This window comes from Tiliqua scincoides, chromosome 9 (assembly GCF_035046505.1).
Source record: "Tiliqua scincoides isolate rTilSci1 chromosome 9, rTilSci1.hap2, whole genome shotgun sequence".
NCBI classification, from domain to species: Eukaryota; Metazoa; Chordata; class Lepidosauria; order Squamata; family Scincidae; genus Tiliqua; species Tiliqua scincoides.
In genome coordinates this window covers 3518897-3964859 of record NC_089829.1, presented here as the reverse complement: position 1 = coordinate 3964859, position 445963 = coordinate 3518897, and the positions used below count along the sequence as shown (strand labels likewise).

The window sequence follows — 445963 nt, the reverse complement described above, 5'->3', positions numbered from 1 at the left end:
TCTGTTCATGTTCCCAGCATCAACTGTCTTGACTCACTTGGTTTCTTTCAATGCAGCTGAGGCACATTTGTGGCATTCTGCACATGAACCAGATTGGTACAAATCTACCACTTGAAAGAACTTGTTCAGAGTCTTTTAATACTGTAGTTGCAGAGAAAGGAAATATCTGCAATAGCTTTGGGTGAAATTCCTCTCTGTACATTGTGCTTCTATGTCTGGTACCCCTGGTAGCTGGAAAGCTAAAAGGACCAGATACCAGGTGATGGGAAAGAAACATGCCTGAGACGCTGAAGAGGTCACTGCCAGGCAGGGTGGACAAAACTGACCTAGATAGCCCCACTCTCTGGCAGCATCATGTGTTCTGATTAGTTAACCTAGAGCAGTAGCTCTCAAACCTTTTTGCACTAGGACTCACTTTTAAGAATGAAAATCTGTCAGGACCCACCAGAAGTGGTGATTTCAGTGTCATTAATCTGAAAGTGATGTCATGTTTGGAAATGACATCATCAAGCACGAAAAATTTTAACACCTCCCCCATTTAATCAAATCTAATAAAGTAAATTAGATTATTTATTTATTTATTAGAATAAATGTTTAATTAAACATTTACAATAAGTATAACTTAAAAAATTTATTTAAAATAAAGAATGACACTCCTAACCTTCCCAAGCAGTTGCTGATCTGTTGAAAAAAAAACATTCCCCAAACGTCCCGAAGGCTGCAATCCTATCCAAACTTACCTGGGATTATTCCTTATAATAATAAGCCTTATTGACTATCATTGTTAAAAGCATTTACATTGTAGCCTGTTAAAAGTGCAGATCTGTCACATTTCCCCAAATGCAGTCACATACCAGGGTAGCATCAACTCTAATATATTAAAAATAAAAGACTGATATGAATGGGAACACACCTGAAATTGGCTCACGACTCACCTGGTGAGTTTGAGAAACACTGACCTAGAGCGTGTGCAGTGCAAGTCTCACACTCTTGCTGTCCATTCATAAGGTACTGTGGCCAAGTAAACAGTACAGAAGTGAAGTATGTTCTCATAAATAAGACTGCAGAGTTTAATTAATCAATTAATCCATTAGATGAATCAATTAAAAAAATGACTGAAATAAAATCTGCCTGTGATTAATTGGGCAGGAGTTTGTAAATTATTTTTTTTAATAATGAAGTATTTGTAAAAGCTGGAGATGGCAAACTATTGCAGATGGCTTAGAAGAAGCATTCCCATTCTCTTCCGCATCAGGAGAAAATGCCTCTGCTAAGATTACACGTGTGTGGTGCAAGAAGTGCCATTTTAGAAGAGGCATTCCCCTTTACTAAGCATGCCTTTACTAAGCTTATGGATTAAGTGCTTCAGCAGATGCCACTTTAGAAGAATATCCCCTCGTTTCTCACACTTGGGCAGGAATGCCTCTTTTAAGATGGAACCTGCTGTGATATAAAGTATTGTATGCACTTTTCTCACAACTATTGTTCAAAGCTATGCAGATATAATTAATGAAAACTCATATAATTAATCAACTAAAGGGCCCAATCCTATCCAATTTTCCAGTGTCGGTACTGCTGTGCCTATAGGGTTTGCACTGCTTCCTGTATTGGGGAGGCAGTCTTGGAGGCCTCCTCAAGGTATGGGAACATTTGTTCCCTTACCTCGGGGCTGCCTTGCCAGTATTAGAAAGTTGGATAGGATTGGGCTCTAAATTGTTATTACTGTGCATTCTTACCAGAGAGTAAGTTCCATCAAACACTGTAGGATGTACATCCTAATAAATATCTGCATGTTTCTCCCATCAGAATTCCTTTAACTTTATGTGTTGTTCATGGGGCAAGAGACCCCCAAATCTTTCATTTGTTTTCTGAGGCTTAAAGGGAATGCATCACTTGTGACTGCTTGATGAGGGATAAAAACTAGGCCTCCTCATTGATGGAAGTTCCCTTTGTCAAGATCGCTTTCCAAAAGCCTTGTGTCAGAAAAAGAAGTGAAGGAGAGTCTTTGGATCCTCAGTTCAGGATTTCTGCAATCAATAACTCAAAGCAACTGCAATGCAAGTCCTGACACACAACCAGGGCTGTACCACTTCAGATAGCAGGGCTTACATGATGGCATCTTACAGGGGGGGAAACATTTTCTACACAAAAAGAGATAGCATGGATGGGCTAAAACCCTTTTCAGTGGGGTCATAGTCATCCTGGAATCACAGCCCTTGAACTCACTCCAACTTCCAATTTAAACAGCGAAGGTGTGAATCAGTTGACAGAACGTGAGGATGGTGTCCCTAACCCAGCAGTAGGGGTCTTTCAATTGTTCTACCATTCCAGGAACAGTTTCTGTATAAACTGTAAAATGGTTCCTGTCTTCAGTAACTTGTGGATGCTCCTGGGGAGTCATCTAGGAGTTGTGGTTGAGGGAAAGGGTAGTTCTTCCCTATTGAACCACTGGAGCCCTCAGGCCATGCCTTTAAATGTCAGCAGGCATGAGGGTCTTGGCTGGCTGGGTGCTCAGCTGTCCCTCCTTGCCTCTGGTCTCCTACTTCCACAGAAGCATTTCTTGAACACAGCAGTGTGGCTATTCCAGTTTCACATGCTTGCTCTTTGTTTAAAAGGCTTGTGGAACATTGTCCTACATTATCTTCACCTTCGCCATGAGGTATAAGCGTGCCATTACGATAGCCATTTTGGAAAGTGTAGCGTTTACTGCTTCCATGTTTCCTTGGCCCAAAGGCTTTGTGCATCTCCCTTTACCACTGAGGACTCATGTGCCAAGCTAGAAAGGCCTGGTGCATTCATTGAGTGCCCTCCTTAAGCAGCAGAATGTGCAGGCCCTTGGGCAACAGGGCATTTTGCAGAAGAGACCCCAAGGAACCAGGACACTGACGCCGCTTATGGGGCTGGCTGTTGGCCTCCCAAAGGTGAGTTCAGACTTGTGTGCATTTCCTGTTTAGTGGGCATTTGGCGCACTAGTGCGGAGAGACATTTTGAACCTCACTTAAAGGGGGCTATACTGTGGATGTACCAGTACCCTTTACCAGTACTTGTGGTGGCTCCACAAGTGGCGCACTAAGGACCCTTGGAGGCAGGGAGGGCCCATTAGTACCACTGCTCCTGCACTGCCTGCTGAGTCAGGGAAGTGGCCATTGTGGGTGAGTGATGTACTGTCTGATTCCCCCACGCCATTTAACCATTCCTGGATGTGCTGTCCCCCAGCACTGCGTCAGGGAAACTGGGGAAATTGTTAAGTATCAGCAGGGAAAGAAAGAAAATGGCCTATTTCTGTTATTCGCTCCGCAGCAAGCCTCCCCATTGGGTCCTCCTGGCTGGCTTACCAGAAGGCAGTGCGAGTAATGGGAGCATTGAACTGTCCTAGCACCACTTTGCAAATCACTCAGTAATTTGCCCAGAAGGCTGTGGGGTTCATGGGGCAGCAGCACTAGGCACAGTACTGCCCCATGACTAGGCTGGTGGCAGTACAGGAAAACTGTCACCTGTCCACTGTTCCCAGGCACTGGGGGGTTGCTGGCACACACCTTGTGCACCGTGAGGGGACTGCACCATTGGGAGAGGGTTTACAGAGCTTTTGTCCCAGAGCCCCCCCGAGAAGGTGCATTTGCCACTGCCACTGACTACACTAGCCTCCAATTTTTGTTCTTAAATTGAGTTCCACAACCAGGCCTAACAATGTGATGGTTTGACTGAGGATGAAACAGAGAACCTCAAATTAGCCGATTTGGGGCCATGCATCAGGCTATGCATAACCAATGGTGTTTCGTTTGTTCACACTTTGGGCTTTAAGCTGTTCCTTTTAATGTGTGCTGGCCAAATGCAATGACTTCACTCTTTTTGGAGGGCTTTTGCACATGGAAATTTGGGCAGCACAGTTCAGTGGGCAGGCACTTGTTCTGGGCTCTGAAGAAACTGTGGTTATGGTGGCTCGCTCCTCCCCACCTCCTCCTTGCCCACCACAGAGCCTTGCGTTGGCCCAGCTGGGCTGATGCAAGGCTCCCTAACTCCATTGGCCTGGCCTTGCTGACTCCTAAGGAGGCAAGGGACATGCGCCGGCCCAGGGGCGCCTCTGGATTGTGCCCTAAGTCGCATAGGGTGGTGTAGGTGCCCCCTCACTCCATTTTATCCTCACAACAATCCTGTGAGGTACATTAGCCTGAGAGAGAACAATGAGCCCAAGGTGAGCTTCATGGCTCTGAGGGGATTTGAACCCATGTCTCTCTGGCTTTGAGGCTGACACTCCATGCCACACTGGCCTTTAACAGATGCATGGTGGGGAGAAATCCAACTGAAGATGCACCCGTTGAATTCCTGCCTGAATGTTCACAAGCACAGGTGCTCTTCCAGGGGAGAAAGAAAAGCCGTGGTCAAGACAGACTCCTCAAATTCACCGTGGTGGATAAGTCAAAGTATGGAGTTTAACCTTGATAGAAAATAATTGTAAGGGACATAACCTGGAGATAACAACAGGACAAAACAGGCGTTGTAAGGCGCATGTGCGGTGGGACTCCTGAACTGGATGTGCCTGGCATTGCGTTCTCCCAGGCGAGGGGAAGAAAAATAGTCTCATCCGTTTCTAAAGGGAGCAGAAATTAACCTAATAAAGGCACCAGCTGGACTAAAGGGGAAAACCAGCTCTTTGGAGAAATGGAAAAAAAAACCCTTTTCCTTTCATTAGAAAAATAATATATTTCATCCAAATAAGGTAAAAATATTTGAAATGGGGTAGAAGTGAGCAGCTGCAAGTCCCAGTAAGTCCCTTTCTAGAAAAGGAGATTATCCGACTCTCAGCAACACTTTATTTTTTGTAGTTTTTTGTAACTTGTCTCTCAGGATAAGAAATCTCCACACACACTTTGCAAGAGCTGTAGCGAAGCTTGAGAGAATACCTCCCTGCTTCTCTCTCCTAAGCCCTATAGGTGCACCCCTCAGGAAAACCAGGGGTTCAGTCAGACATAATTTATTCTCACAGTGTATGTCTATTTCACTGTTTCTTAAACAGTGTTTCTTAAACCCACTAGGTGGGTCTTGAGCCAATTTCAGGTGGCTCAATATTCATTTCAATGTTTTATTTTTTGTATATTAAACTTGATGCTCCCATTGTATGTGAGGAAATGTGACAGATCTGTACTTCTAACAGGCTACAATGTATGTGCTTTTAACAATGATAGTCAGTGGGGCTTACTCCTGGGTAAGTGTGGATAGGATTGCAGCCTAGGATTGTTAAAAAATTTTCCTGTTTGATGATGTCACTTCTGGTCACTTCCAGGCTAATGACATCACTTCTGGTGGGCCAACACACATTTTGCTTCCTTAAATGTTACACCAATTCCTGGGTATATTTGGGGTGCCGATTCCAAAAATGGCATCCGTTTTGCCCTATCATGTCTAGTTTTGGAGATGTAGTATAGCCTCTTTAGTGAATGGTTCAAGAGCTTCCTCATGAGGCCTATACCTTCCTCATGAGGAAGCTGCTTGAACCATTCATTAATGAGGCTATACTATATCTCCAAAACTAGATGTGATAGGGCAAAACGGAGGCCATTTTTGGAATGAGCACCCCAAATTCATATCAAACCACCTTAAAGTTTGGGGAAAACTTTTCTGACCCTCAGTTTTGTAGGCCTGTGTTATTCTAAAAAGTGGGTCCTGGGCAAAAGCGGTTTGAGAACCACTGATCTATTTTGATCAATTGGTGAAGAACAGTGACTGAATTTTTTCCTTAATTCCTTTTTTTTTTAAAGAGTGGGTGTGTTTTGTAGAGAATAAGGGCTGTGTTGTCATTAATAAAAGGCTGTAGGGCTAAGAAGCCCTTTCTTACCTCACCAATGTAGTGACATGGGGGGGGGGAATGTAGTTCATTTTGAAGGGCACTGATGTGTCGTCCCAGAAAACAGCACTTGAAGCGCTCAGCTTGGTGTAGGGCCACTGTAGGCAGCTAGAATTAATTTCCCCCTTTTTGGGGGAAATCCAGCCCTTGTGTGTTCAAGGTGGTGGATCTGGTGACACCATTTTCCTCTGGGAAGACTCTTGGTTTTCCTTTCTGAGGTAATCGCGGCATGGCTTGAGAACGTGATCTTTCTTTGTGGGTGTGCATGTGGCTGTGTTCACATGAAAACTATCACATTCTTGAACTGAGCCAGAATTACTTCAGAAAATTGCCTCAGAAAGGGAAATTGAATAGCCTTCCCAGAGGAACAGGCATTATCAGATCTGCCTCTATGAATTCTTAAGGGTCGGCAGTTTATGTTTTTCCTCATCCAAAAGGACCAATATGGGGCAGATAACACAGATTTTTTGTCTTTCTAATTTCATTTCAGATTGAAATGAAATTGAAAATGAAACTTTTAAACATTTTTGCATTTATTTATGCCCTGAGGTACTCATGTTTAGGGGCCTGTATTTTAGGACTTGTTGGTATGGAATAACAGACCAGAGGAGGAATATAGAAGCCATATTGGTTCCTTCGGGCTGTTGGCCACGTAACAAGACTTTGTAGGGCTTCATCTTCCAAAATAAGGTTTAACCTGCTTTGAATATCAGGTGTCAGCCTCAGCAGGAAAAATGCAGAACTGATTTTTAAGAGTCCTCCTGGAATTCATTTTCATAGTAGGGCTCTGTGAAGTGTACTTTTAGTCATGTGCAAAGTGCGTTCAACCCTCACTATTTATAATGCATTCCCTTGCCTAGTGTTAAGGCCAGGCCTCCTAGACTGCCTTTTCTTCTCCACCACCACCAGGCCCCACACTACAGCTCAGTCCAAATGTTTTTCCTGGCAGGCATGAACTGTGGCACTTCATCATCAAGAATTTGAGGCTCGAACTGCCATGTTACGTTAACCACATGACGGGCAGTTAAAGAGTAAAAGACTTGCTTTTACTCATGTGTAGTGGCCATAGTTTGAAGTGCCATAATAGCACGTTACAGGGTTTAAATAGCTGCTGCTTCATCCCTGCATGTCTTGCAGCAACCCGACTAATTAAGTCTGTGTAATGGACTCATCCAGTTTTAAAATGATTACAGCCTGTAGGCTTTGTGGCTTTGGCCTCACACCCAGCAATGACCTTTCTCCGTCCCCCCTCTTGCTTTTTTTTAAACTTAACATCTAGCTTGAAGAATAGTCTTGTGTGAATTCAAAAACTTGCTCCTTATTTCGAGAGTTCGTTCTAAGAAAGGTATCTGCAAGGGTTATTAATGTTATTTAGCAGCCCCAGATCTCTCTGTCTGGGGCATATAGACCAAGAGGTAATGGGAAAGGTATGTGAAAAAAAAGCTCCATTCAAAATAATGGTTTAATTTCTGGGTCCTTCACTGCCGCAAGTGGGCTTCCAGACAAGGCAGGCCTCTAATTTTTTTGTTGTTGCATTGATGCAGCACTGCTTTTGGTGAAGGACAAAGTGAACTCTGAGTAGCGACTGTGAGGAGGAGGGTATGGGAGTGACTCCTTAGCTTGCCTGTCCGATAAATCTTCTGCTGTTTACTTAAATCCTCAGTGTTTCTTCAGTGTGTTTGTTTTAAAAAGTTCTCTGCCAAAAAGGAGGAAAAGCCATCCCTGTTTCAGCTCTGCAGTCTTGGATTCAAGGACAATTGCTCAGCCTTGGGGACCTCCCCTACCCTGGCTCTCAGGTGCAAGAACCTTTTTTTCAGCCTGTGCCGACAGAGAGAACAAAAAGTTCTTCACAGGAATACTCAGAATAAATCCCTTGCAAAATAAAGGATAACTAGCTGCATGTAAAACTTCAGCCGGGAATTGTAGCTATGCTCATTTTCAGCGCTGGGACTCAGCCTGCAGCATGAAAAATAAACGACTATTATTATTATTATTATTATTATTATTATTATTATTATTATTATTATTATTATTATAATAAAAAAGAGGGCTTTGAGGCATGTGCAAAAGGTTTTCCCTTCTCGACTAATGTGTAGTACCAGTACATAATGGGAATGGTGATGAAATACTTTCAGGCTTGTGTGTCAGCACTAGATCAAACTCCGGCCTGATCAAGAGAATGATTGCAATAATTTAAGAAAAAATAGTTCCTTCCCCTCTGTTCATCCCCAGGTGCCTTTTTTTCTACAATAAAAGGCCTCAAATGTGTTGGTCTTTCCTCATGAAGAAGGTGCTGCAGCCCCCTGACCATTTGGCTTGACCCTTCCTGCACTTTCTGTGCTAAAGTATGTTTCTCAACAATCTCACTTTTCTGCCTTACAATAGCAGGGAAACGTATGCCACTGACTTATATCTTATTGACAAGCATTCCAATAAGAGCCTGCTCCAGACAGAGATGCAAATATACCATTTAAACCCCATTAAGTGTGCTTTATTGAATTTCCTCCCTGGTTCCCCAAGCCAACTATTTTTGGCTATTGGGAAACATTTTCGATATGCATATGGCATCTAACATAAACGTGATGTGTTTTGTCAGTTGTGTTTAGTATAGATCAGGAAAAATATTCTTCTTTGAGTTTCTGTTTAAAGATTTATGCTCACTCTCTTTGTTTCTTGCATTTGCTTAAATTTTGTTTTGGATTTTTCAATTGCTCTTGTTGTTGTTTTAAAATTTTATTCTTAGCTGCTGTGGGCGTCTCCCTGCCAGAGAAGAAAGGCAGGGTATACATTTTTGTGCAATAAAATCAGCAGTACAAACAGTATTTCAAAATGCAGTATTTTCTAGGATGGTGGTCTTCACCCTTCTTCATGCCATGATGCAAATAAAGTATGTGGGCCCACTGCAGATCCCACCCACTGCTGATCTCAGGACCAATCCGCTCACCCCCTGCCCCACCCATCCCATTTCCTCTGACCTCTTGTGTCTTCACAACAACCCTGTGAGGTAGCAGCCTGAGCAGGGCCAGCCTAGGAGCTGCAAGGTAAGACAGTGAGAAGAAGCTGTGCAGATTATATCAAGAACTCAGTTTTGATCAGGCAGTGCTGGCTCCAAGTCCTCTCTTGCACTGGCTACCGCAACCCACCAAATGAGGCTTTGCAACCCCATTGGGGTCAGACTCGCAGGTTGAAGACCACTGCTCTAGGAGTTGCCCTGTTCAAGGCAGGAAGTGTTGGCAAGCTTTTGCTTGCTCCCACCCCACAGTCCTGAGACTAGTTTTGTGGGTCCATTTCTAGGAACTGCTTGCTCAGAGATCCCACAGGCCTTGCAACTCTCTTTTCCCAAGGAGTTGCAAAACTCATGGAATGACCTCTGACTGGGTGTAGGAGGTGCTGGCAGTGCCAAACACTCAACTCTGCCAAGCAAAGTGTGAGGAGCGTCTCTCAGGGTGCTAGTTGGAGCATTGTGCGCCTTTAAGGTGTGGCTGGCTGATGCAAGTTGCACTGTTCTTTGCTGGGTTGTTTCAGATTCCTGTTTGCCAGGTGCTGCCTTTAGACTTGTGCTGGTAGTTGGCAAGAAACTACAATGAAAGATTCATGTGAAAAACAGAGGAGAAGGAGGGAAACAATGTGTCTGGTGTAATTCTCTCCTGTACACACAGCCATCCAAGTTCCTGTAAACGTCAGCTTTGAGTGCTTTCTGCATAAAGTCTTGGAGGAGAGACATGTACAAGCCATGGCTATATCAGGAGAAATATCTGACTCCGATGCCACATCTCACAGGGTGCCTTGCGGTTAGGGTGCAGCATTTATGGTCTCGATTTAAAATGGTTTGATCAGGCAGAAGGGTTGAAATACTTGTCACCTGCAGTTCTTATAAGAGGGTTCTTATAATACCCCTTCTCCATTATGCAGAAAGGATTGCCTCTCCTAAGAGTATTTTTCCTGACCAATTACTTTTACCCATGTACAAATTTAATTCATCACTTAATCAACAGCCCAATCCTGCGTTGTGCTGGCACAGCGGGGCCCACATGGCTGCTCCACACGGCTCAGCAGCAGACTGGATGTCTCTTCAGGTTATTTTCCCCTTACCCTGAGTAACGCCCCAGCCTGTCCAATAGGGCTACTTGGATCTGTGCTAGCTAGTCAGAGCCACCCCGTGAGGGATGTTCAGGCCCAGGAAGGGGGTTAGGATATAGTGGAGGCCTGCTCCACTGATCCTGCCCCTCTCCTGGGCCCGATATGCCCCTGCTCTGCCCTCCCCTCTCTAGAAATGCCCCCTGCCCACCTCCATTCTACTCTCCTGCTGCCGCTCTGCTGCATCTCTTACCTCAGCTGGCAGCCAGCCCACTGGCAGGTCTCCTCATCAGTGCTGCTTACTCTCTGGGTACTGCAAACAGGCTTTCCAGCATGTTTGCGACACCCTCAGTCAGCTCAGTGGCAGGTTAGGATTGCTCTTAAACTTCGTACAGTTTACTGGCTGGCAGGTCTTTGTGCGCTTTTGAGGCCAGCTCCTGTGCTGTCATTCTTTGAGATGCATTTAGAAAGGCTGTTTTCTTGGGAGATGGTTCAACAGTTTTGGTACCTGGGGGGAATATGCAGATCTGAGCTGCAGCAAGTTGCTTTGGCAAAGCCCTGCACTGCCATCCACAGTAGCACCCCAGGGGGACTTCGTTATCCTATCCTAGTGGGAAGGGTGGCCCTGATCCCCCCATTCTAAACTTCAGAGTACTGGAAACACTGCTGCCCTTCAAATGTGGACTGGCGGTGATGTGAATATACTCCCATTGTCCCTAATTATTCAGGAGAGTCATTTTGGGGGTGCTTCTCGCTGTCCATTGGTGATCTGTTAGCGTGAGCTGCTAGAGTTGTAATTCTTCAGGATTCAGCTCCTCCCTCAGGGCTTCCAAAGTTAAATCTCTTTGAATGTGCCATGTCATTAGTGCCATGTGCCATGTCACTAATGCACACACACCTAAATTAGGGTTCTTAGGTTTTTGGCCTGAGACTCATATTTCAAGAGCCATTGCAGGCTCGCCAGCTTATGCTGGTAGAACATAAGCTTGGGCTGGGCTCTCAACCCAAGGCTCAAGTTTTGGAGGGTCTCAGACCTAGTATTTTAGTATATCCTTTTGATACAACATTTAATGTGCACTGTTGGCACACTGCCACTCCACCTCTTCCCATCCGCCTGAAAAAGGAGGGCTAAGTTGGTGTGGGCTGGGGATAAGAATAGGCCTTCAGTTTGGCTGTACTTGTCGTAAGAGGCGACTAAACAGCCACCGGGTAGATGGGACTCGTCAGCCTGGGAAGGCAGCTCATCTGAGAGAAGGAAAACTCTGATCCCAAACCTCCACTGCCTTGTGGCTACATCCAGTTATGGAAAAGGCTTCAGGAGTCAACCTCGAGGCAAAATCCGGAGCCGGAGTCTCTCAGGCAGTTCATGGCTGAACACAGTCACGTTCTGGCAACTCCTGCAACGCCGCTGGAACCAACCATATTGGCCTCTGCCTTTCCATTGGACCATTTCAGCGACGTGGAGAGGGGGGATTTGCTGCATGGGTAACAGCCTATCCTCCATACCTACTTTACCCAGGCTTCACGCACTGGAGAGGATACTCTGTTCCAGAACCACCATTCAGAGTGTGACACCATAGTCTTCCGAGACTGAAGGATGCCAACAAGAAGAAGTTGGTGTGGCAGGAGATTGGCAGTTACAATATTATTTTTATACACTGTTCTTAAAAGTACAGGTTGAGCACTTCTTATATACGGAATACGAAAATACGGAATATTCCAAAATATGGAACTTTTTTGAGGGCCAACATGACTTTAAAAAAAATTTTGCCTAAAGAAATAAAATCACAAACTATGTTTCATGCACAAACCTTTTTTCATGCACAAAATTATCTAAAATATTGTATAAAATTACCTTCAGGATATGTGTATAAGGGGTATATGAATGTTGTGTTTAGACTTGGGCCCCATCTACAAGATTATCCCTCTCAATATCCCATGCAAATATTCCAAATTACAGAAAAGTCTAATATCCAAACCACTTTTAGTCCCAAGCATTTAGGATAAAGGATGCCCAACCTGTATTTAACTTAAATATTGCAGATTTTCCACTGGAAGAACTGGGGAAATTCTTCTGAAAAAAAATTAGGATTTTCCCTGGATATTTTGCCACCCTGTTGCTGTGGGGCTCCACATCAAAATTTGTTTTGTCCATTCAATAGTACTCACCAGCTGGTGTGATATCACTAGCACCCCCCACCCCCGAATCTGATTAGAGGGTGCTTTCAACCTGGCTACACTGATGCAGGTACATGAACACGGACATGAAGGCATAGTGCTTCCCTTGCAGCTGCTGAGGGCTAGTTTGAACTGTTGATGACATACAGTAGGGCAGTTATGTTTTGCTAGTGTAAGTCTAATGGACAGATCAAATGCTGTCCTGTATTGTAAATGTGTGCCACGCAGGTGATTGTCAATGAATCCAATACAGCATTGGACGGTGCGATGATGGGACAAGGGGCTTGGGCAAGGATCCTCAGTATGAGGGTTTCATTCCCCTGCTGCTAAATGGCCTTTTGCAAGTTTCTGTGTGTACATTTTCTCATCTCCACAGACTGGCCAACTTTTTCTCTGATTCTCAGTGACTACAGGCTCCCTTGGAAGCAAGTTTGCTTTTTGTAGTTCAGCTGAAGGCAGTGGCAGGGCTCAGGTACAATGCAAAGCCGCGGCTTGTTTGGGGCAGCCCCCACACGCTTCCCTTTGGCCAGAGATTTACTTCACTCCAGCAATACGCTTGTAAAGTCTTCCAGAAGACACAAACTTGTTGCAACAGTTGACCTGTTCCCGTCTTCTATTGCATGGCTTCCAAGTAGGGTGTGTGTGTGTGTGTGTGTGTGTGTGTGTGTGTGTGTGTGTGTGTAGCGGGGGGTGGGGGGTAATGCCATGCACCACCTCAAACCTGGGCTCAGCCTCTTGGCCAGCATCTCCTGCTACAACCTGCAGGCTGTGTGTGGATTTGTTGATCTTGCCTTTTTCTCGCTCATAAAGTAGTCACTCCTTTTTATTGAAGCTCAGTGGGAGCCTTACAGAGAGAGTGGAGCAAGTCCCAGCGGGTGCCTGGCGAGCTGTGGGTTGTTGTGGTTTGTGCACCTCTTGTTTCTTTCTGCTCAGAAAGCATTAATGTAAAAATATTGCAACTGCTACAGGCACAGCTCCAGTGAGAACAAAACTCTGTGCTCCGAGGTCGGATTAGGAGCATGTTCAGATAATGACATCTGAAGAACAGGATGGCAGGGGCACAACTGGGGGGGGGTTTGAAACTGTAATCCCCCTTTGCTAGCGAGGCACAGAACGCTGCCAAGCCAGCAGGCTTAGTTTGACATGGTCTGTGCTAATGGTTCAGGGATCCCTGGCAAAGTCTGGCTGGGACTCCTTTGCATTCCTTCCTTCCTAAGTGTGACAAGGGTCAATGAGATGTTGTCCTTTTTGTGTACTTGCAATAAGGCCAAGGTGTGGTGGTGCTTGAACACTTGTTCCTAGAGCATGTGCCCCTTGCTGAGTAGGAATTTAAAATGTAAGAGTAGCTTACAGGAGCATTTCTTGTCTCCTCAAATATAGGTGCATCAGGACTGATTCAGATGCAACAAATGATCCAACTCTGGTTTGGCATTCTGTGAACCAGCCTGGGACTTGTATGTTCCCCCCTCCCTTTTCTTCTTGTGCCTTCTTCAATTTCTTGGCCTTAAGTTTGCCATCGCATCCCAAGTAGGCAAAACTGGTTCTTTACAAACCATAAATGAGATGTGGGCATTGGGTTCTTTCCGTGATCAAATGGTGGTTTCACGGGATGGTTTGCACAAACCAGTTTACCCAGTTGGGATGCAATGGCAAACTGTGGTTTGCTGCAGAATGAAACATGAGCATGTGAGGGGAGAAGTCATGAGCCTGAATTTCATTCACAGAATACTAAACCATGCTTGAAGCCATTATGGCTAAACTTGGCCATTGTTAAAAACAGATGCTCCATTTTGTAATCTGGGACCAGCATTTATTTCCATAAGGTTGAAAACCAGCTATTGGCTGAATATATCCTAGATTAAACTGGAAAAACAAATACACCCCATTGTATACAATTTTTAAATAAGTGTTAACAGAAACTAAGAACAAATCCTGCTGTGGAGTCCTTTCAGCAGGGTCTTAAGACCTTTTTATTCAGGGAAGCTTTTGTATGCTGACACTGGAGGGGCTGGTGCTTTTTTATGAAACATATTTTAATAGTGATCTGAATTTTTTTATTGTTCTTATGCTATATATATTTTATTTGTAAGTCTCCTTAGCCGGGTAGAAAGGAGGGATATAAATAAATAACAATGACATCAACTTACATGTGGGTTTTTGTGCACACGCAGACTTGAATCTTTTCTTTGAAATATTTTGCTAATACCATTTCCCCTCATTCTGAACTTACTGTATATATTTTGTGTGGGAGAAGGGAGTTTAAAAGCAACTGTTTCATGAAATACTTTCCTGCTACAGTCCTACTTTTTCTCTCTTAAAAACTACCAAAACAAACAACAAAAAACCCCCACAATATACAGTATATTCCTACATGTGTTTTACTTCAAACTGCTTTTCTTCTCTGAAAACATAGGGAACGATATAGTCAAATGTTAAGGAAATTTCAGCCTTGTGGCTTCAAATGGGAGGGTTTGGCATATGCTTGAAGACCTTTCACTGAAATCAGGGGTCTTAAAAGTACTTCCCTTTAGCTGGATGGTGTTTGTGGGTTGCTGTTATATTTGCATGCTCAGCTCTGGGGTAGGTCTCTTCTGTTGAATGTTTCTGAGTCAGGAGGATATAACCAAGTTTGGTAGTTGCACAGAGAGGGTGGCAGTGTACGTGATGTATATATACACTTTGTCCTTTGCAACATACTGTGTGTTGCTCTTTCCAGAGGAGGAGGATGGCACAGATTAGCTGTCTCGGATCCTTAACAAATATTTTTGTGGAGCAATGAGAAGATTTGGAGTTTCACAGGTGTCACTGCTATGTAGAAATTGCTGCAGCCTTGGCTGTGGGAGACATGTGCGTTGCAATAAGACACACATGGATTATTTCTTGGCCGCTGTCCTGAGGACTGGGCTGTTAATGTGATGCAAGTGCACTGATGGTGTGAGGAAAATAGTGGGTGATGGTAATAGTGCATCTTGAGATTCTGTTTGAAGGTGGAGGGCAGAAATATTTGTCCTCTCTCCTAATACTCGAATGTGGGAAGGGTGGCGGTGACTGCAGTGGTCATACAATCAGACTGATTGGTAGAAGATTCAGGACAATCAGTCCTTGACACATTATTATGGAATTGCCTGCTGCAGGGTGTGGGGAAGGCCACTGGTTTACATGGCTTTAAATGTGTGAATCAGACAAATTCACATTTCAGTGACTATGGCTTGATGGCTAAAGTGAATCTTCAGCTTCAGAGACAGTCTATCCCTGAATGCCAGTTGCAGGCAGGACTGCCACTTTCAAGACCTGCTTGTGGACTTCCCAGAGGAAAGACACTATGGGGAAAGGCCCTATGGGGAAAAGGATGATAGATTGGATGTTCTGTCTGATTTGAAACAAGCCCCTGTTGTTTTTCGGTCTGACCCTATTTAGAGCTCATCAGCACTACATAAAGCCTCTTCCTACTTAAACCGCCACCGCATCCTCACCGCTGTGTGGCACTTTCTTCCTCTTCAACCAAAACCTTCCTTTTAATTTCAGCAGAGGAGAGCCAAGTGGCTGGCCTGGTAAGCCTTTATGGAAGTGTAGTTTGTCTGATCAGGCTCAGCTTGTCAGATCTGACTCTAAGGTTCATTGGTCATTCATTTATGACTTGATTGTATTCAAGTTTCTAGTGATACCTGCAAAACAGTTTACACCACTTGTCCAACTAGTGAGGCATAGTGCTTGCACTAGGGCATAGTGCACTAGGGCTTGCATCAACTGGTGCAGGAGGCCAGCACATCACCCCTATGATGTGGCAAGTTTCCCATGCAGTAGGTGGGGCGGTAGGCGTACCACTGCCCCTGGTTTTTTGGCTATGACTTTTGATAGAATAGGGATGTCAACACAGTTTGTTTCATTGCATTCTGCATGTTCCAAAGTTTAGAAAGAGGTCCCAGTCTGGACCATCCAACCTCTCTGCTGTTCTGATCCCAGTTTCTTAACTAAACCCAGTGGGCTGGGGGAGATTCACTTCTCTCTTTTGCCATAATTAAGTTTCACTTCCAGGATTGTGTGAATCAGAGATCAAGAAATGTCAAATAAGGATCTTAATATGCTGCTAAATAGAGGGACAACACCACAAAATCAGCAGAAACCTGTAAATGGTTGACTTTTTTGTTTGGTTTTTTTTTCCAGTTTTTATTGAGTGAAAATGTCAAACCTTGCATCAGTCATGCAAAAAAAAAAAATCATCAAATAAATAGAACACATATATTAAATTTCTAATAGCACTAAATTCAAGTGGAAAAATATTCAGTTCTTAATAATGTAGGTGCTGAGGAGACCAAATTCAAGTAAAATCAGAGCACACTGTCCTGTTCTTAGGGTTTTTTTCACTTTCTGCATTAATTTTTTTTGTCTCAAAACCTATATATAGCTATATATCTATATATATAGGTATATACATATAGATATATATACACACACACATACATATGTGCATACATATTTTTAATATTTATATATATACACACATACATATTTATAAAACATTTAAAAAGAGCATTGGTAGTTCAAGCATCACTTCCTCCTTTTCTCCCTCCCTATCCCCATCCCCCCCATACAGAAAGAAAAAAAAATTTAAAACAAAGGGGGGGGAAGTACACATTTATAAGTCAACATGAGCGAGCAATGGCTTATAGTCCTAGTGTGCAATATGGATTTTACAAAAGGCTAGAATTCTCCCTTATCAGTTGTCTTTCCTGTTTTGTGTGTGTGTGTGTTCCTTTTTAAATGTAGGGCTGTAAAGGAAGGGGAAAAAAACACCACTTTTTCCGACCTGAAGAATCGCTTTCCCTTCCCCAACATTTCATATGAGTTTATTCCTTTTTTGGAGGGGTGACTAGGCTCTGTGGTGCTCTGTTTTTCGTTTTTTTCCTGCTGCAAATTGGGTAGGGGGTTAGAGCTGGGACTCTCCACGAATCCACCTCCATCTCCAGCTGATTCCTGAAAAGCAACCCTGGAGATGAACAGGTTCTCCTTGCCTTCCTGACGCGATATCCTATTCAACAAAAATAACTTGGGGGAGTGTTGCTTGGGTTGCTTTTGCTTCAGAACTTCCTCTGCTCCTCTTGCCACCCCCCAGGATGCCCTGTGGCAAGTTTCTGGCACCAGTGCAGCCCTTTCAGACACGTTGCCTGATCCAGCAGAAGATGTGATGACTGTTCCTCAAGGAGAGGCCTTGGCTTGATTCAGGCTGCCTGAAGGCTGGCATCTTAATGCCATCATTGCTCCTGCTTTTGGGAGCTGCTGGAATCCTAACTTCTATGGTTCCTTGGGAGACTGGGCAATGGCCCTGTGGCAGCGGCAGCTACCATGAGTGGCAGTTTCCCATGCCAGCTCTTGGGGCTGTGTTTACCTGTCCTACTGCAGCTGAGCATGGCACAACGGACTTGAGAGAAGAAATATTCTTGGAGAGGATGCAGGCTTATGGAAGGGTTTGCTGGCATATATTTTGGCAAAGTTAAATCATGCTTAAATGGCTTGTTTCAACTGCTCTAGGACAGTGTTTTTCAACCTTTGTCCATGTCTCATGGTCTAATTATCATAAGTACCACTGGAAGTAACTGGTGATTATGTCATCACCAGTTACTTCTGGGTTGGGGGGGCAGACATGACTCTACAAACAGTGATAAGAGGCTCAGGACAAGCGGCTGGGCTTGCATGCTGAGCCTCCCGCTGTTTGTAGCACTGTGTTGCAGTCTCGCTGCCAAGCAGTGGGTATCCCCTGGGAGCAACGTGTACCACTGGATAACACTTCAAGTACCACCAGCAGTATGTGTACCACTGGTTGAAAAACACTGCTCTAGGAAACACTGGTTTTCAAAGCACTTAAGCTTGTTCTGAACTTGTAAGCCCATTTTAAACACCACTCCCTCACCCAGGGTACATTAAGTGCTTCTTCCTTAAGTAGGTAACCACTAGATAGCCGTTAAGTACAATGGATAACATTCTCTATATACTCCGTTTCTAGGCTGGGCCACATGTTCTCCAAGGAGAAACTGGCCACTGAGTTTTTGGGGTGGGGGTGAAAACATGTAGCATCCTTCTGAAAGACATTCTGGGGGGAAAATGGCAACCACCAGAATAAGCTCTGTACTGCTGGGAGCAAGTGGCCCTCCATCAGCAAAATCTCCCCCAACTGCTTAAGGCTTATGGATGAAAATCCTTGAGAAGGCCCATTTCTTTAGAAACCTTTGGCAGCTGTTACCCTTTCGTGGTAATCCTCTCAGGTATGTTGGGCAGTGTGATGTAGCTGAGTTGGCCCCTCCTGATGTTAGTTTTCAGGCATGGCACAGGGGCCTTCTGAGCACCCAGCCACAATGCACAACTCCCCCCATCCTTTGAAACAAAGGGGGGCAAAGCATGATGTTAAAGATGTTAAAGAAGAACACTCTTCTTGCTGGGAGGATCCGGAAGACCACCTTGCCATGCCAAAAACTAAAGGGAAAACTAAACATGGGGTGAGTTTTCTTTGCTAATTATTTAAATCATTTACAGCCCACCTCTCTGTAGCAATGGTGTCAGATTCAGTTGGGAGATTCAGCCTTACTTCTACTGCTTAGTAACAGTCTTGAGATGCTGAATGGTACCAGAAACACAGTTCCTGCCCCTAATTAAGAATGAACGGAAATGACATCTTGTGCATGATTAAAAGTCACACAATAAACCAATTTGGGGGGGGCAGGAGGTGTGGTGAAGTTTCTATGATTCAAAGACAAAAATTTTTTTTTGTGGGTTTAAAAAAAGGTCTATTTAATGGAAGTTCAAATTCAGAATGCTTCTGGGGAGCTCAAGGTTGAGAGTAGTGAGGATCCCTTTCTCTGACTTTTGCCTATTAATGCTTTTTTTCCTTAATATTTGAACACTGACAAACAGATAAAATGCCCACACTTGAGGGCAGCAGTTGCACATATGTACCCAAGTGGGTACTGAAGGGTCTGTTCTTCGGGGCACTGTTTCTCACTAGATACTCACAGAGCACCATCATGGTATGGCTCCGTTGTCTTTGATATATCAGTAACCTTTACAGGGTGAAAATATAGTTCAGCTTTTTTTTTTTCTGTTCCTGGGCATTTTTTTACCTTTATCGTCTCCTTCCTCTTCCCAAGCCTTAAAAAATTCCAAACCAAATCAAAACAAAACAAAAATAATAATCACACACCCCAAAGTGTTATCGGATCAAAGTCTGAGCTGTCAAGTCACTTGTATGTGATCGTTTGATAGGGAAATTAAAAACTAAGATGAATAAAGCTCTCGGCCTTTTCTTTTTGCACTAAAATGACAGGGGAGGGTTGTTTCCTGTGGCTGGTTTTGTTAGAATTTAACAACTCCAAATAGCCACTAAATGTTGGAAGCGAACGACCCCTGGCTGGAGATCCACAGAGCCAGGCTGTCCTCAGAGGCCAAGCTCTGCCTGTGTCCCTGGTGCCCACAAGAAAAGGGCTCACCAGATTTATCTGTACTGGGAGAGAGCATGTTGAGAAGCCATGTTAGTGAGGGCAACTGTATAACCAGAATGAAGTTCTGGTTTCATGAACCGTAAGCAGGGCCAACCACAGCCTCAACTAGAACTCAGAAGAGTACTGCCCTGTCTGAGATTCTACAGGAGGAGACCCAACAGTCCAAATGGAGGGGCCCTGGCGGGTTTGATTTCTCCATCCCAAACCCGCTCCCTCTAAAGCTGTAGTTTCACCCCTTTTCAACCTTCATAGCACACACATAATTAAGCAGTGTACAAAAATCAGGACTGCAGATAAGGGAGGGGAAGGGGGCGGAGGGGGTCTGCTTTAAAGAACCACCAAGAGGTCCGAGTGCTAGCCAGGCCTGCCATGAGGTACTGCCTCTTCCTTCCCCCTTCATTAGCAGCGAGGCAGAGGGCATCCTGAACGTTCATCTCTAGAGCCTGTTCCCCAACTCAGACATGACTCTGCAGCATGGAAAGGAAACAGCTGATTTCCTCAGGGCTACGGCGGTGTCTGAGCTGGTGCTGGTTAAATCCAAGCCCCTCTTCTGCAACGGAGGAATCTTTTCACAGCCGCCTCACACCCTTCGCCGCCATGACCGCTGGCCAAAGCCTCCACCAGGAAGGGATCACTCCGCCCAGGCAGGAGCAATATAAATAAGTTTTTCTTTCTTTTTAAAAAAGTGATTATTATTATTTAATAACAAAGTGGATCTGGAAGATCAGAGAAGTGTCCCCATTCCCAGCCCTGTTCAATTCATTAATGCTTTTCTCTTTTTCTTTTTAAACTGACAATAAATACCCCCTTCCCAACCAACCCAAGCTGCCTGAGACCCATGTTTCTCCTGTTCATCTGATGCTGGAGAAAGAGAAAAAATATATATTTATATATGAGTGATACTGATCCCTCCTCCACCCACTCCCCCAGATGGCAAAGAACATAGCTTGTGGCTTACAGGAACAAAATCCTTAATTGCAAATATATTATTATCATTATTATTATTATCATCCCTAATATTCACCATCGGATGCTAGCTGCCCCCTCTCCCTGAGAACGGGAGGAGTGTTAAAGGACAAATAAAAAAGGAGTTGGAAGGAAAGGAACACCACCACTCCCCCTCCCTTAAGAAGAGGTTTGGGCAAAGCGAGGGGAGACTATTGCCCTTATTGTTAGCACATTTGTCCGGGAGAAGACTGCTTCTCCGTGGCCCAACCCGCATCTGCATAATAGTAAAAGATTCACCACCGTCTGCCACCCTGTAAACATGTGCATCCCAACAGACGGGCCCTTCTGCCGCTGTCCCCCTTCCCCCTGCGGGCACAAGGCTCTCTTTGCATGGTCCAAAGATTTGGGATTCTCTCCCCCCCCCTTTATCTTGTGCGCTTTCTGGGGCAGAGTTGGGGTGTTCTGTCTTGCCGCGTGCTGTCCTAGCATTTGTTCTCTCCTCAAATAGCGGGGTCCTCATTTAGCAGTTTTTAAAAACAACTGTAACCCTTCTGCTACTTGTCTGTTACGGGGAGGCGGCTGGGGCTGGTTCGCCCAGAGGCTTGGAAGCATCGCTGAGGTCTGCAGAAGGAGAAACAGCCTCCCCCAATTCCCGAGCATCTTTAGCAGGCATGCCCTCTGTGTCAGGAAGCGACTCTTCTGAATCTGTGTTCAGATCCTCCTCTTCATCGTCGTCATCGTCGTCGTCGTCGTCATCGTCTTCCTCCTCCTCATCTTCCTCATTCATCTCTTCGTCGTCCTCATCATGAGAGGAGTCATCTTCGTCCTCCACGTTGCCACAGCTGGCTGGCACCTGCTCGCTCTCTGGGTGGGCCGCACCCTCTCCAGGACCGCACAGGGGTCCTCCCGCTGCCTCGGGAGGCTTCTGGCTGAGGTCCAGGGAATCGCTGAGGCCCACACCAGCGGCGTTCTGCAGGAAGAAGAGGGAGCTGCTTGCATCAGTGCAGAGGTTGAGAGAGCTGTCCAGGTTGACGGAAGAGTTCTGTGTGTCGTACTCCAGGGCCGAGTGGGGGCGGCCCTCTGGGCCCGGAGAGATGGCCGGCAGCTCTCCACGCTCCTGCTTTTCGTGTTTGCGCTTGTGCGAGTCCATCTGCGACATGCCCACCACCGTGTGCTTGCAACCCGGGTAGGTGCAGTGGAAGTGGGAGCACTTGAGTTTGTACTTGCAGTCTGGAACTTCGCAGTCTACGCTGGAGCTGAACTGGCAGAAGCCAGCGGCGCTGATGACGTCCTGCTTGCCGTGGTGCTTACGGTGGGCGGTCACTTTGGTGCTGTCAGTGCAGCGGAAGCCGCAGCGCAGGCAGTGGAAGTGTGTGCTGTTGCCCGAAAACTGGCAGTCGGGGAAGTTGCAGCTGAGCGACGACTTGAAGCGCTTGAAGTCGTCCAGCACCAGGTTGTCAACGCGGTCGTGGTGCTGTGCGTGCTTGTACATGTGGGTGCGCCCACAGAACTTGTAGCCGCAGTTCTCCCGGGTGCAGTGGTAGTGGGTGACCTTCAAGGAGAACTGGCAGCTGGCGTCTTTGCAGTCCTCGTAGAGGTCGTACCGCCGAAAGCCCTCCAGCATCATCCCTTCGTCCAGCATCTTGCGAGAAGACGCGGTTTTGCGTCGTTTGCCAAAGGGAGACATGTCCTCGATGATCCAGAAGCGCTTTTTGGCCCCTGCAGCGGTTGGCATGGTGATGGTGTTCCCTGGAGAAGTGAAAATGGAGAGAAGGGATTAGAACTGGGCTGGATCAGACCCATTTCTTTTTCCTCCTGGCTTGTTGGTTGGCAACCTTCAGTCTCGAAAGACTCTGGTATCGCGCTCTGAACGGCGGTTCTGGCACAGCGTCTATAGTGTGGCTGAAAAGGCTGATTCGGGAGTGACAATCCCTTCCACACTGGGAGCAAGTGCAGTCTGTCCCTGGTCTGTCTCCCTGGCTATGGGCCTTCCTTTTTTGGCTCTTTGCCTCAGTCTGTTGGCAAAGTGTCTCTTCAAACTGGGAAAGGCCATGCTGCACAGCCTGCCTCGAAGCAGAATGCTAGAGGCCAAGGTTTCCCATCTGTTGAGGTTCATTCCTAAGGCTTTCAGATCCCTCTTGCAGATATCCTTGTACCCTATTTGGGGTGAACTCAGTCAAGCAGTTTTTCTGCCATACACCTTGGTCCGATGGTGAGCATCAAGGGGGCTGAGAGTGTCTGAAGGTGCTTCGTGCCCGCGCTCTGTAGACAAGCAACAGTGTTTGTCCAAGGAGCACTACATCAGCCTCCCCTTCAGACAAACCAATTCCTATATCCTGGCCATTAACAAAGTCAATGCATGCGGGAGAGAGGGGAAAAGGACAGAAACCATGCTGCCTACACTGCAGTGGAAGCTCCATCAGCTCGTTGGGGCTGGCTTCAGTCTTGGGGCATCTTCGTTTTTCTGCTAGAACCTGGTGCAAAATGGTGGCTCGGGGGCAGAGCCAGTTACTCACTGCGCCCCCAGTTGATCTATTGCAAACCATCGTATGGCATCTTAGCACGGCTCTGAAAATCTGAAAGGTTGCCAACTGCTGAACTTGCTATACCTTCTCCACCCCCACGCATGGTCTATGGAGGACCTTTGGGATTCATCCACCATACCTAAACATTGGTCCTCTAGTTAGGGCAAAGAGACAGGAGGCCAGAACAGGCCACGTTTTTGAGCAACAGGTTCAGCCAGGATACCTGCCAGCCTGACTGTGTAACACAATCTAATTTTTACAAAAAATGTTTGCTGAGAACATCTGTGCCTCATGGAGGACATGTAGTTCAAGAGCCAATTTATCCATCCAATAAACTGCAACCGTTCGTTTTTCTTTGCAGGGGCTTCACCTATTGTTTCCTGTTCAGTGCCCGAGTACCAACATTGACATTTGGGAAAAGTCTCTCCCCCCACCCCACATAAGGAGCAATGTGACATGACAAGACTCAGACCACTGAAGCCAAGCAGGCTCTTCTGTTGTTCCTCCTTGCAGGAACACCACTGACTAGAGGCTTGTGGGGAACAGAGCCTGAAGGACAGCCCTTCCCTCTGTTTTAAGAGGCTGCATAGCTGGATGGGGCTGGGAACACATTTTAGGAGTCTGTCCTCCACTGTCAAGTGTTCCAGGTTTGTGTCATAAGCTAAGCTGTCTCGGCTTCCACATACTTTGGATTTTCCCAGGGTGGAATATTTATTTGTTTATTTAAAGAACTTATGGGCCGCCTTTCTCCTGTACTCCAGGTGGCTTACAAGATAAAACATCAATACAGATTATAAATCTAAAACAATACTAAAGCATAAAAACTATTAGAACAATAAAACAGAACAGAACCCCATGGATCACACAAGACTATTAAAATTGCATTTCATTAAAAGCACAAGCCAATGCTGTGAACAATCAAACACATTCCTAAATAGAAATGTTTCAAGGTCCTGCTGAAAGGTCTCACAAATAGAATTTGCATAACTGGGGCTCTGTGCCCGCTATCGGAACTCAAAACTTGCTTCAGTCCCAGAGTTCACTGCAATTCACTAATAATAAATAATTTCTTCACACAGGACCAATTCTCTAATTAACTTATCTGATGGAGAACCTAAAATAATACTGATCTTCTGTACATCTCTTAAGGCAGCAATTTTCAACCTTTTTCATCTCACGGCACACTGACAAGGCACTAAAACTGTCAAGGCACACCATCAGGTTTTTTACAATTGCCAAGGCACACCATGCTGCCAGAGGGGGCCTCACATCCCTATTGGCCCTATTAATAAATGACCTTCCCTTAAATTCCTGTGGCGCACCTCGCAGCACACCACTCGCGGCACTCCAGTGTGCCACAGCACAGTGATTGAAACTGGCTGTCTTAAGGTGTTCTAAAAACTAGGCAGTGGCCTTATGAAAATGGATTTGTAGTATCTGAAGAGCAGGGTTGGGAGAAAGCAGAGCTGATTAATTGTATGGATTTTAGTTGATTAATTGGGCGATTCAGTAGCAAGATGAGGCAGCAGGCATTGTCCTAGAGGAGGAATGTCCTTCCATGCAAGAGACAAGGAAAAACCTAAGACGGTAGTTGCCATCTTCAATATTTTGAAATACTTTTAAAAGCAACAAAGAACAGGTGTGCTGCCTGATTAGCTGGGTACCTTTTTAGTAGATTTTTTTCTGAATCGATTAAATTAGTAGCCATTTGGCTACTTCGGGCTGTAGTGAATGGGTAGGGAGACGCTTTCCCCCACCCTGCCCCGAAGCCACTACGAGAGGAAGCGTAGAACAATTTACCTGCTGCATCCTGAACTAGGGGGACATCGCTTTTGACGGGAGTTGGTGTGGCCATGATGGGTGAAAACCCTGTTGAGCTGGCAGGGGGCAGGACTATGCCCCTGCTGGATCCCAGAGTGGCACTTAGCAGAGAGTATGAGACACAAGATGGAGAGAAGAGATACGGGAGGGAAGGAAGGGGAGACCTGAGCAGGGCTTGTGAGAAAGATGGAGGCAGAGGTGGTGGTTGTGGTGCATTGTGGGAAGCATCATCGCCAGCAGCAGCAGGAGGAAGAGCAGCCAGGCAGCCTGGAGAAATGTGGAAAGAAAAAAAATAGCAGGAAAAAAAAACAGAACCAAAAGGGAAAAAACCCAAAATGAGAACCCAGAGTGTAAGCGAGACAATGAGAATGGAGAGCACATTCACACGTACAGGATGGAACCACAACAGAGAAGAAGATGGAGGGTGCATGACGGACCGCAGCGCCACTGGAGCGAGGGCACAGGAGGCAGAAGGCCCTCCAGTCACACAAAGGGGCTGCTGAAGTCTCATTCCCCCAGACACAATTTGGGGAGCTACAGTCAAGAAGAACTTCCTGGAGAAGTGCAGCAGGCATGGAGGTGCAGCCTGAATGAAGGGTAGTGGGAGCAGCTGCTTATCCAAGCCTTGCAGGCTGGGCCTTGGCTGCCTCCTTCCTGGCTTTCTAGCACATGCATGAGGCATTCACAAAACAAGGGTCATTTCCTGTTTGTTGACACTGTTACCATTGTGGAAATACCCCCAGGCCATATTTTTGGGTAATGTGCTCTATTAAATTGAGGTGCTAGTCGATGCCCATGACCCACTGCCCTAGCTGGGCTGCACTTTCCAGGCCATTCCTTGATATAGCAAGTGGTGTCGGCGCAATCACAGGCCCAGTTCACTGCCCAACAATCCAATAATAATGCTACCTTGTGAAAAATCAATCCATCAGTTTGACTCTTCGGGAGCTGGGGGGAAAGACATTTCCCTAAGCCCGTGACATTACTGTGAACAGCCCCTGGTCTATTTGTTTCAGCAAGATATGCAATCCAAGTCCCACTGTGAGCTGGGATAAACATCTTTTCACACAGAGTAAGACAGGTTTCAGTGGAGCCCCTCTGGATCAGGTGGCAATTACTCTGTGTAAGAATAGTAGAGAAGATCCAGGGTGACAGCAGAGGAATTGGATCCAGTTTGCATGAAAGAGCACTAAGTGATTTCAGGACTCCTGGAAGCACAGTCACTACTAAGCACCTACCTGCTGAAGTGCTTTCGTTGCCCACCGGAGTGCTGGAGCAGCTGCGGTCCATGTTGGAGGACTCAGAGGAGAGGCCGCCAGGACTGCATCCGGTGTAGTCGATGTACTCATCTGTCTCGGTGTCCATCATGCTTTGAGGTCCCTGGAAGGAAGCGGGAGTCCCTGACGAGGTTGGGCTGGGTGCCAGGCTGCTGACTTGGGGGAGGTTCTCATTCCTGGGAGTGTGTCCAATAACCTGAAGCAAGAGGATTGAACGGAAGGGTTGGGGGGGGCTGTGTGACATCTGCACCAAACCACAAATGTTGGGGAGGGTTCAGGTGACGACGTATTAGTGCATGTTGTGCTTTGACTAGCAGTGGCCTGGGCACAGGGGCTGGCTTTGGGCTTAGAGTGTTCACTGGGAATCCTGCTGCATCAGTACGGATTCTGTCAGAGCCTGGGATTGTTAATCTTGGCATCCGCATCAGAGCATGCTGAACTCGCTGAATGTGGCAGCTGGAAGTATTGGCACTGGTCTCTTAGTGTGTGGAGTAAGAAGTTCTCAGAGGGGGGCTTCTTCTGATTTTGCCTGGGTAGGTCCTTGTGCGTGGCCTGTAAGCTGGGCACAGGAGGAGCACAAGTGCTCCAGTGACACTGGGATTGTACTGGGCAACCTTCCAAACCACCGTCTGTATGTGTATGCTTTAATTCACTGTGGGGATGATCCTGATGTAATAGGACTGCTTTTGGAGCTATTCCCACCGAGGAATGCTGTGTGGAACTGAGTGTGCCTGAGGTTTTATAGGAAAGGACTGTGAACAGGAGTCACTTGCAAACCTTTTCCTGGAAAATTTTCCTGGCTCTGAAATTCTGATGTGACTACCTAAAGCTTGAGCCTGGCTTCCCATGCGGAGCCACAGCACCCTGGCAGACAGCACAACAGTGACCCACCCAGAATTCCAGACTGCCAGAGAAGGAGTCACTGCCACTCCAGCTGCCCAAAGCTGTGGGCAGAGGTGGCAGGGGTGCACCTCCGAAACTCATCCATCCTGGACACTTTGCAGGAGGGGATGGAAAGTGGGCCTGTGAAGGCCAGAGAAGAACTCCCCCAGGAGGTGGGGGCATGGCCAGAAAGGAAGGAGGAGGAGGAGGACAGGTCAACCCCTCAGCTCAGTAGCTGAGTCCTGGGGGAATGGCCCCAAGGCACGATGCAGGGAACAGGAGAACACCGAGGAATAGGCAGAGGATTCAGGCCCACGCCCCCTTCTAAAGATAGAAGGCTGTTGCAATACAGGTTCATATTAAGTTAAACCCACGTGGGATAGGTGACAAACTGCACTCGCCCACCAGTAAAGAAACAGTGCCCTTCTAAGCAGAGAGCCCCCTGTGGGAAGTCACCTGAGTGGGAACACGGTCAAAGTTCTTCCCTAGCATCCTCCTCATGTGCTTCCTGGCATGGGATGTCATCTGGTGCTTCAGGAGGAAGGAGAACTGGCAGCCTTCACGGATGCAGTGGAAGTGGCTGTTGACTTGGTTGTACTTGCAGCCTGTGAGGAGGGAATGGAAAACAGATGCAAACTTCACATCCTAACAGCAGTCCAGAGCTTGGGGGGGACGGGACACTTGAAACAGATACGCTTCAGGAGCAGAGCTGGGCAGGCAGTGGCTGTCTTCCCACTGGCTTCTGGAAGGCTGCAGCAGTGGCAAATGATGCCAGCTTACCCACAGCCCCAGCCTTTAAGGATGCTTCCTCCTATGGGAGAACGAAGCAGGAAAGGGTTCTGCTAACTGGTTAAGAGGCACTTTTTCAAGTAGGTGGTCCTCTTTTATTTAGCAGGGGGAGAGTAGCTGGCCCACCTCACCCCAGCAGTGTCTTTTCTTGGAGCTGTCTACTGGTGTTGCATCTTTTTAGACTGTGAGCCCTTTTGGGACAGGGAGCCAGTAGTTATTTTATTTTTTCTGTAAACCGCTTTGTGAACTTTTTGTTGAAAAGCGGTATATAAATACTGTTAATATAATAATAATAATAATAATAATAATAATAATAATAATAATAATAATAATAATAATTCTGTTTGTAAAAGGATCAAAAACACAACCCATTTAAATGCATGAAGGTGGAGTCCTTTCTGAGAAATTGTGACAGTCAGGTTGAAGACCACTTGTTGGTCTTCCTCACCAAGTCACAAAACTTTGGCTGGGGAGAGGGCAGTGAGAAGTGTCCTATGCGTTCAAGCTTGAGGCAAGAGTGCTCGGGTAAAGGTGTTCTTAGCCGAGCAGAATGGAAAAGAGTGACTGCCTCTGGAGGATGCTGATACAGCCTCTGGCCAGCCAGGGAGACCTGCTTACAAGAAGACAGGGCTGCACTGTTTAATTGACCGATTCCTTAAAAATAGACTTAAAAAGCTCCTTAAGAATAGACTTTAAAAGCTCTGATTAACTGGGCTGCAGATGATAAAAATCTATTTTGCAGTGGTGTTATGGTGAATTGTAAAGTGCAGAAGTGCGTCATGACCCCCCCATAACTTACAAATCTAAAGACTACAACAACAAAAAATTCTTAATAGAGTATTTTCTTATCCTGCCACATATTACTATGTACTTTTGAAATCTACATTTAATGAGCTAGCTCATGTCATCCCAAACTTGTGGAGCAGGTTGCAGTAGCTTTTAAACAAATGTATAAATATTGAAAAATGGGATTCAAAAAGATCACAAATACAAACAAAACTCAAAGGTAGTCCCACTGTGATTAATAGGACTTACTAACAGGTAAACATACGTAGGATTTTAGTCTTAGGGTGCAATCCTGAGGTGCCCTTGGGCTGGTGCAAGTCCCTTGCGCTGGTGCAAGTCCCTTGCGCCGAAGTGGCACAAGTCCAAGGAGACCCATAGGGGCTGCAGTGGTTTAAGGGGAAAAGTTTCCCCTTTCCTTCAGCTGAGCCACTGTGGTGCCCTATCTCGTGCTGGATACAGCGGAAGCCCCCTGGCTTGCCTGTTCCAGTGCAAGATAGGATTGCGCCCTTAATGTAACTTGAGTTTAGGAAAATGATAGCTCAGATATTAACATCTGCCCCAGGCAAATTTCTCAGTTTGCCTCCTGCTGAACCCAAAGCATCTTGACTAAGGTCCTCTGGAAAGAAGTTCCAAGGAAGAACCTGAGTGCTCCAGCAGGAGGAGGCATTCCAGAGCCCTGCTTCCCCTCAACTACATCGTCAGCAATAATACAAACAGCAGATATCCTAGAAGAGGCATTCTCCTTCCCTCACACAGAGATTGTGCCTGCTAAACTCATGCATGCAGAAGGAAAGAACATGCTTTCTGCTTCAGAACTATTGTTTCATTTATAATAAATCTATGCAAACTTAATGGATTGATTGATTAACCAAGATTCCTTAATAATCGTGTGACAGCCCTACTTACTAAGTTTAATTATGCTTGTAGATCTCTTTCCTCTGGGACTTGAGATACTGGTTTGTTGACCCCTTTTTGACACTGATCTATGTGCCCAGAAGCTCACCCTGCAAAGGAATGGTGTGGTCATCTAGACATTCTCTCTGCCTAAGTTCCCCATGCAACAGTAGCTATGGGAGTTATGGTGGGTTGCGAGGCTGTACAATGTAAGAGCCATGCCATATTCTTGAACAGTATTTACATGCATAAATCCATGTGCACTGAACACATGCGACACTCATTCCGTGAGAACTTAGGAAGAGCCCTCCTGGGCCAGGCCTAAGGGGGCCTATCCTGCCTCCCCCAGTGGTCCACCAGCTGCCTCTGGGAAGTCCACAAGCGGGAGTGGGAGGCACGAGATTCCTCTCCCACTCCTGCAACCGGAAGCAGCACGCAGCCATTGTGACCAGTACCCACAGTGAGACTTGTCCTCCCTGAATCTGTCTAATCCCCTTCTACAGCCATCGCCACACGTTGCAGCAGCAAATGCCAAACTTTAATAATTCTGAATTAAGGTGCTCACATGGACACAAGTTGTCCTTGTGCCACCACCGGCCTGTGAATCAAGCACACTTTCCTTAAGGCCAGGACGCTGTTTTATGTCCCTGCCAAGTTGGCATTTTAGCTATTCTTCCCCCTCCCCGTGCCCCAGCTCATCTGTCGCTCCCCACCAGGCTGCCATCCTGCCCTTCCTTCAGCAGGGAGAACAAACAGCACTGGTGAGACGGAAACCGTATCAGCGGCAGACAGGTGATGACTTGCCCGTTGCTGGGGCAGCCGAGTGTCATGTATCATCGGCTGGCTTTGTCTGGCCTCGGCTAGCCCTGCCTGAAACACCCCGGGCTGAGCAAACAACGGCAACCGCCAAGTCTCTTGACATTCGTCAGCCAAGACCCAGGTACTGGGCGGTCTCACGGTGTTGTCGCCTGTTGCCCCGGTTACCACCGCCAGCTCCGACATAAATTCTTCATGAAGTAAAACTGGGGAGGAAGTGTGTTGCTCTCCCCCCTTCTCTTTTTTTTGTGGGCTTGTTGTGTGGGCTATTTTTATCCTCCACCAATAGAATAAAGGCAACCAGGGACACAAAGAGTGCCTCAGCATATGTGTTTGTTTCTCAGACCGCCAACCACGACTTGGCACCATGACGACATGTCGCTAAATGCTTCTATAAGGGGCAAGAGGAGCTGGCATGATTAACATTTGGCTCAGATAATGACCCTCCGCCAAGAGGCCAAAACACTCCAGGTCTTCCTCTCTGGAGAAGCCACCTGTCAACTCGGAGGCCTGCTGATAACATTACAGACCTGTTTGTCCAACAGAAACGATCCTGGACCACCCTGGCTCCCATCCGGCCCTCGGAGCCGGGAGTTGCACCTGTGGGTGGACTTTTTTTGGATGCCAGGCCTGCCCTGAGCAGAGTTTCTGCTACAGAGTGAACAGTGGCAGGGAGCTTGGTCTTCAAGACCTAGGGGCTGGGCGAATGGGTCCCCATTGGCTCTAAGGCAGTGTTTCTCAAAATGTGGGTCGGGACCCACTTTTTAGAATGAAAATCTGTCAGGACCCACCGGAAGTGATGTCATGACTGGAACTGACATCAAGCAGGAAATTTTATCAACCCCAGGCTGCAATTCTACCCACACTTACCCAGGAGTAAGTCCCATTGACTATCATTGTTAAAAGCGTATATAGCCTGTTAAAAGTACAGATCTGTCACATTTCCCCAAATGCAGTCACATACCAGGGTAGCACCCAGTCTAAAATATTGAAATGCATGGGGACCCACATGAAATTGGCTTATGACTGACCTAGTGGGTCTCGACCCACGGTTTGAGAAACACTGCTCTGAGGGGTGATCCTCACAGTCAGCATCTCCAGGACCAGCCTTCTAACTCTCAAGGCTTCTGTTCACACTGCTCGTCACCTGGCTATGACATCAGAGCCCCTTTGCCGGCTGCATCTTTCACCCAGTCAACTCTGAACATCTCTTTTCCAGCAATCAAACTCCCTTTCACACTCCATGCACAGTTCATGCGCCTGGTTCTCAGGCGTAAACTAACTTTGCAATTGGAAGAATTGTTGGGAAAAACATTTGCACTGCTATTGGCTGCACTGGGAGAGGAGCTTGTCTTTCATCTCTTGCTGGTGCGCTTCCCAGGGGCAACTGGTGGGCCAAGACGGGAGACAGGATGCTGGACTAGATGGGCCTTGAGCCTGATCCAGCAGGTCAGTGATGGTCCTGAATAGCACCACAAGCCTGGAGACTGGTGTAGACACCCTGCTAGTTGCAGTTCAGCAGCTGAGCCAAGCGCACTCTGACCCTAACAGGTTTCTGCTCCCAGTCTGGAGAGGGGGCCAAGAGATCCAGACACTGTGTGTGGGTTTGTCCCGAGAGGCCTTGCTTTGATTGTCATAACTGCTGGAGGCATTTGGAGGGGGGTGGGTGTTTACAATTTCGTAATTGCTTTGGCACTGCCCTAATAAGTTTGGCAAAGGGTGCTGCCAGGCACACACCCCTTGCTCTGCAGTGTCTGTCGGGTGCTTTGAAGTGCAGGCACTGGGCTGAATGGCTGGCAACAACCTTTGAGGCGATGTTGTACCTGCCTCCAGCGCTGAAGCTGCTGTGGATGCCAGGAGAGAGGTGGGGTCGGCTCAAGAATGAAAAAATTCCATCCCTTCCCCACCAGTGGGAAATATTTCCCCCTTGGCTTTCGCTCTGCAGCCCTGGCAGTGAATATCAAAGCCCTGCACCTCCAGTCAGGAAAACTGGGCAAAAAGGCCTATTGGAAGAGCCCTGGATTTTGTCTTCTTTCTCACACTCCAATATCTGTCCTCATCAGAAGCTGGTCTTTTGCTCCTCCCTCCCCGCCTCTCTGGGATAAAGAAATCGATTCAGCCTCATCTTGTTCAAGGAGATGCCCTACGGGACCTGCCAAGCTTGTATGGCAGAAGGGCAGGGGCTGTGACGGAATGAGAGTGTGGCTGCTTTGCACGCAGAAGGTCCCGGGTTCAAGACCCTGGCAGCATCCCCAAGTGCAAACGAGGATAGCTGCTGCCAACCAGTGTTCACAATAGTGAGCTTAAGCGGTAAAGGGTCAGACTAGGTAGAGTCTTCCTGAATTTCTTTGATTAACTATATGGTGGTGGTGGTGAGAATGCCTTTCCCATTGGGCAGAACCCTCTGATCAAAGGCAACGATTCAGGTTGATTAAAGGAACTTTTTCAAACCTGTTTGTCTGCCTATCCACGCAGGTGGTAGACAGTTTTGGCAGAAACTAGGGGAAGCCTAGATGAAAAGAGAGTTGGGTTCTGGCTAGATGAGAATCTAGAAAGAGCAGCTGGAGGAAAGCACACTGGTGAGCTCTTGGCACGTCAGGAGGTGGCCCGGATTGCTGCCATTGTGCTTGCTGCTGGACCCTGACAGGCTTCAGGGTCTTGCAGATGAATGAAACCAATGGTCCCCCTTTGCTTTCAGAGCTCTCTCCTCCACAGAAACCTGGTCCTGCAAAGGCTACTGGGAACTGCTTCGGACAGAGAACCTCTGGTATGCCTTTTCTCCGGCAGAGCAGGCTCATCTCCTGTTTCTGCCTAGCTAGTTCTCTCCCATGTCCTGAGCCTGGGCAGCTTCCAGCAGCCTTTGCAGGACCCACATATAAACTAACCATTAAATTTCAGCATAAGCTTTTGCAGACCAGAGCCCACTTCTTCAGGTGCATTCACGCTGAACATGACCACGTGGGCCCCAATCCTGGAAGCTGGCACTGAAATTAATGGGTGCCATAAGGCATGGCCATCATTGCTGCCCCTCTGAAGGTCATCTGCAGGATCGGTGTCCTGCAGAGAAGAGCGCACTGGAGACCACTGGGCTCCACATCTATTCATGGACAAACCTAGAGGCTCATTTGGGCTCAAGAGGACCAGTTTTTATGCCACGATCAAAATGCACGGGCTGACTGAGGCCCCATGGAACACAGTGGAGCCCGTGCTCCCCTGCTCCGGTTCCATTAGACTTACCCAGCCTGCCACACTCTTCACGCTTTGTGAAGTACTTGAAGCCATTGGCTGCTCTCCGCTCTGCCTTCTCGTGCTTCTTCACATGCCAGGGGAGCTTGGTGGTGATGTTGGTCACGAAAAAGCAGCCGGGACGAAGACAGTGGTAGTGCCCGCGCATCCGGAACTCACAGTGCTGGGAGGAGAAGAGCGTCAGTGTGCTGGCCTCCCCTCTTCGGAAGGGCCAGCTGGCTGCCTCAGCCCCAACTTTCACCTTGTCCAGCAGCTAGACCCCTGGGAAGAATGCTGGAAGCACCAGCCCCCGTGCAGGGGGCGCATTTGTCTGCATTGACTCTTCAAGACTAAGCAAGTGCAGGGCTTGCCAGCAATGCTTGTCCTTTGCACTGATATCCTGCCTTTCCTATGCAGGTGCTCAGGGTGGTGTGGGGGTTCCTTCCCCTCCTATGTACTCTCACAACCGCCCTGTGACAGAGGTGAAGCTGAGAGATGGTGACTGGCCTGAGGCCTCCCATGAAGCTCCCTGGCTGGGCTGGGGTCTGAACTGCGCAAACCAGATGCTGGCTCTTCTGGTTAGCAGTGGCCCTCCAGGATCCGTCCCACTCCTGCTACTGGGGACGCCTGGGGACCGAACCTGGGGCTTCAGCTTGCAGGGCACGGGCTCTATCCCTGAGCGAGGGCGCCCACCACCACCAGTCCCTTCTCCCTGCAGCCTTTGCTCCTGCCTGCGCATTTTGCCCTTACCTGGTTGGGGCAGAGACACTGCAGGGAGTAGTAGGCAAATTGGTCTCGCACGTTCACTAGATTGTTGTTTGGGTTGATGTGGTCCAGGCAGTGGGACTCGGCTTTCCCGGAGGTCTTGCACACGTACTTGCAGTTCCCAAAGAGACAGTGGAAGTGGAACTTGTTGGCATACTTGCAATCGGTCGCCAGACAGGGGTCACTGGGGAAAGAAAGGGGCAGAATGAGACTGTCACGCCACCGATCACAAAAGACCACCGCTGGGCCCCTTGAGAGGCGGGAGCAGTGCAGGCTGCTCCTCTCAGGGCTTCAGCATCCCAACTGCTAGCTTGTCTTGGTGCTCTTTAAAATCAGGAGGGAGGGAGGAATATCTGCAATAAGCACCCAAGACACCTTCTGGTCTTGAGAGGGTGGGATTGAGAACTGGGATCGTGCTATTTTATTGTGAATTTATTTACAGTTCCTCTACTGGCACTCAGAACATTATCCAGGTAGTTCTTTCTCTCTGCTGTGAGGTAGGCTAGTGAGTGAATAACAAGGGTCACCCAGCAAAGAGTGGGGACCTAACCCCGCCGGTCCTGGCCAGGCACACTGTGAGTCTGCTCAGCACTGTGGTGGCCAGAGGAGAGGAGGGGACCGGAGGCAGCACAGCCCTCCTCGCCCGTTTCTTTTTCACCACTCACTTCTCCTGGAACTGCAGGAACCCGGGTTTGACCTGAGGCTTGGCGTTCTCCAGGGAAGTTGTGGCCAAGGGGGACGCAGCCAGACCAGGCACTGATGCAGGGATCTGGGATATGGTGGAAGCCAGCTGTTTCCAGGCAAGGAGTGTGGGAGCAGAGGGCACAGCCACTGGGCTCGAGGTGGGCAGATCCAGGGCTGAGGTGTTCGCCAGAGTCATGGAGGAAGACGAGGGCGATGAAGGGTCTAAGGAAGAAGCCTTGGTCTCAACAGTGGTTGGGAAAGACAATTCGGAGTTCCCTTTCACGGCTCCACCATCCGTCCGGAAGTGGAAACTGTAGCAAGAGGAGAGGCAGGAGTGTGAGGCCGTGGCTATGCCTGCTGGTTCTTGGCATGTGGAAAGAGCCTGGTCAGTCTGACCCCCCCTCCCCCCGGCTCTATCCAGGCCAGCACTTTGCTTCTTGGTTCTTCTTTCAGCGAAGGAGGGAAGTGCTCACGACAGATGTCATGTGCTCTTCTAGTATCCTTCCTCGCCTCCTCTATTACCAGATGCTTTTTGTGAAAAAAACAAACTTGGCTGATTCTACATCCTCCTCTCTTTTTTGAAAAACAAAACCCTGCTCTAACAAGGTCATCGCACTGGACACACAGCCACCAAATGACTGGTCTGTAATCATAAGGACCGCACCCAGCCTTCAAAGTCCCAAGAGAAGCAGGTGTGTTTTGCCCTGAAAACTGGCAGAAACGCATGCACAGTAAGGCATCCGTGAAACACAGTGACAGTATATTTAGCAGGTGTCTAAAACTGTAAGATAACTTATTACACGCTTACACTTAGAGGTAGAGACCCTGGTTGGTCACCCCATGCTATTTCTCCCAGTTGCTGCTGCTGGAGTCAAGGAATTGAAAGGGGCCCACATGAACAATGAGTCCACCACCCCCCACCATCCACAACTACAGCATCTCCAACAGATGGTTACCCAGCCTCTGCTGAAAGATGTCCTCTTACTACCTGCCATGGCAAACTGTTCCACTGCCAGAGTCTGTACCTTATTTTTCCTTTTCTGTGAGCCCATTTGGAACAGGGAACCAACTCTACTTTTTTTCTGCTGTGTTCAACCAGTGGTATAAATAATAAGTGTGTATCTTATATCTCCATTCTGCAGATGGGGAAGACTGAAGTGGAGAGAGGAGGGGCTAGCCTAAGACCATGCCTGGTCTCGCTATATCACTAGCACAGCAGAGGAAGGCACTCTGTCACATTCCCCAACGAGGCCACATTCCTGGAAGCAATGGCCAGGCCAGTACAAATTCTTTCTGTAGATAAGATTTGAACTGAGGCTGTGGGCTGGCAAGGGAACAATTCTGCATGCTTCTGCTCTCTGTGAATTCGGCAGGGGTCTCCAGGGTCTAAGCCATACAGCTGCTGTAACTAGAAACTTTCTAACTTCAAACCCAGACCTTGCCCTTTGTTGCTGCCGCAGAAAAGCAGCAAGGGTGTGCTGGGGCCCAGGAGTGCAGGGTAGCCCACTGCTGGCTCCTGTCCACACACTTACTTGGCATGCTTGATGGCTCCATCAAGGGTGCTGAAGAGGGCACCGCATTCCTCCACCACGCAGTGGAAGTGCACTTTATGGAGGAAGTCACATTGGGCGTTGCAGAAATCCTTGGTGCCAAACCTGCCCAAAGGAGAAAGCACACGCATGTCTGAATGAGAGTGACACAGTGGAGGGTGTCAGTGGAGGGTGACAAGGCCAGGTGGCCTTCTGTGTTCTTCCACATATGGAAGCAGGGCACTGGAGGCAAGAGTCAGGTTCCCTTCGCTAAAAGAATCCCTGGTCCGCCTTGAACTGAGGAGAAAAGAGCACAAGCTGGCAGGGTGGCTTGACTGATCTAGCTGACTGTGGGCAACTGAAGAAATCTGGAGGAAGCCCAGGATACAGCTCAACTGGAGGGTCAACTGGTCTGAGTGTTCTGATTAACTGTCTGGCTTTGATTCGGCTGAATTCAAATACATTTACATACTGAAAACAGCAATGAGGGTGACTTTTTTTGGGGGGGGGTGTCCTGGAGAGGGGGACCTGCTTCCTTTGCTTGTGAAATAACTTCAGTGTAAGAGAGAAACACTGCCACACAGGTAGGAAAGGGCACCTCTGATCTATTTCTTTTCCCCCTATTGGGAAAGGGGGAGCACCGCCTATTATTGCTGTAAATTGATTGTAAGCGAAGCTGCATCAAAGTGTTTCAAGTATTGCCGTAACAGATCTGGTCACAATGATCACAATCACTACTGAGCCCCCTTTGCACTGGGTGCCATGGGCTTCTTTTCACCAGAGCAAAAGCCTCACTAGTTTAACTATCAGTCTGGGATACGTCTGAAAGAAAAAGGGATGTGACAGTTCTCTTTCTTTCATGTGCATTTTGGGGAAAGCAAAACTTGGGCCCACACATTAGATCTCAGAAAGAGACATAACGATGCATTTCACTTTCGTGCTTCCATCTCAAATATCAATGGAAGTGAGCATGTGTGGTGGTGGGAGAATGCTCTTCATAGATATGGATCGATGAGGGAAAAGAAGGGCACTGTGGGCAAGTGAAAAGCTGCCACAGGGAGCGCTACTTATCTGGGGCGGTGCTTGTTTGACTCTCGCTCATGTACCCAAAATACCTCCTGATTTCTCTGAGGGTTACTTTTGGGGGTGAAAACAGCCCCACTGGGAAATATTGCTCTGCTCCTTGAAGATCAAAGGAACTCAGGTGGGGTAATTTTGGGCTTCTAGAACAGGGGTGTCCAAAGTTTTTTGGCAGGAGGGCCACGTCATCTCTCTGACACTGTGTCGGGGGCCAGGGGAAAAAGAAATTTACATTTAAAATTTGAATAAATTTACATAAGTTTACATAAATGAATATATTAAAGATGAACTTATATGAATGAATGAAGGTCTTGTACAAGGCCTATATAGGGCCTTGTACAAAGCAAGGCTGGCCTTTCCTTTTGCTGCCTCTGCTGCATCACAGACGTGAAACGGCAAGCAGTAGAGGGAGCCTTCATCCTACAGCTCACGCAAGAGGTCAAACAGTTGCCCTCACCCTAAAAGCAGCTGCGCTGGGCCAGTGCCCAGGGCCAGAGGCTCATTGGAGACTAGGGGCTCCCTGAGGGCCGCATTGAGAGTCCTCAAGGGCCGCAAGTGGCCCCTGGGCCGGGGTTTGGGCACCCCTTCTTCTGAAGAAACTGGCCTGCTTGGAAAATGGCATAGTGCAAAAAGAGCAGAAGAAGATGCACAATATGTCAGGTTTCTAAGGAAGGTATTTCAGCTCTGTCTCTTATGCGCTCTAATCGGTTTGGGCGCAAACAGTGGCAAACAGATCAGGAACAGGCCAAAGGATCGTAAATAAAGGAGAACAACAAATGAGGAGCACCAAGTTGGGGAGTGGGAGCCACCTTGGCCTGCCATGCTGGAGAAGGAAGACCAGCTTGGTCCAAGCTTAAATGTGCATTTAGGAATCATTAGGAATCTGGGAAGTTGAGTCAACAGCCGGATTATTCACATTCAGAGACTCTGCTAGTCTTGGAGAAGCTGGATAGCCCCAAAGCAAGGGCAGAGGAGGAGCGTTACACTGCGAGGCCACAGGAAGGGAAAAGAAAACCAGCACTGGACTTAGGGTGACATGTCGTTTCTGGATGTGGGGTGGGGTATCCCTTGCATGGACTGTCCCTCCTACTTCACTCCTTGTGTGTGAAGGTTTTGTGTGTGTGTGTGTGTGTGTGTGTGTGTGTGTTCACACACTCCTTGTGTGTGAAGGTGAGGTTGAACCATCTCGCAGTCTCTTGAGGGCCATTCCCCAGTTCCCCACTTGTGAGCAACCTAAGGAGTGGCCACCGAGGGGCAGGGAGAGGACTTACCATCACATGGCCTGTCCTTCATGGAGCAGAAGAGGTCAGCCCTCCTCCGCTGCCAGAGTAGACAAGGAATACTTTAGGAAAACTGCCACACTGCCTCCCTCCCTCCATCTTCCAAGCAGACATTACTGCAGGCCCTCTCTACCACATCTCTCCTTCCAACAGGACTGGAAGGAAAGAAGGGGCAGGGCAATACGATAGGGACACACCATGTTTGCCATTGGATGGGCAAAGAAGAGGAAGGAGAGGAGGAAACCTGAGAGTGGCCTCTCTTGCCTGTGGGTCCCGCATTGTGAATTGGGCTTTGACAAGCTGGAAGACCCCTTGTCTAAAGCCCACCCTTTTGCCTGAACTTGTAATAACAATTCAGCTTATTGCTTTTAACTGCTCTTGTGCTCCTAAACCTATTTACTTATTTCTAATGCTTTTCTTAGGTATTTTTTGACTTTTAAAAATATCAGTGTCTGTTTACTCCGGAGATGTCTGACACTGTTTTGAGCTGCACTTGTGAACCCCCTTACAGTGGATCAGGCAGGATATACATATGACATAAAACACATCCCTTCAGGTCCCAGGACTTCTGACCTCTCTGCACAGTGGTTGTGCAGATTTTGATACATGCTACTCATGAGCTGAAACATTAAGGTGAGGACTGACAGCCATCTTGGGAGGCCACACAATATAGGTGATGGTAGCTGGGGCAGGGGGTGGGATCACCCAACTACTTGAGTTGGTGTCAAACAACTAGAACCTCTCCTATCTGCCAGTATCTTGCCTGGCCCTCACCTGCGCAAGTACATCTTCCAGGGCTCAGAGAGTTTCTCCTGAACAAGGGCCTTCACTGCCTTGCCCAGATATTGCGTTGTCTCCCCGGTTACCCCCATCTGGCTGCCGTCAGCGTCTGCCTTCAAGCTGAGAAGGCTGCCGAGGTTCGGATTACTCTGAGACATCTGTGGGGAGAAAGCAGAGGCCATGTGTCAGGGGAGAAGGTACTGGCCAAACTGGGTTTCACCCAAGAGCATCCCCTCAGACTTTGTGGTCTGGCAAAGGAGAGAACAGGGCTTAGGGTGTCCAGCCAAGCAGATAATCACTGGGTCACTCACGGCTATTTACATTTATACATTTATAACCCATCACAGGCAAGTGGCCACTCATTCTGGCACTGACCAAATCTAGGCCTGCTTTGCTTCAGCGGGTGGGTTGCATCACAGAGCCTCAAGGCCCTGCAAGCTCCTCTTCCCACAATGCTGGCCCTCATTCAAGGATCTAATAACAGGTAGCTCTCTTGCTACAAAAGCAACTGTTTCTTGTTGGGATGTCCAGCAATTTGGAAAACAGGAGGAAGCGGCATCAAGAAGCCAGGGGGTGTCTAAATGGCCCTTCTATAAGTAAAGAAAATGGTCCAAATTCCTCTGTCCTGCTTTTGAAAAATCCACCCCACCATGGCCAGAACCAATGGGTACCTCCAGAGATTTAAAATGGAGAGCAACAAAAGGCACACAATGCCACAATTCAGCTCCATGAAGTGCTGAAGAACTAACCAAAAGACACAATGAGAGTGGAAGCCAGGACAAAGCAGAGCCTTTTGGATGGGGTAGATAAGGCAGGGAGAGCCGGCAGAGGAAGAACTTCAGACAAGGTCACACTGTCCTTTCTGGGGGGTTCTATGCCCTGGCTGGATCTCCCACTCTCAGCCCAGGGGAAGCAAAAGCTATGCCTAGAAAACTCATCAAATGCATAAAAGGAAGGCTGGCTTGGAGGAAGGCCTGGCTGCAAACGCAATTGGATGCAGGGGCACAATTAATCTAGCCAAAGTAGCATTTGTAATGGAAAGGGAAATATCTGTATTTCAGATGGGTGCATTGCTTGAAAACAAAACAAAAGAAAATGATTGTGCATGCTTAGAACTGGTATTTTAGAGCCGTGCCGTCAAAGAGAATTACACTGAAGAATTTGGCTCAGAACTTTGAATAATTTGTCCTTTCCTGGATCCAGAAAGAAAAAGGCGCACCACTCGATCACCTCTCTCACTGGGGTGGGCGAAACTTTTAAAAGTAAAGGAATGAAAATTATGGCAAACAAGAGAAGTGAAGTTGCCTCGTTGGGAGGTTAAAGAAAAAACACACAAGCCCCTTGGAGGCCTCCTCCTTCTGAAGGGATAGAAGAAGGGGGAAAAAGAGGGTGTCAGAGAAGGCGATATATTTCTCCAGCCAGTTCATTAAATTAATTCGTAAGCAGTGGCTCTGAAATTATACCCGATGAAAAATGGTCTCAAAATTTAAATGGTACAAACTCATCTTATTAGAGGCGAAACATTAAAAAACAAACGCGTCTCCCCCACCTTGCCACCGCAGCTTTAATTTCTCTTGGTGGGGGGAATGAAGGGCCCTTGATGGATGGCTCTTACCTTATTCATAAGCGAGGATAAAAGAGATGAATTTGCCGAGACTGTGTGGCCATTTGATTCATTACTGGAACACACAAACCAATAGGGTTTAGTTAAGATGTGCGCAGGGGACTGCCATTAATTCTCCTTTCAAACTGTCCCCCCCTCCCCATTCTGTTCCTTCATTCCACCTGCTGCATCCAGAAGGACGAGACGAGACCCACCCTCTGGCAGCAGGTCAAGCTCAGCAAGCCAGCCACTGGCACATCACCCAAAGTCTCAATTCCCAGAAGTCCCAGTTCTCACACCCACCAGCCAAGTAAGGCTCTCTTCCCCTGAGCGCAACACCTTGCTCATTCTTCTCCTTCAGCAATGCCTCAAGGAATTAATGTTGGACGCCCTCTAACAAAGCCTGTGGATGTTGAAGGAGCTGTCCAAGGAGATTTTTAGCATGCTGCAGCCCAGCTTCCAGACAAATAGCAGACCTTGAGTTCTGCTTGCTTGAACCAAACCCCAGATTTGTTTGCACAGGTGAATATGGAGTGTGTGTGGGTGGGTGGCTGGAACTTAGGAAGAAGAGTCACACTGGGACCACAGAGGGAGGCTGCAGCCTCTGGTGATATGATTACAGATCCTCATTCTTCCTCTGCAAAGGGGTTATAATTTTGAGTCCTAATCAGCATAGTCAGAGGCTACAGAAGATACCCCCACTGCCCCACAATAAACTTCTAGAGATTAGGTGCAGAGGTGCACGACCCCAACTTTTGGGGAGGCCCTGGGCAAAAGCCAAAGGGCCTTCCAAGGATGATGCGCACCTTAATTTCCCACAGGGTTCCCAGGAAGTGGGCAGCATGTAGAGGTGAGTCCTCCTCCATGCCACCACCTTTAGTTGCAGCAGAGAAGGGGGACTGTTACCTGTCCAGCTTCCCTGGCAGGGCACCCAGCAGCGAGACCGCCCAGGAGGCAGTGGGGAGCAGAGACAGCTGCCTTGCTGCTGCCTCTTGGACGGTGGCCCAGGCACCTCTCCCCAGAGGCCCCACCTATGGGACCAGCCCTGCTTGTGGCTCTCCATCGTGTCCATCCCGCAACACAGATGCCCCCTCTCTTACCCATGGTCCTTCACACTCAGGTCCAGGCTGTGCTCCTGCAAGGACTCCTGTGTCACTGCAGTCACGGGGCCTGGATTCTCAGAGGTCTCTTGTTTTATCCCGGCTGGGTTAAATCGCCCAGGAGTTGTGGGCTGTCCATTCCCTGCATTGGAGAAAGACACAGAAAGAAAGAAAAAAGTAAGCACCATAAAGGAAGCCAACGACAATAAACATCAACAATAACAAATAACACACAGGAAAGTTTAAAGAAAGGAAGAGAGAAGAAAGTGGGGGCAGGGGGAAAGAGAGAGAAGGTTTAGGCTTGCTGGTCAGCATTTATTGCCGGGTTGACATGATGGGTTCTGACGTCCACCCCAGCATGGAAATTCTTCAAGTGATAATTATTGCAAAATTATGTCAAAGTTGTCCAGGCTGTGGGCCCTTTAAAGGAGAAGGGCGGAAGGAGCGAGGGGGGGATCTGATGCTCTGCACAAACTGTCATAACTAATTTGCGGGGCTGCCTCTTAAGCGTTTATTAAAGACTCTGTTAATGCTGAGGCAATGTGGCAGCTTTAGACTGCTAGTCAAGCCCCCTTTCCGTTCCCCAATCTCGACGTTGCCTTGGCGACCGCTCCAGCCTTCTCACCGAGCATGCCCAAAAGGAACATCTGCTGTGTCAGGTCTATCGAAACTGACAGCCAATCAGATTGGTTCAAACTGCGTGACCCCTTCCCGCATCACGTCGTCCCGAAGAGCGGGTACTGCCGCTTCTCCGTTCCAACCAAAATCAACCATCCCCAACTTGGGATGGGGAAGGCGGCCTTTCCAGATTTTAGGTTGGAAATCTCATTTTGGAAGACCCCAAAACGGAAGGGCCACCAAAAGAAAAGAAGCCAAAGTTCTTCAGAAGCAAAGAGTCACACAGAGGCAGAAAAGGAGTCGAAGATGGCAGGAAAGAAAGTTGCTGACAGAAACATGTCCGCCGAGCTTTCATCCACAATCCCCAAGTGACTAAAATATTAATTTACCCGGAGGCAGTGCAGCTGATGGCGAGCTGCTTCACAGACAGCAAGTGGCATTTTATTAAAAAATAAAAGGAAAAATAGTTCCTTCAATGACCTCCCTCTCTTGAGTCTCGCTTTTTTAGGGAAGAGTCATCCCCCCCCCAATAGTGGCACACACACCCTTGCAAATTTGTGGAGGGTTCACTTCCTCCTTTGCTTTCAACTAACCTTTCTTCATTCAGCTTTGGAATGAGATGGAAAACCAGCCCAACAGTAGACCTCACTCATATTTAAATGGAATGAACGTAAGCTAAGGACAGGCCTGCCCCCAAAACACTTCCTCAGCAAAGGAGTTGGAAAGCCTACTGAAGAGGTGAAGGGGACTCGCATGCCAGTAGATCTGGAGAAACACATACCTTTAGCTGGCCTAGTTTGCATTCGCAGTAGCAACAAAACAAAAGAAAAATTGTCCTCTAACTGAGTGTGGCAATTGACTGGTTGCACAATGCTGGGTACATTGTTGAGCCTGGCAATGAAAGCATTCGCTAGTTTCAATTGGGGACCATTTAATGCCTCCCTGCTAACTCCTCACACTGCTGTGATGCTTCTCAAGGACTCCTGTGTTGGAGAGCTGCCTGCTTCTCATGTTGAGGGAGTCGAGACACCCAGCCCAGCCACTGTTCCCAACAGGATCAATGGAAAGTTAATCTTGGAGACTCTCTCGCCTCCCAAGGGAGCATGGCAGCCATGCAGGAGAAGCCGCTGGCTGAAATGGACACTTACAAGGAGATGGCCAGGATTCGGCAGCTGTGGAAGTGTGCAAGGGGTGGACAAGGGAGTAATCTTGGGCACGACAACTCCCCAGCTGAAAGAGGCAGGTGGTTGGCCAGATATCACCCTCTTATTTGCCTCACCACCTTCCTTGGTGGCTCCCAATTGATTTTTCTCAAGACCTTAGACCAGGGGTGTCAAGCATAAGACCCAGGGGCCAGATGCGGCCCCCAGAAGCTTTTTATCTGGCCCTCAGGCTCTCAGCTGCTGAGGTATTAACGCTGAAATGGCAGCCAATATGAAAATTGGGCTTTCCCAAATCTTGAAATATGATCAAGATTTGCGTACTTTCTCTTCTGTCATTTGCAGTTAATAAGTTCCTATATGAGAACAGGGTCTGATTTCTGGCCATTAGCTGCTTAATGACATCACTTCTGGCCCTTAGCAGGAGCCCTGAATGCTAACTTTGGCCATCTGTATGAAACGAGTTTGACACCCCTGCCTTAGACCATTTTCAGCTTGTAGTTTACTTTTTCAATTCAGCAAACTGATTGCCTGTTCCTATGACACCTACACACCATGACACCCCAGAGGTAAAAAAAGGCAGACTCGATTGAAGGCATGGGGGACTGTAATTTGGGTAATGTCTTAAACTCCACAATGGCACAGCCAGCCTGGATTGAAGTTAAGCTGGATGTGCGAGTCAGTCCTCTTCCAATCTCCTTTGCCAGATGACTGCACTGCCAAAGTGATCCTGTCTGTCTTCCTGCAGGTTCTTAACACCTCATTACAAAGGTGGAACCTACAGTTGGGTCTGGGGAGCAGGGAGAAAGGTTGGGAAATAGTCTCTCTCTCTCTCTCTCTCTCTCTGTGTGTTTTAACACCACACCTATTTTCTATCTGCACAGCTGATCTGGAAGGCAGGTAACAGAATGAAATGTTCTCCTTTTCCCTTGAACCAACCTCCAGAAAGGGCTCTTGTTGTCGCCTTCCCAACCACTTTCCAGGAAGGACCTGCAAACAGCCCCGTATTCTGCATCCCAATATAAAGGCAGCTACCTTCTGGAGCAATGCCTCCCAATTGGCTCGGAATTACCCAAGAACCTCACCTGCCTCCACAGCCACAGAGGGCTTAAGTGCTGCTGCAGCCAGGCGGGCCATCATAGGCGAAATCAGGCCTTTGCTGGCAGAGATCCTCTCCATGAGGGATGCTGCTGGAGTCGGTGATGCCTCACTGGAACCTGAGACAGCCTGGGCGGGGGCAATGGCAGAGGAGGCTGGGTTGGTGCTCGCAGAACTGGTGGCTATCAAGCCGGTGGAGCTGGCGGGCAGTGGTGTGGAGACGCGACTGGGGATAATAGGAAAGTAAGAGCCTGCCGTTCCAGAAAGTGCCGTGTTGGAGAGCGCCAAGGCCAGGGGAATATTGCTCGGGAGGGCTTGAGAGAGCAGGCCTGGGATCTTTGACGCCGGTGGCAGACTGTTGGCAGGCTTGCCAGAGGTCTGTGAGGTGGCCAGCTCCGGCACAGAGGTGGGCGTGGCCGGGACAATCAGGGAGACGGAAGACTGCTGGCTGGTGGGGGAGGCACTCAGGCTGGAGTTCTTGGAGCTCATGGCAGAGAAGTCAACGAGGTCATCATTGCTGGATTCCTCCTGCTCGTTATCCTTGGCTCCCAAGAGGGAGGCAGGGAGGCCCAACACCCCAGAACTGCGGATGTGCCGGCGTTCATGCTTGCGCTTGTGGGAGGTCATCTGGCTGGTGGAGGTGAAGGTGAAGCCACAGCCCGGCCGGATGCAGTGGAAGTGGTTCGTGGCCTTGCTGTAGACACAGCCCTCGTACTTGCACTCTTCGTACTTGTAGAACTTCTTGAAGCCATCCTTGGCGTAGGCGTCATCCTTGATGTGGTAGCTCTTGTGCTTCTCGATGTCGCACTTGTTCTTGAAGGTGAACGTGCAACCAGGCCGCCTATAAGGGGGAGAGAAATGGCAACTCAGGACAGAAAAAGGACCAGTTCCTCTCACCTCTTACTGGAATGGTGGGACTTCAAGACCAACGAAGTGATTGACTCCATCACTGCTCCATTTAGTTCCCACACAGAATTCTAAACTAGACCATTTCAGCCTAAACAAAAAGGCCCAGTTCAGATGTAGCAACAGTTTCTTGGAACAGAGACTATGGGCGCAATCCTAACCCCTTTTGTCAGTGCTTTCCAGCACTGACCTAAGGGCAATGGAGCTCTGAGGTGAGGGAACAAACATTCCCTGACTTTGAGGAGGCCTCTGTGAGTGAGACCCAACTGCAGGATGCAGCACATGTCCCACTAGCACTGCTATGCCAGAGCTGGAACGCACTGACATAAGGGGTTAGGATTGTGCCCTATGGCTTGTTGGATGAGGAACAAGTAATGGGCCTTCTTCCATCTTAATCCAATACGTTCTGGTTTGTTAAACAACAGTTTCCCATGACATCTGGACCAGGGCACTGCGATTTGCTCAATCCCTACTGATCAGGGTGTCAAACCAGAAGCAAACTATGGTATACTACCCTGGTTTGTAGAGACTGCTCAAACCACAGTTTCTTGGTCTGAATATCACAGTAAACAGAGGTTTGAAAAACCTAGAAGGACCGAATTCAGATGGTAGGAGTTGCAAGGGAAAGGAAGAGCTCTGGTTAGAGATTATTTTACCCCATTCCCCCCTCCCACATGCTTCCAAATTTTCCTCTCTTTCACTCCTATAGATCACTCCTATAGGAGGATGGGAGGATGCTCTTCCACAGTCCTGGGGCCTGTGCCACTGGAAAGCAGCCAGACCTCCATTTCCCTTCCCTGAGCCAGGAGGGGAGCCCACCTGCAATGGAAATGCGTGGTCTTTTGCCCATAGAACTGGCAGTCCACAGTGCCGCAGTCTTCCGTGGCTCGGAACCGCTGGAACCCGTCATTGATAAGCTGCGTGTTCTTCTTGTGGAAGTTCTCATGGGTCATCACGTCAGAGGTGCTGGTGTACACTTTGTTACAGCCCACCTGGTGTAGGAAGGGGTGGCAGGGAAGATTGAAAGAAGGCAGAAAGCGGGATGTCAGCCAGCTAGAGAAGGGGTTCTCAAATGTTTTAGCAGGGGGACTCACTTTTTAGAATGACAATCTACCGAGACTCACCGGAAGTGATGTCATTAATCTGAAAGTGATGTAATGGCCAGAAGTGATATCATCAAGCAGGAAAAATTTTAACACCCTCATATAACAAAATCAAATCAAGTAATTAAGCAAATTAAAATTTTAAATAAGTATCAGTTTAAAGATTTATTTAAAATAAAGGACACTCCCAACCTCCCCCCTAATCAGTTGCTGATCTTTTTAAAAATTTCCTCAAACATCCCAAAAGCTGCAATCCTATCCACACCTACTCAGGAGTAAGCCCCATTGACTATCATTGTTAAAAGCATATACACAGTAGCCTGTTAAAAGTACAGATTGGTCACATTTCCCCAAATGCAGTCACATACCAGGGTAGCGTCAAGTCCAATATATTAAAATACACATTGAAATGAATGGGGACCGACCTGAAATTGGCTCATGGCCCACCTAGTGGGTCCCAACCTTCGGTTTGATCTGACACTGATCTAGAGGAAGGAGGACCAGCAAGGGAGAGATTGCATGGCACAGAGGGCTCTCTACTTGCTACTCAGGCTTGACCCTTGTCCCCTCCTTGCACTTGGCTCTGGCTGGTGGACCACAGGCTTCTCTTACAACACAAAGCAAGAGCTTCAGTCTGCTAGTGCCCACCCCTGCACCGTTTATGGCTCTCTGGGTCAAAACCAGAATTCCGAAATGAGCCTGAATCCTTCTTCTTGTTGGCAACCTTCAGTCTCGAAAGACTCTGCTATCGCGCTCTGAATGGTGGTTCTGGAACAGCGTCTAGTGTGGCTGAAAAGACCAATTCGCGAGTGACAATCCCTTCCACGCTGGGAGCAAGTGCAGTCTGTCCCTGGTCTGTCTCCCTGGCTGTGGGCCTTCCTTCTTTGCCTCTTTGCAACATGTTCTCTCCTTGGTGGCTGTACGGCATTTTTCCTACACCAAGAAAGCAGTTTTCTTTTGCGGACTGTATTTTACAAATGCTTACCCTGAAAGTTTTCCGCTAATACTACTTAGCATATATGGAGCAAGGTCCTTCACATGTCACCTTGCTATGATTCTGACTACCATCCTGTACTATTATCCCCATATTGCAGATGGGAAGACTGAGGCTGAGAGAGCAGCTTGCCCAGAGACATCAGAGCAAGTTCACGGCAGAGGAGAGATTCATACCAGAGAGTCCTGAAGTGCGACTTGTGCTGCACCTGCTCTGGCTTGTGAAGCTGCAAAGTGCAACCAGTTCTTTGCTGCTTTGCGTATTTGCCTTGAATCTGCCCTGTTGCCTTCTGAGTTCCTGTCAGCTGCTTCTGCTTACAGCGTTCCTGCCTTCTAAAGGGAGGTCGGCCACTGCCGAGACGGGACGGACACAGGTACGTTTAACGATCGTGGAGACGAAGGGATTCAAACTGGGCAGCTTTGGCCGGCCTCGTGTGGCAGAGTCAAGGCTCAGGATTCTGGCTCTGCCTGACATGGGAGAACCAGCCCCCCTTTCCCCTTCGCTTCTGCAATGGTGTCGTTTATTTTAAACCTGTGCATGTGGTGCGTGCTGTGTGATGGTGGAGGAATGCTCAAAACCCCACTCTTGCCCCCCCCGACCTGGGTAAAGTGATCTGATTTGCCATATTGAGTAAAATTCCAGTGGAATCTGACAAGGCCATCTTACCCGCTGAGAGCGGCTTTTTCCTCCCCATGCGTTGCGTGCCAACGTCTGCACCGTCTCAGAAATGAAGCAAACCAAAACACACCCGCACCCCCTCTGTGGTTCATCTTGGGTTGATTCAGAGATGCAAGAAGAAAGCATTTTACAAACACCCAGAAAAGGGGAGGAAAAAAAGGGAAGGTGGGGAAGGACGGGACAGAATCTGTAGCGATTTCCAATATAAAAAGGGCCTCTCTCAGCACTGACACCTTGAAAGAAGACAGACCTGGTGTGGTGTTAAAAGCAAAAATTAAACAAAACCCTCCTCGTGAATAATCTGCAACGGGGCGCTTTGTGTTAAAGCATGAAAAATGTCCATTTGTATAAACAACTAACTGAATTTTGTCCACACCAATTATGGACATAAAGGGGGGGAAGAAAAAGGACTGACGGTGGCACAAATCCTGCCGTTTAAAAGTATTTGCTTTAATTGGGAATTTGTGATGTTCTGTCACCTTTCTTCTTAACATGGGCATTGGCTCAGGGCAGCAGCTTGCAAGTTTCCTACCCATTTCCAAGAAATCCTTCACTGACCTGTTGCCAGGCAGAGGATCCTGTCCTGGGGCCACCACCAGTTCGTATGAAGTACTGGCCTCGCAGCTCCCATGACCTCTTGCAAACAGAGAGGGCAAACGTGACACCCTCCACACTGCAGGAGAGCAGTGGGTGGGAAAGTGTCCCCTTTGGGAATGCTTGTCAACTTTCCATGCCTTGAGGAATTTGACAGTGCTTCCAAGCTGCTTGCCCCGGGTCTGAAAAACCACTAGCACAAGGCAACACTGCCCTCATACAGATGGGCTTAAACCACGGGTGAGCAGAAGAGGGATGGGGAACTGTTGGCAGACTTCTGGGTCATCACAGGTTGGCAATGGTGTCCAACTCCCAATAGCTGAAGTACAACAAGTTAGGCAAAAATAAGTCTCTGCCACAGATGGCCTTGTGCCAGTCATGCCACTATCCCTCTCTCAGCCTCAGTGTTCCTCACCTGTAAAATGGGAATATTTATTGGTTGCCTTTGACCCAGACTTTGCTCTTCTGGTCAGCTTTTTACAATTCTGTGTCACAATCCCTGATCTGTGAAGTCACAAAAAATTTAGATGTGTACTTGTATATGCAGGTTTTATGGCTCACTGGGTAAGGAAGTGGCTTCGCTTCCTAAGCCACCATTTTGTACCCAGCACCACCTCTCTGATGCCGTTCTCCCCAGGTTTCAGATCTTGGAATTCCAGTAGGAGGCAAAGCACATTCCACAAATGGGATGCTGGCTCACTTCTGCTGGAATCAAAAGGGTGGGAGAAGGGCGAGGGGGCAGCTGTCTTCAGAACTCATCTGCAAAGTCAGTGGCAGTCTTGCACAAATGCCACAGCCCCTCCCACCCCCCAAAGTCACAGGCCACAGCCCAGCCTGACCAGCACTGCTCTAACAAATTCCTGTTAGCTTGGGCCAGAGAGGTATTTTTAAGTCAGAAGCCATTCAGAGGCAATGTTGCTACAAAGCGGCCTGCTTCTGACATGGCCCCAGTTGCCACGCGTCACCCCAGCATCCTCTCAAACCTCCTCCTCCCCTCCCTGCCACAGAGAGGGGGCGAGCTGTCTCTCAACGGCCTTCTCCCCATCAGCACTGAGCCATCATTCATATTTGATGGGATGAGCAGCCGGCTATAAAGGGACAAGCCCAGTGCGAAAGGGCAGGCCCTGCGCACAGCAGACACTGTGGCAGTTCCAATGGCCTGTGTGGCTGAGGCAGGGGCCCCCTGGAGAGAGCCCCCAGAGGTGACCCTTCCAGACCTCCTACGGAAGGTTTGCCCAGATGAGTCACCAAGGGGGAAGAACCTGTGGAGGAAATAGCAGTTCTCCCCCTCAGATCTGGGGGCTTCAGCTCCCAGGTCTCTACATCCAGACAACGCTGCTCAAGGATTGTTTTAAGAGTGCAGTCACTGGAGCAAAGGATCTGCAAAGTCTGGAGGCATCTGGGGGGAACAGAAGCATCAGGCAACGGTGCTTTTTAACGACTCCAGAGCTCATTAGAAGACAAAGCTCCTGCCAAAACTCAATTCATTGGTCCTCGAGGCAGCATTGCTGGGATGGGGTTGGCAGAGAGCCCATGGAACCAAGGGCCTCTCTGCTTGGTCAGGTGGGGATTGGACCACTGGGTCTCACACCTCCAATCCCAGGACACACATCAAGCTGCTCCCAACAGAATCTCCTGAGCCCAGATACGTGGAACCAGGTGCAGACCCGCTGCATGACTTGCACACAGACACAGCTACAGCTGCACCTGTAAGGCGAGAATCCCATGATCAGGCCTTGCTGCCTGGACTGCTGCACGGGGCTGCACCACTGGAGGCAGCTCAGTGTGCTCGACGAGGCCTTTCCCTCAGCCAGCTTCAAGCCCTGCCCCGTCATGAACCTGTCTCCACTTGGCTCTCCATCAGGCACTCCTGGGAGGCGCATCCTTCTGAGGACAGCTGTAAACAAACATGGGGCAAACCGATACCCCTCTCACAAGCCCTTCTCCCCAGCAGCACAGGGGAACCCGCTGTCGCCCAGCCTGGCACGGTTACCTGCATGCAGTGGTAGTGTGTGCTTTTCCCGTTCAGGTGGCAGCCGTGATAGTAAACACTGCAGTCGTCCAGCGGGCTGAACCGCATGAAGCCGTGCTGAAGGGAATTGTCACGCTTCTTGTGCATGTTGTAATGCCGGATCACGTCTTGCTTACTTGTGAATCTCTGGTGGTGAGAGGGAGATGCAGAGCGTGAGGAGTGCTAGCCCTGGGGAGCAGGGCTGGGGAGCAGGCCTGCTTTGCACGCAGAAGACCCCGGGTTCAATGCCTGGCAACAGCAGGTAGGGCTGGGAAAGACCCTTCTCTGAAGCCCTGGAGAATCGCTGCCAATCAGTGCTAACGACACTGGGCTAGACGGACCAAGGATCTGACTCAGCGCAGTGGCTTTGTGTGGTCGTATCTGGGGTGGGGAAGGGCCCTTGAAGGGCAGACTCCTTGATTCTGATGGTCTTGGCAACTCCACAGTTGAAGTCATTTGTAAGGGTGTGTTCAGAAGCAACTGTACAAGTGCCTTTTGGCTCTCTTGTGTTATCTGCACCCAAGTGTGAAGGCTGGTCACCTGGGTTAGAAAGCAAGAGAGAGCTGGTTTTGGAGCAAGCATGCCTTCCTAGCCAGCTTTGGATCACTCTTCCAAAGCGACAAAGATGGGACACGATTTTGGTGCCTCCTGCGAAAGTGGGCTTCTGGTCTTGGTGGGGAGAGGTGACTCCTGAAACCCGCCCCCCTCCAAGGCTGGGACTTCCACACAGCTGATCTTAACAGATCTGCCTCCCTCATTCAGTCCAAGAAAGTTGTTGCCAATCTCCCTCTCTGCCTGACCTCACTGAGCTCCTTAGAGGGGATAGTGCCGCCAACACGACACCCCACTTCAACCACCCAGAGGCCACCCCCCAGAGAAGCTGCAGGGGACTTCCTTGCTTTCATCTTCTGGCACCATCTTCTAACCCATCCTTTCTGGGGAGCCTCTGTCCCACCCTGCAGTAACTGCATCCCTGACCAACAGCCTCTTCCTTGCCTCCCTTCTGACAGCATTCGTACTGATTGCCCCACAGGCCAGGGGTCTGTCTCTACTGTGTGTGCAGCGCCCCAGGCACTCGTGGGGAGATGCAAACAAGTGAGCGATAGCGAGAGGAAAAGGGGCCTCTCTCTCAAGCGTTTTGAGCAGCACGTGGAAAAGCCCCACCTCAAAATATTGAGCCTGTCTCTGGAGAAGAGGCCCCTTCGCCTCTGTCCCCAAATGTTTATTTTCTTTCTCTGCTAAAAATAAATCCCGGTCTGTTTCCAGGGCTTTTATTAAACTTCAGGATTTACTCAGCAACTCCAAAGAAGACCCGAGCGCTGATTTCCCCGAGGCGTGAGATCACAGGAATTCCGCTGCCAATCACAGTTAATTTGTGCCCACTTCTTACTGAACGCCGTTCATTATGACAAATATATATATATCTCAGCTGCAGGATCGTTTGCATTTTCACAGATCAGCCTCAAGATCTCTTCTCTGGTGGGCTTTGCACCCTCTTCCTAAGCCTGGACAGCTCCCGAGGTCAATCAAGAGCCTTTCCCTGTTACTGTGGGCTGCCTTGTCAGACACGCACCTCCTCTCCTGGGCAGGCTGGTCACTGCCCACATCCCTGGCTGGATCAATAGAAGCCTGCGGCCTGCCAGGCTCGACAGACCTGAGCCGGCTTCTGGTGCTGCGGTTGGAGCTGCTCCTCTGAGGTGCTGGGACAGAAATCAAACTCTGCGGTGGCAATTCCTGGGAATCCCCCTACTCTGAACACATGGAGGCCCTGACCACAGAAACAGCGCACTGCCAGGCTGAGCGCAGGGTAAACAAACACGGCACGTGACCCTGCGCTGGCCTGACAACTCGGCCTGGCAGCTCGCCCAGCAGCACTGGCTTCGGCCCCTTCCTCTCCTTGCTGTCGCCCTCCCTCCCCTTAGCCAAGCCGCAGGTCCAGCAATGCTGCTTGTCCCTTCGGGACTCTGCTGCCGTGGGAGCGACTGACACATCGCTTGGTCGGCAAGGCAAAGGCCGAGAAGGATTCGCAGCAGCACCCCCGCCCCACTTGCAAGGACAATGCTTCACAATGTGCATCCAAAATCCAGGCCTATTATGCTGTTGCAGGGAGCTGATTTGGCCTCTAAGCAGGATAAAGTAATGTGCAAATCCTACGACTTGGTTCTTAAGAGGCTGCCTTTGATTTGTGGGGCCATTCATATTCCCAAGTGCGTACACGTGGTGGTGGGTCCACTGGCCTTACAAATGCCCTTGGTGCGTGTTGAGACCAATTTCTTTGACCCCAGAAAGCTGCCTACAAAGCCCCCTTGCCCGTTGGCAGCGGACTTTGTACAACCCCCCCCCCCAGGGGGCACTGCAGGACTCAGTTCTTTGCACTTGAAAAATCTGCACCCACAGCGACCTGAAGAAAAGTGGCCATTCCATGCAGGGCAGCTGCTACAGCCGGCCGGCTTGCCCTGTAGGTCAGCTGCCATTCCTAAACTTGATTTCTGTTGCTTTTCACCTGCCATGAGCTCAGCAGGGAAAGGTGGCACATATAGCCAATAAAACAAACAAACAAATAAAACCAGCTGGCCTCAGGCAACGGGGCTTTTGCATGCAGTTTTGCAGAAGCCCCCTGTCGGTCTGGCAAATTACCTCCCATGTCTCAACCACCTCCCAGCAGGAGGTTTTTTTTCTCCAGAACCCAGCAGGCTGCAATCTCAACATGCGCATGACTGTGGTGGTGTTCATGAGATTGCAGCCTCTGTGCCCAAACCTGTCAAGAGGAAGTTAACTTGCAGAGCAGTGGTTCCCAAACAACCGGTTGGGTCACAGCCTGATTTTTGGTGGGTCGCCAAAGGGTGATGGAAAGATCAGATAATTGCCACAAGCCCTGAGGCTATTAAAAAAAATCTGCTGCTATAGCTGCTATTACCCTGCAAAGAGTTCAGCTCCTGCAGTTTGCAAGTTTGTGTAAGTGCAGGGAGATCAATGCTGGTTTTTTCTGGTTTTTCTGCGCACCCTCCCCATGAAAGGGGGCAGGGCTTCTGAAGCCGCTGTACGTGGAGCCAGATCATCGGTCTGTCTGTCCCAGTGCTGTCCACTCTGACTGGCCTGGGGGAGGGGTGCGTGCTAGTGCATTCATGCATTTTCTAGTGCCTGCTACCTGACTGGAGGTGCTGGGAACCGAACCCTCCCGCTGAAGACAAGCTTGGGACTGGAGGCCTGCCCCCGCCTGTTGCGCAAGTGTGAGTTACCTGATAGTTGCACTCCGGGTCAAGGCAGTGATAATGCTCGCGGTACTGATACGCACAGTGAATGTGTCCGCAGTGCTGGCTTCCTGAAAACCTAAAAGCGAGAGACACACAGGAGAGAGAGAGTGAGCGACACGAGTGTCGTGCTTCTTCTTCAAGGAGAGTCAGGACACTCCCCCTTCCTCCACCCATCTGTCCAGTGCAGGGCTTTGCAAGCTTTTTCGTGCTGCCTGCCAATGCCAGTTTTGTGCAGAACACCACTGGCAGGGCCGCCAGTGGCATCTGCTATGCACAGGTGGCTTATCCCACAGTGGCCGCTGCAGGACGGAAACCTCTTCTCCAGTTGGGGTGGCCTCCTGATCTCTCCTCTGCCTTCTTGCCTGATCCTGCGCCCCTTTCACAGGGCCAAGCTGCCACCCAGTCATGGAGCGCCAATGACCACTTCTGCTGGTGTAAGACTGGGCACCGCCATGCCACGTGGTTCCCCAATGCACTGGGGCAAAGCTCCTCCTGCCAGACTCTAACACTGGTTGACAAGCCGGGTGTTAGAAGTACATTCATTTCAATTGCTTGACACTGGCATGTGCTGAGGTTGGGCGTGCACATTGGGGCATGTGCATAAACAAAAAGGAGCAATGCCTGACCTGGCCCTCTCTACACTGAACGGGAAGAACTTGCTGACATTTCTTCAGCTCAGAAAGGGTCCGATTAATCCTTTCCAGCGCTCTGTGCTCTTCCCACTGCCCCGGTCTCAGTTCTAGCGTGAGAATGCTCAGACATAAATGTTCTTGCGTATACCTAAAGGATATATTTTGAGGATACCACTCAAAAAATAAAAGCAATGGAGCATTCAATGCATGCAGAAACAGACAGATAAATACGGCCTAATAATGACTTCAGTACCTTCCCTGCAGATTAAAAAGCAAATGAGACAGAAACAGTCCTCTACAGTCTTTGCAAGGGTTGGGGAAGAAAAATGAAGAGACTCCAATACACCTCTGCAATATTAAGTATCATGTAAGATGACCCCTGCCATCCAACACCAGGTCTAGATTTGACTCCCTGGCACGCGGTTTCAGAGTAGAATTGAGACCTGGTGTTGGATGAAAAGTCATTTCTGTCAACAGTGCTCGGCCAAATTTGGGGTACAGCCAGATTTCCAGAAAGATGGAGGCACAAGAATTAACTGGCCAGGGAAAATGACAGTGCAGATGCAAAGAGGAGGGGGGCATTGCAAAGCCTCCTCCTGTAGATGCTGAAGGATGTAGTACAAGCTACAGCTCACCACATCCGCATTTTGGATAAGCCAGGATGCTTCCCCCTTTCTAGTTTCCTGAGGGAGAGTCACAGTGACACAGTGAATCCAGGTCCCTTAAATGTTCACAGATGGGACTGAATTCTCTCCCATGGGATCTTCTCTGAGAGCTTGGAGAAAGCTTGGCTGACATTCATACTGCAGCTATGGGTAACAGCCTGATTCTTGGCTCACAGCCCAAGTTTATGCATGTTTACTCAGAAGTAAGGCCTGCTGTAGTAAATGGGCTTACTCCCAGGTAACTGTGGAAAGGACTGCAACCTCATTCAAATTGAACGGTGCCTGTTTTCCATGATTTTATTAACCCAAAGATGCTGACCAGGCACCCAAAATTCTGCATTCAGAATTCAATCTGCGAACTAAATATTATATATGTGCATGTAATTTCCTCAACTGAGTAATTTACCAGTTGCTTTGATTTAGATTTTCAAATGCTGTAGAACCTCTGCAGCAAGAAAGGGTGCAGCAGAGAGGAACACATAACACAAAGTGCTAACACAAAGTGTGTGGAGTTATTTCCCAGATTTTCTCTGCATTCACGTGTTAAGGACTAGAAACTTTTTTTTTAAAGTGGAACCTGGAGTATTCCGGATGCTGAGTTCTGCAAACAATCCTGCACTCAGATGGCAGCCACCCTTATGACAACCCCATAATCTGGGGGAAATGCAAAGCTAAGGTGTCTCTCAGGACATTACATAAGAACATGAGAAGAGCCCTGCTGGATCAGGCCAAAGGCCTATCTAGTTCAGCTTCCTGTATCCCACAATGTCCCATCAAATGCCTCAGGGAGCACACAAGACAAGAGGCCTGCATCCTGTTGCCATTCGCTCGCACCTGGCATTCTGAGGCAGCCTTCTTCTAAAATCAGGAGGTTGTGTGAACTCATTGTGGCTTGTCATCCATGAGGAACTTTCCTCCATAAATCTGCCTAATCCCCCTTCAAAGGCTTCTAGGACAGATGCCATCTCTACATCCTGTGGCAAGAAGTTCTGCAGACTAATTACTGGTTAAATAAATATGATGAGCTGTAGCAGGCTCTCCACATGGGGATGTCCTTGAGGACCATTCAGAGGTTCTTTGTGCAGGACACAGGAGTCCCAAATGAGTCTCCAGCAACACCACGGAATGTCCAAGTTGTCATAGGCCAGAGCTCATTTTGATTACATTGTGGGAACTCATAAGCCCCTCTGCTGGGACTCCAACCACTATTATCACATTTTCTTAGAACATGCTTTGGGCCTGGTGTGGCAATAGCCACTGTGAGAAGTAGAGAATGGAACTGGGGCCTTAGATAGGGCAGAGGCCAACGAGGTCCCCTAAGAGAGACCGTGGTCTGCAGGCCATCTCTTGAAAGGCAGGACATTATGACGAGCAACTGACAACGTAACGCTGCTACTGAACACTGACAGTCAGAAGAATGCATTGTACAGAGCATATTGTGGAGAAATTTGGACGTCATGGGAGAGGTCTGAAAGGGGACCCAGAGGGAGAGCATTTGGAGCTCCACTGCCATCTGCTCAAGGATGCCAAATGCCAGGCAGCAGTGTCTCCGGGGATGGGGCATCAGCGAGGAGTCAGGAATCGAGGGTGAAGCCAAGGACTAGACCAGGGGTGGGAAGGACCATTGATGGGAGGGGACAGAACTTTTGAGTGGAGGACAGCGGAAGAGGGGGGTGGAGGAGATAAGTAAGGCATTTGCACAGTGTGTAAAGAAGAGGAGGTCAATGGTGGAGACAGGTGGGCTGCCAGGAGATGGAGGGGGGCTTCACTGACAGAGGAGATCAGCATTGCTAAAAAATTAAATTGCTTCTTTTCCTTGGCGTTTGCAAGGAGAGAAGGGGACAGATGCCACAAGCAGACATGCCTCTCCCTGGGGAGGAAAGAGAAAGAGGGGAAAAAAGAAAAAGAAAAGGCCAGAGCAGGTGATGGAGAAACCTGAGCTGTGGTGGAGAGACAAACAAAAGGCGGAGGGAGAAGGAAAAGAGAGCGCTTCGGAAGCAAAAATGGACAGGCGTGGCGGGTCTGTTCTGAGGCCAAACCCCATCCTGAGAGGCACAAAATGGGCGCAAAGGCACCACCATTCAGGTCTATAGCAGTGGACTTGGGGGGGGGGAGATGGGACTGGTGCTGACCCACAGCAATGACCAGGTAGGACGTTTGTGAGCCCCTGACAATGAATACTGCATGCCCCACTGCTGTGTATTCTTTGAAGGGGATCCAAAGAAACTAAGCATATATATGGAGCATCAGCAATGGTCTTATACCTCCCAAACCCCTGGGGGCTGGGGATAAGAACAGGCCCTCAGTTTGTACTTGTCGTAAGAGGCAACTAAACAGCCATCGGGTAGATGGGACTCGTCAGCCTGGGAAGGCAGCTCATCTGAGAGAAGGAAAACTCTGATCCCAAACCTCCACTGCCTTGTGGCTACATCCAGTTATGGAAAAGGCTTCAGGAGTCAACCTCGAGGCAAAATCCGGAGCCGGAGTCCCTGAGGCAGTTCGTGGCTGAACACAGTCACGTTCTGGCAACTCCTGCAACGTCGCTGGAACCAACTGTACTGGCTTCTGCCTTTCCACTGGACCATTTCAGCGACGTGGAGAGTGGGGATTTGCTGCATGGGTAACAGTCTGTCCTCCATATCTACTTTACCCAGGCTTCACGCACTGGAGAGGACGCTCTGTTCCAGAACCACCATTCAGAGCGCGATACCTTAGTCTTCCAAGACTGAAGGATGCCAACACATATACCTCCCAAGTCAAAGAACACCACTTTGCTTAACCACAACACCACTGTGCTTAACAGGGCCTGGATCAGGCCCTTAACGCCCCCCCCCCCTTCTGTTATCAGCAGTTCAGATGGTTGAAGGACAGGAATCCCAACCACACCTGCTCGACTGCCTTCTCAGCACGGGTCTGACACTCAGCTGGGCTCTTTCTGGCCAACCACATCTGCTTGGCTGGTTCCTTGCCAGGACACCAGGCCAACCGGGTGTTAGAGACTGTGTTGGTCTGGAACTGGCAACTGTGAGTGTTTCCATCGCCACTGCACTACTTCCTCAGCCCAAAGAGGCAGCCCCGTTCTCTTTGTGCTCTCAGTTGTCAATCAGCCTGCTGACACAGGGTGAGCGCATGGTTCTGCTTTCCTGCTGCTGCCCTCTTCTCCTGCCAGGTGGATGCCTTTGCTCTGGCTGGGCCTCCAATGGAGCCTGAGATCTCCAGCCTTCCACTACCTCTTGCCTTTCTCTCCCAGAAAGTGTGCTCTGCAGGGGTGTCTTCCTGCCCCAGGGGAAAGGTAGTTGCCTTTTGCTGGGAGATGTATTGAGCCCCAAACGAGAGCCGGGAGAGCACAAGCAGAGAGCGCAAGGACCCACGGAGAGATAATTAAAACAAGGACATTCCTCCAGGACAAGGAAAGAAACAGAGCCAGCCATCAAAACACTGGAAACGGAGAGACGCAGTGGCATCCACAGGACCCCAACCACTGGTGCCCAGCCAAAGGGTAGCAGGTTTCTTCATTGGCGCAGGGACAGGAGGAAGGCCCCAAGCTTGACATGAAGGGATTATTCACAGGATCCCTGATGTACACCATGCTGAGAAATGTCTTTGCATTGGAGCACGGTGATGGGCAGAGTACATGGGCCTGTCCAGCAAGAAAGGAATCCCCTTTTCAGTCTTATGCATCACTGTGGCTTGTTTCAATTAGCAGCGCCTCTGGCAACCCTCGGATACACATGATTAAAAAGAAGCAGTCAGTCCACACCACTTCCATGGGCCAAAGGATTCCAACCCTGCACCAGGGAGATGACCATTCTCCAAGAGGGTGTGTGGTCGATCTAGGCTAGGCCAGTGTGACACCAGATATTGTGAAGGAGGAGGGGACAGGGGAGGCTGGCAGGAAAAGCCAGTGTGTCTACTGATGCAGTAGCAGCAGCAATGAACTGCCTGCTTTGTCCAACCAGGTGCGCAGGTATCAGCACACATTTGGGGTGGGGAATGGGTCTCGGGCACTGGGGGATAGGGGTGAAGGAATCTCCTCTGGTCTATGCTCCCGTGGCTAATGGGTTTCTAAAGGGTTGTATTTCTCCTCTGCTTTTTCTGACACTTGAAACAGTTCAAACTTATTAATTTTTAAAGGGCAGCATCTGTTTAGCTGCTCAGAACAGAAAAGCTTACACCCACCGCACTGACACGTGCGCTCGGGCACACCTGCTCGCTGTGCACCCCCCCCTGCTCATTTCCATAGATTCAAAACCTGTTCTGCATGGCACTCAGACAAACTGTCCATAAGATCAATTTTTTAAAAAAGTATTTTGGGGTGAAATAACACCAGCAGCCCACTTAGATTTCTGTGGCTTTCGCTTTTTAAAAATCTCTGAGCAAGTACAGAGTGTGCTGGTTAGGAAGTACCAGGTGCCTGTGAGCTCAGACCGACTCTGCAGGAATCTCCTCCCAAAGATCACTGCAGGAATTGGCTTGCTGACGCACCCAACCAATTGGCCAGCCTCAAAAGTGGCGACACTATGTAGGAAAAATAGCAAGCTGAGCACAAATCCCACCCCCTACTTTTACTGTGCTCTTTGCAGACAGAAAAATGGGGGGGGGGACCTCAGGGGTCAACAAGCTCATCAGTAGTGGCAGTGTCCTTTCTAGTGGTGGTCTCTCCCCCACCCCACCACCATCCCCTCCCAGTGACACACGTCATCCTGTAGTATGGCTCTGAGGGAAGTTCTGGGGGAAAACGGAAGCTGTCAGTGAGGGGCCCCCTTTGAACAATGGCTCATCATGATGGGGGAAAAGAGCAGCTGCCAGGCAGTGGCTGCTGGCAGTAGGATCACCACTGCCAAATGGACAGCTGTGGCAAAACCAGGCAGGGCAAAACGGCTTTCTCTCCCAAGCCTTGTCCACCCCATTTCTCACTCATAGCTCTCACCTGAAACCTTTCAGGGCATACAAAAGTTACATGGGTTCAGACACAGCAAGCTCCTTTGGGCTCCAAAGGGAACCAAACAGGAGCTGGGCTGGGGACCTGGAGTCTTAGAGTTGGAGCTTAAGCACATGGGGGGGGGGGGGAGGAAACTGTCTCCTCTCCATCTCCAGGCAGAGGCACAAATCTCAGCCCAGAGCTCAGCATCTAAAGGGGTGTGTGGATGCTTCCCCCCCCTCATGGTTCATCTTCCAGAGCCCCAGGTCTCCTCCCCCTTTCTCAAGAACAAGGTAATGATTGCATAAAGCGCATTTCACAATTAAATCATGGACTTGTTTGAGAAAACTGATATTGTGCCTCCCCATTCTAAAAGGGAAACCTTTGCAATGCTGGTATCAAGTTTGCTGGGGCCTCTGGGGCAAAAAACTGCACTGGGGCGCCCATCTGCCCCTGGTACAGTGGGCTCAGGGACTGGTCTGTCAAGGTGGGCCCTCTGATGGGCATCGGGCATTGGCCAGTGCCACTGCTGTACACTGGCAGAGATGGGAAAGCTGGGCCTAAGAACTCTGGTTGTTGGCTCCATGCCTCCATTAGTCTCCTCTGCTAGGCACCACTAAGGCCCTGTTCTGCCCCCTGTTCTGCCAAGCACCAGCCTGGAACAATGGGACTCTATTTCCCTACAACAGGGTCTGAACATCAGAAAACCTGGAAATCCTGATGTGGATCCAGGCCTGCACTGCACCAGCAGACACACACCTTCCATGCCGTAGGTCAGAAGTAGACAAACCAGGAAGGCCTGTGCTGTAGCCAGTGCCCTCCAAGTCACCTGGGGCTTGAAAAGGTTTTGCCACCCTGTTGAGAGCCCCAAAGAAGGTGGCCTGACCTTTCACGGGCCCACGAGGGCTGGGCCCTCCCACCATCTTTGGTCTGAAAAGCTGAGCAGTCTGGCTGAGGGCGGTTTAGTGACAGCCAGCAGCTTTTATCAGGATACAATCCATCCTATCGATTTTTATGTTTGATCTTTATCCATTTTGTATTTGGGGGGCCTGGTTGTAAGCTGATTTCAACAATATTTGCGGAATTAGGATGCAAATAAAATCGAATAAGTAAAAAATAATGGAAGAAAATGTCCATGGCTGCGCAAAATATGGATCAATAGATTTATAGAACTGTCCTGCTTAGAGTAGGCAACAGCCATTTTAAAACCAAGAATATTGATAGATAGATATATAAATATTGATAATAAAGCAATTGTAACATTTAAAAAACAAAAACCAGGTTCACAGACGAAGCTAATCTATGACTTACTGACATCATCCTGAACATCAAGTCTGCCCCTCCGCAGTAACACCCGTCCTGCCCGGAACGACCAACCTACTGGTCAGTTGTCACAAGGCTAAAGCACAAGGAAAAGATCCAGCAAACGGGGTGTGGGTCGACACACACTGTGGCGCAGGGCGATGTGCCACGATAAGCCTGTGGGCAGCCAAAGCAGCACACGGATACGAGGCACATACTTTGTTTCATTCCTTGGATATGCTTTCTCAGTGGCAAGGACCACTGAGAAACACCCAGATAAATAAATACTAATAAAAATAAGAAACACAGAAATCAGCATGCTTAGTGAGTGTTTACACACTCATTACTCAGCAATGATGATATGCGTGACGGGGAAAACACTCCCCCCCCCATCGCAAGTGACGGGCGAGGGGAAAAGCACGTAGTTAAATATTTAAAGCAAGATCTGCAGGAGAACCATCTGCTGAGGCACTAATAATAATAATAATAATAATAATAATAATAATAATAATAATAATAATAATAATAATAAAAGGAGTCTATAGGAAGAAAAATCATAAATATTTGGAGGGGAAAAGCAAAGCCGGGTACACCCCAGACTGGCTCTGGAAGAGGGTCCGTTTTGTTGCAGGAAAGAATGGGTCCTCCCTGGGCAGCTTTTGGCAGTGCCTCTTAACAAACTCATTAAGCTAATTGTGCTGCTCAGGCACAACTCCCCTTGGCCACAACCTCCCTTTAATTTAGGGCTTTAAAACAGAGTTTTAAGGATACATAAACAAGAAGGAAGGTGAGGCTGTGCAATTCAGGGCATGACACACAGAAGCTGCCCTTCTGCACCGGCTGGCGAGGCAAGTGACTTGGAAGGTGCCAAGCCATGCAAGAGAGCGAGTGCAGGCAGACTCAGGACGCTGCTTCTGTGAGCCCTGTTTTCACCCTCCTGCAGGCAGCTTTTCTTCACATGGCCCTCCAGATGAGCCTTTATCTGTGTGCAGGCACATCTGGAACCTGGGTGGAGTGGTGGAGGCAGAATTTCAGTGCTAGAGCAGCTGGTGGGGAAATGGCTAAGCCCCCACCCCGATGCTCTTTACTCTCAGAATGCCAAAGTAGCTTCTCATTTTTAAAACTGGCTGGCCCCTGAGCCATATCCATACCCCATATCCAATTGCGTGGAAGGGAATGGGGACATATGAACTTTGCACACAGGGAAGAGCAGGCCTACCACAACCATTCTGATCCACTCCCAAGGCACCCTGAGAGCATTCGCTGCTGTGCTTCTGAGCACTGCATGGCCTACAATGGAATGGAAACCTTGTGTGGTTGCAAGTGATTATAGCCAGCAGCGTCACGCAGAGTGGAGGGGAGGGGGGAAAATGGGGCAAGGAGAGGAAAACTGGGTGCAAAGGCTGCAAAAGTCCCCCGAGTCCAGGGTACTAGGTTTCCAGATGCAGGCCCCAGATTCACCTGTTTGGGGGGAGCAGAGTGAGCCCCCTCCCGAGCCACAGGCATGGCAGCTATATCCACGGTCAAGGTCCCCCTGCCTGCCATCAACCATGGCAGAGGAGGTTCCAGAGCCCAGGTCCACCAAAGTTCCCAATGTGGTTCCCAGGTCTGGTGGACCTGGCCTCTTGGTCTTTCGCTTTCCTCCTTTGGTCTCAGCCCCCAGATGGTGTTACCTGGTGCAGCTCGAACCCCCCCAGTGATGCCACTTATTCTAGCCACATAGCCCCCCTAACCTCAAGGAGTGTGTGGCTGAGGGAAGGACTCTGCCAGCCCCTTCCTCTAGATAGGAAGCCTGCACTCTCCTCCATGTGCAGGAAGAGGAGAGTGCCTCCAGCCCTGTCACCCTGCAAAGGACTGCCCTTCCTCCCCTAAGAGATGAGCTTATAACTAATGAGCTTATAACTTATAGCCATGCAGGCCCACTGCGTGATTTCAGGTCTCTGGGGAGAAGGATTTGGAGAAGGAAGAAAATGAGAACGGTGGAGGAAAGGAGGAGAGGGTCTTCCCCATGCACAAGATCGCAGCCTGTGCCTCAGAGCAAGAGGAACCAACACCCTGGATATTCTGAGCCTCGAAAGTCTAAACTAAAACAGATTCTGGCCTTTAAAAAGAGAGCAGGAAAGGAGAGTGTTGAAAGTAACGACCTCTTTACCGTTCTTTTTTAGGTACTTTGTCAGCATAAACATAAACAGACTGTTGACTGTTAAGCAGTAACATCATTTGTGACTCATTTGCAGAGCGCTGAACGGGGATCAGAGGAAGCCTCGCTGTTTGCGGAGCAGGGCTGGCTCCTCAGGAGACTGACTGAGGCGGCTGCCCCAGGAGCCAGACTGGTACGGTGCTCACCTCCAGCGCGCCTCCCCTGCCCACTACCTGGATTGGAGAAGGAAGATAAGGACAGTGTGGAAGACGAGGAATGGGGGGGACACACTCTGGCCCGCTATTCTCCCCCTTCCTCCCTTCTTCTTTTTTCCAATCCAGGGAGTAGACTCAACCCATTTTACCCCTGTGGCAAAGAGGTTTTGGGGTCTTTTTGTATTGTTTCACACACTCACCCCTTCCTCTTGGTCTCAGGCAGGGGTCTTTCCCTGCCTGTCCTGAATATGCTGCCAGGGATCACGACGAGGATCTTTGGCAGGCAAGCCACTGTGCTACGGCCCTTCCCAGAGACACATTATTGCCATGACCATTCTGTTCTCCCCTTCCTCCTCCTTCGCGCTGATGAAGCCTTAGCTCTGGGTGCCTGACCAAACCCTGCCTGTCCAGCTGAAGCTGCTGACCCCATTCCCAGCTCCACATTCCCAGCTCATGAAACACCCTATTTCTGATGCTGCCCCCCCCTGGTAAGAGTGGTCATGATTACGAGGACCCAGCAGCGTTGCTGAAGTTAAGCAGGGCTGGGGCACCACTTGAGACCCTCATGCACACTGCCTCCCCTTTCATCATGGAATGGGACGCTTGCACCATCTGTATGGCTTCACTGCACTAGCATTATGGTCTCCTGGTGGTGGTGGGGGGGGGGTGCAAAACAAACTTGGCGTTGTCCATTTTTAAAAGAGCCCCATCAACAGGTGCTCTCCAACAGGCATTCCAGTGGCATCTTCCCTTATAGAGATGTTTGAAAACTGTTATTATTTTACTCAGAAGTAAGCCCATTGTGTTCAGTAAAATCTGGGCTGCAATCTTATGCACACTTTCCTGGGCATAAGCCCCACTGAAGTTACTTCTGAGTAGACCAGCATGAGATTGCACTGCTAGGCTGTCATCCCATCTTACTCAGGGCTGTGTAGTCATTAGATGCAAGGTCATTAGAGGCAGAGCCTCACCTGACCCTGGCTGCTGCCACCCCACCCCCCCCAAAATCCACCTGACAAGGAAAAAAAAGTCAGGTCCTGCACACAGACTCTCCAGCCCTCAAAACACCTCCAGACACAACTGGAGGGAGTCACATCTGGAGGTGACCTGGAAGTGATGTCACTTCTGGTCACAGGGCGCTGCGATGTTTGTGTCTCACAGGCACAAGAAGCCACAGCACATCCCTAATCTTATTAGGCTAGTGCTTCCCTAAGTCCTACAAGGGAGTTGGGAGTACTGTAAGTGGGGAGGGGGGGAGGCGGCAATGTGTTCCCCAGGATCATGCTGCTGCCAAGGATGGGAGAAGGTTTTTTTACTTCCCTGAAGCCAGTGCTGCAGTCATGGGGGGTCTGGGGAGGGGGGGGGTCTGCAGAGCCCTTCACAGGGCTCCCCATGTTTACAAAAGTCTGAAATAAGAAAAAAGGGCACTTCCAGTTTCGTTGCAAAAACCAGTCAGTGCCCTTTCTTCGTTTTTTAGACTGTCGCAGGCACAGGACCCCCCAGAACTGCAGCCTGGGCTACAGGTGAGTTAAATCCCCCCCACCCCATTCCCAGCAGCAGGGCAATGCTGGAGATCGTGTTGCTGCCTTCCCCCCTCTCCAGCCCGTAAAGGGGCAGGGACAAGTGCTTCCCTGGCTGGTGGGTGACGACTCACCAGTTTGGGAACCACTGAACTAGATGGAAACAAACATCTCTACTGATAGCTATTTTTACTACTGCTTTTGCTTCTGAAGCTCTGCCTTTCTTTTAATTTGTTGCTTTATTGCTCATATTCCTGAAGCTAAACTTGTAAGCCACTATGGGAACCTGGTAATGTAGAAAAGCAGGATATAAATGTTTTATTCTGTGCCAGAAGTTAGGCTGCTCTGTGACGGTGAACAGCTTTCTGTGTCTGTTTTGACAGGGGAAAGGGAAGGTTGTGTTACAGGGGAAGGTTGTGCTTCATTTTTTAATGTTTTTGAAAAATAAGTACGAAATGTATTTTGTTCATAAAAGACCACTTGATTCTAAGGTGGCCCAAAGAGAGAGGAGATCTCATAGCTCAATGAGCAGAGCTCCAGTATTGTGTGCAGGAAGCCCCAGGTTCAATCCCTGGCAGGATATCTAGGCAGGGCTGGGAAAGACACCCCAGATAGCTGCCACGGGTTCGTGTTTGACACGACTGAGCTAGGTGGATCATGGTCTGACTTAGCAGAAGGCAGACAACTCTGTAAAATTGTCAGTGGTCTTGGTTTGGTCAAACAGCAAAACAAAGTAGAAGAAAATCCCTCTCCACACCACTGATGTGAATTAAGACTGGGTGAGGGAGGACCTCACATGACACCTGCACTGGAAACGGCCACTGTGCGGTTTTGCAGCCTAGAAGAGGCTGATGCCAAAACAGAGGGTGGCGTGAAGGCCTGAGGCCCCTAAGGGCCATTCTGTCTCCTCTTTCTACTCTAATAAGAAACGGGGGAGGGGGCTTTGTGATGACGACACACAGAGAAGTTTAGTAAAGGGTGGGGAGCTGGAGCAGGAATGGTGCTGGTGGCGGTGGGAAGTCGGTGTGGATGTCAGAGAGAAATGGAAAGACTCAGTTTCCATGACTGGTTTTTTACATTTCGCCCAGACAGACAGACAGAGACCCCAACCCCTCCCCCCGCACAGCTCTGTCCCCTGTCCCCCTCCACCCCAATCCCAAGAAACCCAGGTGGGGGGGCAGGGAAATCAGCCTACCTGGCAATATATTTCTGGTAAATATTTACATCTTCGGTGACAGCTGGTTTGTCAGTGGTTAATCCGTTCCTAATGAGAAACACACACAGGGCAGAGACGGTTAGCAAGGCAGTGTCGGGACACGGTCCAAGCCCCTCTCTTGTGCGATGCTCCGTGGCCAAGGATCACAGCACCCCAGGAGACTTCCAGGCATCTCCACGTTACGAGCTGCCGCAGGGCCAACCTTAACCCCAGTTTATCTGTCTTCCCACAAATCCCCTCTTCCCCAAGGAGAACCTCCTGCATGTCAAGGGGGCTGCCGGGATGGTAGAATATCAAGGAAAATGGACAGCATCCTGCAGCAAACAGCAACAACAGGAGTCGTGATAATATGAATGACTCTTTATCAGCCATGGGAGGGCAGGAAAGTCTGTGACGGGTTTTGGGAGTCCAACGAGGGGCAAGCATTCTGGCAGAGTGCTTGCTGACTAAGGGCTCCAAAGCCGGCCCTCTGACAGAATTCCTTGCACATGGACTGCTTCCTGTGCCAATGGCCCCTTTGATGTCCTGATTGGTGGGACACAGAACCGGAGCTACCTAAGGGCATTGGAAGAGCCCTACCAGCTTGGGCCAACATCCACTTCACCCAACCCTCCTGCTTCACCACAGTGGCTAACCAGAGCACACCCACAAGACATGACGGCTACAGCCATACCCAGCAACTGCTATTCAGTGGCCTCTAAATATTCAGATCCCCTGGGGGCTGGGGATAAGAATAGGCTCTCAGTTTGGCTGTACTTGTCGTAAGAGGCGACTAAACAGCCACCGGGTAGATGGGACTCATTAGCCTGGGAAGGCAGCTCATCTGAGAGAAGGAAAACTCTGATCCCAAACCTCCACTGCCTTGTGGCTACATCCAGTTATGGAAAAGGCTTCAGGAGTCAACCTCGAGGCAAAATCCGGAGCCAGAGTCCCTGAGGCAGTTCATGGCTGAACACAAGTCACGTTCTGGCAACTCTTGCGACGCCGCTGGAACCAACCATATTGGCTTCTGCCTTTCCATTGGACCATTTCAGCGACGTGGAGAGGGGGGATTTGCTGCATGGGTAACAGCCTATCCTCCATACCTACTTTACCCAGGCTTCGCGCACTGGAGAGGACACTGTTCCAGAACCACCATTCAGAGCGTGACACCATAGTCTTCTGAGACTGAAGGATGCCAACAACAAAATGTTCAGGTGCCTTACAGCCATCAGGGCTGGTAGACCTGTTCTTCCAAGGCCAGGAGTGCTGCTCATCAGTTGATGGCCACCAGGGCAGAATCGCTCAACCAAGCCTCTCCTGTCCACCAGTAGCTTCTTCCCCACCACTGTTATTACCTTGCTACCTTTCTCTGCCCCCCTCGCATCTAGAGTCTCAACTCTGGTGCCGCACTGATCCTCCTGAGCACAGACAGGTCCAATGTTTCCTTGTAATGCGAGCAGCGTACTTATTGCCCAGGTCCTGGATGGGAACCATTGCAAGCAGCAGGCCAACGGGACAGGTGAAAGTACTGGGAGAAAGAGGCAAGTGAGGAGGGGGTGCTTACAGGTTACACACAAAGGCAGGAGATGCCTCCTTGGAGTGATGGGATCTCCACTTGGTTGGCAACCTTCAGTCTCAAAAGACTATGGTATAAGCCTACAGCACCCGGTATTCCCAGGCGGTCTCCCATCCAAGTACCAACCAGGCCTGACCCTGATTAGCTACAGAATAGCCTGCCTAACACATGCCTTACTCAGGTGGGCAGAAGCCCCCTAAGTCTCTTGGGCATCTTTTTTTTTTAGAAGTAAGTAAAATAACACAGGAAAGAGCTGCCCTGTTCCTTGCACCAAGCAACAGCAAGAGTCCAGAGCAATGCGCACTCTGCTTGCCAAAGCCCTCCAAGAAGTCTCATATAAGTGCATGGCACACAGAGGAAACTGCACTGGAGCTCAGAACGAAGCCATGGCAGCCTCTGACCCACCCCCATCCCCAGGAAATCTTGCGGGCGGAGAAGAGAGTGCACTTGAGGTTCATGTCCCAACCGCGGCAGAAAGAAAGTGAGAGAATGAAAGGCAGGAAGGAAACAGAGCTGGGTTTGTGATTAACAGCGCAGAAAAAGCAGGGAGGGGGGGAGTACAGCCAAAGGTGCCGAGAGTTGAGAATCACAACCTTGGCTGCCTCCGACACAATCTGGGCTGATCTGCAGGATTACAAAAGTCTCCAGGTGCCTGGCAGCTGGCTGGGTGGTGGTGGTCGTCTGATTGGCCTGGCACACAACCAGGTGGGATTTTGGTTTGCAGCAAGAGCGCAAGACAACACTCAGGAGGGCCGTGCAACTGAGTCTGCAGATGACGTTGCTCTGCAGCCACGAAGACCTGTGGCGTTCACAGGCAGCCAACACTTGGACTGGCTTCTTCAGGCCCTCTTAGCCTAGACTGCCCGTCCTGCCCTTGTTGGAAGCTTCTGCCACACTGCCAAGCACCCCCCACACCAATTCTCCAGCAAAATGGAACCTCCAGAGAAGCAGAAAACATCACACAACACAAGCAGCTGTGTGATGGGATGTGCTTCTCCTCCACTGTCATGGGACAGTGGGTGACAATTAGTGCCCAGCGTGGGGGGGATCCCTGCATGCTGGCCAGCTCCATGGCGATTATTTGTCTCTCTGCTGACAGTGACATTGCCGACAGTGCAATCTGGGAATTTTTCCCAAGGGCAGGCCTGAGGTTGCCAAATGGACTTGCTCACTGCTCCAAGGCTGTGGGGGCTTCAGGCCTGTGGGCATCCAGACTGGCAAGGTCTTTGCACACTCAAGGTTGGCAGGCTACAGCGCCCTTCTTGGCATACCAAGAAATGAGTTACTTGACTCTGCCACTGAACAAGACTCTGGCCAACAGCAATCCTGCCTGTGACAGGGCTCTGGCCCAGACCCCGTCCTGAAGAGACACCAGTTGGCTCAAGCCTGCAACACCCTCATGGCAGCTCCTCTTGCAATCTGGGAAAGACCCTGAGCAGCTAACCTCATGACTTGGCTGGGAATATCAGTCTGATGGGAGGGATCCAGTAAGATCTGCAGGAACAATTAGCTTTGTCAGAAGCCGGCAGTTCCAGTGGACTGCGAGTGGACCATGGGGAGGGGCTCATGGAGAGAGGTTTCCTATGGCTACCAGACAAGGTGATGTCAAATGAGACAGGACTGAGACTTGTCTCACATGTGACCCCAATCATATCCCCCAAAAGAGGTCCAAGCCTTCTCCTGCCTCCTATCCCAATCTTAGTCACCTCGCCAAGCAGGACCTCTGCTTAATCCCAGTAGCGAACCATCTCACCCCTCCACACCCCTGAAAAGTTCTGGTTGCTTTCTTTAAGCTGACTGCCTGCTTGAGACCTCTGAGCTCCAACACTGAACCTCTCAAGTCTTCTCATCGCCACTACATTTTTAACTGTCTTGTGTAGCCTGCTGTGGTCACCAGGAGCCAAGTCTGCAGGTATTTAGTTCTACCCCCGCTCTGGAAAGGACTGGAATCTGAGGATGCCTCAGATTTTTGGAACGGAAATGTATAAATTTGGATATGCTGAAGCACCTTTAAGAGCACTAGAAACTCTCAACATTCATCCAGTGCCTGACAACTGGTTTTAGCCACTAACTTCCAGAAGGGGAACAGAGGCCTGGAGGAGGAGGATGGAAGACTCTGGTACTAGCACACTACCCTTCTTCCCCTGAAGGAAAAGGTTAGAGGAACAGGGTGGACTTACTTAACAGTGGAAACTGTTCCAGTGGTGATGGAGTCTGTCTTGGAGAAGGCCGATTTTAGGTACTCTGGAGTGTTGAAGGGCAAAGAAACTGGCTGCTCGGGTCCGGCCACTGGAGTGCTGCTGGGGGTGCTGGCCAGGGGAGTGGGGCCCAAGCTGGGTGCTGGAGCCTTGACTGGGGTGAGCTTCTGGATGTTCCTGACATCATACTTGGAAGGCCGTCCCACTTTGCCCGTTTTGAAGGCGATGGCCCCTCCCATGTCCGGGCTGCCCTCTCCTGGTTTGAAAAGATGCAAGTATTTGACATTCTCCAGGTCGTACTTGGAGGTCTTCTTGTAGGTGTTGCCGTTCTGTGGCCGGATGCTCTCGCCTGTCTTCAGCTTCTGGATGAAGAAGTCATACTTGGAGGCCCGAGACATCAGCCCTGGCATCTGGGAACTGCTGGAGGAGGGCAGCGGCAAAATGGTGGCTTTTGTCTCAGGCAAGAGTGAGGTGTCCGGAGCTGGTAAACGGATTGGCTGCCCCAGGACGGAGGGGCCTTCCTTGCCGAGTTTACTAGTTAGTTCCTCAGTTTTTGCCGGGTGGATGGGCCAGGGAACCTGCTCCCCGGCCTTCAGCTTGCGGATATACTCCTCGTACTTGGAGAAACGGGCCCTCTTGCTCATGGCGTCCTCACCGGCAAGGGAGGTTGCGATGGCAGCAGCCTCTGAGGTAGCGGCATTCAATTTCTCAAAGCTAATCTTGCGAGCCAGCTCGTCCCGCATGTTCTGGTTGTCGTAGCCAAACATGCCCAGGAACTCGTTCATGGTGGTGGCCGCGTAGTCCCGCAGGGACGAGGCCTCCCCTGGAGAAAGCAACGGGAAAGAAGAGAGTGTGTGTCACTCGAAGGGGCAGTGGCGCTTTTCCTGTGCCGACACCAGTGATGGGGAGGGGAGAGAACATGATCTACTGACGCCTGGCTCACTTGTTCAGTTTTACGACTCCTAAATTAATTTGTTTTTTAAAAAAAAGTAATTAATACGGGGGTAAAATAAAAAAGGGTTCATCAATGCCATGAAAATCAATTTCCTAAATGTTCTAGCCGATGGCTTTTCAGTACATTAAACAAAGTTTCATAAATGTCTCTGCACTCTCGCCTCGGCCTAATATGAAGAAAAAGTAATTTTACTGGAAGTGAGGCCTCTGCCAATACGCCACAGGCGTCACAGCTCCCCATGTGCATGTGCAGAGAGGAGGAGGAGGCTGCCAGGAAGAGGAGCCTGGTGGGAAGAGAGGCAAAGAACTGGCTCATGAAGATGGGGGGGGGAGAATGGAAGGGGTCGTCACTGTATGGAGCACATGATTTTGTACGCAGACAGTCCCAACCTCCATATTTAGCTAAGCTGGGTTGGAAGAGACAGAACTTTTGACTAGGATTTTGGGAATGTTCGTGGGTGCATGTAGAAACCAGCCCCCAGTTGACCTTTTTTCTACCACAGCCTGCTTTACACCAGTGGCAGTGCTCCCCTCCCAATGAAGTTTCGCCTTAGAACAATGATACACAATCACAGCTTTTCAAGAAAAACAAAAGCAGCTACCTATACATGGACCCCTGGTAGTAAAGCAGCCTTTTTTGTCTCCCTGACTCCAAAGGTTACTGAAATGAACTTGGCTGCCTGCAAATGGGGTGGCAAAATTGGAGAGGGGGACATTTGGCTTCAGCCCTAAAGAATTCTGAGCTAACTTGTGTGAATTCTGTGATAACAGAAGAGTCTTGAGGTATAGAAGCTTCGTTTTGTTTTCAAATAAATAAATAAATAAATAAATTGACAGCTGAATTTGCAGAATACAATTCCACACACTCAGAGCCCAGGTTGTATGATCTGTTCATGGTATCTCATCCTTTACTTCGCAAAACCAATTCAAGTTGGTTTTTCCTTTTTTCCCTATGGGGTTTGGGTTCTGAGAAATGATTTGGTAAGCATTACCATGCATAGTACAATGTCTTAAGAAAAGAAAGAGGCTCAAAACAAGGATATGACAAAGCTGCAATCAGCAGATGGGTTCTCCATGACAACCTTCTCCCAACCAATCCTCAGGATGTCAATAAGTCTCAGGGTGACATGCCACAGTCCTGGCCCCATCTCCCATTCAACTCCAAGCAAGACATGGTTATGTGAATCAACCGCCAATCTAATCCTGAAGAGACCCAGGCAGGAAACATGAAAGTGGCCATGCAGTATGAGAACTACAATGAGAGCTACTATACCCATTTCACAGATGCAGGGACTGAGTCCAAGAGCAACATGCTCAAGGCCACACAAACAAGTCTGTGGTAACTTTTGTTTATTTCATTTAAACTACAAAATCCCGTTTCAAGTCCAATCCTCCACCCGTAAGTCCACACTGCCTCTGCTGGATCCCCTGATCTGGGGGTCCACCAATAAGATGAGGGCTCTACCAATTAGCCAAGGGAGCTAAAACTTGACCTTTCCTAATCAGAAGCAGTACATCTCCAACCGCCAGACACTGGGGGACACATCAACAGCAGTGCCTGACCATCCTGAACATTCTTGTGCAGCAGCTTCCAAGGGGATCTACATGCAGCCATCACCTCTAATGCTCTGTCCCTCCTGCTCCCTGTTGTGCTCTGGCTGGCAAAGTTGCGTGAGACCCCCTTTTCCTGCAGGAGAGGGTGGGATGGGGGTCACACACACCACTTGGCATCAGGGCTGCCCATAGTTCCCAGATGAGGAGATGCGAAGACAGCTCCTCTTCCTGGATTTGTGCCTCTTCAAAGCTGGCCATTCATTTTATGCTACTTTCCTTTATTAAAAACACGTTTCACCTGCCTTTCGGCCCAGAAATGGGCCCCCAGGGAGCCCTACGAGGCAGTTCTGCCGGTCACTAGGAAGGACAGTGTGGAGGTCGCTTTGTTTCAGTGCAAAGGAGGAAGCAGAGGTGCTTCTGATGTGGAAGCGCATCTCATTGGGGCTATGGAGCTGCATGGCAGCCGCCTCCTGCTCTCCCACCACACCAGGATTTACAATATGCAGAAGTCCTTCTTTGCCTTCTAGTCATTTGTTCTAGCAATCCCCCCCCCCTCTCAGTTGTTCAGTCAGGAGAAAAGGGACTTGTAGCAGTGGGGCCTTGAAGCAAGGCAGAGAGGCTGTGAAACATGCCATGCCGCTAAGCACTCCTGGAAGCCCAGAGGCCTCACGGCACTGCACAAAGGGAAAGCAAGAGAGATTCTGTTCTGGGACTCAGAGGATGGCTTAATCACCCCAATAATGCGGGAGAAAACGAACTGGCTGGGGCAGGCAGGAAGAGGCGGCACACTTTATGCTCAGTGAACGCCACCTGAATGCTACCCAACGGGCTCTTCCGCCTTCAGGCAGCACCTGGGCTTCATGTTTGCTCAGGAAGCAGGAATCCCAGCGCTGTTGGCCTGGGTCCGGTGTGCTGCTGGCTGAGCAGAGATCTGTGCTTTGTGTGGCTGGCCAGGAGCCAGGCATTTGGAACGGGGAGGGATTTCCCTGGGCCACTTCCTCCCTGGCCAGCTGGGTATGCCGCAAGCATCACATTTCATGTGGGTGCACCAAGGCATCCAGCACTTCCCCCAATGTCAAAGCCATTTTGCCCTCTTGCTGCTGTTTGCTGGTGTAACCAAGAGCCTCATCAAAAGCGATTCCATCCTGCACAGTCCTGTCTCTCCGGGCCAAGGTTCTCCCATTCCTGCTACATCCATCTTGCCCATTTCTGCTTTTCATCTCTTCCTGGACCTAAAAGGCAACCCTCCTAAGCTATCCCTGCTTGCAGCTCCCACAGCCTGACGTGATGAAACCCCATCCACACTGGAATGAAACTGCAGGGAGAGCACAAAGGGAATCTGAAGGGGAAACTGAACTATTACAGCTCACTTGGAAGATGGTTGGAGGGGGGAAGAGAGACACTCCCCTCTCTCACTCCCTCTTTACTCCAGGGATTCAGGATGGGTGTCCATCGCACTGCATGGAGGAATCTATTGTAACAGTCAAGTCCAGCAACGCAACACTCAGGTGCTTCAAAGGAGAACAGAGGCAGATTCTGGGATAGAGGGGCCTGTGCGTTCTGCTGTGCTACCTCCTGTGAGGTTTGGCCTACTATTTCTCTGTCGTTTCTGGAAGGTGTCAAAACAGCCTCCCTCCTTCCCTCCCTCCACTGTGGCCTTTTGTGGGCATTGCCAAAAAGCAGAGATCTGTGGCTGGCTGGGAGCTGCTCTCATATCACAAAGGATCCAGGAGTTGGGGGGAAAAAAACCAAAAACCAAATCAGCGACCCGAAGGGGGTTATAAATAGCCCACAGCAACACACTATATATGGAAGGGAAAGCAAAACAGCTGAAATGGAGCAGAAGGTCTGGACTCTGGAGGATGAGGAGGGTGTCCCAGAGTTTCGCTTCCTAGTCTATCCAGGAGATTGAAAAGGGCAACTTAGGAAGGAAATGTGGGCCAAGGGGTTGGTGGAATGAAGGCGATGGTATCAACTGTGTCTTGGGATTGTTGGGAATGGCTGTGATCCAAAGCCTTGCGAGTCTCCCTGATAGGAACTCTACTCAGGCAAGGGCTCCTCACAAGCAATGATCTTGTTCCTGCAGCACAACTCTGAGCAATAATACTTGGCAACCCTGGTCAGCCACTGAAGGGTGTCCACAGGGGTTCAGACAGAGTGCTATTCACCACAGAGGGCTCCTGCTTTCATGGGACTGGAGGTGAGCATGTCAAGCTGCCTTCTACCGAGCCACCCCAGTGGTCCATCTAAGGTCAGCAGGCTGGCAGCAGCTCTCCAGGGTTTCAGATGGGACCTTTCCCAGTCCAACTTAGAGACTGAAGCTACACTCCTCTGCCTGCCACTGAGTTACAGCCAAAGAATAGCAGGACTGGAGAGAGGCTCCATGTTACGGCATCTGCCTTGCACCCAGAAGATCCAACGCTGATCGACCAGGGAAAGCTCTAAATTTTCCTTCTTGCTGGGCTCCCTGAAAGCTGGAGCACCATTTGGGTGGGATCCTTTGTCAATCCAGGCTAACAAAAAGGCAGCGTGTTGTGAAAATGAGCCCGCCATATGGTGCTGCTCCACTCCCCAGGGGCTGGCTCTTTGCCTTGTCTTCCCTCAAGTACTTCCAGCTCCCCACAACTGTGTGTTTTGGGGGGAGACGTGTAAGTGCAAACACACATTCAGGTTTAAGCAAACCGGAAAGGCGAAGGGAAAATTATAACAAACTTAAGCGCCAAGTCCAGGCTCAATCACCTTGTGCCAGCGACAGACAAGGGCTTCCCTATCAAAGAAAACTGAAGGTCACACTTTTCCTCATTGATCTTGCAATGTTTGTTAATTACTCTGTCACTGATGTGGCGAAGGATAATTAAACAGCTCTGTTTATATCTTATATGCATAATTATGTGCGTTGCCACTGAACTCCATGAAGGCTGGAGAAGAGGGAAGGGACAGATGAACGGAGATGAGCTCTCGGCTGCGTTATTAACGGGGAACGGGGGGGGGGGAGAGGGACGCTTGGACCCGCACGCACAAAAGGGAGAAATGTTGATGGATTGGCAAGATCAGGGCTGGGGGGGCTCTTTTCAGAGATGCAGGAAAGAGGGCTGGGTGCCAAGCAAAGTTATTAAACCTGAATGGGAGTTCAGGCTCCACCTGAAGCTGCCCTGCTCCTTGGGGATTTCTGGGAACTGATCCTGCCTGCCTTTTCACAGTTGGAGCTGCCCTGCTTGTCAAGCCTTTCTGCCTCTCCATTAACTGTCCCTTCTATCTTCTTGTTGCTCTGGGGACTGGGCATGAAGCCCAGCGTCCCTCCCCCACCAGAAGCTCTACAACATTCCCAACACAACATCCGCACTCACTGGCAGTAGCACCGCAGAGTTCCACAGAGGGGCCTTTCCTAGCCCTACCCAAAGGCGCCACAAGGGATCAAACCTGGGACCTTCTGCAGGGGCTTTACCTGTGAGCGAGGACTTCTAAGGGCCCAATCCTATCCAATTTTCCAGTGCCAGTGCTGCAATGCCAATGGGGTATGCACTGCTTCCTGGGTTGGGGAGGCAGTCAAGAGGTCTCCTCAAGGTATGGGAACATTTGTTCCCTTACCTTGGGGCTGCATTACGGCTGCAGCGGTGCTGAAAAGTTGGATAGGATTGGGCCCTAAGTCACTGCCGTTTAAGATTTTCCACCTCTGGACCCCACTAGGGCTATGATTCAGTGCTGAACTTCCAACATGGCTACTGCTCTGTGCAACTTAAAGCTGCTGGATTGCTCAGGAGGTCCCAGCAAAAGTGGCCCACTTCTGTGGGACCCAGCAGAGTTGGAGTGGAGACTCCTTGAGTGACTCAGAAGACTCACAGAGCAACACTGAACACGAGGTGCTTGAATTGGGCCTCTCAATTTCCATTTCTTGCTCCCTTGACTTTGCATTTGTTCGCCTTTCATCACACATTCCTTCTGAATCATGAAAAAGCAACACAGTTGAATAATGGAGCAATACACCAACTCCCACTGTTGTGAAGGGAACTTGTCCTGCAATGGAATTGATCTGTAGATGTGGGTGATGAGTTTTGTTTTGATGTGTGTGGGAAGGGAAAGGCGTGGCTTTTGCTTTTTCATGCAAGAAATGCATTTCTGTTGAGGAAATGAAAAAGAAAAAGATGCTTTCAGACCGAAAGAGAAAAGAAAAATCTCTCCAAAACAACCATAAGAAAGAAAGAAAGAAAGAAAGAAAGAAAGAAAGAAAGAAAGAAAGAAAGAAAGAAAGAAAGAAAGAAAGAAAGAAAGAAAGAAAGAAAGAAAGAAAGAAAGAAAGAAAGAGGATGCCTCTCCAAGCAGAAAACCTGTGCTTCTTTACTCAGAAGTAAGTACCTCTGGAGTTCAAAATGAATTACTTTCTAGTAAGTGAGCACAGTACTGCCGCCATGAGAAAGGGAGCCAGTGGGCGGGCGGGCGAGCAAGCAAAACTCATTTGTCCTAATGAGCTTGCTTTGGCAGGTCCAGCCCAGTTTGTATACAGAGCCGAGCCAGAGCAGTGGCGGATTGAGGTGTCACAGGAGCTGCTGTTGTTTGTCAGGGCACCAGTGGCAGCTAAATTCCTCTGGAAGGGAAGACAGAGAAAGAAGCTGATTCTCTCTTGCCTCATCTGACAGCCAATCTCCCCACATGGAGCAGGCCTGGCCAGCATGTCACTCTCCCTTCTCTCTCTCACCTTCAAGAGTAAGTGGAGCAACTGAGAGAGAGAGAGAGAGAGACAAACTGACAGCTGCCCACTACCTTCAAGGGGCCAAAGGGAGCAGGTTCCGGGCACACTAGTGCAGATGCATGTGTCTAAATGAGAAGGGAGGCTGCACACTTTTCTCGCATGCGCACTAGCAACAGTTGGGTAAATATGTTTGCAGTGGTCTGGTGAAAAACCACAGAAGTCAAAAAGAGAAGTCAGCAAGAAGGAGAGATCAAGCAAAAAAGGAAAGAAAACAAGGATTATATTCCTTGACTTTGGCTCTTAGTGGTAGTTGGTGGGATGTCACTTGGCGAATTCTCTGTCTTGTTTGTTTCCACTAGCCATTTTCTACCAATTTTCAATGTACACATTGTCCAATCACACTAAACGTAGTAGTTGCAATTAATGTTTCCAATCATTTTCACAATTTTCATTTATGTATTAGGCTCCTTCCATCTCCTAAGCAGTACAAAGGGATTGTCCTCATTGTATCAGGTAGGCTCAAGGCCTCGGTTCCAGTGGCACTGTCAACGCTTAGGCTGGCTCTCACCAGTTTCAGAGACGTCTTGCTTGAATTGAAGGTGCCCAATTTGGGGGGGGGGTGGTAGAATTAGACACGATTCAGTGAATACACAGTAAAGCCTGGAAGGGCTTAAAAAAGAACAAACATCCCAAATCAAGCTACATAAACCCAGAGCACAGTAGGCCGAGAGCAGGAGATGGTTTTGGGGAAATACTTCTGTGTGACTTGTCCAAGTGAAGCTTGTTGTACAGTGGAGGGAAAGGGGGGAAAAAAAGTGGAATTTCAAGGAGCCCTCGTATTAACTGCAAGGGAGGGATTCATTCTCGAGCCCAAGAATGCAGGGATCAGCCAGACCCAAACCCATCTGCCAAGGCAACCCAAGGGAAACCGAACGGGATGCTAGCCAGTCTTCAGCCCTCCCCCCAAGTGACGATGTCCCAGGAACAAGAGAGATGCTGCCCCCCATCACATTACCTGAGGTAGCTCCTCCGCCGAGCTTGGAGCCCGTCTCGCTGCTGGGAGCCCGGAAGTTTTCGTCTTTCGAGGGAGGCCCGTCTGAATCCGGATCTTCCTGGAGGCTGCCATCGTGGGACCTCCTTGGCGGTTCGGCCTCCTCCCCATTGTCCTCTTCATCGCTGCAGCCCTTGGGCTGCACCATGTACACACCCTCGGGAGGCAGCTCTGCGCCCTCAGAGACCTTACACTCCTTGCTGTCGATGCGCCCCAGCAAGGACTCTTCGCTATACTCCCCGTTGACCCACTTTTCAATCACCTCCCTCCGCTTGTCCTCCTCAATCTTTTGCACGCGGTCGACTCCCTCGGGAAACTCAGCCCCCACCTCCTTTGCCCTGGGCTGGGGAATGTCCTTGGTGGTGGTGGTGGTGGTGCTACTGCTGCTCTCCCGCCCCTGGGGGGGCTTGTCGGCATCGGGTCCTTTGAGGTCAACGACCACCTGGCGGCTGAGCTTGGCACAGATCGCATTTAATTTCAGGCCACCTTTGCGCTTGGCAGCCATCTTGGGGTTTCCTGAGGTTGCGTCAGTGCATAGAGTTCTTTCAGCTGCAGGGAGCAGGCAAAGGAAGAGAGAAGGAGAACTGACATTAGTCTTTTCATTCTGAACTGTTTCATGGTAGTTGGCAAACAATCGCACTGTACGCTACCTTAATGGTCCCTTTGGGGACAGGAAGGTAGGGTATAAATATTTTAAACGGAAAGACACTCCTCAATATGTAAAACACTCCATCCCAGAACACAATAATCAAACTGGTCTGTTCTATTACAACACTTTTTCTATCAAAGAACATAACATACAAATATCTTGCTGGATCAAGCCCAAGATCCATCAAGCCCAGCATCCAGTTGCCCAAAGTGGCCCACCATCTAATAATAATAATAATAATAATAATAATAATAAACAACTTTATTTATATCTCGCCCTTCTCCCTAAAAGGGACCCATCTAACCTTTGGAAAGCCCACAAGCAGGACATGAAGGCACGAGACCCCTCCCCCGTTGGTGTCCCTAGAACAGGAATTCAAAGATACACATGGCAGCATATGTGGCTCTCCCATCTTATCTTCACCATAACCCTGTGAGGCAGGTTAGGCTAAAACAGGGTGACTGGCTCAGCAGGAACGTGAGCTTGGGTCTCCTTGGCCCCAACATCACTACCACTTCTCTGGCCCATGGTGAGCTGAACACAATCATGCTAGAGTGGCTATGTGGTGAAGTGATGGGTTAAGCCATGGGAAACCCTTGCCATACTGGATGCCTCAGGCAGGTCCTTATCCCTTCGTGTAAGGCAGCCTCATAAGCAGGCAAGTCAGAGCACTGGCCTGTCTAGCCCAGAGGCTCCCTGGTGTCTCAAACAGGTCTTTCCAAACTTGAATTCTCTAGAACTGCAGGGATTGAACCCAGAACCTCCTGCACACAGAGCAGGAAGTATATCTCTAACCTCACAAGAGTTAAATGAGGTCTTTTGAGTGGAGAAATTTAGGTCTATCGTCAGCCACAGCAGCTAAATGAATCTAAATGAAAGCAGCCTAACACTGAATCTGAATGCTTGTCTGAATGGGCTGTGAAAGGATGAGACTTTCAGAGTAGGCTTTGGTTCCACTGGACTGCGGGGTGGGGGAAAAATATAGCAAGTTCCATACTTCTCTCTCTTGCATCTTGCAGGTCCTGTCCTTGCTCTCAAGGTTACCTGGCCTGCTGCTCGTGGTGCGATATTTTCAAAAACAGAGAGATGGGGGTGGTATTTAAACGGCTAGCAAACAACTTAAACCAATAATGGCTGCTTTCCACAATCACTACATTGATGCAGCTTTAAGAAAAGAATATATTGATGAGGAAGACAGGCCTCATCGGCCAGGGCAATTAAGAACAGAGCTTCCATAGTCAGAAGCAGGATACCTCTGCTGGCGGTATCAGATGCTGGGGACCAATGGGACCAATGAAAAGGTATCTGCTACCCTGATTACAGTTATTGCGCAGCAGCCTGGCTGTCGGAAGCTCTGGGCTTTTCACCTTCTAATAGCAGCAGCGGTCACTGAACAAAGGATTTGTGTGAATTGACCCTCAAGTGCACTACAGAGTTTGATTCAATGGAAAAAGTTTCTCCTTTGAGCCATTTTCCTCTTGCTGTGGGAGAAATCCCCTTTCTCCCTCCTCTCCTAGTTTATCAAATCCCTTTGCATGTGTTCTTTGAATCAGAGAATAGCTCCCCCTCCCAAATGAGGAAGGAAAACAGATTCGTGGGGGAAAGGGGGCAAGAGGCACATCCCGCTCACCAGGCTTGCGTGCCGTTCATGCTCCTCGTAAAACAGTTTTCCCAGTCTCCTGTGTCTCCTGCCCCACACGGCAGGCCCTGCAGATCTGGCTGGGGCCCTGAGGTGCAAAAGCAGGTTACTGTAACCCATCAGACCCCCAACTGCGCTCCCAGAAGCAATTGTGACAACCCCTAATCCTCTCCAACATGACAGGCCAAGGCAAACAGCCTGAAACGGTAGACTTGCTGTCCGACAGCCAGCACACGGCTACTTAGCGCTCGCTGCTGACAGCTTCGGGCTCACTCTCCCGTCAAGAGAAACCGATCGTCTGCCCAGCAAACGGGTGCCTGCGAGCAGCAAAAGCTTCTTTTGCAGCCCACACAGAGCAACGTTCGCAAACTGTGTCCTGGGTATTTAAAAGCAGGCCGGGGAGGCATCTCTGCAGGTCCGTCCTGAATTGGGGTGGGAGCAGCTTTGCTGCTTTGGGCATCTCAGAGAATTCTCTTATTTCCATTTTTGGTTGCAGCAGTTCCCAGAAGTCACTCCCTTGAGGAGACAAGGGCTACACACCCCAGTCAGTTTTTTAGGTGAAACCCGCCTAGAGTCAAGGAAAAGGAGCTGATCAGATGTGCCCAGTGGCTGGCGGAGAGATCCAGATCAAGAATCCAGCACAAAGTGGGGAGCCCTGGAGTCCATGTGAAACCAAAGCATCTGCCTCTCTTTGTGCCTCTTGCCCACAAGCATGCTATCTTGGATAACAGCAAATCACACACACACATCCCTGTGCAGGGTACACACCCACCGATGTACTCACACAAGAGAGGACACACCCTGTGCACACCCAAGTTCTGCTGAGCCAAGCACACACACGCACACTCTCTCTCTCTTTCATGCCTGCTTGCACACATGTTGGCTCAGGGGCAAGCCAGGTTGTGGTTTCGTCACCACGTTTCCCTGGCCTGATCTGATCCAGAAGCTCAACCAGGCCCTTTTAGAGGCACATCCTGCCCTTGGCTACACCCGAGTATATGGCAAGTGAGAGGGTCGCACAAGGTTAAGGTAGGTGGAACTGAGTGCCAAAGCCAGCTTCATCCAAGAGATCAGCTCAAGTACTCGGTGGGGGGTGGAGAACAGTGTAGGGGGGGAATCACCCATATGCTCTGGACAAGACTGACTCTGGGAGGCTTGGTGAGGGAAACCGGTTTGGACAGCTCCCTCCAAGGCAACCTGGCAGGTCACTGATGATTCAGCACAGATTCAGCACCCCCCACCCCGAAACACACATAAATGTCTGACCGCGGATCTCTTTTTGCAGGCCAGGCCCTGTGCAACTGGCCAGAGGAAGCTGGAGGCAGCGAGGTGTCACAGTCTATCAGCAGACCCCAAAGAGAGTGCCCTCCTGCCTCTGTGCTCGGACATCTCTCTGCTCGTTTGCCACTCCTCTCTCCACCACCGCCTCACTCCTTTCCACTTGTCCACCACTTCCTTGGGGAGAGGGACAGCCCCTTTGATCCAGAGGGGAGCAGCCAATGAGGCACGCATGTACCCCAGACTGCAAAAGTCAGTCTATAAATATTTACCCAAAGGAAGGACCACGCCAAAATACCACTTGTCTCTGATAACGGAGGAGATTCTTTGGAGCCTGCCTCTTGCTCTCGCCCTCACCCTTCTCTGGCTTGGCTCTCCAGCTCAGTCCCTGAGATGTGTGCTTCTCCAAGATGAGCCCTGAAGGATGACAGGGTTTCAAAGAAGTTCCTCTGGAACCAGAGCTCTTGGGCAGGCTGTCAACCCTCACAGCTATTTTTGCACAAGTTAATTAGGTGCTCTCAAAGCACAGAGTGACATGAAACAAACAGGCTTCTGCCCCAGTGATCTTACAAACTAACATCTGACAGAGAGGAAGGAAACAGAGATGAGAGGATGACAGTGACAGAGGCAAGGATAACAGGAAGAATACACAGGTATACAGTTAACACTCCTTCGGCTTAGTGAAAAGGTAACTAATTGAACTCATTTCTTTTTGTATATTGTTTTTCCCCATGAGACGGAAAATGGTTCAAAGGGAAACAGATTTAAAGGGAAACCCATCACTTAGTGCAAGATGCCCTGGTGAGGCCATCTTGAGCACAGGGGGTTGACAGAACCTGTGATGGCAGGTAGTTCTTTTCATTCATGGCAATACTGTCCACTTTTCATCTTCAGAGTCTCTCATTAAGATCTTCTGTTCTGCGTGCCATCACTGATGGGGGCTCAGCTGGCGTGCACATGGGACAGGGCATCCTTCCTTATCAACGTTTAAGGTGGCTTTAAAAAAAGCCACCTCCAGTAATTTTGCAGCCCTTGTGGGATATGACTGGGAGGCTGCTGTTATTTCTCCCATTGGTTTTCTTACTTAGTTCAGTATCTTACATGACGTTTTAAGCTGTTATTCTGCAGTTGCCTTGCTGTTGCATTTTATTTGTAATAGTTCTACCCCAACTTTCCCCCATTACTGTATCACAATTTCATTTTAAGAGGTTTTCAAAACTTTGTATGCCGCCTCAGGGTGATGGGAAAAGCAAGATATAAATAGAAAAACTAAAACACTGACTCATTTCAGAGCGAGACTTAAAATAAAAATACAGGATGTGCAACATTTGATTGGGGGGGGGGGAGTGCACAAGAGAAGCCACTGCTGCGACCCTAAGTACTCCCTCTCCCTGGAGCTCGGCCTCCCCCCAGCCCCACAACCTTGGTTTGCCACCTGGCTTTGGACAAAGATTCCAGACTAAGTAAACATCCCTTCTGATTTTCTTCTCCCAAAAAGAAATGTTTTGGTTTTATATCAATCCTAGGAAGCCATTTATAACCCGGGCCTGTCACAGAGACTTTTTCATCTCTGCCCAGGACTGACTCTCCCACATGCTGTATTTACACTACAGGCTTCCTGCGAAAACAATGCCGCTAAATGCTGACACCCGTATGGCGGGGAAGACTCAAATGGTCCTGCCCTGCTAAGACCAAGGAGAGCCCCTCGGTGAAGAAAAGGGGGACGTGGGTAATGACAAGTTAGGAACCTGTTATGTTAACAACCCCCAAGAACCCCTGATTTGACTTCAAAAAATAAAGCAGCTCCCCTAGTTCTCCCAGCAAACACTTCCATTAGTGCCAAATGCGTCCTGTGAGCAGGACTAGTGAGAGAGAGGCAGCCCCCCAAATTGGCAAATATGACCGGATAGCGTGCTGAGGGCTGCCCAATTGCACCTTGCAAGGAAGAATCCTGGGACTGGGACTGGGCTTGGGAATTCTGCATATGCAGAGTCCAAGTTTTCTCTTTTTGTTGAATGGCAAGCTTCTAGGCCTCAAGGCAGGCTTGAGAGCACAAGGGCAATAACTGGTGAAATCTCAAACTGCATACTTGACTGCCAGTGAGCGGGGCAGGGTGGAAATGGCCCGCACAGCTCCTCCCCTCCAGGACTGGCAGATGCAAAATTATGCAAATTAAGCAAATATGTGCAAAAGTGCTTAATGTGCATCACTTATGCAGGTCACAGAATCCCTCCGCTACTTGGTGTAGAATCTGTACTGAAAGCGCAGAGCACAAACAGCCGTGAAGCAGACGCTCTGGCAGGACCTATATGGCTGCTGCAATCCACTTGCTTACTTTACTGCAAGATATCCAATTTTTGCCAGTATACACCGATTTGTTATTGTTGTTTTTAAGATATTCCTAAAGGATCAGAATGAGAATGAAAATGGGAGGTGGGTGTGAGATGCCAAAGAGGCGTGTTTGGGTCAGGAGCCTGAGGAGGGAAGGGCTTGGAGGCCTCACTGGGCAAACTGACTGAGGGGCTTAAAGAGAGGCCAGATGCACTGCCTCTAGAGGGGCCAGGGCTCCTGGATTCTTGGGGAAAGGGTTTGGAGTGGATCAAGGATACCCCAGCTATGGGAGGAAGGAAAGGGAGGGCTTGCAAGGCTGTCACTTCAGAGGGCTGTGCAAAAAAAAAAAACACCAAAAAAAACCCAAAACGAACAGATGGACCTTTCACATTCTTATTGAAGAATTGTAAGCCCAGCTGAGTAGCTCCACTCAGGAGGGAAGCCTCCGTGCCAGCTTTCCAGGAGCTGTGAGGGTTTCATCCGATCAATTATTCACAACATTGTTTGGGGCGGACGAGGGAGGATGAGAAAATTGGAGTGGGGGGGGGAGAGTGTGAGTGCCTTGAGTGAAGACTTGGAAACAGCAAGAATCTCTCGTTTTCTATACACGACTCAAGGGGGCTGGAGTACAAACGGAGGAATTGCCCACAGTAAACATCTGGGCTTTGGGTTACAGGATCTGAAGTCACAATGTACCCAAAGGTCATCTAGACAGAGCTGGGGTTGGATTCTGAGAGCTCAGGACAAGCGAAGCAGTGTAGTGCATCAGGGTTGCATGCATTCTGACCTGTGCTAGTTTTAAAGCATGTGTCTCGTCCTTAACGCTGTGAAAGACAGGCTTAAATGTGTGGCAAGATCTTAGAAGCCAGAGGTTAGAGCCAGGGGGAGAAAAACAGGGCTTTCTGTATTCTTTCTCCTCTTTCTCACAATGAGAAGAAAGTAGAATTAGGCCATTCTAGTTTGCATAATTTATGCAAGCCTCAGAATTTTTTAAAAATTGTTAAAATGAAAGGAGGGATGTACTGTGGCTTGAATTATCCAAAATGTGAGCTCCTCTTCACAAGGTCCCACAAGGAGGAGCCCATGGCTATGAACCCAGGCTCTGGTTTCCAAACAGCTGAGAAACAGAAGACTAAAAGAAGTGGATGTCAAGGGAGAGCTCTAGCATTCCTAACAGGTCCACACTAAGCCTCCTCAGCCATCTCAAACCTTGAGCATAGCTATGTGCTCCCCTGAGCCCCTTCCAAAGTCATGTGGGATTTTAAATTCCCTTTGTCAGCCCGGTGGGAGTTTCTGCTGGTGGGAGGGGGTGTCGATTCTCAGGATGGCAATGCCAATGATGACCATGCAAGAGCATCCGGTGCGCAAGAGAGTGGACTCAGCCTGCTTTATTATTCCCTCTCCTCCCCCAACTCCAGTTTATCAATAAAACATTTTATTGCTTTTAGCTCAAGAGATGACCTCGGCTTAGTAGAACGCGGTCTCTTTTGCCTGACCTTGAAGAGTTCCACAGCCGGAGCTGCTGCCAATGCTCTCTCTGGCCCTGGGAGCACTAATCCTTCCTGACTGAGAAGCAGGGGAAGAACAGGAGGAGGTGGGGGGCCTAGCCAAGAAGGCGGTGGGTGCAGGAAAGAATGGGGTGCTGTTCATCTCGTAAGGGACAGATGGGACGAGAGAGACCGTCAGCAGCAGCCCAAAAGCACAAGAGAAGTCACAGGTGGAACGCAGAGCTCAGGCTGTGGCCTCTCCACACTGTTCTGTTCTCAGGGCTTTTGCAGCTGAAGATTTTATAAACGCAGCAGGAGGGTCAGAAAGAGGGAAGAGCCTGAGAACAGAGAACACAGAAAGGTCAGGCCTCTGCGTCTCCTGCAATGACTCCCGGGCCTGACCAGTGCAAAATTCAGCAGCCTGAGAAAAACACAGGATGTTCGGATATGAAGGTACTTGAAAAGGCCTGGCCTGGCGAGATGAAGTGGCAAGAGGGGCTGAGGAGGTGTTTGTGGTGGTGGGGGGGGAATGAGCGTTAGTGCCTGATTTGTCTTTGCTCTTCCCGGTGGCGTAGCTGGAGGGGGGGTGGAGCACTCAGGCCTTCGGAGCCATTCCTGGCGGGGGGTGCAAAACAGAGCCGTACGGCTCTGTTTTGCACCCCCCACCAGGAATGGCTCTGAAGGGAGGGGTCGCTTGCCCACCCTGCTGAGGCTCCCTGCCAGGCTGACCCCCTCCAGCTACGCCACCGGCGTGCACAGCAGAAACAGATTTATGCCACACAAGCCCCCCTATGCAAATGAGGCACCATTTGGCTAAACCCACGCAGGTTGCAGAATCTCGCACTGTGCAAAGCACGGAGTCGGGATCACCTGAGCTAGATCCTTTCCATGCTACGGTAATGCACGGTGACAAGTAAACCTCTGGCTCTCTGCTGGCCCCCCCGACAATCCTCCCAGAAGTTTTTCCCAGTCTGCCTCAAGTCTGAAGAGACATGACCTTCCCTCCTGCAAGGTAGGGCCAAACTGAGAATGCGAGCCGTCTGCCTGGGAGCCGTCTGCGTGCTCTCCTTCAGTCGACTCCACTTGTCTCCAGTGCGAGGGCAAACTCACACAAAGGCATGCCCCCTTCCTCCAGCTGAGAAACACCCATGGCACAGGTGGAAGCCACACTGCTACAGGTGAGGGATGACAAAGCAAAGCTCCTTCCAACCCCCTCGGCAACGGCAACACACCATGACTTATCAGGTGTGGACACACAGCTCTCTCTGCTTCCCCATGCTCTGCTTGCCCCCCCACCATTCCTGAGCACAATCGCTCCCAGAGAGAGAACCCTAAAGTGTTAACGGCGATCGGTGAAATGGCACAGCAGATTGCTACAATAAATAATTTACTGATATTTATAAATATTCAAATCAGCATGCTTCAGAAATTGAAAGGGGGGGAAGAGAGAGAGAAGCTGGCAATTGTGCAGTTTGTGCGAGAGAGAGCAAGTGAGAGAGTATGTGTGCCTGGGTATTGGGGGGGGGGGAAGAGCTGACTTTAATTCCCCAACTCTCTAACTTCATTTGAGAACTGTTTCTCAATTCAAACAAGTATTAAATCTTTTTGGTTTCAGAAAAGGGTGGTGTGCGTGTGTGGGGGGGAGGAAGTCTCCTTGGCTGGTACATCCGCCAAGCCTACACCTGAGGCTGGGTAACCTTGGCCTCGGGGACCCCGTGTCAGCTTGCGTTACCAGGGTGCTCACGCTTGCTGACTTCCCAGGAAAGAATCCAGCCTAGAGGTATCGCCACATGTAACAGCTACACTTGGTTGGAGGAAAAATGGCCCGCAAGGCTAACTGGGGCTTGCAGCAGCATGTGCCACAGAAAACTTGCCCTGCAGAGCAGCCTGATGTCTTCTGCGCACTGAAAGCTTATGCTGGTGCTTCTGAAACCAGGAATCCCTAGGGATGCTCAACCCACCCACTGCTGCCGGACAAGCTATGTTCCACAACCGTACCGTCCCCCCAGTGCTATATAGGCGAACCTGTAGGTAAGCCATGAAACAAGTCAGGCTTTTCCACCTCAAGGCACTTCAGGGCTGGGTCCTTGGGAGTCACTGAGGAAGAGACATTTTTGGGCTGCCGTTTGTGTGTTCCAGAAGAGCGCATAAGTGATGCTTAGAACAATGTGTGCAGAACCCACTTTGCAGCTTGCAAAGGGACTCCCCGGTCTGCATGTCTCAAAGCATCACCTCTGGGTCCAGAGAACAAGGGTGTGTTTCCTTGGTGCTTGATGCTTTTCTTGACAGTTCTCTTAACTACTTCTGGGATATAATAGGGATTTGGGCAAGGATCATGTGGAAATGGGTTTCCAAAACAATGTCAGTAGAATTTAATGGGTTAGAGCAGGGGTGCCCAAACCCCGGCCCTGGGGCCACTTGTGGCCCTCAAAGACTCCCAATCTGGCCCTCAGGGAGCCCCCAGTCTCCAGTGACCCTCAGGCCCTCTGGAGACTTGCTGGAGTCTCCTGCGCTGGCCTGATGCAACTGCTCTCAGCATGATGGCCAACTGTTTGACATCTCACGTGAGCTGTGGGACGAGGGCTCCCTCCACTGCTTGCAGTTTCACATCTGTGATGCAGCAGCAAAGGAAAGGCTGACCTTGCTTTGTGCAAGGCCTTTTATAGGCCTTGAGCTATTGCATGACCACCATTCATTCATATATTCATTTATGTAAATTTATTCAAATTTTGAATGTAAATTAATACTTTTTTCCCCAGCCCCTGACACAGTGACAGAGAGATGATGTGGCCCTCCTGCCAAAATTTTGGACACTCCTGGGTCCAAAGGTTAGAGCAAAGGATTCTGGGAGTCAGGTCTATTGAGAATCACCAATGTTGTCTACTGGGCTGGAGCAGGGAACTCTGGGGATTGGGTTTTACTTCCCTCTCTAAAGGAAGAGTGCCTGATGGTGACAGCAGAAAGGAGAAGGAAGAATTGAGGCAGCGACCCTACTTCCTTGGTGCAATCCTGCTAATGCCTCAGTCCCCACCATTGCTGCCCAGACACAATGGGGGTCTCTTGGGAAGCTTTGTCCTTCTCTATCCTCTTCTGAAGGCTCAGTAAAGTTAGTTCTGAGTTGCTCCCTTGTTTACGGGATGGCCGTAAATGGAAGTCTTGCCCTAATGAGGAGAATAAAAAGGAATATAAACTGTGGCAAAAGAAATGTAAGAAGGTGATACGGGAGGCCAAGAGAGACTATGAGGAACTCATGGCCAGCAACATTAAGGGGAATAATAAAAGCTTCTTCAAATATGTTAGAAGCAGGAAACTCGCCAGAGAAGTGGTTGGCCCTCTGGATGGTGAGGGAGGGAAAGGGGAGATAAAAGCAGACTTAGAGATGGCAGAGAAATTAAATGAGTTCTTTGCATCTGTCTTTATGGCAGAAGACCTCGGGCAGATACTGCTGCCCGAACGGCCCCTCCTGACCAAGGAATTAAATCAGATAGAGGTTAAAAGAGAAGATGTTTCAGACCTCATTGATAAATTAAAGATCAGTAAGTCACCGGGCCCTGATGGCATCCACCCAAGACTTATTAAGGAATTGAAGAATGAAGTTGCTGATCTCTTGACTAAAATATGTAACTTGTCCCTCAAAATAGCCACGGTGCCAGAGGACTGCAGGATAGCAAATGTCACGCCGATCTTTAAAAAGGGAAAGAGGGGGGACCCGGGAAACTATAGGCCAGTCAGCCTAACATCTGTACCGGGTAAGATGATGGAATGCTTCATCAAAGATAGAATCTCAAAACACATAGATGAACAGGCCCTGCTGAGGGAGAGTCAGCATGGCTTTTGTAAGGGTAAGTCTTGCCTCACAAACCTTTTAGAATTCTTTGAAAAGGTCAACAGGCATGTAGATGCGGGAGAACCCATAGATATTATATATCTGGACTTTCAAAAGGCGTTCCCTCACCAAAGGCTACTGAAAAAACGGTCCCTCACCAAAGGCTACTGAAAAAACTCCAGAGTCAGGGAATTAGAGGGCAGGTCCTCTCCTGGATTGAGAACTGGTTGAAGAGCAGGAAACAGAGTGGGTGTCAATGGACAATTTTCACAATGGAAAGAGGTGAAAAGCGGTGTGCCCCAAGGATCTGTCCTGGGACCAGTGTTCTTCAACCTCTTCATAAATGACCTGGAGACAGGGTTGAGCAGTGAGGTGGCTAAGTTTGCAGACGACACCAAACTTTTCCGAGCGTTGAAGACCAGAAGTGATTGTGAGGAGCTCCAGAAGGATCTCTCCAGACTGGCAGAATGGGCAGCAAAATGGCAGATGCGCTTCAATGTCAGTAAGTGTAAAGTCATGCACATTGGGGCAAAAAAATCAAAACTTCACATATAGGCTGATGGGTTCTGAGCTGTCTGTGACAGATCAGGAGAGAGATCTTGGGGTGGTGGTGGACAAGTCGATGAAAGTGTCGACCCAATGTGCAGTGGCAGTAAAGAAGGCCAATTCTATGCTTGGGATCATTAGAAAAGGTATTGAGAATAAAACAGCTAATATTATAATGCCGTTGTACAAATCTACGGTAAGGCCACTCCTGGAGTATTGTGTCCAGTTCTGCTCGCCACATCTCAAAAAGGATATAGTGGAAATGGAAAAGGTGCAAAAGAGAGCGACTAAGATGATTATGAGGAAATGCTACAGCGTTTGGGCCTCTTCAGCCTAGAAAAGAGACGCCTGAGGGGGGACATGATTGAGACTTACAAAATTGTGCATGGGAAGGATAAAGTGGATAGAGAGATGCTCTTTACACTCTCACATCACACCAGAACCAGGGGACATCCACTAAAATTGAGTGTTGGGAGAGTTAGGACAGACAAAAGAAAATATTTCTTTACTCAGCGTGTGGTTGGTCTGTGGAACTCCTTGCCGCAGGATGTGGTGACAGCATCTGGCCTGGATGCCTTTAAAAGGGGATTGGACGAGTTTCTGGAGGAAAAATCCATTATGGGTTACAAGCCATGATGTGTATGTGCAACCTCCTGATTTTAGAAATGGGCTATGTCAGAATGCCAATGCAAGGGAAGGCACCAGAATGAGGTCTCTTGTTATCAGGTGTGCTCCCTGGGGCATTTGGTGGGCCACTGTAAGATACAGGAAGCTGGACTAGATGGGCCTATGGCCTGATCCAGTGGGGCTGTTCTTAAACTACAATTCCCAGGAGGCCTTGCAGGTCTTCTTGTTATCTGGTGTGCTCCCTGGGGCGTTTGGTGGGCTGCTATGAGATACAGGAAGCTGGACTAGATGGGCCTCTGGCCTGATCCAGTGGGGTTCTTATGGCCAGTGAACCCACTGTATAGGTGGCCTGCCACAGACCCTCCCCAGTGCCCCATTGGTAAACACCAGGGTCTGGCATGGGGTGTGCTTCCCCCAGGATGAGTAATGGTTTTTCTAATGCACGGGTAGGTTGTCAGCTCCCTTACTCCCAATGTTTTATGAGCTTAACTGAACGGCTCTGAACTCCCTGGTAAGAAATAAAGTTATCCCTCAGCGTCCCTTCTAAACATTTCACTCAGTGCAAACGGTGTTTAAGAAAAATGAGGACATATTTCTTCTTAAGGATGCAGTCTCCCCCTTCAGAGGCCTAATTTATGCCATATATCAACTGGCCAAGGGGGAAAGAGGCAGGCCGGCCGCAAGGAGAGCCAACTGGCCCCAGCACAGGCATCGCGCTTGCTTCAGCCCAGGAGGTCTCCAAGCTGCAGCGTCCATCCTCCTCTCCTCCCTTGGAGTACTGCTGGCCAGCACAGATGAGAGCCAGATGGGCACTCGGCCCAGAACTGGTGCCATGCTGGACATTCACTCTTGCCAGACCAGACACCCTTCTGAATGGATTGCACAGTTCCGTGGGTTACAGCAGGGGATCTGGGAGGCGGGACTGGTGGGAATTGGCTGCCCGCTCAAGGGTTTACAGCACAAAACACTAAGGGCAGGCTCTTCCTGGGCCAGAGCTTGATAAGGCACCACTATCTGTCAGTACGAATCTCAGAGGCCTCTTCCGGGTCTGCAGAACACAGAACGAAAGAGGAGTTGTCCTCCAGTATCTGTCCTTCTGTATGAACTTCTCGCGTTTCACTTGGGGTTAGCCAGGGGACAATTGCAACATGACTCTGAGAGCAACCCAGGGGAGAAAAGGACAGGGCGTGGAAGGTATGGGAGACAGTTCTTGAATGGTAGCTGCTCACTGCTGGGCCAGTGGCACTGATACACTTAGACTGCGGTGGCCCCTGGCAGCAGAGTCACTGACAGGCTGTTGGAGGCCCTTGGACCGAAGCCTCCGATGGAACCCCCCGCCTGCTCCTGATGGCGCACTGGGCACTAACAATGATACTGAGGGCTTAGGGGGTCAATCTGGCATGGTGAGGCTCTAGGGATGGGTCCATGCTGGGAAGGGGGTGACAGAATCTTCATGAGCACAGCTGCTGCTGAGAGCCTCCCCCTTCTTGCCCCAATCTATCCATGCTCCTCCCCCATATTGCCCTTGCTGCCAATGGCGGGGATGGTGGTTCTGTGGGTCGCTGTTGCCCATGCACAGCCTCCGGCTGTTTTACACTAGCGGCCATGGCGTGCCAAACAGCAGGGCAACCTTCCTGTCACCATCCTGGGACTTAAGGTGATGGACTGTGAGATCTGCCACTGTAAGCCCTAGATAGGATTGGGCTGTAAGTCAGAAAGTGTGAGGAGGCCCCACAACCAAGGCAAAACAAACCCAAAATGGAAACAGCCCCACCATCCCCAGCAATTGTGAGGTCATGTGTGTGTGTAAGTGGCCTCCTGACCCAAGACAAGTACACACAATCCAGGTTGGGAAGGGGGTCGCCAAGCAACCACCTGTGACTCTGTAAGAAGAACACCCAGGCGACAAGTCACGAATTAACTTTGCCCTCGTTACATGGTTTAAAAAAAGATTATGGATGCATGTTCTTATGATCTGCAACAGAGAAACCAGTGCATGGGGCCTTGTCACAAAAACCGGTCACTCCAAAATGTTACACACAGAGTCCAAACAGTGGCGGACCTCCTCTGCCCCACTCCCGGGGCAAAGGTCCACGAAGCTGCCCCCAAGCTACCTCCCCATGCACAAAGGTGCGCCCTACCTCTGAAGTGCGACGGAGCCTTGCGCAACCTTGCAGCTGACTGAGGAACCCTCGTAAGTCTTCCCCGCAATCTTAAACTGCACTTCCGGTTTTCCGGAAGTGCAGTTTCCGACTGCGTCGGGAGTCTCAGGAAGGCTTCCTGCACAGTCCTAGAGGCGCGCTGGCTCAGTGCCCGGGGCAGTTGCTCCATTTGCCCAGTGCTGGGTTTGCTGCTTAGACCAATGCTATACCCAATGCAAACATTTTCACATCCCCAGCCTTCAGGAAGCCATGGGTTACAAGCCCCCACACTTGGCAAAACCCGTGTGGCAAAGTTGCCTCCATGAGAAGAGTCAGCAGCAATTTCACACCTGCCTCATCTCCTGGTTCTGTTTCACAGATCCTGAGATGACTTGGTGCACCCACAGTTCTGTGGCTCTACGTGCTGGCCCTTGGGAAGGCTCGAGCATGGCTTTTGCAGCTCCTCCTGCTACATTTCCACTGCGTTTTTCTGAGCAGGAGACATTTTTTCCCAAAGTAGGCAGGGGCCTGCATGTCGCAGCTGAGGACCTACCCCTGCTCACTGTCTTTGGGGAGCTTTTCCTTTCTTTTTATTTAAAAAGTAGATAAATTCAATCAGCAGGTTCCTTGCCCCCCCCCACTCCTGCCCAGTTGCCTTCCGTCCTTTAAACGTATTTATTTTTATTTTAAAAAACAAACAAACCACACATTAAAAGGTTTACTATCCAAAACAAATCTAAGTGGTCTCAATTCTAGGCTCAATAATGCCATAAATCAAGCATAAGTGTTAGCGTCTACACCACAACCAAAGTCATCAATCTCACCCCATTTTACAAGGGTTGCAAGGGGGGGGGAGAGAAGGTGGGGCAGAGTAAATAAAGGCACTGGTCTGCCAGAGATCAGAGGGCTCATCGGGCCCACTAAAAGTTCTCCAGGAAACCAGGTGTATCGCCAAGGGAACAGGCTCCAAACAGCACTCCTTCAAACTTTACTTTCCCGAACTCCGTGTTTGGAACTCCGGCTTTGGAGGAAACAATGCTGATAAGAAGAGAAGGACTTGGGCTTGGGGAACCTGGTAGCAGGTCTCAGGACAAACTGATTGCAGAACAGCAATAGGGAGAGAAAAGGATGTCCTTCTCTTCTGTTTGTGAGCTACGGGCCTGATCCAGCATCCAGGTTCTTCTAATGTTCTTGATGTGATCCAAGGAATACTTGGAAAACTAACACTGGAATGTGTTCAAGGGTACGGCTGCTGGAAGGACCCATCGGTCTTGACGAACTGTGCCAAGAGAAATGGGCAACCTGCTACGCATGGCTAGTGCACCTCTAAGACTGGCTAGCCACCACAGCCCTCCTCATGGAAGCCACAAAACCCTGCAGAAAAGTCCAGAAGCTGCCTCCTTGAGAGACTGCGCCTTGATCAAGACCATCTCTGATACCTTCCTTTGTCCGTTTGCGGATGCTTTTCTTGGGCACCCAAGTATAGCACATCCACTGCATTGCACTTGCACTGCCCATCTACAACAATGACACTCAGCATTTCCTACTGCACCTGTGCCCTCACTAATTCTCACAACCACTGTGTAATGTAGGGCAGCCTTGTTTTTCCCACACTGCAGACAGGGGTGGTGGTGGTGGTGGTGGTAAGGAGGTCAGGCTTGCCTCAGGCCTTGTAGTAATCTGGTGGCAAAAGGGAGACACAGCCTAGAGACTTTTTCCATTGACAATTCTCTGTCTTAGTGTCAAACTAGATGCAATGTGAGAGCTCCATGGCTGGAGCTTTTTTTCTTAACCAGAAACCAATGGTGGGGATGGCCTGTGAGAATCAAGTTGGAATTTGGAGAAGCCACTGCGGAGGGGACGGGACGGTGGCGGTGGCAGAGAATCTAACTCTTTCTTCATGGCACAGCCATGATCTCAGTGTAGAGGCCAGTTTAAACCCCCCTCCCCAACTGCACCACAACTCCAAATCTCCTCCCCCTTGGGCTACTTTTTGAGCAAAGAACTGTCTTTGGGAGCTCTCATTATGGCACTTCCATATTAAATCTCCTTTTGGCCCCTAACCTCTGTTACAGATTTAACACACATACATCAGCACTGAACAGTCACACCACCACAATTAACACAGTGCATGTATGCACACAGAGAGGGAGAAGACGAACATGGCGTAAAGCATATGCCCACTGTACGCAAAATAACAAAGAACACTTGTGTGCATGGCTTATGAAGCCACACTAGCAGATACACCTGCACACTGAGCCACACAGACCTCTACCTATGTTTGGGAGTTCGGTGAACCAACACTGCAGGGCAACTGAAGAGCCACACTCACGTACAAACACACCAACTCACTTGTAAAACACACGCAGAACATGTACACAAGCACGTGCAGGCTCTGAAGCCAATCTCTGTGTGCTGCTCACAACTACAGAATGCACACTAGTGCACACCTGCACAAGACATGTCCAGCAAAAGGTTTGAGTTGGATCCTGCAGAGAGACTTGGCCAATGGGACAAGACAAATTTCCCTCCTCTTTCCGAGCCCCTTCTCCATCCCAGACCCCCACAGTTGAAGTCAAAGAGAGCACCCAAAACCACATCTCTGGGTGGCCGCCCCATCCACTCGCATCCGCACAGGGCAGGGGAATCTCTCTCTCTCTCCCCTCTCATCTTTTCATGAACTCTATTTCTCTTTCCTTTCTGAAAACAAGTGAGCTGTAAATACTGTTTAACCTTCTCCCCCCCTTTCCCCCTCCCCTCCGCACTATAAAAACACAAATATGCCATAACTCAGCGGGCCCAGCCGCCGCGCCTCCAACATGCCCTGCTCCAGGCCTCTCAGGAAGGTCATAACAAACGACTTTCCGATTCAGTGCTCCTGAAATAATTTTGTGTATTAAAACCTGAATCTGCACTTTCTGGACTGAAAGCCTCTCTTAATTATGGCAGGCGTCCTTGGGGTGGACAGTGATCCTTCACTACAGCACTGCTAACCAACCGGAGAGGCAGTGAGCAAATGGGGGGGGCACCCCCAGGCTGAAAACACCACCACTGCCGCCGCCCCCTCCTCCTCCTGCCTGCCTCCCCCCGCCCCAAACCACCCCCACTCTCTCCCTCCCCCCCACCTTCCCTTTGCCCAATCTGTTTTCAAAGTGTGTCTGTCCTTTATTAAATTGTTTTCTTTTCCACATTATCAGTTGCCATGGAGACCTCATCTCTCGGATTATTTGAATTTCATTATATCTATTGATTTGGGAGCATTTCATCTTTTTTATTGTTTTTCTGTCAATTTTCAAAACGAATAACCATCTAATTTGCGTCAGCGCTGATTATGTTTGTCCCTCAATAGAGGTCGGCAGCTGCGTCGAGGAAACAAATCAATGGAAAACCATCATAAACCTCCCCAGTACGATCTCCAGGATGTGTGGGTGACATTCCGCACTGGCGAGAGACACTCATCACGTCCAAACTTCTTGCTTTTTCTCCCCCCTTCTCTCTCACCCTTTTAAAAATCCCATCCTAACTTCTAGCTTAGAGAATGACTTTTAAGGATTATATAATATATAAGCAAGGGAAAATAGTGTATATAATTTTTAAAAATATATATTAAAAAAATAAAAAAATTGACATCCTGGAGAAAGGGAAAAATATTTCTGGGGCGGGGGAAACTAAAAAAATTAAAACCAAGAGAAATTAGGGGGGGAGTGAAGTGCAATTTGCAAATTGCTTACTATGTTTTTTATTAAATAATTTATGCAATTTTAAGCATTTACGTATAAATTTTTTAATAAGCCACCCTGGAGCGAAACGGCCATTAACATCCTAACGTCCTTCTGCCCGACGGACTTCAGTGCAGGATCAATTTCCGAGAGTACTTCCCTCTTCTTCTCTTTTCTTTATGACATGATAAAAACCTTTTAAAGCAACTTACACAAATATGGAATATTCGTTTCCACCCCTTGCTCCCCCCCGTTTATAACAGCCTCTGGAGAGAGTGTGCAAGCCTGCGAGTGTGGAGCGTGCACTGGGGAGGGCAGTTGGCAGTAAGACAGACCCAACTCTAACTGGAACGGACCTGGCTGTCCTTCTAACAAGGGCATAAACTTTCATTAGTGATGCACACAGTCAAAGGCAATTTGGGGAAATGCACAGCACAGAAAAAGAAAACCTCAGCAATTTTTTTTTTAAATACCGAGGCTCCTTGCCTTCGTCCAGGGCGGGGGGAGCTCTCTCCTTGAGCAAAGCCAGACGGCCAAAGTGACCCCACTGGCCATGCAGAGGGAGGGAAAATGGGGGGCTGTGCAAAAATCAGAGCACGAATGTTGAGGAGAGAGCAGAAGGTGGCAAGCAGAGAGGAGAAGGGAAAAGAGGCAGCAAAATCTAGTGCTTTCCACGACTGGACAGCACAGGTCGCTTCTGCTGCCCAGGCGGCTCCATCCAGCTGGAAGCCCTCAGGCAGATCTGGGAGAAAACAGTCAATATCCATTTTTGCAGGGAGCGCAGGGCCCTGGGCATCTCCGCCAAAGAGGGATGGCTCCCCACTGGAAACCAGAGTATGTCTAGGGATGCCATCTGTCCTGCGCTTCGGGGAGCACCACTTGACGCGGGAGGGAACCCAACCAGCTCTAGAAGAATGTCCATTATCAGGCCCAGGAGACTTCCAAGGTGATTGGGTGCACCAAAACACACAGCACTGGCACTGAAGGATTGGAAATACTTATTCAGACAAGGGCAGTGTTAGCATCTAATATTCTGACGTGTAAAGAAGAAAGGAAAAGGATAAGAAGCAGGATTCTCCAAACTATGGCCTGGGGGCCACATCCAGCCTGCCACAAGATTTTATCTGGCCCACAGCAACTGAAAATATTTTTTCCCAACCATGTGGTTGGACAGTTAACATGTGCAGTTCTGTTCACCACAGTCCTTTCTGTCCGGCCAGAGCGGTCTCGGCCTGGCTAACCATTTCAATCACCCGGACCATAAGCTTTCAGACCCTCAAAGCATAATTACTCAATGTTAACCTCACCCCTGCTGATAAAACAAATCACACTTCCACATGTTGTCTTTACAACAAAGCCGTTAGACTATCGTGGTGAGAAATCGCATCTTTTTTTCCACGTACATAAACAAATCATAACAAACTGGATCGGGCATCGCTCAACTGCACCCTAAAGTTGATTTTTTTTTGGCCCGCAAAAATGTATAAACTATACGATGTGGCCCTTGTTCTGAAATGTTTGGAGACCCCTGAAAAGAACTCCAAAACTGTACAGAAATATTCGGTCCAATCCATAATATCTCACAGATCAGAGAGCTCCACCTCTATCAGACACTCTTCTACTATACAGCATATCCCATACCACCCAGCCATGCAAGATCCATGGGTTCTTCAAATGTTACAACTTCACCAGCTACCACGCACTCACTCAAAATGTTCCAAAACTCTGCAGCTTTTAGGACCGCTGGCTCAAAGGGATCAAAGCGCCTCTGTTACCAAGCTGCATTTCCTCTTCCCAAGTTGAGCATCAGCTCACATTTTCGTTCCACCTGATGAAAAACAGTCCTGGCCTACTTGAACAGTATCAGAAGTTACCACACTGAGGGTCAAACTACTGTAGATGTGACCCTAAAGGCGCAATCGTAACCCCTTATGTCAGTGCTTTCCAGTAGGACATGTACAGTAGCCAGTAGGACATGTGCTACATCCTGCAGTTGGGGGTCACTCACAGAGGGCTCCTCAAAGTAAGGGAATGTTTGTTCCCTCACCTCAGAGCTGCATTGCCCTTATGCCAGTGCTGGAAAGCACTGACATAAGGGGTTAGGATTGCACCCTAAAGTATAAGCGACATTTGTGTTCTTTTTAAGGACACAGTGCAGGAAATTAATGGACACTCCAGCTTGTCCAACATTCTCCTCTGCATTTTCTCTTCTGCTCTGTTCCTCTCTTTTTTTTGAATCCAGGGAGCGCAAGGAGAGACTGCAACTGACAAAGACACTACAGCCCAAATTATTCCTCATCCTTTTTGACTCCAGGCTCCAAGGAAAAGAGTGATGAAAGCAGAAGGAAACAGGCATCTCTCCATCACATTTCCCCAGAAGACCATCTCAATCTGATCCACGGACAGGCTGGTCCTTTAGTTCATGAAAAGGTGTGCTCTTCTGAGAACTCTGCTCCTCTGAGTACCCTTGGTACTGCCTAATTTTCAGTCTTAATGTGGAGTAGAAAAGATGGGCAACTATGCCCTACACCAGTGTTTCTCAACACTTGTCTCCCCTGTACTACACTGCATGGTCCACCTACTGGAAGTATCACCTGAAGTAACTGGTGATGATGTCATCATCAATTACTTCCAGATGTGGGGGCAGACACAATGCGACAAACACTGGTAAGAGGCTCAGGTCTGGCGGGAGGGCTTTTTGGAGCACATGAAAAGCCTCAAGCTGGAGTTCTGCCGACCAAGCTGAGCCTCCTACCGTTGCTTCTCCTTTTGCATTGCTGGTCCCACTGCCAGGTGGCAGGGGTCTGGGGGTCCTGTGTGTACCATTGGACACCACTTCAAGTACCACTGGTGATACAAATACCACAGGTTGAGAAACGCTGCCCTAGGCCACTGCTGGCCAACTGTTTCAGCAAGTGAGCCATGTACATCAGTATGAGATTATGACACAGTAAAACAGTGGCTGGTAACCTTTATAGGGTCATGGGCTCCTCCCCAGAAAAATGCACATACACATACAATGCTTTTGCACTTGGTTCACGGACCCTCTGACACCCATCCAGTCCCGTCTTCTAGGGTTAAGAATCCCAGGTTAAGAACCCCTGCTCTGCAGCATGCTACAGGTTCTTTGAGCCAAAGCATTGGTCGCAATTAAGTCCCATTGAAATTAATGGAGCTTAAGCTAGCTATGACAAACTTGACTGACTTCAATGGTGCACAGCCATCCTAATTAGCTTCTAAGGATACAACTCTAAGGGTCCAATCCTATCTATCTTTCCCATGCCGATGCAGCCTCAATGCAGCTCCAAGGTAAGCAAACAAATGTTCTCTGACCTCGAGGAGGCCTCCATAACTGCCCCCTCACCACTGAATGCAGTGCACACCCTGTTGGCACAGCTACATCAGCATTTGAAAGTTGGATAGGATTTGGCCCTAACTGCCAAACTGTCTTTCCTGCCTGGTGTTTCCATTTTAGCGTTTACAGATATTGTTTTAAACGTGTGTTTATGACCACTACACTGGCCAATTTTTCAAAAACTGCCCTGATCTCTTGGAAAAGCAGACAAATCATTGACTAAAAAAAACACATAAAAAAAAACAACAGGGTACAAACAGATAGAAAACCAAATGGCACAAGAGAGGAGCAACTGTGGGGCAGGAGCAGCCGTATAGATGCGCTGGTGTAAAGGAAGCAGGGACCCCCTACGGCCCGCACATATTTTCTTACCTCAGTCTCCCACCCCTCAACAACCAGACCAGACTGCGCTGTTTTTGGTCAAATTGATCCAGTTGTTCAGAGGGGTCAGTCAGTTGAAAGTTTTCAAATGGTATCTATCCATTGACTTTACTGCCTATCTAAAGCCAGGGGCTAAAAATAAGTCTGGACCGATGTGGAGGTGACATCAGTTCTACAGGGATGCCAAGAGCTTCGTGGGCTCTGCAGCACTGCCAATGCCAATGAAAACCACCCAAGAAATAAAAGCAAGGCTGTGTTGGGGTGGGTAGCAATATTTTCTGAAAGTCCCTCGAGCACCAGTCCTTCCTACAAAATTTAGACGTCTGTCACAAATCCTACACGGGCTGCTTAAGAATCCAAAGAAGCGGAGATGGACGAAGGGCATGGAGAAGTCATTTACCAGCTAAGTGGGGGGGAGTGGTGTGGGGGTGCGAGCACGCGCCTGCTCACCTCCTGACCTGATGCCCTGAGACTGACCATGGCCTGGTAGGCCTTCATCTCTTGGGAGGTCTTCATTTCATTTCTTCATATCTTCTAAGAAGCTCAGGGCAGCACACACGGACTGCACCTTATTCTTACCACAACCCTGTGAGGTCAGTTAGGTTGACTGGCTCAAGGTCACCCAGTGAGTCACTTTATCTGAGTCTCCCCACTTCTAGTTTAGATGGTGTAAATAGACAGTCAAGGTGGTGTAGTGCAGCGGTTCCCAAAATCCTCCAAGAAAGTTGGGACTGCTGTGAGTTGTTGCGGGTGCAGGGCAGGAGTATGTGGCCCTGATGGCACTGCAGCAATTGTGGTGCTGCAGGAACCCAGGGGCAGTTTACCACACCTGGGGGCATCCTGAAGGCTCACAGCCCCCTCTGTGACCCTTTGCATGGCTGCACTGATTGCACTCTATCTGCTGTGGAGCTCACTTCTGGTTTGTGATTGTGCAAACTGGAAAAGAGTTATGATAGCAGACTGGAGCTCAGTAGAGCCATGTGGAGGGTTGGGGGGGGGGCTGTGAGCCTCCAGGAGGCTTCAGGATGCCCCCAGGTGTGATAAACTGCCCCTGGGTCCTTGGAATTCCTTGGAAGAAGGATGGTGTAAAAATGTGAAAAATAAAATAAAATAGTCTATTGCTCCAACCACTATACCACATGGGCTCTGCAAGCAGCAGAAAATGCATTCAGACAGTCAAAAGAGCAAAAGCTTGGTCAGTCTGATATGATTATGACCACCATCACCACCATTTGTGTCCATGGCACCTAACAAAGAATGAGAGCACCAGTCCCTGCCCCAAGTTGCTTACAGTCCAGAAAGAGGCACAATGGAGGAAGAGGGAACAGGGGAAGAATATTGTTTATTTCAGTTGCACGTATTTTGGTTAACTTATTCTAGGATGGGGGGCAGGGAGTTATGTTAAAGGTTTCATGGAAAAGGTGGGTTTTCAGGTCAGTTAATTTGCTCTCAATTATCAGTAAAATGTACACAAAACATTTATTATCAAGATTATTGGATTGGATCGAGGTGAACAATATTCTGGGCCCGGAACAGGTAGGTTTCAGAAAGGGTAAATCCATTTTAGATCACTGTATGGTCCTTTCTCATCTCATTAACAAACAGCTAGCCCGGGCTAATGGATAGCTCTTTGTTGCCTTTTTGGACCTAAAAGGGCGCTTTTGACACAGTGGTTAGAGACATTCTGTGGCGTAAACTTTCACATATGGGGATGGACAGACGACTCCTCATCCTAATTAGGAAGCTATACACAGATAATAGCTGCCAGGTTAGAGTCTTTCTTAGAGGCAACCTCTCGGAGCCAATCCCTGTTAACAAGGGAGTGAAGCCGGGCTGCTTTCTTGCTCCAACCTTGTTCAACTTATTTCTAAATGACCTCAATACTCATCTTAAAGAGATCAATGCTCATAGCCCTAAATTAGGCCCCAATCATATCCCGCTCTTACTCTATGCTGACGATATGGTTTTACTGTCCACTTCGAGGGTAGGTCTGAAACGTTTGATAACTGGCTGTATTGACTACCTAAAGAAAAATGAGCTATTTCTACATTTTGATAAATCTAAGATAGTAGTATTTGGTAAATCTCGGAAACTTCTCTATTGGTCTTTCAAAGGGAAGGTAATTGAACAGGTAAGAGAGTTTAAATATTTAGGGATCTATTTCCATCACAAGCATTCTTGGGTAACGCATCGTGAAATGGCAGTAAATTTAGCCAAAGGTTTGACCCAAGCAATCTTGCGTTTCCATTTCACCAGGGGTAACTCCTACATTCCTGCTGCACTGTTGGCCTTGAACGCAAAAACTATCTCCCAGCTCTTATATGGAAGCCCAGTCTGGTCGTCGGCCTTCGACTGCACAATTGAGAGAGTGCAGGTGATGTTCTTACGTAAGATACTGGGGTGCCACGTTGTGTAGCCTATGCAACTCTTTGTTTGGAAGCTGGCCAACACAGAGTGGATACCCTGGCATGGCTTAGGACTTTTAGAGTGTATCACCTGTCAGATCAAGATAGCCTGATTTGGGGCCTCTTACCCGATTCTCCTCTCTTTCCAGGCTTAGCTCTTTTGAGTAAGAAAATCTGTACTATGGGGCTCTAGGCACTCGGGACGCAGAGCAGGCCTTTAGTATTGGCAACCTTCAGTCTCGAAAGACTATGGTATCGCACTCTGAATGGTGGTTCTGGCACAGCGTCTAGTGTGGCTGAAAAGGCCAATCCGGGAGTGACAATCCCTTCCATACTGGGAGCAAGTGCAGTCTGTCCCTGGTCTGTCTCCCTGGCTATGGGCCTTCCTTCTTTGCCTCTTTGCCTCAGTCTGTTGGCCAAGTGTCTCTTCAAACTGGGAAAGGCCATGCTGCACAGCCTGCCTCCAAGCAGGCCGCTCAGAGGCCAGGGTTTCCCACTTGTTGAGGTCCACTCCTAAGGCCTTCAGATCCCTCTTGCAGACAGAACCCTGAAACAAAGGCTCCTTGACATTGAGCAACAGGACCTTTATAGCAATGCCCACAAAACCTGCTCTCCAGTACATCTCCATCTTGCTATTCTACCTGGAAGGAGGCCTAAATATTTTGACTTCTTGGAATGCCCCCAAGAACGGAGGGCGTTTGCCCTGGCGAGATGCAATGTCATCCCATCCGAGCAGTTATTTTGCAGATATAGAGGCATTCCAGCTGCAGACAGATGGGAAATTTAGAAACTCTTTCCCACATGTTATTACGTTGCACACCATACCAAGATCTTCGTATATGCTACTTAGCACCAATCTTGGCCACTATCTGGGGTTGGGATGACCAGAACACAATTACATACATACTCGGTGGGGTTAATGAAGAGCTTTCTGGGGGGGGGGGGCAAATATATAAAAATAATTATTAAGAGACGTATTACTATGTTGGTCCCAAATGGCTGAATTGATGCAGCAAGGCCTGGTTGAAGGTGAACTGTTTGATTTATGTTGCCCTCCAGCCAATTTTGTGCTTTACACTGTTTGTATTTTAAACATGCCAATAAAGGTTTCTTGTCTTGTCTTGTAGGTGGGTCTTGAGGAGCCACGTGAAGGCAAACGATATTTATTTATTAGTAAATTCCTATCTGCCACTCCATTAAATGAAGAATGCTCCAAGCAGCTGACCCCCAAACTGCATGCTGAGGAACGGCACATTTGCTGAAAAACCAGAAACTGCCACCTTGGCAGTGCTGGTTTTTCAGTCCAAGTCCTCAGCCGTCTTCGGCTGGGGTGTGGACAGGTGAGGCTTTTGTTTGACGCTCTGGGACGCTGCTGCTCATGGCGGGCCTGGAGACACAGTGGTTGTGGCACCATGGAAGGAAGATGGGGCTAAACCAGACTGGAAGTTCTCCAGCAACGGGAGTAAGCCCCTTGAGGGCCAGCTGACAACTTGCCGGGAGACAGCAAACAGCGAAAACGGTGGAGAGCGCGAGAGAAAGAAAGGCACGATTCTCCCATCAAACCCACTTCCTTCTTTCATTTGCCGTTTCCCCCCCCCCCTTTGCTTTAACTGTCATTAAAATAACAAGTTTCTGCTCCAGTCTAAACATTCCCACATTGTATAAAGGGTTATGTTACACTAGAGTCACCGTTGGGCCCAGTGTTTGCACAGAAACCTCGCCGCAGGTTCCCCCCTCCTGACAAAGTGACTTATTAAAGTTTAAACAGTAATTAACAGAACAATAAAAATAAAGGGATGTTTGGGGAGTCGTAGAGCACACAGGGTTTTTTTGGCAATCACAGCAAAAAAAATTTTGTTGTTGTTGTTCCCAATGCCCTGAGCTGGCAGAAAAAAAGGCTCCTAAACCAGAGGGGAAGATCATTTGGAGGAACTGAGCCTGATGGGACAGAAGGGTGGAGGGCGCAATGCATTGCCTGGGCAAAGTGCAAACAAGCGCACATGGGGTTGAGAGAATGGCACTGCGCAGAGGTTGGGACAGCATTCGGCGCATGGGAAGGGTGAGCAGATCCGGGCTCTGCAGCAATGTCCTTTTGGACGTGGCTCTTGCGAGAAGAGAAGTCGTGGCAGGGCAGAAACTGGAGCTTAGAAACAGCATGAGGCCAAATCCAGTTTTGCCAGCTGCCAATCCAGAGGGGGAAAGTGGGCAGGCAAGAACTACCAGCAGACCATTGGTCTGGTGTCGTCAGCAGCACCCATGGTTTCTCCACACCCCATGCCTCTCTCTAAGTGGATGTTGGACAGAAAGCGGACCTCAATAACTGGGTCCAGAGGCACCTTGCAAAGCATTGGCTCTCCCGTGGATGCCTCTGCGGGGCTCCCCAACACGCAGAGAATGAAAACAGAACAACTTCCTGGGACCCACTTCCGGTTTGCGACTGTGAAAACGGAAGTGGGTTGCGATCTTTCTGTTTTCGTTCTCTGCATGTTGAGGAGCCCTGCGGAGGCGTCTGCGGGGTTCCCTGCACCCCCAGGAGGCTGCTGCTCATTCCTGTAAGTAAGAGAAAGACCCTGCCCTCTCCAAATAGCAGCACCATCCTGGGGATCACATTGCTTCATTCCCCCCTCCCCTGCAAGAACTTTCCTCAGGAGATTTACTCCTGAGGAATTTGGGACCCTCTGCCTTAATGGAATCTCAGCCCCCAAAGCCTTTCAAATATGCACAGAGGAAAGGTGTCACTTCCCCAGGGAAACATCACCCTCCTGGGAGCACCTACATGTTGCACTGATTCCCCCCACAGAACTACAAAAATTAGGGGGCCTGTGAAATGTTTGCGGCTCAATGTCCATTTTGAAAATAGGCCATTGGCAACAAAGGGAAGGGAGAGTAATCAGAGACCGAACTGGGGCAGAGCCTGAGGAGCATCTGCCCCAGGGGGTACGCCAGGGAGGGCACATGACTGCCCCCAGGTTCCACCCTAGTTATAGAGAAGGCATTGGCAGCTTTGTGTGCCTTGTTCCTTCCTCTGTGGAGGCTCCCCTTCAAGACTCCCCTTTCACAGGAGAAGGAACAGGGAGCGTGAAGCCACTGGGTTTTGATGGGTTTTAACAGGGGATGAGATGCATTTGTGGAGGCCCAGAGCTCTGTCAAATGAGCAGTCATGATGGCAGATCACAGCCTCCTGCTGAGAGGAGAGGGATGCTTGTCCATCTCCTGCTATTCTGCATCCCAGGGCCTTCTTTCTGACCACTATGGTGATCTAGGGCACGCAAACGTCTGGCCATCTTTGATGTTCTTTGAGAATCAAGCCAGAATTGGGAGCCTGACCCATTCAGGAGGCAGATGAGACAGTCACCACAGTCTTAGACAAGCAAGTTGGAAGACGTGACTAGCCCCAAAAGAGGCCTACTAGCCCGAGAGAAACAGCAGGCCTACGTTACTCATGCCAGAGATACTGGGGGCACAGGATGCACTACAGACCTTCCCAGTTCGGCTCAGCTGACAGTTGGCTTTGAGACACCTTGAGTCTGCAGGCCTCCTCTCCATCAAGCATGGAATCTCTGCAAGACCCTGCACAGAAGATGACAGCATCACAAGGGTCTCCTAATCGCCACGCACTTTTAAGTCTGGTCGTCCTGGAGGCGATCCTCGTTTGCCAGGGAAGCAATCAGGCAAAAGGCTATTTCCATGCCAGAAATAAAACCTCTTCTTCTTGAGGTGGGGAAAGTGGACCTAAAGAAGCTGTTGAAGAGCATTAAAAGGCAACTTCCCAGGCAATTACCGACGGAGATTTTTTAATAAGCCATCGCTCAACGCGGGGCGGGGGGTCGCAGATGGAATCTGCTGTTATGAATCTGAATGCACCACAAAGGTTCCAAAAGGTTCAGATTTAATAAGCCGCGAGACAAGCCCATGCGAGCAAAGATGGTCCTGGAAACCAACTTGGTACAGATGATGGCATTTTGCGCGTGCAGATGTTTGGAATTAATGATGCTGGGAGATCCCTGCCTTACAGTGACTGCTGGGTTTAGCTGACACTTTTGTGGGACAGAGATCAGGACTGCTGTGTGTGTATGGGGAGAGAAACATACCTAATAAAAAACACTTTGGTGGATTCAGTGGACAGGGATGCTGGGGGGACGGGAGGCACTACAGACCTTCCCAGTACGGCTCAGCTGACTGTTGGCTTTGAGACACCTGGAGTCTGCAGGCCTCCTCTCCATCAAGCATGGAATCTCTGCAAGAACCTGCACAGGAGCACTGCACCTCAGTTTCTCTCTTCACCCAGAGGGGAACAGCAGCCACTACCTGCCTCCAGGGGTTCAGGGGGCTAAATTTTAGGCTGTTTGTTCAGAGAAAGGAAGACAGAACAAAATGTCTGCCAAGGTAACGCACTTCTGCACCAAGAAACATGCTGTTCTCTGAACTGCATACATCATGCTAGATCAGCTCATTCTCATGCGTTGTATTTTGAATACTATATTTTTCCTCTGCCAGCAATGCGTGGAGCTGAAAGCAACAGGGGACCCCTGAGCCAAGCTTGGGCCCACTGGATCTCTGCCAAGCTGGACAGTTTCCTTAAAAGGAGAACAAAAAAGCCCCTAAGTACCCATTCAGTACAAAGATGGATGACTGGGACATTGCAACAGTTTGTACAAACACACAGCACCCCTAGGTGGCCCAAGCATGAACACAACAGAGCAGATCCTTGAGTCTGGAGTTGCTCCTCCATATCACAGAAAGGCAGCTGCCCAATTGAAGGTGGATCAAGAAGCAACATCCAGGACATCCAAGGTGACAAGTTCACCACTCTCCTTCCTTTCTTTGACACACCTCACCTGAACACCTGCTAGGTGCTTTGTCATCTTTCAGGTTGCTCTGGTAGAACAGAGGCTCCTTTCTCCCACCTCGCTTCCCTCCCCTCTGTTAACAGCTTCTGTTGTTTCTTATCTTTTTTCCTGGTGGTTTCTCCAGCCTTGGTGGGACGCTGGAAAGGAAGCCCCACCTTGGAGTTGACTGCAGAGTAAGACTTTGGATCGATAGCCAGCCTGAGCAGCCTGTGCTCAGAACCCACCTTGTCCAGTGGGCCATCTGGCAGGCATTTCCTGCCAGTGTTCTCTCTCTCTCCCTGGGCTGCTTCGAGGCTGGAGAAGATGACAGCCAAGACCTTGTGCCCATGACCCAGAAACAGGGAACCTGCTACCGTTTGTGTGTCACAGTCGCAATGCTGAGGCCAACACCTTCCTGCCTAGCCTTGCCAAGCAGCTCAGCTCGGGAGAAGGGGGAGAATGAAGTCAGAAAGAATGGAGCTCTGGAACCCACTTTGCCTTTCACTAATGACAACGCTGGTTAAAAGTTTAGGTCGTGCCAAGTAAAATTGAACTAAAGTGGATTAATCTGCTGAGAAAGGTTGTGACCCTCCTTAATGTTCACTTAAAGTTGCCTCTCTTCCAGCCAATGGGAAATGTGAGAACGTAAGGAGAGCCCTGCTGAATCAGGCCCAAGGCCTATCTAGCCCAGTGCCCCACAAGCTGCCTCTGGGAAGCCCACAAGTGAGGGATGGAGGCATGAGACCCATCTCCCATTGTTGCTCCCTTGCAACAGTTATTCTACGGCAGTTATAAAGAAGAAGACCTCTTTGGTTTTCCTTAGCAAACAAGCCAATTATGCCCAAGACTCAAATTAGCACCTTGTTGTTCAATACCTGCTGTACAGTGCAAAGGTTATAATGAAAGCACCAGTTCCAGTGTCTTTTTTGTTCTAACAGAAATGTGTTACCCTAAGAGAGATGTGGCACCATCTCCATATCCTCCCCAAAGATGTGGGACGGCTTCTGCCTTTTGGCAGCATTATAATTATTTTGATCCCACCTTTCTTCAAGGTGATACACAGTGTGGTTCCTTCTGTGATCCTCAGAACAAACCTGTGAGGCAGGATAGGCTGAGACAGACAATGGGCACAATCCTAACCAGGTCTACTCAGAAGTAAGTCCTATTTTGTTCAATGGGGCTTACTTTTAGGAAAGTGTGGTTAGGATTACAGCCAATGACTGGTCCAAGGTCACCAGCAAGCTTCATGGCTGGAGTGAAGATCTGAACTTGGGTTTCTATGGAGTTAATCACACCACATGAGGTCTCCACACTGGTGGAATCGCCTGGCTAGAACGCAGGAAAACATCCACAAGGAACACTTTGGGGGTAGGTTAGGAGAGGGGAGGTTAACCTCTTCCTGACCTCAGGGTGTCTCTGTTTTGGAGACTGTTTGCCTCTGCAAAACTCAGCCTGGAAAATTGTCCCAGTGAAGGCTCAAACAAAAGGAATGAATTTCAAAGTATTTTTGAAACAGTGGTATTTGTGACAGTAGATTTAGCCATTGTCAGCCATCTGGAATACAGAATTACAGTCACCTCCTTTAATCCTATATTCTTTAAACCCTTAAAGCTGGTTATGGTGCAAGAATGAGGCAGGAGACCAGGCTGCAGGTTGAGACAGAACAGATAAGAGACTCTGCCAGAAAATTCACAAACTTGCTGGCATTTTTCTGCCCCTCATGGAGAAGTGGATGGGTTCAGAGAGCCTCTCAGCTAAAAATTCTATGAAGAACGAGAGAGCTGCCCAATACTATGGCACGACTGTGCAAGAACATGCATTCACGAGCATGCCCCCCCCACACACACACACAGAGGCATTCTGGCCCATGCAAGGCTGTCAGGTAAATTAGATCTGAAAGCTGACAATTTCTGACCATATTTCCTTGATTATTTCAAACAAATGCGCACCAGCCGCTGTAAGGAGATTACAGTGACATAAACGTCCCGAGCGGGGAGGGAGGGAGGGCAGCGAATTCAGGTCACCCCCATCCGTCCCCCATTTGACAGCCGCTATATCGCTATCCAATCCAATAAAAAATCCCCCCTTTTGCTTTAATTAATTTTACAGCTAGCTTGCTTAATTACTTTCAATCAAAATCCTCCTGCCATCACAGAATTAGAGATGGTTGAGCTCCATTAGCCTAAATTCTTCATTTCCATTTAGAAAGGGGCTCCTTCCTCAGCAGAGCAAGCCAGGGTCTTCTGCCTTTCCTTGCCACCAGCAGACGGACGGGTGCCTGCCCCTCGGGGAGGCTGCAAAGGGAGTTGCTGGCAGAGCCCCCAAGGCAGCTCCCCTAGCAGAGTGGGGTAAGGTCCGAGGGCCTCTCCTGGCTGGTGACAAGGAGCTGTGGCTTCCTCTTCACCCCTCCTCAGCCATACGAAACTCCCCAGGGAGTTGGGAGAGAGACTGGGAGAAGTATGTGGCTGCCAAAGACAGTGGCTGTTATTCCCAAAGCCGGTAGCAGGGTACTGGGTGTGGCCAACTGGCCGCTGTGTGCAGGCTGGCTCTGGTGTGCTGATTTGCTTCCCACCACAATGAACCGCATCACTGAGCTTCCTTGGCATTAGGAATCTCTCAGAGTTTGGGGCTCTGCACACATGATGTCCTGAAAGTGGTTTTGTAGAGCCTCCACTACCTCTGTCCTGCCATGATCCCTTGTCAAACTGGTTTAATTCAGTAATAATGTCTATCACACCACCTTTGCGTAGGGTATCTAATGGAGATGGAGATGCTGGTTCGTGCCTCAAGGTCCTTACGATACAGTAACAGGCACAGGGGAGGGAAATGGAGGCCCCTGACTTCCCCATGTATCTGTGCTGCATCTGTGGCCTTAACTCCTGTCTTTCCTAAATTCCAGTGGTTCTCACACACTTAGCACCAGGACCCACTTTTTAGAATGAGAGCCTGGCAGGACCCACTGGAAGTGACATCAGCAAGCAGGAAAACTTTCTGCAATCCTAGGCTGCAATCCTACCCACACTTACCCAGGAGTAAGCCCATTGACTATCATTGTTAAAAGAATATACGCAGTAGCTTGTTAAAAGTACAGGTCTGTAACATTTCCCCAAATGCAGTCTCATATCATGGTAGCACCAAGTCTAATATATTAATGAAATACTGAAATGTAAATGTACCCACCTGAAATGGGCTCGCGACCCACCTAGTGGTTCCCGACCCACGGTTTGAAAAACACTGCTCCATCCCATTGCCTCCCCCATTGCCTCCCCCAACAACAAAAACCCCTACCCAGAAGGTCTTTGGGTTGAGTAAAAGACTAGGGAGGATGCTGCCTCTCCAAGGGCCATTTGGCCCAGCCATTTCTGCCCAGGTGGGAAGCAGCAATTCACCCAGGGCCAGTCCATCCATGAGGCAAACTGGAGCGGCTGCCTCAGACAGCAGAATATTAGGGGGTACCCAACTCTGTCCGCCTACCACTGATCTCCACTGCTCCTCCTCCCATTCCCAGGGTTGGAAGGGGGGGTCAAAGAGGAACTGTGGAAGGGAGAAAAGTGCTGAACACCAGAGAGTGGAAGGTTGGCACATCATCAGGCGAGGGGGACCAGCATTTGGGGCCACCTCAGGTGTCAGGAGATCTAGGGCTGTCCCCAAGTTCACTTATACTCCAAAATTGGTTTCAAGCAACTTCCAGGTGGGAATATGGGGAGGAACAAGAACAAACCTGTGGTAGATCTTTCCAGGGAAGATTTACTACCAAACTACAACTAGCCAAGAGTGACTGCAATACCTCCCGGGGTGTGGCCAGAAACAAAATGGCCTCTACTATAAATGGGCCTACGCTGCCTTGTGGCAACCTAAGCTGCACCTGTCAGGCTTAGGGGACAATGAGCCTCACAGAGTTCTCTGCTCTGAATTCCACCCGCTGTCTTGTTAGCTTGGCTCACGGGGCCACAATGTCCTTCTGCAACACTCAGCAGCCTGATGGAGCTGCCTGAAATAATCTGGCCTCACCTGACATTGCTGCCAGTCCTCGTCCTTATTCTTGGCTTCTAATTAGCCCGTTCACAAGGCCTTTTTACAGACTCGTGGACAGCACTCTAGGTCTGGAGAGGGAAAAGAGAGTGGCTGTGCTGACAGGGGCATGTGTGCTCACTGAACTCGTCCCAGTCTCAGCTCTGGTCAAGCAGGTTTCTGAGGCGCTATGAAAACCTGCAAACACTGTTTGACCAGAGATGACACACCCCAGTGTCTCTCTTGTGCCACTCTGAAGCCTCCAGAGACCAGTCTCCATGCCTAAGCTGCCCATTCCACTCATTTGAATGCTAACAATTAATGTCTATGTCAGAGTCCACCCACCCTTAATTAGCTTCAGAGCCACCAAAAACAAGTACTTTTTTGTTTCATGCCATAGCAATTTATAATGGCCTTTTGGACAGAATCTTGGTAAAAAAAAAAAAAAAGGGACAGAAAGAAGCCGAGAGGAACACAATGGACATGTAGCAAGGAGAGACATGAGTTGCAAAGGCCAGGTGGCAGATAAGGTTTCTGAGCTGGGGCTTGAAAAGGGGCTCATGGAATCACAGAGTGGAGGGGGGGACAGGGGATGAACACAAACCCAGAGATCATCTCATCTTTTCTCTGGTACCACCAGCCCTCGCACAGAGTCACCTCACAGGTACGCCACTCACAACGGAAAAACAGTTGAGCTACAGAAAGTACCAGTGACTGAAGGCAGTGAGCCACGTCACACAGAAAAGGGGACCCAAGCCTTCCCTTCTTTTAAGGCGCATGGCTGGATCAGGCCCTTGTTCCCCCACCCATTGCTTTCTGCACTCTCAGGCCCACATATGCCCCTGCCCCTCCCTCGCAAAAAAATTATCCACCAAATTCCTGTCTCGACTGCTCACAGAGGCTGAGACAATAGAACAGAAGCGGCCTTAAATCCACCAGTCTCTCCCTAAATAGCAACGGCCTGTAATCACGCCTGACACTGGGAGCCTGTTATTCTTTCCCCTCGTCGCCTGGCTGGAGCTGTTCAGAGCCATCAGCGTTATCTGAGGCCATAAACGGCGGTAGTGGTGGGAGAAGACTGGAGGGCTGCCGCCTGGGAAGGCCCGCCAAATTAACTCTTCTCCCTCCCACCCTCCACTTCCTACGTAGCATGCAAGCTCTGGATGTGGCCCTAATAGGAGGCTGCTTCAGGCAGAGGATTCTGGGTATCCCCAAAGGGCAGAGGAGCAGGGAGACAGACAGACCTGAGGCACGGCATGCAAACCAGTGGGGTGCTCTCAGGGTGACCAGAGGTCCTCTTTATCCAGGACATGTCCTCTTTTTTAGCCTCATGTCCTGGAAAAGAACTGCAATGTCCTCCATTCCCCTGTGAGCTGGCCCCTGTAGGCAGCGCATAGCCTTCTTGTAATTAATAAATTATATATAATATAGTTCTAAGTTTAATAATAAGTAATATAGTATTTAACCACATGAAATCCATATATGAGTGTTTTTAGTTTTTATGTTGTCATGTCCTACATTTTACTTGGATGGCCTACATTTTGGGGTACCTCGTCCTCTTTTGTGTTTATGACATCTTGTCACCCTAGATGCTTTCCTGAGTGAGCATTACCGAAATGAGCTTTATGCAAGAGAATGTCTGGGGGGAGGGCTGTGAGGCACCAGTCAGACGGTGGTGGTCCTTTGCAAAGCCTGCTGTGAACTGGGGTGCAACTCTGGTGCATGTGAAGTGGGAATGATGAATGCCCTTCATTTGGCCCTTGCAGCTTCCAAGAGGAGCCAACTTGCCCTGCCAGCCCCTGCAGACCTCCAGGACACAAGGCCAGGCAGAATGCAGCAATACTGCACGACAGTGCTGGGCAAAGAGTAGAGCAGGATCCACTGCAGGTCCCTGGGCTCACAAGACGGGCTTCTCCCACCCACCCATTGCTTAACAGCAGCAGGGGAATCTGTAAGTAAACCACCAGGGACAACCTCCCTCTCAGCCTCAGTGCTGCTTATCTATAAAGCAGGGGCATGAATTGGCTGACTTTGACCAGGACTCTGCGCAGGTTTGCTGGCCGGTTCTGGGGCTGTGTGCATGCGCTATGGAATCCTTGCTCCGTAGTCACTCAGGTATCCAGATTTGCATACGTGCAGAACATCTCGGCATATGGTTTGTGGGGGCGAGGTTGATTATTGCTTCTGCCCCCTGGACTGGCACCTTGCTCTGCCCATTTCAGTCACTACCTTGCACCTGGCTCTGGCTGGTAGACTTCAGAGTTCTGGTGAGATACAATGGGGGCGTCACAGACCTTTACTGTAGTAGAGAACTGGGCCCCAGCCAATGCAGCCCTCTCGGGTGAAAACTTTACTCCCAGAACAAAGCTCCATGAGAATTTCCCACAGCAAAGGGGGAACAAGGGAGCCTCTTTGGCTTTGGTAAGACAAAGCTGGCCCAAATTTTCAGCAGAGAAATCCTAGGACCACACTACTGAATGAGGAAGACCATTTCAGTGCCTAGCACTGAGCTATGGAAAGGAAAAGAATACCTCTGAGCATGTACAAAGGGTCTCTGTCACACACAACCTTGCCACTCCTGCTCAACCATCCCCACCCGCAGGTGCCCTCCCATCTGGAGTCTCAGCATTTCCCGACTTTGCAAGTGTGGAAAGGTTCTTTTCTTTTGGCTTCCACTGTTACCAAAAAGCAGCCAGAGCTGGATGAATGGGGTGGGGGCAGAGAAGGGGGGGCTTTGACACCATTGTTTTCCACTCTCCTCCCCTAACCCCCGCCAAGCCCAGCTGATTAGGGATTCCTAACAGGATGCAGAGATTTGCAGTAAGACCTGGCTCCGGATCAGCTGGGGCACGGCGCCAAATACGAGTGTGTGTGAGGACTGCCCCTCTGGTGCAGCTGCCAAATCGACAGTTGCTCCTCTTCCGAGGAGGTTATTGAGCTCCTGGTCACAGCAGAAAGGACACCAAGTCGCTCTAGCCGGCTGTGCCAAGGACTGGCCAAGTTGGGGCAGAGAAAAGTGGAAGGATGCCCCAAGAGGCTCATCCTGCAGAACTGGTTGTGGTGGGCACCACCCTGGCAACATGGGACCAAAAGTCTTTGCCAGGACCACACTCTCCATGGCAAGGATCCAGCACTCGGGTGTCCTGCTTATGACGCTAATGCACATAGCATAAGAAGCCTTGCCATAAAAAACCAACCTTGCCCTCTCGAGGAGGGGATCTGGGCTGCAGGAGGGGCCCTCTGCCCAGGCTCAGAGGCATGCAGTCACGTGAACAGGCCCTTGCTCGGCAGAGGCAATGCGAGTCACGAGTGCCATCTGGGGCAAATATGCTGTAACTTGATTCTGAAATTCACACTTCAGCCTCCAGGCAAGGAACTCAGGTGGGATATGGGGTTCTTTCTCCCTCCCATTTTATCCACACAACAACCCTGTCAAGTAGGCTAGGCTGAGAGGGGCAGTGACCGATCTTCACCTTCTGGCCACAGGCCTTCAGCTTTCAGAGCAGAGGAGGGTCTTTCCCAGCCAGACCTGAAGGTGCCAAAGACTGAACTTGGGACTGCCTAGTGGCAAACTGGGGAGGGGCTCTGCCCCTGAGCAACAGGCCCAGAAGCTGGACCATCTACACCAGCGCTGCGAAAAGCTTTTCAACTGCTCATTTTAAGACAGTCTGATTTTATGCTGATGATTTGCTGCTCTTTCTTTCAAAAAAATTAATTAAAAATAAAAAAGGACCCACATCTTACACACAGCGACTAAGTTTGGGAAGGGAGGGAGCAGCCAGTGGGGCAGGAGTTGTACTGCTCTGGTGGAACCCCACTCAAAGCAGAAGTCCCTGCCTTCCTTTGACTATGCTGGAGGGCCAGGATCAGGCCCTCTGCCAAGCCCAGGCATTAATAAGGCTGCAAAGCTGCTCCAAGCAGCAGCAAAAAGGGAGGGGGAATCTGCAGGTGGGGGGCCGGCACTTCTTGCTTGGCAGCAGCAGCAGCTCGGAGACCCTTCAGTGCTGCTCAGCAGAGTCATCGTAGCAAAGAAAAGTCTGGAGTCAGCTCCTGCTGGCCCAGGGCTGAGGGGAGAGAGGCAGGAGTGGATATTGCTGGCGGAGGCCACAGGGATGCCATCGAAAGCTACTAAATACGACCAGGTTAGCACTTTCGTCTTTTAATGGCAGGTCACCATTAATAAGCCCCAGGCCCGAGGGGGCACCACATAGCTTCCATCCCTCCTCCTGCCCCCATCCCGAAATGCTCATTTCATTAACTTTTACTGCAGAGAGCACTCAGCACCTGCTTCGAAGAGAGCTGGCTAACAGGTTAACAGAGGCAGTGGAGAACAGGAAGAGGCAGAAGGGGAACAAGCCAAAGACCAGCCAAGCCTGACCTTCCCAAAGCCAGCCTGACTGCCCTTTTCCCAGTGAATAAACTGCACACAAGAAGCCAGGCAGGCTGTGAGTGGACATCAACCCAGTTGCCAACACAAAGGGACCCTGGGCAGTCCCAGGATCCTCTGCAGCGTCTCTGAGGGTGTCAGGATCCCTGGGTTGCCAGCCAGTCAGTTTCAATGGAGCCCCTAAACAGGGTGAATCTGTGGGGTCAGCTGTGCTGTGTGGCTCCTCTTACTGCAGGGCAGATCTGGGAAATGGACTGCTGAAAGACTGAGAACCACCAGTGGACCACTGCACTGTCTTGAGAGTGGAGGGATTCCTGCAAAGAATGCTGGGTGAGCGTCCATTGGTTCACAGTTGGATCAGGAAAGCACTTCCATGCTCTTGAGCACACTGAACACAATGTCAACTGCCACAAGGTCCTACATCTGTGTGGTCCTTTGTCAACACACAGCAGTGGACCTTGGGGATTCCAGAGGAAACAGTGGGCTGCCCATGTCTGAAGTCAGCCTGCCTCTGCTCAAGGTACATCCAGGAAGGGAGCCGTGCCACATGCTACACAGGATCATGGAAACAAAAGGGAGACAGCCGGAGAAGAGGCAGGGGAGAGAGACGGGTGGGGACAAAGACAGCAGCCCCAGCTGGCAAACCACCCATCTCAAGACTCCTATTGATCTGCCCTACTTGGCAGCTTGCGCTGAAGTCACCGCCTGTTGTGTGCGATCAATGAGGTATGGTGTGTGGGGGAGACATGGCAATGGGAAGGAAAGATTTGGAGGCGTTGAGAGAACACGAGCGAGGACGTCGTACATGGAAGTTGCTTTGGGGCTGGAGAAGCAGAGACAGTGGAGGGGTATCTGGTTTCCAATCAAACATTTCCTGAGACTTATGTCTCAGATATGGGGCATGGCCCTTTCAAAATGATTTCACATGTGCTCATGTGTGTGATACGCACACCCACCCCCTGGCCTCACCTGTTCCATCAATGCTCTGAATCTTGGCAAGACCAGCAGGCTAAGCTCTAGAGCACCCCTTAGGCTGCCGTGCTGCCCCAAAGACCCTCAGTGAACCCCCCCAGCCCATCTAGTGGTACTAGGCCCCAGAAAGCAATGACCCTTCAGTACTTCAGCCTGACCAACTTTTCTTTGAGAGAAGCTGCTGTACAGATGTCCTCCTGCCTTGCTGGACCCCTCTGGAACCGAACTGGAAGCCCACCTAAAATCACACTTCCTATTTCTGACCCCAGACTGTGCTGAAACCCAATCTCTAGTCACCTCTGGGGTCTGTGGCTTGTGTCTCAATGTGACCAAGGCCTCTGCTTGGGGCCCCAAGAAATTTGGGAGGGGAAAAGTGGTGGGCAGGTTCCTCATGCCAGCCTGGGGAGATCAGGACCTTCCGTTTGGTACAACCAGCTAAAAAGCAGAGATGGAGGGAGCTGCTCTATAACACAGGGTACACAAGACCAAGATGTTTCCCTGGAAACAGAATTCCAGGTCCAACCCAGTCATGGACATGCTGAAGGGGCCTGGTCACCTTCTTGGTACGGCTTGGCCTGCCAACCACTATGAAGAAACAGCATCCGTGCTCAATGCTTCACAACCTGAAAACTGGATTCTGGAACCTTAAACCAGAGAGCCCCTCAATGGCCAGCATGGTGCACCTGCAACCAGGCCCTCTGGAGCGCTGACGGGAGATGACCAGCGCTGAACAGCCCTGGCAGAGTTCCTTTAAAATTGTGCGGCATTCTGTCCTGGAACAGAGAGCGGGGGTTGCTTTTAAGTTCAGGACAAGTTGATGGTTTTGCAGAGAGTTTTGGCAAAAGCTGTTGGCAGCCCACCTCCTTCTGGATCATGTCTTCAGTCTCCAGCATCTGGCATCCAGAGGCAGACTGGACATGGACATGGAGGTTTTTTGAACTGTCCTGGCTGCCCCTGAATCCCTTTGAAGAGGCAGGGTCCTCTTAAGCAAAGCTAACCTGACACGTCAGCACACACCTGCTGGGTCTGAAAGGCAGTAGTGAGGCAGACAACCCACAAGGCCAGCTGCACAGCCACGGCCATCACCTCCAAATGCCCTTCCCAGAGGTATGTAGAGAGAGCAGGCAAGAATCCACAGTTGTCTTGGCAGTTCTCCCTTCGCACAACTGTTGCCATCTTTTCAGAATAAAGCCAGCAACTGTTCCCCAAACTCAGTTGCCCCGCCCCTGAACTTTTGGGGGGGGAGCATGAGTGCGCATGTGCTTAAAGCGTCACAGAACACTACCAGATTCTGACTCAGGCCAGAAAACTTAACACGCACACAAAATCAGAAACCAAAGAAACATCACACAAAGCCCAACACCTGCACAGGAACAAACAACCATCCAAGCTGCTTATGGCTACAGCATTGCATCAGGGCCCCAAATAAGAGATGAGAGACGGCAGAAGTGGGAAAGGAAGGCAACAGAAGGAGGCAGGAGGAGGAAAAGAGGGCAGACTTATTGAAGTGGTGGGGGGAGAAGGGGAAGGGGAAAAGGAGCAGGGCAGCCCAATCCAATCCAGCGCTGGCACCGCGGGGCCCCCTGGCCCAAGCCATATCCAGGACCGGAACTGAGCAGGCTGGAGATCTCTTTCAGACCTTACTCTGTATAGAGCCCCTGCTCAATGAGGCTACTTGGATGTGTAAAATCACTGGCACAAGACCCATGTAGGGCTTTATGATATGGCAGAGGTCTCCTCCTCCACTCCCCCCTTCCCGGGCATTCCACCCCCCCCTCAGCTCAGACTGTACTTACCAGTTCTAGCACCCACGGGCCTGGATTCAATACCCGTGAAAGGCACAGGCTTTCTCACCAGCACTCCTTACTCTAAAAGTTGCAGCAAATGCTTTACGCCTCATTTGCAACACCAAGTGCCAGTGCAAGCCCCAATTAGGATTGGGTTGAGAGGCAGAGGGGGCTGCGGTAAAGAAAAGACAGGTGATCACCACTTAATCCCCAATCCCCATTGTTATGTGATTAGGTCATTAAGTGAACATTCAGCCCAATCTAGTGCCTTTCCCTGCCAGACTCTAGTTGGCTGCACAGGCTACTGGAGACCAAATTGCCTCTTCTATTCATTAACAGCCCCTTTGCTGTGTAAACAGACACTCTGCTGCAGGCATGGGAGACCAGACTACCTCATTAAGAACCTCTTTGTTGTGCTTTGACCACCGTCTTATATGCAGTCTGTTGATATGCGATCCGTTGTTAAGCGGCGCACGCCTGTACAGTGTGTGGCAAGAACTGAGCATTGTCCTCTGCTCTGCTTTCTAAAAAGAAAGCATCACTCCTCATAGTGGGCAGAGGACTCTTGGCTAGAGAAGCCATTAACCTGACTCTGGCAACGTTCACATGGACAAAGCACTTGGGAAAAGCAAGGGGACATGCTCCTTTCCACAAAGCATGCACTTTCTATGTCCTTCCTTGAGTTTTAACTCTCCCCTCAATAAGGAAGACAGAGGAATGAAAATGTATTAATGCAGACACAGGAAGATAAAGTAGATAGTAGGTACTAGATGTATAAAGTGGCTATTTTCTTCATTTCTTTTGCTACGTGACTTTGTAACTTTTTTTATTGAAAAGCAGTATTACTATTACTTTGGAGTCTCCCTGAGTATTTTTACTGGCAAGTCAGAGTAGACATTTTTAAAATGAAAATAAATAAATCTCTTGATTTGGAAGAGGTCAAGGTTTCTGACTCTCAATCGTTTAACAGCAGCAAGACTTTCCCCTGCAACCTAAAGTAGGCTAACAGCAGAGTCCCCAATGTAGATTTGTTCTGGTGTTGTTTTGTCCTTGCAATCAATCTGAATTTGCAATCAATCAATCATCTGCATATGCAGGTCATGCCTGCATTTGGCTCATGGGGGTGGAGGAGGTAACTGGCTCCACCCTGAGCCACAATTTTGCACCTGGCTCTCTGGCTGCTGAATCTGATCCTAGTAAAGAATCAAGTAGATCCAGCAAGGTGGAAGGTGGCCCACAACTGTGTTAAAAGATTTGTTTGGCTAAAGTCAAATGAAAAAACCACTGAGAAGAGAGTTTTGGATGCTGGAAGCAAAATGTAGGATGCCAAAAGAAGTGAATGAATAAGGGTTTGATCAAGAGAACGAGGCCAGGAAGAAGAAGTAAAAGCATTCAGCACAGAAATAAAATGAAGGGGAAGAGGATGGAGGCAGGAGGACGACAGAATGACTGAGAGGAGAAAAGAGGGCAGCAAAAGAGTGAAGGAATGAAAGAAATAAACAGGGAGAACAAACACTGTCTATTGAAAACCTCAGTGCATAACACAAAATGTCAGCCTTTATAGCTTCATTCATGGCACTGCTGGTACTGAGAACCCCACACAGAAATGTCACCGCTTGTCATGTCTAATCACCTGCTATTAGTTAACACCTTCGTTGCAAGGAGCTGGCCCTTCTTCCCCCACGGGGCTTGCCATGCAGCCCTTCCCACGTGGAGCGCAAACTGGGGAGACTGCGCCCATTTCCTCCCCCCCCCCACATCCAGTCTATGCAGGTGTGGGAGAAGGAAATAAGCAGGACATCTGGGACCCAGAAGCGGAGAACCTTCAGCACTTCTGGAGCTTGGAAAAGAAAACCTGGGGAAACCTACCAGCTCTGGACATGCCTGTGTGATTTTACATGGGTATGTTATTGTTCATGGACTTATACAGGACTGTGAACATCCGGGCTGCTGGAGCAGACAGAGGGCTCAGGATGTCACTGACACCTCAGAGGTCAAAGGACACTCCCTGAATCCAAGTCCTTACATATTCAGTTCAGCATATGCACAACCTGAGTACATAATGAGCACATTATGTTTGCCATTTGTATACAGCATGTATTTTGGGTGGTCCATTCTTTGCCTTGACTTTTAAAATGAGTGCAGGTGCATTAGAAACTGGGCACATGCATATAACATGCACACAAGTAACGAGTGAACAGCCCTCCTGTCTATTTATAACGGAATCACAAAGGTACCTGGAGGGACAGGTGAGAGAGGAGACTCTGGAGACGGACTTGAAATAGTGAGACAAGGATGCCCTTTCCACTACCACTCCAAATTCCATTAACCTGAGCAGCCAAAAAGGTACAAGAAATGAAACTGCCTCCAAAACACATGCCCAGAACCCTCCAGTCTGTTTGCTTGAGCCACAGCCATCAAAGAGGTGCAGACATCCACAGACGTTAAGGAGAGAGTTACACTTCCACAGTCTGTCACTTGTGCAGGGACTTGGCTCCAGTTTTTTGTGTTGATTCCACTTTTCCCACTTAAAATCTATGCATTTGTTTGTTCACAGCAGATCCCATCCTTGCCCCTGCAAGACAGCAATGTTACCCAGATACCCAGGAAAATATTTCAGTCACGAATGAACTGCCAAGGATGCCATCCAGCCAGAGCTGGTCTAATCCAAAAGTCAGTGTTACCTCAGGGACAGAATTCCCAGGTTCTTGGCTAAACCCTCAGGAGAAGTACAAACCACTGCCTTGAAAGGTGGGAGCAACTATGTTCACCACTCTGTTTTTCTTATGCCTTTGTAACCCTTTCTCCATAGAAGTGAACGCAGGATCCAATCACTTGTATAGGGCAGGAACAACAGGGTGTAATGAGCGAAACCTTATAGGAGAAGAACAAATTGCCACCCACATTGCAGATAGGTGCATGTGGAATCCCCTGGAATTGCCACAAGGACCCTGGGAGGACTGAAAAGCCAGTGGTGTCATGGGATCTCTAGCATGGAGGGGCATGCTAGACACACCTTATTGTGATCCTAATTCAAAACTGACTTAACCAGAAAAGCACCAGAAAATGAGATGTTCTTCCTGCTTTGATAAGATAGCCTCAAAATCATTCACTCCAGCTCACATTCTCATACACAAAAAAGTCTGGGGCTGCAACCTGATATACACTTACCTTGGAGACAATCCCACTGAACTCAGTGGGACTTGCTTCTGAACAGACGTGCAGGATTGGGCTGATAATTCTTTGGAAACATTTTGCATAACAGCCCCACTGGTTCTCAGATCACAGGACTACCTGAGCACAACATTTTGCTCCCTGTATGAGTCTACCAGTTGCTCAGTTGGGGAAGCCCACAAGTAGAAGAGGAAGGCAACAACCCCCTGTGGTAGCTCCCTCCAGCAACTGCTGTTCAGTGGTATACTGCTTTTGAACATGGAGGTTCTCCTCCAGCTATCATGTCCAACAGCCATGAGTAGCTAGTCAACTTTCACTTCAGCCTTTAGTGACAATACTAGAAACAAACACTTTTAGATTTGGGGAGAGGGGAGGTTATTATCTGAACCCTTGGAGAACGTTTCATTGGCATATGATGTTGAAAAATTTCAGCTAAGGAACTTCAGCAATTAAAAAGAAGTGTTGCAGAACAGAGGTCAGTTTGTCACACATCTGATGAGCACAGGATTAGATTTCGGACTAGTGAACTAATACCATAAAGCCCAATCTTATATATGTCTACTCAGAAGTAAATTCAATTGTAGCCAATAAACTTACTCACAGGTAAGTGTCGATAACATTGCAGCCTTACTGCTGATTGACACATACAGCCAAATCATGTAATGCAGAATTCTTCACTGCACCATTTCAAACTAGAGGACTGAGAATTTCCAGGTCTCTGGAATTTTTTTCTTTAAAGAAATCCTCCCTGCGAACAGAAGACTAGACTGTCAGGGAGAAGCTGTATCCTCACACTCACATGTTACTTTTCCACATGAATGGAGACTGTGAAGTTGGAGAACATGAAACATGCTCCCCAATCTGTGGTCCGAAATGGTATAGTAGCATGCAATTGCACTGTTTGGAGTTACTTGCTGCCCATTAGAGTAATTAAAATAGCCTCAGACAAATTGTCCACTCAGCCTCAGTGTTTGCACTCTGTAAAATGGGCCTGGCAGAGACTATGCAATCATGCCATGAGGATAAGTGGATAAGTGGAAGCGGGGAAGGAACGTTGCTACCTATTCTGAGCATCATAGGAAAAGTGTGTCCTCGAAATACAATTAAGGCATAAATGGAAAGGATGTGCTCAAACTGAAAGCAGAGTCCTTAAATGGACTTAAATTGTCCTTCTTAAATTATTCTGCAAATCCAACTGTTTTACATGGGCAGCGTTATCAGATACAAACAGAGAGTGAGTGTCTGTACCTTTAACCATTGAATAGAAGAGGGGAATTTTGGCAGGTTCAGCTTTTTAAACCCTTCCATGTTGAGCTGCACCTGCCAAAATTCACTATTCTATACAATGGTCAAAGGTATAGACACTCTGTCCTCTTTTGTATCTGGTAACCTTATACATGGGGGTTGCCAGTACAGAGCTTGTGCAGAATTTGCCTGGCATTTCTCTGTCCTCCGACAGACAAATTCCAGTCCACCCCACTCCAAATGCACTCCCCCCCATTTCTAAGTTTCCCTCTTCTCCCTTATCTGCCCCTCCCTCTCCCTTTCTCAGTCTCAAGGTCACAGCGTTGCATTTGCACTGGGTATTTACTCAGCACTCTGGCTCCTTGCACTGCACTCACCGCAAATATGTTTTCAGATAAAAGACTGGAGGAAAAGCAGTGATGGAACCCAAAACACCCAGGGTTTTCTTTCTTTTTCTTTTTTCAAGAAAACCGTTTTGTGACCCAATAGGACAAGCAGCAAAATTAACTCAACAGCTACTTTGAGCCATAGGTTGGCTTTCACTCACAAGCCTCTAAGGTGCCACAGAACTCTCAGTTCCTTTCGTTACTCTGCTACTATCTGGGAGCTGAGAAAGAAAACATAAGGAAGCAGAGCCCAACTCCTCCAATTTCCACTGGGGAAATGGTGCAGAGGATGGGACCACAGTGATACAGCCCTTGCTTTGTGTGCATAAGGCCCTGGGTTCAATGCCTGTCAACAGCACCTCCAGGTAGGGCGGGAAAGATCCTGCTCTGTCTGAAGCCCTGGAGAGGTGCTGCCAGTCCGTGCTGACAATACTGAGCAAGATGGACATGTGGTCTGACTCAGCAGCAGGCAGCTTCATGTGTTTCCCTTTGTTTTATCCAGACTACACAACCTGGACTGTGACCGTGTGCTTCAGTTTAGGTTTGTGTCATCCTTGGGGAGGATGAAATCCAGAGGTGCTAAGTAACATGCTAAGACTCCCACAGCTTAAGAGCGACTTGTGTCCTTGGACCTATGCTCTCATGTGTTTGCCTAAGATGCTTATCCCTTCCACACCCCTCCCCCCATTTACAAAGCACCCAAGCCACTCACAATCTTTTGATTTACTTATCCTCATGTAAACCCTGGGAGGAAGAGAAGCTCTGCCCATTTTACAGATGCATAAAGAGGGAAGGTGACACTCAGACCAACTTCTACCAGTGAAGGAAGGAGGTAAGCTGCAGATTCACACAAGGCTTCTCCCCAAAACTCTGCCCTCCCTTCATGCCAGCCACAGGCCAACCAAGCCATTGGGACAACTCCTGAGCTCTGTTCTGGCTCAGAGCAAGAAGAAGACCATGCTGCACAAGTGCCTGATCTTTGAATTCCTCTGCCAGCAGCAGCTGCTGCAACTGGAGGCTGGGCAAGGAAGTCCCTGAATTCTTCTTCTTGGTGGTTTTAAAGCTCTAGAGCAGTGGTTCTCACACTTTTAGTACCAGGACCCACTTTTTAGAATGAGAATCTGTCGGGACTCAACAGAAGTGATGTCATGAGCAGAAGTGACATCATCAAGCAGGAACATTTTTAACAATCCTAGGTGGCAGTCCTACCGACATGTACCCAGGAGTAAGTCCCATTGACTATCACTGTTAAAAGAATATGCATTGTAGCTTGTTGAAAATACAAATCTGTACCATTTCCCCAAATGCAGTCACACACCTTGGTAACACCTAATCTACTAAAAATGAAATATTGAAATGAATGGGGACCCACTGGGTCCCAACCCACAGTTTGAGAAAAACGGCTCTAGAGAACAAGTAGATGTTTTGTCAACCACCGACAAGGTAGAACGAAGAGTTCTTGTGTGACCCAGAAGGCTGCATACTCTTGACACTGACTCAAATTGGCTAAATGAATAAATAACGCAAGATAGGAGGTGATCATTCCTCCCCTTGGGAACAATAAGCCTGCCCCACAACTTGCCTGCCCCACACCAGAACATTATCCACCATTGGTCCTTCTTCCCACAGGAGCAAATGTCAGCTGCTCACATGCAGAGGAGGTCGTAAGGGCTGCCCTTGGGAGCTAAAGGAATCTCGGCTTAGGGAAAAACTCACACTGTGTTCCAGACTGCAGCCCATTTCCTCCTAATGGAACCATTTCCTATTTACGTAGCCCCACCCAGGATTTTCATGCTTGGTCACGGTAAAGTGTGACATGAGAGTGACACGAGAGCTGCCTTGCAGACAGTCGTCCCGATGTGTGTGCAATCTAAACTTTTCTCAAGTTGAGAAAAGCTGTTCCCTGGCTTTGCTGGCTCCCAGTCCGTCCGTCCCCTGACCCTGCTATCTTCCTGGCATGGGCCTGTTTCGTCTCACTGCGCACCCTCCCCTCCCTGCCGATACGCACACGGCTTTTAATGTTTTTATTACCTGTTTGACTCGCTGCCTTATTGCTTCTCCCCTTAATGGGGCCGTAACCGTGGTAACGAGGAATAAACGGCCACCAGAAAATGAGATGATTAAACAGGTCACCCTGGCAAAACAAACCACGTCTCCCCTTCCGTGGAGGAGGTGGCTCACAGCAAAGGGATAGAGGCAGGGCTGGCTCGGACACACGTGCACAAATCCGTGATGACCCACTCCATCCAAGGTTCAGTGAGGGCCTAGTGACAGCCACTTTGACACGTAAAGGCTGGATGACCTGTTGCAGTGGCCATTTTGAATTGCTCCATGTGCTGGTTCTTGCTTTCCGGGCGGGGAGGGGGGGCAGGTGGCCACATAGATTAGGCCGTTTTTAAAGTGCCACTCCAGAGGGAATCTTCATGGCGGGCCACGCCACATGACAACAGCTACAGCAGCCATAGTGGTTTGGGGGGAGTCCACACCCCTCATCCCAAAGTGGCCCATAACTTATTTAAAGGAAACGAGAGGAGGGGATGTGGTCATTGCTGCTAAAGGAAGGAAAAGGAATTCTGGCCTCATCCCAGGCTGAGGTGATGGTTTGCTCCTTTCAGAAGCTTGACAGCTTGGTCCAAGACAGAAAAGTGCACATGCATGTGTGTGCGTTAAAGATTAGATGCATCAGTTCCCCATCCAAAGACTGAGCTTCTGGAGATCCTGAAGGAGAAAGCAAACCCCAAAGAGTGACAATCTGAATGCCTCATGTCTGCACAGTTCCAACTGGGCAGCCTCCCCAAGGGCTGAAAGAGGAACAGTCTACCAGGGAGAGGGGCCAGAAAAGAACGATTGCCCTTGGTCAATAGGGACAGCTGGAGCCTGAGCTCCTACAATCTTGAAATCACCTAAAGCCTTCTAAGTAAGACAAATGATCAGGGAGGCTGCAGTATCTTCCTTATCAGGAAAGGCTTCAACGCTTTGAACTTTTAAGCACAGAAAAATTGTTAAGGGGAAGCATGACTGAGGGTTTACATGGGAAGGAGACATAAGTTTTTCTTTCTCTTTCACCCTGCTAGAACCAAAGAATAGCCAAAGAAATTCACACACATTCAGGACAGACAAAAAAAAAGGATGTCTTCACACAATCCATAATCAGTTTGGGGAACTCACTGCCACAAGATGTGGTGATGGCACTAGTTTGGATGGCTTTAAAGGGGACTGGACAAATTCATGGAAGACAGGTCTATCAATGGCTACTAGTCATGGGATGAGCGGCCCGCTTGGAGGCAGGCTGTGCAGCATGGCCTTTCCCAGTTTGAAGAGACACTTTGCCAACAGTCTGAGGCTAAGAGGCAAAGAAGGAAGGCCCATAGCCAGGGAGACAGACCAGGGACAGACTGCACTTGCTCCCGGTGTGGAAGGGATTGTCACTCCCGGATTGGCCTTTTCAGCCACACTAGACGCTGTGCCAGAACCACCTTTCAGAGCGCGATACCAGAGTCTTTCGAGACTGAAGGTTGCCAATACAATATACATACAATAAAAGTCATGATGACTATGAACTACCACCAGCTCCAGAGTGTTGGATGCAGAAGAGCAATGATGGCAGAAGGCATCTCCTGCTTGTGGGCTTCCCGGAGGCAGCCGGTTAGTCACTCTGAGAAATGGGATGCAGAGTTAGATGGGCCCCTTTTGGCTGATTCAGCAGGGCTCTTCTGGGAATAGTTCAAGGAAAGGTTAACTTGAGATGTCTTCCTGTGGATTTACTGGGCACTACAATGGTGTCCAGGGAAGGGGGAGTGTGTCAGTCCAGGAGAGCAAGACAGACATGGCTGACCCAGGGACCTTGCAAGGGTAACTTTAACATTGAAAACGGATGCCAATCTGGGGTATGGGAATCTTCTGAAAATGCTCCCCCTTGTATGCATCGTTCCCTGTCACCCCAGTTCAGAGAGGCCCAAACCAAACCACTCAACCACCCTCTCACAGGACTTGGCTGGGCCATCTTGCAGCACAAAATGTTCTTGAAAAAACAAAGCCAAACAAAGTGAGCAAAAAAGCAAACAGGTGATGTCACAAACCATCGCCTGTGGCAGCCTGCCACAGATCCTGCCTGTCTCAAAACCGAAGCATGAAGGTGTGAGGGGAGAAAGGGAGTGGGGGGAGGAAGAAGCTGCCACTGGTGAGCCTGAAGAGTTCAGGGTACCAGCACAGTCCCAACCACTGGAGCTCTGAGAAGCGGAGGTAGTGGACTCAGGGCTATTTCAGCACCCACAGACAATGCTGGAGTCTTCACCCCCCGCCCCGCCTGAGGCTAAAAGGGTTTGAATTAAACCCACAGACAAGCACCATGTGGAGAGGTGGCCACAGGGGGCGTGAAAGTTTGTTATGGTCATTTATTTACAAATTCTACCTGTGACGCTCATTCACACCTGCTCATCACCACTTGCAACTGGAACCATTAACAACTACTATTGATTAGTGTAATTATCGACACTGCCTGAACATTGGGCAAGCTGGTGCACCCACGTCACAAGCACATGTGTGGAATAGTCCTGGGTCGGTCACTTGATGTTCTTGTCCTGCAACATGGGAGTCATCAAGATCTTCCTTGCAGGGATGCAGCCAGCACTTTGTCAAACAGAAGTGCAGGTGCTGGGAAGGGAGAGGGCCTTCTGCACAGCTCCCCAAGACCTTCTCACACCGCACCCTGCACCTGATGTAGCAGGCTTTGTCTGCAAAAACTCCACCCGCAACAGACCCCCTTGGCTTGTCCAGAACATTGGTTGAAAGCATAAAAGTGTGGGGATGTCACATTTATTCAAATCTGAGCATCTATCACAGGAAAGTCAAATGTCAACTGCCACGGTGTATGAAACAGCCAGGCAGCTGTGGTGGATTCCTACTGGCAAGTACCTGTAACGTTGCAAGCAATAAACAACACCCTCCCCAATTCATAGCATTTTGTGAAACTTTGTTTAATTAATCCTCAATATTAAAGCAATCCTTTATCAGCTGACGACTTCCCTGCTGTACCATTCCAGCGAGAAGAGCTACAACAGAGCCCTCTTTTCAGCAAGTGGCTAAGACAAGCAAAGCCAACCCCCAATTTGCTCAGTAACAGCAGGATAAGGAAGAAATATTTGAGACTGGTGTAAAGAACAAAAGAATACCCCATGGGAATTTTAATATTTTGTATGACTGCTCAGCACTGACGCCTTCAATCTCCCACACTTGGCATTAGTGACACACCCAGAAAGATAATACAGAAAAGCAAACTTTTGGCCTTGTTAATAGGAGGGCATGGACGTTTGCAATGGTTGAGGCAAATAGCTGAAGCACTCCACTCCCTTGCTCCTGGTCTCCCATACCCCCAACTACCACAACTCAGAAGGCAGAGAAAAGGTTCGGTCCGGTCAGCAGGACACAGGCTCTCAACCTTGACCACTGATGCAGAGAAGCTCCCACTCTACTGGATTCCTAGCAGAAGCCAAGTTTATTTTCCCTTCATGAGGCCAAGAAGAGCAGAAGAACAGAAAAGGTATAGGCAGGAATGTACGCCCTGATGCTGGTTAGCTTGCTTGCTTTATGCCCTGCCCCTATGGGGGGGGGGGCTTGGACTACACAAACAATAGCTGGAGAGTTGTAACTGGGGTCAAGGCAGAGCACACAGATCTCTGACACACCCTCTAACACTGCAACAGTAATAATGGAGAAGGAGGGTATTCCAGGGGGAACATTATAGGAACACGTTAAGCATGGTGCAATGTGATCCAGGGGAGCACATGTACAAACTGCACACTGCAGTGACTCACACATTTCCCATGACACATTTTTGCATATGCACATATGTGTGACTCTTTGCATACCCAACAGTGGAAAGGTGAAAATATGCACATTCTATTCCTCCCCAGACATAAGTGGGTGAGGGGAGGTTTGATCCTGCAGTCTGCTTCACAGTCGTCTGGCCTCTACAATCATCAAAGGAATTCATTCATGCTCAGTCATACAAATCATTGCTGCACGTCACAAATACATACATGAAGCAGAGAACCAACCCCTTCCTGTGGCAAGGGACCCCAAGGGGAAGCCAAACTTGATGTGCCCCGCCATGCAATTTCAATCCTTGGGCTTGGAGCTCCCACAGCCTTTGTCCCTCCCACCTACACTCTCGCTCAAGCCTGCAAGGGTTGCTCAGCTTTTATCCCCAGCCTGAAACTGCCTGGGGATTGGAAACTCAAACCGCTTCCCAGCCTTGGGAATGCTTTCTCTTGTTCTCAACAGCTGGCACATGCTCCACTCGCGCACAGTGCAGGAGTGCCAGGCTGATTCCCAAACTTTGCATGGAATCATAACCCAGCAGCAGTGGACGAGGCAAAGCTGGGAAACCTTCAGGACTGCAGACCAACTTCCACATGGGCTATTTGAAAAAAGAACCAATCAAATGCTCAGGATCAACTTCACTACCTTCCCAGTTTGCAACTAGTCTTCCTCACAATCAACATTTGTATGCTGGCAGGCAAAGTGGCAAATGTCAGGAACCCACTGGGACTAGGCTGTGGCTTTGCAATCATCCTAGGAAGCTGGACCAACTCCTCACCTTTGGGGACATCTCAGCCCTGAAGCCTCTCTGATCCCCTTCATGTTTAAGTAGTTCCTCATGAAGCCCCATTCAGCACAGAGCCTTTATCACCACTTCCACAGTCCTAGAATCTGACAACCCCATTTGGTCCCAAATCACCTAGGCCTGCTTCCTCTCTCCATTCTGTGTTTTATGACTAGTCTTGTGTCCAGGACAGTGACTGTGCCACTGTTGCACATAAACCCTAAATGGGCCACTGGACGCCAGTGACAAGCACTTCCACACACAGCACCCGTACTTTCGACAACAGTACGCTGGGCGTTTGCGGTTCTCATCATGTGAGGTCCCAGTGGGCCAGTGGTGTAAATGCAACAGCTAATCAGCACTCAGGTGTCACTTTTCACTGGGAAGGTCTCACTCTGAGCTTGCCTTCAGTCCTAAAAATTAATGTTACCTGTTTTGGAAAGCTCTCTCCCTTCCCCCACCCAACCTAACCGCCCCAAATACTACTCTCCAGGGAAATCAGTCTAAAAGGGGCTAATGGAACAATGTCCCCTCTTTCTTTCTCTCATTCTCTCGCTCTCTCTTTATTATTAGCATTTGTGGAATTTATTCCCAAACTCTCCTAATCTTTTGTACACAACCATTTGATTTGCATAACCCAGCCCCCTCTCATAAAAACTGGCTGCTAGTTTAATTAAAAAATGTAAATTTGCTGTCATCTCGGGGCTTGGTGAATTAGGACGACATCGGCATTTTTTATTGCTGAAGACGTCCAAATTGATCCGGTCCGCAGTGAACCAGAGGGTGCTGGTGCGCAGGCGTGAGGGGGAGCCGAAGAGGATTGTGACCCATGGGTTCCAACACAGTGAAATGCACATGAGCCTCCTCCTCCTGCCCACTTCCCAAAGTGGAAATGAGAGTGTAGATCAGGGCTGTCAAACTCGTTTCATACCGAGGGCCGAATGGCATTCATGAGGACCAGAAGTGATGTCGTTAGGCAGGAAGTGATGTCATTAAACAACTCTTAACCAAAAATAAGCACTTTTTCTCACTTAGGATTACATTCATTAACTACAAGTGACAGAAGAGAAAACACACAAATCTTTATCATATTTCAAGATATGGGAGAGTCCAATTTTTGTGGGGGCTGCCCTTTTAGTAGTAACACCTCAGCACTGCTCAGCAGCCGAGAGCCTGAGGGCCTGATAAAAAGCTTCTGTGGGCCACATTAGGCCCCCGGGCCTTATGTTTGACACCCCTGGTGTAGATGGTCCCACACCACATCCTGGCCTGGCAGGCAGCCGCTTTCGTGATGTCACCCTTGGGAACAGCCAACCTGCCTGGAGTCTCAGGATGACAAGGCCAGTCCTTCCCCTTCAGTTTGTTTCCTGCAGAAGGATGCTCAGACCAGCACAATTCACACTCAAGTTTTCAGAGATGGACCACAATATGGTTCCATTGGAGTGAAAAGGAGGTGGGAGTAACAAGGCATTGTCAAGGGAGTGGAGCACTCCGGGGGAGGGGGGAGAGAAAAGCGAGAAGGATGGAGGAATTTTTTTAAAAAAGAGGGACAGACACGCTCCTGGAGGAGACACCAAATTGCATCTCCAAGTTCAGAGGCACAACATCCCCAACGATTATGGAAAATGAAGGTGCTGCTTTACTGCAAGGTTGTTCAATCCCTTATGTGATAAGACTCAAATGCTTGCCAAACTCAGGCTGATCAGTGACTGGGCCTTTCCACATTTTCCTTATTTCAAGTCTTGCAGCCAACATGGAAAAACCAAAGAGAATTACTGATTATTTGATTTACGTATTTGCTTGCCCTTTCAGCCCAAGGCCTCCCAAACTGATGGACTTGCAAGAAAATAGAAGAACAAAAAACAAGTGACTCATTAGTTTTCCTCGCCCTTGGTCCACAGCTTCTTTTTCGCAGCTCTAAGCAGTAGCAAGACTGCTGGGGGGCAAGATGGCAGAAGTGCTCAGCCCAGCGCAGGTGTTCTGGGGGCTCCTGGCTTCTGAAGCAGGCCTGATTCAAAATGATATGCCTCTACCAAAGAGACACTGACATGGCCCAGGAGCTCTCCAATCTACCAGGCCTCCCCACAACCTTTTCACATCAAAGGAGAATGCTCTCCTCTGTACACCAAGTTCAAACGTCAAGGACCCAAAGGCAGACTTCTCCAAGTTCTTTCCACTGGTAGTTCCCCAAGGTTTGAGTCTTTCTGGAAGACATTTAGATTGGACATCCAATGGGTGGAGTCAGCAGAGCCTTTCATTTTAGGAACACATTCACATTTTCAGTGTGATGCACTCTACATCTGCCCCAAGTCCATCTGCTTCCATCTCCTGTGAGAAAGAGCCTGGATCCTAGAGCCACCAACTGAGACACTTAGGGTGCAATCCTAACTCCTTATGTCACTGCTTTCCAGCACTGGCATAGCAGTTCCAATGGGACGTGTGCTGCATCCTGCAGTTGGGTATCACTCACGGAGGCCTCCTCAAAGTAAGGGAATGTTTGTTTCCTTACCTCAGAGCTGCAGTGCTGGAAAGCACTGACATAAGGGGTTAGGATTGCGCCCTTAGCCATATACTCAAAAGATACAGTACGCACGTGCTGGACTTTAAGTCACTTTGGAGGAGCCAATCTGGGCTCAAAACCAGGTATAACTTCAATACATTTAGCTCCTTCGGCACAATCTACTAGCTCCTATACTCTTTTTAACTCTCCCTCACCCCTTGCCCTCTTTTGCAGGTATCACTTTTGCAACTTTTAAGTCATGGCTATTGTCCATGGCACTAAATGGAGCTCCCATAGCCAGAGGCTGAATATCTCTGAATACCAGGTGTATTCATAATGGGGAGAGGGCTGTTGCTTTCATGTCCTGCTTGTGGGCTTCCCGGAGGCATCTGACTGACCCCTGTTGGAAACAGGAGTCAGGACAAAATGAAACTTTGTTCGGATCCACTGTTAAGGCTGAATGGCCCAGTGTGGCTGTAAGTGGCTTGATCCATGAACAGAATGCCTGGTGAAACCAGGAAGCCTCTCTAGAGGCTTTATAACCTTTCCCTCCTCAACCAGCACCTTTTGCAGTTACCACTGTTTGCCAACAGAGGCAGCAGCTCTGTGCAGGAGTAGAAGGCTTGCCCCAGAGTCAGGGTTCGCCCTGCCGCCGCCGCCTCCTCCTCCTCTCAACAATCTCTCTTTTGCAGGGCCAGACAGCTGCACAATCAAGACTTGTCCACTATGCCTGTCGTCTCTGCTTCCTGCCAGGTCAGCCCAGGCCAATGTGGTTGGCACCACCTGCCATGGGGTTGGCACCACCTGCCACTCTGTCAAGTACTAGTGGCACTAGTACGACTGGTTGAAAAAGCACTGTCCTATTGCCCAAGGGCGGGCAACTGAACGCATCACATACCCTGCCCAGGCATCTCTTTCTCCACTTTCTTTGCCTGTTGCTTCCCTAGACTGTAAGCCTCTTGGGACAGGAACCTGTCCTCTCATCCTCTGAAAGTGCCACATACACAGATGGTGCAATGAAGATTTTATATATGGATTCCATCACAATGAGCTGAGCTTTTCCCAGGAAGTGGGGGGAGAGGAAATCTTTTTTTCTTCTTTTTAAGAGAGACACAGAAGAAAACTTACAAAATCTAATTAACAAATGTCTCCCCAATTACAAAATGAAGTGTTCTTTGCTTACAGCTAGCCCCATGTTGCCTTCTCTCAACTCTGTGCACAGAAACTTTGTTTAATTTTTAACAGCGGAAGGATACAGTGCAAAACTCATCTTTTGCTAATTTCTAATTTCAGAAGAATAAACAACCCTTAAATATTGTTAGTAGCCCATCTGTCTGCAGGGAGCATCACTATTTGTGGCCTACAAGAAGCAAACTCAAAGTTTCTCTGTGTGCAATCCCACCTACAGGGGCTTACTCACAAGGAAATCCCATTCAACGGGGTTTATTCCCGGGTACTGACTGAAGACAATTCATAGTCTGCTCTTTCATTATACATCCTGAAGTGGCTTAGAAACATTCAACGAAAAACTAATACACACATTTAAAAATAAAATGGGGAAAATGGTAAAAGCAGTTTCAAATTACAGCATAAAATAATTCTGAAAGGGGAAAGAAAAAAAAAACCCTTCATGTGGCATTTAACAAAGTAAATGGCACCAGGTTATATTACATTTCCAGCCTGCTCTCGCTGGTTCTAGACCAGGGGTATCAAACCTGTTTCATACAGCAGGCCAAATGGCATTCATGATGCCTGCTGAGGACCAGAAGTGATGCCATAAAGCAGGAAGTGATGTCATTAAGCAGCTCATGACCAGAAACAAGCACTTTTTTCTCACTTAGGAACTCAACAGTTGCAAATGACAGAAGAGAAAATGCGCACATCTTGACCATATTTCAAGATATGGGAGAGCCCAATTATCACACGTGTTGCCCTTTCAGTAGTGACACCTCAGCACAGCTCAGTGGCAGACCTGGGGCAGGACACAAGCTCCAAGAGCCGCGCTGGCCCGTCCAAGTCTGCTCGACAGCGGGCAAAAAGCCTTCAGAGACTTCTCCTGCTATTTTAAGCAATCCTTCTGGTTTCCCGATGAAACCGGAAGCATTGTTCAAAACAGCTGGAGGAGCCTCAGAAGGCTTTTTGCCCGCTGTTGCGCAAAGCTCCATGAGCCTCCATGAGCATCCTGGGAAGGGAGCGGGCAATCCGCTAGAGGGGTAGGAGCATGTCAGGGATGCCAGGGGCATGTTAGGGCACAATGAGAGCAGGTCCATTACTGCAGCAGCTGATGGCGATGTTGGGAGAGTCTGAGAGCCAAAAAAAAAAAGGCCAGGGGCTGCATGGTCCGGGGGCGTTATGTTTGACAACCCAATCTAGACCACTACTCTATCCAATATACCACACTGCCTCTAGGATTACATTACGGAGGAGATTCTTCCTTTCCAATCTATCTGCAACCCTGTCCGATTATGTGTCATGTGATGCTTCCCCAAGGCCCCAATATTAAGCAGGACAAGATTCTTGATGGAATCACTGCTGAGTAGGAGTGAGGGACAGCCTGTAAGGGCCAAGGTGACCCAAATTCTGCACTCACAGAAGAGCTAATTCTGAAGCCTGAATACATAAAACAACAGGGGTTTGGTTTCCATAATTTATTCAATTCCAGCTTGTCACAAGCTGAGGAAGAACAGTTATGCAAGGCACTGAAATTCTACCCTCTGGCCAGCAAAGATCTCTGCATCCCCATCTGAGACTTTTTTTGAGACAATACCCAAGAACTGCCCACAGGCTTTGAGAACGAACTTCAGAGCCACCAGGGACCAGCACCTTGTCTTGCTTCTAAGCAGAAGCTGCAGTTCTCTGTGTGAATTCTGCGCAAAACTACCAAAAAAACAAACTACAAAACAAACAAACAAAAACCATGGAACATATCAAGCAAAATGGTTGGCAACCTTCAGTCTCGAAAGACTATGGTATAAGCCTACAGCGCCCAGTATTCCCAAGCGGTCTCCCATCCAAGTACTAACCAGGCATGACCCTGCTTAGCTTCCGAGATCAGACAAGATCGGGCATGTGCAGGGTAACAGTTGCTTCAGAAAAAATGGTGGTACGGGGTGGACCTGGGGTGGCCTTCACCCCTCCTTTGCTCACTGCAACGCACGTTACCAAAGAGAGGCTCACCCCACCAAATACCAGGATGCTGCTGCCCCTCATAAGAAGGAAGACTGGCTTTCCTTTCTCGGAAGCAGAGAATTCTGCAACGTCTTCCCACAATACAAAACATGAAATGTAGAGAAAGTTTATGGAACGCGTGAAAGTGGCACAGAGGGGGCATGCTCCTGAACTGAACTGCCCCTACAGAAGTCTGCCAGCCTCTGCCCGCCATCATGGCGTTGTCGTCCAAAAGGCTGACAACAAATCCAAGTTAGGCAATGCTGTGTTTAGGAGCCCTGAGTGGAGCCAGCACACTACAAGTTGAGCAACCCTCGCGACTGCTCTCCTCTTACCTGGCACCTGTTCAGGTATGGCTCAAAGAGTATTGGGAGAGAGAGAGTCATAATGACTCAAGAAGATCGGCTGGTCCTGAAGAGAGATAAGAGCGCCGACGGAGCAAGGCCCTTGGCCCCACAACACACCAGACAGGTTCACCCACATGCAGCCTGGTAGTGCTGACCTCGACACAATTTCCAGATCCTCTTTTCCATGACTTTGATTACATCCCTGAGGTTTCCTATGCAAAGGTTGCCTATGAACACATGGTGGGGGGGAGAACCACACGTATCACTGCTCACATGATGAGGGGGCCACCACAACAGAGGAGCTTCTCAACTCTCTGATCTTTCCTGGCTCAACGTTCAACTGACGTGGCAACTGCCAACAAATGGGATGGAGTGAGGATCTTATTGCCCCTTTACCTTGGTGTTGGTGGGGAATTAGCACATGGAGCTCCCACCAGTTGGGGGTGCTGCTTTTCCAGAGAGGGAAGTTAAAGGAGCAGGGATGCCTTGGAAAGAGGCCCGACACTGTTGCTAAACAGGGCATGATGCTGTTCAAATCCAGGATAAGTGAGTTTTTCCGTCATACTTCCAAAAAGGGGCCGAAAGAGGAAGAGCACTTTTCTCCTTTCAAAATTAAAAATTCCCAACCTCTGAAGAAAGAAAGAAAAAAACAAACCGCCCAGAAACAACAAAAGTCAGCCACTTCCTTAACACAAGCACATATCAAGCCTACGCAGTCGAGCCTTTGACCTAATAAAGAAGCTAAACACACCCAAGGCTGGATCATTCCAGAACCAGCGTTTCAAAACAATGCATATTAAAAAAAAATACACACACACACACACACACACACAACACCCCTTCCTGATGCTTTTAATTCCTGGCATAATAAACCAATAATTACAAAAGAAAAACAACAAACTTTTAAAAAATCCAATCTTTTAAAAACAAAATAACAGGTGCAAAGTTGAGTCCAGCCAATCATCAACCATTTTTATTGCAGCCTTGCGCCTTACGAAAGAAAGACCACAGTAATGGTCTCAAGTGTCGGATCACCAGCACGGGCTGGTTTGGCCTGCGAGGAACTGCGGTTGCTGGTTCGCAACTCTGTCTACGCGTTCTGCACACACTGAGTTTCACTGTGATAAGAAAGCAATTGAGATCACAATGCAGATCAGTTACTCCTCGTCATGCTTTTACCACCCATGTGAGTACAAAAGGGGGTTCCGAAGTGTGGCACAGCTGTGGAACATCCCCCCCCCACGTACGTCCCAGTGCAAAGTGGCAGTGATTCTTAAAACCAGGAGAGGCTGTTATTCCGAATTAACCAGTGCGGAGTGGAAAGGGACAAGAGTCTGTGTTATGTGCGATTCAGACATATGGTCTTCAGAATTGGGCCCAGAGTAATTCCGGCCTATGTTAACATGCCTTGGTGTGTGTGTGTGTGTGTGTGTGTGTGTGTGTGTGTGCGCAAAATTCAGTGCCCAGTTTCCAAAAGTCCCAAACCAAAATAGAGCCTTAGGGTGGCACCAAAATGTGCCTCAGAGCAATTCTGGCCCACAGCTGCTGGGCCTCGATACTTCCTTTGAACCCACGCCACACACAGTATGACACCAGGTCATGGATCCTACCCCCAAGCTTTGCAGTAAGCTCTACCCGAGCCAGGGCCGTGGGAACCTTGGATGGCCTCCCACCATGGCTCTGTCATGGCCTGTGTAACCTGAGAGTGACCCCCTGTCCTGACACAACCATGCTCTGTCCTACAAGCCAGAGTGGGGCAGGGGCCGGCATAGGAATGTATGGGACACCCCCTCCCCTGTACTGCTAAGCAATCCTGGGGGGGGGGAGGATGAAAAGTGTTCAGTGAAGGTGCCAGGAGAGGCTTGTTAAGAACCTGCCTACTCAGAAGTCAGTCAATGGGTCTTACTCCCAGGAAAGAGTTGATAGAATTATAGCCTCCATTCCATCAGCCTCCTCCTCACCCATCACTGGCTTGCCCCACATACATTTACATTCCTTTCCATTTAGACAGCGCTAAGTGCCCGTGACATGCCACTTTTAGGGACGCTGCCGAGGAGGGCAAAAGTAGTTCGGAGTGTGGTGGGAAAAAAGATGCGCAGGGGGGGGAGCATGGGGGAAACACCCCCACGCGCAGCAGCAGTAGCACCAGCTGCCCCCCTCTACCCACGAACTTCCTCCTTCTGTGTGTGCTGCCCCCCTCTGCTAGCCGGCCTGGCACCCAGGGACGTGGGGGGGGGGAGGCAGGTGCGGCAGAGCCTCCCCACCAGAGTCCTTCGAAGAGCGCTGCGGGCTCCGCCTCCCCACCCACCACACGCTCGAGGATCCGGGGTCCTGGCAGCCCCGTTCAGAGGACTCGGGCGGGGAGGCTCTGCCTCACCTGCCCCCCCCCCCCCGCAGCGGGGAGCGCCGGCCTCCTCCCGGCCCCTCCGATGTAAACACGGCGGGGGAGGGGCCGGGACTTCCGCAAAGCCGGCAAAGGAAAAGCGAAAGGGCTTCCCCGCCAGCGCCGCACCTGGTCCCCCTGCCCGCCGCTCCGGCCTCCCCGGCTGGCGACCCGCCGGAAAGTTTCCGAGCACCTCTCCCGGAGTGCGCTCCCAGCCGGCGCGCGCCTCGGAGCCGCCGCGGGTCTGCTCCGGGGCAAGTGCGCCCGCGGGGCTTCCTCCCGGCCGGGCAGCCCGTCTGCTCCGAAGTGGGTCCGGGCCTCGCTCCCGGGAAGTGCGGCCAGGAGCCCCGTCCCGCGCCGCGCCGCGCCGCGCCACTCACCATGGTCGGAGAGGCGGCCGAAGGGGCGCAGGTACTCCGCTTTCATGCTCCCGCTCTCCGCGGGCTGCGCTGCGCCGCGCCGGCCGGGCGACAACTTGGCTCAAGGCGCTGATGTCATCGCCGCCGCCGCCGCCGCGCTGCTCCGCGAAGCCTCCGGCTGGCTGGCCGGCCGGGCGGGCGGGCAGGCACCCAGCCAGAGTTCGGCGGAGCGCAGGGAGCGGTCTGCGCAGGAGGGCCGCCCATTGGCGGGCGCCCCGGCCCCGGCCCCAGCCCGCGCCACGCCTCCCGCCCGCCCGCCCGGCCTCCCTCCGACGGCCGCGGGCAGGTGCAAGCGCCGCGCTGGAAGGAGCGCTCCCGCAGGCTCGTCTCCCTCCGCGCGTCTACTCAGAAGGAAGTGCCGCCGGAGTCCGGGGCAGGAGGGCAGCTGGGTCGGCCCCGCGGACTGACTTCCCAGCAGGCACGCGAGGGTGGGGCTCTGCGGCTGCCATCCTGGCCCCACTTTCCTGGGAGTAAGCCCCATGGACTCCCAAGGCACTTACTTCTGAGTAGGCCTGCAAAGGAGGGGGCTGTAAGGCTGCTCTCCACACTTCCCTGGGAGTAAGCCCCATGGCTCAGAGTAGACCTGCAGAGGATGGGGCTCCTAGTTCCTGGGGGTCTGGCAGAGTGGAAGGGAGGAAAGCAAGCAGCCCAAAAGGAGGCGGAACTGGGCTGGGGGGGGGTGTGTGTGGAGCAGCACCCACTGAAAGGACCTCCTGCAAGCATCACTTCCAGGGCCAGCAAAGGCTGCCAGCCTGAGTGGGGAGGGAGGAAGCATCAGGCCTGGGCTTTCAGGGCAGTGGGAGAAGCTGCTCCCAGCAGGCGGGGGGGGGGGGCAAAATCCCCAGGGCCTGGGCCATGATGAAACTAGACAGTACAAAACAAAGCTATTCAGGGTTGCATTTCCACTTCAGTTTTAATCTACTTCCAGTGCGCTTCTGGTACCCCAATGCATTCTGGAGATGGTTATGGGCAGCTCTAACAACTCTCAGAGAAACCTGTCACCCCCCAGAATGCATTAGGGCAGGTGTTAGGAAAGAGTTCATGCAGTAACCATCAATCAACCCCTGACCAGACTGAAGACTAACAGTGCAATCCTACGCATGACTACTCAGAAGTAAGTCACAATCAGTTCCATGGGGCTTACTCTCAGGAAAGCGTGTATGGGATTGCAGTCTCTGATCCTTGCAAGGCCTAGGAGAGGCCCTGAGGGGCAGCAGAGTGGCAGATCTTGGCAAGAGAGCTAAACCAAGAGCTGAAATGCTCTTTCCATCTTGAAGGAAAGAGCCTGAGATCCAGCCTTTCGGCAAGGCTCCTGACAGCCTGAGCTGCTACAGCTTCAACCTGGGCAGCTGCTGAAGGGACTACAGATGATAACTTGTAGCTATCACAGCTGAGACCATCTTTTGAGATTCTGTCTGGAAGGGCAAAGGACTCTACTGTGCAGGTGCTCTTTTCTATGCTGAAGTTCTGATAGTCTTCTAGTTAATAAGTTTTCCATCTATTGCTGTTATCAGTGCAGTTCTTGTTCTGCCTTTCTCGTGAGCCCATCTGTTCTGGGATAACCCAGATTTTCCCAACAAGAGTCAGATACAATGGAGGACAGAATGCCTCTGCCTTTAACCATTGTAGCTTTTTAGACCCTTCCAGGTTGAGCTGCACCTGCCAAAATTCCCTCTCTTCTATACAATGGTTCAACGGGAGAGGCACTCTGCCCTCCACTGTATCTGGTCACACTGCATTAGTGGAGCAGAAGTGCACTGAAAGTGGATTAAAGCTTTAGTGGAAATGCAGCCCAAGTCTCCATAAGCACCAACATGTATTAGTACAATTCAAACATGGGAAAGTGAAACTTATACCTTCAGACCATAACTACTAGGCCCCAGAAGTAGTTCACTGAATGCCTAGGCCCCAATAGTTGGCTCCAGCCCTTCTCCTAGTTGAGTGTGTGTCTAGAACACAAGGCCTTGGATCAACTCTGCATGTGTTTTGGCATTGTTTGAAGGTAAAATTAACAGTATGGAGTTCAAAGATAAGTCTGGAGCGCAGAAAAGAAAAAAAGGGGGGGGAAGAAAAATCACAGGCAAGTTTATTTCACCTGGGGTTCGTTTCAAAAATTATCACAGAGCAATGAAGGAGATAGTGAAAGCTGGTCCTTGGATGCCCCTGCATTATTAGAAGAAGAAAAAGCAAATGAGGCCTTTGCTGAGGTAGAAGAAAAGATATGAAGTAGCACTACTCAACGTAAGGAAATTATCCCATTAAGATAAATGTGTTTATTCACTATAAATTTCAGTCTTGCTCATGCTAAGTTAAAACTGTTGGTTAAAAACTTGTTTAAAAAATGTAGTAACATCCGGTTTGTAGGAAACTTTAGGAAGAAGGGCCCAATCAGGGATCTTGCCCTCTGCCCAATGCCAGCTCTTAGTGGCCCTGACTCCCAGTCCTGGCCCAGGATCTTCTTACCACACACTGAATGCACTGCCTGTTCTTTTAGGCTGTGCACAGGCCTCTCACTGCTTCTTCCCAACCTGCTTCCTTCATCTTCTGCACGTTCTCAGTGCAAAACTATGTGCCAAGAAAGAGGTGAGATGCTCCCTGCCTCCCATGCAGCAGCTGCCTGGTACTATGCTTGGTACAACAACCACGGAGCACACCTGAGAAACGATGCAGGTAGCATTGCTGAGGTCAGAGAGAGAGAGAGAGAGACCATTGCCTTCTGCACTAAGCTGTGAACTCACTAAAAAGTTTTCCCCAAAGGCTGGGCCATGGGCTTGTTCCAGCTGAGGAGTGCTCAGCTACAGGGACGTGTGGTGGGCAGGTGAGGGAGAGCTGCCCCACCAGTGTCCTTCAAAAGCATGGGTTGTGGGTGCTTGAGCACCTCACAAGCAACGGAACTTTCTGAAGGACTCCGGTGCAGAGGCTCTGTGTCACCTGCCTCCCCACCCACCACACATCCCTGCTCAGCTAATGAGTGTTTTTTCGATGGTGGTGAGCAGTACCTCTCGGCAACGGCCCACCACCATCCTTTAACTCTTCCAGAGTTGGTTGCTCCCTCTCTCCGGCCAACAGCACCACCCTTACCACCCTGCTGCAACGCTGCCATTTTCCCACACCGTTATGCTGGATCAACTTTGCAAATGAACGCCCCAAATGTCAACTGACTTGCTGCCTGCCCCCCAGTTCTGCATGATGGCATATTTGTTACACGTCTCTGGATGGTCGTCAGAAAGGTGCACCACTTGCCACAGGCAACCAGCCAAGAGCCTACTTAAAATGCGACTGGGACACACTTTTGCACAGAAATTGTAAGGCTTTCAGAATCAAAGTAACCAAGCCCAGACCCATAACAGCAGCCCCACTGGATCAGGCCATAGGCACATCTAGTCCAGCTTCCTGTATGGCCCCAAAAACCCCTGATTTATCAGTGTGCACACATGTTCCAGTTTACCCAATGTGCACACAGAACCAAGTTTGCAGATGACCCTAAACTTTACCAAGTGGTAAAGACCAGAAGGGATTGCAAAGAGCAACAGAAGGATCTCTCCTGACTGGGAGAATGGGCAGCAAAATGGCAGATGAGTTCAGCGTAAGTCAGTGTAAAGTAATGTACATTGGGGCAAAAACCCAAAACTTCACATATAGGCTCATGGGTTCTGAGCTGTCTGTGATAGATTGGATCTTAGGGTGCTGGTGGACAGCTCAATGAAAGTGTTGACCCAATGTGTGGTGGCAGTGACAAAGGCTAATTCCATGCTTGGGATCATTAGAAAAGGTATTGAGAATAACGGCCAATGTTATAAAACCGTTGTACAAATCGATGGTAAGGCCACACCTGGAGTATTGTGTCCAGTTCTGGTTGCCACATCTCAAAAAGATATAATAGAAATGGAAAAGGTGCAGAAGTGAGTGACCAAAATGATTACTGCGCTGGGGCACCTCCTTTGCAAGGAAAGGCTACAGTGTTTGGGGCTCTTCAGTCTAGAAAAAAGGTGCCTGAGGGGGGACATGATTGAAACATACAAAATTATGCAGGGGATGGATAGAGTGGATAGGGGGATGTTCCTCTTGCACAATACCAGAACCAGGGGATATCCACTAAAATTGAGTGTTGGGAGAGTCAGAACAGACAAAAAAATATTTCTTCACCTAGCTTATAATTAGACTATGGAACTCCTTGCCACAGGATATGGTGATGGCATCTCGCCTTGGTGCCTTTAAAAGGGGATTGGAGAAAAATTTCAGGAGGAAAATACCATCAAGGGTTACAAGCCATGATAGGTACATGCAACCTCATGGTTTTAGAAGTAGGCTACCTTGGAATGCCAGGTGCAAGAAAGTGGCCCAGGATGCAGGTCTTTTGTTGTCTTGTGTGCTTCCTGAGGCATCTGGTGGGCCACTGTGAGATACAGGAAGCTGGACTAGATGGGCCTTTGGACTGAGAGGCAAGGCTCTTATTATGTTCTTAGGTCCACCATTCTCAGTTGATTAACTGCTCAGTTCAGTTAACAGGTTGGAAACCTTGAAAACCAACCCAAAAAGCCCCTTGGTTAATTGGATGACATACCTACAAAGGAAAAATATTAGTAAACAGCCTGTTGAAAACAACAGATGGCAGATACCATCTTGGAAGAGGAATTGTCCTGATGTTCCCACTGCAGGACAGAAAGCCTCTTCTAATATAGTGCCCTTCTCCCTCAAAGAAGGAAGGAATGTCTCCCTTAAGATGGCCATATTGGTTGCCCTATGATTAAATTCATAAATATCTGCTTATGTCTATGCAGGCACCATCTTGGAAGAGGCGTTCCTTCTTCAAGAAATACGCTTTTTTCTTCAAAATAATACTTTTCATCATATGCAGATTTAATTGACTTAGGGCCTGATCCTGAACAAAGTGTACCAGCCCATTGCTGGCACGCACTGTTGCAAACATGCCATAAATGATGAACCAGCACTGGCTGGCAGACAGAGGACTGCTGCCTGAAGCACCTGGTGAGCACCAGGCTGAGGAGAGGTGAGTCTAGGCAGGGGGGGGGCGTTCCTGGGTGGGGGGAAGGTGTGGCTGGGGAAGGGAGTGGGACAGGAGGGGGCAGAGATGGTGGCAGGCCCTACTGCCATATCCTGAACCCCCCCCCCCCAGCCCAGGAGATTTGACATGATCTCCTCGAATATGTGCCCTGCAGGCGCAGATCCGAGGAAACCCATTGGGGCTGCCTGGGGCTTACGTGGGGTAAGGGAGCGTAAGCTCCCTTACTCCGAGTCGCCCCGGTGGTGCTTCCCAGCCCCTTGGGATGCAGCAGTAGCCATTTCGGCACCACTGCAGCCCCAGCCCCTGGGAAGCTCAGGACTGGGCTGTAATTTCCAAACCAACAAAGAATTATTTAATTGGGTGGTGAGCCTACTCCTCAGTGTGCTTTTTGTGCATCCCTGTTCTGTATTTTACTGTTTTTTATTGCCCAGTCCTTCAGACCTGGAGTGCCGGTCTCAGATGCACGGCCCTGGCAACGACCACTGTGAAAGTGCCACAAAGCACTTCAAGGCAACCAGGAAGAGGCTCTGGGCCTCCATGCTGGTTGGAGAGGCCCTGGAAGCTATCAGTAGTGAGTTTGCCTCTGAGTGGGGTAGAGGTGTTCCAGGGTGGGGGGAGAGCAGGGGAAGGTGGGAAGGAAGTGTGACTGGGTTGGGGGTGAGTGGTGCAGGGGTGAGAAGTGGGCAGGCCAGGCTCAGAGGGAATCCGGGACAGCAGCAGAGACTGCTGCCAGATCTGTCCCCCTTCCTGGGCCTTCAAGTCCTACACAGGGCTTATGCCTGCTATTTCACTTGTGCAGATCTGAGTAGACCCATGGAGACTGCTGGGGCTTGACAAAAAGTAAGGGAACAAATATTCCCTTACCTTGAGGAGACCTCCGGCTGCCTCTCTGCCCATGCAGGACATAGTGGCTGCTTTTTGGGCATTACCGTCTTGTAGTGTGGGCAGCCCGGTTAGGACTGGGCTGTTGTTTTCAATATTTTATCATTGTTTTAAATGTTGGAAGCCACCTTGGCTGCCCTCACCTGGAAGAGGTGAGAAATCAATCAATCAATCAATCAATCAATCAATCAATCAATCAATCAATCAATCAATCAATCAATCTCTGCAGTGTAAAACAGAATCTTCCTGCCAGAAGCACTGCTTAGAACAGAGATTTCTGCTCTGACTCTTCCTTTCTTGATCTGCCTTCCCTGAACCTCAAGTTCTTCACTTGCTCTGTTTGTTTCAACTCACTTTCCTCTTTACTTGTGGCTATTCTCACACTACTACACTTATGTACTTTGAGGGCCTAGTTCTGTAAAGTCCATATTTAAGGCAGAGGCGTTCAGACTGGGTTCTGGCCGGACCATTAAACATTTGACTCAGTTTTCGATCAAGTTCACCAGTATTTTTTAGTTCTCCAGTTCAGGCGCTAACTCTAGCTGTGTTTTGACAACCTGTTCTGACACATGAAACCAACACAGATATACTGAATGCAGAATATCACACTTTTCTCGCACTCTGTTGCTCTACAAAATGAGCACAATGGTAATTTTTTTTTTAAGTACTATTCTTAAAACTGGTTTTTTTCCTTTGGGGTTTTTATAAACACACAAACAGGAAAAAACTGGACAACAAAACAATCATATACTTGCAAGCTGAGGGCGCATCCTACTCTAAGAGCTGTTGATAGATGTGACATCAAATGCAGTTCTGCTGTATCACTCCAAAGTCTGCGGAGTCCAGCAGCCTCTTTCCCACGGTGGGGCACGAAGGCAGCAGCTCCCCCCATTGTTTGTTCCCAGCAACTGGAATTCAGAGAGATGCTCCAACAGGGTAGTTTAATCGACCTCTCATGGCCACCCAGGTACCTTCAGGAAGCCCATAAACATGAAGGCACTAATCCTCTCTCACTGTTGCTTGCCCCAAACTGGTTCTGCCCCGAAACATGGGAGCCCCATGGTTAGCTGTGATGGACAGATCTTTGCATGAAACTGCCAAACAGTGCTGGGGGCCTTGTGTGAAAGCCCTGCTCTGGAACCCACATGGCGTACCCTCAAATTGTGCATTCGGTGCCACCATGGAGGGTTTGTTGTGACCTAGCAAAATGGGCCCTCTGAAAGGAGTTTGCCCCTCAACCAACTGATACGACTGATCCCTGAATGTCATCCTGTGCCCCAAATAAAGTCCCCACAGCCAAATATTTCCAAATTTGATTAGTCATACACTTGCGCTGTCCAGCAGTTCTATTAAAAGGACTACTGCATTTGTGAGGCGTTTCCACAAGAAGTGAGTAAACACCTTCCTGTCTCCTCTCTGTTTGGGGGAAGGGGAAGAAAGGGGGAGAATTTATGCTTTTGTTGTTAACTTAATTGTTTCTGCCCATGATGAGAATGAAAACTCACCAGCCCATGATGGGACCTTTTGCAATAATGTGCCCTTATTTTCCCCTTCACACTCAGATGGCAGGCAGGCAATCAACACATCGGGGCTTCACAGTTATTCCTGCACTGACCAAAGTGGTTGAAGACCTGTGAGGCCCGATTCTCACCTGGTTACCTTGGAGAGAAAAAACAGGGCAAACACAGGGATGCCATGAGACTGTGTGCTCAGAAGTGGAGGCCAGGTGGTTTTAAAGGATTGTATCAGCCCTGCTGGCTCAGGCCAGCCATGAGGTCAACTGAGGTGCTTGCAGTGGTGGCTTGGCAGGGGTGCTCTCCTTCCTGGACTTGAAACGTGTTCTCACTCCTCACTTCCAAACTTCCTCTTGCTGCTTTTCTGATGGCCCAGTCCTCTCTCCTCTCCCTCTTCTACACCAGCGAAGTGGCACTCCCCTGGAGCAGGCTGTCGTAAATGTGCCATAAAGCACACTGCAACAGCGCAGAGGTTTGTAGCGAAGGCCTGTGCCATCCCAGTGGCGCCAGTGCAGACCGCAATGCATGTTGGAGCAGGTAAGCTGCAAGCCAAGCAGCGGAAGGATGAGAGGAGGGCAGGGGCTGGGTGGAGCTGGAAGGGACCGGGATTGGCAGCAGCAGTGCGTGCTGTATCTTATCCCCCTTCCCTGGCCAGATCCACCAATACAGGGCAATGTGGACTTACACCAGCGATTTAGCAGGCGCAGGTCCAAGTTGCCCCACTGCGGAAGCTGGAACTTACTCTGGGGTAAAGGGACAAATGTCCCCTTACCTTGAGGAGCTCACCAGCAATCCAACTATCTCTGCTGTCTCAGGCCTGGGCAAGCCTTGTAGTCAGAATCTGTCTCCAGCATGGCCAACCTGGTGCTTCCAGGAAGCCAACAGGCAAGGTATGATGGAGATAACCATCTCCTGTTTGTCCCCAACTTATGACAATCAGGAACACTTCCTCTGGAGGTTAACTACCAGGGCTAAACTACTGACACACCTACACCTACTATCTAACCTCTTTGAAAGCCACTTATGCTCTGGTGAACACCACAACATCCTGTGGCAATGAATTCCACAGGCCAATTACATGTTGTATAACAACATCTTTCCTTTCTCCCATCCTGAGCACACTTGCCGCTTGGTTGTCAGATGATGAAGCCCACAAGATCTGCAAGCACACAGACCGCTCCTGTATGCCACATCCTTACCCAGCCTCCACTTTTCTTTGAGGTATCTGCTATGGTGTCAGCTGCCATCGGTTCAACACAGGATTGAAAAGGAGCCATGCGAAAGTCCTGTGTCACACAAACTGGCAGAACACAAGTTAAGCCAGTATTACTGGTACTCTGGGATACAGACCCTAAAACAGCTCCACTGCCACGCTGCCACGCTTCCAAGACCTGGAAGGACCCCAAAGGCCATTAAGTTCAGTTCTCTCTCCTACATCTCTCCCTATTTCTCCTCTTAAAAGGCAATCGCTAGAAAAAGAGAGAAGACAACTAAGATCATAGTGGGGACACTAGTGGTGTGACCCACCTTGACTTGGGGCTGGTCTGAAATGCACCCCACAATTCTTGCTTACCCACCTGTGGAGATTTTTGTGATCTTTGAAAGGAAGGTGCAAAATGAGATAAAAAGCAGCAAGGAGGTCTTGACAGTGGCACGAGGAGCAGAGCTGGTCCTCTCGGTGGGGATCTCTGCTGCCCAGAATGTTCCCTGGGAATGAGGCTGCATCATAAGGTAGCACTGTTCCCAATGGGCATTCCCGGAGGTAGGAAAGGTGGCCAGTATGAAGCTGGTATTTCAGGGAGGGAAGCTGGAGAAATATTAGGCGGATTTTGCTCTCTGCTCTCACTTGAGAACTTTCTGGCCAGGTGGCAGTAAGGCCTATCAGCTAGAAAACCAGTCTTGTCCTAAGTCCTCACTGGCTTTCACCTGCTGCATTCTGGGCACAAAAAAATTCCCTGGAGCTGTTTGGCAGAAGCTCCTTTTATCAGTTGGGAAACTGGCTATGCCAAGCCTCCCCTTCTCTTCCCCCCTCCTGCTGCAAGAATAGAAGCCTGCCTCTGGCGGAATCTACCCAGCCAAGTACAGGAAGTGTAAAGAAAACAGAACATCCCCCCCAAAGTGCATAAAATACCTATTTAATCAGGTAAATAATCTGTCCGTTTGTTTTAAGAGAGAGAAGCTTACGTCTGTTTACCCAACACACCTCAGAACCCTCCCTCGCGTTCTTGCCTATTTTTAAATAAAATAATAAGAATAAAATAGATTCACACAGCAGAGGAAGAGCAGCAGAGGAAAGGAAATCCTTGCATACAGCGCGATGGGGGCACATGCAAATGTACACAGTCACAATATGTTCCTCCCTCGGTAAAATGCAAAGTGTTTCAAACTTGTGCTGGGGGGGGCAGGGAAACTGCAATGGTATGTTTAATGTTTGTGGGTTGTGACCAGACCATGTGAAACTCAATAAAAATTCAGAACGTTGAGCTGCTGATCTGCCCTGCGTTTGCTTTTGCACCAGGCACGTCACTTGACTCACACGTGAAAACACATCCAAGGGATGCATATTCCCTCCCGTGGTTAAAGTTCAACGTCTTTTCCTCTATGCAGCCGTCTCCGCTACTCCTTGTAAATTCCCCTAAGGTGTCAGTCCATCCCCACTTTCCTATTTCTGCCTTGTCCATCACATTATAGATGGCAAAGTCAGGCACTATAAGTCTTCTCTTGTACCGCACCTGGCATGGCTGAAAATGTTAGAAAGCAGCGGCACCAGTCCACGTGCAGGCCTTTGAACTCAGCTGTCAGGTTCTGAATGCAGGATCAGATGCTTTCCACTTCGGCCTCTAGTTGGCATCAAAATGATGGCCTAACCCTGAAAAGTCCATAATGTTATTCCACATCCTACACTAGCCCAGAGGCACCTACATCTGCTCTGGGACTGAGTCATGGCACTGAAAACATGCAAGTCAATGATCCCTGAAGCCACCACATGGCAGCTTGCTCTGAAGCACCACCTCAAGGTTTTCAGAGGATGGCCCTTTCAGGAGTTGCTAGAGCAAGAACCAGGAGTCCCCCAGATCCATTCACAACTGCTACATGGGATGCACCATCAGAGACACCACTGGGTACATCTCCCTGGGCAGGGAAAGGAGTGGCTCTGCCCACCCAGGCCAGCCTTTGACTCTCTTCAACAGGAACAACGATAAAGCCTTCCTGTTCAGGTTGGGACTTTGCCTGGCTTTTCCCACCCTGGTGTGGCCAGTTTTTGGCTTGTTCCCCAGCTTGACCTCAGATCTGACCGATGCACACCTTCTAATGCAGCGCTGGAGCCCTGTCTGCAATGGTTTGCAATGGTCTGCAGCTCAATCTCGACAGGGTCACAAGATGCCTCAGTGGCTGTATATCATCTGGAGGCTGGACTCGCCGCCCCATCCTGACTGGTACCTTATCTGAGGCACATAGCTCAGAGACCACTGTGTCCCTGGGGGACGCACAGCAAAACCTTTTCCTCCACGGGGCGTCGGCTGCTTTCAATTATTCAGTGCCTGCCAAGCACTCAGAAATGCAGATGAAAGGTGATCTGGGAGGACCGAAGATGATTATTAATGATTGATGATGATGATTGTTATGGAGGCACAACCAGTCCAGAGGTGCTGCGGCAGAAGCAGTGAGGACAGTCAACAACACTTGTGGACTCAAGCTTCACTTTTCCTCTGACCAAATGGTTCCCTCCACTCTGACACTTTGGAGGCAGTATTTCTTTAGAACACACACACACACACACACACACACACACACACACACCCCTGCATACCTGGGATTCCAGGTAAAGCAAGTGAAAGAAGTCATTGTAAAACTACGCAACAGAATTCTGACAAAATAAATTTAAAAATCACGCAAATCCTCCTGAATCCCATACGATCTTCAAAAGGACCTACACAGTGTTCTGAAAATGTGCAGAGCTCCATAGAGGTGAATCCCTTGGTGTTTCAGAGAACACCAGAAGATTCAAGGAGTTTTAGGAGCTGCAAATGGGAGTTCAGCTTTGGAGCATTCAGGACTTATGGATCTTTAGAGACAGGAAGCTTATATAATGCTTCCAATTAATCAGGGAAGACAGGCTAGAAATCAATCAGGGTTTCAGAGACAAATACTGGGGTGGTGAATGGGAAACTTGAGGGATCGCTTCAAATGTTAAAGGGTCTTGGGTCCACCCTCCATCCTTGTACCAACATCACAGCCAGAAGAGAGACACACATTTGAAAATCTGTGGCAAACACACCTGCCCAAAATTCCTCAGCAAGTGTTTTCAGACTTGCATCTCTGCTCCCCAAATTGCGTAGGCACACTGTGTGAACAAAGGGGAATCCCCGCTGTAACATGTGAAGTAGTTCCAGGATTTCATCCTGACCACACCTGATTGTCTCATTTCAGAAAAAAATAGATTGTCAAGCAGGAGAAAGCTCAGCAAAGGGGAAACCAAACCCATTGGGGGCTGAGTGCTGTTCCTAGCTATGGACTTTGTTGCCAGACATTGTGTTAACGGCAAGGGGGCTGGATGGGCCAATTCACTGAGAAGGACAGATCTATCAACGGATACAACCCACCAAGTTTGGAAGCCGTATGCCACAGAGTAGCAGTTGCTGGGGAGCAACACCGGGACAGGATCATCTCCTGCTGGTGGACTCTCCAGAGGACTCTGACTGGACACTATGGGAAACAGGGTGCTGGGCTTATTGGGTCCTGGCCTGGTCCAGGGGGCTCATCTCATTTTCTTTCTTCTCCTTGCTACTCCTCAGGGCTGGCTTTCTGCTCTTTGGAGATGGCTTTCTCATATCCCAAATTACATCTCTAAAGAATCAGGTTCCACTAATCTGGCTACAGGGAGGCAGTGCTCTCTCTCTCTCAGAAAATCCATTAGGCAAACTGACTTGCCTTATTTTCATCATTTTTTTTATTTGTATTTCATCAAGGGAGGCACCTGGAGGCCTGGAGGCCTGGGTGTCAGGAACAGCAGACAACTCTATGCTCCCCTTTTCCTCCAATTCCTCCTTTTTCTCCTCCTCGATTCAGTTTCAATTGCTTCATGGGCATGACATGGCAGACAGGTATTGCCAAAGACCCGTGCACCGAGTTATGAGCGTCGAGGGCAGGGCCCCCAGAATAAGTGGGCCAGCAAGATCACAGCTCAGAGTGCCTACCAATCCTCTGAAACTGTTGCACAGCAACCTCAGTTTCTCCCTCTCTACAGCTTCTGCCGCCCCAGAATGGAGAGAGGCTGCCTCTCCTTGTGAGGCTCCACTGCTGTTTCACACAGAGGGGCAAAGGACAGCAAAAGAAAAAAAGGGGGGGGATTCCTCGAAGGTTTCTGAATTAATTTGAGGTGAGCAGAGGAATTTTCGGTGATGGCACCTGGCCTAAAAGACTTTAAAATGGGACTGGACAGATCAATGGAGGAAAAGTTCATCACAGGTTACAAGCTATGATGACTATATGCGACCTCCATGTTTTAGAGACAACCATCTGAATGCCAGATGCAAGAGAGTGTCAACAAAATACTAGTATCTTGTTGTCTTGAGTGCTCCCTGGCCATCTGGTGGGTCACTGTTAGATATAGAAACTGGACTAGATGGGCCTTTGGCTTGATCCAGCAGGGCTCTCCTTATGTTCCTATTTGCATGGTGGGTTTTCTTCAACAACTGGGTGAGACTGCTTCTATAGGGATCACTCAACATGTGCATAGAGGGGGCTTACACTGTCCACAAAATGTAGAGAAGGTCCACGTGGCAGAACTCAACCCTGGAGAGGGAAAGGGGACACAGTGGCTTCCAAAGCTTGCTTTAGGGTCCAAAGGGAAAATAACAAAAATTGTGGTGAAGAAACAGGATTGACTCACTGGCGTCCAACTGTGGCAAGATAGGGGATTCCCAGCTCCTGAGTAGGTGAGAGTGAACTGGCTTACTGCCTCCTGGCCCAGTCTCCACTGATGGTTTGTCAGGAGATACTGCTGCCGAAATCAGAAACTTTCTATACTCTGCCATATGTGGTGAAAAGTCACTCATTGATGCAGAGCAAAACCAATGAGCCAGTGTTCTCCCATGCTCCACAGTGACTCCAGCTACCTTGGCAGCCAGAGGGTTTCCTTTAGCCAAGGAGAACTAGTACTGCATCTGTCCACACAAAGATCTGACCTTTGTATGAGCAACAGTCATGTAAAATCCCAGGCATCTCCAGGTGGAATTGGGAAATACTTTTGTCCTACAATCCTAGAGAGTCCCTGCCAGTCAGTGCAGACAACAGTCAGCTTGAAAGACTGTTTGACCCAGTATGCAGTAGCTTCATGTGTTACTCTAGCTGATCCTGAGAAATTGCTTCTCCTGCCAGCTCTCTAGTGTGCCAGCAGCCCATCAGCATTGGACCCTCTTTCTTTCTGCTCTGATGTTTTAGGTTCTCCACATTTACATTTACTCCATTACATTTACTCCACATGTATTTTGCTAGAGGGTCTCCCCATGCCCAGGGTGTTACCTGAGATCTCTGAACTAGAGGCCAGAAATCAAATCTCACCTCTAGGAAGCATGAGACTCTCCCCAGTTCAGAAAGGATGACTTAGGGTAGGATGGTTGGCGTTTGGAAAGGGGGCAACAAAGGAACAAATTCAACAACTCTGACAAGACAAGATTGTCAAAGGAGATATTCTTTATGACCTAGTTATCTTGCCACCAAATGACGACAACATGAGCGGTGCCTGTGTCTCCAGGCAAAGGAACGTGTCGAATAAACTATTTTCAAGCCTCTGGAAAGATTTTCCCTTGGGTGTAGACAAAGCAGAATAGAAACTATTGTCTGAGAAGTGTCAGCATGTGCACATGTAAAGCAGGTTTCACCAGGAGGGGAAAAAAAGAATTGTGAAGCACTTTGAAGCACATTGTACTCAATGTCAGTCGAGAGCATGCAGAAGGTGTCATGTCAGTGCAGGTGTGATGGACATCCATGAATGATCAAGCAGGAAGTGTGTGTTGGATACTTGGTTCAAGCTACATGGCACAGAACTACGTGGCTGATTAGGGCAGCTACACTGTTGACATGAGTGGTATAAACCATGTGGCAGAAGCACGCACCAAATAAAACAAAACAGTGAGATTTTAAGTATGTCAGAATTGTGTGTGCTGATCCAACTGGATATCTGTTGAACCCAGCAGTTGGTCCCAGTTTCAGCTCCTGGAAACATCTCCAGGTAGGGCTGGGAAAGATTGCTGTCTGAGACCCTGTAGAATGTGCTATCTGTCTGGGATTATAATACTAGGTCAGACAGAGCCATACTCTGACTCAGCAGGAAGAGGCTTCATGTGTTCACATGATCCAAGTTTGCATTCCATGTAACTGATATGTCAAACTGATCTAATGGCCAAGACATAATAAATTCCCCATATAGGGCACATTTTGGGGAGGAGGAGAGGTGACTGTGCTGTGCTGAAGCCCAAGGAGGTTCTTCTTCTTGGCATCCTAGAGAGGAACTACCCTTGGTTGTGGTATCCAAAGGAGAAGATCTTGATTATATCTATGTCAGAATCCTTCCTCAAAGGAGACAAGAGTAGGAGTTTTGATCACAGAACCTTCCATCTTTGTACCAATGTAAGGAGACACACACCTGAAAATCCGTGGCAAACACATCTGCAGCATGTTCAGGCAGTGTTGGAGCAGAGTAAAATTAACACACTGGCTCACATATGAGGTTACACATCCCTATTAAAGCATGGCAGAGCAAACCAGTGCATCACTTGCTGTTGAGTCCATCATGTGCACTTTCTCTGCTTCTCAGTAATTGGAAAAAGTGTGTGTGCGGGGGGGGGGGAGATAAACGTTTTCTTCTGCTCCCATATTGCCTGAATCCGGATAATCCAGTGAAAGTGATGGATAGAAGATTCCAGACAGGCAGTAGGAAGTTCTCCTTCATGCCTTGCAGATCTATGGAACTTGCCACGAGATGTGCTGTTGGTTTAGAAGCCTTTAAAAGGGGATTCAGCAGATTCCTGAAGAAGGACAGGTCCATCACAGGTGGCAAGCCATGACAATCCAGTTCCTCCCCTTTCAGAAACAGCCTACCTGTGATCACAGGGGAACACACAGCTGCCATCATGTCCCGCCAATTGGCTTCTTACAGACATCCAGTTGGCCACTATGGGAAATAGGATGTTGGACTAGGTGGGCCATAAACGGACTACTCCAGTAGACCTTCTTATAAAAAATAATTACTTCGTCTTATGTAATTTTTTTTAATGAGAGAGAGATACTGAGGCTTAAGCCCTCCTTGCTGTTTACCCTTAACGTGATGGTGCAGAGAAGGAAAGGCACTTCGTAGATGTTCAGATGAACCTCTTGCATGCCCCACTGCACTGAAAACAACTTGGTAAGAAAGGACTCAGACAAACAGCAGGTGTGAATAGTAGCTGACTCCAAATCAGAGACATGGAAGACCAGGAAGTGGGGCAGGACCAGAGTTTCTACCAACGGTCTGGGGAGGGAGAGGTGGTGGGGAGGAGGGGAGTGTGCGGCAGACGTAGCGATTGCATTATTGAAGGAGCCTGGCCTGGCACCGCCGCGCTTTCGTCCTTATAATCCTGTTAGCCAGCAATCTCCATTCCGAAAGAGCTTCATTTCTTTGTGAATATTTGTAAACTAGATATCTAATGGAAAATTATAGGAAAATTATAGTGAAATTCATGACGAAGAAATCCGATTAGCCCTAATTCAATTATGCCATCTTAGCCCACACTGCACATTTCCCATTTTTTTCCCATAAATACCAATGCCAGGGGTCCGGGTAATCAAATAAAATTGAAAATCATCTTCCCATTAAATTCAATTAGCTGCAATTTCTAAAGCCTATCAGAGATTTTAATTACTAAATTATAAAATTCTCCAAAGCTAAATTGAAACAAAAAAAATGACACATCCTTGCATTTCTAGAAGAAAAAAAATGGCAACAAAAACCTTGAAAAATACCTTTCCCATCCCTTTCTGGCACGTGCAAGATGAAGCACTTGGCGGCTATCAAAGGGCAACCGGGCAGGAGCTGTGAGAGAAGCAGAGGATGGCAGGCCGCATGGGCTGCAAACACACCTAGGAGCATCTGAAATGGTCTGCTACCACCTCACAGTAGTGGCTTGCCTTAAAAAAAAGATGCTTGTGCACTATTTCCTACTCTCCCCGCTACAACAGGGGCCACCATTCAGAGGAGAGACGAGCCCTTCGAGATGGGACACAGTCCCTAATCCTCTCTCTGTTTGGAAGCAGGTGCCTGCAGAGCCCACCCATGCAACCACTTTCTATATGGCTCCAAGCTCTGCTGCTCTTCCTTCGTCTGGGCCACTCTTAACTGAAGGAAAGAACCTCTAGCCGGGTGGGCATCACCTGTAAATCTACCCATCTAAAGAAGAGGTGGGCGGGCTTCAAACTGGTGGGCTCTATTGTGTTCTTTTGCCAAAATTATGAGCTCCACAGACACCAGAGACAAAAAGTTGGCACAGAGGGTTGAGCCAAGTACCTACTGCACTCCACATGCTTTGATATAACTTGCCCAGCTACAAATGCAAATCCACACACCTGAGTGGCTACAGAGCAACATCAAACTCAAAACTGGCCAGCAGAGCTGCACAAAACAATCTGGTCAAAGAATTCAAATTAATACTCCTGTTTTGCCCATTTGGAAGACTAAGAATCAGTGTGCCAATCTACACACTATGATGAATGCATGAGTTTAACCTTTTAGCTTTTTATTGGTTTTCTTTTAACAAGCTGCAGGGGTGGAGAGCCCCAAACTATGACAGGACCCCAAACTATGGCAGGTAGGAGGACCTTAGCTGGGGTTCCAGCCCTGATTTACATCACCCCTCTCTGCACTACTTCTAAAAAGCTCCAATTGAAAGCCAATACAAGTCTAAAAATAACGATAAATAGCTAAGCAGGGTCAGGCCTGGTTAGTACTTGGATGGGAGACTGCCTGGAAATACCGGGTGCTGTAGGCTTATACCATAGTCTTTCGAGACTGAAGGTTGCCAACCAGCATGGGGCAGGGATGGACAACATGCAATTCGGAATTGAACAGCAGCTGGGGCTAGAGCTACATTCCCCCACCTTCTGTTGTAGTTTTGGGCTGATCCATACACCTCTGGCTGTTTGTTAAAACATACAAGGACCAAACTCATTGTTTGTGTCGTAGTAAGCAGATAGATCCTTGGAGCAAAAGCAATTAGCACAAGGCCAGCAATTCCCAGCAATTTGACTTGCTGTTGCTAAACTCTTGGGAATCAGAAACTCTCTGAATGCTCCGATTTAGACAAAAGGGGTTAAAAAATGACATGCTCTGCCCCCTTTCCAAGGATTCTAGAGAAAAATCTACTTCCTGGTCCAGAAAGCTGAGGACTGAAAATGGTGGGCTCCTGGTGGGCTTTAATGACCTCCTGAGGGGAAAAAAAACTACTCCTTTGCACAAAAGATGTTTGAACAGTAACAACAGTAAACACCCAAAAAAACCCTTGCAAAAGTGGTTAATGTGGCTGGTTTTGCTCATGTGAATACAGCCCCAGTTACACTTGGGGAGGTGCAAACATTTGCTTCTTGGCTTGGATGGGCTCTCAATAGTGAATCTGGAAAATGGAGGTGCTCTTTCTGAGGCAAACATCTCCCAGAGGCCTCTGCATTACTGCCAGTAACTTGAAAACTGCTACGTTCTTGAAACTGACAAACCTCGGCTTTTTCTGCGTCAGTTTCGAGGCAGTCACTAAGCACAGATTGGGCTTGCTTGCTGTGCCACTCTGGTGGAGCTGATACCAAGCTTCATTTGCCAGGCGCCTGGAGTTGCCAGTCTGGGGAGTCGCCCGCAAACAAAACAAAAAAGTTAATTATCTAGGCTTTTTTCTTTAATAAATAAGGGAAACTGGCTGAGCCAGATTCTTGGCTGGGCTCTGTCTCCCCCTTTATCACCCATCAGTTTCTATGACACATTATTCAAAGGATAAAAGTTTTGCAATTTGCAGAGTCGTTACTAAATCCTTTTCTCATTCTGACTTTCCTCCTTCTCCCCCCACCCCAATCGCTTATTCATGCCAAGGAATAGGGAAAAATAAATAAATAAATGAGTCAAGGGGAAATACAGTCCAAAGTCAGAGGATGAGAAAGAAGAGCTCCAGGGTGGTCAACTGGTGCTCCTGCCTCTGCTAAAGATTGCACAGGAAGTTGGCGCAAGACCCAAACGTGCACCTACGAGGTTGCCGTCACTCTGGAATGTGACGCTGGCATGCAGAATTCTTCACTCCTCACCACAACTTAATCAGATCCCCTCTCAGAAGAGCTAAAGGGGATCACCACTCTAAATCAGAACTGGCTCTCACTTACCTCAGTTTACAGAGACATCACAAGTCAGCCCCCCTGCCAATAAAAACGGGAGATGAAATGTCTCATGCTCTCAGAATTTTTCAGTGGCTGGATATCACATTGGCTTTCCTCTGAATAAATCCAGTTAATAAAAAGTGAAACTAGAATCCGCTCAACGGAATAAACCCAGAACTGGTTGCAGCCAGCACAAGGCAACATGAGGGGCCAGCCTACCAAGCCAGAGTCCCCTGAGAGGTCCTATGCACCAATCACAAAGCAAGCCAATATACGCCGTTTACATTTTGCTTATTCTGGGAATTACGGCTATGAATTTTGTGGGGGCAGAATGTGGTAGGCCCAAAGTATGGATCAACTGGTACCTTTAGGCAGTCATGTACTCCTCCGTGCTGGAATCCTCAAGGAAGTGTACAAATGTCTGCAGAGGTGCCAGCTGGAGGCCACCTGGCACTACCCTGCCCTTCCCTGCCTCCTGCTCTTTGATGCCTGCCCTGCTCCCCCCTCTGTGCCCGCTAGTACCTGAAACTTCTTCCCAGTTTTCTCCCAGACTTGTGGGAAGTTGGTAGGGACTCTACAGCTAGACACGATGGAAAGGACCATGAAATGCTTAAAAATCAGACTCTGCTTATGCCAATTTAAAGCTGCTTCATGTGTGACTCCATTCTTTTCCCCTACAGAGCTATAATCCCTTTGTAGGAACTGGCTATGCTGGAAGATCAGAAGCATGACCCAAGAACTGAACTTTGCCACGAGAGGCTGCCATCATACAACTCTCCTGCCCCATGTTGCACACAAGGGTGTGCGTGTTTAGTTTTCCTTTCTTGTGAGCAGATTATATCTGTGTAGGTGTTAGATCTGCAAACGTTTGCTTTGTTTATTCTAATGCCACAATTCACACCCCTGGAAATGTCTGGCAATAGGAAGCCCAGTGGAGGAAAGGGAAGGGCTTTGAGTCAGGTTTCAAAGCTGTTCTTAGAACCACGAGAGCCAGAAACTTGGGACTTCTTTTAACTAATTGAATAAGTAAACAAAAGCAAAGCTTATCTAGATACAGACAATCCCAATTACATGGCACCCCACTTGCGCAGCTGCTAGCAAACCCCTCCGTCCCGGTGCCCTGCCCTTGGCCGTCCAGGTTTTCTCTGGAGTGCCTGTGCTGCTATTTCCTGCTTCATGCTGCCTGTCTACAGAACTCTCGTATTTTCAGTGCTCACCAGACCATGAATTCACCTTCATACCAGTTACAGGGTTATTTAGCTTTTTCTGACGCCAATAACCACCTCGATTCTACTGGCAGTTCTGCCAGTCAAATGGTCTCTCTCTTCTATATACACTGCCCCCCCCCCCGAATGCTGCACCCAACACAAACCCCTGGCAATGCCCACCCCTTTCTGGAAGTGGGTGGGTGGATGGGAGAGCAGGGGAGAGAATGTTCTGCGCTGGCTGCTGTCCAACCCCCCCCCCAAATCCTAGTCCGAGAGTGCCCCTGTGGGAATGTATGCAACAGCAGGGAGAATGAAAGGGGAAAAGATATATAGAGTGACAGATGACGGGGGTGGGGTAGGGACAGAAAAGAGGGAAAGAGATGAGACGAGAAAAAGAAAAGCAACTGGAAGAAGGGGGGGGAGAGAGAACACAATGAAGATAAAAGATAAATGGGTCAAATCTTTCCCCTGTGGGATATCCCTGTAGGACTGGTGGGCCAGTAAAAAAGAAAGTGGGTGGCTGATCTGCCATGGGTACCCACTTCAAGCAACATAGGCACTGAAGGTCAGGGCAGAGTTTTAGAAAAGGGTGAGATGAGACCCAGATGGGAGGGCATTTTAGGTGGTCAGGGCATTCTGGGATTTTAGGTGTAGGACTATCAGGGAACATGAGAGATCTTAGTTGAATTCCCTGCTCTGTCTGCTGGACTTTTACCAGGTGGGGTCTTACTATCTCTTGGCCTCAGTTTCACCATTCTGTAAAATGGGAATACTGAGCACTTCCTTTGCGCTGAGTTACTGTGAGATGGGAAGACATCACCTCTGGGGCAAAACATGTTCCTTCAAAAGTCCTGTTAATTTTCAAGGGGCTTACTTCTGTGCAAGGACTGTAGCCTAACAGTCACAGGAGTGGAAGGGAAAGAATGGCACTGCTAGACTTGAGACTCCAAAGGCATGCCCAAGCCTAACATGTGCCTCAATTCTGAGGAAAGAATTTAAGAACATAAGAACAGCCCCACTGGATCAGGTCATAGGCCCATCTAGTCCAGCTTCCTGTATCTCACAGCGGCCCACCAAATGCCCCAGGGACATTTGCCCCAGGGGTAAATGCCCCAGGGACATAACAAGAGACCTCATTCTGGTGCCCTCCCTTGCATCTGGCAATCTGACCTAGCCTATTTCTAAAATCAGGAGGTTGCACATACACATCATGGCTTGTAACCCATAATGGATTTTTCCTCCAGAAACTTGTCCAATCCCCTTTTAAAGGTGTCCAGGCCAGATGCCATCACTACATCCTGTGGCAAGGAGTTCCACAGACCAACCACATGCTGAGTAAAGAAATATTTTCTTTTGTCTGTCCTAACTCTCCCAACACTCAATTTTAGTGGATTTCCCCTGGTTCTGGTATTATGTGAGAGTGTAAAGAGCATCTCCCTATCCACTCTGTCCATCCCCTGCATAATTTTGTATGTCTCAATCATGTTCCCCCTCAGGCGCCTCTTTTCTAGGCTGAAGAGGCCCAAACGCCGTAGCCTTTCCTCATAAGGAAGGTGTCCCAGCCCAGTAATCATCTTAGTCGCTCTCTTTTGCACCTTTTCCATTTCCACTATATCCTTTTTGAGATGCGGCGACCAGAACTGGACACAATACTCCAGGTGTGGCCTTACCATCGATTTGTAAAAGACATTATAATATTAGCCGTTTTGTTCTCAATACCTTTTCTAATTATCCCAAGCATAGAAATGGCCTTCTTTATTGCTGCCGCACACTGGGTCGACACTTTCATCGACCTGTCCACCACCACCCCAAGATCTCTCTCCTGATCTGTCACAGATAGCTCAGAACCCATCAGCCTATATGTGAAGTTTTGATTTTTTGCCCCAATGTGCATGACTTTACACTTACTGACATTGAAGCGCATCTGCCATTTTGCTGCCCATTCTGCCAGTCTGGAGAGTTCCTTCTGGAGCTCCTCACAATCACTTCTGGTCTTCACCACTCGGAAAAGTTTGGTGTCGTCTGCAAACTTTGTGAGGCAAGACTTACCCTTACAGAAGCCAGGCTAATTCTCCCTCAGCAAAGCTTGTTCGTCTATGTGTTTTGAGATTCTATCTTTGATGAGGCATTCCACCATTTTACCTGGTATAGATGTTAGGCTGACCGGCCTATAGTTCCCTGGGTCCCCCCTCTTTCCCTTTTTAAAGATCAGCGTGACATTTGCTATCCTCCAATCCTCTGGCACCATGGCTGTTTTGAGGGACAAGTTGCATATTTTAGTCAAGAGATCAGCAACTTCATTCTTCAATTCCTTAATAACTCTTGGGTGGATGCCATCAGGGCCCGGTGACTTATTGATCTTTAATTTATCAATGAGGTCTGAAACATCTTCTCTTTTAACCTCTGACTTAATTCCTTGGTCAGGAGGGGCTGTTCGGGCAGCAGTATCTGCCCGAAGTCTTCTGCTGTGAAGACAGATGCAAAGAACTCATTTAATTTCTCTGCCATCTCTAAGTCTCCTTTTATCTCCCCTTTCCCTCCCGCACCATCCAGAGGGCCAACCGCTTCTCTGACGGGTTTCCTGCTTCTAACATATTTGAAGAAGCTTTTATTATTCCCATTAATGTTGCTGGCCATGTGTTCCTCATAGTCTCTCTTGGCCTCCCGTATCACCTTCTTACATTTCTTTTGCCACAGTTTATGTTCCTTTTTATTCTCGGCAAGACATCTATTTACGGAAGGAAGCTTCCTTGCCCTTTACAGCCTCTCTAACTTGGCTGGTTAGCCATGCGGGCACCCTCCTGGATTTAGTGGAGCCTTTCTTTCTTTGTGGTTTACACCTCTGCTGGGCCTCTATTACTGTTGTTTTAAGCAGCCTCCATGGAGAGATTGGACTCTTTTTACCTTCCCTTTCAACCTCCTTCTAACCAGCCTCCTCATTTGAGGGAAGTCCGCCCGTCGGAAGTCAAGGGTTTTTGTGAGAGATTTGCCTGGTATTCTTCCCCTGATGTGCATGTCGAAACGGATCACAGCATGATCACTGTTCTCCAACAGCTCCGTAACATTGATATCTCTAACCAGGTTCTGAGTACCGCACAATATTAAATCCAGAGTCACCTGTCCTCTGGTGGGCTCCATGACTAGCTGCTCCAAGGCACAGTCATTTAGCATGTCAAGGAATCCGGTCTCCTTTTTGTGACCAGAACACAAATTGACCCAGTATATATGAGGATAATTGAAGTCCCCCATGATTACAACCCTGTCCCTCCTTGTCACCTCCCTGATCTGTTTCCTCATTTCAAGGTCCCCGTCCGATTTCTGGTCTGGAGGACGATAGTACACCCCCAGTATTACATCGCTCCTCAGGCCTGGTAATTTAACCCACAGAGATTCTACGGTGGAGTCGGACCAGCCTTCAATCTCTACTTTGCTGGATTCTATCCCTTCCTTAACATAAATGGCCACCCCACCTCCAACACGCCCCTCCCTGTCCCTCCTGTAGAGTTTATAGCCTGGGATTGCAGTATCCCTCTGATTCTCCACATTCCACCAGGTTTCCGTTATGCCCACTATGTCAATGTTTTCCCTTGTCACCAGACATTCCAGTTTTCCCATCTTTGCTCGGAGACTTCGGGCATTTGCATAAAACTTGTCTGTGTTCATCTGCCCTTGAGAAGTTAAAAGTCTTTAAAAGTCTTTAAAAGTCTAAAAGTTAAAAGTAGAAGCCTTTAAAAGTGGCAATTTTCCGGTGTGAGTGCAGCTGTGCCAATGGGGCATGTGCTGCATCCTATGGTGGGGAGAAAGTCACAGAGCCCTTCTCAGGGTAAGGGAATGGCTGCATTGTGGCTGCACCAGTGCTGGAAAGTTGGATAGGATTGGGATCTAAGCCAGTGGATGGTTTGCTGGCGATTTGTAAGAGTTCCTGACATTGGCCATCCTAGTGCCTGGGAAATGGCAGTAAGTGACTTCACCCTCTGAGCTGCCATTCTGTGTTTAGCTTTGCCCCAACCTGCTATTTTCTACCTGGCTGTGATGGGTGAATCTTGCTCAAAAACAAGAGGATGCACCAGCCTGAAGTTTGCCCACCTCCGTGACAGAGGTGGGTTGGGGGAAAAGGCGACAAGTGTATTCTCCTCTCCTCCCCCCAGGCCAGGGTGTGTCCTGATCTATTTTTGTACAGCCCTGGCACACAACTGGCAGATTACAATCTAAGTGACATGAACATGGGAACTAGAAATGCTGTGGCTTTCGTTGACAATTCCTTCTTGTTTTTTAATCCACGCCCTGATGGGGTAAACAAGACATGTCTGATAGCCAAACAATTTCACGCAGGTTATCTGAGCAGACCCAGAGTGGCTCCTGGCCCCTGCAGTGTCCCCATCCCCCAGCAAGGAAAATTCTTTGTCTTCTTCACCTCCATGGCCTTTGTGACGGTACCAAGGTGACTGGAGGAAACAATCTCTTGGTTGTGATGTGCGTGTGCCCTCCCCACCTCTGAATTTTTTATCTCCTTATTATTACAGAAAACGGAGCAGAGACTTTTGAACAAACAATGAATCAATGGATCCCCGCCCCCTCAGAAGGAAAACAAACACCAGGATCACCACAAATTAGACAATGTTTCGCTTCGCTTCATCCAAACAGGCCAACAATTTTGGGGGGTTGTTGCCACGGAGACAGAACAACACAGTTTCAGCCTGTTGCAGAGCAATCAATTAACCTAACGCCGCCCAGTGTCTGTTTACTCTTCCAGTCAGAAGTGCTGCTGTCTCTTTTTCCTTTAATCCTCCTTTCACTTCTTCCTTTCTTCGCCTCATTTTTCCCCCCTCCCAATTCTCTGTTCAATGCCCCTCTTCCTTCAAAAGCTCCAAACTACCCGCTTGATTCAGCAACAGGCTATTGCATGTTGAAAAACTGCGGCTGACAAGAGAAAACTTTTGCTTTTCCCTCTCGCATTCGCTGATGAGAAGCTAGTTCTGAAATTATTCCTTTTTACTGCACCAACAGTGCACCTTACAAAGAAGAGGAGGAGGAGAGGTCCCTGCCCCAAGAGGCCTGCAGTCTAGAAAATGACAGAAGGAGAGCAACCGAGGAGGGGTAGGGAACTGAAAGTGGGGCAGCCAAGGGAAATTATGCAACTGCAGCCACTACACATATTTAGGCTACACTTCTTGGCATCCCCTGCTCCTCAAACTGCACAGCCACAGAATTCTGCAGCATATGTGACATTTTGAAGAGGCATCAGTGGCAGTCCATGCTTGAGAATTTCAAAGGATTCCCTGGAAAATTTTTCAGAGGAACTTCTGATTATAATCATTTAGACTGTATGCTCATCTGGGCAGAGACCCCCAACCTCTTGTGCTCTGCCAAATGCTGTATATAATGATGGCACAAAGATAATTGCCAGGTCACAGCAAAACAGCACCTTTTGCCTGTGGCACATTCAAAGCCAATTTTCTCACTCCAACTATTGACCTCAAGGATCTGGGGTTAGAAAAACCTCCCCCCCCCCCCGATTTTGTTACAACTACCCAAAACTCAGGCCCCAGGTCCTGAGAGCAACCCCCAACTCAAACAAAGCCTGGATTTATGCAGATAAATTCAAAGCTGGGAATTTATCTGCTGATTTATGCAGATAAATTCAAAGCATGGCCTCAGTACTATTCTGTATCTTTGCTGGAAAGCACTCACAAAAGTTATAAATAGGGCAGGGGTACAATTGTGAAGCTAAGCAGAAATGGAGAATCACAAACAAATATTTACTTTTTAACCCTATAACATCTACAGGACAGCTTGGTAAACTGACTGCCATATCGACTTCCAGTCACTTTTATTTGCTCCAGACACTGCAAAAAGTTGTCAATAAAATGTATATCTGTTGGTGCCAGGAAACACTCTCATCATCATGACCGTGCACAGTTAGGGCATCCTCAAGATGGAAAGGTGACCTGATGCAGCCCTCCCACCCACACACATGCACATGCTCAGCCTTGCACATGACTAAAAGGTTCGGTTTTAGGAGGGGAAGGGTACATTCTGTGCCAACCAGCCTTGCTCCATGTGCTGTTGCCCCTGCCTCTTTCTCCTCACCCAGTGTCAAAGCACCCATGATGCACCTGTGCTTAGTGTCACCTGCACAAGGAGTAACAGAACCTGACTGAGTATGTCTCCCCCCCCCCCCCAGGAACTGTTTCAGGTTCATGGAGCCAGAAAATGCTCAAAGAACAAAATCCAGATTTCTCTTTCTACCATATTGTGACCTCCAAGTGGGCAAGAAAGACAACAGTCTTCCCCCACCTGCTTGCCCCAGCACCTGGTAATCAGGGGTCAACTGCCTCTGCACATGAAGGTTCTACTCCACAATCACTGACAACACTGATCCATTTCATCTGGAGCGCGAGAAAAATCCCCCCACCCTCACTGTTCGGAGGAAGCTGCCTTAGGCTGAGTCAAGGCCATCAGTCATCTAGGCTGCTACTTCTGGCACTGACTGGCCTTCTGCGCGAGACGCCAGAATCACTCCACCCACTGAGCTCCGTATACATTTGCCAGTGATTTCCAAGCATGCCCAAATCATCACCAAAGCCTCAAGCACACACAGGAGCTGCTTGCCTCTGCAATAACACTCAGCACGTTCCCTTTGGCTGAGCCTTTATATGGCGCTTGTGTGAGGCCCGCTCTCTCCATCCCCTCATCTCCCAGCCCACTGAAAGCCCATCTGTCAGTGGCACCTGTTGGCTAAGGGGGCTTGTTGACTGCTCCCTGTCCATTACGGCCCAGATCATGAGCATATTGCACAGTGCTCTCCACACGAAGCCGGGGAAATCCAATACGCTGAAAGGTTAATGCAATCAATTAGGGTGACAGGGAAGTAAAGTAAGGCTTCCGAATAGATGAGAGAAAGAGAGAGAGAGAGAAACTGAAAGGGCTTTGCTGGACCGGGAAGAAAAAAAACTGGCATTATTCTTTTGGTGTTCTACTTGTGCTAGCGTCATTGCACAAGGTCGTGCCTCCATGACACAGAAGAGAAGGTGGTTTTCATGTGGGGGACAAAGCCACTCTCCCACTGGTGACTCCAAACATAAAACCCCAAACAAATCAAGGAAGTATGTGTGGGAGAGGGGAGCGGCCCAGGCGTCAAAGGACAAACAAAACACGATACAAGGTAGATTAATTTTGGGCCAGGGGACTGGATTATTGCAGCATTCATCACCCTGGTTTATGTAAAAGCTGCATAAGCACTCCTGTGCTTGTGTGGGACAGAGTAGAAACTACTGCAAAGAAGTTGAAAAACGACAACGAGTGAAATGGGACTTTAAATGAGAAAACGATGCAAGCAGGATAAGGGACCCGGAAGGGGGTTCTTGTCCTCCCTGTGGAAGGTGCAGGTACAAGCTAAGGGCGAGGGCTGTGACCCTTGCAAGGGCTGTGCCTCCTGGAAGGAAAATGGCATTTGCTCAGCAACAAATTACTGGTGGGAAAACAAGGTCCCTGCAACAGAACTGGCAGTTTAAGAAACAGGAAGCAGAGCTGCTGAGGACTCATCGTGCAGAGAAGAAAAAAAGGGCCAGAGGGAGAGGCTGCAAAATAGGCTCTGGAATGAGCCATAGGTGGCTGTTGGGCAAATGTGGCCAGTCACATTTCTGCTTCCAGAGGGGAAGGGAGGCTGAGGACGGCTCCACTCGGAAGGCTGCAATGCGTGTGCTTGCCAGGGTGCCCAGGAACCGGACAGCCCTTCCCATGAACTGCACAGGGCAGGAGCCTTCCAGTGCAATGCCACCCGCAGGAGCCAGGCAGCATCTCCTTCCTGCTGCCTGCACAGCAAGGTCAGAGAGTTTGCACCTCCAGCTCAGGAGGGCCAGTTACAACTCCATCAGCCCTGCCACTCTCTCCTTCCATCCCCTCGTTGGAGGAAGAGAAGAAGAAGAGGGAGCAGGTCAGCGTGGAAAGGGGTGGGGGAGATGACACCTGTTTACTTTGAAAGGAGGCCTCCTTCACTTCTGGGCTAGCTCAACATGGCATCGCCAGCGGTTCATGGAAACCAGTCACAGAACCTTGTGGATGGCTGTGGAAAGGGAGAAGGGAGGAGAGAGGGCACAGCAAGACAGAGCAGGGAGTGTGCGTGGAGGCAAAGGGGGAGGGAGGGAAAGGGGAGCCTTGCAGGGCAGGAGGAAGAAAGCTGTAACCAGGGCTGTGGAGTATGCAAAGGGAAGCATCCGCCTCTTCCTTTGAGCACTCGAGGCAGGGTGCTGGGGGGGTGACCTACACTGCGCCCGGCTGTGATCGCATTTCAGGGCCATTGCCTGCCGATCTCGAGACAATAAAGAGAGCCTTTGAAGTCAGAGAAAGAAGCCGCAAAAGGCAAACCAGAGAGGTCTTGGGGGGGCCGTGCGCGGGGAGCGAAGGGCCAAGCGGGCGGGTTGGAGAGCTTCAGAGGACAAAGCCCGGAGTCGGGCAGCCAGTGGGGCGCCCCCAAACCAAAAGGGACAGAAAAGAAAACAAACAGTTTATGAGCAGGGCACATGCTGCCTCTGTCTGCTCCCTGAGAGGCCCCTGCTGATGATGGATGGATGTGCAAGGCGTACCCACTCCTGCCATGTTGCAGCAGAAAATATTTACATAACACTGGCCTTCCACCGGTCACCTCTGACACCACCGGGCCCTGGCCTCTCGTGGTCCTCAGATGAGGCAGAGGCCCCCCTTGCACACCCAACACCTGGCTACAGACAAGACACCCAGAGTAGGGCAGGAATTGCCAGGCCAATTGGTAGGATGAAGGCAAGAGGCTCATTCTCCGCAACTTGCTGAGGTGGTCCTTTGGGTTACAGGCAAGGGGCATGTTGGACTGGAAGTGTCTCAGTACAAATCAAGGGCCCTGGAGGTAGGAGACTAGTATCTTAGGGAGGTGGTTCTGAGCTTAAGTGACCAAAGCCCTGCTGGATCAAGCTGGAAGTCCAGCAAGTCAAGCCCAGGTTCCTGCTTCCCAGAGGAAGCAACCAGAAGCCTCCAAGAAGCCCCTAAAGCAGGTGACGGCCCTTCCCTGCAGGACTCCAGCAACTGGCATTCAGAGGAAGACTGCCACTGACCCTGGGAGACCTGTTTCACTAGTGTGGTCAACAGCCATGGATGGGCCTCTGTAAGAACTGCCACAGGTTCAGCATCTCACTTCCCACAGTGGCCAGTCGGACACCTCTGACAAGTCCATGAAGGGTCCTCCCCCACGCCACAGCAACTAGCATTCAGAAGCAGGATGCCCCTGGACCTGGGGCGCCATCAAACCGTCATGTCTAACAACCACTGCTGGGTCTATCCCAACAAGAATGTGACAAAGCCCCCTTCACATCTAACAGCCCCATCCTATCCCTCACCAGTCTGCACAATGCAGTGAGCTGATGTGGCATGCCAGTCTGGCGGAGGTGGACAGCCTGGTGGAGGTAATAAACAGAAATAATTTTTACTTGACTCCCCATAACCCGCCAGTCTGCCAATGGGTCTCCTCGGACTTACGCAAGCTATTTAGCTGGTGTACGTCAGAGGAATGCAAGGAGCATGTTGGGCCAGAGAAAAGGGCATAGGACCTTGGCATCTGCTGCCCCTCTCGCCCCTGGTTTGACACAATCCCTGCCCTGATCCTGCCCAAAACTGCCCCTGCTGCCACCTTACCTGCTCTCCTGGGGCGTCCAGGAGCCACTGGCACATGTGTGTAGCCACTAGTTGATTGCACCAGTGGCTCCATAGTACACAAAGGCAGTGTAGCTTTTGAGCTGCCAGAATGGGGTTTATGGCAGCAGTCTGTGTGAGGTACTGCTATAGGCCTTGAGGAGGACTGGGCAGTTAGTTAGCAATCATTGCTGCATCTTGTGGCAGAGAGTTCTGTAAGTAAAGCATGTGCTCTGTGAAGAAGGATGTGCTTCCATCTGCAATGAATCTCCTGTCAAGCAGTTTTACTGGGAGATCCAAAGGGAGTATCACAAGGAAGAAAAACTTCTCTAACCGCTTCCTCCACACCAGGCTTGGTTCTGTAAGCCTCCATCGTGTCCACCCTTTAATTGCCTTTTTTCCTGCTAACACAACAGCTTTCCATTATAGGAAAGGGGCTCTGGTCCCTTAATATGATAGCTTTCTGTGTTTATGCATGGGGAGGTTTTTCTTGCAGTGATGCACTGAAGCACATGAGCTTCCAACATGCACCGAGTTCTGCCACAGGGGCCCATCTGCCACTTGCAAAATGAAGCCTGCTGTTCTGTACAGGTTGCTTTCATAAATCAGGTAAGAGTGAGCCAGCATTTTGCCAGTCTCAAAATGTCCAGATTTCCATCACCATGTGCTGACAATCAGGTCAAAGATCAAGAAGATTTGCAAATCCCATTACATGGGGCTTTTTCCAGGGATAACACTTGCAGAAGCTGAGCAGGTCAAAGTTTTGTCAGGATCTGGATGGGAGCCCACCTGAGAAATCCATGTATGCCGCCTTGAATTTCAGGATGGAATAAAGGCAGGGATCAATGTAAGAAATAAACATACTCCTCGAACTTACATACTTGCTTTTCCTCCCACCCAAATACGTCCTTAACATGAAGAGAGGGACGATTCTATCACCAAGCTACGGTTGTTCCACTAGATCAGATCACCTGAACAAAGGTAGTTGTGCTGCTTGGAAGCCCCAGGACTGCCACTCTCTCTGCACAATACCTGACCAAGTTGAAGGGCCCAGCACTACACCAAGCAGGTAGCCTGCACTCCGTGCTTCTTTGTGTCCCAAGTGGTGTGTCTCTGCCCCCTGAGCTTCAAGTCATATCAGAACATATAAAAACCACAGACAAGGCCAGCCAAGTGGACCGGAGTGTCAAACTGCCACAGAGACACAGAAAAGTAGAAAAGAAAAAGGACCCGTGTGGGCGGACATACCCATTGGTGGTCTTGGTAGCCTCTCCTACCTTTCGATGACTGGGAATCGGATTCCTCAAAGGATTTACTGTTTTTAAGCTGGGAAGTCACTTCATCCTGAGAATGAAAAGAAAAAGGAAGGTGGTTAATACCCAGAGACACTGCACACTGAGGGGTTCAAGTTTACCACTGGAACAACTGCTAGGTGCCCCCCCCCCCCACTGTGGGTTTTGACCAGATGGGGATCACTTGGCGTCAACGTTACTGCAGGCTACTGACTGCTGATTCACCTGGGATCTTTCAAAAACTCTGGGGCAGAGTCCAAGTGCATCAGACCTCCTGATCAGAAAAGACTGGACAGAGCGCACAGAGCAGTGGTTCCCAAACTCTGAGCTGTGGCTCCCCAGGGAGTTGCGGAAACCAGCTGGGGAGCTGAAGAATCCTTGTGAAAACCCACTGCCCTATACAATGTATAGGATTGAGGTCCTAATAGGAAACTGCAGGTCAAGGGAGACAGCAGTCAAAAAAGTTTGGGAATCACTGGACTAGAGTGACACTCACTTTCTGCTCACAATGTCATGCTTAACTGGAAAGAGGAAGGCAGATCAACCTTCACTGGGAGCAAGACCTTTTATTTTCAGATGCATATATCCCACCTTCCCTTACTCAACACAAAAGCACTGTGGTTTTATCTTTCTGGGCCTGGAAGAGCACAGCATAGGAGGACAGCAGTAGTTAATTACATTATAGTACAGTACTAAGCGACACAGAGGTCATGCTGGTGTAAGTCACTGCTATTTTGAAAAAAAACAAAAACAAATGTGAATGCTCAATACCCACCCACCCTCTTCTTCCTCTGTGCTGTGCAGGTGCTTTTGGGGGGGGGGCACCATCACTGTGCAGGAATCACATCCTCTGTCCTATGCAGTAGAAATTTCAAGGAACTGTGTGAGGCCTGCATTTCTCTTCAGGTACATCCCCCCACCTGCCAACAGCTCCACTGACCCCCCATGGGCTAACTTGGACAGACTCAAAAGTAAAACAGAAGAGGAAAAACAACAGTTGCAGAAAAAAAAAATCCACACACACTCATGCAAAGTAAATTGAATTATTTAGAGCCATATGTTCCAAAACTGTGACGGAGCATAAGAAAAACCGTGTCGTGAGACTTCCGGATGGGGCCCTCTCTATATGGAGGAGTGGTGATGCGAGGGGGAAAACAGAGACAGCTGCTAAGAAAGCAGCTGGTAACAGGCTCTCTTCTCCCACTGAAAGAGGGGAAGGTGCGGGGAGGTTCGGCTGCTCTGTATGCTCTGTATTGGACATAGCTCTGTTGGCTATGTCCAACATGGCACATAACACACAGGTTGTTTGACTTGGGTCACGTGCAACAAAATTCTTAATTCTGCCTGGTGCTCAATTACTTTGAACTGAAAAGAGAGGGACGGCTTTGGGTTTGCCGGAAGGGAATTGAGACGGCACCCCACCCAAGCACAGGTCTGAGGGTCCTTTTGCTCCAGGATTCTCGGCGCATGCTCTGCACCTGTAGAATACAGTAAGTTGCATCCTCCCGAGTCAGGCCCTTGGCCCGTCTGGCTCAGAAATGTCTACACAGATTGGCAGCAGCTCCCCAGGGCTTCAGACAGAGAAGACTCTTACAGGCAAAGCAGATCCCTGACCATTGGTGAAAAATCCCACTTGGGACACACAAAGTGACTTTCTGCTGTGGTCCTGGGAGGCAGCATTTGGGAGTCATTTCCTGGGAAAGCCCAAACTGTTTCTGGTGCTGCCCTTTTGTGCCACTCTGTCCGCCCCCTTCCCATTAAAAAAAAAAAAAAAAGCATATTCAAGGGAGCTGGTAGAGTAGCAGCTCTGGAAACAGCCCTCCATTGCAGCGGTGAAGGGGGCTCCCCCGAGCATTCTAGAGAGAGGGAGAGCTGTGACGGGAGAGGACCAACCAAAACACTCCAGTTGGAAAGACTAAGGGGGTGTGTGAAGTTACCTGTTAGATGTGTGTGTGGGGGGGGGGGGGGAATGTCACACAGAACATTCCCATCTTCTTCATGGCCAACTAAAGTTGCCTTTCCCTTTCTCAGCAGTTCACAAACTAATTGCCCAATCCTGTCCCCCACCCCTGGGGATAATGCAGCCATGCCAACAAGACACATGCTGCGTCCAACGGGAGGGGGGGCAATTGAACAGCCAGCAGGAGGTAAGTAAAACGGTTTTTTTTAAATGTTAGTACATATTAATTTACTAATGTACTAATCACTACTGATATACCAATTAAATATTTTAAATAGCAGCAAATATCCCTCCAAACCCCCCTGGATAGGCTGCCCATGTGTCCCCTTGGACCTACACCACTTTGCAGACATAAATTTCATGACTGAAAATGTTCAGGGTGGCCTGGGAGAAAGGAGATAGAAGACCACAATAGGATTGGGACCAGAGTGCCTGAACAGTGCATTTCAAGTACAGTAAGATCTTCCTACGTATTCTCTGAGTAATCCTTACAACAGACTTATAAGGTAGGCCAGAACTACCCCCATATTATAGATTGGAACTGTTTGCTAGAGGACAACAAATGATTTGGTGGGGGAGGCAAACTGCAAACTAGGAATGTCCAGGTTTGGTGTTTTCCATTCTTATTCACTATGCGACATGATGTCCGCATATCAAACTATGCGCATATCAAACTACAAACTATGACTGCTAGTTTGTAAGGGAGAACCTGGTGCTCAAAGCCCCCCATTTTCCCAGACCCGAAACTCCTTCTTCACCACCTCAGAAAAGTGTCAGTTACTCAGAGATGCAAGGAAAGGAACATGACAGGAGATCTTGCCAGTGACTGCTTCTTTTTTCCAGGACCAGGTCTTGATCCTTGAAAATAAGCCAACCGACTCCAGCATGGGTGAAGCTGTCCTCCTGTCTCTTCCACCCTTTCCTCTTCTCTTTTTCCATCTTCTGCTCTCTCCCTCTCCCTGCCCACTCCTGGATGCCGGCAGCCGCTTTATTTCCCCCACCACCCACTCCGTGCCTAACCCATTGATTGACTTCTTTTTTAAAAGGGGGGGAAAAAACGGCTCCAGCAGCCCCCCCACTCCGTCTCCCTCCCCCTTCGACCCCTTATTATTTTGGCCGCGGCTTATCAATGATGCAAGAGGAATAACGCCAATTTACTTAGAATGTGTAATCCCCCAAATCAGATTGGGGGATTGCAAGAGGCGGGCTGACCTTGCATATGTCTCCATTAAAGCCACCCAGGCCTGCGCTTGTATTCTGTGTTCCCAGCACATATTTAGACAGATAACGCTAATTGTACTTGACATGTCCTCTTAAGGATGGACTCTCCTCCTCCTCCTCCTCCACCAGCTCTGCCTGACAGACAATGAGCCGATGTTGAAAGCCGGGATGCACTCCGTTTCTCAAGGCAGGGACAGCAAGGATCGGGCGGGCGGATGTCCGCCCCCCATGACAGGGGCCCAGTTCTCCCCTACCGTCCAAACCTCTGCCAACGCACTGGGTGCTCTCAGCGAAGGCCTTCAAAAGCTGGACTGCAAATGCCCCCAAAGAACCCAGGGGTTTGCCTGCATGTGCTATGCGCGTGTATTACACGTGTCTTCCTTTCTGGGGCATTCTTAATCGGGGATTAAAAATTGCTATTGTGGCAGACTTGAAGAAAAGACACCCCACGCTCCTCCGGAAGCAGGAGGGACTCAAAACGCTGGGAGATTTTGTTGAGGATCAAATGCAATGGGACCGCAAAGGGATGGGCAGCCCAGCCCTGAGAGTCTCTCTCGCTCTCGCTCTCTTTCAGACTGAGCTACCTAAGAGAGAAAAGGAAGATTGTCAGCAGAAAGTCGAAGTCCTTAAAAGTCCGGCCAGCAATGTGGCACCAGCCCCCACCCCTTTGCCTCTTCTGTTCTTCTTCCCACTCTTCACTCACTCATAAAGGGATGCAGTGCACAAAAGCTTATCCTGCAGGATGTGTTTGTCCTTCAGGGTGCCACAAGACCCCCTGCAAACAAAATCCAGAGGGGTAGCTGTGTCAGTCCAGAGCAGCGCAAAGAACTGTACGCTTTACAGCAGCTTCCCTCACAACAAGCCTGCGAAATAGGACCCTATTATTCCCCAGCGCACAGATTCGGAACCCCACTGATTCTTCCTCTCATCTACACATCATAGGGTTTAAATGGCCAAATCCAGGATTTATTTTCAATGCGACAGCCAGGAAAAACAGAGGGGAAAGGGGGGCAGAACCACAAGAAGGTAACACAAGCGACAAGAACTCCTCCATCCCAAAATGCCCCAGGAAGCAAATAATTGTAATAGTAAAACCAGCAACATTCTCCCAATCACACTATGACTATATAGCATTACAGGTTATATATAGCAAACCCACCACTACTTCCAAGAAACCAAAGCCAACTTTCCCAAATATCGAGGGTGAAACATCTTCTATGTCACTGTGCAAGGTTCTGAATCTGAAAAATAAGAAATGAAATGAAACCAAGTAGCCTCTTTTTATCCTGCTTATTCCTCAAACTATGACGGGTGAGAGAGGCAGAAAAGCACCTAGGCAGGAAGAGGAGGGTGTTGTAACAACAGGTCCATGTCTACTATGCAGCCCTGAAGCACAGATTTAGCACCCAGAACAGCCAAATTCTGAAACTCATGTAAATGTATTGTCAGCCAAGGACTTTTACCCTGTCCTGGGATCAATCCAGGTAGGGCTGGGAAAGACCCCCGCCCCAAGACTCACTGTGAGCTGTGCCAGTTACTTTCAAACTGCACTTTGAGTCTTTTCTGCGACTGGTAATACAAGGCATGACATCTCAAGAAACAAATAGCTCTAAAAAGGGGAGGGGCTGGAATATTCAGAGCACTGCATTTCCCTCCTCACTATTGAAGTACAGGCTGTACACACCACCTGCCTCTTCAGACAGCAGGGCACACTGTCCCCTTCTTCACGTGGGAAGCCGCCACGACCGGTAGCAAAGAGCTTGCCGTATGAAGAGTCACACTTCCCCTGGAACCTGCCTCGTTTGCTGGACTACACACTGTGTCCTGGAGCCATTTCACTTCCAGCCACTCAGCTCAGAACAGTCTCAGCAGGGCAGGCAAAACTTTCCATGTGCCAAAGTGGACTCTGGGCCTGCCTTTCCCCCTTCCCATCTCACCACCTCCTAATTTGACTTTTTCCAATATCTTTTCTTCAACAACCTTTTTCCCCGTCTTCCTCCCCAGCAACTGCGCATTTATTAATTCATGAGGCACTAATTAGTTCTTTGTTTAATTTTGTGTTAAACAGACTGACCGGAATGATAACGACTTGCAGCGTTGCATTACGGTCCCCAACCGCCCCTGTTTTCTGACAACAAGGGAGTACAGAGAGACTGGCGTGATGAACCCCAATTCCCACTTCAGTTGCACTTCATTAAGTCAAAATGTGACAAGAAGCTTAGAGAGTAACTTTCAGATCGGATCGCACATAACAATTGAGCAGGAAAGTTTCCGAAGGGGGGCGGGGGAAAAGCAAAGACGGTGGAGAGGCGCCTCTGAATGAAAGCTGGCACTGCCGCACAATTCCCCCGCCGTTCACATCTTAAAGGAACCGCAGACACCAGCAGAGCCACAACCAGGGCAGCTCCCCGCTATTGCCGCAGAAAACTTTCTCTCTCTGTCTACTGGATGACTTTGCAGGCTCGGTCAGTAACAGAGGGCAAGGGTCGTTTCTGATGTCTTCTGATGGAGAAGCTCTCAGGAAGTGTTCCATTACCTGATGATCCTTGCAAACTCAGTGGCAGAACTTGTGAAAGTTCTGCAACGTGGGATGGAGTCTGCGAAGGCCATAGTGCAGCAGCTCTCAAGCTTTTAGCACTGGGACCCACTTTTTAGAATGAGAATCTGTCAGGAGCCACTGGAAGTGATGTCATATCATGACCAGAAGTGACATCAGCAAGCAGGAAAATTTTTAACAATCCTAGGCTGCAATCCTACCCACACTTACCCAGGAATAAGTCCCATTGACTATCATTGTTAAAAGCCTATACAAAGTAGCCTGTTAAAAAAAACAGATCTGTAACATTTCCCCAATGCAGTCACATGCCATGGTAGCATCAAGCATATTAAAAATAAAATATTGAAATGCATGGGGACCCACCTGAAATCGGCTCGTGACCCACCTAGTGGGTCCCAACCCACAGTTTAGAAACACTGGGATAGTGCATATGGTTAAGCCAAGATGATCGAATACAGAGAGGCTGCGATGTCCCAAATTGGGTTCAGAGGCAACCTGCTCTTCACACAAACCAGTTTACCCAATTCAGATGTCATGGTTGATGTCAAATCAGGAAATGAGGGAAGGAACCAGGGCCTATGATGGGAGGAGCACATGAGCCCAATGCTCTTTCACTAAAGCAGCAGTATTCAAACTCTCTAGGAGAGTTTGCACCACTGTAAGTCCTTGCGGGGGCAGGGGAAGGCAGAGATGTGATCCCCAGGATCGCGCCGCTCAGGAGGGCTGCAGGGACTGGGATGCACTCAGGGGTGTGGGGAACTTTGCACGAGCATCTGCAGGGCTCCCCAGCTAGTTAGAAGTGAAAGTAGAGCGACTGCGCTCCACTTCCGGTTTTGTGGAAGTGGAGTGCAATCTCCACTATCACTTTTGCTGGCCTGGGGAGCACTGCAGACGTTTGCGCAAAGCTCCCCACACCCCCGATAGGCTGCTGCAGGGACTGGTGAGTGCATCCCAGTCCCTGCAGCCCTCCTGAGCGGCGCGATCCTGGGGATTGCGTCGCTGCCTCCTCCCTGCCTCCTCCCTGCCCCCGTCCCTTAAGGGGAAAGAGGCCAGGGCCCTCAGGCTGGGGCAAACCACTGCACTAAACCAAGGTTTAGCTGCTATGCCCCAACCCAACCAATGAGTCCATGTGGGATGCTTGGACAGAAAGTGATTTAGCATGTAATTAAACACGCAATGTGGAGTAAGCCTCATTGTACTTAGTGGACTGACTTCTGAACAAACCCACACCCAGAAGCACAGAAGGTGCAATAAACATGAATGAGTCAACATGACCTAAAGACCACCTTGGGGATATTCATGCAGACTTGCTTATACTGTAACATTGGATAGATTTTAAACCAGTCAGAAACCTATTTGGCTTTAGGAGCACCCCAAGTCCAACCCCAGATACTGCTGACCCCGTATCAAATAAAACAAACAACTGATCACTTTTTGGCATTTAAAGGTGCCCCAACTCTATTGCCCAAGAACAATATCTTACTCTGACTAGAAGAGCTGGCCATGAGTGTCACCAAAAGACTTTAGGAATTGTCCTTTGTGAAGGCAGCTTTGTTTAGTAATCTCTGGTCCTTTCTGTGGGACCTTGGCTTGTTAAAATAGGTCTCAGTGAGACAGTAGTGCAGGAAAAATGAAAACACATGGGCAAATATCTACAAAAATGAAACCCAACAGCTCAGTTTTAGAATCCTTTATCTTCTTTTGCTTCCCTTCCCCAAATCCTCTACATAGTTTGTATCAGCTTAAAACATACTGAACCTGACAGATCATAGCAAGGCCCACTACTGCACAACAATGATTCTCAAACTTTTTAGCACCAAGACCCACGTTTTAGAATGCCAATCTGTTGGGACACACTGGAAGTGATGTCATTAACCTGGAAGTTATATCATGGCCAGAAGTGACATCATCAAGCAGGAACATTTTAACAACTCCCATACAACCAAATCAATCAATCAATCAAGTTATTAAAAGTTTACAATAAATATGTTTAAAAAAAGAAAATAAAGAACAACCCTCCTTACCTTCCCAAGGAGTTGCTGATCTGTTTAAAAAAAAATCCCCAAACATCCAAAGGCTGCGATCCTATCCACTCTTACTCAGGATTAAGCCCCTTTGACTACCATTGTTAAAAACATATAGCCAGTTAAAAGTACAGATCTGTCACATTTCCCCAAATGCACTCACATACCATGATAACATCAAGTCTAATATATTAAAAATAAAATGCACATTGAAATGAATTGGGACCCACCTAGTGGGTCCCAACCTACAGTTTGAGAAACACTGGTATAAAGAACTCTGAAGATGAACAGGAAGTGAGGCTACTTGTTTGGCCAAGGCAGTTATCATACCCAAGTATAGCTGCCATCTTGTTTATGGTTCCCATGCTTGTGGCAGTGTGCTGACAGGCTGAAATACAACAGGCACAGCTCTTTCAATCACAGAGAGGCTGTGGTGAGGGGGAAAAAGGTTTCACTGACTGAATTATGCCTGAATTCAGACTGAATTAGTCTGAAAAGACTATTACTGCTTCTCATTCTCTTCCAAGGAGCTCAAGGCAGCTTACATGGCTATCTTCAGACAATATGCTATCCTCACAACAATCCTGTGATATAGGAGGGTTGAGTAATAGTATTGGGAGCAAGACCTCTCAAGTGGGCTTTGTGGTTGAGCAAGCATTTGAATCCAGGTCTAAGTCCACCATTCCAACTGCAACCCCATTTCCTGACAATGTAACTCAGGTCACAAGATCTCCATCAAGGGGGAAAAAGGTGGCAAACGTAGCAAGCATCCTCAAAACCTACCAGTTTATGACAATGTAGAGGCCACTTTGGGAGTGTCTGTGTGTGCGTGGGGGGGGGGGAGAAAGGTAGCCTTGATTTTGCAGAACAGTGAGAGTAAGGAAGAACTGCTTAGTGTTAGGAATGACACAGATATCTCAAATCCCCCCCCGAGTTCAGCCTTCCTTCTCAGAAGCAGCTCACAACTCAACTCAGTGCCCACAAATACAGGCAAGAGACTGACTCCTTGCCAAGAGAAAGTGCCCACCAGAGCTCAGCCTGGTGGAAGAGAGACCCTTGCCTATGGCATTCTCACGAACAGGGCTTGGCCTGGCCTCCATGACAGGATGGGTGGCAAATCTTTCTGGATTAAGCTCCAACACTTTTTCAGAAGCCAAGCTCCAAACACACAAGTGATTCCCCTCTCTCAGGGTGGCCAAATGGCACTGAGAGAGAGAGAGAGAGAGAGAGAGAGAGAGAGAGAGAGAGAGAGATGGGAATTGCAGAGCCATCTGAAGCCTGTTGCCAAGAAGAGAAAGGGAGATTCCATCGGTTTCACAACCTGCCATTCACATGCCGGGCCGATAATCATCTCCAGTTACCCACTCCTATTGATCCAGACTTTTGTCAGAAAGAGAAGGGGGGAAAATGAACACAGCCCAAGACATTTTGGCTTCCTCACTCTCCTGCCGCCTGAAGCAGGCACACAATGGCAGTGTTCACAGACCAGAAAGGAAGCTGCACGTCAAGTCTCTTTGGACCAGGACAGGCGTGTAGTGAAAACCCAAGTGAAAATGCAAAGAATTTTCAGGCAAAGAAAGAAAGACTATCCAGTCCCTTCTCCCCTAGTCAGCCGATAAGCCAAGCCAACACAATCCAGATCAGAGTTTTGCCACAGGCAGAGAGCAGGTGTGTTGGGGAAAGGTGCTTAAGCCACTCAAGAAAGCAAGACAGGTCCCTCGCAGGCACTGAGAGCCATGCTGGAAGGTCTCTCTGAAACAGAAAGATACACATTTTTGTGACCTAGAAGGAAACACATTTACTAGGCAGTAGGGAAACGTATGTTCCTGTCCTGGAAACTTGCAGCTAACTTTTTGTAGAGGGACACACTAAAGACAGGTAAGCAGGATGAAGAGAATGTAAAACAAAAGGCAAACAACTCAGTCTGCCCAAGGTCAGAGGGTTCAGCAGGGCTAAATGAAATGGAAGCCAAGAGAGTGCAACACACAAGTGCACATGGAAACACACACACAGGGGTTGTAAGAAGCAAGCCCCTTCCACCAAGGAGTTTGCAGGGCACTTTCTCAGGTTTCCGGTGTGTCCAGGGGAAGGTCCCAGTCAAGACAAGACTGCAATGACATGCATCCAGTTGGAGTACCAACTAAGCATGAGGCTGAAATACAATCTTAATGGGCATTGCAGAGGTGAGCACGAGAGAGATGGATAGTGTCTTTGGCGCTCTTTCTGCCCCGGTCAACTGTACACTGTAACCACTCCCCATACAGTTTGGTAACCTTGCACTACCTCCTGCTAATTTGCTCTTGGGCTGTCTAAGCAAACCAATTATGGCTAATCATTAATTATAAAAGGGGGTAGAGCACAGACAGAGAGAAAGAGAATATGGAAGAGATTCAGAACGGTGAGGGAGGGGTGGAATTTGACAGTGCAAGAGAGGCTGAAATGCAAGGTGGCTGCAGCCTGGCCATCCAACCCACAGCACCCAAGACAGAAAAATCTCATTGCGCTTCCTTTAATTTGCTACCCAAAGATCCACCCAAATCCAATCCAAACAGCCAAACTTCGGTGAATCTGGGCAAAGCCAGAGGGGAAGTTTCTAAGACTTTCCACCAGGATTGGTTTAGCTCTGAAACAGAAGAAGAGGCAAGAACGAAGTCTGAAAGATAAAGGGTTGCGATTGCAATATTAAGGCAGGTCAGAGAACAGAGTGCATACCAGGAACCCGGAACGCTCTCCCTCCGTGACAGGATGACCGGCGATCCCAGAGCAAATGCCTCAAGAGGGGGATGAAAAATGGACCTTATTATCATTATTTCTTTTAAGAGACCCTTGATTATGCAGAATGGGAATGCTGACTAAATTACTGTCTATCCCACCGGCTCCCCAATGCGCTGACACCCCCGAGAACTCAGGCAGCTGTCAAGGCATCCAATACTTCCTAGCCCCCCCAACAACCCCATTTGCCACCTCCGCTTCATATCTTTCCCTTTTGTTTTGGGCTTTTTTTGGTTTTGTTTCGTTATCCTTCCTGCACACACGCACACATGCACACTCCCCCTCCTTTTCCTACTTCAAAAGTCCCAGGTCTGTGTCAGCCCGACAGACAGTGGGGGGGACGGGACAGCGTCATGGAAACCATCCTTTTCTTGGGCAAACATTCTGTTTGGCCCCCGCATCCCAAGTCCCTCTTTTAAGGAGCTGTCAGGACCCCGGGGGAGTGTCACACGACCCAAAGACCAGGCGTGACCGAGCGTATTTTCTGCTTGAAATTTGATTGATTAAAAAACTTTTTAGGAAAACCATGTTAAAGGACAAAAAAGGAAAGGGGGGGAACCAAAACAGAAAGCGAAAGGGGCGGAGGGAAAAAGCGAACACTTAAGTAGTGGGTTTCCTAGGTAATAGCATCGGGGACGAGTGTCGGTGGTAGTTAAATGGCATAACCAGGCCGAAAGGAAAGGTCAAAAGAAGCACGAAACTGAACCACAGCAGTGTTTAAGGTAATGAAGTAGCAGGGAAGCTGGAGAATGACCATTTGGGGCAGCGAGAGAATCCTAACCATTCTGCACATGCTCGACATGACAGGCTCTGGGTGAAAGTCACCCTAATTGCAAGGGCAAGAAGCAGGGAATTTCGGCAGAGCAGGGCAATGTTAGATTGAGATCAACTGGTAGGTCTTTGGGTGATTTGGAGTAGATTAGCAGGACGTTCCCATTCCCAACTACAGTGGTGCCTTGCAAGACGAAATTAATTCGTTCCGCAAGTCATTTCGTATTGCGGAAATTTCGTCTTGCGAAGCGCGGTTTCCCATAGGAATGCATTGAAATTTAATTAATGCGTTCCTATGGGCAAAAAAAGTCAGAACAAAGTCAAATTTGGTTTACAAAGTGTTTATTAAGTGCTCTTTAAAGGCATACATACTGTACAGAGGATTTCAAAAATTTCAAGCACAAAACTTCAACTTTTTAATTTTAAAAATTCGTCTTGCGAAGCACGGCCATAGAAAATTCATCTTGCGAGTCACCAGAAAAAATAGCAAAAACGCTTTCGTCTTGCGAGTTTTTCGGTGTGCGAGGCACCACTGTATAGTTCAACTATAACAAGTTAAAAAATATATATCTGCCCCGGCTGGCCTTGCATTAACTGCTTCTCTGGAAGCTCAGTGTTCCCTACCTGTAAAATAGGAGCACTCATTTATTGCCTTTGACACAGACTTTCTGCGATCCAGTTTGAAAATTTTGTGGCAGACTCTCCAGTCTGTAGTTATGCAGCCAGAGGTTTACAGTTGTTTATTCAGGTCACCCCAGTGAATGGCTCATGGAATGCAATAGATTCCATCCTGGTTCCATCCTTGAGCCACCATTTGTGTTTGGCTCCACCAACCCCCAGCCCCTATTTTACACCTGACTCCAGTTGGTGAACCTTTGGATTATAGGAAAAATCTAAGCAGATTTCACAAGCCTGACCATCACTAGCGCAGGTGAACTTTTCAGACAGAGGCCCCACACGCTCACCTTTCTGCTCCTCTACTCCCCTCCATCACACATGAGGGGAAGAAACTGAAAGCTCCTAACTTGCACTGTAAAATAAACTAGACTTTCCTGTTACACCTGAACTGTGGAAACTGTGGTTTGTTCTAACCGTAGTTATTGCAAACAGATCAGGATCCAACCATGATTTTAATCTTGGCTCATTTTAACTAACTGCAATTAGAATAAACTAATTCTAATTCCAGCTTCTAAAGTCTGAACATCATGGGAAACTGTGGTTGATTTAACAGTGCAAGTTTTCAGTGACCTCCCTCACATGTGATGGATGAGTTGAGGGGAGAAGCAAGCCAAGTCCAAGGCTCACCACAGCTCATTCATTAGCATCCAAACCATGGTTCTAGTTTGCTTTGTTCCAGAATCTCCAGATGGAGCCAAGTACAAAATAATGACTCTGGGTAATGCTGCACGCAAAATGTTGTCTCAGAGTACCGAGTCAGATGTAACATAGAGGCCCCAGATACCTACTGCATCCCACAAGCCATCCACTGGAATGATCTGCATATATGTGGAGAAACCTATATCTATAGGTTACTGCAGAGCAGGGATTCCAACAGACTAATATAATTATGCTGCTCTACTGCTAATCACCCAGTGATCTAACAATAAATCTGGATCAAACCTATGCCCATTCCTGATTTGGGGGTTCATCTGTATTCTGCCAGCCCCACCCCAAATTCTGGTCTTAGGTGCTGCTCAACTTTTTAAACAGTTTGTGATGCCATCTCACTGCCTGGCACTCTGAGGGAAGGAGAGTGTCCATAGCATTGCTAAGCCATGAATCAGTTTTTACCCTTGCCACAACACCATGACACACGTTTGTCATCAGAGTTTATAAATGCATACACATGCGTGCACACACCACAATGTGGTCATGTGGGGATGTGCTTTAATTTTAATTTCAAGCCAGAGGTTGGCTCCTCTGCAGGGGCTGGGGCACCTTCCTTATGAGGAAAGGCTACGGCGTTTGGGCCTCTTCAGCTTAGAAAAGAGGCGCCTGAGGGGGGACATGATTGAGACATACAAAATTATGCAGGGGATGGACAGAGTGGATACACGGATTTGACTCAACACAAATGGCCACTGCAAAGGAATGGAGAAGGGGAAAAATGCATCCCTTTAAAATCAGTTTTAAAAACTGAACAGTCCTTTAACAAGAGCCTCCTTAATGAGAGAGAGAGAGAGAGAGGGCAGCAGGCTGACAATCCATCAATCCTTCTCTCTCCAGGCGACCCCTCCCTTCCCTCTGAGCACGTGAAAGAAAGGGGATCACTTTGCATTGGTGAAGGAAGGGCCTGAGTGGAGCTTGTAAGAGCTCAGAGGAGGACTGATTGATGGACTGTCTTCTTAATGACTCTTATCGTATATCACAAAGGTCAGCACGGCTGTTTTTAAATCACTGGAGCAAAGACACTTTGTTTTTAAAACTGATTTGCTATAGTGCGTTTTTTGCCAACCACGTGAGCGCTTGGAACGGAATAATGAGGCTCAACCTGTATACTGCTTTTCAACCAAAGAAGTTCGAGAAGTGGTTTACAGACAAAGGAAAAGACTCAATGGCTCCCTGTCCCAAAAGGGCTCACAATCTAAAGAGAGGCAGAGGAACACCAGCAAACAGCCACTGGGAAAGCCACTGGGCTGGGGTGAATGCACTACAGCTGCTTCTCCAGAAATTTTAAAGTAAAAACACACACTTTAAATTTCATTCTTTGGGTTGCTCATTTTATTGCTCTTTCATAGCTGTTATTCTTCTGAAATGAGAATATTTAGCTTGTTTTTTAGCTCCCGTGAGTTTGCTCTATGACTGTTTTATTATGGTTGGCTGGCAGGCACGGTTTGCTCTTGGGCAAACAGCAGATGACAGATAAGCAGGTGGGTAGACAGGCGGGCAGAGGTCAGACGGGAAAGCTGAAGTCGGCCGTGCATCACAAAGCCTGCAATTCGGGGCCTGCCAGCCTCCCTCAGCAACCCACTGCCCAGGCTGAGAGAAGACAGCAGACACTACCGTTCTTAATATCAGCAAGTGGTGCTGAACTGCCCCTCTGGTGCCACCTGACACACTGAACTAGGGGGACTGTGGGATGCTGTGTAAGCATCCCAGTCAGGAATGGGGGTAGAATCTCTCCAACCCCAGAGGCACAGCAAGGGAGTGCCTGATCCACAGGCATACCATCTCTTCAAAATCTCATGCAAGCCAAGATGGAGTCATCACCCATTCTCTCCCAGCTGCCAAACATGCAAAGCACCAGGAACTCTGCAAAAAGCAAGTGCAATCAGATTTTCGTATTCCAAATCCAGGTTCTTTGCAACCAGGATTTTTACTTTTGGAGGTGGACGGACACACATCTGCCAAAGGGAGCCCAAGCCGATAAGTTCTACCAGAGCACCTGTCACTAGAAACAAGCCAATATGCTACTCAGATCGAGTTACTGTCAAGGGAGGCACCAGGACTGAACTGGATCATCTCTGTTGCTACATCCATTGGTTCCACCGGTAGCCTGGACTACCTCCTAGTAAGACATCCCACCACCCAAACTTCTGAGCCTTTGGGGCTCATGATGCACACAGACTACAAGCCCAGACAGGCGTCACCTCTTCTTGTGGGACCGTATAAAATGTGCAGGCGCATCGAGTGCACACAGACACGGAATGCCGCCGCCACTGCTGCCATGGCCCGGGAACTGTCAAGAGAACACGAGCAAAAGCTGTTTCTTGACAGTGAGTCATTTATATTTTAGCTTCGTTCCATTATCCTAACGAAGCCTTCATCAGCAGATGCAATATTAACAGCAGAAAACCAGCTCATTACATCCAGGGGGAATTCATCAAGCCGACAATCACGCGTGCTGCTCCTCCCCCCACCTTCCACCACCGTAAGTGAGCCATGGAAGAGGCCACTGGCGGTGTTATTTATTTATTTTGGCAGGAATGTCACAGCCTGCCCCGCCCCCTGCCGCCCACCCGCACTCCTGGTTATCAGCCCTCTTTCTCAAGTGCCTCTGAGAGCCTTAAAATATACTGACTACTTGGGACTGGGCCCACGTTTACACTGCTCCAACTTGTCAGTTCACCCGAGAGATTGGAAGCAGCGGAGAGCTCACTGAGGAACCCACGTCCTCCATGAAGGAGCCTCCGGCGGCTGAATTCCCAGACCGCTACAGCCCCCTGCCCCGAGCAAAGCAACCAGGCCACCCATGCGTTGCCAAATGCCCACCTGAGCTAGTCGGCTTTGAGGAGGACCAACCAAAGTGGGGTTTTAACAAGCATCACTCCAAAGAAGATTCTCTTCCACAGCAGGGAAGAGATTTGAAACACTCCACAGGGAAGGGTTCCCAGGATGTCAACTCCAGTCTCTCCTGCGCTCTGCTGGAATTAAGAGAGATCCCGTTTGTCCAACAACATCCCAAAAGTAGAAGGACCTGGGAGGGCAGAGTCTCTAATCAGGCTGCAGGGACAAAGGCCCAAGTTGACCTTGTCAGCTCCATTTACTCTTACTGCCTATCTGGCTCCCACACCCCCTTCCTCGATCCCTCCCTCCCCACATCTGGGCTAATCCTGTTCCTCCAGAGAAAATCCTTCTCTGGAGAAAACCCATCCTGGGAATTTTTATTAGATTATCAGAGCCTGCCAAGCATCTTGGCTGCCTGGACTAATCCTAATCAGGTCTGATTCCTATTAGCAGGCTTCATCAAAGATGCTAAACTGTTCCAAAGATCTATTTATTTCTCCCTCCCCTCCCTTACCCATACCCAGGGTGGCAAAGAAAGAGGTCCTTGTATTTGAAACTCATACCCAGTACCAAGCTTCTGATTGCTTATCTTCCAATTAATGGAAAACTGCAAGTCTCTAGTCCTCAAGGTTCTGAAATAATACTGGGGTGGAAATCTTGGTCTCTCCTCCTTCTGGAAATCAGGACCCTTCTGTTGTCACTTAAATCCTGTTCCCAGAACTCTCTATAGTTCAGGATGACCTCATCTCCAAAAATATACTGTGAAGCTAGAATGGGCAACCCAAACAGTGGAGGAGTTGGAGCCCTTTGTGCCCAACTAAGCTCAAGGGTATCTCCTGCAGGAGGCCTAAACTAGTGAGGGTGTTGACTGGCAGCCTGCTTCCAAGAGCAGCCAAGGAAAAGCCTCCAGGAAGGCCACAAGCATCACACTAGAGCAAATGCCACCCTCTTGCACCTGGCGGTCAAAGGCAGGTTTCCAAGCTCAGCATTCCATTTGGCCCTTGTGTGTAGCAGCTGCTGAAAGACAAATCCTCCCACATCTATCTTCCTCCTAAGCTAGGCACTCATCATATATTTTGTGACAATGAGTTCCAAAAGCTAATCATGTGAAAAAAGCACTTCCTTTTGCTTGCCTGAGCCAATCCACTTGGTCCTGTGGATCTGTTTCATCAGATTTATTGTACGTCACTCTAAGTACCATATCAGATAAATAGAAGACATTCTTGAGGGATCTCATATGATTAGAATATAGGAAGAGGCAAAATAAAAATAAAAATCACCCTCCCTATTCACTCTCTAAATTGTTGTTTCTCAACTAAAAAGCACCAAACTCATTAATTTTCACTTATAGTAAAGCTCTTGTGACCCCCTTGGTCATTTTCAGGACGCTTCCAGAACTCAGTCCTTGGGTTTTAAATCCTAGCACACTGTATGGCACTAGGCTGCACTTTCTTTTTGTAGTCTAGAAAAAAAGGCGGCTAAGAGGCATGACTGAGGTTTGCAAAATCACAGTGGTGCAGAGAATCGGGGCACATGCAATGAGACTGATCTGTGGAAGATTCAGGTCAGATAAAAGAAAAGACTTCTGCACATAGCATGTTAATAGCCTGTGGAATTCTGCTACAAAATGTGGCAAAGTTTCCGCTAGATTGAGAAGACAACTATACCGATTCATGGAGGACAAGGCTTTCAATGGCTTTCAATGGCCACCTCCAGGTTCAGAGGCACAAAGCCTCTCTAAATACCATCTGTGGGGGAGGATGGCAGGAGCAACCCAAGCCTTCATCTCCTGCCTTTGGGGCATCTGATGGGCTGCTATGGGACTCAGGATGGTGGCCTGGATGACCCCTTTGGCCTGGTCCTGCAGAGCTCTTCCCATGTTCTTGTGCCTGGAACATTTTTCATGTGGAAAGGAAGCTTCCCAATGGCTTCTTGTGCAGTGAAGTAAGCCTGCAAGTGCTTCTCCAGTGGAGCAGGTGTCAGCGGCCTTGTTTTCTAACCCTCTGTTGTGCATTTTATTCAAAGTACTGGTCCAAAGTAGGAAGGTGGGGGGAGGGGGGAACTCTCCATCTCACCCATCCACCTTTTATGGAATTCTTCCCCACCCCCCACCCCCTGAGAATAAAAATAGGAAAAGCTGGAGAGCCAGTAAATCCTCATTATCAGCTGTCCCAAACTTCAAGCACAACCCGGGGAAAGTTTCAGCTTTCCTGCTGCCTGCCCCAGTGTCGCTCCCCCCCCCTGCCACTATTCTTTTGCCATTTATCAAGACATTGTGTGGAGCTGAGTGGTGCTTGCCTCACACCCTGCTAAATCAGGCTCTGGTATTTCTGATAAAGTCATCAAATTCCTTATCCAGTTGACAGAAAAAGAACATTTAAAGAGAAAGGCACACACCCTTCCTGGGTGCCTTCCACTGCCTCTGCGCCACCTGCCATTCCCAGCCCTCCAAGGGAGGTATTCTGACCTCAAGGAAACACATAAAAGAGGCTTGGGAGGGTGGGGGGATCACCCAGACCTGTCTCTGCTTGGCTTCTCCCACCCCATGTTTCACGCTTATAGACATGGCGAGAAAGGGCTGCCACTTTCGTTCCAGATTCAACCCCTGGAAGCATCTCCGGGATAGCACTGGATAAATCACCTGACACAGGAAGATCCCAGAGATTCCTCTGCAACATGAGAATCCTATATTCCAAGGTTTGAGGAGGGACATGGCCTTCTCAGACAGTCTAGAAAGAGAGTTTTATCATGGCACAAAATAGAGAAAAGCAGCTCACAAACGCAAACAAAATAAAAACACACCCAAAACACAGCATCAAAACAGGAACATTTCAAGTACACACGACATACTTCCAGTTCCAAGCATGTGCCCTCTCCAGTTGAGATTCCTAGTGTCTCCAGCAACAAGCAGCTCAGGTGAGCTGCTACCAGTCAGAATCGGCAGGCAAAGGCCAGATGAATCAGCAGCCTGCCTCAGTCAGTGGCAGTTTCATGTGTTCATGTTGCAGTCATCATGCAGAAACTGCTCTAAACCGCACCCATACGGGGGCTACATCAAATACAGCCATAAGTTAGGGGATCAGTGGGCAACCTTCATGTGGATACCACCAAGAGAGGATATAGCTGGGGTCTGCGGCGCTCCTGCACAGGAGAGATCAGGGCAGACTGGTTGGCTGCCCAGCTCAGTAGGCAAGAGGCAAAAACCACATCCAGGGCACGGGGGAAGAACACACAGGGGCTCTCTAGAACATCACTTGAATTTTGCACGTAACATTAGGTCAGACCCTGAGCCCAAAGAAAACTGATTCTAAAAATCCCTCCCTCCCAAGGGAGCATGCTCTTAACTCTTAGCCCCTCTCCCTGTAGTGGCTGCAACCGACCATGTCTCCAAAGCCCCCCCACCCCCCAAAGAGCCTCATGGGGGACAGTGTGGACCTCCACAGGTCTGTGCTTCTCCTTCCTCCACTCACTCAATGCCCCCCCCTGCTCTGCTCCCCCCTCCCAATGCCACCATTCCAAAGTGGAGTTCCAGCAGGCCTGCTGCCTTCCCTCTCTCCACCAGGCCCTTCTCTCCCTGCCACAGCGCAAGCTGTTGTTTAACCTTCAAATTTATTATTTTTAATTATTTTGATTTATAAAAGCGCAAGGCAGTTAAACCCACATTAAATAAACTCTGCGTTACGGCGCTTAACAAAACACCGCAGAACTCCGGACGTCCGAGGACTCCATAAAATAACCACCGAGATGGATGGCTGGCATCGGAGCAGCCTCCCTGCTCGTAACCCGTCAGCTTTGGCAGAAGGCAGATTCCCTCCACTTGCCCTTCCTTCCCCTTTCCCCCCATGGGTGGGTGACAACCGACTCATTAAAATGACAAGGCAGGCCTGATCTCAGGTGGCCAACGATTTACAATATCCCCAAACCCTTCCAACAAACGGCTTTCCCCTTCCCCTCAATGACTTTTCATCGAGGCAGAAGCCTCAGCACTGAGCACCGATGACACTGATGAAAAAAGAGGAGGAGAATACTGTATGTTTGGAGGTCTGCAAAGAAAAGAACAGCATCTGGGATTCACAGACTCTTCACGTGCAGGTATCAGCATTTCACCAAATCTGAGGCACAGGCTATTAAGAGAAAGAATTACGCAACCTTAAGCCCTGTAGCCTGTTTGCAGCACCTAAAAAATAACCATCATGGGGACTGGAAGCTCAAAATTGGTTTTGAAGGACAGTTGAGAGATTCTTCTATCCTTGCGGATATCCCGTGCCGCAGCATCCTGACTGCGCCAATCGCCACCTTCTCTCTCTTTCAGCCCAGCAACCTGCTTCCATCGCATCAACAGAAAGGCACTGCTAGAGTTGGACGGGAAACAACCAACATTTTGGAGAGCTCCGCTCCACACACAACAGCATCATGGGGGGGCGGTTGTCTTGCTTTTAGCCCTAGGTACACCTGTCCCCTACTCACGAGACTTGTGGTTCTGTTTACATCAATTATTCCAGGTTGACAGGAGGGGACTTTGAGATTGGGTGGAGGGGCTGAACCCAGTGAGTTTTCCGCCACCCCTCCCGGCCTTGTGCATCTATGGCAAAGGAAGTGGAGGGAGCAATGTCTCCAGTCCCTTGTTTCCTGTTGCATTTGCCGTTTTGACAAAGAAAAAGAACGTAAATGATTTACACAGGAAATAGGTAAAGAGCAATTATAATTGATTGGGAATCATTTCCTGATGGTACCGGGGCATGATTGATAGCACCAGCTGGCTTCTAAGTGAATGGTGTTTGCTAAGGAGACCATTTTTAGCTCCTGTCCGTCCAAAGCCAAGCAGGCCCCAAGCACCAGATCGTCTCTCTCATAGGGAACTTTGGCGCGTGGCAAGATGCAGCGCGCAGTGCAGAGAAGGGAAGGAAGAAGGAAAGTGTCTTTTCTGGCAGTACAGCAAGCCAGGGATGCTAACGACTTGTGTCTGCTGGCCTCTTCCCTTCCCAGCCAATGTTCAACAGATGTCTCAAGTGGCTTCCAGCCTAAGATGCTGCCGCATATCAAGCCAGAGCCTGGTCCCTCTAGTGCTCACCAACCAGCAGTGGCCCTCCAGAGTTACAGCCGGGGCCTATCCCTGCCCTACCTGAAGATGTTGCCAGGGTCTGAATCTGGGCCGTTCCACAACTGTGTGGCAAGCCACCAACCCCTGTGCCCAGTGGCCCTTTCTTGAAAGAGCGGGACCTGCAGAAGTTGGATTCAGAATAGTGGCCCTTGCAACCAAGGCAGAAAACTCCTGGGCTCGTTCCTTGCCTGAAATCCCTCCTGTTACCAGCTCAAGGCCCTTCACAGTCTTGGAGGCAGTGCCAGGGACCAAACCTGGGGCTTCTGACAGGCAGAGCAGGGCTCTACAACTGGGCTACAGCCCTCTCTCACACTGCCCCCGTCACACAGGAAATCAGACTTGTGGACCAAACAAGCTGCACCAAGTCTAGGACGGTCATGCACAGGCAGGGGAAGGACAGACCAGAGCAAGTGGACAGACTGACAGGCACTTGGACCACCCTCACCTCCAAGGTCAAGGCCACCTGTGCAGTCCCTAATAATGGGTTGGCTAATGGGTAGGCCTAGAAACGGAGAGCCTCCGTGCAGCTGCATGTGGCCCTGCAGGATCACACCAAAAGGCCCGTCCTGGTCAGCTCCCTTTTCCCACAGTGGCCAGCCAGGGAACTCCAGGAAGCCCTCAAGCAGGACCCCTTCTCTGTTCTCCACCACTGGCACTCAGAGGAACAGTACTTTGCTGTCATGGCTAAAGATGCTTGACGGACCTCCGTGGATTTGTCTTTTAAAGTCTGCTAAGCATCCTCAGCTTGCATTTCTTCCCATCCCTCCAAAGCAGTGGTTCCCAAACTTCTCTGACCGGCGATTCCCTTGCCCTACTGCACCATTGGCTGTGGCTCCCCATTACAGCTGCAATCCCATACACTGTATAAGCCAGCAGGGTTTTTTGAGGATTCCACAGCTCCCTGGAGAGCCACTACTGTGTACTATCTACCCTGGATCTTAAACATGCAAGGCTATCTTCACTCGAGGACCTGAGTACAGCTATATAAAATCCCAGAGGGAAACGGAGGCAGGCATGGACCTCCAGCGGAAGTGGACTGGAGGGCGCAAACGAAAACATCCTTTTCACAGAACAGAAAGCTTGGAAACTGTGCGGAAAGTCAACAGTGGAATATTGTAAGGCATTTGACAGAAGAGGGTGAGGTCTGAACAAAACACAGACCAGGCTAGGGAAAGAGAAACACAACATGGAGACCGGGAGCAAGGATTGCTGTGGGAAGGAACCCCCTCTGTAAAAAGAAGGCCCAAGTCCCATGCAAACACAAGCAGCCGAGGCAAGGGTACCTTGAAACATGCAGAAGGCTCCCATTCCAGAGATGGTTTTCCAGGCTGCTGGCATTACGAGGCGGGGAGGGCAAGACCCGAGCTGCCGGCAGTCACACCAGCCTGTCAATAAAATTGGGCCTTCCCTTTCCTCTCCAACAGGGATTCATTCCCTAATAAGGGTTTGGCAGCTTTCTGGGTTATTTCGAGTGTGTGTGATAATGCTCCCTGGATACCAATGGCTTCCCAGGATCAGATGTTGAAAGAAAAATTATATATAACATAGGAAGGTGGTGAACAGAGTGGTTGCAGATCACCCCAGAAATACATCTGCGCACGTATGCCAGTTTTAGGTGAAGCTGGGCATAAAAGGGGGCTTGCAAAGGAGAATCTCTTCTGGAATGCAACACTGTCACCAGCTGCCTTCGGTCACAGACAACTCTGCTGTGATGTGTTCTCTGGGAGACCCAAAACAGAAGGCAGATTTCCACCACATCACTGTGGCAAGATACACACAGAGCCATGCTTGCTCTGACAGTGGTGTCACTAGGATTCACGTCACCAGGTGCGGGAGGCCTGCGCGTCACCCCATGCAGTGGGCGGGGCAACGCCCCAGGTGGTGGGCGTGGTGATGTACCATCGCCCCGCCCCCACTGGTTTTTTGGCTGTACCTTTTGATAGAACACAGATATTTCAATGGGGTTTGTTTCATAGCATTCTGCATGAAATTACGCATTGATTGATATATAACATGGTGGGATTATTCCTCCAAATTCTGATTTTAGTGATTTTGAAAACTTGTAGGGTCACACACACACACACACACACACACACACGCACACACCCGTGTCAACTTACTAACACCTTACTGCAGCAGTTCTCAAAACTTTTAGCACTGGGACCCACTTTTTAGAATGACAATCTGTCCAGGACCCATTGGAAGTGATGTAATGGCGGCCAGAAGTGACATCATCAAGCTAATTAAAATAAATAATTATAAATAATTAAATTAAAATAAAAGAAATAATTAAATAAGGGGGAGCCAGTCCTGTTCCACCAAGTGAATCTACTCTGAAGTAAGTCCCATTGTGGTCAATGGGGCTTACTCTCATGAAAGTGAGGGTAGGATTGCAGCCTGTGAGCTCAATCCTATGCATGTCTACTCTCATATGTCGAGCTTCAGTTCTATTGGATTGGGACCATTCTGGTGTCCTCACATTCCCCTTTGCCTGGCCTGACCACCAGCCATGGCTCGTCTGCCTACTTGCGAGTAAACGCGACAGTGAGGCTGCTTCACTTTCCATAGGGCTGGGAGGGAGGGACCTCCTTCTCCCTTTTGTGTCTTTGGGCACTGCATTTATTGGATCAGGACCATTCTGACGTCCTTGGAGTCCTCTCAGCCTGCCCTGAATCCTCTCAGTCCTTGCCTGGACTAAGGTAAGTTTACCTACTCGTGAGTAAACATGGCCACGTGGTTTCGTTTCAGGCTCAATAGATGCAGCTGGGAAGGAGGCAGGGATCTCCTTGTGTTTTTGGGGGCTGCATTCATTGGCTTGGGACCATTGTCAGATCACTGGATTCCTCTCAGCCTGCCCTTTCCGAAGGACTTTGGCAAGTATGCCTACTCTCGAGTAAACACACGATATGGCTCACTTTCACTTTCCATAGGGCTCCATGCATTTTTTCCTTCCAGTTTTTTGGCCATAACTTTTGGAGGAAAGGAGCTATTTCAATTCTGTTTTTGCAATGCACTCTGCTGGACATTCCGCATCCAACGGTGCATAGCACGATGGGGTAGCTCCGAAAGCCAAGAAGTTAGCGCGTCCTCCCCCCGGTGCGTCACCAGGTGTCGCCCACACCCCCTGCACCAGCAACGCCAGTGCGCTCTGAGTTCAATAAGAACAAAATACCAAAAATTCTGTGCTAGGTTCACTCATGTTCTATGTGATGCATGCAGAGCCATTGCTTTCGTGCAACAGATTCCGCTTATTCTCTGGGGTGGGCTCCAGAACGGATGTTGCGGCCCTCTATCCATGGGAAATTCTACTCATCCCCTCCTTTGATTTCCAAAATTTCACTAGAGGCTTTCTAAGCCTGCCTCTGCCACCAAGAGAACTAGAAGCATGGTTTAAAAGAAATTACATCTGAGCTTCTTGGAATGGTGAAATGTGTCCCAACCCAACATTTTTGTGCTTGGTTGCTCTCTCTCTTGCTTTGTTGCTCAACAGGCAGTCTATTGCCAAGTTCCAAAAACTACTCCAGTGAACTTGCTCTTCTCTCCCTTCATTGTTTGCAATGGAGCAGTTCAGATGATCCTCCTAACCATGGTTTGATTTTAAAGCTTGTGCATGAGCCTATGACGTGTTAGGGCAACTGTGATGTGACTTTGGGTTGTATGAGCTTGGGGTTGTGAGATAAACAGGGCCATGTTGTTATTGTTGGGGGGGGGGCGAGAAGAGAACCAAATTGGGAGCACAGAGTGGGAACAAATCCACGGGGTTTGTTTGTTTTTTAGATTTTTAATTATTGTAAATTGTTTTAATGATTGTTTTTAATGTTGTATTTAAAATTGTTTGTAAGCTACATTGTGTGCCCTTTGGGCAAAAAGGCGGGGTATAAATTAATAAAATAATAAAAATAATAAAATAAATAACTGGATAATTTAACCCTTTGCTGATTCAACCCCCTCTTGCAGGGTTTCCCAAACACAAACACACACAAAGCAAAACACTTTTGAAGTCATTCTAGTCTGGTCCCTTCTAGTCTGGTCTGCCTAATGAAAGTATTCCTCAACAGGTAGATTTTTCTTACACTACCTGTGCTTACACAGTTCTGACAAAAGGCAGGTCTTTCATCCAGCCATCCAGCAGCACAAATTTGGATCCTTGAAGGTTATCCCACTGCTGTCTTCAGACCAGTCCTTGAGAGGACAGGAAGCTGGTCTTATTCTAGGTTTGTGTCTTGATGAATCTCTCTTTGGACTAGAACCCAGAACCCCTGCCATTTCCAAGCCTACAGCTTGCAAGGGGAAAACACATCCTACCCACTTTCTGACTTCCTCACTCAGAGAGGGAATTTTATTTATTTATTTAGACATTTCCTCGCCCACTGATGAGTTTCTGCCAGTCCACAAGGGGTTAAGGCCGCCAAGCTGCTTTCTCTGCCTTCTCTCTATCTACCTCAATTTCCACTGCTCCCATCACCTTCCTCCCCCACCCCCTGATCTTATAGAGAAAAAAAAACCCATCAAAATAACTATTTTATGTCTCCAAATATGCAGATCATTTTCTTTAATGAAAGATGCTTGACGTCTCCGATCCAATTAATATGCAAATGCAGGCAAGGATTTATTTGTGACATTCTGTCTGGGTGAGAGAAAACAAAAAAGGCCTGTTAACCAAAACACTAATTGCTGTGACTGATTGTCACATATCATCATTTTCATAGGGTCTCCTCCATGCCTGGCTCGCAGGAAGCTGTGATCCAGGACTCGGAGATTAGCAGACAACCAAGGAGAAACAGGGCAACCATCGTGCTACCTGCCTGGCACGCTCGGATGAGCCCGCATGCCCAGCCGAAAACGTCTGCCAAACCCGGCGGGTGGAGTGCTCATCTCCCAGCCCTGCCCAACAACCCTCGCGCTACAGCAACAAGCAAAGAAATGTCACCACCTTTGAAGCGGCTTCCTCTCCTTCCCAGCTCCCTTTGCGCTCTGTGTTGGGTGCTTTTCCAAGGAGATCCAGGCCAGGAGGATTTGTTCCATGAACAAGTCATGATTTTCACAGCTGGCCCCAACCGGGCCACAGTCCTACAAAAGCCCAGAACCAAGCTTTGCAACTGCCTGCAGCCGAGATACAGCTTCAGCAGACAAGTGGCCAACTGAAAGCTATTCCCACATCCTGCCTTTTTCAAAACGTTGGTCATTCAGCTCCCAATTCTTGAAACCAGAGAGTGAGTAAGTGAGTGAGCAAGAGCTCAACTATGGGAAAAATGACTGAAGGCACAAGTGGGAGATAGGGGGGCCACTAGATGTCCAGCCAAGTCCAAGCCTGGATGTTTCTTGAAAGAGTTGCAAAAGTTTTCTCTGGGGCCACAGGACACAGCTCACGGGAGAGCACCTGCTTGGCTTGCACAAGGTCTTTGACTCAGTCCCTGGCACCACCTGCAGGGAGGGCCAGGAAGGACTTGTTCTGAACCCTTGCCAGCCTGGACAAGAAAGATGAAAGGTCTGACACAGGACAAGGCAGTTTCCTATATCCTACAGATTTTCATTCAATGGCCAGAACTAAGCAAGCATAAGGCAATTTTAATTTAATTGGGTATTTTGCTGGTGGGGTAACTTAAGTTTAATTGTCTGCTTCGTTGCTACTTTGTGTGTGTGTCACTGTTAAATACTCCAAACCCAGGTTTTGCAGTCATCTAGCCCTACGTACTATTCCATCATCACACACAGAGAAAGGAAGATTAACCACACATTAGGCTCAACAGCATATTCCGTCTTTTACAGATGTGAAGGGTTCAGCAAGTGGTCTCATTTTCAAAATGAACCAAAGCACAACCATTCACACAAACACATGCATACAGGTACAGACACTGGCACAACATAACGTGAACAGCCCTAGCATTTCCCAGACTTTGGATCGGCAAGGCAGGCTGCTTTTCTGAATTAAATACAGAGGCATTTATATACAGTATAAATGGGGCCATTCACAGCAGGCGCTATTCATTCTGAAACAAATGTGCTCCTGACCTCATGGTAACAAATGGAGGGGGTCATTTTTTGAAGTCCAGTTAATTTCTTGGGGGCTTTATTCCACATTAAAAAAACCAACGGGGAAAATAAAAATAGAAGCCAGTAAAAAAAAATCAAAGTGCAGAAAATAAGGTCAAGCCATTTCTGCCCAACACTGCAAATATGCAACAGGGACCAAATGTGTACACATGTTGGCTGGGAACAAATGGGTTAATTAAGCTGGGAGGGGAAAAAAGACATGAAAACGATCAAAAATTTGTTTCTTGCATACTTTTATGATTCCGGCTCTTGACTGGAAAACCCTGAGCTTGCCACATGCAGAGAGGCAGCAAGCACCATCCTCTAAGTGCTGGCAATTCTTCATCAGAAAGGACCAAGTAGATCCAATCATAGCAAAGGTAGAGTTGCCCACCCACATCTCAACCAAGAAGAAGAACAAAGAACAGATGCAGAAGCCCTTTCCTAAAAAGAAATATGTATTTTACTCAATTTCTTGACATAGCCCTGATTTAAATAACAGGGGCTTCCCCCCGCCCCCCACCACTTGGGCAACCGCAGGCACTCAGGATGTTCAAATTATTTCTTCCACTTCAGGGGGGAAAGCGACCCCTCTTTCCACCTGATGTCCCCAGCTCCTTGCTCCCTGCATCCTTTCGGCAAATCCAGGGGGCAGATGTGTGACACAGGGCAGATGGGAAGCCCAGCAAACAGCCCCTCTCCGTTCCCAGCTCTTTGAAGAACTGTGTGTTTTGAATTTAATCTTGATTTTCTCGACTTCAGCAGATTAAAGTTGAAATAACCTACAAATTACTTAATGTGTTGTAAATCTTCTGAAATTAAGGTCTAATGGGGAACACATGTCGGCAGGCAGAAGACAGAGCGGGGAAGCCGGGTTTTTCTCACAGTGAGGGAGGAAAGCCAGAGATATGTGAGCCCGAGAAGGGAACAGAGCGGTGGGAACAGAGAAGTTCTTGCTCCTTTGCACTCTCTTCTGGGGTGGAGGGAGAACGAGGGGCAGCCAACAGTCCCAAACCATCCCCACACTTGAGGCTGGCTGCTCCAGAACTTGCTGATCTTCCAACAAAAGTGCTGATTATCAAGAAGGGATGGCCGAGTAGGCTGAAGACATCGATCCTTGGGATAGGAACCCAGAAGCAGCCCTGCTGCCAAGGGCACTTCTTGTCCAGCATTGGTTTCTCATACTGGTCCACCAGCTGCATCTGGGAAGCCCACAAGCAGGAGATGGAGGCAGACCCCTCTCTTGTCATTAGGAGGGCAATGGATTAAGGTTTAAATTCTACTGGATTTAGCAAGGGTGGACAGCTGTATTCTTGGTGATGGGCATGCCACCTTGTTCCCCAGAAGCCTGTCCAAAGGCCTGAATGGTTATTGTGCCACACCGTTCGGACTCATCCCAGCTGGACTGGCCTCCGACACGTTGGCTCTGCTTACTGGCAAGGGCTTCACACTGATTGAGATCATGGGCCCAGGGATAGCCAGGATGCTGGATCCCAAGCCCAAAGCGGGAGGGAAGAGCCCCTGCCTTCATGCCCCTTTGCTTGGCTTGCCAGAGGCACCTGGTTCAGCCATGGTCTGAAGCAAGATGTTGGCCTTCTGGTGCAAAGTTTGCAATTTCTTTTGCTCACAAATGAAACTAGCCAAAGCTCCTAATGGGTCTGTTAATGCCGGGGGGAGCCAGACAAAACTGCTTTGTGAGTCTGCACATGCACGGAGCCTGCATGCCAGGTTTGACCAAGAGGCCCAGCTGGCCAAGCGCCCATCTACTCTGACTTGCAGCCAGTCTCCCGGGTTCTCACAGGCAGAGAAGGACCTTTGCCAGCCATCTTCTGCGAGGCCCTTGCCACTGGAGATGCTGCCAGGGATTGAACCTGGAACCTTCTGCAGGCAGAGCACGTGCTCTGGGTACCATGAGCCAGAGCTTCTGGCAGCAGCTTCAGCACAGGAAGCTGCCTTACAGTTACGGCAAGTCAGACCATTTGTCTCTCCTGTATTGTCTCCGTTGCCCGGTAGCAGATTCCCGAGAGCGGCTCACCTATTTGCTCCTTGCTGATTCACTCGTTTCTTGCTTCCTTGATTCTTTCAACCCTTGATTTTCTCGTTCTTTTCTTGGTTTCTTTCTTGGTCCGTTCATGTCTTCCCTGGTCCATTTTGACTATCCTTCCTTTGCCTGCTCCTCAGTTTCTTCACACCCTGGTTCCTTCCTTCTTTCCCTGAATTCATCCACTCTTCTTCCCTTCCTTGGGTCATTCACTGCCTCCTTCCCTGGTCCCTCCTCTTGACTCCATCCATCCCAGGACTCGGCACTTCTTTCTTCCTGCATAATCCTGACAAGCACCTGTCTCACTTCCAGCCTGCTCTCTTCCTTCTGACCTCCTTCCTCCACCAGGCACAGCAGGCTTGCCTGTTGCCTCTGCCTGGCACGCAGCCCCCCTTCCTCCTTCCCTCCCCTCCTTCCCTTTTTAGCAGATTTCTCTCAAGTGCACTGCCATATGGTTCCAGTTAAGGCCCATATTTTTCCCCCTCACCGAAAGACACACTTTCCTCTGCAAACTGCCAGACAGTTTGCAGATTGCTCCACTGGCTCAATTTCTTATTGGATTTCTCAAGGGGGGGGGGGGGAAACCCTGACATTTTAAATTAATTTACAACCTCTAAAAAAAGGGTTCAGAATTTTAATGGTGTTGTAAGTAATTTTTAGGTAATCCACTCCAGATTTTGATATTAACCTTTGAAACTAAGTTCATCCAGCTACTATGTTACTGCACTGTGAGCCCCCCTCCCACTCCAGTTTTTGGGTTGGTCTGGGAGAATTAAAGGGCAGAGGGAGGAGAAGGAGGTAATTTACTTCACAGAGGCCATGAATCTGGGAGGCAGGGAAAGCAGGAAGTGGTGACGACAGAGGTCGGCTAGGGCCCACATCCATCATCAGGCTCACCTGTCCAGGCCAACCCCGGAGCTATCAGGATTGGAGGCAGAGGCAGTGCCCAGTGCACAACTGGGGTGGACAGCGTTTGCCCCTTGCAGCCTAGTATGGGCGCTGTACAGCTGCTAATTACCAGTGGCGAGACTTAATTTGCACTGGGGTCTCTTCTGAATGCCTGGGTTCAGACCCACTGCACAGAAAGGAACAAGGCAAGAGTGCCACTGAGCATATAAGAAGTACATTTCTCTTTCTCACCACATAATCTCCACGTGTCCCAACTTATTTATGCTTTATTCTCAACCTTTATTTCCTATAGGCAAACTGAAGGTTACCTGCAATCAATAAAATGAGTTGTCAAAATGAGTCAATACACACGCAGTCCTGAACAACCAAATCCCCAACAGCAAACTGCACAGTATTGCCCAACTGACACCATCCACACCAACCATCACCCTTCCTCAAATGCAGAACAAAAAAATATCTGGGCGTAATGTCTGCAGGAGGGTAAGAGAGGAGCCAGATGAGCCTTTGCTACTCCACAAGGGACCAGAATGGCTCCACTTCGCCACAGACAGCAAAGACACCCGAAGCAAGGCCTGGCCTGAGACGACGCTTGGAGATACAGGAAGCCCAAAGCGTTTACGGCTTCCAAGGTCAAAGCCAGCACTTTGAACTGAGCCTGGAAGCGAATGGTAGACAATGCAACCTCTGCAAAACTGGGGCAACACAACCACAAAGGGTAGCCCAGTTAGGAGTTTGGGGCTTCCATTTTGCTGCCTACAGTTTCCAAACTACCTTTGCATGGACAACCCCAGGCAAGCACAGTGTGTCTAACTATAACCAAGCTTTACTAGGGACAGTCCCAACGTTCCAACGATTGTGCCTGCTAAAACAACAAGGCACTGATCTGACTCCATTTTTTGTTCAGGGGAGATGCTGGGAAGCTGGTTTTCCTTTGTCTTGCCAGGCTGTGCAAACAGCACTTATGTTCTCCAGGTTTTCTGACATCTCTGTGCAAAGAAAGTGAGAGATGCGTAGTGTACCTTTGTGTAACTGCTGGCACATGGACACAGAATGCCAGCACACAAATGCTTCTTTCCCTTTCCTCCTACAGCCAGTTACCCAGACATATTCTGTAGTTCAGAAGCATCCCTGTGTTTGAAATGACTACTGCATCCTCTCCCAGGGCAGGACTTGTTTGTGGCCTCCCCCATCCTCTCCCCAACAATATATTATACACAGTGGCGTAGCTAGTGAGGGGCGGGGGCTGTTCGCCCGAGGTACCAGTCTTGGGGGGGCAACACCACAAGTGATCAAAACTGCTAACATCACACTTAGTTGGCAACCTTCAGTCTCGAAAGACTATGGTATCGCGCTCTGAAAGGTGGTTCTGGAACAGCGTCTAGTGTGGCTGAAAAGGCCGATTCGGGAGTGACAATCCCTTCCACACTGGGAGCAAGTGCAGTCTGTCCCTGGTCTGTCTCCCTGGCTATGGGCCTTCCTTCTTTGCCTCTTAGCCTCAGACTGTTGGCCAAGTGTCTCTTCAAACTGGGAAAGGCCATGTTGCACAGCCTGCCTCCAAGCGGGCCGCTCAGAGGCCAGGGTTTCCCACTTGTTGAGGTCCACTCCTAAGGCCTTCAGATCCCTCTTGCAGATGTCCTTGTATCGCAGCTGTGGTCTACCTGTAGGGCGCTTTCCTTGCACAAGTTCTCCATAGAGGAGATCCTTTGGGATCCGGCCATCATCCATTCTCACGACATGACCGAGCCAACGCAAGCGTCTCTGTTTCAGTAGTGCATACATGCTAGGGATTCCAGCACGTTCCAGGACTGTGTTGTTTGAAACTTTGTCCTGCCAGGTGATGCCGAGAATACGTCGGAGGCAGCGCATGTGGAAAGCATTCAGTTTCCTCTCCTGTTGTGAGTGAAGAGTCCATGACTCGCTGCAGTACAGAAGTGTACTCAGGACGCAAGCTCTGTAGACCTGGATCTTGGTATGTTCCGTCAGCTTCTTGTTGGACCAGACTCTCTTTGTGAGTCTGGAAAACGTGGTAGCTGCTTTACCGATGCGTTTGTTTAGCTCGGTATCGAGAGAAAGAGTGTCGGAGATCGTTGAGCCAAGGTACACAAAGTCATGGACAACCTCCAGTTCATGTGCAGAGATTGTAATGCAGGGAGGTAAGTCCACATCCTGAACCATGACCTGTGTTTTCTTCAGGCTGATTGTCAGTCCAAAATCTTGGCAGGCCTTGCTAAAACGATCCATGAGCTGCTGGAGATCTTTGGCAGAGTGGGTAGTGATCACTACAGAGTGGGTAGTAACACTACACTACACTACACTACACTACAGAGTGGGTAGTGATCACTACAGAGTGGGTAGTAACATCACAGTGGTTATGAATAATACCATCATTTTATATACACTGGATGCGGAATTTCGAGCAGAATGCAATGAAAAAAACCACACTGAAATATCTCCTTTCTATCAAAAGTTATGGCCAAAACACTGGAAAACAAAAAATGCATGGAGCCCTAAGGAAAGTGAATCTGGCCCATATCGCACATTTACTTGTGGGTAGTCAAACTTGCCTTAGTCCTTCGGATCGTTCAGGCCAAGAGCAATCCAGTGACACCAGAATGGTCCTGATTCGATGAATGCAGCCCCCCAAAAACACCCGAGAAGGAAATCCCTCCTTCCAAGCTGACAAATCTATTGAGCCCTATGGAAAGCAAAACTAAGCCACATTGCCATGTTTACTTGTGAGTAAGCAACAGTGGATTGGCTCCTGGTCAAGTTGGGCACAGGGGAATGCAAGGCCAGCAGCATGGTCCTGATCTAATGAAAGTGGAGTTCAACAAACGCTCCGGATTGCAGCAACCCCTCCCCCCCCCCAAAAGAATAAAACAGAGGCTTGAGCTGGTAAGGTGGGCACTGGGGAGGGCTGAAAATCTCACTGATTTATTTGTGTGTGTGTGGGGGGGGGGGTGTTATTGCAGGCAGGCTACAGAGACAATTCACGTGGTGGAAAAGGGCTGGCTTCCCATTATTTAATTATTTGTTTTTCTTTAATTTAATTATTTATAATTATTTATTTTATTTTGCTTGATGGTGTCACTTCCAGCCATGACATCACTTCTGGTGGGTACTGGATAGATTGTCATTCTAAAGAGTGGGTCTTGGTGCTAAAAGTTTGAGAACCACTGCCTTAACTCAAAATGAACCAATGAGACATCCTCGGGGGGGGGGGGGGGAACACGACACCCTAGTGACCAAAGCTGTGGAAATTGTGGCTTTTAGGAATAATACCATCATGTTATATACCATCTGATGCAGAATTTCATCCATTGCTTGTGGGAAAATATTGACTGCATTTATTTTCTGGCCATTATTATTATTCATTTCATGTCATGACTATTATCTCTCAGTCTCACCTACCTCACAGGGTTGTTGGGAGGACAAAAAAAGGGGGAGGAACCACGCATACCACCCTGAGCTCCTTTGAGGAAGGGTGGTATAAAAATGGGAATAATTAAATTAATTAAATTGAGTCCTATGGAATTTATTAATTAGGTCATATGCGGGTGACAAAAATTTATGGGCCCAGGTGTCAAATGACCTAGCTACACCGCTGATTATACATGCATTAAAACAGAAATATAGTTCTTTAAACATGCAAAGAACATTATTTATTATTATTATTATTATTATTATTATTAATAACAGTATTTATTATTATTATTATTATTATTAACAGTATTTATTATTAGCAGTATTAACAGAACATGCAATGCATTCTTAGGGTGCTCACCTTTGATAAAACTTATCAACATATAACAGTATCCCTTCCCATGTGCCACCCTGGGCACGCATGCTGACCGCCCAGAATGAACGCTGACAGAGACAGGCAAGGGGGGAGACACTGGAGCTATGGCTTTTGCCAGCTGTGTTGGCATGCAGCACACGATGAAGGGGGCCAATGCCAGTTTCCTTCCAGGGCTGATTTAAACAGTTTTGCTCTCCAGGAGTTTTCCTTTGGGTAGCTGAAAGAAGGATGGGCAGACTGCTGGCAGGCAAAGATGATACTGGCAATCAGCAGAAGTAGCAGCAGCAAGGATGGCCTTGGCTGACTTACCATGGCTGAAAGAGGGAGCTCCTGGCTGGGGACTTACCAAGCACATTTGAGATAGAGCTGGGAGGTCCCAGCTTTTCTCATCCTGTGTTTCAGCCATCCTCAGAGCAGTGCAAGGCTCTCCTCATCCTACCTGCTTTATTCACACAACAATCCTGTGAGGCAGATACAAGGAGATGCAAAGCAAAACTCTGCTCCAGGTGCCCTTGCCCAACAGAGGCCCTGCTTCTTACCTTCAAAGCCTGCCAGAGCACTCATACCTGCTAGACTCCTGTCTTTGCACCTCCAGCTGCCCAAGAGTCCCCCACTTCTTTAAGGGACTCTACCCTTTCTTTCTAGCTGCCTCTCCAGCACCAGTGCAACCGCAATGCAGCCCCGAGGTAAGGGAGCAAATGCTCCCATATCTTGAGGAGGCCTCTGTGACTGCATCCCCAACACAGGAAGCAGTGCAGGACCCACTGGCACAGCAGCACCGGCACTGGAAGATTGAATAGGATTGGGCCCCAAGTCCCTAAGTAGAAGCACATGAAAGAACTGCATGTTCTTCCCCATCTCTCCTGGCACCGGCCCCCTTCCTTTCTTCCATCTCCTCTCATGCCTATTTCTAGATTGCGAGCGACTTGGGGCAGGAACCTGAGTTGGGGCAGCAATCAGAGTTTTCTGTTGTAAAGCGCCATATAAATGGATGTACTTACCAACAGCTATGTGGGGGAAGCAAGAGGCAGAAGGACCTTTGTGGTGCCTACCCTTCTGAACATGCTCCCCAGGGAGGCTTGCCTGGCACGTACTTGGACGTAATTCCAATGCCAAGTGAAGACCATTTTCTATTTCAGGACTTTTAGCACTTTACAAGCAGTGAATTGGCTGGTCCCTGCCCCAAAGAGCTTGCCCCCAAAGAGCAACATTTCAGATATTGAAAGAAGGGAGACAAGAGGATGGAGGCAGAAATGGAGGCAAGGAAAAACAGGAGCAGAGTATGCAATTATTTCTGCTACAGGTACATAAGCTTACTTATATATCACTTATTTCTATTGTGGTGTTTTAATTTTTATTTACAATAACTTCTTTAGGGACTTGTGGGTCGAAAGTGGGATATAAACTGTATATAAAAATAAAGTTGCACTTAGTCACAAGGGCGCCTCATGCTTAGGGGCTAAAAGGGCACACGGACAGCTAGGAGCAACAAAACAGATTTTATTCACAGCTGGTGGGGCTGTTCAAAAATAGAGGCTTTGGGGGAAGGAAGCTGCTGATGGAATCCATCCACCTTATACAGCCCTGTTGGTGCTGCCTGGATTCTGCTAGGACATGCAAGGGATGCATGGCTAACCTGGAACCTTTTAAAGGCTGTCAAACCTCAACTGCAGGCTGTCAACATGCTCTGCGGCACCTGCCAGTGAAGATGCAGTGGGGAAAATGGATGCCGTGGCAAGTTCTCCTGATCGGGATCGTCCCCACCCCATCTTTCGGCCCGGGTGGGAGCACTTCCGCTTCTAAGCATGCAAGCAGGACCAGGTGCCATTTGACTTCCCCCGCAGTGCAGAGGCCAGATTGAGTTTGTGGCCAACGGCAGGTCCGACATCAGCACAGCAGAGCCAGACTCAAACACCCACACGGACGCCAAGCTTACCGGGTGGCCACTGGCCACTGTCTCTTCTGGTAAGGAGAGTAAGGAGAGTAAGGAGGTAAGGAGAGGTCAGGATGCGCTGCAGAGAGCAGTGGGGGTCATTCACTCCGATGCTTCCCTGCCAGTGCGACAGGGCAGTGGCGGATGCGGAAGCTGCTGCTGGCCCAGCAATCCACTCAGTCAAGGGCACTGCTCCCCACAACTTGGCTGGAGCCTCTCTCTTCTTCCAGACCAGTCTCCGTCCCGTGGGCCAGTGCCCTGCCTTAGCCCTCCCTGCACGAACAGCACTTACTGCTCTGCAAGGAGCCTCCTGTTCGTTCTGCTGATCTCTCCCAAACTGCACTCTGGCCAGCTGCTTCCAGCTTCTGTCACTCCAGCAGCCATTGTGCCCACATTTCCAGGCAGACATGGCAGGCCAGGGTGCAGTTTCAGGGAGATCAGCAGTGCAAACAGGAGGCTCCCCCACAGAACTGCCTTCTGGGGGCCAGGGAGGCCATGGACAGCTTCCGTGGCCCTTACAAGGCCTTCTGAGGCCTTGTAAATGGTGCCCCCAAAAAATGGCGGCCAGAGGGCCATGCCCTCCGTGAGGTGCCACCTGCGGCATTTGCCCCCCCTACCTCCCCAGGTACGCCAACGGGTCAATCTAGTTTTTTCAAGCATTCAGGCTGCCGGGAGACTGCCTGCGCTTGAATGCTTATAGCGATCTGAAAAGCAAGAACATTTTCACCTTGGTAAGGCTCTAGACAATGTTAAGGGTGCATGGGGGCCATAGAGACATGGTTCCCCCATATCTGCTGTTTCTATATCTGTGGCGGGTCCCTGGAAAAGATCCTCGGCAGATACGGCGGCTGCCTGTAATCAGCTCATGGTGGCTTCATTCCATCACCAAAATGGTCTCATTCCCCAACAAACAGAAATTGCAATTGTAATCCTAAGTACTTCTATTCAAACTTTCAAAAATGTTTCACATGCATTATTTTAATGGAATTCTGACTGCCACTGTGCGAGGTAAGTATGATTATTCCCATACTGCAGATGGGGTCAAGAGCAAAACGTTTGGCCAAAGCCGCCATGCAAGTGCATGGTTAGAGGCTAGATGTGAACTGGGGAAGATCTGCTTCTCAGCACAACCTCTTTGCCACTGCACTGCAACAGCTCTCGGGGGGCCAGCACCAACCGCGGGAGAGACAGCAGGAACTGGGACCCATGGGCAGTGATCCAGAGGCAAAGTGAGAAAGCCACCCCTGAGCAAGAGGGAACATGATGGAGTGGGAAGGAATCCAAGCACTGAAGAGGGATGGTAGCCACAAAGCCAAAAGAAATGGTGGGTTTCAAATACCTGTAACTGCCAGCTTGGTACCATATGAGGCTGTGGCAGTTGCCGGGGTGACAAGTAGGTGTTACTGTCACAGTGAGATATACTGCACATTGCACCCGACACACCAGTTTCAGATAAGCCCCGGGCAGCCTGCCAAGGAGACTGAAGGAACTCAAACGCCCCCTGGGCAGCCTGCCCGGTGACAGGGAGCAAGGGGGGTTCAAACCGCCTCCATGCCAGGTGTCGACACGGAATTGAGACCCGTTCCCCTCTCCAAGCCACACTGTGGGCATCCTGCCAGGTGCTGGGCAAGTCCACCTCCAAAGCGAAGTGCCCAGGAGGCCCTGGAGAGCAGAGTGTGCCATGCAGGCAGAGGGCCGAGGAGGCCACAGCAGAACATGTGCCGGGTGCTTGGAGGGGCGAGGATTAAGGTGTCCCCCAGCTGCACTCTTGGCAGGAGCAGTGGGGCTGCCAGAACAGGTGGCCCACAGGTCTGCTTGCCAGAAGAGGTCTGCTTGGAAGAAGAGGAGGCAGGTGGTACTCTGCCAATGTTGTTTAAACAAGGAAGAAAAGAAAGTTGTCTTGTTTGAACAACTAAACTTAGCCCCTGAAGGAGAAGCCTGGAGGCCGGACTCTAAGTGCACAGACCCCCCCCCCCACTTTTGCTTTCAACAAATGATTGACTGGGTGGGTTGCTATGGCTACCACCATTTAGCCAGGATGCCAACTATGTGCATGGTTGTTTTACAACTCTGGCCGGTGTCACATGAGCAGGAGGTGGCTGGAGGCCGGGGAGGGGGTGAGCGGCCGGCCAGCACAAAAGGCAAATGGCTTTTTAATGCAGTGTCCTGCCAGCACTTGAAGACTCAATAAAGAGCAGCCAAAGAGGCGAGTCCCCCTGCCTCCCTCCTCCCCCAGCCTGCGCACACACATGCAGAGGGCTCCATGCACAGGGTCCAGGAGGGCCTCTTTGTAGTGCCGCCAAAGCCAAGATGGGAAAGGGTGGAGGTGGGAAGGGGCAAGCAAGAGCAGCCCGTGGCAGGTGCTTGAAGGCTGTCTCTTCAACATGGCCCTGGGCTGGCACTGGAGGAAGCTGGCGGGAGGCACGGCTGTCACCTTTTCCTCTGGCCACGCTCCTGAGTTGTTAACATCAGGCTGTTTGTAGAACTGAGCATTGGAAACCTTTCCTGACACGAGGTTAAAGCAACAAGAGATGCTTCACCTGCTTAATTAGTCAGGATGCTGCTGACTAAGACACAGGAGCAAGGCCAGGACAAATAGCTGGCTATGTAGCCAAGGGACCTCAAATGTGTTGTAATTCCTGTGTTCTTACTGAGAGTGAAGCAGGAGGCAACAACACAGAGTAACTATGTAATTCAAAGCTTGAGCTCAGAAGGGATTACTTCCTAGCAGGTGGGCTTAGGATCGCAACCTTAAGTGGCAGTCCTACACACATTCACTTGAGAGCAAGTCCCATTGAACTCAGTGGGACTTCTGAGTAAGTCAGATGATATCACTACAGAAAAATATACATATCCCTCCAGGACTATTTCTAGAATTGATTACCACATTTTTTTCCCTGGCAGGGCTCCTGTGCCTTCAGTAACTGGCATAGCAAGAAAAAATTATAAGCAAGCTAATTCTGCTGGGAAAATTCTGCATCAACCTCAAAAGATTATTAACCCCGCATCTGGCTCTTCCCCCACCCTGCATGGCTCAAGGAACTTGGGCAGAGATGTGGAATTTTCCAGGGAAACTTGAAAATTGTCACCAGGGAGAGAAAAAAATTTTTTTTTTTCTTCACTCTGGATAAGGTGAGGAAATATACACAACAGGGGTGGGTGGGAGTGGAGGGAGGAAGGCAAAGGACTCTCTATTTCTTTTCTGATTTCCAACACCCGTATAATTGGGAGGCAGAGAAAACAAGAGGGATGGGAGATAGAGCTTGGAGAGGTGGCAGTGATGGTGTACCATACTGGTTGAACCCCATGAACACATGAAACTGCCTTATAGAAGGGTCATTCACACATGACGCTGTATGGAGGTGTTTGCGCCCACATATGTTTTCATGTGGATGACTCTGCATGTGTCTGTTTTTAAACACAGGAGCTAGCCCCTTAAAGCTGTAATAGGAAACTTAACATTGGTATAGTGGTTTCTGAGTGTACAAAGCACTTCAAATAACTTATCCTGACATAGTCATTGCAGAAACCCTCAAAGGGAAGCAATGTTATCCCCATGTATTGCCCTGCATGCGGTTGATATAATGCAAGAATAACTGCAAAAGCATACAGAGCAGAGGTCATGTGCACTGTGCACTGATTATATTGGTGTTGCAAGCAATGCGTCAAGAGAGCTACTGAATCAGATCCTTGGTCCATCTAGTGTCCACACTGACTGGCAGCGGCCCTCTAGGATTTCAGGCAAGAGTCTTTTCCAGGCTCACCTGGAGATGCTACTAGGGACTGAACTCAGGAATTTGTACATTGCTTGGATGATGTGCATTCTGGGGAAGAATCATGGCAGCAGCCTGGAGAAGCTCAATCGTAGAGCATGTGCTTTGCAGGCAGAAGGTTCCTATTTCAAGTCCCACCATCACCAGGGAGGATGGAAGGAGACCTCTGCCTGAAACCCTGGAGAGTTGCTGCCAGACCGTGCTGACAATACTGAGTTAGAGGGACCAGTGGCCTGACTCAGTAGGAGACAACATTGTACATTCACAAAAATTGCCCAAAAGGCAATGGGGCAGTAAAAGGCAAAGGGCCATGGCAGACTGGCCCTACTGCTCCCTACAGGCAGACATGGCAGACTGGCCCTACTGCTCCCTACAGGAGCCTAGAAAAATAGTCAGGAGGCAATGACTGGAAATAGCAGAAAGGTACAAATACCCAAACACCCCTTTTGTGCTTTAAATTGTGCACTGGGCTTTACACACAACTGTGGCAGATCTGTGTTTAAGCTATTTCTGCCCAACGTTGCATATATGCAATAGGGACCAAAGTGTACACCTGTGGGCCGGGCAAAAATGGGTTGGGTCCTCCACTGTCGTGTGTTTTGGCCGCCAAACACCTGGAACCCAATGATGCTGCAGGACCCAAACCTCACAGCAGCGGTTTTCAAGCTCTCTTGGAGAGTTTGAACCACAGTAAGTTCTTGCAGGGGTGGTGGGGGGAGGGGTCTGCAGGGACTGGGATGCCTTCACCAGTCCCTGCAGCAGCCTGTGGGGCAGGGCTCTCCGCAGCCTAAAAAGTGAAAGCGCAACGATCCGCTCCACCTCCGCTAAACCGGAAATGGACCACAATTTCACTTTTTAAGCTGAGGGCAGCCCTGTAGATGCTTGCGCAGGGCTCCCCACACCCCCGACAGGCTGTTGCAGGGACTGGTGAGTGCATCTTGGGGATCGTGTCGCTGCCTCCCCCCTGCCCCCTCCCCTTAAGGGGAAAGTGGCCATGGCGCTCTGGCTGGGGTGTTGCAACGCCTCAGTTTGAAAAGCCCTGTCTTACAGGATGCAAGACCACAGAAAGAGGAGAGATCAAGAGAGAGCACAAGTCACTTGCACTAGGCCCCAGACACGTGGCATGGAACACACACAGCCACCAGCCGGACAGCCAGGAGGACTGGAAGTGAATGGGTTCCAGGCAATTCCCAACACTTCACATTTGTATGGCTCCGAGTGTGCAAAGTGCTTCATGTGTGTATTATCTGGGCATTAAGAACATAAGAACATAAGAACAGCCCCACTGGATCAGGCCATAGGCCCATCTAGTCCAGCTTCCTGTATCTCACAGCGGCCCACCAAATGCCCCAGGGAGCACACCAGATAACAAGAGACCTCATCCTGGTGCTCTCCCCTACATCTGGCATTCTGACTTAACCCATTCCTAAAATCAGGAGGTTGCGCATACACATCATGGCTTGTACCCCATAATGGATTTTTCCTCCAGAAACTCATCCAATCCCCTTTTAAAGGCGTCTAGGCTAGACGCCAGCACCACATCCTGTGGCAAGGAGTTCCACAGACCGACCACGCGCTGAGTAAAGAAATATTTTCTTTTGTCTGTCCTAACCCGCCCAACACTCAATTTTAGTGGATGTCCCCTGGTTCTGGTATTATGTGAGAGTGTAAAGAGCATCTCCCTATCCACTCTGTCCATCCCCTGCATAATTTTGTATGTCTCAATCATGTCCCCCCTCAAGCGTCTCTTTTCTAGGCTGAAGAGGCCCAAACGCCGTAGCCTTTCCTCATAAGGAAGGTGCCCCAGCCCCGTAATCATCTTAGTCGCTTTCTTTTGCACCTTTTCCATTTCCACTATGTCTTTTTTGAGATGCGGCGACCAGAACTGGACACAATACTCCAGGTGTGGCCTTACCATCGATTTGTACAACGGCATTATAATACTAACCGTTTTGTTCTCAATACCCTTCCTAATGATCCCAAGCATAGAATTGGCCTTCTTCACTGCCACCGCACATTGGGTCGACACTTTCATCGACCTGTCCACCACCACCCCAAGATCTCTCTCCTGATCTGTCACAGACAGCTCAGAACCCATCAGCCTATATCTAAAGTTTTGATTTTTTGCCCCAATGTGCATGACTTTACACATAGGGACTTTACACATGTAGGGACTTTATTGTCCCTACAACAACTCTGAGAAGAAGGATTACGATGCCATTGCTGCAGAAGGAGACGACTAGAGGCTGAGAAAGAGTGGCTTGCCTCAGGCCGCAATCCTAGTTGGCTTCTGCGCCAGTGGAGTGGGTGCTGCACCAGAGCTGGCCATCACACAAGTGTGCTAAAGCACTTTCTGACAGTATCATAGTTTAGAATGCTGGCAGGAAGGCCAGGGCTGGCCCTTGCATGCCAGCAGAAGAAGCAGCACACACTGGATGGAGAATGTTCCCGCTGGGCAGAGCAGGGGCGGAATGGGGCCTGGGAGGGGGTGGGTGCATACTGCACCCTACCCCCCTTCCCAGGTCACTGCCAACTTGCACCAGTGACTTAACTGGTATGGCTTTGAGTAGACCTGTTGCATAGGCTGGGGTAATATCCCATTACCTCGAAGAGGCTTCCAACCTGTGAAATTCACCCACTGGATGAAACGCAAGCCATGCTGGTGCCGCTGCATTGGCGTAGGGGAACTTGCGCTGGATTGGCCTGCCCCTGAGTTCAGGCCAGAGGCAAGATTCAAGCCGGGGGAAGTCCTGCCATACTGGTAAGTTTTGGAATTTGGAGGGGAAGAGGTGAGTAAGAATTAATTCCTGTGGGAGAGACAACAATGCCCCACTTATCTCTCTGTCTTTCACCATGACAAGGAGCAGAATACATTATCCCAAACTGGCAGGTATCTGGCTAGGGAGTCAACTGGCACCATTGACACACTCCACAGACGTTTACACATAGAAGTTAATTTTTTTTGTTAAACAACTAAATGGGGAAGGTGCAGGAAAGGCTGATGATTGTGGGACGAAGGGAGGAGGGGGAAGAGTTCAGAACCACCAAGGAATACTCAGGCTTTCCTTTAGTCACCTCAGTGCTGACTTATTAGAGGAGTTCAGATATAAAATCAGACCAAGGTGTTTTTTCCTCTTCAAACAGGAACAAAGTTCAAAACTTCTGTTTAGGGTTTGTAACGAACAGTTTTCTCCTTTCATTTGAATACGTGTGCAAGCCACAGTTTGTTGATAAGTCAGGATTTGATATCCTGGTCTGCTAAATATGGTTTGTGCAAACCATGGTTTCCCATTTTTGAAAACTGTGGCTTGTTATAAACTTGACTGGAAGGGTCTAACTTTGCAAGGAGGAAGGAAAAGGGCACACAAGTTCAACATGACATGTGCACACCTCTGAACCAAGCGCATAAAAGTTTATATCAAACCCTGGGTCCAGTCCACAGTATCCTGTCTTCTTTAGCCTTGAAACCCTGACCCCTCCCACCAAAGTCGGGTGTATGACCAAGTCCCATGAGAAACCCTCCCCAGCACTCTAGGCTCCAGGATGTAATTAGTACCCTGCCCAATAACGGCAATGGACATGCTCACTATTCTGGCAAGGTGGCAGCTGAAGAAGAACTGCTCAGTCTGCTCTGTTTGAAGTCAGCAACAAAGCGCCCACAGAAACAATCAACAGAGCTAGATCCCAGATGACGTTGGCTGAAGCTGGATTCCTCCTTCTAGCTCTAACTTCTTTCTTCCCACCACGAGGGTCTGGAAGAATCCCTCTCACCCATGGCTTTATTTTGCTGCATTCCATCTTCCCAGCTTCCCCCCCCACCTCACTTGTAATTTCAGTTTCTATGCATAAAAGTTAGGAAATGTTTGTTTCTTTTTAAAAAAAGGAAGCAAGAAAAAGTAGTTAGTTCAGGGACTGATGCCAGTTTTTGCTGTTTGACAAGACAAATAAATAATTTAAGGAACAACACTAACTGGGAAAGCTTTCTTGGAAAGCGTGGGAAAAATATCAAATATTGTACATAGACGTGTGTACATACACATACATACACATGTATAAACACCGACACATGTACTTTAAAAAAAATGTGTGCGTGTGTTTTTGTTTTTTTAAGAAAAAATATCTCTAGGAATACAAAATGCGCTGACATCTTTTTATTTTGTTTTTTTCGGTAATTATACTAAAGATGAAAAACTCATAATAAACATCTCCCAGTCCCCACCTGCTAACAGTAATTATAATAGACTCAACAATAAATGGTAAAGCAGAACAGAGCTGCATCTCGGGAATTCTCCAGGGTCTGTGGATTAGCTCGGAAAGCCTGAATGATTAAAATACACTAATTAAAATTTTGTGTTCCTTAGTAACTCGTCTGCCTGGGCCCCTGGTGTTGGCAAAATGGGAATTACCGTGACAAAGGCAACACACAGGGTTTTTGTTTTAAATAACGAAGGGGGGGCAGCAAGGAGAGGAGAACAAAAATCTATATAAACAAGTTCTAGATCTCGAAGTGGGAAGAAACCAAGAAGCAGCAGCAAAGGAAGATTCAAGAGGGATGCAGAGTCGCTGGACCAGGCGCAGGATCCTTTGCCGTGACGCTGGGGATGCAGAGTCTTCGTCAAACACTTTTCCCTCCTCCTTGATGAAGTGCGGAAGAGAGGGCGCACGCCAGGCTGGGACGGATGGAGGGTCACAGGCTCAATGGGGAGGAAAGCGTTTAAAAACAATTACAGCTCAGAGAGAGCCCGCGTGCGCAGGAGCCCAAGGAGCAGAGCGCAATCCAGAGAGGGTCCCTGCTCCGCTTCCTCTTTCTCACTGCCTCTGTCACACGCTTCCCTCCACAGACTCACCGCCTGGCTCACTCTCCCAAAGAAAACAGGACTTTGGGATAACGGCACCAGAAAAAGCTTCTGCCCCACTGCAGATACACAAAAGAAACGGAACACTTTTGGGTTGCCCTTGGCAACCTAATTGCATCAGTACATTGCACACAGGAGCCAAACTAACTGAATTTTGATGAAAAGACGGCGGTAATTTACGGCATCACGAAATTAGTTGTCATAGCGACGGGTTAATTACATCTCAAATTAACAATGCAAGTGTGGTGAAATTAAATATAAATCATATTTTCTGCATAAATTATAGGGGTTGATTAGACCGGGGCTCGGGGAGAGGGAAAGGTTGAGCCGCCACGGGCCTACGCAGCTTTCTGAGTCGACAAGAGTCTCTTGGAAACACCAGAAGGAAGATGGGGTTGGGGGGGAGAAGAAAGTATCAAAGAAAGGGAGGTACGCGCAGTCTCCTCCTCTAGGCTTATTTCACATATTTTCTTGAACTTCTATCTCAGAGCTCCTAAGTTTCTACTTCAAGTGAATTTAAAGAGGACAGCCACAAGGCCCATTTAGTTTCAGCTTCAGAGAGCAAAAGCCTAGCCAGTTTCAAAAATAAGGGAATCCTCCCTGTCCTGACTTGGAAACTTTGGCAGAGAACAGCCCCCTCGTAGAAGCCCAACTCGCTGCAGCCCTTGCAATCCCGACGCAAGACCCTGGGCTGTTCCTGGAGTTTTTAACTTCTGGAAACTAAGGGGAAGGAGGGCAAGCTTTCTTACCAAATAGCCATACACGGGAACAACATCCTCAACCCAGGTTGGCTGCACGCTTGACAAAACACTTCAGCTGATACCCACTGCACCACTCAGGTGGCAACACACCAGTGTACACCAGAGCTAGACTGGTTTCCAGATGGGGAAGGACAATAAGTCCATGCGAGGGCACCAGGCTTTGAAAGCAGAAGGTCCCAGATTCCATCCTTGGCACCTCCATGGCAAGGTTCTCAAGTAGTTGAGCTGAAAGAGACATCTGCCCAGAAGTCTTGGAGATATACTGTCAGTCAGGGTAGATTGGACACAATCAAGGCATTGGCTTTCCCCTTTAAAGGCCTACATGATCCGAGCCCTGCTTCCTCCCTTATAACCCTTCTTCTGAGATCTTCCAGCTCCCTAACTGCACAAGTTCAAGATTACTGCAATACATTCAATTGTGTTCAAAGGTTTAAGACATTCCTCCGGAGTTCCACTGCTCTGCTGCGTAATGGGTGGCTGGGATCTTGGGCCTTCTCACTGATGCAGCCCCAGTGACGGAGGATCCTTGCACAGGGACATGCTGTTATCCACATCTCTAAAGAGGCAGGAATTTTATCTCTGCCCCATCTGGTGGTATGGCCAGGGACTGAACCTGGGAGCTTTTGGATGCAGTGGATACACTCTACAACCCAGCTGTTGCCCCCTCCTGGTCTGGCCCTAGAAGAAAAGCAAAAATTCCTCTCAAGGAAAGTGCACTTGACTCGACAGAACCTTCATGAACCTTCCCTCCAACTTCAAGAGTCCTTCTCTAGCTGTCTGTGCCTTTGAGGTAAGGCAAGTAAGTCCAGGAGAAAAGCCTTTTTCTGTAACGTGACCCAAATGATAGAGATCCCACCCTAAATAAGCTCGCCAGGCACCATCTTTGTCCTTTTTAAAGGATGGTGGAAACTTATGGCCCTCTTCTCTTCTGCCTTTTATGGTCTCTAATGGGATTTGGGACTCCTTCTCAGTGACTGACCAACTTGTTTTACCTGCCAGCACCAATCTGCTGCTCCTATTTTGCTGTTCTTAATACTTTATAGTTTTTACTGCATTTTAGTTTTTCACACACAAGACAATCCAACACTGCCCAGTGAAAAAAATGTTGCAATTTTAAAAAAAAGAAATGAAAAACCCACTCTTTCTATTAGATCATACTTTGTAATGTACACTGTAATTGTACTTGTAATGTTTCCTTTTAAAAAAAGTTGTCAGGTGTTTATATATATATATCTAAGAAATAAGGCAAAGTAATTAAATCCTGCCCAGAATTATCCAGTTTGTTTCTTAATGAGGTTAAGGAATTATTTTCCACTTTGGGGCCATTGCAAAACCCCAGGCTGGGAGAGCTTGCGCTGTCTGGGCTGAGAGCAATGTCCTGCAGAAGTCTCAAAAGTTTAACTTCAACCACATGCAAGGATGAGCACAGCAGAAGCTAAACCAGGCTCAGACCACAACCCCACATCACTGACTGGGGCCCAAGTACATGGTAGTAAGTGGGGGAAAAGAGGATGCATACCTGTAGAAGGCCAGGGTTTTAACTATTGCAAGCAGAAAATTAGTACATTCAAGCGTTCTATCCATCAAGAAAAAAACAGCAGGTAAGAAATTGAACCTGAAGTTCCAAGATGAAGTACAGACATGCAAGAATTACAATAATAATTACACATTCACCCAGCCCTTTCGGAGTGTGCAAAGCACTCCACACTTACACTTTTGAAACAGTCCTTACAACAACGCTATGGGGTACTGGCCCCACACTGCAGGTGAAGAAGACTGAGACGAAGAGGGAACAACTTGATTCTCAAACTCCCCAGCAGTTTGAGAATCAAGGTAAGTGTGTGCAGGGGAGGGGCCGAAGCAGCAACGCAATCCTCAGGACTGCACTGCTGGCAGGTACAGGAGGGTTTTCTTTTTGAACTTACCAGGAGACAGCGCTATCTTCCTATGGGGCCTGGGGGCTCCTCCACAGGGCTTCCTGCGCCTCTGAATGTTTAAAAATAGAAAAAAGGGCACTTCTTGGTTGTCGTGAAACTGGGTGACCTTTTTTCTTATTTTTAAACATATGGAGGTGCGTGTGGAGGGCTCCCCAGGCCCCCCCCCCCGGATGACAGCACTGGCTCCTGGTAAGTAAAAATAAACCTTTCCATCCCTGGCAACAGTGCAGTCCTAGGGATCTGGTTGCTGCCTTTCACCTTCCCCTGCTCCTTAGGGACAGGACTTCCCTGGCTAGGGTGTGGTGACGTCCCAATTTGGAAAGGCCTGGACTTGCCCATGGCCACCTAGCAAGTGCAGGGCAGAGGTGAGAGGCCCTGACCTGCAGCTCAGTCTGTCAGAATCAGGAGAGCTGGTTTAGTGTCATGGCAAGGACCGGTTCCAGTTCAGAGAGGCTCCTAGCAAAATGAAGCAAGTAAAATGAAGCAAAACATGTTAAGAGTGCTGGTGTGGGCGCAGGCCAGGAGCCTAGAGGGAGAGACGGACAAATTCTCCATCACATTTAATCAAATGTCCAATGTGCCCTGGCTGCCAATGCCCTTATGCGAAAATGTGACATGTTATGACACATTCACACTGCACGACACGGGGATATCGCTGAATATTGTAGAAGAAAAATGGGTTGGGCTACTGGCTTTGGTGCAAATGGCAACATAAACACGGGCCGTGTGCGCAGGCACTCAGAGAGGGGTTAGCAGACCTCACTGATGACAAAGAAAGAACTGCAAAGAATTAATGAGGGACTAAAGACGTTAACACAGGCAGTAGCAGATGAGTAAATAGCTGGTTGAAAAGACAGAGAAGTGAAGAGTTGAGCCTGGAGACAAATTGCTCCAGATTGCTCCGAGGTTAAAGCAGTGGAGTTTATTTCAGGATCAAGCCCAATGCACGGCTCTCTTCAGTATTTTCATTAGCGACCTTGGAGAAGAGAAGAGGAGGAGTGTAAACAGAAAGTGGGTGAAATTTGCTGATGACACAAAACTGGAAGGAATCACCAATATCACCAGGATCAGAAAATTATACTGCATGATTCAGATGAGTGGTATTAAAAAAAGCAGGGAGGGGACAAAATGTAACAGGTCCAAGGACAGAGAGGTCATCTTCCCGGTTACAAATTATACAACTTTTTCTCATTTGTGGTTGAAATTGTCATCAGCCAGGATGAAAACTGGAGGAGCAAAGAAATGCTGGCCAAACAAAATATGACAAGGAGCCACAAAGTGGGAACACCACTGTGAAGATATTTTGGGCTGAAGCCACTGTTGGTGGTGACCAAGTATTGGTTTGGCTGTCCCTGCAGAGTTTGCTCCTTAGAAAACCCATTCTTTCCAATAAAATATGACTGAGAATATTGTCCTCTGAAATCACTGGTCTGTCACTGCAAATCAGACCTCTTTCTCCAGGAGCCCATTCCTATCCATTTTTCCAGTGCCAGTGCAGCTGTGCCAATGGGGTGTGCGTTGCATCCTGGGGTGGTGGGGCAATAACAGAGGCCTCCTCAAGGGAGGAATTTGTTGCCTTACCTCAAGGTCGCATTGCGGCTGTACCGGTGCTGGAAAGTTGGATAGCACTGGGCCCTAAAAGCCTGCCCTAAAATATTTGGGTGAGGAACCAGCCTGACTCCAGGAACATGAGAACAACATTCCTCACAGCAAGCCCTGCCTTTGAGGAACAACGGAACTGCCTTCTGCCCAGTCAGACCACGTCCATCTGCCTATCCGGACTGGCAGCACCTCTCTGGGTTTCAGATAAGGCTCTTTTCCAGCCCTACCAGGGACAGAATCTGGGACATCTTGAATGCAAAACCACAGCCCTTCCACTAGTTTGCCAACGGTCCAGCAGGCAGCCAGACACAGCCCCCCAGACCAACCAGCACTGGTGCTGAATTCCAACACAGCGTTAGAAGCAAGGCAAGTGTTTTGTTGCGCCTTTCAAAAATTCTAGAGGAGCCGGGGAGGAGGTCACTGGCTGCCCCAACAAGGAGCAACTGGTTGCTCCATTAAACTCTCAGTGACCCTTCGGGAACACAGGAGCACTGCTCCTTCACAATGGAGGCACAATTAACTGCACAAAGAAAAGGGAACCTAAAAATAAAGCTGTGGCAGTGTGTACTACGCAACCCTCTCTCCCACTAGAGCTGGGCTTTCCAAAGGAGAGTTAACTCCTCTCTTGTTTCCCCAGGATTGGTTTCTCCACCAGTTCACTGAGCAACAAATGCAGATCGGTTTCTACATTTCACCTCAGCCTACAAAAGACCTTCCAGTATTTTGCTCATGGGACAGCTTCCACCACACCATTTCCATCTCCTGCCTCTCTAGCTGGTGGGCAGATCTGACAGCAACAGTCAGTACAGGAAAATGTGCCATGTCCCTCTCAAAAGTTGCACATTCTATGAACAGGGATGGCCACATTTTTCTCTTTGATGATGGCCTGCTGCTGTCTGGCTGTGTTCAGTCAACATTTCTTTGGTAAGAAATGTAAGTAAGTAGTTGGCAAGTAATCTGTTTGTGATTGCTAAACACCTTTGAAAACATACTGAGGTAGTGGCAAAAATAAGCACCATAACACATTTCCCACAGGGAACTTGCACCTGGCATTGATATTGAGCTTCCCAGTGCTCAAGTACATTGGCTCATTGTAATCTTCCCAACTATCTTGTAGGGAAGTAGGTTAGAATTACTCTCCCTCATACTGCAGGTGGAAGGTTGAGGCCAAGAGGGAGTGGCTAGCCTAAGGCCACTTCAGAAGTTTGTGGCAGAGGTGAGATTTGAACTGGTTTCCCAGTTTGTGGCACTGTATTGCACGAGCTCTCCTAAGTACAGTATAACTCCCCGAGGTCCACCAACCAGTACCAGGTGCAAAATGATGAGTGAGGGGCAGAACCAGATGCAAAATGATGATTTTGAAGGGCAGCTTTAATGGCCTACTGCAGTTCATGAACCATAAATCTTGATCTTGCCTCTGCCATGAACTCACTAGGCTGCCTTCAGCCACCCCCTAGCCACAGTCCAGGGCTAAGACACCTTACCTTTCACATTTGCTGCGAGGCAAACATCAAGATCATATGTGGTATAAAAATCAAAACCCCGGCCCAGGGGCCATTTGCGGCCCTCAGAGACCCCCAATCTGACCCACAGGGAGCTCCCGATGAGCCTCTAGTTTGCCAGGGACGTGCTGGAGCCTATGCTGACCTGATGCAACTGTTCTTAGCGTGAGGGCTGACACTTTGACCTCTAACACGAGTTGTGGGCCTAATTTTCACTCCACTGCTTGCTGTTTTACACCTATGAAGCGGCAGCAAAGGAAAGGCCAGCCTTGCTTTGTGCCTGGCCTTTTATAGATGTTAAGCTATCTTGAGACCTTCATTCATTCATATAAGTTCCATCTCTAATTTATTCATTTATGTAAATTTATGTAAATTTATTCACCACTGATATATGCACTTTGCCCTCTCAGAAAGCATGACACAAATGCTAAGAAATGCTATCTACCCATCCTGGATGCAACTCAAGGTTTTTCCAAAAAGAATACCGGAGGCAGCAGCTTTGGGTAGGTGGTGAAACACTGTCTGTGAGACCCCTCTCCCTGCTGCAACAACTGCAGACAACATCAGGGCAGGGCAAGGATTTCCCTGGATGCTCTGTTTCCCTGTCCCAGGGCCATGAAACAAAGCGATCAGCAAGAAGCAGTGGCGTCACTAGGATTCGCGTCACCAGGCGCGGGAGGCCTGCGCGTCACCCCATGCAGTGGGCGGGGCAATGCCCCAGGTGGTGGGCGTGGTGATGTACCATTGTCCCGCCCCCACTGGTTTTTTTGGCTGTACCTTTTGATAGAACACAGATATTTCAATGGGGTTTGTTTCATCGTATTCTGCATGAAATTGCACATTGACAGATATAAAATGATGGGATTATTCCTCCAAACTCTGATTTTAGTGATTTTGAAAACTTGTAGAGTCTCTCTCTCTCACACACACCCATGTCAACTTACTAATACCTTATTGCAGCAGTTCTCAAAATTTTAGCACTGGGACCCACGTTTTAGAATAACAATCTGTCCAGGACCCATTGGAAGTGATGCCATGGTCAGAAGTGACATCTTCAAGCTAATTAAAATAAATAATTATAAATAACTAAATTAAAATAAAATAAATAAATAAGGGGGAGGCAATCCTGTTCCACCAAGTGAATCTACTCTGAAGTCAGTCCCATAGTGGTCAATGGGGCTTACTCTCAGGAAAGTGTGGGTAGGATTGCAGCTTGTGAGCCCAAGCCTATGCATGTCTACTCAGAAGTAAGTCCCATAGTGGTCAATGGAGTTTACTCTGTAGTCTGCTTGCAATAACAACCCCCAAAAAGAATCAGTGCCCAGTTTAAAGTTCTTCTATTTCAAGCATATCAAGATAAGGACCCACCTGGCTTTGCAAGTGCAAAATAGAAAACTTTCCCCTTCCCAGTTCAAGCCTCTTTCCTTTGTCCTTCTTAGTGGGGGGAGAGGTTGCCTTCTGGAGCATTTGTTGTGCTCCAGTTCCATTGGATTGGGACCCTTCTGGTGGCCTCACATTCCCCTTTGCCTGGCCTGACCTAAAGGCAAGGCACGTCTGCCTACTCATGACCACGTGACTGAGTTTGCTTTCCATAGAGCTCAATAGACTGCAGGAGGGAGGGACTTCCTTCTCAGGTGTTTTGGAGGCTGCATTCATTGGATCAGGACCAGTCTGACATCCTCGGAGTCCTCTCTGCCTGCCCTTTCCAACGGACTAGGGCAAGTTCGTCTACTCGTGAGTAAGCGCGGCCGGGTTTCATTTCCGGTTCAATAGACGCAGCTGGGAGGGAGGCAGGGACCTCCTTCTCCCTTTTGTGTTTTTGGGGGCTGCACTCATTGGATCGGGACCATTCAGGTGTCATTGGATTCCTCTCAGCCTACCCTTTCCGATGGATCAGGACAAGTACATCTACTTGCTAGTAAACGCGCGCTACGGCTCACTTTCACTTTCCAAAGGGATCCACGCATTTTTTCTTTCTGGTCTTTTGTCCATAACTTTTGAAGGAAAGGAGCTATTTCAATTCTGTTGCTTGCATTGCATTCCGCTGGACATTCCGCATCCAACAGTGTATGGCATGACACAGTAGCTCCCCTGCACATGCCCGATCTTGTCTGATCTCGGAAGCTAAGCAGGGTCAGGCCTGGTTAGTACTTGGATGGGAGACCGCCTGAGAATACTGGGTGCTGTAGGCTTATACCATAGTCTTTCAAGACTGAAGGTTGCTAACCAGTAGCTCCTAAAGCTGCGATGTTAGCACCCCCCCAAGGAGCGTCACCCTCCTGGCGCATCACCCAGTGTGCCCTGCACCCCCTGCACCTCCCTAGCAACACCAGTGGCAAGAAGAAACCAGGTTGCACTTGCTCTGCTCAAACATTACTCACTTCCTAGTAAGGGCAGTTATTGGTGGCTTGACCACTCCTGGAAGGACATCCCTTTTTTGCTTTGCAACAAAAAACACCCCCCAAATAACCTACTCTTGTCACCACCAGCACTTTCTGGCGCTGGGGCACACCAGAAAGTGCACTGCAGAAAGTGCACACCAGCACTTTCACCACCAGCACTTTCCACCAGGCAGGAGGTCTGGTCTAGAGGGTAGAGCCTCAGTTAGCCTGAAGATAACATCCTAAGGTCGCCAGTTTGAGGCCACTGGCAGCTCTGTGAATGGCGAGACCTCGAAGCAGCTGACAAGCTGAGCTGAGTTATTCCACCTGCTCTTTGGTGTGAGCAAAGAAGCATCTTGGTTGCCCTTCAAGTGAGAGATGAAGGAGCTGCTCGTCTGCCTGCGTGGGAGGCAACTGGAGGCCAGAAGTGACACCAGACCAAAAAAGATCCATCTGAAATCTTGTGCAGTTCTTGAAAGAGAGAACCTTTCTTTGATTGTAAAAATCCCTACAGGTGTTTAGAACAGCCTGCCCATATAAACCGCCTTGAATTAAAGTCCGAGGAGAAATCTGACGACCAACAAAGGCGGTATATAAATACTTGTATTATTATTTCTGTTTGCAGAACCCTGCCATGTTCCACGCAGACTCGCTTGGAGGGTTCAGGTTCAGAGGGCTGCGTGCACTGCCTGTCACTCTTCACAGTTTTTGCAGAAGGCTAAAAGAAATTGAACCTTCCAAAAGAATAGAAATGCCAAATAATATCCAAAGCAGGGGAATAAAACCCCAAACCACTGCCACCCCCGTGGTCCAGGCAGCCGTCATGATCGATGGTGGTGGATTTGCATGCCCATTTCATTAATTTTTCAGCATCCATTTTATTTATCTATGCACTGTACATCTGCTGAAGTTTATGCACTCCATCATATATATAAATATAGACACGCAGTAATCAATACAACATCCGCTTTGACTGAAGCGGCATCAATTAGGGCCCCCCCCGGCTCCACCCTCCCCTGGTTTCCTCAACCCGAAAGCAGAGCACCTTGTGCTGTTCAGTCAGCTTCCGATCGTGATTAGCGGTGAGACTCGGGCTCCCTGCCCTACCCCAGCCCGTGATGCATTTTCATTCAACCCGACATACGTGGCTGGGACTCGCGCCCACTGGGCTGCGAAGTGTCTGTTGGCAAGGAGAGTTTGTCCTAGCAGTTTCCTAAGCGAAGAGGTTCACTAAAGACCACAAGACCATTTGATGCGCTTATGTCCCACCTTTCCACTTGGCACAGGAAAAATCAAAGACAACTCCCAATTAGAAAAGGACAAATACGGCCATGAGATGGCAGATGAACAATCGCTAAAAGACATCCAGAGTCCAATAATCTCCAAAGATCTGACAAGCCAAATGCCTGTTGGAACAAGAAGGTTCTAAGAAAAAAACACTTGAAGGCCTTTAAGGTAGCCCCAAATGGATCTCTCAAGGCAAGGAGTTCCACAGCCTACGTAGGCAGGCACAAGTGGGAGAAGATGGGCCTTTAAGGACCCTGCTCCTAAACCATGTGGTGCTTCAAACTAACATTCTGGTTGAGCCCAGCAATGGATCAGGAAGCTGTTGCAAGGAAGGACTGGGATGCTCCACAAAACCAACTCTGCTCAAAACTTCGCTTGCTGCATTTCAAACTTCTGGAGGCCTCTGAGGCTAGTGAGGATACCCTATTAGTTTCTGGTGACAGGACAGATCAGTGCAGTGCTGTGCATGCGGAAGGGCCCATGGCAAGCCTGACTGGGAAACCACATTCTGTGTAAGGGCTTCGGTCTGGAAGTGTGCAAAGCAGGAGAGTCTCCCTGATTGGGTGCAGAGTTCTTTTCTCCCACTAGAGCCAGAATATTAAGCATCTGGAATTAGAAGGTAATTATTCCAAGAAGAGGTTAAGCCCTATTATGAATCTTACTTTCATCTGCTGGCTCAGAAGAGTGTTGGTCTTAGACTGGATGGTCTTAAATTGGCCCTCTGTCCAATGACGTGTGATGTTGGGCCAAGTTTCCGGTACACAGCTCAACAAAGCCATTGCCTAGTGTAGCCAAAATGCGGCACTGTGGATGAACTATCACAGCACCATGCAAAAGCAAATACTGGTACTGGACACCAAGTTTCTTGATTCCATGAATCTCAAAAATTCATTTTGTTTTAAATCAAGTTTCTAATCCTTCAGGTTTGTTGGCTTTTTATTTGCCAGAATATTATGTTAAAAAAAGTAAAAAGCTTTCTGACCTTAGGATCAGAAAAGACACTTGGTTGAGAAATCCTGCAGAGTTGCCCCTTGCCCAAACTGAACTTGACAAAATAGGCCACTGGTCTAATTCTGTGCATCTCAGATCTTTCAGCAACTGCATGAAAGGGACAGAGCTCTTGAGAAAGCTCTTGAGAAAGAGCCAGGTTCACCATCACAGCATAGCCAAACCCATACCTGAAGTTTCCTTTCTTTTTCATTAAAAAAGACCACACACACACACACACAGAGGAAAGGGATGAGCCAAGCCTCTCCCACCCCTTCCAGAGACAGGAGAGTGACAGAAAAAGATGGTAAATATTGGTTGGTTGTTTTTTTTTAATGGGGAGCCTGTGCCTTTAAAAGATTTTCCATTTATAGGCTCTTTGCTCACCCACCATTTCAGTGATCTATATGCAAATATGCTAATGCATGCAAATTAAGACACCACTTTTAGTCCCAATTTAATAGAAAGCATTAAAATACCATTTTTTTCACAAAAAACTCCATATGCATGAAGCAAGTGCTTCCCACCCCCACTGTCCCTCTATTTTTTGTGTTTGTTGTTGAATTCCGGCTGTACAACACAGTTTACTGGCTTGGAAGGGAAACCTGACTAGCTTTTCCAGGTGTCGCTTATTCTGCACATTTTCCCTGGAGGAATTGTTATTTTTGTGAATTTAAAAAAAAAAAAGATTTAAAGGAAAACGAGAGAGACTCTCTTCTAATCCAACCTCCCCCTACGTACGACACACACAAATACAATACAATGGAAGTCTTCAACCCCTTCTATGGCCTGATAAGGCATAAATTAAAGCAACCCTATTAAAAAAGGGACATTGGAAAAAGAGCAAAGAAGAGCTAAAGCTCCTCCCATCACCTCCATCTCCACCCCATCCCCACCCACTATTCTTTGCTGAAAGCAAAGTTCACAAATAGCCAATTGAATACACAGTGCAAATCCAACAGTGTCAAGTCACAAGAAGTTCTGCATTTTCCCAGTTCTGTGCAGCACGAATATATTCTGCAGAACTTTTCGTGTTAGTATTATTCCAGCTCAACATGAAGTCCATGGCCTACTGGCCAATCTGTGACCCAGTTGTACCACTTCAAGCTATGGTTCAACACACGTAGAAAATTGTCAGGGAGAAGAGTCTTGGCTTCGCTTTAACCCGATAGCTTTCTATGTCCAAGGCTAATGGGTGAGCGCATTACCACTCAAGTCCCCATGTGCCAAAAGAAGTGGTACAGTCCAGGCTCATCCTGTTTGCCTGTGTCAGAACCAAGACTTTGCACACAGAAGGGCTTCTGCTGCCTTGTGCATTTCCTTACCTTGACTGGAAACAGTAGCAAAACTAGGCAAACTATTTAAAATATTTGTTTATCCAACTACAGAGTGAAACAAGGAGGCTTACACAATAAAAACAATTTCAAATAAGGCAACAATATACAATTCCAGTTAACTAAAAACAGAGCAGACTCAACATAAACTTCAGAGTTGTTCACCAAAAGCCAAATGACAAAGACCTTCACTCATTTTTAAAATGAGGCACTTGGGCTTCAGGGAGATGGAGTTGCATTGCCTGGGGGTCACTGTTGAAAAGACTGGGTCATGCACCCTCAGCAGCCAGACTTTGAATTGGAGGGTGGTGGGGCAGGCAATATCTGATATTGCAAAATACTCCAGAGCACTTCATGTGCCCAGTTTATGCAGGTGGCAGAATTCAGCTTTTTTTCTTGCAGCGTATGTAGAGGTGGGTATACAGAGAAAGGAGTGTTCCACACCACCACCCCAAACTGCTTGAGCAAGTCTGCACATGCACACCCTGGTCCATGTCCTGTCTTAACTTTGTGCATACTCTTTTCAATGGCTATTAAATTTTTTAAGCCAGCATCTGAAAAAGCACAAAGTGCCCAAAATGAGCTGCACCAACACGACTGGGCAGATCACTAAATTCAAAAATGGCACAGAACAGATATTCAGGGAGAATTACAAGGAGCATTTTGGCAGCTTTTTATTGCCAGAAAAGAAGAAAAACAGAGTCACACACCCAGGCTGCTGAAACTCATTCTCCGATGGGACTCCAAGAGAACTATTTCCCCATCAAACTTGTTTTATTAGATACAAATACCTCATTATTTGTACCAAGCAGGAGGCTGCCAGAGGTTTTACATACTCCTTTTGTAATATGTGTGGGAGTCTTTACATAAGACCTTTTTTCTCACATATTCCCAACCCTGATTTGAATTTCTTTTGAAAGATTGGTGTATTCCTTTCTTCCTCCCCATATGCAGAGCTCAAAGTTCCCTGGAACAGAACTACAGAGGAAGTCCTTGGGGCAGGGATTGGCTCAGATGTGCTCACCAAACGCACAGCTGCGCTTGCATCGGTGAGGATGTGGCCACCACCAGGTGCGAGGGGAAAAAGGGAGTCCACACTAGTCGGGGGCTGAAGTTCTTCCCCTATGAAGCAGTACGACATAATGTGGGGCTTTCCTGCTAAAAGCCATTTCTGCCCAATGTTGCATATATGCAACAGGGATCTAATGTGTCCACCTGTGGGCCTGGCAGAAATGAGTTAAGGAAACAGACAATGGGGGGGGGGGGGCAGACATATGAGAGGAAAATGCAAAAAAAAAAAAAAAAAAAAGTTGCATCTTTCCAGTCCTGATGCCTAATTTTAGCTATCAGAGTCTGGGGCAGGTCACTATCCCTGGGTCCACTGCTGTTCTTCCCCCCCCCCCCAACCTCCTACCTAAACCTTCCTGGGGGGGATAACTGAACATGCTTTTTCGGCCTCATGCTCTTTGCCTGTCCTGTTCCTGTTAATTGACAAATGTCTGTACTTCTGCATACCTAAGCAAACCCCCCCCCCCATGTTGAAACCACAACCTTGTTTGTGGGTGGCCCCACTTTGCTTGCAGTCCGATAGTGGCTCACCCACTGCCTGAGTTTGTGAGAGACAGACACACAGTGACGATGATGATGTACGGTGCGGAGGAGAGAGAAGAGACAGGACATGCAAAGAAAGGACTGAGTTCTCTGACACCACACTTGTGGAATTCCCTGGCACAAGAGGTGGTGCTGGCCACTGGCTCGGATGGTGTGGCAAGGGGATTCAATGAATTCTTGGAGGGCTGTCAAAGGCTATTAGACATGATGGCTGCGCAATGCCTCCATGTCCAGAGGCAATCTACCTCTGAACACCAGCCGCTGGGGTGCATCAGCAGCAATGTTGCCTCCACCTACTGAAGATGAAGAGGACTGCCAAGGCGTCCTATTGGCCACTGTGGGAAACAGGGTGCTGGACTTGTGACTGCATGATGGTCTTATCACCATCTGAAGGCTAACGTATTGCAACCTGCACATCTCCAACCAACACTTCCCTCTCCGTTTCGTATTATTCTTTTAACATCAAGCCTGAAGCGGGGTTCTCTGAAAGCCAAACAACTAGCTTGACACTTTGTGATCACTGGTCCTAAAAAAGTAGTGCAGCAGAGTGACAGCCTAGGATTTCAGGGGACCCATTTACAGAGCTCACTGAGTGACCTCGGGTTAGCCACTATCTCTCAGTCTAACCTCCATCACTTGGCTGTTAAGAGGATAAAATGGAGGAGGGGTGGGGAAGAGAACCATGTATGTTGCTGTAGTGCGGTGGCTAACAGAGAAGGAGCTGCAGATTACAACCTCCCCATTTCAAATGTCGCTTTTGCCATGGACTCACTTGGTAGCCAAGCTGCTCCCTCTCAGTCTTCCCCCTCTGCAACATGGGAATAATAATGCTTCTTTACCTTACAGGGCTGCTGAAAGGATAACTGCATGACAATACACGGTAAGCACTTTGCACACTCCAGAAGTGTGATGCAGTGGATTTGCAGAAGTGTGAGCAGGGATTTGAACCTGGAACTTTTAGTCCAACACCAGAACCACTACACCATCCTGGCTCTCAAGAATCTCACTGTTAAGGAAGCAAATTACGTAATGATACTGAACCTTATGACTGTGCCACCCCTGAATTATGAAGGATGAATCATCCTCCCCCTCTAACACCGCTCTGTACATGTTTCATATTTTCTTTCAACCAAATAATATCTCGCCCAACTAAAAGGAAAAAAATAAAAGAAATTTCACTGCCGTGAACAACTCTAAAAGGTTGTAAACCTTCCGAGCCATAACTTCTCAGTTTGGAGGAAAGTGGGGGGGAAATGACAGACGGATGGAGGGGAGGGAACAGGAGGAGGAGAAGGGAAGGTGTCTTGTGGGGAAGAATATGGATCAGGCTGTCATCTGGAGACCCATCTTCATCCAGAATTAATGCACTAAAGTTCTTTGTTTTCCCTCTAAATGGTTTTAAAGAGACGGTCGGGGCTCTGCTCCGGACGCGCCAAGCAGCGCTGGCTCAGCTGCCTCTGAAAATGAAACTGCAGCACGTTGGAGGCTGCAAGAGCTGAGATCGCAACTAATGGTTGGACCAACAGGGAACCCAAAAAAGACAAGAGAGCTGAGAGAGGGCTTGGCAAGAGAGGGCTGCCGAGGGGAGGCCAGGGGCACTCGTTATTTAGTGCTACTTGGAAACACGCTGCTCTAACCAGCAGTCGACGGCGGTCCTCCCGCAGGCAGGGTACAGGGAACGGAGCCCTGGGCAGCAGATGCGGCAGAAGATGCAGCAGCAGTGGAGCCCTTGTGAGAAGAGAAAGGGGCAGCAGGACATCGTGGCCACAGGAGCAAAAGAAGTCAGAAAGGATCCCAGGAAGGGAAGGGTTCGGATTATACCCTTTGCCGATGGCTTGACGGAGAAAAGAGACAGAAGTCTTCCCAGGAGAGGCCTCAGAGTTTGATGCTGGGCATAATCGTCCACTCCCTCCCTCGCTTCTGTGAAGCCTTCAAACTGGCCTGGTGCTGCTTCAGAATTGGGCTCTCAGGAACTCGCATTATTTGGCCTGGATTAAACCAAGTTTACCTGAAGACATTCAAACACTTCCAGCTTTATCCTGCACATATAGTACCAATCACTGCTGGGATGGGGGGGGGGCGCTCCTCTCTTGCAACTCTCTTCCTGCTTAAGCACACTTCTGCCAATTTGCTCCAGTTCCTATGACCGCTTCAAAATGTGGTAGATCAATCAGCAAAAACTTGAGTTGATTAACTCCACTGAGTAAGGTTGAGTGCAAAAGGCATGAGGGCATTCTGATGACAGCCTGTAACTGAAATCAGGAAGCACCATTTTGGAGGCTACCTTCCCTTCTCCTATTAGCTGGGTTTATTAAACTGAAAGGACATTTGTTGAACATCCTACCCTTTCCTGGAGATCTCAGAGGGGGCCCTGTATTTGCTGCCATGCAAATGTATTTCTATTGGATTTTAATGTTAATCTGGATGATCAGGTTTAAAAAGCAGAAGATTCATCAATGAAAATCTCCTTCAGTCAGTGGACTGCTGTGCTTCAGCCTTCTAGTCCTCATGTTTAATGGTCACTACTCCTTATACCTTGAGCCCTTCTTTGTTTGTCAAGCCATTTTCTTCTCCACCTTTTCTCTTCAGTCCCTAGTGTCCAGCATACATTTTATTGAATCACCTGGACTTGGTTTTACTTGACCCCCTTCCCCATCAGTCACTTACCTGATAGCCCCTAACTCCACAGCTCCATCTCTTGTTTATCTAACATGGCCAATCGTCCTTCAGTCTATAACTTGTGGCCCAAAGAGTGCCTTGCGCACTGCTGACCACGCCTTCCAATGAGCATAGTTGTGACACTGACAGCGGAGCCCTGAAGTGACTGTAACACTCAACAAATGGGGGGGCCCCCCACAGGCATTTTTCCCACCCAGAGACCAACTCCATTAAAAAAATGCAACACACAAAGCAGCTCTCAGGCAGTAAATCGCAGTCACCAGGTTGGTCCAAAGGAACAGGGACAATGTGGTATGATAATGTTTTGCATGACAGTAAGCTGCAAACTGGCAGACGAGTAAGTGGGCTCTCTCTTCAGGCGTGCAAGCTTTCCCATTTCGCAGGTCTTCTCTGAAAGCCTGATGACAGTCATTCCATTCCCCAAGCCCACTCATCACCCTCTGACCTTCAGACCCTACAGAGGCACTGCTGGGGGCTGCACACAGCACTTGGAGGTCTGCCAGGCAAGTCAGTGCCTGCTGCTGTTCAGGGAGGTGGGCAGAACCCACCTCCAACACCAGTTCAGAGGCTTTTCCAAGGGACTGGAAGTGATCTGCATTGCCTTCAGCCAAAATCACACTCTAAACCCAAAAAGTGGTAACTGATTCAAAATGAGATGTTCCACTTTCAATTGACAATTGATTAATGTTTTATTCTGTTGGTATTTTTTTTTTTTAATCTAGTTGAGTATATTTTGTGAGGGGGAAAAATCCAAAAATAAAGAGCTTAAATAGAATATATTTTCTCAAATAGTTATAGCTGCACCTGTTTTAGACATTTACACTGCAACTAAAAGAGTTTGGCATCCCTGCACAAAACGTGTTCAAACTGGTTCAAAGTCTGAACTGGTTACCATTTTAAAGTTAAAAACATCTGAATTGGAAAGTAAAAAATGCAACCAACTTGAACACAACAAAATCCCAAATGCTGAATGGCCAGAAACTTCTTAGCCCCTTCTTAGCTCTGCCGAATTGTCTCCAAACACTTCTACACCTCCCTAAGTTCCCATCCAGGCAGGGGAAGAGGGATTGCCAGCGAGGATGGGGTGAGTTAGAGGAAGAAGAGCACACAAACAACAGGAACAGCAATGGAGTTCAGCCGTTTCAATTATTCATACACCAGATGGATTCTTTTCCTGCCTATTTTTTTTCATTTTTAAAATTGTGTGTGTGTGTGACAGAGAGACAATGTTGGGGGACGGGGGACGGGGCACGGCTACAGAAACAAAGTGTGGGGAAGTACCCAAAGGTGCCTCTTCAGGTTTGGGTCACAAGGGAAGTCGTCAAGATATTTGCAAACCCCCAATGAAGAATGAAGAAGTCCACTGCCTATTTGCTGCGTTGGAAGGTGAGAGAACGAATGGAAAGGAAGAGAGGGAAGGATGGAGGGGGGGGGAAGAGAAAGGGGGCAAGCAGAAGAGGGCTTTGACCTTCTGTGAAGGATATAAAAAATCCACCAGCCTCAGGGGACACCCAACTATCTAGCATATTGCTGTTAAAATGTCTGCAAAATTTAATACACTTGGCAATGCCATCCAATCAGTCTTTAGAAACCAGAGGGGCTTTTCTGCCTCCCACCCACCCACCCACCCCCCACTCCTATTCTTCAAATGCTTCAGACCTCCAGCTTTGGGGCTGGCTAATTTTTTTTCTACCCCTGCAGAAGACAAACTTTATTTTTATTTTTTTAAGGGGGGAAAAAAGAGACAGACACAGCTGTTCCTTGCGCATTGAAAAAGGAAAAAAATAAAAGTTTGCAGTGACTTTTAGTTTCTGCCAAGCTGTTGCTTGAGCAAAATGGAACCAAGACCGCCATGTAAGGTAGCAGGAGCTAACTGGCCTTTCTGGTGGACTGAAAAGCACATGACTACTCACGGATGGAAAAATGCGACAATAAGTAAGGGGACCAAGGAAATACCCTGACGGATCAAGGGGCCTCTTTTCAAACAGCAGTTGCCACAAACCATAGTAGCGAAGAATAGAGCCTCCATGTACAGACCTAATGACCTGCTGGGTGCAAGAAGGATGGTATCCCGCTGTTAAGAACAGAAAGAGCCTTCTGGCCCAAGTTCCACCAACTCCAGCAATCTGTGCCCAAGAGGGCCAGCCAAATGCCTCTGGAAAGCTCCCCAGCAGGATCTTGCCCTGCATGCTTGCCTGCCTGCAGCAAGAGCTACTCCGAAGCTTCCAGCCTGCAACCACAGAAGTTTCATACAGCCACTGCTTCCCTCTCCTCCTCCGTGAATTTGTCTAACCCCTCTTAAAACTATCCTTGCTAGTGGCCATCACCACATCCTGTGGTATCAATTCCATAAGTTAATTATGCACTGTGGGCAGAACTCTCTTTGGTCTGCCCTGAATCTTCTGCCCATTAATTTATTTGAATGCCCCCACTTTCTCTACATTACGCATAGTTTAAAAACGCACACAAAACTACTGTACTCCATCATGTGTCCCCCTCGTTGCCTTTTTTCTAGCCTATAAAGCCCCAAATGCTTTTGCCAGTCCTTGTAATTCTCAAGCATCGATCAGGTATACTGCCCTGCACATAAAAGCTCCATTCTTAAGTATCAGGGCTCACAATCACTGAGAGCCCCATCTCCTTGAACATGTATGTGCTGACATTTGCTGGCACATCTTGTGGCCATACATTCCATAGGTCCACTATGCTGTGCATGAAGAAGCACTTCCTTGTTTGTCCTCTTCCACCACCCGAGCAGTTGCTGCCTGGTTCTGAATGAAGCCTGGTTCTACTTTCTGAAGAAAGAGCAATTATTGCTCTGGTCAGCTTGCATATGTTTACCTGTGCTTACACACAGTGACACAGCATGGTACAGTGGCTACAGTCCTGGGTTTGAACATGGAAAATTCAAATCTCCAGGTAATGTCAAGTCAAGCCACCATCTCTCATCGTTTAGTAGACTGCTGAGAGCTATTAGGTTGCTGCATTGAGGTCCCCAGACATTGAGGTCCCCAGAGGTCCCTCAAGAGCAGGACACAGGTGATGTGGCAGGACAGGTGTGGAGCCTGCTCCAAAATCAAAGTATCGTCACCAGAAAACTATATGCAGATTTCACCACCTTGCAAAATTCTGTTTCTGCAATTCCAGTTGGCAAGAACTTTGGAAACACATCAGCAAGAGAAGGAAACAAAGCAAACCCTGAGAACTAATGCTTCCATTTTTCCAAGACCACAAGCCCCATGCTAGAGAGTACACTTGCAAGCACACGAGGGTGTGCAACACACACAACTTGCTTTACAGAAGAGTCAATAATTACTTGTGGCTGTTAGTTTAGGCCCTAGCCCAATGCTTCCTCCCCCCTGCCCCATGGCTGCTCACACATGTAGGGCATCCTTAGAAAGGACAGGCATCATGGGGGGGTGAAGAGGGGAGGAGAGGGGAGGAGAACAGACAGAAGGAAAACCCATCTGAGCTGGGGGAGGGGGAGGTGCTTCTCCTCTGACGCTCCTTATTGAATCGGACAGCTGCCTGAGCTGCCACACGGCATGAAAGAAAACAGCTCCCTGGAGAACAAACACGCCCAACAGTTGTTGCCTCATTTGTGTGTGTCGCGAGAGCTCAGCTGTTCAGCTTAGAGGACAGGGCTGGGAACTGTGGCTTCGGCTCAGGTCATTTTTAACTGTTACACACTGCTTGGTGTGCGGCCCGCTGTACTGGACAGTGGAACAACATGACTGACCCATCCCACATGCACCCAGACCAGAAGACTTACATTTTAAGTCACACAAAATGGTTGCTTCTGCATAAGCACCCTGTGACCAGGACAGTGGGAATCCTGCAATTCCACCCAAGCAGGCAAATTAGATTGTAAGCTCTCTAGGCAGAGACCTTTTAAAAAAAAATCTGCACGAAGCCCTGAGTTTGACACTGACTTATTACAATAGTTGCTATCCTGTGTTTCTACAGGAGTTGCACTCAAAGTGGCTCACAACACAACATACACACACATAACAAAGCAACCATAAAACAGAGTAGCAGATCAAAACTATCAAAAGCAGCTGACAAAAAGGCGGCTATACAGAATCTCAGTTCCCTTAAAACAACACCCACATGTTTTGAGTCCTTATAAAGAAAGGATAAGCCAGTACTTTGTGAATCTCACATGACTGCATGGGGAAGTGTGGGGTAGATTTTGGTGGGGGGAGCCAACTGAGTACCTTCTTTCCTCATGATTAGAAACATTTGCAAAAATTGTGCAAATTAAGCAAAAACAAAATCCAGAACTCACATCACAGATTGAGGTTCTAGAATTTTACTTTTTGTGGTCTAGACCAGGGGTGTCAAACATAAGGCCTATGGGCCAGATGCAGCCCCGGGAAGCTCTTTATCTGGCCCTTGGGCTCCCTCAGCACCACCATAGCTGCTGAGCTGTGCTGAGGTGCCACTGCTGAAAGGACAGTCCACATGATACTTGGACTCTCCAATATCTTGAAAATATGATCAAGACTTGCACATTTTTCTCTTCTGTCATTTGCAGCTAATGAGTTTCTAAGTGGGAAAAAAGTGCTTATTACTGGTCATGACCTGCTTAATGACATCACTTCCTGCTTAATGACATCACTTTTGGCCTTCAGCAGGCATCATGAATGTCATTCAGCCTGTTGAGTGAAATGAGTGACACCCATTTCTCTGGTCTAACTCTAGTCTAGGGTAAAGAAGCTGGTGTCTCTGCCCTTAATCTCCTTTAGCTCCTGTTCAGTTCTCATGGAGGCAGACCATAAGGATGGTGCAAAAGACTTCCAACTCTCCTGCCTGAGAGCGCCAGATGTCCCAAGAGGAAGGAGGCAAAATGGATGAGGATTTTAGAGAATAAGAAAAACAAAACAAAACCACAACCACACCTTCCTCCCTGGCTATAATGAAGGAAGTGGAGAGGCAGGGAATTATCTGTGCAGCATTCAAAACCAAAACACAGGAGTAAGAGGGGAAAGGAGGGCCAAGAACACAACTACGTCCAAGGATCAGAGCACAAGAAGCTGAGAACTTGTCCCTGGATCCTTCCCAGTTGAACCGAAACTCCATGCTGAAAAATTAATTGCAAAGGAATCTAATAAAAGGGAAAACCCTATAGGTGTAAACTGCTCCAAGTCTTTAATTATCTCCAGAAACACACACACACACACACACACACACACACACAGTGGTTAAAGAAAGGGGAGGAAAAAGGAGTCAAAGAGAATCAGTGGACTTCCTAGAGGAAGCGTTGTGTAGGCTCCGTGTTTCAAAAGGAAATTCTAAAAGACTGGAGAAGTTGCACTAAGCGGGAATATTAAGGATGACAGATTCAACACATGCCACCACACCCTACACACAGGACAACAGTGGCCTTGCAGAAGGCCCTGAGCAGACCCCTTATGTACAGCCCCACAGGAAGCAACCAGATTTTAAACAAGTCTTTGCAGAACAAGTATTTCTGAGCTCTTAGTTCTCAAAGTTGGGAAGAAAGGCATGGTGAAATGCAGCAAGACTGAGCAAGGTTTCTAGTGCTATGGGATTCAGGAAGCATTCGGTCACATGAATGTCAACTCTCCCAGCTCTTTCCACGCAGCCCTTGGTCCAACATGCTCTTATGTATCAAGGAGAGGAGCATCTTCTGTAGCAAGTAACTCAAAAGAAAGCTCTGGGATATCTCCATCCATTATTTCATTTGCTCTCTGTTGGTATAAAAGCACTGTAGGCTCTTAAGGGATGGGGCATGTTGGTATCCAAGTGGTCGAGACTGAAGACACAGCCTCCTGTGTCCTTCGGTTCATGTGAATGCAGCTGCAGTCAGCAGGAGCCAGTTCTCTCTCTCTCTCTCTCTCTCACACACACACACACACACACACACACAAAGCTCACTGCTTGCTCACTTACAGCCAATGGTGTGGAAAAGTTCTCTTGCTGGAAAGTGCTGGCTTTGAGCAGATATACGTGGTAATAAACCAGTGTGGTGTAGCATTTGGCAGGCGAGGCTAGGAGCAGAGACACCCAGGTTCAAATTCTCCCTCAGATGCCCATGGAACGCCTTTGGGCCCATCACTCTCTGAGACTAGCCTACCTCACAGAGTTCCTATGAGATCAAAAAGGGGGAGGGGACCATGTACACTACCCAGAGCTCTTTGGAAGAAGGACAAGATAACAAAGAAACCACATTCCCATGTACACCTAATCACTTGATGAGCCAAGGAGCAACAAACATGCATGCGAGAACCAGCCTTTTGGACTACCTTTTGCACGTGGCAACATGTACGCCTAAAGCCACAGTTATAGATTCCGGATGCCTCCCCAATCCTCCTGCTCTCCAGGGGAAAATGTCTGACAGGACTTTCTTCTTCCCCCTCCAACACAAGAGACAGCTGATTTGAGGAAGGTCAGGCCTTCTGTTTGCACATGTAATGGCTAATTGATAAGGAGTTTCTAAAAAAGAGGTTTTTAACACTTGCTCTGGCTTTCCTCAGAGCTGAGCTTGCTCTTTAGTGGAGTGCGCAAAGGGCCACAACCTGATCAACAGTTTAACAAGAAGGGGGGAGAAAACAACCAGGAGGCTGGGAATGGGAGACAGACCTGTGGGAAAAATGGGGGGGGGCAGGGAGGAGAAAAGCGATAGAAAGACGGAGGACGGAGGACAAACACAGACTTTTACGCAAAGAGAAAGGGACAGGGAAATATTTTAGTAGGCCATAAATTTGGATTTCTAATTACTTCCTCATGTTTTTCAGCACTCCTCAGTCGAATTTGATTAAAATTCCTTTCAAAAGAGGAGTTGCCATTGGAGCAGCGACATGTCAGAGAGCAAGCGCCATGAAAGTTTCAGAACCAGGGAACGGGCACAGAAGTCGTGGTCTGTGGTGCTCTAACGTGGGGGCAATCCCGACATTAGAGTTCCACTGGTCTGGTCAGAATCACTTCAAGTTTGCCCCAAAATTTTAAAGGGGGGGAGGGGGTTCCAGAGATGTAGCAGCGTCACGCTTGTTCCAGCAAAAATGCCACCAGCATAAGTGTGTGCTTTATCAGGGTTTATTTTTGGTTTCTATTTTCCTACTTTTTTACAAGATGCAATTGAAAAGCAAAACAAAGCCAAAAATGAGGATGGCATGCTGAAATATAGGGCACTCTGCACGGGCTCAGAGGCTCAGTATCCTCTGCTCTTATTTAAGACAAAACAAACTTCTTTAGTGAAGATGCTCTGCAGATGCTCAGAGTCAATTAGTTGAGGTGGAAGAACACAGAAGATAAAGTGATGACGATTTGGTTCCCACAGGCCTCAAAAATCTTCTCTCTTGTAAGGCCAGCAGCTCGTGCGAGCGAATCCCGCCTACTGGGAAATCCCTCATCTTCACAAATCTAACCTCCATGCAGTCAAATGTTTGCTATTTCCTAAGAAAACATGGCAGAAATATAAGATGAAATATAACTAGTAGCCACCAGGAAAAGTGGACGCAGGCAAAAGGGAGCAGGTTGGGGAACGGAGCTTTGGATGGATTGACACTCATCTCAGGGGGACCAAGATACAGGAGCAAGCCTTCTCTTGGACTGGCACAGTTGGACACAAGAGTAGACCTGCCAAGCCTGACCGGCACTCCATGAAAGCCCCTGCCAAATCTCGTGAAACTGAACTCACTTTGTGTGGCATTGTACGAAGGCGGATTTCAAAGGGGGAGGGATAGGAGGGGCCGAAACAGTTCACCCCAAGTTCTGGCATTATGAAGGAGAGCGACTCATCTCCATGCATCATTTTACAAATGTCAGAAATGGGGGAAGAGAGAGAGCTCTCCCTTGCCTCCCACCCTGTGCTGCAGATACTGTTGTATCTGGTGGGGCCTTTTACACATACACACCACTTCCCAGAGGAACTTGAACCCCCTGTGTTCTTGCAGGCCTGCCACTCCTGTGCCCTCCAGAAACTGCCTGGCTATCCTAGAGCCCTGGCTCCCAAGAAACCTTCCTTCACGTCCCCTGAGTGACAGGCTGAGGTGAGGGGCAACTGGTGGAAGTGCACCTCTTGTCACCAATCCCACTGACATAGAGCCCCACTGCCTTTCACGCTCTCTCGTGGCAAGTAGGAGAGGTTAAACACAGCAGCCTCAGCCGTTCCAGAGAAAGTCCTCACTTGCGCTGCAGCCGGCTTCCCTCTTTATTAATGCGCTATTTATCACCAGCTTCGGCTCTTAATACCATTTTGGCTTAATGTCGTTAATGAAATATAAATACCCAGCACTAATGATGTTGGTCTGGGCGCACTATGGGCAATTGGCAAGATTGCAGGAGGTAGGCCAAACCACTCCTCTGTGTGTGCACACGGAGGATGCAACGATGCAGATAACAGCTCCTGTTCCGGGAAAAGAGACCCTCTCAAAACTTCTGCAGGCAAAGGCTGTGCTGTGGTTGGTGTAGGGAGGTTGTAGAACAGACTGTGCCACTTCAGACATACTGCCCCCAATCCTTTTCCCCTCTGTGTACATGAAAGACTTGCACAATCTGCCCCCTTTCCCTGGCACGAGTTTCCCCCTGTGAACCCCAGAGAACATAAGAACAGCCCCACTGGATCAGGCCACAGGCCCATCTAGTCCAGCTTCCTGTATCTCACAGCGGCCCACCAAATGCCCCAGGGAGCACACCAGATAACAAGAGACCTGCAAGGCCTCCTGGGAATTGTAGTTAAGAACATAAGAACAGCCCCACTGGGTCAGGCCATAGGCCCATCTAGTCCAGCTTCCTGTATCTCACAGCAGCCCACCAAATGCCCCAGGGAGCACACCAGATAACAAGAGACCTGCAAGGCTTCCTGGGAATTGTAGTTTAAGAACATAAGAACAGCCCCACTGGATCAGGCCATAGGCCCATCTAGTCCACCTTCTTGTATCTCACAGCGGCCCACCAAATGCCCCAGGGAGCACACCAGACAACAAGAGACCTCATCCTGGTGCCCTCCCTTGCATCTGGCATTCTGACATAGCCCATTTCTAAAATCAGGAGGTTGCACATACACATCATGGCTTGTACCCCATAATGGATTTTTCCTCCAGAAACTTGTCCAATCCCCTTTTAAAGGCGTCTAGGCTAGACGCCAGCACCACATCCTGTGGCAAGGAGTTCCACAGACTGAAGGTGCCCCAGCCCCGTAATCATCTTAGTCGCTCTCTTTTGCACCTTTTTCATTTCCACTATGTCTTTTTTGAGATGCGGCGACCAGAACTGGACACAATACTCCAGGTGTGGCCTTACCATAGATTTGTACAACGGCATTATAATACTAGCCGTTTTGTTCTCAATACCCTTCCTAATGATCCCAAGCATAGAATTGGCCTTCTTCACTGCCACCGCACATTGTGTCGACACTTTCATCGACCTGTCCACCACCACCACAAGATCTCTCTCCTGATCTGTCACAGACAGCTCAGAACCCATCAGCCTATATGTGAAGTTTTGATATTTTGCCCCAATGTGCATGACTTTACACTTACTGACACTGAAGCGCATCTGCCATTTTGCTGTCCATTCTGCCAGTTTGGAGAGATCTTTCTGGAGCTCCTCACAATCACTTCTGGTCTTCACCACTCGGAAAGGTTTGTTGTCATCTGCAAACTTAGCCACCTCACTGCTCAACCCTGTCTCCAGGTCATTTATGAAGAGGTTGAAAAGCACCGGTCCCAGGACAGATCCTTGGGGCACACCGCTTTTCACCTCTCTCCATTGTGAAAATTGCCCATTGACACCCACTCTCTGCTTCCTGGCCTCCAACCAGTTCTCAATCCATGAGAGGACCTGTCCTCTAATTCCCTGACTGTGGAGTTTTTTCAGTAGCCTTTGGTGAGGGACCGTGTCAAACGCCTTCTGAAGGCTAGGGCCCTGGCTTCTCTGCTATTGGAAAGAGCCCCACAAGAACAAACCAGATTTTATTTGCATGAGGGGGCACAAATATATACAGATTTACAAATCAAGGCATGCAAACCTACCATCTTGTACAGTACGGATATAAATGATGCCTGCAGGCCATGCACAAGAAATCGTGAAAAGAGTTACCAACACAATAGGAAAGAATATCTGACATCGGGGGAATCAAAGGTGCTCTTGCTTGGGGAGCTGTTGGGTCTAGACCAGTGATTTTCTACATTTTTCATCTCATGGCACACTGACAAGGTGCTAGAATTGCCAAGGCACACCATCAGTATTTTGACCATTGACAAGGCACACCATGCTGCTGGTTGGGGGCTCAAATCCCCCAACCAGCAAATGACCCTCCCCAAACTCCTGAGGCACACCTGTGGACCATCCGCAGCACACCAGTGTGCCATGGCACAGTGGTTGAAAATGGTTGGTCTAGACACTTGGGGGGTATCACAATTTTATGTGTTCCTCTATCTTAATATCTCTCGGTGAACCAACACCCAGCAGAACAAGGGTACAAAATCTGCAGTATGTGTATGAAACATCACATACACCTCCATGTTTACTCCTGCCTCCAACCTCCTTCCCTCCCTTTGTTATCTCCATCATGCCAATAGTTACAGTAAATTGTCAGCCTTTCGGGGCAAGGACCTGTCTTCTCACTCTATGTACAGCACCATGCACACTGATGGCTCAGTTAAAAATAATTTATTCCAGATGCACTAGCTTTCTAGTTGCTGGGAGTTTTGCCTTAGGGTTTTTTTTAATGTGAAAAATGAGGGTTCAAAAGTGGCACCCCCTCATTCCAGGGGAAGTAGGCTGTTCATTTTACTGCCCCTTTAATGTTCTCCCACCTCATGCTGCTGCAAGGTTCCCAGATCACAGGTGTGATTTACATGCATGTGACTGGACAAGGTCACAGAACCTTGAGGTAGTAGAGTAGACTGTAGCACCTACAGATGGTAGGTGCTCACATTACAAAGGGGAGAGAGGGAGAGAATTCAAATTAACTCCTTGAAAGTTGTAATAACTTATATTTATTGCATTCCTTCTGTTTTATAGAGTGAAAATTCAGATCCCTGCCCCAAAGGGCTTACAATCTACAATCTGACACAAGGGAGACTGCACAGCGATGGGAGGGGGATGGAGGTGGGTTTGAACCAGGGAAGCACACATGATTCAGTATTATGTACTTAAGTTTAGTAGGGAGGGAGGACTGATGTGTGGTGCCAAGACTTCACAGAAAAGGTGGGTTTCAAGAAGGAATCTGAAAGAACAAATCAAGGAAATACCCTGAAGACATTTTGAGAGGCAACTCCAAGCATCCAGGGAGCAGGGGAGAAAGGGTAGAGTCACTGGAGGGAGCAGGAGGCCTTTGGATGGCTGTGGGGGATGGAGCCAAAAGAGCTAAGGGCAAGAGTGTGGTGGGATGGGAGGGCTGAAGGGAGAGGGGGGCAGTGGTAAGCCAAGTGTAAGGAGCTTGAGGGAGAAAGGCTCTGTCCCAGCCCACTTCCTTGGAAGCCAGCTTAATTCTAGGCAAGTGTTTTCTTTTTCTTGTAGGGGAAAACCCAAAAATATTATCACTGACTCTCAGCAGGAAATGAGAAGAACTTCAGAAGCCGATCTAGGCCAGCGCCCCATTTTCTACAGTGGCCACCAAAATGACTCAAGAGAGCCCACAAGCAGGCCATAAGGGCAACAGCTTCCTCACTGTTCATTCTGGTATTCTAAGATAGGCTGTCTCTGAACAGGGAGGTTCCACATAGTCATGGTTTCATAGCCAGTGTTGGACACACCACTTCAGAGGCTGCCCACTCCACCACCTCTTTAGCACCCATCCTGCTGCACGTGTAGACCAGTAGGCAGAAGACAGTTTATTCTATTTGGCTGCAGCTGCCTATCAGAGCTGCTCAGCCTCACCAAACTCATGGGGCATCGATGAAACCACCACCCCTGAAACCTTGTCACCTTTGGGGCTGCACCCACTAAAGTGATAACCCCCCTTCCCACTTTCACCATCCACAAAGTATCGGTGAAAATGGGGGCGGCATTTCATTCCCGCAAAAATCCCCCTGCTCCCACTTCCCTCCCCTTCTTCTGCAGTCACCTTGTGTCTGTTTTTAGACTGTAAGCCCCTTGGGGCAAGAACTTGCCCTCTTGTACACATTCATCAATGCTTTACTCCTGCCTCCATGGCCTAACCCTCCCTTCATTGTCTCTTCTGTGTCAAATTTCATATGTATAAGAGAGGTGCCACAATAAACACCACCCAGAGGCTCTGCAGTGGAAGGATAACAGACAAACATGATGAGTAAGTTATAAATATAAATTAAGAAGATATCTTAAGCTTGGCACAGCCTCACATCCACACGGGGAGCTGCTTTTCTGTAGGTCAGGCACTCCTCAGTCCACCCAGCCCAGGTCTGCCTGCACTGGCTGGCAGCAGCTCTCCAGTGTTTCAGACTGGGGGGGGGGGGCTGTCCCAGTCCTACTTGGAGATGCTGCCTGAAATCAAACCCAGGGCCCAGTGTGTGCAGAGCAGAGGCCATCTCACTGAGCGATGGCCTCCTCTCACCCGCATGCATCCCGACTCCCCAGGCCGCCCTTCTGACCTGCTCGTTTACTTCTCATAAACTTCCATCTCTCCCTCCTCCCAGGTGCTGTAAATTCCCTTCAGAGCTTCCCCACCCCTGCAGCGACCCCTTCACCCCCCTTCCCCAATGTCACCCCCAGAGCCTCCAGGGAGCACGGGACTCATTTGCTGGGGGTTTGGCCTGACTTGTCTCAGCGGCTAATCCCTCGGGTGTCTCCTGTCAGATTATTAATTAGTTAAAGCGGATCGGCCCTGGAATAACATGCGGTGGGACCTCAGATAAAACAGGCCGGCATGAGGCCCGGCGTGTGGCTGCTTAAAGGGACAGGGCTACGTTTCTTGTGACCGCCATCATGCTGGGGTGGAGGGCTGCCACCCGCCTTCTTCGGCGGCTTACTCTTGGGGAACGCCAGGCCTTGGCAGGCACTGAGAACAAACAGGCATAAGGAGACCGTGGCGGTTTTTTGTTTCACAGGTTAGCACCAGACTCGTCTCCCAAGATGCAAGAATTAAATATGTTTTCTTTAAAAAGCAACTTTCCCTACAGATCTGCCTGTCCTAAATCAGTCTTCTTCGGGAAACTGACATGCACTGTTCTTATTTCCTACATTTCCACTGCACTGTTTGGTGCCAAAGGCAAGACTTAACCCCTGGACCTGCAAGATGCAGCCCCTTTGCCTGGTTTCACTGACATGCGAAGTCCATTTTCTTCTATTTCCCCTGACAAAATTTTATTCTGCTTGAAATTCTACTTCCCCGACAAACACAGTGTTGGTCAATTTTCCCAGGGGAGGGGAGGGGAGGGGAGAGGAGGGGCCAGAGCTTGTGGGAGAGCCCCTGCTGGGAAAGACCCCCTCCTGAAATGCTGGAGAGCTCCTGCAAATCGAGATAGACAACATGCATTCACACATGCGGCAGTGGTACAAGAGCCTTTTCCTAGGCTGCAAGATGCATGCCGCCCCCGGATGTCCACGGGCATGGAGACAGAAGGCGCTCCCAAGCCTGGGGCACCACAGCCTCGGGCTTGCAGCAAGCCCAGCTACGACTGCTTCCAAGGACCAGCTCTCCTCCGACCCCCCACTGCCAACCTAAGCCCAACACGCTCCCAGTTTCAGATTGCTTTTGACTCAAACCGGTGAAGCTGAAATACGGAGTTACAATGACACTAAACCTTCATTACCAGCTCTTAACATAGATTACTTAGAAAAAGGGGAGGGAAAGGGGGGGCACTTTAATTGCTTTTCCCCATTAACATTTCCGGAAAAGCACAGGCTGATTAATCTGAAGAGGCATTCTGCCACCATCATACCCCCAGCCCCCCTCCAGCACAGGGCCAGCAAGCAGCGGTTACCTTAATGGGCACCCCTGTCCCAAAGCAAGGGGCAACCCAGGTGTTTCCCAGGGCAAGACGGCAAGAATTTCCCCCATTTCTAGAGAGGGAAAGGGCAAGTTGTATTTGTGGGGGGCGGCAGGGAAGAAAAAGACATGGAAATAAGAGAAAAATGGCTTTTCTTTCAGGCAAGCTGGTAAGGCAGAGGTTCTCAAATCGGGGTCTCATGACACCCCAGCCGGAGGAGCTCCGTCTTTGCCCTTCATAGGATGGGAAGGGGGGAATGGAGTGACGCAAACCCAGATGCTGCTGCTGCCAGGGCCTCAGGGGGTTTCGTTTACTTATTGGCAGCAGCAGCAGCCTCCTAGGGGTGTGAAGAGCCCTGCAGAAGCTTCTGCAGGGCTCCCCAAGCCTCAGAAAATGCAAAAATAAAGACTGTGACCCACACCCGGGGCTGCATTTTCTGAGGCTTCCGCGGGGGTTCCTGCACTCCTTGAAGGCTGCTGCCGCTGCCACTAAATAAACCAAAGCCCCTGTCACCCCTGGCAGTGGTATGATCCTGGGAATCATGTTGCTGCATCCACCCCTTCCCCCTGTGGCTCCTGAACTCCTAGAGAGTTTGGGAACCACTGCTGTACAGAGAAGGGATGAGCAATTGGGAGCAAGACAGCAGATGCAGGGAGAGGTCCACCAAGGGTCAAACATTTTGCACACATCATTGCATACCCGAGTACATGAAGGTGCCTTATACCAAGTCAAACCATTGATCGATCCTGCCCAGTGCCGCCCAATCCAATTTAAGAGCAGCTTGCCAAGGTCCTTCTCAGGGCCTTTGGTCCTAACTCCTTTCAGTGGAGCTGCCAAGATCTTCTGCATGCAAAGTATGAGCCCTACAACTGAGCTAGGCCCCCACCCACATTTGTCAAAGAGCCCTTGGGTTGTGTTGGGCTGTGGGAAGCATTTTAGGGTTCATGCTCAGCTCAGATAGGGTAGTACCCTGAATAGACTGTGTAGCCTAGAAGACATGCAATGTTCTCCAGCAGACAGGCAGCAACAAGCAAGCTGTATTGGAGGGCAGGTTGCCCACCATTACTGAGCTTCTCGTTAAGGAACCCCGGAAGCCACTGCTGGAAAATTGCAGCCTTAAATGTGCACATGCAAGGGAGACTCTACAGTTCACATGATTATAGAAGGACTACTGGGGGGAGGTTAAAAGAGGAAAACTCCATCTCTCATCACCCTACTCTAGGGAAAGGGTACAACATGAAGTGTGTTGTCCAGTTTGAGGTTTTTTTCTTCTGTAAAATAGTAGCTTCATGCTGGGGAAATCACAGTGCAGACGTGGGGGGCAATCAACCCATTCTCTTCCAATGAAATCACTCCCAGCTGCAAATGGTACTTTTAGTGGCTCACAGCAGCCTGGGTGGGGGGGATTTTTTGGAAGGAAGTCAGCATGAAGGCAAAGAGTTACAATCTGGCTCACTTCTGGCCCACAGTCCTGTTCCAGATCAGGCCTCCACACAACCGCTGTTTTACAGTAAACACGCCCCAGAGTAGACAATGGATGTATTTACGTCACATTTAACCAATGTCACATTCTAAACATGAACAAGTTAACTAAGGAAGTCTTTCACTGAGCTGGATCCTCAATTCTGATGACACACACAAGAGTGCCACTATGGGTAACTTCAGAGTAGCTGGGGTGACATACCCCAGTTTTTATTAGGGCCCCAAATTGCTTTTTTCAGTGTCCTTCTCCTCTTTTAAGAGAAGTACCAACACCACTCAGAAAGCTAAAATATTATAACTAAAGTTTAAAAGACTGGGGTGTGCAAGCTCCTTTTTTAAAATACCTAATACACTACTGTAGTCTGTTAAGGCACAGACTCAGGGACTGAGCCATCCTTCACAAACACCCAGGCTCCTAAATTAATTCATGCTGGTAGCAACACCAGGGCCAAGAAACACCCTCCCTAGGTAGGCTTAAACAGCAGGCCTACTTAGGGAGGGTGTTTTAAAGCCTGACACTTTTAAAGCCTTGCTAAGACCTACCTGTTTAGACTGACTTCTTGACAATAACACCCTTCTCTTGCCATTCCAATTTTATTGCTATTTTATGGGATGCACAGGCATTTTACAAATGTTTTCTTGATTGTGATTGTTGTAAGCCACCTGGGTGGACACTCTGGGGATGGAAGGCCTGGCTGCTCTTTTTTGATATGTGTGCTTATTTTTTTTAAACTTTCCCATGTTCTTCAACATATTTTTCAGAACTGCATTTCTCAACAGGGCACCAGCATCCTGAAAAAAAGCAACCTGCACATTTTGCTATCGAAGGCCCCAAATGCAAGACAGGCTGAGTTTTTCAGCCAGATGTGGCAAAACACTCAGCACTGTTTTTTCTTTTGGCTCACTTTTTTGAACACATTTACTTTTTCTGAGTCTGGACAGAACAAACTGCTTGCCTCTGCTTCTGTCTTCTTTAGGACAGAACAAGTCTTGGGCTTTTTGGGCTGACTCAGGATTTGAAAAACTCTTGAAAAGGAAGCAGAGACTGACTTTGCATTAAGGCACCAGGCTATTTGCATGTGCTTTGGGTATTACTGCTGCTTTTAATTATTTATTATTAGTACGTGGTAGCACTTCACCATAAGATAAAAACACAGGGTCCCAGAGGGGGGGAAGGGAAGGGAAAGGAAATGGGATGGAGATGGGGTGAGGCACAGAGGTGAGTATTTCAATACAAGAGCACAAATCCTTGCTCTGAGGAGCTTACAGTCTAGATGTTGGCACATAAGGGGGCAATGGAGGGAGTGGATGGGGATCGGGGTAGACAATTGTTTCAGTGACATGCTCACATGGAGTCACAGTAGGGAATGGGGATTAAGCTGCGGTGCCAAAGCCTTCATGGAAAAGTTGGGTTTTCAGGGTCAGAGACTTCAGGTTTGTGGGATCTACCATGTCTTACACTAGAACTCTGGCGTCCCTCAACTGCTGCCACTGTGGGACTGGAGCCAGATGCAAGATAATGGCTCAGAGGGTGGAGCCACTGTGACAGTCAGATTAGCCATATCCTGGGATGACCTGTCTGTGCAAGTACAAGGACAACTCTGTCTCCAAGATGTGGTATATCAAGCCACACAACACACAAAACTTCAAAACTGGCCAGCAGAATTGCACAAAGACATCTAATGAGTTGCACCTATTTTATAAGTGGGGAACAGCAAGTGACAGTGGGCCGGTAGGCTGCCCTATATAAGGATCTAGATCTTTACCCTGGAACTGTCCAGTCTGTGCTTCCTGTCAATGATCTTACCCTCAAAAGGGCAGCAACTGCCAGTTTTACTTTGCTGAAAGCTGTTCTGCTTTCACAGACTGAACTCGTGATGAGGATGAAACTAGGCCTCTTACATCACTGCCACGGAAGGCTCATCCTTGCCTTTTCATTTTGCAATAACATAGGCAACTACTCAATAAACAGACAAATAGCAGGTATTAATGTCTGTGGGAAGGACAGGAATTTCTAGATAAGGTTCCTGGAACACGAGCTGTACAGACCTGGCAAGCATGACACCAAATCTAGGGCAGCTGCAGAAATACCACACACTTTTGCTTGCTCTTCTAAAAATAAAGCTTCTAGTTCTCAGAGGTAGAATCTGAATTTTGGGGGGACTAAAAGGGACTTTGATGGGCCCTGCACACTAATCCTTGGTCCCCCGTGAACCAATATGATTTTACCTATCTATCAGTCAAAGTGCCCTACTTCTGGTATTACCTCCCCTGGAAGGCCTGCCTGGTGCCAATGCTCCCGTCCTTCAGTTTCGAGGCAAAGACTTTTTACTTCATTAGAAACTATTGCTTTTAGTTCCTCTTAGTGCCATTTCCATCTACCACAGGGTGCAATCCAGAGGACTTGTGCCAGCCCAGGAGGGTTGCAAATGTGCTGTAAAGCATGCTTGCGCCTCCTCACGAGCAAGCCGCGCCAAGCGCATAGAGTTGCACTGGCACATGGAGGCTGAATCCAGCCTCTGTGGCAGCTTGCACGGTGAGCCTTGCATTGGCCCAGCTGGGCCAACACAAGGATCTGGGGTAGATGGGGAGAAGGCAGGGAGGAGGTGTTCCGGAGTGGGAGAAGGGCGGGCAGTGGGTGGCCGTGGGGGCAGGCACCCGCGGAAGCACGTGGGGCGGTAGGAAGGAAGGAAGCGGTAGGCAGGGCTGGAACCTGGCAGTTATGCCAGATCCCAATCCTCGTTCCCTGGGAGTTCAAGAACGGCTTAAAACCGCTCTGCTCTCCTCAGACTTGTATCACCTCCAGAGATGGCACAAGTCCGAGGAGACCCATAGGGGCCAGGGTGCTTACACGGAGGTAAGGGGAAAAGTTTCCCTTACCTCTGGCTGAGCCACTTTGGGACCCTATCCTGCACTGGATACAGCGCAAGCCTCTTAGTTTGCCTGTTCCGGCGCAGGATAGGATTGCGCCCATAGTCTCATTAGTTACTTTCATTATTTGAATGGCCTTCTATTTCTTCTCTTGTTCTTACTATATGCCATTTATTTTTTTTCAGAATAGAAAAGTGGCTTTAAAAGTATCTTAAATAAATGCAAAACCCATGTACATGGTGCTTTACCAAGACTGAGAGGTCCCTGCCCCAATCTCGAAAATTGGGGTCCCTGCTTACAATCTCGAAAATGACATAAGAGAGGTCCCTGCTTACAATCTCAAAAATGACATAAGGGAGACAGAAGAAAGAGGAGGGAGAGAGAACAGGGGGAAGAACATGGAGTAACTGCAGTAACTGCAGGACATAGGCTGAATGCAGCTGCAGGACCTTGTTATAGAGGAGTCTACTGGGACTGGAGAATCCTCAAAGAGTCTCCCTGCAAGAGCTCCAGCTTTCTCAAGATCAGGCCATTAACGGGACCCAGAGACTGGACACTGCAGGGTCTTACTACATATATGTAAACTTCTCTCTCTTTCCTTGACACTCCTTCCTTCCTTCCCTCCGCTCTGCTCTCTGTAGCCATCAACCAAGCATCTGATTGAAGGCCTGGGGGAGGCAGTTTAGAACTGTCCGGTCTGGTTATGAGTGAAGGTCACTGATCCAATACAGACCAAGGATGTGGAAAAATGGGGGAGGGGAAATTGAAAGAGAGAGAGAGAGAAAAAACACAAGTGCATGCCGCGAAGAGCAAAGAAGTGGCTGGAACGCAGTTTCACACTCCAAGACCCAAGGGCTGTTGTCAGCCCTGTCCTTCATGCTTCAATCTTGTCACACTAGAGGTCAGATCTCCCAAGCGTTCCTGGAGAGCTGAGTTGATCCATATGGCAGGCAATATGTTGACAATATGGATTGGCCGAATGGCAGGACCTGAGCAGATGGATGCGACAACCAGGCTGGCGGCCTAGAGGAGCCTTCCGCGTCTTCCACCTCATCCTCCCCTTGCAGAGCCACGCCAAAAAATAAAAGCTCTTAGCCCAAGCAACTCTTTGAGGGCTCAGCCTCAGGAACATGGCTCAGAATAGCTCATGAGGCAGGCTGCATACCAAAGAGCCATGATGTTGAGATGGGCAAGGCCAGGCAGCCCCCAACAACCACGCAATGCTTTTATGTAGCCCATTTCAAGGATTAACAGTGATCCACGCAACACCACAGCAAGGTAGAATAGGGATGCTATCCCCATCTTGCAGACAGCGGTGGGGAAGTGTGAGGCTATTGCTGAGGGAATGGTGGCTTGCCTCAGAGCAATTTTAAGGCCACAGGCTAGTCTACATATCCAGCTGAACGAGGTGGCAATATCCTAGAGTGGACTGCCTGCCTCAGACCGAAGGCAGGACGTACCATTTTTGGACACTTCCCATCTGAAAAACAAGAACAAAAACAGACCCCTCCAACCAAGGGAGCTGAGCGAGGAGCCCATCTGCTGCTCTCTGATATCAGTGCTCCAAGCACTCCTCCTCCCTGTGTAATCCTAGGAAGGGACTGTACCACATATCTTCTCCTTAAGCTCTAGTCTAGAACATCAATCAAGATGTTTGATATTGCTGCATTTCTGGCATGTTTTTGAGTTGTATTCACTCCAAATTCACTCCCATATTCTGCTACAACTCACCAAACATGTTTTGAGCATATACTTATCTCATAATTGAAGAGTTGGTGCCTCAACAGCCAGGTGTCCAGCACCAACGCCCCAACACCAGGGAGTCTCACAATCCCTTCAGAGAAACCACCAAAAGCTTCTGGCTCAAGACTGGAGATGTGACATGGCTGAAAGAAACCCTTGCCAGACTAGCACCATCTAGCACAAATGCCAGGTAACAAAGCGACAAAGCTGTGCAAGCTGCATTTATACACATGCGTTCCCAAGGCATCAAAACTATCCAGACCCTCCTGTTTTCCCTCAGTTTACCCTGAACTATGTAGCAGAGCAGTTCTTGAAAATCTGGACCTGCTGTACTTGGTTCACCAAGGTCAATACTGTCAACACTGACAGGCAGCAGCTCTAATGGATTTCAGAATTTCTTTTTCCCAGCCTTACTTGGCACCTTCTGCAGACATAGGTTCCCACCATTGAACTGTGGCCTCTTCCTCCTGAACTTGTCTAACCCTGTATTTAAGGTCATCACCACATCTTGGCTAGACAATTCCACAAGCAAGTTACGCTGCCTGAAGTAGTACATCCTTTTCACTGGCCAAGTGACCTCTTGCAATGGTGAGCAGAACCTCCAGGTTCAAATCAATCCCCAGAGGGTTCCCTCACATTTGGATTATAGGCAGAAGCAACAACTCAACATTCACTCTTGCTAGAAGTGTGAGCCCAGCTGCTTATGGAGGGACAAGTGAGGGATAAGGCAAATGATGGTTAATGCTTAGATATTCAAGATCCACATGCAAGTTTGATGTGTGGTACATGTATGTTGGGTGAGGGGAGGGATGTCCAAATATCAAGCACAAGCAAGTCACAATAAAAGGGTTTACTATACCACAGTAAGCCTTGCACAACAAACCCTTAGTCACAGAATTTAGAAATACATATGCATCATGAAACAGTTTATTGTCAATGCTCCTTCCCAAAGCACTCTGGGTACTGTAGTTCTGTAAGGGGGCTAGGGCAGTGGTTCTCAAATGTTTGAGCACCAGGACCCACTTTTTAGGGTGACAATCTGTCGAGATCTACCAGAAGTGATGCCTTTAACCTGGAAGTGATGCCATGGTCGAAAGTGACATTATCAAGCAGGAAATTTTTAACACCTCCCATACAACCAAATCAAATTAAATTCATTAATTAAGTAAATTTAAAGTTTACAATAAGTTTAAAAATTATTTCAAATAAAGAAAAACCCTCCCAAGCAGTTGCTGAACTGTTTTAAAAAAATTTCTCAAAGGCTGCAATCCTATCCACACTTACCCAGGAGTAAACCCCATTGACAATCATTGTTAAAAACATATACATAGTAGCCTCTTAGAAGTATGGATCTGTCACATTTCTCCAAATATACCATATACCATGGTAGCATCAAGTCTAATATATTAAAAATAAAATACACATTGAAATGAATGGGGACCCGCCTGAAATTGGCTCGTGACCCACCTAGTGGGTCCCAAATCACACTTTGAGAAATTCTGAGCTATTAGATGTCTAATAGAGACATCTCTGAACCTTCATGAAACTGCAGTGACCAGAGCCATGACAGCTGAACCAGTTTAAACGGAGGCCAAACCAAAATAGCACCTGAGCAGCCAGCTCCCTGCTCTTTCTCCATCATTTAAAAAATAACTTCCCCATGTCCTAGAAGAACGTTAGATGTTCCCCATACAAGCCAACGATGTGGCCTTGGGGGGCAGGGAAACATGGGAGGCTGCAAGTCAAATGCCCCAGCTGGGGGAGCAAGCCACATGGCTGCACTTCTCAACAGCACTCTGTTTTTTGTGATCTCTGGTCATTGTAGTTGTGGCCACAGACTTTTGTAATTATTATATTAGTTTTATAATGTTTTATACTGACATATTTTTATTAAATACTTAGAATTTGTATAGTACAGGGGTGCTCAATAGGTGGATCGCGATCTACCGGTAGATCGCGAGGCAAAATGAGTAGATCGCAGAGTGCCGACCCCCCCCTTCAGGTGCCTCTGGGAGGAAATGCTGGGAGTAAGGCCCATTGTACTCAATGGGGCTTACTCCCAGGTAAGTGTGGCTAGGATTGCAGCCTCACAGCCTAATCCTAGGCATGTCTACTCAGGAGTAAGTCCTGTTATACTCAGTGGGGCTCAAGGTACACCAACATACATTGTACACATAAATGTTATATGTTATGATGGCGCGAACACTGTAAAAAAAACTCTGGTAGATCTCCGGGCCTTGCTGGGTTTCAAAGTAGCTCTCGGGCCAAAAAAGTGTGAGCACCCCTGGTATAATACATTTGCAGAGTGCAAAACACTTGATAGGAATCCGAAATGGAGGCAAGCATTATTGTGCCCATAATGCAGATGGAAAAGACTGAGGTTGAGAGAGAGAGAGAGAAGAGAGAGACCTGCCTCAGACTGGGCAAGTCCCAATTTACAGTTCAGGGCCAATCCTATCCAACTTTCCAGTGCCAGTGCAGCCGCAATGGAGCCCTGAGGAAAGGGAACAAATGTTCCCTTACCTGAAGGGGGTCTCTGTGACTGCTCCCCTACCACAGGATGCAGCTCAATCCTCCTTGGCACGTCTGCACCAGTGCTGGAAAACAGGATAGGATTTGGCCCTCAGTCTCTTAGCCACCATGCCACACTAGCACTTAGTACGCCACTGAAAGCAACGCAAACATCCCCTTCAAGAAAGGCAACCAAAATCAAATAGAGTGAAAGGTGGAAAAAAAATAGAAAGCATTTTGAGCACTCAGGACTGTGGGTACCTTGTAGCCAGAAGTCCCTGGGCTTCAAGTCCATTCCAAATGACACGTTGAGGAGGGGCGTCAAGATCAGTGACCCCTCCCAGGGTGTTTCAGGACACAGCTGAAGCCTGTTAGGTTCCCTATTCTCAGTGGTGTCCCTTTGCCCTTAGGAAGAGAAAAACAAATATTAATCCCTGAAATTGTATTTCTTTAAATTTATGTGCTGTTTTTCTGTATTCATGTCAAAGATGGGTTACATCCTTAAGGAGAAAAAATACAGGAAACTATCACAAAAACCACACAAGTGAAACAAACCACCTGGTAAAGGCAAAAGAGAAATGAAGAAGCAGCTCCATAGTAGGTCATGGGGGGAAATGAGTTCATAATGTGAGACAGTCAGCAGGGAAGAAGCTCTTGGGGGAAGATGCTTTTGGAGGAGAGTTCCACAGTGCTGGGTCCAATACAGAGAAGGATCTCCTCCTCAGGGAGGATCACCAGTGTCTTCAGAGGACAGACTCAGAAGCAGGGCCTTGTAGAAAGGTCTGATGTGCTGGGCTGGAGGGGCTCACATGGGGCAAGTACACCAAGGCTGACATCTGTATACACACACCTTCCTGGGAGGAAGCCTCAATGACCAGATTGGGACTACCTCCCAGTAAACATACATAGGATTGTGCTGCAAGAACATTTCACATTTGTATGGTGCTTTGCGAGAATTATCTTGATGCAAATCCTTCCAAGTATTACAAGACCAGTCATCTTATCCCACTCTTGCAGCTGGGAAGACTGATGCTGAAGGGAGATGGCGAGCATGAGCCGTGAGGCAGAGTTGAGATTCCACCTAGGAAAGTCCGCAATTGGAGCACAGTCTCTTTGCCACTCCGCTACACCAGCTGGTGTTCCCCTTCCTGTCCATCCATCCCCGGCAACATACCTGCATCACATGAAACTGCCTTATCGGATCCACAAGTCTCTCTGGCCTAGGATCGCCCACACTGACTGGCAGCAGAGCCAAAGTGTTGAGCGAAGGGTCTTTCCCTGCAAGGTACCAGAAACTAGACCACATTCAAGGGCATGCAAAGGAATCGGTACCCCTAAGCAAGAAGCCATCTGTGAATTCACTAAGACAGTATCTCCTACCACCCACCCCAAACACATTGGTGCTATTTTATATGCTGATCAATTATTGGCAACCTTCAGTCTCGAAAGACTATGGTATCGCGCTCTGAAAGGTGGTTCTGGCACAGCGTCTAGTGTGGCTGAAAAGGCCAATCCGGGAGTGACAATCCCTTAGCTGCCCATTGAGATGCAATGATCTCTCCCACCGTCGGAAGCAGCCCCTGGCGTCATGCTCTACGCCAATCGAGCAAAGACTTATAACCGGTAAACTGCTGCTTCCCGTGTTGTGCCGACGCCGTATGGCGAAGTTGGAGTGTCCTCTCCAGTGCGCGAAGCCACTGGAGGATAGGCTGTTACCCATGCAGGTATGGAGGATACCTATGGAGGATACCTATGGATACCTATGGATACTATGGAGGATAGGCTGTTACCCATGCAGCAAATCCCCCCCTCCACGTCGCTGGAATGGTCCAATGGAAAGGCAGAAGCCAATACGGTTGGTTCCAGCGGCGTCGCAGGAGTTGCCAGAACGTGACTGTGTTCAGCCATGAACTGCCTAAGGGACTCCGGCTCCTAATTTTGCCTCGAGGTTGACTCCTGAAGCCTTTTCCACAACTGGATGTAGCCACAAGGCAGTGGAGGTTTGAGGTCAGAGTTTCCTTCTCTTAGATGAGCTGCCTTCCTAGGCTGACGAGTCCCATCTACCCGGTGGCTGTTTAGTCGCCTCTTACGACAAGTACAGCCAAACTGAGGGCCTATTCTTAGCCCCAGCCCCCAGGGGATATATGCTGATCAATAGAATTCCGTGATTCTATTTTATATACTGATAGAATCACAGAATGACAGTGCTGAAAGGGACTTTGATGCTGAAATCAAAATTGTTCCACTGAGCAACAGCCTTGTGTCCCCAGAATGGCCAGTAACAGCACTGGAAAGCTGGGATCAACTAGATCAACTAGTACAACTCCAGGTGAACAAATTCACAGGGGCCAGGCCTGTCAATGGCTACATGTTACACTCAGGTCCAGAGGTGGTGGTTCCTCTGAATACCACTTGCAGGTGAGCGACAGTGGAAGAAGGGTCTATCTTTGTCCCTGCTTCCCGCAATGGCCCAGCCAGCTGCTTCCAAGAAGCTACAAACTGGGTTGGTGCAGTGGAAGCAATCATGGAGGCCTTCTCAAGATAAGGAAACATTTGTTTCCTTACCTCAGGGCTGCCCTGTGGCTGTGATGGTGCTGGAAAGTTGGATAGGATTGGGCCCTAAGTGGTGATCTGAAAGCTCTTGTTGGAGTTGGGGGGAGGATTTCTCAGAAATGGGAGAAATATTTATTATGTTGTGGCTATACAGGGGTCACTTGGGGCCACTACTCACCTGCAAGCATGAACAGCCTTGATTTCAGCAACTTGAATCCCTTTTCTGCTGAGATATTCTACAATTCTGTCAGTATGTAAAAGAGCATCAACTGCGGATGTAGGCGGGAGTGGGTGAGAGTATTAAAAATATTTATACATCCCTTTTAAAAAAAACTAAGTGAAAATATGTAATCACAGAATGTTAAGTGTTGGAAGAGACCTGAGAGATCAACTAGTACAACTCCAGGTGAACAAATTCACAGGGGCCAGGCCTGTCAATGGCTACATGTTACACTCAGGTCCAGAGGTGGTGGTTCCTCTGAATACCACTTGCAGGTGAGCGACAGTGGAAGAAGGGTCTATCTTTGTCCCTGCTTCCCGCAATGGCCCAGCCAGCTGCTTCCAAGAAGCTACAAACTGGACTTGGACAGCATGGCCCCTCCTGCTGCTGCTTCCTCAGAACGGGTCTCCAGAAGAATAGTTGCTGAGAATGGAGGTGTTGCATCATCATCATCAGTAACAGACAGAAATAGACTTTCACCCCCCTTGGTAGCTCCAGGCCAGAGCCGCAGCTTCTTAAAGCTGGGACCCTCCTGCTTGCTTGCAGGGGACGCAGAAATCACACTTCAGAGAAAGTCTTGAGTCTAAGAAGCAGACGACAATGTCGCAGGGAACAGCCTCGTTTCCTGATCTCACCGCTGCAAACATGTTTCTGCCTTTCCAAAAAACTGAAGCAGAGCTGTCAAGATTAATTTGCGGGAGATGCCCGGGCCAAAGAAAACGCAGCCCAGTGGAAGCCCGAACCCTGCAACTGGCAACCTCCTTTGTGTCAATTTCAGCAAATATTGTGGCGTTTCCATGGCAATCCCTGTTTTGAATACCCACAACACTCACTAATTTTTTTTTTTTTAAGAAAAGGGCTTTTCCTGTTTGCGCTTCAGCTATAAGACCTGTAAATATTTTCTGCCTTAACGCACGTATCCTTCACACACACACACACACACACACACACACAGAAAGAGAGAGAGAGAGAGAGAGAGAGAGAAATGGTAAAGAATAAAAAAAGATACCAACACATTTTCTTCTTTCCAGCCATGTGGAACTCAGAGATACTCGGTGTGGGACAATTTGTAGTCCCAAAATGCAAGGAACAACAGACCAACCAGCAAAAGGGTCTGCTTTGAAACAACATCAGCAAAGTTCCAGCTGTGCTGGCTAACACATTTCACAGTGGAAGAACAAGATGAGTGTATCTGTACAGGATTGGAAGAAGAGATGCCCCTTCCTAAGGCTGCACCTGCCACAGCCCATATACGTTCACCAGAGAAAACAAAAGTGTGCAGTGCAGAGCATGGGGGCACATGTACTACTGCAAACAAATCAAAATGCCCACCTGGGATTTCTCAGTCCCACCCCCCACCCCCATAGGGAGCCATTCCAGCCCTTCACTGCCAACATTTCAACCTCCCTAGGTTCCTGCGGACAGCAAGGCAGCAGTTAAATGCTGGATTTCCTGGCTGGAACGGACTGGCGCCAAGCTCCAAACATTAACCTACCATGGAAGTTTGGGGAAGTCGGTTTCCTTTGGGATTGTGTCTTTAGTGTTCTCTGGAAATGTCATACCAACTGACGGGACTGTTCGGCCAGGAGCTGAGAGCCACAACCTACGTGACAGATTGACTTGAAAGGCAGGGAGCCAAATGGGCTTCTGCTTCAAGGAATGCTCGGACACAAAAATCACACTCTTCTATTCCAAATTAATCAGTCTGGAAATAAATCAATAATAATAAACAAACATTGGTATGGGGCTTTTGAGTGTTCAAAGTGCTTCCTTTGTTTTACCGTGATGTTGTCCTTATAACAACCCTGTCAAGGTAAATATATTATCCCCATATGACAGAGGAGGAAGACTGAGGCCAAGAGGGAAGACTTAAGCCTTGCCTAAGGCCATTCAGTGACTTCATGACAGAAGTGAGATCATGACAGAGGTGAGGCATGAACCAGGGAACTCCTGATCCACAGTCCAGTCTCAGTTGATACAACACACCAGCTTATTCCCTCCTTGACTTTTTTGTCTGTTTGTCTTGATTAGATGAAGGTTAAAAAAATTGCAAAACGGAACTAAAAGAGCAAGTTTACATTCTCACCTCTTTCTGACAAATAAGAAGCAGGAAGAGTCTTGGTGAAAGAGTAGGATTTACTGTACCCCCTGCACTGTCCTGGGAGGAACTGCCTCACCCAATAAAGACTACTATAGGAGAAAAATAGACCAGCCCAAAGCAGATTTAGAGAAATAAAGGGGGGGAAAGGTTCTAGACCGATCTTGTTGGTTGAGCCGAGACTGTGCTGTTGTTCAGTCATTTGTTAGGTTGGCATGAAATCACCTTGGTAATATTCAGAAGGGAGATCGGCAAGACAACTTGTAGCTCACACAACCAGAGCTTAAACAGACGTCAAATGAGGACAACGGTATTCACGCTCTAAAGAATCTTCTTGCTGTTGCCTCATTCATTGTTTTGGGAGGCTACGTGTGCATTATTCTCTCTCATTTTTACACTATTAGATTTGATAATCTTGTGCAGGGCAGGGAAATGACCAATTGGCACACCTGTTTTGATACACAGAAAGTTTTAAGTGTCAGAAACTGCCACCTGGAAGTCTTTGCCACGATGTTTCCTGTATTAGCCCCTTCAAATCCCTTCTTAAAACTCACATTTTCCACTGCCTACTATAACTAAGTTTAAGCAGAATACTGAAATACATACACAAATGCAATACTGAAATACACACACTCTTTCCCTTGTGTCAATATCTAGATGGCAAGCCCCTTGGGGCAGGGACTCTCGCTCTGTGTAAAGTAAGAAGGAAGACAGCCAGCAAAGCCTAAAATTGTCATGGCCACCTCTACCTGGTGACACCTTTTAAGCTGGCTGCCTTCCCCTCCTACAATCGCTACAGAAATACAATCTGCCCTGTGGGGAGGGGGGGGAAGCCAGGGAGGCAAACCACCACCACCACTCCTTCACTTCAGTAATAATTTTCTATTGATCAATTCCATGTAATTCTTAAAACAAACAAATAAAAGTATCAGGTACATTGATGGTGCTATATAAATAATTTATTAAATTATAATAAAGTAAAATAAAATACATATTAAATTATTTTTATGTTTGTTGTTTTTGCACTGTTATTGTATCATTGTTTTTTCGTTCACTAATAAAGGGGGAATATTAAAGTAATAAGAATAATAGTGTTTGGGGTGATCTTCACTTCTGGCCCCCGTGGGCCATCCGGTGAAGGTCTCTTCTGCGGCCCAACTGAGTCTGTCACCAGGCAGTCCAGCCAGAGAAACCTCCTTGAAGCAAGAACGCAGATGCTGCTGGTCCAGCTGGGTGAGCTCAGCCAGCTGACCCTATCAGTGCCCAATGCAGCAGTCACCTCCAGGTTCACTAAGAGGTGCCTGGGTCACTGATGTCCCCTCCCCCTCCAGACAACCAGCCAATAACAGCAACACAGCTGCAGCTGCAGCAACCTTCTGGCAGACCTGGCAAGGCAACCTGGTATGGAGAGGAGGCTCTCTCTGGAGTGGGGCCCACGAAAGGAGCATGACTTACACAGGGGCAAGGGCAAGAAGGGGTGGAGTGGGGACCAGAAGCACCTGTACATAAAGATCTCCCAGCAGTCAATGAGGAGCTCTATATAGGGTAGGCACCAGCCCTGAGAGTCTGGTTGTCTGTGATGCCTTCCTCCAGATTCCTCCAAGAAATTCACAAGCAAGTTCTGATGAAATGAGCCAGGTTTGCCTTCAGCATCTCACCATCAGATGTTCTACCATGTCAGAACAATGGGGGGTACACTCTAGTTGTTCTGCGAAAGAGCCCATTGCCTGGTTCGGAAAGTCCACCAAACCACCGAGTTTTAATAACAGAAACACTAGCAACAGATGAGTGGCAAGTGCACACACTTCCTTCTCACCTTTCCTCCTCACCTCACATGCAAAGGAATCCTGCTGTGTAAAACCACACTTCTGCATGTTTTCTGAACCCAGGAAATGTGGTTTAACTGTGGATTACAAGTCAGGATAGGAACCATGACCAAGCCCTGGTTTCAAGTCCTGCTTTTTAACCACAGTTGCTGACAGAGGGAGCTGACAGAGGGAGCTTGTCAGCAAGGAACAGCAGGGTAACCAAGGATGATTCCTCTATCACAGGGGTGTCCAAAGTTTTTGGCAGGAGGGCCACATCAGCTCTCTGACACTGTGTCAGGGGCCGGGGAATAAAAGAATTAATTTACATTTAAAATTTGAATAAATTTACATAAGTTTGCATAAATGAATATATTAAAGATGAACTTATATGACTGAATGAAGGTCTTGCAATAGCTCAAGGCCTAGAAAAGGCCTTGCACAAAGCAAGGCTGGCCTTTCCTTTGCTGCTGCTGCTGCGTCACAGATGTGAAAGAGCAAGCAGTGGAGGGAGCTCTCATCCCACAGCTCACACGAGAGGTCAAACAGTTGCCCTCACACTGAAAGAAGTTGCGTTGGGCCAGTGCGGGCTTCAACAAATCTCCGGAGGGCCAGAGGCTCATTGGAGACTGGGGACTCCCTGAGGGCCGCATTGAGAGGCCTCGAGGGCCGCAAGTGGCCCCCGGGCCGGGGTTTGGGCACCCCTGCTCTATCATAACTGTGCACATGAACAGAGGAAGAAAAAAGAACAAGAAGAGAGTGCAGGGCTCAGCGGTCCTCTGACCTGTGATTTACAATCCATGGTTCGTTGATTTGTCTAAACCAGGATGCTGATATGACTAGTTTTTATCTGTTTTTAATAAGTACAATATATTTTGGCAAATATATTTTTTGCAAACTGCCTATGCACTGAGCAAAGAAGTACTGAACCACAGGCTGACCGTTCCTGGGAATTTTCACATCACAAACCACCCTTTGAACTCTCCAGCAAAGTTTGTGGTAATAAAGATGGCTTTTATAAATCACGGAGCTCTTTCAAGGGTTCTCAGCACTTCACATAAATTATCTTCTTGGAACGTTCAGAGCCACCCTGTCGAAGTGAGACAACAGCACTATCCTCGTGCTGCAAAAGGGGAAGGCCAAAGCTGAGAGGGAGTGGCTTGGGAGTCCCCAGCGGAAGTGAGATTCGAGTCAGGAAAGGCTCAATTCGTGCCTCGGTCCCTTAACCACAACGCTACAACTGGCACAACACAATATAAAACGATGCAGCTCACAACACAAGTGCTTTTGAGTGATGGACACAGTGTAACACGACACACTGCAGGATCACAGCATTCCCAAAACCCCTTCACCTCCACAAAAAGGTCAAAACACTGCTAAGGACATTAAAAGCCAAAGACGGTTAAGCAAATATTCCAAAACTGTTCAGAGAGCAGCAGACTTTGTAGGTGTAAATACTGGCAGGATAGTTGGGTTCTGTTCCAATATCAAAGATGGAAAGATGGAAACGCCTTACAGATAAGGTGATAAAACACAACAATGTTGGGAACTAAGGATGCCACAATACTTCCAAAGCACCATTGCTGCAGCCAGGTGAAACTGTCCCCACAGTTTCATTCAAGTGCAGATCGTCTTGCTCCTCACCTGCTTAAGATTGCCATCTTCAAGCACTGCATGCTACTGGAAAAATAGGAGAATAGGACCACTCTAGGCCCATGGGTGACTCTGGGCTTGTAAAGCAGTGCTTACTTGGTTGCCGAGGGCTGGTAGGTTTTCAGCTATGGCTAAAACCTGGAGCTTTGAGGTGGCTGGAACAGCTTTGGCACCTCCAAAAGAGCAATTCACCTGTGGTGAGTTAGAATCACCTGCAGGTGATCATGCTTGCAGTAATTAGAACTCCATGTTTATGCCTTCAGCCTGTCAATGAGCCCTACACAACGTACAGAAGAATGCGTGAACAAGCCAGTTAGAAAAATCTTTTTGTGGACTTACTTGTAAGCCTCAGGCGACATGCTTCAGGCCACTGTTCTTCAACCTTGGGATGAGGACCCCAATGGGGTCACAAAGTTGTGGGTTCGTGGCAACTTACGGGAATGAAAAAGGTTGAAGGCCACTGGATTAGAGCACCACCAGGGAAAGGGGGAGGCATCTGATGTACCCCTTCAGGTACCAGGCGATTTGTCACAGTCCTGCTCAGGTTCTTAGCAACTGGTAACTTTTTTCTGCTCTATTAAGAATATTTGGCTAAAGTAAACAGTGCTGGGAGGGCACAACAGGGGTGGTGAGTGGGCAGCAATGGAGGCAGGGGTGGGCAGATAGGGTCCAGGGAGGGGGGTGGGATTGAAGGTGGGTTCCCACTCTCATACTTTATTGCGGTTGTGGCATAAAAAAAAAGATTTAAGACTACTGCTTTAGGCCTTCCGAAAAGACCCCCTGAGGTTTCCAATGGATCAACACATTTGGTGAGAAGGACTATTTTTCTCCCAGCTCCAACTGGCTAGTAACCAGGCACTGATCTCCCAGGCGCCTTTCAAGACCCCCCTGCTTGAATCACTTGGAGCTCAGCATTCTGAGCAATGATCTGTGCTCACAAGACAATGGAGTCTGGCTTGTCTGGTCTGTGGAGTGGGGGAACTGGTGCAGCAGTCCTGCATCTGCAACAGTGGACCGATGAAGACCAACTAATGAACTGGACTCCAAGCGAGTCATGGCTTGACCTCAAGGTGGGCTACACCAGCACCATCACAGTAATTTTTTTAGCAGATTTGAAAGAAAGCTAGCCAGTTTGGTGGAGGGGGGAGAAACAAACTTAGGTATGCACTCCAAAATAGGAAGTAGGACTACCAGACAAAAGAGTGGCCCTTGGTCCACCTAGCTCACATTCATATCCATTGGCATCACTAGGGTTTGCATCACCAGGTATGGGGGGCCAGTGCTTCACCCCCTGCTGGACCTCCTCCCATGCAGTGGGTGGGGCAGCGCCCCAGTTGGTGGGCATGGTGATGTACCATAGCCCTGCCCCCACTGGTTTTTGGCCATACCTTTTGCTAGTATAGAGATTTCAAAGTGGTTTGTTTCATTGCATTCTGCTCTAAATTACATCAATTGGCATATAACATGATGGTATTATTCCTACAGATCACAATTTTAGCTATTTTGGTCACTAGTTGTGTCACACACACCCCAGAGGATTTCACCTTATTACTACTCCTTATTGGTTCCATGCTGTGTCATAATAACACCTCACTGGCTCTTTAAACAATCAGTCTCCCTGGTCCATTCTGAGTTAAGGAAATTGTACTTTTTGTTACATAAGTCAATTGCATTTTTGTTTTCTGGTTTTTTGGTCCTAATTTTTGATAGAATGGGGATATTTCACTCCAGTTTTTTTCATTGCATTCCGCTGTAAATTGCACATTGAATCATATATAACATGAAGGTAAAATTCCTACAAATCGTGATTTGGTCACTAGTAGTGTCACACACACACACACACACACACACACACACACACACACACACACCCGGGCATGTCTCCTGGTGCAGGCCGCACCCCCCCTAGTGATGCCACTGTTTATATCGACTGGCAACAGCTCTCTAGACTGTGGGTCTGTGTGCATCTTCTCTGCCCCTGCCAAACAAAAAGCAGTCCTGTCCACTAGAAGGCCACGAGGAAATAGCCACAGCCCACCTCACTTGTACAGAAAGACAGTGCTCAACCTATAAAATGGGAGACACTGAGGTTCAATCCAAGGAATATCCTTCAGCTCCAACTCCCTTAACCCCGGTGGCACAGGGTAACAATGGACGGGCATGTAGAAAGTTCCAGGTTCAGTCTCTGGAAAACTGGGAAGGATCCCTGCCTGAGTCGTTGCCAGCCAGTGTGGTCAGATTTGGTAGGAAGCAGCTTCGTATGCTCTTCACCAAACCAAAAGCGTGACAAGCTAGCACAGAAACCAGGCCACACAGCTGTGCCTATTATTAGCTTAAAAAGCAGCTTTGACAGAGGTGGAGACCCGAGACCTTGACGGAGGCCTGAGACCAAGCCCACCTGGCTGGTGTGTGACTCTTCTGTTCCCCTGGGAGAGAATGGCTGCTCCAGGGAAGCAGTTAAAACCATTTCCTATCCTAAAGACCTATCTGCTTCTGTCATCACCAACTCCTATTGAGGAGAAGACCTCATGAGCAAAGACAGATTGTTGGCTTGCCATCAAACTTTTTAAAAAAGAAGCCAGCCAGCTAGGAGAGGGACTCCCAACTGAGGTGCCAATTAGCTCTGTTTCCCAGTTTCACCACCCTCCGTTGAACCCCGAAAAAGAACCTTCCTTGCCACAGCCAGCCGGCAATCCCATCCCTATCTTCTAATAAATATCAAGCGGCAGCGCAATGATTATCTTTCCCTCCTTCTCAAACCAAGCATCGTGACCCATTTTTCCAAAGCTGGGTACAATGCAATACGGGCCCTGGAGCAGAGTGATTTTGTAATGATTACAGCAACAGAGCAGAGAAATGGAAAGGTAATAAGTGATCAAAGGGTAAACCTGCAGTTGTTGGGCAATTGTGCAGAAAACTTCCAACATAATTTTCTGGGGATGCCAAAAACCACCGTGCTCCCAAATCACCACCACTACAGGCTGGCCTATCTTCCTCCAAAGAGTCAGGCCAAAGTTCCAGCCACCACAGCTGGACAATGGCATGGCCACATGAGACTGCCTTAGACCATGTCAGACCCCTGGGCCACTGAGCCCGGTGTTTATTAAGATTTACACAGGAGTAGTTCACAAAATGGTTTACGTAGTAAAATAAATCAGTAAATGGTTCCATTGACTTCAGTTGGCTGTGGAACCCTGAAAGTCTCTGTTGGAGAGGTGGCATCCTGGCCAGCCTATGCACAGCACCACTGTGGTCTTTCCCAAAACTGCATGAACACCTGAAGTTTCCTCACACTGGTCCACTTAACCTGGTACTGTCTACTCTATCCTGCTCTCCTGACCCTGACCCCAGTTGCTGAGCAGGGAAGGCATAAGAACATAAGAATAGCCCCACTGGATCAGGCCATAGGCCCATCTAGTCCAGCTTCCTGTATCTCACCGTGGAAGGCAACCGTGGAAGGGGCTGTGGCCTCCAGGCATCCACTAGCCTGACCTGGAAACACATGGTTGGTCACTGGGGGAAGTGAGATATTGGGCTCCCTCCTTATGCTATCATACCTTCTCCACTGAGGATCATCGATAGCCCCTCACTTGATCACCTATAGTGCTGCCTCAGAGTGACCAGGCAGGGAAGGTTTACCCAAGCAGGCTACTTTTATGCACTACTGTACTAACTTTCATGGACTTCTTCAGAAGGTTGACCAGCTTCGTTGCCCAGAAAAGACAAAAGCTATTATTACAAAAAAGAGGGATTCCTCCCTCTCCCCCTCTACTAAGTTAAATATTTAATCATTTTGAAAACACACACATAAAAGTGTGCTCAGCAGATGGGGTGAGAAAAAGACATATCTTCATCTTACTACAAAATCCCATTTGATGTGTTGTGGCACGAAAGTGTTTTTCACTGCATTTTTACAGCATGATCTCATGTGCCCTGCAAAATGGGGTACGCCCAAAACAGCAGGTATTTTATGGGATACAAGCAGAGCAAATATACACACAATTAAGGGGGGGAAGCCAAACAGAGAGAGACAGCAAGAAAAAGTATTGGTAAATATTTAAATCAGCAGGCAACTGTGCCAGCTCCACTCCCTAAGACAAGTTTGCAACATATGTCTATGTGTATGTCTGTGTGTCTATATGTATATATAGCTCTCTGCTCTCCCTCTCTCTCTCTTACCAGGCCTTTGGGCAGCTCTGATGAGTTCTGTGGACATGATGGTCAAATACCTCTCTCACCAAACTTGCAAGAGTTAAAGCCAGTAACATTTTCTAGGAGCTGGAGAGGATAGATGGCCTCTTCATCTCTGCAGGTGACAGCTGCCAGGCTGTTTAAAGAGCCCGTAGCAACCCTTTCCATGGATTATGATGATTGTGATACAAACACAAGTTTACACAACTCCAAGTGCCCAGAAGTCACTGAAGAGGGAAATCAGAAGATCATTGGAAACTTTAGGCTTGTAGGGTTGTCGAGCTCACATGCCAGACCCAAGTGTAAAATAGTGGGTGCAGGAGATGAAGCCAGATGCAAACGTATATTTATTATAGGGATTCATGTCTTGCCTTATCAAAATGCAACCTCAAGACATCTCAGTGGTGGCTCAGGAAGTGGAGCCTGCATGCTACAAGATACATTGCTGTACATGCTCCACGTACAAGTACAAACCTATTTCCAAGTTACTGCAGATCAAGGATTCTAACACACACATTTGCACCCAAATGGCCAGCAGAGCTGCCCAAAGACCTAGTCAAAGATAGCTAATGAATACACCCATTTTACAGATGAGGAAAAGTGAGGATGAAAGATAATAAGCAATTAGCACCAGGTTAGCCATGGCACCGACATTGTCTTACTGCTACTGTTAATGTACTGGGAGACAGAAACCTTTGCCAATCTACTACAAATTACCCAGAGATGTGCATGCTAGATCTTTATCTTCCTTCTGTCTGCCCCTGATCTAGTCCCACCCTCTGTACTAAGGCAAGATTCTCCCCCCATAAGCCACATAAGAACCAGAGCTGTGAACATTGTGTGCCCTGCATAAATCAAATTAAGCAACCTTGCATACATGATTTAAAAGAAATATATTCTCTTCCTCTCCTCATGAAAAGGAAAAGGAGCTGGGATTGGCCAAGTGGTCTCATGTGAACTGGCAGACACTAGTTATACAAGTTTCAAGGCCACCTTCATCACCATAAGCACTAGAAACTTGGTTCTTCAAAACAATGCATGCTAGGGACCTCAAGACAATTACAGCCCAACCCATGTAGATTGTTGTGTGCCACAAATACAGAGAGAGCAGGAGCAAACTAGTTCTGCTCTCTGCCACCCCTAACCCCTGCCTCAATGGTGCTTGGAGAAATATAAGAAATAGTGCAGGAAAACAAATTGCAGATGTCTCAAAGCAGATAAGCCAAGCCATATGAGATTCCCAAGTAATTAGCCATTCAGACCAGGGGAAAAAGTTCTTTTCAAGGTTTGAGTCTTAAATAGATTGAACATGTGAGAATGGCAAGCTCTACCAAGGTGTCCACACACAATTTTCTGTCCACCATTTGTACAGACAAGCACAGAATCCTTCTTAGTGCTTGGTTATTATCAGTCTGCCACAGCTTCTCTTCCCTGGGGAGAAAGTTTCCTCCTCTGGTTGTGGGGTGGGGAGCAGACACTCAGGCCAAGTCCTTGCCTCATATCTTTCAGGTCACACCTGCTACAGGTGCAATTCTTGTCCCACACAATCTCATAAGCAGTGGAGGATTGGGGGAGAAATTGCTTTACAAGAGAGGAAAGTGGTTACTTCCATCAGGGCCTCCGAGAGAAATTTTTTCAGGGGTACACATTTTCTTTCATGGCCCCTTCCCAAAGGGGCGAGGAACAGAGCAGGGGAGGGTGAGCAGATCAGGGGTGGGAAGGAAGCAAAACAGGGCAGGGGGAGAATGGTGATAGCCAGAAAAGTGGAGCCCAGGTCTACTGGGCTTCCCAATGTGGAGCCCAGGCCCACCTGCTTGCACAGTGTCAGCAGTTAGATACAGAAAACTAAACACGGCAAACCAAACACGCCCCTAATTCTCTCTAAAATCTTTTAAATACAGAAAATCATTGAAGAAAATTAGCAACGTACTATTTAGGCTATAATGGAAAGTGTCCTGTCTGTGTGCTCCAAAACGAACTTCTGCAGCAGCCGTAGTCCTGCAACTGTGTCCCAGAGCTCCTATACGCTCCTTCGGGTCAGCAAATCCACAAGCCAAAGAGCTACTGTAGCAGGCCAGTTTCTTCCCAGATTTGACACTGTGTTCAGGAGTGTCACGTATGCAACAGATATGAGTTGTGGCAGCAGCTGCCACTGCACCCCCAGCATCCCATGCAGTCAGCACATTTGGGCGAGATCAGTAAATGGAAGATCCCAGGAAATTTCTGGCCCCCTCCTTTGGCTTCTGCACCCGGTACAAATTACCCCCTTCACACCCTTCAATTCACACAACAAGGTAAACACACACACCAGGATCCAATCAGGATGGGGCTTTTCCTGCCCTCTGTGCGATCAGAGCCAGTCTCTTTTCCATGCTCCCAAATATCTTTTCTATATTTAAACATTTGGAGACGTTTATGAAGCCACTTGCTGAAAACAAAGAGAACCCACTGCTCTCGACTCCAGGAAACTGGTGTACACAAAAGAGGGTGTGTCACCAGAGGCAGCCTTGGAAACCACCAGCCTTTGGAGTTAGCCCAGGTGGAAAACTTAAGGTCTGAAGAAGATTGTACTTATATCTTTATTTTTAAGACACAGAGAGGCCCACTAGGAAGCCAAATCAGAGGGTGTGAATTCAAAGGTCACACATACCGCAAACCCAGAAAAAGGTATTGATTCTGAACTGCTCACTGACTGTGAACATGCAGGGCACATCATATCAGGCACAACTAAATAGCAGATAAAGCATGTTGGCATCCCACCAATGTTTGTCGTGGCAAACGGGGAAGTGTGGCTGCAATCTGCACAACTCCAAATATAGTGGACACCCACCGGTAAGCCACAGCAAAGTCACCTCCCCTTCCTTTGTGTATGCATTCACTGCAACAAATATCAGCATGGCCAGCTTGGCAGGCAGGGCATGAAACAGCCTTTGGGTATATAAAACAGTTGGCTAGGATTATTAGTTTGAAAAGCAGCTGGCCGTGTCATGTGCATTGGAAGCAGAGGAGGAGGAAAGAAGGGAACCAATCCGGGAAAGACAAGGGATGACCTAAACCGAGGCTCAAATGCACGTGAGCACATCTGAGTCAGATATTGGAAGAAGGTGGCTTCCGTGGGTCTCACACCATGTGCGCACTTGTGGAATGGAGGCAGAAAATTGTTGTTCCTTGCTGGGTGGACACATCAAGATGCAAAAGGGAGATCTGGGCAGCATTCCTCACAATCCTACAAAAAACAACAGATACATTCCTGAGAGACAGCAGCTGCCTTCTCGACCAAAGCATGAAGCTAAAAACAACACTGGTGGAGGGAAGAGAGGTTGCCTGCTTTAGTGCTGGTTACTGGGCTCCTCAGACCTTCTCCAGGATGTGCGTGTATGCGTGGTCAATTCTCTTAGCAATACAAAAATCAAAACTTTCTTAGAGAGGAGAGGAAGGGGCAATGGGTGTGTGGATCACACGTGGACTTCCAGTTATGTTTAACTATGCAAAAAACACAAAGACCGATTTGCACATGACAGGCCCATCTTTGTGGAATCAAGCAAGGACTTGCCTGTTTGAATGGGCCCTCACAGATTGACAGCTCAGGCACAACTATCGGAGGATTTCAAAACCGCCCGCACTGGTATCAACTGACTTTTTATGGTTGGCATCACAGCACCTGCTGCTCCCTGGCTTGCCACTGGCTCAGGTTCAATCAGTGGATGCCAACAGCAGGACCGAGGAAACCCTTGTGACTTGACTAGCCTCATAACTAACCTTCGCAACCAGAGCAGAGTGACAGGAGTCGGCAGGACTGAAACCAGGAAGATCTGGGAACTGCCTGGTTCTGTGCACAGCTGCTTCCCTGTGTGGTGAGACCCCAGAACGCAGCATCTCCCAGAAAAGGAGGGTGTTCCCAAGTACCGCAGCAGCTCCACCCACTCAGACCAGCTACTGGTTCAACTGAAGAGGAAGGGTGACACAGACTTCCTCTCCAGGTGAGGGCACTGATGGTCTGTCCCTGTTCCAACTTTTCGCTTGTTCAAACTCCCCAGCTCTAATTCCTGGGTGCTACTCAGCAGCTACCCACAACTCAGCTCCGTGTGATGTGATGAGCTGCTAAACTGTCTAGCGGTGTAGCTAATCATCTTGTAGCCTGGTGCCAAGTTCAAAATGTTGCCCCGGAAGTGACGTCACAACCAGAAGTAACGTCACGCCTGGGCTTTTTAAAAAGTGAAAATTGGGAGGCATTCACCTCCCCCCCCCTCAGCAGCTCACCACCCGCTTGCTCTGCTGCCTCCCCCAGTCCATGGCATTGCTAAGGCATCTATCTGCAACCTGGGGTCAAAGAAAATTTTGTAGCTCCCCCTCCATAACAAAATCAAATCTAATTAATTAAGTACGTAAATAAAAAGTTATTGGTTCCATGCTGTATCATAACAACATCTCGTTGGCACTCAGAACAATCAGTCTCATAGGTCAGTTTTGGGTGAAGAAATTCCACTTTTTGTTCTGTAAAGGCAGTTGTGTTTTCATTTTCTGGTTAATTGGCCATAACATTTGATAGAATACAGATATTCTAATATGGTTTGCTTCATTGTATTCTGCATGAAATTACCTTTCCAGTGATATATAACATGATGGTATTATTCATACATACCAAGATTTTCACAATTTTGGTCACTTGTGTCAAGCTCAGCTTGTTGCCCCCTTAAAGCTTGATGCCTGGTGCAACTACTACCACCTGCACCCCCTTAGCTATGGCACTGAAACTGTCTGTCATGAGTCATGCCCCAGTATCCACACAAACCAACCCAGCCAGGCTTTCTGTTCATCACTGCACCATGGAGCCATGAGGATCCCCTCCATCAAGCTGGCTGTAACCCAAAGGAGACACTCTGCAGCCTTATAAGAACCCACTCACCCGTGGTACCCAAGTAGAGCCTCCAGGCAACCAGGCAGGGAAGCATGACAACAATTTGATAACTCCCTGCCCCTCCTGCTTTTAACTAACCAATGGCTAATAGACACACATACAAGGATTAATCAGAAAGGCTGGATTAGCGGCTGACAGGATACAGGCAGGGCACCTATCCCCATTTGCTCCAAGATGAAGCCTGCTGGACACAAGTAGTCCTGGGCACCAACATGGAAAGCTGGCCCAGGCTAGAGGGCTCAAGGCCCCAGAGGCTGCAAGTGCTGGAAAGGCCGGGCGCCTCAGCCGTTCTGGCATCGACCTCCCAAACTCATTCAAATATTTCCTTTTCTTTTTTTTAATTTAATGCTCCCCATAATTCATCTGTCCCCAAAGATAATCAATAGAGCCTGTAATGAAAATTTGAGTCATATTTTACGATTCGCTTGCAGAAGAAAAGGCCCTAATCAGCAGGACTGGCCTTGGCTTCCAGCAGTGAACCAACTGGAGGGCCAATTCCTCTCGCCCTCCCCACCCTCACAGAAGCCTCGGGGGCTGCCTGAGCACGGAGGGCCTCGTTTCTCCAGCCCACTCCCAGCAAAAAGCACAGCAAAAAGCACAAAAAGCACACTTCAAAGGGGCACAAGAGAAGGCTGCGCCGGAGCATAGCAGGCCCCAGTGGCTGCCGCTAATTTTCTCTCAGCCCTGAACCTTTCCTGGAAGAAGCGGTCCTAGCAGGGCAGCCGAGAACAGCGATAACACAAGGCCTTCTCCTGTGGGTAGATGAATCCAGTTAGGCTTACCGTGCCCCAATTGGCAACACAGGCAGGAGCCCAGGCGCAGACCACACCAAGAAAAGGGTGGAAATATTGTAAATACTCATCTTCTTAGGCGACCTAGAAGACACCACCATAAAACAACCTGCTGGGAAGCAGCAATGGGCTATTTGCCTTCACGTCCCACTTGTGGGTTTCTCAGTGGCATTCTAGCAGGCCACTGTGGAGAAACAAGAGGCCGAGCTAGATGGGCCAGTAGCATGTAGAATGCAGAACTCTAGAGCTCCTCAAAGTGACCCCTTCTCAAAGTGACCTGACTGAGGGTGATGGAGTGTCCAAGCTGACACAGAAAGACCAGGGTGCAAATCTCAGCTCGGGGGGGGGGGGGTTGTAGTTCAGAGATAAGATCAAGGGAATTTAATAGGTTTATCCAAGGGAAAGACTAATCTGAAATCCATGAGAACCACTGCCACTAATATAGTCAATACAGCCATAGATGGACCAAATGGTCTGACCCAGTATAACACAATTTCCTACGTTCCTAACCTCACTGGGCAAGATGCGTGCATGCTCTCTCTCGCTCTCGGACCTACCTCCCAGGGTCGTTGTGAGGACAAAAGGGTCTCAGCCCCCAGGGGCATAACCACCCCAGAGACTCTTGCCACAGTTCTTCAGAAAAATGGACAGAATACAAAAAATGACTTGTGAGAAACTCTCCCTTTTACTATGATTCAACCCTTTCTGACCACATGGCCAGCAAGGGTGGGTCAAGTTAATTAAGCTTTCATTAAGTTGGGATTGAGTGACTTTGGTTGAGGGATGCATCCTTCAGCATGCTGTTCCCTTTGATGACGTTTAAGGTTCAAAGACATCCTCAGACCTGGTCCACCAAATCAAGACGGCACTGAGTTAGTCACCCAGGTTAGGCCATTATGCCAGGTTATGCTGGCCATTAAGCCCTTGACACTGGAACCGCAAGTCAGAAGAGATTCCCTTATATCGAGGCTTTGTTTTATATGTTGATTTATTATAGTTCATCAATAAACCTGGCATGCTAGAGTGGAAAGACAAGTTCCTGCCTGAGGGGCTTTCAGCTGAAATATTGACATTAAGGAGACAAACAGGGCTGGAGACATTTGGAGCATTCTCATCCAGCATCCTGGAATGGCTGGAAGACACAAGAATACTATTATCGCTGTCATTTCGGCCCAAACACAGGTTCCCAGGTCAACTAAAAGCACCCTGTGCCTTTCTTCTCCTACATACTACTGGCCAGTTTGTTGTCCCAGTTCTGAAGCCCCAAAAGCCTGAAGACAGAAAGGAGGTTAACCTGTTCCCGGAACTCTTCTTCCCCTTCGATTCCCAGAAGCAGGTGGCTCCTTCCAAAGACCAGACCATATTTCACCACCTGAAGCCATCAACGGCAGGGAGCCGGAGGTAACACAAGGGGATTTTCATTTCGCTGAACTAGAATGACCAAAGCAAGATGGCCAGGAGGAAGGAATTTATGGCTGTAACCGCAAAGCCAGCAGAAACGGTCCTAGACCAGTGAAGAATGATGCTCAGTGCATCTAGCAATGTTTCAGCACCATCGCTATTCACAGTAAACAAAATTGCCTAGTGTGTCACACACTCTCTTATGAGTCACATGCACAGTCACTAAACTTAAGCGGTAAGAAGAAACCTTGAGTCAGTAGGTGACCCTCCGCCATCCAAGGTGGGTTCTGTTGGTATCCTGTAGTAATTATGGAGGGTCTTTCCCCACGAGCACTGGGTACATGGCAACCACTGGTAAGGGATGTGCCAGCTCCCAGATCAGGCGGTCAGGTGACCCACTACCATATTCTAAAAGTGCTTCAAGAAAGAGATCTGTATGTTCTAAGAGAAACCCTGCACCTGGTGGCAATAGACACAGCAGCAGCTGGCTAGAGGCTGGAAGTTGACGCATGCCACAGTTTCCGGGGCATACTTAGCATGGTAAATATGATAACATGAAGAGGCACCATAAGTCCTGCTCAGTCAGGACCCCCAACAGAGGGAAGAAAGCTAAGCAAGGGTGCAGTGCATGTACCCTAGTACTGGCTTCACTTCCAAGTTATGCGGTGTCATGGGCATTTGTACCATGAGTTTATAAAGAGTCAGAGCAGTGTTTCTCTATAGGTCCATGGCCCACCAGTGGCTCACGGTCTAATTTTGTGTGGGTTGTGAAACTGACAAGGCAGATTAGGCTATGCGCATCAAGGGTTAAACCAGCTGCTACTGGGAGGGGGGAGCACTGCTGCCCAGTCACCATTATAGCCACAGAGCCGTGAAGGACTGGTGAAGCGAAACTTTTTTTAGGTGGGTTCCAATGCTAATACGTTTGGGAACACTGTGTTAGAGTCTTGACTTTTAACAAGTGAAAGAAGCACCGGGGAGACAGGATCCGAACTGGCATGTGCTTTCCAAAGCATGGAGGAACACAACACCGGAGGGCCTTCATAGGGTTCTGCCTTGTGCCCCCTTAAAGCAGGAATCCTAGAAGTAGGAAAAGTGCAGGGAGCAACCAACTGACCAGCAGGGGATGGATTCAGTGGCTCTCCCTTGTGTTCTTCATGATCCGCTAATGACCCTCCAGTCCTCTCTTTACATAATGACTGATCTCATGCAGACTATCTAGGCACAGGAGTTTATTTCACCCCTTTGAAGTACTGGCACCCTTCAATTGCCTAATCAGTGTGTACACTGGCACCATTTTGAATGACAGCAGAGTATTTCATCCTGGCAGGAAGCCACACATTTTGGAATACAGGTCCAACCTTATTATACACGGATTTTTTTTATACTCGGATTTGACTCAACAGGAATGGCCACTGCAAATGAGAAGGAATGTGCTGATCCCTGGAGAAGGGGAGAAATGCACCCCTTTAAAATGCTTTTCTTACTGTTGTAGAGATTTTTATCTCAACATGATGAGAATGGCCCTTTAAGGGAAAACAGTCCTTTACAATAGTTAGAGAGAGGGGAGCCATTTGACAATCCATCAATCATTCTCTCTCCAAGAGACCCCCTCCCCTCTCCCTGAACACAATCCTTTCTAAGTGCCAGGAGAGAGACTGATTGTTGGACTGCCCTCTTAATGACTCTATCTTAACATTACAAAGGTTGAAAAGGCTGTTTTTAAATCACCTGAGCAAAGGGACTTTGTTTTTTGAATTGATTTGCTATAGTTCGATTTTTGCCATTCACATGAGTTCTGGGAAGTTATTATTCTCATTCTCAGAATAATTTATTCTGAGTTGCTTCTGCATTGCATTCTGATTTGCTATAGTTCGATTTTTGCCATTCACATGAGTTCTGGGAAGTTATTATTCTCATTCTCAGAATAATGAGACTCAACCTGTATATCTATCAAAAGGAAGAAAAAGCCAATTCCAATGGCACTATTGGAAAAAAGAGCAGCAGCTTATCACAGCTCATTAAGAAAGGAACCACACCTGGCAAGGATCCACCTATTTTACCACATACTCTACAAACATCAGTGATAAGCCATGTTCAGAAGATGTCCACAAGAAAGAAAGCCTCAGCGGACCCTGGCAACAAGATCTATTTTTCAAAATGACATGCTGGCCCATGCTTGGTCCCCAGGGCAAGCTAACTTCTTTTGCTCGCCTTTGAAAAGAGTTAGAAGACTCTTCCTTGAGAAAGTGAGCTGCATGCTCAAGAGTGCAGAAGTGTCATTGTGTTTCTGGCACAGAGCACGCCAGGTATGCTTGCTGAGGGGTACAGGCGCACTGCCTGGAGGAGTGCCCAGCTACTAGAAACCTGAACCAAGAACCTTCTGGTCAGCACACTTGATGTCTCCAACAGGGAGCCACCCCAGTTGCCAAAGAAACAAAGTGGAGAGGAGTAACTAGAGATATGAAGGCCCGGGAAAAAAACAGAAAAATTCAGGGGGAAAAAACAGTTTGTTCCATTTTTTCCTGAAGTCTTTTTTGTTGAAAAAATTGAAAAAAGAAAAAGAAAAAAATTGATTATGGAAAGTTTTATTTTAACAAGATGAATAAAATATTTTAAGACAAGGTGTTCAAATATTTTCCAAATCATTTCTAAAAAATATGTATGGTTTCAGATTATTCTAATTTCTGTGCACTGAGGACAAGCAAGTCCTAGGTTACAAACCGAACTCTCCACTGCAAGAACAAGATGCATTTCTTCCTTTAGGAGGTGCTGCCATTGCCACAAGGAAAGAAAAAGGTTTCAGTTTTGATTTTGCATGTGGGTGGGTATGTTTGGTTCTGTTCTGTCCTCTTCACTAGGCCTCAAAGCATTGGAAGAACATAAGAACAGCCCCACTGGATCAGGCCATAGGCCCATCTAGTCCAGCTTCCTGTATCTCACAGCGGCCCACCAAATGCCCCAGGGAGCACACCAGACAACAAGAGACCTCATCCTGGTGCCCTCCCTTGCATCTGGCATTCTGACATAGCCCATTTCTAAAATCAGGAGGTTGCACATACACATCATGGCTTGTAACCCATAATGGATTTTTCCTCCAGAAACTTGTCCAATTCCCTTTTAAAGGCGTCCAGGTCAGATGCCGTCACCACATCCTGTGGCAAGGAGTTCCACAGACCTACCCCATGCTGAGTAAAGAAATATTTTCTTTTGTCTGTCCTAACCCTCCCAACACTCAATTTTAGTGGATGCCCCCTGGTTCTGGTGTGATGTGAGAGTGTGAAGATCATTTCTCTATCCACTCTGTCCATCCCCTGCATAATTTTGTATGTCTGAATCATGTCCCCCCTCAGGCGTCTCTTTTCTAGGCTGAAGAGGCCCAAACACCATAGCCTTTCCTCAAAAAGAAGGTGTCCCAGCCCAGTAAGTCTTAGTCGCTCTCTTTTGCACCTTTTCCATTTCCACTCTGTCCTTTTTGAGATGGGGCAAAAATACAGAGCAACAAAAAGGACCTGAAAGAATATACTTAATTTAGGGCGCAATCCTAACTTACGCTCGAACAGGCAAGCCAGGAGACTTGCGCTGTATCCAGCGCAGGATCGTTAGCCAGAGGCAAGGGGAAACTTTTTCCCTTACCCCTGGGTAAGGGCTGCTGGCCCCAATGGGTCTCCTTGAACATGCGCCACCTCCTGAGGTGGCACACGTCCGAGGAGAGTGGAGTGGTTTGGAGCTGCTCCGTTCTCCCAGGAGATGGGAGTTGGGATCCGGCGTAACTGCTGGATCCCAGCCCTGCCTATGGCTCCGTGTGCCCGCCCCCGGGGCCGCCCATCAACCTCCCTCCCCCTCGCCTACCTGTCACCCTTGTGTCGGCTCATCCAAGCGTAGGCAAGGAGCTACGAGGAAGCCAGTGCAGAGGCCTCCGTCGGCCTCTGCAGGCCAGCTTTTCTGGGTGTGCTGACCTGGCTTCCTCCCATGGAGGCGCAAACGTGCTTTACGGCACATTTGCGACCCTCCCAGGACAGCCCAAGGGACTTGGGCCAGCAGAACTCATGGTTTGGATTGTGCCCTCATGGTAAGAGTTTATCTACATTAGTTTATCTTTATAACCTTTGTGTAAATAATGAATTAATTCCTCCTAACCTGGTTCTTTACTTCCCCCACCCACAACCATGGATTAGTGCCTTCTTGCAAACTAGCCATTAAGTTATTTTTCTTTCCTACTCCCCTCAGGAAAATGGTGAGACCAACATCTAGCATATGGAGGCATTTTCACATTACAGGTTCTTCTGAGAAGAAAAATGTGATTTGCAAATATTGTCAGATGAAATATGCATTTCCAAATGCTACCAGGATGACAAAACACATTCTTTTATATAACAAGTGTCCTGTAGATATTAAAATATCCTTCATGGAGCTAAATGAAGAGGACCACAATGATGAAAATGCACATAGTTTTTCTCAACGTTCTCATTCAAGAAGTCCTCCTTCTACTCCATCTGTAACATCAGCAGCAAAACAAAGTGTTGTCCCATCAGCAGCATCTTCAAGTAAACAGATACTGAAGACAGCTGTATCCAAAAATTATTCAATAACTTCATTTGTAGACAAGATGACACCTGAAGATCAAGGGAAAGTTGATCAAGCTCTTGCAAGAGCAATACATTCTTCTGGAACACCATTTTCAATAACTGGCAATACACACTGGCAGGAAGCTTTGAAATTACTAAGACCATCATACCATTTGCCCAGCAAACATTCTTTGAGCAAGCCTCTTTTGGAGTCGGCATATGAATGTGTCATGGAATCTGTGCAAGGAAAAATTAATGAAGCTCTGTGTCTTGCACTACTTACAGATGGATGGACAAATGTGAGAGGAGAAGGAATTATAAATTTCGTTGTAACAACACCTCAACCAGTTTTTTACAAACGCATTGAAACAGCAGAGAACAAACATACTGCAGAGTATATCAGCTGTAAAATATGTGAAGTCCTACAGAAAATTGGGAGTGGTAAAGTAGTTGCTTTGCTGACTGACAATGCCAGCAATATGAAAGCAGTATGGTAGATCATAATGGATGTGTCCACATATTACTGCAATAGGATGTGTATTGCATGGGCTCAACTTGCTTCTTAATGATATTATGAAACTGGACACCCTTCAAATGATCTATAGACAAGCAAAAGAAGTTATAAAATATAAAAAGTACTCATATTGTAGCTGCAGTTTTCAAGAAGCAGCAAGTAGAAAAAAATGCAAAGAATAAAATAGTGACACTGAAGCTCTGTAGTCAAACTGGGTGGGCTGGAGTGGTGATCTCCTTTGAAAGTTTACTAAAAAAAAACAAAGAAGCTCTTCAAGAAACAGTAATAGTTGAAGGTCTTAAAGTACCCAGGAGTGTAAGAAACACTGTTCTTGATCAGGATGTCTTCTGGGTTCAGCTGCAAAATTCCCTGAAGATTCTAAAGCCAATTGCTGCAGCAATCACTGCATCTGAATCAGATAGTGCACTTTTGTCAGAAATTCCTTATCTAATGTATTGTATTGGCAACCTTCAGTCTCGAAAGACTATGGTATCGCGCTCTGAAAGGTGGTTCTGGCACAGCGTCTAGTGTGGCTGAAAAGGCCAATCCGGGAGTGACAATCCCTTCCACACCGGGAGCAAGTGCAGTCTGTCCCTGGTCTGTCTCCCTGGCTATGGGCCTTCCTTCTTTGCCTCTTAGCCTCAGACTGTTGGCAAAGTGTCTCTTCAAACTGGGAAAGGCCATGCTGCACAGCCTGCCTCCAAGCGGGCCGCTCAGAGGCCAGGGTTTCCCACTTGTTGAGGTCCATCCCTAAGGCCTTATCTAATGACCAAGACAAAAACAGCTGGTTTTGAAAATCTCAGTATATTTCCACTTACAACTATAGAAGAAAGTAAAGTGAAAGATTTTATTAAAAACGGGAAGAATTTTGTTGCCATCCATTTCATGCTGCTGCAAATCTGCTGGATCCAAGATTCAAAGGTGGAAATAGAAGTGATGATAGATAGCACAGTTACTGCATTTGACTGGATTACAAAACAAGCATCACATTGAGGACTTGATCAACATCAAGGTACTTTCAAATGTTGCAGAATATAGAACATCTTCAGGGATTTGGTCCAGGAACGCAATCTGGGATTCTGCCCAACATATTCCTCCTGCAACATGGTGGCAAGGTCTTTGCACAATACAGCCTCTGTCTCCTCTTACTTCTCGCCTTCTTCGGATTCCTCCGTCTTCTGCAGCATGTGAAAGAATCTGGTCTATGTTTGAAAACACTCTCACTAAATCAAGAAATAAACTGACATGTGAAAGGGTAAAGAAGCTTGTTTCAATCCGGGCAAACCTTCAGTTTTTAGAAGTCCATAAGAACTGTGATAATGACAGACACAACTGCGTAGCTGCAGAAGCAGAGACTGAAACCGATACTGATAATTACAGCTCAGAAAATGATTCTGATTAAATTTAATGCCCATTCATTGAAACTTAGTTCAACTCCTTCTATACACTTCCCCCCTCTTCAATTCTTTTTATGAGAATTGGTTTTTTTTAATTTAATACTGTGAAGAGCAAATATGAATAATTGTTACTTCTGGAGTTTAAAAAATTTTTGTGGAGGTTTTTTGTCTGTTCCACATAAACTAGTAAACAGTTCAGGAGACTGTTGCTCCATTTGTTATAATTACAAAAAAATATTATAAAAAAAAGTAAATTCTGTTTGTAATAATTGTTTGGATTCTCTATATTTTTTTAATATGCTAGTTGTGATAATTTTATGCCAAGTCAAATTGTCCATAGTCATAGTTTATGTTCCTAAAGTAACAGAATGACTGTTAATCTGGAAAATAAAATAAAAGTGCTAATGTAGCATTTTTTTCAATTTTCCCAAAAATTTTGGTTTTTTTCCAAAAATTTCCAGAACTTCGAAACTTCAAAATTTCTGGAAATTTTATATGTCTAGGAGCAACACACACATACCTCCAGTCCACCCCAAGACAGCCCCTTGGTACACCCCCACTAGCTCTACAAACTTCCCAATGAGTCATGGATCTTTTGCTTGGGCAACTATCTCTAGCCTTGTTTGTGTAGTGTTTTATACCTGTTCCCCCTTCAGAGGAAGCTCTGACCCTGGCTTGTGATCAAACGGACCTCTGGCTTGTCCTTCCTGCATTGCATCCATGGGAACCTGCTTCCCAAATTCTATCAGGGCCTTTCCTGGGGCTCCAGCTGGATGCTTGTTCCAAAACTTACTGGACATTGTATGCCCTACTATTCCAGGTTCCTGGATTAATGTACAGGCCTAGTGCTCTAATCTGGGCACTGTGTGGGATTAGGGACAGCCGAACAGTGAGCTTCCTTATGATCAGGCCATGTATATTCTAACCCAAATGCTTAAAATAACCTTAATTTGTTTAAGCCACAAGCTACAAAGAGTTTGTAAGGAACTGTCCAGACATTTCAAAATTTATCTTAGGGACTAGAAACTTTTTTAGAACAATGAAACAGATTTTCAAGGTCCCATTCTTTCTCCAATAGCCAACTCCACATTTGCTCAGTGTGATCTCAGAACTGAAGAGTGCACAACTGTTCCTCTAATGGTGCCCCTGGCAAACTTCTCCACTGATAGAGATGAGCAAAAGAAACCACTTGAGAAATGTCACTTGTCTTGTAGAAACTTGTTTGTCTTCCCTTGGAAATTCTCAGATGTTTCATCTTGGGAAGAATCCGGCTTGGTTTGCTTTTTTTCAAATTTCACTTTAAGTAAAATTTTGGTGCCAACTCTAGGAATGTGCAGAAATTTCCTGATAAGCATTACTAGTAGTCTCACAGAAACTGGTTCAGCTCCTCTTCTCTTGAAAACTCACAGGTGTTTCATCCTGGAAGGACCTTGAAATGAGTTTTTAAATATTACTTATTCAACGTTTTGGTGTCAGATTCAAAACCAGTCATCTGATGGCTTTCAGACACCTCTGTCATCAGACAAGGTGTTGGTAGCAGAAGAGCCTGTTTCTAGGCAGGGGGGCAATCATTAGGACATAAGTTATCCAAGAACATTCCCATTGCATAAGGCAAGAGAAATACTGGAGGAGGTGGGAGGTCAAGGGTATTGCGTCCAACCATGAACTTTTTAGGCAAGACAAGAAGAAGAAACAACTTCAGACTCTTTGCTAAGGAGGTGGTTTTGGATACACAGGTGAGAGAGTTGCACATGTGGGAATGTTGGGGCACACCCAATACAGCCCCAAACCTGCTGGCAAGTATACAAAGACAGGGAGCTTCTAAGAAAGAGCCTTCCCTTGTACCTCCACCTGCTGGGAGGCACCCAAGCAACCTCCTTCCCACCTCAAACCGGACTGAGCAAACTGCTGGCTGCCTCCATGATGAGCTCCTTGTTGAGGTTCATGTTCAAAGGGAACTATTTTCAGGAAAAGGCACTCTCAGGCCAGCTTTCCAGATTCTCTTCAATCTGACACTTTTAAAATGTGAGCACACTGCGCTTTGCGGGGCAGAGCTTTTCCTGGTCAGTTTCCCAAAGTGAGTTTATGATCTACTGCAGAGGCCCCAGAGCTCCACCGTTTTCTCAAACATTTATCTTTCAAAGACAAGTATTTCCCCTCCCCAAAACATCCGAAAATGACCATTTTTCCTCTCTTTGGACAACGCAGTTGATCTCTACGGTTGGGGCAATTTTAACACATTCCCCTACTTGTAGGCACCTGAAATGAGCAAGCCTCACTTCTGAATGATGCCTCTTAAGAATGTTGCTTTTTGCTGCTTCCGCAAAAGGAGAGGCAGGCAGTGACACTCTCTGACACTTAATATCCAATATTGATATAGGGCTTTCTGAGAGCACACTTTGTGTGTACTATCTTAATATTATCCTGTAAGGCAAGTATTATTCCCATATTTCAGGAAGGACCAAGGATGAGAGAGTGGAGCTTGCCTAAGTTCAATGCAGAGGCGAATCAAACCAGGAAGTTCCAACCTGTAACTTGGTCTCTTAGCCATACCGCTACACCAGTTCTCCCTCCAATGGTCTCTGGCTTCTGGGATCAGTCCCTGTCAATCACTGTCACCATCTGGCCTTCTGGGGAGATTTTCCCACGACAACATTTTTTAATCACATGTCCACCTGCACTTGCATCCCTTTCGTCCTCCCCAAAACCAAGTGACTCTGTCCTTTCTCCTTGCTGCCCTCATGCTTGGAATCATCTCCTTGAATGTCTCCATAACACCACCCATTTTACTGCCTTCCAGTTCCTCTCAAAACTCACTTTTCCATCAAGTCTGTGGCCACAAAGTCCCTACAACCCCTGCTAACTGCTTCAGAGGCACTTTCCAAGTTGGTGCTCCTCTTTTATTTAGCAGGGGGAAAGCAGCTGGCCCACCTCACCCCAGCAGTGTCTTTTCTAGTGGCTGTCTGCTGGTGTTGCATCTTTTTAGATTGCAAGCCTTTTTGGGACAATTAGTTATTTGATTTTTTTTTCTGTAAACCGCTTTGTGAACTTTGTTGAAAAGCAGTATACTGTTAATAATAACAACAACAACATAAGCCCAAATATATGCTACTGCAGTACTGGCATACTCTTCCCTTTCTTGCTCCTGCTTCCATTTCTCTTCTCTGCTTCTGTTGTCCTCCTGTCTCTCTTTCTAGGATAGGAACACCTTAGGGCTGGGGTCTCTCCTGTACTAAAATGACTGCATACTTTTCTCCGTTTCCTCTGCCCCCCATCTCGCACCCCTTTCCTGTTGCCTCCTTCATGCCTGTGTCTGTAAGGCCACTAGGGTAGGCCTATCCTCTCATTCTCTGTCCAGCACCACATACATAGACAGTGCTACAGAAATATTATTGTAACTGCCTTTGTTGTCAACTGCCTATTCTTGATGGTTATATCAGAGAACCACAAAGATCCTACTCTCCTGCCTCTTGTGATGGCCCCATTAGCCACCATTTTTAGAAAGTAACCAAAGGGGCTGCAGTCTGACCAAAAAAAATTGTTACAGGTCATTTCCAGAGGTCATTTACCCCTGCTAATTGGGTAAGAGGCACTTTTTCAAGTGGGTGCTCCTTTTTTTAGCAGGGGGAGAGTAACTGGCCCACCTAACCCCAGCACTGTCTGTTCTAGTGGCTGTCTGCTGGTATTCATTTGCATTTTTTTAGATTGTGAGCCCTTGGGACAGGGAGCCATTTAGTTATTTGATTTTTCTCTGTAAACCGCTTTGTGAACTTTTAGTTGAAAAGCGGTATATAAATACTGTTAATAATAATTTCCAGAGGATTTTTGATCAGCCTAATGTGGAGCAGTTTCACCCAGCTTTTGAGGGAGGAGGGTAGGGGCTTAATGTTGTATTATATATGGATTATATATGTTGTTCTTTTTTTTATTTTGTTGTGAGCCACCTCAGGCGCCCTTCGGGAGAAAGGCAGGATATAAATCAGAAGACGATTCATTAAGAAGATTCATGATCTTCTTCCTCCTACCCCTCCCCCATTATAAGGGTGTAAATATAGCTAATGTGCTCAAGTGACAGCTGCTTTCATTGGTGCAACCCCATTGCGGGAGAGTAAATTTCCCATGAAACTTTTGTTTTTTTATTTTAAAGTAAATCCTTACGATCCATCTCCGAAGCAAATGCAAGACAGCAAATGAGACGGGTTCGCTGGAGAAAGAGGAGGCTAAGGGCCCAATCCTATCCAAGTTTCCAGCACTGGTGCAACTGTAATGCAGCCCCAAGGTAAGGGAAAAAAATGTTCCCATACTGTGAGGAAGTCTCTGTGACTGCCTCCCCACCACAGGATGCAGTGCATGCCCCATTGGCACAGCTGCACCAGTGCTGGAAAATTGGACAGGACTGGGCCCTGAGTCTTCAGCAATGTACGTACTACAACATCAAGCAGCAATCATTCATGGTGCAAGGAGAAATGCTGAAAACAAATGAGAGCATCCAACCCGATTTCCATTTAGGAATGTGGCTGAACATATACAAGGTGGCGATAAGATTCCTATGCTGTCAATTTCAAATTCACACAGTATCATTCATAGGGATTCTGTGGCCACCATGTGCTGCTGGACAAAAATGAGAGGGAGAAAAGACATTTTGGCTCAAGAACCTTGGCTTTTGAGGCTTCTTTAAGGCAGTAGAAACAGGCTCAGCAGAAGCTGAGGCGTGACCAGCAGACTGAGGGTGTTGGGGTCCAGCAGAGCTTCTTGTTCTCATGACTATGCAGCACCGCTCACACCCATGGTGCCATAGAAAGAATAAGCTGACCGGTCCCTGCCCTCAAAGGGCTGACAATCTAAAATCTTGATGCAAGGGAAGAAAAAGGATAAGGCTAAGATACATTGGAGAGGCATATGCAATTAATCCAGATTAAATATACCCTTGGACTTTGTATAGGATGGGGACCAAGGAGTTTAGTCAGAGGCGTCAAGGAAAAGTGAGCAACTTGCAAACTTGTTGACCCAAATAAACAACAGTGCTCCATTGGATGGAAATCTGCCCTAACCACACAATAGAAAAACAGATTTAAAGAAGAATTTTTCTCTTCTTAAATGAAAACCCAGCAGATACCTTTTTAGGATCTGTACTCCCCCCCCCCCAAATCCTCCTCATTTTGAAAGCTGGGGACAGACTTCATGGGGAACTTCCACTTGATGAGAAAGGGAGTGTTGGCAGGCCCCGAGCAAGTCCGAAACACTTCAAAAATGGGACTTGTGCAGGAAACATTCCCGCCGGATTATGGATTATACCTCCCCTTCTTACTGAGGTTGGGAAGGGAGAGAGAGAAGCTGCAATAAAATATTTCAAAGACACACCTTTGTATGGAGATTTCTAATCTTGATCTCCTTAAGATCAAGAGAACAACCTGTGTGTGTGTGTGTGTGTGTGTGTGTGTGTGTGTGTGTGTGTGTGTGATCTGTGCAGGTAAAGGAGCGTTTGAAAATCCGTGTTTGCCAATTTCTTCCCCGCCTCCACTCCTAACCGAGGTTCTCCTCACGCCTTTTAACAAGTTGCTGTGATATTTGATTCCCCCATTACAATTCTATGAGGAATCATAACAACTGCACACTCCGGCTTCTAAGAGACAGGCAATCACTCCTGGAGAATGTGAGGAATTGAGAGGCAGGTCCTTGAAGCCAAACTGACCATTTTATCTCTATTTTCAGAAGAGTTATTGTAAACACTTTCAGAAGGGATTCATTTCAATCTCCTACAACTGGAAGTTAGTTATGACTGCTACGCACTGGTCTCCATGTCCAGAGACAGTCTACCTTTGAGTAGCAGTTGCTCAGGGAGAGAAATAGCAGGGGAGCGCTGTGGCCTTCATGCTCTACCGAAGGGCTTGATCTGATCCAGCAAGCTCCTTACGTTCTAAATATTTACATAGCATGTGCCTAGAAGTTGTTGTGCATAACTGATGCCCTCCCATGCAATGCATCCTTCTCTGGACCTAGGATATTTGATGCCCCCCTCCACGGTAAGAAAACAGATGGGCCACTGATGGGCAGGCGGTCACTTCAAGTCTATACTACTGTCAAGCAGCTGCTTGTTGAGGGAGAGCCAAGACTGAATGGTGTTTCCGGTTCTATTGGCCTTCTCTGTTGCACAGACCAGTGGTTCTCACTACTTTAGCACCAGGACCCACTTTTTAGAATGAGAATCTGACCAGGACCCACTGCAAGTGATGTCATGACCAGAAGTGACATTACCAAGCTGGAAAATTTTTAACAATCCTGGGCTGCAATTCTATCCACACTTACCCAGGAGTAAGTCTCATTTACTATCATTGTTAAAAGCATCTTCATAGTAGCCTGTTAAAAGTACAGATTTGTCACATTTCCCAAATGCAGTAACATACATTGGTAGCATTAAGTCTAATATATTAAAAATGAAATATTGAAATGAATGGCAAATCCCGACCCACAGTTTGAGAAACACTGGCATAGACATTAAAGTGTTCATTAGAGAGAATGGGATGGTGGTGGAGGAATTTAGTCACAACAGACAAACAAAGTTGCTTTATTAGACCAAATTATGTCAAGGATCCTGGCTTTGGAATTAAACCAAACTTTTTGTCAAGCAGAGTCAAAAAAGTTATAAGCTCCAGAGAGAGCAACAGTCAGGAAGGTAAAATGGGCAACTTTGCAGCATTCTCTTTTTTGCAGGCCAGCCTACCTAATAGGGTTACTTGGGAGGATACCGGGGGATGGGACGGGACCCTGTACACTGCCCTGAGCAGGAGAGAGGCACAATTAAAATATGAGAACTGATATTGAGGATTGCAACAGAGTGTTGGGAAGCAACAAAACACCGGCTTAAAAGGCCTTTTGATCAAAAGCAGCAGTCATTTGCCCACAAAGCACTTATCAGAGATCTACCCTAGATGGCTTGTTTTGTTTTAATATATATGTATATACCTGTAGGATTTCTTGAGTCATCAATTCTCTTGAATCACAAATTCAAATGTAGTAACGCAAAAACTATTTTACAAAAAAACAAAAAACATAACACAATCACACGTCTCTGTGAGCCACGCCAGGCGTTTCCAGAAGTTACACCATGTAAAAATCATGCAATTAAAACCATGGGGGAGGGAGAAGGAAAGGGGGGGGAGCAAAAAGAAACCTGTTGCTTAATTTTTCATTTTAACGAGGAGCTTATTGAAGAGTTTGAAAATGAGAGCACCTCGGTGACTAAAGCTGTGCTGTAAACAAGTTTTCCTAATGAATTCCACCTCTTTATTCCACCAAAACCAGCAGGACCAGATCAAATTTGGAAGGACATATTGCTAAAGGGATCAGACAAACAGTCAATACTCAATAGGCGGGAACCTCCCTGAAGTTTCTGTCTTGTACATCAGAATCTCATCTTTCATTTCACTGGGAAAGGATTTGTAGAATGAAGGCAACCCATGTTTCAGAAAAAGAACTCCAGTCAGGGTCAGCATCTTGAGGCCTCTGGATGCTGAAGCCACAGAAATACTTGGCACATACACAGCACAAAGCACTTTATACGTATAATCTTGTAACCTTTTTAACAACCCTGTAAGGGAGGTAGTATTATCTCCACACTGCAGAGTGGGAAGACTGAGGTTGGAGGAAGAAACTTGCCTAGTAAGCTCACTGCAGAGACAAGATTTTGGAGACTGGGGAACTCTAATCCACACATGGTATTTTAGCCACTATGTTATGCTTGATTTCCGATTCTGGCTCCCCAGTCGCCAAATCAGGACAAAAGAGACATGTGAAGGGAGTGACATCTGTAGCAAGCCATATTCACATGCCTCATTTAACATGCACACAACCAATGTACACTGGCGGCTGAGCCAGGTCCACAGGATATAGCAGCGGCCATTTCAGTGCCATTGCTCCTCTGGACACTGGGGCAGTATAGGATTGGGTTGTAGGTCTCCTATGTATGTACAGGTTCCATTCTAGAGGTTGGAATGGAAATCAGAACATATCAAAACCGTTGCCTCTTGCCAGCCCACCACAATCACACCTGCACATAAATACCACAAAGGACGTACAGTTCCTGCACAAAGGTACCAACACAGCCATCTGCAACTCAGGGAGCCAGCAGTAGGTAGGCAAGGCTTGAGAGATTCTATGAGAACCCTCTTTTCCTCCTGCTACTAGGGCTGGATGCAAAATAGCTTGGGGTACAGGCAGTCTGAATGAAAGAGCAATGTACACCCCTCCAGGAACTGGTTTTCAGAACCAGACCTGAACCCTCAAGTCCTTCCACACAAAAACCCACTCCTGGTTTTCTCCCCAAGTTTTCTTCATCCCAGCTGTCTTTGGAGGAAGGAAACCTTTTTACATGTGCTGTTGTCAACTAACTGGGAGTTAGAAAACAGCCCGGAAATGATCAGTAAGCCATCCACCCAAAAGGGCAGGCCATGGTAGAGAGATGGCAGAGATAAGAAAGAAAGGGAGTGGGTGGTTTGGACTTCCCTGCATCAAACCCCTATAATTAACAGAAAAGCTGAATATAAAGATTAATCATAGCACTTTAAGACTTTCTTCTTGTTTATCCTCAAGTCACGCAGATCTCGGCTTGGGGTTTTTTGCTTAACCCTGACAAAGGCTGCTTGCTTGCCTGCAAGACTTGTGTTTTCCTCACCTGTTGCATCCTGAAAACACAAGGGTAGCTGGGGGAGTTCAGAGATTAGACTCCAAAACGCACAACAGAAGCACACTCTGGATAAATGGGAAAAAAAAGTTGTCTGCATTCTGGGACACAAAATCCACCTACAGAAATCACACTGCCTCAAAGACGTTTATTTAAATAGATCCCTGTACTGCAATGAAATTATAACAACTACACCACAACAGCCCAAGTGAATCACAGCAAATAAAAGGCTGTGACATTAATCTCATTCTACATTCAAAGGTGTGGAAAAACAAGACGTTCTTCACCTGCTACAGAAAAGTTATTGAAGCAGGAACTAGGCAAACTTCTCAGCTGCAGTACTCAAGCAGGCCAATGAGAGGAAACCAGGTGCCCTTCTGGGTACCGTCCCTCAAGATACGCACAGTGCTTAGAAACAGACCAGTGGAGTTCACGAAGAGATGCCTGCCCAACAAAGTGGTCCAATTATAACCTGTACTGACTGCAGTTTTCAGGCAGCCTCACACAGAACACGCTGCAGCAGTCCAATACAACCGGGACCAGGCTGTCTCTGTCCTGGAGGAACTTCTGGCAAAAGGCACTCCGTCACTAGCATCACCTGAGCCTCCAGTGACAAAACTGGGTGGCTCATCAGTGACTGTCTTCTATGACAGTCATGAACGGAACTGGCACATTCAAAGACAGGATACCTCCAGTTAGCAGATTTTTTGCTGGAAACAAAATTCTGGGCCTGATTGGCCTTTGGGCTGAAATCAGTGCAGTTACAAAAAAAGTCAGGTGATTTAGACATCACTTCAAGCATACTTGTAATTTTAACTTAAAGACCACAACCATCCAATCTACAATGTGGAGCTGGCAGAAAGAACTTGCACTAGCTATATGGCCATAGGCAAGATAAGACAGAGAAGAGAATATTAAGGTATGTGCAACTCGGTAGTTTTGTTCCCCTTTAAAATATGCTGGACAGAGATTTTGAGAAAATTATGACTTGGTTTTAATAGCTTCCCTCTTGTCTGTAGTTTAGTACCTACAGGTAAGTTTGGAGCATTGTTCTCATAATTAAACATGGTACATAGTCCCAAAGTGTTCAGACACACATTTAAAAAAACATCAAAAGCCATAACAAATACACAGAAATGCACCCCCCTCCCACCAAGCAGGCTGACACGTCTAAATGTTTTCTTGGCTTCCACCTGCAGTTACGTTTTCAAGGTTTTCCCTCCAACTGCATGGGGACTAGTAACTTGATTCGCTTTTCAAAATCAACACACAGATGTTGACCATTTCAAGTGTTTGCAAGTTTAAGCTACAAAAAGGAATGAACTGAATGGGAAAAAAATGCAAGGTGTGTGTGCAAGAATGAGTTGGTGTGAACAAGAGTATTGGAAACTGACTCCGATTGACTTGACAGACCTCACCCCCTTCCCCAAAGTGAGGGAAGCAAGCACACGTTTCTAGAGAAGTTTAATCGCAGACACATCCCATAATTTTTCAGCTAGGGAGTGGGTGTTTCATACCTCCAACACACATTCCTGCTTGCAACTCTTCTTCCTCATTCTGTCAGCTTTTTGCAATACTTTTACCCTGACTTATTCTTTATCATCAAGGTTGTTAATATTCCGATGACAATTGAAACAAAGGCGCAATCCAAAATGCATCTTGGGCTGGCGCAAGTCCCAGGAGGGTAGCAAGTGTGCTATAAGGCACATTTGCGCCTCCTCAAGAGTCGACTGGGCTGGTGCAGGGACGAGGGCTGGCCCACGGAGGCTGAATCCAGCCTCCGCACTGACGTGAAAGGGGAGGCTTGCGTTGACCAAGCTCGGCTGATGTAAGGGTCTGGGGAGGGCAGGGAGGAGGCGTTCCAGGGCGGGGGGAGGGCGGTCCGGGGGCGAGCAGGCAGGCAGTTAGGGAGCAGGAGGTGGGGCTGGGACCCAGCAGATGTGTCAGATCCTAGCCCCTGTTCCCAAGCAGCACGGAGCGGTTACAAGCCGCTCCGCTCTCCTTGGACTTATGCCACTTCCTGAGGTGGCACAAGACTGAGGAGACCTATTTGGGCTGCGGTGGCTTACCTGGGGGTAAGGGAAGAGTTTTCTCTTACCTCCGGCTGAACCTCTTTGGACCCTGGGCCTTACCTCCTGGCCTGCCTGTCCCAGCGCAAGATAGGATTACATTGCACATAAATTACCGGTTAAACCAGGGCTGTCAAACTTGTTTCATACAACAGGCTGAATAGCATTTATGACGCCTGCTGAGGGCTGGAAGTGATGTCATTATGCAGGAACTGATGTCATTAAATAGGTCATAACCCAAAAAAAAGCACTTTTTCTCACTTAGCTTAGCAAATGACAGAAGAGAAAATATGCAAATCTTGATCATATTTCAATTTACAGGAGACCCCAATTTTCATGTGGGCTGCCCTTTCACCAGTGACACCTCAGCACTGCTCAGCAGCTGAGACCCTGAGGGCTGGATAAAAAGCTTCCACGGGCTGCATCCGGCCCCCGGGCCTTATGTTTGACACCCTGGTTTAAACCATCCCATTTTTTGCTCAAAATTAAGGAAAACAAGAACAGGCCTAGACGTGATTCCTTAAGTTCAGCCATCTTTCTGACCTAATTGCCCTGCATCATCCCCACTCAAGGTAAGGACCCATTTGTCTCTCTTCCTCCAACAGCACAAGGCCTCTTCTGTCCCTATACTCCGTGGTAAGGTTTTCCCTCTGCCAAGCTGATCTTCTGACAATTTGGGAATAGAGTGCCAATGCATTCAGTCTTCCTGAGTAAAAGATATTCTCCCCCTTCCACAAGTCCCTAACAAGGAAAACAGGGCAAGGGGGGGGAACCGTAATGGCTTAATCCAGTGGTTCCCAAACCTTTTTCAACTGGTGGCTCCCTTCATCTGCTGGGCCACTGGCTGTGGCTCCCCATTAAGGCTGCAATTCCTCACTTTGTACTGGACAGCAGGTTTTTTGTGGCGATTCCATGGCTCCCCTGGCTGGTTTCCTTGGGAAGCCACAGCTCACAGTTTGGGAACCACTGGCTTAATCCACACTGAAGCAGCTGTGTGAAATGCGCAAAATGAAGTGCTTTACTTTCACTTACTCCCGTAGTTAACCACCTGCTGTTTGCAAAAGGAAAAAAAAAAAGAATAAAAGGACAAGCGCACTGCTTATTAACCTTCGAAGTAGTGGAACTGCTGTTTAGTATTCAAGCAACTTCATAATACACCTGTTTAGAGCCTGCACCCATTCACAGGTGACTAAGGGAGAGTTCACAACCCATGTAGTTGTAATTGGATGGTTGCAACATGAAGGGCTGGTGAGCGCATACATGTCTGTCACCCAATGGTTCTCAGCATCAAAAGGGACATGTGAATTCTCACATGTGAATGGGCCTCCTTTGCAGACCAAACAGGCCTTTTCTACCCCCAAAACCAATGCTGTTGTTTAATGAAGGAATTTCACATATTCAGCATCTACTTGTACGGAATGATGCTCTCATCTGGGAGAGGAGGCAAGAACAGACTTCCGGGGATCCTAGGCCTTCCACCGGTAGACCAGGAGGCCTGCTGGACCAGACCAAAAGGACCAACTAGTCCAGCATCCTGCTTTCCACAGCAGCCAACCACATGCCCCCAGGAGGCCACGGCATGAAGGCTTATCCCCATCCTGTTATTGCTGCCCCAACAGCTGGTTCTCAGGTATACTGACCTTGTGCATTGATATAATAGATGTTGGTAGACTGGCTTGACAGAAGATGTTGCAATCTCTTCCTCATTCACAGTTATTGCCAGACCAAAGGTCCACCTAGGTCACCATCCTACTTCTCACAGCAACCGACCAGGTGCAGGGCCTGACAATAGCTCTCCTCTATACTTGCCTTGCCCCACAGCTGGTACTCACTGACATATTGCCTGGCTCCATATAGCCATTATGATGAGTAGTTACTGACAGACCTCTTCTCCCTCCGTAAACTTGCTTTCAAAGGGGATGATGTATATAAGCCAGTGGCTATCCCCACACCTTGTGGCAGCAAATTCTGTAAGATTATTGCAAGTGGGTTGAACTGCTACATTCAGGTGTATCACCAAAGCTTCCATCACATTTTCTTTTAAAAGCAAAATGAGGGAAAGAATAGGTGGGGGGAAAGGAGGATGCAGCTCACTACTGTGTACTGAAGGTGAATTCAAAAGATGCAGATGCACCAGTCCCTTTGCCCAGGCATCAACACCTACCCAAATGCCTCTTCTGAAGAACAGCTAGAACATAAGAACAGCCCCACTGGATCAGGCCATAGGCCCATCTAGTCCAGCTTCCCCATTTAACAGCGGCCCCACCAAATGCCCCAGGGAGCACACCTGATAACAAGAAACCTCATCCTGGTGCCCTCCCTTGCATCTGGCATTCTGACATAGCCAATTTCTAAAATCAGGAGGTTGTACATACACATCATGGCTTGTAACCTGTAATGAATTTTTCCTCCAAAACTTGTCCAATCCCCCTTTAAAGGCACCCAGGTCAGATGCCGTCACCACATCCTGTGGCAAGGAGTTCCACAGACCGACCACACTCTGAATAAAGAAATATTTTCTTTTGTCTGTCCTGACCCGCCCAACATTCAATTTTAGTGGATGTTCCCTGGTTCTGGTGTTATGTGAGAGTGTAAAGAGCATCTCCCTATCCACTCTGTCCATCCCCTGCATAATTTTGTATGTCTCAATCATGTCCCCCCTCAAGCGTCTCTTTTCTAGGCTGAAGAGGCCCAAACGCCGTAACCTTTCCTCATAAGGAAAGTGCCCCAGCCCCGTAATCATCTTAGTCGCTCTCTTTTGCACCTTTTCCATTTCCACTATGTCTTTTTTGAGATGTGGCGACCAGAACTGGACACAATACTCCAAATACTAGAAAGTGCAAGTGCAAGAGCTTCATTGCCCTCCTTAGCGCCAGGTCAACCCAGGAGAGAAAAGGCAAACGCTAGACACAGGCAACATGGAACTTCATTTGGCTGGTATCTTGTGGGTTTGTGTTAAATGACGGCTCTGGATCCAGAGGAGGGTCTGTAGTGGGCAGAGCATCCAACTTTGCATGCAGACAGACATTCCAGCTTCAGTCCCTGCCATCATCTCAAAATCGGAGTGGGAAAGATTCCTGGGGAGCCACTGCTGGCCAGTACTGAGTGAGATGGACCAATGGGTCCAACCCCGGAGAAGGCAACTTCTAGTCTTCAACTCTACTGAAACCTGAGGGTATGCCATAAACCATTCACAAGTACACTAACAAACTTACATGAAACCAGCCATTCTTTCTGATATGGTACAAACAGTTTGGGAATCAGCAAGAGAAGCGGGCACCAGCTCTCAGTCCCTGATCACTGCCAAACTTCAATTGAGATGAAAAGATTGTATCAAACGGGGATCAAACAAGGTCTGAGCTAGACCAGGGGCTCCAGGATTACATGCCTGGAAAGCCATCAGAGGAAGCAGGCCTGGGAAGACAGCGGCAAGGGATTTAGAATCTTATCCCCACCGTCTGGAAAAAAGAAAAAAACACACTCAGCTGTCCCACAGCAGTTCCAATCACCTCAGGTGTGCAAGCGGACAGGTAAAGACACACCAAGCCTTTGACAGGAAGAGAGAGAGAGAGAGAGATGGGGAGGGGGAGGCATGAGAATGAGAGGCGCAGGGAGAGAGAGACCAAGGGAAGGCCCCAGGAACAAAGAGGCAAGTCAAAACCTCCCACGCCATTTGAAGAACCACGTTTGTGCAGCCTGCTTCCAAACCCTCCCCAAAAGTCAGGGTGGTCCAATCGAGTCACACCCCTTGTGGATGGTCAGGCTTTTTGAGGAAGCGGGCCGCACTTGGCAGCCAAGATTTCAACCATTTACTGAACAGATGCATCAAGGAACACGTGAGGCTTCAAGGTGAGGGGCACTCGTGCTCTGGAAAGATCCTCTGCAGAATGGCAAAGGTCCTTTACTTTTCAGGAACGCACATGAAAACAGTGATGGGGGAAGAACACCACATGGCTGTTCTTATTTTCCTTAAAATTATGCTCACTGCCGCAGTTTTCCAACTGCACCTCGATTCAAAATGTCTAGGGAAACTGGGGGCCAGATACATTTCTGGTCAGCCGGCAACCAAGTTGACTGTTTCTGTGCCAGTCTTGGAAAGGATGGGCGAAGCCCAACCAACGGACAGAGGGCCCTGATGCACAGCACACCCACAAGGAGGCTTAATTTATTCTCCTTGCTCCCCAACCATAAAGGACAACTCAGTAGAGCTTGTCCCTTTTCTTAAAAAGTTCACAAATGAATCAAAGAAATGAAGGGAGTGGCAGATTATTGCACGCACACACACACACACACACACACACACACACAACCCCATGCTGAGGCACAATGCTGGTTCAGCAGCCAGGAGAATTCAGAGGAGTCTGTAATCCTCTTCTTATCCCCCCTCCCCACTTCCGTTTGCTATTTGATGTAATTATGGTTTTTGATTGAAATCTACCTGGAGTGTCACCTTTTTCCACTTAATGGACTGTCTAAATCCTTTGGTACACAGCTGCACTGCTCTCTCCTGACTTGTGCAGAATAGGAAGCACTCAAAGAGTTGGGAGCCACGAGACATCTTTCGGCACCTTTGCCAGGCCCCCGGAGGCCCCTGGGTAGGGTGGCCAAAATTACAGCCATGGTAACAAAGGACAAATGAAGGGAACCTTCTTATCCGTCCATGCCCCAAAATAAGATTAACAAAACCATCACAATTTTCCTTCTTCCAGAGGGCTGTGTAGTCTGCAGCAGTCAACATGACCAAGAGTCTTGGTCACCTGAAAGGGCAATGTCTACTGTAGCAGCCCTTCTACCTCTGTAGACTCAAATTGACTCTGTCAGACACACAAAGCACATCTTCGCTTCAGGCATCTGACGAAGGAGACTCCAGTCCATGAACACTTATGCTACAATTTGTTCACCTCTCTCAGCATTTCTACGTACATTTCACCTGACTGGGGCCTTCCAAAATTCAGCTCAAGGCAGCCACAGCCCCACCACACACTGACCCATTTGGGAGAGGATGGCTATCAAGTCGCCCAGATTATGACTGAAACATGAATTGAACTTGGATCTCATGGAATCTGCAGCTTTCATTACCAGTCCCTCTCTAGCTCTGATGGAGGGAAAGGCAACTACTCCAATCCCCATATTCACAAAGTTCTCATTGTACCTTCTAGCTCCCGCTGTCCCAATACTTATGAGACAAGGAAGTAATTTCTTCTTCTCTTCCGCCTCTACATCAAACATTGGTCTCCAAAAATCTCTCACACACACTCACAGGTCACACACCTTCCATGAATTTTTATCTGACTACCAAGACTAAATTTACACCCTTTTAAAGGAGGGAGGGAGGGAGGATACACCCATGTGCACTGTATATGTGTTTTTTTTTTTAAAAGGAACATAAATGAAAAGTCCAACTTCTTTAAATTTGCACTGTATAAAACATCGCTCAACTTCCTTGAAATAAATTTTACTATTTTATTACAGCAAACAAAATGGTAATAAAACACTAATACAGAGCCTTGTATCCAGGGGAAGAGGTAAAATTAACATAGCCCGCGCTGCGCTTGCTATTACATTCAATTACCTTTTTACTTAAGATTTACATCCTCATCCCCTTTAATCTCCACATTGGTGGTTTTGAAATCACTCTCCCCAAGTCAGGACTAACGTTCGGGACTGCTATTTATGAAAGATCGCCTCTCCCCAAGTGCAGCTGTGTTTTCCTGCAGAGCAAAGGCAGGCTTCTGCCCATCGGCTTCAACATGTCCTGACTGGGACCCAGCACAAGGGACCCCTTTCAATAAGCCCAGAAGCAAGAGCCAGAGTCACTGTGTACATAAGAACATAAGAACAGCCCCACTGGATCAGGCCATAGGCCCATCTAGTCCAGCTTCCTGTATCTCACAGCGGCCCACCAAATGCCCCAGGGAGCACACCAGATAACAAGAGACCTCATCCTGGTGCCCTCCCTTGCATCTGGCATTCTGACATAACCCATTTCTAAAATCAGGAGGTTGCGCATACACATCATGGCTTGTACCCCGTAATGGATTTTTCCTCCAGAAACTTGTCCAATCCCCGTTTAAAGGCGTCTAGGCTAGACGCCATCACCACATCCTGTGGCAAGGAGTTCCACAGACCGACCACATGCTGAGTAAAGAAATATTTTCTTTTGTCTGTCCTAACCCTCCCAACACTCAATTTTAGTGGATGTTCCCTGGTTCTGGTGTTATGTGAGGGTGTAAAGAGCATCTCCCTATCCACTCTGTCCATCCCTTGCATAATTTTGTATGTCTCAATCATGTCCCCCCTCAGGCATCTCTTTTCTAGGCTGAAGAGGCCCAAACGCCGTAGCCTTTCCTCATAAGGAAAGTGCCCCAGCCCCGTAATCATCTTAGTCACTCTCTTTTGCACCTTTTCCATTTCCACTATGTCTTTTTTGAGATGCGGCGACCAGAACTGGACACAATACTCCAGGTGTGGCCTTACCATAGATTTGTACAACGACATTATAATACTAGCCGTTTTGTTCTCAATACCCTTCCTAATGATCCCAAGCATAGAATTGGCCTTCTTCACTGCCGCCGCACATTGGGTCAACACTTTCATCGACCTGTCCACCACCACCCCAAGATCTCTCTCCTGATCTGTCACAGACAGCTCAGAACCCATCAGCCTATATGTGAAGTTTTGATTTTTTGCCCCAATGTGCATGACTTTACACTTACTGACATTGAAGCGCATCTGCCATTTTGCTGCCCATTCTGCCAGTCTGGAGAGATCCTTCTGGAGCTCCTCACAATCACTTCTGGTCTTCACCACTCGGAAAAGTTTGGTGTCGTCTGCAAACTTAGCCACTTTACTGCTCAACCCTGTCTCCAGGTCATTTATGAAGAGGTTGAAAAGCACCGGTCCCAGGACAGATCCTTGGGGCACACCGCTTTTCACCTCTCTCCATTGTGAAAATTGCCCATTGACACCCACTCTCTGCTTCCTGGCCTCCAAACAGTTCTCAATCCATGAGAGGACCTGTCCTCTAATTCCCTGACTGTGGAGTTTTTTCAGTAGCCTTAGGTGAGGGACCGTGTCAAACGCCTTCTGAAAGTCTAGATATATAATGTCCACGGGTTCTCCCGCATCCGCATGCCTGTTGACCTTTTCAAAGAATTCTATAAGGTTCGTGAGGCAAGACTTACCCTTACAGAAGCCATGCTGACTCTCCCTCAGCAAGGCCTGTTCATCTATGTGTTTTGAGATCCTATCTTTGATGAGGCATTCCACCATCTTACCCGGTATGGATGTTAGGCTGACCGGCCTATAGTTTCCCGGGTCCCCCCTCTTTCCCTTGGCCTCCAGTATCACCTTCTTACATTTCTTTTGCCACAGTTTATGTTCCTTTTTATTCTCCTCATTAGGGCAAGACTTCCATTTACAGAAGGAAGCTTCCTTGCCCTTCACAGCCTCTCTAACTTGGCTGGTTAGCCATGCGGGCACTCTCCTGGATTTAGTGGAGACCCAACACTTCCTGCTTTGCAAAGAGACTCCAAAGCTGGGTCTGAAAAGATGCTCATAGCTGGCATCGGGGGTGGCATGAGAGAGGCAACTGGAAGAATGCAAGAAACTGGCTGTGAAGAACTGTGATTGTGAATCTCTAGGGACACAGGCAGCCGCTGTAGGTCTGGGTCTGATCAACGCCTCACTGGAAGCATGCATGGGAATCCCATGTACGCACCTTGAGCTTCCTCTGGAAGAAGTCCCAACTTTTCACCTTTTTCCCCCATTCAAGAATTGTTTTTTTGCATGTACCGCCAGAGATTGCAGCTGTACACAGGAGTGAGAGGCTTGCCCCACAGTTGTCCCTGAATCAAGAGAGAAGGTTCTTCAGTTGCTACCTCCTCCTAATTTCTCCACCCTCCTTCCCAAACTATGTGGGCCACTTTGGAAGGGTACAGCCCCTCTTGCCCACAGATGCACTGCCATCACAGTGAACCCCACTTCCAGAGAGGCCAGGCAGGGAGTGCCATGTACTCACCACAGCAGTGGGGCCAAGTACCACTAGTACCACGATCAGGCACCACTAGTTGAAACACACCAATATTAATGCAATAAAGGCTTTCAAAAATAAGTACCAGTGGTTTAAATTTACACCTTGAAGCATGCTGGCAACCAACACAACTGGAATAAAACTGTCTGGCACCACAAGCGCATGTTAAAATAAATGTAACATGGGGAGCACATGTGGGTCTAACCTAGGAGAGGGCAGGCATCTTGCTGCCCCAAAGCCCAACATTAACAGCAACATCCTCCATCTCAGGCTGCAGACACAGAACAGGAAAACAAGTTCCTGGACAGATCAAAAACCCAAAGGGGAGAGAGAGAGAGAGAGAGAGAGAGAGAGAGAGAGAGAGAGAGAGAGAGAGCGCCAGAGGGGGGTGCATGCACCAAATACACTTTCCCACTCTTGTCGCCTTCTCCAGCCAAATCAAAAAACCAGCGTGACAGACTCTTCTTGTTTCTTGAGCCTTCTCAGAATTCCACCTTGTGCTCACTGTTCCCCCTGTCGACTCCCTGTCTTTGCTGCCCCACCCTTAATAAATAAAAAGGAAGAAAAACCAACTGGCACCGCCTGAAAAGGGCAAAGAGGAAAAAAACCCCAGAACAGCAACAGTTTTATCTTTTCTGTTACCTGGTCTAAGGCTTTGGGCAAAGGACAACAGGTGCGAGTGGCAAGCGCAAGTTCTGAGTCATCCTTTGCAGTTCCCACTACACTAGCCCACTGACAAAAGGCAAGCAACCAGGACTATCCAAGCACAAGCTGCAAAGACTTCATACGCATGCAAGCACATTCTGGGCCGAATCTGAACAGAAGGCAGGGCCACCACTCAATGGCCCCAGCTCAGTCCCTGGAATCTTGGTTTTCTTTTCTCAACCAACAATGACCATTGCAGTGTCTATGCGATATGCCAGGTGAGAGACAATGCCCAAGGTACATCAGCAAACTTGATGGCTCTGTAGTGAGCTTAGCCCCAATTTTCCTGGTCCAACTATTACACCACAGTGGCAGACTTGGAACCAGAGAACTGGGTTCAAATCTCTCCTTAGCCAGGACACTTACTAGTTGACTTGGGGCAGTCACTCTCACTAGGTCTAATCCACTTTGCAGGGCTGTTGTTTGAGGATACATAGGATAGCTCATATACGCCATTTATTTAAAAACATTTTTATCCTGCCACACTCCAGAAGGTCTCAAGGTAGCCAATGACAGTACAACAACAAAGCAATAAAACAAGAATAAGAACATCATAAAACAGATGGAGGAGGCAAAGCAGTAACCAGGGAAGAAACTAAACATGCACTACCCTGAACACCTTTAAGTTTCACCCAGAATGTCAATTACATTCTGACATTGGGGGCTGGCCAAAAGCAGACTGGTATCTACTAGTGGATCTCCCCATGATGTGAACAAGATTGGCAAGTGACTCCAAACTCACAGGAACAAAAAAAGCTGTTTCCTGCTGAGTCCGGACTTGATAACTCTAACTCTGTATTGTCAAGACAAGACTGGCAGCAGCGCTCTGGGCTCTCAGGTACAGGTCTTTCCCATCCCTGCCTGGAGCTGCTGCCAGGGATTGGACCTGGGAGCTTCTGCATACAAAATATTTGCTCTGCCACTGAACTCCCAAACTGCACAACAACAAAAAGATTCCCTCTCCTTTTGCACTCTAGGAATGAAGAGAGCTTGGGGGCAAAGCCAGGGCATGGATTTCAGGAGGAAAGGGCAGTGAGCTCAGTTCTGGCACTGACAACAAACTCCTGGGCAGGGCCAATATTTGGAGGCAGCCTGGTCCTTCATTCTTTGGTGTGGCTCCAACTGGTGGATCTCAGGTTTTAGCAAAGTAATAATGTCTCATAAAGACAAAGACTGCCCAGCATTCAGAAGCAATACATATATAGGCCTGTTTCAGATAGATAAGGGGGGCAAATGTGGGAACGTAACATGAGAGCAAAGAGAATTATCATTTTGGCATCTTACAAGTTGCAAGGTTGATTTATGCTCCCCATTAAGAAAGCTCCTGCCAACACCCTCCACACAAAGAGATGTTAAACCTCTTTAGAACATCTGCACTGGATCATCAAAGATGATCCCTCAGTCGGGACTGAGAATCCAGCTGGCCCAGGAAAAGACACGAATCCTGTTTTTCAGGTTCCAGACCTTTTCCATCAGGATTTCTCACTGCTGGGCACCAGCTACATTCCAGCAAATTAGGGTGACAAAAAATGGGAAATGCAGGAAGTCACTGAACTCCCACACTAAGCATCACCAATGCAAAGCGACTTCCCAGCAGCAATACAAAATAAGCAAACACCCAACTTGCCTCAGGGGCTGTTTTTATCTCGCCTGTCAAGACTGAGCCCAAGTTTTAAAAAGGCAACTCACCACTTCAGATACTCCTAATTTCTGTAGCTCTGTGGCAGAACACCTGCTTTGCAGGTGGAAGGTTCTAAATTCAATCCCTGGAACATCTCCAGGTGGGCTGGAAAAGATGCCTGGCTGAAGCCCTAGAGCAGGGTGGCCAAACTATGGCTCGTGAGCCATACGCAGCTTTTTGACATAAAAAGTGGGCTCTCGGAAATGCTGCCAGTCAGTGACTCAGGATTAGTCAGGTTCCTGTGACGCTTCTATCAAAAGGACTTTTCTAGCCTCAATTTTATTTTCCACATTTAGCAAAAACCACATTTCCAAATTTCACTTTTTGTGGGTACCAGCACTGCATCATCAGGGCTTTTCCCACAGGTGGGGGGTTTCGCTCTGCACTTCCTTTGAAGGCATAGCCACAGTTGGCCACTAGTGCATCGCTGTCATTTCCAACAGGATCAGGCCAGACCATTAGGATCAGTGCCAAACACAATCACCCATAGTGTGAAGCTCCAGTAAGGGGTTCTAAGATCACTAGTTGAGCAAGGTGTACTCTGAATCAGACTGACTTTCACACATAAGCCACATGTTCAGAGTCAGTAATGAAGCAGTGGCACCTCTGGACTGCCATAAAATGTGGAACTGCAAGTATGAAAGGAAGTACTTCAAGGAAGAGGCACTTCCTGTTTTGCTGCCAACTCCCACTCCTGCTTGAAGTGGAATTTGGAAGCTACCCAAGGGATCCCGCTGCCTTCTCCCCACTGATCTTCTGCTGCTTAAGCCAACATTTGTGTGCCATCTTTTAGCCAAAAAGGACGGACACACACACACACACACACGATTCTCAGTCAGTATGGCACAAGCAATTTAAACATAGGTTAGATAAAGTTTTCCAAACTGTAAGAACAGCCACACATATACACACACACACCCAATAGCATCACGAACAAGTTTCCAACACTTAGGCCCTTTCAAATAAAAAGACGTACTGACTAGTCCATCCTGGATACTGGCACATGGGCATTCCAGGGGAGGGAGTTCCACAATCTATCAAGGCAGCCCCACCCCAAATAGAGAGCATTAGACAGAGGCCAGGGCACAAAGAGTCTCTCAATGATTTCAGGGAAGAACATGTGCAAAAACTCTTCAAGGAATCTGGGTAAGCCCAAACTGATGACTATTCAAAGCTTTGGGAATAGTGCTAGGAAACCAATCAAGAGTCAGTGAAGATCCAACAGTATTGGGGTATTATGCTCCAAATACTCTACCTCCAACCCCAGCTGCAATATCCTACAAGTATGCAAAAGCATTGCTGATCAGAGCTGCAAACTGACCAGCCAGGAGCTAACTTAGGGCCGAATCCTATCCAATTTTCCAGCACCAGTGCAGCCACAATGCATCCCCATGGTAAGGGAACAAATGCTCCCATACTTTAAGGAGACCTCTGTCACTGCTGCCCCACCACAAGATGCAGTGCATGCCCCATAGACACAGCAACACTGGCACTGCAAAATTGGATAGAATGGGCCCTTAAGCTTTATAGCAGAGGTCAAGGGAGTACTTCTACTCTATCAGCCCTGTTGGATCTGATCATAAGTATCAAGTCCAGCATTCCACTGCCCAAACAGATTGCCTGTGAGAAACCTATAGGCAAAGCAGAAGGCAACAGCCTTCCCCAACTGCTGTAGAATTCTAAGCTAGGATCCAGAGGTACCTGACGCTGAGCATGAAGGTTTCACAGAGCCATCATAACCAGTCATTTATAATCCAAAGGTTTGCTTGCACGTGGTTTTTAAAAAAATGGATCAGGTCTTTGACTCCTTGTGTCATAGTGGAAGGTTCATGTAACTACGAGATGGGATTCCAGCTAGCTTGGATTGAGACACCAGATTAATGGACTGTTGGACCAACCAACGGTTCCTAACCAAGACCACAGTTCATGGTGCAACTCAGTTTTCAAAGAGGAAGAGTCAAGGATTACAAACAGGACTTTCTGGACTCTGCAGCTTGAAAATTTCACAGGTATGGCCATATATTCTTACATTAGGGCCACCATGAGGAAGTGGGAGGAAATACCTTCACATTAAGGCCTGTAGGAATTTCCCCCACCTATTATCCTGACTATCCCCTGGGGGCTGGGGATAAGAATAGGCCCTCAGTTTGGCTGTACTTGTCGTAAGAGGTGACTGAACAGCCACCGGGTAGATGGGACTCGTCAGCCTGGGAAGGCAGCTCATCTGAGAGAAGGAAAACTCTGATCCCAAACCTCCACTGCCTTGTGGCTACATCCAGTTATGGAAAAGGCTTCAGGAGTCAACCTCAAGGCAAAATCTGGAGCCGGAGTCCCTGAGGCAGTTCATGGCTGAACACAGTCAACCATGTTTCTGGCAACTCCTGCAACACCGCTGGAACCAACTGTATTGGCCTCTGCCTTTCCAGTGGACCATTTCAGCGACGTGGAGAGGGGGGATTTGCTGCATGGGTAACAGCCTATCCTCCATACCTACTTTACCCAGGCTTCGCGCACTGGAGAGGACACTCTGTTCCAGAACCACCATTCAGAGCGTGACACCATAGTCTTCCGAGACTGAAGGATGCCAACACAAATATCCTGACTGCATAGTAAGTCCCCATACACAGACAACAATGGATTTTGGGTTCTAACCAGTGAGACCATTGGTCTACCCTGCTCAATTAATTCTACATGGAGGGCCAATAGCTCTTGGGGTGCCAGATAGAGGTCTTTCTTAGCTCCACCTGGAAATGCTGCTGCCAGGGACTGCACCCAAGACCTTCGGCATGCAAAACAGGTGTCCTACCACTGAGGTACTGCACTTCCCCAAGGAACACAACTTGTCCCAAGACTTGTATAGCCATGGGCTGTTCCAATCACGTGTATGCCAGCTGGTAGTTTGATTGGTATGTTTTACAATTTGCATTATTAAACCATTGTTTTGTTGCTGCTATCACATTTTAGTGGTGTTAGCTGCCTCTAATTTGAAATGTTTTAAGGAAGTAAATGAATAAGAATTGGCCCGTCAGAGTAACAGGAAATATTGTTTTGCCCACGTGGGTATTTTTTTTTTAATTAAATCCAATCTTAAGAATTAATTCATGCTAATCAAGATAGATTTAAAACTATCTGGATCAACAAGAAGAGTTTTCAAAGAAATTTGTGGGATGGGGAAGAAAGAGTTTCAACTCTATTGCCACCTTAGTTCAGGCCCTGGTTAGGAAAAAGGCATCTAACCCTCCTGGTTCCTGCTAGCACAGACAGTGCCAGCTGCCACCTCTGCTCCCATAGTTTCTTAAGAGACTTAAGCCCCTCCAAAGGGGCAGCTTAATTTTCCTTTTTTGAAAGAGAAAAGTGTCCATCTCATTAGATAAATCCGCCAGGCACGTGGCCTGCAGTTCGTCATGGAAATTAACCTCTTCAAAAGATCAGAGTTCCTGAAATAAGAATGTGTGTTTTGGCACAAAGTGATGGGCTGCCTATTGGATGCTTGGTTTGCTTCTGACAAACAGGCTGCCCGCCTGCCTCCCCCCTTCTCCCCAGGGGCAGAATCCAGGGAGTTCTGTTGCCAAACAGAGCTGGTGTGTCAGAGCGGCTGTTTTCAAAGGGGCACAGCAACCTCGACGCAACAAATTACTTGGCTGCTGACACTAGGCAAACCAAGCAGAAAGGTTCTGCTCTCAGAATGCCTGGAGGGGGGAAGCAGGCACCTCCAGGTGGTATGGGGGGCAGCACCCCTAGGGACGTGCCCCAGATGGGGCAGAGGCCAAGAAGGCCACTGCCAGGAACGCTTCATGCCAGGGAACTTCCTGGAAGAGGGAACGTTCTGAGGAACTCTCCGGGCTCGAGAGCAAAACCGCGGGCAGGCTGCTGCTGCTGCTCTTGGCAGAAGCAGGTTGGAGAGGCTCTGCCCATTTCTGTGTCAAACAGAACTGAGCTTGTTCCAAGTCCTGACGAGGGTCCCTTCAGCAGAGGCTCACCAAAGCTCATGCAAGCAGAGATTTGCTGCTCTGGATGGCTGGGATCTGAGCTCAGGTATGACATTTCAGTTGATCGCATTTATTTTTACCCTGAAACTTGTTTGGATATTGTCGGGTTTATTTCAATGCTGGAAACCCCTGCGGTGTAAGGATGGGGTGAGGACTCCAAACAAACCAAGAGTCACATTTGATGGAAAAGTGGAAGAACAGATAATTGGAGCCAGAAGTCCCCAAAGCCCATCTAGAACCACACCTTTATGCAAAAAGGAGCTATCCAGCCCGAGCTCTGACTACATGACCCAGACCACCAACCTGAAGCAGAGAGCAGGAACATAGTCAAAAATGTCTGCAAAGCAAAACAGATCCAGGTGGTTCAATTAAGACACCTTCTGGGATCCACCAAGAGCTGAACCCAGACCTTCCCAATCCCGTTTGTGGCAAACTGTGAATCAAAGTTGAGGAATGGAAGACAAAGGAGGCAATGGTTGAAAAGAACTATTGGCCTTCCCTTGCTTAACCTGGACATAAATGGCTCTGGGTAGGCCTGGTCTGGACAACAGTTTAGTTCTGTGCTTTTCAACCTGTGGTACTACGAGAAGATCCACTACTGGCACTCGGCCCCACTGAGTGGCATTGCCCTGCCTGGCCCAACAACATTAGAAGAGGAGTTGGCTAAATGTGGCTGTGTGGCTGCCTGGCCCTTCAAAAGAGGCACATGCAGAGGGAACTGCAGAGAGAAGCTGTGCACAGCTCCATCTCCAACAGCAGCAGTGGCATTGGAAAAGGTGGCGCTTAGAAAAGTGGCACCTGCAAACAGGAAAGGTTGAAAAGCCCTGGTCTGGATTCAGTCCTGCACATCTGCCTCCAGCCTGCTTGCTTTCCTGCCCACCCAACATTCATTGGACAGGCATTTCTGATGGAAACTAGACAGCAAACAACCCAGCAAACAACAGCAAACAACCCCGTTTCAGCCAGCTCCTTCACACACAATAACACAAGCCAGTGGATTCTGGAGACCCCAGTCATGCCAGCCTCCAATCCTAAAGGTACTTAAGACCTGATCTGACATGGTCCGGTGCTGACAGAGCTGTGAAAGACAACAAGGCCAGGCTGTGCAATCCTCAGGCTGCAATCCTAACCACACTTTCCTGAATGTAAACCCATTGAACAAAAGAGGACTTACTTCTGAGTAGACCTGGTTAGGATTGTGCCCTTAGTCACTTCAGAAAGGAGGAAGCATACGGCATCTAAAGCATGACTGCAGTCCTGAATCCCTTTATTTGGGAGGCCTGAACATTTTGAGAGACTTGCTGAAAAAAATTGGAAGCTGAGGATCTCAAGAACTCCAATTGTTCAAAGGCATACATAAAAGAATGATCAATTATTGCCTTCATATCCTGCCTTTTGTTCAAGGAGCTCAGGGTGGTATAAAAGAGATACATCCATTTAACCTCACCACAACCCTGCCATGTAGGCTAGAGGTTGAGAGCTACTAACTGGCCCAAAGTTCATCAGTGAGCTTCCTGATCAAGTTAGGATTTTAACTCAGGCTTCCCTGGGCCAAGCCCCAAATTCTAACCCTTATACCACATTAATCCTCCATTCCTATAGAGCAGCCATCTTCAACCAATGGCACATTGGTGTGCCATGAGTGGACCACAGGTATACCACAAGAACTTGGGAAAGGTCATTTATTAGGAGGGCCAATGGAGAATGTGAGCCCCCCACTGGCAGCATGGTGTGTCTTGACAATTGTCAAAAACTGATGGTGTGCCTTGACAATTTTAGTGCCTTGTCAATGTGCCGTCAGATGAAAAAGATTGAAGATGGTTGCTATAGAGCAGGGGTGCCCAAAACCCGGCCCTGGGGCCACTTGCGGCCCTTGGGGACTCCCAATCCAGCCCGCAGGGAGACTCCAGTCTCCAATGAGCCTCTGGCCCTCCGGAGGCTTGCTGGAGTCTGTGCTGGCCCTACACAACTGCTCTCAGCATGAGCAGTTCAACCTCTTGCATGGGCTGAGGGATGAGGGCTCCCTCCACTGCCTGCTGTTTCACATCTCTGATGTCGCAGTGGTAGCAATGGAAAGGCCAACCTTGCTTTGTGCAAGGCCTTTTATAGGCCTTGACCTATTGCAAGACCTTCATGCGTTCATATGTTCCATCTCTAATATATTCATTTATGTAAGTTCATTCAAATTTGAAATGTAAATTAACTCCTTTTTTCCCCCGGCCCCCAACACAGTGTCAGAGAGATGATGTGGCCCTCCTTCCAAAATGTTTGGACACCCCTGCTACAGAGGCTCCAGAAAGCACATTGCTTACTCCATGTCAGACACTTGGCTCGACACCATACACATCCACAGATAAATAGTGCTGGAATGGAGACAGGGATCAAGCTATGCCTTCCTTCAAATCTGTTCCTTTCCCCCTTGAGAGGGAGTGTCTCATAGCCTGTGACTTAAAGCCACAGATATCTCAGAAATTATTCTAGGGCAGTGGTTCCTAACATTTTTTTCACTTGCATACCCCTTGGAAGCCCATTTCCTTAAATTGTACCTCTCATATTAGCCCCACAAAGCCTTGCAATGCATTCTAAAACAGACCTGCCCTTTTCCGGCATTATTCAATTCTTTTTTAAGCACCCCTGCGGGTACACGTATCCCAGGTTGGGAAGCACTGCTCTAGGGCAGGGGTCTCCAAACCCCAGCCCGGGGGCCAGATGTGGCCTGCAGCCAGCCTCTATCCAGCCTCCGAACAGCCTCTGATCCCCTGAGCCCCTCTGGCCCAGTTGACCAACCACAACCAGAGTTGTGCTTGTGGGATGAAGGAATAGGGGTCCATTTAAGTGTATGCTTTATTTCCTGGGCTGTGTTGGTGCTTGAAGAAATCCTGGGCATTTGAGCCCATTCATTCAATTATTGATTCATCTAAGTTCCATCTCTAATGTATTTACTTAAATTTTATATTTAATTTTTTCTGGCCCTTGACACTGTGTCAGATTTTGATCTGGCCCTTCGGTTGAAAAGTTTAGAGACCCCTGTTCTAGGGCAACATAGAAGAAATCCCAAGCTGCCCGATCATCCAGGCACCCAGGAATGGGATGTGAGCTTTCCAAGGGCATAGGTCCTGCACAGGCACAGCTTCTGCAACAACCAGTCTCTAGACATTTTCCAGGAGAGGAGATCGAAGGCCTTCACAAAGTGCTCCCAAAGATCAGAAGACTTCAGTACCTCTGTTGAAATTCTGTTTGTTTGGTGATGACATTGAATGGGCTGCCCTTGCAAAAGCTACAGAATGCTACCAGCCTAGTTCAGGTCAACACCCCCTCTTTCTGAACCCTGTTTAATACTGGGGTCAGCAACACTCAAGAGTGCTGCCCAAAGGCACAGGAAAAAAAACCCCTACACAGCCTCAGGCATTTAGTGACAGACTGGAAGGAGTTGCCACGTTCTCCAGAGGCTAAGGTTAGATGACCACCCTGCAGAAGCTTTCCCAGCCAGCAGACAGAACCATTTCTGTTCCTTTAAGCCACCTAGTGTCCGAAACCCCACGCTCCAGATGTGCCTTCTTCCTAGGATTTAAAAAGAGGCCACAGCATCTGAAGGTAGATTTCTTAAGAAAAAGAGAACAAGAGATGGCAAGAAGAATTCAGATGCTGGATGGCACATGGCCTAGCAGGGTGGGGGAAGAGAGCAAACGCCAGGCTTGGGAAAGAACAATTCCAAGACCGCAAGATAGAAATGGCTCCTTCTGATGTTAACTTTTCCTTGCCCCAGAGCATTGTAGTATGACACACATCACCATGGAAAAGCTATATGGATTTTCTGCAGGAAAGATGGAAGGAAGCTAATCTTGGTAGCCTTTCATACGAAATTCAGGTGGTTATTTTGTCCTACGAAACCTCTCCCACGGGAATTATTCCAATGTGCACATTCTGTAACACAACCACCTCTGCGACAGTTGCATAAGCACCACACGTGACAGGCCTCTGTCTCTCACACTGTCACACGTCACTCCAGGAGGAGCTTTTCAACTTCCCAGGCAATGCACAGGAAACCCATTTGTGCAGAATTCTGCATGTGGCAGCCACTATCATGCAACTGCCTTGGCACATGGTACTTATGGCTGGAAGTCAGCATGGGCAGAGGTTATCACGCCAGAGACAAGTGGAGAACAGGCCAGAAGACAGAAAGGGGAGGGACTGCAGAGGTCCCCAGATGAAAAGCAACCATCATTTTCAACTCTACTGAGTGATCGTAAGGGAAGCATTTCAGGGGTGCAGGAAAGGAGCTTCCAACTTTCAAAAGTGATCTTTGGGGCAGACTGATAGTGCCTGGACTTGCTGCTGGGAAACCAATGACAAATTTGGCCCAAATTCAATGAAAACTTTCCCCAGTGACAGCTGGGCCCTGTTGAGCAGACTTCCATGTGACCAAGAACAGGACACCAACCAAGGCTGCATGGCCAAGGATCCCTTTTGTTCTCCTCCCTTTCCACAACCAGTATTCCCCCCCTCCCCTATGTCTCTGTGTCCTCAAGACTCCTCTCACCTTGAGGAGCGTTAGGATTACCCAGCATTTACACTCAATGCTTCTCTTTATTCCTTAAGACTTATTAAGAATGATAATGAGCTACAAAGCTGAGAACACGTTCCTCTCTTTCTCTCTCCCCCCCTGTCGCTCGCTCGCTCTACGTGCCTTTTCCGTCAAAGGCACACAGGACAAATCAGACCAAAAAAAAAAAAAAGAGCCTGACAATATGGATCAAGGACACTTGAAGATTTATATTCTATAAATCCAACCCCCACTTTTGGTGGGGAGGAATGCTTTTCATTATTTTGGCACTAATTTCTGCTGCCCCCACATTTCTTCCTGCTTTTGCCTTTATTTTCCTTTTCCTCCCCACCTTCAGAAGATGTTTTATTCTTCCCCTTTCTTCTTCCTGGACTTTGAAATGAGGGAGGGAGGAACTAAGACGGAAAAGGGAAGCTTTCTTGCCTGCCTGGAAAGACTCGTTAACATGGAGCTCTTAAACGGTTGATTAATTTTAGCAAAATTTACGACAGACTCCTGCTTTTCCCTCTTCAGCTGCAGTGTTACACTGAAACGAATGAAGCTCTAGGTCCATTTCGTTGATCCCCCCCCCAATCCTGATACTTTGCGCTCTTCCTCTCATGTTCCAGTACTTGTTTGTACACATCAACAGAATTGCAAGACATAAATGCTGCCCAGGAACATTCCTGCCTCCTGGATAAAAGCAGTTTTTAAGTCCTTCTTCAAGGGCCAGCAGATCAGAGCAGGCACAAGTTATAACTTTCCTCTTCAAACTTTCCTTTCAAAAAAGGAAAAATAAAAAAGGCAGACCCAAATAACAACAAAAATAAGAGTTTCAAGTGACTGGCTGATTTAATGTGAGGCAACCCATCCTCTAATCCAGCTCGCACAACAGAAAAACGTGTCCTTGTCTTCAGGCAGCAGTCAGAGGCTCAGGATGCTCTCTCCAAAGCCACTTTTGAAAGAGGCCTCCTTCCTTAATGGGGGGGGGGGGAGGATGCAATCTAATAGAATGGAAGAGACTTATTCCAGAGCATTCCCTGAGCTGTCTGTTAATATTTCAGCCGTCTGGTGAACTGCCTCTTACCTGCTGTTTACTTCCCATCCATGCCCCGGCCTTCCTTCTGCTCATCTTCTAATATAGACATTGGAAAGTCCTGAAAGCTCAGTTACTAGCTGCTTTGTATATACTGCCGTCTCGTTTGCTCTTCTTTTTTTAAAGAAAAGACTCAATGATCAGATGAATTTTCTACCCACCTATGCATTTATGTAAGCCACCCCTCTTTTATCACCTGAGCCTCTTGAAATCTGTGGATGGTGGTGCCGACAGGGACCTGACAGGACAGCAGTCCAGTCCCAACTACATCTAACTCACACAATGAAATGAACAAGATAGGCCTCAAAATCAGTCTTATTTGTGAATGAATGAATGAATGAATGAATGAATGAAAGAAAGAAAGAAAGAAAGAAAGAAAGAAAGAAAGAAAGAAAGAAAGAAAGAAAGAAAGAAAGAAAGAAAGAAAGAAAGAAAGAAAGAAAGAAAGAAAGAAAGAAAGAAAGATTGATTGATTCTTTGGGGTTGCTGTTGCAATGAAACCTTTTAAGAAAAAGTTCAAATAGAAATATATGGAATATAGAGCTACTACAGCTGTGTCTACTTCAAGCCAAACAAGCAGGTTCTTGTAATAGTAATAATAAAAAATTTCCTAGACACAGCCAAGAGGCTTCTGTTTATGGATGTCAGCAAAGCTTTTCTCTGTGTCTCAAGAAGATGAGTACGGTAAAGTGCAAATCCTCCCACAATGATTTTAAAGACAGACCTCGCTTCCAACATACATACACACACCAAACAAGATGACAGAAAGGTTTTTGGGGTGCAGTAGATTGAGCTGGGGACACACACACAGGAAAACACACAAGACACTATCTCTCACATCAAAGGGAATGCCCTGTCCCTGGTCCAAGGAGACAACCTATTCTGGCTCAAGAAGGAAAGAGGAAGATTGGGAAAACAAGCTCACCAAATTGCAAGAGAAGACATACGAGCTGAATGGCACTGCAAAGGTGCTTTCAGACTTCTGAAAGTTAAAACTCCAACCCCAAACGTTGAACAAAATCAGAAAGGCTTCTCTTTATTTAAGGAGGGGAAAAAACCAGTATCAGAAAAATTGTTCTGATAATCACACATGGAAATGATTTTTATCAATCTGCCAAATGCAAGCAGGGAGGAGTCAAAATTCAGAAGTTCATGCTACCCCAAAATTTGAGGAGTGCTTGGGATTTTTCCAGCCCTAGTTTATCATATGTGCATGCTTTTGGGGGAAAGAGGAAGGAATTCCACCCACTAGAGGCAACATTCCTAAAGGAATAGCCCCCTATCCCAACATCATATCTGCTTGTTGCTCCTACAACAGGAAAGGTCTTTTTGTCTTACTGTTTCTAAACTCTCTCTCCCCCCCCATGCCCCAAAGTACAATTTTTTGTCATTCCTTATAATGTCAACTGTATAAAAACCACTTAAAAAAAGATTTTAAAAAAATGCAAGGTTGGGGGGAGGAGAAGAGAAAAATAATCAACCACTGACTTCTTGGTTAAAGTATTTTCTTGTTCTAACTCATGTTCCTATGTCACTGAGCTAAAAAAAAGGGAGGGGGTGGGGGGGAAGAGATGACTTTCCTTGAATGATCTGTTTAACCTAAGCCAGAGGAAAAAAAAAAGTCATTAATTACTTATGTGAGCTATTGCTTCTGAAAGACAATAAACCTGCCCGGTCGCCATGGATATGACATATTTGCTCTGAAAACAACACAATAATTAGCAAAGGGGAAAGATACAAGGGGAATATGCAAACTCCCGGGTTTAAAGCCACAGTGTTTCTTTTCTGGCTTGCCATGCTGGCTCTTTTTTGTGTGTTTTGTTTTTTTGTACTTGTCAGTCAGTCCAGTTTGCAATTCAAATTTTTTTTTTTTAAAGAGAGAACAGGACAAACAGCTAACAAAAAGATTTACACAGGGAAAAAAAGGAAGAGAAGAAAGAGGCAAGGCAAGGCAAGTGGAGGGGAGAATGGTGATCAAACTGTACTGAACCAGAAATAGAGGGGGAAAACATAACACACTAGAGAATTAATAAGATTAAAAGCAATCAAGGATGTGGATTTCGTCAGACAGGTTAGGATTACAGTTGTCTTGTTTTTAAGTCTCTTTAGGGTTGTTTTGGATGGAGGAGTCTGAGTGTGTAGCATGTGGTTTATTTTCTTTTAGGAAAAAGCAGATTCAAATCTATAAGAAATTGTTACAAGGTTTTAAAAACAGGGACAGGAAATGTGGCAATATTCAGCTTGAAACAAGAAAGAGATACACCATAGACATATTTTTTAATGTACAACTTTGCCCCTGCCTATCAGGAGGCACTGCAACCAGCTTGGCACCGGTCTGGTGCCTAGTAGACAGAGAAGCCCCCCAAATAAGCCTTTACCAGTTTCACGAGTCTGGAAGAGGACAGTGTCCCAGTCACAGGAAGAGCAAGTCATGTAATCATCAAATTACAATTTTAAAAAATCTAAGAAAAGGAAGGGGGGAAGTTTTGCAGATGATGTGACAGAGTTCTCTTCATCAACTGCTCCAGTGAAAATATTTCTCTATTTACCCCCCCCCCCATTAAGTTGAAACAAAGAGCCTGAAAACCTCCAGTGCCTTAGCCAGACTGAGATCTGACCTCCTGCATTTGAAAGATAAGTCACAAAATTAGACTCTTAACACTCACCTGAGGGGGGGGGGGGGAAGTGTATTTCATTTAGGACTTATTTTAATGCCATCACTGTGAGGCTGTCTTCTTCACATTAAAATAAAGTCCACATCCAAAATATAAAGATTTTTTTTTAAGAAGCAGAGGGTGTTGTTTCCATATGTTTGAGATGCAGGAGGTCAAAATCAAGGGCTAATGCATTAGAGGTTCATCTGCCTCCATGGATGGTCTTTGGGATGAGGACAGGCATATTATGGAAAGGTCTTTATCACTTAACTTGATTTGCTGCTATAGCACTGAGAAAGAATCTTTCAAGATCACAGGCCAGTGAAAGCACATCATGGAGAGGAGCTACTGCAACCTGAAGATCAAAACCTACAACTTTCCCGCTCCCCCCAGCCCTTTCCGAAGGCACCAATATGGAAGCGTCAAGTTGAGCAACCCAAAGCGCAGACTTGGAAAACAAACAGAAAAGAAAGAAAACGCACAAAAGCCCGGCTGCTTCGGCACCTACAGAGTTTGATTTCTTGAGGAGATCAGTTTAACATCTCCATAGAAACCTGCAACAGATTATTATCAACAGAATAAGTAAGTAGGGCTAATAAATTAAACAGGAGGCAAGAGATCTGGAAACTTGATTACTGAAGTTCACCAATGTTCTCTCCTCCCCACATACCCCTCCCCGCCATTACCAGCAAGACCCTCCTAGCCAGCTGAGAGATGGGTTAAAAAGTGGCAATGGGACCCCAACAAGAAGTTGTTATTTTGTTGGAGCAGAGAAGGCCATGGAAGCAGGGAAAGGGGAGGAGGAAGACTGATGGGGATAATGGGTCTATTCCAAGGGGAAGGACTAAGGTGATTTCTAATGTAGTTACATATGGCCTGGAGGAAAGGGGGGGCCATGAAAGGAAGGAACACATGGAGTTGATTAATCAAGTTCATAGAAAGTTTCACTTCCCTCCCACAGAGGCCAGAGAGATCTCAACCACAGCTAGTCACATCAGAGCTCCATCACTCCATCTCTCCTGAAGTTCTCTGACAACAACATTGTGTGTGTGGGAGGGGGGAGTGCAAGCAGCAGCACCCCAGATTCATCTTCCCATCCCACCAAACTACTTTGTGCCCCACGGACTCGGATACCCCCAGCCTTGCAAATTCCACTCTGGCTGGGAAAAGCCGGCGGAGAGAAAGAGTTATCTGCGCCCTCCAGAACACAGCAGCAGCCGCCGCCTCCACATCCCTGCCCCACTGTGCTGGATGGGCCTGACTCCCACCCAAGGCCGGCTTCCTTCTAGGCAGGCAGTGCCAAGGGGGTTCTCTCCCGTTCTAATCGCTTCTGCCAGAGGCCCCCCTCCCTTCCCCTCTGCCCTGCCCAGTGCCTGCCATTCCTGGATGCAGTCAGACTCATGGAACAGGCGCCCAACAGCCCCCTTCTGGGGGGGGGGGAGGCAGGTGAGGCAGTGCCTCCTCACTGGGGTCCTTGAAAAGCAGGAGGTGGGGAGTGCCTCCCCGGGGGTCCTTCCAGAAGTGCCGCGTGCGGGTTGGGGGGCTTGGGCTTCTCACCCGCGGTGGCACTTTTGGAAGGACTCCAGTGGGAGGCTCTGCTTCGCCTGCCTCCCCCGCCCCTGGAGGTGCGCTTTCAGGGCCCGGGCGCCGGGGATGAGCGCAGGCGGCCAGGCAAAGCGGCAGCCCCGGCGAGGTCTGGCCAGGGTGGCGGGCGGGCGAGCGGGCTCCCCTTCCCACTCCGGGGCCTCCCCCCGCCGGGCTTGTCAACGCCCAGAAGTGCCCTTGCGAAGCCCCTCCCCCGGCCGCGCTCCGACGGGCAGCCCGGCACCTGTTCCAGTCCCGGGACGCGGTGCCCAAACATGGAGAGGAGCGCTCGCCCGAAGCGCGCTCCTCCGAGCCCCGCCCCGCCCGCCCCGCCCCCCTGGCAGCAGCCCGGGGGCCCGCGACCCCCGGCCCCCGCGCCCGGCACAGCCCCCCTCCCGGGCCCCTCCCGTCCCGCACGTGCCACCGCCTAGAAACCGCCCGCTGCTTGGGGGGCAGGCGCCGGCGCCCCCATCTGCCCGCGGCTCGCTGGGGACCCCGCGCACGAACCGGGGAGCGGGCGAGGGTCGCCCGCTGCCTCCCGCTCCGGCCCCGGCCCCGGCCCGGCGCAGAGGCGAGAGCGCAGCGCGGATCGGGGCACTTTGGCAAACTTCGCGGGCCGGGAGCGCTCCGGCGGAGCGGAGCAGAGCAGAGCAGAGCCCGCCGCGCACCAGCAGCGCTCCGCTCGCCGCGCCTCCAACTTCCCGGGCGGCGAGCGGAGGGACCCCTGCCCTGCCGGCACCTGCGGGCGGAGGGGGGCTGCCCCACACCCCGCCGCCCCTCTGCGGGACCCGCGAACGGGGGCTGGCAGCGGCCGCCGAGGCTCGCCCAGCCCGGGGCAGGGAGCCCTTCTCGGGGAGTGGCAGAGGCGCGCCCCTCGCCGGTCCCGGGGGAGTCCCGGCCGTCCGGGAGGCGAGGGGCCGGAGCAGCGGCCCGGCGCAGGGGGACGCGGGCAGGCGCGATGCCCTCCGGGCGGTGCCGGCAGAGTTGGTCTTACCTGCACTTGGGCTGCTTTGGGCGACTTTCCCGGTCCGGGGAGATGCGTGCCGGGGATGGAGCTGGCGGGGCGCATGCGCCATCGAAGTGGCCCGATCCGGGATTTCTCCCCTTCCCTTCCCTTCCTCCGCTTTGATTATTGAATTTTCCTCTCCCGACCGGGGCAGGCGGCGCGCAAAACCCGGACCGGAGCGCGCACCACCTGCCCCGGGCGCGCAGGCACCCGCTGCCAGCTGCCACAGGGGCAGCTGCAAAACCCGGACTGGAGGAGGCCTCCTTGCCCTGCCGTGAGCGGCGCCCGAAGACTCCCTTCCAGCCGCCCCACCCAAACAGGGCACCGGCACCCTCCTGCCCTGGAAAAGAGCCACAGTGTCCTCCTGCTCCCTGTGAGCATTCATACATTACATGCAGTCATTAGTAATTCTCAAACTGTGGGTCGCTCCAGCACAGAGTGGTGGCATCCTGTCCTTTCTCCAGAAAGCTCAGAGCAGCACACAAGTTTCTCCCTTGCTTTTTACCCTCTCAGCAACCCTGTGAGGTAGCCTGGGCCAAAAGACAGTGAGCTTCAGGATTTGAACCCAGGACTTTGGTGAACCTTGCCAACTTCCTGAAGCTCTGTGCCATCACTTATAGAAGTACATAATATTCCATTAATCATTGCTTTAAAGAAAAACAGACAATAGAGCAGTGGTTCTCAAACTTTCAGCACCAGGACCCACTTTTTAGAATGAGAATGTCAGGACCCACTGGAAGTGATGTCATGACCGGAAGTGACATCATCAAGCAGGAAAATTGTTAACAATCCTAGCCTGCAATCCTTCCCACACTTACCCAGGAGTAAGCCCCATTGTTCAGGTTTTCGTGGGTTCCAAGCATGGATAAAAAAAAATGCAGTATAGCAAATCAATTTTAAAAACAAAGTTTCTTTGCTCCAATGATTGAAAAACAGCCTTGCTGACCTTTTGACTTTAAGATAAGTGTCATTAAGAAGACAATCCATCAGCACTTCACTCAGCCCCTCCCTTCACCAATGCAAAATGATCACGTTTTCTTTCAAGTGCTGGGGGAAGGGAGGGGTCTGAAGGAGAGAGAAGGATTGATGGATTGTCAGCCTGCTGCCCTCTCTCTCTCATTAAGGAGGCTGTTGTTAAAGGACTGTTCAGTTTTTAAAACTGATTTTAAAGGGATGCATTTTTCCCCTTCTCCAGGAATCAGCACATTCTTTCTCATTTGCAGGGGCCATTAGTGTTGAGTCAAATCTGTGTATAAAAAATCAGTGTATAAATAGGCTGGACCTGTATATACATAGTAGCCTGTTCAAAGTACAGAGCTGTAACATTTCCCCAAATGCAGGCACATACCACGGTAGCATCAAGGCTATAATATTAAAAATAAAATATTGAAATGAATGGGACCCACCTGAAATTGGTTCACAACCCACCTAGTGGGTCCTGACCCATAGTTTGAGAAACACTGCATAGAGAAATGAAGAGCATGCCATGGTGGCAAAGGAGACCAAAACTGGACTCCAGAGCTACTGGGACATCTCTGAATTGGATAAAAACAAGGATATTCTGAAAGTGGAGCAAGTCTGGCCCAAGACCTTTCAGCTCCTAAGGTGGTGTACCAAACGCTGCCCCTCTCACCTTGTTCTTCCCACTCCCAGCCTCTGTTCTTCCCACTCCCTAGAAAAGGAAGAAGAAAACAGAGCAGAGAAGGAATTTGGAAGAGAGGAGTGGTGGGCTAGAGTGTCAGACACCTCTCCTCTCCTCTTCGCTTTTTCTTCTACACCATCCCCTTTTCCAATCCAAGGAATGTGGGAGAGTTAGAGCAATGGATGCAAGTGACCCAGTAGAGCTCCCACCAATCTGCTGTCTGAGGTGGCTGCCTCAGTTGGCCTCACTGATGGGTCGGTCAGATGGAGAGGTATAATGTGACATGTGGAAGACATGATGGAGGAGGAAGCAACCGTGCTTCTCAGTCGTTTGATGCTCTCCCTCTTGACACAAGTGCACATATCCTGCATCTTTATTTCCGAGTGAAGAAAAAGTTCAGTAATAAAAACAAAAAAAGTTCTGTATTTCTAGATTCAACCTGTTTTAGTAATGCAGCCGAGACATGGAACATTTTCACAGTTGTTGGTTGGTCTAATCATAACCCCTGGTTCTCTGCTGAGATGAGGTGAAGTGAGACTTTTCCTGGTATGAAGGTTGCCTTGCCTACCTCCAGCTGCTCTGGAAAACAGATAATAATGTGATAATGACAGGGAGAAGCAGTGGTGTAGCTGTGGCATCTGGCATTTGGGGCCCCCAAAATTTAAACACCCGCCCCCCGCCTCAGAAGCTCTGGTGGCCTCCAAAAGCCAGTGCCTTTCTAAGTCCTCCAGAAAGCCTTCTAAGGCCCAGGGAGGCCTTGCGCAGGGAGGCCTTGTGTATCTTCTCCCATGTGACATAAAAGCACAGAACAGCATATCTTGAGCTAGTGCGATATACTGGTCTGAACGCAGGATGAGGATTTGGGTTTGAATTCCACACAAGTGACTGGAAGGCCTGAAGCAAGTCATCCTCTCTCAGCCTAGTTTGTAAGGAAGGTATCTCCAGGTGTGGTTTCCTGCACCCCTTGGTGGAAGGGCAAGATAAAATGCTAGTATGCACTCCTGTGTGTTTGGGGGGGGGGGGGAGGAGGTTTTGTTGTTCTTTAAATCACAGAAATATGTTCTCAGGCACTGGAGAGCAGGAGTCACAAAAGTGAAACATGAATGTTAACAAATAATTCCTGTTAGTCCAGTGGGCTCCTAATGCTCATTTGATGGAGCCGTTTGCTCTCCTCCTGTGGCTGCTTCACCTCCTGGGCTGAAGAGGCAGCAGTCAGTGCTGCTTCCTAGCAGCGTCCCCAGGGCCAGTCCATCCACAAGGTCACCTGAGGCAGCTGCCTTAAGGCAGCTGATTGGTGGAAAGCATTCACTGCTGTCCACTTACTCACTTCCACTGCCGCCGCTGCTCCTCCCACCCAGTTTGGAAGAGGCAAATGTAGCCGAAGAGGAAGTGTGGAGGACGAGTGCAGAGATGTTCCAGGGCACCACTGTTCTTTCTTCCACACTTTCTCTTCTGTTCTGCATCCCCTCCTGGCTGGCCCATCCATGAAGCCCAATGAAGCAGTCAGATTGGTGGGGGGGACCACTACCCATTCCTGTCCACCTACTTGCCTCCACTGCTCTTCCTTTTCCTTCCACTTCCTGGATTGGAAAAGGAAGAGGGGCCAGCCTGGGCAGAAGTGGAAGGGAAGAGAGTGTCTAGTGAGGACCCTGGAGAACAGAAGGGGCAAAGGCTGGCACAAAGTGCTTGGGAGGTGTTGGGCCATCCCTACCAGGTACCTATGCAACTAAGGGACACCGTGCAAGGGTCCTTTTCAGGATGGAGAAGGGACTAAGAGTGTGGGCAGCCCACTGCCAGTCTCTGGAGCTACTTGGGCCGCTTAGGGTTTCCAGTAGGAAAAGGGTTTCCCCATCTATAGGCAGATAATGGGGCAGAGGCCACATAAGACAGTCATATACCTCACTGGTGGAGCCTGTTCACTTGCCACACAAACACTGCAGAATGAGTTCCTTCTCTCTCTCCTTTCAAAAAATCAAATAAATGAGCTGCTCAAAAGCAGCAACTGTAGTTCAGCATTATTTTTGTATTGGCAACCTTCAGTCTCGAAAGACTCTGGTATCGCGCTCTGAAAGGTGGTTCTGGCACAGCGTCTAGTGTGGCTGAAAAGGCCAATCCGGGAGTGACAATCCCTTCCACACCGGGAGCAAGTGCAGTCTGTCCCTGGTCTGTCTCCCTGGCTATGGGCCTTCCTTCTTTGCCTCTTAGCCTCAGACTGTTGGCAAAGTGTCTCTTCAAACTGGGAAAGGCCATGCTGCACAGCCTGCCTCCAAGCGGGCTGCTCAGAGGCCAGGGTTTCCCACTTGTTGAGGTCCATCCCTAAGGCCTTCAGATCCCTCTTGCAGATGTCCTTGTATCGCAGCTGTGGTCTACCTGTAGGGCGCTTTCCTTGCACGAGTTCTCCATAGAGGAGATCCTTTGGGATCCGGCCATCATCCATTCTCACGACATGACCAAGCCAACGCAGGCGTCTCTGTTTCAGCAGTGAATACATGCTAGGGATTCCAGCACGTTCCAGGACTGTGTTGTTTGGAACTTTGTCCTGCCAGGTGATGCCGAGGATGCGTCGGAGGCAGCGCATGTGGAAAGCGCTCAGTTTCCTCTCCTGTTGTGAGCGAAGAGTCCATGACTCGCTGCAGTACAGAAGTGTACTCAGGACGTCAGCATTAAATATTGTCATATCTGCTTTCATTCTCGCCCCCCCACCCTTATTGTCAGTTGACCAAAAGCAATCAGAGCATTCTCAGAGAAGCACTGTTTGCCAAGTGCCATTTTCTTACATGAAACTTTTGCTCTTGGATTACGAAAGAAAGAAAGAAAGAAAGAAAGAAAGAAAGAAAGAAAGAAAGAAAGAAAGAAAGAAAGAAAGAAAGAAAGAAAGAAAGAAAGAAAGAGTCTTACACAAATATTTACCTGAAAGGCTGTCCTTCCTCCCCACTCACTCTTGCTGCCTCCACCACCTTAACTAGCAAAAATGGGAAGAGGCACAGACAGTATGCGGATAGAGCAAAACCAATGTATACCAGATGTAAAACTGGCCCTGTGAACTTTTCAAATGAGGGAGAGGTTTGATTGTAGTTGCTGACTCCCCAAAGATTATTTTAAAATCAGAAACAGAAAAATCTGCAACTGGATTGAAGTAGGTCAAACCGCAAGATATTGAGGCACTGAGATCATTTGAAAACTCTCTTGCTAGAGCTCCCCCCACAGTCTGAAGCACAGCTGGTAGTTAGAAGATCAAGAACCTTCTTGGTAGTGGGACCTCAACTGTGGAACTCCCTGCCCAGGGTGACTCACTTGGTGCCCTCCCTACTGGCTCTCAAGCAGCAGCTGAAAACGGTTTCATTTCCAAGAGCACTCGAGGTAAGCTTTGACCTGGAATCATTACCTTTTATTCTTTGCACGTATATGTTTCCATGTTGTGTTTGGCATTTCACTGCATTGTTCCACCAGAAAACATTGAAGGCCGAGTTCTGATAGTCTTTGATCCTGCAAAGACTAAAATCAGATATAACAGGAAATATTTTACATCTGTAAAACACTTTCTGAGCATGCAAAGTGCTGTTTAACTTGTTCATGTGTGTTTAACTTGACACCTTCCTTAGAACAACCCTGTGGGGTCAGTATCTCCACATTGCAGATGGGAAGACTGAGGCTGAGAGGGAGTGGCTTGCCCAAGACCTCCTATGAGCTCATCATAGAGATGCAAGTAGAACCGCGGACGCCCTGATTCACAGCTTAGTCTCTTGGTCACTGTGCTATACCAAACGTGTTTGCTGACAGAATCCCCATCTATTTGCCCCACCACAGCAGCACTTGCAAAAAATATCCTCCTAGAGTCAACTTTCTGTTTCCCTTGAGGGGAAGGCCCACAGCTTAGTGACAGGCAGCAATCTCAGTTCCTGGCAATCTCCACCAAAAGTAAAAAAAAAAAAAAAAAGGTAGTAGGTCTGGGAAAGATTCCTGCCTGAGAACTTGGTGAACTACTTCCAGTTGGAGTATTGACTACCAGGCTAGGGGCAGCAATGGCCCATGGTAGATGATGTATGCAGGTTCCAGGCTCAATGCTTCGCTTCATCTTGCTGAAATGGTCAAATGTGAGTCAGGCAATAGGATCCAAGTGGAATGTATTCAAATCAATGGGCAACAGGTCAATGGTCCCTTCCCATCAGCAGGTCCTGGGAGCAGGACTGAGAGGCCATGCATCTGCGCAACCACCCAGGTCAGATGGGTCCCTGAGTAATCAAGTGTTCATGGGCTCTGAGGTGGTTTCATGCATCGGGCAGCCCATTGGCTCATCCTGACCTGGAAGTTCCTAGGAAGTCTGCTAGAACAAGCAAGAGCTTTGGTTGTGTAACAATAGTATCTATTATGCAGTGACTTCTGGCTTGTGACTCTCACTCCGTGGTTGCTCACAGCCCAGCATTCACACTCTCCTTCTCCTTTTGCACTTTGATTTATGTCCACAAAACACAGACATCCCATAAGACTAAGGTCTCTAAAGAAAGATCACAATTACTGCTTTATTTGTTTGTTTGTTTATTGAAGATTTGTATGTTATTTTGATGGTTCTTTTGACAGCATATTTGAAATACTCATCCACTGACAAGAAAGTCCTTTGCACCTTGGAGACGCAATGTTCCTTCAAATTGCTTGTTAATTAGGCCTCACACCACCCTGCTGAAGCAGGTGTGCTTTATTGTTTGTTCCCATTTTACAGGCTTAGAAAGCATCATCTTGCTCAAGGCCGCACTGTGAGTCAGCAGCAGAGCTGGGAAGGCGACCCAGAGGAGAGAATCCAGAAGTGCCTGGAATGCCACACCTTTGCTGCAAGATGTTAGCTCCACCTCCAAGGGAAAAACTGGATCTTTCATAACCAGCTTTAGGATCATAGCAAAAAGGCAGAGAATTCAGGAACTGGAAGGATGTCCTTCCAAAACGGATCCTCAGCACTCTCCTCTGTAACAATCAGTTAATGTACAGAACTCTCTATCACAAGAAATATTGATTAACAGTAGTTTTGATGGCATTATAAAGAGATTAGGAAAATTACTGGACAGTGCTGTACCAATGGCTAGCAGCCATGGTGCCTCCATGTTCAGAGATGGTCTACCTGAATAACTGGGGAGCAACAGGAGGAAAGGACTAGAACCTTCCTGCCCTACTCATGGGCTCCATGGACGGCTCATCTGATTGGCCACTGCGTGTAGCAGAATGTTGGGCTTTCAGTCCAGTGCAGTTGTTCTAATTTTGACTTAAGATGCTCATTGGATATTCCTTGAATATTTGATATCCCATGATATTTTATTCTAAATAGGATACTTCACTTTAACATCTAATTTAATGTGTGAACGCAGCAAAGGTGGTGGGAGAGGAGGTGATGGCCACCTGGGAGGCTAAATAGGAAGCATTATTTATGGTCTGAACAGGAAAGCCAATTTCTAGACAAACCAATGCTGGGTAATGACAAAGTCATTTTCTTTTTATTATTTTTCAATAGGGTACAGATGTCGCCTGCTGGTTCCGCCTTCATCTGAAGAGGCTGATTTCTAGTGGAATGCCTGAAGGAGTGGGTGAGGAGCTGGTCAGGCCTTTGCCACATAAATGTCCACTGTGTGGAATCAGTGAATGTCAAAGAAGCTTGGGTTCTCTCTACCCACTCTGGCATAATTTGAAAGTGAAGGATAATTAGGACTACCTGCTCCCCTTCGCAGTGGAATGCATAAGAGCTACTTCTGAACTGTTCTTTGCAAGAGTATTACAAGAGGAAAGCCCCGCCATCCTTCTTCTACCCCTCCTAAGGCACTTGGGTCCACCACAGAGGGACAGGCTATATTCTGGTATAGGGTAGTGGCAAAGGGCTCAAGCCTATGCATGTCTGAGTAGATGGGACATGTCTGTGTTCAATGGGACTTACTCCTAGGAAAGTGTGTATAGGATTGCAGCCTCACAGACTGTGCTGTGAACCAGGATTTCCCCAGTGTGAAGTTTGCCTCTGCCATTTATTCACAAGGTATTCAGAGGTGAAGCTATACCTTCAAGGCCTCCACTTGCAACAGGAGGAGAATAATGCTTATTTACATGTAAAGTGCTTTGTGATTCAGAAAGCAGGATACAAATGCTAAGTACCATTATGGTTATTCTGCTGTATATAAAGCAGAATAGATTGAAACAACTTGCATGGACACTGGGCTGGGACTGGTTCATCCATGAGGCCCAGTGAAGCAGTTGCCTCAGGCAGCACCTTGGGAGGGGCACCCACCTCTGTCTGCTTACCTGTCCCTCCTTCCACAGGAGGGAGCAGGAGCAGGAGCATTGGACAGTGGGAGGATGCAGAGGCTGGCGAATCATCAGGTAAGGGTAGCAGCATTTGGCATGCCATCTCAGGCACCTGGAAGGCTTGGTCCATCCTTGGCACCGTGGGTTCCAACTCAGGGATGGGGTATCAAGACCCAGATGCCTTCCAGTCCCATCCGACGCATGCATATTCACAGCCAAACCAAACAAGATATTGAATGCATGCTTTTGACCGGTATCATTTTTTCCCCTAAATAACTGGAGGGGGGCAGGTCCACACCAAGGATGCTGGCTGTGATTCAGTCTTGATCCAGAACCTGTCCTCCCGCCTGCTCTTATTTTTCTCAGAAGTGAAGCTCTCATTGGTGTCAAACAGGAACTTCCCTCCTGCTAGGAAATAATCGTGCTGGGGTCCGTTCAGACCAAGACTGCAGCAGGGATCCCCCAGCCCCTGCCTGCAACTGGTATTTGAGGAAGGAAAAAGGAGACATGCAGGTCCAAAGCATCTGTTAACTGTCTTGACTGGTTTGGTCCTCAGAGGCAATCCCCAGCTTTTTAAATAGGGTGGCAACCTTGTTCCCTATGCCACTGTGGGGTCTGGCCGGAAGAGTACTGCTTCCTGCAGTACTGGGGTGCCACCGACACCACTGGCCAGAGGGTGGAACTGCAGCAGTTGTCAGGTGATGCCAATAGGATTCCACCTGGCCCTTAAAAGCCAGGAGAGTCTGGCCTGGCTCCTCAGGGTGAGCAACCTGCTCCTTGAGTGAGGGCTAAGATGCTTCCTTTGCCTACTACTTGCCTTGCTTTCAAGTAGGCAGCCCTGAAACACTTAAAGGAGGGGGTACAGCCCCCCCACGTGTTTTGTTCTTCCTCAGGTTTCACTAGAGCAGTGTTTCTCAAACTGTGGGTAGGGACCCACTAGGTGGGTTGCGAACCAATTTCAGGTGGTTCCCCATTCATTTCAATATTTTATTTTTAATATTTTAGCCTTCATGCTCCCATGATATGTGCCTGCATTTGGGGAAATGTTACACATCTGTACTTTGAACAGGCTACTCTGTTTATGCTTTTAACAATGGGGCTTACTCCTGGGTACCTGTGGGTAGGATTACAGCCTACAATTGTTAAAAATTTTCCTGCTTGTTGATGTCACTTCTGGTCATGACATCACTTCCAGTGGGTCCTGACAGATTCTCATTATAAAAAGTGGGTTTTGATGCTAAAAACCTGAGAACCACTGCACTAGAAGTAGAGTTTTGTTCTAAAGCTGCCCCATGTGAATTTTATTTCTAGCAATCCCACTTTGTTCCCTGGTGTTTGTTCGCCTTCTTGCAGCAGCCCAGGCAAAAAGAGGAGATTACAGGAGGCTCCATCCCACTTTGCCACTCATTCATGACAAACAAAGAGCAATGATTGATGATTAAAAATGCATTCTCTGGGCTTGTTTTCCTTTGTTTTACCATTATGGAGATATTATAAATGCGGAATACTAATCAATTCAGACCTGCCAGACCTCCTAGACCTCCATGCAATCCAAGGCTCATACCAACTCCAAGCTTGACAGCCATGCAAAGGCAGCTTTGACTGAGGCCTGCAGGTACAGGATTGAGCAACTGGCACGCATAAACAGGAGGACTAGGGTGGGCAGAATTCTGAGCGTTGAAAATGGGATGATGAGGATCTTGTGTATCACTCATCATCGCTGCAAAGCGTTTCAGAGGAACAAGCTCTTCCCTGTGGTTGCCTTGCATACCCAAACCATACTAATTTGCACAAACTACGTGACAGAAGAAAGTTCCTTCTTGTCCAGGATGACCAAATGTCCTCTTTTTCCAGGACATGTCCTCTTTTTAGCCTCATGTCCTGGAAAAGAACTTAAATGCCCTCCTTTTCCCTGTGAGCAGGCCCCTGTGAGCGGCCTTCTTGTAATTAATAACTTATATGTCATAAATTATATGCAATATTATTAAATTTAAATTATAAGTAATATAGTGTTTAAGGCCGCAATCCTAACCCATTTTCCAGCACTGACATAATGGCAATGCAGCTCCGAGGTAAGGGAACAAACATTCCCTTACTTTGAGGAGACCTCCTGATTTTAGAAATGGGCTATGTCAGAATGCCAGATCATTGAATGCCTATGCCATTCTGAATGCCATTCTGAATGTCTATGGCCTGATCCAGTGGGGCTGTTCTTATGTTCTTATGTTCTCCGTGAGTGCCACGCAACTGCAGGATGCAGCACGCATCCCACTAGCACAGCTATGCCAGTGCTGGAAAGTGGGTTAGGATTGCGCCCTAAATTAACCACATGAAATCAACATACAAGTGTTTTTAGCTTTTATTTTGCCATGTCCTACATTTTTCTTGGATGTCCTACATTTGAGGGGGGCCTGGTTCTCTTTTGTGGTTATGCCATCTGGTCACCCTCTTCTTGCTTCAACATGCTAATTCACCAGTGGGTCACACAACCACAAAAGAGTGCGATGGCCATTCGTTTTGGCCTTGTCTACACATCCGGCAGAATGAGGTGGTAGCATCCTGGAGAAGTAAAATACATTACACAATGTCAGATTGTAGGTGGGGGATTTCCATTTTGTTAAATCTCCCTAATTTTTTTTTTTTTAATCTACTCTGCAAGTACCAAATTAGCACATCAGGAAAAAAGTCCAACCTAACTTATATAAATTTGCACATGTAAACCAAGCTAGTGGACCAGGTGGGTCCTCATCTTATGGTGGCTCTTTTTCTGTTCTCAGAAAGTATTAGATTCATTCATGGAGAAAGAATATAAGAACATAAGAACAGCCCCACTGGATCAGGCCATAGGCCCATCTAGTCCAGCTTCCTGTATCTCACAGCGGCCCACCAAATGCCCCAAGGAGCAAACCAGATAACAAGAGACCTGCATCCTGGTGCCCTCCCTTGCATCTGGCATTCTGACATAGCCCATTTCTAAAATCAGGAGGTTGCGCATACACATCATGGCTTGACACATCATGGCTTGTACCCTGTAATGGATTTTTCCTCCAGAAACTTGTCCAATCCCCTTTTAAAGGCATCCAGGCCAGATGCCATCACCACATCCTGTGGCAAGGAGTTTCACAGACCAACCACACACAGAGTAAAGAAATATTTTCTTTTGTCTGTTCTAATTCTCCCAACGCTCAATTTTAGTGGACGTCCCCTGGTTCTGGTGTGATGTGAGAGTGTAACGAGCATCTCTCTATCCACTCTGTCCATCCCCTGCATAATTTTGTATGTCTCAATCATGTCCCCCCTCAGGCGTCTCTTTTCTAGGCTGAAGAGGCAAGTGGCATTACCCATGGTCATTAAAGGGAGCCTCCAGGTTCAGAAGCAATCTACCTCTGCATGTGGGACCCTTGAGCAAGCAACAGGAGAAGGCATCACCTCAATGCACTGCTTGATTCAGAGCTCCCACTGATTGTCCGTTATTAGAAGGCCGGGCTAGATGGACAGAGCAAAGTGATTCCTTTGGCATAAACCATAACTCTGTCCAGTACATCTGCAATAATTATTTTACAAGGATGTCTCTGGGAAGGTCTCTTTCTAGCCCCAAATAATTATAGGCCCTTTAAAGACTGGTTGAATTCATTTCCCCTTCAGCCTCTTCAGCCTGTTGCAGGCTTAAAATGGAAATAAAATGCTGAGAAACTCACACATGCACATACGTGCAAACACACACACGAATTAAGAGAAAAAACTCAGGCTGGGAACAGCTAATTGCCCTATCAGGGTGGGGAAGGCAATTGACTGCTATTTAAAATGGCCTTGTGTTCCATTCCTTCTGAATGTTATCACTCTGATAAGCAAAATACATAAATATGTTCCCTTTTTTCATGCTGAAAAAAGCAAAGTGCAAAAAATGTGAGTGAGTGAGTGAGTGAGTGAGTGAGTGAGTGAGTGAGTGAGTGAGTGAGTGAGTGGTGGTGGGGGGGGGGGAAACTTGCAATAATTGCCAAGCTGGGTTGCAAAGAGGACAGGTGCACACCAGGGGTACATGAGTTAAGGGTTGCTTGCTCTTGGGTCCCAAAGAGCTTGCTTGCCTCTCCTCCGCAGCCGCCCATCCCCAGCCAGGAGCTGAGTTACTGTAAACACAGCCTTCTAAAGTCATCAAAAAAGTTCAGCACCCCTTGCAGGGCAGATTGGTTTACACTCTCTTATTTTTCTTTGTGACTTAATACACTGAAGATATTGTTTCCTGCTCTGAGACCAAAGAAATCAATTCACCTGCTCAAAAGTCCTCTACCCCACATCTTTTCAGATCTCACCACTCTCCCTTTTAGCCTCCTGTTTTATTATTATCAGTAACTTTTACAGAGGATTCATTTTGAATAACAGATGGCTTGGTCATTTTTCTTTGGCTCATCCCTCACAACAGCAATGCAAGGTTCTCAACACTTGTTCCCATTTTACAGACACTACTTTTTAATTGCAGATGGCCCTTTTGGTAAGATAAGATCCATGTTCAAACACACACACACACAGAGCTATCACTGTATCTGTTGCATGATCAATTATGCATAACACACGTGTCCTCTGAGAAACTCAGGGTGGTGCCATGTGGGACTATCCCATTTATCTGTACAGCAACCCTGTCACGTAAGTCGGTTTGAGAGACCTGAGAGTCAGTCTGGGTTTGAGAGACTTGCCCAGGAATTTCATGGCTGAGTGGGGGTTTGAAGTTAGATCCAAAGCCACCTGGCACTTGAGGCAGTGTAGCAAATGCTGTCGTCCCCCGTCCATCCGTCCCCCCCCCCCCGCTTACCTGGTGATGTGATAGCCCCTGCTTCTTCACTCACTGGATTAGAAAAAGAAGAGAGAGGCAGACTAGAAGAGGAAATGTAGAGAAGACACTCTCTACCACTCTAGTCCATGCCTCTGCTCTCTTCCACACTTCCTCTTCATTCCCCTCTTCATTATCCAGTCTAGGGAGTGGGAGGAAGAGGAAGTGGGCACCCTCCATCACTCTGCTACCTGTGATGACTGTCTCAGTCAGCCTCATGGAGGGGTCAGCCCGATGAAGAGGTAGTTGGCTACACAGAAAAGAACATTTATTAAAACTAGGACTACCAACTAATGAAAGATGTTCTGATCAATGGCCTTCAAGTGACATGTATCAAAATGTTACAGACTGCAAAGCTTCAGTGAAGGTGCCTTTCTGAGGTTCATAACAGAAGATGGAGCAAAATAACAGAATTAGCTCAGATGCAGAACACAAGGAAAAGGTCATCTTTTCATCCCATTTGGTGCAGGGAAGATGCAGCCAGTGCTACTGTGTGGCCTTAAGAAGTAAGAAGAGGACTGCTGGATCAGACCAACACTTTGTTTAGGCTGGCATCCTCTTTTTCCACAGTGACCAATGAGACACCTCTGAGATGACCACTCATGCTGTTGCTCCACCAGCAACTGGTCTTTGGTGGCAAACCGCCTTTAGAATCATAGAAAGACAGAGTTGGAAGGGACCTGATAGGTCATCTAGTCCAACCCCCTGCCTATAGCAGGAAATCCTCCTAGAGCATCTCCAACAGGTGCTTGTCAAGCCTTTGCCCGAATATCTCCAATGAGGAAAGAGCTCCCACCACTTCCCTCTGCAATCCGTTCCACCACCGAACCATCCTAACCGTTAGCAATTTTTTCCTGATAACCAATTGGAATCTTTTCTCTTGTAACTTGGAGTTTAGCCATGATAGCCACAGAGTGGCAAGTTTAAGAGTCCCAACTTTCAGATCTTTTGCTTGTTAGCACTCAGTTAAGAGAACAAAATTAAGGAGGGGGGTGTTTCTGATTAGGCCGGATTCACTTAAGGGAAGCTGCCTTTTGCTGACTCAAGTCCTTGGTCCATCTAGCTCAGAACTGTCCACACTGATTGGTAGCAGCTCTCCAGGGTTTCAGAAAATTATTTTTCTCTGCCCTGCCAAGGACTGAACCTGGGACCTTTGCCATGCAAAGCTACACCCCTCCAATTATGTACAGCCTCATGTATGCCTTAAAAGAAACGGGCTGGTTTTCAGGTCTGCCTGAAGAGCATTTGAATGGCATCCCACTCTATCCCGCTTCACTTTAAGTACTGTACTGCATGCGTGTGTATTTTAATCAGTGTTTCACGAGGCCTAACAGCAATTGCATCTCTCCTGAGGAAGGTCATCTGTGCTGCCCAATTTGTTTTATGCTGGGGCCGCACCAGCCTCTCTAGAAAGGGCATTCCAGTTTGTCAACACCAGTTGCTATAACCAAAAAAACCCCATGTGATGCCAATCTCCTGAAGTTCGAAGCAGCTTACTATATCAAATGATGCTTAAAACAAATGCCAAAATCCTAATGAAAACTGTATCCTCTGATTAACCTGACAGACACCATCCAGAAAATGCACTCTTACCACCCTTTATAATAGTAAGGTAAAAGGTGAGACTTATTTCACATTTCAGGTGTAGCATTGTCCAGCAACTCCAGAATAAAGAATGAAATTGACAGTGGGGCTGATATATGGAGATGCAGTAGACAGAAAGCTTGGGGGTGGGAGACCAGGACTGGATTTTTGCATGAAAGGACAGTGAGCTCAGTTCTGCTGAAAACAAATTCCTGGGGTCAGCCTGCACTGATAGGCACCCCAGTCCTTAGTTCTGAGCAAATGTCCAGTCTCCTGAGCAGGTATATATTCAAAGTTTAAAAAAAAAATCCAGGATTTTGAAATGGTCCTGGGCAAATATCAGCAGTTGACATTACACAATTCCCCCGATCCACAAGGAGGCGGGCAGCCGCCTTTTCCGCTTTATTACACACATGCCACATCACCCTGCCCTTGACCAGCTCCCCGTCATTCCAGTGAGGATTGTGTAGGAGAACGTCCTGGAGGATCGTACCCCAGGGACCAGACATCTTCTGCTCTACTGGTCTTAAAATATAGGCAGATTCTCCAAAATCTGCCACCTGCCTCAGTGCGCTAGAACAGTGGTTGTCAACCTTTGTCATGCCGCAATCGAAATAAATAAATAAAGTATGAGACTGGGGACCCACCACCAATCCTGCCCTTCTCCCAGAACCCGATCTGCCCGATCTCTGTCTTCTGGATAGGTTAGGGGCGGAAAGAGGGGAAAGTGTTCATGGGATGGACTTTGAAAGGTTGCTGTGATCCCACAAAAAAGGTTTTGAAACCTCATTGGGGTCCTGACCCACAGGCTGAAGAAGACTGTCCTAAAAGGGTGGCACAGGGAGGAGGGGAGGAATCCTCTGCTGTATGTTTCTCCACATTTCACAGAGGACTCAGGAAAAGGCATGCTAGACCTTAGGTGGTCAGAAGGCTCACCCGAGGAGGGGGCTGGAATTTCACCCTTTCTAGGAAAAGCCAGTTGCAAAGTGCTCTGTGCACCCGGGGAACAATGCCTTAAAAAGGACTCCAAAAAGTAGGATTATTTGTCATCTGGAAGTGCTATAAAAAGAAACACTTCTCAAGCAGTGAGTGTGAATACCATTACTTTACAGATTCAAGGGGGGGGGAGGGGAGAGATAACCTTGGGAAGACCTGATCTTCAAAAAGACCCAAATCACATTCCCCCCTTCGCTCTGTCTCTTCCTGCCTCTATTCCACTGCAGACAAATAAAAAGTGAAAAAATAAATTCACATGCATACATAAAACTGTGCCTGTGTGTTTTTCCTTTCACAGCTAAGTTAAGTTGGGAATCCGTTTGGAGGCAAAGGGTTAGTCCCACTTCCTCTCCCCTGTAATGCAGCCCCAATCCAAATCACTCCCCTTGTCTACCTTTTGAAAAAGAAAAATACAGTACTAGTATTTCAAGGGGCCAGTGAGAGCCTTCGCTTTTATTCAGCTCCCCTTACCTCCTATTTTTAAAAGGCTGCAGGGAGGCCATAAACTGAAGTGTATGGGTGGGAGTAAGGATCGTTAAGCCCCCACCTACTCTCCCACAAGCAGAGAAAAGATATTTCCGGTTCTATTGGCCTTCTCTGTTGCACAGACCAGTGGTTCTCACTACTTTAGCACCAGGACCCACTTTTTAGAATGAGAATCTGTCAGAACCCACTGGAAGTGATGCCATTACTGGATGTGACATCATCAAGCAGGAATTTTTAACAATCCTAGGCTATAATCCTACCCACACTGACCCAGGAGTAAGTCCAATTGACTGTCATTGTTAAAAGCATCTTCACAGTAGTCTGTTGAACTACAGATCTGTGACATTTTCCCAAATGCAGCCACATACCATGGTAGCATGCAGTCTAATATAGTCAAAATGAAATATTGAAATGAATGGGGACCCACCTGAAATTGGCTTGCAACCCACCTAGTGGGTCCCAAGCCACAGTTTGAGAAACACTGCTCTGGAGGGTAAGACCAAGGCAAATGGGTTTAAATTACAAGGGAGATTTTGATTAAATGTTGGGAAGAACTTCCTGATGGTGCAGAGTGCAGCAGTGGAACAGAAGCACTGGTGGCAAGACTCAGAATGCTGCCTGAGACCACTTTGGGCTTGCCAGTTCGGCACAATTAAAACAACAAAAAAGCAGCCACTTCCCGTGCTTCTTGTGTGATTTCAGTTGCAGAAGTGCAGGATTCCTGGTTTGATTTACAACAATGAAGGCGCTCCTTCATTTCCCTGTCTATCAAGCCAGAAGTCCTGCACTTCTCGGTTTAAAGTCAGGAGCAAGGGAAGGAAGCTGATGATTCGCTTTCCTCTCGCTTTAATGGGCAGAAAGTGGATCAGTGCAGTGGATCAGTGCAGTGATCATGTTTTGACCATTAACATGAAGTTTGCATTTTTGTAGTCTCACAAAAGCATGCATGAAAAGGACTTGAGCCCCCTGACTGGTCTCTACGGAACTCTCATTCAGTGCCTCTGACATCCACATCATCAATTCTCCACTTTGTCTACTCTGCTTGGAAATCCATCTCCCCTAACTAACTGTCTAGTGGTCCTCACACATTTAGCACCAGGACCCACTTTTTAGAATGATAATCTGTCAGGACCCACCAGAAGTGATGTCATGACTGGAAGTGACATCATCAAGCAGGAAAATTTGTAACAATCCTAGGCTGCAATCCTACCCACACTTACCCAGGAGTAAGTCCCATTTACTATCATTGTTAAAAAAATATACATAGTAGCTTGTTAAAGGTACAGGTCTGTAACATTTCCCCAAATGCAGTCACATACCAGGGTAGCATCAAGTCTAATACATTAAAAATAAAATATTGAAATCAATGGGGACCCACCTGAAATTGGCTCACGACCCACCTAGTGGGTCCTGACCCACCATTTGAAAAACACTGGTCTAGGCTTCTACTACTGCTGCCTCCTCATCAGCTCCCTAATATCAGCATCCCATGAGGCCCCAGTGAGCAAAAGAGCCCCATATCTTAACTAGCCAACAAAGGTCTAAAAACGTCCACATGCTGCAATTCCATGCCAGCACCCAATGGCTGAGTGGGCCCAGAATTCAGCAATGGAAGTGTCTCTGCTGGAATGTGTGTTTCAGTTCAGGACTCCTGACAGGCAGAATCCAGCCCCCTGAGCTATTGGTGCTCTGCGCCCTCTGCCAACCTGGCAACCGAGTGTCATAGTTCTGTAGTGTGTGTCAGCTGTCCCCACAAGCCAAACCCTGTTTACCTGGGTTTACCTATAAAGCCTGGCCTCATCTTGCTTGCTCATCTATTTGGGGCTGCTACCCACAAAGAGCAAAACAGTAGTTGCAGTCTTGCCTCTCTGTCTTCTGTGGAACACAACATTCAGCCTGGCTCAGAAGAAGCCCCTTCATCATACCTTGTGGTGTATATATTTGTGAAAGACTGACTTCGATGCAAGGTTTTGTACTTGGTCCAATACCTGCCAGTTGACAACCACCTTTTCCTTGACATTTTTTGTTGTTCAGGCTTGCCTAGGCTTGTGATAGGATATGCCTCACCAAATCAGATTGTCAAAAGTCTGGCTTTCACCCAACAGTAGGATCCGTGCATCTGTGAACCACACAATCTAGAACCCAGCATGCATCGGACTGGCAACAGGTGTTTGCAAGTGCTTATGGAAAGCCAAGCCACATACTTCAGGGGAGGCCAGGCAGTCCCCATAAACATTAACGACTAGTCAATCTGGTAGAAGAAGGTAGCCAAGTGCACCCAAGACCAGCTTGAGAGTTCATTGACTGGCATGTCATTGGGACCCACTGTTTTCTGGATGCTGAGGTCTCTTGTGCAAAATGAGCTTTGGATAGTCCAAATGAACCCCATCCAAGGTAATCTCCAACCAGGTCTATCCTCACTGGTTGGATTCCCTTTCTTTCTTTCTTTCTTTCTTTCTTTCTTTCTTTCTTTCTTTCTTTCTTTCTTTCTTTCTTTCTTTCTTTCTTTCTTTCTTTCTTTCTTTCTTTCTTTCTTTCTTTCTTTCTTTCTTTCTTTCTTTCTTTCTTTCTTTCTTTCTTTCTTTCTTTCTTTCTTTCTTTCTTTCTTTCTTTCTTTCTTTCTTTCTTTCTTAACTTAGGGCAAGGTTACGGGCTTGCAGAAATACTTGCATCGGCTAGCATGTACCCATTTCTGCAAAATCTCACAGTTTGTTCCCTGGAGCAGTTGGCTAAACTCCTAAGATGTCCCAAAGAGGAGACCCATAGGGAAATGGTCGATGGGTGGGGGAATCTGAGAGAACAAGATTAAAGTGGCATGCACAATTCCTGGCCCAAACTGTCTGTTGCCGTCTCTGGAGAAGCACGGAGCAGCTTTTGCAGGGATCAGACAGCAACTGCCAACTGCCGGGTGAAAAACGGAGAGTCCTTTCACCCTGTTCTGAATCCTCAGCTGCTGGCTCCTTGCAGCTGCTACTGCCACACTGACATTCTGCTGAAAAAAAACAGTCACAAAGCAGCAAAGTGCCAAAGTTATGGACTCGCAGAAAGCACACACAGCAGTTGTGATTCAAAGGTTTGCCCTGGTGAGAAAGGTGGGGCATAAGTGGTTTATCACAAATAAAATAACATGTGAGGTGAATGCACATACACACAGAGCATTATGTATCTGAACTGGACATTCCAGGAAATGCGCACCAATAAGCAGCATAAATGGTGGATTTTGCATGTTTCCCAGTCCATTTGCACAGGCTCCAAACCCTGTTAGGGAATGCGCATATCTTGTAGCAGGCAGTTCCATCCATTACCTATGGACTGGGTGAAGCTTCCTTTTGCCTGACCTGGGCTAGCTGACAGCCAGTTTCATTGGGAGACCAGAAACGCCAGGAGTAGGAAAGGAAGGAATGTTCTACTTTCTCTGCAACATGCATGATTTTGGAAACGGCCTCCCCTTGTGGTCTGAGGAGCAGCAGAAGAATGCCGGAGGCCAGGCCCTTTCTGCCATGGAGCTGACCCTTTACAACTCCCTCCTGAGGGGGACCCACCTGGCTCTGTCTCTGGCTCCAGCTCCAAAAGTCTTTTTTGCAGACTTTCAAGCCAGCTGTGAAGACAGTTTCTGTCCAGTGAACTTTTGGCTCCTTTTCCAGGCAGATGGCAATTTTTCCTGTTTCCTGCAAACCCACAATTTTCTGTAATTATTGTTGCTGCTTATGTTATTAATTGAGTTATGTGCCACTGTCCACGTATGTGTCACTTTACACCAAGTGAAAAGGCGGAGCCCTGCCCTGAGGTTTTGAATCTAGGTTTTGAATTGACAGAGGGAGGGCTGGGAGATGGAGATGGGGCAGAGGCACCTGAGATTGTTTCAGTTCCATGGACCTGAGCTCAGTAGGGAAATGAGAGTAATCCTACAATTTGTGGATTAGGTTATTAGATGTGTGACATCAGCATCTATGGCACTCTATGCGGAGTGGGACAATAAGGGGGTAGTGCCCATGGCAGGTTGCTAGGGGCCCAGGAGCAAAGCCTAGCACTGGTTTCCCATCCCATGGTGCCCTTACAGTGCTCCCTGATGGCACACTGATACTGAGGATTCAGGGATCTGCTGCCTGGATGACTGGTGACTGATGTGGGCCTCTGGTCAAGTCCTAACACCACCATCAGCATCTAAGCAATGGGAAAGGGAAATGAGAAGTGGAAGCATATGCGATTGTTTCAATTCCCGTGACTTCCCCCATGCCTTCTCTACCTGTTTCTTAGCCCTGCTTCACAAATAAATAATATGGGCTAGGAGAGTGTCAGACCCTTGATGCCTCCAAACCCTCCAAATGCCAAAGGCCGAATGAAAGCAGGCTCAAACTAAAGCTTCCTCCTACCTCCCCATTTGGGACACTGAAGTGCAGAAAGTGCCGTTTTTGTTTTCTGCAGCCTGTTGCTCCTTTCCCGGCAGCACCCGCAGTGGAGATTTGGACAGGCAGGGTCCGTCTATCCTGCAGCTCCCCAAGACAAGGCAATCCCCCTGTGGCTGCGCCCCATGGAAGAAAGTGCTGTGGTGCCTTTAAGATTTGGTTTGGAGTGATGCCCTTTTGAAGGGGAAATGATTATATTTCAGCAGAACGTCCATCCTTCAGTGGTGGGGGGGCAGCAGCAGTGGGGGGGGGACCAAATCGTTGTCTTTCCAAGATGGGGTCAGCCTTTCAGACTTTTCACTGGAAGCACTTACTACACAATTAATGGAAGGGACTCTCATCAAATGGGGGACAAATCATAAAATTAGGGAGATGGAAATTAGGCATGGACAAGTGGACCAGGTGCAGGGGGAGGGGTGAGATTTATGGGGGAGGTTGTATTATAGCTAATGATTTCTGCTAATGATCCTCCAAAGTATAAAGTGGCACTGAGCCCACTTGCAGTGGGACAAGAGAAAACCCTGCATGCGGGTGAAGGGCATTCCTCCAAAGAGGAGAGATGAGCCCCCCCCACTTATGAAAATGAGCCCCCCTCCCATATTTCTTCAAGCCAGTTATGCTGTGCATGCAGTTTGCTCATTAGGAGTGAGTCTTTATGCTCCAGCAGAAGCAGGTCCATCAACTGCTTCGTGAGTGGCTTGTTGGTGCCCACGGCTGCCGGTGCAAGGCCCGACCTCCTTGCCTCCTCCTGCATCCACGCCATCTCCCCACTAAAGACTCATCCAGCTCCAGCTGAAGAAAGTGAGGCGAAGTGGTGATTAGGCAGCACGCTGATCATGGAGGCTCCATACAGTCCCAATGGCTAATGGTTGTTGGCAGACCACCACAAATTTGCCTAAACCCCTGTCAAAGCCAGTGGCTCCCATCTTGCTGCAGAGAATTCCATAGCGTAAAGTTGCATTGTGTACAGAGTGACTGTCTTTCGTTAGTCCAGAGTCTTCCATCCATGGACTTTGCGGGGTTACCCCCATGTTCTAGCAGGATGAGTGGGGGGAGAAAAAATGCTCCCTCTCTATCCAACTTCTCCAGTCCATGCATAATGACACCTGCTGATACCACTTTGGGGTTTTCCCAAAGGTTGGCTCACACATGCACTTTCCATTGTTTGGTGCCTGCTGCATCCATTGGTGGCTCGAAGGGATTAATGGGATGTGACATCCCAAATACCAAAGGCAGGCTTTCATATCACCTCACTCAGTGGCGTTGCTAGGGGGATGCAGACACGGGGGTGACACCACTACATGCCAAAATTTTTAAAATCTTAGTATTTTTAATAATACCATCATGTTAAATATCAATCGATTTGTAATGGCATGCAGAATGCAATGAGACAAGTTACACTGAAATATCTCTATTCTATCAAAAGTTATAGCCAAAAAACATAAGAACATAAGAACAGCCCCACTGGATCAGGCCATGGGCCCATCTAGTCCAGCTTCCTGTATCTCATAGCAGCTCACCAAATGCCCCAGGGAGCACACCAGATAACAAGAGACCTGCAAGGCTTCCTGGGAATTGTAGTTTAAGAACATAAGAACAGTCCCACTGGATCAGGCCATAGGCCCATCTAGTCCAGCTTCCTGTATCTCATAGCAGCCCACCAGATGCCCCAGGGAGCACACAAGACAGCAAGAGACCTGCATCCTGGTGCCCTCCCTTGCACCTGGCATTCTGACATAGCCCATTTCTACAACCAGTGGGTGCGGGGCAATGGTACATCACTGTGCCCACTGCCCAGAGCATTGCCCCACCCACTGCATGAGAGGAGGTCCATCATAGGGGTGACGTGCTGGCCTTCTGCACTGGGTGAAACAAACCCTAGTGACGCCACTGCCTTACTGAGTGGTCACACACACACACACACACACACACACAGGCAGAGTGGCAATGCATCACAATATGAAAAATGTACAATGTTGTTAAAGGCAATTAATAGTTAATTTTTTCCCAGAAAAGGGGCCAGCGTGCATTTGTGAATCTGAACACTCCAGATGTTTCAGCCTTTACTTGCAAATGTCGGCATTCTCATGGGCTTCATGCTTTATATTAGAACCTTATTTAGAACCTTTCTTGTACTTTAGGAACAAAATGGCTTTGTCTGCCTTTTCACTTTCTGAACTTGCCTTTTGTATTTGTTGCACAGCGAAGCAAAACACACACAGCAATCACTGCTTTAAATGGGCAGAAGGTGTGCTGGACTGCCCTGACCGAGAGCTGGAACATGACAATTGTGGGCTCTGCATTATAGGCGTTTGTGACAAGACAGGTCCCACATGCTCGGACGGGAGCGCGATGGAGGGAATCTCATTGAAGGCAGCACAGGGGTGACCCAAGACCTCCTAATGCCTGGTGGCCAAATAATGCCCCTCCTTAATTAATGGCATGTAGGCTGCTGTCTCTGCTGCCCCTCTTCCTTTCAAATTTGGATCTGAAAAGGAAGAGGGCGTGGAGCAGAACAGAAAGTGTGGGAAGAGTAAAATGACAGGCTGCAATGACCCCTCCTCACTTCCCCTCTTCATTTTTAAGTCTAGGGAGTGGGAAGAGGAGATGGGGTGATGGAAGTAGACAGATGAGGGCAGCCTCCTTCACCAGTCCGCCAGCCACCTCAGTCGACCTTGTGAACAGCCCAGTCCCAGTGGATCTGCATTTCTGGTGAACGTTCTACAGATGGGGCAGGTCTGATGGGTCGATCCATCAACAGCTTCCAGGATTCTGCTTCTTTCTTTCCAGCATTCATAACCATCCAACATTGTGAATGGCTCTGAGTCTTTGGTAGGTGGAAAGTACCTGGAGGGGCGGTGAGGGCTCTTTGCTTAGAGGGGGAACAACGGCCAACCATTAAAGCTGCTCTGCCCTCGACTCCCAGGAGAGTCTGCCAGGCAGCTTGATTGGTAGGTTAGACCATTACTTCCCTATTCTTGGAGTAATAAAGATTCTCCATAAGTTTCATTTGGAGCACTCATCAGGAGTGGAAATGGACAATGATTCACAGAAACAGGATCTGGAACGTGTGCCAAAAAACCAGAGGCAGCAAATTCTGCTGAGTTGGGATCTTGGACTTTTCTTGTGTTTTTTTTCTGCTTCTCCTCCTCCTCCTCTCCCTGTTCCAGCAGCCCCTTGCAGGAACTGAATATGTTTGACACGGCATGAAGCGCCTGAAAGACACCAAGTGTGAAGGAAGGGGAGGAGAAGTACAATGTGGGGCCAAAAAGAATGGAAAGCATTGAGGAAGAGTGCGAAAGGGGTGCTAATGGGGCAAGGAGAGAAGCAAGATGTAAGGACACAGATGCAGACAAGCCGCTGCGGGATACCGACAACACATGAGTGTTGTATGAGTGGTGTGGTTGTGAAGGGCATTGTAGGAATATATATGGGAGGGTCCATCCATGCTACTGGTTTAAACTGGAGGAATTGGTGTAACAAAGAAACCTGGGAACTGTAATTCTATGAGCTCTTAAGGGAAGTCTTAAGCACCTAAGTGAGGGTGTAAGGGAGACTCTGTACAGAGTTCTCACCTATCAAATGTTTATGCCAAATAAAGGTTTTGTTGACTGTTGACTCTGGCAGAAATCCTCAGGGCCCTTGCTAAACTAAAATTCCTGGGATTCTCTGGGAAAGCAGATATACTATACAGCATTGTTTCTCAAACTGTGGGTCGGCACCCACGTGGTCAGAGCCAATTCCAGGTGGTTCCCCATTCATTTCAATATTCATTTCAATATTCCAGGGGGTTCCCCACTCATTTCAATATTTTATTTTTAATATACAGGTCCAGCCTATTTATACACAGATTTTTTTATACACAGATTTGACTCAACACGAATGGCCTAAATGAGAAGGAATGTGCTGATCCCTGGGAAAGAGGAAAAATACATCCCTTTAAAATCAGTTTAAAAAACGGAACAGTCCTTTAACAATAACCTCCTTAATGGGGGGGGCAGCTGGCTGACAATCCATCAATCTTTCTCTCTCCAGGTGACCCCTCCCTTCCCCCTGAGCAAATGAAAGAAAGGTGATCACTTTGCATTCGTGAAGGGAGGGGCTGAGCGAAGCGCCTTTGTAAGCGCTTGGAGGAAGACTGATTGATGGATTATTTTCTTAATGACTCTTATCTTACATCACAAAGGTCAGCAAAGCTGTTTGGTGGGACAGAAAGGCGGCCTAAAAATTTTTTTCACTAAAATAAGTTTAAAAAGAAATCCTGGGGGCCATGAACTGAAGCCAGGTGAAAAATTATTAATCAGGTGGCAGAAGCAATGACCTGCTGTGGCCCATGAACCATCATTGGTGTAGCCTGTGTTTACAAGTACAAATCTACATGGGAAGGACACATAACTCCAAAGCAGATTGGCAGAGCAGCACAGTCAGAAGCAAGCCCATTAATACCTCCATATTATAAGTGAGAAACACTGAGGCTGAGAGGAAGGCAAGTAGTACAAGGTCAGTCTTGACAAACGACAAACTGGAGTTCTTACTTGCTACTGTTGAGCTACTGGGAGGGAGGAATCCTTGCTGATCTACTGCAGATTTTTCAGAGACAGAACAGGACATTGCATCTACTTTCCCCCTGCCCCTTACATAAGAACATAAGAACATAAGAACAGCCCCACTGGATCAGGCCATAGGCCCATCTAGTCCAGCTTCCTGTATCTCACAGCGGCCCACCAAATGCCCCAGGGAGCACACCAGATAACAAGAGACCTCATCCTGATGCCCTCCCCTACATCTGGCATTCTGACTTAACCCATTCCTAAAATCAGGAGGTTGCGCATACCCATCATGGCTTGTACCCCATAATGGATTTTTCCTCCAGAAACTCGTCCAATCCCCTTTTAAAGGCGTCTAGGCTAGACGCCAGCACCACATCCTGTGGCAAGGAGTTCCACAGACCAACCACACGCTGAGTAAAGAAATATTTTCTTTTGTCTGTCCTAACCCGCCCAACACTCAATTTTAGTGGATGTCCCCTGGTTCTGGTATTATGTGAGAGTGTAAAGAGCATCTCCCTATCCACTCTGTCCATTCCCTGCATAATTTTGTATGTCTCAATCATGTCCCCCCTCAAGCGTCTCTTTTCTAGGCTGAAGAGGCCCAAACGCCGTAGCCTTTCCTCATAAGGAAGGTGCCCCAGCCCCGTAATCATCTTAGTCGCTCTCTTTTGCACCTTTTCCATTTCCACTATGTCTTTTTTGAGATGCGGCGACCAGAACTGGACACAATACTCCAGGTGTGGCTTAGATTGCTCCTGGTCAGTGGGAAACTACAGTGAAGGACAGTATTTCTTCATTGCAAGTCCAGGCTGAACACTCTGTGAGCTCTGGAAGATAAATGATGCTGAGGTGATGTCCACTGATTAACTGATTTCTTGGGGCCGCTGGCCTGGCCTGAGTGTTCGCTGAAGAACTTGTTTACATCTGGACACATTTTCTTCAGGGTCTCTCCACACCTCCCTTCTGAGAGTGGAAGGACAGTTCAGCTAGATGATCTAGCTAGATTTACCTGCCAGCGCAAGAGGACATGGAAATGGTTCCCACAGACCTCAAGACTAAATAATTTCTCGCTTGCTCCTGAGTGTAATTTTATTAAACCTCCTGTCAGTAGGTATTAAACAGAGAGAGACAGAGAGAGGAGGGACATGATTAATGCACTTCAAATACCTGAAGGGCTGTCACATAGAAGAGGTCAAAGACTTTTTTTTCTGCTGCTCCAGAGGGCAGGACTTTATCTAATGGGCTTATGATACAGGAAAGGAGATTTTGGTGGAAGATTAGGAGAATGGTGAAAAGAGTTCTGACAAGGGAACAAGTTACCTGGCAGGGTGGTGGATTTTCCCTCCCTGGAGGTGTTCAGGAAGAGGTTGAACAGCCATCTCTCTCTCTCTCTCTCTCTCTCTCTCTCTCTCTCTCTCTCTGTGTGTGTGTGTGTGTGTGTGTGTGTGTGTGTGTGTGTGTGTGGAAGGGCTGCTCTGGATTTCTTGCATGGAGAAGGAGGTTCAACTAGCTGCTCCACAAGGGCCCCTCCAATCCGATGATTAAAGCTTCAGGTGGTAATTTGGTGCACATAGGGCTTCCCCATCTTCTGGGCAAAGAAGATCCCAGCTTGTATGGTAGGGGATGTTTCCTTTTGCCCACAAGAACAGAAAGCCCCTGTGCTCATGTTCCTATGGAATTCAGCACTGTGGTATGGCATATCAGACAAGGAGTTCAAATCCTCACTCACAAAGCCCTTTGGGAGAGCATTGGCAAGTTGATTCTTTCAGCCTAGTTCATCTCAAAGGGATACTGTGAGGATAAAATGGGGAAAGACAGAGCTCTGTACATTACCCTATTCTTGGTCAAAGAGCAGGATAGAACTGCAACGGACAACATTAATGAAGTTGACATTAAAAGTCAGTAAAGAGTCATCCTGACCCAAGGAGAGGGCAAAACACTTAGCTCATTGCTTCAAAATTAGCAAGGTGTGACTAATGAAGCAGGACAGTGAGAGGTTCATAAACTTGCTGGTATTGAGGACCACCGGCCTGGCACATTTGTTCATTGCTGACCTCCATGTTTTCTTAGGCGTATCACGTGGGAGGAAAAGTTGCTTAAAAAGCTGCTGAATCAGAACTCAGCTTCTGTATTTTCCTCTGCATTTGTGATCCAAGATCCTGTATGTGCATACATGTGCACATGCAAAAGGGCCATGTATACACCTGGAGGTTTATTTGAAGTTTTTACTGTAGTTGCTTGCGCTGTTGAAGAGGCAAGCCAATTTGCAATTTGAATTTAAGAATGGAAACTAATGAGTGGCTTGCCTCTTTAGCAAACATAGTGGAAACTTTGAAGAAACATTTTCTATTTTTTCCAGTAGTTTTAAAATGACAGGATTATACCCAAACTAGATGTGAAGTAGCAGACCAATGTGTTTAAAACTGGCTCCACCCCAATCACGTATGCAGTCAGAGTTGGGGTGGAAGAAAAAGACCAAACAAGAAATGAGAGGGAAGGAAGGGGAGAGCCCTAAGGTGTTTCATCCAAATAAACTACTGTACTTATTTGCTGTATGGATATATTGCAGGGCTTTTCAACACTCCCCTTTTTCACAAATACCACTTCTCCACTTGCTGTCTTCTGTAGATACCACTTTTGTGAGTGCCACTAGAGATAGTAGCTATGCACGGGGTGGACGTTTTGCCCCACACTTGGGACCTTGCTCTGCAGTCTCTCCTCTTGAAAGGTGCCTCTTTTGATAGACCAGTTAACTGCATGGTTCACACATTGCCCACTGGTGCACTATTTCCCACCTGCCAACTCTACTTCCAAAAGGATTGGACCAGGTTGGACATTATGGGAGAGGTGCCAAGCACCACCTGCCATACTGTGAAGACTGAAAAGCACTGACTATTGACAAGGTTGAATATAAGGCTGAATATAAGGTGGCATGTAAGGTGGCATATAAGGTGGCTGAATACTAGGTGGCAAGTAAGGTGGCTGAATATAAGGTGGCATATAAGGTGGCTGAATATAAGGTGGCATATAAGGTGGCTGAATATAAGGTGGCGTGCACACACATATACAAGTTCTTATCATAATTCTGCACCAAAGCAACCAAAATTCAATGCTAAAAAAAATCAGGATTCAGTAACTTGTATAAAAATGTGCATATGATGCAAATTCGCATACGTACACTGGTTGTACATAGTTTATTTTGGTCTGCTATCACCAGGAAGAAGAGTCAGATATTCCAGGCCCCAAAACCCTAGGAAAGCCTGCTCAGATTTCCTCTGGAAGTTGACCCATCACTGTCCATGCATGCTCAAACCTATGTTTGCAACTTAATAGGGACTAGAAATTTATGATTGTTTTCAATGAAAAGGCAAGGTTCTTAGAATGCACCAAATGCCACTGTTCATGGTGGTGGCAGACATTTTTGAAATAGCAGAATATGTCTGGCCCTGTCTATACACATCAATTTCAGCTAGCAATGATTTTGGCCTGAGTTGCACTTTCCAATGTGCAAGCAGATGCTGTCCATCAGAATCACATTCATTTTCGATTAAGAGAACAAGATAACAATATGCAAAACCTCCACTGGGCAGTGGTGGACATGTTGCCCTCATGGCCACTTGCACTGGCATCAGTCTGAGACACCTGCTGACTTCTTGATTAACACTTTGGTGCCTTTGGGGGGGGGGGCTTATGAAATGAGAACTATGAGGGGGGGAAACAAGAGAAGACAGTTTGTGCCAAATTGATGCATTGGCTAGAATGGTGTCAGCCATGGTTCGTGATGGCCATTTTAACACCTCAAGAGAAAGATGCCTCCCAGTCCTGCCCAGATATACAGTTCTATACATGTAAGTGCAAGGATGAGAGATGGGCAGCGCAATCCTAACTTGTGCTGGAACAGGCAGGCCGGCGCTCTTGCAGTGTATCCAGCACAAGTTTGGGGCTGGCTGTGGCTCGGCCCGAGGCAAGGGGAAATAAGTAATTCACCTACCCTGGGGAGAGCAGCAACAGCCCCAATGGGTCTACTCAGATCTGCACCACCTAAAGAGGTAGTGTAAATCTGAGCAGCCTGGAGCTGCTCTGAGTTGCCCGGGAACAGGGTTAAGATTCAGGATATGTGCCTGATTCCAGCCCTGCCTCCTGCTTCCCGCTTGCTTGCCCACAGGCCTACCCGCTGCCACCCTCCCCCTCCCCCGGAATGCTTCCTCTATACCCTCCTCACGCCCCCCCCAATCCTTGTGCGGGCTGAGCTTGGAGCAGACTTACCAGACTCCAGCACAGTAGAGGCTTGATGCAGCCCCTGCAGACCAGTGCATGTCCTTGCGTCAGCCCTTCTGACTCCAGAATGGGTGCAGACGAGCTTTAGGAGTGCTTAGGATTGTGCTCTATTAGTACTGTCATCATCTAGCTTCTTCCAAAGAGCTAAGGATGGTAGATTAGGGTTAGTCCATCTTATTTGCACAACAGGGTGACTTGCCCACAGTGCCAGTGCAACCTGCTAAAGCCTGTGGGGCAAAGCCCTGCACTGGTCTCCCACAGTGTCCCCTTCTTTCCCCCGATGGTACACTGGATGCCATCACCAACATCAGTGCTGAGCGCTCCATGGTTGACCTGGCCACCCTCCCCCTAGTCAATAGACCACACTGGAATGCAGCACCTGAACATATCATTTCCTCGAAAGAAAGAAAGAAAGAAAGAAAGAAAGAAAGAAAGAAAGAAAGAAAGAAAGAAAGAAAGAAAGAAAGAAGCTTTCTCGATGCAGCTGGAAATAAAACCCTACTAGAAGGTGCTTTGGCCATTGGGGAGGTGGATAGGTGGCGGAAAGGAGGGAATGGTGAGGGTTTGGTACAGTATATAACATCTCAGCTCTTCTGGATCAGTCACGCTTCCTAATTCAATAAGGTGAGAAGGAGCATAATTTGATCATATTTGTTTTGCATCACTGCAAAAACAGAAAATGAGGGGCTGCAGAGCCGCACCAATTTACTTCATCCGACCTTGATTAAAAGAAAATTAATTGCCGCATCTCTCAGGATATCTCAGGCGGCAGCCAATGGGCTCTCTGGAAAACCACAAAAAAGGGGGGGGAGAGTGAGGCAGAGTGACTGTTTGCCCTTTCATCTCTTAGCATAACTGTCTTGGTAGAAGCTTTGGCAGCCTGAGGCGGGGGGGGGGGGGGGGAGACAATAACAAAACACCCACCTCAACACACAGGAAATCACAGGGAAGAGCACTTAGCTCCTCTCTCCAGGTTCGCTGCTCCCTCTTGCTTCTGTGTTTCCAACCATTAGAGTTTCCATCAGGCCTCCTCTAGGCCTTCGGTTCAGATGAGTTGAAGTGTCCAAAGGCAAGCAATGGGTGGATTCAATAAACAACTGGTGTGGTGGTACCACTGTGGATTGATTGATTGATCAATCTATCTATCATTTATAGAAGGGGTGGGCAAACTTGCAACTTTAGGGATCCTGGACCATTAATAATAGTGTAGGAGAGAGAATTTCAGCAGGTACAGCTTGTCATCTGTGAGATGACAAGCTGCACCTGCTGAAATTCCTTCTTCTATACCAGGGGTGTCCAAAGTTTTTGGCAGGAGGGCCACATCAGTTCTCTGATACTGTGTCGGGGGCCGGGGAAAAAAAAGAATTAATTTGCATTTAAAATTTGAATAAATTTGAATAAAGTTACATAAATGAATATATTAAAGATGAACTTATATGAACGAATGAAGGTCTTGCAACAGCTCAATGCCTATAAAAGGCCTTGCACAAAGCAAGGCTGGCCTTTCCTTTGCTGCCGCTGCTGCATCACAGATGTGAAAGAGCAAGCAATGGAGGGAGCCCTCATCCCACAGCTCACGTGAGAGGTCAAACAGTCGCCGTCACGCTGAGAGAAGTTGCGTTGGGCCAGTGCGGGCTTCAACAAATCTCTGGAGGGCCAGAGGCTCATTGGAGACTGGGGGTTCCCTGAGGGCCGCATTAAGAGACCTCGAGGGCCGCAAGTGGCCCCCGGGCCGGGGTTTGGGCACCCCTGTTCTATACAATTGTAAAAGGTCCAGGATCCCTAAAGTTGCAAGTTTGCCCACCCTGATTTAGAGATTTGTGTCTCACTTTTTGGTCTGCCTGTCTTTTTATGGCATGATGATGATGATGATGATGATGTTCGTCCATCGTTTTCAAAGAAGACCTTGACATCTAACGGGTTGTGGACTGTCCACGGTGTGTCCGCAGGTGACTAATAAGGCCGATACGAGCACAGAAAGTTCTGCCACATGTTGGGCAGACTTGTAGGCACCACTGGTGCGCATTTGCAGCTCTGGCTTTATGGAGTGCTCACTTCTCTTGTGCTATGGTTGTCCTTCTGGCTTCAGATGTCTGACAGCCTTGGTGGATCAGCGTAAGCCATGTCGATCGGTCTTTTTGCCAGGATTTCCCAGGTGGTGGTGTCAATATCCAGGGACTTGAGAGAGGCTTTCAGTGTGTCTTTGTATTGCTTCTTTTGTCCCCTGTGCAATCGCTTTCCTTGAGACAGCTCAACATAGAAGAACTGTTTAGGGATGCGGTGGTCTGGCATCCTTACAACATGACCTGCCCAGCGAGTCTGGGCTTTCATCAGCAGGGTGTGAACTGCTCTGGAGAGGACTTCTGTATCTGGCACTCTGTCCTGCCACCAGATCCTCAGATGTCTGCAGAGGCACATTGTGTGGAAGTGGTTCAGTTGCCTGGTGTGCCTCCTGTATACAGTTCAAGTCTCACTGGCATACATCAGAGTAGTTAGCACAACTGCTCGGTAGACTTTAAGCTTTGTAGCAAGGCTTATTCCAATGGCAATTCCACACGTTGGTCCTCAGTCTGCCAAATGCAGAACTTGCCTTGGCGATTCTGCAGTTGACCTTGATGTCAATTGTCAGGGTGCTGCCAATGTAGGTAAATTGGTCCACTACTTGCAGCTTTTGTCCCTTCACTGTGATGGTGGGCTCTTGGTGTTGGGCCTTCAGAGCTGGCTGGTGCATCACTTCGGTTTTCTTTGTGTTGATGAGGAAACCGAAGTTGTCACATGCTGCTTTGAATTTGTCCATGTTCTGTTCTGATCCAGCATTCAGGGCACAGTCATCAGCAAAAAGAAGGTCTCATAGCACAGTCTCCTTTATCTTGGTGACAGCCTGGAGTCTACGCAGGTTAAACAGTTTCCCATCCGTCCTGTATCTCAGGCTGACTCAGACTGACTTTTATGGCATATGGACTATGTGTACATTCACAGATGGATACAGGTACGGAGTTCAGTGTTCCACCTCCTAGGAATGCTTGTGAAACATGGGGTAGGCCTGTTACCAAGAGAAATTGACAAGAGAAATGTGGTCTCTTTTCACTTGTGTGTGATGTGCCAGAAATGTGTCTCCTGGACCATGCCAAACCATAATCAGTGTTGTTAATCATTGCACTGACCAGGCCTGAATTTACAGATCAGACTGAATCGACTTACTGCCCAATCCTAACCAACTTCCAGGGCTCATGTAGCCATGCCAAGGTGGAGTGCGCTGCATCCTGTGGTGGAGGTGGGCTGTCACAGAGGCCTCCTCAAGGTAAAGGAACACTTGTTCCCTTACCTCAGGGCTGCATTGCAGCTGCATTAGTCCTGGAAAGTTGGTTAGGATTGAGCTGTAAACCATATACAGGCACACGCCGCTTAACAACCTTCCACTTAAAGACAGACCGCATATAGGATGGTGGTCAAAGCACAACAAACAGGTTAAAGCACAACAAGGTTCTTAATGGGGCAGTCAGGACTCCCATAGCCTGCAGCAGAGTGTCTGTTTACACAACAAAGGGCAGAGAAGAGAAGAGGGAAGAGAAGAGGCAATCAGTCTCCAGTAGCCTGTGCAACCAGCTAGTGTCTGGCAGGGAGAGTCTGTGTAAACAAAGGCAGTAGATTGGTCTGAATGTTCGCTTAATGACATAATTGCATTACAACAGGGATGGGAGAACGTATCCCCATTGTTAAGTGGTGCATGCCTGTACAATAAATCCCATCTTTTTGTTGTAGTCTAGTGTAACAAAGAATGGTATCTTGAGTGGTGCTAGGAGATAGAAGAAAGAAAGCTCTGTGGGATCAGTCCGAGAGCCACCTAATCCAGCGTCCTTGTAATCCTTACAAGAGTAAGCTAGATCAGTGTTTCCCAACCAGTGGTACTTGAGGTGGTGTCTGGTGGTATGAGTGGGGCCCTCAGAACCCTGACGCCTGGCAGCAAAACCAGCAGTGCAATGTGACAAGCAGCAGTAGGAAGCTCGACTCAGCGGGCAGTGCTCAAGCCCTGAGTTTTTGCACACTCAGAAAAGCCCTCCTGTCTGCCCTGAGCCTCTTATCAGTGTTTGCTGCATTGTGTCTGGTTTCTCAATTTTGAAATAAGTAACTGGCAATGACATCCTTGCCAGTTACTTCTGGTGTTATTTCCAGTAGATGGACTGTGCAAAGTGGTATGGTGCAGGACAAACATTGTGAAACACTGAGCTAGATCAGAGTTTCTCAGTCAGTGGTACAGATACCACCAGTGGTACTTGAGGTGGTGACTGGTGGTACTCGCAGGACACCTGCCACCCGGCAGAGAGACCAGGAACACAGCACAACAAACAACAGTAGGAAGCTTGGCTTGGCAGGAAGAACTCCAAAGCACGCTTTTCCAGGCTCAGAAAAGCCTTCCTGTCCACCCTGAGCCTATTACTGGTGTTGGTCAAGTTGCATCTGGCCAGCCAACCCAGAAGTAACTGGCAATTAAATAACTGTCAGTTACTTCTAGTGGTACTTAAAATAGGTGATAAAGTGGACAGAGGACAAACATTGAGAAACGCTGAGCTAGATGCTTTCCAAGAAGTCCATAAGAAGGGAATGAAGGTGATGTTTTTTCCCTGCATGTAATGCCTCTGAGTGTGGAGGTTTAGGGGCAACAGTGGAGAAGGCTATCACTTCAAGCTCTGCTTGGGGGCTTCCTGGACATATCAGGTTGGCCGCTGTGGCAAACAACACTAGTCTAGGCGCACCTGGTCTAATTCAGCAAAGCTGCTTATATGTTCTTAACATGCAAGTCAGGGCGCAATTCTAACCAACTTTCCAGCACTGATGTAGCTGTGCCCATGTGGTGTGCACTGCATCCTGCAATGGGGAGGCAGTCAAGGGGGCCTCCTCAAGGTAAGGGCATGTTTGTTACCTTACCTTGGGGTTGCATTGCAACTAGGTCAGTGCTGGACAGTTGGTTAGGATTGCGCCCTCAGTGGCTGCCACTCGTTTGCAGGGATGAAGAAAATAAAGCAAAGCCTGCAGTTTGGGAAATTCTATCCTTTAGGGAAGGTTCATACTTAGTGGTAGAGGCTGTGCAGAAGGTCCCAGTTTCAATGCCCAGCATCTGCCATTAGAGCTAGAAAAGACCCCGATCTGAAACACTGGAGCCTGGAGCAGCTGCCAGCCAGTGTAGACAACACTGAGCTTGAGGGAACAACTCAATATAAGGCAGCTTTCTATGTTCCACTGGGAGAGATCACAACAGGGCTGGGGGCAGACTGCAGGCCTCCACTGTCTTCTTAATCCTGTTACAAAAGGTAGTTATGAAGGTGGGCAGGCATAAATTTTGGCAGTGAAGCAGAGTTTTGCTGTGTCTGTGGCTTTTTGCCTGGCCATGCCATTTGCTGCTTATTAACTCCGAACATATGCCCAAAAAACCATCATGCCGGTAACTCTCCCAAGGTTAGCTCCAATAAAACAAAAGAAAGCAGTTTCCCTCTTAATAATTCATGGGCGTCTTTAAAAGCCCCTGTTAAAAAGATACACAATTCCTCCTCCTTCCCCAATTTTCTGATGTACTAATTAACCAAGTTCTGCATCCGATGCTATTCTCTATTGGACCTGAGTGACACTTTCTCTTCCTTCAACCAGGCACAAAACCATCTGCTCCACTCATCCATCACTTGTACTTTCTTTAGCGGTTAGCGTCAGCTTGACAAGCTATGGCTCTCAGATTCAGATCTTTGCCCACACTGAGGCAACCGGTTTGAAAAAGGAAGAAAAGGAAAAGATGCCCTGTTGGAGCCGAAAGAATCAGGACGGGGCTCTGACCTCACTTTCTCTGTGGTTTCCCTCCCCCCTCCCGGAGTGTGGTGCAGCCCTTAGCAAAAAGGGATGAGAAACACTCAACCCAACCACCTTTTCCCTCCAGGATTATGCAAAATCAAGGTTGCAATCTTATCCACACTTACCTAAGAGCAGGTCCTCTTGAATTTAAAAAGATTTACTTCTGAGTAGACCTGCATAAGGTTTGGGCTCTTAGTATATTTTCACAATATTACTGTTAATTCCGTATAGTCCTGCCTATGACTTTGCTTTGCTTGCTGAAGAATTAGAAGCTTTTCTGACCTGAAATGCAGGCCATCAGGACAATTCCCCACCTCTCAAGTTTTTCCCTCCCTCCTAGTCCAGCATCCCCTTCAGTTGGGAAAATCCTGGGTATGTTATGCATTGAACCTTAACTACTGATATCGGTTCCACAAGTGTTGGCAACTTTACTGGTTCCTTTATAGGATTATATATAGGTCCCTGGTGGGCCTCTTAGTGTAAGCCTGCCCCTGAATGTCTCTTAGGCAAAGGGAAGAGAAAAAGAGGGAGTCTGGAGGTTGGGTTCTGCTGAAGGGGACAGCACACTCTTAAAAATCATAAGTAGCCTTGTAGGCAAAAGTCAAAAATCAACAAACATTAACGCCTTTACTATGGACAACTAAAATATCTCAAAGTAGTCCTCAAGTGGGACCATCCCACTAATGAGTCCTGGTGAGCCCACAGGTCCACGGAGGCATGTTAGGGGGAACAGTTGCTTATTATATTGTAGTAGCGGCAGTGCTGTGGTGATCACAGCCACTGCTGCCACCTTCTTCCTCCTCCCAATGCCTGAGCCATTTCAAAAGGTAAAGAGGGTGGAGAAGAGAGAGAAATTGGAGAGAAGAACCACTGTGGGCTGCCAGCCTCTCCACATTTCCTCCCTTCCTTTCCCATCCTTTCTGCCTCTTGAAATGGCAGGAAGTGCAGAGGAGGGGAAATGAGGTGGCCAGTGGTAGGAGGATGAAGGGGTAGGAATTGTGGGAGATCAGTGGGACTGATGGAAAAGGAAGTGATTCAAGAGGGGCAGGTAGGAAAGACTCTAGGATAGTGTTTGTGGGTCAGGACCCACTAGGTGGGTTGTGAGCCAATTTCAGGTGGGTCCCCATTCATCCAATGTGTATTTTTAATGTATTAGACTTGATACATGGTATATGACTGCGTCTGGGGAAATGTTGCAGATCGGTACTTTTAACAGGCTACTATGTACAGGTCGTGTCTTGTTATCTGTTGGGTTCCATTCCAGAACCTTTAGTGGATAAAAAAAATCTGTGGATAAAAAAGAGTGGAAAAATAGATTTAAAGACCCACTTCCAGGTTTCTTGCCGCTCCATTCCTCCTAATAAGGTCATGTCTCGACATTCACAGGGGTTTGATTCTGGAACTCCCTGCTGATACCATAAAATGTGTTAAATAAAAGCAATTTTTTAAAAATTAAAAAGTGCATCCCTTTACAATTGTGGTTTAAAAACAGCTTTTCTTACTGTTGTAGAGAGGCAGTCAGCAATTAGAAATGCAAAGGACCCCTTGCTTTTGCCTGGCTCAGCTGAAGAATGGAATGATCACTTTTCCCTGATCACTGTCTCAACAACAGTAAGAAAAGCAATTTTTTAAAGTGTGATTTTAAAGAGATGCATTTTCCTCTTCTTCAGGGATCAGCACATTCCTTCTCATTTGCAGTGGCCATTCGTGTTGAGGTTGAGGCAAATCCGTGTATAAAAAATCAGTGTATAACAAGGTTGGACCTGTATATGCTTTTAACAGTGATAGTCAATGGGGCTTACTCCTGGGTAAGTGTGAATAGGACTGATGATGTCACTTCCAGCCATGACATCACTTCCAGATTAATAACATGACTGCAGATAGGTCCCGACAGATTGTCACTCTAAAAAGTGGGTCCTGGTTCTAAAAAGTTTAGAGCTGCTCCAGGGGGTAGGGGCAGGCTTGTCTGCAAACTTTCAAGTTCTCCAAAATGCAATTAATTCATAAAGAATTAAGAGAACGCAGGGCCCAATCTGACCAATTTTCCAGTGTGTCAATGGGGCATGCGCTGCCTCCTGTGGTGGGGAGGCAGTCACAGAGTCCTCCTCATGGTAAGGGAACATTTGTTCCCTTACCTCGAGGCTGCATTGTGGCTGCACCGATGCTTGTATAGGATTGGGCCCACAGATATTTCATTGTGCCTGAAGGCAGCACACTGGCAATGGGATGTGGGGTTGACCACTAGGCTTTCCGCAAGGGACCCCATTTCCCAGGGCTGTTAGGGGGACTGCACAAGACAGAGGGCACCTCCTTCCCCCTGCCACTAGACCTCTGTTGCCTCCTTTATTTGCCATGGCAACAGCAACCACAATTTTGACATTCTTGGCTGGCCCCTGCAAGGTCTGCCTTTCAGGCAGCAGTTACATTGAGACTATTTGTCTGTTTGCTTCACTGAGCTCTCTTTGGAGTTTCTCTGGGTTTTTAGTGCCTTTTTCTTTGGTGTGTTTGCCTGCCTCTGCTCCCATCGTCTGAGTGGTTTGTTCCTTGATTGGTTTTATGCTTGTTTTGAATAAATTGATTGTAAGCCACCTTGGTGGTCCCTTAATGGGGACTGAAAGGGGGCCTAGAACTTATTTAAAGTAAATAAAAAACCAGAGGCCATCTCCCTTGTGCTTAGCTACTCCTGTTCCACACTTCATTTTCTTCATCACCCCCACCCCTTGATCTCCAGTCTAAGAAGGAGAAAAAGCTGGCACATCAACAGATAAGGGCAGACAGCATTTGACCTACCACTTCAGCCAGTCATCATGAGGTCTTACTCTAGTATGGTTCAGTACATTCCTTGGTGCCTTTTAAAGTCTATATAATAATAACAACAACAACAACAACAACAACAACAACAACAACAACAACAACAACAACAACAACATTTCTATCTCACCTTTCCTCAAAGAGCTCAACAAAGCATACATGCTTCTTCCCAGTCACACATTTTTATCCTCACACAACAACCATGCAGAGTGGGTTAGGCTGACAAGACCAAAGTCTCCTGGTGAACTTCATTGTGGAGTGGGAATTTGAACCATGAGTCTCCCTGGTATGATACTCTAGCCCAGTGGTTCTCAAACTTTTAGCACTGGGACCCACTTTGACAGAATGAGAATCTGTCAGGACCCACCAGAAGTGATGTCATAACCAGAAGTGTCATCATCAAACAGGAAAATTTTTAACAATCCTAGGTTGCAATTCTGCCCACACTTACCCAAGAGTAACTCCCATTTACTATCATTGTTTAAAGCATATACAGATTAGCCTGTTAAAAGTACAGATTTGTATTATTTCCTCAAATGCAGTCACATACATTAGTAGCATCAAGGCTAATATATTAAAAATAAAATATTGAAATGAATGGGGACCCACCTAAAATCGGCTTGCAACCCACCTAGTGGGTCCTGACCCACAGTTTGAGAAACACTGCTAGCCACTTCACTATGCTGTTTTCCTGTGCAGGACTAGTGTGCTTGTGCTGGGCTTGTGTGCAAAAATTGTGGCAATACATACTCTGTGTGTGTGTGTGTGTGTTTGAGAGAGAAAGAGAGAGAGAGAGAGAGAGAGAGAGAGAGAGAGAGAGCGTGTTTGGGCGCACAATAAAAAGTACAGCATGTGTTTGGGAGTTACTGGGAGTTGGGGATGTTTAGTAATTAAATCCCTTTTCATCCTTCTGCACCTGTCTCCTTCTGAAAACTGAGAGAACAGACGTCAACCGGGACAAGGGCTGGACTGAATACAGCCAATTCTGAAATATTTATTAGCTTGTGACACCACTCAATAGAGGAGAAGGAATGCCGCCTAATCCGCCCAGCAAATGCTCGCTCGGTGGAGGGGCATTTCTCTACAAGTGCCTCATTATATTTCAACAACCGCCTCGTACTTTGTCAAAAATGGTATCGCTTTTAATTTGTTGTCTATATTTGTTTGCAAGCACGTTGCCCCAGTAGCCAGAGAGTGAGGAAAGCAAAAGAGTATAGATTTATTCCGCAAGTGAACTTCTCAATCAGTTGCCTGAAACTTCACAGGGCTGGGCCCAGGGGGTTCCTTCAGGAGGGCGGCAGTTGATGCTGGCGGGGAGGGGGCTCGTTTTGCTTCATAGATGTGCCTGTGGGTGACTACTGCCTATCACAGAGGTGTGGTGGGGAATACATTGTGCAGGTCTCATTCTGTCAGGCTTCCCACCCAAAGACCTGGCAGTTCATTTAGGCGGCAATCCTAACCACACTTACCTGAAAGTAAGCCCCATTGACTCTAATGGGACTTGCTTTTGGGTAGACATGCATAGGATTAGGCTCTAAGGAGCATGCCTGAGTGATGGGGCTTAAATCTTACAAAAGATGGAACCCACCCACCACCCAAGTACAGAGGAGTTCTTGTAAGAACTAAGGGCCCTGGAACCAGGATATGCTGCAGGCAAGTCCTGGCACCTTACCGTCTATACATCTGCTCCCCATTCTGGCCCCAAACTGGGAAGACTGAGCTGTGGGCTTCAGTGGCGTCATCTAGACTGTCCAAAGGGGACTGGACAAATTCATGGAGGAAAAATCCATCACGGGTTACAAGCCATGATGTGTATGCGCAATCTCCTGATTTTAGAAATGTGTTATTTCAGAATGCCAGGTGCAGGGGAGGGCACCAGGATGCAGGTCTCTTGTCTTGTGTGCTTCCTGAGGCATTTGGTGGGCCACTGTGAGATTCAGGAAGCTGGTCTAGATGGGCCTAAGGCCTGATCCAGCGGGGCATGTTCTTATTGACTGCAATGTCAATCAGTTGATCCCTCCCCCACCAAGGCTAACCCCAGCACACCAGCTTTATAATAGGGCCAAGACCTCAGAATGTGAGGAGTCCATTGGTATGGTGAGGACTCTACCCAGATCTCTGTTTTTCCTGGCTGCTACCCCAGACTGTGACCCTGTGTCTGGCCCTGGGTCCTCAGGTCTGCCTCTTTCTATAAGTTGACCTTGCCTTTCCTGGACCATGCCCTAGTTTTCACCTGTCAGCTGATCTTCTGGGGCACCAAATACCCTGGGGTAGACCCTGCTGAAGTCTTACACTTCTGTTCATGGAGGCAGCCTAACCTCTTCAGTACAGCACATTCTTTGCACGCAAATGGACCTCATTTCAATACTCTGCATCCTTTTCAGGTGAAACTTCTGAAGAATTTCAAGGGAAGTCAAAAGAGTTTCAATTAGTGACATCTCATATGTATATTTTGCACATCTCTTTGTGCAAGTAAAATTTGAATTCTGAATGCCTTCACCGGAAGCAAGGAAAAAGGCTAAAATGCTTTCTTGTAAGCATTGATAAAAAGGGAAAAAAGACAAGAAGAAACCACACACACAGTGAAACAAGATGTAATAATAACCTGATTGATGATGAATCCCATCAAGTGAAACTGATTCTGGATTGTTTTGGCATGATGTATCCATCGTTACAGCTTGCTGTGTTGGAGAAGTCATTAGATGCCTCCCGGGGGGGACACAGCAAGTACATTAAGAGGGACGAGGATTCACCCTGAGCCAAATGGCTGCTCTTATTGTTCTCAGAAGGGCACTTAGGGTGTTCTTAGGACCAAAAACTCTTCCATAGTATGTCAGAAATGGGGCTGCCATTGGAGACCTAAAGGAACACTCAGCTCTCGCCTTTTGAAGGATCTTTCTCTGAAGTCTCAGGCCCAGAATCCTCCAGTTCTTTTAACACACCTGAGCTGTCTCTACGTGTCCCTTGAAGGACAGAAAATATAGTTAAAAAGACAACCATGGAATCCAATAGAACTCCGAAGGAGTGGGGGTCACTTTGGTTCAAGGGGTAAAAGACAAAAAGAGTTGACAAAAGAACAACTTCTATTTGTCCAACTTGGGTTGGGAGGTGAGCGCATACGCTTTGAGCTCTCCCGCTGAGTCCTATGAAGTTCAAAAAATGTGCGTGATCACACGCAGACACACGTGGGCTACCATGTTAGATGAGGACATGAGATAAATGCAGGGCTCCTGAAATAGGTGCAGGGGGTAAATTGTACCTGGGTCCAGCATCAAAAAGGGGGCCCACGAGCCAAAGGAGGGGCTTGAAAATTTCTTCAGATCTTACATTTTCCTATCTCACCAAGGCCCCTGGGGGGTGTGTGCAGAGGGTACATCACACCTTGGCCTGGAGTCAAAAAGGGGGCCCAGGAGTCAAAGGAGGGGAGCTGGAAATTTCCAGGATATCTCAGAAAATGTTGGCACATGTTGTGTGAGGACAGCATTCCTGTTTTGTGTAAGCCTATCTAGTTTTATATATTGTAATTTGTAGAAATTATGGTCCAATGACCATATGAAATTATGATCCAAGGGAGAAGGAAAGGGATCCAAAAGAAACTGTATCCCCTGAAAAAAAGTCCTCTCAGAGGCCCTGGATAGATGTGATAAGAATGTTAGAGCCCTTTGGTGGCTAACGGCACAATCCTAACCCCTGATGTCAGTGCTTTCCAGCACTGGCATAGTGGTGCCAATGGGACGTGTGCCGCAGTTGGGTGTCACCCACAGAGGCCTCCTCAAAGTCAGGGAATGTTTGTTCCCTCACCTCAGAGCTGCATTGCCCGTAGGTCAGTGCTGGAAAGCACTGACTTAAAGGGTTAGGATTGCACCCTAAAAAGTGGTACAACACTGACTAAGAGTAGTTATCTGATGACGACCTCCAAGCCTGCAGCAAAGCAGAGAGCATTCATGCAATGCAAAAGCAAGAGGAGTAAACCAAATCAATGGCTTCAAGGTATCAGAAGAGCCACTGAAAAAGCTTTTGAATCAACAGGTTTTCAATAAGCAGGAGTGCTGTTTGTGTAGCAGTATTTTTGCGATAACTTTCCCGATAATGGCGGTTCAGATCCTGGGTCTTTGAACTCTTGTGGTTTTAATGGTTGTGTTGCAGCTGCTTGAGACCAAAGGCTGTTTGGGAGTCAGAACATGGATCTTCATTGATTGTATCAGCTCGCTTAGTTGCATTGATCATATCGAGTGCATCTCAGGTCCTGATAGTCAGCGGCTGTCATGCTTAGGACTGGCTGCCTTCCTTCTTTCCACCACCTCGCCTTGGAGCAATTGCATTGCTTTTTCCTATTTCAATTGACATATTAGCTCCTGCTGCTGTACTAATTATTGACTCCAACTCCTTCACTGGTTCTTCTGTCCCATTGCTTGGATTCTGTTGAGTTCTCTTGCCCATTGATCACTTCAAAAGCAGGAGCACCACTGTCTTAGCTGACTCCCCCCAAATCCCCTTTGCATAATTTTACTGTTCCCATTACAACCTTCCTCTGTGATCACCATTGAGATGTGCTGCTAAAACTCTTTGCAGGACAGTTTCCAATCATTTATTGAGAAGGAAGAAATATGACCAATGGCAAGGAGGGATTTAAGGATCAGATAGCAGAAAGGATTGATAAAGGTGGGTCTGAACTCGTGGGAGAGAAGACCACTCACTGAAGTTCAAGGAGGTCAGAGGGGTGGGCAAGGAACTTGCTCATTTCATCCTCACAGCAATTCTGTGCAGCTGCTTAGCTGAGGGAGTGTGTCTTCTTGCTCAAAGCTGCTCAGTGGCATGAACTGTCTTTGCCCCATTGCCCAAAGGAAGGCAAGTTGTGCCTGCATCTTGCTTGTACTCAGAGGGCATTATTCTATCTCTCCTCTGGACACAAAAAGGTGCCTTTTAGTACTGAGACAAGCCAATAGTCATCTACTGACTAGCATCAGCGGTCCCGAATTTCAGACAAGGGTTTTCCCCAGCCCTGCTGCTTGAGTGTGTTTAACTGGAGATGCTGGGGATTGGGATCTACATGTAAAGTATGTGCTCTGCCTCTTAGCTGAGGTCCCTCTCATGACCTGACGTCTTTTAGCTGGACATTTCAAGGGACTTCTCTGTGTGGCCCTCAAAATGTGGAACTCCTTCCCCTGAGACTTCTACTTGGCCCCCAGCCTGCCTACCTTTCAGAGTTTACTAAGGACCTGCCCTTTTCTGAAGGTGCAGACTTAAGAAGCCCCTTTGCAGGGTTTGGGGCATTACCAGGGGAAAGGGGACGAAAGTACCCTTCCCCCAAGGAGACCTGGCACCTGGAGGATACAGCGAGCATCAAGAAACCAGGATTGGGCTGCCTGAGCCCAATCCTATGCATGTCTACTCCGAAGTAAGCCCTATTTTAATCAAAGAGACTTACTCCCAGGTAAGTGATTGCTGCCTTAATTCTTGGTATACCTGCATAGGATTCTGTTGAAAGTCCATGACGAATTCCCTTCCATTATTTGCCTTAAGCTAACTTTGCCTGAAAGGCAGGATACACATTCTCTAAAAACAAACAAATGCAACAAATCCAGTTCCCTTGCCTTTCCTGGAAGTGATACAAATTCTCTATGATGTTCGAAGTATCTTTTTCATACACAGGTCACCATGTGAGGTTGCTAGCAGCCAAGTAACTGACATATCCATGTATGAAGTGGACCCAAGTGAAGTCAAGATGTTCCATCAGTGGTCCATTTGAGATCATTAGTTCACTGACACAAAGACCAAAGGACACAAAGGGAGGAAGTTCAGGTTCCAAGTGGCCGGATATGATTTGAGAGACAGCCCAAAAGTCAGGGTTGCTGCGAGAAATATGACTCTGTTGATACAGATGTTTCTAGATAAGTAAGATTAGTCAGTATTAATATCCTCATGTCATAGCTAGAGAGCTGCAGTGGAGAGAATGATGGCTGGCCCAAGGCTATCTAGTGAGTTCAGGGATGAAGGAGGTTTGAACACTTCCCAGGTTACACTCCTGGCCCCTGCACTCCACTAGTCCTCAAGATAAAAAATAAGCCTGAAAAACAATCCAGAAACATAGGGACGCTTTTGGAGTGGGACCAATTCATATGCACGCCTGCATGTGCATGCATAGAAGCCCCTGTGTACATATCTACATACTAGCATCAAACTCAGGGCCCAATCCTAAACAGTGCGCACCCGTTTACCACCAGTGCACATTGTCACAAACATGCATGTTTACAAGGCCCTAGTACCAGTTGAGCACTGGTGCTAGTTTAGTGCCGCCTGGCGCTGGGTTAGCACTGGCAGAGCACTGATGCTCTGCTGCTTGATGGTCACGCGGACCGCTGGGCAGTGGAGAGGTAGATGGGGGTGTGGGGGAGGCGGGGGAGGGAGCAGGACAGGAGGGAGGCGGGACTGATGGAGTTTTACTCCAACGGATCCTGAGCCTCTGTGTTGGGCCGCTGGCCACCGGTGCCGGCTGCTGGCTGCCGGCTGCTGACACGGCCCAACATGGAGGCTCTTGATTCTACAGTGACCCTTAGGACCCATTTTTGGCGCTGCTGTAGCCCTGCAGACCGGGCAGCTCAGTATCGGGCTGCCCAGTGGTTGAGTGACTATCAGACTGCAAACAAATGGAGGCAACCTATAAGCAAACTATTGGTTTTGATATATGTGGTACTTGGGATATACTTTGATATACTTCCCAAGTTAGGAAGAAATGCCTGAATTTGTAATTAAAAGAAAAAAACGAGAACAGCCTGCTGCAGTTTGGGATTCCAGGAGCCGTGGAAAGTTGAGGTGTCAATTTGAAAAACAGCAGTAGAAAAAAACCGAGGGAGGGCAAACTGGCCTCCTTGTACCCTCTAAGATTAAAAACAGCCCAGAGTTAAACCACAGACATTGCAAAGTGACAAGACAGAAAGAAGAAACAAAATACTTGCCTAGATCTATCCAACCTTCTGTGGCTCTTTGGAGGTCTGCTAGGAAGAAGAATGGTTGGAGACCTTGAATCCCTCTGGGGTTTTGCCACATATAGAAGAAAACAGAGTCACAACCCTCAAGTATTTGCTTATGGAGGTTTTAAGTGCTCCTTGATTCTAGATTATAGTTAATTTTTAAAAAACTTTATCTGTATCTTTGTATCCTGCTGTGAGAATCCTTTGCATTCGTTTGTGGGGTATTTAAACTGAGATCCATATAAATAGATGGTTTCCCAGGACTGAGAATTGAGATTCAAACTGGTGGCAGAAAGTTGCTAAAAGATGAGGAGGGCTGACAATATCTAGGAGGAGGGCTTGCACCTGAGGTCACCTGTAGACCACTTTGCCAAGGGTTTGAGTGCAGGGCGAGAGTGTCTGGTGTCTTCCTTTCTGAGTACACGTCCCCTTTAAGACCAGGACCGTCCTGTCTTTATTTGCTTGTTGAAACTGTTCAGTTTTAGGACATGGGGGGAGGTCACACCTGTTGTGGAACTTGATAGAAGGCTTATTTATAAACTTTCAGAGCTTGAGATTCTTGCAGAGCTGAAAACGCTGATGTCCGGAGGGGAAGGTCACTGAAATACTTGTTTATAAAAGCAGCACCAACTGGAAAAACCATAAAAGTCTGAAATGATGAAATTAAGAAGCTATTTGATCATGCGCGCTGGGCTATGCGCGCCGTGCCTGGCCAGGGACGCTTGCACAGAAAACACGACTCTGTCAGCAACTCCTCTGCCATTTTCCTGTTGAGAAGTGGTATTAGACACAACTCTGCAAGCACGCGCCCACCCCCAGAAGAGGGGGGGGGAAGCAAGCTCTCATCAGCTTAATATAGTCCCGTTTTGGGACTGGATTCTCTTCCAATCTTAATTTGACCTTGCCTGGGAAAAAGGGAGGTGGGAAGGCAATCCCACTGCTGGTAAGCCACCCTCAGTGTTGGAGACTTCAAAGGGTGGTGCCACTTGTCGGCTGAGATCGGAGATGATCTTTGGTGAGGATAAATCCCACTTGTCACAAAATATATGACCATGTGTCCTTTGACAACCCACCCGGTTTTTAGAGACGTGAGGGGTGCTTGTGTGCTGGAAATGCCCCTGAGCTTTCTCCACACCGCTGGGGCTCATGGATTGTGGCTTTAGAATTATAGGAGGAACAAAAGGGTCTGGCAGTATGGCTTTCACAAGGATTCCCCGACACAATATTTAGAAGAGGCAAGGTGCTCTGGCCCAAACTTGCCAAAAGGCCTTATTCCTCAGAAATGAGGAGTCACTCTGCACATGCTCAGAGACAATTTGTTAGGTATCAATAAACTGGTATTGCGAACAAATCCCAAGCTTGAGCCATTGAACAAATTACCCTCAGGTGGAAGGGTAATTTCCACCACTTGTGGGGCAAGAGAAGCCAGAGGAAAAGAAGGCTATGGCAGCACCCTCTCCGACTGCAGCAAGGCCTCTGCTCCTCATGCCCCAGTCTCTGTGCCTGTGTATAATACGCCTTTACAAAGTTTTCTGGATCTGTCAGAATCTTCCTTATAGGAAAGTTTCATTTTCCCCCTTGGTGACTGATGGCCCAACAGGTGGTTTGCGAGTCAGCGAGTGTCACATGAACACATCGTTTTAGAAATGGACAATTTGCAGCTTACTTTCTCTGGCTGATGGTCCCGTTTTTCTGCTGACACATTCTTGCCCCTTCCAGCCAAAATAATTCACAGGACATCTGCCCCCACTCCTCCCTGGCAGCTGAAAAAAAATTCTTTCGGAGGTGGAGGAGGGGAAAGGGAAAAACTCATCTAAGAGCCTCCTGGGAGTCCCAATCTGGGAAATGGAAAGCATTTCCTTGAAGCAAAGCAGGATTTGGCCCCTCCGTAATCTCTCTCAAGGGAGTTTGCATCTGCACTGGGGTTTAATTTCTTTTTGCCCTGTTGGGGTCTTCTTGCATGATTCTCCTGGACCACAGCCATGATCAGGGTGGTGCAGGAATGTGTGTTCCTGCCCTCAGCACAGCTGCCTCATGACGGGGGCAGAGCACAGGGTTATTGGAAAAAAATAAACCAGGGTCCTACCTCAGGCATGAAACCCCCTCTTCTGGTCCACCTTCTCTGGTGGCTCTCCAGGGCCTCTGGCAGAGGGTCTGCTGACTGATAATCTTGTCTGCACTAATTAGCTGCAGCTCTCTGGGGTTTCAGGAAGGGGTCTTTCCTATCACCTGCTACAGGATCCTTTTATTTAGTAGATTTAAAAAATGTACCCTGTCTTTTCTAACATAATAGGAAAGCACAAGGCAGCTTACAAAGAGCAGAATAAATCAGTATGAAAGCCAATAAACACAAACACCCTACTGTTCAAACAACCAGCTCAGTGTTAAACAACTGAAAAGAAAAAAAAAACTGTATTTAGGCCCAAGCTGTTTAAGAGTTTTAGAGGTTATTGCTGCACTTTGAAATTATCCCCAGTGAATTGTGAATTATCACCACTGAATTTACGGGGAGGTGTGGTCTGAGGGCCTAAAGTACAGGAACTCAGCTGGACTCACCTTCCTGGCCCGTTTTCCAAGAAAAGAAGGAGCAGATAGTTTTTATTTCCGCACCTGGTGCGATGATGACATCCAAGGTCTTTGAAGAATACCATCCCAGAGCTGATGTCCTGGAAGGAAGTTTGTTGCTTTAAACATAGAGACGGAGAGATGGAAGAGACCAAACTCTCATCTGCAAGGCAAGACCCCTGAGAGCCATCACCTCTACCACATGGCCATGCAATTTAGAAGGTAGCATATGGAGGAAGATGTTTTCAGTTGTCAGATACTGAAAAGGGAATCCTGAAGATGGTGGAACAAGTTGCAATGGGTTAAAAATGCAGGAATGCCGGCTCACGTTAAATTCCCTGGCTCACTTCAGGGAATTCCAGGAGAAGTTCAACAAGAGAACATAATAGACAAGGAAGTTGCTTCTGGAAGGTGGACCTCAGAGTGGTGTAGAGCACCCACCAGATTCCTTAAAATACATCTTAAAAATAATGTAGAGTTGGGAAAGGTGCAGAAGAGGGAAACCAGCATTATCAGAAGGCTAGCAGACATTCCTTATTAGGAAAGACACATGTTGGCTTTTTAGTTTACAGAAAAGGGAGCTAAAGAAAGTGAGTGTATGGGGTGGAGAGGAAGAAGTTCATATGGAAGAAGGGATAAATTTCTTCTCAACTGCCTCTGAAAGTAGAACTAGATCCAACAGGTACATACTGCAAGAGAAGAAATTCTGATTGGATATCAGGAAAAAAATTTCTGATGGTAAGAGTGGTTTGGCAGTGGAACAGATTGCCAAGGGAGGTGATAGATTCTCCCTCACTGGAAGTCGACAAGACCTGCCAGAGATGCTCTAGGAGAATTTCCTAGTACGGGTGGGGTTGAACTAAATGACCTTATGGGTACCTTCCAACTCAATGTTTCTTTGATTATGTTTCTATGTTTCTCTTTCACTTAACATGGGGGGGGGGGGAATCCAATGAAACTGGTGGGAGATTTAGAATGGACCAAAGGAAGGCCTTTGTCATACAGCATATCTTTAATCTATGGGGTTTGCTACCACCAGATGTGGTGATGTCCACTAGCTTAGATGGCTTCGAAAGGGGGGGAGATTAGACAAATTCGTGAAGGACATGTCTATTAGTAGCTGCTAGTCATAACAGCTATATGCTGCCACCAGGTTAAGAGATACTATGCCTTTCTGAGTACCAGTTGCAGGGGAGCAAAGGTGGGAGAGAGAATGCCTTCCTCTTGTGCTTGTGGACTTCCTCTGGCAGGCCACTGCGAAGAGTCAGATGCTGGACTAGATAGGTCTTTGGTCTGATCCAGCAGGTCTCTTATGCTTCTATATGATTCTAGAACAAGCCAAAGTTGTTCTGGACCTCAGCTTGGGCTACCAGATGGCTTGTATTTGAAATAACTGTCTCATTTCAAAACACTCTAGAGTTTCACAGAAAGGTATGGTGCTTCTTTGGTTCATTTTGTCATATCTCTGTAGCCTATAGTGTATTCCTCATTTGTCCCACCACTGGGACATCCTAGAAGGTCCATTCAGTTCCTCTGCCATATTGTTTGGGCAGTGTTGATCATCACTGAAGTCCCCAAGCAGATTGGCACCTACTCCAGGAATATATTTATGTGGACTGGTTTTTTTTCACAGTAGTTGGTTCCCCAGAAAGAGCTCTGGAACTTTTCACTCTGTAGGGATGCAGAACACTCTGGAACCCATCCTTAGCCCCACTGCAACCTCCCAACTTCCTTGGGCTGAAGTCATGGCAGTCAAATTGGATTGCAGAATAGTTCTGTATCCCAAGGGAACTGTTTTCTTTCACAAGGGACTGTCCAAATCCCAAGGATGTGTGTGTGTGTGTGTGTGTGTGTGTGTGTGTGTGTGTGTGTGTGTGTGTTCATGTCCTCTTATGAGTCCTCCTCTTGGAATATTATCTGCAGTGTGCAGCTTGCCTCTGCAAGAATAATTACTTTTGAGTAGGCATGCCAATCTGCTACAAGAAGACAAGCCCCTGCCAGACAGCAGATTTGCTCCATGTCTTCATCATGAGCAGTGTTGCTGGGTGAAAGGCTTCATTACAAGCAGGAGACTGAAGTCCTCCCAGCCAGCAAAGCTAGTCAAGGGCAGTCATGGCACAAGGCAGGTTGGGGTGCTTCTCATGAGCAAACCCAATGCTTCCCATGGTGTGGCGTTCAGACACTGCACAGAAGCAAATTCCTCTTTGGTGATTTCCTGCAAGCAGGCTCAGAAATGCCACTCAAACAGGGCCCAGACTGTTCTGGCTTTTTCTAGGACTGGAAAAAGCTGGTACAAACATGGCCCAGGCCTTCCAAGGAACTTGGCTGGGTTTTCCCAGTATGCACCTCTGTCCTGCCAACTTAATTGAGGAGAAAGTGCATTGTTGTTTGTGAATGGCTGGGCTTAACTGCATTCACTTATTCCTTGCCAACTTGAATTTTGTGAATGGGACTTCACCATGTGTACTGGAGCGACTGACTAGGCTGGTGAATGAGAGCTTTGCTTCACAGATGTTAACTGCTCTTGGGGCACAATCCACTTCACAGTGATCACCCTGTTGGTTTCCAGCCTTGTTGCACCATTTCTAGGTCTGCCGCATCTTCTTTGAAGCTCAGCTGGGGGTGCCGCCAGTTGTTAGCATAGCTACGGAAGTGCTTTCCTGCATCTCTCTTGCACGGTGCCACTTCTGTGTTCTGTGCCACTTCTGTTTTGCTTGGGTTCTCATGCATTTTCTTTGCATTTGTCTCAGAAAATGTGTATGATCTCTCTCTCTCTCTCTCTCTCTCTCTCTCTCTCTCTCTCTCTCTCTCTCTCTCTCTCTGTTGTTTTCCTTTCCTTATTTGTGAATTATATTTCCTTGGGAGCATGCCTCTTTTGCTCTCTTTACTGTTTCTGATTCCCCCCCCCCCCCGTTCGGGTACATGCATGTAATAGTGGGGGGGGGAGAGAGAGAGAGCAGAAGGAGGAGGAGGAGGGAATTGTTTGTCATTTTGCTTTGTATTTATCTCTGGATGTTTTCCTTATGTTTGCATAAAGTAGATGGAGGCTACAATTTGGTGATGAATTCTATGAATACTAATCTCAGACTACCCTTGACCTTGGGGTCAGCTAAAGATCAAAACCAAACCATTTAATATTTTCCTTTTGCAGATCAATAGAAGCATAAATTCGCTCTCAATGACAACTATAATTTCAAACAGATCTATAGGCTGGCGTTTCCAGGACCAGCTTGCCAGTTAGGGAGCTGCAGAGAAGTGACTTTCTGCCTCCTTTTCCCCCCTTTACCATTGAATCTCTTTTGCCTTTTTTTATGGCTCTGAAATGCTATTTTCAGCAGCTGCTGTCATATAAATATCTCTTGTTTTTCTTCTCCTCTTTCCCTCCTGGTGAAAAGGGCAGGGGACCTATTGAAAATTCTGCTTTATCTCTTTCAGGCGAGTTCAAGTGCGGGTCGAACAATCGATTCCTCCTTTTCTTTTTTTAAGTTTCCTGTCGTTCTTTTGCGCAGATCAGCACTGAGAGAAAATAGGAAGGGCAGTCTCATGTACATACAGTCAAACGTACTGAACAGATATAGATAGTTGTCCCTCTCTGTGTTGTATTTGACACACAACAAAACCATTAGCTAGAAATAAACCATAATTTTAAAAAAAACAGAAGAAAAGGTATGTGAAGGGTCATACTGTGTCATCCAACTTTGGAAGGACGCTTGGGATATTTAGCCCTCCTCTCTGATAAGAAATTGTACATTTAGTTAGAGACATAGGTAAGAAAGCAAGGGTGGGTTATTAAACTATCCCCCCTAACCCACTGTTCCTTCCTAACCCACATCCACAATTAACTTTGCTAGTAATCCTCAAATCTTCAAAGCTGTGTTTAGGAGACGGTACTAATTTTTCCCCCCAAATGTTTCATCTACAGCTCAAAATAAAAAGAAAAGGGATTAAAAATAAAAGAAAAAGAAAAGTCAACAGACATAATCATTCATCATCTTGGATTTCCACCTCAAAGAACAATGTGTTTTGGAATGTTAAGATGAAATGTTGTTTTAGATCCACCCCCATCATTCTGTGAAAATTCTTTGCTTCTGGAAAAAGAGTGAAAACTGAAGTGTGTTCCCCCCCCCCCAGCCCCAGCACATCCCACAAGAAAGCAGTATTAAGTACTGGAAAAGAAGGGGGTGGGGGGTTTGCTTTGTGTAGGAATAAAGACTGTGTAACGTGAGGACTTTTATTGCTGGCAATCAGAGTATTGCTTCTGGCAGTGGCTAAAGGTGGAAGGAAAGATGATTTAATTTATAGAAAGGACAAAGATGTCATGTAACAGATTTAATCATTGAAAAGGGAAAAAAATTAAAGAAAACTGGCTAATGTCATAATTTACATTTCGGGATAATAAATGGGGGAGGAGAAACTATTGGAAAACACTGAGAGAGTGGAAAAAAATAAATGAGGGGAAATAAATAGATTTGCCTGTAAAACTAATAAATTTTAAAACAAAACCAGAAAGCAAAACACAACCCTGGAAAAGTGCTGGTAAAATGGACCATCGATTTTGGAGTTCATCTGCATTTTGTATTTTAATAATGCTTACTCTCTCTCCCTCTTTTGCAAAATATAAAAGCTGATCTGATAAATATTAATTTGAACCATCATAATGTATTTGAAAATTCCAGCTAAAATGTCACCACATGGAACATTAATGTAATATTTCAAGGCCCTGAGAGCAATACTCATATTGATTGCATTTATTCCACTCTAGGGAGGAGAAATAACTCTTCAATGTGGGACACATCTGGTAGCCAAAGATGTAAAGAGCTGAGGGTAGAAATGCAAAAAAAATTAGAGAGGAAAGGAACTGGCCTGAAAAAGAAAGGAAATTATACAAAATACCCCCAAGATTGGCAGAAAAATGAGCAAAGCAAAAGTTATATATATGTATGAAAAACAAAGTTTATTTTTATATATATAAAGTTTATCATTTAAAATTATGGCAAAGTATTTTTTGGAAAACACACACACAAGCTCTGATATTGTTGGTTGTGAAATATTTGGTAGAGCAACGTTCCTTCCTAACCCTGAAACTCCACATCAAGAAAGCCTAAACAAACCTTACGGTCATCACCCAGCAAAAGAAGAATCCTGTAGTGCATTCTACACTAGCATATTAAATAGCCTGAGAGAAGATGGAAGGGAAAAAACCACCCAGAGCAAGGCAGCTTTCTCGGCAAAAAACTTTTAGACAACAGAAGGTTGTTCTCATGAGGAAGCCTTTCCCTCAAAGCTGTGGGTTTTTCAACTTTGCAAGGGCGGAAGCCTGCCTGCGTGCATGTGTGAGACAGGGTCTGTTTTCCTGCGATTCTGCAGGAGGAGCATGGAGACACAGAGCCTGTCTGGAATCCCATAAAAGAGATCTTTTCCTTGTCGTTAAGAATATTGATGTTCATTAGACTTGGGCGTCAATGTGTCTTTGTGCAAATGATACGAAATCTGACTCAAATTGTGACCCTGAAACCAGCACTGTAACTACAGGCAGACCTGCTGGGGTTGGAAAGGGCTAGAGTGAGCCATGCTCCCCCAGGCTGCTCAGAGAGACCACCACCCTTCCAAAAATAGTGAAAGGAAGGCTCCCGTGGCAAGGCTGTTGGGTTAGTGGGAGGTTTGTTTGTTTTTGCCAAAGGTGCAAGGCAAGAAAGGCAGAGGGGAGTTTTCTCTAAATCCTACATGGGCCCAAAGCGTAGCAGCCTCAAAGGCCTTATGACCAGGGCTGCCTGAAGTGAACAGTGTGCTGGTTTTCACCTGTGCCACCTGGGTTCACACTGCTGAAACCATGAGCTGTGCCCTCTTTTCCACATCTAATATACAGTTCTTTTTATATACACCTCATCTGGTTAGGCCAGGCTGACTAGATGGTCCCTTGAGAGATTCGCTCGTAGGGATTTACTTTTAGTTAGTTTAGGACGCACCTGAACCAGCTTAGTTAGACTTTAAGATTGAGCTTGTGTGCATGTGCGCGCATATACCTAAGAACAAGTCTGTACTCCAGCATCGTGTTTCCCACAGTGGCCCACCAGCTGCCTCTGGCAAGCCCATAAGCAGAGATACAGACATACTGCACTTCCGGCCTGCAGTTGCTCCTCTGCAACTGGAATTCCGAGGCACTGTGTTGCTGAACCCAGAGGTGCCACATAGCCATCATGGCTACACATTTATCCTCCATGAATTTGTCCAAAGCCATTCCAAGCCTTATGGATCCACTGTCATAATACTCACCTCTAAGAGAGTCACGTGATGCAAAAACACAAAACTCAAACGTTTGCTTAAGTCCTCTTAAAAGTTCTGAGAAGGTTCTTTTGCTCCTGCTAAAGCAAACCTATACAATGTGTGCTCCACCCATATCTCCTATTTCTGTCACCTGCTTGGGGCTGCAAAAACAAGGGTAAGAGGTATTTCTTAAACACCTGGCAAGCCACAATAGATGGACAGTGGTTGTGTTCAGCTTAGTTGTTCATGCACAGACCTGCCCCAGATGTGAGTGCAGTATGAGAACCTTGCAGAATTCTATTTCTAAATGTAGGGTGGTAAGTAAATCACACTATTAGGCTCCACAGTACACACTCCTGGTTTGCTATGAGAAGGGCTGGCTCATCCAGGAGGCTGACTGAGAGCCCAATCCTAGGCATGACTACTCAGAAGTAAGTCCCATAATAATCAATGGGGCTTACTCCCAGGAAAGTGAGAATAGGATTGCAGCCTGAAACATTTGCTTCAAGCCATGGATTGGCAGGGAGAATGGAGTAGAAGGGAAAGTGTGGAGGAGAGGAGAACAGTGGAGGCAGCTCTTGGTGCACTGTCAAGTCAGGAGGGCACCATTGGGCATGCAGCCCCAGGAGCTAACAGGTCTTGGCCTGGTTCTGGCTATATGTCCTTGGTGAGAAAGTCTTGGCCTCCACCTTGTGCCTCAGTTGCCTCTTCAAAGCAAACCATCTTGCAGAAAATGGTAGAGTTGGTGATCAGTAAGCACTTTGAGATTTGCAGATATGGGGAGATGCTACATGCAAGAGCTAAGTAAAAGGAACGTATTTCCACATGTGGTGGGAGTGCAGTTTTACAAAAAGGCTACAGAGCCTTGTCTTGGATCACATTAAGAAAAGCGCACATTATAGTTTTGTTCCAATGGCTTAGCTTGTACTATTCAGTATTTCAGAATGTGAATTTTGGGATGCTCAGCAAAAAAAAACAAAAAACAATCATCGCCTTGTAGCTTTCTTTTGCTTGGAGCAAGACTAGATACAGTATGCTGGGGGAAAAGCCATGAGTAGCAATGACAAGGTCCCTGGTGTTAGTAGATAAATTAACCAAACACATCCATGCCTCTAACAAGCAAGATGATTCTGACTCTTTTACAGGTCTGGTTTCATTTGTCTCATTTGTGAACCAAGAGCCACTGATGAACTGTGGCCCTGAGAGATACACATCAGTCTGCTCAGATAGATTTAGAATGTAACATCCTCTGTTAGTGCTCGGCCCTTGAATTCCAATTTAAGACTCACTTTAGTAATAGGACAGTGGAAGGCACTAGTTGTCTTTCCTACCTTGCTTCTGTTGCTGCGTCTGTTTTTTTTTTTCTTTTTCTGTAAAAATTTAAAATTGAAATTATACTCTGCCAATCAGTTCCACCTAACAGACGAACAAGGCACCTAACAGCATGCTTAAAACAACAAAACAATCAATTGTAAGATAAAAACGAAAATAAAATAGAGATTTAAAAATGTTTTTGTTGATATCTCCTTTACTGGAAATAGCCTATCATTGGAAAAATGCCACAAGCACTTATCTATGGCCATGGCATAACAGGGGCTAGGTTCAGAAGTAACACAAAACCATGGATTATTTAGCTAAAATGAAGTTTTGTGTTATAGCTACAGCTGTTTTTGTTAAAAACACATAAAGATACAAAACACTAGCATTTTGGTGTTTCAGATATTTTCCAGAAATTATAATAGATTTGTTTTTTAGTTGGAAATAATACAATGGCTGCATCTGCTGACACTATATCACCTACCTAGTAAACTTTTAAAGCATTTAAAATAAAAATGAGAACTTGGAATGAGAACATGGAATAAAAACACATAACACCACTTTCTGCCTTCTTCATTTTTGTCAACTCACGAGATTTGTTAAAAAAATAAAAACCATTTTCAAACACCTCTAGTTATAGCTGAATACGAGCCTCCCCACTAACCAAGGTTTGCGATAAACAAACCAGGATCTGAAAGCATTGTTTGAAGTTGGCTTGCAAACTATAGTTTGTGCTGACTGGTTTCTCCTTTTGTCTGAATTAACACGCCATTGACAAACTACAGTTACGGCCGTTGAGCTGCCTCAAGAGACTGGTGCAAGGTAGAGATGGGTAGAGAAATTTGTGAACTTAGGAACTGACTCCTGAGCAGATGGGAAACGAGAGCAGACAACTAGCCCCAAACTATTGTTTGCCCGTCTGGAAACTCAAGCCATAGAATCGGTTCTTAACTATGGCTAGCACAAACCATGATTTTGTGTTATGTCTGAACATAGCCAGAGGATGGAGCTTAGTGTTGCCAAAGCAACTCATACACCAAGCAAACCTTCCAAATGGGTGGTTGACCCAGGCATCTTCTATGCACTATGGCATACTAACTCTTCATGCTTATGTGAATAATTACAGTGACTCCCTTCGTTCCCCAGATGACCATCAAACTTTTTGAAAAGAGATGCTTGCTTAACCCTTGCATACGTTCTTCGCATATAGGATTGGAACTGCACCATCACACTCTCCTGATCCTAGTAGATGAGGCATCTGAAATGTTGTCCTGCTGCCTTTTTTCTCTTTTTGTTGTACTCCTTCTATACAATATTCATGAGGGGCTGTGGCTTGGTGGTAGAGCCCCTGCTTTGCATTCAGAAGTTCCCAGGTTCAGTCTCTAGACAGGATTGGGAAAGACACCACCTGAAAACCTGGACTTCTGTCTATCTGTGTAGATGATATTGAACTGGATCAATCCAAGGTCTGACTCAGTAGGAGGCAGTGTTCTACAAACAGTGTTTCTCAAAATGTGACTCGGGACCCACTAGGTGGTCGTGAGCCAATTTCAGGTGGGTTCAGGTGAATTTTCTTTTTAAACTATTAGACATGATGCTTCCATGGTATGTGACTTCAGTGGGGAAATGTTACAGATCTTTTGTACTTTTAACTTTTGTACTTTTAACAGGCTACTCTACTACTTTTAACAATGACAATAAATGGGACTTACTCCTGGGTAAGTGTAGGCAAGATTGCAGCCTAGAACTGTGAAAAATTTTCCTGCTTGATGACATCATTTCCAGTGGGTCCTGACAGATTCTCATTCTAAAAAGTGGGTCCTGGCACTAAAAGTTTGAGAACCACTGCACAGAACAGCTTTCTTAAAAAGTTACAGACCCAGACAATATAGGGGAAATTCTGAGTGATCAGACTGCTGTGACTGTTGTACCTGCAATAGTTGAATGAAGTCAGGAGAACATTGTTGAAGGACAAGGGTTCAGACACTTGCACCAGTGAGGAGAGCAGCTCAAGCTTGCAGGTTTGATCCAGCTGTATGCAATTGGGACACACACACACACACACACACACACACGAACACACTGTTTGATTGGCAAAGCATTCCCCATGTGCTTGCGCTGTCCTTTGGCCCCTAAATGGTTAAACACCCTCTTGTGTTCGTTTAAACTGTCACTTTGCAGAGCTGCCAAAATATTTTGATGGCTTGTACCAGATCTCCTTGGCAGACTGTTCTTTCAGTTGAATGAGAGAGTGAGAGGGAAGAGAGAGAGCGCGCTGGAGTTTACAGGACTGTCTGAAGAATGAATAATGCATAACCAAGGCGCCCCCTACTGGCCACAGGAGCCTTGAAGCGACATTCACCAGCCTTGAAGAAAAGTTGCAAACTATAACAAAAGATATAACGTGAACATGGCTGTTGGTTGTGTGCCACACCAGTGGAGATTCCATGTTTCTCTCTCTTTCCTCCTCATGTTCACGCTCACCTACTGATTCCAGCCACTGCCACAAAGTTATTCCTTCACATTTTAGTATCTACTCTGGTTGCGAAACAGAAAGACAATTTTCTCTCCTATTCTGATTGAATGCAATCAAAGCATATGCTTAAAACAACAACAATAAGATGAACAAGTGATGCTAAGAATATATTATTATGGTCCCTGGTGGAACACTCTTGCTGTTTTCACAAGTGATCCTTAAATCAGGTGTTGGGGCAGGACTGCTTTTCCTATGCCTGAAATTCAAATGTAAAACCTACACGAACATGAATGTACATTTGATTATAAAACTGGCTCCCTCCCACTCTCTGTCCTGGGTTAAGAATGTGTAGAAAGTGATGCATCCCAGTCTCAATGAGAGAACGTGGCAAAAACTACCAGGTGTGATTTCGACCCACCCTGTTCCACAATTCAGGTCTTCCAAGGCCTGTTTTCTGAACTAAGGAAGAGGCTTGTCACAGGGATCACTCCACACAAGCAAAGGGTGCCTGCAGCTCAGTCCGATGCTTCCCAGCACCCAGGGCTGCAGCAGTGCCAAAATGCATCCAATAGGGCTAGGAAGCAGCAACAGGTCTCCTCAGGATAATGGAGCTTAAGCTTCCTTACTCCACGTAGCAGCCAGGCGGCCCAATGGGTCTCCTCAAATCTGCACCCGCTACTGTGTGGGTGCAGAATCAAGGAGACCCATGTTGGTTCTCCCAGGCTGGGAGGGGGGGCCAGGATATGGCAGCAGCCTGCAATAATCTCCGCCCCTCCCACCCCACTCCCACCCCTGCCCTGCCTTCCCCCTGCCCTCCCTCACCCCAGAACACCTCCACCCACCCCCCACTCACCATTTCACTGCCTGGCACTTGCTAGAGCTCCAGGCGGCATTCGACTGGCCTCTGTCCCACACTGGTTCAGCGTGGACTTGTGCTGAGCCATTGCTGGCCTTGCCGTGTCGCAGGCATGCCTTATTTATTTATTAGATTTGTATTCTGCCTTCCCCCCCCCAAGGGCACCCAAGGCGGCTAACAATCAATTTAAAATACAAATGACAAATTTAAAATAACAAACTTGTGACACTTGACACTGATGCTGGATCAGGCCCTTAATCCCTTACTTCTCAGTGAGAACAGAGGCCTTGGCAGAGCTTTCCCTTCATGCACCTTGAGCCACTAACTCATAAGAACATAAGAACAGCCCCACTGGATCAGGCCATAGGCCCATCTAGTCCAGCTTCCTGTATCTCACAGCGGCCCACCAAATGCCCCAGGGAGCACACCAGATAACAAGAGACCTCGTCCTGGTGCTCTCCCCTATATCTGGCATTCTGACTTAACCCATTCCTAAAATCAGGAGGTTGCGCATACACATCATGGCTTGTACCCCATAATGGATTTTTCCTCCAGAAATTTGTCCAATCCCCTTTTAAAGGCGTCTAGGCTAGACGCCAGCACCACATCCTGTGGCAAGGAGTTCCACAGACCGACCACACGCTGAGTAAAGAAATATTTTCTTTTGTCTGTCCTAACCCGCCCAACACTCAATTTTAGTGGATGTCCCCTGGTTCTGGTATTATGTGAGAGTGTAAAGAGCATCTCCCTATCCACTCTGTCCATCCCCTGCATAATTTTGTATGTCTCAATCATGTCCCCCCTCAAGCGTCTCTTTTCTAGGCTGAAGAGGCCCAAACGCCGTAGCCTTTCCTCATAAGGAAGGTGCCCCAGCCCCGTAAAAAAAAACTCCTTTTGCGCAAGCCAAGGCCAGACAAATGAGAGAGAGAGAGGGAGAGAGAGAGCGAGAGAGCGCGCACAAATGAGGAGCATAAGGAAAGAACTCGTTTTGGATAGCACTGTAGGCAGCATGCTGAAGAGCCCTTTGCATTTGTCTCAGCTCAAGAGAAAGTGAGTGAGGCTGGAGACAAATAAGGCCATTAAAGTGAATTGGAAGTAGATTGAGAAGCATTTCCTCATGGTGTTCTCACCCTTTTGCTTGCCTCGAGTAAAACAAATAGTGCAGTTTTTTTTAAAAGACAAAACTTGCCCAACAGTTTAACAGAAGCAAAGATGGGACGTGTGTATGAGAGGTGTAGTAATGTAGTGACTAAGGCTGCAATCCTAACCATACTTTCCTGAGCGTAAGCCCCATTGAACAAAATAGGATTTGCTTCTGAGTAGACCTGGTTAGGATTGTGCCCTAAGGGCCCAATACTATCCAGTTTTCAATGCTGGTGCAGCTGTGCCAATGGGGCACGCACTGCATCTTGTGGTGGGGCAGCAGTCAGAGTTCTCCTTAAAGTATGGGAACATTTGCTCCCTTACCTTGGGGCTGCATTGTGGCTGCATTGGTACTGGAAAATTGGATAGGATTGGGCCCTAAGAGACATGCAATCCTATGCATGTCTACTCAGAAGTAAGCCCTATTGAGTTCAATGAGGCTTACTCCTTGGTAAACAGGTATAAGATTGTAGCTTAAGCTGCAAGTCACACTTCCCTGGTTCAAAGCTTACCACTGCCATGAACTCAGCAGGTGATCTTAAGCAAGCCTTCCCAGCCTCAGTCATCCCCATCTATAATGTGGGAATGACAATAATGTGTTCTTACCTGTTATTGTAACTAGTGAAGTATTTGAAAAATGCTAGGTATTATTAGCAACCTCTATCAACCACCTTTGTTGGTTGTTGGCAACCTTCAGTCTTGAAAGACTATGGTATCGCGCTCTGAATGGTGGTTCTGGCACAGCGTCTAGTGTGGCTGAAAAGGCCGATTCGGGAGTGACAATCCCTTCCACACTGGGAGCAAGTGCAGTCTGTCCCTGGTCTGTCTCCCTGGCTACAGGCCTTCCTTCTTTGCCTCTTTGCCTCAGTCTGTTGGCCAAGTGTCTCTTCAAACTGGGAAAGGCCATGCTGCACAGCCTGCCTCCAAGCGGGACACTCAGAGGCCAAGGTTTCCCATCTGTTGAGGTTCATTCCTAAGGCTTTCAGATCCCTCTTGCCGATATCCTTGTAGCGCAGCTGTGGTCTACCTGTAGGGTGCTTTCCCTGCACAAATTCTCCATAGAGGAGATCCTTTGGGATCCAACCATCGCCCATTCTCACGACATGACCAAGCCAACGCAGGCATCTCTGTTTCAGCACTGTATACACACTGGGGATTCCAGCTCGTTCCAGGACTGTGTTGTTTGGAACTTTGTCCTGCCAGGTGATATGAAGGATGTGTCGGAGGCAGTGCATGTGGAAAGCTTTCAGCTTCTTCTCCTGTTGTGAGCGAAGAGTCCATGACTCGCTGCAGTACAGAAGTGTACTCAAGACGCAAGCCTGTAGACCTGGATCTTGGTATGTTCTGTCAGCTTCTTGTTGGACCAGACTCTTTTTGTGAGTCTGGAAAACATGGTAGCTGCTTTACCAATGTGTTTGTTTAGCTCAGTATCCAGAAAGAGAGTGTTGGAGATTGTTGAGCCAAGGTACACAAAGTCATGGACAACCTCCAGCTCATGCGCAGAGATTGCAATACAGGGAGGTGAGTTCACATCCTGAACCATGACCTGTGTTTTCTTCAGGCTGATTGTCAGTCCATAGTCTTGGCAGGCGTTGCTAAAACAGTTCATGAGCTGCTGGAGATCTTTGGCAGAGTGGGCGGTGACTGCTGCATCGTCAGCTGCATTATGCAAGCGCGCTGACACAAGCGGTGGTGCGGGAGCCACCGCAGAGGCTTCTGCCTGCCTCATTGTGTCGGTGTATCTGAATGCGCCGACATGGCTCCCGCCCACGGAGGCGCAAACGTGCCTTGCGGCATGTTTGCGACACTCCAGGGCCTCCTATGCCGTCATAACTGCTGGTTAGGATTGCACCCTTATGTACACAGGAAATTAAGATACTGCACATCATGTCACTTGGGGAAACACCCTACTTGAGACCTATCAACAAGTCCTTTACAGGATTGTGCCTACTCTTTGTGCTCCCTTATAAGTATAATGTCAGAGTGACCAGGGCCAAGTCAGATCTGGATGTAATCTATTCTAGTTCATTACTACTACTCTGGGAGGGGTGAATGGGAAACAGCTACAGTTAAAAGATGTTTGGCAAACTCCTCGTGCCAAGTGGAGGCAGCAGAAAGGAAATGAATGGCCCTCTGGGATTGTTCCAGAATTAGACAATTTTTACCCCTTCGAGAAATGCTCACACCAGCTAAAACCCACAGACTTCAATAGGCATGAATGTAAGTAACCCTGCTGTATTTGAAACAAACCAACATACTGCACAGAGTGAACTTGGTTCTTAAGGAGCCACAGCAGCCACAACACAACCCTTAAGGTCACCTGCACCACTATGTTTTTTTAAAACTTATTCTTAGGGCTGAATATACCTGGCCCTCATCTTGAAGGTACAACGCAAGAGTGTGAGAAGAGATTGAAAACACAAATAGAATCTGGTTAAAATACAATACCCATGATTACCCGAAATGGCTGAAGACATTTTGGTTGCAATCCTATGCACATTTTCTTGAGAAGAAGAAGCCCCCCTTAAACAGTGGGATGACTCCTGAGTAGCCATGTTTAGGACTGCGCTCTTTGAGATTTGCTACTCAAAATTGTAGAAAGAAAGTAAAGGAACAGACACAGAACTGTGTCTGGGGCCTTTGTCTGCCCTGGAGATATTCTGCAAGGGACTTTACTCACCCTTCCCATACAAGACAATTATGGGCTTGCATCCTATTCCTCTGCAGTCGGGCTCCCCCAGTATTTCCTTCTTCTAAGGAGTACCAGACATGAGATGGTACACTGTAGCCACAAAAGTATGATAATTTGCAGACAGGATGTGACCAAATTTCTTCTGGTTGCCAAGAGGTAACTACTTGGGGGCTTTTCTCTGCAGCCGCCTGGTGGATCCCTGACACACACAAGCCACCTAGTGTGGTAAGGCCTCTGTTTTCCAGAATCTTTGCATGGATGGAAAACACCCCAATGATATCTCAGTCATCACACGCAGATGTTATACCACATCTCCCTCAGTCAGCCACAGAGTGGCAAGCACTGTTTCTCCCAACTCCATTTTAACCTCCCACCTATTGGTAAGTCTAGTTCGGCTGCGAGACAGTGACTGGCCCAAGGTCACCCAGGAAACATCTGTCTGGGGACTTGAACCAGCCCAGATTTGTAGCACACCATGCCAATCCTGGCCCTGCATTTTAAAACAAGAGTGTGTCGTTATTGAGTCATTTGATTTAAAAAAATATATACAACTTTACAATGCACCGGACTGTGCTGTTAGTTGATTAAATACACTGATTGGTCAGCCATATGAGACTGCTGTATACAGAGTCAGACTCTTGATTCATCAAGCCCAATATTGCCTACACTGACTGGCTGTGGCTCTCCACGGCTTCACCCCAGTCCCCTTGGAGATGCTTCCAGAGGTTGAACCAGGGCCCTTCTGCATGCAAAGCAGGCACAATACTCTTGAGCTACAACCCAGTCTCAATATAGGCCACAGAATTCATCTTTTTCTTAGAGGAGGATTTTAAACATTTGGCTCATATACACACTTCCCTTGTAGCCCCAAGAATGAACCTCTTGCTACCGCAAGGCTAAAAAGCCACTAAGACCAGCTCTCAGTTGACAAGTCTTCTTCACTGAATTTTTGGAGAGCCCTTCCTCCCCACCCCACCAGTCTTTTCCCACCCACCCCTTGCTTCCTTCTAGTATACAGTACTTCAGTGCTTCAGACTAAAGCTTCCGCCGTGCAGAGGCTGTGCTGGGCTCCAGCTGTCTTCAGCTTGTTGCAGGGCTTGGGGAATCCTTCACTCCCTTAGGGCCCCTTCAAAAGGGAACGTTTGCTTCGTGCTCCTTGGGCCAAATTCTGCCCCCACATCGCTCAGTCAGCTCAGCTTTGGTGTTGGCAAGCTTGATTCAACAGCATTCCCAGAGGATTGTTTTCCCTTGCTCTTTTCTTTGTTTTTACTACTACTACTACTACTACTACTACTACTACTACTACTACTACTACTAGTAGTAGTAGTAGTAGTAGTAATTATTATTATTATTATTATTATTATTATTATTATTATTATTATTATTAGCTAAGCTACCTTCTTAGCAAAACATTTGAATGAAGGAGTAAGTAGAAGCCCAAATTCCCATGGTGCCTTGTCTCTTGTACCTTTATTGTGAGAATTCAGGCTCCACACAACCGTTGCTAACTTAGTTGGTTTATTAACAGGGTTCTGTAAGATACTTTGTCAGGACTTGAAGCACAAACCAGCAGCTGGGTTTTGAGATGGAGTGGCTTTTCTAGGGCCACATAGTCAGTCTGTGGCAGAGGTAAGATTCAAAGTGGTGCAATTCTGATTCACCGCTCGACTATGCTAGAACCAGTTGTACAATTAATGTACTACACTACTCTACATGAGCACCATCAGTGCTCTTCCATGGCCTGGCAGGTTGTATTTGGTCATCCTGCTACCATGGTGACTGTGTGGTGCTGCCCCACCTGGCCTGGCCCAACCTTGCTGGAAATGAAGATGACTAGGGCAGTGGTACACCAGTGGCAAGATGTGACCATGCAGCTGCTTGGCACTAAGAAGAGTCTCACTTTGGGAAACAAAAGTGCCGAGTGAAATTCTAAGTGCGGGGCAAGCTGCCTATTGCAATGCATAGTTGTGAAGTGCATCGTGTATTGCGCATCTCTGGTGACAGGAACACAAAGATGGAACACAAAGACTGAAAAACGCTACTATGGAGAGAGCACTTTCTCCACCTATTTTCCACAGCCATGTCTAGTACTGGAATCCAAAATGTGTGATGTGACATCATCAGACAATGAGTCCCACTGTCCCCCACAAGCAGCAGCCAGTGAACTGCGGTACAAAGTGTTTTATCCTCTTAGGCCCCAATCCTAACCAACTTTCCAGCATGGATGCAGCCACAATGCAGTGCCGAGGTAAAGGAACAAACATTCCCTTACCTTGAGGAGGGCTCTGTGCCTGCTCCCCCATCACAGAACACAGTGCACACCATGTTGGTACATTTGCATTGGCAATGGAAAATTGGTTAGGATCGGGCTGTTAGCCATGCTGGGGGAGACAGGAGGAGGCAAGGCAGCTCTAGCTTTAAACATGTACAAATCAATCAATCAATCAACCAATCAATCAATGACAAAATTCAGGCATGCCAGATCTTCGGGAAGGATTCAATATCTGGATAAAACAGACCAGTTAATAACTGTGCAAACAACAATACAAGTACCTCATGCTACAGGGCAGGTTTAAGGCTACTGTGCTCTGAACAGAGGCCTGTCTTTTATTTCTCTGTTGAGCCACTGAATTACATCTTAAATCTTCACCAATTCTACTGTATTTGTGTGACATTCATATCCTTCCTTCCATGATGGGTGGTGTACGTGGGTTTGCAATTGCTTCCTCTCCTAGGAAATGGCTCTGAAGCCCCTTTGCTTGTTCCTCCTGCTGTCTGTAGTTCAACAAGTGGGGAAACAAAAGAGGGCTTTTTCCACATGCTCAAATGCTGGAATGTCCACCCCAAGGAAGTTTTTCTGTGTCAACCTCACTGTTTACCATTTGGCGAGCAGCTAAACCCAGCTCTTCAAGAAAGCGTCTAGTTTGGTTTCATTGCTCTACTGTATGTCTCTGTCCTGTTTCTTTCATCTGTGGTTGTTCTCTATACTTTACATTTTTTTGTCTGGAACTCTGTATCGGTGAGCACCTTTGAGGGACTGAACAGTGGTATGTATAGGTTTTAATGCAAAATCTCCCACTGACCAAACTCAGATCTCCTTAGCTCAGTGGTTCCCAAACCTTTTCTACTGGTGGCACCCTTGACCTACTGGGCCATTGGCCGTGGCTTCCCATTAGGGCTACAATCCTATACATTGTATAAGGCAGTGGTTCTCACCCATTTAGCACCGAGACCCACTTTTTAGAATGAGAATCTGTCAGGACCCACCGGAAATGATGTCATGACTGGAAGTGACATTATCAAGTAGGAAAATTTTTAACAATCCTAGGCTGCAATCCTACCCACATTTACCTAGGAGTAATCCCATTGGCTATCATTGTTAAAAGAATATACACAGTAGCTTGTTAAAGGTACAGATCTGTAACATTTCCCCAGATGCAGTCACATACCGTGGTAATCAAGTCTAATATATTAAAAATAAAATATTGAAATGAACCCACCTGAAATTGGCTTGTGACCCACCTAGTGGGTCCTGACCCACAGTTTGAGAAACACTGGATAAGGCATGGGTTATTTATTTATTTATTTATTTATTTATTTATTTATTTATTACGTATTTATTTATTTATAGAATTTATACCCTGCACTCAGGGTACTCAAGGGCACTCAAGGCGGCTTACAAAAGAAATCATATAAAAGCATAAAATAAATAAATATGTATAAAAATGAAACATTTAAAAACAATAAAACACAATAAAACTTTAACCCAAAATAAAAATTAATTAAAAAAAAAAAGCCATGTCCCCTTGTGTCAGCATTAAAAGGCTTCTTTAAAGAAAAAGGTCTTAAGCCCCCACTGAAAGTACTCTAAAGAGGGAGCTGTTCTCAATTCCAGGGGGTTCCACTGACGGGGAGAAGGCCCTCTTTCTTGCCGCCACCCCCTCACCTCCACTGCTGCTGCTCCACAGTCAGAAGAACCCCCTCTGATGACCTGGGAGGATGGGTCAGATTGTATGGAAGGAGGTGGTCCCTCAAATACCCTGGACCCAAGCTGTTTAGTTAAAAGTTAAAACTAGCACTTTGAATTCAGCCCAGAAGCAGCGGCCTGACTGAGTCGAACCAACCAGCCCCAGCAACCACAAAGGCCGCTGCGTTCTGCACTAGTTGCAGTTTCCGGACCGTCTTCAGAGGCAGCCCCATGTAGAGTGCATTGCAGTAGTCTAATCTGGATGTCACTAGGGCATGGGTCACTGTGGCCAGGTCTGACCGACTCAGGTGTGGTCACAGCTGGCAAATCAGCTGAAGTTGAGCAAGGGTTCCCATGGCCAGCCGCCGCCTGGGAATCCAGGAGCAGCTGTGGAACCAGTATCACCCCCAAGCTGCAGACCTGCTCCTTCAGAGGGAGTACAACCCCATTAAGAACAGGATGGTAGTCCAACACCCAATTCTTGGACTTCTGGAACAGGAGAACCTCTGTCTTATCAGAGGATTCAATTTCAGCTCGTTTGCCCACATCCAGCTCCCAACAGCCTCCAGACAGCGGTCCAGAACTTTGACTGCCTCCTCGGAATCAGGAGGAAAGGAGAGAAAGAGCTGGGTGTCATCAGTATATTGATGGCACCCTACCCCAAACCTCTGGATGACCTCTCCCAGAGGCTTCATGTAGATGTTGAACAGCATGGGGGACAGAATGGAACCCCACACCTAAGAAGCCAGGATGCTGAACAAGCATCCCCCAGCACCACCTTCTGGGATCTGTCAGCCAGGAAGGAGCGGAACCACTGCAGGACAATGTCTCCAAGCCCCAACTTAGCCAACTGACCCAGAAGGACACCATGGTCGATGGTGTCAAAGGCCGCTGAGAGGTCCAGCAGGCCTAACAGGAACGCACTCCCCCTGTCCATTCCCCGGCGCAGGTCATCCACCAAGGCAACCAAGGCAGTCTCTGTCCCAAGCCCTGGCCTGAAGCCAGACTGAAAAGGATCCAGATAATCAGCTTCATCCAAGACCCTCTGGAGCTGGGATGCCAGCACCGACTTAATCACCTTTCCCAGAAATGGAATATTAGAGACTGGCCGGAAGTTGTTCAAGTTAGTAGGATCCAGGGAGGGTTTCTTCAGGAGGGGGCGAACCACTGCCTGCTTCAAGGTTGGTGGCAGTACTCCCTCCTTCAGAGAAGAATTCACCACCCTCCTTGTCCGCTCAGCCAGTCCCCCCCCCCCGGGGGCGGATCTAGTTAGCCATGCTGGACAAGGGTTGAGTGGGTAAAAAGACTCCAGAGAATCCTGTTCACATCCTCAGGTTCTACAAGCTGGAAAGAATCCCACAAGATAAGATAGACAGATGCCCCAGGGACATCACTAGGTAATAATAATAATAATAATAATAATAATAATAATAATAATAATAATAATAATAATAATACAGGTATTCATATATCGCCTTTCTTGGTCATCAGATTTCTCTTCGGACTTTAATTCAAAGCGGTTTACATAGGCAGGCAATACTAAATCCCAATAGGGATTTTTACAATTGAAGAAGGCTCTGTCTTTCAAGAACCACAACATTTCAGATGGATCTTTAATGATCTGGTATCACATTCTGGCCTCCAGTTTCCTCCCACACAGGCTGACAGCCGCCAAAGAGCAGGTGGAATAACTCAGCATAACTCGGCTAGGCTTGTCAGCTGCTTCAAGGTCTCGCCGTTCATGGTGCCGGTGGCCTCGAACTGGTGACCTTTGGATGTTATCTTCAGGCAAACGGAGGCTCTACCCTCTAGACCAGACCTCCTGCCCCAGGTACATTAGGTACTGCTAATGTGACGTCCAAGTTGTGCTGGATCTGATTGACTTTGTCCGCAAAGTGCTTAGCGAACTCGTCACAGAGAGCAGTGGCATAGCTAGCGGGGGTGGGGGGGCGGTCCACCCCGGGTACCACCCTTGGGGCAGTGAAACACCACAAATGCCCCAACATCGCTAACATCACGAAGGTTAGGAGTAACCCCATCATGCCATATACCGTTGGATGCAGAATTTCCAGCGGAGTGCAATGCAAAAAACCAATTGAACTATCTCAATTCCATCAAAAGTTATGGCCAAAAAGCCAGAAACCAAAAAACGGATTGAACTCTATGGAAAATGAAACTGAGCTATATCACGCGTTTACTTGAGAGTAGGCGAACTTGCCATAGTTTGGCGGAAAGGGCAGGCTGAGTGAAATCCAATGACACCAGAATGGTTCCTATCCAATGAAAGCAGCCCCCAAAAAACACCCAAGAAGGAAGTCCCTCCCTCCAAGCAGACAAATGTATTGTGCCCTATGGAAAGTGTAAGTAAGCCACATGGTCGCGTTTACTTGTGAGTAAGCAAATGTGCCTTGGCTCCTGGTCAAGTCAGGCAAAGACAAATGCAAGGCTAGCTGCATGGTCCCCATTTGATGAAAGTGGAGCTCAACAAATGCTCCAGAAGGCAGCCCACCCCTCAAAGAATAAACCAGAGGATTGAGCTGGTAAGGTGGGCACTGGGGAGGGCTGAAAATCTCACTGATTTATGTGTGTGTGTGTGTGGGGGGGTGTTATTGCAGGCAGGGTACAGAGAACATTCACTTGGTGAAACAGGGCTGGCTTCCCCTTATTTATCTGTTTTTCTTTAATTTAATTATTTATAATTATTTTATTTTGCTTGATGGTGTCACTTCCAGCCATGACATCACTTCCGGTGGGTCCTGGACAGATTGTCATTCTAAAAAGTGGGAGCCAGTGTTAAAAGTTTGAGAACCACTGACAACTCAAAGCAGGCCAATGAGCCATGGGGGGGAGGTGACACCCTAGTGACCAAAATTCTGGAAATTGTGGCTTTTAGGAAAAATACCCTCATGTTATATACCATCTGATGCAGAATTTCATCCACTGCTTGTGGGAGGTATTCACTGCATTTATTTTCTGGCCATTATTATTATTCATTCCATGTCATGACTATTACTATCTCTGACTCACCTACCTCACAGGGTTGTTGTGAGGACAATTTAAGGGGAAGAACCATGTACACCACCCTGAGCTGCTTAGAGGTAGGGTGTTATAAAAAGTGAATTAATTAATTAAACAATATAATCAATAATTGATTGATTGATTGATTGATTGATTGATTGATTGATTGATTGATTGATTGATTGAGTCATATGGGGTGACAAAAATTTATGGGCCCCGGATGTCAAATGACCTAGCTACACCTCTGACAGAGAGCCTCCGTGTGCTCCTCCCCATCAGTAGGGGGGGTGAGATGGAGTAGGCCACGAACCACGCGGAAGAGCTCAGCCGGACGGTTCTCTGCGGACATGATGGTGGCAGAAAAGAATGATCTTTTAGCTGCTGCTGCTGCCCTAGAACAGGCTCTGAGATGGACTCTGGCCTCTATGCGGTCAGACTCAGCACAAGCCTTTCGCCTCCGTCGCTCTAGACGTCTGTCCTGCCGCTTCATCGTTCGCAGGTCCTCAGAAAACCAAGGAGCTGCTCTTACTCTGCGGTTGGGCAGACACCGCTCAGGAGCGATCTCATCCAGGGCCCTGGTCATCTCCCTGTTCCAGAGATCAACCAGGTGAGTCGCCAGCTCTGGCAACAGGAAGGTCTCCCAGAGCCCTCAGGAATCCACTGAGACACTGCCTTAGCTTATGGGATCATAGGAAACAGCCTTCTCCTGAGTCAGGCCCTGATCCATCTAGCTCAGTTCCATCAACACTGGCTGGCAGCAGCTCTCCAGGGCTTCAGAGGTGGGTCTTTCCCTGCCATTGGGAGATGCTAGCAGGAACTGGACCTGGGGTCTTCTGTATGCAAAATAGAAGCTCTAACACTGAGTTGCAACTTCAGCAGGACTACTGCTCCTATGTGTCTTCAGACAGCACTGTGGGACTATAGTTCTGTATAGAGCAGTGGGTTTGGGATGGAGTGTTTCTTAACATAGGCAATACTAAATTAGATGCTGGCAGTCAGTGCAGAGCTAGACAGATCAATAGTGTGACCCAGAGTAGAAGGAGGGTTCCTCTGGACAGCAGCAAACCTGTCCAACTGCTTTCAGCAATGCCAAATCACTGCCTTGCCACAGGCCAGGAGAAAGCAACGTCACACTGCATCATGCGAATGCTATTTCAAAGCCATTATAGAGCACATGTCCTTCTCATCTCCCCTCAGTGCCAGAGCCAGCCCACAGGATGTTGCTGATGAACCGCAAATTCCAGGAATGTATCCTCCTGTCCCACACCTTGCTTTTTGTATAGGGCTTTCTGTTTCTATCCTGGGACGATCCCAAACATATTCCACGTCCCTCTGCTGTTGAGCTCCATTCCCGCCTACACCTCTGAGTTACACCCTGCTCTGTTCCCTGCTGCACCCCACCCAGGCTTGGTTCTCTCCTTGGTCACCTTCCCTAAACCAGGCATTTGTTGTGCCTCCTGCCACACTCATCCCTGCAAGAGCACTGTCAAGAGACGATTTCCTCAGAAGTGTCTTTGATCTCTCACCCACACACATGCCGTCCTGTCTGATTCATTTGAAAGTCAGTGGAAACTGGGACTGCAGGATTAGTGCTGGAACAAGACTTTGCACCCTTTGAGAATTTGGCAGCAACATGTCTGAGACTTGTCATATTGCAGACCCAGAATCAAATATCAGCAATGACAGGTACTTTCAAACATAATGCAAACATTTTTATGGGTGATTTGATCACATGGAGGTGTTATTGCAAACTGAGGCTACAGGAGGATTTGCTTGAGATTCTCCTTTCTTCCAATCTGAGTGGGGCAGGCCCATGGCATCCCATACTTTTCCATCAAGGACGCTGAACTACATTTTCTTTTCACAGGAATGTTTCCAGGTATCTGCCCTGAGGAGCTTACAGAATAAGCAAGTCTGAAAAAAGCAAGCTAGGGCATAACACCAGTGGCAGAGCCTCTTTTCATTCAGCTTCCATGTTTATATTCATGTATGCAAAGGGAGTATGCAATCAAGTACACTCACAAGAAAGTTGTGAGATGGACCTGAGACAGAACGGGGAATGACTTGCCCAAAGCCACCCAGTGAGTTAAGAGCTGGGGTGGAAGGATTTTATTCCAGATCTCCCACAGACTGTCAGGAGGAATTCAACCTACATGATACCACAGACCTTTGGAGGGAATTACATGAAAAACCAACCAGCCAGATTAGCAAGTAAACTTCTTAAAAACAATAGCCAGAGCAGGTCATGTGGTGCAGCCTGACTTGTATAAATAAAGCTGAGGCAAGAAGCTGCCTTAAACCAGTGCAGACCTGTCTATCCAGTCTATCCTGGCTATTTTCAATCTTTTTCATCTCATGGCACACTGACAAGGCACTAAAATTGACAAGGCACACCATGCTGCCTGTGGGGGGCTCACTGTGGGGGAGCACTACTGTAGTATGATTTCCCCCCCCCCACTTTCCACTTCCACATTGCTGGCGTAGCCCCTCATCTTGCCAACTGAGAATGGGAAGTTTGGCTCAGGCCTTGTTCTAGGTGGCAGGAACTGCTTGGGCTGTGCAGCAAGCTGCCAAAACTGCAGCTGGAGCAAAAGGTTCTCAGGCTGTTCTCTGTCCAGGTTGGTGACTGGGTCTTCTGGACTGGAAGGATGATAAAAGGTTTCCTGCATGGGCTGAATCCTTGCTTGATCAATGGGGGTTCTCCCTGCCTCTGGTGCATACCCTCTTGTAACTCCTAGCAAACCTCTCTTGTCTCCTGGCTCTGATTTCCTTCTTGCTACTGATTTCTAGCCTTTTGGAATTGCTGTGTGTGACCCAGCCCTGAAACTAGGTCAGACTTGCAGAGTGATATTGGCTTCTGTGGCTGCTTTTCATGTGATAGGCTGCCTCTGGCTTCACCCCTTGCCACCCCTCAGCCTCAGAAGCTGCCGCAGTGAAAACCACAGAGGGCAATTCCCAATGGAAATTCTGTATTGAGAAGGTTGGGTGGTTACTCTTGCAGTTGGAGAGCAGGGCAGGGTGAGGCTGTTGACCCAGGCAAACTTCCCTTTTGCTCTGAGGAACTGACAAGCCTTTGCTTACAGATGAGCCCATTGGTTCCATATTCACAGGTTCAGATGCAGAGGTCCCCTTGTTTCCTCCACCTTTTTGGCTAGCTTGCTCCTGGTTTAGTGTTTGTTAGACCTGTGAGGCAGCAAGATGGCAGCGCTCTGGGCATGAATAAATAATTGCCTCCTGTGTACTCTGAAGGAGAGTGTGACTTCCCAGTGAGCTTGACTGTGATGTGGACCTCATGGAAGAGGCAGCTGCCATGGCTGCTAGCTGAATTCCAGAGTGCCCTTCAGCTCCTTGGCTCTCCCAAGGCAGGCCCTGTCACATCAGTGGGATGATGCACATTGTTTTCAATTCTCCTTTTTCCTCAGTATTCTTGCAAAGCCCCTGATTCGCACTATACAAACTTCTCAGTGGTGATTTACTGGCAATCTTGGCCCTTTTACCCATGACGCCAAGTGGTGAAGGAGGAGACAACAGCAAGTGGCACTTCCTTTTTTGGTGCTTCTGATGTAAGACACAAATGAGGAGCCTGCATATCTCTCCCACTTTTCCTGAATCTACGGCTCATACCTCTCTAATGTCACCTCTCCTCTCCAAGGAGAAAGCAGCTTCCTATATCACAGAGTAAGTGTGGAAAGAAACTTACAGTGTGGGAGCAGTGTGGGAATCTGTGTGTTATAATTCCTTTCCTCAGCACCCCCACCCAGTGCCCCACAAGCCTAATAAGGAGCTCGTGGTGTCCCTAATAGTCACTGGAAGCCTCAGTGGGGAAACTGCCTATCTGGCCCTGATGAAGAAGATGGATCTGTATTTAAATGGAGACACCTGATCTATGTGGTGGCCTCTGGAAGCTTCCTGGTAGTTTATCTCCTTTTGTGTCAGGCCTGGCTTAATAGACCTCTCCTTCTCCACTCAGCCAGTGCACTGACATGCGTCTTCCCTTGTCGGTTTAAGCATCCAAGGCTGCTTTCACATAAACAATGGCAAAGAGCAGGAGGCTGCTTGTTTCAGAACTGTTGACACGCATGGTCTGCATCCTGCTCTTTTTCCTCTGCAATGGGCTCAAATGCAGTGATGTCATGGAGCCAGATCATGGTCCTGCATGCCAGGCAGACGCTCGGCCATGGAGCGACAGCCCCTTTCCTCACTATGTAGTAGGTCCACCACCACCAAGAACTGCCTACCTCTGTCTCCAACAGCAGCTACCCAGATGTCACCTGGGAAGCTGCTTGGCAGGGTATGACTGTCTGTCCACAGCACCCTGATAATCAGAGATGTTGCCTGACACTACCTCTGAACATGGAGGTTTCCTTCTTAGTTATCACAGCAAATATATCCATCGCCAGAGCAAGTGGCTTATCCTTTAAAGAAAATGTAGGCAACTGACCACTGCAATGCTCTTCAGCAATGAGTTCTGGCATGTCACGTGGTGAGTAATATGAAGGCCACAGTCCACGGCACCCCACAATTTTCATATTTGCACAAGAAACCAGATATATCCATCTCACTCACTCTCAGATTTAGTTTCTAGAGACCATGGAGGGGGAGCTGAAGTGTGAAGAATGACGATAGTAGCAAATAATACTAGCAAAATTTTAGCAGGGTATTCCATAAGGGGGAGGGAACAGTGACAAAAAGGGACAGCAATTTATCAGGGACACGAGCCTGAAAAGAGGAGCAGCCCTTGGGGGGAAAAAGGCAGTTGGGGTGTATGGGTTGGTTGATATCATGTTATTGCAGATGGAGAGACTCAGGCGGAGAGGGAGCGGCTTGCTGAAGGACTTCTAAGGAGTTCATGGTAGAGGTGAGATTTGAATCAGGAAACTTTGTGGCATGGAGGGAAAGAACTGGATTGCACAAGAATTCCTCAGCTACACTTTCCTTCAAGCAATTATCGTTATTTAGTTTTTCTTTGCTTTGCTTTTCTGGAAGATGGCAATAATTTCATTTATTTGGGTGGAGCACTGCGCTGCTGGTGTTGCATTAAGGAAACCTTTAAAAATACATTATGTTAGTTCTTTATTATTTATACCAGTGATATGGTGGTGCTCATTATCTGTGCTTTTGTTATGTTGAGTGCTGTAATGTGAGGGTGGCCCATGCGGTAAAATGGATAATATAGTAGTGTGGCTCAGGGTTTGGTTTGTGTTTTTTTTTTTTATTTGAATTAATGTGATAAAGATATAAAAACTGAGGCCGGAGATAAGGCGTGCCGATAAATGTCTACACAGAACTGAGATGTGGAGATGGACAAATTGCATGAATGGACCTGTATTTATTTTCCCATTTTGGTGCCACCTTTCCTTAAAAGTCAAAAAGTGGCTAACAGTAAAAAAAATAAACACATAAGAAACAATTAATATAATGTAGAAACAAATTAATAAAACAGCAATATGACAAAAACACAAGCAATTGATATAAAATCCTTGAACGAATCCTGGGCATTTGAACCCATTCATTTATTTATTCATCTAAGTTCCATCTCTAATGTATTTATTTAAATTTTATTATTTAATTTTTTTTCCGGCCCTCAACACTGTACCAGATATTTGATGCGGCCCTTCAGCCGAAAAGTTTAGAGACCCCTGTCCTATGGCACTGGTGAAATCAGCTTTTCCCCATCCATGCACTGCCTTTTGTGTTGGATGGAGATTGGTGGTCGCGTAATGAACGGTGTACTCCAGTTGTCCTGCAAGTACACAGTTGTCCTGTGTACTCCAGTTGTCAGAAACAGCAAGTTAAGATCATGACTGAACGACATAAACACTCAGAGACACAAGGCAAACCCAAAGACACACAAAATCTCTCCTAAAACTCTGCAAAAAGGAAGCAAAGCCAGAAGGCATCCTGGCCAAAGTGGAAAGTGCTGGTTTCCCTGCATCTCAGGTCTCCGGAGCTGTTAATGATCTCTGTTGACGTGAACATCAGTTCTTCTGCCTCGTAGATGTGGATAATTGAGTGGCTCGTCCGAGGCCACTTTCCCAGTCAGCACTTACTGACAGGATAATCTCGGCTCAAGAAATGTTACTGTGGTATTGGCTCTAGCTGCCATAGTATCTCCCCGGCTGAAGAAAGAAGGGAGCACACCTTGAACACAGATATAATAGGACATCACCTTAATTCCACCTCCATTAGACCTCAAAGAATCAACGGCAACCTTTCTCACCTCATCAATATTCAAAAGCTCTCTCCCCCCCCCCACCAAAAAAGCTATAACCAGAGAAGTCAGAAATAATGTAATGCACTATTGATTATTTTATGGCACGATTAGGTGTAATTACATCTCTCAAATTTTATTTTAATGCCACTTTCTACTACTTTTAAGCCTTTTAAAATGATCCAAAACATCTCCCTTTAATGGAATGAACATGCCTTCAGTTTGAGCCCAAAACACTCTCTTTTCTGTTAAAGTGTGACCTCAATCTATTTGAAAACATAAATTACCACCATGTATAAAACCATAAAAAATGAATGATGAATTTAATATTGGCAAAGTGCGAGGGACTTGGTGGGAAAGGAGAGGGAAATAGGGAAGAGGGTGGAAAGAGTTTTAAAAAAAACCTGTTTATTCAGACAAAAAGGGACAGTCGAGGTGAGGAGCAGAAGGGGATGGGAAGGGGTGACTTTTACAGCCATGCAATGGGACACGTGAAGGACTGCTCTTACAATGTATTTTGAATATGGGGGGGAGGCATTAGACCAACCCACCCCCAGTTCATTCAAAATCAAAGACAACAGAACTAACTTGCTTTATTATAATTGAGAAGTGGATCTTTGTGCTAGTTCAACCCTTGAATACATCATGGTTGGCCAACAGCAACAATACAGAAGGCCAGTCTTCTCTCTGTGAAAACTAGCTGTTGCTAGTTCATATGAGTGCCCTTGACATTATTAGCTATAATAATTAATTCTTATTGACTTATCTACTGGTTAAAAAAATAATAAACTAGGCCACTGCATTACTTTAAGACTGGCCAGTAGTTAGACTAAGGGCACAAGCCTAACCAGATCTACTCAGAAGTATGTCCTATTGTGTTCAGTGGGACTTACTCCCAGGAAAGTGAGGTTAAGATTGCAGCCTTAGCTCACTGGAGTGTTTGTCTTGTTTTCTCTGAGAAGCCAATCCCTGCAGACCTCCTGACAGAGACCCTGAGCCAGGATCATGACCCCTGAATCCTCTGAGAAAGCATAAAGGGGAAATCTCCACAGATATCTCAGAAAAGTAGGGACTAGGGGCTGGCAGTACAGGCCCTCCTAATGCTATTTAAAGGCATAAAAACGTCACTTCCAGTTTTACAGAAAAACCTGGAAGTGACTTTTTTTTTGCCTGAATGGCCCTTCTGAGCTGTAGGCAGACACGCATGGCCTGTGTTCCCCTCACCTCCAGAGGGTGGGAGCGTCCCTGGTATCTGTGGATTCAGGTATCCATTGGGGGCTCCGGAACAGAATCCCCGCAGATACTGGGGCACACCTGTAATAATAACTGCTGAAGAAGAATCAGCATAGGCACTGCAATACCCATCAGGCGGGTGCTGCTACATGCCTGGCAACATACGAAGCCGCCTTACATTGTGCCAAGCCATTTGTCTATCAAGCTTCGTATTGTTGGCCCCGACTGGCAGTTGTTCTCCTGGGGTGCAGACAAGCTTTTACCTCTGTTCAATGTGGAGATGCTAAAGACTGAATCGAGTACCTTCTGCAGACACTCTTACTACTAAGCTGCAGCTCCTCCTTTTTTAAAGAAAAGATGCTTTTTAATTCTGGTTCAGTTGACACAGGTGGAGGCAACAAAAATTGAAATGAATCCTTGTTGCTTTCCAAAGTGGTGACCCAATGAGACTTTGGAGTCAATCTTTTGGTCAGCACACTCACATGCAAACCAGTTCCTGTAGTTCCTAAAGGGACAGGGTTCACTTCTCCCTCTGTACGTCAACTCGTACAGTCTCTACTGTATGACGCTGCATCTTATACAGTCCTGGTTGCTGAACCTCTCAGCAGCAGCAATGCAACAAAAGTCTGTGGAGATAGAAGATGCTAACTAGTCTTCACCAGCCTCAGGTCTGTGGTGAACCTAGTGAAAGGTGTTCACAACCAATGACAAGTAAATAAAACTACTGAGGTGGACTCATTTTGCTGTTTAGGAACATATGAAGGCCCAAATCCTAACCAACTTTCCAGCACTGGCAGAGCTGTGCCAATGGAACATGTGCTGCATTCTGCAGTTGGGTGGCAGCCATGGAGGCCTCCTCAAAGTAAGGGAATGTTTGTTGCCTTACCTTGGAGCTGCATTGCCCTTATGTCGGTGCTGGAAAGTGGGTTAGGATCGCTCCCAAAGTTGTCTAAGCTGAGCCACATTCATGTAGCTTAGTGTTGTCTCCACTAACTGCCATTGGTTTCTTTTCCCAGCCCTGCTTAAATATGCAAGGGACTCACTTCCTCTGCTGCTCTCCAAACCAAATGTATCATAGAATCAAGGAAGAAATCACTCCTGTGTGTGCTTGTGAATGGTTTGTGGCATTATCATTATCTTCCACCCTGTTGAAGCACAGGATGCTGCCACCTGCTGAGTCAGATTTTTTATCCATTCCACTCAGGATTGTCTGCACTGACAGCTGTCCAGGATTTCAGATAGGGATCTCTCACAGCCCTGCCTGAAGATGCTGGGAACGGAACCAGGGGTTTGCTACAGGCAAAGCAGGTGCTCTTTCAATGAGCTACAGCCCCTCCTCAAAGTTTGAAATTTCAAATTTCAAATGTGAGCAAGATCCAGAGAAGCTGGAATTAAATCTAAACAAAGTAGATGCATAGATGGCCATACGCAGGGTAGGTGAGAGAGCAGGAGGAGAGAAACTTGAGAACCAGAAGTTGCCAGGTAAACCCTGACAACTCTGCTAGTGTTCTCTGGATACACTTTGCAAAAGGAAAAGAAGTCTAAACAGGCAAGGTATCAACTACTCAGAGATAAAATGATTCTTTGCTCTCTCTCTCTCTCTCTCTCTCTCTCTCTCTCTCTCTCTCTCTGCCCTCCATTACATACTTCAAAAGACATTAACCAACCCAGAGCCTCCCTAAATAAGAATGTCAGATCGGTCCATTTGCGAAGGGTTGCAAGGGGGAAGGAGGGAGGAGGAGGAGGGGAGGTGACCGCAATGGATGTATTTAGTGAGCTGAAATGCATGAACTTGACTGAACAAGTATTGATCAGGGAGGTCAAAGAGGGCACACCCAGCAAAGGCAGGCCGCTTAACAAGCACCAGAGTGAATATCTGACAATTAGATGAGGCTGGACCTTTAGGATTACACACTGAAGCCGTATGTCAGTCAAGGATAAAGAGACAGATTTCAGGAAGAAAGCCCACAGGCACTCCTTGGCAAAAAGAGAAGCCCCTCTGCAGCTCTGTAATCTGATACTCAGAAATTAGCCAATGACAGAATCTCTGGGAGATGCTTCCACCTTGCAAGAAATGTCCAAACTAAGGCTTTTAAAAAAATTAATGCTTACAGGCAGGGCTTCTCGACTCACCAGCCAAACACTATGGTCTGTTAGGAAACCCAAAGGTGGCTTGAATTAGGTACATCAGGTGCCCTGGGCACATTGTGAGCAGCACAAACAGCAGGAGGCATCTGACATAGAGTAGATGTTGACTAGGGAAGGGATTTCTTGGTAGTAGTACCCTATCCCTAGAATGCTCTGACCAAGGGTGTTGTTTTGGTGCCAAGAAAATAACTTTCCATTTTCTAAGGCTTTTTAACTGGGGGGCAGAACTCAGGTTTTCCACCAGACCAGACCAACCAGATCAGATGGTTTCAAACACCATCTCAGGCTCTCCAGCATATACTGCCAGAACTCAGGTTTTCAGCAAAAGACGCACATTTTGGAGGATCTCAGATTTAATTTTTCCCTTCCCACTTCCTTCCATACAAAATTTTCCGTGCACTGCTAGCACACTGCCACTCCACTCCATCTCCTCCCATTGGCCTGAAAGAAGGACAGGTACCATGGCCTGGCAGCAGGAGTTTTGCAGCAGTGTGACTGACTGTAACAAGATTATTTTAAAACACTGCCTTAAAAACTCAGTCTGAGAAAGAAAATATTGCAATTTTTCCACTGGAAAAATTCCTCTTAAATTCCCCCCCCCCCCCAGATTTTTGTTGTTTTCTTTTTTCTGTCACTTCTGGCACTGCTGGGCAGAAGCAAAAGGCTCCTTGGCTGGTGGCCAGATTGGGGGGAGGTTGCATTTGCTGCTTGCCCTGGGGTGGCTCCAGGCGCTGGGAGGCTGCAAAGCACAAAGCCATTGGGAAAAAATGGCTAATGGCTTCCAGTGACTACTGCCGGAGTTCATGATCCTAGTAAGTTATATTATTATTATTATTATTATTATTATTATTATTATTATTATTATTATTATTTAGATACCACTTTTCAACAAAGTTCACAAAGCGGTTTACAGAGAAAAATCAAATAACGAATGGCTCCCTGTCCCAATAGGGCTCACAATGCAAAAGAATATCATACTTTTGGGGTTCTCTCAAAGAATTTTCACATCCATCTCCTGGATCCTACTCCTTCCTTCAAGACCTTAGATGCAGATACATTTGAAATGCTGATTTGCAGCTCTGGGCTTTCGCATGCTTTCCATCAAAGGCCTGAGCGCCAAGCAGGTTTTCATTACTTCCTAATGGCCCATAGGCCGGCTGTATATATTTTTCTTCTTAAAAACCAATTAAAAACAAAATGTTAAGTAGCTTGGGATGATCTAGACCAGCCATTGATTTCACCTCCTTTCTTCATCTATTAATGGCCATACCTACTCCCTCGTAAATCTCTCCTGTGAAGGATTTGAAACAGCCCTTTATTGCAGGCCACCACCCCTTGGACCAGCATCAATTCATTCTCTCGTCTACCTGCCCTTGAAACCCATAAGCTTCAGAGTGCTCTCTGCTTTGACTTGCTTGCATCTCATTTGTGCATTTGGATGGCAAGTTTGGTCATTTCCAACTCATTGCCTCACCTTTACACCAAGAGCCTGCAAATCCTCCCTGACCAAACCTTGGTCCTCAGAGTTTCCTTCAGAAAGATCATCTGCTTATAATCCTTAATTACAGGTGAGATGTCTGATTTAGGCACACCAGCAATTTTTCCCCCCTGTGTTTACCTCAGACTAATGGCTTGCCCACACAAATAGCAAACGGTTAGAGTCACGAGGCTGGGAAAGATCAGTGGTTCATCCAGATCAACCCTATCCTGTGAGAGGGTATGTACCTAAAGCATCCCTAAGAAATGGCTGAACAACTTTTTGCAAAGCTTCAAGGAACACATGTCTCACCTCCCTAAACAGTCGGTCCTAGACCTGAACTGCTCTGTTGGGTGCAAAGTTCTTCCCAGTGTTCAGTCAACATCTGCTTCCTGGTAGCTTAAGCACATTGCCCCTTATCCTAACTGCAGGAAGAGAGTAAGTATATGTCCTCTTTCATCTACCAAGACCCTGCAAGTGTCTTGGTAGGAACATAAAAAGCTGCCTTATACAGAGCGAGACCCTCAGTCCATCTCACTTAGGATTTCTAATATTGGGATTGAACCTGGGACCTTCTGCATTAAGCTTCACATTTCATATGGCAGCTTGAGTACACAATGGAGACTCAGTGCTTTGGGAAATGGCCATACACTCTTCCCTTATTCCAAGTCCACCAGTCACCTGCCACAACACAGTTGACTTTCAGCAAGAGTGAAATGCCTCCATCAATTAGGCTTCCTGAAAACCTCCTGCCTGCGTGGCGAGTCCCACTGACTGCTGACATCAGCTTGACTTTATCACCTTCTTTAAAGATGAGTATTTTATTCATAAGGCTATGCCTCCCTGAATCCAATCAAGTTTTCACATCAATTAGGCAGACTGACTTCAGGTTTAACAATGTTTCCCCGTTCCAGGATTGCCAAATCTGAGTGTCTGCAAGTCATGAGGTCCAGCTTGTTCTGCCACAGCTATGAGATTTACCCATTGGAAAACAAAAAAAATGGGGGCAGGGGGTGGGATTTGTTCACTTTTGGGAGGAGGGGTTGCCTGTAGCATGCTTACCTAGATAATATTTCAAGACTTCTTCTTTTTTTAACCAAGGAAGGGAAAAGACAGGCATCTTGGCAACAAAGTGTCAGGGATGATTTGGGTTAGAGCTTTTCAAATGTTTTCTTGCAAATGCTACCTTTTGCAAATAGCTCCACTGCCACTAGACATAGAAGCTGTCTACAGGAGTGGGTAGCTTATCCTCACAGCTGGGGCTTTGTTCAGCCCTCTCTTCCTCAAATTTGGATCTCTTTTGAAGGCCTGCGCAGCTGCATCTTGCCCACAGGTGCATCACTGCTCCACCCACCTCCTCTTTACAGCAGGGTGGGCCAGGGAAGGCCGTACCACAGGGGGCCAAGCCCCCCTGTAAAGTGTTTAAAAAGCACTGACTTGGGTACAATGATCCAGCTGTTCCTGCAGGTGAGTAAGTCTTAGGAGGGGAAATGGCAGAGTTGTCCTGAGATATTATTTTAGTTAAAATACTTTTACTGCACTTCCTGGCAGTTCAAAGCACAAGTAATGCCAAAAATACAGTTATGAATAACAGAAAATCTGAAAGAAGCAACATCAATAAAACCATTATAGGTTAGACAGCCACAGAAATAAAGGCCAGTTCAGGCAAAAGCTTAATGAAAGAGGTGGGTTTTGTAGCCTCTCTAGAGTGGAAAAAATGAACACATGTACTTTATAGAAATGACAACAGCTCTGCTGTACAGCCTTAAGTTATTCTGACTTTTTGGCAGGACAGATAAATATTATGCACCAGCAAGCATGTACAACCATTAGGGGGTGCACACTGAGAGCTGATGTGGCACACTGGGCAAGAACGTGGGTTATGATGTCCCTGGCTGAAATCGCTATGGTCATATAGAAGCCACCTTATTCACCATTCAGCTTATGGGCACAGAGAAGCCACTTTCTACTGAGTCAGACCATTGGCCCATCTAGTTCACTATTATCTACACAGGTTGGCAGCAGCTCTTCAGGGTTCAGACAGGGGTCTTTGTCAGCCCTGTGTGTGCCTGTGACCTTCTGCATGCAAAGCAGGTGCTCTACCACTGAACTACAGTGGTAGAAAAAACACTCCCAAAAAACAAGCTACTTACAGTGCAATCCTATACATGGCTACTCAAAGTGAGCCCCACTACATTCAACAGAATATACTTCCTCATAAGTGCATATAGGATTGCAGCTACAGACAAGCAACTTTCTCTTGGCATCAGGTCCACACGTACTTGTCAGTCAGAGATAATAATACTGATCTACTTGACAAGGTTGTTGTAATGATTGGAACAAGATGATGGACAGGAGGAAGCAATCTGCCCACTTAAGCCATTTCTGCCCAACGTTGCATATATGCAACAGGGAACAAATGTGTACACCTGCGGGCTGGGCAAAAATGAAATACGTGCATCAGGGATGGTAACAGTTCAGTTGCTGCTGCCTCCACTGCAATGACACAGGAGGGACAACCTCACTAGCACTTTCTCCCTGTGCCAAGGAAGACCAACAAGCACCCTGGGATTTCAATAAGATCCATCCAATCCTCTTTAAGGTCCGTTTGCCTGAAGACTCTGTGATTGCATAGACAGCTAGGTCAGTCTCTGAGGCTGTCTCCTTGCAACACCAGAGGGGCCTCTTGGTTTCCTGTTTTAAAGGCTGTCCAGAGGCTGTTTAGGTGAATCAGCATTTCTTGCGAACATTCCCGGGGGGTCCATCTACATGCGCCACAATCTATTTAGAAGTTGGCAAGGGCTAATGCTCTGGGAAGTCCCAAAAGGACAGTCTTTGTACCACCTCTTCCAGCTGGAGAGAATCTGTTCATTACACCATTGTCTACCAGGCCAAGATGAACACACACACAGATCAGATGTGCATATACTCGTCATGTTAGACCAGGTGCAAGTATATGAATATATATCTGCATTTATCAGAGGGACTAAAGGTGAGGGATGTTGGGAGACATTCACCACAATTAATCTGAGAGAGAGAGAGAGAGAGGTGGAAGCCGGCTGAAGAAGCTCAATGGTGGGGGTCAAGCACTTTGTCCATGTTCAGAGGCATGCTGCTGTCCAGGCACATCAGCATTTTGATGCCAGTGCTTGTGGAACTGAAATAATGTTCCAGAAGTGGATCAGGCTTTGGGGACTGGTTGGGCTACTGTGGTGGGAAGGATGCGTTCACTGAGACTGCAGTGGGTTTCTGGACTGGGGCAGAAGAGCCTGTTAATCTGCATATGTAGGGGTAGGGTACATATCAGATTATTTACAGTGGGTTGTATGGCACAAACCATTTGGAAAGCACACAGGGACAACATGACACTCCTTGATTTAAAAAGGAATCCTTAATTGAACTTATTTTGCTTTTGCCAGTGTCCACCCCGAAATTCTCCAACACTGCAAGCACAAGAGATGGTAGAGAAACTCAGAGATTAAACAGCTCAGAAATTAGTATTGCGTATTCCTTTAGCCCCAGCCAAAAGGGGGGAAAAGGAGCTTGTTTTGATATTTGCAGGAGCAAATTAATTTGGGCCTTCAGATAAGATCTCAGACACACCCAGATGACACTTACACCCCCAGCCACAGAAGGGCGATAACATCATCGGCTGACTTTGCCGCTGCTGTCTTTTTCACCCGTTTCTAGGGTTATGAAATACATATTTTGTGTAGCCGGATAATGCCAAAGTTTCAAAATCCATGTAATTAAGATTAATTTAAGAGCTGCATTGGATCATCTTGTGGCATCCACCCATTAATTAAAGAAACACTTTGAATTTCAGGTGCCTGCCTTAATATTTCACTCCATGCTGGCACTGTTCAACTGAAGCAGGCCAAGAAAATTAAAAAAATGCCCAGGTGTACAAGGCTGGGAATAATCGGTTAAGAGGAAGCTGTTTTCTCCTGGGAGTCAAGTGCCCTCTTCTGGAAGGTGTGCTGTTCCATGGAAAAAGAGAAGTGCTCTCTCTGTTTCTATAGGTATAATACAGACACAGATACTGCTCTATCTACTTCAGACTGGCAGAGAAAACTCAACTGGAACATCAACTAGTGTGTATAATGTGCTGATTCTACAGAAAATGAACTGCAAGCTTGGCAGGAGTAAGGAGGCTGTTTCTCTCCCCCATTTTGTGAGGCTGTGCTGAAGAACTGTGCTGTGTTGTGGTCCAGACCTCAGTCAGCGAAGCAATTGATAAGGATTTTCAGGAGTGGAGCATCAAAGAATGTTACAGGAATGGGAGTGCCAGGCAGCCAGAGTTCTACCCAGTTGCCTGAATTGGGGACTACAAAGCCAGCAGAATCCCAGTGGAGCCACCTTTCCACAGCTAGAGCACACGTGTGAGATTTTGTAGGGCCTGCATGTAAGTTAAAACATCAGACAATGGAGTGGGGCTTCTTGTTGTATTTGTAAAATAGTGTGCCTGGGCGCACTATGAGTGCTGCACACTGTGGGTGTGAGTCCATGCTGCTGTGTTCACACTGCATCTCTTATGGAGAGGCACAAAAGGTGGCTGGCACTATGTTGCAGGGTGTATTTGGCACAACTGTGCACATGTGTGCATTCATTCATTCATCTCTCAGTCACTACCACATAGATATGCCAGCCAGCTCACAGATGAGTTTGTGGCACCCCATTTCAACTGAGTCTGAAGAGCGTGTATTAGTACGTATGAGATTTAACTGCATTTTCCTGGACAGGGTAAGATGCAATCCATTCAGACAGAAACATCATTCTGGATAAATAAAAAAATCATTCCAGCCATATGACCCTTCCCCTCAAAAAGAGTCTATGCCTTGGGGGGAAAAAATACAGTATACTGAATCCACAGAGATACATAAGAGAACACATGTGCGTAGTTCAAGATGGGGAAACATATGGACAGAGGAGAATAAAAGGGCTGTTTTGTTTTTTTTCTCCAACCATTCACTGAAATGGTCCAAAAGTGTCACAAATCTTTTTTCAGATTTTTGGTGTACATGCATCTTTTGGATTCTGCAGCTGCTGGGGCTATTTGTTCTATGTATTTTTTATCATTTGATCTGCTCTCGTTGGAGAAAATACATACACTCCAAATGGCGAGAAATGCCATCTTTCTCTGCATCGTTTCCACTCATGCCTCAGGTTGTCAGGGGCCAACCCACAGGTATAGAGCACAAGGGTGTAGCCAAGGGGGAGTGGAGCTCTGGGACTTCTTCCACAACAGGAGTGGTGATGCCATCCGCAAGATTGCTCAGGTGCTGCCTTTGAAACTTTTTTTTCAGAAGAACACTGGCTGAGAAGAAGCATCAGACTCCCCAAGAGGCAAACTGAGAAATTTGCCATAGGGTATAACTGAATGCAGTTGCGGACCTACCATTAGGTCCAATGGGGCAAATGTCCAGGTGCGAGCCTCTAGGGACCCCACGGAAGCCTCTCTGAGGCTCCCGACGGGGTCGGAAACTGGGCTTCCGGTTTTCTGGAAGCACAGTTTATAGCATTGGGAACCTCAGAGAGGCTTCCCCGATGTGGGTTCAGGTCGCATGAGGATCCGTGAGTCTCAGGTGAGTGGGGGGTGGTGGATTTCCATGTGGGGATGGGGGCAACAGTCTACAGGGGGGTCACCATTGCAGATCTTTGCCCCAGGGCAGGGGGGAGGTCCACCACTGATCAAATGTAGAGACCATTGACTTTCCCTGACAGAAAGTGCATGTAGTTCATGTTAAATTTGCCTAGAGCAGGGGTCTCCAAACTCCGGTTTCCCACCTGTTGAGGTCCACTCCTAAGGCCTTCAGATCCCTCTTGCAGATGTCCTTGTATCGCAGCTGTGGTCTACCCGTAGGGTGCTTTCCCTACACAAGTTCTCCATAGAAGAGATCCTTTGGGATCCGGCCATCATCCATTCTCACGACATGACCGAGCCAACTGTGTTGTTTGGAACTTTGTCCTGCCAGGTGATACCGAGGATGCATCAGAGGCAGTGCATGTGGAAAGCGTTGACATTCCAGGTGCCCAGTTTTAGGGCAGGAGTTTTCTGATTTCTGTTGCCTGGTGCAGAGTTGTCGATCCGCTTGTTGGTTTTCACCCTAAACCCCACGCACCCCGTGAGGTTAATGAACCGTGGCAAAGCAGCACCTTACTGGCCGGAGACTGCCCAGCTTAAGGTTGGCAGTAGCTGCCCAATGAGATGCAATAATCTCTCCCACCATCGGAAGCAGCCCCTGGCGTCACGCTCTATGACAGTTGAGCGAAGACTTATAACCAGTAAACTGCTGCTTCCCGTGTTGTGCCGACGCCGTATGGCGAAGTTGGAGTGTCCTCTCCAGTGCGCGAGGCCTGGGTAAAGTGGGTATGGAGGATAGACTGTTATGCATGGAGCAAATCCCCCCTCTCCATGTCGCTGGAATGGTCCAATGGAAAGGCAGAAGCCAATACGGTTGGTTCCAGTGGCATCACAGGAGTTGCCAGAACGTGACTGTGTTCAGCCATGAACTGCCTGAGAGACTCCGGCTCCGTATTTTGTCTCGAGGTTGACTCCTGAAGCCTTTTCCATAACTGGATGTAGCCACAAGGCAGTGGAGGTTTGAGGTCAGAGTTTCCTTCTCTTAGATGAGCTGCCTTCCCAGGCTGACGAGCCTCATCTACCCAGTGTCTGTTTAGTTGCCTGGTGGAGGAATGGGGGTCTGTTTAAGTGTGTGCTTTGGGCTGTGTTGGTGTTTGGAGAAATCCTGGACATTTGAGCACATTTATTCATTCATCTAAATTCCATCTCTAGTGTATTTATTTAAATTTTATATTTAATTTTTTTTCAGCCTTCGACACTGTGCCAGACATTTGATGCGGCCCTTTGGCCGAAAAGTTTAGAGACACCTGGCCTAGAGTCCTATGAAAATTTATGTGGGAGTAAGTCTTACTGAACAGAGTGGCGCTTACTTCTGAGTAATTTTTTTAAATCCCACTTTTCAATTTTTATAACTCTAAAACTTTTGCAACTCAGTCCAACCAAAGTATAGTAAGGTTTAAATTAGAAATATAGCAGGAGGCAAAAACACTCTAATGAAGAATTTTAATGTTGAGCTCTTTTTCGTTCGAGTCTTAATGGGGCATGGTTGAAGGGGGTGTCATGTCAAGCGCCTGCACAGTCAAATTTGCCACTACACTGCTGGTCATGAGAATTCTTGCAGTCTTTCTTCAGTGCTTCCTACAGCATGTCTGTGCCTCAGCAGGCAGGAAGATAATGTGGGAATAGGCAGTCCTTTATAGCCTTCATAGATCTCACGAAGGCTTTCGACCTGGTCAGCAGGGACAGCCTCTTCAAGATTCTCCACAAGATTGGATGTCCACCCAGGCTCCTCAGCATCATCAGATCTTTCCACAAGGACATGAAGGGCACTGTTGTCTTCGATGGCTCCACATCAGACCCCTTTGACATCCGAAGCGGAGTGAAGCAGGGCTGTGTTCTCGCGCCAACCTTATTTGGGATTTTCTTCGCCGTCCTGCTGAAGCAGGCCTTTGGAACTGCAACAGAAGGCATCTATCTCCGGACCAGATCAGATGGAAAGCTCTTCAACCTCTCCAGACTGAGAGCAAAGTCCAAAGTCCAGCTGAAATGTCTGCATGACTTCCTCTTTGCCGACGATGCAGCTGTCACTACCCACTCTGCCAAAGATCTCCAGCAGCTCATGGATCGTTTTAGCAAGGCCTGCCAAGATTTTGGACTGACGATCAGCCTTAAGAAAACACAGGTCATGGTTCAGGATGTAGACTCACCTCCCTGCATTACAATTGTTCTGCCAAATATCCCAACTCCCTTCTAATGCCCGCTTTTTGGCTAATTAACAACCCCCTTTCTCAAGAACAGCAGCTGTGTCTCCTCCAGCAGGGTCCTGGCAGTCCTCTCTTCCTGTAGGTCTGGGTCAGGTAGCCCTCTTGGTCAGTGTCTGGCTTCCAGCTGGGTCAGCGTCCTGCTTGGCCAGCCCTTTGCTCCTTCTGAAGCTGCCTTTTATCCTGCAGCCCCTTGTTAAGTCCAAATTCAGCTCAGCTGTGAGCTACCTTGTTAAGTCCAAGTTATGCTCAGCTGAGCCATCTCTTCAGTCCATGAGTCCACGTCCATGCAAAGTCTCATCAAGGTCAAATGAAGCTCAGGTGTCCATCAGAGTCTCCATTAGCCTTGATTGATTACAGCTGTGGAGCCAGCTCTGCCCTTCCCAGAGCTGTCAAACAGCTGTCAAAACATGGGATCACTGTCAACACCACATCATCCACCTGATGATCTTCTGATCTTCCATTACAACAATCTCTGCACATGAACTGGAGGTTGTCCATGACTTTGTTACCTTGGCTCAACGATCTCCAACACTCTTTCTCTCGATACCGAGTAAAAAAAAGGCATCGGTAAAGCAGCTACCACATTTTCCAGACTCACAAAGAGAGTCTGGTCCAACAAGAAGCTGATGGAACATACTAAGATCCAGGTCTACAGAGCTTGCGTCCTGAGTACACTTCTGTACTGCAGCGAGTCAAGGAATCTTCGCTCACAACAGGAGAAGAAACTGAATGCATTCCACATGCGCTGCCTCCGACGCATCCTCAGCATCACCTGGCAGGACAAAGTTCCAAACAACACAGTCCTGGAATGAGCTGGAATCCCTAGCATGTATGCACTGCTGAAACAGAGATGCCTGTGTTGGCTCGGTCATGTCGTGAGAATGGATGATGGCCGGATCTCCTCTATGGAGAACTCGTGCAAGGAAAGCGCCCTACAGTTAGACCACAGCTATGATACATCTGCAAGAGGGATCTGAAGGCCTTAGGAGTGGACCTCAACAGGTGGGAAAACCTGGCCTCTGAGCGGCCCGCTTGGAGGCAGGCTGTGCAGCATGGACTTTCCCAGTTTGAAGAGACGCTTGGCCAACAGTCTGAGGCAAAGAGGCAAAGAAGGAAGGCCCACAACCAGGGAGACAGACCAGGGACAGACTGCACTTGCTCCCAGTGTGGAAGGGATTGTCACTCCCGAATCAGCCTTTTCAGCCACACTAGACGCTGTGCCAGAACCACCATCCAGAGCGCAATACCATAGTCTTTCAAGACTGAAGGTTGCCAACAACAAGGCAGTCTTTTAAATATCCTGATCCCAAACCCTGAATGCTTCTTTTTCATTCTGCCAAATGAATAATTATTTGAAACCTGAATGCTTGCGCATTCCCACACCAATCTACATTGCATAGGAAGCTGTTTTCTACTGAGTCAGACCATTGGTACATCTTGCTCAGAATTGTTGACACTGACTGGCAACTGCTCTCCAGGAATTTGTCTCTGACCTGCCTAGAGATGCTGGGGCTTGTATGGACCTTCTGCAGTGTCTCTACCACTGAGCTACAGTCCCTCCCTATATTGTTCTGATTTGTCCTGCATCTCTTATCCTTTGGGGCCAACATGGTGATCCTTGACTGTTTGTAAAGCAGGAACTGATTCCATCTCATCTTGTACAGCATCAGTTACCTTTTGGGAGCCCACAAACAACTTCCTCCTCCAACATCTTCTTAAATGTCTGCCTGTAGCTGTTGAAGCACCTCCACTGGCTGCTAACATGGAAACCAGGAGTGATAACAGGCAAGGTCCCTCCCTGGATGCCTGGAAGCTCATTAGAAGACCCTGTATGGTCATGCTGTTTCTCAAGAGGTCAGCTGATCTACCAGCCTCTGAACGAGGAATGAACATGAGAATCACCATCCCAGCCTTCTGACTCTTCTTGATGTTGCAAAATGCATGAATTAGGTCAGCTGTGCAAGATGGGGAGATGTGCAAGATTGGGGAGAAAGGCAAGATATAAACCCAATAAATAAATAAATAAATCTACACATGAAATTGCCTTATATGAAGTCAGAACACTGGTCCATCTAGCACAGTACTCGAACCTCTGGATGGCAGCACTTTCAGGATCTCAGGTCTGACCCTTTTACATCTGCCTACTCAGGAGATACAAGGGCCTAAAGCTGCTCCATACAAACCTAACACTGCTATAGAAGCATATTTCTGAAGTGCCTGCTTCCAAGAACACCTGCAGACAGAGCCCCCTCTAGCACTTTTGCAAAAACAGGCTGCTGTCTGGAGGTGTACCTCCACCTAAAGCTGGGGGTGGTGATGGCTTTTTTTTCTTGAGGTGTCAGTGTAACTTTACATGTGTTCTCATTCTGGGGGAAAATGTTCATGATTATTTCATTTTGTGGCGGTAATGGAAAATACATTTTAGTGCTTGTGTTCCACATTTGCAATTCATGTTCCCATACATGATTACATTAAGTCTGTGTTCTGTCATTTTTGATGAATGTAGCTTGTTTTCTGTAAAAAACAGACCCTGGGATGAAAAGTGACAGAAGTGAAGCTGTAACAAAGGGCGATCAATTTTTCATAGCCATGGCACCAAAAGCAAAAGGAAGTCCCTTGGAACATCAAGGGCGGCTTAGGGAGGGGATAGGGAAAGGGCAAGTGTGACCCACAGGTATTGCTGCTGTGGTGGAGGGCAATAATGGGGCAGTGATTGCCAGTGTGATGTGTTTTTCTATACCTGAGGTTTGGCAGACGGCCTTTTCGTTATCAGCTCATTGGTTCAAATGTCAGTTGCAAGTGGGTTTTGCATTAGTAGATTGACCTCAGCTCAGAGGGAGGGGGGAAGACTAATATAATGGTGGGATGCATGCTTGGCTTGTAGAAAGGCCCAGGTTCAGCCCTCAACATCTCAGCTTAAAAGATAACATGTTGCAAGGCTGGGAAAAGACCCCACTCAGCTCAAGCCCCTGAAGGGCTACAGTCAGCCAGAGAGTAGATCACTTTGCTTAAATCACTCTGAAGAGTGAATGCAGGTAAATGTAGGCCCAGTTTGCAATGGAGGTAAAACCTACATTGACCAGAATGGACATTTGAATTACAAACGCCTCTCTTCTGTTTTAAAACTCTGCATTAACAGCATTAATGCACACAAGACAGCAGAGTTGCAGTAGGTTTGCCCCTGAGGCAAAGACAGCATTCAAATGGACCCCCTCCCACATCAGTACATACCAGAACTTTGGGGAAGGGAAGCATCGTGACTTAGAATGGTCTCAGGCTGCGGCACTAGGAAGACATCTCTGCTGCACAGGCCTTCCAGTGGAAGCAAGTAATCCTGAGCCCAGATGAACTGATGGTCAGACTCAATAGGGCAGCAGTACGTGTCAGGGTCTTCCTGCCCCAAGCCATGCAGTCATTGTGGCTAACAGGTGGCCACAGACAGACCTCTCCTTCTCCTGGATAAGTTTGTCTAATGCCCTTTTAAAACCACCGCAGCCAGTGGCCATAATCACATCTTGCTGCAGTGAAGTACATAAATGAATGATGGATTTGCCATGGATTGCCAGATCCATGTACTTTGCAGGAAAATGCAGCAATTCACACCTGCCTGTGTATCATTCAGAACTAGTGAGTGTGCTCATATACTTTGCACTGATGTACTCAAGTGAGAAGTGTCCCACAGAGACCCAACCAGCTTCTATGCTGCAGACAGCCACAGACATAAATGCAGAGAAGTCTGTCTTTTGTTTGTAACGAAGGAGTTCTTCGTTAGCCCTGTTCGTTTTCTTCCAGTGCCATTAAGATATCTATAAGATGGTGCACAGAGATATACATGAAACGCGTACTGAAATGGAAAAACGGAAAGATATTTAACTGTGTCGTGCTGATACTTGCACATAAGACATGATACAGCTCAGAGGTAACAGTGATTATATTTCTGAACGATTATAATTTCTGATTATGTTTCTACCAATAAATTTTTTTTTTAAAGAGACTGAGATTGAAGAAAGGATATGAGGAAATGAAAATAAGGAATGGGAATCCAAACACCAAACAGCAGCAGGGGGGCATTTGACAGCCCAATCTATGCATGTCTACTCAGAAGTAAGTCCCATTAGAGTCAATGGGGCTTACTCCCAGGAAAGTGTGGATCGGATTGGGCTGTAAGGCTGCAATCCAATACACACTGACTTGGGAACTCAGTGGAACTTACTTCTGAGTAGAAATGCATAGGATTGTGCTGTTAGATATGAAAAGTTGTTTGTGGAAAATACTTTAGCATTATTTACTAATTAGCCTAGGAAGGCAGCTCATCTATTTACTAATTATTTAGGAGTAGTTATTCACTTAGCAGAGTGGTTGGGTGCTACCTTTGAAATGTTTTTCTGAAGGAACTTGGCAGAGAAACATCAGGCTCGCCAGGAAGCCAACTGAGAAATTTGCCAAAGGGCATCAACTAATGATTAGGCCATCATCTTTCCCAAGGACTACTTGAGAGACAGTATGCAGGTCATGATACGTTAAAGCTACAGTCCTATATAAACATACCTGGAAGCAGTGCTGAATTTAGATTGGTGAGGCCCTAAAAGCTATATAAAGCTTGTAAGCCCCTTGGTAAAAAAAATTACACCACAGTTTGCTGCACAAGTCATTTAAAAAGGTCTCCATATGGAGCACATATAAAATTTTAAAAGCTCCCTCCCCCCAAAGTTGGGGGGGGGGAGTTGGGGGGGGGCTGCAAATTGTGAGGCCCGAAGATGTAGCTTGTTTAGCCTGTGCCTAAATCCAGCATTGCCTGGAAGGAAGTCCTAGTCCTAGGACAGGGTTCCCAAACTGTGAGTCCATGGCACACCAGTGGCTCCCGACCCAATATTTAGTGGGTCATAAAACTGACAATTAGACTAGACTAGACCAGTGGTTCTCACCCTTTTCAGCCCGGGACCCACTTCTGAGAATGACGATCTGTTTGGGACACATCAGAAGTGATGTCATCAATCTGCAAGTGCTGTCGTGGCCGGAAGTGACATCATCAAACAGGATGTTCGATCACTGTGATGCCAGAACCAGAAGTGATGTCATCAAGCAGGATGGCGAGGTGGCAATGGAGACAGTGCTCTCCATCATCTTCATCTTCATCAAAACCTGGTTGGCAAGATACAAGTACATGTGGGAGAGGCCGCCACCAATGCCCATCCCAGGTGTGCCTCAGCAGTCAAGCACCACACTGAAAAGAGGGCTGAAGACAGGGAGGAGGGGGCAGTGGGGCAAACCTGGTATGTGTGGGGGCAGTGCCACAGCAGGGGTTGCTTGGCAGAGGAGGGAGGGAGAGGGGTGGGCTGGGAGGCTGCAAGGACCTTCACCACCAGCAGCAGCAGAAGCAGGCAAGAGGCAGCCTGTGCCAGGGAAAGGTGTGAATGCTGCTGCTGCTGCTGCCACCGCTGGCGCCGCCTTCCACAGGCTCCATTCCAGGGCGTCCCTCCAGGCTCCCTCTCGCCTCCCACGGTCTCCAAGGGCGACTGCACAAGTGGGCAGGCTGGAGGGGCACCCTGTACTGGAGCCATGAAAGGTGGTGGCAGCAGCATCCACACCTTTCCCTGGCACAGGGCGCTCCTCCTGCCTGTGCCTGTGCCAGGGAGAGGTACGAACGCTGCTGCCGCTGCCACTGCCTCCTACAGGCTCCACTCCATGGCACCCCTGCAGGCTCCCTCTCACCTCCCCTGGGCTCCAGGGGTGGCAGCAGTGTCCTCCTCTCCCTGGCACAGGCAGGCGAGGAGGCTGGAGGGGCGCTCGGCAGGTCCCCCGCTCCATCATCAGGTGCCAGGGTGCCCCTGACCTGCTGCTGCTGGTGATGGCTCTTGCAGCCCCCCAGCCCACCCCTCTCCCTCCCTCCCTCCTCCACCAAGCTGACCCTGCTGTGGGCTCCCTCTCGCCTGCCTGCCAGGCCAATCAGAAGTAAGTCCCATTAGAGTAAGTCAATTACTTAGAAGTAAGTCCCATTAGGGTCAATGGGGCTGACTCCCAGAAAAGTGTGGATGGAATTGGGATGTGTGCCAGGGACACTGCTGACGCTGCTGACGCCACTGCCACCTCACTCCATCTCAGGGTGCCCCTCCAGGCTGCCTGTGAGGTAGAAAGGGAGCCAAAGAGAGGGGCCCTGCACCCCCCAACGGTGAGGGAGCATGCACCTGAGCATCTGCAGCTGCGCTCTCCTCTCCCAGGAATGGGGCTGGGCAGCAGCACACTCACACAGGAAAAGCAGCACGCTGGCTGCTCTGAGCCTGTGCCAGCCACTTTTTCTCTTACTCTGCGCCTGGAGGAAGCCTAAAATGGCAGCGCCCAGGCTTTGCCCTCTTTCAAAATGGCGCCACCCAGGTCTTTTGCCCCTTTTCACAATGGTGGCTGCCAGCAGAAATCCGATAGTTACCCACTTGGTGGGTCACGACACACCATTTGAGAACCTCTGGACTAGACAATGAGATTGAACTATCTGCATCAAGGTTAAATAATCTGCTACGGAGGAGCACTATGGCCAAAAATCTTTTATAGCCACTGAGACTTGGGTGGTCAGCAGGGATGGACGATTCCAGCACGGCTTGGCTCGAGTCAAGTCACGAGTCTCCACAAGTTGAAAATGAGTAAACGAGCACTTTCTGAGTCCCCTGGAGCATTTTCATGACTCGAAAAGACTTGAGTCACAAGTTTTTTTGATACATATGTCAAGCGTGGGGGGAAAAAAAACCAGAGCTGCTACTGCTCTGTGTGTGTGTGTGTGTGTGTGTGTGTGTGTGTGTGTGTGTGTGTGTGTGTGTGAAGAGCTACCACTCTGTGTGTGTGTGTTTAACCACCCCTGCTGCCACATTCCATCTGTAAACAAGGTAGGAGGGGTGGGATGGACTGCATGAAACTGGGGACATAAGCAGCAAGAGCGAGGAGAGGCATGGTATGTGCAGGAGCTGCAAGGTTTACCAGAACAACTCAATCCTTTGCAGCTCTACTCAGAAGTAGTCCCATTGCAGCCAGTCATTCAATGGGGCTTCCTCCCCCCCCCCCCAAGTAACAATGAAGTTCACAGTAGCCAAGCGATTGGAAAAGTGTGATTTCCATGAACCTCCCACAACTTCCCCGCCTCCTTTTTCCCTGGGCTTCTCCAGCCAATTCCAAGGCAAGAACCCCCTTGGCTCCTCCTTCTGACCTCCCTCATCCAAAGAAACAAATTAGACATCCCATCCTTCATCCAATGATGAAACTTAAGGTTTCTATAGCACTTTCTGGGTGTGCAAGCTCTTCCTGTGCATTATCTTGAGGATGTCTTTACAACAACCTCATAAGGGAAGTATGATTATCTCCATATTGCAGCAGTGGTAGACTGCCCCAGCCCTGCGCCTTGGCTGCAATAGTGCACCCCACAGGACGCTGCCACCTCCCCATGCAAATCCACCCCTCCCCACTTACCTGGAACACACAGAGCCTTGCGCAACTCCAGGACACATCAGAGAAGCCTCATGAAGCTTCCCCAATGCTTTAAACTATGCTTTTGGCAAACCGGAAGCAGAGTTTCTGACCACGTCGAGAGCCTCAATGAGGTTTCCGCGCAGTCCTGGAGGTGTGCGAGGCTCTGCACCTGGGGTATTTGCCCCTTTCATTCAATAGCAGGTCTGCCACAGTATTGCAGATGAGGAAGGCTGAGGCTATGGGGTAACTTGCCCAAAGGCCATTTAGTGAGTGGATTCAGAGGCAAAATTCAAATCTGGGAATTCCTGATTCACAGTTCTGTCCTTGGCCATTGCATTACACTAGGTTTCAGTAAACAAAATGGTGAAAAATTGCATCCCATCCCACTGCTATAAAACTCTCTCTCTCTCTCTCTCTCTCTCTCTCTCTCTCTCTCTCTCTCTCTCCAGTCTGAGAAACTGTGATACTCGAGTCTCGGATGGAGGAAAGACACCTGCCCTCTGCAAACAATTCTATGTTGCTTACATGAGAAACTGATTGTCCAGAAAGGGTGCAAGGAGGACTATTCAGGGTCTGAACAGCTTTCAATTGAACATGAAAAAATGACGGGAAAGGCCCCGGGGCACCATCAGGGACAAAACAGCTTTAAATGGTGGGTACCAATGATCTCTTTTATTTATTTATTTTAAAAAACACAACAACGTAAAAAACAAAGTCAGCATTTAAGGATAGTTGTATGCCTGTGGACATCTCAAGGGCAGTCTTGGGGAGAACAGGCAGTTTACAGAATCAAAAATATCAAAGGCAGGCACCAGCTTCTATTAAAAACACATTTCTTTTTTAGGCTGGGAGGAGAAATTAGAAGACATGGATTTATTGAAAGCTGAGAAAGGCGTAACAGGTGTGAGCTGTGACTGTCTTCTATGTGGCCAATGCTTCCTTAGAATTTAAATCTCAATGACTGTCTGCCGATAACGGCTATAGACATGGGGGCGCAAACCGCAAAACCTTCCCCCTCCCCCATCCTGCACAACTCATAGCAATGGCAGAACTAGGTTTTTGGGAAGCAAAATGGGCTGCAACTATATTTTTTTGGCAACTATATTTTTTTAAAATATACTGTTGCCATTCTTGTGTTGAACTAAAAGTCATTCTTGGCAGATTTACACAGCAGCTGGGCTCTGACCCCAAGAGTCTGCCTGTCTCATATTATGAATAATTCTGCCCCCCATGCCAATAAACTGATCGTGCAAAACAAACAAAAACGTCAATAAATATAATCCATGTAAATGTAAATTCTTATTTTGCATAAATGTACTCCTTAAAAAAAAAGAAAACATGTATTTAAACATTCAGGGTGCAAAGTTATGATGGATCTCCAGCCTGTCTAAGGGTGCACCTCTCTTCACGTGAGCCACCCCAGCGAAAGGGACTCCACTGAAAAGGTTCTTATCTGCTGCTTTTCTGTTACCCTGCTTTTGTATCTGAGAGCCCAATCCTGAGCCCAATCCTGAGCTCGGTGGCACGGCTCCGTGCCACCGAGCACAGTCGCAAACGTGCCATAAGGTACGTTTGCAGGGCTCACCACTGGGCTCCCACCCATGCTAGCCCAGTGCCAGCTGGTGCTGGGTGGTTGCCCAGCTCCCGCGGCTCAGCGGTCTCTTGGACCGCCGAGCTGTGGAATGGCAGGCGGGGGCACGAGCGGGGTGGGGGAGGGGACGTTCTGGGTAGGGGGGAGGCTGGCGAGGGCAGAGAGAGGGTGGGTGTGAGGCGTGCTGGGGGAGGGAGGGAAGGAGGATCCATGGAGCTCCAAGGATCCAGGGTGCTCATGTAGGGCTGCGTGCCCTACACGAGCGCCTTTTCCGGGGCTGCTTACCTTACTCGGGTAGTGCAGTAGTGCAGGAGGTGCTGGATTTGGCAGCAGCCCTCTGCGGTGCCGCCGAGCCTGGGCGCCCCGGGCAGCTCAGGATTGGGCTGCCCAAGAGGTGCTCACAGCAGCATACAGTCTTTAAAAATATGGGCACGCGCTGCTTAACAACAGGGGTACACTCTCCAATCCCCGTTGTTAAGTGATGAGGTAATTAAGTGAACATTCAGCCCAATCTAGTGCCTTTGTTGTGTTTACAGACTCTCCCTGCCAGACACTAGCAGGCTGCATTGTATTGGCAACCTTCAGTCTCGAAAGACTCTGGTATTGCGCTCTGAATGGTGGTTCTGGCACAGCGTCTAGTGTGGCTGAAAAGGCCAATCCGGGAGTGGCAATCCCTTCCACACCGGGAGGAAGTGCAGTCTGACCCTGGTCTGTCTCCCTGGCTATGGGCTGTCCTTCTTTGCCTCTTAGCCTCAGACTGTTGGCAAAGTGTCTCTTCAAACCGGGAAAGGCCATGCTGCACAGCCTGCCTCCAAGCAGGCCGCTCAGAGGCCAGGGTTTCCCACTTGTTGAGGTCCATTCCTAAGGCCTTCAGATCCCTCATGCAGATGTCCTTGTATAACAGCTGTGGTCTACCTGTAGGGCGCTTTCCTTGCACGAGTTCTCCATAGAGGAGATCCTTTGGGATCCGCCCATCATCCATTCTCATGACATGACCGAGCCAACGCAGGCGTCTCTGTTTCAGCAGTGCATACATGCTAGGGATTCCAGCATGTTCCAGGACTGTGTTGTTAGGAACTTTGTCCTTCCAGGTGATGCCGAGAATGCGTCGGAGGCAGCGCATGTTGAAAGCGTTCAGTTTCCTCTCCTGTTGTGAGCGGAGAGTCCATGACTCGCTGCAGTACAGAAGTGTACTCAGGACGCAAGCTCTGTAGACCTGGATCTTGGTATGTTCCGTCAGCTTCTTGTTGGACCAGACTCTCTTTGCGAGTCTGGAAAACGTGGTAGCTGCCTTACCGAAGCGTTTGTTTAGCTCGGTATCGAGAGAAAGAGTGTCGGAGCTTGTTGAGCCAAGGTACACAAAGTCACGGACAACCTCCAGTTCATGCGCAGAGATGCGCAGAACCTGCTGCATAGCAGGTTGCATAGGCTACTGGATACTGAGGGCCCAATCCTCAGTCCAGTGCAGCTGCAATGCAGCCCTAAGGTAAGGGAACAAATGTTTCCATACCTTGAGCTGCCTCCCCAACACAGGAAGCAGTGCATACCCCATTGGCACACAGCACCAGCACCTGAAAATTGGATAGGATGGGCCCTCATTACCTCTTCTCTGCATTAAGAGCCCCTCTGTTGTGTAAACAGATGTTCTGCTGCTGGCTATGGGAGACCTAACTGCCTCATCAAGAGGCAGTGCTTTGACCACCTTCCCATATGCAGTCTGTCATTAAGTGGAAGGTTGTTAAGCAGCACACACCTGTAATTGAAACAGAACAAAAGCTGATTAACAATGCAGCCAGGGCTGACCCATCCATGAGGTTGATTGAAATGGTCACCTCAGGCAGCAGGTTGGCATGGGGTGCCCATCTCTGTCCATCCACTATTGTTCTCCTCCTCCCTGAATTGGAAAGCGAAGAGGGGTCAGGAATGGAAGAGGAAGTGTAGATTAGTGGCTAGAGCTTCTCCAGGAAGTGCAAAGCGCATCATCAAGTAAGGGAGGGGCAGCATTTGGCAAAGTGCATCAGGTAGCAGGAGGTCTTGGGCTGGCCCTGAATGCAGCAGTCAGTGAGAATTACAGAAAAGGCATAATCTAATGAAAAATAATCTAAGATTCACCTAAACAAAAATGTCTTCAGTCCTTGATAAAACATGGAGAGGAGGGGGATTGACTTCACCCCCTGTGGAAAGGAGCTCCAAAGGATGGCTGCCACCATGGAGAGAGCCCTCTTACGTATCACCACCAATTGATCCTCAGAAGGCAAGGGGACCTCCCCAGAAATTCATTGAGGATGGGCAGATTCATATGAAAACAGGTCCACCATTAGGTACTCATCTACTGCAAATCACTCAGAGATGTACTATTAGATCCTGACCAACCTTCTGCTCATCCTTACTGCATAGCACCAGCACAATGTATATGCTGCAAGGTTAATTAGATGTGGCACTAACAACTGAAGTATGGTTGGTGGTGGAGAGGCATTCAGATCTTTACATCCCCACAGATTGTCAATAACTCAGTCATGTGTAATGTTGGGGCCAATGGGCAGAGTCTGTGTCCCCCACTCCAAACACAAGTGTGCTGGGAGCAAACCGTCTCTCTCCTCCCGGCAGGCACACTGAAGTCTAGCCACGAAACAGCCCTTTCTGAGCTGCCCTCATTGTCTATTTGATAAAGAGTAATTTTGCTTTTTAAGTAAATACTAAAGGAGAAAAGAATCATCTCCACATCCTCTGCAGTGAGTTCATTTTGAGTCATTTTATCTCTTTCTCCCGCCTCTGTATTTTTCTTTCCCTCCCTAAATAATCAGATTAAGTGAGTCAGCGTTCTGCTCTCCCCCAGCTGCTTCTGGCTCTAATTCAGTTTAAGGATTGTGACCTTTGACTCCTTTTTACTCTACTAACTCAGCTAAGAGAACACTTAGCGATTTCTCTACTACCTACTGGGAGAGGATCTGGATGGGGCGGGCGCAGGGGGTGGGCATAAGAGTGAGAGATAGTGAAGGGTTGGGCAGAGTGGGGGTAGGAAGAAGGGAAACAAACTTTCACATAAAATTATGGTATATGGATAATTGAGAAGTTTAAAAACATGAATCTAATTGTGCCGTCCCTGGAGAAGCCGATATTGAGCCCTCCTATAAAAGGCTTGGAGTTACCCAATGGTGATTTATTGCTAAATCCTAGTATTTTTCAATACATTATAGTTTTTAAATTGTGTTTAAATTGAGTGTAGAAGAGCAGAGGCCATTAGGAGATGCAGAAATGATGATTATATTTAAATATTCATGCACGCAGTACCTTATTATTGAATCTGAACACTAACAAAATCAATATTAAGTGCGGTTTGACATGAATTTATTTATGAATTTCGACTCTCTAAGTACTGTATTTTTTCACTCAAAAAATGGTGGGTATAATGTAGTAATGATATCAAAACAGAGTGTCAGAGAGCATTAGCCGAGGAGGTTATAAACCTCCGTATTATGGGGCCCCGTGCCGCCCTCAAAAGTGCTTAGTGCACAAAACCAAAATGCGTTTTTTAAATTTATTTGAAACACATAAACACACACACACACACACACACACAGAGAGAGAGAGAGAGAGAGAGAGAGAGAGAGAGAGAGAGAGAGAGAGAGAGAGGAAATTCTTGGTTGGAAATTGCACTGCCGTGGCTTTCTGTGCTCTGAGGTCTGGTGTACAGGAGTGGGGAGGGGGCCACTTGTTATATGGAAATTTGGATAAGGCATGATGATCTGAATGGAGTCATGGGATGGTGAGGGTTCTTATCGGGCCGGAAACATTTGATAGGAACCTGAGCCCCAAGCCTACCCAGCAGCTGTTACAGGAGGGGAGTATGAGGGCACAGAATGGTGTAGCAGTTCGCGTTGACAGGCTAGGGAGACATGGGTTTAAATGCCAAGTCAGGCCATGATGACAATGGGCCAGTCATTTAACTCATCGAATTGTTGTGAGGATGACATTGGATAACCCATACAGGCATGCCATCCTGAACACCTTGGAAGAAGGATGGAATAGAGCTATGACAAATGAATAAGAAATGAAATAAGAAATGACCCCAAATCTGGGTACTCTCCCAACCCAAGCATTGGAAGTTCATTGTCAAGACCAGAGTAGTCTTGCTTGGAGCTGGGCCAACTTTTGAGCAACAGTGGCAACAAGAATCAGGCACTTGACTCAGTGCTTAGGTGGTAGAACACCTTCCTCAAAGGTCCATATACACTTCACTGTTGGCTTTACAGCATGCTGCCAAGAACTTTTGAGGGCAGCCATTTAATGTGGACAAAGGAATTATATGCTGCTGTAGCAGCAAAGCTTTTCTTTTGTGGATAGGTATTTTACATTTTGTCATTGTAGGCCAGCTTGGGCATTTCCTACAGAAAGATAGGCTAAAAATAAATGTTCAAACAAATACATAAAGCAAGTTGTGGGTGTTGCAGATGACTTGGGGTAAGGGCTGGGTGAGGCCCTGTAGGATGGAGGTAGTTCAGTGCCAGCTAAGTGACAGCAGAGGTGGAACTAAAAATCAAAACACTGGTTATGACCAAGATGGGGTCTGGAGGGAAAAGGAGTGAAGCAGGTGAGGCAAAAGGAACAAGAATGTGGAGAAAGGCTGTAATGGGGGAAAGTGAGGAATTGGAGACTGAAGAAACTATAGTCCACTCTGAAACTTGGGGACTACTACTATATGGACTAAGCAAGGGAACAAGCTCAAGCTCTCGGTATGCATGAGTACTTGGTTTCCTACTCCTGACCTATCAGAGAGCCAAATGGGAGGCCTTGCTCTCTGCTGGGTCTGACAAGAGCTTTGAGTAGAACTGCCAACTCAGAATGCAGCTATTCCTAGAGATTTTTTTTCCCAAACGGATATAATATTAGAAATTTCTGGATGCTCTGTTATCGCCAGGCTTGCTTTTAGTTGTCACAACCCTATCCTGCGCTGGAACAGGCAAGCCAAGAAGCTTGCACTGTATGCAGTGCAGGATAGGGGCCAAAAGCGGCTCAGCCAGAGGCAAGAGGAAACTCTTGCCCTTACCTCTGGGAAAGGCGCTCGTTCCCCTTTGGGTCTCCTCGAACTTGTGCCACCTCTTGAGGTGGCGCAAGTCTGAGGAGAGTGGAGTGGCTTGAAGCCGCTCCATTCTACCCAGGAACGGGGATTGGGATTCAGCATAAGCGCTGGATCCCAGCCTTACCTCCTGCTCCCCACCCACTTGCCCCTAGGGCCACCCACCTGCACCTGGGGCCACCCACCCTCCCCCTGTCCAGGAATGCCTCCCTCCCACCTCCTCCCCACCTGATCCCTGCCCACCCCAGAGGCTTGCATTGGCCCACCCAGGTCAATGCATGCAAGAAAGCCGATGCGAAGGCTTGTGTCAGCCTCCACAGGTCGGCACTCCTCTGAGCGCCAGCCTGGTTTCCTCCTGAGGAGGCGCAAGCGTGCCTTATGGCACCTCTGGATTGTGCCCTAATGCTGATTCCTGAAGACTCTAGGGCAATCCTGGAAGGCTGGCAACCCTAATTTTGTCCCAAGAACTTAAAGTGCCCACAAGGTATATCTCAGCCTGTCAGGGTCATGGCTCAAGAAAGCTCCAGATACCTTGACTTCCTTCAATATACGTATGGCAGGGAAAGGACCAGGTCTGCTTTAAGAATATCCAGGGATGGCCCATCTACTAGGTGAGGTGGTGCAGGTTGCATTACAATGGTCCACTGCTAATGGATTGCAGGGGTGGGAGGAAGGGTGGATTCAGGGAGCCCTTCACTCTGAGTTTGCTGCCACTGCCTCCATCCAGACCTCCACAGACAGCAGCTGAACCGACCTGCTTTTTGCTTTCTTACTTTGCTCCTGGGGCAGTGTTTTAGACATGGAAGTCCAGGACTACTGGACTTCCGCTTTGATTTACAGAGACTGCAAGAACCAAGGAACGCCTTCATTCGCACATTGTTTTAAACTGGAAGCAGTGCCAGATTAACCTTGTACTTATTTGAGAAATTTGTATCCCGCCTTTCCCAGGCCGAAGCAAATGCCCAAAGCAGCTTACATACAAAGTTCCATAGTAGAGTACAAATGAGTTTGGCTGTGTGTTCTATGGGTAGCTCGTAGAGCTCTCCTCTTCCAGATGGAATCCTTCACAGCATGGTCATCACATCTATTAAGTGGGTATGCCTTCCGAGCTTCCGGCAAAAGTAGTAAAAGTAGCATATGGTATGGGCCCTGAATTTTCGAGGGCCCCACACTAAATGCTTGGAAGTTATCTCTGGTGAAGTTAGCATCTCATGACCTGGCAACCCGGTTGTTTACATGTCGGGGAGCTGCACGCTGCATGGTATGTAATCATTATGGACGTCATTAATAACACAATACAAATAAATATTTTTTCCCCAAAATTAACTCTACTGTAGGCCCAATCCTATTGTCTCAGCACTGGTGGAGCATGTGCTCGGCCAGCACTGGCTACATGCAAGTAAATTATTTATGTTTTAATATTTATGTGTATTTTTAAAATTTAGGGCTCCTTTATAACATATGCTACAGGCTTAATCTGGCCTTCACTGGAAGTCCTGCACCTCAATAATTTTTTGCACCTCAATAATTTTTATTGGAAGTCCTGCACCAAAATAATTCTTATTTTATTTTTATTGTGACATTAGGCGGTGCTCTGGGTCACACCATCCCTAGGAACATCACCACTGATTTGCAGGAAAAAGAAGTACATGTCAAGTACTGTCCAAGCTGTGGACTAGCTTGGGCTAAAGGGGGAGAGTGGGATAAACAACCTTACCTGAGCAAGTGGCAGAGAACGACAGTGGAATCAAGAGGAAGAGCTGGATCTAAATCCTAGTTCAGCCATGGGGTTTGTAATGCCAGGGGCAAATCTGGGATGGCTTCAGTTCTGTAATCTTTCAAGTGGGAATCAAAATGACCTGCCTTGAGCAGATAAATAAATGCAATACAGTCAGTAAACAACTAAATTATAGAGACTGGCAAGATAGCAGCTGGTGCTTAGAGAGATCTTTTGTTACAACATCCAGCTGAAAAGGAAGAAAATAAATTTACAAGTAGGGAACCCAACAGAATGTAGTAGTAAAATCTCATCTTTTCTGATTGCCAGTGGAGGTAGGACTGAACGTTCAGCAGAAATACCCTTACCTGAATTACAACTGACTGAATCAGACATATAGCCTACATTTTAATTTTAACAATACAACTGATCTCTTATATCTACAAATAAACTATTATGCCAATAAATTCAAGCACTGAACACTCAGACCAGTGGAGAAACTGGTTAACAAAGGAATGGCTACATAGTTCAGAAAAAGGAGCCTGTTTTTAGTCTTAGTAACACTGGATGGATATTAAGCCTGAGCTGATTTCTTGTCCAAAGTGTTACATTAAAAAATGTTGGTTTATGGTTCAATTCTCTGTAGGACTTGAGCTGACAGAACTTGTGTTCCATCAAACAGCTGAAACCTCACTTGCACCCTGGGAGTGCCAAGCCTCTGCCAAAGGTCATCAGAGAGAGGGGGTGTCCCAAGAGGAGGATCGGGGAGGGGCTTGGGGCCAGCTTGGGCTGTGTCAAGGGTGGGCAGAGGTCAGATACTGGTGGAGCCGATATCCTATGCCCCCAGTCCAGGCTTGAATGCGCCCTTGGACTCACTCAGAGTTCCACCAGCCAAAGAGTTGGCATGGAACCAAGTAGGCTCATTAGCAGAGGTGTGATTTTTCTGTGAAAATGAAATAAAAATACATAACATTGCTTTCTGCACTTCTTATTTTGTTTAAAAACAAAACAAACAAACAAACAAAACTCCCCCAAAATCTGTGAAATAACAAACTGGGAAATCTGCAAAAAAATAGAAAATATATAATGGGCTACATTTGGGGGGGGAGGGTGCATGGGTAATGACTGTGGCTGCATCTGCTGACACTATAGGACCCATATTAACTACCTTGTACACTTTAAAAGTGATAATTTATAAAAATGTGTCTTTGGAATAAAAACACAGAAACTGCTTTCTGCCCCTTCCTTCTTAGGAAAAAGAAAATCTGAAAAAGTTTAAGAACACCTCTGCTCATTAGGGACTAGGTTGAAGCATCGGTTGGCCCATAGCACGTAGCTGAACCAGCACAGCTGCATGCTGTGGGTAGCAGTGGCATTGCTAAGGGTGTGCGGGTCACACCGGGTGACCTGTGGGGGGGTGACACGCCCTGGGGGGCTGACGTGCTAAAACTATGGCATTAGGAGCTACTGCATCATGCCATATACCGTTGGATGTGGAATGCCCAGCGGATTGCAATGGAAAAAACGGATTTGAAATAGCTCCTTTCGTTCAAACGTTATGGCCAAAATACCGGAAGGAAAAAATGCATGGAGCCCTATAGAAAGTGAAAGTGAGCCGTATCGCGCTATTATTCGCAAGTAGGCATACTTGCCATAGTCCATCGGAAAGGGCAGGCTGAGAGGAATCCAACGACAACAGAACGGTCTCGATCCAATGAGCGCAGCCCCCAAAAAAACACTCTAAGAGGTCCCTGCCTCCGTCCCAGCTGCGTCATTGAGCCGGAAACAAAGCCACATAGCCGCATTTACTCGCGAGTAGGCAAACTTGCCTTGGAAAGGGCAGGCAGAGAGGACTCCAAGGATGTCAGAATGGTCCTGATCCAATAAATACAGCTCCCAAAACACCTGAGAAGGAAGTCCCTCCCTCCCTCCTGCAGTCTATTGAGCTCTATGGAAAGCAGACACATGGTCGAGTTTACTTGCGAGTAGGTAGACATGCCTTGCCTTTTGGTCAGGCCAGGCAAAGGGGAATGTCAGGCCACCAGACGGGTCCTGATCTGATGGAAGTGGAGCGCAACAAATGCTCCAGAAGGCAGCCTCCCCCCTCCCCCACTAAGAAGGACAAAGAAAAGCGGCTTGAACTGGTAAGGGGAAAGTTTTCTATTTTGCACTTGCAAAGCCAGGTGGGTCCTTATCTTGATATGCTTGAAACAGAAGAACTTTAAACTGGGCACTGGGAGGGCTGAAAATCTCACTGATTCTTTGGGGGGGGGGTGTTGTTATTGCAGGCAGACTACAGAGTAAGCTCCATTGACCACTATGGGACTTACTTCAGAGTAGACATGCATAGGATTGGGCTCACAGGCTGCATACCTACCCACACTTTCCTGAGAGTAAGCCCCATTGACCACAATAGGACTTACTTCAGAGTAGATTCACTTGGTGAAACAAAACTGGCTCCCCCTTATTTAATTATTCTTTTATGCTTTTATTTTAATTTAATTATTTATAATTTTTATTTTAATTTGCTTGATGATGTCACTTCTGGCCATGACATCACTTCCAATGGGTCCTGGACAGATTGCCATTCTAAAAAGTGGGTCCCAGTGCTAAAAATTTGAGAACTGCTGCAATATGGTGCTAGTAAGTTGACACAATGTGTGTGTGTGTGTGTGTGTGTGTGTGTCTGTCTGTCTGTCTGTCCCAAAAGCAGGGCCAGTTGGTAGATAGGGGTGGGTCTGTCCAGTGCAGCTGAGACCAAATAAGCAAGACACTGAAAGGTGGAAGGCTATTTATTGTTTCAGCAAGGCATGCCTGTGGCCTCTGGAAGACTAAGCTCAAATCCAGAAGGCACTCTTCAGAGGGGTGGGATAGTTTTATACATTTCTGGTTCTTTGTCCTAAAATCTAGACTTCCCATTGGCTGAAATTTCACATCCTAGATGGGGCAAACTCCCAATAGGCTATAGATAACATTAGAGACACCTGATAGGTGTGTTAGAGACACCTGATAGGTTACAGGTTTCCATAAAAGGTAAAATTAGGCATTTAAACATATTGAATTACAAAGTTTTCAAAAACCAGTAGGGTGTGCTATAATTTCATTTACCCAGTGTTAAACCTTAGTCACATCCATCAATCCAATTTAGATTATTTTGACAGGTCTTCTTACCAACCTCATTAAAAGAGATGACACAATGTACTTTGCCTGGTACCCTTATCTGCATACCTTTCCCCTTTGTTAATACAAACATTGAACACTTGTGGGGCCTCTCTGCAAGACTAAAAGCTTCTTGTCCTTTCTTAAGACTTTTCTAAAATCAAGCAACCTTTTGGTTCCTTAAGAACTACTTCTAATGACTACTATGTCCCCATAAGTGAATTACAATTTGGGGCAAGACTATCTTGTCCTACCTTTGTCTATATATGCCTTTTTCTATTTCAGTTGCAATTCAAACAAAGAGTCTCCAAAAGCAGAAGTTTCCCTGGTACTTTTCCACTTCTCCCTCTCATCTTCTCGCCCCCTCGTTACTTTCAAAGGGGGAGTAGCCTTGTCTCACTTTGACTTGTTCAAGGATCCTTGCTTTTCTAATTAAAATGTGTGCTGTCTTCTAAAGTTCATCTCTTGCAGGTGTCTTGTGGTTAGCTAGCTAGACACTTTGTTATTTTGCCAAGAAACATTGCCAACTGATAGGACTACCTTGACATTTTAGCAGAGCAGTTAGTTTAGCAGAGCAGTTAATTTTTAAGCTTTCCCCTAAGTTCACGCTTTCCCTGTCCCTTCTTCCCTTCTCTATTACACTGTATTGATGGTTGCTACAGGTTTGGCTATCTTTTCTTGGGAGGGGGTCTGAGACAGGTAAGCAGGCGTCATGTGTGTGTGAGACTCTACAAGTTTTCAAAATCACCAAAATCAGAATTTGGAGGAATAATACCATCATGTTATATAACAATCAATGCGTAATTTCATGCAGAATGCAATGAAACAAACCACATTGAAATATCTATCTAAAGGTACAGCCAAAAAAACCAGTGGTGGCGGGGCAATGGGACATCACCACGCCCACCACCTGGGGCATTGCCCCACCTACTGCATGGGGTGACGCACAGGCCTCCTGCACCGGGTGACACTAATCCTAGTGGTGGGCAGGCCCAAGATAGGATTAGGGCCATTAGGCTGTTGTTTTGAAAGAGTTTAGAAACATTAATTGGAAGAGAAAATGCTGAAATATGATGGCTATTTTTTCAGAATAGTTTGATGTCATTGGATTTCCTAGTGCTGCACCTGTTGGTTCTATGCAATACTTGCTGTGCCATCCATGTTATTTATTAATTTCCATTCCACTTTTCAGCAGGAATTTCCAACGCTGCTCACAGTACTGATAAGATGGATCTTTGCCTGTCTCCCTTCTTTTCCTCACAGAACAGCTGATCATAGATACCTGTGCGGTGAGGAGGGGTCAGCCCAGCTGAAGCAGAGGCAGGCATCTGAAGCTAAACCTCCTGTTCCAAGTGGGCTAGCACTAGTCCACACAGAGATTGGTACCCATCGCTGTATGGATTGCAGCTGTCTGGAATGGTGACTCAGTATGACTGACACCTTCCAGCTGGAAGAGTCTTTTGAATTTTGACATAATTCTCCATCTCTGTCTGGGGTTGGCACAACATTTTTGGTGCTATTGTAGCATCTAAGAAATTGAAAATATTTTTCCCAATTTTTCTGCTTACAGCAAAACAAGCCATTTTCCAAAGTTTTCACTTGCTTACAGGGTTAGAAAAAAACAAAATGAAACCTCAAACCTTGCAGCAATGCTGCTGGATGCCGAATTTCTGCTCAAATTAATCTTCATCCCTGCACTGTTTCATTCTGCAACTCCACTTTTCTCTTTCTCTTTCTGTTTCCCAGTTTGGATTTCTGGGCTCTTAATGGATTGGCAAAGGTCTGGGGGGGACTCTCAAAGTGACACAGAAATGCTTGTAAAGAATCCCCTCTTGGAAAGAGTTTGATCGTGGAGCAATGACACAAAGGAGTATCATGCTGTGCACACACCACAGGCAGCTTCTGGTCGGGACAAAACAGCAGCACACACAAACTTCATGAACATTTATTCCTTTTTTCACTTTTATTTGAAAAGAAGACCTTGAGTGTAGCAGGTTTCCCAATACGGAGAGGGTGTTCCAATAGTGGCTTGTGTGTATTCTAAAGACCATGCTATATTCCATGGATATTGTATGGAATCCCAGTACATCCTCCCCATAGCATAGAATTATTTTGGGGGTGGATTTTGAACTGTGCTCAGAAATGTCCGGGAGCCTGCAAAGATGGATGTGAAGTTGTCATGTTCCCTCATTTCTGTAAGGATCTAGCAGCTGCATTCTTTTCCCAGGCAGTTTGAAGAGGCATGTTACAACCACCCAATCTAGAATATACAGTGCATGTGTAATCACAGCTGTAACTCATTTGCAGGTTTGTTTGTTTTTTTCTGGGGAAGTGGTACTGTCCCACTTTTTATCCAGCAGTTATTCTGTTCTGACCCCTGTTGTAAGCAGCAATTCTGGATCTGATTCTGATGAGGGGAGCAGCTGGACTGGAATGATCAGCTATCAACTTGGTCCTATGTCCCAACATCACGCTGGGGCCTGGGAAATCCTGGAACAGAAGCTCTCTGGGGTCAAATCTCCTGAGCCCTACAGAATTGGCTTCTCCCACATTAAGAAGCTCATATCCCTCAGTGACTGCACATCAGCACTTGTAATAGACCAGGAGGAAGCTGACGGAGTGTAAGATTCCAGGCCAGAGGACTGCACCTGTCTGACTAAGGGTGCAATCCTGACTGCACCTTGGGCCAGTGCAAGACCCTTGCACTGGCCCAGGAGGGTTGCAAATGGGTTGTAAAGCTGTTATGCTGGATCTCAACCCTATTTCCCGAGCAGCGTGGAGTGGCTCCACTCTTCTCAAACTTATGCCACCACTTATGGGGCTGTGGTGGCTTATCCAAAGGAAAGAAAAGAGAAAAGAAAAGACCCTTGCCTCCGGCTGAGTCACTTCAGGCCCCAGTCTTGAGCTGGATACAGCGTAGGCCTCCTGGCCTGCCTGTTTCAGCACAAGATAGGATTATGCTGAAAGAGTCCTAGACAGGGAGATGGGAGACTAGTATGAGACTGGAAAGGTTTTTAAGTCTCAGTCTATCCCTGGTCTTTGCAGGAACAAGTTGCTCACTCTGAGTCATTTAAGGTACTGCAACTCTGGCCTGACTTCATCAGTATCTTACGCCTAAGCCCTCATCAATATCCTTTCGCATCTCATGGGTTCTTGCCCATGATCTGGACATGACATATTCCAAGCCATTACAAATATTGTCACAATTCCATCTGCCTTATGGAAAGAAGTTGTTAAGGGCAGCCTTACATAGGACTGTGGTGAATTTTCATCCATAACCCTTTCGGAGATTAAAGGCATTTCACTGTGGAAGTTATTGTTAGAGTGAGCTAAGTAAAAAGGTCAAAAGAGGACATAGGAAACAGTCCCATGTTGGAACAGGTGTCCAGAATAAGGCTTTTTGTAGTCTCTGGTGTGTGTGGGGAGCAGTATCAGCAGAACCCTCTCCATCAGGACATAAGCAGCAGGAGAATGATAGCCAGGATTAGTAGGAGAAATATCCAGCAAGAGCTGGGCTTGCACAGCTATCATTCCAGAGTTGATGCATCAAGAACTGCCAAGTGGTTCCTTGCCATCTTATACCTTCCTAAAGTCTCAGTATGCCCCAAATCTAGTGTTATTACTCCCCTCCTCTTCCTCTCCCCAAGCAAAGCTGGAGACTGCCTTTCTTGGCTCTGGATTTCAGCATGGGCCCATTGTCTCCTGCTCTGGAAACCCTGGATTGATGGTGGGGGATCCAGAACTGGGATTGGAGGTCCTGCCTGGGAGCATGGCATCTACCATTGCTGGAGACTATGTGGGTATGGCATCTTCAGGAGTGTTGGCCTTGGGCTTTACCCCAAAGGTTTTGGCCTCCCTTTGAGTCTTGGTGCTGGGGCCTTTAGTGGGGTCTCTTCCCCTCCTCCCTCTCTCTCTCATCTATGGAATCCAGTGCCACAAGTTGTGGTGATGGTCACTCACTTATATGGTGTCAAAAGGGGATTAGACAAATTCATGGAGGATCAGTGGTCTATCAGTAGCAACTAGTCTTGATGACTATACAGGACTTCTCAATTCAGGGGCAACATGCCTCTATGTGAGGGGGCAATGATAGGAAAGGGACAGGGCATAATTTCTTGCTTGAGGGCTTTTCAGCATCTTCCCCAGTGAGAAACAGGATGTAGGCCTAGAGGGGTCTTGGGCGGATTCTTCTTATGTTTTCTTTCTGGGTCTGGATACAGAGAATTTGACAGCTGTAAAATTGGGAGGGGGGAAGAAGGAGGAGCTCATCTTTGCTTTGGACCCTTAAATCTTCTCTACAGCCCTGTCTGATGTGGAGGCCACATTAGACTTCAGAGGCCATCCTTTCTTCTCAGTTCCTCTGCAAACCAAATTTATAATTTTCCCTCTCTGCCTGGAACAGAACCAGTGCTTCAGCACAAGTGCCTTGATTTGGGGGCTCTTTCTCAGTGGAAAAATTCACCCCAGAAATATTTTAAAAGCAAATTAGGCCACTCACTTCTACCCCCTCCTGCAGCAACCAAGTGCCTGTATCAATATTTGAGTCTTACACAGAAAATTGCTTTTTTCTGCCCTCCCCCTGCAGCCCATCCTGCTGTTTCAACCTCGCCTCTTCTCTCTCTCATTAAATCAGTGTGACAAGACTTTATTCTATTCCTTAACTAAGTGAATATCCCGGAAATTTAAAATCCCCAAAGCACAGCGACCAGATTTTGAAAGCTTCCAAATTGCACAGAGAATGAGCAGCCCCAATGGAATCAGATCCTTCTCGGCATTTAAGTGGAAAGTGCAGGCGGGTGCCTGCAAGTGACAAAAGAAGGGAACAGCCACAGGAGCAGGGAGCCAGAGTTGGAGGGAAAAGCCCTGGTGTGGCAATGCTGCAACAATCCCCATAAATATATCCTACTGCAATTGAGGGCACAATCCTGAGCAAGGTTTGCGCCAACAGAGCAAGCACTCCGCTGGTGCATACTGTTGCAAACATGCTGTAAAGCACATTGTGACAGTGTACCATCTAGGCCCACTGGTGGCAAGGGCAAAGCCTTCCCACTGGTGCCAGCAGATGGAGCAGTGCATGCCAGACCAGTTCAGCTCCCCACAAGGAGGGGCAGAAGCAGGGTGGGGGTGGGGGGAGAATGGGGTTGGGGTGGGTGGATTGGGCCTAAGAAGGGACTATGACTGGTGACACTGGTGCGCACAGTATGCTATCCCCCTTCCTAGGCCTCATCCACTAACACGGGTCAGTTTGGACTTCTGCCAGCGATTTTGTGGGTGTGGGCCTGAGTAGACCTGCCACACCGGCTGGGCAAGGGGGCAAAAGTTCCCATTCCTCAAGGAGAGGACCAGCATGCAAAATTCCCCCAAGGGATGCAGCGCAAGCCATGCTGACTGCATCAGCATGGGGTAATTTTCACTGGATTGGGTTGCACGCCTAAGTACATGTTACTGAAACAACCATATCTTCTACCCTGGTTTATCAGTCTCTGTTTCTCTCTCCTTTCTCTGCAGTCTTCCTTGTATTACTTTCTAGGTTGCATGCCCCTCGGGCAAGGATCTTTTCTCTCCTTCACAAACTGACATGCTTGTGCTATGCGGGAGTGGTTAGTGAGCTGGGAGGAGTGGGTTTGAAACCTGCCTCTTAGGGCAGTGCTTTTCAACCTGCAGAACATAGATCACTGCTGGCATGCACAGTTTGACAGACAGTATGTGGCTGCACTGCCGTGGGGACTGTATGGCACTGCTCAGGCTAGACTGACCCACCCAGAAATTGTTGGGAAAGCACCAATGGCATGGCAGCAGCTCTCTTGCACCTGGCATTCTGAGGCAGCCTGCTTTTAAAATCAGGAGATTGCACATACCCATCATCACTTGTAACCTGTGATGGACCTTTCTTCCCATAAATCTGTCCAATCCCTTTTTCAAGGAATCCAGGCCAGAGGCCATCACCACATCCTGTGGCAAGGATTTCTAAAGATTAATTAAAAGCTGGGTAAAGACATGTTTTATTTTGTCTGTTCTAATTCTCCCAAAACTAATTTTAGTGGCTGTCCCCTGGTTCTAGTGTGAGAGGGAAAAGAACATCCCTCTCTCCGCTTTATTCATCCCCTGCATAACTTTGTACATCTCAATCGTGTCCCCCCTCAGGCACCGTTTTTCTAGACCAGGGGTCTCCAAACTTTTTGGCCAGAGGGCCATATCAAATATCTGGCGTGGTGTGTAGGGCCGGAAAAAAAATTTAAATATAAAATTTAAATAAATTAGAGATGGAACTTAGATGAGTGAATAAATGAATGAATGGGCTCATTCATTCAACCTCTTTGGCCCTCAGAACACCCTCCAGACACAATCAGAGCACAGTTCTGGTCATGTTCAGTTGAGTGGGCCAGAGGTTTTCAGGGGACAAGAGGTTGGCTGCGAGCTGGAAAGAGGCTTGCTGCGGGCCTTATCTGGCCCCCAGGCTGGGGTTTGGAGACCCCTGTTCTAGACTGAAGAGCCCCAAACACTGTAGCCTTTCCTCAAAAGGGAGGTGGTCCTGCCCAGTAACCATTTTGGTCGCTCTCTTCTGCACCTTTTCTAGTTCCAGATGTAAGTTGGGCTAGGAGGGTGCAGAGTGGACGACAGATCGGGAAGTAGAGGCAGCTGGGAAAGTTGTCTTTATTGCAGGGATAACTGTAGAACACGTCACCCACTTGTGCACATAGCAACTGGCTTTGGTGGCAGTGATACTCAGATGAGTGGTACTTGCTAAAAAGGCAAGTATCTTAAGGAGGAGTCATGCCTCACTGGGAGAGCAGGTGCTCTGCATCTACAAGGTCCCAGTTTCACTCTCTGGCAGCACATCCAGTTAGGACATAGTTCTGAAATCCTAGAGAGTTGCTGGCAGTCAGTGTCAAGCATATTGAGCTACTAGTCAGACTCAGTGGTAACTAGTGCTATAGAAGGATCCAAGCAACTGAAAGACATGTTGTGATCTTGTGAGAGTGCAAAAAAGCCAAAACAAAAACTCTGCATACTGGTTTACCTTACAAGGTAGTTGTGAAGATTACTGTGATAAGGCCGGTGAAGTTCTTTGGATGCCTCAGGGTGCAATCCTATCCAAGTTTCCAGTGCTGATGCAGGCACGCCAATGGGGTGTGCACTACATCCTGTAGTGGTGGGGCAGTCACTGAGGCACCCTCAAGGTAAGGGAATATTTTTACCTCAGGACTACATTGCGACTGCATCGGCATTGGAAGGTTGGATAGAATTGGGCCCTCAAGCACACCACGTATTATTATTAACAGGGAACAGATCCTAACTGCACATTAAGCAAGGATATCTTGGTCAAAGGTGGCAAAAACATTTAGTGCTTTGCAATTTCAAAAATATAGACATACCTGAGTGCTTTAAAAGGGTGAAGTAACCTCCACCAACCACAGTTAATGTCTTAGTGTAAGTGGGGGGGGGGAACCCCTGTTTTCCAGTAAATCAATGTATTTTGCTCTAATTTTATTTGGAATATAAAAAGGGAGCGTTTTGAAAAGTGCTTAGGAGAGCAGAAAGAGGGGGAAATGATAGGGGTGGCATGCACAGCAAACATTACTCCATCTGTATTAAGAATCCCGTCCTCACACTTTATTGTTACTGTCAGCCTGCAAAAGACAGTGCTTAAAACAAAATAATACATAATGTATTACAGGGACATAAACATCGGCAGTCATTTTTATCTTAAAAAGAAAATGCAAAACCAAAAAAAAAAAAAACCCTCAACACAACAACCGTAAAGTATATGGAGATAGTGAGTCGGAGGGGCACTAATATAAATGCTGGCCACTAAGATAATCAAAAAGGTATTAGAGGAAATGATGGAACCAGAGAATTGCAAAGGTCTCCTCAGCATTTTAGCAGCCATCTTCTCTACTTGGCGGGGGACGAGGAAAAGAGAGCTGGTGGAGGAGAGAAATCAGGAAAAAGAGGCAGTGAAGGCTGCTGGGCAAGGGCAAAACGAAGGCAACTTTCCAGGAGAAGAGCAAAAAACCCACTCTCCACCCCAAAAGAGGAATAGGATTGTTAGGAGGAAATTCTGCAACTTCTGCAGCAAGGAGGAAAAATGCAAATTCTGCATTTATAAAAGCCTTGTAACTTTTAGGGCACAATCCAGAGCGCCCCTTTGGCTAGCGCAAGTCCCTTGTACCGGCCAAAGAGTGTCATGAAAGTGCCATAAAGCACTTTTGCGCCACTCACGAGGGAAATAGGCTGGCGCATGGACATGCACTGGTCTCCCTCCACCGATACGAGCCCCAGGGCCTGGAAAGTTCATGCTGGCTGAACTTGACTGGTGCAGAGGTCTGGCAGAGGCGTGGGGAGTTTGGGAAGGAGGTGGGGAGGAGACACTCTGGGGCAGGGAAGGATGGGTGGCGGACGTTCCTGGGGCGGGCAGGCGGGGAGCAGGAGGCTGGTCCATGATCCGGTACTTATGCTATATCCTAGCCCCATTCCAGGACAGCCCAGGGCAGCTCCAGGCAGCTCAGATTTGCGCAACTGATCTAAGGTAGCGCAGATCTGAGTAGCTCCATTGGGGCTGCTGCAGCTGTCCCCGGGGTAAGGGGAAAAGTTTCCCCTTGCCTCAGGCCAAGTCTCAGTCAGCCCCAAACTTGTGCTGGATACAGTGCAGGTCTGCCAGCCTGCCTGTTCCAGCACAAGTTAGGATTGCATTGTTAATTTTGTAATTTAATGAACCATTATTTAGAACAGATTACAGGCACTCTAGGCCTAGGTGAGATACAATTCATCAAGAAATCACTTTTAAAAAAAATCTCTCTCTCTCTCTCCCCACAACTCACCATTAATTATACAGAATAACACTAGAAAATATCTGCTGATCTCTTGATTAAACTTGCCCCTTAAAATAGCCACAGTGCCAGAGGATTGGAGGATAACAAATGTCACACCAATATTTAAAAAAGGAAGGAGAGGGACCCGGGAAACTATAGGCTGCTCAGCCTAGCATCTGTTCCAGGTAAGATAATGGAATGCCTCATCAAAGATTCATCTAGAACACATAGACGAGCAAGCTTTGCTAAGGGAGAATCAGCATAGCTTCTGTAAGGGTAAGTCTTGCCTCACAAACCTTTTAGAATCCTTTGAAAAGGTCAATAGGCATGTGGATGTGGGAGAGCCTCTGGATATATCTGGATTTTCAGAAGGTGTTTGACACGGTCCCTCACCAAAGGCTGCTAAGAAAACACAGTGAGGGATTAGAGGGCAGGTCCTCTCCTAAATTAGGAATAGGTTGAGGACCGGGAAGCAGAGAGTGGTGTCAATGGGTAATTTTCACTGTGGAGAGAGGTGAAAAGCGGTATGCCTTAAGGATCTGTCCTGGGATAGGTGCTTTTCAACTTGTTCATAAATGACCTGGAGACAGGGTTAAGCAGAGAGGTGGCCAAGTTTGCGGATGACACTAAACTTTACCAAGTGGTAAAGACCAGAAGGGACTGTGAAGATCTCCAAAAGGATCTTTCCAAACTGGGAGAACGGGCAGCAAAATAGCAGATGCGTTTCAATGTAAGTGTAAAGTAATGCACATTGGGCCAAAAAACCAAAACTTCACGTTCTGAGCTAATAGGTTCTGAGCTGTCTGTGATAGATCAGGAGAGGAATCTTGGAGTGGTGGTGGACAGCTCAATGAAAGTGTTGACTCAATGTGTGGCAGCAGTGAAGAAGGCTAATTCCATGCTCGGGATCATTAGAAAAGCGATTGAGAATAAAACGGCCAATATTACAATGCCATTGTACAAATTGATGGTAAGCCCACATCTGGAGTAATGCATCCGGTTCTGGTTGCCACATTTCAAAAAGGATAGAAATGGAAAAGGTGCAAGAGTGATTGACCAAAATGATTACTGGGCTGGGGCACCTTCCTTACAAGGAAAGGATACAGTATTTGGGGCTCTTCAGTCTAGAAAAAAAGTGCCTGAGGGGGGCATGATTGAGACATACAAAATTATGTATGGTATGGATAGAGTGGAGAGAGGGATCTTCTTTTCCCTCTCACACAACACCAGAACCAGGGAACATCCACTAAAATTAATGTTGGGAGAGTTAGAACAGACAAAATAACACATTTCTTTACGCAGTGTGTAGTTAGACTGTGGAACTCCTTGCCACAGGATGTGGTAATGGCATCTGGCCTGGATGCCTTTAAACAGGGATTGGACAAATTTCTGGAGGAAAAGTCCATGACAGGTTATAACCCGTGATGGGTAAGTGCAACCTTCTGATTTTAGAAGTAGGCTACCTCAGAATTCCAGGTGCCAGGGAGGGTACCAGGATGCAGGTATCTTGTTCTCTTGTCTGCTCCCTGAAGCACTTGATGGACCACTGTGAGATACAGGAGGTTGGACGAGATGGGTTTTGCACCTGATCCAGTGGGGCTCTTTTGATGTTCTTATGTTAAATAAACACCTTAAAGTAAAAATAAATTAAAGAATGACTGCTAAGTCACAAGTTTCCACCTAAACTAATACTGAGAGGCAGCAGGATGCTACACCCATGGAATCAGGAAGTGTAAATGAAATGACTGGCAAAACAAATTTTCACCAGCAGCTGGAACATTAGCACATTGTGCTGGCTGAACTGGATTTCCACTGGTCAGGCTATGGATTTGCTGAGCTTGATATTCCAACCTGCTCTCATGCACTGAAACTAGGTTAATTTTGTGAGCAAGTCTAGTGTCCAGATTGTGCCAGTGCTCTTTGAAATGTGAGGAGCTTTTGAGTCAACAAAGCTTGAGAACACAGAAAAAGGAGGCCTGGGCCTATGAGCAAGAGTCCTCTTTTTACTTAGAGAATGTTCATGTTAAATATTTCAGCTGACATCTGGACCCAAACCCTTCCAAGCATCTGGATTCCAGCCCTCACCCCCTTCTTCCCTATAGCAGACAGCTAGTACCTTTCATTCTCTACCATTTCCAGGTGTCTTAAGGGATGAGGGAGTCTTACACTACATTTTCCTACATGTTAGGTTTGCTTAGGCACTTTAGCTCATACTAAATAGTTCAGCAGGACCACAGAGGACATATGTAGGGGAAAGCCTGAGTCTTGAGTAAGTACATTTTTAAGAGTACAGAGGAGGTGGAATCTGAGTCAGGAGGATAGAACCCAGAGAAAATGCAATTAAAGTGCCCAGAAAATGGATTTAAAAAAAAAATCAAAACACATCAGAGTCACATCTCAGTCAAAATCCCAATCTAAACAGAAAGAACTTTATTGCTTTTCCTGTCTAGAATGGCTCAACAGTTTGCCTGGGTGGTCAGGGATAGTCCAGAGCCTGAGAATCCTTCATCATCCTGGAAGATGTTTCAGCCCACAGTTCAGGTGACTCACCCTATGTAGAAGCTGCTCACCAAGCAGAGAGTTCCTGGTTCTAGCCCCAGGGGTTTCTAAGACATGAGTTGCATTGCTGAATTCTGACTTAACCAGGAGGATTTCTAGAATTGGAGCATGTGCTGTTTGCAACAGCTTTCAGCTCATTTTTGATTGATTGATTGATTGGATGATGATGATGATGATGAAGATGATGAGATTTTCGCACAGTCAGGTAGATGTTATCGAATGGTTTGTTCTATCCAGACATTGAGTCCTTTCCAAGGACCTGGGATGCCTGGTTTTTGTCCTATTTTGCTATTATAAATATTGTCCCAAGATGTAAGCTGTTCCCAGGAAAGCTGCTTTTTTGCAGTTGGTGGATGGCTATTTCTGTGGTCCCTTTGCTGTTCAGGTGCTCTTCCAGGTGTTTGGAATAGCACCAATCACCACTAGGATCACTTTGGTCTTCTTCTGCCACAGCCTTTCAACTTGAAAATGATCGATATAGCTATCCCAGGAGATAGCAGAGTGGAAGAAAAAGAGCTGGAAAAAATAGCAAAAAATACAAAGATTTACACTTTATTTTTTCCAGCTCTTTTCTTCCACTCTGCTGTCGCCTGAGTTTGCTATATCAATGATTTTGACTTGTTTTTCTTTCTTCTCGACTACAGTTATATCTGGTGTATTATGTGATAGGTGTTTGTCTGTCTGTAGTCAGACATCCCATAATATTTTGGCATCATTTTCAGTGACATTTTCAATTTTGTGGTCCCTCTAGTTTCTAACTGCAGATAGTTTGTATTTTTTACAGATGATCCAGGGTATCATTGCTGCTACCTTGTCATGCCTTTGTTTGTAGTCTATGTGATCTTTTAACAGCAACTAATTAGGTGGTCCACTGTTTCATTGGCTCCTTTGCAGAGATGACACTTGCTATTATTTTTTCTACTTTTTGCTTTTATTGCATTTGTTCTTAATGCCTGTTCTTGGGCAGCCATTATTAGAACCTTTGTTTCTTTCTTCAAGTTGCCCTTCATGAGCCACTGCCAGGTCTTGGTGATGTTTGTTTTTCCAGAATGTCTCACAAATATTGTGCATAGAGTGGCTTATTTTCCCAGTTTTCAGCTCAGTTCCTTATTTGTTCTCTCTTATAAGTCTGCTTTGTTTTGTTGGTATTCAATAATTTTTTGTTGTTAACCATTTTAAGTGCATCCTCTTGGCTATCCATTACATATTCTTCAAGGTCTCTTTTTTCTTCCTCTGCTGTTGAGCATATTGCAGCATTCCTCTTCCGCCTGAGCTGCAAGGGAGATACAGTCTGTCTGTAACGGAGCTGCATGGGAGATACAGTCTGATCTTCTAACCAAATTCAAGTCAATAGGGCTGGACACTGCAGACATTGGCTGTGATGCTGCTTACAGAATCGTCAAAGAAAGAATTCTTGATATTGAACAACAAGAGCTGTTTAGTGTCGCCAGAACCACATGCTCTCCACTCTATCTCCATGTTCCAGTCACTTTTGGGAAACCAGCCTCCTTCTTTTATCACCTGGAGTGCTCACAGGCTCAGAGAGCATTCACACTTGCAAGATGTAATGCTCTTCCATCAGCCATGTTATTGGGCAGGTTCAGTGGTATTCCCTACACGGAGAGGAAATGCAAGTGTGGTAGGGATTGTATTGAGACCATAACACATACCTTTTTCTACTGCCCACTTAATGACGTTTCACGCAAGAAATATCTAGGATATTTGTTAACTAGGATGCAGGGCTGGGAGGACTCAATCATGCTTCAGTCTCTCCTTTCCACACCTGACTCTGAGACCCTTGATAGGGTCACTTCCTTTTTATCTGGGGTAACTGCCAGGCAGAGCTCTGGAACTCTGGGCAGTATGTGAGAAAAAGACTGGTGTCTATGTTGTATTGTCTTTGTATATTTTTGTTTTGTTTTGTTCTTTCTCTGTATTTTATGCCAATAAAGGTCTTACTGAACTGAACTGAACAGTCTGTCCACATCACTCCAAGGGTTGAAGGGCATTATTTTGCTGGTCTTATGGTTGAATGTCTCTAGCTCTGCCTGTGTCCAGTCTACTATTCCTTCAGTGTATTGCCCAGGTGTTTATGGCTTGTATAGTGTTCCCACCATTAAGTTTGAACTTTAGAATTTTTCTGACAGTCCTTTCAATTTTTCTTTTAACTTCAGTATGTTTGATGTTATCTGCCTGAAGTATCCCCAGATATTTATAGTATATTTATTATAAATTTATAATTTGTTGTTGTTGTGCTCTATAACGTGAGGAGAAAGCACAAATGAACTGACAAACTGCACATCTCCACAAAGTTCAGAAATGGAACAATGGAGGATCCCAAATGCATGCAAAGAAGATTAGGTCACTCTGACCCCAAAATCTAGGGAGAAGTTCAGATGAAGAGAATTTTGAAAGTACCTGCAGTCTTGCATATATTGTATATCAGCTTATCATTGAGAGGGACAAAGCGCTTTGCAGGAAGCTCCACCCCCTTGATCAAAAAATCCTATTATAGGCCTTTCTCTGCCCACAAGCTTGAAAGTGCTTCTCAGCACCCATAAGGACAAGCAACATGCTTTTCAAAGTGAACAATGAGTAGGGGCAGTCCAAAATGGTAACAAAATAACACTGCTGTAATGCAAAATTGGGCAAACAATAAAACATGATACCCTGCTCAATTAACGAAATAACACCAATATGTGCCTATTAAAGTGGCTGCATATGGTCTGCAGATTGTCCTGAGTGCTTCAGACTGTGTTTCTAAGCCTCTAACTCCCTTGGAGCTCTGTTGCCTTAACTGGCTGTAGAGTCTTCTGAGCAGGCTCAGAAGCTGCCAAAGAAAATGCCATATGGAAAGTGAAAGTGAGCCACAGTGTGTGTTTACTTTTGAGTGCCTTGGTCCATTGGAAAAGGCAAGCTGAGAAGAATGTAACCAATCTGATGAACACAGGTCCCAAAAACACTCAAGAAGGAAGTCCCTCCCTCCAAGCCGATAAATGTATTGAACCCTACAGAAAGCAAAACTGAGCTAAACATTCACGTTTACTCACAAGTAAGCAAATGTATAATGATTCCTTGCTATGTTGGTCCCCCCCCCCACTTTAAAACCAGTTTGTTTCCATAGCAATTCAATGCTGAGTTCAATTCCATTGGTTCAAGTTGCTATCTTTGTTTTCATCTGGCAATGTTTTAATTTCCTTGTATTTGGCAGCATTGGGCTCATTGTCATTGTCTATACAGGTAGCCTGCAAATCTTAAATGGCTCCTGTAAGTTTAATTTAAATAGTTGACTATGTAGTTGTGCGTTTTGAATGTGCATCTGCTGACAGCCACAGGCATAAAACACAAATATATCACCTATACAACAGTGATTACACTTGATAAAAATGCTTTAAAATGGATTAAAATATAATTTGAATAAAAACAAATACCGCTTTCAGTTCCCTTTTTAGGATAACACCACCATCCACAAAAAAATAAAACCATTGTAGACTGCTTCTAACAATGAGATTCTCAGAGCATGGAGTTCTGTGCTTGCTACCAGACTTGACTCTGGCAACTAAGTTGTGGGATCTACGCTTTCCTGATGGGCAGCCCAATCCTATGCTGCCTGGAGTCCAGGGCTGCAGCAGCACCAAAATGGCTGCTGCTGTATCCAATGGAAGCCAGGCAGTCGCTGACATCTCCTCGTGGGAAGGAGACTTTCATCCCCTTCCCCCTGATAAGGGAGGAGGCCCTGCAATGGGGCTTCTCAATTCTGCACCAGCTATTTTGCCGACGCAGAGCAAAACAACCCCGTGTCAGGCTGGGAGGCTTGATGCAGGGCTCTGGATTCAGTGGAGCTGAGCTCTGCCAGTCTTGCCCTGCTCCCTCCCCTGCCCCGCCTTCCCCCTGCCTTCCCCCCACCCTGCTCACCTTTCCATTGCTCCAGGTGGTGGGCAAAAGTCCTCTAGCTGGCGCTGGGCCAGTGTGGACGGGCATCAGGCCGGTGCCAGCACTCTGCCAGCAGTACGCATCGCAGGTGTGCTTTACGACACATTTGTGACACTGAGTTCTGGCGCTGGGCCGCTGTGAGCTCAGTAGTATCAGGCCCTAAATCCCTTATACCAGGAACGTTTGTTGTGCTCTGTGTCATGTAGCCAGAATGAGCAGTCATTTTTTATTAGCATGTAGGATCTTGCTTCAGAGTGCAGGGCTGGGTTGAATGATTGTTGGGGTCACTTTGTCTCTGCATTTGTATGATTCATGTCGCATTTGCTGCCCACTCTTTTGAAGAAAGAAACTACCTGAACAAACAGGATATGAAGAAACAACGCTTTTCTTAACCAACAAACAGCCCAATCCTATGATCGGGCTGTACCAGCAGAACACGTATTCCACTGGTGCACACTGTCACAAAAGCGCTGTGAAGTGTGGAGCCATTCTAGGTGTGCCAGCAACCACTGGGATGCCGACCAGACCAGGTAAGTTCAGCGCAGGGGCAGGAGAAGGGTGTGGAGGGGTTAGATGGGGCAGGGTGGGCATATTGGGCCTGGGGGAGTAGGGTCAGCAGTGCCAACATGCACTGTATTCTGACCTGCCAGCACATTTCAACTTGGATATTATTGACAGAGGTCTGAGTTGACCCCTTAACCCAAGGAGACCTTGGGGTAAAAAACGACAAGTGTTCCCTTACCCCAAGGAGACTTCTAGCAGCCTAAATTCCCCCACAAGCTACAGTGTAGCCTGTACCCCTGCCACTGCATCACAACAAGGGAATTTAGATAGGGTTGGGCTGCAAGTCGCCATATGAACCTATGCGCCCTCCTGGGCAAGTAGCTCATCTGAATTAAAAACACATAGAAGGAGTGAATGAGAATGGAAGCACCATGTTCACAGGCAGCAAATCATGGATTACCAATATAACAGAAGACTGCTTGCGAATTTTCCATTCCCAGAGGTATCTGGATACCTGCTGTTGGGTCAGATCAAACACGATCCAATCCAGCAAGGCAGTTATCATCTATATGGAACTATAGGGCCATTGAGCAAGAGACTGAGGGCAAGATCCCTGGAATTTCTCAACATTTTGAACGCATTTAAAGTAGGAAAAATGGTGACATTATGTGTGGGGAGAACACATATGGGAAGAAGAAAAATGCACAATAAGGCAACATTTTAAAATCTTTCTAAAGCAAAATCACGTAAGGGCATCCTATGCCAAATTTCAGACAAATTGTCTAAATTTTATAAAGGTTTAGAGCAGTAGTGTCACTAGGATTCGCATCACCCCATGCAGTAGGAGGGGCAACACCCCAGGTGGTGGGTATGGTGATGTATCACCCCACCCCCACTGGTTTTTTGGCAGTACCTTTTGATTGAAATATCTGTGTTCTATGTGGTTTGTTTCATTGCATTCTGCATGAAATTACGCATTGATTGATATATAACATGATGGTATTATTCCTCCAAATTCTGATTTTAGCGATTTTGAAAACTTGTGGAGTCACACACACCCCTGTGTTGTGTCACAGCTCCTCCCACTGGGCTTCCTGCCTGCTTAAGGCTGATTAGTTTCCCTTGTGAAACTCACCAGTGCAGCAAGCAAAAGTCAGAGTCCAGTTCCAGTCCACAGATTCCAAGTAAACCAGTCCAGTCAATGAGAGTTGCCAAATCAGAGTCCAGAGCCAATAAGCTACAGAAAACTCCAACTTTCTCAATTTCTCCAATTGGCTCAATGTAGCCAATAAACTACAGAAAACTCCAGAGCCTCAGAGCTACAGTCCAAGGTCAGATTCCAGGTAGTCAGTCAAATCAGTCAGAGTATCTAAATCAAAATCCACAGTCAGATTCCAAATTCAATAAGCCAAGTCAGCCTCCCCTCCAACCCACACTGCTTCTACAACCTACAAAGCCTTCCTGCCTCAGGTGCTCCTTATATCCCTGAGGGCCCTATTGCCTTCAAGTGGCTGCAGCTGTGCAGCACACTCTGCTGGATGCCCAGGACTTACCCTTAAAGGGGCCACTTCTGATACCACATCTACCTCCTCGCCAGATCTTCCACAATTCCAATACACCTTGTCAACTTACTAACACCTTATTGCAGCAGTTCTCATACTTTTAGCACTGGGACCTACTTTTTAGAACAGGGGTGCTCAATAGGTGGATTGCGATCTACCGGTAGATCGCGAGGCAAAATGAGTAGATCGCGGAGCCCTGTCTCTCCAAACTGTTAATATGTCAGTTTCATCTAGTGACTAGACGAAACTGACATATTTAGCTGACACTAAACTGACACTGAAACTGACACTTTAGCTGCTCTTCAGGCATGCAGCAACAAAACTGACGAAACTGACTAGACTCCAGCAGGGGCTCCATACATTAAAGGGGCTGTCTGTCAGATGCTTCCTTCCCCCCTGGTAGATCTCCGGGCCTTGCTAGGTTTCAAAGTAGCTCTTGAGCCAAAAAAGTGTGAGCACCCCTGTTTTAGAATGACAGTCTGTCCAGGGCCCATTGGAAGTGATGTCATGGCCAGAAGTGGCCATCAAGCAAATTAAAATAAATAATTATAAAAAATTAAATTAAAATAAAAGAAATAATTAAATAAGGGGAAGCCAGTCCTGTTCCACCAAGTGAATTTTCTCTGCAGTCTGCCTGCAATAACATCCCCCCCAAAAAATCAGTGAGATCTTCAGCCCTCCCCAGTGCCCAGTCAAGCACATCAATACAAAGACCCACCCAGCTTTACAAGTCTGAGAGCCCAATCCTGTGCCTGTCTACTCAGAAGTGAGTCCCATTAGAGTCAATGGGGCTTACTCCCAGGAAAGTAGGGATAGGAGTCCAGCCTCAGAGCCCAATTCTATGCATGTCTACTCAGAAGTAAGTCCCATTAGAGTCAGTTGGGCTTACTCCCAGGAAAATGTGGGTAGGATTGGGCTGTGAGGGAAACTTTGCAAGTGCAAAATACGTAGAAAACTTTCCCCTTACCAGCTCAAGCCTCTTTGTTGGTCCTTTCTAGTGAGGGGGTAGGGGAGGCTGCCTTCTGGGGCTTTTGTTGCACTCCAGTCCCATCAGATCGGGACCATTCTGGTGTCCTCACATTCTTTGCCTGGTCTGACCACCAGCCAAGGCACGTCTGCCTACTCACGAGTAAATGCTACGTGAGGCTGCTTCACTTCCCATAGGGCTCCATACACTCGCAGCTGGGGGGAGGCACCTCCTCCTCAGGTGTTTTTGGGGCTGCATTCATTGGATCAGGACCACTCTGATGCTGGAGTCCTCTCAGTCTGCCCTTTTGGACGGAGCAAGGCAAGGTTGCCTACTCGTGAGTAAACGCAACCACTGGTTTCGCTTGCTTTCGGCTGAATAGGGACCTCCTTCTCGGGTGTTTTTTGTGGGCTGCATTTACTGGATTGGGACCATTCGGGTGTCATTGGAGTCCTCTCAGCCAGCCCTTTCAGACTGACTATGGTAAGTATGCCTACTTGCGAGCAAACGCGCAATTTGGCTCACTTTCACTTTCCATAGGGCTCCATGCATTTTTTCCTTCCGGTTTATTGGCCATAACTTTGGAAGGAAAGGAGCTATCTCAAGGGGGGTTTATGCATTGTGTTCTGCTGGTCATTCCGCATCCAATGGTGTATTGCGTGACGTGGTAGCAGCGCATTGCCCCGGGCACGTCACCCCCCAGGGCATGTCACTCGGTGCGGCCCGCACCCCCCATAGCAATGCCACTGGTTTAGAGAAAGTTCAGTCATTATCATGGTGGAGTGCTGTTTTATCCCTGCATTGTACTACTGTGACTACTCTATATAAGGCTGCAATCCTATACACACTTTCCTAGGAGTAAGCTCCATTGAACACAGTGGGACTTATTTCTAAGAAGACAAGCAGTGGCTTGCACTGCAAGAGAGCAGAGCTATTTACAAGAGGTAGAGCATGAGGCATACTATGGGCATCTCGGTAGGGCTGCCTCATCCATCAGAGCAACTGGATAGAAAGTAGGATGGGCAACCAAGGATGCTATGGGGCAGTAAAGTTCCTGGAGCTCTTGTAAGAAGTTATTTGTGTGTGAAGGTGAGTTGAAGGAAGATGAAATTTGGGACGTTTTAACTGGAATCTTTATTAGCATTTTTCTACCAGAGGGGTTTGTGAATATTTCGTTCCAGCTCAGGCTGAATGGTGATCAGTGGGCTATGATAAAACTGGCATGTGCAGTTAACCAGCAAAACATATCTTCAAAATAGGTGGTGAATGATATGAAGCCTGCCAAACTTCAGGCCCGTCTGCCTTAGGGCAACCTGTTCCTTTCTACCAATAATCATTAAGGGAAACAGGGAGAGGAGATGAGCAATGCAAGAAGGCTTCCTTTCATCAGGAGCTCTGTCTTTCCACATCAGAGTTCTCCTTAGTGTACAAGCTCTTGCTACCCTGGAAGAAGAGATACCTGTGAGGAAGTTCCTGAAAAGTCTCTCCCAGGCCACTGCAGAAGGGTTCCTGGTGCCATCTAGTGCCCCAAAAGGAGAACTGCATAGTTCTTGCATGGAACATGAGCGAGAACGACAGGTGCAATGGGGCAATTATTAGCATACGCTCAGAATGCTAATAATTATTATTATACAGTAAGCTAGTTATTATTATTAGTCATACAGTGACATAATGTACAACAACATACATGCTAATGGTAATATTATTTATTTGTTCCTATAATGCCATCCACCTTCATGACATTTTAACAAATACAACCCACCAACCCTCCCCTCCAAAAACCCAGACAGGTCAGATCCCTTCCCCAATGTGCTTACATATGGGAGAAAAGAGAGAGAAAGGAAGGAACTGGAGGCAAGGGTAAGTGGGGGTTAAAACATGCATTTATGTTCATGAACAGATACTTAGGCTGATGTACAGCAGAGTAAGGGGATCAAGAGATTGTAACAAGGGCTTTAAGCATTAATATCTAGTTGATCATTTGTATGGTTTTCAGTCTTCATTGTGCTGTTAACTTGTTTCCAGTTTCTTTCCTGACAGGCCCTGGGGCTTGAAGGCTGGAGAAAGGCAATAGGCATTAAGAGAGATCAAAATGGTCTGAGACAGCTTCTGCGTCTTGTGGTGTAGCATACCTTTTTCTCTTGTCCCATTGTTACCTAAACAATTTAAACAAACAAACCCCCACTACTATTTGCGTGGAGATGAAAGCTGTATGACAGGCAGAAATTCAACAGGTTGTGTTTCCTCAACAAAGGGATGCAGCAACTGGGGTAAAGTTCTGCCTACTGGGTTTCTGCATGTTGAGCAGCTATTAAAGACCAAGAACCTGAACCGGTGGAGGCGGGGGAGTCAGTAACTAAATCTGCAATAAGAATGGTGTCATTTTGTGGATGAAAAAGAGAGCAACTTCCCCAGGCCACCCAGCACAAGCCAATGGAAGGGCCAAGATTTGCACTCTGTTCCTCTTTTTGCTAATAGTTGCCTGCTACTTCTCCCTTTTTTGTACTGGCAAGTTGGTGCCTTGAGATTTCCCACATGCTGCTTCAGGTTTGTTAGCCATTGCAGGTTTCCCTTAGGAATGAAGATACTGTAGGGGCCTGGAGCAGGCTTGTTCCACCCCCAGGGAGGCCTCAGATTGGCTGGAGGGGAAGGGGTTCCAGCACCCTTGTCCTCCTCCTTAGCAGAGCTGCCACACCTGGCTTGGGAGCAGGAGCTGTTCACCCCACAGCTCCCTACTTCACACTGCCTCCCTCTCAAACCTGGCTTCCCTGTTTTATGGAGCAAGCCTTTTGGCCCCTCCCCTTCCTCCAGGTGGGGCAGAAAAGGCTTTTCCTGTTCGTGGCTTGTTTCCTTCATTGTTACCAGTTTGTCTCGACAGCCTCCCCTGTCTGGTTGGGGTGAGCCAACCTGTGTTGCCCTCCCCTCTCAAGAGCAGGGAAGTCTCCCCAGCCTGGGTATTGGGTGCCTGCTCCAGGGTAAGTCAGGGGTCAGGGCATGGGGGGGGGGCAACAGATACAAATAATACAACTTTTTAGCCATTAAATTCCTTAGCAAAGGAGGATCTAGGATATTTCTACATGATAAAACTGATATACCCTATTAGATTTCAAGGAAAAAGAGGTTAAGAGGATTTGGAGGATGTTGGAACAGTGTTGTGGTATATTGGAAGTGGTGTTATGATGTGCTTGTTAAGATAGACAGTCTCAATTTTTAGCCTGGAAAAGGTATAGTACATTTATTACACACAACTTGTTATACGTGTTCCAAGGTACAAGTTATGATTAAGATTTTTCATGTTGTATCTTTCGAACTGCCAGTATATTTTATACTCGTCTATTTTTTTTAATAAAGGAATTTTTTTTCAGTATCCCAGGTGTTCAGGAACAGAAGCAGGAACTCTCTGCTGAATGAGTAAAGAGGCACCTTTTCAGCAATGACTGTCTTGCGTTTAGCAGGAGGCAAACTAATCCATCCCAGCGTAACATCTTTTCCAGTAGTTCTTTCCCAGTATCTTTTTCTTGGGTCTTATTTTTCAGATTGTGAGTCCCTTTGGGGCAGGAAACAATTTTTAAGGCCCCCCTTTTTTAATGCAAACCATGTGGAGTACATTTTTTTGTTCATATACTTATATAAAAATATTGGAATGAATTCATAAATAAACTGTGGAAGAGGGGGAGACAAGGACAGAGGGTTATGTGAAAGATAAAGATGAGAATAAGCAAACAGTAGGGGTAGCTTAGCCATAGTCATACTTTCTTGATCAGTGACGCTTGGCAGCTGGGGGGCCAAAAAGTTCTCTGCCTACAGGAAGATACAGGAAACAACCAAGATCCCAGCTCTGGAGGGAGGTGGGAAACCAGCATAACAGAGGGTATAATTATCACCCAATAATCACACCTCAGGAGCAAGGGAAATGTCACTCAGCAGGGCGCGTTAATCTTCCCCGCCTCCTGTTCTCTCACATATCAGGGATGGAAGCAGGCAGTCACATGGACTATTATCAATGGGGTGGAGGAGGGAATGAGGAATTTTTAAAATAAGAGATACTAGCAATCCCTCAACCAGAATTTCACCTTGTCTTTGGCCATCTCTATGCAGCTGGGACAGATGTAGGTTTCATCACATCCAAGCATCTTGATCATGAATGTAGACCTTTTGTGAGGCAGCATACCCAAAGGCCCTCTTTGCTAGATTTTATGAGTGTTGTTCAGAAACACTCTGAGGCTGCGTTGGCAGTGATGCATTACTTTAAGTGCATGACTGGGAATGAAACCGGACACAGGCAACAGGACATGCAGACTGTATACAGTACACGTGTGATAGGCACACCTCACAGGTTGAAACGGTGGACTCCTGTCCTGTTATATATGGCATTCCCCACTCTGTGGCTGCTTTTTAGGAGCATGGTATCACAAAGAGGGATGTGCAGAAGCCCCCTTACAAATTCGGCTTGTTCTACAGAAATTCAAAAATTCACTCAAAAATTCTCAGGTCTTTCTACTGGGAAAGAAATCCTGAAATTTGTTTTGGGTTTTACTTCGTTTGTTCCAATCTTAGAAACAAACTAACAATACTTTGATGGAAGAATGCACTTGGAAATCAGCAAATGAGATGCTAGGTGCTGTGGAGATTGTATTGCACCAGCACTAACACAACTGTGGAGCCAAGAAGATCACCAGGTGTGCTGTTCTTTTCTGCTGCCCTGCTTTGGCCCCCCTCTTCTTAAAACTGTCTGCTGTTGCTGTTTACATGGGTATAGTTTTTATGCTTAAGTTGCAGAATAAGGATGATTCGTGACTGAGCTGTGTGAAGCAGCAAGTTGGGACTGTGTGTTACTTCATAAGCAGATGAATTAGCAGGGAGGACTCCAACCTTGTTATGTGAAATGGAGCCCTTCCTACCCTGCAGATCACCCAAAGCCCTCCTTTGGGAGCAGATCTTTTGCCTGGAAAGGGCTCTGTTTCAAGAAGCAGGCAGGAGCTCTGCGCAGCAACGGGTCCATTCATGAAGAAGCACTTCAGGACAATGCTTCATACCAGAGGCTGGGGGTGAATCGGCCCAATGTTCCTCATGCTGACTTTACAAGACCTTC

The 445963-nt window shown here is 47.7% G+C and overlaps 1 protein-coding gene across 5 annotated transcripts; it reads right to left on the bottom strand.

Moving 5' to 3' along the window:
* Window positions 1–16264: 16264 nt before the first annotated feature.
* On the bottom strand, window positions 16265–315762 carry CASZ1 (castor zinc finger 1). Of its 5 annotated transcripts, none has more exons than XM_066636960.1 (21): window positions 315648–315762; window positions 253773–253916; window positions 170923–171018; window positions 79365–79949; window positions 71137–71977; window positions 67378–67446; window positions 54773–54863; window positions 51516–51680; window positions 46973–47145; window positions 45235–46088; window positions 42372–42513; window positions 41284–41347; window positions 39663–39826; window positions 36532–36654; window positions 34981–35310; window positions 34301–34499; window positions 33563–33734; window positions 27497–27645; window positions 26120–26354; window positions 24861–25148; window positions 16265–22284 (listed from the first exon to the last, which is right to left on the bottom strand). In XM_066636960.1, the coding sequence occupies exons 3-21, from the start codon at window positions 170924–170926 to the stop codon at window positions 21101–21103; spliced, it is 5832 nt and encodes a 1943-aa protein (XP_066493057.1). In that variant the 5' UTR covers window positions 170927–171018; window positions 253773–253916; window positions 315648–315762; the 3' UTR covers window positions 16265–21100. The 5 variants fall into 5 exon arrangements, with proteins under 5 accessions (XP_066493057.1, XP_066493059.1, XP_066493060.1 ...); XM_066636962.1 differs by having other exon boundaries at window positions 170952–171018; XM_066636963.1 differs by lacking the exon at window positions 24861–25148.
* Window positions 315763–445963: the final 130201 nt, after the last annotated feature.

Coding starts and splice junctions, on each gene's coding strand:
- CASZ1 (XM_066636960.1), bottom strand. Junction 35,311..36,531: donor GGAGCCATCAAGCATGCCAA/GTAAGTGTGTGG, acceptor CTCTTGCTACAG/TTTCCACTTCCGGACGGATG. Junction 25,149..26,119: donor CAACGAAAGCACTTCAGCAG/GTAGGTGCTTAG, acceptor ACATTTCTCCAG/GCTGCCTGGCTGCTCTTCCT.